The 576,716-nt window shown below is 40.2% G+C and overlaps 7 protein-coding genes, 1 long non-coding RNA gene, 1 other non-coding gene and 2 pseudogenes across 26 annotated transcripts; 7 read left to right on the forward strand and 4 right to left on the reverse strand.

Annotated features, from left to right (window-relative positions):
* Positions 1–14,569: 14,569 nt before the first annotated feature.
* LOC148777812 (uncharacterized) lies at positions 14,570–18,401 on the reverse strand. 10 transcript variants are annotated; one of them, XR_016037419.1, is made up of 4 exons: positions 18,264–18,401; positions 17,368–17,471; positions 16,749–16,932; positions 14,570–16,221 (listed from the first exon to the last, which is right to left on the reverse strand). XR_016037419.1 is itself a non-coding variant. In XM_088836199.1 (4 exons), exons 1-4 carry the CDS (start codon positions 18,391–18,393, stop codon positions 16,129–16,131), a joined length of 381 nt encoding a protein of 126 aa, XP_088692325.1. In that variant the 5' UTR covers positions 18,394–18,395; the 3' UTR covers positions 14,570–16,128. The 10 variants fall into 10 exon arrangements, 2 of the variants coding, with proteins under 2 accessions (XP_088692325.1, XP_088692326.1); XR_016037422.1 differs by lacking the exon at positions 18,264–18,401 and adding an exon at positions 17,962–18,029; XR_016037424.1 differs by lacking the exon at positions 18,264–18,401 and adding an exon at positions 17,831–17,961 and having other exon boundaries at positions 16,749–16,802.
* A 155-nt stretch (positions 18,402–18,556) lies between these two features.
* On the forward strand, positions 18,557–46,500 carry UBE2D3 (ubiquitin conjugating enzyme E2 D3). Of its 4 annotated transcripts, none has more exons than XM_055434298.2 (9): positions 18,557–18,715; positions 19,483–19,637; positions 33,634–33,697; positions 33,785–33,816; positions 39,565–39,642; positions 40,600–40,705; positions 42,917–43,010; positions 43,425–43,474; positions 45,001–46,500. In XM_055434298.2, exons 2-8 carry the CDS (start codon positions 19,614–19,616, stop codon positions 43,471–43,473), a joined length of 447 nt encoding a protein of 148 aa, XP_055290273.1. In that variant the 5' UTR covers positions 18,557–18,715; positions 19,483–19,613; the 3' UTR covers position 43,474; positions 45,001–46,500. The 4 variants fall into 4 exon arrangements, with proteins under 4 accessions (XP_055290273.1, XP_088692324.1, XP_088692323.1 ...); XM_088836198.1 differs by lacking the exon at positions 43,425–43,474 and adding an exon at positions 41,846–41,904 and having other exon boundaries at positions 33,767–33,816; positions 45,001–45,105; XM_088836197.1 differs by lacking the exon at positions 43,425–43,474 and having other exon boundaries at positions 33,767–33,816.
* On the reverse strand, positions 26,143–66,004 carry LOC148777813 (uncharacterized). Its single transcript, XM_088836201.1, has 2 exons — positions 65,671–66,004; positions 26,143–26,244 (listed from the first exon to the last, which is right to left on the reverse strand). The coding sequence occupies exons 1-2, from the start codon at positions 66,002–66,004 to the stop codon at positions 26,213–26,215; spliced, it is 366 nt and encodes a 121-aa protein (XP_088692327.1). The 3' UTR covers positions 26,143–26,212.
* Positions 58,116–58,187, reverse strand: TRNAH-GUG (transfer RNA histidin (anticodon GUG)). The gene has a single exon. It is a non-coding gene; the product is annotated as a tRNA-His (tRNA).
* MANBA (mannosidase beta) lies at positions 65,898–191,291 on the forward strand. The gene is made up of 17 exons (XM_055434296.2): positions 65,898–66,226; positions 76,428–76,522; positions 79,603–79,708; positions 81,968–82,138; positions 87,040–87,163; positions 98,472–98,647; positions 100,125–100,235; positions 120,865–121,016; positions 123,861–123,978; positions 125,816–125,902; positions 131,675–131,842; positions 143,025–143,243; positions 151,880–152,044; positions 173,753–173,897; positions 184,857–184,999; positions 185,857–186,114; positions 189,940–191,291. Exons 1-17 carry the CDS (start codon positions 66,050–66,052, stop codon positions 190,162–190,164), a joined length of 2,640 nt encoding a protein of 879 aa, XP_055290271.2. The 5' UTR covers positions 65,898–66,049; the 3' UTR covers positions 190,165–191,291.
* A 20,828-nt stretch (positions 191,292–212,119) lies between these two features.
* LOC129562104 (uncharacterized) lies at positions 212,120–239,967 on the forward strand. Of its 2 annotated transcripts, XM_088836195.1 has the most exons (8): positions 212,120–212,196; positions 213,569–213,652; positions 217,137–217,197; positions 217,454–217,521; positions 218,041–221,856; positions 223,059–223,559; positions 230,852–231,430; positions 239,349–239,967. In XM_088836195.1, the coding sequence occupies exons 3-5, from the start codon at positions 217,184–217,186 to the stop codon at positions 218,520–218,522; spliced, it is 564 nt and encodes a 187-aa protein (XP_088692321.1). In that variant the 5' UTR covers positions 212,120–212,196; positions 213,569–213,652; positions 217,137–217,183; the 3' UTR covers positions 218,523–221,856; positions 223,059–223,559; positions 230,852–231,430; positions 239,349–239,967. The 2 variants fall into 2 exon arrangements, with proteins under 2 accessions (XP_088692321.1, XP_088692322.1); XM_088836196.1 differs by lacking the exons at positions 212,120–212,196; positions 213,569–213,652 and having other exon boundaries at positions 216,214–217,197; positions 218,041–218,329; positions 219,840–221,856.
* On the reverse strand, positions 215,252–341,391 carry NFKB1 (nuclear factor kappa B subunit 1). 2 transcript variants are annotated; one of them, XM_055435091.2, is made up of 24 exons: positions 341,030–341,391; positions 315,335–315,380; positions 311,077–311,152; positions 306,388–306,428; positions 302,150–302,248; positions 268,817–268,965; positions 256,167–256,330; positions 254,032–254,190; positions 252,594–252,698; positions 249,790–249,881; positions 247,959–248,097; positions 241,866–242,009; positions 240,113–240,202; positions 238,003–238,188; positions 236,357–236,498; positions 231,151–231,265; positions 224,978–225,179; positions 224,192–224,361; positions 223,774–223,876; positions 221,705–221,829; positions 220,163–220,229; positions 219,661–219,833; positions 218,768–218,939; positions 215,252–216,218 (listed from the first exon to the last, which is right to left on the reverse strand). In XM_055435091.2, the coding sequence occupies exons 2-24, from the start codon at positions 315,371–315,373 to the stop codon at positions 216,061–216,063; spliced, it is 2,910 nt and encodes a 969-aa protein (XP_055291066.2). In that variant the 5' UTR covers positions 315,374–315,380; positions 341,030–341,391; the 3' UTR covers positions 215,252–216,060. The 2 variants fall into 2 exon arrangements, with proteins under 2 accessions (XP_055291066.2, XP_055291067.2); XM_055435092.2 differs by having other exon boundaries at positions 306,388–306,425; positions 341,030–341,161.
* LOC129562103 (small ribosomal subunit protein uS8 pseudogene) lies at positions 296,931–297,375 on the forward strand (annotated as a pseudogene).
* A 70,547-nt stretch (positions 341,392–411,938) lies between the features above and the next one.
* On the forward strand, positions 411,939–412,595 carry LOC129561709 (60S ribosome subunit biogenesis protein NIP7 homolog pseudogene; annotated as a pseudogene).
* Positions 412,596–452,129: 39,534 nt separating this feature from the next.
* LOC129561906 (uncharacterized) lies at positions 452,130–475,678 on the forward strand. Of its 3 annotated transcripts, none has more exons than XR_008687069.2 (3): positions 452,130–452,209; positions 452,707–452,890; positions 474,891–475,678. It is a non-coding gene; the product is annotated as an uncharacterized LOC129561906 (long non-coding RNA). The 3 variants fall into 3 exon arrangements; XR_008687068.2 differs by having other exon boundaries at positions 452,142–452,276; XR_016037369.1 differs by lacking the exon at positions 474,891–475,678 and adding an exon at positions 455,179–455,267 and having other exon boundaries at positions 452,142–452,276.
* A 7,731-nt stretch (positions 475,679–483,409) lies between these two features.
* Positions 483,410–567,460, forward strand: SLC39A8 (solute carrier family 39 member 8). Of its 2 annotated transcripts, XM_055434143.2 has the most exons (9): positions 483,410–483,535; positions 483,964–484,437; positions 513,922–514,084; positions 521,339–521,508; positions 523,986–524,108; positions 524,589–524,756; positions 562,291–562,498; positions 563,607–563,791; positions 566,071–567,460. In XM_055434143.2, exons 2-9 carry the CDS (start codon positions 484,219–484,221, stop codon positions 566,218–566,220), a joined length of 1,386 nt encoding a protein of 461 aa, XP_055290118.2. In that variant the 5' UTR covers positions 483,410–483,535; positions 483,964–484,218; the 3' UTR covers positions 566,221–567,460. The 2 variants fall into 2 exon arrangements, with proteins under 2 accessions (XP_055290118.2, XP_055290119.2); XM_055434144.2 differs by lacking the exon at positions 563,607–563,791.
* The last annotated feature ends 9,256 nt before the right edge of the window (positions 567,461–576,716 follow it).

A 576,716-nucleotide genomic window follows, 5' to 3' on the forward strand; every position in this document is an offset into this window, starting at 1 on the left:
CCTACCAATTAATTTGATAAAGTTTGATTTATTTTGTCCAGTTCATTGGTAAAATGATTATATAGGGCGTTGACTGGTTTAAAGATTGTTTGGTCCTTTCAGTTTATTACCAAACTGTTACTCTTTATGTCCATCACTCTACAAAGTTGTCATGCTAGTACCTTACCATAATCTAGGCAAACAGTTTGTTTAACCTCTATTGGAATTCCATGTGAGACATAAAAAAAAAAGTCTTATTGAAAGTCATATGTATATGTTTCTTTTATATTTTAAATATATATGCTTTTCATTTGGATCCTGAAATTTAAGATTGTTTCTATTCCTTCTGATATCCTTCATTTCTCTTAATACTTTTTTTTTAAGTTGATTTATAATGTTGTGTCAGTTTCAGTTGTACAGCAAAGTGAGTCAGTTATATATATACACATATATTCACTGTTTTTTAGATTCTTTCCCATATATAGGCCATTACACATCACTGAGTTCCCTGGGCTATACAGTAGGTCCTTATCAGGTATCTGTTTTCACACCCATGTTGTATGCACGCGTGCTAAGTTGTTTCACTCATGTCTGACTCTGTGTGACCCTATGGACTGTAACCCACCAGGCTCCTCTGTCCATGGGATTCTCCGGGCACAAATAGTGGAATGGGTTGCTGTGCCCTCCTCCAAGGGATCTTTCTGACTCAGGGATTGAACCTGCATCTGTCTCCTGCATTGGCGGGCATGTTCTTTACCACTGGCACCACCTGGGAAGCCCTATTTTATACATAGTATAATGTGTATATGTCAACCAATTTTTCCCTCTAGAACTTTAAAAAAATAAATTATAATGAGCACTCAACTGTATCAGTCACTTATTATCTTTTGTGCTTTAAAAATTTGCTTCTCCTGCCCAGTTTGACATCTCTAGACTGCTGTACTGTGTTACCAAATCTGTAACTTTAAATTTCTGAGGGCATCCAGAATCTTGGTTAAGTTTAGACTTCCTCTTGAATCATGGTTTGCTCCTTCTCATTTTAGTCTAGTTTCCTCTATTCCTACATGAATAGAAATTTGGTAGTATAGAGCTGTTTACCTTTCATATTTTTTGCCCATTATAATTTTCTGTATTTAACATCCTTTGTAGTAATTCTTCTACAAAAAATATTTTATGTATTTTTTTATTTCAGATCATGAAAATAATACATTAGCACCCTTCCTTACCCATTACTCAAACTTTGGTATTCTCAACCTTAGGGAATTTGTGAGTAAGAAAAAAACAGCAGCAAGGAAAATAGGTGTTGTAAGGTTTGTTCTGTAACAAAAATATTGATCTGTTCTTGAGGAATTGTTTCACAAAGGTGAATTCTCCAGGTAACTGAAGCTTCATTATTCATCATGGACAATAAGTTAGTGTAGTCTGAAGGGTCTTTACCAGTATGCTGTAAGTTTAACAACTAGGCTCTCCAGGGTTAAAAAAAAAAGTTCTGATTGTTATGTTTGCTAATTCCAGTGGGGTTAAATACTCCCACTGTGACTCTCACTTCAAGCTAACACAGACATCGCTGCACACAGAGTTGGAAAGAGGTGTAGACTATCAGATTATAAGATTTCCCTCATGTGCACACAACAGACATAATCATAAAAACATGGATAATAATGAAATAGTAAAATAACTAAGAAAATGAGTTTTGAGTATTTATTATTCAGTAATATTGGATTTTACTATCACTTTCAGTTTATATAATTAATTTCTGATAATGGCTGTGTTTAAATTCTGCAGAACTCTTAAAACTTTTTAAATTTTTTTAAATTCGTTTATTTTTAAACTGAAGGATAATCGCTTTACAGTATTGTTTTGGTTTCTACCAAACATCAGCATGAATCGGTCATAGGTTTTAAAACTTAAAATCAGCACTCATAAGGCAGCGTGAGCCAGCTCTAGCATACTGTTGTCTATGCTCTTAGTTGTAGAAGTGACAAGGACTGACCAATATGAGTTGAAGTGGTTCTGCTAGCTAAAGCTAAAACAGATTTAATACTCAGATTTATATAGCAAACCCTTAAATTCCACTGTCATACATAGTAAAGTCCTTGATAAAAATAAAGTCTTTTTCATATTCTTCTATGTATATAGCTGCTACCTTGTTATGACTTGGTTACTTCTTAAAATCTTGGCTGCTGTAAATGTTTAATCTGTGTTGCCTATAAATAAATACTGACTAAAGGAACCCAACAAGCAGTGGGCAAAAAAATGCAAATAGACATTTCTTCAAAGAAGGTATATGAATGGCAGAGCAGCACATGAAAGGATGCTGAACATCGTCAGTCACCAGGGAAATGCAAATTAAAAGGACAATGAGATAGTACTACATACCTATTAGAATGACTAAGATTGAAGACAAGTCATAAGAAGTCAGGAGGAATTGGAACTCATACACAGCAGGAAGGAATATAAAAAGGTATAGTCACCTGAGAAAGTGTGGCAGATTCTTAAAAAGTTAAACATATGCGTACCATATGATCCAGTGATTCCATTTCTAGCTATTTACTCAAGAGAAATGAAAGCACGTGTCCAGACAAACAATCATACAAGAATGTTCATAGCAGTTGTATTTGTAATAGACAAAAATTGGAACCAACCCAGATGTCCACAGGTGAATGGATAAAATAATTGTGGCATATCCATAAAATGGAATACTACTCAGCAACTTTTAAAAAATGAACTATTAAGAGACACAACATAGATAAATCTCAAAACAATTATGCAAAGTGTAAAAAGCCAGAGAAGAAAATAGGGCATACTCTATGACTCTATTTAAATAAAATTCTGGAGAATACTAATCAGCAGTGGCAGAAAACAGACCAGTGGTTTCCTGTGGATGAGGGATAGGAAGAACAAGAGAGAGAGTTTACACGGGAGTAGAAGGACACTTGTAGTGATGGATACATTCATCATTTTGATTTTGGTGATAATTTCACAGTTGTATACATGTCAACTTATCAAACTGCTACTTTATATGCAGTTTATATCACTTATATTTCAATAAAGCTATTAAAAAACACAATCTACTCTCATACAACCAGGAGAGATGAGCAAAAAAACGAAACTGCTTTGTTGTGCATAATTTGGTTACATCTTTCATGGTAAAAATATATAGGTCCTTTGGGCAGCCCTGAACATATTGCTGTTGCGTTTATCACATGCTGTTAGGCCACATTCTCTTCATCTGAGTGCCTGTCTTTACATTTATCTCTAATAAACTTCATATTGTTTATGTTGTTGTTTAGTCGCTAAGTTGTGTCCGACTCTTTTGTGACCCATGGACTGTGTAACCTGCCAGGCTCCTCTGTTCATGGGACTTGCCAGGCAAGAATACTGGAGTGGGTTGACATTTCCTTATCCAGGGGTCTTCCCAATCTGGGGATCGAACCCACGTTTCCTGCATTATTTGTTTCACATGTGACTGTTATAGTGAGGCTTCAGTATTAATATTCATTAGATCTTTGGTTTTTCAGATCGTGTTTAATGAACACTAGGGATACCCACGGAACCATCTGAGGTATCCTGAGTGGAAATGGGGAGTGAAGATGGAAAGAAAGTGATAATCTGAATGGACGAGGCTTCAGATTTCAACCCAGTCACCTTCTTGGTTTTACAGACTTAAGGACTACTGGGAAGGAAAAATAAAATATGAAAACTATGTAAATTTTACCACAAGCCAAGCTCAGAGCTTGATGCACAGTAGATGTTCAGTAAATATCCACTAAATGAATTTTGATTAAATGTAAACTGCCTCTCACTCCTTTCTACACACCCTCTTTCTCAATTTGGCATAAAAAGTTTTATTCTGTCATTTGAGTTTCTTGAGATGGGAACGAACATTAATTTTTGAGAACAACTGTTGATATTACACTTTAAAAACAGTTATACGACAACATGGAAAACTTCCCTAACAAATTCATGATCTTCTACTTTAGGCCTTAAGGAGGCCTTTCTCCTTTCTTCAGTTCTTTAGTTTCCCTTTTCAGTGATCCCACACTTACCTCCTTTTCTCAAGCCCAATTCAGTCATCACATAGTTCTTCCTATTTTACCAAGAAAGCTTAAAACATTGATTATTAATGGCCAACCTCCTGCCTCCTCCCATCTAAAATTTATCTTCATTTTTACCCATTCTAATCTTCTTGCCTCTAGTCCCTGATAGGTTTGCAGTGCTAAGTCTTGTCCAACTCTTTGCAACCCCATAGACTATAACCCACCAGATACCTCTGTCCATGGGATTTTTCAGGCCAGAATACTGGAGTCATTGCCATTCCCTTTTCCAGAGGATCTTCCTGACCCAAGGATCAAACCCGCATCTCTTGCATCTGCTGCTTTGGTGGGTGTATTTACCACTAGCACCGTCTGGGAAGCCCAGATACATTTATCCCTTTTACAGAATCAAATACTATTTGACCTCCATCATGTCTTGTGAAGAAACTGGCTCCATTGATTAATCTTGCCATTCTGTTCTGTGTCATTGGAAAAGACTCTGATGCTGGGAAAGATTGTGGGGAGGAGGAAATGGGGGCAACAGAGGTTGAGATGGTTGGATGACATCACCAATTCAATTGACAAGAATTTGAGCAAACTCCAGGAGATAGTGAAGGACAGGGAAGTCTGGCTGCAGCCCATGGGGTCACAAAGAGTCAGACATGACTTAGTGACTAAATAACAACAAAAACCACCTTTGATCCTGAGTTCCTCTTACCTAATACCCTATTTCTAATTTCCTGTCGTGGCCAAGCTCTCCATTTTTTCTCTTTCCATTCAGTTCCCAACACCACTTCACTCAGTGATAAATCTTAGTTGAAAAATTTCTAATCCCTAGTATATATGAAACTTCTATACCATGTGACACTTGATATTTTGAGTAGGTGGTCAAATATTTTTTAGATGAATAAACTGGAATCCGTGGAGGAAAAAGTCACAAGGTCAGACTCAACAAATCCAACATTAGGTATGTGACAAATATAACCTCTGTATCAGTGTTTCTCGAATATTTGAATTTTTTACCAGATATTTTTCCTCATGTTGTGATTTATTTCATTAATCTACAGAAAGTAATATAAATATTGTCCAGAAAACCTTGATCCCACTTAGAACTTAGTGCTACCGTGTGATTCCAGAGCCTGTGTCATGTTTAGGTTTACGATCTTGTTAATACCATGAAACAGTGCTTTGTCTTAGACAAATGAGAACAGACATAGAAAACAGTTGCTTATTTCTGGCCATCAGTGAAAGAATGAACAAGGTCTCCTAAAGTTTCTAGTAGAGAAAGCTGGTCACTATATATATAGAACACAGCAGTTAGTTATGCCAAATATAAAAGAACCTAAATTGTAGCAGTCAGTTCTATATTTGTTTCAGGAGGTGATTTAATTTGTAAAGAATAAAAAATCAAGTAGCAGATAAATATTAATTTTATTAGTTTATATTTTCCCACATTTAATATGTAAACTTAAGAGCATAAAGTTTATATCAAGTATTTTGTTATTTTTATTATAGTATTATACATTATTATCGTGTGTGTGTGTGTATATATATATGTCTTTATCATTACATTCTAATAAATAACTGGAGGAGAAACCTCAAAAAATTTTTTTTCTTAAGGTCAGCTCTACCCATTAAATACCCTGTACTACGTGTCTTTACTACAGTTTAGTTCAGTTAAGTCGCTCAGTCGCGTCTGACTCTTTGAGACACCGTGGCCTTCAGCACTCCAGGCTTCCCTGTCTGTCACCAACTCCTGGAGCTTGCTCAAACTCATGTCCATTGAGTTGGTGACGCCATCCAACCGTCTCATCCTCTGTCATCTCCTTCTCCTGCCTTCAATCTTTCTCAGCATCAGGGTCTTTTTCCAGTGAGTCAGTTCTTTGCATCAGGTGACCAAATAGTTTCAGCTTCAGCATCAGTCCTTCCAGTGAATATTCCAGACTAATTTCCTTTAGGATGAACTGGTTGGATCTCCTTGTAACCCGTGGGACTCTCAAGAGTCTTCTCCAACACCGCAGTTCAAAAGCATCAATTCTTCAGTGCTCAGCTTTCTTTGTGGTCCAACTCTCACATGACTACCGGAAAAACCATACCTTTGACTAGATGGACATTTGTCATTAAAGTACTGTCTCTGCTTTTTAATATGCTGTCTAGGTTGGTCATAGCTTTTCTTTCAAGGAGCAAGTGTCTTAATTTCATGGCTGCCGTCACCATTTGCAGTGATTCTGGAGCCCAAGAAAATAAAGAATCTGTTTCCATTGTTTCCCCCATCTATTTGCCATGAAGCAATGGGACTGGATGCCATGATCTTAGTTTTTTTAATGTTGAGTTTTAAGCCAACTTTTTCACTCTCTATCACTTTCGTCAAGAGGCTCTTTAGTTTTTTGCTTACTGCCATAAGGGTGGTGTCATCTGCATATCCGAGGTTATTGATTTTTCTCCCAGCAGTCTTGATTCCAGCTTGTGCTTCATCCACCCTGGCATTTCGCATGATAAGTTAAACAAGCAGGTGACAGTATACAGCCCTGATGTACTCCTTTCCCAATTTGGAATCAGTCTGTTGTTCCATGTCTGGTTCTAACTGTTGCTTCTTGACCTGAATACAGATTTCTCAGGAGGCAGGTAAGGTGGTCTGGTATTCCCATCTCTTGAAGAATTTTCCACAGTTTGTTGTGATCCACACAGTCAAAGGCTTAGGCATAGTCAATAAAGCAGATGTAGATGTTTTTCTGGTACTCTTGCTTTTTCGATGTTGGCAATTTGATCTCTGGTTCCTCTGCCTTTTCTCAATCCAGCTTAAATATCTGGAAGTTCACAGTTCACATACTGTGGAAGCCTGGCTTGGAGAATTTGAGCATGAGTGTGAGATGAGTGCAATTGTGCAGTAGTTTGAACATTCTATGTCATTGCTTTTCTTTGGGATTGGAATGAAAAATGACCTTTTCCAGTCCTGTGGCCACTGCTGAGTTTTCCAAATTTGCTGGCATATTGAGTGCAGCACTCTAACAACAATTATTACAACTATTTTCGGTCTTTCTCACAATCACAACTCATCTAGATTATTTCAATACCATCTCAATTGGTCTCTTTACCTCTAATCTCCATCCTAACATATACTTTTGCTACATCTTTCACATTACTATCATAGTTATCTTCTCATGATTAAAATATGCTAAAAATGCTAAAGTTATGCTAAAAATTTAATTCCCTCATCCCAGACCCTTCACAATTAAATCTGAGTTCATTAACATGGCTTATAAGGCCCTCAAGATATCCAGCCTTGTCTTGGCAAAGTTTTGTCTCTTTTCATCTTTGTTCATTCATCCCTCCCACCCCTACACACACTACCACTACTACGCCTGTAGTCAAAGTACTTTCTAAACTAACAAAGTACCTTGGAAACTTACTTTCCAAAGTTTTGGAAACGTGTAATTCCCAAAACTTATCAGGCCAAGTTCTCTGATTGTTTTGCACGATGTTCCCTCTGCCTAGGAGCATTCCTTCTTTTTTTTCCTGGCATGACCTTCTTTTCTTTTGTTTAAAGACAACTCCCTTCTGAAGATAGTCTCCCCATCTCCAGCTGGATTGGGTATATCAGTATTACTATATGATCCCAGGTGGCACAGTGGTAAAGAATCTCCCTGCCATTGCAGGAGATACAAGAGATTCAGGTTTGATCCCTGTCAGGAAGATCCCCTGGAAAAGGAAATGGCAACCCACTTCAGTATTCTTGCCTGGGAAATTCCACAGACAGAGGAACCTGATGGGCTACAATCCATGGGGTCACAAAGAGTCAGACATGATTAAGTGAGCACAATATTACTCTATATATGCACTTATAGCATTGTATACACCCTATTGGCAATCTCATAGTTAATGGTCTCCCTACATAAAAATTTTTCCTAAAGATGACAGCTGGCTTTCATCTGTGTATCTTCAACATCTAGCTCAGTGCCTAGCACATAACAGGCACTCAATTTTTTTTTTAAATGAACAAGTAAGATGGGAGTGATTATCATCAACAAATCTGTTACATTAACATCCTTTGGCCTAAATCTGAAGATACCACCCAGCCCAGTTCAGTTCAGTTCAGTCGCTCAGTCGTGTCCGACTCTCCGCGACCCCATGAATCACAGCACGCCAGGCCTCCCTGGCCATCACCGACTCCCGGAGTTCACTCAAACTCATGTCCACAGAGTCGGTGATGCCATCCAACCATCTCATTCTCGGTCGTCCCCTTCTCCCGCCCCCAACCTTTCCCAGCATCAGAGTCTTTTCCAGTGAGTCAACTCGTCGCGTGAGGTGGCCAAAGTATTGGAGTTTCAGCTTTAGCATCAGTCCTTCCAATGAACACCCAGGATCGATCTCCCTTAGAATGGACTGGTTGGATCTCCTTGCAGTACAAGGGACTCTCAAGAGTCTTCTCCAACACCACAGTTCAAAAGCATCAATTCTTCGGCGATCAGCTTTCTTCACAGTCCAACTCTTACATCCATACATGACCACGGGAAAAACCATAGCCTTGACTAGACGGACCTTGGTTGGCAAAGTAATGTCTCTGCTTTTTAATATACTATCAAGGTTGGTCATAACTTTCCTTCCAAGGAGTAAGTGTCTTTTAATTTCATGGCTGCAACCAGCATCTGCAGTGATTTTGGAGCCCAAAAAAATAAAGTCTGACACTGTTTCCACTGTTTTTCCATCTATTTCCCATGAAGTGATGGGACCAGATGCCATGATCTTTGTTTTCTGAATGTTGAGCTTCAAGCCAACCTTTTCACTCTCCTCTTTCACTTTCATCAAGAGGCTTTTGAGTTCCTCTTCACTTTCTGCCATAAGGGTAGTGTCATCTGCATATCTGAGGTTATTGATATTTCTCCCACCAATCTTGATTCCAGCTTGTGCTTCTTCCAGCCCAGCGTTCCTCATGATGTACTCTGCATATTAGTTAAATAAGCAAGGTGACAATATACAGCCTTGATGTACTCCTTTTCCTATTTGGAACCAGTCGGTTGTTCCATGTACAGTTCTGACTGTTGCTTCCTGACCTGCATACAGGCTAGCCCACTCAGACCTAAATATCAGTTTTTTGGTTTTCTTTTTAAAGAATGTTTTAAATTAATTTTTGGCCGCGCTGGTTGGTTGTTGCTTTGTGTGGGCTTTCTCTAGTAGCCGTGAGTGGGGCTACTCTTCATCGCAGTGTGCCGGCTTCTCATTGTGATGGCCTCTGTAATGGCAGAGCACCGGCTACTGTCTCGTGGGCTTCAGTAGTTGCAGTGTGTGAGCTCAGCAGTTGCAGTTCATGGGCTGTAGAGCACAGGCTCAGTAACTTTGGTTCACAGGCTTCATTGCTCCAAGATACGTGGAATCTTCCCGAACCAGGGATCAAACCCGTGTCCCCTGCATTGGCAGGCAGATTCTTATCCAGTGCACCACTAGGGACATCCTAAGTATCATTGATTGACAACTCACCTCAAAGGCAGTCCCATTTTATAAATCCACAATTTTAAAACTGTAAATAAGGAATTTTGGGGGGAAGGCAAAACAATTATATATAAACATGTTACAGTGACTAGATTTTTAAGCTAGCAAGTATTAATACAAAAAAAGGCAACTAAGTTATGTAAAACTGAACCACCATAATGGTGGTACCCTGAATTCTGTTCTTCCAGCTAGAGTAGGAGACTTTGTAGTGCTTGGGTAAAGAGGAAGAGGAAGAGGTTGCCTCTTCACTTCCAGTTCCCTCAAGGGAAGTCTGCCTTTGACAGTTTCCTTCCTACATCTTTCTGTAAATCTCTCTTATCTAGTCTCCAGTGCCCTTAATCATCCCTTTTGTCCCTAATTATAGCCCTGTCCAAGCCAGGGGTACCCATTTAGCCCTACCCCGAAAATGCTCCAGGGTAATCTTCCCCTTCTCTCCATTTGTGCAGAATAGAAACAAGGAATGGCTAAATTCATATAAACCTTCAAATATCTAGTTATATCTTAACTCTTGGCCTTTGTGTGTAAATTACTGTTGGAGAATTGATCAAGTATTGTAGCAACCACGTTCTTTCTTGTATAGGTCTTTTTGTAAGATGGGGAACCTGTATCATGGTATCACGCTGGGCAGGATATATGCCTCTTACTGGGCATATATGATAAAAGCCCATTCACATTATTACTTAATCATTAACTTTGAAATTTAATACATTTTGATGATGGGATATCTCTGAAATTGTCATATGTCTTCAACATCAAATGAGCCAAATTCTAAAAGTTTTTATTTTTTAGATGTAGCAGAATATTTCTTAGTAAGTTTCATTCTTTCTTATTGTGCCATGTGTTAAATCACTACTTCCCTGCAATGAAAAAAATCAACAGGTACTAGATAGTATTAAAAACTAAAAGCCTCCCATATGTGGCTCCATTAAGCCACTCAGATACTATATGCATCAATTCTTCAGAACCACACAGTACAACATTCCCATAGTCACACCTAATTTAAAATTCTCTAATGGAAGGATTTTACATTTATCATCACTGTCTTACACATTCTCACCTATATATTTAAATAATCAAATTCAGTATGGGTAAAATGATCATTTTGGTCTAAATTACAACACATCTGTTTAGATTTTGTAGATTGTTATTGAAACAAGAAACACTTGTCATTATTACTGGGAAGTAATTCTAATTTGAATTCCTTACTTTTAGTTAAGTACGTTTAAAGTTAATTTGTATTTTGGAACCCAAAATTACGGTGGCCACCCCAGTGGCTTCAGCCCATGCCACAAACCTAAGTGTCAGTCAGCCTGCACTTACATGAAACACCTAACTTAGAAGCCTAACATATACCAATCATAAACTTCCAACTCAGCTTAAATAGCTCACCTGACCCTAGAAAACAGGACCTGCTGGCCTGACAAGAAAATCCCTGACCTCCGAGGCAACCGTGCTGTTTTGGCGTTGCTGCTTCTAATGATCTATACAACTAACTACCTCTTGCCTAAAATCCCTGGAGAAGGGAAAGAGTGTTCCACTGCTTACACCATCAATCTATAGATTGTTTTTCCTTGAATAAAGGACATCAAACTCATTCCTAAATTGTTTTAATTTTGTCATTTGATAGCACCGAATCCTCAAAGTTCTTATCTAGATGATCTACCCCCAATTTTCAACTACTTGATTTTATTTGAAATTTTAAAGAAAGATTTCTGTATTTAGAGTATACCGAAATCAGATGTATTCTATTTCTGATCATACTCATGAACTTTAACTTTCAATAAAATATGCTATTTAAAATTAATGTTAATCACTATGTTTTATGCAAATAATACTGATAAAAATACCTCCAAACCTAAGACTGACAGCAAATGATGATTATTATATTAAAACCAAATCTAAATTACATTATTGTTTGTACTGAAGGAAAAACCTCTTACTGGATGTAAATTTTTTACATTTTACAAGGATGCCATTTCTCATCAATAACCTGAGAAGTATGAGATACCGAAAATATTCAGTAATAAGAATATTCTTATTCCAGACTGATCTCATATTTTTGTTCTAATTCATTAGTTTTAAAGAATCTACATTGAGGTAATTCACATACCATAATACCCAGTCTTTTTAAAGTGCACACTTTAGTGCTTTTCAGAATATTCACAGTTATATAATCATCAATATCTAACTTTCATCACCTCCTCATAAAAGACCACATACTCATAAGCTGCCACTCCCCATTCTCCCTGCCCTTAGTCCCTGTTAACTAGTCATCTACTAGTCATTTCATATGAATGGAACCATACAGTACACGGCCTTTCATGTCTGCCTTTTGTCATTTAGCAGAATGTTTTCAAGCTTCAAGATACATGTTTTAGCAATATCAGTGTTTTGTTCTTATTAACTAATAATATTCCATCATATAGAGACACCATATTTTATTTATCTATTAGCTGATGGACATTTGGGCTCTTTCCACTTTTTGGCAGCTATGAATAATACTCTGTTCATGTATACAACTCTTTACATGGAAAGTGCTCAAATTTAATTTTTAGCTTTATATTTGGGCATGGTTCGTTATGTGCCAAAAACCATCTTAAGGTCAAACATTCTCAGCATGAAAATGTCTCCTAAACCACGCTAACTTGTCTTGATTACAAAGTAAAATTCTGAACTGGAAAGATCTAAAGATTGATTTTTTTAAAATTTATTTTAATTGGAGGCTAATTACATTATTGTATTGGTTTTGCCATACATTGACATGAATCTGCCCCGGGTGTACCTATGTTCCCCATCTTGAACCCCCCTCCCACCTCCCTCCCCATCCCATCCCTCTGGTTCATCCCAGTACACCAGCCCCGAGCATCCTGTATCATGCATCGAACTTGGACTGGCGATTCATTTCACATATGATAATACACATGTTTCAATGCCATTCTCCCAAATCATCCCACCCTCGTCCTCTCCCAGAGTCCAAAAGACTGTTCTATACATCTGTGTCTCTTTTGCTGTCTCGTATACAGGGTTATCGTTATCATCTTTCTAAATTCCATATATATGCGTTAGTATACTGTATTGGTGTTTTTCTTTCTGGCTTACTTCACTCTGTATAATAGGGTCCAGTTTCATCCACCTCATTAGAACCGATTCAAATGTATTCTTTTTAATTGCTGAGTAATACTCCATTGTGTATATGTACTACAGCTGACTAATTTTATTTTTATGCAAAAAATATGAAATAACATTTAGTTGAGTTGGGGTCCATATTACCTATTCCAAGTAGAATTTGGAAACATCCAGTTTACATATTCATGCTGCTGCTGCTAAGTCACTTCAGTCGTGTCCAACTTGTGTGACCCCCATAGACGGAAGCCCACCAGGCTCCCCCATCCCTGGGATTCTCCAGGCAAGAACACTGGAGTGGGTTGTCATTTCCTTCTCCAATGTGTGAAAGTGAAAAGTGAAAGTGAAGTCGCTCAGTCGTGTCTGACCCTTAGCGACCCCACGGACTGCAGCCTACCAGGCTCCTCCATCCATGGGATTTTCTAGGCAAGAGTACTGGAGTGGCTTGCCATTGCCTTCTCCTTACATATTCATAACTTTATATTAAATTTGGACCATAATGTTTGTAATTTAATCAATAAAATGGCATAAACTGTGTTAGAGCCAGTGTCCTTAGCAAGCTATAAAACTGTGACAACAGAAGTCAGAATGGCCATCATTAAAAAAATTTGCAAATAACAAATGCTGCAGAGGGTGTAGAGAAAACGGAACCCTCCTGCACTGCTGGTGGGAATGAAAATTGATGCAGCCACTGGAAGACAGTATGGAGGTTCCTTAGAAAGCTAAAAATAGACATGCCATATGATCCAGCAATCCCATTGCTGGGCATATATTCAGGGAAAACTAATTTGAAAAGATACAACTCAACATTCATAGCAGCACTGTTTACAATAGCCAAGACAGAGAAGCAACCTAAATGTCCATCAACAGATGAATGGATAAAGAAGATGTAGTATATGTACACGATGGAATAACTACTCAGTTGTAAAAATGAATTTAATAATGCCATTTGCAGCAACATGGATGGACCTAGAGATTATCATACTAAGTAAGTTAAAGACAAATACCTAATAAGCCATGATGAAGAAGAGTATCTAAGTATACACATAACTGAATCACTTTACTGTGTACCATAAACACACTGTAAATCTTCAATAAGAAAATTGTGATAAAGTTACAAAGATTTGAAAATATAGACGTAATATTAATAGTATTAATAGCATAAGTATATGTACTAGTCTGTGTTAACTCTGTTTATTCACAGTACATTTTAACTAACCCTTGTACTCACATTATTACAATAATGTGGCTACACTGATGCATTCATATATTATTAGGACTCCATAATTTGGATTAGTTATTCTGTTGCCACTTTTATGCTAATTTTCTTCATTCTTTGTATTCTTCTCCTGTTTTATGCTACTTCTTGCAAGAAAATCTGATCTACCATAATTAGAAAGATTTCAATATAATATTCATTAAGAAGGAAGATTGTGTTAGCTCTTCAGCATTTCCGTATCTTTTTAATTTCTGAATGTAACTACTTATTACAATATATAAAACTGTAATCTTTTTTAGCACATTGCACACTACAATATACAAAATGATTATTTTTTTTTCAGATGGGGACATTTCTATCATTGTAATTCAAATAGGTTAAATGCAACCGTCAAGTGGGTTCTGTATATTACCAGAAATGTGAATGGTGTTTTAAAGTCTGAGCTAAAGTCTGCTTCCTAAAACATCAAAATACTTGTAGGCCATGGTCCTTTTAATTTTAACCTTAGCAAAACTGAGTAGAAATATGTTTGCTAGTGTAAATACAAACAGAAAGGATAATCAGCCAATAAATTTAATGCCATATAAAAATGAATTTGGGATTACATAATCACTTATCTCCATTAAGCATGGATAATCTAGAATTTCATATATTAGGATTTATTTACATGCAGTAATTTCTTGGATACAACCCTGATAGTGGTCAGTATAAAAGATACAGCAGCACCGTTATAATACAGAGGTTTAATTTCAGATATGAAAGTATGTTTGTAGGGCACGGAAAGACATGAAGACATGAGTGGATTTCTTCATCTTCTAAGCAAAATTCCATTACAAAAATTTCTGTAAAACAAACTATCTTCTAGCCTCAACCGACAGCCCACTTATTTAAAGGTAGTGTTGGATATAAGCAATATCACAGCAAAGGGAGAATTTAGGAAATTCTTTTTATAATACAATACTGTAAATCAGCTATATACCAGTGAAAACATTTTGAGGCAGTGAATGTGTATTTGTTACACTAGTGGGCAAATTAAAGTTGGCTAACAGTCAAAGGGTAAAAAAATAAACACCTTTGTAGTTGAGAAGTAAGAGCTTTTCAACTATATTTTAAGTTAAAAAAAAAAAAGCTTGGAGATCAGACTGCCTAGGTTTAAATCCTGGCTTTATTACCTGGTAACTGTAAGACCTTGAATATTTCATCTGTGCAATGGGGATTTGATGAGATAAAGAATTCAAGGGCCCAGCACATAGTACTTCAAATAATTGTTAACACCTATTATTAAGAATTTTAAATATATATTACTTTTAATATCTTTTATCTTTGGTTCTTATTTTCATTTTGCAATTCTTCCACCATGACTTATCTGTAAAGGCATGTAATAATTAAGAGTGATACAGTAAAACCTAAATTATCTGGAATGCTTGAGAAACCCAAAGAATACATTTGTAGGTATCAAAAAATAAAACAAATGGGATAAATTTATTTCCTACCCTATAACATGATTCCATGTCTTCTAAACAGGAGTATACCAGTGGTAAACTTTTTCTTAATAAATCACTATTATTATGAATATCAATTACATTTCTATGTTAAAATTTCACAATCTCTTAAAAGCTTACCAATAGGAATATGCCAGTCTGATTCCACCCAAGGATTTTTTAACATTAAGTCCATGAATAGAATTCAGCAAGTGTGTGAAATTGAATGTAAAAAATTACATCTTTATATTCACTAAATCTCCCAAGTGAAAATTAGCATTTCCTTCAATTATGAATGAAAGCAGCAAACAGCTGCATCTACATATGTATCTCCAACAGGAATCATAGATCCCTTGTATCACATTACAACTGTTGCAGACTCTGGAAATTTTTTGAGATTCCGTTTCAAATTGTTTTATTTTATAATGCTATGAATTTTATTTTCTACATTTAAAAGCATAAATGTAAGAAGAGTCCGTGGTTTCACCAGACCACTAAAGTGGTTTGTGGCTCAAAAAAGTTAACAAAGCTGACCTCAAATTCGTCCCAGTCTACTGTGCTCTGTTAATTTAGAACATTAACATGGCCCATTATATTTTCATACCAAAGTTTGTTTAGATTCAGTTCAATTCAGTTCAGTCGCTAAGGTGTGTCCAACTCTTTGCGACTGACTCGAGAGTCCCTTGGACTGCAAGGAGATCCAACCAGTCCATTCTAAAGGAGATCAATCCTGGGTGTTCATTGGAAGGACTGTTGCTGAAGCTGAAACTCCAATACTTTGTTTAGATTAGGGTAGTACAAATTAGCTTCTCTGGGGCTTTTCTTCATAGACCTCTTGGATATCATGCGTTCCCACTGAGTAGGTAGAAATATTTCTTTCCTTGTACCTTAGCTTCTGAAAGAGCAAAACAAATAAGAGGGAGAAATAAGTTAAATAAAACTAGCTTCTGATACATTGAAAGAAGGAATATAAAACATTCTACTCTTCCACTTTCTAAATTGAGACAATAAATAGTCCATTCAATAATTTACTCTGGCATTAACTGCATGGGTTCAAATTCTACTTCTATTTATCAGCTCTGTGACCTTGGGACAGTAACTTAATCTCTCTGTGCATCAGTCTCTATTTGTAAAAGGAGGTTAATAATCACTGTACCTGGTACATTATAAATATTCCATAAATATTACTTATTGTTATAGATTTGTTTCACCCTATGGCCAGTTAATGTTTGACCAATTAATAACATTTATACAGCACTGTAGTCTACAGTGCCCTTTCACATGCATTATGACATCTGAAGCACAGAGTAACCCTGTGAGAAAGGACAGCTATTATTACACCTACTTTAGTGTTAAAGGAACCAAGACAAGTAACCTCACCAGTATCACACAAATAGGAAGCAAAGGAACAAGAACTCAAACCTGGATTTCTTCTCTCACTCCAATTGCCAAATCCTTTGTATCTACCACATTAGACTGGTTACAAGAGAGAACAAAAGAAAGCTTATTCAGGGAAAAGGGAGGGGGCAGCGGTGTCAGCAGGCCATGAGGTAAGCACTTCGGTGCTCTGGACTCACAGGGTGGTCCTCTGAGTAATCTGTATCACCTAGGACAGTGTTAGAATTAGAGAATCTCAGGCTCCACCCTGGCCTACTAAATCAAAATCAGCATTTTTGAACAAGTCCCTAGCGATTGAAGATACTAGTTTGAAAAGCAGTTTCACTATTTACTCTAGTGATGCTATTATGATCACTTGAATAATATACATTTATCACAGACCTAAGTTTTTATTAAGTAATACTCTAGCTTACTGCTTTCCTTTTTTAAAACTTAAAAACAAATTTTTATATCCATTTAATTCTTAAAGACCTTCACACTCTAAGTGGGACTATTAAGGAGCGTTAGAAAACTTTAATCAGGTCAGTGTTTATCTTTCAATTCCTTTAAAAAATTAACGTCTTACTACCCTTTGCCTGAGGTATGATATACTGGAAAGCAAAACCACCTCTCCTTTGTTTTCAACGGCAGAATGAAATCTTACATTTCTCCCCCTGGATATTTCAGATACTTTCTGTAAGTATTCAGTTTCTCGGACTCCAAACTCTGATTTCTTGAATGAGTTTTGTAACTTTCTGGCTCTAGGGACTGAAACAGAGCAACAGGAAGAAAAATGTATTAGGCCTACTCCCATACCTAAACCTTGGCGATGGTGACCATTGATTACAAAGGCAAGTAAATAGCCTGCCCGAATCCCTATTCTCCATCCTAATAGTTCACAGTTGAGCTTAATTTCTAGGCTGCTCCAATTCCGGGACTGGTCAATGAGCACTCTTCTCAGCGCTGATCCTCTGGGCCCTGGGTCAGAACAGCACTAACTTTCCGCACGTGGGAGCGCTGATCAGTGGCCTGCCAGGTTCTGTTTAAAATAACTGTTCCCATTTTGAGGGGCGACTCCTCCCAGAGGTTAATCAGTCCTGGCCGGCAGGCGAGCCAATGTCGCTCACCTGCTTCACCGGAAACTTCAAACGCAGACTCAATCTAGACTAAAGGTATCCAGTGATTAACGCATAGTCCCTCCCACCGCACATTCCTCATTGGGCGCGTGAGAGAAGGATGCGTCGGCTCGCGCTCTCACCAGTCCGGGGAATTCCATTTCCTCTCCCTCCCACCAGCAGAAGCATTCAGGGCGGTGCTTCCCGGTCGACGGCCCGCCCCAGCTCGAGCCCGTCGGCATCTCGCGAGAATTTGTGGATTGGGGGCGGGCCCCTACCCGGAAGAGTGCACAAAACTGCCCTTAAGTCATTGCAGCGCTACAGCTCCTGTTAACCTGCCTCGAGGTTCTCGCGAGATCCGCATCCTCAATACCAAGTGAGGAAATCGGGGGACACTTTTCGGGAGGGGCTTGGGGCGCGACCGCGCAGCTGCCGCTTCCATTACCTTCCTGCCATGGTCTCCTTCCGGTTCTCGATGCTTCTCTGAGTCTGAGGGTTTCCGCCGGTCGTCTACCCTTCCTCCCCCCGGCCCATGACCCGCCTCCGGCCCCCGCCCTCCAAGTCCAACCTCCCATCTGTCTAATAAGAAGGTGCTGTTCCGAAAAGGAGAAAGGGGTTGGCACAGATACGCTCGGCCCTTGACGTGGGGAGGAAACCGTCCCCCTTCAGCCTCAGATTCGCCCTGTGCTCGCGACGGCGGCGTTGGCGGACTGATACGCGGCGGTGAAGAGGCGGGAGGAGGGGGGAGGGGCGGAGCGTGGCAGCTGGCAGTAGTTCCGTCAGAGCGGACATCTTGTGGCTGTGTCGCGCGCGTGAGCCCCGTAGGGCCGGGGAGGCACCAGCTGCCGCGCGGGGAGGAGGCCGAGGCCGCAGCGTGAGGGAGGCCCCGGCCCCTCTGTACGCGTGGGTGTGGACGGCTAGGGGAAGGGAAGGGAGGCTGGCGCACTGGCCGGCCGGGGAAGGGGAAATGCAGGCCCTCGGTGGCTTCAGTGCCCAGCCTGCTGGGTGGGGTGGGGTAGGGTGGGAAGGCTAGAGGAGCCGGGGCCTCTTCTGCTGAAGAGGGAGGGGGAATGGGCGCGTCCTCGCGCCTAAGCCGGAGCCTCAGGGGCAGCTCGCGCGCGTGGGGGCTGGCGGTGGCTGCGCGGGCGCGCGCTGGAAGGCGGGGTGTACGGTGGCGTCAGGGGCGACACAGAATAGCTCTAGCTGCGGGGACAGCAGCACACTTGAAGCCTCTCTTTTCCTTCCCCTCCCCGGCCGCACCTTTGAGCAGAAACCGAAAGGAGCCGGGCGTCAGTCCGAGTCTCCTATTTCCCCCTCCCCCTTTGCCTTTCTTTGCCCTACTGACGCCGGCATAGCGCCGACTAGGCCCCGGCTCCACCTCTGCTGCGCCCCGGACCCTGCCCCGCACCCACCCCTTTCTCCTCCGCCTCTTCCTTTCCCACCCGGCTCTCTTCCTTTCTCGAGGCCGGGAAGTCAAACTTGCAGCCACCCCTCCGCTCTTCCCGTCACCCTCGCCCCCTCTTCGGGCCGGAGCACGGCATAGAGGCTGGCGGTGGCTCTGCCACCCCACCCACCCCGGATCGCGACCGATTTTGAGGGACTTGGATTCGTCAGGGTCTCTGCGGGGCCTGTGCGAGTGCTGATTTGCTCCGTTTTTGCAAAAGGCGCCTGTGTCTGGCAGAGCCGGTGTGAGACGAAGAGACAATCCTTCCCAGCCGCCGGGATAATCAAGAGTTTTGGCCGGACCTTCGAGCACACACCGAGATAGTGAGGAGCCAGACGAAAAGCACAGACTATGGCGCTGAAACGGATTAATAAGGTAACCCTGGGGCTGAGGGGAATGGGATCGTGGGAGGAAAGGGAGGCTCAGCCTGGAGGAAAGCCTTGAGGGAGGCAGTATAATATGGAAATATCCTTTCTTGGGTCACTTCCATTGGGGGATGGGGAATGCGGATATACTTTATGAAGAATGCGGTTTGAAGAGAACAGAACACTTCTGGCAAGTGAGGAGTTTTATCTTGAGTATGTTTCAATGGAATCGGTGCAAATTAGAGATCGAGAGTGATTTCAGGCGCCTCGGTTCTTCTGTAAGAAGTGTTAGTCCCCTCTGGGAGTCAGACTTGGCCAGAGACGCTCCCGAAGATGTCATGGCGTTCCTATTCCCATTGCTTGAAAACTTTGTTGTTATGTGAGGGCTCTTTGCCTTCTGGAGGAAGAAACGTGGGAAACTCAGAGGAGAGAAAATCTAAGAAATCGGCAGGTCCCAAACTTGATAAAGGGGTCAAGGTATAAGTCTTGGCAGCTGAAGTAGTGAGTGAGTCTAATCAGAAAGTGATCGTCGGTTCTGGGCAGGTTACACAAGCGTAAGTTGGGTTGGGAGAAGATGGGCTGACACAATGTTGCCACTTCCTATGTTTTGTAGTCGGGGCTTTTCACCCGAACCTGTTTATCAGAGGCACACCGGGAACTGATGTAAAACCCTTCTGGAAGCTCCGTTTTTCTTTGGCATGGGAAGAGGGGGAGGGTAAAGAGTGAGATGGCAGCACGAGAGGCTAGTACCTATTTTTGCCTCTGTCCATTTAATAACATTCTCTGGGGAAATTGCTTCGCTATATACAAGGAGGTTTGATGCTGAACTGTGGCTCCAAGTTGGAAAAAATAGGGTGTTTTGAGGTTCTGGGGATGAACGGAACCTCTACCTCCGGTGGTTTAGTCTCATTTTCTTGCTCTAACTTCTGTCCCGCATTTTAAGATGGCGGCTGCTTTAACTGGTTCAGGCGCTTTCCGGCATCTCTTCTTGTAATATGAAATAATAATCTTTGTTTAATGTTATCTTTTATATTAGACTGTACACTGCTCTAAGATCTCCTACTTAAGACTTAGCTATATTCAAACTCTTAGACTGTATTTCCCTTTTTTGTAACGTGTGTGTGTGTGATGTGTTTGGTTCTTGCACAATCAAGGAGGGTGGAGTATTTCCAGCTTATTTGAAAAAAATGCTGTGGAATAAATTCAGCCTTAATAAAACTAGGAGACAGAGAAGGTTGTGGGTTTTAAACTTTGGTTTTGATAGGTTACTTCTTTTAAAAGAGTTTACATGGAAGGAATGGCTAGGACTTGGCTTTGCTAGAAATAGGCCTGATTATGCTTAATTTTACATTTAATGTGTGACTTCGGAATATATTTGGCAAACTGCTGTTCTATTAAAGATAAAAGTTTAGATCTTCAATGTATTGATGTTGAAATGGTGAATTTTATTTCAGGCCATCATTGTCACTGTGGGTGTATGTGAAATATAAACTTAAGTTTTTATTTTTGAGATAGTGGGAAAGGAGTTTAGGAGTTAAGGCTTAAAGTAAAAAGGATTATCAGACCTCTTTATTTGATCACTTTGAAGGTCAGCAATGCATTGGAGAAGCATGGTTATGTTTTGCAGTATAGTTAATACAAAGAACATAGCATTCATTGCAAGTCAACACCTTTTTTCTATGGGAATTCATCCAGGCCACTAAGATGTGGAATGATTTCAGATCCATAGATTTTTATGCACGTGGAACAGAATACTTTAAAGGAAGGTCTCATTGGTTTTTTTTCTTTTACAGGTGATACCCAGCTGCTGTGACACCACTTTAATCATTTAAAAGCTCTAGAGAGGCACTATAATGGTTAAGGGTGTGAACTTTGGAGCAAAAAAATGCTCCAGTTAGAATTTTAAGACTGGGAAAGGTTTTATCTGTGTGCCTCCATGTTATGTATGAGCTGTGAATAATTGAGTGTTTAGTAGGTACCAGGCATTATTCTAGATCATACTAAGGATGCATCAGTGAGCAAAACGAATAGAGGCCAAGATTTTTTTTTTTTGAGGATTAAATCAGTTCATGTGTGGCTTTGAACAGACCCCTAGCGCCTGGTACTGATACTATTACTGCAACTTTAATATTACTGTTTTTAATTTTCAAGAGCTTTTATTAAAGAACTTTTCTAGTCTAGTACTCTTAATCAGACTGTCTCCTTTTATAAATGCATAGAAGGTCTGTATAATACAGAAACTGGACGTAATACTTTCCAAAACGAAAAAAATGTTTATATGGGACATTATTGATTCAGTCTATAGAAAAATTGTGTTGTGGTTTGGTTTTCAGCTATTTAGTGTCAGAATCGCATGGTCAAAATTAAAAAACCAAAAACTCGGATTCAAACAATTTTAGCAAGTGGACAGCTCTAATAGAAGATGCTCTTTATTTTAGGCACCTTTTTTATTTTTAAATTTTTTCTTTCCTGCAGCTGCCCAGATTCTAAATGTTGATAGATCTGTATCCTTTGTTGATATTTTATTGAAATGCTTATTTTGGGTATATTTTTAATCAGTAGTAGTTCATTTGATTAAGTTTTTGATTCCTGAAGCTTATGTTACAATTTTGTTTATTTCTTGGACCAAGCAACCTTATCAATCAACTCTTATTTTTCCTCTTGTATTATTTGTTTGGACACACTGTGATTTTACAAGGCTGTTAAACAACAACAATCAAAAAATGGGAACTCCCATGTTGGTTGGTGGTGTTTTGGGGGCCATAGGCAATTTTATTGCTCTCATTAAACAAAATAACCACTGTCCATGTATTTTCAGAAAGTTTAAAGAGAACTTTACATAAAATATGAATCAAACCTGAAAAGCTCACTTTTTGAGTGTTTGCAATGTGTCAGAACTGTTTGAAGCACTTGTATTAACTCATTTAATCTTAAGACAGTCCAAGGAAGTAGGTATAATTGTTACCTCCATTTTTGAGATTAGTAAACCTGAGGCACAGAGAGATTTAAAAAATCCACCTAGGGTTATAGCATGGCAAAGTTAAGGTTAGAACCTAGGCTGTTGGACTCCAAAGTGTGTGCTCTTAACCACTACGTTTTCATTTTATCTTTATAGGGGGTTGGTATTCAAAAAGGTTTCTTTTGCATGTATTTTTCTGCTAATAGGTTTTAGGATCTACTGTGTAGTGAACTCTGTTTCTAAGCCCTTTATGAGTATCTATTCATTTTATCCTCGCAACAACCATATGAGATGGGTGCTTTTACCATTCCATTTTACACATCAGGAAACGGGCATGGAGTAAGTTACTTATCTTATGCTCAGATGGCTAGGAAGGGACTGAACTTGTGAACTGCTACTTTGAACAATTTCAATTCCTAAATTTAATTTTGCTTCCTGAAATAACCTCTCCCCTCTTACTGAACGTTTAGATAATTGGGATTTAACTTTATCCTTAGGTTATAGGTAATTCTTGAGTTTAGATCTGAGCTAATGTAAGTTTTGGAAGTAGAAGTGAATTTCTTTTTTGGTTAGTATCTTAGTCACTAGGGGAATCATAAACTGGTATCCAGTGAACGTACAGGCTATATACACCATGTGTCAAGGCTTGTCTATAACCAGCTAAGTTTGCAGGGCATTCGTTGAGAAATGCTGATCATAAAATTACCTGTTTTTATTTTACTTATTTGAATAAGGTTAACTGGTACTTGCTTTGGTTTCATCATGATCCTCTGCAGTGTTAATTCTGGTAGTTAAACAAATGGGAAGTTGAATACTCTTGCTTTAGCTCTGGGGAAAAACATCACTGACTTACCTCTGTCGTATGTTAACTTGTGGGTTCAGGTGTCCTTTGATACCTCAATTCTTGAGGATTTTCCAAAGCATTTCACTATAATCTCTTTATTAAAGAAGACAGACACCAAGTTCCTAGAACTGAGATTAAGTGTTAATCAAATCCTAAATTAGGTTTTACATTCTATTACATACTGTGTATGTGGATTTTGACATGGGTTACATTTATGTATTAGAATGTTAAAAACAGTTTTTAGAGAGTATAAGTACATGAAGTCTTACCAGACTTTCAGAATCATTTCTGGATCAGGCATAATTTTGAAATAATCCCCTAGGTGATTCTGAAGCCTCCTCTGGTTAAGAACCTCAGACATACGCAGGGGGATGTGTGTGTTTTTGGTCATGTCTGAGTCTTTGTGACTCCATGGACTGTAGCTCACCAGGCGGCTTTGTCTGTGAGATTTTCCAGGCAAGAATACTGGAGTGGATTGCCATTTCCTTTTCCAGAGGATCTTCCTGACCCAAGGATCAAACCCATGGCTCTGGTGTCTCCTGCATTGGCAGGCAGATTCTTTACCACTGCACCACCTGGGAAGCCCTAAGACATAAGGAGTAGTCATTTAATCTTACTGAAGTCTTAATGTTTGGCACAGTCTAGTCCCAGGGGACAAAATACAGGGAAACCTGTTATTACCTGTGGGACACTCTGTTTTGAGTGAAGGAAGCAAGCGTATAAATACATAAATTGATATTTGTCACCCTGTATAACTTTTCAAAGTTAGTATAAATCAACAAACTTTTATTTAAGATAAGGGGAATGGTTATTTAAATGTCTGATTTACCCATTATTAAAGCTAGATTTGTCTAAATATCTTTCTCCACTATATTTTGTTACTGTCAGAGTGTGATTTTTCATTTATAACTACTTTAGCCCCCCTTCCAGAGACAAGCTAGTATTGACAAAATTAAATTAATTTTATTTCACTGGAAATTTTGTGCTCTTGATCTAGTTTTGCTATCCAGTTGTATAGTGTAATTAAGAATGGATGTGTTTAGTGAGTTTATTATTTGCCTTTCTATGTTAGATGAGGTTTGGTGTCAAAATGGTACCCTTGGCCCTGTTATGTGGGGAGGGTAAAAATTCAAAGAAGTATTTTATACTTGCTCAAACATCTGATTTTTATCTCCAACTATATTTTGAACATAATGTATCGTTTAGAGACCTCCAACCAGCTTTGTTTAAATTTGTTGTTTTTAACCTTTAGATCTTGTGTTTTACCACTCCTTGGTTACTTTTTCTTGCAATACTTCACATTAATTTTAGTCTTGTTATAATTTCATGGCTAATATATAACTGAAAGTTTTCAACTAGTGGACTGCTGTTAATTTTGTCTTCCCTATCTTTAAAATGCCTTATTTGCTTTAGTAGTTCAAAGCTTAGAAACTAGTTTTGGTTCTGTGTCTTTACCCCCATTTAGAGATAATGCTTACAAAAGAATAGCTTTGAGTAATCTTAAGTGAGTTACTTAAATGGTGATTGAAAGAAAGAAAATTATAGTATTATTCATTCAAGCCATTCTTTGTACTTTGACTGAATAAGCATACTTGTCTCATAATTATAACTAAACAGGAAGTTAATTTCTTGTCAGTGATGTAATGAGACATGGTATGCAGCACTTATCTCTTAATCCTTAAAGTAAAAGAAACTTCTCAGAATTTCTCAGAAGTTAGAAATCTCAAACTAAACTGACTTTTAAAAGGGCTATTCCTTCCATATATGAAATTGTTCAGACCCAAAAATCTTTTTGCCAAACTTCCTTCTTTTGAAATCACTTCCAGTAGCCATGCGTTTCTCAGATATTTGTTGTTTTTCTTCCTTACTGTTTGTTTCTACGTATGGTATTTAAATTTCACAACATTGAAGTTTAAAAATTTTTTGTTTACTTCATAGCAGACTTGATGTTTATAAGAATTAGAGCAAATTATTGTCTTACTAGTTGGACACTAATACTGCATGTTGACCTTTATCATTGGTCTGAGGATATACCTTTATATTTGCTAGATTGTAAAGCCTCTTTGAGGGTGATTCTTATCTCAACATTTATTAAGGCACTTATTCTCTTTGCTTCCTACATCATGCCCTCATCTTATCCATCTCCTAGGGTAGTATTTTATGTTGGTCAGTATAGGTTTAAGAGGCAAGGTCTGTCTTTATCGTGTGACAAATCTTTAAGTCAAGCGAAAGTTTTGAAAGAAATTGGCTCTTACATAAAGTATAAGAAATAGCTTATACTAAGGGAATGAACTTTAAGTTTTCCCCAAATTGATGATACAAAACATGTCTGTGCTACTTTAGTCATTATGACTTTGATGCAAAATGGATGGCAAGATTGGAATAACATGATTGTGGAATGTGGTGGTAATTATTATACTTAATATCATAATTATTGTACTTGACCTTACCACAGTAGTCATCTGAGTTCAATTTTGCCAAGTCCTTGAGAGAATGATGGAACTAGACAAACTAGAAAAGGTTATTTAGGAAGTTACACCTCAACAGCAGAATTGATTAAATAGGAACTTTGTTTTTGTAAATGTTGGCTTTGGTTATGTTGCTCTAGTGAGTAAGTATTAGTGGTGGTCATTAAAAGAATGTTTAGCGGAATGCACAAATAATTGTTACTGGAGGTTTTGAATCTTACTAGTAACTCATCCACCCATATGTCTGCTCTGTAATTTTATTATTCATAATTAGTTCTTGTTTTTTCAATTTATAAGCTGCTGCTGCTGCTGTGTCACTTCAGTCGTGTCCGACTCTGTGTGACCCCTAGAGGAACAAAAAAAATATTTAGCATTATGTTTAGACTTCTGCTCTTAGCCAGTATCTCTCAGCCTTCTCATGTTTTACCTCTAATAGTCAATTGTCAAAGATACTGTGTCCCATGATGATAGAAGCAAAGATCTTCCTCAGAATAAACTGTAGGCTTTTGAGTCCCACATAAAGAATGGTCAGACTCATCACTGTTTAATCATGTACCTCCGGATGAAAACAGTCACTGGCTTAAACTATACCTTTTGGTTGGCTTTTAGAGAAAATTCATTGACTTATTTTTCTATGGGTCTATTTAGTCTTTTAAGGGAAAGGAGAAGCATATTTTCCCAGTGGGAGAAGGCCTGGATTCTCACACTACCAGGTGTTCAGGAAGTCTCAGGAGAAGCAATTCAGAGGGAAATGATCCTAAAAGGAGATTTCCCCACAAGAGCACATCATGGTGAAGAAGTGTCTAACTTTTTTTTAATGGACAATACAGTTTTCAGCATTGTGCCCTAGTTATATTAGAGCCTTCCCAGGTGGCATAGTGGTAAAGAATCTGCCTGCCGATGCAAGAGATGCCAGTTCGATTCCTGGGTCGGGAAGATCCCCTGGAGTAGGCGACAGCAACCCACTCCAGTTTTCTTGCCTGGAAAATTCCACAGATAGGAGCCTGATAGGCTGCGGTCGCGAAGAGTTGGAAGCGACCAAGTACACATACACAAGCACAGATAGTTAACATGTTGATCCATCTTAGTGTCCTTTCAGGGTGAGTGGAGCCTTTAGCTAGTGCGTGCCAAACTCCCCTGCCCCCTATTTTCTATTTCAGTGGTCTTGATAGTTGGTAAAGAACCCACCTAAGTAATGCTTTTCTCTATGGTCAGGAGGTATGGTCAGAGTACGAAGACTTTGTTGGTTCTATATATGAGCTGTTCTTTCTGATTCTTGCCACTGTTCCTCTTAAAATACTAAGACGCAAAGAGCTGACAATTGAAGTTGTTCATATAATTTTATAAATTGTTTTTGTCTCTAAAGCCTGTGAAACATTTAGGTTCTAAAGTCATTTTATAAGGTGAACACCTAAAGAGAAAATAGCTTTTGAAAATTCTTTAAATAGATGCTACATTGGAAACCGATCTCAAATCTAATAAATACAGTTCTTGCAGTGCCACAAATAGTTGTTTTCTTACTTGACTTTAAAGTCCACATGACTTGAAAAATGGGTAACCTAGGCTCACACTGAATATAGTAAGATACAAACCAACAGTGAATAAGAAGAAATAAGAAGGAGAAACAAGAAAACACCAGTTTTCTGTGTCTTAATTTGTGGCATTTATTCCTTGAGTAAAATGAAGAGTTGGGTTGATGGGATTGAAATTTTTGTCTCCAGTTTGCAAAATACTGTATCAAAATCATTAACTTAAATACATCTTTGGTGCAAGGACACTTGAGAAAGTAACCTTAAATGTATCTCTGAACCTATTTTTTAGGTTGTCTAGTAGATACACTACTTTGCTCTCCAACCACTCCTGAAGCTCAACATGTCTTACTTACATTTGATTTGATTCAGTCTTTCCTTTCCCCTCTTAAGGGGGCACTACTGAATGTAAAATGGATAGAAGACCTATTTCCATAAGATTGTAAAGGTAAAGTGATCAATGTGTTAAGATAATTTTCATCCCTGATGATTTAAGTTTATGTTCCTAATGTAGTTACCTATTCATGTATCCTTTGTAGGAGGAATTCCTACAATATGGTGGGTGAGGTTGGTCTTTGATAATCCCGTAAGTTAAGTAAAAGTTTTGTGTGGTCATCTGTATTGGGGATAGAGGGTCAGCTTAGAATTCCTAGTCTTTGTCACAAATAATGCCATGTACATGGCTTGGAATGTATGAAAATGTGAAGAAACGACAGCAAATTTAGGATGGTCAAAAAAATTTAGGATAGTCTTGTTAACTTGTCAGGGAAAGGGAAGGATATGTGGGGAGTACATGAAAGATCTGCAACACTTAAAATATGAAAGAGGTATGGTAAAAGGATCTAGAAAGTCAGTCATTTCTAGTGTACTATTGCTAGTACATCAAAAAATCCAAATGTCTTGCTCAAAAAGCGATCAGTGGTTTCCCATTGCCTGTGGAATAGTCTTTGCCATAGTATTCAGGACTCAAAAGATCCAGCCCCGATTAATCTTTCTAGCTATATCTGCTACTCTCTTAACCTGTACCCCATTGTGTGTCTGGTATATCAAACTACAATCGAGTTTTTTAACTTCCTGTTTTTTTTCACTCCCCTGGATTTTAATTTCTCTATCTTGAATGCTTATTCTCTATCAAGACCCAGCTTAAGTGTCACTGGTTTAAACTCAGGCAAGGTTAGTGATAACCATTTCAAAATTCACAAAGCAGTTGAATGCCTTTTACATATTCAGGTTGTTTGAAATGTAATTTTTTATTTTTTAATGTTATGTCTTCTTTCTGTTAGTCTAGTCTATTGGGAAAGGCATTCATGGTCTATCTTGTTATTTTCAGATGTAATATGCTTGACACCAAAAAGGCAATCTCCATATAAATGAATAAATGCTTTGGTGAAACATGCTAATATTACGCTTTTTATTTTAGAAATAGATTTCACTTAATTTTCAGCTTTTGTCACTGAAAGTTTAGCTCTTTACTAGATAAGACACATGATTTCCTGGTTCTCTAGTTTGATTTTTGAACTTTGCTTCATTTATGTTTCTTATACATGTTACAGCCAGATTAAAGCAGTACATTGTATTTTCATGGGATAAATATGTATAATAGTAATAGGGCCCAGGTAGCACTATGCTTAAGATGGTTATGTCTATTTTTTCTGTCCTCCTACTTCTTGGAGTTGTTAGCAGAAAACTGGAGTAGTTAACAATCAAAGCAGTTAACTGTAGGAATTAGAGCAAGCTACAGCCTTAGGAACTGAAATTGCATATCTGTATGCCAAGTTAGTTGTTTTTTTTTTATCCCTGCTGCCCAGTGTGGCCTCTTTTTTCTTTGGATTCATCATGTAATTTCGGGGCTTGTGCCTGCCAATAGCTCTGGGTCACATCCCTACAGCTCCTGATTAGAAAAGGAAGGAAATGACCTTTCCAGTTTTTAGCTTCAATTTGAAAAATCTCCGGTAGGGATGAGGGACAGACTGATAAAATCAAATTCTAGCTTGCATTATTTCCAACTCTGAGCTAACCACTGAAGCTGGTACGAAATTCTATGATTATCCTTTCTGAATAGTTGGTTAATGGTAACTAACAATCACCCAACACTACAGTCATATGTTTAGAGTAAGAGAAAAACATTTCCAGAAAGGGAAGGTGGTTTGAGCATTTGACAAAATGCTGCATAGAAGAGCATCTGAGATGACTTCTTATGCTTTTCTCATGTTTTTTCACTGCTGAGATATTTTTATGTCTGTCTTGCTTATGCTATGGACATAATAATGTCATGAGGATTATTTGATATCTTTGAAGTAAGTCATTGTATTTATGTAAAAGATACTTTGATCCTTAAAGTTAGGATGTTACTTTAAAGTAGATTTTGGTACATAAGTTAACTGGCAAATAATAGATCTTTGAGTATTAAGAGATGTCTTAGTTATGGAGAACTTGGAAAATAAGGCATTTACAAATTATATGAGGGGAAGAAGATCCTGAAATTATGGGAGTAAAGAGCTGAAATTCAGTGCTAATTTTTCCTGAAATTGTTCATTCATTCGGAAGGAGTGAACACTAACATATAAAAGCTTGGTGAATCAAAGATGTCCCGGTGCAGGAAAACTGTTTCAAAATATCTTCTTAGGCTTTTTTCATAAAATGTGCAGCTTTTAACAGGATATAGATATATTCCAGGTCAGCTGTAGATTCCTGAACTTGATTATGAAGTGGTTTCAGCATCACTTCAGTAATGTGTTTCAGTACATAAAAGTACATGATTTGGGGTAGATCTGTGTAAGAAACTAATGTTAGTAATATTTGAGTTCAAATGCTTACTAGACATTTTTAGATGGAACTGCACGAAATTGCAGTTTCTATAGTTCACAAAAGGTCAAGTATTGACAATTTCGTGCAATTCAATCTGGGCTTCTCAGGTGGCACTGGTAGTAAAGAATCCGCCTGCCAGTGCAAGAGGCATAAGAAACAGTGGATTCGATCCTCTGGGTCGAGAAGATCCTCTGGAGAAGGAAATGGCAGCTCACTCCAGTATTCTTTCCTGGAGGATCCCTGTGGACAGTGGAGCCTGGCAGGCTACAGTTCATGGGGTAACAAAGAATCAGACACGACTGAAATGACTTAGCATACATGTATGCAGTCTGGTAAAATGGTTTCTTTAAAACCCCATCCACAAATAATCCCTGAATTGCTGACCTTTTGTTACTAATGTATATTGTAGCATGAGCCAGACAGTTGCTAGATGATTATGTTATAGACAACTAAGTGTAAAATTTCATCACACAGGCAAAAGATTTAAATGAGCTAAGGCTATAGTAATGTAGCCTATTATTTATAAAGCAGCTTTATTTTGTTTAATAAGTGAGTTGAGCACCTATCCAAGAAATCTTGCCTTCCAGATGGGTAGTCTGCTTGCTGAGTACCTAATACATTAAATACCAGATAGTGTGCTAGAGTACTTTATCTCATTCATCCCTTCCCTTCAGAACTTCTGTAAAATAGGCATTTCTATTTTAGATTGAGGAAATAATGCTAGGACATAGTGGGTCTAAATTGGATTAAAAGGGAGACTCCACTATGATCATGTTGAGGGAGGAACATACTCATCATCCTTATTTCACGTTGCTGTTTAAGCATTTGAGTTGTATGCACAAGTTTGTATTTGGTTTTAGTAGCATTTTTGTGTTAATTTATTGTCGTATAGGAAAGCGGTGAGGGTGGTTCAGAATATAGGTACATTTTTAACCTTAAAATAGACTTTTTTGGACTCTTATGTTCTTTAAGAGGAAATCAGACTGCATAAGTTTCTGGTTTATCTATTTTTCGTTGAACCAGTTAAACAAAAGAACTTGTTGAAGAAGTTTGAGACATGGAAAAAAATTCTCTTCATGTTAGTTAGACTGTACTCGATTCTTAACTACAGTGTTTTATGGGAGTTAATCTGGCCTGTGACAGTCATCTGGATAATTGATTCAAAAAAACTATAATTCAGTTCTAAGCTAAAGGGGTATGAGTGTGCGTGTACTCGGTTGTGTCTGACTCTTCGATCAGTTGACTGTATAGCCCACTAGACTCCTCTTTACGTGCTTAGTTTCACTTGTGGAGTTTTTTGATTTGTCTTGTTTCAGCTATTTGCTTAACTCTGGGATAAGAGCTTTTGTAGTTCCTACCCTTCAGAATCAAAGTGTTTAGAATTAATTTTCTCAAATATGTTGAACATATGAAGTAAATTTACATAGGCAACCATAAATGTCTGATCTGAACTTCACGTCCATCATCTTAAAATTGACTCTTGGCATTCCCTGGCTGTCTTGATAAACTTAAAAGTAGTTGTAGTTTAAGTTTCAGAAGCAAGTTGGCAAAGTGTATATCAAGGCACTTTTTTGTATAACTTAATAGATGTATCCGTTCCGTTCCGTTCTGTCGCTCAGTCGTGTCCGACTCTTGCAACCCCGTGGACTGTAGCCTACCAGGCTTCTCCGTCCATGGGATTCTCCAGGCAAGAATACTGGAGTGGGTTACCGTTTCCTTCTCCAGGGGATCTTCCCGACCCAGGGATCAAACCCGGGTCTCCCACATTGGAGACAGATGCTTTAACCTCTGAGCCACCAGGGAAGCCCTAATAGATGTATAGCACAATAATTTTGCGTGTATAGTGCAAAATGATTACTCTTAAGGACAATTCTTTATTGATACTTTTTTTTTAACTGGAGTGAATCTAAACTCACATTTCTAAGCAGTTGACTTTTCTGAAGTGCATTATTTTGACCATGTGGTAAAGGCATATATTTGTCTCGTTATCTTCCTGAAGTGTATTCCCTGCCTTTTTCTTTGAAGTCCATTTTTGTCTCGTGTGCTCAGTCACTAAGTCGTGTCCGACTTTTTCTGACTCCATGGACTGTAGCTTGCCAGGCTTCTCTGTCCATGGAATTCCTCAGGCAGGAATACTGGAGTGAGTTGCCGTTTCCTCCTCCAGGGGATCTTACAGGGTCTATAAATCCCTATGATGTAGGAATTTACATACTGATATGTAGAGATAAGGCTGTATCATAAATTTTTAAAAAGCGTGTAAAGAAGCAGCTTTGTTTTCTTACAAGATTATCTGTATGGGTTATGTACAAGTCATGGAAGGGCTAGATACACTTTGGGAATTAAGGTCCAGCAGAATTGTGGAAACTCTGTAATTTGCTATGTGCAAACCACTTTTCTACCTAGAAAGATGGATTGTTTCAGAGTTACACTCACTGTTAAGTGAAAAAGACAAGGTGTTGAGTATAAGGATAAGATCAAACCAAAAAGGATATTTCCCTAGCCCCATGAGAGATTTTAAGGAGAAAATGAGGTCATTGGGTAGTGTGATTCAGAAAGAACAGTATTTAAGAAAGTAGACAGTGATTAAGATAGGGCCTGTGAGATGGTCTGAAAGTTCAGCAATAATGTGATGTTGAAAACTGCCCTAAGTTCTTAACCTAGGAAAGTATCGGATTACAACATTTTCATTTTGTAGGACAGCTTTTGTTCATGTACAGGCACACCTTGAAGATAATGAGGATTTGGTTCCAGATGACTAAAATACAGCAAATACCACAATAAAGCAAGTCACGTGTGTTTTTTATTTTTGGTTTCCTATTACACATAAAATTTATGTTTACTATAGTCTGTTAAGTGTATAGTAGTATTATGTTTTTAAAAATGTACATATGTTCATTTAAAAATACTGTATTACTAAAAAACACTAGTCATCTGAACCTTGAGCAAGTTGTAATCTTTTTTTTTTTTAACTGACAGAGGGTTTGAAATAGTGCAAGAAATTATCTAAATATGGTACAAAGACAGAAAATGAGCAAGTGCTTTTAGAAAAAGGGCCCAGATAGCCACAAACCTTCAATTTGTTTAAAAACAAAGCACCCTCCCAACCCCAATGCAGTATCCATGAAGCATACAACAAAACAAGGTATGCCTCTGATAAAAATTCATCTCTCTGTGTGTGTATGCTTTCATGCACCCTTAGCCAAGATGATTGTTCTGGTATGCATCCATGAAATAACTATGCTTAGTGTGCCCCAGGAACTGGACTAGGGTTGGTTATGTTTTCTTTTCTCCTGGAATGTATTGTTGATGTAAATTATGATTATATGTCCCTTAAAGAATGGTGTGAAAATAACAAAGTGGATGACTCTTTTGACCCAGCATTTTCTATTTTGGTGTAGGAACTTAGTGATTTGGCCCGTGACCCTCCAGCACAATGTTCTGCAGGTCCAGTTGGGGATGATAGTAAGTAATTTTCAAGTTGATTTTTATCATTAGTTTCAAAAAAGCTTGTGTATTTTAGACAGTAACAAGAGTATTTTCTTTTTCTAGTGTTTCATTGGCAAGCCACAATTATGGGACCTGTAAGTACTGATAATTAAAAGCAAAGACTTAATTAAAAACGCAGCATTAATCTAGTTTGTAATTTTTAACTAACTCTTTATGGCTTTATTTCATTACATTGTAATTCTATTTGGGATATGCCATAATTGTATTGCTTTTGAAAGAAAACTAGTCATTTGTTAAGTACAGTATAAATGTCTGTCCCTGGGTTCTATGTTTAGCATTTCTGTGACCTGTCAAATATCTCTTCTAATTTTCCCTCATACGAATGTAAAGTATTGTCACAGAGCTTCCTGATTTACAGAGCCAATTTGTTTTCTGACCATATCATGGTGTTACTCAGAGACTCTCAACGTGTAACTGCCTAAACTCTAGCTTAATGGTATTATTTTGATATTTTGAGTTTTTATAGAACTTTAGTTTCATATAAAATTTGAATATTTTTAGGTAGAAAGTGATATTTTGAATACAGCAAAATTCCTTTCTATCCTGGGTAGATAAGAAACTGTATTGCTGGATAATTGAATGTTCAGAATTATGGATACCATCTAAGAATTTCACAGAATTAGAGCGCAGTAAAACATCTTGGGGTAAGACTGTATCTTGCACAATATTTAACAATTTTTTTAACTTGGAAGGCACGTGAGGATTTCTGTTCTAAGTTGTGTGTTTGTTACTGAATTTTCTGCTTTCTTACCCCTTTTGGTATTTTAATTTCAATATAAATGGCAATAATGTACTAGGTGAGATAATAGTGAGTAGCTCATAATTATAAAAGAGGAAATAACCTTGAAGTTATCCAGAGGGTGGGTTGGATTAGCACATGTTTATTTAACAGTTCTGATTATAAATAAGATGGAAGGGGATATTTTTAATAGTTTAAAATATGTCTGGATTATCCTAATGAAAACTACAGAGTCAGGATTGTTTCCTGTTACCTCCAGGTATATTTTTACAGTTTTAAATGCTTGCTTTTGTCTAATTGGTAACAAAACAGTGATCTGCCACTGCCCTGTGCTTCCCACCCCCTTTAAATATACATATTTATGTAACTCATGGCTGACCCAATTTGACAGTGTTTTATTTTTTATCCGCACCGCATGACTTGTAGGATTTTATGATTTCCCCAGCTAGGGATCGAACCCGTGCCTCGCTGCAGTGGAAGTACTGTGTCTTACCACTGAACCACCAGAGAATTCCTGACTCACACAATGTTTTAAAAGTTGACAGTCTTTGCATAAAAACCTCCTGACTAGACTTAAGATGAAATAGCAACTGCTTCTTTTTTTTCAGATGAGGTGTGTGTATCTAGCACAGTTTCTACCAAGTCCATTTCGGCACTTAAATTTGCAACTTGTAGAATTTTCCCATTATAGATCACCAGTTTTCGAAGCACAGAATTCAGTACAATGCCTTGCCATATCTGAACCAAATAAAACTCATCTTTGATTCAGAGGTGCTTTAAGATACTCTCATGAAAATTGAGTTGTCAGTACTAATAAAGCATGAAAGAGTTGGTAGTCAAGACTTGTGATTGGATGGTGTGTGTAATAAACCAATCCTTTTAAACCAGTGTTTTTCTGCTTGATTTTTGAAACTATTTTATTTATTCCCTTCCAAAATTTCGCCTTTAGTAAATCAAAGTGAAGCATAATTGAGGAGCTCATTAGCAGTCTTCCATATAATAGGAGATTGCCTGAAAAAGTTTTTGGCTGTTTAATTTGCATTATTTTCAGGAAACATTTTTCATTTATTTCATATATATTTCAGATTATGGCTATTCTTTGGTAATTTTTTTCCCAGCAACCTGTTAATATAAAGAAGAGCAATTTTCTTCTTTCAAAAATAAATATTTGCAGAACTCTACCCCGGATTACTGAACTGAACCCCAGATTAACAAGAGCAAAAATTATATCATAATATCATAGTTCTGCTTTAGTAACATTAGCCTCTGAAATTTACTGGTTTTCTGCAGAAGTTAATTCTCATTCTTGGATAATTTCAGGAGTGAGTCAAAAATTAAAAACTCACCCAAAATGCAGATCTTAACTGTGCTTCATAAGTAAACACCTAAGTTTCGATATCTGCTTGTATATGGTTAACAGTTACCTTACTATTAAGTATATCAATGAAACAAACTGTGCTACTTTGACTTTTGACTGCATCTTTGTGACAAAACATCACAGTTTGATTAGATAATTTTGTTAGTAGAGTTACTATTGGATTTGGTGGATTATAGTAAGGAAGTGCTCTTGATGATTGAGCAAAAACGCAAGATTCTTAAAACCTGTGTGCTACCTTATTGTTTCTGAAGACAAGATACTTTGGATCACACATGCTGATAAAAAATAAAACTTTGAAAGAATTGGCAGACCATTGCTAGTTACTTGGTGTTTAAATTTTGTTAATTATTTTGTACTAAGGGAAATTTCTGTAACAAATTGATGCAGTAAGAAGAAGCTTAATTTCCTTACTTATTTCTGATATTTCTGTGCTTGACTTTTTAAAATTGGAAATGGAGCTGTTAGAAGGAATTTTGAAATTATTTCGAGAACCACACTAACTTCCATTCCGCCTAATCTAAGATAAATACCCATTCACATACTGTGTATGTGAATATTGTTGGCAGCCTGAGCAGAATCAGCTACAAAAACTATCTGAAGTGTAAAATATTTGGTCCATATGAAATGTTTTATTGTTACACAAGGGTGACTTTTTCAGTTTATGTTGACTATTACATTTTCCCTACGAAGGCTAATAATACATGAAAAGTCATCTTTAGTACCTTACTCTGTATAGTGTAAGACGAAAATTAAATGTTAAATTTTTGTTGAATAATAATAACTATACAGAGCAAGGTATTTTAAAAGGGCAGCCAGCAGTCTGGACTCAAGGGAGGACTTTATTATTTACGTTTTAAAAAACATTTAAGCATAAGATGGACCCTACAGTATAGGTAGGATCCTGTGGGTAAGGAAGAATATTCCAAGTGTAGGGGAAAGAAGTATGAGAAAAAGGAAATGTGAAGCATTATTTACTGTGCAGTAAGAAATGTATTCTGGAGAGGAGGTGAAAGATGAGACTAGATTGTTGGAAACCAGATCATTAAAGCACAGGAATTTGAACTTTGGTCTTGGCAAGCTGTGCTTGATTTCAAGTTGGAGTTAACGTTTATCTTGAAAAGACCACTTCAGCATTAGGGTGAGGCATAAATTGGAGGGAAAAACCAGAGTGAAGGCAGGAATACCAGTAGTAAACCATTGCCGTAATGTAGAAAAAAGTTAGTAAGATTTGGAACTAAAGCAGTGGATACAAAGGAGAGGAATCCAGTTCAGAAGACTATTCAGGATTTTTGAGATTTGGTATCTACTATGAGAAGATGGGAAAGAATCAGTGATGAGATCCTAGTTTGTGGCTTGACTATTGTGGTTTCAGTTTTTGAGACATCCAAGTCAAACATATTCAATAGGCATTTGAATATATGTTCTAGAAGGAATAACAGCACTAAAGATAGATCCTAGAATTAGCAAAATAAGTGTGGGACAGGAGATAGAAGCAGAATATCAGTATAGTTGCTTGGGGGGAAGAGTACAGACAGACACTGAGGGAGGAGCAGTTTGGACTAGGTTTCTAAAGAGGAGATCCATTATGTATTCTTCATTTCTAAGATTGGATCAGTTTGTTTATCGAAGTATTCCTTTTTGTTTTTCTTGGTATATTTGATTTATGGTAAATTCAAATGAAGAGCCTTAATTTTTAGGTGACATAGTTTGGTTACCTTTAGATCATGTATGGTTTTTACCAGCTTTTCCTCTTTGCTGGAGTTTTGGTGTTAATTTGTAACATTGAAATATTTTCATTCTATAAGTTTTTCTTGAACAAGTGAGATGAAATTTGATTTTGACTAAATCTATTGTTAGACTACCTTTAAGAAGCAGTCAGATGTAGTAGTGTTTGATTGTATGAAACTTGGAATGAAAGCTTAAACAGAATTTTTGAACTTGAGCTTAATGAAAACGTTTTCATTAAAACAGTTTACCCTTAAATTGTTAACTGTACTCAGTAAAAACGTATCTTCCATATGAGCCTATTTTATAAAAGTGTATGCTATTTGAAGCATCTATTTCCAATTATGGTCATATTATTTAACAATGATATGTTAATCTAATAAATTTGGATCACATTCCTGTGTCTTTGATTTTTCTGTACTTACTAGATGCTGTTTTGCAGTCTTAGTTTCCTTGAATTAGAGTTTTATAGGCATTATGAGGCAGAGGGACTTGGAAGTAGGAAAGACATTTAAATAGTAGCTCTCCCATTAAATAGTACGTATCTTTTAACTTGATCATCAGTAAACTGACCATTCTCCTATAAACCCCAGGTATGTAGCCTTGTTCATTTCTTCATAATAGCTATAAAAGTTCACTATATGTCTCTACCAGACTGTAGACTTAGCAAGATGAGAAATTATTCTGTGTCCCTTTCACTTACCTAGTAAATAGAATGGAGTTAGTAATTCAACTAATGTTTAATAATTTTACAGAGGGGTGGGATTAAATAAGCTGTACTACAGTGTCAGCCTTGTGAAGGTTATTTGCCTCGCATAAGGAGTGGGCATAGTATAATAAAAGGTTCATGATAGCACTATATACATCCTCACTCGAATGGAGAGGAATGGGTATTGATAATAATTCAATTACTGCAGATTTTCAAATACATCTCCAGGTTGACTCTGCATATCCAGAGGCAATTACGCAATTCCATTTTTTTAAAAAACTCTTTGACCTTGAAATCCTTGACCACATCACCTTCTTTTCATTCTTTGATATATTGGTTTTCAGAATACCTGGGTTTCAATCCTGGTTTTATCATGAACAAATTGTATAGTTCACTAAGTTACTTTAAGTCCTGTTTTATTTACTCGTGAAATGGCAACAGTGGTATCTTTTTCTTGGTATTGGTTAAATTAAATGTGGAATACCAGTAAGTTTCTCCCAAATGTTACTTCATAGTAACCTTATATGATGTTTATTTACTGAGGATTTTTTCGTACTCAAATTACAATGAGCAAAACATTTAAGGAGAAAAAGTACTGCTGTAGCTTGAAATTTTGTATCTTCTGTTTCAAGTGTGCAAAGCAAACATCCCAAGTTTTCCAGATCTAGTAATTTTGTGTATTGACTTACTGTAAAGAATTTAGTGATGTGATTTTGAAGAAAAGACTGTCATGGTTTTATTAAATGAGAATTTTGAGGGCCAACTGGGAACTAAACTTAGAAACTTCCTTTGTTTCTATTCGACTTCCCCTATTGAAGGGAGTTATGTTTACCTACAAGGGATAAATTTCTGGTTTGCCAGTGACCAGAATAGCCTGTTAAGGTACAAAGTTGTTTGTAATGACTGTCATTAGAAATACTCAACAAACAGATGTAAGCTTTATTTTCAGATTATAATTTTATACATTATTATGTAGACTTCATTGTTAACTGTACTTTATGAGAACTAGGATCTAGAACCTTGTGTTTCTGAATAGTTTCTAAAATTCTTTGACTTCATGTAAAATAGTATCTAAATTATGATTCCTTATTCTATAGTAAATATTGTGATTTTTCACTAATAAGAACTTTATCATGGAATAATTTAGACTATTTTCATGTAAATAGGTAATTTTGCTTCATATTAGAGAAATGCTTAGAAAATAAATGTTAACATAAATTATTTAGCAGTCATTTTAAATAGCAGAGTTAAGCATATTTTTCTTTTCACAGAATGACAGCCCATATCAAGGCGGTGTATTCTTTTTGACAATTCATTTTCCTACAGACTACCCCTTCAAACCACCTAAGGCAAGTATTCCCCCTCACCCCCAAATCTGAGTATAGATTTGTATTTTATTCCAGAGGAATAGAACATTCCTAGACATTAGGGTTCTGCATAAATTAAGGCTAAACTAGTGTGAGTGTATAATGAATAAGAGTAATTGGGGCTTGAATGTATATACTGAATTAAATCACTGATATTGAATGCTGTTAGCCTTAGTTAAAAGAATAGTTAAACCTGGATTTGAACTTTGTAACTGGAGGTAAGAATTGCCTTATCCTTTATGTTGCAAGGCTCAAATACACCATGTGGAAACATTTTTCCCACTTTATTGTGCTTATACAGATTGGGATCAGTAACTCTAGTGTCTTAAATACAAGCCTTCCAAATACCTTCATTGTGCATTTTCATGTGTTGCTAAAAAATATACCATATTTGTGTTGGGATTTAAGACTATGATATATTTTGGGCTTTGAGTTTGCACACACAAACTATCTTCACAATTATGTTACAGGTACAATATGACAGTTAATTTATTTTGTGATATTCAAATGTGTGTTTTATGTACAGTTGGAAATGGAAGTTCTAATACATGCTTTTGTACCTTGATGCCTTAAATGAGCTAGTTTGTATGCTTTGGTCTACATCGGAAAGTTTCTAATTTGTTAGTGAATCCTAAATTCCCTTGAAGTTGTTCCTTTGATACTCATGCTATGGTAGGGCCAAAGTTAACCTTTGGAATAACCCACCATATCACTGATAATAAAATTTTTGCTACATGGTTATATTTTCCATTTTAATTAAAAAGAAGAAGTCCCTGAAGGATCTTGGTCAGAATATAGATGCTTTTATGTGTATAACTTTTAGCTATTAGATTTTTAAAATTTTTAACTATTTTAAGTGTAGCTACAGTTTTTTGCCAAAGTTTACAATGCTTGTTTTTATTTGGGAAAAATAAAGTTGTTTTTTTTTTTTTATTTTAGGTTGCATTTACAACAAGAATTTATCATCCAAATATTAACAGTAATGGCAGCATTTGTCTCGATATTCTAAGATCACAGTGGTCTCCTGCTTTAACTATTTCTAAAGGTAAAATACTAGCAGCTTTGATTTTTCTAATAGTTAAAGGAGTTTCATTTTTGAGCTGACTTACTAAAGTATTTTTATAATGCCAGCTTTTTGATAAAGATGGGGAAAGGAACAAGCAGTTATATCATTTTTGCTTTTAGCAGTATTGATTAAAGACTTTGTGGGAAGAAGTTAACATTCAGATGGAGAGGGGCATTATTTGCAAATAACAATAGCAGCATTTAATAGCTTTCTTAGTATATTTTTCAATCCCAAGCCACTTGTACATCTCACTCACTTGTTGCCATTTAGCAAAAATGGTATACCTAAAGTTAACAGAGCTTTTGAACTTGAGGTTTCTTACGGGAAAATTCTGATTTCATTTTCCTGTGTTTCTTATTTTTTATATAAAAAATCTTTTTAAGAAACCTTTAGTTAAGTTTTCATGTATCATGGTAGGTTGTTTCCTACCTAATAATAGTCTAAAATGCATAGTCTTGGGAAAGGTCCCTAGATAAATTCTGCTCTTTAATAGGTTGTCTGGTTTCCACATTGATGTTCCAGATGGAGATGGAATCTCTCTCCATCTCTTTCAAACAACTCTGGTGGCTTTTACGTCACTTTTACCCCACAAATAAAAATAACCTACCACAAAGCTACTTAATGAGAAGGAAGTCTGCCTTTTAATAATTTTCAGTTTTTGATGCTGGCTTTATTAGCATTCTTTAGTACACAAAATGAGTTTTTAATGTTGCTAATTATGACTGTACTTCAGATATTTGAGGATAGCAGCTAACTTGAAGCATTCTCATATTCTGGCTGAATACTTAATGTAGCATTCCCCAGATTATTTCTTGAAATAGTTAATAGTGTTTTACAAAAAGTTTTATTTTTAGAAGTGTGGTAAATGCAAAGTGAAACAGGGTTTGTTTGTTCATTCACTTGTTAAGTCAGGACATCTAGCCGTTTGTGTCCTTGTACAGTGCATTTGAATCTCTTTGAAGGGACTGCAGCATTCCCAAAATTTTATTTGATTAATCAGAAACACTTCTGTGTGGGGAGTGGGGACAATTTGGGTAAATGCTGCTGTCGTTCTTTTAGGTGCAGCATTATCTTAGGCCCATTTTTCACCCCCCTGGATACATTCGAGTTTCTTTTCAGGTCAGGTTCTCTTAACACCAGGCACCTGGTATGAAGAAGACTTTAATACTATTTTCCAGGTTTGTTTGGTTTTACCATCATTGGGAATACACTGTAATACTGAACACTGTTTCTGTAAATGCAGATTTAGTTTTATTTCTGATCCTGCCCTTGAGTTTAAAATTATTATATTTTCTATAGTGTATTTTTTTTCATGGTATTGCTCTTATCTTCTTCCAAGGATTGTCATAACCACGTTAAACTTTTATATCATAAACTTTTTATAAAACTTTGCACAGTGGCACATAATTCGTATTCACAATGAATTAGATACATATTCCAATGATGCTCTACATCTTTTAAGTTAATGTTTTGAATAGGTCAGAGTGAGAGCTGTAGCTGAAGAGCTACTCAGTAGTAGATCTTGTTTGTTCTGGTTTTTTTTTTTTTTTAATTTAACCAAAATTGTTGGATATGGTCTCTAAAATTCTGGGAGATAAAACCTGTAGTCATTGGGGCCGTTGGGTGTTTTTGTGAGACTCTCCTGAGAGTAGGACAAAAAATGGATTATTTTTTCAAGCTAAATAGCTAAGCATATATTGCATAGCTATACTCTTATTCAAAGTCCCCCACCTCCCTCCAGCCATTACCAAGAAACTCCACTATTTCAGAAGGTTCATGTAGAGATGTCCCTGGTGATCCAGTGGTTAGGACTCCACGCTTCCACTGTAGAGGAAACAGGTTTGGTCCCCTTAGTCAGGGAACTAAGATACCACATTCAACATGGCATAGCAAAAGAAAAGGTAATATAAGTTGATACGGCATCATTTCACTCTCTCAGAACTTCTGAATTTGGCAGATTTTTGTAGCTAGTCAGTAAACAAGCTAACAAATATCTATTTTTAGGGTCTCTTTTCTACCAGGAACTTGTCTTCTATGAATCAAAATCTCTGTAAAGCTTTGTCTTATGGAAATTGAGATAGAAACTAATCCTCTTTTGAGGATTGAGGTTTATATTATAATACTTGTTTTTAAATACTTTTATTCAACCAAATTCCCAGTGGTGGGTAACAGACATTTGTTTTCTTCCAGTTCTTTTATCCATTTGTTCACTGCTATGTGATCCAAACCCAGATGACCCCCTAGTGCCAGAGATTGCACGGATCTATAAAACAGACAGAGATAAGTAAGTATGTAGTAATTTGAGAAAACAGTATAAAAAGTGGCTTTTCTTAATGAGTTAGTATTATATACTTCGCTGTAAGTTGTGGCATGATGCCAAGGAGACTTGATGCTTATTTCTAGTAAGATAGTAGTTGAAATGTGCAGAAGCTAGTTATTGAAATGTGATTGGTTTTTTGTTGTTGTTTTTGATTTCCTAGGTTATGTTTTCTTTTTCTAACATGTTCAGCAGTTTGTCACTTTTAAGTTTAAGGAAGAAAGGTATTTTTTCTTCACCCCAATCACATTTAAAACAGAAATATTGGTACTGTTGTAAAAATTTGGTTTAAATATTTTATATATTGAATTCTTTATGTACAACTTTACCATTATAATTTCCGTATGTTATAATTAATGCTCAGTATACTTGTTCAATTAGGTACAATAGGTTAGCAAGAGAGTGGACAGAGAAATACGCTATGTTGTAGGGTAAGAGGATCTGCACATTATGGTGCGCTTATTCATGGTACTGCCAGCACATGAGTGCTGCATGCGTTAAGGCACTGTATTAACTAACAAAAGGTAACTGATGTGGCAGTTTCTGAAAACTGTACACTTAACTGCTTGATCTCTGTTTAGCGTGAAAGTATACCCAGCAGTCATTATTGCTTGAGAGTATTTTTGCATGGCAAAGCAGAGTTATATAGCACCAGTAAGAAATGAAAATTTTAGCATCTTTTTCAAACTACTATAGTATTTAAATTTTAACTTTTAAAATTGGTATATGTTAAACTTCAGTACTATATGGAATGTGGTAACTTAGTTAAAATTTTGCCAAGAGATAATAATGTAAGGGATAAACACTTTTTTAAGCCTCACTATCTATACTAAATGTTCATTACTGACAAGCATGCATTAGTGTCAGCTGTACTTTGTGGCTACCTGTATGCTAAATGAAACCTTTGTTTTAAAGTGCTGGCTTTATGAGAGGTATCTAAGTGAGGTAACCACGAATTGGTAGAGAAAGAACTTAAAGTTAGAAAAATGGTTGAACTATGTTTAGTTCTTGGTTTGAAACGAAGTTAATATTTTTATAGAGGTCAAACTGTAAATATAAATCAGTTCTCCTACGTCCTTTTAGATATTCCTTTCTTAAGGTTATCATTATAATTTTTGTTCTGGTAAGTAGCCTCTGGCATGGTAGTAATACAGGGGGAAATTGATAGCATTTTATCAATATTAGTGATGTTCCTCAGCAGTAAATATCCTTGCTTGTGTATGAATTACCTGTTGATCATTTTAAACAAAGATGCCCCCACTTGTACTCCTACTAGTTTCATCCATCAGGTCTCAAGTGAGGTTTGTTAGCTGCCAGTCACCACACTTTAAAAGTAACAGGTGATTTTGATTAGCACATATAACTCACAGCCCACCTCCTCTTGAAAATTATTGCTTTTTTATCATCTTCCCCAGTGTCTTAATCTTCTACCTGTGCTGAAATCTTAAAGGCGTTTTCTCTTTTGGTAATATCCAGGATTAAGTAAATTATCATAAAGTCCAGGATTCAGATAAAAATGTTTTATTAGTTCATTGCTCAGTCTGGCTTTCATGGGAGTTTCCATAGATCTACAGATAAGTGCACTATTCTGGTAATAGGTCCTTGGCAAATTGTTAAAAAAAGGTTAACATTTGTTGGAATGGATGCTAATTGTAAAATTTCTAATAGGTGATTAGCTCAGTAGTAGGAGAGAAAAAAGGTCTTTGATTTTTGCTAGCCAATCTATATGTTTATTAGAGTATTACTTTCAGTGAATTAGGACACTGTATTGAAGCATAAGGGTCTTGTTTCCTACAGTGCTTTGAGTACCAGTGCTTTTTCTTCCTTGTTGGCTTTATCCTAATCGTAGCCATTAAAGACGACTCCATGATGAGTCTAGAAGTAAGATACTCTTTCCTTACCTTTTAAATATTAAGAATTATTTTAAATTTTTAAATAACATCTTTTTTATTTACAGGTACAACAGAATATCTCGGGAATGGACTCAGAAGTATGCCATGTGATGCTACCTTAAAGTCAGAATAACCTGCATTATAGCTGGAATAAACTTTAAATTACTGTTCCTTTTTTGATTTTCTTATCCGGCTGCTCCCCTATCAGACCTCATCTTTTTTAATTTTATTTTTTGTTTACCTCCCTCCATTCATTCACATGCTCATCTGAGAAGACTTAAGTTCTTCCAGCTTTGGACAATAACTGCTTTTAGAAACTGTAAAGTAGTTACAAGAGAACAGTTGCCCAAGATTCTGAATTTTTTAAAAAAAAATGGAGCATGTGTATTATGTGGCCAATGTCTTCACTCTAACTTGGTTATGAGACTAAAACCATTCCTCACTGCTCTAACATGCTGAAGAATCACCTGAGAGGGAGGGAGATGGATGCTGAGTTGTCACATCAAAGGAAGCAGCATTATTCTAGCAGCATCCATTCTGTTTAAGCCTTCCACTGTTAGAGATTTGAGGTTACATGATATACTTTATGCTCATAACTGATGTGGCTGGAGAATTGGTATTGAATTTATAGCATCAGCAGAACAGAAAATGTGATGTATTTTATGCATGTCAATAAAGGAATGACCTGTTCTTGTTCTACAGAGAATGGAAATTGGAAGTCAAACACCCTTTGTATTCCAAAATAGGGTCTCAAAACATTTTGTAATTTTCATTTAAATTGTTAGGAGGCTTGGAGCTATTAGTTAATCTATCTTCCAATACACTGTTTAATATAGCACTGAAAAAATGATGCAAGTTGTCAATGGATGAGTGATCAACTAATAGCTCTGCTAGTAATTGATTTATTTTTCTTCAATAAAGTTGCATAAACCAATGAGTTAGCTGCCTGGATTAATCAGTATGGGAAACAATCTTTTGTAAACGCAAAGCTGTTTTTTGTATATACTGTTGGGATTTGCCTCATTGTTTGACATCAAAGATGATGTAAAGTTCAAGAGAGTGAATATTTTGCCATGTTCAGTTAAAAGTGCGCAGTCTGTTACAGGTTGACACATTGATTGACCTGATTTATGCAGAATTAATAAGCTATTCAGATAGTGTAGCTTTAGTATGCTGCACATGATACTGGCAGCCTGGGAGTTCATAGATGGACTTGGGACCCAGCAGATTTGAAACTTGTATATGGAGTTTAAGAAATTTATTTTCCAGGTGCAACCCCCATCTAAATTTTTTCTTCACCTTGTACGCTTGACAGCTGAAAAGACCATAACATGGGAGTAATGATGGGTCAAAATTTACAAAATAAAGTACTGTTCTGGTGTGGGAGTTGTCATGAGGCTATGTTGAAGTGACTTTAACTATGTGGGATATTGAGTTTTTTTAATGGATTGAATATCCATTAAAATGGATTTGTTCAGCCATTTACATTAATGAGCATTTAAATGCAACAGATACCATTTCAGGTGACTTAACATGAATGAATAAAAGTCAATGCTATTGGATTATTTTTTGTTTGACAAGTGCTATCTGTGCCACTTATGTAACTTCTGTAGTAACAAGGGCATTATCATTCTTCACCCTTTCTAATTCTGACCCTATAGTTTTATTACTTTTTCCTAGTTTCTTTGATTTGTCCATTGCTTTCATATGGTCCTGTATTCAATTTCTAGCACATCTGTGACTTTTCTCCACTTACACATATTTGCACTGCTTACAGTTATGTGCAATCTTACTCCTTGTCTGCACACAGATGTGGAAAGCTAGATATAAAATAAATGTTAAAGCTTGATTTTTATAAACATTTTAATATGTAGTTTGGACATGATTTATTGAATTAAGGTTCTTTAAACAAAGTGAAATGCATGCCTTCCGAAAATGTTTTGGCTTTGTAAATTCTGTAATAAGCATTTCATTGAGAAATATCAATCCAGTTATACCAGTTTCCAATGAGTGAATTTTTCATTCTATCTTTGCTTTAAAAATAACTCAAGGGTACATATCATACTGTTAAAACTGTGTTGGATTCAAAGTACAAATAAGTAAGATACCTCCACAAGGTAAGAAACTTTTTGACTCTATTTTTAGGATAATTATGAGATTCCCTCAAAATAATAGCTTTTATAGTAGGCATATCATTTCTTGAAAACCAGCCACTAATAAAACATTTGTCAGAGCTGGATTCTACTTGGCTTTCAAATTGACCTTTTTAGCTACAGATAACCCTTAAGTTTTTATAGAGATGACTTCCTGAAGCTATTGTCATAATGATTAATAGATGTGTCCAGTTCTTCTGTATCTTTGACTTGATGCTTTCTATATTTCCTATGTCACTTCTAAGGGAACAAGCCATAAAGGCTTCTCCAGGTTTAACAGAACAGTAAAAGTACCTGGAAAACCAACATTTTTGAATGTATGAACACTGGACTTGAGATCATCTGCAGTGAAACCTTCAAAAGAATCCAAGAATTTGTCCTTTCCCCCATATATACTAATAGTGCCATGTATAGCACTGAAATGATTATTAACATTAAAAATTGATTTTGGTTCTTCCTGTTTCCTACATCTTTTAATGCATAATTCAGTTTTAAATTATGTTAAGTTTATCTTAACCTGTGAGGATTATAGTCCAGTTGACGTAATGATAAACTACGTTTTAAGTGACTCATTCCTGGGCAAGTTTGCAATGTGATAATCAGATGTAAAAGAGAAACTACTTGGCTTTCTTGTGTGGGTGTACTCACATTTTTTAAAAGTATGAACCACAGTTAACTGGTGGTCTCAGGGGTAGTGAAACACTCACTTTTTTTTTTTAATGGTTTAGTTGACATACTTCAGATACTGACCATCCTGTGTTAGTGATTTTGGAAGTGACTCCGATTAGCCATGTTTTGTGTTGGCGTAACAAAACTGTTAAATGATTGTTGATTAAAGTGAATTTGTCTCTATTTTATGAGGAACCCAGTGCAAGTCACTAAATATTGTCTAATAGTGACATCGGCATAACACTTGTAATAGCTAAGGTTAACTGAGCTTAAAGAATTGTTACCATTAAAGTCTGTGTTTAAAGACACTCCGGTCTTACTTGGTAATTCCAGCTAACGTGAAATTCACACTTAATGTCGTGTGTGAGTTCTGTTTTGAACTTACAGTTGTAACAAAAACTGGTCTATAAAGAATTCAGGATTCTCAAAGTGTGACCCCAAGACCAGCAATACTGCTATCATTTGAGAAGTTCTTTAAAATGGAAATTATCAAATCCCACTCCAGGCCTACTGATCCAGAAACTATGGAATGACACAGTGGCCTGTTTGAAGAAGCCATTAAAGTGGTCTTGGAAGTCTGTTCTTCACTCTCTCTTGTAATAGACTATAGCAGTAATACTTTGACCCTATTTTACTCTTCTTTCATGGCTGTAAGAATGTATATGCCCAAGTGTTAAAATTTCTAACATACTTCATACTACTTTGAATTATGCCATAGGTTGATGTACATGTTTACTTAATGTATTACTAACATCTCACAAAGAACTAATTTAAGTAGCAGCCTTAACAGAACTTTATTCTGGGAAATGTGATTCAACTAATAGCCAAGTAGTGTTTAAAAAGAGTAACCAGGTGCTAGAGTTTTCTGCTAAGTATTGGCTAGTTAGCTAGCTGAACATGGATTTGAGCCCTGGTCATACTCTGGCTGAAGCAACTTTTGGGAGAATGAGAAGGTTGAAAGGTAAGATGTCATGTTAAGGGTGTTTGGAGTCTTCACTGAACTGAAGAGATACTAAACATGTCGTAAGGTAACTTAAAACTTTTTGTACTCCCCTGGTGTAATGGGAAAATAAATGGTAAGGGTATTTGGACCAGAATTTTGAAAGGTGACAGCCTCTCCCACTCCCCAAGTGTTCTGTGTTAAAAGATCAAAAGTTCACAAAAGGCTAGGAAGCTTGCAGTTAGCTATTCCTACCCCCACCCCCAGGTTCCCAGTAGTTAACCACTATTTCACATCCTTCCTTCAGTTCAGTCCAGTCACTCAGTTGTGTCCGACTCTCCGTGACCCCATGAATCACAGCACGCCAGGCCTCCCTGTCCATCACCAACTCCCGGAGTTCACTCAAACTCATGTCCACAGAGTCGGTGATGCCATCCAGCCATCTCATTCTCTGCCGTCCCCATCTCCTCCCACCCCCAATCCCTCCTAACATCAGACTCATCCAGTGAGTCAACTTGTCACATGAGGTGGCCAAAGTATTGCAGTTTCAACTTTAGCATCAGTCCCTCCAATTAACACCCAGGATTGATCTTTAGAATGGACTGGTTTGATCTCCTTGCAGTCCAAGGGACTCAAGAGTCTTCTCCAGCACCACAGTTCAAAAGCATCAATTCTTCGGCGATCAGCTTTCTTCACAGTCCAACTCTCATATCCATACATGACCATGGGAAAAACCATTGCCTTGACTAGACGGACCTTGGTTGGCAAAGTAATGTCTGCTTTCTAATATGCTATCTAGGTTAGTCATAACTTTCCTTCCAAGGAGTAAGCATCTTAATTTCCTGGCTGCAGTCAGCATCTGCAGTGATTTTGGGGCCCCAAAAAATAAAAGTCTGACACTGTTTCCACTGTTTCCCCATCTATTTCCCATGAAGTGATGGGACCAGATGCCATGATCTTTGTTTTCTGAATGTTGAGCTTCAAGCCAACCTGTTCACTCTCGTCTTTTCATCAAGAGGCCTTTGAGTTCCTCTTCACTTTCTGCCATAAGGGTGGTGTCATCTGCATATCTGAGGTTATTGATATTTCTCCCGGCAAACTTGATTCCAGTATCCTTTCTTACTACCCTGTTAACTACTCATTCCTTAACCTCATTTTGAAAAAAAAAATCTCATGATTCGGATACACAAAGTGTTCCTGATAGTGGTTTTTTTACTTGGAATATGTTCTTTTATTTAACATACCATTGTTAATTCTCTCTTGCCAGGTTGGACACATTCTGGATGAAATGTGTTTTTTAAGAGCCCTCTTAATTTTTTTCTGTATTGCAGAAAATGGTTTTATGAAATAACTACTTTTCATTCTTACATACTAGTGTCTGAGCCTCTGTGTAAACTTGGTTCCTTGTTTACTCTGTCAAATTTGAATATTATCAAGTAAGGCCAAACAATGAAATACTTTGGTATCCCTAGTTGCTTAAGAACAGTTAAACATTACCATATAAGCACCAACCATCTCTCCTGAACAGTTGTGTAGCTTCCTATTCATTATCCACCTCACTTTCTAATGATTGACTTGATTTCTATACACAGACACATTTCTACCTCTTGACCTCCATAAGTGGAAACTTAAGTTGCACTGGCCTCAAACCTAGGCATTGTTTCTCAGTCTTGGAAATTAAACAGCAGTTCTGTCAGTTCTACCTAAAATTTTTTTCCAGAATCTACCTGTTTACCACATTTCACTGCTGCCACAATGGTCTGTCTATGTGGTCTAAATCTATATTGTTTCTTCAGTTACTGCAAAAGCTTGTTGTCTCCCTTTTCATTTCGAGGCAATTTTATCATCCACGCAACACCAGGCATACTCCTTTTAAACTATATTGGATCATGTCATCACTTTGCTCCAAACCTAATGGTTTCTCATCTCGTTCAGAATAAAGGCTAAATCCTAAAAGCAGTGTACAGGCTGGAAGTGACTTTTCCCAACCATTTCATCCCTAATAACTTCCCCACCAGCTTCCTCAGCTCAGTCACAAAGGCCTCTGCTGAGGCTTGAAGTTCAAGTTTAAAGTGAAGTCGCTCAGTCATGTCTGACTCTTTGCGACCCCGTGGACTGGGGCCCACCAGGCTTCTCTGTCCATGGGATTCTCCAGGCAAGAATACTAGAGTGGGTTGCCATTTCCTTCTCCAGGGGATCTTCCCGACCCAGGGATCAAACCCAGGCCTCCTGCATTGCAGGCAGATGCTTTAACCTCTGAGCCACCAGGGAAGCCCAAGGCTTGAACACAGTGGACTTTTTCTTACCTCAGGATGTTTGCCATCGTTCTTCCCTTTTACCTGGGATTATCAAAGATAAAATCTCTTTCTTCCCTAATCGTTAGGTTTCAAATGTCAACCTATCTGATTTTCCTCAACTATTGCACCAACAGCATGGCCACAGTCGAGTGCACCATGGCATGTTAAGTAATAACCACCTTAACGTGGGGGCTTCCCCAATGGCTCAGCGGGTAAAGAATCCACCTGCAATGCAGAAGACGTGGGTTCGATCCCTGGGAGGATCCCCTGGAAAAGGAAATTAACCCAACAAATATTGCCTGAAAAATTTCATGGACAGAGGAGCCTGGCAGGCTATAATTGATGGATGCTTCTTGACTCAAGTATCTCAGTGAGTGGATGGACATTTCCATTTCTGTCAATATAGATGATTACACTGACCAACTCTTACGTGAAAAAGCAACTAAACATGCTGGGGGAAAGCACTTTTTAAGATAATAAATGTTATTACTCTCTCAAGCCCAAGCCAAATTGAAACCAGGAACCCAAAAGAAGCAGGGGTTCTGATGCTAATCAGAAACTAGCATCTTGAGAACACTTGAAGAATCAAATGACTCAACTGTAAGTATATTTTCATTTTCATGACCCTGGTAAAGCCCAGAATACATCCAAAGAGTGGTGTCAATTAGGATAAACCCATCCCAAATACAGACAGATGAGTTTGCATGTCTTGAATCTTCCTTCTCTGTGACAGGAGAATGTTCTCAGAATATGTAATAATAGTTTGTGCAAATTTGCAGCTCTAAATCTTACTACGTGGATAGTCTGAAAACCCAAGCAGAACATTTTAAAAAATTGTTCCAAATCAGCAACCCGGTGCTGGTGGAAGTAAACAAATACTCTGTAGGGACTCAATAATAGCTCACGGTTAAAAATCAGAAAATAAAGTACAACAGAACTTAGTACTGTACCATGAGTAGGAACTGATGTGCAAAAGTTTCAGACATTAAAAAGATCAGATCATACAAATTGAAAGTAAAATTTTCTTCCTTTCCAGGTGACAGAAAAAATAATATAAATTATTAGAGCTAATAATTCAGCAAAATTACAGGATACGAAATCAACACAAATTAGTTGTACTTTTTTTTTTCTCTGGCTGAGCTGCACAGCTTGCATGATCTCAGTTCCCCAACCAGGGGCTGAACCTGGGCCTTGGCAGTGAAAGCCTAACTATTAAGCCACCAGGAAACCCAGTTGTATTTCTACTATAAGTAGCAGTGAAGAATTACAAAATGAAATTAATAAAATCCATTTATGACAACGTCAAAAAGAATAAAATACTTGGAATAAATTTAACCAAGGAAGCAGCAAAACTTGTATACTGAAAACTACAAAATATTTCTTAAAAAGTCCTAAATAAGTGGAAAGACATTCAGTGTTCAGGTATACAGGTCAGGAAGCAACAATTAGAACCAGACATGGAACAACTCACTGATTCAAACTTGGGAAAGGAGTACGTAGGACAAGGCTATGTATTGTCCCCCTGCTTATTTAACTTATATGTGGAGCACATCATGCGAAATGCTGGGCTGGATGAAGCACAAGCTGGAATCAAGATTGCCGAGAGAAATACCAACAACCTTGATATGTATGATAGGTATGCAGATGATAACACTCTAATGACAGAAAGTGAAGATGAACTAAAGAGCCTCTTAAGGGTGTAAGAAGAGAGTGAAAAGCAGTTTAAAACAACATTTAATAAACGAAGATCATGGTATCTGGTCCCATCACTTCATGGCAAATGGAAGGAGGGAAAGTGGAAGCAGTGACAAATTTTATTTTCTTGGGCTCCAAAACCACTGCAGATAGTTGACTGCAGCCATGAAATTAAAAGACACTTGCTCCTTGGAAGAAAAAAGCAGAGACATTACTTTGCCGACAAAGGTCAGACTAGTCAAAGCTATGGTTTTTCCAGTACTCATGTATGGATGTGAGAGTTGAAGCATAAAGAAGGCTGAGTGCAGAATTGATGCTTTTGAATTGTGGTGCTGGAGAAGACTCTTGAGAGTCTCTTGGACATCAAGATCAAACCAGTCAATCCTATAGGAAATCAACCCTGAATATTCACTGGAAGGACTGATGCTGAAGCTGAAGCTCCAAAACTTTGGTCACCTGATGTGAAGAGCAGACACATTGGAAAAGACACTGATGCTGGGAAAGATTAAAGGCAAAAGGAGAAGGCAGAGGATGAAATGGTTTGATAGCATCACCAACTCAATGGACATGAATTTGAGCAAACCCTGGGAGACAGTGAAAGACGGAGAAGGCTGGCATGCTGCAGTCCACGGGGTTGCAAAGAGTCAGAAATGATTTAGCAACTAAACAACAACATCTGTGTTCATGAATTAGAAGATTTGTTATTGTTAAGATGGCAATGATCCCCAAAGCAATCTACAGATTCAATGCAACCCCTATCAAAATCCCAGTGGTTGTTTTTACAGAAATGGAAGCTATAAAAAAATTCATACAGAATTACAAAGGAGTACAAAAAAACAAATGTGAAAAAAAAGAGGACTCATACTTCCTAATTTCAAAATTTATTACAAAGCTACAGAAATCAAAGCAGTATGATACTATCATGAAGATAAACTTATAGGACAATGGAATATAATTGAGAATTCAGAAATAAACTCATATATATCTTGTAGTCAACAGGATGCCAAGACCACTCATGGTGAATAGTCTCATGAGGAATGAATAGTCTCTTCAACAAATGGTGCTGAGACAACTGAATATTAACATGCAAAAAAACAAATTTGGGCCCCTACCTTACATAAAATTAACAAAATGGATCAAAGTCCTTAATGAAAGATCTAAAACTATATAAAACTCTTGGAACAAAAAAGGAATACACTTTTGTTAGTTTGGATTCAGCAATAAATTCTTAGAAATGATACCAAAAGCAAAAGCAATGAAAAAAAATAGATAAATTGGACTTGCTCAAAATTTTAAACTTCTGTGTATCAAAGTATACTATCAAAAAGACACCTTAAAGGACAGGAGAAAGTATTTGCAAATGACATATCTGGTAAGTGTCTAATATCCAGAATGCATAAAGAATCCTTAAAACTCAACCAAAAGGTAAGTAATCCAATTTTAAAATGGGCAAAAGATTTGAATAGTTCTCCAAACAAAAGTGGCCAGCAAATGTATAAAAGATGCTCAGCATCATTGGTTATTAGAGAAATGCAAATCAAAACCATAATCAGGTACCACTTCACACTCGGATAGCTATAACTTTTTAAAAATGGAAAATTAGTGTTCTTGAGGATTTGGAGACTCTGGAGCCATTTGTACATTGCTGGTGGGAATGTAAGATGATGTAGCTTCTATGGAAAGCAGTTTGCTAATTTCTAAAAAAATTAAACACAGAATAACCATATGACCTAGCAATTCCACTCCAAGATATATACCCAAAAGAATTAAAAACATATTCAAATAAATATTTATACGTGAATGCTCACAGCATTATTCACAATAGTCAAAGATGGAAACAATGGATGAATGAATAAATTTTGATATACCCATACAATGACATTATTCAGCCATAAAAAGGAATGTTGTGCTGATACATGTTACAACATAGGTGAATCTTGAAAACATGACACTAAATGAAAGAAGCCAGACATAAAAGGAAATACATTGTATGATTATATTTGTATGAATATCTAGAATAGTTAAATTTATAGACAAAAGTCAGAACTATGTGTGCCATGGATGGGAGTGGGTGTTATGGAAAAGAAAGAGGATTGACTGCTTAATGGGTATGAGGTCTCCCTTGTGAATCATAAAAATTCCTTGGAACTTAGAGGTGATGACTGTACAACATTGTGAACACACTAAATGCCACTGAATTGTACATTTTTAAACAGTTAATCTCATGTTATATGAATTTCCTGTCAAAAAAAAATCAGCCACAAAAAGTAGAAGCCAACACTCATGTAATACTTTTTAGGTGCCAAGAACTGTTCCGAATTCTTAATTCCTAATTCTCATTACAAGCATATACTTATTACTTACACATGTTATTATCAACAAACTTATATACTTATTAACAAACATATTCTTGCATGATTATCTCTGCTTTACAGATGAGGAAACTGAGGAACAAAGAGGGTAAATGACTTACCCAAGGTTAATGGCAGAAGTTAGGATTTAAATTCAGGTAATGAAATTCCAGGCTAACCTTTTAACCATTATGGCAGAAATAAAAGTTTCAAACATGAATAAAGAGCAAGAGACTATAAAAAATGACAAATCATATTTGAAAAATAACCAAAAGCAGTACATCCAGAGTCCATACAGAGCTGCCATTTCCTCTGCAAATAAAGTGTGTGCGCGTGCACACACACACACACAAATCAACAGGTGAATTGACTGAAGAGCAAAAATGGAAGATTTGTTAACAATGGAAACCGAAGATAGTATACTATTAACTTCAATATGCTGAGAAGAAATATTTATCACCCTAGAATTCTATACCAAGGAAAACATCCTTCAAGAATAAAGGTGAGTAACATGGGAGGGATTGGGGGCAGGAGAAGAAGGGGACGACAGAGAATGAGATGGCTGGATGGCATCACTGACTCGATGGACATGAGTTTGAGTGAACTCCGGGAGTCGGTGATGGACAGGGAGGCCTGGCGTGCTGTGATTCAAGGGGTTGCAAAGAGTCGGACACAACTGAGCAACTGAACTGAACTGAACATGGATAAGTCTGAAAAACACAGTGTTCAACAAAAGAAATTTTATAAAAATAAAACATAGTGTGTGATTCTATCTGCATGACATCCAAGAAGACACAAAATTAAATGATGGCTCTAGAAATCAGAACAGCTATCACCTGGAATGGGAGGAATTTGGAGAGAAGCACCAGAGAACTTTCTAGAATGAAATGTTCTGTATCTTAATCAGGGTGTGATTACACAACTATGTATGTTTGCCAAAACTCACTGAACTGTGCACTGTGATGGTTAATTTTATGCGGCAACTTGACTGGGCCATAGGATGCCCAGGTAACTGGTTAAACATTATATCTGGGTGATCTGATGAGGGTCTTTGCAAAAGCAATCAGCATTTGAATCTGTAGACTCAGTAAATCCGACAGTCCTCCCTGAACTGAACTGACATCATCCAATTCATTGAGGGCCTAAGCAGAACAAAAAGAAAACGAAATAATTTTCTCTCTGACTAACTACACAAGTTAGAACATGGGTGTTCTTCCAGAGCTGTTTGATATACAAACAGCCTTTATGAAAAGATTGTCTGGGACAAAAAAATTCAGTGCCTCTACTCACAAGATATTCAGAAATATCAGAGAATTATCATCCAACATTCCAAAACAAAGTTGGTCTGTGAATTTTTTCACTGCAAAATTTATGAAATTGAATATAGATCAAAGCTGAGATGGGTGAGGAACTTCCCTGATGGTCCAGTGGCTAAGACGCCATACTCCCAATGCAGGGGGCTCAGATTCAGTCCCTGGTTGGGGAACCAGATCTTGTGTGCTGCACGCTACTAAGACCTGTCACAGTCAAATAAATAAATACTTTTTACAAAGTGAGATATGCTGTAAGTATAAAATTTATGATAGATTTTGAAGTCTGAGAGTGAAAAAAGAATGTAAAATACTCAATAATTACAGCATATTGAATACATATTAAAATAATATTTTAATATATTAGTTTAAATAAGATTATTAAAGTTTCACCTGTTTCCTTTTTACTTTTTAAAAATATTTATTCACATTTATTTTTGACTGCACTGGTCTCTGTTGCTGTGCATGGGCTTTAGCTGTGGCGAGCAGGGGCTACTCTCTAGTTGCAGTGCATGAGCTTCTCCTTGCAGTGGCTTCTTTTATTGCAGAGCACAGGCTTTAGGCACATGAGCTTTGGTAGCTATGGCTCTTGCACTCCAGAGTACAGGCTCAGTAGTTGTGGCACATGAGCTTAGTTGCCTCGTGGCATGTAGGATCTTCCCGGACCAGGGATCAAACCAGTGTCCCCTGCATTGCAAGGCAGATTCTTAACCACTGGACCACCAGGGAAGCTCTCTTTTTACTTTTTAAAAAGTGACTACTAGATTTTTTTTTTTAATTACTTTGGATTATTACATAAGATTTATATGAGACTGCTCTGGATGTCTAATTTTTTATTGGACAGCCCTAAAATGATTGAGTAGCCTAATGAATATAAATTGAGAAAGAATACTGTCTTTGCCTGAGTACCCTAGCAATCAGTGACTGAGGCATACCTTAATTACTCACCTTTTAAAATGTATTTATTTATTTTTGTGAGGTACAGTCCCAGAATAGTGAGAGTGTAGGCAAAAGGAATTAAGACAGAGGAAGAAGGAAACCTTTGGGTAATTGCTGGGGAAGCCTGAGCCCATGTTCAGTGGCATGGTGCCTCACTGGAGATTACAAATTACAAATGATGACAGAAGCCAGAATCTCCAAGGGACTGATTGGTTTAGGCCTTGGATCCTAGGGCGACTGAGGATCTTGTCATGGTGGGTTGTGTTGTCTCTGTTGGGTTATGGTACCTGTAATTTCCCATTGATAGTTAACAGTGGGCATGGAAGTAGTAAGAGATGTTCCAGCGCCTCTCACAGGGTTGCAGCAACTCTAGCTTCATCTAATAATCAGTTCATTACCCCAGTCAGTACATTAGCTCACTCTTCACCTGCTTGTCCACTAGAACAAGAAAGCCCAAGTGACTCCACAGTATTAGTCACAGCTTCCAAATGGGTGGAACCCTGTACCCTTCTCCAACCCTGCATCCAAGACTTCTGACCTAGCAGAGTCCACAGTTCCAGGAACAGGAAAAATAAATTCCATTAGTGAGTCACTGACCGATGATGAGAGAGCCTACCTCTGCTTTTACTTCCTGGGTTTTATACCTGTGGATTCTGGTTCTGGGGAGGCAGAGCACCACATGTTGACCATTTTGTTGTTGTTCACCGCTAAGTCGTGTCCGACTCTTTTGTGACCCCATGGCCTGTAGCCCACCAGGCTCCTCTGTCCATGGGATTCTCCAGGCAAGAATGCTGGAGTGGGTTGCCATTTCCTTCTCCAGGGGATCTTCCCGACCCAGGGATCGAACCTGGGTCTTCCGCATCACAGGCAGATGCTTTACCCTCTGAGCCAGCAGGGAAGCATATTGACCATAGTTCAGTGCATATACCACATCCTGAAGGGAAGTGCTACAACCTCATGAGGTGCTGTCTGTCCTCAGGCTGAAACTGCCACAGGCCATTCCACTGTTTTGTTTTCTTTTTTGAGAGGAAGTTGTCTGCTCCTGTGATAGGGTACTTGGTAAAATGAGTGATTCTCAAGGTCATGAGTTCACCTGCCCATCTTCACACCTCCTTTTACTCAGGTGTGTCTGCTTTCTAAGGCCTTGTGGCGGGGATATCATTTTAAGAGGTAAAGAATTCTGTAAACTCTCAGATGGTATTAGTGGAAATACTGCAGTCAGTTAAGGCAGAACATATACAGAATCCGTGTTAATTCCAGTACATCAATTTGATGCCCCAATCAAGGAGGTCCAATGTAATTAATGTGCCAACAGGTGGCTGCCTGGTCCTCCTAAGGAATGGTACCCTTATCTAGGGCTCAGAATTAGTCTCTGCTGCTGGGTGGTTGGGCAATCAGAAGAGGTAATAAGATATCCTTGGTGAGAGAAAGCCCGTATTGTTGGGTTCACGCATAGCTTTCATCTCTGCTACCATGGCCGGTCTCTTCATGAGCCTGATACCAAGCACTGAAACAGTGACTAGAGAGGCCAGCTACAATTCGCAGGACTGTCTTTCCGTGTACCCTGTGGTCAAGAGTCCCCGCTGCGCATCTTCTCCTGTGAATGTCCGTGTCCACGCACATGTCATCTACCCAGACCTCCACATCCTCTGTGTTCTAGTTTTACTTTTTTAAGGCCGTGATGAACCAAATAAGACTTTTGGCTATGCCCAAATGTCAGTATATAACTATGCCTCAAGCCACTTCTCCTTTTGCACAAAGTGAAAAGTAAACATAGAGTTCACAAGTGTGTGCACTGGGCAGATTTCCCTTCACCAGTGTCATTCAGGGCCACTCCTAAGTAGGACTGTAAGTGGCAGCAGTCCTTTTATGGCCAGTATCAGCCCAGGCAGGTATCAGGCCTATCAGTCAGGCATAAGGAACCACCCATAAGATCATCAGTGTCATCGTCAGTGCAAGTCATGTAATTTCTGTTTTGAGTCTGGATATATCACTTCTACACACAGTGGAACACTGCAGCCCTGCCCAGCTTTATAGCTTGGTTGATTTATTCACTATGCCAAAGCCTTTGACTGTGTGGATCACAATAAATTGGAAAATTCTGAAACAGATGGGAATACCAGACCACCTGACCTGCCTCTTGAGAAACCTGTATGCAGGTCAGGAAGCAACAGTTAGAACAACAGACTGGTTCCAAATAGGAAAACGAGTACATCAAGGCTGTATATTGTCACCCTGCTTATTTAACTTCTATGCAGAGTACATCATGAGAAACGCTGGTCTGGAGGAAGCACAAGCTGGACTGAAGATTGCCGGGAGAAATATCAATAACCTCAGATATGCAGATGACACCACCCTTATGGCAGAAAGTGAAGAGGAACTAAAAACCCTCTTGAGGAAAGTGAAAGAGGAGAGTGAAAAAGTTGGCTTAAAGCTCAACATTTGGAAAACTAAGATCATGGCATCTGGTTCCATCACTTCATGGCAAATAGATGGGGAAACAGTGGCAGACTGTATTTTTCTGGGCTCCAAAATCACTGCTCATGGTGATTGCAGCCATGAAATTAAAAGATGCTTACTCCTTGGAAGGAAAGTTAGACCAACCTAGATAGCATATTAAAAAGCAGAGACATTACTTTGCCAACAAAGGTCCATCTAGTCAAGGCTGTGGTTTTTCCCGTGGTCGTGTATGGATGTAAGAGTCGGACTATAAAGAAAGCTGAGCACCAAAGAATTGATGCTTTTGAACTGTGGTGTTGGAGAAGACTCTTGAGAGTCCCTTGGACTGCAAGGAGATCCACCCAGTCCATTCTAGGGGAGATCAGTCCTCGGTGTTCATTGGAAGGACTGATGCTGAAGCTGAAACTCCTATACTTTGGCCACCTGATGCGAAGAGCTGACTCATTTGAAAAGACCCTGATGCTGGGAAAGATTGAGGGCAGGAGGAGAAGGGGACGACAGAGGATGAGATGGTTGGATGGCACCACCGACTCAACGGACGTGGGTTTGGGTGGACTCTGGGAGATAGAGATGGACAGGGAGGCCTGGCATGCTGCGGTTCATGGGGTCACAAAGAGTCGGACACGACTGAGCGACTGAACTGAACTGATCTGAAAATCCTCAGTTCAGGCTGCAGAGTCACTTGGTGTACTATGGTCAGATGTTTGGTCTCTATTAAGACCCAGCAGTACAGTTGGACCTATTTTTTTCCAACCAGATCAGTTCTTTACGGTGTAGTACACAGCCTTGCTCCAGAATATAAATGTCTACACTGTGACTCTTCTACTAGAGCTTGCCCCAAACTCAATATATCCTCCACGGATATCTCTACCACTATCAGACCTAATGGACCACAAGCTATAAGTATGAATTTTCAGGCTTGCCCACAGGCAATTACAAAGACTTTACTTGACGGGTTTCATGAGGGAAAGGTGTCCTCCCCAACTAGACTTGTAATACGGTCACAGTGAGGGCCTATTATTGCCCCTCTGACTGTTTATGCTTCTCACATATTTACAGTCCTAGTCTCACTGACTTCCTTCCCGGTTCTCTTTATCTGAGGCCTTCCTTAGCCAGAGATCTTGTTCAGGTGACTGTGCTAATATCTCCTTACCGGGGAGGAGAAGTGGGAAACCTTGAAGGTATTTATTTCTACTCAAACTCCGTACTCAGCAATTTTCCACTCCTAGCCCTTCCCCCTCACTCTCCTCCCCTATTCAGGGCCCATAAAACATCCAGTGCCTTTTGTTCAGGGCTCCCTCTATGTGAGACAACCCGCCACATCTGTGCTGATCCACCTGACCCTCGACTGCTATGCCATTTCTTGGGGGAATGAGGCAGGAGGGAGTTGGCATCTTCTTCAGTTTTAGCCTCTTGCATATACTATCACTCTAAGTGATTAACAACTTCACTGTTACTATCACTTAGGCCCCTTGCTTTCCTCAGCTGTTCTGACGCCTAACGGTTCAGTTCTCTCTTCTGGTTCAGCTGAGTTCCTCATAGGTAGCGGTAATCCTACAACTTTGTTCTTCTTCAATACTGTGTGGGTTATTCTGGGTCTTTCACCTCTCTTATAAACTTTAGAATCAGTCTGTCAGAATCCTCAAGATAACTGGCTGGGATTTTGATTGGGATCACATTGACTATAGATCACGTAGGGAAGAACTGACATCTTGACAATACTAAGTCTTCCTGTTCATGAACATGGAGCATCTCTCCATTTATTTAGTTCTTCTTTGGTTACTTTCACCAGAGTTTTGTAGTTTTCCTCATATAGATTTTACACATTTTTGTTATATTTATACTTAAGTGTTTTTTTTTTAATTTTTGAGGAATTTGTGTTTTAATAATATTTATTTTTATTTGGTTGCACTGGGTCATAGGTGCAGCACATGGGATTTTTAGTTGTGGCAAAGAGACTCTTCAGCGAGTCATGCGAACTCTTAGTTGCAACATGTGGGATCTAGTTCCCTGACCAGTGATTGAATCAAGACCTCCTGCTTTTGGGCAAGGAGTCTTTGCCACTGGACCCCCAGGGAGGTCCCGTACTTAAGTGTTTTATTTTGAGGGGTGCTAATGTAAATAGTGTTACATTTTTAATTTCAAATTCCAATTGTTCCTTGTTGGTACATAGGAAAATGATAGACTTTTTCATATTATATCCTGTAACCTTGATATTGTATCCAATATCCTTGTATCCTGTAACCTTGCTATGCATTGCTTATTTATTATTTCCAGTTTTCTTGGTTATTGTTATTGATTTTCTACATAGGCAATCATGTCATCCACCAAGATAGTTTTATATCTTCCTAAACTGTATACTCAGAGAAGGCAATGGCACCCCACTCCAGTACTCTTGCCTGGAAAATCCCATGGACGGAGGAGCCTACAAGGCTGCAGTCCATGGGGTTGGGAAGAGTCGGACACGGCTGAGTGAATTCACTTGCACTTTTCACTCTCATGCATTGGAGAAGGAAATGGCAACCCACTCCAGTGTTCTTGCCAGGGACGGGGGAGCCTGGTGGGCTGCTGTCTATGGGGTCGCACAGAGTCGGACACGACTGAAGTGACTTAACAGCAGCAGCAAACTGTATACTATTTATTTCCTTTTCTTTTCTGATTACGTTAGTTATGACTTCCCATATGAAGTTGGAAAGGAGTGACAAGAAGAGTCATTCTTGCCTTATTCCTAATCTAAGCAGAAAAACTTCTAGTTTCTCATGATTTAGTATAATGTTAGTTCTTTGTGAATATTATTTATCAAGGTGAATAAGTTCCCTTTATTCCTAATGTGTGTAGTTTTTATCATGAATGGTATTGGATTCTGTCGTTATTTTTTTTTGTATCTATTGATAAGATTCTGTGATTTTTATTTTTTAACCTATTGCTGTAATGAATTACATTAATTGAACGTTGAGCCAGCCATGCATACCCAGAGTAAATCCTGCTTGTTTATGGTATATATATATACTTTAAAAATATATTGTTAGGTTCAGTTTGCTAATGTTTTGTTAGGGATTTTTTCATTTATGTTTATGAGAGATATCTGTCTGCAGTTCTCTTTTACTGTAAGGTCTTTGTCTGGTGTTGGTATTAGGCCAATGCTGGCCTAATATTTTAAATTCTTGTCCTGATAACTGAACATCCCTGAATTCATACAACCATACATGAGTCTGGTTCAAGGGCTTGCTCTGTTTTTGCCTTGTAATTTTTTGTTGAAAGCCATACATGATGTAAGGGGTGAAAGGAACAGTGGCAAAGAGGCCTTCAGTGATTTAGTGGGAGGGCATGAGGAGAAAGGGAGCTTATAGTCATAGAGGAAGCTTTTTATAGTCCTGGGATTAGGCCTTGGTCTTTTAGTGAACTTGAGCCCTGGGCTGTGAATTTCCCAAGTGTTTCTCGTGTTTTTCTACAGCCCCCTGGCTAGGGCAAGAAGGCTAGGGGGTATTTCTCTTCTTCTGTGTTGCTGCTGCTGCTGCTAAGTTGCTTCAGTCGTGTCCAACTCTGTACAACCCCATAGACGGCAGCCTACCAGGCTCCCCCGTCCCTGGGATTCTCCAGGCAAGAACACTGGAGTGGGTTGCCATTTCCTTCTCCATCTTCTGTGTTAGGCTCTGATAAAACTCCATCAGGTAAGGCTCTGATAAAATTTCTCTTGGGATAGCCCTTCAGAATGCTTCACGTATTTCAGAATAGTTCCTTTCCCCTGTCCCCCTGCTGGAAGTTTGAGGGAAATACCTGAGAATCTTCAGTGTGACAACTGATAGATCTGGAAACAAAACAAAATCCCAGGAGACCCACAAAGGCTGAGTTCCTGTGGAGTTCTTAAACTCTCAGATTTGTCCACACTGAGCCTCCAGCAACTCAGCAATTAAAGTTTAGGTTTTCCTTCCCTAGTACTGGTTTTCACAGAGTTTTCTACTCACAGGTTTCTGCTTTGGTAAGTTGTGATTCTCTGTATACACCTCTTTTTCTCCAATTTCAGGGGCAGCAGTTTGCCCTTTCACCTGAATTCTCTGACAGCCCTAACAAAGGCTGGTGATTTTCAGTTTGTAAAGCTTTCTGCTTGTTTTTAAGGATACAGTGATGACTTGTAAGCTCCTGACATGACAAAACAGTAACTGAAAGTCTTATGTCTTTGACTAATGGATATATATGTATGTGTATATATATATATTTTTGGAGCAGTTTTATATTAACATCAAAACTGAATAGAAAATACAGACATCCCATACACACCCGGCCCCCACACATGCACAGCCTCCCCCATTATCAACATCCCCCACTAGAATGGTATATTTGTTATCATCGATGAACCGAGCTTGACACATTAACATCACCCAAAGTCTAAAGCTTACATTACAGTTTTACAGTTCACTCATGGTGGTGTACATTATATGAATTTGGATCAATGTGTTTTCAAAGTGAAGTAATCCTAATGATGTCATATTTGTGTCTTGGACTGAAAGGAGGAATGATAAGTCTCTATTCTTGTTTTTTTAAATAGATGCCCTAAAATATTTGTTAATAGAATAACAGAATATACCCAAACATATTTGCAGGGATGAATTTTCCTTTGACTTGGGTTAATGGGATCTCTGGGATTTACAAACAAAAACAAACACCCCTTTGCCACCCTTGCTGCCCTAAGTCTTGTTATCAGTTCTGAACAGAGTGGGGCTGGCCATTTAATGCCATGAATCAGGGAATATAATTTGAGTTTAGAGCTCCGTTCCTATTAGAAGTAAAAATGCTTCTGGAGTGAAGAAGCCTTTTAACCAGCGAAAGCCTTTCCCCCTTAACATCATTGGGCCGCACTGCAAGGAGATGAGAGCCAGGAAAAGCAAATTTGGGTCCTTTCTGACCGTCTGACGGCGGTCATCTGACTTCTTTGGACCTTGTTCCCTCAGCTGTAAAGCCAGAGGCTTGGGCTGGATAATCCAAATGTCTCTAAAAGCCAAGATGCTAGGCTTTTGAAAACGCTGACTGTAAAAAAATAAAATACCATCCTGCGTCTACAGAATCAGGCAACTCCAAAGCCATCATAAGGCAAAACAAAGGTTGGATTTGATGAGGGGAGAATTTCTCTTCAAAGACTTCTGCTTAAATATAGAAATAAGGCAGATAACATCAACACAGTCAGATGTCAGTCTATTTTACGCAATGTGAAATTCCTTCTTAACTTCCCAGATCACAGTTACATCTAATTGCAAATTGGGACTCAGGTAAACTGCGCCGCCATGAGACTTGACAAACCTGTGGTATTTTTTGGGTACCTTGGCATTCCTAGGACCCCCAAATATATTAACTCATTGTATGCTGATCACAACCTTAAAAAAGAGTACTGTCTCCATTTTCGAGTTCAAGGAACAGAGGTATTAGAAATTTTGTGGCTTGCTTAAGTCCCACAGCTAATGAGCGACAGAGGATTTTAAATTTGCCTGTGGATTTTAGTTCAGGTTTCCCGAACGTCAGGAACCTCCTCTGCGTGACTTTACAAAACAGAAGGTTGTAGTCCACGAACATCAGGCCAACGTGCTTTCTCTGGGCTGGGCCCTATGTTGCACGTTGTACACGAATTTTCTCAACTCTCACAACAACCCTAAGAATAAGTACTTTAGTATTTATACTTGTTCACTGCGCAGACTATTCTTGAGACCAACCTGTAGAGCAGCAAAAGGTGCGTGGTTACCCGCGCCGGGGAGACCCCTGCAGCAGGGACGAGGGTCTGGGGAAACTGGGGGAAACTGAAGTGATGGGGTGTCTTGGTTTTCTGTTCTTTGGAGCGTCTCTGGCTGTATTCTCCTCACACTATTGTCTGTCCCTGAGCTCCCCGAGGCTGTGCGCCACTTTGCGCCCAGAGATTTGTGTGTCCCAATTACCGTGCATGGCTCTTGCCTTCCGTTCAGACGCCGAAGCAGTTGGAATAAGTGCAGAGAAGACGCAGAAACCGCGGCAGTCCGAGCCCAGAGCGATCAGAGCCCGGAGCGGTGCACAGGTGCAGCGGCTCCCGCACCCGCGACCGCAGGCTTCCGCCAAACCGCGCGATTTCCGCGCGGCCAGCCAGCCGGCGGAGCTGGGGATCCGCGGAGTGGCCTGCGGGGCAGCTGACCTGGGGGCGTGGCCGCGAATCGGGGCGTGGCCGGGGCCGGGGGCGGGGCCGGGGCGGAGACAGCTGGAGCTCAAGCCAGGGGTGGCTTCCGCTGCCCACCGCATCCCTCGGTTCTTGACCTGTGCGTGTGTCGGGTACCGGCCAACGCCATGCTCCTCCGCCTGCTCCTGCTGCTTGCGCCGTGCGGCGCGGGCTTCGCTGCCGCGGTGGTCAGCATCAGCTTGCGGGGAAACTGGGAGATCCACAGCGGGAACGGTTCGCTGCAGCTGCCCGCGGCGGTTCCCGGTTGCGTGCACAGCGCCTTGTTCAACCGGAGGGTCATCAAGGTACTGTGTGCGGCCGCCCCGCCGGGAACCTGCGCCCGGGTCCCGCGCGCGCTGAGAGGGGCCCCGGAGCAGCCTGGCCGCCCCCGAGCCCGGCGGTGTTCTCCTGGGTTTGGCACCAACTTCCGCTTTGCTTCTTGTGGTCTGCAGGGGGCTGGGCGTGGGGGGGAGGGTGGCGAGTCAATGTATCTACTCTTGGCGAGGAGCACCGCTGGGGTCCGGGCTAGATGGAGACTGAGCCACCCCCACGCTGGGGCCGCAGTAACTCAGGAAAGCGGAGCTTCAGGCAGTTATACTGGCGCTGTTATTGCCATGGTTCCACGCTGAAGCGTGGATTAGAAAGGACATGTTACTGTCAGAGCCTAAGGCGGGAGATGAGTGTTTCAACTGCCCGAACACTGCAGGGGACGATAGCGTTTTGCCAAGTAAGTGTTAACTATATTCAGTGATGCCTTAGTTTTTCATTTTCGCTTTTAGGGTCAGATTTGGAATTGATACAGCAGCACATAGGCTGAGGAGAATGAGACCCGCAAGGTTAGAATTGTCAGTGCTACTGTAAAGGCTAAATAATTGTTAAGGCTGGTTGGTGGGATATGAAGAAACATGCTGTTATGTGATTGTGATGTGGTGTATGTGTCCCAGTAGATGCTTCAGTTTATAGACTTCTTATGGAGGACGTTTTCCTGTTTGGCTGCCTGTGGGTAGAGGTTTGCAAACAGACTGCCACTTCCCACTGTTTCTTCCTTCCATCTGCTGCACATCTTTAATGGCTTTGCTTGGGACAAAATGTACTTGATAAGTGGTTGGCACACATTGTCCTGATCCTTCTAAAAACTCCAGGGTAAGTGTCACACAGTATAGGAGGCTATGAAGTCAGGCCAGGCTGGTTTAGAATTCTGTTTCTGCCACTCTAAAGAATAAGTCTTCTTATCTGCATTTTATAGATGATATGACTTATGGAGCCCAGAGAAGTTAGAGAAGGTACCCAAGATCACACAGCAACTTAGAGTGACAGAAATGGAATTCTAAATCAGCCTGGCCTGACTTCATGGCCTTCTGTATTGTATGACACCTCCCCTGGTGGTTTGAAAATCAGGTATTTTTAAAGCACTGGAATTAACTGTCAGGAATATAATTCAAAGTTTATTTAAATGACAGGACAATTGACAGGTTATGCAGATTTCTGATCTGGTATCATTAGCTCTTTTTCAAGAATGTGTATCAGAAAAGAAACAAATGTAAATGACACTGACCATGGTCCTGTTTATTTTTTTTAAGTAAGTCATTCTCAAACTTAAGTATTTAAACTATTTTTAGTTAACAAACTGCTTATGACAGTTTGGTACCCTAAGGCTTCACTAACCCATACTTTGAGGATGCTTGTGTTTATATTGCAGTGTTTCTCCTGCATCATTTTCCTGATTAAATTAAGGCAATGGGAAATCACTAGTGGCTGTAGTAAATCAGAATACTGTTCCATGTTACAGTGCTGCATACCAAGAAACATTTTGTTACTCATTAAAGTGACTGATGTGCTCATAGACTGAAATAACTGACTTTTCCTCATGGGAACAATTTACAATGTCTGTTAGATCTGTTAATAAATTCTTAGGAAAACTTTACGTTTCAATAAGGTAGATGTGGACTTCCCTGAAGGCTCAGTGGTAAAGAATCCGTCCACAGTGCAGGAGACATTGGGTTGGAAAGATCCCCTGGAAAAGGAAATGGCTACCCACTGCAGTTTTCTTGCCTGGAGGATCCCATGGACAGAAGAGCCTGGTGGTGGCAATCCTTGGGGTGGCAAAGGAGTCAGACACAACTTAGTGACTAAACAACAATATAAATGTAGGTCTTAAATGACAGATGAGAGATGGGGAGCTTTTGGCGATTGGGGAACTCCAGTACTATTGATAATAACCTACATCAAGTATCATGTTGAGTAATATGTTGTTATTCCACCTGCTTTATTATAACATCCATTTTTGGTGTTGACCTCAGGAAATATTCTAAAGCTTAGAGCAGACGCTGGCCTAAATACAGTGTTTACATGAGAACTTGAAACATATCTTCTTGAAGTCATTCACCTAATTATCTCATAAATATTTATTTGGTACCTCCAAGCATTATTCTAGGTGCTTGGAATTGATAGCTTATGGTGAACCATGGATTCATGATCTCCGAAGAAGATTTAGCTTCGGGACTAGGGACCAGGCTTGATCACTCAAGAGCTTTTGTGTAGCAGAGTTTTATTAACATGAAAAAGGGACAGAGAAAGCCTCTGACATAAACATCAGAAGGGAACCGAGAGTGCCCCACTCGCAAGGTTTAGAAAGGGAGTTATATACTTTTTTCACTTGGTCATTACAGTAAATCAAAAGAATGTCTCAAGGTTGTAGACTCACTCCTACAATATACATTTTAAGATAACAGGGTTAGAACTAACAATAGAAAGATCTTACCAGACCTACATTTTTAAGATGACAGATTAGTCAGAAGGTTCTCAAGGAGAAACAGTCCTCAAGCAGGATACACTGTTGTCATAAAATCGTTGGTCCAGAGTTTAAGGGAAAACATATCCTTGAGCAAGATGGATTGTTTTGTTGTTCAATCATCAGCTCTGGGCTTAAAGAAAAAAATGTTCTTTTATCCTTCTTGAGAACTCCAGACCCTTATCTTCTAGAGAGCCCCAGACCACCCACTCCCACAATATATATCTTAAATTAACAAGATTAGAACTAACAATAGAAAGGTCTTACCAGACCCATTCCCACAAGGTTAGTCAGAAAACCTTCTTGTTAAGGAGAAACATGTCTAAAGCAATGTAGAATAAGTTTGTCTTTTTCTCCTTGAGAGCCCCAGACCCCTTTCTCCTTCTCCAGGACTCTGGACCCCTCTTTCCCCTGCGGGGGTGCCCTGGACTTCTTATCAACCTATCCAGGAGTTGACTCTCAGAATCAAGTGGTGAAGAAAACAGTTTTTGTCGCAATAGACATTCTAGTGAAGGAGATAAATAATAAACAGATATTAATAGATAATACAGTGACAGATGGTACACTGAAAAAAAATAAAGCAGGTTAAAGGAAGAGAGAATGAAGGCTGATTGGAAAAGATTCTATTTTTTAAAAAGTGGTTAAAGTTGGCCATATTGATAAAGATCTTCTGAGGAGATCAGTTTTAAGCCAAAGTGCACTTCCAGCAAAAAAAGGAAGAAAAGATGGCAGTGGGGAGAGGAGATGCCTTGAGGCACAAACATGCTTGGTGAGCTCCAGAAATAGCCAAAAGGCTAGTGTGGCTGTAACCCTGAGACCTCGAGGGCAGGTGGATAAGTTCAAAGTCGGCATCTAGGGTAGATCATGTAGGCCATTGAGAAAAACTTTGGATTTTATTCTGCAATGATGGGAAATTTTTTAGCTAAATTTTAGTTAGTATACATTCTTATTTTCTTAGACAAATTTTTAGAAGTGTAATTGTTGATTCAAAAGAATATGCCTTTTTTTCTTTTACTATATACATCTAAATTGTTCTCCATAAAAACTGTACCAGTTTTACACTCCTGTCGTGACTTTATTAGAGTGCTTATTTTAAGTGCTAGATTTGAATATTATTTTAAAATACAAAAATAGAAACAACTTACTTTCTAGTGAGGTTAACAATTTTTATATGTTTATGTTATTTGTGATTTGGGATTACTTATTCCTATTTTTAATCTATTTTTCTATTGACTGTCTTTTAAAATATAGATTTGTTAGATCTCTTTTTATATATTTTCAAATTTTTCCATGTATTAATGATATTGTTTATTATATAGATGTTTTAAGGTTTTATATGTTGAAATCTTATAAACTTTTTTCTTTTATGATTGTTTTCTGTCTGGATATTATGCTTTGTAAGTAATTTTCTCTCTCCTAATTAAATATTTACCTGTATCTTCTCCTTTTAATATTTTTATGTTTCCTCTTTTGTATGTTTGTATTTAAAATTTTGATCCCTTTGAGTTTTTTCAAATAAGCAATTTTTTATATCCCATGATTTGAACAGTTTCTCTTTTGTCCACTAATAAAACATTACTTTTATCATGCACAAAGTACTCATATATTGATACAATTTTCTTGTTCTCTCCTTTAAAATTCTTTTAAAAAGAATAATAAATGTTCAATACTTATTGTACAAAAATGATGCAGAGAAATATAAAATACAAAATCAATCCCTGAGATGGTTTTGTAAGCTACTTCATTTAAAATATATGATGAACATCTCTTTGCATCTATAAATATAGATCTTCAAAAAAATTTAATAACTGCATAGACTCCATTACAAAGATTTTCCTACTCACATCTACACTTAAAAAATAATAAAATATATTGATTGCGAAGAGTTGTACACGACTGAGGAACGGAGCACAAGCACATGTTGAAAATTTACTGTGAACACACACACTACCAAAAATGGCAGGTGCTAGATGCAGTGATTGGTACCAGATGGGATAAAAGTGTAGGTAAGTTGGGAATGAGGCCCTGTAGTTCAGTTGAAAAAATGAAGACTTTGGTTTTGGGCTAAGTTTATTTCATCCCTGGATGTACTTCTGCTTTGTCATGGGACCTCAGGAAAGACACTTCACCCTTTGGAGCTTTAGTTTCTTCCACTATAAAATGCTATTTACTGCACATCTTTGTTATGAGGATTGGAGTAAATGAGTGACTCTCTTGGAGGCTAATATAAAGTAAATGGTCACCAAGTGATACTCTTACTGTCTTTAGGGCTCATGGCTTTGTTTTAGCAACTCAGTTACCTACATGGATCCTTACTCATCAGAGGTAATGCTGAGCTTCTGTTTGCTTAAAACAAGACTCACAATTTTAATATGAGCAGAGGAGATCAGACCACTCCGGAACCAAATTAAGTTGGTTGCTTAGCCTATGCAATATCTATTATAAATGCAATGTGAGCCTCCACAACTTTTATTTTAGAGAGTAAGGTATTTGCCCTTAGAGCAGTTTTTTAATAGGTTTTATTTATTTATTTTTGGGGGAGCAATTTTAGGTTCTCTGCAAAATTAAATGGAAAATACAGACACTTCCCATATGTCCCCCACACATGCACAGCTGCCCTACTACCGACACCTCCTGTCAGAGTGGTACATTTCTTACCATCAATGAAACTTACAGTGACACATTGTTATTCCTGGAAGTCCTTAGTTTGTATTACCATTCATTCTATGGATTTTGACAAATATATAATGATATGTACCCACCATCATAGTATCATTCAGAATAGTTTCGCTGCCCTAAAGATCCTCTGATCTCTACCTATTCATCCTTCTCTCCTCCTTGATCTCTGGTATCCACTGATGCTTTCAGTGTCTCCATAGCTTTGCCTTTCCAGAACATCATATAATTGGCATCATAGTCTGTAGCCAGAGTGCCTGATGAACTATGGACGGAGGTTCGTGACATTGTACAGGAGACAGGAATCAAGACCATCCCCAAGAAAAAGAAATGCAAAAAAGCAAAATGGCTGTCTGAGGAGGCCTTACACATAGCTGTGAAAAGAAGGGAAGCGAAAAAAGTAAAGGAGAAAAGGAAAGATATACCCATTTGAATGAAGAGTTCCAAAGAATAGCAAAGAGAGATAAGAAAGCCTTCCTCAGCGATCAATGCAAAGAAATAGAGGAAAACAATAGAATGGGAAAGACTAGATATCTCTTCAAGAAAATTAGAGATACCAAGGGAACATTTCATGAAAAGGTGGGCACAATAAAGGACAGAAATGTTATGAAGCTAACAGAAGCAGAAGATATTAAGAAGAGGTGGCAAGAATACACAGAAGAACTGTACAAAACAGATCTTTACGACCCAGATAAACATGATGGTGTGATCACTCACCCAGAGCCAGACATCCTGGAATGTGAAGTCAAATGGGCCTTAGGAAACATCACTATAAACAAAGCTAGTGGAGGTGATGGAATTCCAGTTAACTATTTCAAATCCTAGAAGATGATGCTATGAAAGTGCTGCACTCAATATGCCAACAAATTTGGAAAACTCAGCAGTGGCTACAGGACTGGAAAAGGTCAGTTTTCATTCCAATCCCTAAGAAAGGCAACGCCAAAGAATGCTTAAACAATTGCACTCATGTCATGCGCTAGTAAAGTAATGCTTAAAATTCTCCAGGCCAGGCTTCAGCAATACATGAACCGTGAACTTCCAGATGTTCAAGTTGGTTTTAGAAAAGGCAGAGGAACCAGAGATCAAATTGCCAACATCTGCTGGATCATGGAAAAAGCAAGAGAGTTCCAGAAAAACATTATTTCTGCTTTATTGACTATGCCAAAGCCTTTGACTGTGTGGATCACAATAAACTGTGGAAAATTCTGAAAGAGATGGGAATACCAGACCACCTGACCTGCCTCTTGAGAAACCTGTATGCAGGTCAGGAAGCAACAGTTAGAACTGGACATGGAACAACAGACTGGTTCCAAATAGGAAAAGGAGTACGTTAAGGCTTTATATTGTCACCCTGCTTATTTAACTTATATGCAGAGTACATCATGAGGAATGCTGGGCTGGAGGAAGCACAAGCTGGAATCAAGATTGCTGGGAGAAATATCAATAAATCAGATATGCAGATAACACCACCCTTATGGCAGAAAGTGAAGGAACTAAAAACCCTCTTGAGGAAAGTGAAAGAGGAGAGTGAAAAAGTTGGCTTAAAGCTCAACATTCAGAAAACGAAGATCATGGCATCTGGTCCCATCACTTCATGGGAAATAGATGGGGAAACAGTGGCAACAGTGGCAGACTGTATTTTTCTGGGCTCCAAAATCACTGCAGATGGTGATTGCAGCCATGAAATTAAAAGATGCTTACTTCTTGGAAGGAAAGTTATGACAAACCTAGACAGCATATTGAAAAGCAGAGACATTACTTTGTCAACAAAGGTCCTTCTAGTCAAGGCTGTGGTTTTTCCAGTGGTCATTTATGGATGTGAAAGTTGGACTATAAAGAAAGCTGAGCACCAAAGAATTGATGCTTTTGAACTGTGGTGTTGGAGAAGACTCTTGAGAGTCCCTTGGACTGCAAGGAGATTCAACCAGTCCATCCTAAAGGAGATCAATCCTGGGTGTTCATTGGAAGGACTGATGCTGAAACTGAAACTCCAGTACTTTGGCCACCTCATGCGAAGAGCTGACTCATTGGAAAAGACCCTGATGCTGGGAAAGATTGAGGGCAGGAGGAGAAGGGGACGATAGAGGATGAGACGGTTGGATGGCATCACCGATTCGATGGACATGAGTTTGAGTGAACTCCGGGAGTTGGTGATGGACAGGGAGGCCTGGCGTGCTGTAATTCATGGGGTCGCAGAGAGTTGGACACGACTGAGCGACTGAACTGAACTGAACTGAGTCTGTAGTCTTTCCAGATTTGCTTCTTTCAAGAAATAGGAAATGTTTGACATCTAAATTCTCCTTATCTAGAAAAAATTTATCTGAGACGATTACCCGCTGGAGCTCAACATGCTGGTTCCTTCAAGGATCTGGGAGATAAGAAGCAGTCTTGTGCCCTGTCAGCCATCCCTGAGGATGTTAGCAGGTTGCACCTTAGCAGGTTGAAGTGTTGCAACTACATTGGCCTTCACACCTTCCTTCTCCTGATATTTTTAACTATATTGGATTAAATCCACAGTGTAGAGTTATAAATAGTACTGGGTGGAGACACATGGGCAGGCTTATATTTAGGTGCCTCTTCAAACCTGTGTCCTTAACTGTTTACTTCATGTTAGTTCAGTGGAGAGTGCTGGGTGCTGTTTGTGGGGGAAGAGAAGAAAAGAAAGTAAGTGGGCTGCGCCTGGCGCACCCCAGTTAGCAGAACAAAAAGCTCAGAGGTTACCCAGACCTTAAAAGTCAGTTTGGTGATTATTGGTTGTTATTAAATCCAGTCAACTGCTGATCGCCCCTGTGATATCAAAATGTTTCTTCCAGTCAGGAGCAGTTTCTGGTTGACACATTTTCTTTCCATCTTGATATACACCCAGTGATATTATAGTGCCTCTTACATTTTGTGCCCTGGGCAGGTGCCCAACTGGCTGTTGTCAATGGTCAGCCCTTATGTCTGTGGAACGTAGATAAAGCTGGCTTTTCCCTCTCAACTTGGAGTTGCAGTTCCTGAGGAAATCGCCCTTGGGCCTGGCCCAGTCAGAGGCGAGAAGCCCTCTGAGCCTGCCTGGTGTCCCGTAGCTGTGGTGTTGTTCACAGACAGATGAACGGAAAAACTTCTTGTCCCATTCTGCCTCCTGCCTGGAAGCCCGCATCAGGAAGGTAAAGGGTAGAAAGTGAGAAGGGGAAGAAAGATGTAAGTATTATGGACAGGAATTGGGGCTGGACCCTCAGATAGAATAGCATCTGTGAACACCCAGCAGGCCAGTCATCTAAGGCAGAGGCTGATGAAGGGCCAGATATTATTAACACTGTTTTAGGCTTCATGGGTCATTTGGTCTCTGCCGTGTCTACTCAGCTCTGCTATTATAGCGTGAAAACTGCTGTATGTAATTTACAAAGGAATGGACCTGTCTGTGCTCCTGTAAAACTTTACTGATACATGTCCATTCTTAGTTCACTGGCCACCCAAAAACAGATAGTGAGCTGCATTAGGCCTGTAGGTTGTAGTTTGCAGACTTGGTCTAGGCTAGTACAGGAAACATGAAGTCTGTAAGTTTGACAGTATCTATGCTGCCTGCATGTTCTCTGGAGAGATACTTTTTGTGCTCACTTAGTAAAGCTGAGGGCTTCCCTGATGGCTCGGACGGTAAAAAATCCATTTGCAATGCAGGAGACCCTGATTTGATTCCTGGGTTGGGAAGTTCCCCTGGAGAAGGGATAGGCGACCCACTCCTGTATTCTTGGGCTTTCCTGGTGGCTCAGATGGTAAAGAATCCACCTGCAATGCGAAAGACCTGGGTTTGACCCCTGGGTTGGGAAGATCGCCTGGAGGAGGGCATGGCAACCCACAGCAGTATTCTTGCCTGGGGAATCCCCATAGACAGAGGAGCCTGACAGGCTACAGTCCATGGGGTCACAAAGAGTCGGATACGACTGACAGACTAAGCATAGCGTGGCATAGTAAAGCTGAGGGCTCCCCAGATGGTGCTGGTGGTGAAGAACCCGCCTGCCAATTTTGGAGTCATAAAAGGTAAGAGACACGGGTTAGATCCCTGGGTAGGGAAGATCCCCTGGAGGAAGGCGTGACAGCCCACTCCAGTATTCTTGCCTGGAGAATCCCATGGACAGAGGAGCCTAGTGGGCTGTAGTCCATAGGGTTGCAAAGACTTGGACACGGCTGAAGCGACCTAGCATGCACGCATGTACAGTAAAGCTAAGTGAAAGATAACTTTGTAAGTGCAAAGTAAATCCAAGGAGTGGGGAGTTTGCCTGATCTTTGGGAAACAGAGAAGAAGCATCCCCTGGGGAAACCAGCGGGGATAGTGGCAGCAAAATGCAAAGTGAGAACCAGGGAGCAGTGAGTGCCTGATGGCGTCACACCATTGAAAGTGCTGCCATTCATTCTCTGCTGTGACCTTGCAGGTTCTGTGTTTGGTTTCAACAGGGGAACCCAATCTTCATCTCCACATGTATAGAGAGCCCAGTCTTCATCTCCACGTCTCCACGTATTTCTTTGATAATGAACTATGTGTGTGCTAGTCACTTAGTCATGTCTGACTCTTTGCAATCCCATGGACTGTAGCCCATCAGGCTCCTCTGTCCGAGGGATTCTCCAGGTAAGAATACTGGAGTGTGTTGCCATGCCCTCCTCCAGGGGATCTTCCTGACCCAGGGATTGAATTCAGGTCTCTGGAACTGTAGGCAGATTCTTTGCCATCTAAGCCAACAGGGAAGCCCTAATGAAACTGTAATACTTATATCTCAGCTTGCTTTCATTTCAGGTATTTTGTTAGACTTTTACATTTAAAAATATTTTTAGCATTTTTAGGATACTAATGCCATGGCAACCTTGTTTGAAAGGTAATGGTCTCTTAAACAGATGGAGCTTTAGCCTTGAGGATGGGATGGGCCAGCATATGAAATGCTTGCAATCCTAGGCCAAGAGTTCATTGATTTTTAGGTAATAAATAACCATCATTACTAGTTTATTTCATGTTTATTTAATTAATTACTTTTGCATATTTAATCACCTGTATTTTTTATCATCAGGATCCTTACTACAGATTTAATAACCTTGACTACAGATGGATTGCCTTGGATAACTGGACCTATATCAAGAACTTTAAACTCCGTTTTGACATGAGGTACATATGTGTGTATATCTGTATTTATATCTATGTCTGTTTATTCATTTATTATTATTATTATTTGAACTTTTCTTCTTTTTCTGTTTGCAGTAATCTTTTGTTTGTTTAGGTTACATTGTCATACTAAAGCCTGAACTATAAAAGTGAAAATATGATTTATGTTTTGATTTGCGTATGAGGATTGTGCTGCTGATCATCAGTCACAGACTTACCTCTTATTCAGTCATTTTTCCAGTGGTTGTAATGGCACCACCTAGACTTAGTTCTTTTATCTGCCTTTTCTTTTCCCTGCTCTCCCAGTAATCCACAAAGTGTATATATTTACAATATTGTCAAATAGGCTTAGAGATACATCATTTGTTTGATATAGTGTTAGTCAGCCACAGAAACTACGGTATTGGCCTTATATTATATCATGAGGACATGAGGAAAGGTATGGTATAGGTTTCAGTAATGTCCTATGTAGCAGAATGTAACCCAATTATGCGTGTGTGTGCTGAGTTGCTCAGTTGTGTCCGACTCTTTGCAATGCCATTGACTCTAGCCTGCCAGGCTCCTCTGTCTATGGAATTTTCCAGGCAAGAATACTGTACTGAGTTGTTACTTCCTGCTCCAGGGGATCTTCCTGACCTATGGACTGAACCTGCGTCTCCTGCATTGGCAGGCAGATTCTTTACCACTGGCCAGCCTTGGAAGCTTCAACCTAATTATATTAATATTTACCGCCATTATTGATAAATTAAAAAAAAAACCTCTGTCCTTTTAATATGACCTTTCTTTTTTTTGGGGGGGTGGTAATTAATCACTAGCTTCTTACAAGAGAAATAAAGCCAGAAAATAATGCTCAGTATCTTCAAGTTACAGTGTTCCAAACTCTTATTTCCAGATAATACTTAAAATATCTCCAATAGGGGGCCCTCTTTCATCCTGAACTCAACATTTAGTTAACCAATTGACTGTGTGACTTAAAACTTGCATTAGATTCCAACCACCTCATTGTTTCTCTTAATATAATATCATCTTCCCAATCTCCCATGCCCAAGGAGTTTTTGGCTTATCATATCTTTTCTTCATTTTCCTGTATTTGGCCTGTTTCTGAGTCCTGTTAATTTTTGCCTATCATTTCTCTTGATTCAGCTCCTGTCTCCTCATTTCTAAGCTTCCACCTTTGCCTAGGCCTTTATACCTGGCCTTTATACCTTTGCCTAGGCCTTAATACCTGGCATTAGGCCTGTGCTACCTACTAAGATTTCTTGCTTTATCTTTTTATTCTCTAGTCTTCTGAATGTAGAAACATTATTCATCTCTTCCAAATTCTTATTTATTTTATTTTTTGGCTGCTCTGGGTCTTTATTGCTGTGCTTAGGCTTTCATTATTGCTGTGGGAGTTACTCTCTAGTTGCGATGTGCAGGCTTCTCATTGCCATAGCTTCTCTTGTTCAGATTACAGGCTCTGGGCTTCAGCAGTTGTGGTACATGGGCTGAGTTGCCCCGAGGCATATCGGATCTTCCTGAACCAGGGATTGAACCAGTTAGGCGAATTCTTAACCACTCGACCTCCAGGAAAGCCCGCAAATGTTTATTTTACCATTCTCGCTTAAGAATGAGAGTGTCTTCCCTTTGATTGGCAGATCAAGTTTAACCTTCTCTGCTTGTCTGTGAAAATGCTGCTTCCTGTTGCAAATCCTGTACCACTTCCTGCATCCCCATCCCCCTATTCCTCTCCCAGTCCTGCTGCTGCTGCTGCTGCTAAGTTGCTTCAGTCGTGTCCAACTCTGTGCGACCCCGTAGACGGCAGCACCCCAGGCTCCGCCATCCCTGAGATTCTCCAGGCAGGAACACTGGAGTGGGTTGCCATTTCCTTCTCCAGTGCATGAAAGTGAAAAGTGAAAGTGAAGTCGCTCAGTCGTGTTGGACTCTTTGTGATCCCATGGACTGTAACCTACCAGGCTCCTCTGTCCCTGGGATTTTCCAGGCAAGAGTACTGGAGTGGGGTGCCATTGCCTTCTCCAAGCTCCCAGCCCTAGGCAACTGCTAATTTATTTTTTATCGCTATGCATTTTTCTCTTCTGGAAATCTCAAAGAAATGGAACTGTACAATATATCCCTCCTTTATGACTGGCTTCTTTTCATTTCAGTTCAGTTCAGTTCAGTCGCTCAGTCATGTCCGACTCTTTGCGACCCCATGAATCACAGCACGCCAGGCCTCCTTGTCCATCACCAACTCCCGGAGTTCACTCAAACTCATGTCCATCGAGTCGGTGATGCCATCCAGCCATCTCATTCTCTGTCGTCCCTGTCTCCTCCCACCCCCAATCCCTCCTAGCATCAGACTCTTTTCCAGTGAGTCACTTACATAATGATATTTTCAAGTTCATCTGTGTTGTTGTGTCCACCAGTACTTCATTTCTTTTTATTGCTGAACACTATTTTATTGTATGGATATGCCACATTTTATTTATTTTGTTCTTTAAACTCTTGTTTCCTTCTTGAAGTCTTTACTTTATAAACTCTGAAATCACTTGTAGTCTATTCATCAAGACTATATCACAAAGTAGAAGAGATTGAAAGCTTTCTCTTTGTTTCATGTGTTTTAGGCTTGAATGCTAAACAGATTTCAGATTCCTTAAATTCAGAGAGTGTTTTAGTTCTCTGTAAGGCTTAGCAGAGTACTGGGCACATAATATTTACTCATAGATACTTGCTAGTTGGTTAATACATTCTCTTAGCGTCAGTAAATGTAATAGTTTGTGAAAATGTTTTGTGTTTGTTATTAATATTGAACTTGATTCAAATAAGAACTTTGTGAAGTTCTAGGGTAAAAGTCAATGCATGGAAATTAGAAGTCATGCTCATGATTTGATAGGGATTATTGAAATATTATCAAGAAAGTTAAACTGGATCACTCAACATAAAAATGTATTAAAGTGATATTTCTGAAAATTTTATTGAAAATTGCCTTCCAGGAATGTATATTTTCTCTGAAATATTTATTCCTTTCATTCTTAATTAAAAAAGACTAGTTATCTAAGTTAATGTTTTATTCACCTTGTTTTAAAAATCTTCTGTTTTTTTAGCAAATGGAGTAAAGTAAATTTGATTTTTGAGGGTATCGATACAGTTGCAGTAGTCCTGCTCAACAGTGTTCCTATTGGCAAAACAGACAACATGTTCAGAAGATACGTAAGTACATAGTGACATCAGGTTAAAAAGAACCACTGTTTGTGTTTGTGTTCATTCTTATCACGAGCAGCAAGCACAAGCCCTTTGATGCAATGGGTAAGTTACTTTATCTCTCAGTTCCCATATTTGTTGAATGATGAAGACACTCAAGCCCTATAAAATTATTGTGAGGATTTAATTAGTTAATTGAAATGATTGGTTTAGTTTATGGCACATAGGGAATGTTTGAAAATGCTGTTCCCTTCTCTGTTCTTTTGAATCCAGAGTTTCAAGGGAAATGACAGCTGACAAGCCATTTTTAAAAGGAAGTGTTCCTTCCTTTCTGGAAGTGTTACCTTAAGAGATTGTATCCCTGTCAAGGGTAGACTTTTCAAAACAAAAATAACTAATGACTTAGAAATACATGCTCTGCATACCAGAGGGTCAGGTTATTATGAAGCATCTAGGAAATACTTGGCAATTCAGAGCCATATGTAAATAGCAAGAGCAGACTTTCCAGGACTAAACATAGTCTCTGTTTGCTCTGTTGGCCTAGGACCATCATCTCTCAGTAAAAATAGCAAAAAAAAACCTAGAAATCTAGTTTGGGTAGGAGAATGTAATAGTTATAACTAAAAGTTGGCAACTAAGTTATACAAGCTGAATTTAGAAAAGGCAGAGGAACCAGTGATCAAATTGCCAACATCCGCTGGATCATACAAAAAGCAAGAGAGTTCCAGAAAAACATCTACTTCTGCTTTATTGACTACATCAAAGCCTTTGACTGTGTGGATCACAACAAACTGTGGAAAATTCTTCAAGAGATGGGAATACCAGACCACCTTACCTGCCTCCTGAAAAATCTGTATGCAGGTCAAGAAGCAACAGTTAGAATTGGACATGGAATTGCAGACTGGTTCCAAATCAGGAAAGGAGTATGTCAAGGCTGTATATTGTCACCCTGCTTATTTAACTTATATGCAGAGTACATCATGCAAAATGCCAGGCTGGATGAAGCACAAGCTGGAATCAAGATTCCCAGGAGAAATACAATAACCTCAGATATGCAGATGACACCACCCTTATGGCAGAAAGTGAAGAGGAACTAAAGAGCCTCTTGATGAAAGTGAAAGAGGAGAGTGAAAAAGTTGGCTTGAAGCTCAACATTCAGAAAACTAAGATCATGGCATCTGGTCCCATCACTTCATGGGAAATAGATGGGGAAACAGTGGAAACAGTGTCAGACTTTATTTTCTTGGGCTCGAAAATCACTGCAGATGGTGACTGTAGCCATGAAATTAAAAGACTCTTGCTCCTTGGGAGAAAAGCTATGACCAACATAGGCAGCATATTAAAAAGCAGAGACATTACTTTGCCAACAAAGGTCCATCTAGTCAAGGCTATGGTTTTTCCAGTGGTCATGTATGGATGTGAGGGTTGGACTATAAAGAAAGCTGCTGCTGCTGCTGCTGCTAAGTCATTTCAGTCGTGTCCGACTCTGTGCAACCCCATAGACGGCAGCCGACCAGGCTCCGCTGTCCCTGGGATTCTCCAGGCAAGAATACTGGAGTGGGTTGCCATTTCCTTCTCCAATGTGTGAAAGTGAAAAGTGAAAGTGAAGTCACTCAGTCGTGTCTGACTAGTAGCGACCCCATGGACTGCAGCCCACCAGGCTCCTCTGTCCATGTGATTTTCTAGGCAAGAGTACTGTAGTGGCTTGCCATTGCCTTCGCCGATAAAGAAAGCTGAGCACTAACGAATTGATGCCTTTGAACTATGGTGTTGGATAAGACTCTTGAGAGTCCCTTGGACTGCAAGGGGATCCAACCAGTCCATCCCAAAGGAAATCAGTCCTGAATATTCATTGGAAGGACTGATGCTATAGCTGAAACTCCAATACTTTGGCCATCCAATGTGAAGAACTGACTCATTTGAAAAGACTCTAATGCTGGGAAAGATTGAGGGCAGGAAGAGAAGGGGACGACAGAGGATGAGATAGTTGGATGGCATCGCCGACTTGACGGACATGAGTTTGAGTAAACTTTGGAAGTTGGTAATGGACAGGGAAGCCTGGCATGCTGTAGTCCATGGGGTCACAAAGAGTCAGACATGACTGAGCAACTGAACTGAACTGAAGTTATACTATCTTGGAGAAGTTTTTTCATCAGCAAAAAGGCTAGACCTAAAGATTTCAATTATTTTATGCATCTTTCATACATTCTGCCTATGTCTAAAATTTTATACATGAGGATGCTTTCATATCTGTTCTGTTTAATTTAGAGCTTTGATATTACACATGTGGTCAAAGCAATGAATATCATTGAAGTGCGTTTCCAGTCACCAGTGATATATGCGAACCAGAGAAGTGAACTTCACACTGCCTACTGGGTGCCCCCCAACTGCCCTCCACCTGTGCAGGATGGCGAATGCCATGTCAACTTTATTCGCACGGTAAGGGTCTCACAGTGGAGGGCCTTTCACCTTAAGGATGGGATGATGGTATATGAAATGCTTGTTTGAAGACTCCAATTGTATTTCAGAAAATGGGCATCTCTCTCCTGCCCCTTAGTGGGATTTATAGTAAAAATTAGAAATAAGAACCAAAAGTTATATGAATTTTTGAGGAGAACTTTTCTTTCTAGGATCCCTTCTTGAGGAGTACCTAAGATAACATTGGAAAAAAATAAAAATAGGTGACTGATAATGCACCTTTACAATTTTTATTTTGGCTATACCTCGAGGCTTGCAGGATCTTTGTGTCCTGACCAGGGATCAAACCCATGCCCCCTGCAGTGGAAGGCCGGAATCCTAACTACCGGACTGCCAGGGAATTCCCCCTTTACAATTTTTTTTTTAAAAGCCCTTAAGTTTATCAAGCTTTCCATCAGACTGTAGGGTTCCTATTTATGAGCAATAGTTGTTACTAGCCTTCTGCAACTGTTAATGTATTTGCTGATGTGTGATATTTTACTGCCAGGTTTTCATAACATCTAACAAAAGATAACAAAAGCACAGGTGATTAATTTCCTTTGAGTCTGTTCTCAATCTAGATGACTAATACAGGGATGAATTAGTATTTTATGTCACACTTAGTGTTTAATTTTATTTTTATTTAAAGAAAGTTTAATTGTGGTAAAATACACATAACACAGAATTTACTACCTTAATTCTTTTAGGTGTACATTCAGTAATATTAAATATATTCACATTGTGTGAAATCAGTCTCCAGAACTGTTTCATCTTGCAAAACAAACTCTGTACTCGTTAAAAAAACAACTCCCCACTTTCCCCCAACTCTCAGCCCCTGGCAACCACCATCTTTCAGATTCTAGGAGTTTTAATCCTCTAGATACCTCTTACCAGTCGAATCATACAATATTTGTCTGTCTGTGACTGATTTAGTTCACTAAACAATTTTTTGGACGTGCTCTCATCGCTGCTCTCTTCTGTGAGTTAAAAGTGATTCATTGGGTCATATCATACTCAGATATCAATGTAATGTCTTCGGGTTCATCTATGTTGTAGTGCGTGCCAGAATTCCCTTCCTTTTTAAAGGCTGACTAATCTTCGAAGCACAAGCTGAAATCCAGATTGCCGGGAGAAATATCAATAACCTCAGATATGCAGATGACACCACCCTTACGACAGAAAGTGAAGAGGAACTAAAAAGCCTCTTGATGAAAGTGAAAGAGGAGAGTGAAAAGGTTGGCTTGAAGCTCAACATTCAGAAAACAAAGATCATGGCATCTGGTCCCATCACTTCATGGGAAATAGATGGGAAAAACAGTGGAAACAGTGTCAGATTTTATTTTGGGGGGCTTCAAAATCACTGCGGATTCTGATTGCAGCCATGAAATTAAAAGATGTTTACTCCTTGGAAGGAAAGTTACGACCAACCTTGATAGTATATTAAAAAGCAGAGACGTTACTTTGCCAACAAAGGTCCATCTAGTCAAGGCTATGGTTTTTCCAGTGGTCATGTATGGATGTGAGAGTTGGACTATGAAGAAAGCTGATCGCTGAAGAATTGATGCTTTTGAACTGTGGTGCTGGAGAAGACTCTTGCGAGTCCCTTGGACTGCAAGGAGATCCAGCCAGTCCATCCTAAAGGAGACCAGTCCTAGGTGTTCATTTGAAGGACTGATGCTAAAGCTGAAACTCAAATACTTTGGCCACCTCATGTGACAAGTTGACTCACTGGAAAAGACTCTGATGCTGGGAGGGATTGGGGGCGGGAGGAGACTGGGATGACAGAGAATGAGATGGCTGGATGGCATCACCGACTCAATGGTCATGAGTTTGAGTGAACTCCGGGAGTTGGTGATGGACAGGGAGGCCTGGCTTAGTGTGATTCATGGGGTCGCAAAGAGTCGGACACGACTGAGCGACTGAACTGAACTGAACTGAATATTCCATTGTATATACATACCACGGGTGCCTAAAGCTCATTGTGTCCAACACTGCACTGGGATCTAAACCCTGCTCCCAGGGCTTTTTGTCTCACTGAATGGAATACCATTTGCAGCAGTTGCTCAAGCCAGAAACCTCAGAGTTGTTTTTGATACCTCCTGGTCTCTTTTTTAAAAGAGATTAGGAAGTCCTTTTGATGATGTGGATGTTACCTTTTTAGTAGCTCCTGAATCTGCTCGTGCTTAATTTCTACTCCCACACTTGGGGTCCATCTGTTACCATTTCTTGCATCAGGTGTTGCTGTGGTTGCACAACTGGTACTCAATGACCTTGTTTGCCTCACTCCACTTAATTTGCCCAAGGAACAGCCAGAGTGTGCCTTTCAGATAAAAATCATCGTGGCACACCCCATCCCCGGCCCCCTTGAAACTCTTCAACAGTTTCTCATTGCTTTTAGGCTAAAGTCCAGAGTTCTTAGCTAAGTTTGTCCCATGTGCCCACTGTTCTAGTCTTCTGCTCATCTCTTCCCACTGTTTTCATTTCCTGGAATGCACCATGTTCTCTAGCATCTTGAGGACTTCATATATGCCGTTCCTTCTGAAAGGATGCCTTCACTCCCTCTCCCCTAAACACACTGGACAAGTGGTACTCACCTTTCAAGTCTCCATTTAAAAGTCACTATTATTCAGGGGAACTTGTCTTGACACCATTATATGTTCCCTGTCTATTTCTTTTATGACTATTTGTTCAATTTGTTTTCTTTATTTTCCTTTGTGACTATTTGTTCAATGCCTGAATCTCCTGCTATATACTGTGAGTGTTGTAAGCAAAAGGACTGTTTCTGTTTGGTATGTTAATATACTCCCAGGCTGAAACATAGAGAGCACTGCACAAATATTTTTGAATAAGTGAAAACTTTTATTTGGAGAGATTATGTGAATTAGAATGATTTGTAACCCTTGCTGGGGAAAATAATCTGCATTATAAGATGTTGAATATTTTTGCCCTCCTCCTTCTCTCTATCCCTAATAAAATAATTACATATCTGAACTTAAAAACCTTGCAATAACTATCCCCAAGATGGTCTTCATTCTGAACATGAGATCCTTAAGTCCTGATTTTATACGGATGCGGATGCTGTGAAGTGGTTTTAGTTCTTTGTTTTTCTCTGTAATGGAAACTGAATTTTCTCTGTTATAGATAAGTACAGAACTTAGGAAATAGTATCAAATGCTTAAATGAAAACAGTGTGGCCAGATCCTTAGGCTCTATTCTGCAAGTTCTCCCTTCAGGAAGATCTCAGTACTTCCTCTGGTGCTTATTCTTTTTTAAAAGCCTAACTCAGCCTCACACATTTTAATTGACTGTGTTTTGGAAATTTTTTTCTTTTCTTTTATGAATTGGAAGTTTACAAAAATTCTGCTCTAGTTACCTGTGTCAGTGTCTAAAGTCTTTTTTTTTTTTTTTTAATGAAGTGATGAGACTGGATGCCATGATTTTAGTTTTTGAATGTTGAGGGCTTTTTTTTTTTTTTCATTTTTCTTGCTATTTTGTTTTTTTCTACTTTAAAAAATTTATTTTTAATTGAAGGGTAATTGTAATAGGTGTCTAAATTCTGAACTTATTATTTCTGGGATGTAAGTTCAGAGCCTAGGACTTCTGAATTCATCCTGGAGGAAATAGGGGTTTGCAAGTCTAGCCAGTTTCTTAAGCCTGTTTATGCATATTTTTAATCTTTCAGTATGTTTCCTCATTTTTTATAGTTATTACATTTAACTATAGTAGTAGGTTCAGAGATATTTTGAAGAAATTTAAAGAGATCTATTGTGTTGCTTCAGTGTAATATGCTTTGGAAGGATAAATGTACATAATTAGATTTTATAGTCTTGGAACTTTTCTACGAAATTTAACTATGTTGCCTAGGTTTCTAGATTAGTTATTGTATTAAGTTATCTATTGCTGTGTAACAATTATACCAAAACTTATCAGCTTAAAACAACATTTATTATCACAGTTTCTGTCAGCCAGGAATGCAGGTGTGTCTTAGCTGGGTACTTCTGGCTCAGGGTCACTCAGGAGGTTACTGACAAACTCTGGACCAGGGCTGCAGTCACTTTAAGCCTGGGTGAGGCCTGCCTAAGCTCCACCATGTGCTTATTGGTGGGCCTTAGATGGGCCTCCAGGCTCACTCATGTGGGCCTCTTCCAGAACTGCCTTCCAGCATGGCAGCCAACTTCCCTCTTGGCCAAGAGAGAGCTGAGTGAGCACTAAGGCCAAAGGCACAGTCTTTTATAACCTACTTTTGGACATGCTCTCATCACTGCTGTGTTCTGCTGGTTAAAAGTGATTCATTAGGTCATGTCATACTCAAGGGGAGGGGGTTACACTAGGGTGTGAATACCAGGAGCGGTGCATTGTGGGTCATTTTAGATGTCGTGAATGGGACACACACACACTATCATGGACTGAATTTTGTGCCCCTGCCCCCCAAATTTCTATATTGAAGTCCTGACCCTCAATAAGATCAAAATGTCTCCCTGTTTGGAGGTTAGATCTTTAAAGAGGTGATTAAGTTAAATGAAACCATTAGGATTAGTCCTAACCCAGGATCATTGATGTCCTTATCAGAAGAGGAAATTTGGACCACATTAGGGTGTATGTGTGTGTTCACAGAAGAGGCTGTTAAGGGCACTGTGAGAATGCGGCCATCTGTAAGCCCAGGAAACCAAACCTGCCAGCACCTTGATCTTGTACTTCCTAGCCCCTAGAACTGTGCGAAACTTAATTTCTGTTGTTTAAGTCACCCAGTTTGTGGTATTTTGTTACGGCACCCTGGCAAACCAATACACGCATACATACTATTTTAAAAGAAAAGGTTTTTCATAATGTTTAAGTCTTATGGTAATTAGAGTCTATCTTCTTTTTTTCCCTTGAAATTACAGATGCAGTGTTCCTTTGGTTGGGACTGGGGACCTTCTTTTCCTACTCAGGGCATTTGGAAAGATGTTAGAATTGAAGCCTATAATATTTGTCATCTGAACTACTTCACGTTTACCCCCATCTATGGTAAGCTAAGAGCTGTGATTTTTTTGTTTTTCTTTTCTGAGCCTTCTCTGTATTATAAACATTGGCTTTTTTGTGTGTGTGCCTCTTTTTTAAAAATTTTTATTGGAGGCTAATTATTTTACAATATTATATTGGTTGGTTTTGCCATACATTGACATGAATCCGCCCCAGGTGTATATGAGTTCCCCCTCCCGAACCTCCCTCCCACCCCCCTCCTCCCATTATCCTCCCTCTGGGTCATCCCTGCATACCAGCCCCGAGTATCCTGTAACATGCATCAACCCTGAACTGGCAATTCGTTTCACATATGATAATATACATGTTTCAATGCCATTCTCCCAATATTTTTTTGTTTTTCTTTTCTGAGCCTCCTCTGTCTTATAAACATTGGCTTTATAATTTGAATATACAAATATACAGTTGACCTTTGAACAACATGGGTTTGAACTGTGCAGGTCCACTCATATGTTTTAATGAATTTGTTTTAATGAATACTACAGTCCTGCATGATCTAAGGTCTGTTGAATCCATGATTCAGAACTGCAGATACAAAGGGCTGACTTTGAGCATCAGTGGATTTTGGTACCTCTAGCAGGTCCTGGAACCAATCTGTTGTGGTTAATGAGGGACAAATGTACTTTTCAGAGATTTACTTTTAAAAAATTTTTATGGCACATTAAATTTAGAAAAGTGAAAAGTATGTACAAACTGATCTGTCATGAAAATTTATTTTCCATGGAAAAACCCAAACGAACTTTTTGGCCAACCCAATATATAAAGCAGGTAAGTAGATGGGTTCAGTTCAGTTCAGTCACTCAGTCGTGTCTGACCCTTTGCGACCCCATGAATCACAGAACGCCAGGCCTCCCTGTCTATCACCAACTCCCGGAGTTCACTCAAACTCATGTCCATTGAGTTGGTGATGTAATTAAAAAAAAAATGAGAGGAAGAAAGAAAGGATGGAGGAGAGAGGGAGGTGAGGAGGGAAGGAAAGAAGGAAGGAAGGAACTCTGTTTTCCCTAGCTATGTATTCTTTCTTAAAAGAGTGGGTCTGCTGGCTTGCACTCCTTTTTGCTGCCCCTGTAGTCACTTTCAGAACTCCATGGTGCTGAGTTCTTGGTTTGCTTAAATCACTGGGCTGACTTTCTATCACTGTACATTTTCTCCTCTGAAGGCCATGACATACCAGCCTTGTTAAGAATTGAAAGTAAACTGGAAGGCAAACAAGGCATTAAAGAAACTCTGGTAAGGTAAAGAATACTGCTTTTTCTTTTGAAAAGAGCATTGAAAAAAACCTCAGAAATCTCACAGATGTCAACAAATTGGTTGAGTGCTGGTCAAATATTTGTTGAGTTCTTTGTTCAGCACTGTGTATGTTTGGCTTAGAAAAGAAGTATAATGTGTTTACTGACACTGCAAGTTGGTTGTGGTATGGAGGGGAGAGACAAACAATTATCAAACCAAATTAGATTGTGTTGCAGTCTTCAGGATGGCAACTCCAGTAGTTTGCAAAATCAGAGATCAGAAGATTTGAGAAGTTAGAGAAGTCAGGGTGAAGGTGGAGGCAAATGGGATTTTAAACGATAGCTCATGATGCTCAGTTCAGTTCACTGCAGGCCTAACTAGACGTCGTTTATATGCAAGGATGTGATGCGTCCATACAAGAATTCTGGTGTCTTTAGGGCCCATTGACCATAAATTGCTTCACATGGAACCAAATCTGTGTTTTCTGAAGGCAGAAGATGAAAGCACATCAGAGATGGTTGATAATTGAGGAGGCTATTAGGTGCTGCTGGCATTTTTAAATGTTGAAAAGACATTAGAGGCCCTGATGTAAATTGCACATATGAATGTGGCTATTTAGGGCTTTCTAGTTTAGTGTTTCTCAAACTGTTCTTCAGAGACTCAACCCAAACTGAGCCTTGCTATAAAATCAAATACATAATGGTTCACTCTCCCTAACCCCCATCCATAGTTTTTCTCAGGTATATATAATAAAACCTACTGTGAGAGGGGGCCTGATTTTCCCAAAAGTTATTTATTCAATAGTTTTAATCAGCGTTTGGGTGGTTAGAGAAAGTGCTCTGAGTTCCAGTATTCTGATATCTGAAAAAATTTGAATAGCACTGCTCTGCTGCTGCTGCTGCTGCTAAGTCACTTCAGTCGTGTCCGACTCTGTGTGACCCCATAGACGGCAGCCAACAGGCTCCACCGTCCCTGGATTCTCCAGGCAAGAGTACTGGAGTGGGTTGCCATTGCCTTCTCCAAGCACGGCTCTAGTTTAATTTAAAAGCTTGAATATGAACCTAAATATTTCTTTCTGATTGTGAGTCATTAAGGTTCAGTTTATTAGCCATTAGTGACTAGGGTGAATTTTAATTAAATCAATTTAAGTGATGCTTAAAATTTAATTTAGACTCACTGTAATTAATTATCCACATCAAGTACATTTTTGATGTCTTATGACTACAATATATTTTGTACTTAACAAAGAGAAAAATATGTTTCCTGTTCAGAAGATGTGTCCTATGCGTATTAAGCAGTAATTCTTATATTTTTGATAAATTTAATAGATTTCAATTCAGTTGGTTAATTTCTATTCGGCTGTAATAGAGAAAATTGAAGCATGAACTTACAAAGCATTAGGAGAGAAACTTCCTTTAAGAGTTTTTTCAGAATTTTTTTTTTTCAGTTTGTATTTGGAAGATAGCAATCATCACTGAAATCAATAGAAATTTAAACGTTGAAAAATAATAGAGAATAAACTAAAATAAACTATTTTGGATATTTTTTGCATTTATTTTGTACATACTTTGAAGCAGGATTGTGAGAGTTACCAAACATTTTTTAACAGGAGTAATTCAGAATCTAAAGTAGATACACATCATTTTTATTTAAAATCAAATACTGTATTCATTTTTAAAATTTAAGTGTGAAATGAGGTTAATCAAAACTAATGCAAGCAGTGGCTAATCTCTGTATACTAATACTACAGATAGTTTGTATTTAATTCTTATAAATTTATATATTGAGCTTATATTGTCTCTATAATAAGGGAAGAAAGCAAATAAACTAATATATAGTAATTTCAGTCAATTTATTATGAAAGGCTAAACTCCTTTGACTTTGTGGCACTTTCTGCTTTCTGCCTGTTGAGGCTAGATGAAAATAACTTTTGCTTTTCCAAATATTCAGTTTATTTCTTTATTTAAAATCAGTGTGCTTACCCCTAAAGATCAAATGATCAACCATAGTTCTCCAATTTAATTGTATAAAGTGTGACAGAAAAAAGCTATTAGACTTTTAGAAATTAACTTGAAATTTTTGTTAATTAATTTTCTTTATATATATACACACGTATATATATTTGTCTCTTTCTACATTCTTAATTTTTTATCATAGTGTAGTTTTCAATATCCTTTGGTCATTTGTTTGATTTCCCTCGGCTTCCTAAATGATTTTCAAGTATTCTTAATGTTTAAGGTAATAAAAATAAATTTGTATTTGAAAAAAACACTGAGGTCAAAGGGAGAAAAGAGTTGCTCTCATTGTCTCCTAGGCTCTTATTTATCTAGGTTTTAAGAGATACTGATGTATTGATATGATTTTCTTTAAAACTTTATTAGAAAATATTTATTTGAATGCATATATGTGCATGTGAGAGAGACAGAGACATATATTCATATATTGATCATCTCATATTTGTAACCTGATGTCAATTGTTCATATTAGGCCCTAAAATTTATTAGGGAGGGATGGTTGTTTACTTTTATGAACTTTCCATAAGGTTAGGTAGACATTTTAAGTCCAAATATATAATGTTCTCATGAAACACTTCATTGTTTAATCTTTTGTTACCATAGTTAGAAAAAAATAGTACAGAAAAAAAAAGATTTCCATGCGTAAATCTTCCTCTCGAGCTGAGGTGAGCTCTGGGTCTTTGACCTGTGCTTGGGTACTTCCGTTCCTCAGAGACACTGTCTTCCTGACCCTATCCACACTTACTTTTTGCCTCAGCCTAACGCACCCCATCTTGTCATTCTTGAAGACCTAGCCTTTGCATTTGAGGAGTGGGCCCAGCTCCTAGCTAGACTAGCCTGCCTAACAGAGGCCTGTATTGAAGGTCACTTTGCTTACAGTTTGCTACAGAGCATATAAAATTACAATGTAGCAAAGATTTGTCCACCTTGCTCTGTTGTTGTTTAGTGGATAAGTTGTATCCCACTCTTTGCCACCCCATGGGCTATAGCCTGCCAAGCTCCCCTGTCCATAGATTTTCTCAGGCAATAATACTAGCATGGGTTTCCATTTCCTTTTCCAGTGGATCTTCCTGACCCAGGGATCAAACCCACATCTCATGCATTGGCAGGTGAATTCTTTACCACTGAGCAACCTGAGAAACCCAACAGTCTTGCTTCAGTTCAGTTCAGTCGCTCAATTGTGTCTGACTCTTTGCAACCCCATGAATCAGAGCATGCCAGGCCTCCCTGTCCATCACCAACTCCCGGAGTTCACTCAAACTCATGTCCATCGAGTCGGTGATGCCATCCAGCCATCTCATTCTCTGTCATCCCCATCTCCTCCCGCCCCCAATCCCTCCCAGCATCAGACTCTTTTCCAGTGAGTCAACTTGTCGCATGAGGGGGCCAAAGTATTGGAGTTTCAGCTTCAGCATCAGTCCTTCCAATGAACACCCAGGATTGATCTCCTTTAGAATGGACTGGTTGGATCTCCTTGCAGTCCAAGGGACTCTCAAGAGTCTTCTCCAGCACCACAGTTCAAAAGCATCAATTCTTCGGCGATCAGCTTTCTTCACAGTCCAACTCTCACATCCCATACATGACCATGGGAAAAACCATAGCCTTGACTAGACGGACCTTGGTTGGCAAAGTAATGTCTCTGCTTTTTAATATGCTTGCTGCTGCTACTGCTGCTAAGTCACTTCAGTCGTGTCCCACTCTGTGTGACCCCATAGACGGCAGCCCACCAGGCTCCCCTGTCCCTGGGATTCTCCAGGCAAGAACACTGGAGTAGGTTGCCATTTCCTTCTCCAGTGTGTGAAAGTGAAAAATGAAAGTGAAGTCGCTCAGTTGTGTCCAACTCTTAGCGACCCCACGGACTGCAGCCTACCAGGCTCCTCCGTCCATGGGATTTTCCAGCAAGAGTACTGGAGTGGGTTGTTTAACGCATACATTTTTGAATGCAAGCATACATTTTCTTGCATTCATTTTGAATCACTTTTCATTACCCATAAAATGACAGTATTCAGCCTTGAAAATATATTTATGGGTAGGTAGGTTGTTTGAATAACCTCCTCTGATTATTGTTGTGTAAGTCAATTTTTTTTCTTCTCTAGAACTTACCAGTTTATCCTTATTTGGTGTTGGGGTGCGGGAAGATGTTGCTTTGTGCCTGTTTTGTCTTGATTTCATCTTTGAGGATTTTGTCCTGCTGAGTAGGCAAGGAGATTTTGCTGCTTGGCAAAGAAGGGGAAAACAACTATTGTAACTATGTAAGCCTGCCTTTAGGGTAATACAAGATGTGTAGCTCTTTGAAAAGCAGCTCCTGAAATCTCTCCTGTAATTCCAGCAGAAGGATGGGAAAATATCCTATGTCTGAATTTAAGCATTCTGAGGCTTGCTGTCATTGCTCTTGCTTCAAGTGCACAAGACTGCCTGTTCACTGCAGCTCTGCATCACCTGTGAAAGATGCAAGGTGCAGCTCACAGGTACAAAGAGGAGCTGGGAGGAGCTCAGCAGGGCTAATGAATGCAGCCATCTTTGAAGAGCTTCCCCCTCAGTGAGACTGAGCGTCTTCTTCACTTTACATGAGCAATCTACCAACGTTTGCAGACCCATCCCATGCTAACCTGAGTGTGCTTCCCTGTCCCTACTGGTTCTTAACCCTCCCAGATGCCATCCTGTATTCTTAACCCAGACCTTTTGGGTATATTCTGTTTCTTTGGGTAGATCCAACATTTTTGTTCTTTGTGTTTAGAGTGTAATTTACAGTGCCTGTCAAGATTCACAGACAGTGATTATTCAAGGAGTATATTTCCACTGTTTGGCAGAAATGCCCACATAACTAGTGTCATGCCTTTGTCACGTAGTTTAGATTACAAAGATGGTACTCTGACAAATAGAGGATCTGGGCACCATGTAATTATGCACGTGGTGGAGGGTCAGACACATTCTTTATGTTTGTAGATTTCAGTGTTTTTTATTTTTTTTACAAAGACTCTCATATTAAGAAGCTAACACTCTATTGTACACCATTGAAGTGCTTTTTTTCACATGTCACATATTTACTATTAGGACTTAGGACTCTGAAGGGCAAAAAGCACGTTTTGCTTTTGTTCTTCCTCATTGTTCAGTTTTGTTCTGTGTGTGCGTGCTAGCGTGCTTCTCTTTGATAGGCACCTCTGTGGGAGAGGCATGCAAGATGCAGAACGCTGGGGTCAGGAAACCTGGGCCCTTGTCCTGTCCACTGGCTCAGGAACTTTGAGCTAGTTTTGCAGTCACGGCCTCAAATACTACGAATCCTACTACAAAGTGACTAGTAGATCACTATGTTTCCTCTGCCTCTAACATTTCACAGGTTCTTTCCTCATGTTTGTAAATTACAGCACTCATTATAACCTAGTGAGGGCATATGTGTGGAAGAACTCAGGTTTTTTGAAGCTAGATACATGATTAAATGAAGATATTGATACTTGAGGCTTAATTACAATCAGTTAAAGCAAGGCTTAAGGTGTCGTTTTGAGAGTGTCTTTTTGGCAGTTAACAGACGCACTTGTGTATGTGCGCAGTTGCTCAGTCATGTCTGACTCTGTGACCCATGGACTGTCACTCGCTAGGCTCCTCTGTCTGTTTGAATTAAGGTAATTCAGCCATCTTCCTATTTTTCTTTATTTTTCTCTTAGACAGCACAATAAAGATTTTTTTCCCCTGACCACATCTTGACAGAGAAGTGTACTACTGCTGCTGCTAAGTCACTTCAGTCGTGTCCAACTCTGCGTGACCCCATAGACGGAAGCCCACCAGGCTCCCCCGTCCCTGTGATTCTCCAGGCAAGAACATTGGAGTGGGTTGCCATTTCCTTCTCCAATGTGTGAAAGTGAAAAGTGAAAGTGAAGTCGCTCAGCCACGTCAGACTCGTAGCGACCCCATGGACTGCAACCCACCAGGCTCCCCCCGTCCATGGGATTTTCTAGGCAAGAGTACTGGAGTGGCTTGCCATTGCCTTCTCCGAAAGTGTACTACATGGGAATGTAAAAGGAGCCGGCACATTTTGGACTTTTAAACATATATACATGTTTATTTGGCCGCATCGGGTCTTAGTTGCGGCGTGCGGGGTCTTTGCTGTGGACTCTCAGGTTGTGGCACGTGGACTCCGGAGTGCAGAGGTTCAGTCGTTGCAGCTCACAGGCTTAGTTGCTCCGTGGCATGTGAGATTTTATTGTCTGCGTTGCAAGTCTGATTATTAACCACTGGACCATCAGGGAAGTTCCATAAACAGTTTCAAAGGCTAGTGTATTGGCCACAACATTGGAGTTGTCCTGAAGATGCCCTGTATGGAGCAGCAGCACACATTAATCTGGGTTGTGTGGCTGGTTACCCTTTTTACAAATTCCTGTTCAAGTCAGAGTCATGCTGATTTGGTTGGCTTGTTGTTTTTAGAAACCTCACACTGAATCAGCGTTCGAAGAATTTGAAAATGATTCAATAGCCAGAACCATGTTCTCTGCCATGTCCTGGGTCGCCCTCCTGGTTGAGTTTGTGTGGAGCAAACTGTAAACGGTTGTGTCTTCTGCAGGGAACAGAACATCAGCTAGGACACTGCTGAGGCTGCAGGCCACAGAAAGCCTTGGTTGTAGAGAGAGAGCATGTTGGCTTGTTCTCCGCCCTGTTCTGATGATGAGTTCCTGTCCTGTTTGGGCACAGGGTTGATTAGTCAGGGTGGGGAAGGATGCAAAATTTGATGTAATTGAGAAGGAGACCTGGGAGGGGATTCTGAATCATGTACTAACCTTTATTCTTTATTCTATCTAGTACTTTGTCCAGTTTTGAAATGATCTTGCTTTCAGATTCAGGAGAGGTGGGGGTGATAGGTATTCTTTAGGGAAGGATAATTTGTTAGTTACAGGAGATATGCTAGGAAGCTGTGTTCTAGAAATGGGTCTTGATTTATAAGAGGGAGTGTTCCTTAACTACATATAAGTTTATACATTATAAAATTAGCCAGTGAAGAGACCGGGTAATAACAGAAAATTATTGTTTAAGTGTGCTTTGTGAACCGAAACTACTGAAATTTTCCATGACTTCTGGAGGGAAGGGTTGTACTCCATTTGGAAGATGAGAGCAAAATGTGTTGGTGTAGGCTTTGGTAATGACGATAGGCTTGTAACTCTTCATGTTGGGTTTTTAATTTCTTAGCCTTAGTGTTTTCATTCCATGGCACTCAAGGAGAATAGTGGGATGAGCTCCAGAGGTGTGATGGAGTTTATTTTAGAACTTTTTGTGTTAGAAGCAGTAGACACTGGGCAATTTTTCCAGTAACCTTTGGGAGTTACTGTTACAGCTGGAGGCAGTTACAAGCAGCAGAATTTCTGTTGAAGAAGTGATAGGAAACAGCTGAAGAGCCTGCTTGACCTTAGTGGTTATTGGTTGGTAGGAGGGGCCTAGAGGGCAGAACTGAAACCTGTAGGTGGTAATTTCATGGCTGCAGTCACCATCTGCAGTGATCTTGGAGCCCAGAAAAGTAAAGTCTCTCACTGTTTCCATTGTTTCCCCATTTATTTGCCATGAAGTGATGGGACTGGATGCCATGATCTTCGTTTTCTGAATGTTGAGCTTCAAGCCAAACTTTTCACTCTCCTCTTTCACTTTCATCAAGAGGCTTTTGAGTTCCTCTTTACTTTCTGCCATAAGGGTGGTGACATCTGCATATCTGAGGTTATTGATATTTCTCCTGGCGATCTTGATTCCAGCTTGTACTTCACTACTAGTCAAGGCCTGAAAATAGGGAGGCGGGAGTTTTTGTCATTACACATGTTAAAGAAAGATTAGAATGGCATTTGGGGGGATATATTTTGGGATAGAGAGCAGCAAGCTTTTCTGTAAAGGGTCAGGTAGTGAATATTTTAGCGTTTAGGTTCATACGGCCTTTGTTGCAGTTACTCAACTCTGCCTTTGTGGCACGAAGCCAACTGAGAGCAGTTTGTGAGCAGTGAGCACGGGTGCTCTCTGGGCTGCTGGAACAGAACACTGAAGACTGGGCAGCTTCAGCCCCAGAAATTGATTTCTCACGGTTCTGGAAGCTGGAAAGTTGAAGATGAAGGTACTGGCTAATTTGGTTTGTGGTGAGAACCTGCTCCCTGGCTTGTAGATGGTAAACTTCCTAGTTACGTTCTCATGTGGGGGGGGGGGAGGGGGAGATGGAGGGAGAGAGACGGGGGGGGGGGAGAGAAAAAGGGAAGGGGGTGAGAGACATGAAGCGGGGGAGGCAGGGAAGGGGAAGGAGGGAAGGGAGGGAGGGAGAGGGAGAGAGAGAAATTGCTCTTTTTCTCCTCTTTAAGGCTACTTTCCTATCAGAATAGGACCCCCTACCCTTATGAACTCATTTAACGTTATTACCTCCTGAAAGACCCTGTCTCTAGATAGAATCACATTAGGGGTTAGAGCTTCAGCACATGGAGTTTGGGTGGGAGAAATGATACACTTCAACCCATGGCAGCTGCGTTCCAATGGAATTTTCTCTGGAGAAACAGGAGGTAGTCTAGGTTTGGCCCGCAGACCGTAGTTTGGCCCGCAGACCGTAGTTTGGCAGCCTGTGGTCTGGAGAAATCAGACACATCAGAAAGTAGGCTAGATGATCTGTCAGCATACTTCAGCAGTTCTGCAAACTGTGCTGTTTTGGTCAAAGACTCAGCCAAAGGGCATATTTGATGTCTGGCATAGCTTGCCATCATGTTCTCCTGTATAATAAAACCCTCTTCCCACTGTAAACATCCTGAACACCTCTAAGATATGGTTTGGGTAAAATTATTTGGGTGAGAGTGGCCGCATTTAAAGGTTAAGTGTACAGTCTCTGGTTTTAGACCGTCTTGGTTCACATCCAAGTTGTGCTGCTTAGTAGCTGTGTGACCTTGGACAAGTTACTTAACTTCTCTGAGTCAGGTTTCTCATTTATAACATGATAATAGTGGAATTTACCTTATATGAATGGTGCGATGCTTAAATAAGTTAATACATGTTGGGGGCATAATGCAATGCCTAGGTCATAGTATGTTCTTGGTAAATGTTGTTATTTCTTGAAATAAGAGATAGTAAGGGCTCCCCAGGTGGCACTAGTGGTAAAGAACCTGCCTGCTAATGCAGGAGATGTAAGAGACGTGGGTTCAATCCCTGGGTTGGGAAGGTCTCCTGGAGAAGGGCATGACAACCCACTCCAGTACTCTTGTCTAGAGAATCCCATGGACAGAGGAGCCTGGTGGGCTACAGTCCATAGGGTCGCACAGAGTCAGACGTGACTGATGTGACTTAATACGCACACAAGGGAAGCCAGAGGCAATATGATTAGGAGCTAAAGGTGAGGCAGGTGTCAAAGATATCGGGATATTTTAGAAAATAAATAGCTTTGGATCAGATTGAAGTGTGTGCTTCCATTTATAAATGATTAAAATGTGGTAAAGGGAATATGAATACTTTTCTGAATAACCTTTTAGTTCTCCTGTTCTTGTATTATCACTTTTGTACTTATCCATACCCCCCATTATTCTCTTAGTTCATAGGTGCAGGGGCCGTGTTTGTTTACCCTGGTCAGTGTTTAAGTCCTGTCACTTAGCAAAGTACATGGCATATAGATGGTTCTATTTCTTGGATTAATAATCTATATTTAAAATACATATTTATTTTTTGCACATCTGATTAATTCTCATACAACTAAGTTTATAACTTATTATATGGCTTAAAAACACTTAGTATTTTTACTTTGTAAAAAGGAACAAGCAAGAGTTTATCAATCTTGGAAGATTTATACTATCTTTTCACTTGTAATTTTCTATTTATGCCGTTTATAAAGTTTTTGTGACTTATGATTGTAACAGTTTTTAGTAGACGTATATACAGAAAGGTAACTTTGGTTATTCTTCTTTAGAATTAAGGATTAAACATTAAAACAATTTTCACTGAACTCTTGATCGTGATTGCGTTTGTGGAACACTTAAAGTTTAGAAGCTGCTTTCGTCTCTTTTCAGTGAATTCTACATAATATATATATATTTTTTCTTTTTCTCTTTATACCTTAGATAACTATATGAAGACATGGAATCTTAAAATAGAGTCATCTTTTGATGTTGTCAGTTCAAAGCTGGTTTCTGGTGAAGCGACTGTAGCCATCCCTGAATTAAACATACAGCAGACAAACAATATTGAACTTCAACATGGGGAAAGGACTGTTAAGCTCTTTGTGAAAATCGACAAGGTGAATGCTGAGAGGCTACAAGATGGGAAGCAATGTTGTTCAAAAGAAATGCTTAGAAAAAAGGAACTGAATATTAAGCAAAAATGTACCTTTTCCATTTCCTACTTTACTTTTAACCTGTTATATATTTTTTGTGTGTGCTAGCTAAGGAAGGCGGAGAGGGCAATGGCAAGCCACTCCAGTACTCTTGCCTGGAAAATCCCACGGATGGAGGAGCCTGGTAGGCTGCAGTCCGTGGGGTCGCTAAGGGTCGGACACGACTGAGCGAGTTCACTTCCACTTTTCACTTTCACACATTGGAGAAGGCAATGGCAACCCACTCCAGTACTCGTGCCTGGAAAATCCCATGGACAGAGAAGCCTGGTAGGCTGCAGTCCATGGGGTCGCTAAGAGTGGACACGACTAAGCGACTTCACTTCCACTTTTCACTTTCACACACTGGAGAAGGAAATGGCAACCCACTCCAGTGTTCTTGCCTGGAGAATCCCAGGGATGGGGAGCCTGGTGGGCTGCCGTCTATGGGGTTGCACAGAGTTGGACACGACTTAAGTGACTTAGCAGCAGCAGCAGCAAATAAATTATTTCTTCCAATTTTAAGATTAAGAAAATGGAGGTTTTGTGATTAACTTGGCATCCTCTCCTCTCAAGAAGTCAGGTGTGTTATAGTTTAATTTTTCTGCAGCATTTGCAGTATTCTAAATCTAAAATGTGTCCTAAGTATCATATTTGAATGCTGTGATTATTTTTGATACTGGTAAACTATTTTGAGTATTAGTGCTTATTCTGAATACAGAATTCTAATTCTCAACTTATAATCTTTCATGAGTAGAAGTGGACTGGCTTTTACTTTCTCTTTTTCCTTTTCTTTTTCTTGCAATTGACAATTGTGAGCTGAAAAGGATGGAGCAAATCAGCATTCAGTAACTGTTCAGATAAAGTAAGAACTCAAAACACTTTTCTAGTTCTGGGCTTGAAAGAAGAGTTCACCTGAAAGTCCAATTCTAAATGTTAAGAAAGTAGAATAAATGTCAACTGAGTGTTGGAATGAAAATGAGGTGGCTGGATGGCATCACCAGCTCAATGGACATGAGTTTGGGTAAACTTTAGGAGTTGGCGGTGGACAGGGAGGCCTGGCATGCTGCGGTTCATGGGGTCGCAAAGAGTCAGATCCGACTGAACTGAACTGAACTGAGTGTTGGAATGGGAAGACTTGTTTTTCTGAATGCCCACGTTATTTTGTCCTTTTTCTTTTTTCTCTTCCCTTTTGCTATGTATTAATCCATGTTAAACTCCCAGCATGTTGAGTTTTTTAAATGTTGTCTATGGATTGGTATAATTTGACATGAAACAGGGAGGGAGACTGATATTGCTCTGTACTTGACTTTGAGAAGTTGCTGTGATGCTCTGAATTACTGTATTATTTTGCTGAAAATATGCCACAGGTTACTTAGACGAACTTAATATTATTTTTTAAAAGGCTGTTATTGTAGAAACTTGGTGGCCTCATGGACATGGAAACCAGACTGGGTACAACATGACAGTTCTTTTTGAGCTGGATGGAGGCTTACGTTTTGAAAAATCAGCTAAGGTAAGCAAATACTTTAAGATATTTTGTGAAAAAAGTGTGTTTTTGTTAAAATAACAATACAGATCTTTATAGAAATAGAAGAAAACAAAAAAACTTCTGTAACCCCACCACTCAGAGATAGTTGCTAGTAATAGTCATATGCATTTAAAAGCTTCTAATATGTGTGTATTTATCTTTTTAATGGGCCAGACATTGTACATTATTTTATTTATATTCTACTATGCTTTAAATTGTGCTTTATGCCAACATAATAGATATATGTAATTTTGTTGTTGTTGTTGTTGAGTCAGTAAGTTGTGTCCGACCCTGCAACCCCATGGACTGTAGCCCGCCAGGCTCCTCTGTCCATGATATTCTCCAGGCAAGATTACTGGAGTGGGTTGCCATTTCTTTTTCCAGGGGATCTTCCTGACCCAGGGATGGAACCCATGTCTCCTGCATTGGCAGGTGGGTTCTTTATTGCTGAGTCACAGGGAAGCCATATATAATTTTACAGCTCAAATATTACTATATAAGTTTCATATGAAAAATAGAATCCCTTGTCCATCCAACCCTTTCTATTCCTGTTTTCTACTCCTCAGAATCAATAGTTTTTAACTTTTACTTGTATATTCTGCTGATTAGTTCATTTCCTCAAATAACCTGCTTCTACCAGTATTTCCTAATTTTTCAGTTTTCTGTGTTATCTATTGACTTCAGACCTAGAGGATGAGGAACCTACATGATTCTCTCTGATAACCCCCACTTGGCCCCCAGTATATCCATCTTGCCTCCCTCTCCCTCCCAATGTAGTCATATGGCCATTTTTTGTCAGCTCAGTTTTCACTGTTTATACTATTATGTTACGAAAATGCTCTTCAAACTTGAACCACATGGTGTCCTAAAATGATAATTTCTTTCTTGTGCAATTTTCTGTTTTCCTTACAGTTAATAATTGCCTCATGTTTCCGGTTTTTCTTTTTTACTTCCTTTAAATCATATACAAACTCTAGAATATACTTTAAATTTAGTCACACTCACCTGGTAATCTATTTGTTGTTTATTATTACTATTATTATTACTTTTTAAATTTTATCTTTTGAAACTATCTCTCCTAGAGCCATTTTCTCATCTCCCTGATCTTGCTTGATTACTGTCTAGACCTTCTATTTAACTGCAACTTCCTTTTATTATCATTGTAGAAATTCCCTTCACCTGTCTTTCGTCTGTCTCCTAGGAGTTCTAGGTATTTCCTTCATCTTTCTCTTGGATTAAAGATAGAATCCTGATTCTTTGGACCCATGTTTCTTTCTCTTTCTTTCTGACTCTCCACTTGTCAAAACACTTTCTTCAGTAGATTCCTGAGAATGTGTTGTAGATAAAGTGTAATCACATTCTATTTTCTCTTTTCTTATATAGATCTGTTGTGTTTACTTCTGGAAGCTTTAGGATTTTGTTATCTTTGATCATCTAATATTTGAAAATTTGAAAATGAGTGGATTGTTCTTTTTGTTGTGCTGGTTGTCTTGTGGGCTCTTCTGATCCTGAAACTCAATCTGGTTTGTTTTATTTTTCTGGTACAGCTGTTAATCAGAATGGACCTCCAAGAGTGAGAAATATTCTTAGATATCCCCTTCTTTATCCCTCCTTGTCTTATTCTGTGTTCTGGGAAATTTGCTTGATTTTTATCTTTATTTTTTAAAACTTCTCATTTTATTTTGGAGTATAGCCGATTAGCAATGTTGTGATAATTTCAGGTAGACAGCAGAGGGACTCAACAATACATATACATTTATCCACTCTCCCCGCAACTCCCCTTCCATCCATGCTGCCACATGACATTGAGCCGAGTTCCCTGTGCTATGCAGTAGGATTATCTTCAATTTTTAAATTACGTATATTTTGTTATCACTTTAAAAATTTCTCAAAAGTTGTGATATTTAAAAAATGCATTATATTTATATTTCATGGTTATAGTATCTTCTTATTTCTCTGAGAATTATGAGTTTTGAAGTTCTCTTTGCATTTTTGTTTTATACATTCCTTTATTTCTTTACTTGTTTTAGGTTCTTTTATGTTAGAGACTTTCCTGAAGTGTCAGTTATTCTTGATATGGATTCATTCTGAAGATTAAATCACAAAAATGCAGATGAGAAGACCTGTGTGCGCCTCAGTGTTCAGTATTCAGGTGGAAATTCAGCTTTATCATGTGGTGATGCCCACACGTATATAGCTATAGATCTTCTGTGTGTGTGGTGTCTGTGTGTGTGTGTTTAGCTTTGCCAGTGAGGACTTTCTCCAGTCTTGTGTCTGGGGAATATAAAACTGGTTGTTATTGTTCAAAGAGTCTAGTGGCAGGCGGGAATTAAAGTTCTGACCATCAAATGTGGTTTCATCAGTCCACCCCCCTCTCACGATGTGGTTTGTATCCTCAAGCCTCTCTGGGTTTCTCAGTTGCTTGGTCGTGTCTGACTGTTTGCAGCCGCATGGACTGCTGTATGCCAGGATTCCCTGTCCTTCACCCTCTCCCAGAGCTTGCCAAACTCATGTCCATTGAGTCAGTGATGCCATCCAACCATCTCATCCTCTGTCATCCCCTTCTCCTCCTGGCTTCAATATTTCTCAGCATCGTGATCTTTTCCAATGAGTCAGATCGTCACATCGGGTGGTCGGTGTATTGGAGCTTTAGCTTCAGCATCAGTCTTTCCAATGAATGTTCAGAACTGATTTCCTTTAGGATTGACTGGGTTTGATCTCCTTGCAATCCAAGGGACTCTCAAGAGTCTTCTCCAACACCACAGTTCAAAAGCATCAATTCTTCGGTGTTCAGCCTTCTTTATAGTCCAAGTCTCACATCCAGGCATGACCACTGGAAAACCATAGCATTGACCATATGGACCTTTATCAGCAAAGTAATATCTTTGCTTTTTAATACGCTGTATAGATTTGTTATAGCTTTTCTCCCAAGGAGCCAGAGTCTTATAATTTCATGGCTGCTGTCAACATCTGCAGTGGTTTTGGAGCCCAAAAAAGTAGTCTCTCACTGTTTCCATTGTTTCCCCATCTATTTGCCATAAAGTGAATGGGACTGGATGCCATGATCTTAGTTTTTTGAATGTTCAGTTTTAAGCCAACTTTTTCACTCTTCTCTTTGACCCTCATCAAGAGACTCTTTAGTTCCTCTATACCTTCTGCCATAAGGGTGGTGACATCTGCATATCCAAGGTTATTGATATTTCTCTCTGCAATCTTGATTCCAGCTTGTGCTTCATCCAGTCCAGCATTTCACATGACATACTCTTCATATAAGTTAAATCAGTAGGGTGACATTATAAAGCCTTGACCTCCTCCTTTCCCAATTTGCAACCAGTTTGTTATTCTATGTTTGGTTCTAAGTTTTGCTTCTTGACCTGCAAACAGGTTTCTCAGGAGTCAGGTAAGGTGGTCTGGTATTGCATCTCTTTAAAAATTTTCCACAGTTTGTTGTGATCCACACAGTCAAAGGCTTTAGTGTAGTCAATGAAGCAGAGTAGATTTTTTTCTGAAATTCTCTTGCTTTTTTGATGATCCAGTGGATGTTAGCAATTTTGTCTCTGGTTCCTCTGCCTTTTCTAAACCCGCCTTGAACATTTGCAAGTTCATGGTTCACCTACGGTTGAAGCCTCGCTTGGAGAATTTTGAGCATTACTTTGCTAGCGTGTGAGATGAGTGCAATTGTGTGGTGATTTGAACATTCTTTGGCATTGCTTTTCTTTGCAATTGAAAACTGACCTTTTCCAGTTTTATGGCCACTGTTGAGTTTTCCAAATTTGCTGGCATACTGAGTGTAGCACTTTCACAGCATCATCTTTTAGGATTTGAAATAGCTCAACTGGAATTCCATCACCTCCATTAACTTTATTTGTAGTGATGCTTCCTAAGGCCCATTTGATTTTGCACTCCAGGATATCTGGCTCATGGCGAGTGATCACACCATTGTGGTTATCTGGGTCATTAATATCTGTTTTGTTTAGTTCTTCTGTGTATTCTTGCCACCTCTTCTTAATATCTTCTGCTTCTTGTAGGTTCTTACCATATCTGTCCTTTATTGTACCCATCTTTGCATAAAATGTTCCCTTGGTATCTCTAACTTTCTTGAAGAGAACTGTAGTCTTTCCCCTTCTATTGTTTTCCCCTGTTTCTTTGCACTGATCACTAAGGAAGGCTTTCTTATCTCTCCTTGCTATTCTTTGGAACTCTGCACTCAAATGGGTATTTCTTTCCTTTTTACCTGGAATCAAGAAAGAAAAGCTTCTCTTCTTTTCTCAGCTATTTTTAATGGTTACTCAGACAGCCATTTTGCCGTTCTGCATTTCTTTTTGGGGGGATGGTTTTGATCCCTTCCTCTGGTACAATGTCACAAACCTCCATCCAGAGTTCTTCAGACACTCTGTCTATCAGATCTAATCCCTTGAATCTATTTGTCACTTCCACTGTATAATCATAAGGGACTTGACTTAGGTCATACCTTAATGGCCTATTGATTTTTCCTACTTTCTTCAATATAAGTTTGAATTTTGCAATAAGGAGTTCATGATCTGAGCCACAGGCAACTCCCGGTCTTGTTTTTGCTAACTGTATAAAGCTTCTCCATCTTCGGTTGCAAAGCCACCCTTTCTGATTCTGACTGGCAAAATGATAGGTGAACTTCAGGATCCCTCCTCTAAAACAATATGTTTCAGTTCTGCTTTGGGATTAAAACTTCTAAGTCATTATGCATAAAACTGTGTCTTCATGTTGCTTTAAACATTCGAAAATTGAGTTGAGATTGGGAATAGAGCTGCCTAGAGAAGACAGTGGGGAAAAACAGCCCTTGCACTTTAAAGTAATGCTGTCGAAGTACCTCTTGAGAAGGACCAATCCTCCCTGCTCCAAATATACCTGGGACTGGTATTTAAAGCAAAATGCACCTATGGCTAATTCGTACTGATGTGTGGCCGAGATCAAACCAATATTGTAAAGCAATTATCCTTCAATAAAAAATAAAAATGCAATAAAAGTGTTTTCCTGTGAAGGTATAACCATCTGTTTTGCCTTTAAATCTTTAAATAAGCCATATGGTAACCTCAGATAGAGGATATTTAAGGACACAATTTGACTTTAGTCTAAAGAAATGACTAGGTCCTGCCAGGACTAAGGATTGCTTGGTATTTATTAGCTTCAGACTACTTATTGTCCTTCAAATGCCATTTCCATGTATGTATGCTGGGACAGTAAAGATGAGGAAACTTCAGTGTGGCTTGGGATAGTGTACAGTAAGTGGTATTAATTACTTCCATAGATTTTCTCTTTCCCCTGACTTCAGCCTTTGGTGTTTGCAACTGGCACTGGCTGTGGTTGTCCTCTGGTGTCACCTCCCGTTTGGTTTTACCTCTTCTATGGGCCAGACACCAAGCTCAGTTTGGAGCTCTACCTTCAGGAGCTGCTTTTCTGTTTGTTGATTGTTTAGTTATGCTCTGTATTTTCTGAGGCACTGTGAGTCTGTGTCCACACATGTCTAGGGAGCATGTCTAGAGTTATCTAAAGAGCCAAGACTTGGCCTCTCATTCTGACTCTCTTGACAGAAGACGTGCGCTCTCCCATGTTGAGTGTCTTGTGAGTTATCTTTATGAAAGGGTAGAAAAGAATGAGTCATTCTAGCTTACCAAAGGAAAAGGAACTTCTGAGTTGTCGTGTGTGTTGGATATGAGTCTATTTCAATGCAGGCTCATATGGTTGCATTATTGTTTATTAATATAAAGATGCCACTCTTTCAATTGATGAGCTACAGGAGTATAGAAATATGTATTGCCTCACTCCTTGTGTTAATGCATGTCTGTGCAATGTGCCTGTTCGCTGGGGCTGCTGTATTTTTGAAGCTCATTCATTCACTCGATACTTAGGGATCATCTACTGTGTTCCTGCCACTTTGATAGGCTCTGACGATAGAGCAGTGAATAAGACACCCTGTCCATTTCTTTCTGAGATTATAGTAAAAGTAATAATTCAGCTGTGAAATTAAATATTTAAACAAGCAGTTGCAATAAAGTATGATAAGCACTCGAGAGAAATATAGAGCACTGTGTGAGCGCAGAGCAGGGCCACCCTGGACAGACGTGCAGAGAAGGCGATCTGTGCCTGAGGGACCAGGAGAATTCAACCGTGCAGTATAGCAAAGAGGCAGAGGCCAGGAGTATGTCAAACCCAGGGTCCTGAAGGAATGTTGCGTGTTTGTGGAGGTGAAAGAAATTTCAGTGTGGCAGTGTTTGAGTTTGAGGTAGAACAGGATGATACTATAAAGGTAGGCTCTGGCAAGATCCCATGGAGCCTAGTAAGCCTTGTGAGGGAATTAGACTGTCCTGAGGACACTGGGGATATTTGAAGGGTTTTAAGGGGAGGGCAGTGATCAGACTTGTTTTATGTAGATTATGTAGATCAGATTGGAAGAAAGACAGGATCAGGAGGCCAGTCAGAAGATTATGGTGGTAACTTAGGCACAAGATGACAATCACTTGGTCTATAGAACTATTGAGGAGTTAGATTTGAGAGAGATTTAGGAGGTAAAATTTGAGAGAAATTTAGGAGGCTTAATGATGTATAGAGAGATAGGAGAGAAGGATGATTTATGAATGATTCTTAGTTTGCTGCTTTGGGCCACTGAATGTCAGGTGGCAATTCTTTTCTTTGTGTTAAAGACTCAAAACGAAGAACACATTTGGAAGATGAGATGGAATGAAAATTATTTGTGTTACAGGTGTTTTGTGTGGAGTGATTGAGAGATACCCCCAAAATAATATTTGATGAGCACTTCATTACGTGAGTCTAGAGTTTAAGAATTAGATCTAGGTTAAAGATACAGATGCGTAAGTCAACAGAATGTAGATCATTTTAGCCATTGGCCGGGGATGAGCTACTTAAGTTACTCAAGTAATGGGGGCCAAGCTAGATATTTGAGGAAAGCGAAGACTTGAGAAAAGGCTGGAGAGAGCTAAGGCACTGTGATAGGATTGTGAGGCAGCACTGAGGGTTGAAAATTGTGCATCTCTTTTCTGAGAGTCACAGTATCTTCACTTTGAAAGAATTGTTGATTTCTTTTTTAAAAATTTTTAACACCAAAAACATTTCATGTTGAGATATAACTGATTAACAATGCTGTGATATTTTCAGGTGAACAGCAGAGGGACTCAGCCATACATATACATCTTTCCATTCTCCCCCAAACCCCCTTCCCATCCAGGCTGGCACATAAAAGTGAGCAGAGTTCCATGTGCTGTACAATAGGTCTTTGTTGGTTATCTGTTTTAAATATAGCAGTGTGTACATGACCTTCCCAAAGTCCCTAACTGTCCCTTCCCCTGGCAACCCTAAGTTGATTTTCTAAGTCTGCGAGTCTTTTTCTGTTTTGTAAGTAAGTTCATTTGTATCATTTCTTTCTAGATTCCACACATAAGGGATGTTGTATGGTATTTCTCCTTCTCTGTCTGACTTACTTCAATCAGCATGACAATCTCTAGGTCCATACACGTTGCTGCATTCTTTATAATGGCTGAGTAATCCCATTGTTTATATGTACAATGTCTTTTTTTTTCTCTTGTAGAGAGAACTTTTATTTTGCAATGTTTTCAGTATATTCACTTCACATGTCTCTCCTCTCAGTTAGCTGGAGCCTCATACACAGTTTGGTAACTTGGAGTCAGTTCCAAAGACAGTATATTCCCCTCTGCATCACACATCCCATATACTTCTCAACTTCGGGAAGCATGAAGTGGCCCTAATGTTTATACAGCTGAAAACAAAGCCCTAATTGGCATTCTGATAATATAACCATTTATTGATCCATATGACATTTGTGATTTTTGCCCTTTCCCCTCACTGTATCTCTTTAAGAAAATAAATTGTCCTGAAATCCAGTGACTGTTTTCCAGGGTGCCCTGATGTCAGCTCCTGTGGCCTCATACTCTGCTCTCATAGCACTCAGCACGGTGAACACTTGTAACTACTGATTTACTGAATTACTCTGTTTTTCTCAGCAGAGTGTGAGCTCCACGAGCAGGATTCCTCTTTCACTACCTGTCTCCTCAGCACCAGGCATATTATGGTTGCCCAATAAATTATGTTGAGTTGAAGAAAACGAAAGTTTACCTTAAAAAAAAATTCTGTCATATGATAGCACCCAGGTTAATGGTTACCTTTGGGAAAGAGAGATGGGTAGTGACAGGGCAGGGGCATGAAAAGGTGCTCTCATGTTCTGTCCCTTCTCCTGCTTCCCTGGGCACGTTCACCACTCCATCATTTATGCAGCTAAACTTGTGATTGGTGCATTTCCTGAATGTGCTGCTGTTGTTTAGTCACTCCGTTGTGTCTGACCTTTTGTGACCCCATGGACTGAAGCTTGCCAGGCTCCTCTGTCTGTGGAATTTCCCAGGCAAGAATACTGGAGTGGGTTGCCATTTCCTTCTCCGTATATGTACAGTATCTTCTTTATCCATTCCTCTGTTGGTAGACATTTAGATTGCTTCTATGTCTTGGCTGTTGTGAACAGTGCTGCAGTGAACATTGGGGTGCATATATCTCTTCAGGCCATGATTTTCTCTAGATAATGCCCAAGAGTGGGATTGCAGAGTCATATGGTAGCTCTATTTATAGTTTTTTAAGGAACCTCTATATTGTTCACCATAGTGGCTGTATCAATTTACATTCCCACCAACAGTGCAGGCGGGTTCCTTCCCTCCACACCCTCTCCAGCATTTGTTGTTTGTAGATTTTTTGATGATAGCCGTTCTGACCCATGTGAGGTGATATCTCATTTTGGATTTGCATTTAGCAGTGTTGAACATCTTCTCATGTGTCTATTGGCTACCTGTATGTCTTCTTTGGAGAAATGTCTGTTCAGGTATTCTGCCCTTTTTTTTTTTTTTTTTGAGTGGGTTGTTTGTTTTGATGCTATTAAGCATCATAAGCTGTTTGTAAATTTTGGTGACTAATCCCTTACTGGTCACATCATTTGCAAATATTTTCTCCCAATCTGTGGGTTGTCTTTTTATTTTGTTTATTGTTTCCTTTCATGTGCAAGAGCTTTTGAGTTTAAGTAGGTCTCATTTGTTTATTTTGCATTTATTTCCATTATTCTGGGAGATGGATCAAAAAAGGTGTTGCTGTGATTTATGTCAGAGAGTGTGCTGCCTGTTTTTCTCTTGGAGTTTTATCGTGTCTGGTCTCACATTTAGGTATTTAATCCATTTTGAGCTTATTTTTGTGTATGGAGTTAAGGAATACTCTAATTTCACTTTTTTACATGTGGCTGTCAAGTTTTCCCAGCACCATTTGTTAAAGAGACTGTCTTTCCAATATTGTGTAGTGTTCTCTCCTTTGTAATAGAATAATTGACCATAAGGTGCATGGGTGTATCTCTGGGTTTTCTATCCTAGAACTACCCATTTCTGATGGTGACATTTTAGGCTGGTTTGGTGGTGTTTTGCAGGCGATTATAGGTGTGTGGTAGGTTTGAAACTTTTCTGAACCCTCTGCCTACCCTGATTTTATACATGCTAATTATATTTATCATATTTGAGCAATACTTTATTTTTTTTTTTGTTCTTTTTTTTTTTATTTCTAAAAAAGAATTTTATTAAAAAAGCACACATGCAAAGAAATGAACAGAGGAAAATTTATGCGTCGAACCTGGACTGGTCACTTATGATAATATACATGCTACAATACTTTAAAGTTCAGGTGAGGTTTGAATCCAAAACTCAGTATCTTTCTTTGCTATGACTTTTGAAGTTATCTTCTTATTCTAAAATGTTAGGGGAATGATAATTCTGTATCACATAGGAGTCAAGGTACTATTTTATTTAGCTCATTAAAATCGTAATAGTAACACTTTTATCAGTTTTGTAATTTTGCTGCTTAGGAGATTCAGAAGACAGCTATGAAGGTGATTAGAGGAAGAAAGGATAAAGGAAAGAGATAATGTGACTGGAAGGCGAGCTGATCCTTTATAATTTGTTATTTATGGTATTTTTCATTCAGCTGTAGTGGGACCAATGTGAGGGAAGATGAGAGCTTGAAGTGGAGTGTTTGAGGTCGAGGTTGCTCCCCGGAGAGGCTGCACCAGACTCAAGGCTGTTTATGCTAGAATGGGTAACAGAGGAGCATCTCCAAACTCATTTACAGGGAACTTTAAAGAGTGTTTATGTCCATTTGACTGGCGTGGTAGAGGTTGAATTGAATGATCTTTTACGCCTTCCTATATTTCCATGATTGCTCACAAGAGGAAATCAGAATGATGTAAAAATTTGAGCTGTTTTGCAAATTTAAGAAATCAATGTTGGCTTCTGAAATGTAGATTAAAAGTATAAATTATTGCCAAAATTGGTTAAGAGAGCTGATACCTAATTCACCTTTTGTTTCCATCTAGAGTAGTTCTTCCAGGAAATTCAGTTACTTGCCAGTCCCAAATTTCTTAATGTTTTCAAACTTGCCAGTATTTTAGCAAGCAAAGAGATGACTGCTACTTGCCATCATTATCTGTTTCCTGGCAGGAGTCTCTTAGACTGAGTTCTTTCCAGCCTTTATTTGGTGGGAATGTTTCAGACTGGGATTTGTATTTATTTATTGCAGAGTATACACACAAAAGAAAAGAAACAGAACATAAGTAAAATGCTTAATGAATGATCAGAAGTTGAGCACTCATGTAGCTGTCATCCTGACCAAGGAACAAGAGCATTACTAGCACCTCAGAGGTTCCCGGCTCTTGCCAGCTTCCCTAATTACTACCCGCTTTCCTTTCTGTGGATCCACAACTGACTTCTAACACTGTAATTTGTTTTTGCCTGTTTTTCAGTTTTGTTTCCATGGAACTACATCATTTGTATGCTTTTATGACTGGCTAATGTGGCTCAACATTATATTTGTGACATTTAGATATGTTGTGGTGTATAACCCTAGTTTGTCTACTTAACACTGTTTTGTAATAGTTCATTGTGTTACACTTTCTGCTGTTGAGATTTGGTAGTTTCCCTTTTGGGCTTTTCTGAATAATGTTGCTATGAACATGACTGTATGACCCTTGGAGCACATAACCCCCCACCAGAATTTCTGCCAGCAGTGAGATTGCTGAATGCCAGGGTGTGCGTGGGTGCAGCTTTCACAGAGAGAGCTAAACTGTGTTCCAAAGTGTTTGTATTTTGCCTTTATTCAGCATGCTCACATGCCTGTTAACAGTACTGTGTCAGAGAGGAAGTTTTTCTCTCATCTCCAGCCCTCCCTTATGGGCTCTCTCTTGTTTATGTTTCCTGATGGTTTCATTGTTATCCTGGGCTTGCTTTATGCAAAAATATTTTCATATTTTTAAAGTATTGCATTGAAATCCATATTGTTAGGCTTATGTCTTTCTTGCTTGTCTTCCATCGACATTAGACACATGCAGTTTAATTTTTATGTTTACTGGACAGGTCACAGGACAGTAGCACAGTCTCAGACAGAATGCCTTGGCGAAGTTACAGATTTTGGTTGTAGCCCATGTAGCAGAGATGTACTGGGTCTTAAAAGAATGCCGGCACCGTGGGGAAGGGAAAATGCTGACTGTATTTCTTTTGGACAGGAAAGAATATCTTGTCTGAAATTTGTTAAAAGGAGTAATTTTGGAGCAAATAGTTTTAGTGTGACAGGAGATAATATGAGGCAAAATTAATGAGTACTTTAAGTAAATTACAAAAATGAAAGTAAGTGTTGGGATATTATGAAGTCTGTCAAGCAAGTTATTTCAAGAGGAACCTTAGAATGTGAGTCATATTACTAAGTGAAAGAAGCCAATCTGAAATGATTCCAATTATGTGATATTCTGGAAAAGACAAAACTCTGGAGACAGTTAAAGGATCAGTGGTTGCTACGTTTGGGGAGGTGGAGGGAGAGATGAATAGGTAGAGCACAGAGGATTTTTCATACAGTGAAACCACTCTGTTTAACACCGTAATAGTGGTGGATACATGCATTATGCATTTGTCCAAACTCATGGAATGTACAGCGTTGTGAGTGAACCTCATATAAACTATAGACTTTGGGTCATTATGAGGTGTCAGTATGGGTGGTTCAGTTGTAACAAACATGCCACTGTGGTGGAGGATGTTGATGATGGGGGTAGATATTCATGTATGGGATCAGGGGATACGCTTTGTACTTTCCTCTCAGTTTTGCTGTGAGTCTTAAACTGTTCTGAAAAACTTAAGTCTTTTCTTAAAAAACACTTGAAATAGAGAAAAGTGTGAAATATGATATATAATATTTGCTTTGTAAGTGCATATTTGGGTTTATATATGAAAGGTTGGCTTCCCAGGTGATTCATTGGATAAAGAATCTGCCTGCAATGCAGGAGACAAGAGAGACGTGGGTTTGATCCCTGGGTCAGAAAGATCCCTTGGAGAAGGGAATGGAAACCCATTCCAGTATTCTTGCCTGGAGAATCCCATGGACAGAGGAGCCTGATGGACCACAGTCCATAGGGTCCCAAAGGGTCGGACATGACTGAAGCGACTGAGTACATATGAGATGTTTTGCTAATTTTAATATCTTTAGAATTGAAATTAATTTTTTTTTACTAGATAATTGTTTTAAAACCTAAGGAATCAAAGTAAAACGTGACATCAGTGGTGACAGTTATTAAAAAACCCCAAAGTAGCTTGGAATTCTTTTTGGTAGCACTCCAAATGCTCCATACAGAAATCAAATGTGTGCGTTAATCAGATATGTCCCTAGAGTGATAGAGTTGAAATAAGTATTCTTCTATTTCTGGGAGGACTGCTGTTGTACTCACAGGTATCTTAAAATACCTGGATCGTTTTTTATAAACCTCTGTCGCGGTTAGCTCCATAAGAGTACTGCATATGTGGCCAGTATCAACAGTGCTGCTGCTGCTGCTAAGTCGCTTCAGTCATGTCTGACTCTGTGTGACCCCATAGATGGCAGCCCACCAGGCTCCCCCGTCCTTGGGATTCTCCAGGCAAGAACACTGGAGTGTGTTGCTATTTCCTTCTCCAATGCATGAAAGTGAAAAGTTAAAGTGAAGTCACTCAGTTGTGTCTGACTCTTAGCAACCTCCGTCCATGGGATTTTCCAGGCAAGAGTACTGGAGTACCCACTCCATTGCCATTGCCTTCTCCGGTATCAACAGTGGAGTTCATACAACAATCAAGGAGATTAATCCCAAATTTTACTTCTGCCTCCTGAAAATCACTCTTTGAAACTTGCAGAATTTTCTCTTTTGGAAACATCTCTTTTTCAAAAAAATTAATAATTTTTGTCTGTGCTGGGCCTTCATTGCCACATGGGCTTTTTTGAAGTTCTCGCAAACAGGGGCTACTCTCTAGTTGCAGTGCATGGGCTTCTTTTTGTGGTGGCTTCTCTTGTTGGGGAACATGGGCTCTAGGGCACAGTTCAGTAGTTATGGCTCACAGGCTTAGTTGCTCTGAGGCATGTGGGGTTTCCTGGTCCAGGGATCAAACGCATGTTTCCTGCATTGAAAAGTAGATTCTTTACCACTGAGCCATCAGGAAAGCCCAGAAATATCTCTTCATGTGTGAAGTTTTCTGGAAATTTGGAAAAATTTTATTCATTCTTTTTAATCTCAATGCATCATTGAAAAAAGCTGCAGAAAGTCTTTCCTAAACAAAAAGAATGCTCGTTATGAAGCTAGGGCACCAGAAGGCTGAATTTTGAAAAGTTAATCTCGGCTTTGAAGTCCTGTGTGAGTCAAAGAAAATGTGGCATGTATGAATCAACTCATTTGTGTCCTCTGCTAGTGTGGCTTTTCTCTTCTGTATTTTTTCTCTCCCTAGTGTAGAATTGTAGATGAGGTTAATCAGATACAAATATATATGCTTTGAACAATGTACAGTGAGATTCCAAGCTTTTAAAACTCTTAAAAAAATTGAAGCCTATTTATTTTGCAAAAACAAAATATTTCTTTTTGCAAAAGAAATGAACATTTACATAGTAAAAAAACTCCCAAATTTAAAGAGGAGTGTCAGGAGAAGCAACAAGAAATGCTGATCTTACATTGCCTGAAGAAATCAAAATAGTGAGGTTGAATGTCCCAGCCATTTTCACCAAGAACTGGAGGCTTGTTTTAAAGCAATAGATCAAATATTTGTGTTCACTGTCCTTCAGCCATTTTCTCTGATTATGCTGGAGAAATACTTGAGAAGTGGAAATTTTTTTAACACCAGGGGCATTTGTGAGCAGTTTGAATGGATCTCAAGGAAAGAGACATGGATACTACTGCATTTTTTGGAATTTAATGTGAAGTTGAATTTTTATGTATCTGGACAAAACTTACCTTTGTCTAATATTTCCCAAAATATTTGCATATCTTTAGATTCATCTGAAAAAGCATTTTTAAATTAAAATTAACAGATGTTTTTCTATCAACTCTTCAAGGATAGACTGACAAATCTGACTGTATTCTTTGTCGAACATATACATGTAAAGATCAGTTTTGGCAAGGTTCTTGACATTCTTAGAAGTTAAGGCACAAAATAGCAAATATTATTATCCATCAGTATAGCAAACCAGTATGTAAATATGTAAATAAAGACAAGTATGGAAATGGTAACCCACTCCAGTATTCTTGCCTGGAGAATCCCATGGACGGAGAAGCCTGGTAGGCTACAGTCCACGGGGTCGCAAAGAGTCGGACACGACTGAGCGACTGAACGGAACGGACGGATGTAAATATTACAAATAATAATTTGTAAATTATTATTTATCAGTTCAGTTCAGTCGCTCAGTCGTGTCCGACTCTCCGCGACCCCACGAATCACAGCACGCCAGGCCTCCCTGTCCATCACCAACTCCCGGAGTTCACTCAAACTCATGTCCACAGAGTCGGTGATGCCATCCAGCCATCTCATTCTCCGTCGTCCCCTTCTCCTCCCGCCCCCAACCTTTCCCAGCATCATAGTCTTTTCCAGTGAGTCAACTCGTCGCATGAGGTGGCCAAAGTATTGTAGATAATATAAATTTATAAATCCAGTAGTTTTTATACTCTGATATTTATTTTACTTCAGAAATGGTATGGTTATTCATATGGCATTTAAATAAAAACTTTCAGTGTCTGTATTTTTTCTGGCCATTATCATTATTCATTTATTTCATTATTACTGAAAGTAATTTTGTCATATAGAAGAGGTTATGTTATAAAGTGATCCTCTCTAGTATCTGTGGTGCTAGGTCGCTTCACTCATGTCCGACTTTGTGTAACTCTATGTACTGCAGCCCACCAGGCCCCTCTATCCATGAAATTTTCCAGGCAAGAATACGAGAGTGGGTTGCTTCTCCAGGGGATCTTCCTGACCCAGGGACCGAACTTGTGTCTCTGTGTCTCCTGCATTGGCAGGCAGATTCTTTTACACTAGTGCCACATGGGAAACCCATTAGTATTTATCGGATACACTAAATACACATTTGGCTATAAAGATAAAAAGTAGCTATGCTGATACCTGTATGCAGGTCAGGAAGCAACAGTTAGAACTGGAGATGGAACAACAGACTGGTTCCAAATAGGAAAAGGAGTACGTCAAGGCTGTATATTGTCACCCTGCTTATTTAACTTATATGCAGAGTACATCATGAGGAACGCTGGGCTGGAAGAAGCACAAGCTGGAATCAAGATTGCCGGGAGAAATATCAATAACCTCAGATATGCAGATGACACCACCCTCATGGCAGAAAGTGAAGAAGAACTCAAAAGCCTCTTGATGAAAGTGAAAGAGGAGAGTGAAAAGGTTGGCTTGAAGCTCAACATTCAGAAAACGAAGATCATGGCATCTGGTCCCATCACTTCATGGGAAATAGATGGGGAAACAGTGGAAACAGTGTCAGACTTTATTTTTTTTGGCTCCAAAATCACTGCAGATGCTGATTGCAGCCATGAAATTAAAAGATGCTTGCTCCTTGGAAGGAAAGTTATGACCAACCTTGATAATATATTAAAAAGCAGAGACATTACTTTGCCAACAAGGGTCCATCTAGTTGATATGGTTTTTCCAGTGATCATGTATGGATGTGAGAGTTGGACTATAAGGAAAGCTGATCGCCGAAGAATTGATCCTTTTGAACTGTGGTGTTGGAGAAGACTCTTGAGAGTCCCTTGGACTGCAAGGAGATCCAAACAGTCCATCCGAAAGGAGATCAGTCCTGGGTGTTCATTGGAAGGACTGATGCTAAAGCTGAAACTGCAATACTTTGGCCACCTCATGCGACGAGTTGACTCACTGGAAAAGACTCTGATGCTGGGAAAGGTTGGGGGCGGGAGGAGAAGGGGACGACAGAGAATGAGATAGCTGGATGGCATCACCGACTCGATGGACATGAGTTTGAGTGAACTCCGGGAGTTGGTGATGGACAGGGAGGCCTGGCGTGCTGTGATTCATGGGGTCGCAGAGAGTTGGACACGACTGAGCGACTGAACTGAACTGAACTGAATAATTAGCAATGTTGAGCATCTCTTCCTGTGGCTGTTGGCCATCTGTATCCGTTCTTTGGAGAAATGCCAGTTTCGGTCTTCTGGCTATCTTTTGATTGGGTTACTTGATTTTTTTATATTGAGCTGCATGAAGTACTAAGTGAAGTCGCTCAGTTGTGTCCAAATCTTTGCGACCCCATGGACTGTAGCCTACCAGGCTCCTCTGTCCATCGAATTTTCCAGGCAAGAGTACTGGAGTGGGTTGCCATTTCCTTCTCCAGGGGATCTTCCCAACCCAGGGATCGAACCAAGGTGTCCTGCATTGCAGGCTGACCCTTTACCGTCTGATCCACCAGGGAAGCCCTGGAAGCATGAGCTTTTTGTAAATTTTGGAGATTAATCCCTTCTCAGTCACATCATCTACAAACATTTTTTTCCCCAGTCCATAGGTTCTTTTTGTTTTGTTTATGGTATGGTTTCCTTTGCTGTGCAAAAAGTTATAAATTTGATTAGATCCCATTTGTTTATTTTAGCTTTTATTTCTGTTGCCTTGGGAGACCAGCCTAAGAGAACTTTGGTTTGATTTGTGTCAGAGGATGTTTTGCCTGTGCTCTCTGCTAGGAGTGTTATGGTCTTAGGTCTTCTGTTTAGCCATTGGTCTTTAAGCCATTTTGAGTTTATTTTTGTGTATTGTGTTAGGGTGTGTTCTAACTTCACTGGTTTACATGCACTGATTTACAGCTTTCCCAGCACCACTTGCTGAAGAGACTTTTTCCCATTGTATATTCTTGCCTTCTTTGTTAAAGAGTAATTGACCATGGGCGCGTGAGTTTATTTCTGGGCTTGCGTTGTGATGGGTCTTTTATGCATGTATGATATTGTAATATAATGTATGGGTTATTTGAAAAATGTTGATGTCTGGAGATTTTTAAATGTTTCCAGATGTTAAACTATTTCAGTATATAAAAAGCACATTTCAGTTCAGTCGGTCGGTCATGTCCAACTCTTTGCGACCCCATGAATCACAGCACGCCAGGCCTCCCTGTCCATCACCAACTCCTGGAGTTCACTCAGACTCATGTCCATCGAGTCGGTGATGCCATCCAGCCATCTCATTCTCTGTCGTCCCCTTCTCCTCCCGCCCCCAATCCTTCCCAGCATCAGAGTCTTTTCCAGTGAGTCAATTTGTCGCATGAGGTGGCCAAAGTATTGCAGTTTCAGCTTTAGCATCAGTCCTTCCACACATTTATATTTGTTAATATCATGGTCAATAATTTCTGAAATGTTTTTAAGTATTGGGAAGTTCTCAAGATCTTGGCGGGGGTACAGGTTTTCCTAAATCCTAATTTTTAACTGTTATTTGCCTTGAAATGACAAGACTCAGTCATTTTCAAGAAAATGTCTAGCAAGTCACCAATCTGAATAAACATAATTTGTCCGGTGGTTCTTTCAAGTTAAAATAAAGCTTTATGAACCAGATGGCTAATTCAGCTTACAACTCAAACTGTGGCCCAGATGCTTTTCCTGAAGACATCCATCCTGCATAATGCTTTATTCATAGTTCCCATTTCATCGTTTCATCACACAGACTAGTAATGATGATGTGTATTCAAGATTGGGATTTAATAGAATTAATGATTTTCTGTTGCTTTATCAAGGACATCCTTAAGTGAAACTGGCTCCTCCCACCAGTAAATGCATGAAGGTGAGGAATATAACGACTGCTGGCACAAATTGGAGACACTGCCTTGATTTCTGCCAAGGCACCAGCAATGTTACCCTCTGAAACTCTCTGAGCTCATATGTGTGCTTCTCCAGCAGCAGTGTGATAACTGACCCTATGAGATGTACTAGTGGCTTTTTTCATTTCTAGTTTGAACAATGTTATAATATGACATAAACAATGTACTGCAGTGTAGTAAAGACTGTATTAGCCTTTAGAAGAGCTTATCGCATCTAAGTTCAAAATATCCAATTTCTTTTTCTTTATACTTGGAATGATTGGTCTCAAAATGATACTACAATGTTACTGGCACCATAAGTATTATTATTATTTAAATGTTCCATTGCATAATGTGTGCGTGCTAAGTCGCTTCAGTTGTGTCCAACTCTTTGCAGCTCCTTGGACTGTAGCCCGCCAGGCTCTTCTGTCCATGGGATTCTCCAGGCAAGAGTACTGGAGTGGGTTGCCATTTCCTTCTGCAATTGCATAATGCACCGTAAGATAAATTATTAACATCTATAAAGTTGAAGGGAACATGCCTTTCATCACAATCTCGTTTCTTATTATTTTTCCCAGTTTCTTTGGAGTAGACTCCTCCCTTCCTTGAGTCACAAGACTCTCTGATAAGTCAGTTTCATTTTTCCAGCACTTTTAAATGTAGACAGTGTGGTGGTAGGTGAGAATGTTTATCTTCTAGTCCCATTCTAAGATAATAATTTAAGATAAAAATTAGGAAAAGCATTATAAGTAGGTTTTCTTTTAGAATGAGATGAAGTATCATTAAATGAATCTCAAAAATCAAAATTTCTTTTTATTTGAAAACTTAAAAATTATTACTTGAAGAAGTTAACAAAAGGTACCTCGTCCTTTTGTGTTTCTGTGTAAGTTGCAGGGAAAACTTTGGCTTTAAAAATAAGAATTTATTGAACAGGAATGATGCTACAGAGATTATAGCAGGAATAACCAACAACAGCTAGTAAGAGCAGAGTAGTACTGAGAACACATTAAGCTAATCTCTGAAAACGTACCTCTTTATACCCTCAACCTCTGCTATAGAACACACCAGAATATACAAACACGCATTCCATTAGCTGTCAGAATGATGTCATCACACATCTTGTAGCATCTGGAAAATTCCACTGTTCCCTCAAAAGAGTAAGAGTGAAAAAGGCACATAATGTTTTAGCTTTACTGCAAAGATAGTTTTGAACTCAGTTCAAACTCAGAGATCCCCTTGAAAGGTTCCCAGGAATCCTGTATGGTCCCCTAGTCACACTTAAATAACTGTTGTTCTAGATGTTTGAAACTACCATCAAGATGTTTTAAAGTTACCTCTGAAAACAACCATTTTTTAAAATAACATTTTTGCATCCTAAAGCAGATGTGGTAATTCCATGTCAAGATCATCCTCTTCAAGGATGTGTTCTGTGTCTTCTTACAAAGTTAACTCTGGTATCTTTTATTATGTTATATTAATTAGGGCAAGTGTCAGAAAGTGGAAGAACAGTGGGCACTTTGACTGCATGAAATAAGTTGATCTATTAATTATTTTTAGTTAGAGAAGAAATGCATGATCTTGTTTTCAAGGTGAGGCTTTATTGGTATGGAACTATCCCTCATTCCTTGATCCAGTTTATGGCTGGAAAGAATGAAGGTTTGGATAAGAATAGTCTTTTCTAGTTTGCTGCTCTTGCTTAACTGGGAGAAAACTGGCTGGACTGTCTCTGGAACAAAGATCTTGGCTTCTCATGCAGCAATGGTAACGCTGGACTTTGTGCTTCCGTCCCTTCTTCCAGTTGAAACATCACTCAGATTTCCAGTCTCTCTACTTGTGCTCTCTCAGACATTGAGTTTGATGGATAATTAGTTAGGATTAAATTGCCCATTAAACAAAATGGTTTTTATAATATTGAGCTCCTAAGACGGAAAATTGTTAAATAATGAAATACCTTGTGCTGTCTTTCTTTGATTGTAAGATGCACATTTTGACAGATTTTAACAGCACTCTAATGAGAACGTGTTTTTCAAAGATGTATCTGCTTAACTGGTGAATTTTCTCCCCCACTTTTGTGAAGTAGTATTAATTTTTCTTTTAATTTTGAAATGTTATCTCAAATATATATTTTTTGACATTATTGCAAATGCTACTTCATGGGAAAGATTACAATATATTTTCACTCTTTAATGGTTTCTGTGTTTTTCTTTTCAAAGAGAAATAACAGAATCTGGCAATGATTTATATATATATTTTCTTAAAAATTCTCTTTCACATTAAGTGCTTCAAGTGGATAGAAAATTAACACTAAATTATGTTCATATAAACTGCTCAGAAGTTGGCTTTTTAAAAAAAACTCATGTAAGAGTAATATAGTAAATAATATAGTTTTGTTTTGGCATATGCTTATGTTTTAAATTTTATATTCATTATTTAATTCTGTTAACAATAGGTTTATTTTAGGACAGTGGAACTTGTAGAAGAGCCCATACAAAATTCTCCTGGTCTGAGTTTCTACTTCAAAATTAATGGACTTCCCATATTTCTGAAAGGCTCGAATTGGATCCCTGCAGATTCATTCCAGGATAGAGTAACCTCTGCCATGTAAGTTATCATCTTTTATTTCTTGTTCCTCTTATTATTATCAACCCCACAGAGCTTAAGGGCTACTCATTTTATTTTATGTTATTTTTTTGTTCTGGTGGAAGGAACCAAAAGGTAACATATAATTCTAGGATGGTGAAAATTCTAGAATGGAAAAAAATTTTAAGTCATTTCATTCTCATGAGCTATAGGCCATCGTACAGCTAAACGATTTGAGACTGCTGAAACCATCTAACTTTTATAAATTGTTTCTAGAGGAACAAGAAAATGGCTAATGTGCATCTTGGATAGTTAGCCCAGTAAAAAAAGATGATTAAATTTGACTTAAAAATTTTTTTTGAAGAATACCATGGGTTTTTTTTCTTTTGGTTTGTTTGGTATGCTTTACCAAAAAAATGGTAAATGGTAATTCAATGCTTTATCAAAACTATTTACTTCTTCATGTTAAGATATTTACACATTCTTGATGTTTATTGTCCTTTAATAAAAAGAACTAAAGAAATCTTCAAAGTGTTTTTCTGAAGCTCTGAGAATAGAAGTTAGGAAGAAAATATTTCCTGATTAGCTATTTAAACTGCTATCTTTGTAATAGTAAAAATAAGCTTTGTCAGCTGAAAATAAACACATTTCAGTTCACTTCAGTTTAGTCACTCAGTCGTGTCCGACTGTGACCCCTGGACTGCAGGACGCCAGGCCTCCCTGTCCATCACCAACTCCCGGAGTCCACCCAAACTCATGTCCTTTGAGTCAGTGATGCCATCCAACCATCTCATCCTCTGTCGTCCCCTTCTCCGCCTGCCCTCAATCTTTCCCGGCATCAGGGTCTTTTCAAATGAGTCAGCTCTTCCCATCAGGTGGCCAAAGTATTGCAGTTTCAGCTTCAGCATCAGTCCTTCCAATGAACACCCAGGACTGATCTCCTTTAGGATGGACTGGTTGGATCTGCTTATAGTCCAAGGGACTCTCAAGAGTCTTCTCCAGCACCACAGTTCAAAAGCATCAATTCTTCAGTGCTCAGCTTTCTTTACAGTCCAACTCTCACATCTATACATGACTACTAGAAAAACCATAGCCTTGACTAGCTGGACCTTTTTTGGCAAAGTAATGTCTCTGCTTTTTAATATGCTATCTAGGTTGGTAATAACTTTCCTTCCAAGAAGTAAGCGTCTTTTAATTTCATGGCTGCAATCACCATCTGCAGTGATTTTAGAGCCCCCAAAAATAAAGTCTGACACTGTTTCCACTGTTTCCCCATCTATTTGCCATGAAGTGATGGACTTACTTATACAGATATGCATTGAGGTATATTTTGTTTAGAATGTAGATGTGGTTGGTATATTTGAACTCTAATTTTGCCAAAAGTTGTATTTATAGTAATATCCTTTTACTTTAAAATGTGTAATATTTTTGAATTTCATATGAAAATAAAATCATTCTCCAGACAGAGCACGGAAATTTGCTGTCTCCTCTCCACCCAGGTGACTCAGATGCATTTACCTGCAATGCAAGAGGCCCAGGTTTGATCCCTGGGTTGGGAAGACCCCCTGGAGTGCAGGCATGCTAAGTCACTTCAGTTGTGTCTGACTCTTTGTGACCCAGCACACCAGGCTCCTCTGTCCATGGAATTCTCCAGGCAAGAATACTGGAATGGATTGCAATGCCTTTCTCTAGAGGATGTTTCGAACCCAGGGATTGAACCCAGGGATTGTCTCTTTCATCTCCTGCATTGGCAGAGGGTTCTTTACCACTAGTACCACCTGGAAAGCTCCCCTGGAGAAGGAAATGGCAACCCACTTCAATATTCTTGTCTGGAGAATTCCATGGACAGAGGAGCTTGGTGGGCTACAGTCCATGGGGTTGCAAAGAGTCAAACATGACTGAGCAGCTACCACTTAAACTCCGCTCCCGGTAGGTTTTGGTGGCGACTGTACAGCACAACCGGGTCAGTTAGTAAAATTGCCCGTAGGTGTCTTTACCAGGAGCACAGTGCTCTGGGTCCATGGCCTTCCTCTTATTGGACTTTTTCCTTCCCTTCTGGGTGCCGTTCTGGAAATGAAAGGTACATGCTGTCAAGGTGGATGCAAATTTCTAAACTTTCCTGAAGCTGATGTAAATAGGAATTAGAGCAAGAAGGAAATTTATTAGATAAGGGGGTACTGGACTGGAGGAACTGTTTAAAAAAAAAAAAAGGATGAGGGTGAGCTGGAAACTAATATTCAGACTCTTATTTTTGTCTTACAGTTTGAAATGGTTATATAAAATGAGCACATAGTTTCTAAGGTTTACTACAGGAATAATTTTAAGACAAAAATTTAATTTTAAAAATAGTGTAATAGCATGACAGAAAATTTAGAAGGCAGAGAAAAGATATCACTCCTAATTTTTCTAGTTTATTTTTATGTGGTTACAGTTAGAAAGTGACGTGCAAGTGTTAGTCGCTCAGTCGTGTCCAATTCTTTGCGACCCCATGGACTGTAGCCTGCAGGCTCCTCTGTCCATGGAATTCTCCAGACCAGAATACTGGAGTGGGTTGCCATTCCCTTCTCCAAGGGATCTTCCCAACCCAGGGATCAAACCCGGATGTCCTGCATTGTAAATGAATTCTCTACTGTCTGAGCTATGAGGGAAGTCAATTACAATTACAGTTAATGTGTATATGATTTTGTCTCATTTTCTTCACTGTGCATTGTATCTAAACCATCATAATTAAAATGTGTTCTTGTAACAGTTATTTGAAATATGTTTATCAACCACAGTATATTTCTTAAAATTTTGTTCTTTTTTTTTTTTTTTAATGTTCCCAAGATTTTAAATTAGCATTTGTTTAAAAAATTTCTTCTGTAGGTTACGGCTCCTTTTGCAATCTGTTGTGGATGCTAACATGAATGTTCTCCGGGTTTGGGGAGGAGGAATTTATGAGCAGGATGAATTCTACGAACTCTGTGATGAACTGGGAATAATGGTACGTAGTTGACAGCTTACCATTTTGTTGATATGTTACCACACCCTCAGTTTTACCTCCAGTGTTCTGAGTGGGTGATATTGCCTTCCTTTGTTTGTTTGTTGTGGTGGTGTAGTTTATTTGCAATGTTGTGCTAGTTTCAGGTACACAACAATGTGATTCAGTTATCCATATATATATGTATTCTTTTCCATTATGGTTTATTACAGGATATTGAATAAAGTTCCCTGTGCTGTGCAATAGGGCCTTGTTGTTTATCTATCTGATATGTAATAGTTTGTATTTGCTGATCCTAAACTCCTAATTTATCCCTCCCCACCTCCTTCCCCTTTGACAACCGTAAGTTTGTTTCCTATGTCTATGTTTCTCTTTCATAAATTGATTTGTGTCATATTTTAGATTCCACATATAAATGGTATCATAGCCCATTCCTTGTTTTCTCAGAGCCAAGAATGATGTTCCACTTTTTTTTTTTTTTTGGCAGAGAAATAAATGGCATCTAGCAAACCCAGAGCCATAATTGATAGCAAATATTATAATTATTTGATTATTTTAACATAATAGACATTCTGCATATTGGTTATATCTAACCATATATCTATATTTTCTTTGTAACTCTCTTTGTGATAAGAGGTTAAGCATAAAAAGGGAAGTAAAATATTAAAAATTTTTAACTTTAAGGAGATCTAACAAGACCTAGAGAGAATAAAAATGATTACATTTTAAAAGATGTGCTTAATACTGTCATTAAGTACCTCTGAACATAGTTTGCATTGGTGAGGGTTAAGCAAAGGAAATATGTTCTTTTAATTCTAGTCTTACAGTTCTAAAATATAAAGCACTTCAGAGAAGAGTAGTAATTTTAATAATATTGATAGTGCCGATGGTCATGACGTGTCAATATTCTGTAATATTCTGGACATTGTTCTCAGTGCTCTGCATTTACTATTTTATTTCATCTTCATGCCCACCATATGAGGTAATTACTGTTGTTCTCTATCCCCCTTTTACTGGCATGTGGAGAGGTTAACTAACTTTGCCAAACTCACACAGTGTGTATATGGTGGAACTGAAGTCCTGACTCAGGCCAACAGATATGGTTCTGTGCCCTAAACAACTCTCCTTGTGGCCTCCCTGAAGGGTGCATCCTGAGTCGTGTCTGGCACTTTGCAACCTGTGGACTGTAGTCCACCAAGCTCCTCTGTCCTTGGGATTCTCCAGGCAAGAATACTGGAGTATGTTGCAATTTCCTACTCCAGGGCATCCTCCCAACCCAGGGTTTGAACCCATTTCTCTTAGCATCTCCTGCATGAGCAAGTGAAGTCTTTACCACTAGCGCCACCTGGGAAGCCCAATTGCGCTTACGTGGTTTCCTCTCTAAAATGTCCATAAAGTGATCCTTTTGGCCATGAAAAGTTAATTCTTTGATTTTTTTAAAAAAGTACGTTTCTTAACAGTCTGGGCCATTTTTCAAAACCAAATTCCTGGTGAAAATTAGAATGAATTAGAAATGAGGAGAGGTTGGGAGAAATGTTTACTGAATTTCCTATTCTACACGACACAAGCACTGTTTCCTTATTTGAATTCCTCTTTTTTTTTTTTTTCCTTTTCTGCCCACTTAACATTTTCTCTTCTCAGGTTTCCCTACAGTTCTGGAGAGTTTGCAAAGTGCCTTTCCCAGTGCCTCATGCCTTGTGCTGCTAAAATGGTCACACACATCAGGCTAAGTTGATTTTTGTTTACATGAAAGATAATGCCCAAGGTTTAGGACAAAGAATTTCCTTCTGTGCAATGAAATCTATGGAAGTACCGTATTGCCTCTTATTTGATTTGCTAGATATGGCAGGATTTTATGTTTGCCTGTGCGCTTTACCCAACTGATGAGGATTTCATGGATTCCGTGAGAGAAGAAGTCACTCACCAGGTATGTCATTACCATTCCAAGAAGAAGTGAAGGCTTAAGTTTTAGTTTTGCCTTTTGTTAAACCTGTTCTTGTTTTAAATTCCTTTGAAGTATAGCTGATTTACAATGCTTTGTTTAATTTCTTCTCTTTGTTTCTTTTTGTTCGCTTTATTAAATCCCATGGGGAGAAAAAAAAAAAAAATCAGCCAGGTGATTGACTTCTTGAGTGATTCCATCCAGTCTCATGGTTCTAATTCCACTTATTGGTGGATGACTGTCAGATTTATTCCTGGCCCTAACTTCTCTGCTGAATTCCTGGTTTTTATTATCCAGCTCCTTGCTTGGTACCCCTACCTGGAGGTGTAATAGGAATCTCAAATGTAACATGTCTAAACCAAACTTATATTACCTTCCCCAGGCTTGCTTTTCTTGCTATGTTCCCCACCTCAATAAATGGCAATACCAGTCTTTGAATTTCTCAGGTCAAATTTTTTTATTCTTAACTCCTTGATTTCTGTTATTCCACATACAAATACCTTATATTTATAGATCTATAAATGCAAAGAAGTGATGCTATCCTAGCTCTGTTCACTGAAAAATCTTAAAAACTGTGAACAGCCTAGTCAAACTGAGCATCCTTGTATTGAAATAGTCTTTCCTGCTAAGAGAAGGGTTCTTAGAGAAATGGCTGGTTCCAGGTCTGGAACAGGAGATATACTAGATGATGCTGGAAAATTTTGGCATGCAAATAACAAGGAAGCTACCAAAGGCATGTTGAAAGAACGTTGATGAGACTGACCGACCAAAAGTGGGACAATTTGAAATTCAGTAAGGTCATAGGAAACACCCTCTTCCAACAATACAAGAGAAGACTCTACACGTGGACATCACCAGATGGTCAACACCGAAATCAGATTGATTATATTCTTTGCAGCCAAAGATGGAGAAGCTCTATACAGTTAGCAAAAACAAGACCAGGAGCTGACTGTGGCTCAGACTTAAATTGAAGAAAGTAGGGAAAACCACTAGACCATTCAGATATGACCTAAATCGAATCCCTTATGATTATACAGTGGAAGTGAGAAATAGATTTAAGGGACTAGATCTGATTGATAGAGTGCCTGATGAACTCTGGACGGAGGTTTGTGACATCGTACAGGAGACAGGGACCAAGACCATCCCCATGGAAAAGAAATGCAAAAAAGCAAAATGGCTGTCTGAGGAGGCCTTACGAATAGCTGCGAATAGAAGAGAAGCGAAAAGCAAGGGAGAAAAGGAAAGATATAAACATCTGAATGCAGAGTTCCAAAGAATAGCAAGGAGAGATATGAAAGCCTTCCTCAGCAATCAATGCAAAGAAATAGAGGAAAACAACAGAATAGGAAAAACAAGAGATCTTTTCAAGAAAATTAGAGATATCAAGGGAACATTTCATGCAAAGATGGGCTCGATAAAGGACAGAAATGGTATGGACCTAACAGAAGCAGAAGATATTAAGAAGAGATGGCAAGAATACACAGAAGAACTGTACAAAAAAGATCTTCACGACCAAGATAATCACGATGGCGTGATCACTCACCTGGAACCAGACATCTTGGAATGTGAAGTCAAGTGGGCCTTAGAGAGCATCACGACGAACAAAGCTAGTGGAGGTGATGGAATTCCAGTTGGGCTATTTCAAATCCTGAAAGATGATGCCATGAAAGTGCTGCACTCAATATGGCAGCAAATTTGGAAAACTCAGCAGTGGCCACAGGACTGGAAAAGGTCAGTCTTCATTCCAATCCCAAAGAAAGGCAATGCCAAAGAATGCTCAAACTACCGCACAATTGCACTCATCTCACACGCTAGTAAAGTCATGCTCAAAATTCTCCAAGCCAGGCTTCAGCAATATGTGAACCGTGAACTTCCAGATGTTCAAGCAGGTTTTAGAAAAGGCAGAGGCACCAGAGATCAAATTGGCAACATCTGCTGGATCATGGAGAAAGCAAGAGAGTTCCAGAAAAACATCTATTTCTGCTTCATTGACTATGCCAAAGCCTTTGACTGTGTGGATCACAATAAACTGTGGAACATTCTGAAAGAGATGGGAATCCCAGACCACCTGACCTGCCTCTTGAGAAACCTGTATGCAGGTCAGGAAGCAACAGTCAGAACTGGACATGGAACAACAGACTGGTTCCAAATAGGAAAAGGAGTACGTCAAGGTTGTATATTGTCACCCTGCTTATTTAATTTATATGCTGAGTACATCATGAGGAACGCTGGGCTGGAAGAAGCACAAGCTGGAATCAAGATTTCTGGGAGAAATATCAATAACCTCAGATATGCAGATGACACCACCCTTATGGCAGAAAGTGAAGAGGAACTCAAAAGCCTCTTGATGAAAGTGAAAGAGGAGCGTGAAAGGTTGGCTTGAAGCTCAACATTCAGAAAACGAAGATCATGGCATCTGGTCCCATCACTTCATGGGAAATAGATGGGGAAACAGTGGAAACAGTGTCAGACTTTATTTTTTTGGTCTCCAAAAATCACTGCAGATGCTGATTGCAGCCATGAAATTAAAAGATGCTTACTCCTTGGAAGGAAAGTTATGACTAACCTAGATAGCATATTAAAAAGCAGAGACATTACTTTGCCAACCAAGGTCCGTCTAGTCAAGGCTATGGTTTTTCCCGTGGTCATGTATGGATGTGAGAGTTGGACTGTGAAGAAAACTGACCCCCGAAGAATTGATGTTTTGAACTGTGGTGCTGGAGAAGACTCTTGAGAGTCCCTTGGACTGCAAGGAGATCCAACTAGTCCATTCTAGAGGAGATCAATCCTGGGTGTTCATTGGAAGGACTGATGCTAAAGCTGAAACTGCAATACTTTGGCCACCTCATGCGACGAGTTGACTCACTGGAAAAGAGTCTGATGCTGGGAGGGATTGGGGGCGGGAGGAGATGGGGACGACAGAGAATGAGATGGCTGGATGGCATCACCGACTCGATGGACATGAGTTTGGGTGAGCTCCGGGAGTTGGTGATGGACAGGGAGGCCTGGCGTGCTGTGATTCATGGGGTCGCAGAGAGTCAGACACGACTGAGCGACTGAACTGAACTGAAGGACAAGAATGTCAATGGATCGAAATCCATTGAGTATGTTAAAATCTATAAGTTCCTTATTGGTGTCTGTGAATGTATACTTGTGGGGAAAACCAGAAGAAATAAAAAAAAGTATTATGATACTGAAGGTAGTGGTTACTTTTGGAAGGAAGGAAGGAATGTGATTAGGAAGGGGTACATGAGGGCTCCTGGGCTGTTGGTGAAGTTTTCTTAGTCTGGATGGTGTTGCAAGTGTGAGTGCCTTGTAATAATAATTCACTGTGTCATAGTTTGTTTTCTGTGTCTGTCTTTTCTTAAGTTTAGAAAGTGAGCATTGAATCATCCCTTACTCCGAGCCCTCTAGATACAGTTAAAGATCCTCACCATGCACTATCTTGTCTCTGCCTGTCTCCCCAGCCTCGTTAGATACCATATTCCCCGTACTTTCCCTGGCAGGGAATACCTTGCCTATTACCCTCCCCTGTGGATGATCTCAATCGTTCTTTTTCTGACTCGTCTTACCTTGGGCATGACTCTCTGGGAAGAAACTTTCTATGTCTGCAAGTCTAGATTAGGTCATTTTCTCTTTGTGACATACATCACACTTGAAATTGCTTTTTCAATGTTTTGTCACTCCATCAAGATTGTAATCTCCCTGAGGCTTAGGGCAAGTTCCCCCGTGACCCGGCTGTATTATTCATCTGGTGTATAGGTGGATGGATGAATGAATAACTTTTAAAATATTAATTGTAGTTATGTAGGTTGTAAACATTTCAGTTTTATTTTTAATTTTCCTTCACACAATTAAGATATATCTGTGCGTTTTCAGTTCTTTTATGTATTATTAAAGAGAACTTTTTGTGCAGGGTTTATTAAAATTTTAAAGTAAAGCTCACCATAAAATTCTAGGTCAGTTTGAAGGGTGTGTGCAGCATAGAGTCACTGAGGTTTTTGTCTCTTCGGTATTTGCATTTTCATCAGTACCGTAAGCACGCCTGTCACAGTTGTTCATAGCCCTCTTTTACTTGTATGTGAAAAGTGAAAGTGAAAACTGCTCAGCTGTGTCTCATTCTTTGCGACCCCATGGACTATTCAGTCCATGGAATTCTCCAGGCCAGAATACTGGAGTGGGTAGCCTTTCCCTTCTCCACGGGATCTTCGCAACCCAGGGATCGAACCCAGGTCTCCTGCATTTTAGGTGGATTCTTTACCAGCTGAGCCACCAGGGAAGCCCAAGAATACTGGAGTGGGTAGCCTGTCCCTTCTCCAGTGATCTTTCTGACCCAGGAATTGAACCGGGGTCTCCTGCATTGCAGGCGGATTCTTCACTAACTGAGTTATCAGGGAAGCTACCTTATAAACAGTATTTCCAGAGGCAAATAAGGAAATACTGTTTATAAGACTAGTTTAGAAAAAACACAAACTTTAATTTTTTGAATGACATATATCTCTTTAAGGTATTCTTAATACATCTCTATTTCACATGTGGATTACTTAGCATATTGAGTGGAGACCACAGTGAGAACATCAGCTGAAATCCATCGTGTAATCATCCATTCCAGTGCAAGAGAAGCTATGAATACCAATGAGGTTATATTGCTAAAACATGTTCCAAAAGGATTTTTCTTGGCCATTGACTCACTCTGTTGTTCTCAAAGAGATTTAATTGCCCTCTTCTGCTGGGCTTATCTTCCGGTGTGTCAGAAGAACTGAATCCTTTCACCTCTATGAAGGACTGGCCTACAGTGAGCCCAGATCATGCAGGGTTTTCCCATTCCTCAATTTCTTTCTCTGTATTTAGATATATTCAGTGACTTATCCTTCTTTGATTTCTTAAGACGTTGCTGTTCATTTGCTAAGTCATGTCCAACACTTTGCAACCCCATGGACTGCAGCATGCTAGACTTCCCTGTCCTTCACCATCTCCCAGAGTTTGCTCAAACTCACGTACATTGAGTCAATGATACCATCCAGCCATGTCATCCTCCTCTGTCATCCCCTTCTCCTCCTGCCCCTAATCCCTCCCAGCATCAGGGTCTTTTCTGATGACTCAGCTCTTCCCATCAAGTGGCCAGAGTCTTAAGATGTGACATAGTTATTTCAGAGGACAGACTCTTGATGTCTTCTTAATCTTTTTTCCTTTAGAATGTTTCATGTCTTTGTAAATTCCAGAATCTCTGTGGTACTAACTTGCTTTGTAACGCCCTCTCTATACCTGTCCTGATGGTTTTCTGATCTTGCTGGAGACTGTGTGGGACTTCAGTCCCTCTCTCAGAAGTAGTGTTTGTTCTGTCTTACTTGTTTCTTCCTCAAAAACTCCAACTTGCTTTTGAGAAACTGAACTCTGTAATGTAATGTCTCCTGCCCTTTGTATTTCTTAGAACCTTTTTGTGGTGAGCCAGATAATGATGAGTTGATTTATTTTTCTCTTTTAGTAAAAGGGATTATATTTTCATCAGTTTTTATAAAAGAGAAGAGGAACTGTATTTTATCAATGTTTATAAAATGTAGATAAAAGGAATGTGAGAGGTTTCTAAAAATCTCTTCCCACGTGTAACATTGCTGCTCATTTTCTGATGAGTTTTCCAACATGTAAAAATTCATGGCTATGCATAAAGGCAATGGCTATAATTTTATGAATAATGACAACTCTGAGCCTTTTTATGTTGAGCATTTGAAAATTGTTTTATGTTTTCTTCAATTTTAGGTCCGGAGATTGAAATCTCATCCCTCCATCATCATGTGGAGTGGGAATAATGAAAATGAAGCAGCACTAATGATGGGCTGGTATCATACGAAGCCCAACTACTTGCATACCTACATCCAAGACTATGTGACACTGTACGTGAAAAACATCCGAACGATCGTCTTAGAAGTAAGTTCATGGACTTCCCTGGTGGTCCAGTCATGACGATTCCATGCTTCCAGGGCAGGGGCTTCATTCTGTATGCCTCTCAGCGTGACCAAAAAAAATTTTTTAAAAAGCAGTGGAGTCCCCAAACTCAGTGTGCCTCAGTGTAGCACAGCTGAGTGCATGCGTAGCACTCAATGAACCCCTCTTTGTCATCCCAGTAGGAACTGGCAGGTGAGGGAGGGAGAACCAACACAATGCTCTGCTCGTGCTTGCCGTGCCAGAAGTAATAAAATCTTCAAAGAAGAAAAAGTTCAGCCATACCGCAGAGATACTGTGGATTTGGTTCCCTATACCACAGTGAAGAGAATACTGCAGTAAACCTAGTCGCATGAATTTTTGGTTTCCTAGTGCATATAAAAGTTATGTTTATACAGTGGTCTGTGAAGTGTGCCATAGCATTATGTCTTAAGAAACAATGTACAGAAAATAAAATAATACTTTCTTGGTAAAAAAAAAAAAAATGCTAACAATCACCTGGGCCTTCAGCAAGCTGTAATTTCTTTGCAGGTGGAGGGTCTTGCCTCGATGTTGATGACTGTCAGCTAATCAGGATGGTGGTTGCTGATGATTGTGTGATTGTGGCAATTGTTGAGACAATCAAGTTTGCCACATCAATTGATTTCTGCCTTTTCGGAATTGTTTTTCCACAGCACATAAGGCTGTTTGATAGCATTTTACCCACAAGTAAAACTTTCAAAATTGGAATCAGTCCTCTGAAACTCTGCCATTGCTTTATCATCTAAGCTTATGTGATATTCTGAATCCTTTGTTATCATTTCAATTGCCTGTATAGCATCTTCACCAGGAGTAGGTTCCATCTCAAGAAACCAATTTCTTTGCTGATCCATAGGAATCAACTCCTTATCCGCTTAGGTTTTATCACAAGATTGAAGCCATTCCGTCACATCTTGAGGCTCCACTTCTAATTCTGATTCTCTTGCTATTTCCACATCCTCAGTTCCTTCCTCCACTGAAAGTCTTGAACTCGAGTCTTTCATGAGGGCTGAAATCAACTTACTCAAACTCCCATAGAATGTTGACATTTTGACTTCTTCCCATGATTTGTAAATGTTCTTTCATGTCACTTAGAATGATGAATCCTTTCCAGAAGGTTTTCAATGAGTTTATCCAGATCTGTCTGAAGAAATTCTATCTCTTGCCTTACAAAGTGTATTTCCTAAATAGTAAGACTTGAAAGTCAAAATTACTTCTTGATCCATGGCTGCAGAAAGGATGTTGTATTAGCAAGGATGAAAACAACATTAATCTCATTGTACATCTCCATCAGAGCACTTGGGTGACCAGGTGTGTTGTCAATGAGTAGGAATCCTAGCAGTAGGTCTCAACAGTGGGCTTCAAATATTCAGGAAACCATGTTGTAAACGGATATGCTGTCATCCACACTTTGTTGTGCCAGTGATAGAGCACGGCATAGAGTAGATTGAATGTCATCCTAAAGGGACCTCAGACTTCTGGAATGGTAAGTGAGCATTGTGTGTGTGTCTTACTCTTTGTGACCCTACTGGACTGTAGCCCACCAGGCTCCTCTGTCCATGGAATTTTCCAGGCAGGAACACTGGAGTGGGTTGCCATTTCCTACTACAGGGGATCTTCCCAACTTGAGACTCTTGTGTCTCCTGCATTGGCAGGCAGATTCTTTACCACTGCATCACCCATTGCTTTCAACTTAAAGCCACCAAGTGTATTAGCTCCTAAAAAGAGAGTCATCCTGTCTCTTGAAGCTTCGAAGCCAGCATTAACTTCTGCTCGCTAGCTGTTACAAGTCTCAGATGGCATTTCCGTCCAGTAGAAGGCTATTTCATCTACCTTGAACATTTGTTGTTTAGTGTAGCCACTTTTTAAAATGGTCTTAGCTAGATCTTCTAGATAACTTGCTGTAGCGTTTGCATCAAGCACTTGTTGCCTGACTTTGCACTCTTACGTTATGGAAACGGCTTCTTTCCTTAAGTCTCATGAACCAACCTCTGCTGGCTTCAGGCTTTTTTTCTGCAGCTTCCTCACCTCTCTCACTCTCAGCCTGCATAGAATTGAAGAGAATTAGGGTCCAGCTCTGGAACAGGCTTTGGCTTAAGAGAGTATGTGTCTGTTTTGATCTATCCAGAACATTTCCATATCAGCAATAAGACTGTTTCGTTTTCTTATCATTCATGTTTTCACTGAAGTAGCACTTTTAATTTTCTTCAAGAAGTTTTCCTTTGCATTCACAACTTGGCTGGTGAATAGAAGTGAATAGGCCTCTGGTGAAGGAGGCCTGTCTTTTGGACTGTCTTGGATTTTGACATGCCTTCCTCACTAACTTGAATCATTTCTAGCTTTTGATTTAAAGGAGAGGCATATTCTCTTGCTTTCACTTGAACACTTACTTGGCCTAATTTCAATATTGTTGCGTCTCAGGGAACAGGACGGCCTGAAGAGAATGGCTGGTCTCTTCAGCCCCTCATGGGGGAATGGCTGGTGAGTGGAGCAGTCAGAACACCCACAACACCTAAGGATTAAGTTTGCCATCTTATGTGGGTGGGGTTCGTGGCGTCCCAAAACATTTACAGTAATAACATCAAAGATCACTGATTACAGATCACTATAACAAGCATAGTAATAGTTTGAAAGTTGGAATTATTGTGTAAATTACCAAAATGTGACACAGATACAAAATGAGCAGATGCTTTTGGAAAATGGCACTGATAGACTTGCTGGAGGCGCAGTTGCCCCAAACCTTCAATTTGTAGTAAAAATGGTGGGCCTGTCCTGCCTTTTTAAAAAATTTATACACTCATACTTAAATATCCCATTAGATATTTTGCTGTCAAATGGCCACCACAACAATTAATAGATCAGCAATGGAAAATATAGAGAAGCCCAGTATTTGGTGAGAATGACAATTATAACACTGGCAGGGATATTTTAAGACATTAAAAATCTGGGACATGATTTTGGTTTTCTAAGATATAATTTCTGTAAGCATAAGGTCCTTGACTACTTTCATACAGTCTAAGAAGAAATCTTCCTGTGAGCTTTAAAAGGAAAAAAGTAAGATATAGAATGATCACATGTAACCTCACACAATTAATAAAACATCCATGATAATAATTAGGAAAATCTGAATGAAAGATGTGATGATAGAACTTTTTGATGGATAGAATTTTTTAAAATAGAAGAAATGATGCACTTGGAAATCACTTTATGATAAAGTGATTTGGCAGATACATATACAATATATCTTCTACCACCCTGTGTAATTTTAAATTGGATCATTGTTTAATTCACTTTAAATGTGATGTACTGATGCTTATACACTAGTGTTAAGGTCATTATAATTCTTTGAATGATTTTTAATTTTCAAAATAGCAAAATAAAATTTTTTGACATATAAGAATGCAATTATCCAGCATTTAATCTTCCCTTTTTTGTTGTCTAAGATGATGACAAAGTAAAATCATAGAAAATAAAACTAAACGTTTGCAAACATTTAACAAATATTTGGAGATTTATATTCCAATATCTACTGTATGTTTTCAGGTTTTAAGGCCCTCACTGAGTTTCATGACACTTTCAAATAGTAATGTTCAGTCATGTATAGAGATTCATATCAAACCAAGTTTGCTTTGATACAGAGACCTATAACCTGATAAATGTAGGATGATGGAATTTTGTCTAGAGATTTTGAGAGGGCATGGGTTTTCTGACTTAATTTGTAGGTAAATAGAGGAATTGTCTATTTATTTGCTACATTATTAAAATAGGCTAATGTATTCTGTAATAACACAACAACCCCAAATTTCCATGGAAGAAACTCATTTCTTCCGTATGCTCCATGTCATTGGCAGGAAGGTTTTGCTTTTTATCACATAACATGAACTCCACTGTAGTTTTTAGTATATTTTCAGTATTTGCAACTGTCATCACTATCTAAAATGTACTGTATCTGTTAACACTGATTCCCGATTTCTGCTCCGCCTTCTCCCAGGCAAATGTTAATCTGCTTTCTTTCTCTATGGAGGTGCCTATTCTGGACATTTCGTACAAGTCAAGTCACACAATAGGTAGTCTTTTGTGACTGGCTTCTTTCGCTTAGCAAAATATTTTAGTTTCATCCATGTTGAAGTATGTATCAGTACTTCATTCTCTTTTATTGTCAAATAGTATTTTATTATATGGTATCCCACATTTGTTTATCCATTAGTCAGTTGATGGGCATTTGTATTATTTCCACTTTTTGTATATTTAAAAAAAATTTATTTTTTTATCTCTTGGTTCAAATAACCATTTAAGGTCATGATCTAGAAAGAAATCATCTGTGAGATCTGAGACTAAAAATCAAACATCAAGCAGCAATTATACAAAAATGGAAATAAATCATAGTGCATTATCACAGGTGGATATTTTTAGGCAGAGACTCATTAGTAATTTTACTGACTGGCTTAACTTACCAAATTATTCAAGAATCTGGAATAATGGAGGGAAACCAATCAAGCTTGATTGTTAAGATCAGTTGATCAGCCTTTTCCAATTTTACTTTAAAGCCATTATAATAGAATATTGTTTAAAATTGTATTCCCTATAATCTTACCATGCTTTTTAATATTTTCAAATTCAGCTAGAATTTGCTGAGTATATATTTCTAGGAGTAAAGCCTCATTCTCAATGCTGTGGGGAAACTGTTATCCTCGTGGAGCTTATGGCTCTTGGGAAACATGAAAAGAAATACCAGCTCCACATGGCTGAGTGAAAGAAGTGCCATGAAAAATGTATTCCAAAATGTTGGCAATTGTATGGAAGAACCAGTCATTTTAACCGGAAGGATCTAGAAAGGCTTTCAATTATAAGGTGACATTCAAACCAAACCTTAAATGTAGGGTAGAATTTGAGGCAAAGGGTTGTTATTTAGGTATTTAGGCCATGAAAGCAATGTCAAGAAAGGTGAAAAGATGTGAAAACAGGGATGTGTAGGAAGCAGCAAGCAGTGCCCAGTGCTTGAAGCAAAGGACTTGTGGATTGGTGTGTAAAGTCAGAGACAGAAAAGGCAGTTTGGAAACAAATCTTAAATGGACTTTGAATCACGTAAGGGGGTTGGGCTTCATTCAGTAGACAGTGGGAAGCAAGTAGACGTTTGGGGGGAGGGGAGGAATTTTATATGATCCATGTTCTAGATGGTACTGTTGTTGTTGTTCAGTCAGCCCATCATGTCTGACTCTTTGTGACCCCATGGACTGCAGCTCACCAGGCCTCTCTGTCCCTTACCATCTCCTGAAGTTTTCCCAAGTTCATGTCCTTTGCACTGGTGGTGCCACCCAGCGATCTCATCCCCTGATGCCCTCTTCTCCTTCTGCCCTCAATCTTTCCCAGCATCAGGGACTTTTCCAATGAGTCGGCCGTTTGCATCAGATGACCAAAATACTGGAGCTTCAGCTTCAGCATCAGTCCTTCCAACGAGTATTCAGGGTTGATTTCCCTTTAGATTGACTGGTTTGATCTCACTGTCCATGGGACTCTCAGGAGTCTTCTCCAGCACCGCAGTTCGAAGGCACAGGTGTTCAGTGCTCCGCCTTCTTTATGGTCCAGCTCTCACAACCTTACGTGATCACTGTGAAGACCATAGCCTTGACTCTATGGACCTTTGTCGGCAGAGTAATGTCTGCTTTTTAACACACTGTCTAGGTTTGTCATAGCTTACCTGCCAAGAAGCAAGCATCTTCTGATTTCATGGCTGCAGTCACCATCTGCAGTGAATTTAGAGCCCAAGAAGAGGAAATCTGTCACTACTTGCACCTTTTTCCCCTTCTATTTTCCATGAAGTAATGTGGCCGGATGCCATGATCTTAGTTTTTTTTAACATCCAGTTTTAAACTGGCTCTTTCAGTCTCCTCCTTCACCCTCATCAAGAGGCTTTTTAGTTCCTCTTCACTTTCTGCCCTTAGAGTGTTATCATCTGTATATCTGAGGTTGTTGATGTTTCTCCTGCCTATCTTGATTCCAGCTTGTAACTCATGCAGCCCGGCATTTCTCATGATGTGCTCAGCATATAGATTAAACAAACAGGGTGACAGTAGACAGCCTTTTTGTACTCCTTTCTCAATCTTGAATCAATTAGTTGTTCCATACAGGATTCTAACTGTTGCTTCTTAACCTGCATACAGGTTTCTCAGGAGACAGGTCAGATGGTCTGGTATTCTCATCTCTTTAAGAGCTTTCCACAGTTTATTATGATCCACACAGTCAAAGGCTTTAGCGTGGACAGTGAAACAAAGGTAGATGTTTTTCTGGAATTCCCTAGCTTTCTGTATGATCCAGCGAATGTTGGCAGTTTGATCTCTGGTTCCTCTTCCTTTTCTAAACGCAGCTTGGACACCTGAAGTTCTTGGTTCACATAATGCTAAGCCTAGCATGCAAGATTTTAAGAATAACCTTACTACCATGGGCTGCTGCTGCTGCTAAGTCGCGTCAGTCACACTCTGTGTGACCCCATAGACGGCAGCCCACCAGGCTCCCCCGTCCCTGGGATTCTCCAGGCAAGAACACTGGAGTGGGTTGCCATTTCCTTCTCCAGTGCATGAAAGTGAAACGTGAAAGTGAAGTCGCTCAGTTGTGTCTGACTCTTCGCGACCCCATGGACTGCAGCCTACGAGGCTCCTTCACCCATGGGATTTTCCAGGCAAGAGTACTGGAATGGGTTACCATTGCCTTCTCCGACTACCATGGGATAGGAGTGCAATTGTTCAATGGTTAGCACATTCTTTAGTACTACCCTTCTTGGGAATTGGGATAATGATTGACCTTTTCCAGTCCTGTCGCCACTGCTGGGTCTTCCAGATTTGCTGACATATTGGATGCAACACCTTGATGGCATCATCCTTTAGGGTTTTGAATGGTTCTACTGGAATTCCATCACATCCACTAGCTTTATTAACAGCAGTGCTTTCTGAGGCCCACTCGACTTCACACTCCAGAATGGCTGGCTCTGGCTTACCACACTATTGCAGTAATCCAGTTCATTAACATCTTTTTTTGAACAGTTCTCCCTTGTCCTGTGTATTCTTTCCATCTCTTCTTGATCTCTTCAGCGTGTACTAGGTCTTTACCATTTCTAATCTTTCTTGTGCCTATCTTTGGGCAAAATGTTCCCTTGATATCTCCAATTTTCCTGAAGAAATCTCTAGTCTTTCCCCTTCTGTTGTTTTCTTCTCATTTTATACACTGTTCATTGAAGAAGGCCTTCTTGTCTCTCTGTACTGTTTTTTGGAAATTTGCGTTTAGTTGAGTATACCTTTCCCTTTCTGGTAGTATTGCTAACAAAGAATCAGTGAGGTGAGAGATTCTAGGTGAGAAAATGAGTTATAATAATTGAAAATTCCAAGTTATTTGGAATATTCTATGCCAGGCATTGATAGATTATGTTTATTATATTAACATAGTAATGATAAAGGCACTTTGTAGGATTTATTTAAGGACCTTGGAATGTAAGTAATGTAATCTTGATTTTAGAGATGAAGACACAGGAGGTTTAGAAAGATGAATTGTTCAAGGTTATATAGGTCATAGGTAGTGGGGCTGGAAATGAGGTAATGGGGAAAAAAAATTGATCCAGTGCAAGTGAGTGTGAGATGTGAGAGAGAGGAAGAAACTGAAGATGATTCCTACTTAAGCACTTTTAATGAAGGTAGGAGGCATTGGCAAGTAGGTCTGGGATAAGTAAATAATGTGTACTGCTTTGAAAGATTAGATTTGAGATGTTGGCAGGACAGCCAGGTGGAATCTGGAGCCCCGTTATTGGAAACTGAAATGTGAGGCTGAAGTGGTCTGGGAGCAATCAGAACATTGGTGAGAGGGCAGCCTTGGGAAAAGGTATAGAGTAGGAGAAGCTAAAGAGTGTGACGTCCATCTCAGAATGGAGAGGGGAGCTGGAGAAGGAATGATCGGAAGGTTTGAGGAAACCAGAATGTGAAAGAATAGTGAACAAGCAGTCAGGAGTGGGGAGAATGCTAGAAAGTAGTAAGTAGGTAATTTATTACATACTGGAGGGGGAAGAGTGTGGGGACTCTTACTTCATTTGGGACATAGAAGTTCATGAGTAGTTTATGAAAAATCCAAAAGCAATTTCATTGGAGTGGAATGCTCAGGAATTGAGTGTCGGGGGTTGAGAAAGGAATGGGTGGTAAAGAAATCCGATGGGCTGCAAGGGATTGGGGGATTTTTTTTTTTAATTAGGATATGGAAAGTCCTTAAGCTGATGGAAAGGACAGTGGAGAGATCTTTTAAAAGAGCAGACGATAATTTACTGGTGTTAATTCCAAAATGAAATCAAAAGATGACCAGAGGAGTACAAAGAAGCTGGCAAAGGGAAAGAATAAGGGTTTTTCCCCCATGACAGAAATGAGAAAGGAAAAAAAAATGGGTGAATATTCCAAGAAGAAGTGAGAATTCTAATAGAGAAAAGTTGAGAAAATTATTTTTTGAAAACCTATTTCTCAGGGAGGCCTTATTGGCCTTCTACAATATGTTTTATATTTTGAAAGAGCCCTGTACTTCTCCTTTAAAACATTTATCACACTTAGAGTTACTTGCTCTGCATCTGGTTTTACCACTAGATTTCGGTCTACCCTTTTTTTAAAAAATTTAAAAATGACCTCAGGTTCATCCCAGTGCACCAGCCCTGAGCACCCTGTCTCATGCATTGAACCTGGACTAGCGATCTATTTCACATATGATAATATACATGTTTCAGTGCTATTCTCTCAAATCATCCCACCCTCGCCTTCTCCCACAGAGTCTAAAAGTCTGTTTTTTACATCTGTGTCTCTTTTGCTGTCTCGTATACAGGGTCATCGTTACCATCTTTCTCACACCCACCTCATTAGAACTGATTCAAATGCATTCTTTTTAATAGCTGAGTAATACTCCATTGTGTATATGTACCACAACTCTCTTATCCATTCGTCTGCTGATGGACATCTAGGTTGCTTCCATGTCCTCACTATTGTAAACAGTGCTGCGATGAACATTGGGGTACACGTGTCTCTTTCAATTCTGGTTTCCTCTGTGTGTATGCCCAGCAGTGGGATTGCTGGGTCTTATGGCAGTTCTATTTCCAGTTTTTTAAGGAATCTCCACACTGTTCTCCATAGTGGCTATACTAGTTTGCATTCCCTCTAACAGTGTAAGACGGTTCCTTTTTCTCTGCACCCTCTCCAGCATTTATTGTTTGTAGAGTTTTTTGATAGCAGCCATTCTGACTGGCATGAGATGGTACCTCATTGTGGTTTTGATTTTCATTTCTCTGATAATGAGTGATGTTGAGCATGTTTTCATGTGTTTGTTAGCCATCTGTATGTCTCCTTTGGAGAAATGTCTACTTAGTTCTTTGACCCACTTTTTGTTGGATCTTTTATTTTTCTGGAATTGAGCTGCAGGTGTTGCTTGTATATTTTGAGATTAATTCTTTGTCTGCATTTCGGACTCTTCTGTTGACTATGATGAGTACTCTGTTTCTTCTAAGGGATTCTTGCCCACAGTAGTAGATATAATGGTCATCTGGGTTAAATTCACCCGTTCCAGTCCATTTTAGTTTGTCGATTCCTAAAATGTTGATGTTCACTCTTGCCATCTCCTGTTTGACCACTTCTAATTTGTCTTGATTCATGAACCTAACATTCCAGTTTCCTATGCAATATTGCTCTTTACAGCATTAGACTTTACTTCCATCACCAGTCACATCCACAACTGGGTGTTGTTTTGCTTTGATTTCATGTCTTCATTCTTTCTGGAGTTATTTCTCCACTGATCTCCAGTAGCATATTGGGCATCTACCGACCTGGGGAGTTCATCTTTCGGTGTCCTATCTCTTTGCCTTTTCATACTATTCATGGGGTTCTCAAGGTAAGAATACTGAAGTGGTTTGCCATTTCTTTCTCCAGTGGACCACGTTTTGTCCACACATTTCCTTTTTTTTTTTTTTTCTACTGTTTTACAATAGCCTGATGATGGAGGTACTATTATTATCCCCATTTTACAGATAAGACAACTGAGGCTTAGACCTGTCCCAAAACAATATTCTAATTTGAGATTTAAACTCTTGTTCCTCTGATTCCATATCCCATTCTACACTTAATTATAGCCAAAAGGTCAAGAAGCGATCAATAGCCCATTCTAAACCATTACATGTTTGTTTCTCAAGTGGAAGTGATTTTGTTCCCAAGATACAGGAGAACATTTGGCAATGTCTGTAGAATTTTTTGAGGGGAGTGGGGGTTAGGTATTACTGGTGTCTAGTAGGTAGAGGTCAGGTATGCTGCTCAGCATCTTAGAGTGTATTGATATAAAACCTCCCCCACTCATAGCATACACACAGAAAACGAAAAATCATTAGGCTCAAAATGTCACTAGTGCCTGAATTCTGTACCAGACTATATACTACCCATGATGGGGGAAGGTCAGGTGTAGGTAAGACGTGATTGGAAAAGATTAGGAACAGTTGCTGTGAGGTATAAGCTATGATTCATTATGAAACAGAGAAGGCAATGGCAACCACTCCAGTACTCTTGTCTGGAAACTCCCATGGACAGAGGAGCCTGGTAGGCTGCAATCCATGGGGTCGCTAAGCGTCGGACATAACTGAGCAACTTCACTTTCACTTTTCACTTTCATGCATTGGAGAAGGAAATGGCAGCCCACTCCAGTGTTCTTGCCTGGAGAATCCCAGCGACAGGGGAGCCTGGTGGGCTGCTGTCTATGGGGTCGCACAAATTTGGACATGACTGAAGCAAGTGACTTAGCAGCAGCATTATAAAAGGATAAGAAGAGGGACTTCCTTGGTGGTCCAGTGGTTAAGACTGAGCAAGGGAGGCCCGGATTCAATACCTGATCAGAGAATTAGAGCCTGAATACCGCAACTAAGACTCTGCAGCCAAATTAAAATAAAAAGGAGATATGGAGGATTGGCAAACAGCAGAAATGTGCTGGTGGCTGTCAAATGCAGAGGAATGTAGGTGGCTCTAACATTTTTCTATTAGCTACCTGACTGAATGACAAGACCTTGGCATTTCTGGGACTTGATAATACTTTTAAAGAAGTAAGTGATCTGTACTGGGTGAAAATATTATCTTTTAAACCATTTTATTTCTGAATTCAGGGAGACCAGACTCGTCCTTTTATCACATCCAGTCCTACAAATGGGGCCAAAACCACTGCAGAAGGTTGGCTTTCTCCAAACCCCTATGACCTGAATTATGGAGACGTACATTTTTATGATTATGTGAGTGACTGCTGGAATTGGAGAACTTTCCCCAAAGCTCGATTTGTATCTGAGTATGGATATCAGTCCTGGCCTTCCTTCAGTACATTAGAAAAGGTAAGCCATCTTTGATTTCCCAGGGATTCAGAATTGTAGACTATGGGCATGTGTCACTTCCTCTCCGTGGTTCAGAAAGTCAAATGAAATCTACTTCTTGTTTAAACAGAAGTTTAGGAAGGAGATAATAGAAAAGAACTTTTTATCCTTAACTTTTGGGGCACTAAACTGTTATAGCCATCATTTTGTGGATTATAACTTTTCCATATTGCTTTTACTTACATTCTTTCAAGAACATTTAAAAATTCAGTGGGAAGCCAGTGATTACTTAAGCCTGATTTGGTATGTGAAATACGTGAAAATTACTTTCACTTACTACTTTCTATGTGTCCTACAACTGTTTTTATTATGTGTGGATACTCAGAACTGGATAGTTTGCTACAGTAAGAGAAATGAGTAAATAAAACCCCCAAACAAACAAAAAATCAGATTAAATAAAAAAGTTACAGTGAATACACCCAGCAAACATCTGTATGTGCAACTAAATACTGTGTCTGTTACTGTGGCACAAACCTCAAACAATATGCAAGTGTTCTGGGGGTGTGGAAGGAGGCCCAAGTTTAAACTCTGTGGGGTTTGGGGAGACAAGATGGGGTGAGAGGGGAAATCAATATTTCTTAATTCTGTCCATATAAATATATTCATAAAGACCAAAAAAGAAAAGGGAGCTTGGGATGGTGAGGGAAATAGGAGCATGGGGGAGTGTGGGACCCTCCCAATTCTACCTGACCAAAAAATATGAATTAATTTCATGGCGAGAGAAGAGATAAAAAATGATTGAAGAGGATAGGAAAGAGAGGGAAGCAGACATGGGCCAACCAGGGAAAGGAGGGACCCTTGGCAGGGGAGTGAGAAAGAGTCCAGTTCTGGTGTGTCTGTTTCCATCTTCATCCCCACTGTCTTAGGCTCCAGGTTAGAGTCTGTCTGTGGACCTTATCTTACTCCTGCCTCTGTCTGTGGTCTGACAGGGCCCCTTGACCCCCTCCATCTTGCCCTGACCCCTGCCATCCTGGTCCCTTCTCTTCTCCATTCATTGGGATCTGGATTGCTCCAGGATCCTCAGGTCATAGTTCTTTTTGGCCACTCGAAGTTTGTTGAAGTGAAGGGAGGCATTCTGAGCTGCCAGGGGGCTGGGGAACACAGTCACGATGCTGTATAAAGCAGTGAGGTCCAAGTGGCAGCTGTTCTCAGCAGTCCCACCATTGTCCCCCGACCCCCACCCCAAGGTAATGTAAGCTTCCATGTTTGAAATAGCTCAGTTGGAATTCCATCACCTCCACTAGCTTTGTTTGTAGTGATGCTTCCTAAGGCCCATTTGACTTCTCACTCCAAGATGTCTGTCTCTAGGTGAGTCATTACACCATTGTGGTTATCTGGGTCATTAAGATCTTTTTTATATAGTTCTTCTGTATATTCTTGCCACCTCTTAATATCTTCTGCTTCTGTTAGGTCCATACCATTTCTGTCCTTTTTTCGCCCATCTTTGCATGAAAAAATTTGATGCCGTGAAAGTACTGCACTCAATAAGTCAGCAAATTTGAAAAACTCAGTAGTGGCCACAGGACTGGAAAAGGTCAGTTTTCATTACAATCTTAAACAAGGGCAATGCCAGAGAATGTTCAGACTACCACCCAATTGCACTCATCTCACACGCTAGCAAAGTAATGCTCAAAATTCTCCAAGCCAGGCTTCCACAGTATGTGAACTGTGAACTTCCCATTGTTCAAGTTGGATTTAGAAAAGGCAGAGAAACCAGAGATCAAATTGCCAACATCCACTGGATCATCGAAAAAGCAAAGACTTCCAGAAAAACATCTACTTCTGCTTTATTGACTACACCAAAGCCTTTGTGTGGGTCACAACAGACTGTGAAAAATTCTTAAAGAGATGGGAATACCAGACCACCTTACCTGCCTCCTGAAAAACCTGTATGCAGGTCAAGAAGAAACAGAACTGGATATGAAACAACAGATTGGTTCCAAATTGGGAAAGGAGTACATCAAGATTGTATCTTGTCACCCTGCTTATTTAACTTATATGCAAAGTACATCATGAGAAATTCTGGGCTTAGAGGAAGCACAAGCTGGAACCAAGATTGCAGGGAGAAATATCAATAACCTCAGATATGCAGATGACACCACCCTTATTGCAGAAAATGAAGAAGAACTAAAGAGCCTCTTGATGAAAGTGAAAGAGGAGAGTGAAAAAGTTGGCTTAAAACTCAACATTCAGAAAACTAAGATCATGGCATCAGGTCTCATCACTTCATGGCAAGTAGATGGGGAAACAATGGAAACAGTGAGAGACTTTATTTTTTTGTGCTCCAAAATCACTGCAGATGGTGACTGCAGCCATGAAACTAGAAGATGCTTGCTCCTTGGAAGAAAAGCTGTGACCAACCTTGACAGCCTATTACAAAGCAGAGACATTACTCTGTCAACAAAGGTCTGTCTAGTCAAAGCTATGGTTTTTCCAGTAGTTATGTATGCATGTTAGAGTTAGACTATAAAGGAAGCTGAGTGCCAAATAATTGAGGCTTTTGAACTGTGGTGTTGGATAAGACTCTTGAGAGTCCCTTGGACTGCAAGGAGATCAGATCATATCAGTTCAGTCCCTCTGTCGTTTCCAGCTCTTTGCAACCCCATGGACTGCAGCATGCCAGGCTTCCCTGTCTGTTACCAACTCCTGGAGCTTACTGAAACTCATGTCTATCGAGTTGATGATGCCATCCAACCATCTCATCCTCTGTCCTCAAATCAGTCAATCCTAAAGGAAATCAGACCTAAATATTCATTGGAAGGACTGATGCTGAAGCTCCAATACTTTGGCCACCTAATGCGAGGAACTGACTCATTGGAAAAGATCCTGATGCTGGGAAAGATCGAAGGCAGAAGGAGAATGGGATGACAGGATGAGATGGTTGGATGGCATCACTGACTCAATGGGCATGAGTCTGAGCAAGCTCCAGGAGTTGGTGATAGACAGGGAGGCCTGGTGTGCTGCAGTCAATGGGTTTGCAAAGAGTTGGCCATGACTGAGCGACTGAAATGAATTCACATGAAGCCCATCTTTAATGAGCCCATCTTTGCATGAAATGTTCCCTTGGTATCTCTAATTTTCTTGAAGAGATCTCTAGTCTTTTCCAGTCTATTTTTCCCTCTGTTTGTTTGCATTGATCACTGAGGAAGGCTATCTTATCTCTCCTCACTGTTCTTTGGAACTCTACATTCAGATGGAGGTATCTTTCCTTTTCTCCTTTGCCTTTCACTTCTCTTCTTTTCTCAGCTATTTGTGAGGCCTCCTCAGACAACCATTTTACCTTTTTGCATTTCTTTTTCTTGGGGATGGTTTTGATCATGGCCTCCTGTACAGTGTTACGAACTTCCATCCATAGTTCTTCAGGCACTCTATCAGATCTAATCCTGGGTTTTGCTGTATAACTGATCAGCATTTGTATATACGCTAGCTATATTGCCCTGAACAGATCATTCATTCTTTTTGAATTTCAATGTTCTCATCTGTAAATTGGGGTTAATTGTAGTAGATGCTTCGAGAAGTGTTTGTTTTTTTTGTGTGCACATTCAGATATGCATGTGTGCCATGTGATTGTGTATAAACACTAAATTAATACACTGAAACACAGCACAGTTCTTGATACATAGTGATGAGCTCTTAAAATGTAAGCTGTTGTTACTGTTCATACAGTCAATGCTAGGCATATGGTTTAAATGAAAGTTGGAGCTAGACTACACTAACTAGCTTTGGATCTTGGGCAAGTAACGTAATCTTTCTGTGCCTGGTTTTCTCATTCTGTAAAACAGGGTGACAATAGTATTTACTCATAGGGTTGTATGATGATTAAATGAGTTAATATTTTGAAAGCCATTAGAGCCTTATCTGACACTTTTGCCCTAGGTGTAGACCCTGAATATACAATAGAATCAGTTGATTTTTTCTTTCTTTGGTTTGTTTCATTTTCAAAAAACTAACTCCTGGACTATACTCCCCCAAACTTGGATTCACTTGTTCTAAGGTGTCATGTGAGCTTTTCTTTCCATATTTTAACTCTCCTAGGGTTCTGATGCGGAGAAGGCAATGGCAAGCCACTCCAGTACTATTGCCTAGAAAATCCCATGGATGGAGGAGCCTGGTTGGCTGTAGTCCGTGGGATCGCTAAGGGTCGGACACGACTGAGTGACTTCACTTTCACACATTGGAGAAGGAAATGGCAACCCACTCCAGTGTTCTTGCCTGGAGAATCCCAGGGACGGGGGAGCCTGGTGGGCTTCCATCTATGGGGTCGCACAGAGTCGGACACGACTGAAGTGACTTAGCAGCAGCAGCAGCAGGGTTCTGATGTGCAGCTAGGATTGAGAATCGCTACTCTGGATATTCACTGAATAAGGAACTACTTATCCACCATGTGCTCAGAATGTTAGAACATCAGTCAGATAGATCTATCAGTCCTTCAGGCAGTATTCCCCACCTCTGTCCCAGTGGAGCCGCGAGATGAAGGCAGCCTCTGGGAAAGACAGAGGCACCATGCTAAGCTGAGTCTGGATTCCTGACCCACAGAAACTGAGACAACAAAGGCTTGTTTTCTAGCTGTAGCATCGTTACAGCTGAAATTTACAAGAATTTCAAAGCATAGCCACCAGAAGGTAGATAGCTTCCCACATAACAGATCAGATTTATGATTATGGAATACATTCAGATTATTAGCAGTCAGAGGGCTGAAAAGCCTGGAGAAATTTCCGACTTTGAAAAGAAGGAAGTATAGAAAGAAGGAAAAGCTACTGCTGGTAACTTGTGCATATCAAATGTGTACAGGATGACTGTAAAGAGTCTCAGATAAGTAATAGGAGTAATTAGTGTTCTCTAAACATTATAGGGGACTGGAATGCAAAAGTAGGAAGTCAAGAAACACCTGGAGTAACTGGCAAATTTGGCCTTGGAGCATGGAATGAAGCAGGGCAAAGGCTAATAGAGTTTTGTCAAGAGAATGCACTGGTCATAGCGAACACCCTCTTCCAACAACACAAGAGAAGACTCTACACATGGACATCACCAGATGGTCAACACCGAAATCAGATTGATTATATTCTTTGCAACCAAAGATGGAGAAGCTGTATACAGTTAGCGAAAACAAGACCAGGAGCTGACTGTGGCTCAGATCATGAACTCCTTATTGCGAAGTTCAGACTTAAATTGAAGAAAGTAGGGAAAACCACTAGACCATTCAGATATGACCTCAATCAAATTCCTTATGATTATACAGTGGAAGTGAGAAATAGATTTTAGGGACTAGATCTGATTGATAGAGTGCCTGATGAACTCTGGATGGAGGTTCGTGACATTGTACAGGAGACAGGGACCAAGACCATCCCCATGGAAAAGAAATGCAAAAGAGTGAAATGGCTGTCTGAGGAGGCCTTACAAATAGCTGTGAAAAGAAGAGAGGCGAAAAGCAAAGGAGAAAAGGAAAGATATAAGCATCTGAATGCAGAGTTCCAAAGAATAGCAAGGAGAGATAAGAAAGCCTTCCTCAGTGATCAATGCAAAGAAATAGAGGAAAACAACAGAATAGGAAAAACAAGAGAGCTCTTCAAGAAAATTAGAGATTCCAAGGGAACATTTCATGCAAAGATGGGCTCGATAAAGGACAGAAATGGTATGGACCTAACAGAAGCAGAAGATATTAAAAAGAGGTGGCAGGAATACACAGAAGAACTGTACAAAAAAGATCTTCACGACCAAGATAGTCACGATAACGTGATCACTGACCTAGAGCCAGACATCTTGGAATGTGAAGTCAAGTGGGCCTTAGAAAGCATCACTACTAGCAAAGCTAGTGGAGGTGATGGAATTCCAGTTGAGCTATTTCAAGTCTTGAAAGATGATGCTGTGAAAGTGCTGCACTCAATATGCCAGCAGATTTGGAAAACTCAGCAGTGGCCACAGGACTGGAAGAGGTCAGTCTTCATTCCAATCCCAAAGAAAGGCAATGCCAAAGAATGCTCAAACTACCGCACAATTGCACTCATCTCACACGCTAGTAAAGTCATGCTCAAAATTCTCCAAGCCAGGCTTCAGCAGTATATAAACTGTGAACTCCCAGATGTTCAAGCAGGTTTTAGAAAAGGCAGAGGGACCAGAGATCAAATTGCCAACATCCGCTGGATCATGGAGAAAGCAAGAGAGTTTCAGAAAAACATCTATTTCTGCTTTATTGACTATGCCAAAGCCTTTGACTGTGTGGATCACAATAAACTGTGGAACATTCTGAAAGAGATGGGAATCCCAGACCACCTGACCTGCCTCTTGAGAAACCTGTATGCAGGTCAGGAAGCAACTGTTAGAACTGGACATGGAACAACAGACTGGTTCCAATTAGGAAAAGGTGTACGTCAAGGTTGTATATTGTCACCTTGCTTATTTAACTTATATGCAGAGTACATCATGAGGAACGCTGGGCTGGAAGAAGCACAAGCTGGAATCAAGATTGCCGGGAGAAATATCAATAACCTCAGATATGCAGATGACACTACCCTTATGGCAGAAAGTGAAGAGGAACTCAAAAGCCTCTTGATGAAAGTGAAAGAGGAGAGTGAACAGGTTGGCTTGAAGCTCAACATTCAGAAAACAAAGATCATGGCATCTGGTCCCATCACTTCATGGGAAATAGATGGAAAAACAGTGGAAACAGTGTCAGACTTTATTTTTTTGGGCTCCAAAATCACTACAGATGCTGATTGCAGCCATGAAATTAAAAGACGCTTGCTCCTTGGAAGGAAAGTTATGACCAACCTTGATAGTATATTAAAAAGCAGAGACATTACTTTGCCAACCAAGGTCCATCTAGTCAAGGCAATGGTTTTTCCCGTGGTCATGTATGGATGTGAGAGTTGGACTGTGAAGAAGGCTGACCGCCGAAGAATCGATGCTTTTGAACTGTGGTGTTGGAGAAGACTCTTGAGAGTCCCTTATACTGCAAGGAGATCCAACCAGTCCATTCTGGAGGAGATCAATCCTGGATGTTCATTGGAGGGACTGATGCTAAAGCTGAAACTGCAATACTTTGGCCACCTCATGCGACGAGTTGACTCACTGGAAAAGACTCTGATGCTGGGAAAGGTTGGGGGCGGGAGGAGAAGGGGACGACGGAGAATGAGATGGCTGGATGGCATCACGGACTCTGTGGACATGAGTTTGAGTGAACTCCGGGAGTTGGTGATGGACAGGGAGGCCTGGCGTGCTGTGATTCATGGGGTCGCGGAGAGTCGGACACGACTGAGCGACTGAACTGAACTGAACTGAACTGAAACTGTGCTATGGTTTTCCCCGTGGTCATGTATGGATGTGAGAGTTGGACTGTGAAGAAAGCTGATTGCCGAAGAATTGATGCTTTTGAACTGTGGTGCTGGAGAAGACTCTTGAGAGTCCCTTGGACTGCAAGGAGATCCAACCAGTCCATTCTAAAGGAGATCAATCCTGGGTGTTCATTGCAAGGACTGATGCTAAAGCTGAAACTCCAATACTTTGGCTACCTCATGCGACGAGTTGACTCACTGGAAAAGAGTCTGATGCTAGGAAGGATTTGGGGTGGGAGGAGACGGGGACAACAGAGAATGAGATGGCTGGATGGTATCACCGACTTGATGGACATGAGTTTGAGTGAACTCCAGGAGTTGGTGATGGACAGAGAGGCCTGGCGTGCTGTGATTCATGGGTTTGCAGAAAGTTGGACATGACTGAGCGACTGAACTGAACTGAAACTGTCTGGTGGTAGCATTTTCCAAAAATTAATTCAATTTGAAAAAACACCCTCCTTAAGTATGGCCAGTGTACATTGCATGTATTTTGGTATAAATAAATTCCTAAAGAATAACTTTTTCCTTTTTAAGCGGATTGGTCTGTGCATTGCATGATCACTGGGAATTACAAGTCATATTTTAGGAACAGGGATTATTAAGTTTTCTCATTTTCAGGGTTTTTCAGGGTAGAGCAGAATATGTTTTTCCAGTCTCTGTGTAGCTTGGATTAAAATTAAACTGATATTTTCAGATGTAGCCAGCAGGTGTCTTGCATCTTTGTCACGTGCTAACAGTTCATTAAATCACAGGCCTAGAAGCCAGAACTATTGCTTTTTTTTCCGTAAAAGGTACACAACTGATGTGTGGTATTTGTTTTTGTTTTTTTACTTGATCTGATGATAGCTTCTCAAAGGAAAAGAAAGATTCTATAAGTTTTAAAAAAAAGTTTTATTATTAGGGGAAAAGAGTATCATTGTTTGGTTTGTATCTTCAACTATATAAAGAATGCTATTTTCAGTTTATTATTCAGTTTTGACAGTTTCTATGCTTTGATGAGATGACATTTTAAAATGTACATAATGAATATTCTAAAAAAACCAAACATGTTTTGATGAGAGAAGCCATTTGATAGAAATACCAAATAGAATAAGGCTAGTCTTGAACTAATAACAAATATGATGCCTAAAATGTGAGGTTGGTCTCAGCACAAACCTCGAGCTCTTTTCCAGTGTGTATTATTTTCCAAGTTTGCCAGGAATTTGGAAAAGGGTAGTTTCACTCCTGTAACTTACCAGTTTGAATCTCTTATTCTTTACTCGAAAGGTTTCCTCTGTAGAGGACTGGTCTTACAAAAGCAGCTTTGCACTTCATCGGCAACATTTGATTGACGGTAACAATCGAATGCTTCAGCAGATTGAACTTCACTTCAAGCTCCCAAACAGTGCAGATCAACTACGCAGGTTCAAAGACACTCTTTATCTTACTCAGGTAAGCCATTATCATTCTGGGCTTCAACAGCTACCTGCGGTTAACGTAAGAGATCCTGTAGAGTTTGTAAGCCTTTTGTGGTGAAAAATATTCAGGGTTTCATCTTGCTGATTTAAAAAAAAATTATCTTCTTCAAAATAGAGATATGATGACAGGTAAAACCTGAGATAATAAAATTTTTGGCATTTGTCTTTCTTACAAGAACAGCTCACAGAATTCTATAACAAATTGTATATTCAAATATTCCCTAGTTCAAGATTACTATTAAGGTTCTGTAATTAAGTCTAAAGTAGCATTCGCCGAGGATAAAATGGGACAGTGGAACACAGGAGAGTCCAAAAACAGACTCATGTACGATACAGTCATCTGATTAATGGTGCAATATGCCATTGCAATCTGTGGGAAAAGATAGTCTTATCAATAAACAGTACTGTATCAAGTGGGTATCTTTATGGGAAATTAATGAACTGTGACCCCCATACACAAAAATTAATTAATGATCACTCAACTGGGAAAGGTAGTACAATAAAGCTTCTAGGAGAGATGGTAGGAGATTATCTGCATGACCTTGGGATAGACAAACAGATTCTTAAACAGAACATAAAAAACACTATGAAGGAAAATAATGATAAATTGGACTTCGTTAAAATTATACACTTATGTGTATCAAAGCCACCATGAAGAGAGAGAAAATGCAAGCCACAGATTGGGGACCAATGTTTTTTCAGTATGTGTATCTGATAAAGGATTTGTATTTAGAATAAAGCACTTCTGTTAAAGCAATAAGAAAAAGATAACCTGTTAAAAATGGACACAGTTCTTGATCAGTCAGTTCATCATAGACGATAACCAGATGGTCAGGAAGTATATGCAAATGTGCTCAATTTCATTCTTAATTAAGGAGCTGCAAATTAGAGCCATGCCAGGATATTCCTACATACTGTGTACACAATGTAATTTTAGCACAATGGCTAAAATTAGAAAGATTGATGATACCAACTGTTGGTGAGGAGGTGGGACAGCTGGAACTTTTAGACATTGTTGGTAGGACTGGAAATCTGTCTAAACAGTTTCGGAAATTTTAAGGCAGTTTGTACCCAAGCTAAACATTTGCTTCCTCCTTGAATCAGCATTTCAACTCTTAGTTGTGTACCCAAGAAAAACAAGTGCATATGTCTGCCAACAGACATCTAAAATAATGTTCATTACATGTTTATTCATAATACCCCCAAACTGGAAACAACCAAAATGTTCTTTAACAGAAGAACTTACAAGTTGTGGAATATTTATACAGTGGAATGAAAGTTAAAGTCGCTTAGTCATGTCCGTCCCATTGTGACCCCATGGACTACACAGTCAATTCTTCAGGTCAGAATACTGGAGTGGGCAGCCTTTCCCTTCTCCAGGGTATCTTCCTGACCCAGGAATCGAATGGGGGGCTCCTGCACTGCAGGCGGATTCTTTACTAACTGAGGTATCAGGGAAGCCAAAGAGGGCTCCACAGCAATAAAAAAAAAAAGAATGAACTACTGGTATCGGCTTCAACTCAGATAAATCTCACGGACGTTATGTTGAGCAAAAGAAACTTTGAAATTTCACTGTGGACAAAATGAATCAAGGTGATATACAGCAAATTAGCGGTAACCACTCTTGTGGAGGAAGTTGGGGCCCTATGATTAGGAAGGGGCACCAGGAAGCTTTCTGGAATGCTAAAGTTCTGTGTCTTCCTCTGGGCTCTGGTTACACAGGTGTACACATATGTTAAAGTCACCAAGTCACACACTGAAGATCTGTTCATATTATATTATGCACCTTACTAGATTTTTTTTAATAGCTCTGTTGAGATATAATTGACATACCATAAAGTTCACTTGTTTTAAGTGTACAATTAAGTGATTTTTAGTATATTTGTTGAGTCATGTGACCATCACCATAATCCAGTTTTAGAACATTTCTGACACTCCAGAAAGATCCATCTAACCCATTTGTGATCACTCTCCCTTCTCACTTCCAGTCTTTGGCAAACATTAATTTGCTTTCTGTCTTTGTAGATTTTATTTTCTCAACATTTCTGATAGCTGGAATCGTATAATACCTCTCTTTGGGATGTGGCTTCTTTCACCGAGCATGTTTGTGAAGTTCTTCCATGTTTTAGCATATATCTGTACTTCATTTCTCTTTCTTGCTGAATAACAGCCTGTTGTATGGAGATCATATTTTACTTATCCGTTCATTAGTTGATATACATTTGGGTTATTTTTAACTCTTATGAATAATACTAATATGAATATTTGCATGCACATCTTTGTACCTATATTTTCATTTATCTCGAATAGAAATATATGAGTAAACTTGCTGAGTTATGTGATAAATTTCTGTGTAACTGTTTTTTGGAGTATGGTTGCTTTACACTGTTAGTCTCTGCTGTACAGTGAAGTGAATCAGCTGTGTGTATGCATATATCCCCTCCCTCTGGACCTCCCTTCCCCCTTCATCCTGCCCCTCTAGGTCATCACAAAGCACCGAGCTGAGCTCCCTGTGCTATACAGCAGGTTCCCACTAGCTAGCTATTTTACACGTGGTAGTGTATGTATGTCACACCTAATCTCCTGGTTCATCCTGCCATCCCCTTCTTCCCACCCACCTCCACATGTCTGCTCTCTACATCCACATTATGTTTAACTCCTAAAGAAAAGAACAACCTGGACTTTAGACAATATTTTCATCTTAATATTTACATTTGCCTATTTTATTTCATGAACCTGTGAATGCACCGTGTAAGACTATTTGAAAGCAACTGCTTATTTATCTGATAATTCTGCTAAACTTGTTTCAAGTTCTAAGAGAGAAGGGAAGAACCCAATCTCGGTCATGAGTTGATCTGAAGTAATGTATTAAACATTTTAATTTTTGCATGTCAGCATCTAAGAATGTTCCGATTTTTATTCAAGCTTATTCTCTCAGTTTTCTCCTGTATAAAAACACAAAACCCTGGATGGAAGTTGAAACAAAACTTTCAGCCAAAGCAGTATTCTTTTTTGGAACAAACTGATGAAAAGAATTTTAACTTTTCAACTATTATCAGGTCAAGAAGTTTTGCTCATGTGATATGTAATTTGTAAACTTACTTCATAGAACACAAGTTTAAGGATTCTGTTGATATTTGTCCCTTTTTTGGTGATAAATTTAATTTTTTTTAAATTGGAGGATAATTACAATGTTGTGTGAGTTTCTGCTCTTCGACAACATGAATCAGGTATAAGTATACGTATATATCCTCTCCTTTTGTAAAAATTTTTAATTAGAGGGTAATTGCTCTGCAGTGTTGTGTTGGTTTCTGCCGTACATCAATGTGATCAGCCGTTAAGTATACACCTGTTCCCTGCCTTACGACCCTCACCCTCATCGCTGTCCTCCAGACTGTCACAGAACACTGGCTGAGCTCCCTGTGTTATACAGCAGCTTCCCATTAGCTATCTGTTTTACACAAGGTAATGTATGTTTCAATGCTGTTCTATCAGTTCATCCCACACTTCTTCTTGCACTGTTTCCACAAGTCTGTTCTGTCTTCATCTCTATTCCTGTCCTCCAAGTATGTTCATCAGTAACATTTTTTCTAGATTCCATACATATGTGTTAATATATGATATTTGTTTTTCTCTTTCTGACTTACCCAGAAAAGCATAATTTAAAAAGACACACGTACCCCAGTGTTCATTGTCGCATTATATACAATAGCTAGGATGTGGAAGCAACCTAGGTGTCTATTGATAGATGAATGGATAAAGAAGTTATGGTACAGATATTTGTCTCTTTTAAAGTGTTGTAGTTCATCCTTATTAATTTTTCATAGCCAATGTTCCATAAAAGTATCTCAGCTTTGATATATGAAATAGGATGGTCCCTATTCCTGTGCATGTGTGTTACGTTTGAACCTTCTCAGCTGTTGTTTTCATGCTGGCTTTCCCCCTCCCAGCTGTTCATTTTATTATGGTTACTTTATTCTGTGTCCTCAAAACACATTCAAAGAACTAACAGAAATAATTGTTATTTCCAAACTCATGAACATTGGAGGTACACAGTTAGGAGCTGGGGTGTGTGTGTGTTTTCAGTTATTCAGTTGTGTCTGACTCTTTGTGACCCCATGGATAGCCTGCCAGGCTCCTTTGTTCATGGAATTTTCCAGGCAAGAACACTTGAGTGTGTAGGCATTCCCTTCTTCAGAGGATCTTCCTGACCCAGGGATCAAGCCCACGTCTCCTGTGTCTCCTGAATTGGCAGCTGGATTCTTTACCACTGAGCCACCTGGGAAACCCAGGGACTGGTGTACAGTGGGATTATGTATTGGTGGTGACTTTTGTCTGATCCTTTAAGTATGAGCTTCCTATCAGGCATTGGCTGGGAACTGGACTTGTTGGTTCTACCTTGGGACTTTATGACACTTGATGGATCTGAGATGAGAGAAATCAGAATTATGGTTTTTTTTTTCTGTTTGTCCTTAGTGTTGGGATTTCTTGACTGAGTATAGACAGGAAATGTTAGGAAATGTTAACAATTTTTTCTGTCCTTATTATTTTCATGTTAGAACAGTCATCTTTAGTGTACAAACAAGAAGTAAATCTTTCTTCGGTCCATTTTCTCTGTTCCCACTCCCACCTCTTGATCTTATTCTCATAATCCATTATACTGTTCTGAAGAACCAGGGTACTTGCCTGCATGCCAATTTTTAAGACATTCTATTAAGGAATTTATTTTGTGTGCAACTTTCAGAAAACTCTTGGCTGAGAAAGCTGTGCAATAAGTTTCTTTACATTTAGATCCTTCCCTGGCTTCTCTTTATCTTGCAACCACAAAGGTATCCCTTAGGCTCTTACCTCTTTAATTCTTCTAATGTTCCAAAATAATCTTGCCCTACTTTTCATTCTCCTACTTTAACCTGTTGTATTCCAAATAACCTGCATACCTAGGCACACTCTCTTAAGCTGTGTCACACAGACCTCGCTGCTTAGTTTGGGGACTGTCTACACTAACAAATCTGTTAGGTGACTTACTCGACCACCATGGTTTCTTGCTAGCCAGCTAGAGAGGAAGCTGGGCTGTGGACTGTCTTCACTAACCCCTTAGCTTATAGCCCCCTCTAGTGCTTTCATTTATTCTTCATGTATTTATTGAGCATGTAATGAGGGCTAGGGAGAAGGCAATGGCACCCCTTTCCAGTACTCTTGCCTGGAAAATCCCATGGACGGAGGAGCCTGGTAGGCTGCAGTCCATGGGGTCGCTACTAGTCAGACATGACTGAGCGACTTCACTTTAACTTTTCACTTTCGTGCATTGGAGAAGGAAATGGCAACCCACTCCAGTATTCTTGCCTGGAGAATCCCAGGGACGGGAGAGCCTGGTGGGCTGCCGTCTATGGGGTCGTACAGAGTCGGACACGACTGAAGGGACTTAGCAGCAGCAGCAATGAGGGCTAGAAGTTTGGGGATGTACTTTAGGGATCCATTTTATATACTACATTGCAAGTGACTTGATCATAAGAACCAAGAAAAAAAAAAAAACAGCCTATGCGGTAGGCCCAGGTGTTGATGATAGCTGCTACTCTGAAACAGTTTCCTTTTTGGTAAGCAAATGTGGTGGGGATCCAGAACATGCTGAACTTTTAAGTTAGGGGTAGGGCGGAGAAGGCAATGGCAAGCCACTCCAGTACTCTTGCCTAGAAAATCCCATGGATGGAGGAGCCTGGTAGGCTGCAGTCCGTGGGGTCGTTAAGGGTCAGACAGGACTGAGCGACTTCACTTTCACACATTGGAGAAGGAAATGGCAACCCACTCCAGTGTTCTTGCCTGGAGAATCCCAGGGACAGAGGAGCCTGGTTGGCTGCTGTCTATGGGGTCACACAGAGTCGGACACAACTGAAGTGACTTAGCAGCAGCAGCAGCAGGGTGGTTAAAGAAAGGGAATGAAGGTAAGATTACTAACATCGCATATTACACACTGCTCCTGCTGTTTAGTTGCTTCAGTCGTGTCCGACTCTGTGCGACCCCATAGACGGCAGCCCACCAGGCTCCACCATCCCTGGGATTCTCCAGGCAAGAACACTGAAGTGGGTTGCCATTTCCTCCTCCAATGCTTTAAAGTGAAATTGCTCAGTCGTGTCCGACTCTTTGCAACCCCACGGACTGAAGCCTACCAGGCGCTCCTCTGTCCATGGGATTTTCCAGGCAAGAGTACTGGAGTGGGGTGCCATTGCAGTATGTTGTATTTATACGCATCATGTAATTTAACAATCAAGCAGACGATCAGCATTCTTTGCCTATCTACTGAAATACTTGACCCTGAGGCGTGAGGTGCTTTGTATACCTTCTCATGTAATTTGAACAACGTCTCCAGACATCTCTGTTACTGTTTCCCTTTTGCACACGAGGAAACAGAGGCTCAGAAGAGTTAAGTATTTTTCCCAAGTTCTCAGGGCAATGAATGAAGCAGGTTTCTGCTTTTTAAACTATATTATTAAATCTTTCTACAGCTGAGATAAGGGAAATTCTGTAACTACTGGGGTGTTTAGTTGAATTATAATGTCAGATTTTCAGCAGTTAAGTAAAGCAGACATAAGAAATTTAGCACATTAAAAAAGTCCTTATTGGAACAATAGAGAAAATGAACAAAATTAAAAGTTAGTTGTTTGAAAAGATCAACAAAATTGAAAAACATTTAGCTAGCTTGGCCAAGAAGATGAGAGAGAAGACTCAATTACTAAATCAGGAATGAAAGAGGGAACATTACTATTGACCTTACTGGATTAGGAAAAAAAAAAGAGTCATAATGGAATATTATAAACAGTTGTATGACAACAAGTCGTATATCCTAAATGAAATGGACAAACCCATAGAAACACACAAACTATGAAAATTTACTCAAGAAAAAACTATGAATAGACCTTTAACAACTGAAGAAGTTGAGTTAGTAATTAAAAGACTTCCCTTAAAGATGGCTTCACAAGTGAATTCTAAAAAACACATAAGGAAGGATTAACACAACCCTTCACAAAATTTTCCCCCAAAATAGAAGAGGCAAAGTCACTTCCTAAACTCTTTCTGTGAAGACATTGTTCTCCTGATACCAAAACTGGACAAAGACATACCAGGAAAAGTGACTGCGCACTAGTGAGTACCCTTATGGGCTTCTCTAGTGGCTCAGATGGTGAAGAATCTGCCTTCAATGCAGGGTTTGACCCCTGGGTTGGGAAGATGCCCTGGAGAAGGAAATGGCAACCCACTCCAGTATTCCTGCCTGGAGAATTCCATGGACGGAGGAGCCTGGCGGGCTACATAGAGTCCATGAGCTCACAAAGAGTCAGACATGACTGATCGACTAACACGAGACTAGAGATGAGTATAGACAGAAAAAAAATCAACAAAATAGTGGCAATTCAAATCCAGCAACATAGAAAAAGGTTTATGTATCATAAGTGGGATTTACCTCAGGAATAGAAGACTTGTTCAACCTATGAAACTCAACCAATATAATACACTGTGTTAATAGAATGAAGGAAAAACAACTGTCTATATGATAATCTCAATAGATGAAGAAAAAGCACTAGACAAAATGTAACACCCTTTCATGATAAAAAATTAAACAAACTAGGAATAGAAAGGGGAGAAGGCAACGGCAACCCACTCCAGTACTCTTGCCTGGAGAATCCCAGGGACGGGGGAGCCTGGTAGGCTGCAGTCCATGGGATCGCTAGGAGTCAGACACGACTGAGTGACTTCATTTTCACTTTTCACTTTCTTGCATTGGAGAAGGAGATGGCGACCCACTCCAGTGTTCTTGCCTAGAGAATCCTGTAGACAGAGGAGCCTGGTGGGCTGCCGTCTATGGGGTCACACAGAGTCGGACACGATTGAAGTGACTTAGCAGCAGCAGCAGGAATAGAAAGGACCTCCCTCAACCTGAAAGAAAGCCATCTATGAAGAACCCGTTCAGTTCACTTCAGTTCAGTCACTCAGTCGTGTCCGACTCTTTGCGACCCTGTGAATCACAGCATGCCAGGCCTCCCTGTCCATCACCAACTCCCAGAGTTCACTCAGACTCATGTCCATTGAGTCGGTGATGCCATCCAGCCATCTCATTCTCTGTCTGGGCCCTTCTCCCACCCCCAATCCTTCCCAGCATTAGAGTCTTTTCCAGTGAGTCAACTCATCGCATGAGGTGGCCAAAGTATTGGAGTTTCAGCTTTAGCACAGTAGCTAATATCAAATTTAATAATGGAGGAAAGAATGCTTTCTCCCTAAAATGAGGAACAAGGCAAAGAAGTCTTCCCTTGTCCCTTCTGTTCAATATTGTACTGGAGAGTCTAGTCAGCACAATTAGGCCAGAAAATGAAATAAAGGCATCCAAATTGGAAAGAAAGAAGTAAAAACTGTATCAGCAGATGCACGATCTTATATATAGAAAGCCATAAAAACTAACTAAAATCTATTAGAACCAGTAAATTAATATAGCCACTTTGCAGGATATAGGATCAATATACAAATATCAGTTGTATTTTAAGCAATAAGTAGTTTGAAAGTGAAATTAACTAAATAATACCATCTACAGCAGTATCAAAAAGAATAAAATACTTTGGAATATAACTGAAGAGATATAAGACTTGCACACTGAAAACTACAAAACATTAGTGATGGAAATTAAGGAAATGGAAAGATATTTTGTGTTAATGGATTGGAAGACTTAATACTGTTAAAAACTCCACAATCTGATCTACAGATTCAGCATCAGTTCAGTTCAGTTCAGTCGCTCAGTTGTGTCCGACTCTTAGCGACCCCATGAACCACAACACGAAAGGCCTCCCTGTCCATCACCAACTCCCGGAGTTCACTCAAACTCATGTCCACAGAGTCGGTGATGCCATCCAGCCATCTCATTCTCTGTCGTCCCCTTCTCCTCCTGCCCCCAGTCGCTCCCAGCATCAGTCTTTTCCAGTGAGTCAACTCGTCGCACGAGGTGGCCAAAGTATTGCAGTTTCAGCTTTAGCATCAGTCCCTCCAATGAACACCCAGGATTGATCTCCTCTAGAATGGACTGGTTGGATCTCCTTGCAGTAAAGGGACTCTCAAGAGTCTTCTCCAGCACCACAGTTCAAAAACCTCAATTCTTCGGCGATCAGCTTTCTTCACAGTTCAACTCTCACATCCATACATGACCACGGGAAAAACCATAGCCTTGACTAGACAGACCTTTGTTGGCAAAGTAATGTCTCTGCTTTTTAATATACTATCAAGGTTGGTCATAACTTTCCTTCCAAGGAGCAAGCGTCTTTTAATTTCATGGCTGCAATCAGCATCTGCAGTGATTTTGGAGCCCAAAAAAATAAAGTCTGACACTGTTTCCACTGTTTCCCCATCTATTTCCCATGAAGTGATGGGACCAGATGCCATGATCTTTGTTTTCTGAATGTTGAGCTTCAAGCCAACCTTTTCACTCTCCTCTTTTACTTTCATCAAGAGGCCTTTGAGTTCCTCTTCACTTTCTGCCATAAGGGTGGTGTCATCTGCATATCTGAGGTTATTGATATTTCTCCCGGCAATCTTGATTCCAGCTTGTGCTTCTTCCAGCCCAGTGTCCCTCATGATGTACTCTGCATATAAGTTAAAATAAGCAGGGTGACAATATACAACCTTGACGTACTCCTTTTCCTATTTGGAACCAGTCTGTTGTTCCATGTAACACCTATCAAAATTTATACTACCATCTTTGGAAAAATGGGCAAAGTGATCCTAAGATTTATATAGAAATGCAAGGCACTCAGAATAGTCAAAACAATCTTGAAAAAGAAAAAATTTGGAAGACACACTTCCTGCTTTTGAAACTTACAAGACTGTAGTAATCAAGGCACTGTGGTACTGACAAAGGACAGACACATAGATTGATTAAATAGACTTGAGAGTCCAAAAATCAGCACATCTATGGTCAGCTGATTTTATACAAGGATGCTAAGATGATAAAATAGAGAAAGAATGTGCTTTGAACAAATGATGCTTGAATAACTGAATACCCACATGTCAAAGAATGAATTTAGACTTCCACCTCACACCATATACAAAAATGAACTTAAAATGGATTAAAGATCCAAATGTATGAAACTCTTAGAAGAAAATATAGGTGTGAATCTTTGTGAATTTTGATTATGTAACAGTTTCTTAGATATGACATCAAAGCAGAAGTAACTGAAGAAAAAATTAAATTGTACTTTATCAAAACTAAAAACTTGTGTGTCAGAGGACACTATCACAGAAGTGAAAAGATAATCCATGAAATGGGAGAAGAAATTTTTAAGTCATGTATCTAATAAGGGTCTAATGTCCAGAACATATTAAGAACTCTTACAACAGTAATGAAGAAGACAAACTAATATACAAATGAATGAACTATTTGAATAGACATTTGTCCAGTGAACATGACCAGTAGGTACATGAGAAGATGCCCAGTATGTCACTAGGAAAATGCAAATCAAAACCACATGAGACACTAGGATATCTGGAATTTAAAAAAAGAAAAAAGAGACAAATATTGGTTAAGTACATTGGTCAGTGTTTTCTAGAGAAACAGAACAAACATGATACGTAGAGATAGATAGATAGGGGCTTCCCAGGTGGCCCTAGTGGTGAAGAACCTACCTGCCAATGCAGGAGACATAAGAGACTTGAGTTTGATCCCTGGGTCAGGAGGATCCCCAGGAGGAGGGCATGGCAACCCACTACAGTATTCTTGCCTGGAGAATCCCATGGACAGAGGAGCCTGGTGGGCTACAGTCCATATGGTCGCAAAGAGTTGGACAGAACTGAAGCAACTTCAGTTCAGTTCAGTTCAGTCGCTCAGTCGTGTCCGACTCTCCGCGACCCCATTAATCACAGCACGCCAGGCCTCCCTGTCCATCACCAACTCCCGGAGTACACTCAAACTCATGTCCACAGAGTCGGTGATGCCATCCAGCCATCTCATTCTCCGTCGTCCCCTTCTCCTCCCGCCCCTAACCTTTCCCAGCATCAGAGTCTTTTCCAGTGAGTCAACTCGTCGCATGAGGTGGCCAAAGTATTGCATCTTCAGCTTTAGCATCAGTCCCTCCAATGAACATCCAGGATTGATCTCCTTTAGAATGGACTGGTTGGATCTCCTTGCAGTAAAAGGGACTCTCAAGAGTCTTCTCCAACACCACAGTTCAAAAGCATCGATTCTTTGGCGATCAGCTTTCTTCACAGTCCAACTCTCACATCCATACATGACGACGGGAAAAACCATTGCCTTGACTAGACGGACCTTGGTTGGCAAAGTAATGTCTCTGCTTTTTAAAATACTATCAAGGTTGGTCATAACTTTCCTTCCAAGGAGCAAGCGTCTTTTAATTTCATGGCTGCAATCAGCATCTGCAGTGACTTTGGAGCCCAAAAAAATAAAGTCTGACATGGTTTCCACTGTTTTTCCATCTATTTCCCATGAAGTGATGGGACCAGATGCCATGATCTTTGTTTTCTGAATGTTGAGCTTCAAACCAACCTTTTCACTCTCCTCTTTCACTTTCATCAAGAGGCTTTTGAGTTCCTCTTCACTTTCTGCCATAAGGGTGGTGTCATCTGCATATCTGAGGTTATTGATATTTCTCCCAGCAATCTTGATTCCAGCTTGTGCTTCTTCCAGCCCAGCGTTCCTCATGATGTACTCTGTATAGAAGTTAAATAAGCAAGGTGACAATATACAACCTTGACGTACACCTTTTCCTATTTGGAACCAGTCTGTTGTTCCATGTCCAGTTCTAACTGTTGCTTCCTGACCTGCATACAGGTTTCTCAAGAGGCAGGTCAGGTGGTCTGGGATTCCCATCTCTTTCAGAATGTTCCACAGTTTATTGTGATCCACACAGTCAAAGGCTTTGGCATAGTCAATGAAGCAGAAATAGATGTTTTTCTGGAACTCTCTTGCTTTCTCCGTGATCCAGCAGATGTTGGCAATCTGATCTCTGGTTCCTCTGCCTTTTCTAAAACCTGCTTGAACATCTGGGAGTTCACGGTTTACATACTGCTGAAGCCTGGCTTGGAGAATTTTGAGCATGACTTTACTAGCGTGTGAGATGAGTGCAATTGTGCGGTAGTTTGAGCATTCTTTGGCATTGCCTTTCTTTGGGATTGGAATGAAGACTGACCTCTTCCAGTCCCGTGGCCACTGCTGAGTTTTCCAAATCTGCTGGCATATTGACTGCAGCACTTTCACAGCATCATCTTTCAAGACTTGAAATAGCTCAACTGGAATTCCATCACCACCACTAGCTTTGTTAGTAGTGATGCTTTCTAAGGCCCACTTGACTTCACATTCCAAGATGTCTGGCTTAGCACATAGATATATAGAAGAGGAAATTTATTACAGGAATTGCCTCAAATGATTTTGGAGGCCAAGGAGTCCTACGGTCTGCCATCTGCATGAAAGAAAACCAGGAAAGACTATGGTATAATTCAGCTTGAGGTCTGAGAACTGAGGCGCCATTGCTGTAAGATCTGGAGTCCCAGGGTCCAGTGTTGGAGACTTAGAGAAGCTGTGCCTCAGCTCGAGAGAGAATGCACCCTTCCTCTTCTTTTTTGTTCTATTCAGGCCGTCAGCCGCCTGTGATGACACTCACCCTCATTCATGAAGACCGATCTTCTTCGTCTATGGAATCACCAATAGCATCTTCACAGACACACCTAGAAATAGTGTTTACCAGCAGTGTGTGTGTGTGTGCTCATTCCGACCCTTTGTGACCTGAGTAGGCATCCCGTAACCCAGTCAGATTCATGCATAAAGTTATAACCACCACAATAAGGATGTGGAGAAATCAGAAACCTCAAACGGTTTGCTAGTGGGAATGTTGGACTCGACTGAGCGACTTCACTTTCACTTTTCACTTGCATGCATTGGAGCAGGAAACGGCAGCCCACTCCAGTGTTCTTGCCTGGAGACTCCCAGGGACAGGGGAGCCTGAGGGGCTTCCATCTATGGGGTCACACAGTAGGACACGACTGAAGTGACTTAGCAGTGGGAATGTAGTAATAAAATGGTACAGCTACTGTGAAAAACTTTGTCAGTGTCCCAAAAGTTAAAACGATTACCATAGGACACAGAAATTCTACTCTTAGGGATGTATCCAAGAAAATGGAAAACATTCACACAAAAAGCTCTGCCTCAGAGTTCATAATAGGTGAAAAGTTAAAACAGTCTAAATGTTTATCAACCAATAAGTGGATACACAAAATGTGGCATGTCCATGCAATGAAATAGTATCCAGCAGAATAAAAAGGTTTGAAGTACTGGTACATAGTCCAACATGGGTGAACCTTGGAAACATTAGGCTAATTGAAGGAAGTCAGTCGCAAATTGTATTGTACATATTTTGTTATACTACTTACATGAAACGTCCAGAATAGGCAAATATATAGAGACAGAAAGTGGATGAGTGGTTTCCAGAAGCAGGGGAGAGGGAAGAATGAGCAGTGTAATACAGGAATAACCCTGTATTAACCAGCACAGAGTTTTGTGGGGGAGGATAATGAAAATATTCTGAAATTATGTAGTGGTGAGATTTGCACAACATGTGACAGTACTAAAAACCAAAGAATTGTAACCGTAAAAGAGTAAGTGGTGTGGCATGAGTTATATCCAGTTTAAATGTGGCTTTATAGGAAGCTTGTTTTTGTCAAGATAATTTTAGGTAAATATAGTATATAAACAACATTGTATCAGGAGAACTTACCACATGGCTACTCCTAGTTCCAAAGGCAGAGGTGTGGTTTGAGCATGTAACCCAGGTATAACCCTACCAATGTGGAGGAAGAGGAGAACGGGGTTTTATTCACAGCAACCTTTATCACAGTGGCGTAGCTGGAATTGGAACCTACGTCTTGGTGTCCTGGTCCCATTCCTTTTTCCCATGCCATGTTTCTCTGAGGAGACTGATTTCATCAGTGTAATCAAGCGAGCTGCTGAAAATAGGCATATTTCTAAAACTAAAATAAGATTTGTCTGCTAACAGTGGGACTGAGTAACCTAGGAGATGACTAAGCATTTATCCTTCTCGTATGTAAAGATTGTTTTCTTTACATGGAGGAAAATGCATGAATGTATAAATATGGGTACAACTTTAAAGCGAAAGAGGCAGTTGCAGAGGTTTTTTCCCAGGCAGGTAGGATTGTACGTTTTCCCTTTAAGATGGACAGTGGGCAATGGTCTTCTGCACTTTTGTGAACAAAGGTGTCATTCATTAGCCCTAACTGGCACCCGCTGGTCTGGATAAACCCAGATCCGTGTTCTCGGCATGGCACCAGCCGTCTGTGTAGGGTAGCCCAGGGTACACATGCCAGAACCCAGGCCCCTGAAGAGCCTTGGTCATCACTTTCACATTAAGTTCTGGTGTGATCGGCTGTGAGGTAGGGCTTGCCACGTGCTCTTTTCCTTTCATTCCTAGCAAGGCTTAGGAGTCCTGCTTGCATTAAAAGGTTTTTCTAAGTATAAAAGGATTGCGAAGCCAGACAAGGTAAATGACAGCTCGGAAATGCTTAGATATACAGAAGTAAATATATTTTGCAGGTGATTCTGAGAGTTGGGGTAGTTTAGGGACTGAAAACTCACATGTTTGTAGGAGCCTGGCAGGTAATTTAAATGGATGCTGCTACTGCTGCTGCTAAGTCACTTCAGTCGTATCCGACTCTGTGTGACCCCATAGACGGAAGCCCACCAGGTAGAGTGTGAATATTGGGGATTGTGGCAAAATGGAGCATACAGGCCCTGACTTAAGACACTAAACTATAATACCAACAACAATGAGACAAGAAGCACCTGCTCTGTGAACCAATTAAAACCTGTGTGGGCTGAGCCCTGCCTGCAGGCTACCAGCTTATGGCAGTCTCTCAACTGGAACATAATAGAGCAGCATGCAACCAGGACTTTATTTTTTTTTTCCAGGACTTTAAAATGTGTCATATATTGACACATTGTATTGTCATTGTATTATCATATTATTTTGTCATTTATTGACATATTATATGACATTATATTGTCATATATTGACAAGAGAGACAACACAAGACGCAAAGAGATTAATTTGAACATAAAATGTTCTTAATTCTTGTATTTAAAGAAAAAGCTGCAAACCATTCAAATGCCTAATAATCACTGGAGAATGATTCCTCAAACTATAACTATATAACCCTTTGAAGCACAGAGATATATAGAAAATGCCAATGCATCTCATGGAAGTGTACATAGGTGAAAATTAACTGAGTAGAATACAAAATTATAAATGCATGTGTTACAATCATTTCAGGTCAGTCTCACAGTCCTGTCTGACTCTTTGCGACCTCATGGACTGCAGCATGCCAGGCTTCCCTGTCCATCACTAACTCCCAGAGCTTACTCAAACTCATGTCCATCGAGTCAGTGATGCCATCCAACCATCTCCTCCTCTATCTTCCCCTTCTCCTCCCACCTTCAATCTTTCCCAGCATCAGAGTCTTTTCCAAGGAGTCAGTTCTTCGCATCAAAAGTATTACAATATATGTTACAATATAATGAGTTACAATACATGTTAACAAAAATCAGGAAGGAATTTGGATTGTTGTAACTTATATGCCAAAGCCTTTGACTGTGTGGATCACAATAAACTGTGGAACATTCTGAAAGAGATGGGAATCCCAGACCACCTGACCTGCCTCTTGAGAAACCTGTATGCAGGTCAGGAAGCAACAGTTAGAACTGGACATGGAACAACAGACTGGTTCCAAATAGGAAAAGGTGTACGTCAAGGTTGTATATTGTCACCTTGCTTATTTAACTTCTATACAGAGTACATCATGAGGAACGCTGGGCTGGAAGAAGCACAAGCTGGAATCAAGATTGCTGGGAGAAATATCAATAACCTCAGATATGCAGATGACACCACCCTTATGGCAGAAAGTGAAGAGGAACTCAAAAGCCTCTTGATGAAAGTGAAAGAGGAGAGTGAAAAGGTTGGTTTGAAGCTCAACATTCAGAAAACAAAGATCATGGCATCTGGTCCCATCACTTCATGGGAAATAGATGGAAAAACAGTGGAAACCATGTCAGACTTTATTTTTTTGGGCTCCAAAGTCACTGCAGATGCTGATTGCAGCCATGAAATTAAAAGACGCTTGCTCCTTGGAAGGAAAGTTATGACCAACCTTGATAGTATTTTAAAAAGCAGAGACATTACTTTGCCAACCAAGGTCCGTCTAGTCAAGGCAATGGTTTTTCCCGTCGTCATGTATGGATGTGAGAGTTGGACTGTGAAGAAAGCTGATCGCCAAAGAATCGATGCTTTTGAACTGTGGTGTTGGAGAAGACTCTTGAGAGTCCCTTTTACTGCAAGGAGATCCAACCAGTCCATTCTAAAGGAGATCAATCCTGGATGTTCATTGGAGGGACTGATGCTAAAGCTGAAGATGCAATACTTTGGCCACCTCATGCGACGAGTTGACTCACTGGAAAAGACTCTGATGCTGGGAAAGGTTAGGGGCGGGAGGAGAAGGGGACGACGGAGAATGAGATGGCTGGATGGCATCACCGACTCTGTGGACATGAGTTTGAGTGTACTCCGGGAGTTGGTGATGGACAGGGAGTCCTGGCGTGCTGTGATTCATGGGGTCGCGGAGAGTCGGACACGACTGAGCGACTGAACTGAACTGAACTGAAAAAAAAAATTGTTGCTCTTTGTATTCCCCCTCCCCTGCTGAAAAGACGCTTAAATTCACATTGAAGAAAATGCAGGTCACATCTACCAAAACCATCAGTAAAGCATCTAATCGTCCTTTGGATTAGATCTAATTTAGCATGAGCATGACTGTTTCAATGAGTATGGCTTTGTCTTCAAAGCTTGTATTTTTGCTCGAAAGAGATGACCTCCTACTCTGGTATACACTGATGTTTTGTTTCCCACCTCAAAATTCTGTTTTTCACTTTTCTCCTGTTCACCCTGTTTTATAAACCTGGATGCAAGGAAAGAGATTCTAGTCCCAAACTTCTTGAATGACACCCCTCCTTCCCTTCTGCTCATGAGTCCACGAGGAATGAAGTCCCATAGCATAATATTGCAGGTCCTTTGGCTCCCTTGGTGTATCAGGAATGGCCCAAACTTTGAAGATACTTCAGGTCCTGGGAGTTCCAGAACTGTGGGCTAGCACCCACAGCAGAGTGTCCATGGTTGCCATTTGATGCTCGTGCTCAGCCTGTCGGGGCTAGGCCAGAACTTCTGGACTGTCTGGTGACCAGACTGCCTCTCTCTGCCTGTTACTCTTTGGTGTGATGAAGCCTTCCTTATCTTTTCCCAAGACCCCTTCATGTACAGTCCAAAAAGCCTCTGATGATTGCTCAGGAATCTCAGGAGGAGAACAAGAAACTCACCTTTCAGAGCCTCAGGTGTGCATGCTGCAGGGCAGGGACTGGCTTGATTTTGTGCCCAGGGGCCAATTTCAGCTTGGTGGTGGGGATATTATTTGGGGGTCCAAGTAAGATATTATCAAATTTTAAAAACAAATCCCAAGATTGCTTTCCATACTGATGTGATGATGTAAGATCTGTAGTAGGCATGGATTGTAATTGGTGCTGCCCTGTTTCTACTGAGATTTCATTTGCTGCTTTATTTTCGCTGAATTTTCTAAAAAATTTCCTGCAACAATGATTTTGATAATGCAACAAACATATGAACATTTAATGAAGGAGCTTGATTTCTCTGTGCCTAGCTTTCCAGGCCTAGAAGTAGATAACTCTCTGTCTTCTTTAGTTTAGCTCAGATAAGGTCCTTATTTTTTTATAAGGAACTTGTATAGACATCCCGAGTCTAGCTGTTACTCACCTGGATATGGACTCTTCAATCACTAGAAATTGATGAGGTTGGATGAGAATTCAGGCAAGGCTTTGTTGGGATTTGTGCTGCAGCATGAGGGAGGGACAACAAGTAACAGGTGCCCTTGATTCCCTGGCTCCTAAAATGTGGGTGAGGATGGAGGTCGATTGGTGAGTTGGGTGGGAGGCATAGGTTAGGTGGTCTGCCCACCCCCGTGGTGGTGTTGTGTGCAGAGATCATGTGTGGTACCCTGCTTTTGCTTCCAGCATCTCAGAAATGATAGTCGGTTTGTGGCCTTTTTGTATCTTATTGTTCATAATTTGCTCCAACTGTGCATGTGTTTAGTCCCTTATTGTTTCTTTGTATTCTGTTGCTTGAGAAGACATTTGTTCAGGTGCCAGTACTCCAGTAAAGAGTCCCAGGTCCCAGCCTAGCCCGTAATTGCAGACTAATTTGACTGTCATAGATCATAGCTCTTCAGCCTATTTTAGGTCCCAGCCTAGATCATAATTGCAGATTAACTTGACTGTTATAGATCATAGCTCTTCAGCCTATTTTTCTATTTCATTCCTTGACTTAGTGATAGATATATTCAGGTAGTATCCTGTGGTCCTTTTGAGCTGGCACCCTCCCCCTTCCTTTGTGAGATTCTTACCTTCTTTGCAGTGTTATTTGCCTGTTATCATTGCTGTGGTCCCAACAGTCTGCTTCCTGAATGGAAAAGGCATTTCTTTATATGCTGACAGCTAGCATCATCTCTTGCCTCAGTTCAGTTCAGTTGCTCAGTCGTGTCCGACTCTGCGACCCCATGAATCACAGCACGCCAGGCCTCCCTGTCAATTACCAACTCCCAGAGTTCACTCAAACTCATGTCCATCGAGTCGGTGATGCCATCCAGCCATCTCATTCTCTGTCGTCCCCGTCTCCTCCCACCCCCAGTCACTCCCAGCATCAGAGTCTTTTCCAGTGAGTGGCCAAAGTATTGGAGTTTCAGCTTTAGCATCAGTCCTTCCAATGAACACCCAGGATTGATCTCCTTTAGAATGGACTGGTTGGATCTCCTTGCAGTCCAAGGGACTCTCAAGAGTCTTCTCCAGCACCACAGCTCAAAAGCATCAATTCTTCGGCGATCAGCTTTCTTCACAGTTCAACTCTCACATCCATACATGACCACGGGAAAAACCATAGCCTTGATGATACGGACCTTTGTTGGCAAAGTAATGTCTCTGCTTTTTAATATGCTCTCTAGGTTGGTCATAACTTTCCTTCCAAGGAGTAAGCGTCTTTTAATTTCATGGCTGCAATCAGAATCTGCAGTGATTTTGGAGCCCAAAAAAGTAAAGTCTGACACTGTTTCCACTGTTTCCCCATCTATTTCCCATGAAGTGATGGGGCCAGATGCCATGATCTTTGTTTTCTAGAAGTTAGTAATAGATTTCTAAATGATCTCCGTAAATCCACTCTGTAGTCTCTTGACTGCTTTCAGTGATCAGAATCACCTGCTGGAAATGCAGATCTGATCACTTCACCCTTTAGCTTAAAAGCTTTCTGTGACTTCCAGTTGCCTTTAGGATGCATTCCAAACCCTCCCACGTCTGGCCCCTGTCCCCACCAGGCTTGCTTCCATTGCTCCCAGCTTACTGGGCTCAGGCTGCCTTGCCTTCTTTCAGTTCTTTGCTGTGCATTCTCCTTTCCTCATGCGTGTCCCCTCTGGCTGCAGAATTCTACCTGCTTTCTTTTTCTTTCTCCTTTGAAGCCTATTCCACTGCTCAGCTAGACCCATTTCCCCTCCTGTTCAGGCTCCTAACATCGTGTACCTCTCTTTCTTAGCCTTCACGACTGTTCAAAGTTTTCATATAGTTGTGTGATTCTTTGGGTAAGTCCTGTCTTCTATACAAGTCAGTAAGCTCCAGGCTATTTCTTTTTTGCTGGGTGAGTGGCTTACCATTAGCATCATGTAACATGTAATGTAGGTATTTGAATGGCCATTGGGTTTCTCTTTGCTTTACCCTTCCGCCTCATGTAAGTTCTAACTTATTTGTGACTTCCTCCCTAGCCAGCCCTCCTCTGTCTAAAGGTGTTACCCTCACTGGAGCTTTTCTCATTTTTTAGGAAGGCCTCTGAGCTTAGTCTTCCAGTGGCCATAATGCGTCCCTCTTTTTGCTCTTCTGTGTAATCCCAGGCCCTACTCTAAGACTGTCCTTTTCCTTGAAGCTGTCTCTCCAGGCTCTCCTTGGTGACCTCTCCTGTGAGCCCGCTGACCTTCTCTTTGTGAGCGTTTCTGAACTACTGCTCCAAGCTAAGAGACGTGATACTTGCAGTGTCAGTAACGGCGGCAGTAAAGGAGACTGGGTTTTCAGAGATGATGACAGTAATTGAGGGTTCTATGTGAAGTTCTTTTGTGCCTCTTAAACAGGAACTAAATTTACTTGTCTCTGTTGCAGTGTTACCATCTGTTCTGCTATGACGAAAGAATTGCACTCCTAAGTTTTACATTATTAAAGTCATGATATAAAAACAATTGTTTGACTAGGAAAAAAGGGGTTAGGAATTTGACAATATCAGTCATAATAAAGTTTTGTTTCCTACAGATTTTTTTTTTAATAAGGTATTTTCTTAATAGTCACAAAGTGAAAGTGAAAGTCGCTCAGCTGTGTCCAACTCTTTGTGACTCCGTGGACTATACAGTCCATGGAATTCTCCAGGCCAGAATACCGGAGTGGCTGCTGCTGCTAAGTCGCTTCAGTTGTGTCCAACTCTGTGCGACCCCATAGACGGCAGCCCACCAGGCTCCCCCGTCCGTGGGATTCTCCAGGCAAGAATACTGGAGTGGGTTGCCATTTCCAGTGGCTAGCCTTTCCCAATAGCCACAAGCGTGTTAGTAAAACTGCTCACTGCCTGAAACTTAGTATGTGACTACATAAAGCATTTGCTCTGTTTCTGTTTTCTGTAGTCTTTGTTTTCTGTCACTGCCCCCACTATCACTGGCAAAGAACTTTTACACCATCCTATTTCCATGATTACCCATTGTTATGATAAACCAAACACCATGCTTCTCCCCAAACCTAGCCATTAGAAATAAGAGCTGCTCATAGGGTTGGTCCCAGATCTGGTATAATAACGGTATATAGAATGCTAATTAAATTCCCCAAGTTTTTCAAGCCTCTTATTTTCTCAGATCTAAACAGCCTACCTCAAACAAAAACACCTGTGTACGTTTTGTTTTTGTCTTGCAATGGATTAAGCTTCTCTTTTTTCGAATAATTTTTTTAAAAAATCGAGTTATAGTTGATTTACAATCTTGTGGGTATCTGGTGTATAGCAAAGTCATTCAGTTATACATATATATGTTCTTTTCATAGTTTCTGTTATGGTTTATCACAGGATATTGAATATAGTTCCCTGTGCTATTGTTATCGTTGTGTTAGTTGCTCAGTTGTATCCAACTCTTTGTGACCCCGTGGACTGTAGCCTGCCGGGCTCCTCTGTCCATGGAATTCTCCAGGCAAGAGTACTGGAGTGGGTAGCTATTCCCTTCTCCGGCAGATCTTCATGCCCCAGGGGTTGAACTTGGGTCTCCTGCATTACAAGCAGGTTCTTTACTGTCTGAGCAACCAGGGAAGCCCCCTGTGCTATACAGTAGGACTTTTTTGTTTTTAAATCCATTCTAAATGTAACAGTTTGCATCTACTGACTCCAAACTCCCAATTGCACCCTACCCCCGCCCCTTGGCAGCCACAAGTCTGTTTTCTGTGAGTCTGCTTCCGTTTCATAGATAAGTTCATTTGAAAACACCTGTGTTTTACCGTTTTCCCCTGAATCAGGTGATGCAGGCCCAGTGTGTCAAAACAGAAACTGAATTCTACCGTCGCAGTCGCAACGAGATAGTGAATGGAAAAGGGCACACCATGGGGGCGCTTTATTGGCAGCTGAATGACATCTGGCAGGCTCCGTCCTGGTCTTCTATAGGTGAGTGTTTTAGCATTCTTTGTGTGTGAGAGAAAAAGCCAAACCTATGGGGAGAGGCTCTGAGACAGCACAGAGCTGAAGGCGTCCAGTGAACCCAAGCAGGACTCCGGGGAGGGGAGGCTGTTCAGCTGCCAGTCTCTGACCTTCGGCCACCTCTCCCACCTTCACAATCTTTGGGAGCCTGAGAGGCAGCCTCACTATGAGTCCTGTTCTGTGCATCATAAAAGCAAACGAGGTGATGGATTCATGCATGAATATCTCAGCCACATGTGTGCGTGCTCAGTTGCTTCAGTCATATCCGACTCTGTACAGCGCTATAGATTGTAGCCTGCCCGGCTCCTCTGTCCAGGGGATTCTCCAGACAAGAATCCTGGAATGGGCTGCCATGCCCTCCTCCAGGGGATCTTCCCTACCCAGGGATCGAACCCATGTCTCTTGCATCTCCTGCATGGGCAGGTGGGATCTTTAACATTAGTGCCCCCTGGGAAGCCCCACTCTCAGCCAGTGTCTTCTAATTGTTGCTTAGAATTTTGAATTTATTTAAGATGACTTCCCAGGACAAAAGGAGATTTACATAAGCACCTCTTATTCTGTTTAGGAGAATTCAACTGTGGGAAAGTATGACCCAGCTAAGCGTTAAAAATGTCCCTTTACTGATTCCCCTCCAAGTTCACCCGATCATCTTTATTTTGCCCTGTTTGTCTCTTGAGGGGAAAGGGAGTTGAGTCAGAAGGACAAGCAGGAAGGGTGTCAGTTGGACCTGTTCAGTTGAGCAACAGTTGAGATGGCTGACATGGTACTTGCAGTTTGGATTATTTCGTCTATTTTGGTGCATTAAAAAAAATTAACGTGTAGTAATGAATCACTAGAGGTGATTTGAAGCCAAGTTCAGTCAATGATATGAAGAAAAGTTTTGGGTCAAAAATGAGGCAAAGTCATAAAATAAAAGGGCGGTTTCACTGGGTGAGGTTCTTGAGCCGTGAATGCAGATCATGGGGTTTCTTCCCCACGTGTTTCGATGAATTGCTCATCATCTCCTGTGGGGAACTGCAGTCTTGGTCAGGTCTCCCTGATCAGTCTCTTTATCAACATCAGCCAGAGAAAGGGTATTGAATGAGAATCAGGGTAGATGATAGTGGAATAGCCTCTCTGGGATGCTTAAACCGGACAGAGAGATATTGTTTAGAGACACTAGGAGGCCGACCCTGCTTCCTGTCTGTGAATGAGGTGGTGTCTTCTGAAGTTGAGTTCAGTTCAGGAAATGGGAGAGCTCAGGCTTATAACTCTTCCCTTAAATGACTCTGTGTTTTTCAGAAAGGGTTTAAGAGTATGATGTTAGAGTAAGAATCTGCCTGCTTTCTAAACTTTGGCAGGTCAGTGCGTTCGAGGAGAGGGTCACCATCTCTCGGAGGTGTCACTGTTCAGTAACTGAAGCGTGTATCACTGACTTTTTGCTTCAATTGCTGTTCTCCTGATTGTCATTTGTTTTGGCCTCCATGGCTGGAATCTCACGTTTGAAGTCTTTTCTGTGTAATGGATGTCCTAATGAGAGTGTGTAAGTTATCTCAGATTTGAGTCATTTTCCATTTATGAGAAAACATTCTAGAGCTTTCTAAGTTCTAGTTCATTTTGTAGTTCTAATTTGATAGGACTCCCTTCCCCTTTCCCCCTTGTTATTTTTAAGGGGAAATCCTAAGAGTTGGAATTGAAGTACTGGAGAGTCAAAATTTTGCAAAACCTAAAGAAATTAGTTCTAGCTGAACCTCAAGACCATGTTCCTCCGTTTCAGCAGCTCGCATTGGTGAATCCTGAAAGTGACCCGCATTCTTTCCCCCTCCCCTCCCTTCTCTCACTTCGTACCTGTCTCTGAAGTTGTTTGATGCCGTGTTTTGTGAAGACGAAGAGGCATGTTGAAACACTGCTTAGTTTGTGGGTTTAGCGTACTGCACGTGCCAACAAAGCACAAGATGCTGAAGGTTCTCAATGGCGTCTAACTGTATTTTAGGAGCCGCCGTTAGTAGTCGTGAGTTCGGATGTTCCCCCATCAGTCTGAACCTGCCAGACATATTCATGATGGCTGGTGTGTTGTTTCACTCACAGGATTTGTGCCTATGGAAAAAAGAGACTTTGAGCTTTAAGTAACTTTATTTTTTAAAATTATTTAACTTATTATTTATCTATTTTTATTGAGGTATAGTTGGCCTACAATTAATTTCAGATGTATAATATAGTGATTCGCAATTTTATAGATTCTACTCCCTTGAAAGTTATAAGGCACTGTCTGTATTCCCCGTGCTCTACAGTGCAGCCTTGCAGCTGATTTATTTTATATGTAGTTGTCTGTACTTCTTAAACTCCTGTGCCAATCTTGTACTTCCCTCCTTCCCTCTCCCCACCTATAACCAATAGTTTGTTCTCTATATCTGTGAGTCTGTTTCTGCTCTGTTATATTCATCCATTTGTTTTATTTTTTAGACTACACATATAAGTGATAACATGGAGTATTTTTCTTTCTCTGTGTGATGTATTTCATTAAGCATAATCCCTTTCCCCTCAGGCCCACTCATGTTGTTGCAAATGGCAAAATTTCATACTTTTTAATGGGCATCTAATATTCCATTGCATATGTATATATATATCTATATCTATCTGTTCATATACCACATCTTTTTAAAAAAATTTATTTTTAACTGAAGGATAATTCCTTTACAACATTGCATTGGTTTCTGCCATACATCAATATGATTTAGTCGTGGCTATACACTGGAAAAGAGTCTGATGCTAGGAAGGATTGGGGGTGGGAGGAGATGGGGACGACAGAGAATGAGATGGCTGGATGGCATCACCAACTCGATGGACGTGAGTTTGAGTGAACTCCGGGAGTTGGTGATGGACAGGGAGGCCTGGCGTGCTGTGATTCATGGGGGTCGCGGAGAGTCGGACACGACTGAGCGACTGAACTGAACTGAACTGATACATATGTCCCCTCCCTTTGAAATTCTCCCACCCCTCTAGCTTATTGCAGAGCCTTGGTTTCAATTCCCTGAGTCACACAGAGAATTCCCATTGGCCATCTATTTTACATGTGGTAGTATATATGCTTCCATGCTGCACCGTGCGTCCCACCCTCTCCTCCGTCGCCCTCCACCTGATGTCTGCATCTCCATTTCTGCCCTGCAGATAGGTTCATCAGTACCATCTTTCGAGATTCCACATGTATGCATTAATAGACGATACTGGGTTTCCCCGGTGGCTCAGTCAAGAATCTGCCTGCAATGAAGAGACACGGATTCAATCCCTGGGTTGGGAAGATTCCTGAGAAGGGAATGCTAACCCTCTCCAGTATTCTTGCCTTGAGAATTCCAGGGACAGAGGAGCCTGGTGGGCTTCAGTTCTTGGAGTTGCAGAGTCGGACACGACTGAGCAACTAACACTTTCACTTTCTTTTCAGACAATACTTTTCTCTTTCTGACTTACTTCAGTCTGTATGATAAGTTCTAGGTTCACTCATTTCATTAGAACTGACCCAAATGAATTTCTTTTTATGACTTGGTAATATTCCATTCTATTTATGTCCCACAGCTTCTTTATCATCTGACCATGGACATCTAGATTGCTTCCACGTCCTAGCTATTGTAAATAGTGCTTAGGGGTACGTGTGTCTTTTTCAATTTTGGTTTCTGCAGGGTATATGCCTTTTAGTGGGATTGCTGGGTCGATGGTAGTTTTAGTCCTAGTTTTTTAAGGGGTCTCCATACCATCTTCCATAGTGGCTATATCAATTTACATTCCCATCAACAGGGCAAGAGGGTTCCCTTTTGTCCATACCCTCTCCAGCACCTGTTATTTGTGGATTTTTTGATGATGGCCATTCTGACCAGTGTAAGGTGATATCTCATTGTAGTTTTAATTTGCATTTCTCTGAGCAATGATGAACATCTTTTCGTGTGTTTATTAGTCATCTATATGTCTTCAGAGAAAAATCTGTTTAGGTCTGCCCACTTTTTGGCTGGGTTGTTTGCTTTTCTGGTATTGAGTTGTATGAACTGCATCTATACTTTGGAAATTAATCCTTGGTGAGTTATTTCATTTGCTATATTTTTCTCCCATTCTGAGGGTTGTCTTTTCATCTTGTTTGTAGTTTCCTTTGCTGTTCAAAAGCCACCACATCTTCTTTATTCATTCATCTATTATTGATACTTGGATTACTACACATCTTTGTGGTTGTAAATAATGCTACAGTGAACAATGGGGTGCATATATCTTTTTGAATTAGTGTTTTTATTTTCTTTGAATATATACCCAGCAGTGGAATTGACAGGTTTTATGATACTTCTATTTCTAGTTTTTCTGAGTCACCTCCAAGTTGATTTCCATGATGGACACATCAATTTACATTCCCACCAACAGTGTAGGAGGGTTCACTTTTGCTCCACATTCTTACCATTGTTTATTTGTGATTATTTTGATGATAGCCATTCCGACAGGTGTGAGCTGATACTTCATTGTGGTATTGATTGGCATCCCTTGTGATCAACGATGTTGAGCATCTTTTCATATGCATGTTGGCCATCTGTATTTCTTCTTTTGAAAAAAGTTTATTCAGGTCTCCTCCCAATTTTTTTAATTATTTGTTTTGTTTTCTATATTGAGTTGTATGGGCTGTTTGTATATTTTGTATATTAACCCCTTAATGGTTGCATCATTTGCAAATATTTTCTCCCAATCAACAGACTGTCTTTTCATTTTGTTTATGGTTTCCCTTGCTGTGTGAATGTTTTTAAGTTTAATTAGGTCTGTTTGCTTATTTTTGCTTGTCTTTCTTTTGCCTTAGCAAGCAGTTCCAAACATATATTGCTACGATTTGTGTCAGAGTATTCTGCCTGTGTTTTCCTCTAGGAGTTCTATGGTTTCTGATCTTACATTTAGCCTCTTAATCCAGTTTGAGTTTATTTTTGTAAATGGTGTGAGAAAATGTTCTAGTTTAATTTTTCATTTCTTCTTTCTCAAGATTGTTTTCACTACTTGGGTTCTTTTGTGTTTCCATACAAGTTTTAGGAATATTTGTTCTAGTTTTGTGAAATATGCCAGTAGTAATTTGATATGTATTGCATTGAATCTGTAGATTGCCTTGAGTAGTATGGTCATTCTAACAATATGAGCTCTATCCATGAGCAAGGTATCTCTATATTTGTGTTGTCTGCAGTTTGTTTCATCAGTGTCTTATAGTTTTCTGGGTACAGGTCTTTTCCCTCCTTAGGTTTATTCCTGGGTATTTTATTCTTTTTGATGTGGCTTCCCTAATAGCTCAGATGGTAAAGAATCTGTCTGCAATGCAGGACACCCAGGTTCGATCCTTGGGTCGGGAAGATTCCCTGGAAAAGGGAATGGCAACGCACTCCAGTATTCTTTTCTGGGGAATCCCATGGCCAGACTACGGGGTCACAAAGAGTCAGACACGACTGGGCAACTGACACTTTCACTTTCATTTTATTCTTTTTGATGTGAAGGTAGATGGGATCGCATCCTTATTTTCTCTCTTATAGTTTGTTGTTAGTATATGGAAATTCAACAAATTTCTGTAGGTTAATTTTGTATTCGGCATCTTTACCAAGGTCATTGATGAGCTCTACTAGATTTTGATGCTGTCTTTAGGATTTTCTTAGTATCACGTCATCTGCAAGCAATCACAGTTTTCCTTCCTTTCCAGTTTGAATTCTTTTTCTTTTTGTCTGCTGTGGCTCGGACTTTCAGTACTGTGTTGAATGAAACTGGGCATCCTTGTCTTGTTGATCTTAGAGGAAGTACTTTCAATTTTTCACTGTTGAGTATGGTGTTAGCTGTCTGCTTATATATAGCCTTTGTTACGTTGAAGCATGTTCCCTCCATACCCACTTTGTGAAGATTTTTTTAATTTTTATAAGTGGATGTCGAATTATTTCAGCAGCTTTTCTGCATACATGGAGATGATCATAAGGTTTTTCCCCTGGTTTTGGAATCATGTTGATGCTGGCCACATGGATGAGTTCAGAGGTATTCCTTCCTCTTCCATTTTCTGGAAGAGTTTGAGAAGCATTGGTATTAGTTTTTCTTTGAATCTTTGGTAGAATTCACCAGTGAAGCCATCTGGTCCTGGACTTTTGTTTTTTGGAGGTTTTTGGTTACTGATTGAGTCTCCTCAGAAGTAATTGATCTGTTCAGATTTTTTTCTTAATCTTTTCATGATTCAGTCTTGGAAGGTTATATATTGCCAGGAATTTACCCGTTTCTTCTAGCTTGTCCAATTTGTTGGTGTATAGTTGTTCATACTAGTCTCTTTTGCTCTGTACTTCTTTAGTATTATTGTAGTGTCTCTTGCATTTCTGACTTTATTGATTAGACCTCTTTTTTTTGATGATAAGTCTGGCTGTAATTTTATCAATTTTGTTTATCTTTTCAAAGAACCAGATCTTGGTTTCATTGATTGCTTCTATTTTTTAAAGTCTCTATTTTGTTTATTTCTGCTCTGATATTTATTATATTTTTCCTTCTACTAACTTTGGGTTTTGTTTGCTGTTCTTTTTCTAAATTCCTTTAGATGTAGGGTCAGGTTGTTTCTCTGTAATTTTTCTTGTTTTCTGAGCTAAGTTTGTATCACTAAAATTTCCCTCTTAGAATAACTGCTTTAGCTGCATCCAATAGATTTTAGTTCATTGTGTTTTTGTTCTCATTTGTTTCCAGCTATTTTGATGATTCTTTGAATTCCTTTGGTGACCCATTGGTTGTTTAGTAACATATTACTTAGCTTCCATGTTAGTGTTTTTTGCAGGTTTTTTTTCTCCCCTTGTGGTTGAGTTCTAAGAGTCTCCTAGGATTGTGGTTGAAAAACATGCTTTATATGGTTTCAGTTTTCTTAAATTTATTGAATATTGCTTTGTGGTACAAAATGTGGTTCATCCTAGAAAATGTTCCCTGTACATTTGAATAAAGATGTGTATTCTGCTGATTTGGATGGAATGTTCTGTATCCGTCCATTTGATCTAATGTATTTCCTGTCTGATTTGCTATCTGGATGATCTGTCCACTGATATGAGTGGGGTGTTAAATTCCCTACTCTTATTATGTTACTGTCAATTTCTCCCTTTATGTCTGTTAATATCTGCTTTATGTATATAGCACTCTTTTATATATAGGTGCATATCCATTTACAGTTGTTACATATTCTTAGATTGATCCCTTGATCATTATATCACGTCCTTCTTTGTCACTTGTCACGTCTTTGTTTTAATGTCTATTTTGTCTGGTATATTAATAAATATTGGCACCCTGGCTTTTTCTGATTTATATTTGCATGGAATACTTTTTTTCAATCCCCTCACTTTCAGTTCTGTGTATGTCTTTAGATGTGAAGTGTGTCTCCTATAGGTAGCATATATATGGGTTTTGTTTTTGTGTCCATTCAGCCACTCTGCATCTTTTGATTGGAGCATTTAGTCCATTTACATTTAATTACTCATAGGTATGTACTTCTATTTTGTTCATTGTTTGGGGGATGTTTTTGTAGTTCTTTGTAGTTCCTGTCCTCTTCCCTCCCCTGTTGATTTGATGACTATATTTAGTTATGTTTGGATTTCCTTATTTTTGATGTCTATCAGTTGTAGATTTCTGGTTTGTGATTACCATGCAGCTTATATATAGCAATCTATATATAGTGTAATGCAATTTATGTGATTATTTTAAGTTTATGATCTCTTAATTTCAAACATTTTTAACAACCCTGCATTTTTACTCACCCACCCTTGTCATGATTATTGTTTTTAGTTTCATATTTTACATCTTTTTGTAATTATTAATTATTATGGATATAGATGATTTTTACCACTTTTCTCTTTTAACTTTCCTGATAGCTTTGAAAATGGTTGATTTACTACCTAATATTTGCCTTTATTAATGAGCTTTTTCCTTTCATAATTTTCATGTTTCTATTTGTAGCCTTTTCTTTTTCACTCAGAGAAATCTCTTTACCATTTCTTATGAAGCTGGTTTGCTGGTGCTCAACTCCTTTTAGCTTTTGCTTCTCTGCAAACCTTGGGGCTTCTTTATCAAATCTGAATGAAAGTCTTGCTGAGTAGAGTATTCTTGTTTGTAGGTTTTCCCCTTTCATCACTTAAAATTTATTGTGCACTCCCATCTGGCCTGCAGAGCTGCTGGAAGTCAGTTGATGGCCTCACTGGAGTTCCTTTGTATATAACTTGTTGCTTTTCCCTGTTTTTTAATATTCATTCTTTAATTTTTGCCATTTTAATTACAGGGTATCTTGCTGTGGGCCTCTTTGGGTTGATCCTATCTATGTTCCAGAACCTAGATGTCTATATCTCTTCCCAAATTAAGGAAATTTTCAACTATTGGGTGTTCAAATATGTTCTCTGTCCCTTTCTCTCATCTTCTGGGACCATGTAATGTGAATATTAGTGCCCTTGATGTTTTACCAGAGATCTCTTAAACTCTATTTTCTTTTTACTCTTTTTTTTTTTCTGTTCAGTTTCAGTGATTTCCTCTACTGTGTCTTCCATCTCCCTGATCCATTCCTCTGTATCATTTAATCTACTGTTGATTTCTTCTAGTGTATTTTTCATTTCAGTTGTATTTTTCGTTTCTGCTTAGTTCTTCATATCTTCTAACCCTATGTTAAACTTCTCACCGTGTTCACCCATTTTTTCCCCATGTTCTTTGATCATCTTTGTGATCACTACCCTGAATTCTTTCTCAAGTAGTTTGCCTATCTGCCCTTCAGTTGGTTCTTCTTCTGGGGTTTTATCTCCTTCATTTGTTTGAAATATGTTCCTCTGTCACCTCATTTTGCCTAACCGGCTCTTTTTATTTCTCTGCATCTGGTAGGTTGGTTACATTTCCTGACCTTGGAGAGGTGGCCTTTTGAGGGAGATATACTGTGTGTCCCAGCAGCTCACTCCTGTCTGGTCATTAGTGCTGTATGCTCTAGGGGTTCCCCCATGTGGGGTGAGTGGGTCCTTCTGTGTGGTGGACCAACAACTGTCATGGTCTGATAGACATGGCTGGCCCTTGGCCCAGTTGGTTGCCAGGCCCTGCATTGTGCAGAGCCTGCTGGGTACTTGTTGGTGGGGCCAGGTCATGAGGCTGCTGGCTGCAGAACCCTGGAGGATCCTGGACTACTGTTTGCTCATGAATGGTCAGAGCCATCTTCTCAGTTGAGTGGTTACAGGGCTGGGGCTCATGGATCTAGTTTTTACCTACTGGTGGAGAATCCCAGGGAGGGGGGAGCCTGGTGGGCTTCCGTCTATGGGGTCACACAGAGTCGGACACGACTGAAGTGACTTAGCAGCAGCAGCAGCAGCTGGAGCCAGTTCCTAATGTGGCTGGCATAGGTTCTAGGATATCCCAAATGGGCCAGCAGCAGCTGACCCACCGGCTAACTGAAGGGGGCTGGATCCCAGGGCAGCTGGCTGAGGACTCTAAGGTTTATCAGAGCTGGTTTTGGTCTGGTCTTGGGTTGGGCCAGGGGTACTGGAGCTGGTGCCAATCTGCTGTGTTGGTTATGTCCTAACAAGGTAGGCTTCAGGGCTGCAGTGGTCCTGGGGCTGGTGTCTGCCCCTTGCTGGGTGAAGTTGGGGCCAGTAGGTGAAGCCAAGGCCCAGAATATTTGGGGGCTGGTTCTGGTTGGATTGTGGCTGGAACATGGGTCTCCAGATTTCTGGCTGCATGTCCCTGGGGGTCTCAGGGCTACTGCTTGTACACTGCTGATAGCACTGGGTCCTGAGCCCTCTGGTGAACAGGACTATGACCTTAGGAGCCTTGGGCTCAGGAGGTCTTAAGGCAGCCTGTCTGCTATGGGGTGAGGCTGTGTCCTTGTCCAGCCAGTTGCTTGGCCTGAGGTGTCCCAGCACTGGTGCAGACAGGTTGGTGGGTGGGGCTGGATCCTGCTGCTAATTCTCTAGAAGGAGGATTCCAAAATGGCACTTGCCAGTGCCTTTGCCTCCAAGGTGAGCTCCAGTTGCTTCTTGCCTGTTTGGGAGACCCTCCAAGATCAGCAAATGTGTCTGACCTGGGTTCTTTTCAAATGACCGCTTCTGCCCTGGGTCCCACAGGGTGTGAAATTTTGTGTGTGCCCTTCAAGAGTGGTGTCTCTGTTTCCCCCAACCCTCTGTGACCCCTGAAATTAATCGCTGCAGGCCTTCAAAGCCAAGCTTTCCAGGCACTTGTCTTCCCAGGGCAGGATCCGTGGGCTGGGAGCCCTGTGTGGGACTCGGACTCCTTGAGGAGCAGCTGTAGTTATTCTTACATTTGTGCTTCACCCACCCTTGAGCTGTGGGTCTTGACTACGTAACTTGTGCCCGTCCTGCCCATCTTATGATTCCTTCTTCATACCTTTAGTTGTCGATGATCTTTTCTGCTAGATTTTGTCTTTCTCATACAGGGTTGCTGTCTAAACAGCTCTGATTGTGGTGTCCTCACGGGAAGCGGTGAGACAGGGTCTTCCGGCTCCACCATCTTGTCCAGCCTCTGTAATGGTACTTCCTCTCAGTAATTCTTATAAGTGAAGCGTTGTAACATATGCTCACTGCCAATGCTCCTGATGCCCTTTTTCATGTGTAAGTAGGAAAAAGGAACATTGGCGCAGTGAGCTCCTGGAAGCAGAACGGCAGATGAGAAAGTGCCAGCCAGAAGTCATGTCTAGGCTCAAAATACTTCATGTAGCGTTTGACTTAACTGCTTGAGCTTCCGTTTCCTCATTTGAGGAGTGCAATGGTAATGGCTGCCTCCTCCAGATTTGGGGCTGACATGAGGGGATGTCCAAAATGCTCCTTGCGCTCCACAAAGAGGGTTCTCTCCGCTATCAGCTCTTAGTGCCCAGAAGGTGACAGGTCACACACCTGGGCCGTGTGGACAGTGACCCTCACTGCTTGACCCTGCCCGTCTCCTAACCCACCTGCTTATTTTCAGAGTATGGAGGAAAGTGGAAAATGCTTCATTACTTTGCGCAGCATTTCTTCTCCCCGCTGTTACCGGTGGGATTGGAGGATAAAGACACGCTCTTCATCTACGGCGTGTCAGACCTTCACTCAGACCATCAGATGATGCTCACTGTAAGTTGCTTGGACTTCTTTTTCTTGCTGTGGTAGAGGGAGAATTTTAGATTTCTTTCATTATTTGGTTCTGTTATTTTTGGAAAAAAGAAAAGAGAAATTTGTATCAAAATGTTTCTAGTGCCTGTAGCGGGAAATGGGCTGTTCTTAAAATCTGAAAATACATTCAGGACAAAATCCTGCTGTTTATTCTATGACCTTAATGTCTTGGTTCAGTTTTCTCATCTGTAAAATGACACCAAGTTACCTTTTTAGAGGATTTCTGTGGATAGTGAATACAATAATTAGATGAGTGTGAATTGTAAACTGTAAAATGACACTTAAATCAAAGATTATTTATAATCATGAAAAGCTGGAAAAAGCCTAAACTTTATAAAAAGAAATCATTTAAACAGTATATTAAAGTGGAAATCAGTAAAATTATACAAAAGGTATATGTGGGAAAGTGAAGTTGTATTTAAAACAAAGTTAGGTAAAAAGAGAGGATAGAAACTTGAAGTCTTAGGTGGTTACCATTGGGAGGACATTGAGAATAGGTCAAGTTTTTGGAATAATTACAATGCCTGAGATCCTATGCCTTCCATAGGTTATTTAATTCTCACAACCGCCTATGAAGTTACTGCTTTTTATTATTTGTTGTTCTCACTTTATGTATAAAGAAATGGGTACTTTGAGAAGTTGAATCCACATCTTAGTTACATAACTAGTATTTGGTGGAGCTGAGGTTAAACTCAGGTTTCACAGACTCTTAATCAGTTCTGCTATTGTGACTTCCATCTATTATTACTACTCTTATTCTCTAAAAAACAATTAGAAACTAAGAATGTTTGGTTTTCTTCTGTCTTGTTTCTCCTCAGGTGAGAGTCCACACTTGGAGTTCCCTGGAGCTCGTATGCTCTGAGTCGACTAACCCTTTTGTGATAAAAGCTGGGGAGTCTGTTCTCCTCTATATTAAGCCAGTGCCTGAGTTGTTAAAAGGGTGTCCTGGATGTACACGAGAAAGCTGTGTGGTTTCGTTTTACCTGTCAACTGATGGGAAACTCTTGAGCCCAATCAACTATCACTTTCTGTCCTCACTGAAGAATGCCAAGGGTCTCCACAAGGCAAATATCACTGTAAGCACCAGTGATCTGGAGTTGCTGTGGCTTTGAGGGCTGTCCTGCTGTTTTGCAAAATTTTCCCTTGGTACTGAGTTTATTTGGGACCTGGAGAAGATTGATTCCCCTTCCCACTGGAAGCAAAGAGCAAATAATTTTTATTTCTGATTCAGCGTTTGTCAAAGTTTACGATGCCTGCCACGTCGGTGGTCCCATCACCTCTCCTTGTCAGGCTGGCGCAGCGGAGGGCGGGGCAGCAGGGTCCTCCCCGCTGACTGCTCCTCTGCTGGGTTCCAGGCTCTGACCTGGTGCTTTACTGCACCAGCCCTGAAGTATTACCACCTGCATCTGTAAGTGAGAAAGCCTGTTTGGGGGCTTCTCAAGTGCCTTAGTGGTAATTTGCCTGCCAAGGCAGGAGGTACAAGAGATGTGGGTTTGATGCCTGAGTCAGGAATATCCCCTGGAGAAGGAAATGGCAACCCACTCTCCAGTATTCTTGCCTGAAGAATCCCGTGAAGAGAGGAGCCTGGTAGGCTACACTCAATGGGGTCACAGAGAGTTGAACATGCCTGAGCACACACATACTAGCCTGTTTGGTGGGACTGAATAACTGTTCAGTCTGTAGCCAGGAAGTGTCAGAGCCCAGTAAAAGCAGTCTTTTTTTTTTTTTTAATTTAACAAATGATTTCTTCTCTCTCTTTTTTTAACTTTCTATTTTATATTGGAGTATACTTGATTAACAAGGTTGTGATAGCTTTGACACATTCATTTAATAATTATTTAATTTTAGCTGTGTATTGATTGATTGTTGGGCTGTGCTGGGTCTTTGTTTCTGCATGGGCTTTTCTGTAGTTGTAGCAAGTGGGGTCTAGTCACTGCAGTGAGAAGCTCTTGCATCGCAACTAGAGAGTAGCCCCTGCTCATAATTTACATTAGGGTACACTCAATCTGTTGTGTGTGCTATGGGTTTTGACAAATGTACAGTGACGTGGGCTTTCCTGGTGCCACAGTGGTAAAGAATCCATCTGCCAAGCCGGAGACATGAGTTTGCTCCCTGGGTCAGGAAGATTCCCTGGAGAGGGAAATGGCAACCCACTCGTCCTCACAACTGAGTGGCTAAATGACAGTGGCATGTAACAACTGTTACAGTGTCGTACAGAGTACTTTCACTGCTCTACAATCCATTGCTTTCTGCCTCCTGTATCTTTGCTTGTGCCCAGTCACTCCGTCGTGTCTGACTCTTTGCAACCCCACCAGGCTCCTCTGTCCATGGGATTCTCCAGGAAAGAACACTGAAGTGTGTTGCCATTCCCTTCTCCAGGGGATCTTCCTGACCCAGGGATCCAACCCATGTCTCTTGCATTGGCAGACAGATTCTTTACTGCTGAGCCACCTGGAAAGCCCTCCTTTATCTTTCCCTCCCCTCAGTCCCTAGGAAACGCTGATCTTTTGGCATTTTAAATATTTTTATTTTTTTCCAGAATGTCATATCGTTGGAACCATACAGTATATAGTTCTTTCAGATTGGCTGTTTCTTACTTAACAACATGCATTTAAATCTTCTCCATGTCTTTTTTTTTTAACTTTTAAGTTTTATATTGGAGTATACCCGATTAACAATGTTGTGATGTTTCAGGTGGACAGCAAAGGGACTCAGCCATACTAAAAGCACCCTTAATTTTGCATTTTTAAGGAGAGTCTATTAATATAAAAATCTTTCACTCTCCACTCTGATTTATTACTTTCAAGTTGCTTAATCACCCGATCTCTTTATCATTGTCAAGAAAAAAATGGGATAGTCAGGATAGGCTGTGTTGTAAAAATTGTGTAACAGGAAAATATGGAATCTATCTAGTTGATTGAAAACCTTTCTTCCTTCCCTCACCTCCACGTGGTGATTGAAAATATGTTTCTAGAAAGTTTCATTCTCTATTTTTAACCAATTAAAAGTTGATTTTAGACTTCATTGAAAAGACTTAAGTGAGAGGATTTTTTTACATTTGGTTTAGAAATATCAAAACTCAGTCCTGGAAATAAAAACATCACTTCCTTCCTAGTTAATAGTAAAATGTTCCCTTAACAAAATCTAACTTATTTGTAACATCTGATGTAGAGCAGATATGAAGGAAATGACATACATTTACATGGCTTCTTTCCAGAAAAAAGTCCAAAACTATTACTGGACGAATTTGTAGTCTCTAGACAAGATTTTTAAATCTTTCTTCTTTTCTCATCTAGGTCTCTATTACCTTGAGACAGCTGGGAGTGGGAAAGGAGCAGGCCTTCTTTCTCTGTCCTATCTCAGTTGTATTTCAGTGATACCTCACATCCTAAAGAGATGTAATAACAGTAGCAACAATAATAGTAATGATAGTTAACATTGTCACAGGCTTAACATAGCCAGGCATTAATTCTATCCCGTGGGGCATCCCCAGGGGTCTTGAGCCAGAGTACAAGCTTGAGCTCCCTGCTCTGCTGTCAGATAATGCAGAGGTGAGGTTTCCAATTAGAAGGCGCCAACAAGAGTGAGCCGGCGCCAGTGTCCCTTCTGGCCTTGGCCTTGGAACAGAGTAGCTGAGGCCTTCCTACAGCCTTGGTAGCGGCCAGGGCCAGCCACGTGAACTGTGTGCCTGTGACTGCTTTAGGGTCTTCAGAATGGGTGGGCAGCATGATTTGGGAATTTGACACATCACTACTTTGGTAGAAGCAAGAAAAGAAATTTAAAGTGTATTAGGTAGCTCTCTTTAAATTTCTTTTCTTGCTTCTGCCAAAGTAGTGATGGTGGTGGTGGTAGAGTTGTTAAGTCACGTCCTTCTCTTTGCCACCTCACGGACTATAGCCCTCCAGGCTTGTCTGTCCATGGGGATTCTCCAGGCAAGAATACTGGAGTCGGTTGCCATTTTCTTCTCTAGGGGATCTTCCCGACCAAGGGATGGAACCCAGGTCCCCTGCATTGCAGGCAGATTCTTTGCCAGCTAAGCCACTAGGGAAGTCCTACCAATGTGGGATTTCTTGTTGATAATGCAGAACCCTGCATGATGTAGCAGGCTAAGTTATATATAGTAAAATTTGCCCTTGGATATTCTTTATGTCACATATAGCCTATAATGTCAAACCTATGGCATGGCATGTATGCATGTTGAAGAGTTCTGTTTCATGACAAATGCATGGCTTGATTACCAGGTCCCACTCAACTGTGTACTCATAGTGAGAGAGGCTCACAAACCCCACCTTCCAGGGAGCAGCTGTCCTCACTCTCAACCTGTGCCAAGAGGCTGATGGGTGACAAGACTTACACTGCACTCTCTTTTGCTATATTGTATGGGATTCACATGTGTTTGAGGTGCTAGTAAAGTGACTTTACCCACGATGCATTAACAGCACCAGCTCTAGTGAGATAGCTTTTGGAGATGCCTGGCTGACTGCTGCCTGGACTGCAGGGTCTCTGCAAGGTGGGTGCCATGGGTGTGCTCCACAGTCAGCTCCGGACAGATCCTGCACAAGTCATTAAAATCACCAGTTCTGCTGCAGAAATGTGCCTCTCTTGATGAGACCCTGAGGAAAAGATACACAATTACAAAGCTCTGAGCTTCCTGTGAAATATTCTCCTGAATCTTTGGAGATCACATATTTCTACCCCTGATTTGAGATTACAATTTGGTAATTTTCCACAGCCTTCAGTAAATTTCCTTGTATTTTTTTTTTTAGCATCTGACAACACTGCGTGGAATATATGACTTTAGCAGTAATAGAACCAACGTTGTAGGCAGTGCACTCCATGTTAGCCGCGCAGAACAGAGAGCTCTGCTCTCCACCTTCACTTCATTTATCTTTTTCTTTCAGGCCACCATCTGGCAGCAAGAGGACACATTTGTTTTTGATCTGAAAACCTCAGCTGTCGCTCCCTTTGTTTGGTTGGATGTAGGAAGCATCCCAGGGAGATTCAGTGACAATGGGTTCCTCATGACTGAGAAGACACGGACTGTATTGTTTTACCCTTGGAAACCCACCAGCAAGAGTGAATTGGAGCAATCTTTTCATGTGACTTCACTGGCTGATACTTACTGAGGGAATCCAGGTTGTATTTTCGAGAGCTGAAGGCAACTAGAAACAAGTTGAAGAAGCCAGGAAATGCATCTGCTTGCTGTCAGGTGTCTGGTTAGCCACTTGGTTCTCCCAGGGAAGGCTGTGTATATTCAGGTGATGTCTTCAACAAAGCTGTGCCTGGGTGCTGTTCAGTCTGCACCAGGGCTCTTTAGCACTTCCTTTCGCACCTTTTGCACCACGTGGATCGGTTGTAACCCAACTGTCTCTCCTACCCTCAAAGGAGGTCCTGTCCACATGCAGTCCTTTAAGGGAATCACAAGAACATGACCAAGTAGCCCTTTAAGAGAGTCACAGGTACACTTCCAGGTAGCCCTTAAGGGAATCACAGTAATGACCATTGTGGTATCTGTGGAATGAGATGTGGAAGGTTGTAAGGGCATGTAGGCCCCTCAGGTTAGCTTTGAGAAATACCAAACGATTGAAATGAAACTGCTTTGTCATTATTTCCGGAGGAAATAAAGATTCAGATGTTACAACAGAAAGAGATGTCTGGGTGGTAGCCATATTGGTTGTTGATGCTGGCAAGTTTGGTGGGATTGATTGTTGCCATTCGATTACTTTTTGAGTAGGAGTCTTTTTTCATTTGTGAGGTTTTTTTTTAAAATAAAATATCTGTTTTAACAATAATAATTTATTTTTTCAAAGGCAATTAGTGATTCTTCTTTGGGGAAAAAAAACTCGCATTGAAATGGACATCACCTTGATCATGTTGGAAACTTTTAGGTGTCCTGACGTAAGTGGTCACCTGTATTATGTATGGGCTTCAGATGTGGTTAAGTCCAGTGAACTTTCCAGTTCAAGGATATGGTTTGATTTGCATGTGATGAGCCTGGCAGCAAAGTGGTATTCCCTTTAACTTGAGATTGAACCATTTTAAAAAACACTGATTAATTATAATTGCTGTGAAATCATTTTGTTCTGCATCATCCTGTTTATAAAATTACATTGATAGTGAAGCAAGTGGTAAAATGTTAATAAGTAGTCAATTTGAGTAAAGGTGTATAGGAATTTTTTTGTTCTGCTTTTGCAACTTTTCTGTAAGTTTGAAATATATAAAAATGTTAAGATTATATAAATTGCATTGACAATTTGGTGCTCCGTCTGTGACTTATTTCTGCATTCCATGAACACTCAGTTGTGCCCAGCATCATGCAAGGCCTTCATTTCCATTTAGCTCGGGTCAGGTTTTTAATCCACTTGATAAACTGGGAGAGTTTGAAGAATCTAGACCAGGATATTTGAAGAATCAAGTTATCAATTATGGAATTTGCTGGTGATGAGAGCTTGGCTTTAGAATCAAGACTAAATAGGTAATATTTTGGTTTTGAAGCTAAGAAACTTTTGGCCATGGTTCAGAGACTAAGAAGAAAACAAATGCAGACAACCCACTCCTCTCCTTCAGTATCTAAGAGTTCCCTTAGTTTATGTGTTATTTCAAAATATATATTTATATACAGCTTTTCATATATATATATATGAAATATATATTTCATACAGCTTTTAAGATGTATGAAAGACTGGGACTTAGGACTGTAACCCAGAAGATTCTTACTTGATAAATATTATATCACTTTCCTGTCACTGTTGCTGGGTCGGCAGGGGGTACCCTCCTCTCCATTAACTAGAGCATTTTTCTATTCCAGGTGCCCTGTGAGTTGGGCTTTGAAGTTGATGGGCAAAATTTACATTGCAATTCTGCCCTTCTAGCTCTGTAGCCTTAATCAAGTAATTTAACTTCTATGTTCAGTCCTCTTATGGCGAAATGGGAATATTTACCCTCACCTTGTTAGTGTGTTTTCAAGAATAAATTAAAAATGTGGCTCAAGGGCTTGGCCCAGTACTGACACTTAGTGAAGGATCTGTGAATGGAGGCACCATCTTGGGTGTGATCCTGTTGTCTAGAGAGGGCAGGGCTTCCGACCACACTGACTTGAGTTGGAATCCAGGTTCTGAGGCTTATTGGCGCTGTGACCTTGGGCAGCCACTTGGCCTTCTAGATTTTAGTTTTCTCATCTGTTAAGTGGAAATGATTATCTCTGACCTTCAAAGGTAGTTGTAAAGATTAAACAGATAGGGTCTGGAACAAAATAAATGCTAAGTGGTGGATGTACTTTTAAAACATTATCACCCAGTTAGTACATGAAGCAAGGGTAAAAATGAAGCAAATAAAGGCAGATTCTTTTTTTCTGTCTTTTTTTACTTAGATGTATAGTTAATACAATATTGCATTAGTTTCAGGTATACTGCAAAGTGATTCACACACACACAGATATATATATAACTCAATTATTTTCTGCTATAGATTATAAGAAGATATTGAATATAATTCCTTGTGCTATATAGTAAATCCTTGTTGCTTATCTCTTTTATATATAACAATGTGTATCTGTTAATCCCACATCCTGCTTTATCCTTCCCTCTCCGTCTCCCCTCTGCTAACCATAAGTTTGTTTTCTATGTCTGTGAATCTGTTCCTGTTTTGTACATAGATTCAATTGCATTATTTTTTTTAAGATGCCAGAAGAAGTAATAGGATATAATATTTGTCTTTCTCTGGCTTGCTTTACCAAGTGTGATAATCTCTGGGTCCATCCATGTTGCTTCAAATGGCATTATTTCATTCTTTTTTATGATCAAGTAATATTTAATTGTATCTGATTATCTAAGAAGTTCATTCGGGTTTTTCTGAAAGCTGTTGTAGGAAAACCTGAATGGACATTTGGCCAACCCAGTATAAGCATTCCACAACTTTATCTGTGCACCTATGTCAATAGACATTTAGGTTGCTTCCATGTCTTAGCTATTGTAAATAGTGCTGCTATGAACATTGGGGTGAGTGCGTCTTTTCAATTAAGAGTTTTTGCCAGATATATGCTCAGAAGTAGAATTTGTTGGATCGTATGGCAACTCTATTTTTAGTTTTTAAAATAAATCTCCATATGGTTTTTCATAGTGGCTGCACCAATTTACATTTCCACCAAAAATGTAGGAGGGTTCCCTCTTCTCCACATCCTCTCCAGCATTTGTAGACTTTTTAATGATGGCCATTCTGACCTGTGTGAAGTGATAAACTCACTGTAGTTTTGATTTGCCTTTCTCTAATAGTGATGTGGAGCATTTTTGTGTGTGTGTGTGTGGTTTTTGGCATCTGTATGTCTTCTTTGGAGAAATGTCTCTTTAGGTGTTTTTGGTTTTGGTTGGACTGTTATTTGATATTGAGTTGTGTGGGCTGTTTATATATTTTGTATATTAGCCAGTTATTGGTCATGTTACTTGCAAATATTTTCTCCCATTAAGTGGGTTATCTTTTCATTTTGTTCATTTTCTTTGCTGTGCAAAATCTTTAAAGTTTCACTAGGTTGCATTGGTTCATTTTTGCTTTTATTTCTTTTGCCTTGCTTAGAGGACCAATCTTAGTTCCTTTCTATGAGTTTTATGGTGTCATGTCTTATATTTAGATCTTTAAACGATTTTATTTTTGTATGTGGTGTGAGGGTGTGTTCTAATTTTAATTGATTTATATGTAGCTTTCCAGCTTTCCAATGCCACTTTTTGAAGACATTCTTTTCTCCATTTTATATTATTACTCTTTTTGTGTTATTAGATTAGTTTACTGTAGGTGCATGGATTTATTTCTGGGCTGTCTATTCTATTCCATTGATCTGTATGTCTGTTTTTGTGGCAAATCCATGCTGTTTTGCAGCTTTGTAGTGTGAAGTGTGGAAGGGTTATGCCTTCAGCTTTTTTTCCCTTCAGGATTGCTCTGACAGTTCAGGATCTTTTGCGGTTCCATATGAATTTCAGGATTTCTTATTCTAGTTCTGTGAAAAATATCATGGGTATTTTGATAGGCATTAAACTTGTAGATTGCTCTCAGCAATATGACCATTTTAACAGTATTAATCCCTCCAGTCCAAGATCATGGATTATCTTTCCATTTATTTGAATCACCATCAGTTTTCATTATCAGTATTTTATAATTTTCAGTGTATAGTTCTTTTTATATATAAATGTATTTATTTTAATTGGAGGCTATATACTTTACAATATTGTTTTGGTTTTGCATACATCGACATGAATCTGCCCCTGGTGTACATGTGTTCCTCATCCTGAACCCCCCTCCCACCTCCCTCCCCATCCCATCCCTCTGGGTCATCCCAGTGCACCAGCCCCGAGGATCCTGTATCATGCATTGAACCTGGACTGGTGATTCATTTCACATATGATAATATACATGTTTCAATGCCATTCTCCCAAATCATCCCACCCTCGCCCTCTCCCATAGAGTCCAAAAGACTATTCTATACACCTGTGTCTCTTTTGCTGTCTCGTATACAGGGTTATTGTTACCATCTTTCTAAATTCCATATATACGTGTTAGTATACTGTATTGGTGTTTTTCTTTCTGGCTTACCTCATTCTGTATAATAGGCTCCAGTTTCATCCACCTCTTTAGAACTGATTCAAATGTGTTCTTTTTAATTGCTGAGTAATATTCCATTGTGTATATGTACCACAGCTTTCTTATCTATTCGTGTGCAGATGGACATCTTGCTTCCGTGTCCTGGCTATTATAAACAGTGCTGCGATGAACATTGGGGTATATGTGTCCCTTTCAATTCTGGTTTCCTTGGTGGGATTGCTGGGTTGTATGACAATGGGATTGCTGGGTTGTATGACAGTTCTATTTCCAGTGTTTTAAGGAATCTCCACACTGTTCTCCATAGTGGCTGTACTAGTTTGCATTCCCACCAACAGAGTAAGAGGGTTCCCTTTTTCCACACCCTCTCCAGCATTTATTGCTTATAGACTTTTGGATAGCAGCCATTCTGACTGGCGTGAAATGGTACCTCATTGTGGTTTTGATTTGCGTTTCTCTGATTCTGAGGGATGTTGAGCATCTTTTCATGTGTTTGTTAGCCATCTGTATGTCTTCTTTGGAGAAATGTCTGTTTAGTTCTTTGGCCCATTTTTTGATTGGATCATTTATTTTTCTGGAATTGAGTTGCAGGAGTTGCTTGTATATTTTTGAGATTAATTTTTTTGTCAGTTGCTTCATTTGCTATTATTTTCTCCCATTCTGAAGGCTGTCTTTTCACCTTGCTTATAGTTTCTTTTGCTGTGTAGAAGCTTGTAATTTTAATTAGGTCCCATTTGTTTATTTTTGCTTTTATTTCCAATATTCTGGGAGGTGGGTCTTGGAGGATCCTGCTGTGATTTATGTCAGAGAGTGTTTTGCCTATGTTCTCCTCTAGGAGTTCTATAGCTTCTGGTCTTATGTTTAGATCTTTAATCCATTTTGAGTTTATTTTTGTGTATGGTGTTAGGGAGTGTTCGAGTTTTATTCTTTTAAAAGTGATTGACCAGTTTTTCCAGCATCATTTGTTAAAGAGATTGTCTTTTCTGCATTGAATATTCTTGCCTTCTTTGTCAAAGAAAAGGTGTCCATAGGTGCGTAGATTTATCTCTGGGCTTTCTATTTTGTTCCATTGATCTATATTTCTGTCTTTATGCCAGTACCATACTGTCTTGATGACTGTGGCTTTGTAGTAGAGCCTGAAGTCCAGCGGGTTGATTCCCCCAGTTCCATTCTTCTTTCTCAAGATTGCTTTGGCTATTCAAGGTTTTTTGTATTTCCATACAAATTGTGAAATTATTTGTTCTAGCTCTGTGAAAAATACCATTGGTAGCTTGATAGGGATCACATTGAATCTATAGATTGCTTTGGGTAATATATTCATTTTCACAATATTTATTCTTCCAATCCACAAACACGGTATATTTCTCCATCTATTATTGTCCTTTCTGATTTCTTTCACCAGCGTTTTATAGTTTTCTATATATAGGTCTTTTTGTTTCTTTAGGTAGATATATTCCTAAGTATTTTATTCTTTTTGTTGCAACAGTGAATGGAATTGTTTCCTTAATTTCTCTTTCTATTTTCTCATTATTAGTATATAGGAATGCAAAGGATTTCTGTGTGTTGACTTTGTATCCTGAAACTTTACTGTATTCATTGATTAGCACTAGTAATTTTCTGGTAGCGTCTTTAGGGTTTTCTATGTAGAGGATCATGTCATCTGCATACAGTGAGAGTTTTACTTCTTTTCCAATCTGGATTCCTTTTATTTCTTTTTCTGTTCTGATTGCTGTGGCCAAAACTTCCAAAACTATGTTGACTGGTAGTGGTGAGAGTGGGCACCCTTGTCTTGTTCCTGACTTTAGGGGAAATGCTTTCAGTTTTTCACCATTGAGGATAATGTTTGCTGTGGGTTTGTCATATATAGCTTTTCTTGTGTTGAAGTGTGTTCCTTCTATTCCTGCTTCCTGGAGGGTTTTTATCATAGATGGATGTTGAATTTTGTCAAAGGCTTTCTCTGCATCTCTTTAAATAATCATATGACTTTTATTTTTCATTTTGTTAATGTGGTGTATTACATTGATTGATTTGCGGATATTGAAGAATCCTTGCATCCCTGGGATAAAGCCCAATTGGTCATGATGTATGATCTTTTTCATGTGTTGTTGGATTCCGATTGCTAGAATTTTGTTAAGGATTTTTGTATCTATGTTCATCAGTGATACTGGCCTGTAGTTTTCTTTTTTTGTGGCATCGTTGTCAGGTTTAGGGATTAGGGTGATGGTGGTCTCATAGAATGAGTTTGGAAGTTTCCCTTCCTCTGCAATTTTCTGGAAGAGTTTGAGTAGGATAGGTGTTAGCTCTTCTTTAAATTTTTGGTAGAATTCAGCTGTGAAGCCATCTGTACCTGGGCTTTTGTTTGCTGGAAGATTTCTGATTACAGTTTCAATTTCCATGCTTGTGATGGGTCTGTTAAGATTTTCTATTTCTTCCTGGTTCCATTTTGGAAAGTTGTACTTTTCTAAGAATTTGCCCATTTCTTCCAAGTTGTCCATTTTATTGGCATATTTTTGCTGATGGTAGTCTCTTATGATCCTTTGTATTTCTGTGTTGTCTGTTGTGATCTCTCCGTTTTCATTTCTAATTTTATTGATTTGGTTTTTCTCTCTTTGTTTCTTGATGACTCTGGCTAATGGTTTGTCAATTTTATTTATCCTGTCAAAGAACCAGCTTTTGGCTTTGTTGATTTTTGCAATGGTCTCTCTTGTTTCTTTTGCATTTATTTCTGCCCTAATTTTTGAGATTTCTTTCCTTCTACTAACCCTGGGGTTCTTCATTTCTTCCTTTTCTAGTTGCCTTAGGTGTAGAGTTAGGTTATTTAGTTGACTTTTTTCTTGTTTCTTGAGGTATGAATGTATTGCTATGAACTTTCCCCTTAGCACTGCTTTTACAGTGTCCCAGAGGTTTTTTGGTTGTTGTGTTTTCATTTTCATTCATTTCTATGCATATTTTTATTTATTTTTTGATTTCTTCTATGATTTGTTGGTTATTCAGCAGCATGTTGTTCAGCCTCCATATGTTGGCATTTTTAATAGTTTTTCTCCTGTAATTGAGATCTAGTCTTACTGCATTGTGGTCAGAATAGATGCTTGGAATGATTTCAATTTTTTTGAATTTACCAAGGCTAGATTTATGGCCCAGGATGTGATCTATCGTGGAGAAGGTTCCATGTGCGCTTGAGAAAAAGGTGAAATTCATTGTTTTGGGGTGAAATGTCCTATAGATATCAATTAGGTCTAACTGGTCTATTGTATCATTTAAAGTTTGTGTTTCCTTGTTAATTTTCTGTTTAGTTGATCTATCCATAGGTGTGAGTGGGGTATTAAAGTCTCCCTCTATTATTGTGTTACTATTAATTTCCTCTTTCATGCTTGTTAGCATGTGTCTTACATATTGCGGTGCTCCTATGTTGGGTGCATATATATTTATAATTGTTATATCTTTTTCTTGGATTGATCCTTTGATCATTATGTAGTGTCCTTTGTCTCTTCACAGCCTTTGTTTTAAAGTCTAATTTATCTGATATGAGTATTGCTACTTCTGCTTTCTTTTGGTCTCTGTTTGCGTGGAATACCTTTTTCCAGCCCTTCACTTTCAGTCTGTATGTGTGCCTCGTTTTGAGGTGAGTCTCTTGTAGGCAACATATATAGGGGTCTTGTTTTTGTATCCATTCAGCCAGCCTTTGTCTTTTGGTTGGGGCATTCACCCCATTTACATTTAAGGTAATTATTGATAAGTATGATCCTATTGCCATTTACATTATTGTTTTGGGTTTGAGTTTATACACCCTTTCTATGTTTCCTGTCTAGAGAAGATCCTTTAACATTTGTTGGAGAGCTGGTTTGGTGGTGCTGAATTCTCTCAACTTTTGCTTGTTAGTAAAGCTTTTGATTTCTCCTTCATATTTGAATGAGATCCTTGCTGGGTACAGTAGTCTGAGCTATAGGTTTTTTCTATCAGCACTTTAAGTGTGCTCTGCCATTCCCTATGGCCTGAAGAGTTTCTGTTGAAAGATCAGCTGTTATCCTTATGGGAATCCCCTCATGTGTTATTTGTTGTTTTACCCTTGCTGCTTTTGTTCTTTGTGTTTGATCTTTGTTAATTTGATTATTCTGTGTCTTGGGGTATTTCGCCTTGGGTTTATCCTGTTTGGGACTCTCTGGGTTTCTTGGACTTGGGTGATTATTTCCTTCCCCATTTTAGGGAAGTTTTCAACTATTATCTCCTCAAGTATTTTCTCATGGACTCTTTTTGTCTTCTTATGGGACTCCTATGATCCGAATGTTGGGGTGTTTAACATTGTCCCAGAGGTCTCTGAGATTGTCCTTATTTCTTTTAATTTGTCTTCCTTTTTTCCTCTCTGTTTCATTTATTTCTACCATTCTATCTTCTGCCTCACTTATCCTATCTTCTACCTCCAGTATTCTACTGTTGGTTCCCTCCAGAGTGTTTTTTATCTCATTTATTGCATTATTCATTATATATTGACTCTTTTTTATTTCTTCTAGGTCCTTGTTAAACCTTTCTTGCATCTTCTCAATCCTTGTCTCCATGCTATTTATCTGTAATTGCATTTTGTTTTCAAGATTTTGGGTCATTTTCACTATCATTATTTGGAATTCTTTATCAGGTAGATTCCCTATCTCTCCCTCTTTGGTTTGGTTTGGTGGGTATTTATCCTGTTCCTTTAGTTAGTTAGTTAGTAAGTTCAGTCGCTCAGTCGTGTCCGACTCTTTGTGACCCCATGAATCACAGCATGCCAGGCCTCCCTGTCCATCACCAACTCCGTTACCTGCTGAGTATTCCTCTGCCTCTTCATCTTGTTTATGTTGCTGTGTTTGGGGTGGCCTTTCTGTATTCTGGCAGTTTGTGGAGTTCTCTTTATTGTGGAGTTTCCTCGCTATGGGAGAGGTTGGACATGTAGCTTGTCGAGGTTTCCTGGTTAGGGAAGCTTGTGTCGGTGTTCTGGTGGGTGGAGCTGGATTTCTTCTCTCTGGAGTGCACTGAAGTGTCCAGTAATGAGTTATGAGATGTCAGTGGGTTTGGAGTTACTTTGGGCAGCCTGTATATTGAAGCTCAGGGCTATGTTCCTGTGTTGCTAGAGAATTTGCATGGTATGTCTTGCTCTGGAACTTGTTGGCCCTTGGGTGGTGCTTGGTTTCAGTGTTTGTATGGCGGCGTTTGATGAGCTCCTATAGATTAATGTTCCCTGGAGTCAGGAGTTCTCTGGTGTTCTCAGGATTTGAACTTAAGCCTCCTGCCCCTAGTTTTCAGTCTTATTCTTACAGTAGCCTCAAGAATTCTCCATCTATACAGCACTGTTGATAAAACATCTAGGTTAAAGATGAAAAGTTTCTCCACAGTGAGGGACACCCAGAGAGGTTCACAGAGTTACATGGAGGAGAGAAGAGGGAGGAGAGAGACAGAGGTGGCCAGGAGGATAAAAGGGGGATTCAAAAGGAGAGAGACAGATTCATCCAGTAATCAGTTCCCTAAGTGTTCTCCACAGCCTGGAACACACAAATATTCACAGAGTTGGGTAAAGAAGAGAAGTGGCGGAGGAGATAGAGGCGACCTGGTGGAGAAAAAGGAGAGTCAAAAGGGGAAGAAGGCAATCAGGCCGTTGAACTTGCTCCCAAGTAAAAATGGGTACTGAGGATAGGGTTCTTAAAGGTACAAAATTGATAGCAAATACTAAAAAGCAAAGATTAGAAGTCTAGAGTAGGGGTTGGATTTTCAAACATACAATATTAAAGAAAAAAAAATCAAAGTCGCAAAAATTATAAAATATATGTATATACGAAGTTTGCTTTAAAAAATAAGGTCTTTTTTTGCAAATTAATATAGGTTATAAAAATGAAAATTAAAGGAGTAATAGAGGACTTTTAATTTAAAAAAAATTAAAGAATGATAATAGTAAAAATATATCTCGGACTTTCTCTGGTGTTGTGGACAGTGTGGGGTCAGTTCATTCTCAGATAGTTCCTTGATCCGGCTTATACTTCTCAATATCTATAGGCCCCTTCCTATGTCCGTTCAGTTCAGTTTAGTTCAGTCGCTCAGTCGCGTCCGACTCGCTGTGACCCCATGAATCACAGCACGCCAGGCCTCCCTGTCCATCACCAACTCCTGGAGTTCACTCAAACTCATGTCCAGAGAGTCGGTGATGCAGTCCAGCCATCTCATTCTCAGTCGTCCCCTTCTCCTCCCGCCCCCAACCTTTCCCAGCATCAGTCTTTTCCAGTGAGTCAACTCATCTCATGAGGTGGCCAAAGTATTGGAGTTTCAGCTTTAGCATCAGTCCTTCCAATGAACACCCAGGATTGATCTCCTTTAGAATGGACTGGTTGGATCTCCTTGCAGTCCAAGGGACTCTCAAGAGTCTTCTCCAACACCACAATTCAAAAGCATCAATTCTTCGGCGATCAGCTTTCTTCACAGTCCAACTCTCACATCCATACATGACCACGGGAAAAACCATAGCCTTGACTAGACGGACCTTTGTTGGCAAAGTAATGTCTCTGCTTTTTAATATACTATCAAGGTTGTTCATAACTTTCCTTCCAAGGAGTAAGCGTCTTTTAATTTCATGGCTGCAATCAGCATCTGCAGTGATTTTGGAGTCCAAAAAAATAAAGTCTGACACTGTTTCCACTGTTTCCCCATCTATTTCCCATGAAGTGATGGGGCCAGATGCCATGATCTTTGTTTTCTGAATGTTGAGCTTCAAGCCAACCTTTACACTCTCCTCTTTCACTTTCCTCAAGAGGCTTTTTAGTTCCTGTTCACTTTCTGCCATAAGGGTGGTGTCATCTGCATATCTGAGGTTATTGCTATTTCTCCCGGCAAACTTGATTCCAGCTTGTGCTTCTTCCAGCCCAGCGTTCCTCATGATGTACTCTGCATATAAGTTAAATAAGCAAGGTGACAATATACAGTCTTGACGTACTCCTTTTCCTATTTGGAACCAGTCTATTGTTCCATGTCCAGTTCTGCTTCCTGACCTGCATACAGGTTTCTCAAGAGGGGGTGCTAATTACAGGGTTTTAATCTATTGCACCTGTCAATTCCAAGGCGGTTCCCTCTTTGTTTTAGCTTCTTCTGTTTGCTGGTCTCTTCAGTGTCTAATTTCTGCCCTGACTCAAGGGGGCGGTGGTGGACAATTTTTTAGGCTCACTTGTTCAGTTGTGCTGTGGGGAGGGAGTAACACTGCAAACAAGTAACACTGGTGTGTGCTTGCAGTGTCTCAGCCACGCTGGATTTGCCCCCGCTCACGGCGTGTGTGCTGTCCCAGTCTGTACTGCTCAGGCTCTAGGTTGCTCTGCCGGGAACTGTCTGGGTTGCGTGCACTTCCCAGGTCAAAGCTTCTCAGGTTCAGGTTCTCAGGGACTCCACAGAGGCTCAGACTTGAATGGGCCTGCGTTTTGTGCCCTTCCCCCGTCCAAGCAGCTCAGGTGACCAGGTACTTGGTGAGCATGGTCGCTGAGACTTATCATCTCCCCTGTCCCTGCTACTCGGTTTTTCAGGGTGTACAACCGGTGCACCTTCTCAGGCGGATGTCAATCGTCCACAGTCCCAAGAAATCTTGGTTCGCAAGGAAGCCTGCTTGCAGTTTGGTATTGGATGCCTCTCTGGGGCCAATTGCCCCCTTCCAGCTCTTGCTGCCCTAGCCTGTCTGTCTCTGGAGGGGGCTGGGTCGGTCCTCAGCCAGTTGGCTCTGCTCAGTCCTTTGTTCTGTGAGCGGGCCTGGTGGTGTCTTAGGTTAGGGCTTTTTGTGTAGCTCTAGTCAGTTCTTTGCAAGGAGATCCAACCAGTCCATTCTAAAGGAGATCAATCCTGGGTGTTCATTGGAAGGACTGATGCTAAAGCTGAAACTCCAATACTTTGGCCACCTCATGTGACGAGTTGACTCATTGGAAAAGACTCTGATTCTGGGAAGGATTGGGGGCGGGAGGAGAAGGGGACGACAGAGAATGAGATGGCTGGATGGCATCACCGACTCGATGGACATGAGTCTGAGTGAACTCCGGGAGTTGGTGATGGACAGGGAGGCCTGGCGTGCTGTGACTCATGGGGTCGCGGAGAGTCGGACACGACTGAGCGACTGAACTGAACTGAGTCAGTTCTTTGTTCTGTGAGCACACCTGGCAGTGTCTTAGGTTAGGGTTTTTTGCCTTTTCGCCGGGTGGCTATCCCGCAGTCTGCTTTGCTGTCTCCAGTTACTTCCCTTAGATTGCCCTCGGGGCATTCAGGCCCGGTCCTCACTCTAAGCACTGCAGCCTCCGCCTCCCTGCCTAGCCCCCGCTTGCTAGTGGCGGATGTGGGCATCTGTGCTGCTTCTCCGCTGGGAGTTACCGTTGGGCACGTAATCTGTGGGTTTTAATTATTTATTTCTTTTTCTTCCCAGTTTTGTTGCCCTCTGAGGTTCCAAGGCTCGCCACAGACTCGCCAGTGAGGGTGTTTCCTGGTGTTTGGAAACCTCTCTTTTTCAAGCCTCCCTTCCCGGGATGGAGCTCTGTCCCTGCCTCTTTTGTCTCTCTTTTTATCTTTTATATTTTTTCCTACCTCCTTTGAAAGACAACGGGCTGCTTTTCTGGGTGTCTGATGTCCTCTCCTGGCATTCAGAAGTTGTCTTGTTGAATTTACTCAGCGTTCAAATGTTCTTTTGATGAATTTGTGGGGGAGAAAGTGGTCTCCCTGTCCAATTCCTTCACCATCTTTAGGACTGTCTCCCCATTGTACAGGTTTTTTACATCCTTGATTAAGTTTATTCCTAGGTATTTTGGTTTTTTATATTTTTGATATTATGACAGGATATTAAATGTTTTTTTTTTACATTCTAATATTTCGTTATTAGTGGGAAGAAATGCAACAGATTTCTGTATGTTAATCTTGCATCCTGCTACCTTGCTGAATTCATTTAATAGTTTTTGTGGGAAGAATTTAGCGTTCTCTACATAGAGTACGGCATCACTGACTCAATGGACATGAGTTTGAGCAAGCTCTGGGAGATGGTGAAGGACAGGGAAGCCTGGCGTGCTTTAGTCCATGGGGTCGCAGGGAGTTGAACATGACTGAGCAATTGAACAACAGCATAGAGTATTATGTGACCTACAAATAGTGAGTTTTACCTCTTCCCTTCCAATTTTGATGCCTTTTTTTTCCCTTGTCTGATTGCTGTAGCTTCCACTACTTTGCTAAATAGTAGTGGTGAGAGTAGGCATCCTTGTCTTGTCCCTGAACTTAGTGGGAAGGCTCTCAGGTTTTCACCGTTAAATATTATGTTGGCTCTGGGATTGTTGTAAATGGCTTTTATTATGTTGAAATTTCTCCCCTCTTACTTTGGTGAAATTTTTTTTTTTATCAGGGATGGATGTTGAATTTTGTCAAATCCAACTTGATCATGGTTTATGATCCTTTGTTATATTGTTGGATTTGGTTTGCTAATATTTTGTGGAGGATTTTTGTGTCTATATTCCTCAAAGATATTGGCTGTAGTTTTCTTTTTTGTAATGTCTTTGGTTTTGGTGTCATGGTGATGGTAGCTTCATAGAATGAATTTGGGAGTGTTCTAAACAGTGGCACGTTATTTTCTTGGGTTCCCAAATCACTGTGGATGGTGACTGCAGCCATAAAATTAAAAGAAACTTGTTCCTTGAAAGAAAAGCTGTGACAAGCCTAGACAGCATTTTAAAAAGCAGATACATCACTTTGCCAACAAAAGTCCGTATAGTCAAAGCTGTGTTTTTTCCAGTAGTCATGTATGGATATGAGAGTTGGACCTTAAAGAAGGTTGAGCACTGAAGAACTGATGTCTTTGAACTGTGGTGCTAGAGAAGACTCTTGAGAGTCCCTTGGACTGCAAGGAGATCCAACCAGTCAATCCTAAAGGAAATCAGTCCTGAATATTCTTTGGAAAGACTGATGCTGAAGCTGATGCTCCAATACTTTGGTCACCTGATGCAAAAACTGACTTATTGGAAAAGACCCTGATGCTGGGAAAGATAGAAGGCAGGAGAAGAGGACGAGATAATGAGATGGTTGGATGGCATCAGTGATTCAGTGGACATGAGTTTGAGCAACCTGTAGTAGGTAGCAGAGGACAGGGAAGCCTGGCATAGTGGAGGCCATGGGGTCGCAAAGGGTTGGACACGACTGAACAATTGAACAAGAACCCTCCTCTTCAGATTTTCAGATTTTTGGAACAGTTTGAGTAGGATAGGTAAAAGTTTTTCTTTGTTTATTTGGTAGAATACTGCAGTAAAGCTATCTGGCACTGGACATTTGTTTGGAGGGATGGGTTTTTTTTTTGTTTGTTTGTTTGTTTTGTTTTTTAAATTACAGATTGTTTCACTTCTAGTTATCAGTGTGTTCAAATTATTTCTTTTTGACTCGGTTTTTGCAGGCTGTAAGTTTCTAGAAACTTGTCCATTTATTCTAGGTTGTTCAATTTATTGGCATATAATGATTGTTGGAATCAAAGCCCTGAGGGTTGGTTCCCTTAGGTTCCCTGTGTGTGCCCTGCCCTAAAGATGCCTGCTGAAGCGAGGCCTTTGTGGTCACAGGGACCCGTGTGCCACCTGTGTAGGCGTCCATGGTTCTGCTTAAATGCCACCCGAGGCCACATCCCCTTCTCTGTTGTGTTTGTCCCAGGTCTAGCGCTAGGCTGTGGTGAGGAGTAGACTGGGGCTGGGAGTCGGGGGATTCCGTCTCCAGGAGTGGAATTGAGGTGACTGTGTTCTACTTCAGGGCTACCCCTGTGGCAGATTTCTCCCCAGACCTGTCTGCCCCGGGTCTAGTGCTAAGCCACGGTGTGAAGTGGGTGGAACCAAGGTGCTCTCTCTGGGAAACGACTCCCGCATGCTCCTTGGGCCTGTCTGCCCAAGATTCAGAGCTTAGCTGCTGTGTGTGCTGGTGGTGCTGCCCGGCGCACATGCTGATTGTCTGTCATGGCTGCTGCTGTCACCCCGGGGTGCAGGCTAACGGTGGTCTCGGTGATACTACCTGGCTCATGCTGCAGGCTCCCTAGCCTGTCTCTGTGTATCTAGACTCAATCTTTGCCCAGATCGCACGCCAGGCTGTGGTATGGAGTGGGCAGGTCGTCTGACCCTTCATATTGGGACGTGTGGTGAGGTGGCAGCCTCCAGGCCAAGGCTCACTCTGCCCTGATCGTAAGTAGATCTGCACGTGTGTGTGTTCCTCACAAGTAAAGTCTAGGCTCCTTCAGCCCTTGTCTGTCTCAGCACATCTCCCGATGGGCGAGAGAGCTTGTCTCCTCCGTGCAGAAGCCCAGGAAGTGAGCCAACCTGCTCACTCCTCAGGGCACCGGCCCACCGATATGCACCATCTCCTCCTTACAGATCTCTCCCAGGAGCACATGTCCTGGCCTGATGCTCTTTTCTCTCCTACCCAGTTACATGGAGATTTTTCTAGCAGCTTTGGTTGTAAAGGATTTCTTCGGCCAGTTCCCAGTTTTCTGTGGGTTCCACACATAGATGTATTTTTGATGTGTTCATTGGAGGAGGTAAGCTCCAGGTCCCTCCACTTCACCACCTTAATCCCCCTCCTCAAGGCAAAGGTCTTTAAAAAAAAAATTTTTTTTAAAGATAGGGGGAAGATATCAGAAATGAATGAATTTATAAAGGAAGAATAAATGGATGAATAGACATAAATATTTGCTGACAGCAGTTTATAAGAGAAGAGAGATGTGCTGGAATGTGTACACATACCGTTTCTGTAAGAGAATAGCTACATCCATAATGTCCTTCCACTTCATGTGCAGCACTGAGGTTAGTCATTTCTACCATTTTAGTAGATTTATTTTGCCACATTTGCTGAAATAGAATTGGATGTACTTACTCTGGGCTTTGGGTGTCTGAGAAGGCCCTTCTGTTAGTGGTTTTGCAAGTGTTAATGGAATGGGAAGGCCAGGCTCAGATCATTCTGCTGTGTGGTTACAGAGCACATTCCAGGGAGCAAGGTGGAGAGCGGTCAGCTCAGGGGATTCCATCTTCCCATTTTAGACTGAAGAAAACAATAAAAATGGTGATTTTCTCAATCACACTCACTGTAACTCTTCTTGTTTTTTTTTCTTTCTCTTACTTGGCTTTGGAAAATAAATAGAAAGATTTTCTTCTCTATTGGAAAGAAAGTGTACTGGACTTCAGGAGAAATAGATATATTTCCCAAGCATTCCTAAAGTGACACTGACTTGAGACAGAAGAATATTCTCTAAGACTATCTCTGGTTCTCAGATTTGAAACTTACCCTCCAACTTGGTAAGATTTAGGGAGAGAAACAAGTCAGCATTGTTTGTGTGGGAAATTCAATGCTTATCAAAATATTCCCAAGTCTGCCTTGACTGTTCACACAGTCTTATCAGTTCAGTAAGACCATAAATTTAAAAGCGTTAGGCAGAGGTGGCATTTTGTAACATTTTCAAGTGAAGAGAAGATAGCCTGTTTTCTAATTGACTTATTGGAAGGTACCACAGTGATGTGGTACAAAGCTGTTAAAGTCACAGACCAAACCACTGTTCGGACACATTTATATTCTGACTGTAAAGACTGTTTAACTTAAGACTGTATCTACCCACCAGACTCCTCTGTCCTTGGGGATTCTCCAGGCAAGAATACTGGAATGGGTTGCCCTGCCCTCCTTCAGTTCATTCATTTACCAAGCCCTCATTAAGAAACACTGAGCAGGCATTGACCTCGTCCTCAGGGATATTGCGATGAAAAAAGCCAGAAAGTCTGTGCTGTCATGGACTGTCCTTGCAGGGGGAGACAGACAAAAAGCAAGTAAACAGATAAGGTTATTTCAGCTGGTGACAATTCATTTAAGGTTAACATGACCCTGATGCGGGAGCATTTTGGATAAGGCCATCTTGTTCAACACTTAAGGAAAGTTTTTTTGAAAGTTTGTGATAATAGCATTGAAACATATATTACCATATGTAAAACAGATAGCCGGTGGGATTTTGATGTATGACGCAGGGCACCCAAAGCCAGTGCTCTTTGACAGCCTGAAGGGATGGGGTGGCAAGAGAGGAAGGGGGTCCAGGAAGGAGGGCACACATCTGCCTATGGCCGATTCGTATTGGCGTGTGGCACAAACCGTCAGAATATTGTGAAATAATTATCCTCCAATTAAATAAATTTTTCTTAAAAAGAAAATTTAAAAAAAATGAAAAAAATGTTAGTTGAGAAAGGAGTCTTACAAGATTGTCACTGTAATTAATACCCAAGGAAGAAAAAAAGCACAGGACTAGGTGGTCCATTAGGCTGGTCTCTTAAGTTTGTGATCAATAAGCTGAAGGGAGCTTGCCTGCCATGACATCTCTGAGCCCTTGAATAGGGGCGAAACAGGGAACAGGCTTTGGAGAAATAAGGGCATCACATCACTGTATTATCGTGTTTTATAACTGTGTCTCCTCTTTTTCTTTAGATGTGGGTTACTGAATCCTGCCATGGGAAAAAAAGTTTGCAACAGTGATGCAGCTGGGTTCCTTAGGTCAGGTTTCAGTCTTTGCACAGGATTATTGAGCACCAGCTTGCGCCATGTTGTGCTATATGCAATGAGTGAGTACAGAGGATGACACCACCACCAAAGTGGCCTAGAAATCTGGGGAAATGGGATGTCGGGATCATGGAAATTTCTGGTTGAAAGCTACTACTCGTTCCTGTCTCGTAATGTGTGTGGGAACAACCCTCTTGTTCTGATTCTGTTATGGTTACTTGTTATGGCTTTTGTAAAATTTACTGGATCCTGGGAGACAGTTCACATGTTCCCTGTAGGTGGAGCAGACATTATTGGCAGGGCATTCTACAGCTACATCCTCTTCTCTACTAATAGAGGTGGCTACACGTCCAGCCCCAGGCACTGAGTCATAATTGGTTATACTAATCCTATTCTCCTTTGCCAGTGATACACCTAGGGTTAGGCATGTGACTTAACTCTGGCAAATGAAACATAAAGTGATACTTAGTGTGGGGCTTGGGGGGGTTGGGGCGGCAAGGTTTCCTGTCTGATAAGAAAGAGACCTGTGCAGGAATTCTCTGCTGTTGCTGAAACTGAGAAGCTGCTGTGTGAGGACCTGATACTTGGAGCTTCTGCAACCTTTCTGTGTCCTTAAGGAAATAATGTTTTTTAAATTTTTATTTATTTATTGTTGGCTGCACTAGGTGTTTGTTGCTGTGCCCGGGCTTTCTCTAATTGCGGCAAGCAGGGGCTAGTCTCTAGTTGTGGTGTGTGGGCTTCTCATTAAGGTGGCTTTTCTTGTTGCAGAGCACGGGCTCTAGGGTATATGGGCTTCAGTAGTTGTGGTGCATGGGCTTAGTTACCCTGCGGCATGTCGAATCCTCCAGGGCCAGGGACTGAACCCCTGTCTCCCACACTGGTAGGCGGACTCTCAACCTCTGGACCACCAGGGAAGTCTGAGTGAATAGGGTTGACACAGAGGGAATGTCTGAGATGTTGAACTAGCCTTGTAATCATCTCACTCTGGTCTTATTTAAAAGAATAAGGCCTATTTGTTTAAACTAGTTGTAGTCAGGTGTTCTGAGTTTTAATCAAAAGCATCCTAGTTGGTGCAGCAGTTAAAGGTCATGGGCTATGAAAGTACACCTACATATGTGTGAGTTCCAGATCTTCCATCAGTGGACTGTTTGACATTGCATAGACGTTGCCGGGTCTTTCTGTACTCATGGGGTAATAATCGTGGTACTTGGGTTAATTGTGAGGGCTAAACACACATCAGCTCATCAACAGATGTCTATCATTGTCATTGCCTCTGCGTTCATCAAAGAAAGCCTATGGAGGTGGGCAAAATAGATACCTGCTCAGGCATTGGGATCAGCATTGTTGAGGAGGGGAGCCCGAGGGAGTGAGGGAGCGGCAGTGGCACCTGGAAGAGAAGAGATGTGAATACCTTGATTCCTCCGCAGAACTGTCAGCTCATCACCCCGCCTGATCATCTTGAAGGTAGAATTGCAGAAAGTGTGGTATGGGCCATGCACAAGTTGTACATGGCCAGCAGATGATTTTTCAGGCCCAAGCAATGTTTTTTACAAAGTTGAGTTACTTACTAAATTAAAAAAGACAAGATTCCATGTAAAATGTAGATCTCTGATCTTACTATATATTTTTTTTTAAAAGAAAGCCCCCGTTTGTTGAAGCCACTTGCAGTCAGGTGTTCTGATTTTATCATCAAAAGCATTCTTGTGGACAAAGGCGGGCTTGGGGGTGAGGCGTCTGTGGGCCTGTGGACAGGGCAGTGTGGGCTCTTGCTCTGAAGTTAAATCTGTAGTATGCGAGTTTGGCTCTAACATGTACTGAACTTGGACAGATCACTTAACTTCTAAACCTCGGTTTCCTTATCTTGAAGACGAGGTTAGCAGTAATTACTGTTTTATAGAGTTGTGATGATTACAAAAAATAAAGGATGTACAATGCCTCGGATGGGTAAGTGAGTCATAAATGCTGGCTTAAGACGGTTATTCCTCAAAGAATAGGGTTGGCTGTGGCTGGAATCATCAGGCCTGCCTAGGGGGACGAAAGAAAAAGAACAGTTTAAATCTTTTCTACCAAGGGAACGTAATCATCAGACTTCTGTGACCCGAGCTGGAGGAGAAATACTCAGGCAGTAAGCTGAAGACTTTTCTAAATTTCCTTCTTTTGGTAAGCCTCTTTCCAGTTTTATTGATGCAAAAAAAGTTGAGTAGCAGGAGGCGTCCAGCTGTTGGGTGATCATGCAAAGTTCTGTTTCTTCCAGCAGAGGCCTCTTGTACACAGGAAATGAGGCTGGTGGCAGCTGGAGGGGGACCCTGGGTCAGGACACTGGTTTCCTGGAGGCTTCCCCAGAGTAAGGCAGGGACAGGAGACAAAGGAAGGGCTTGAGGCCCTCTGCCCTCACCCCGTCCCCTGTCCAGCCTTCACAGAGCTAGCTGCCAATGCCCTGAGAGCTGGAGGCTTTGCTGAAAGAGAGGAAGGAGGGCGGGAGGGAGAGAGACAGAAAGAAGGATGGATGGAGAAGAGAGAAAGCGGGGAGGAGGGAGGGATCGCGGGAGGAAAGAACAGAGCGGCTTTGTTGAAGCTGCTCTGGCCCCAGGGCTCAGAGGCAGGGCATCCAAGAGGCTGATCTCCAGGGTCAGACCTGAAGGGTGACCCTTTCTGCTGTTTTTCAGTGTATTTCATTTCCCTTCATTGTTGCTACCTTGGCAAACGGGTGGCATCTCCATGATTTTTCATCGTAATTGAATTGCTAAGGATCTACGGAAAGTTGGCACAAAGCCTCAGAGTAGCAGATTACTGGGGGCGAAGTCAAGAGGAGCTCTTAAACGGCGCAGTAGCAGAGAATGATGTGGACTGAAACTGTACGTTGTAGCATGACTTGAAGAAAGGGCCCACCTTCTGGTGAGGGAGGGAGCAAGGGCAGGCCTTCCCTGGTCCGGCACAGCTGCTTCTGTTGACGGGGGGTGGATGTGTGGGCGCGTGTGACTTACTGCCCACATTTCCTTTCTTTGTTAATTTTTATTGGAGTACAGTTGATTTACAATGTTGTTGTATTAGTTTCGGATGTACCACACATTCTTCCTTGAAGTCTTAAACTTGGAGTCTCTTTGCCTTTCAGAACCACAATGGCCCCCAGCGCGTTTCCTGTGTGCCTATGCGGATCATCATCCAAGATGTGCTTTTGGCAAGGCAGGAAGGCAGTCAGGGCCAAATGGTGGCTTTGACTGTCCCAGAGCAAAACTGGGAAGGAGAAGACAGCCAAGGGCTGTGTTGGCATTGGGCTGACTTGCCCAGTGGTCCATGAGCAAGTGAGTATGTACATCCCCACCAGTAGGAATGGTAACATGCCCCCTGGATGCTAGGGCCCAGATGGTGGTGGGGAAGATGCAGGGACTGGGGCTTAGGAAGGAGATGGGGATGTTTCTTTTGGGTTAAGAGGAGCCCTTCCTCAGTATCTCCCCCAACCCCTGTGCTAACGGGTGAACCTAGAAAACCAATGGTCTGGAACTTATAGCCTTGGGAATTGGTGTTGAAAGGCAGCAGCAGCCATATTGAGAATTATAGGAAGGAGGTGCTATCGCATCATAGGGATTTTAAAAAGATGGCAATTTGGAAAATTTACTTAGGTGATCTTCAAGATATTGTCTAGCCTTGAGAAAATGAAAGCATTTTAGTTACATCTTCTTTTGACTCCATGCCTCCCTAAATACATTACCTGGGGAAGCCGAGTTCAGAAAGAAAGTTCCCCCAAAACTCTCAAAATGAGGAGAAAGGTATGCAACCCAGGGACCTCCCATCAATGAATAATTCATATTTAAGCAGTTTAGCCTTATTATGGGGAGAATCAAATCATGTGAACATTTAATCAACATCTTTTTAGGGGTACTCTGGGTTCATTTTGCATGTTGGTTGGGGTACAACATTATGATTCTATTGTTTTTATATATTTTTTAAAGTATTTTTTCCTTTCTTTTTTAAATATAGAACTTCAAAGGACTTCAGACTCAGACACGGCTAAAGAATAACCTGTGGAATCAGATATACCTGGATTTGAATTTGGGGTGAGTAGTTACTATTCAGATTACCTGTTTCTTCATTGTAAAATTGGGGTTAAATATGAACTCATAGGGATGTCTTGAGAATTATGACCAGAATTTGTTACAGCAAAGGGGCTGACATGTCACAGATGCTCAAATCTGCCTGTCTCCTTTGCCTCTTTATTCCAGCTAAGATGCAGAGGGTGGGTTTGTGGGGGCTGTGCTCCATGGCGGTGCCAAGAATAGCTTCACCAAATCCAACTACCACAGGGACTTGGGCGGGTGAACGGGCAGCAGCCTGGCTTCCTGCTGCCAAAAGAAAAAACTGCAGATCCTGAAAAAATCTGGGTTGTGCTTGCAGAGTGTAGAAGGCTCAGAAGATGACGAAGCCTCTAAGGAAGCTATTTTTGAATGGCTTCCTGCTGAGAGACGGGCTTTTGGGAAGGTTTATTTCAGGCCCATTGTAGCTCCCCACCTGTCTCCTGCATTCCTTCTGCTGTTTACCCCCATCTGCCGGGCCAGAATGAAAGACGCTCCTTCCTCAGAGGCACAGACGGCACTGGTGGCCTTTTGTCCGAGCGCACACACTCAGGACACCACTGTGATTTGGGAGGAGAGAAAGGAGCAGAGAGAAATAGGGCTTCTTGTTAAAGAAGGGAAATGCTATCTTCACTTCCAGCATGTGCTTCTTCGTTGTTCCTCCTGGAGTCAGCTTCTCTTTAACGTGACCTCCTGGTATGGGAATTGCTGGGACAGTAACAAGCACCTCACACCTAAGGCTTAAAACATCAGCTTGTTGCTTGGTTTACTCGTAAATCTGCCGCTGGGGCTGGACTCTTCCAGGACAGCATCACCTGAGGCAGCGTGAAGGCTCCATAGGTGTGACTCTGGCTGCTGCTGCTGCTGTTGCTCAGTCATTTAAGTCAACAAAGTTGGACTCTTTGTGACCCCATGGACTGCAGCCTGCCAGGCTTCCCTGTCCTTTGCTCAAACTCTTGTCCACTTGAGTCGGTGATGCCATCCAACCATCTCATCCTCTGTCACCCCCTTCTCCTCCTGCCCTCAATCTTCCCAGCGTCAGGGTCTTTTCCAGTGAGTCGTCTGCTCTTCGCATGAGGTGGCCCAAGTATTGGAGCTTCAGCATCAGTCCTTCCAGTGAATATTCAGGGTTGACTGATGGCCCCTCTCAAAGCTTCACTCCTGCACGTCTGCCAGTTCTGTTGGTTGAACACCCGCTGGTGGTTTCTCCACATGGCCACTTGGCTCCCTCAGAGCATGTATGCTAACTGGCTTCCAACAGGCCGAGACCTGACCTGAGGGACAGGGCAGAAGTTGTATTGCATTTTCTTACCTAACCTCAGGACTCACTTACCGTCACTTCTGCTCTCGTCCACAGGCCTGGCTAGATGGGCAGGGAAGCAACGTTGGCCTCACCCCTCAGAACATAGGCCTCGCCTCTCAGGAATGTCATCATGATACGGTAAAACTGGTGACGCTGTCATGGCCACCAGGAAGAGAAGTGTTTGTCACAGGGGCATGGAACTGCGGGAGGAATGGAGGCATATGGTTGGTGTTGGAGAGTTAAGGAGACTCAGAGCTATTTTTATTTTAGAAATATAACTTTCAAAAACTGGAATATAGGCATACCTCATTTGATTGCACTTTTCTTTATTGTGCTTTGCTTATATTTCATTTTTTTTTTTAAACAAACTGAAGGTTTGTGGCAGCTCTGTGTTGAGCAAGTCTATCAAGCGTCATTTTTACAACAGTATTTGTTCACTTCATGTCTCTGTCACAATTTGGTAATTCTTGAAATATTGTGAACGTTTGCATTATTATTATATTTGGTATGGTAATCTGTGATCAGTGATCTTCAACGTTACTATTGTAATTGTTTTGAAGTGTCACAAACCACGTCCTTACAAGTCGGTGGTGGTGGTGCTGGTTAGTTGCTCAGTCGTGTCTGACTCTGTGATCCCATGCACTATAGCCAATGGGAAGAATACTGGAGTGGGTTGCCATTCCCTTCTTCAGGGGATCTTCCCCACCCAGGGATCGAACCTGGGTCTCCTGCTTTGCATGAGAGCCATACAAGTTGGTAAACTTTGATAAATGGTGTGTGTGCACTGCCTGTTCTGCCGAACGGCCATTCCCTGTCTCTCTCCCTCTTCTAGGGCCTCTCTCTTCCCTGGGACACAGCAGTATTGAAACCAGGCCAATTAAGAACCCTTTAGTGGCCTGGAGGTGTTTAAGTTACGCCTCTCCCTTTAAATCAAAAGCTAGAAATGATCAAACTTAGGAAGGCACATCAAAAGCCAAGGTAGACTGAAAGCTAGGCCTTTCGCACCAGCTAGCCAAATTGTGAATGCAAAGGGAAGGGTCTTGAAGGAAATGAAAAGTGCTACTCCAGCGAACACCCAAATGATAAGAGAGTGAAAAGAACTTTATTAAGGATGTGGAGAAAGTTGTAGTGGTCTGGATAGACAAGCAAACCAGCCACAACATTCCCTTAAGCCAGAGTCTGTTCCAGAGCGAGGCCCGAACTCTCTTCAATCCTATAAAGACGAGAGAGGTGAGGCAAGCTGCAGAAGAGAAGTCTGAAGCCAGCAGAGGTTGGTTCACGAGGTTGAAGAAAAGAAGCCTCTCCATGGCATCAAAGTGCAAGGTGAGACAGCAAGGGCTACAGAAGCTGCAGCAGGTTGTCCAGCAGATCTGAGATCCAGAAGATCTAAGGTAATTCATGCTGGAAGGCTTCCTGTCGCTGAGCCTCTGTTGTGCTAATGTCTCAGTACTTCATCACAAGAGGCATGGGGAACTCACAGAGGCCTGAAGAACAGTGCATGAGGTGGAGGAAGACGCGGTGATATGGCCTACATAAAACGAGCCTAGCAAGGATCTGACAAACCTAAAGCTTTCATCTCCGGTTGAAACACTTTTGATAATTTTTGTTGTTGTTCATTTCTGGATCAAAAACTTGATTCTAGAGTGAGCTGTGAATCTGAGAACCAGGCTATGGAGTGATCCTGTGATTATAAAGAATAATCTTAGAAAAGTATGTATAGAGATCAAACAAGATGAGGTGATTAATTTGCTTTTCCTTTTATTATAAAAGTAAAATAAAAAATAGCATTTATAAATCCAACATTTTTTCCTTTAAAAGTATTTGATCTAAAAAACATATTTACAATAGCAAAATGCAGAAAAGGGAGGAAATACCATTTTCAGCATTAATTGTAATCATGTTTAAATATTGACATGTACATGTTCCTTTATCAAATCACAGAGAGAACCACATTAGAAAAAGCAGTGAGCTTTTTTTTTTCCTTTTCCTTGCCACCTGGCTTGCAGGATCTTATCAATAGTTCCCCAAGAAGGGATGGAACCCGTGTCCCCTGCAGTGGAAGTGCCGGGTCCTAACCACTGGGCCTCCAGGGAAGTCCCAGTGAGTCTTTTAAAAATCATACCAAGTCAGTCTCATTTTAAAACATCCCTTTCCACAATCCTTGATCTGAGTGCACACCTGTGCTGTGGACAGCCAGAAGGAAGGCCAGGTGGGGGTGTGACAACTTGTAATGAGAGTGGGCAAGCAGCAGAGGGACAGCAGCAACGACAACAGAAAGCAGCTGGTAAAGCTCGACAAGCTACCGCACTCCCAGCGGGGCATCAGCCCAGCCACGGGCCGTGACTGTGGATACTATCTGTCAACTGAGCTAAAATTCCTTTCAGAACCAAAGAAGAAATCCACGTTTAAAAGGCCTGGAACTACAGCCAGAGTGATCCAGGCCGGCCTGTGTTCCTCGGAGCACCCTTGAATGTGCCTCCCTCCTCCGGGCGACACGGTGGAGTTTCCGAGCTTTGGTTTCCTCGGTATTGGAGACTGCCAGCGGGCTAAATTTTGCCTTCTAGAGGTCCTTCCTGCCCGTAGTCGTGGGGGACTTTGTTAAGAGTTAGCAAGGAGGTGCCGCTGGTCAGAGACTCGGTGAAGCTGAGTTTGCGGAAGGAGGTCTCTACACCGCTGTCACAGATGCTGTCGTCCCGGAGATCGTCTGCGGAGAGAAAGCACGGGTCACAGGGCTGCACCCCGACATGGCCAGGCCGGGCTGCAGGGTGCCTCCACCCCAGCGGGGCTCCCTGTGAGTCAGGCGGGCTCGTGGACTGCATCTGCTGTCGGCCTCCGCTCATCCCCAGAGCCGACACAGTGGGGTGGGGGCAGAAAACACCGAGCAATACGGAGGCGGTGAAAACGTCAGAGTTAGCCAAGTGTTTTCACCTCTCTTACAGTCTAGCCTTGTGTTTGTCGGAATCCTTTCTGAATTCTCTTGACTCAAAGTGTACTTTTTTCTTAGAAATTAGGCGTATTTTTCCACCCACTATCTATTGTATAGCAGAGGAAATTGCTGAATGTAAGCAAAATAAATTGGTGACAGAAGTAGGAACAAATGAGCTCTCTGGGCTACACATGCTATTCAACACCATATACTGCCTCAAGAACATTTTGGTAGCCAAAAAAAAAAAAAAAGTGAAAATGCGTTTCTACGAGGCAGTTAGGTCTGATTTTCCTTTGAGAAGTGTCTCTAGGGAGCTGAAGAGTGTGAATGATTTCCCGTAGGGAGAGAGTGACCAAGGAAAACAGAAGTGTACCGTACCCCGGTCAGAGAGCTCTTCCTTGTATGTTAAATTCCAAGGCTGAAACAGTAAGACCTTCATGGCAGTGACATGGCTATGATTACTGATGGATTTATTCAACTGCTCAGTTGTTATGGGTTTCTGTTATGTGCTAGGAACTGTGAGGTATTTTTAAAATAACTATAAAATGAGGGCTTGATGCTTTTTGAAATACAAGTATTTACCTACTTCTCAGTGTGGAAGGAGCATCAGGTCATGAGACAGGGGATGAAGGTGGTTTTCTGGGGGTACCCTGTTCTCTTCTAAAGTGTGTCTAACACCTGTCCTCACTCCCCTAGGAAGGCCACCCCAACGAGGAGACACTGGTGTTGAAAGTGATGGCAAGATGGAGCCCGCCAAGTAAGGAGCTGTGCAGGGAAGGGGAAGAGAAGGCTCACAGGCCCTGGGCCTGGATCAGTGCAGCGAGCTGGGGGAGTGTAAGGAACACAGGGCAGGGGGCGGGAGGGGGCGTGTGAACACCATGTAGGAAAGAGAGAGCAGACAAGCCCCTGCCGCCACCGCCTGCAGCAGTGCTGGGCAGGCAGGCTGCACAAACAGGAGGGCATACTACCAGAGCAACGTCATTTTTACAGAGAATCACGCTCCCTGTGTGTAGAGAATGGACTGAAGGTGGTGACAGACTGGAAACTGGGAGAGCATCTGGGAGCTGCCACAGGAATGGAGGTGGGAAATGGGGGCAGGGGTCGAGGGTGGTGGTCACAGAGAGGCGGCGGCTGGCGGGAATGCCGGGAGGTGCGGGGACCAGGGAGTGTTCACGGCATCGTGACCTCCTGGAGCACTGCCTTGCTCACGAGCGCCGTGGCAGTGCTGAGTCTGGGCATGAGGGGGTCCGAGGCCTGCGCCGTGAGGAGGGGGCTCTGGGGCTGAGACAAGGTGGGGGTGGGTGTGGCGTGGAGAAGCCCAGGGAGAGGTGGCCTGAAGCAGGGGCGGTGGGCACCTGTGGTGCCTGTGCCCCGCTGGCAGCTAAGGAGGGTGGTGAGCAGACCTGAGCGGTCCTTGCGGTGAGAGGAGTCCTGGTGCAGGGGCAGGCGGAGCTGACCACAGAGGGTCAAGGAAGGACGTCGTGAGGTGTGAAGGAGATCTACAGACTTCTAGGAAGCTTGGCTCAATCAGAGGAATTGGGCTTCAGCTAAAGGGGGCGGGGGATCAAGGGAATGTTTGTTTTCTGTTTGTTTTGAAAAGATGAGGGGAACCGCACCTGCTTGCCAGGGGGTCCAGTTGGGAGGGAGAGAAAGCTGACCCGTGAGCGAGGTGAGAACCAGAGGAGCGTCTGGACAGGTGAGAGGTGGGCTGGGGGTTTGCTGGTGCAAAACCAGAGCTCCAGCTGTTTCCGTGTTCTCAGTGCAATGAGGCGCGGACGCTGGGCGAGTGAGGAGCAGGAAGGGGTGCCGGCAGTTTGGAAGGAGAAGCCGAGATGGAGGTTTGGGGAGATGGAGGACTCTTGTGCTTCTGTGTTTAGGCGGGGTGCCAGGTCAGTGTCGTGGAGGTTGGCGGGGAGAGGCAGCTCAGGGAGCAGGAATGAGGGGACCGCTGCAGGGAGGCGGCCGAGCAGCCGATGGGAACATCAGGGTGCCAGCCCACGGTCTGGGGAGCTTAGTCCTGGTCCCACAGACCTTGGTCTGCTCGCCCCTCTCGTGAGTGTAAGAAGTGAGAGAGGGGGCTGACCTTCACCCCCCGTATCGTGTTGTTTTTGGCATCTGTTGCGGACCTCAGTGACTCATGTGTCAAGGTGACTGTGCTGGGGACAGCCCCTCCCTGAGCAGTAGCGGCGGGAGCAGGGGATGACAGCACCTGGGGTCCGAGAGGGAGACGGACGCAGGGACCACGTGTTCAGGAGTGATGGCGGGGAGGACAGGCCACACCCGCGGAGACTGCAGGCATGTCTCAACTGCTTTTTGTCTTTCGTTACCTATTTGTGGCCTTGTGCAGGCGGGGGCGAATGGCAGCGAGTGGGCGTGGGAGGTGGTCTTGGCCGGGCTGGTGTCTGTGGTGCAGAAGGCTGCCTGGATCACGTCAATGGCCTCGGTGTAGCCCATCTGTCTTAGGGCCTCCACCAGCTCCTTTATGGTGCCCCCGGAGACCTGAGAAATGAAGGAAGAGTGTACTTCTGTGTTCCAGCCTGTGCAGGAAATAAGCAGGCAGGCTGTAAACTCGACACCACACCCCATCCCCCTGCCAGGCTGCCTCCTCCACTGGGACGGCCAAGGGGCATGGAAGGTCTGGTGGAGAGCTTCTTAAAAAAAAGCAGGGAGCCTCAACATCGTCTTTGAATCAAGTTTCCTGTTGCAGCTCAGAGATCACTCAGGAAATCACAGACAAGCACTTCATAGTGAGCAGAGAGACTGCCAAGGCAGTAAAGCTCTAGAGTCTCCCTGAGGCTCTGAAGACCACTGAGAGATGAGCAATGATGGAATTTTCAATAGAAAGTAACTTCACCCCGTGGATTTTCTGCATTTATTTTAGAAATTAAAAGCATCACCAGGTAACGGCTCTGCTAGGAGTGACCTCACAGAGAGCTGCTTCCAGGATGTGCTCACATGAGACCACTCTCCAACTAGCATTTCTGCAGCACACCTCAAAGTATCTGAATACAACCAAGGAGGGTTTCCTCCTGGCCTGCGTCACCCTCCCAGCACATGGGGAGTGACTAAGATTTTGTTGCTCAGAGTTAAGGGAGAGGGGAAGGGACTGTGCTCTGGCCAGTAATGTCAACACAATCAGATAAACACAGCCAAGGAGGTCGCAAAGAGTTGGACATGACTTAGCGACTGAGCGAAATGACAGTGTAAGGTGACACGTTACCTCGTAGTTGTCCATGAGGGTTTTGGAAGGAGCGGGACTCAGCCGGAAGGCGTTGTTCAGGATCCCCAGACCTAATTTCTGTGCCAGAGTAGCCCAGTTTTTGTCTGGATCAGGAATTTCTAGCAACTTGTAGAGCTGCAGCTTTGCATCTTCAGTCAGCTGTTTCATGTCTCCTAAAGGAGATAAAGAAGAAACATGACCATCCTAACTGATCAGAAACTCTCTGGAGGGACCAGTCACTGCCACCCAGCTCCCCCTCCCACCCTGGGGAAGCAGCTGCGCTCTTGCACAGGAGAGTCAGCAGCCACACCCAGGTGAGTAAGAATAGCCCACGCTGTGGCAGATCACAGCTGGACCTCCTCCGTGGCAGGACCCCCCGATTCTGAGAGAAGCCCCCGCCTTTCACAGCACAGTCTGGGTAACACCAGCTCTCCCTCAGCCCCTTTCAGGGTCAGGATGGAGGTGACACTGGCTCAGGGCACCTGGTTCTCCCACAGCTCACCTTGTGCCAGCAAATCATCAGACGTAAACTCTGGCTCATAGGGTTTCCCATTTAATATGTCAAATACCTGTTGGGAAGAAAAATGCGGGGATGTTACAGGGACCACCAGGGAAATCTGCTGCTTTGTGGTAAGGAACTCAGCCCATCTTCCTCAGTAGGGGCTTGTACCCCACTAAGGTGGAGTGGGAAGAGGAGTCGGTACCTTGGCCTGCAGACGTGTCTGCACTCTGGGGCTCTGGGCCCAGGAGGCTATGCCCCACAAGCGCTGTCTGAGCCACATAGGAAGACCCCACCCAGCCTCACAGAGAGCCAGGCCACAGCCCTTCTGAGAGACAAAAGTGGTCCAGGCCACCCAGGCAGTCACGTGCTGGTCAGAGTTGATGGTAAACGACCCTTCCCTGAGAGTTAGGGCAAGGACTGAACCCACGACACACTATAAAGCTGTGCTCCCTGGCTGCCCCTCTTCCCTGGTAAAAAGGCTCATGAGAATGAGTTTTTTAAGCTTGCTCAGACTGAGGTGTACAAACGCTCACAAGGCTTGAGGATAGCCTCTTGGTAACATCTGCCAACTGAGGGGCCAAAAGAGTCTTAGGATAAAAGAAAAGAAAACCAATAACTGATAGGAACCTACTGTATAGCACAGGGAAATCTACTCAATAGTTTATAATGACCCGTGTGAGAAAAGAATCTAAAAAAGAGTGGACATATGTATAACAGATTCAGTTTGCTGAAACTAACACAACACTGTGTATCAACTATACCCCCAATAAAAGTTAACATGTAAAGGAAAAAGAAACCTCCATAGTCATGGAGGCTTTTCTGCAGTCACTTGGTTGCTGACTGACCTGGGTGAGGACTACACGGGGTCACCGAGTGGCTTATCTTTGTGTTCTGTGGTGAGGCTTCTGGGAAAATCAGGCGCTCAGCGTAGAGTGCCCTGTGGTCTCTCTGCCAGGGTTACTCAGCTCAAGCCACACGAGCCCTAAGGAGGTGGTTTTTGCCAGGGAGCAGCGCCTGCCCCTCAGGAGTTTAGTCAGTTGAGCTGGAGATGTGTGCTGCCTCCTCCTGTGGCTCCCCTCCCCGGGCCCAAGGACCTGGTAACCGCTTTCCCCTTCAGATCTTGGGTCAGCAGAGTTCTGAGGAAGGCTTAAGTCTGTTCTGTTTATACTGAAGAAAATCTTCAGGAGAATCCCCATTCCTTCTCATGTTCAGCAGTTACTTACCGAAGTTCAGGCAAACCATGGCATGTATCCTGGCTTCAGACACTCAGATAGGAAGGATTCTGGTGTGAGTCCAGAATGGGCAACACGCTCTGTGAATTCTGAGCTTCTATCATTTAACTCTGATCTGATTAGGCATATGCTTTTATGTTCAGAGCTCTGCTGACCTAGATCTTCAACGGATAGGCTTTTCAAGATAAATACAGCTCGTGACAAGCAGCCTGTCTTTAAAAATACCAGGTGCGGGCTCTGGGGAGTAAAGACTGAGGAAGACCACTTGCCGCCTCAGAGGCAGCCAGCACACTGGCGGAGCGGGGCCCACCTGCCAGCTGGTGGCCATGTCCAGAGGAGTGGTTCCCGGTACGACCCCTTCATCCTCTCCATTTTCATCCCAGGAGTCATCCAGGTTGTACAGAGGCTCGAAGTTCTCCACCAGGGGATCTGCTCCTGCGAAGCCAAGTCACACAGCATTAGGTAAAACCCACGTCTTCTCGGCGCCTAACTGCCCGCAGGGGTCAGAGTCTATAAACATATAAAACACATTTCCACTGATATATCCAGAAACCTGCTTTTAAATTCTAATATATCTTGACTGTAAAGGTGACCAAGGATAGCTTTGTATAGCCAAGGACACTTTTGAAAACAAAGACTTGGACTGACGCTCACATTTGACTTTATAGGGTAGTTGTCAGTGAGCGATGCACTTTTAACCTGAGGACTAATGATGGCAGTTTACAGGGACTCCCCGGTGGCTCAGGAGACGCAGGTTCAATCCCTGGGTCAGGAAGATTCCCCTGGAGAAGGAAGTGGCAACCCACTCCAGTTTTCTTGCCTGGGAAATCCCATGGACAGAGGAGCCTGGTGGGCTACATTCCATGAGGTCACAAAGAGTCGGACGTGACCTAAAGACTAAACAACAACAAGGGTGCACCCTTAGGATTAAGGTCCTGTATGTTCAACTTGACTCCTGGCACCTCGTGTTTCTCAGTGTCTTCACCTGCTTGCTCAAAAGAGCAAAGCTGCTTTCTGTCTAGTGCCAACCTGTTCTGTTTTATTCCTGGGTTATGGCTGCTGCTGCTGCTAAGTCGCTTCAGTCATGTCCGACTCTGTGTGACCCCATAGACGGCAGCCCACCAGGATCCCCCATCCCTGGGATTCTCCAGGCAAGAACACTGGAGGGGGTTGCCATGGCACTGATCCTTAAATGCAGAACACCAAGAAAACCTTCTGGTAGGATGTGTAGTTATTGAAAGGTTATAACTTCTAGTCTGAAGGCATTTCATAATCATAACCAGTGACTCCCCAAACTAATCATAAACACTGCAATCACCATCTCTTGTTCATGGGAATGTTCAACTTGACAAAGGAGAAAAGAGAAGGCTACTGCTTATTTGGAATATGATGTCAGAAAAATGTGGCGCCAAAGAAAAGGTTCTTATATTTTCCTGGTCTCAGTTTTTTGTTTTTTGTTTTTTTTAAAGAAGATATTTAATCTGCTATTTTCTTGAATTTGTGAGGCATTTATTTTCTAAAAACAATTTAATAACCTTATAAGTAAATCAAGTATGCCAGGACAGGCTTGAGATACCAATTACATTAAACGTGTTTGAGGTTCTAAATGTATAAGGCAGTGGAGATTCAAGGATGAGCAGGAATAATTTTCCTATATTTCACAGGATGAAAGGGTTGAATTGGAATAATACTCTACATCCTTGAGCAAAGCAGGGGAGAGAAACAGAGAAGAGTCTGGAAGTTCAAGGTGATAAGGTGTGACTCAAGCTCTGCCCCTTACTGGGTCCCAGGAACTGGGATGTAAAAGTCTCACCAGTCTGTTTCCCTGGCTATAAAATGGGAATAGTAATGGGATTTGTCTCAAAGGGTTACTGCAGATTAAGTAAGATTAAATGAGACAATGTGAAGTACCAAGAAGCTAGCAATTTTTAGCGTTTGGTACATGACAGTACTCAACACATGGCCCATGTGTTTGTTCCTTTCATTTTGGCTTCTCAGAGACCTTTCTTACAAAAGGAAGTCTTTAAATTCTTTATTATACCAATAAACTTTTCCTTCTGAGGACCTGTGATATGACCTAAGGCTGATACTGCTCCGAATTCTACAGGGAATTCAGTTCAACCTTAAGATATCCTGTCATGGGACTTGAACCAAATCCAAAACAGGTGAGTATAAACTAACAACCATCAGCATGGCACCCAGGATCACTAATGCAAACAGAGCCTTCATGGCTGCTAAGTGGGATTTGCAGCAAACTTTTATTTATTTATGCCTTTCTGCAGCATGTCTGTAGGTTAAGGAGGTGGCCTGGCTGCTCTAGTGAGTCTGGGTTTGCCTTCCTGCTGACATTTTCTATGGCTGACCACCAGGTTGCCTTACCTGCTGCTTTGAGAAGAGCCGCCAGCCTGGTGGACCCTCTCCCGGCAGCTATGTGCAGGGGTGTAGTTCCATCGTAAGTGGTGCTGTCCACGTGGGCATCACCCTAAAATCCGCCCACACAGAAAAGGGTTAGTTCAAGGTCTTCTTGCCCTTTTGTCCCCACCTTCCGTCTGCATGGCTCTCCAGGTCATGTTACCAGCCCAGGTGTATTCTAGGCAGGCTCTGCCAGTGCAGAGATCCTCAGAGATGGGCAGGGGAATATTGGAGGGCCTGAGCTGCTATTCTGAAGCCTCAGTAGATATTACACAGGTAGGGCCGACAATAGGGAGATGAGCTGTTAGCGAAGTTGTTCTTTGAAAAGATTTTCCCAAATACCCTTTGGGAACTGAATAAGAAGGCAGGTAAGAACATCCCTCACCTCCAGGAGCAGGCAGCCAGCCAAGGAGATGTTGTCGTGCTCCACGGCCAGGTGTAGTGCCGTGCGTCCCGACTTTCGCTCCTGGGCGTTGACGTCGGCCCCCGCGGCCATCAGCAGCAGCAGACACGGCAAGCTGTTGCTCATCATGGCTGCATGGATGGCATTCAGACCTATGGCCCAAGCACAGGGATGGTCACGGGGAGGGAAGGCTGTTGGGGGTCAGCATGTCCCTACTCCAGACTTTACAGGTGCTATAAGTCAGCTGTCCTGCATGTAAACCCAGACTCCTTTTGTGTTCTCAGGAGACAATGAGAGCACATAAACATTCTCTGAATAAAGGATGCTTTCTACATATCGAGGGGCTTCCCTGGTGGCTCAGATGGTAAAGAATCTGCCTGCAAAGCAGGAGACCCAGGTTCAATCCCTGGGTCAGGAGAAAGGAATGATAACCCACTCCAGTATCTTGCCCAGAGAATCTGTAGCCTGGCGGGCTACAGTCCATGGGATCACAGATAGTCAGACATGACTGAGCAGCTAATACTTTTTCTACATATCAAGAATGGTGTTTGCTCAGGCCTCTGCTTTTCCCTCCTACTGACTATTCCAGATCATCATTAAAGGAATTAGCGGCAGTCAGCAATGGAAATTTCCATAAGAGATGATGAATTCCAAGTAGTTAAGGAAAGCACTTTGGGGTGCAGATCAAATATACACATTTTATCTGGTAGCTACTTATTGTTTAGAAAGCAGACAGAGGTTACACCACGATGTGTGATTGTCTCTTACCTTCCCCGTTGGGGTGGTCAATAAGTTGAGCTGCCTTTTTGTGCTTGAGTAAAATACCAAGAATTTTATCATGTCCTTCTTTGGCAGCGAGGTGCAAAACAGAGTTACCCAAGCGGTCCAGGAGGCTCAGGTCAGCACCAGCCCTCAGCAAGTCCTCCACCACAGCTTCCTGTCTGGTGATCACTGCCAAGTGCAGGGGTGTCTAGGGAGTGGAGGAGAGGCAGGAGATGACACTGGTCAGTGGCACAGACACTTGCAATCCACTGGCTTAGCTGTGACTGCAATAGGTGAAATCATATTGAGGCGCCATTTATCATTCCCAGATTAAGTTCTCACCTGTGCAAATGAGTTATTCTCCAGTCCATATCATATGCTAATGATATATATATACTGGACTGACAGTTATCAAAACTACTTTTTACATTTACTATTTTATTTTTTACAATTCTTAATAGCTTTGTTTCTGGCTATAGTCAATTGACTTTTGACAGTTAACTCCTATTAGTAAATTTAATTTTCTTGAATTTCTAGTAGGAGTTTTTAACTTCAGCTTAGAAATCATATGTTAACAAACCAAATCAACTTATGGTTTTACTGAAAAAGTTTAAACAAACTACCCAGCAGAAACCAATTGACAAAGGAACTGTCATTCTATAATGACATGCAAAAAAATTTGCTAAATTAAAAAAGTATTGTTCCATGGACAAGCTCCATGAGACCAATCAACAGAATTCTGCCACCACACTTTATAAAAGGGTTCTCAAAAGCATAATAGAACAAGCGCGCCACCTCACAAAGGCGGCTTAAATGGACAAACAAGCCAGGTTGCTGACACGTAATAGGTGCATCAGTTGTCCATTTGATTATCCTGCCCACAAAGCGGCACCTCAGTGAATGCAAATGAGATGTTCTGAAAACTGCATTTTCGAGATGAGTAAGACAGGCACATTCAAGAAAGCATCTTTCAAAGAACTGAGGTCACTGCCAGAACAGCACTATATTTTTATACAGATCAGTCTATTTCACAGCAGCCTGTGAAATCCAGTCTCTCTAATGACAATTTGCCTAGACTGTGCTTCTCGGTCAGCAGGTACTGGCTGTAGCAGCGACAGCAGGCAGACCACCAGCATCCTTGTGGGGCTCACCAGGAGACAGTGGGATGACAGATACTGTGCTGTGTCGTTACAGGGATGATTCAATATAACAAAACAGGGTTTCCCCTCCCAAATTTCTACTCTTTTTTTCTACCCCCCCCTTTTTTTTCATCCTTTAGAACTATAGCCTGGCTTGAAATAAATCGTGTCCTTGAAACTTTAGATATTACTGCCATGAGCCTTCCTCTCAAAATAAAAAATAAAAACTGTGTTTAGTAATCAGATATGTCATTTGGGGAGATGGGGAAAGAAAAGAGAACGAGATTGGGAAAAAGACCTGAAATTACATTATACCATTCAGAGATTTACCATTATCTGTAATTTTAGTATAATTTTCATATCATACAAAATCTCTTACCATTAGTAAAAAAAAAAAATTATTAAGTTTTTTTATTTCTCTCTATAGTCCCATGGCATGTTTTCTATGATATTTTAGGCTTTAGATCTTAAACCCCAGGATTATATCTTAAGTAATTATACAATGTAGGAATCTAGGAACTTTTAATACCATGCTTGCTGGCATGTGGACTTAGGCAGACATTTTGCAGAGCCAAGTAAACAAATGCCCCAGCAACCCAATTCCTGCATGTATATCTGAGGGACGCAAATCCACAAGGGCACGTGAGTGAGACTCTTCACTGAAAACTATCTGTGGAGGTAGGAAGTGAGAAGCTGGCTAAGTGTCAACTGTTGGGAAATAAGTACATAATAGATCGAAGATGTACACAATAGGATCCTCTTCGGGGGTAGAAACAATGAACTAGTTGTATACACAGGTGCATGGATAAATTCCACAATGAAGGCAGAGATATGGTGACATGTAGCACAAAGCCACCTACAACTTAAAAATACATGCACGAAGAACTGTATGAACACACACACGAGTGCGTGTGAAACTGGCAAAACCCAAATGAGAGCTGAGGATAATATCACTTTCCTGGCTTAACTCTAGTCCAATAACTGGACTAGAGTTATACAAGATGTTATCATTGGGGAAAGGGTACATGCAACCTCCCAGTACATTTTTTTGCAACCACCTATGAATCTATAATTAAAAATTTAAGAAAGTTTTAAGTGAAGCAGAAGCAGTATGTATAATATACCATGGATTTCATGTAAGAATATACTTTCCTAACACCATACACAAAAATGAACTTAAATGTAAGGTCAGAAACTATAAAACTCTTAGAGGAAAACATAGGCCAAACACTCTTTGACATAAATCACAGCAAGATCCTCTTTGACCCACCTCCCAGAATACTGGAAATAAACAAGTGGGACCTAATTAAACTTAAAAACTTTTGCACAGCAAAGGAAACTATAAGATGAAACGACAACCCTCAGAATGGGAGAAACTAATTGCAAATTAAACTGATAAAGGATTAATCTTCAAAATATACAAGCAGCTTATACAGCTCAATACCAGAAAAACCACCCAATCAAAAAATGGGCAAAAGACCTAAACAGACATTTCTCCAAAGACGACAGACAGATGGCCAACACGCACATGAAAAGATGCTCAACATCACTCATTATTAGACAAATGAAAATCAAAACTACAATGAGGTACTGCCTCACACTGGTCAGAATGGCCATCATCAAGAAATCTACAAACAATAAATGCTGGAGAGGGTGTGGAGAAAAGGGAACCCTGCACTGTTGGGGGGAATGTAATTGATACAGCCACCGTGGAGACACATGTACTCCAATGTTCACTGAAGCACTATTTACAATATCTAGGACACGGAAACAGCCTAGATGTTCAGCAACAGAGGAATGGATAAAGAAGTTGTGGTATATATATACAATGGGCTATTACTCAGCCATAAAAACGAACACATTTGAGTCAGTTCTAGTGAGATGGATGAACCTAGAGCCTGTTGTACAGAGTGAAGTCAGAAAGAGAAAAACAAATATTGTATATTAATGCATACATATGCAATCCAGAACAATGGTAATGATGAACCTATTTGCAGGGCAGGAATAGAGACCCAAACAGAGAACAGACTTGTGGACACAGCAGGGGAAGGAGAGGGTGGGACGAACAGTAGCACTGAAATATATATACTACCATATGTAAAAGAGGAGAAGGCAATGGCAGCCCACTCCAGTACTCTTGCCTGGAAAATCCCATGGATGGAGGAGCCTGGTAGGCTGTAGTCCATGGGGTCGCAAAGAGTCGGACATGACTGAGCGACTTCACTTTCACTTTTCACTTTCATGCACTGGAGAAGGAAATGGCAGCCCACTCCAGTGTTCTTGCCTGGAGAATCCCAGAGACGGCGGAGCCTGGTGGGCTACCATCTATGGGGTCGCACAGAGTCGGACACGACTGAAGTGACTTAGCATATGTAAAAGAAATGGCTGTTGAAAAGCTGCAGTATAACAGGGAGCTCCACCTGGTACTCTGTGACAATGCAGAAGGGTGGGAGGGAGGTTCAAGAGGGAGGGGACACATGTATACTTAAAGATGCTTCACGCTGTTGTTATGTGTTGCTGTGAAACCAACACAACATTGTAAAGCAATTATCCTCCAATTAAAAATAACTTAAAAAGTATATTAAAATATGTCTACTTTAACGTGTATATGTTAAGTTAGCAAATACCTAGGGAAATACTTGTAATCATTATATTTGGGAGTAGGGCTGAGAACTGGTATGCAGATAGGGAGGGTAACTTTGATTCTAATGCATATCCTTACGTACTATTTTAAAATCTGCAAACATATATATGATAATTAAAAAATACATGCACAAACCCCCCACTCATGTTTTATAGGAACATATGCAAATAAAATTGATATCAAACAGAGTGGTTGTTTTATGTTGCAGGGAGAGGAATGGGAGAAGAGAAAATAGTTTAAAAGGAATAGATTTCAGAAATATTTTCAGAAAAATCTTAACCCTATGTACTTACATTATTTTGAGTGTGGCTTTCTCTAGAGGGTGGGTGGAAGAGAGATTTGATCATGACAGATGGCCACAGAAATGTACTAAGATTAGTGAAAGGTATTTTGGGAGCATGTTTCAGACAATTGCCAAATAATCCAAATTACTTAGGGAACTGTATAATTTCCCATTAAGAATAGTTAACAGAGAACCTTTACAACAGAAAAATGAAAGTTTAAATATTAGTGGGTTTCTAGTTCTCAAATAAAAGTCACCATTGGGTGTGTGTTTGATACCTTAAAGGCCAGCCAGGGGATCCCGAATCCTTGCCCATCAATGAAAACGATGGTAAAGGGGTGTGAGAAGTGGACCTGCATGCCCCCAAGACTCCCCACATCAGAAGGCATGGAGGCGTCAAAGGGGGTGGTTTCAGAGTTTTGTCCCCAGCAGAGTGGAGAGTCTCAGTAGGTGTACCCGAATGATATAGTGAGGAGTTTGGCACATAATAAATCACAACTACTAAGCCTGTGGTGCAGTGTCCTTTGCAGGTCCTATTTATAAACAGAAAAACAATTCCTTGAATCTGACATACAGGCACTGAACTTAAGCACTCTTTGAAAGGGGGACTGAAAAGTGCAAGGTCCCATTTCCAGTTTTATCTGTACACTTATGATGGTGAAAGGAACAGTCGGTCCTAAAGCCTGAGAGACTCAAGCTTTGTGGGCCAAGTGACTTTCCAAATACCAGCAACACCCAAACTGGTATGAAAATGTGAAGAAGCTATCCTTTAAATACATACCTAAAATTAGACCTCATCCTAGTTATGAGTCAGTGAAGAATTCCCCAACTTCATTTTCCCTTTGATCTTAAGCATGATAGCCAAAGATGTGGCCTAATGCCTTAATATCCAATGGGAAACTGTTACTTTCCCTTATCAGGAGACACAGACCAACTCGATCTATCTATTCACAGATAAAAATCTACTGGGAGCTAAACGTAAACATTTCAGTGCTATTGCTTTTATAAAATGACTCACATCACTGCTTTAAAAATTGAGAACTGGGACAAGCACCTTTACTGTGTAAATAACTGTACATGGTGGGTGTCTGTATTTTTAGAGGGAGGGATAGGCTTGAGTCAGGCATCTGGGCATACCGTGGAGGCCAGGGAGGACTGGAAAGTCATTTTGAGTCTTGAAGAGAAGGAGAAAACGGAAAAGCTGAGAAGGGCACAAAACCAGGAGGCTGTAGAGAAGACTGGTGGGGCTGGGAAAGGCAGCAGGAAGGAAGAATACCAGGGGAAGAAGGAGGGAGCAGACCCTACTCACCTCCTCCCACTGTGGTCCCTTGGCCTGGGAGGCTGGCCGGGGTCTACCGGCTCCCTGCACCAGCATCCCAGCTTTGTTTGATTCTGACACCCTGAATCTCCTTTCCTCACCCGAAACCTGCGTGTACCCACCAGGCAGCCTCACGGAGTCTCCAGTCAGCTCTGCTCTCTGAGATACTTGACGACCTGTGTAACAGAGTTCCTAAGCCTGCTTTTAAGTCTACCTAATTTCTGTGTGAACCTGATTTGGGCAAATCTCTTTAGTGTTCCCTGTTTTCTTCACCTTGAACATTATTATTATTTGTATTTTGAATTTTCTGTTTTTTGAAGGACACTTTTTCCTTCTCAAGCAACCTTTTTAGTTTTCGGTATTCTTGACTCATCACCCTTCATTTGATAACCATTTAATCTAGATGCTGTCAACATGTTCAGCACACTTCAACACTCTTGTAAATCACTGGCTTTTCAAACTGAAAAGTCTTTTCAATTCTGTTTTTTCTCGACAGGTGTGATGTATTTATCCTGCAGTAGACTGACTGCTTTGAGCAAGTTTCTGAAGCTTCAAGTTTGCAGTCTCTCAGCAGGATGCTGAATTTCATTGTGGGGTAACTGCTATTACGCCCATAGATCAAAGGATCCTCATTCATAAAAGAACATTCCTATGTAATGGGCTTTTTTGATATTACCTACAGAGACATGTTGTTTTACTTTTGCTACTGTTAACATTATATGCTACTATTAATACACAAGCACACGTATACACCATGGATTTTTCTTCAGTCGTCTCCTTGATATTTCTGCTTACCTGGTAGAGATCATTTCTCATGTTGATAATTTCATCAGAAATCAAGCCAGATGTGACTTCCAGCAGATCTCTCACAAGCTGCTTATGAAGGTGAATGATTGCCAAGTGTAAGACACTGGAATAAAAATATAGTGGCAATAATCAGCTAAAGTGTTAATGGAAAAAAAAAACAAAACAGGTTCCCACGATAGGATTAGATTTGTAAACTGAACTTGGCTGTCATACCCAGTTTCCTTTGGCGTGCAAGTGTCTGGAATCTATGAAACATCCTGAGTCCAAGGTGAGTGTGCTCTACGGCCTGCTCCCTCACAGAGCCTGCCTGGCCTCTGGGGGCTCAGTTCAGACTCCTTGACGTGTCAAGGAGCCTGGACTTTGAGGCAGAGAAGTCTCCAAGTTCAAATCCTAGCTCTACCTCTGCGCTATGGTTTCAGGGCATTTTCTCCTCTAACTGTTCCCTGACTTACTCGGACACACAGATGATATGAGTTAAATGCCTGAACTAGGATTTGTTCAGAAAAAGGGAGTTATCTCACCTAGCCCTGCCACCTCTTCCAAAATACAAGGTGGTGGCTTTTTAAGAACTTCCTAGATCCCAGGAGGGGAGAGTGGCGTTAGGCTCTTAAGTACAGGAAGAAGACGTGATGCAGACCTCTGGAGCAGCAGTGTGGCTGAGCGTCTCCCCTGCACTCTCCCCTCTGCCGGGAACGGTTCTGCTCCTCCTGTCGGCCTCAGCAGTGCCTCTTTACCCCTCATGCTGCAGTCCATAACCTACGTCCTTGCAGAAGACTTTCTCAGTCTCCAAGGCAGAGCAAGCTGTCCCCTACTCAAGTTTCCTGCTTGGTTGAGCAACTACAGTTTTCTGTACATCCTCTCTCTCTGCCTTCTGAGCCTCTCAGAGGCTGGTTCTCTCTGGGTCAGCCTTATAGCCCTGGCACACAATTTAGACAGTAAAATAAGGATGACCGAACAAACTGAGGGCTTACAGTAATGAGGCTGAAAATATTGGCCGGTGCCAAGCATCACTCCTAGGAACAAAATTTTTTTAATTGTTAAAAAATGTATTCAGTTCACTTCAGTCGCTCAGTCGTGTCCGACTCTCCGTGATCCCATGAATCACAGCACACCAGGCCTCCCTGTCCATCACCAACTCCCGGAGTTCACTCAAACTCATGTCCATCGAGTCGGTGATGCCATCCAGCCATCTCATCCTCTGTCGTCCCCTTCTCCTCCCGCCCTCAACCTTTCCCAGCATCAGAGTCTTTTCCAGTGAGTCAACTCGTCGCATGAGGTGGCCAAAGTATTGGAGTTTCAGCTTTAGCATCAGTCCTTCCAATGAACACCCAGGATTGATCTCCTTTAGAATGGACTGGTTGGATCTCCTTGCAGTCCAAGGGACTCTCAAGAGTCTTCTCCAACACCACAATTCAAAAGCATCAGTTCTTCAGACAGCAAAATGGCTGTCTGAGGAGGCCTTACAAATAGCTGGGAAAAGAAGAGAAACGAAAAGCAAAGGAGAAAAGGAAAGATATAAGCATCTGAACGCAGAGTTCCAAAGAATAGCAGAGATAAGAAAGCCTTCCTCAGTGATCAATGCAAAGAAATAGAGGAAAACAACAGAATAGGAAAAACAAGAGATCTCTTCAAGAAAATTAGAGATTCCAAGGGAACATTTCATGCAAAGATGGGCTCGATAAAGGACAGAAATGGTATGGACCTAACAGAAGCAGAAGATATTAAGAAGAGGTGGCAAGAATACACCTAAGAACTGTACCAAAAAGATCTTCACAACCAAGATAGTCACGATAACGTGATCACTGACCTAGAGCCAGACATCTTGGAATGTGAAGTCAAGCGGGCCTGAGAAAGCCTCACTACGAACAAAGCTAGTGGAGGTGATGGAATTCCAATTGAGCTATTTCAAATCTTGAAAGATGATTCTGTGAAAGTGCTGCACTCAATATGCCAGCAAATTTGGAAAACTCAGCAGTGGCCACAGGACTGGAAAAGGTCAGTCTTCATTCCAATCCCAAAGAAAGAATGCTAAAGAATGCTCAAACTACCGCACAACTGCACTCATCTCACACGCTAGTAAAGTCATGCTCAAAATTCTCCAAGCCAGGCTTCAGCAATATGTGAACCGTGAACTCCCAGATGTTCAAGCAGGTCTTAGAAAAGGCAGAGGAACCAGAGATCAAACTGCCAATATCCACTGGATCATGGAAAAAGCAAGAGAGTTCCAGAAAAACATCTATTTCTGCTTCATTGACTATGCCAAAGCCTTTGATTGTGTGGATCACAATAAACTGGAAAATTCTGAAAAAATGTATTATTAAAATTAATTGGAAATGACACAACAAGAACAATAAAAAATGGCTACTATTTGTTTAGAGCTTCTAACACCAGACTACACTAAGCATTTGACATACATTATCATATTAATCATAGTCTTACAAGGTAGGTAATATCCTTATTTTTGGTGATGAAACTGAGACTTATGGGTATAAGAGAACTCAATTCAGGTCATATATTAAGTCCATGACTGTCTTGCTCCAAAGCCATCCCTTAATTCCTTAAGGTCTCCTGCTTCAGGGGCACATGTGCACTGCTCTGTGGAGTGCTGGTGAACATCCAACAGGATGAGCCCTCCGTGGTGTGGACAGATCACGATGCGGAGCACACCCAGAGGATCCCATGCTGGAGTACACACGGGATCTGAGCATCGGCTGCACTTTCTCTAAACGCAGCAGGTGGCATTTCACTCAGGCCACTTTCTTGACAATAGCAAGTGTGGATTACGTGGGATTAACACTGACATAGGAGAGCCTGAAAAACTAAACTGTGGCGTCATTATTTGAGAGAGATTTTTAAATGAATTATCTCAGGGTTTCAGTACTGTCTTTTGAAGCCTAGGACGGAAAGGAGACGGATGAAAAGGTCCTGAAGTCTGATGCAGACGTGATGTACGTATACCAAGAAAAAGGTCGCCTAAAAACTGCCTAAAAATTTCCATGTGCAGCTCAGCATTTCATAGCAGAAGTACATTCCCCCTCCCCCATAAATTTTCACACCCTCATGGGAATTTCCCCAGTACCAGAAGTTTTTATTATTTTTTTTCATTGTATTTTCTGTGATGACTAATGGCCACAGGATTCAGATTAATAGCCGAATACAATAAGCTCAGTGAAAACAAGGGACCTGAGCTGTGAAGGCTCAAAACTATTCCTGTCTGCATTCTTATGAGGACCCTTCCTTGGTCTCCCGAGTCTCACCTCTATGGCTTCCAGCTGCAGGGAGTCCAGAGAGAGGGCGTGCTTGCATGAGAGTATTTGGGGACCTGGGAGGGAACTCTGAGGATTCACTTTCTGCCTGGGCAGAGAAGGCTCTCCATATATTTCCCAGCCTCTCCATATATTTCCAGGTCCACACATACGTTCATACCTTCACCTCAATGCTCCCACTTGAATCTGTGTGCCTGTATCCCTTTCCACAGTCCTCCCTTCAGATACCCGCGGTCCCTTTCTAACTTAACATGTGCTCACCTTTCTTAGGCTCATCAGCTGGTCCCTAAGAGTGTCATCTGAAATACTGCTGTCCCGTCCTGGTTAACTGCTTTCTCTTGTGGTTATATGCTACTGAATGCTAACTGGATTATTTAACCCTGTAAAACACGTTCTGCTGTTGATGACATTACACAAAGACGGCTGTGCTGGTTCCTCCCAAACTGTATAACAAGGCCAGTGGTTACACCACATCCTTGGTTACACTGCAAGGAATGAGAACAAAGGTCTCTCTTTGAAACCCCGAGGTTGGCACTTTCCTAAAGCATTTGGTTCAGTGTTTAAACTAGGTTTAAGACACAGCACCCAACAGCTCTTCCAAAGAGAAGGATTTCTCACTGTTGATGCTATTTTGGGGAAGGTTTTGAGCAAATCACTTGACTTGGACTTGAGAGCTGCTGTCGCTTGCTATTTTTATACGCTTTTGAAATTATTTTAGAAGTCTCAGTGAAAGGATGAAGAGAACTGTTTTAGAAAGAAGCCAGGTGTCCCTGCACATATAAGCCCTGTAACACCAGAAGTGGGAAGCATGGTGGTGGAATGGTAGACTCCCACACCACGTGGGTGAGAGCAGTCAGAAGAGTCTGGTCCAGTCACAGACCGGTGACCATTAACATAGGCATTAGAGAAGGAACTGTTAACCGGGAGAGAATGACAGTGGCCTCTTAATCCTTTTGTCATTGTTGCTCTTGTGCTGTCTCTACTGGGCTTTTCCTTGAGATTACTATATTAAAAAGCAGAGACATTACTTTGCCAACAAAGGTCCGTCTAGTCAAGGCGATGGTTTTTCCTGTGGTCATGTATGGATGTGAGAGTTGGACTGTGAAGAAAGCTGATCGCCGAAGAATTGATGCTTTTGAACTGTGGTGTTGGAGAAGACTCTTGAGAGTCCCTTGGACTGCAAGGAGATCCAACCAGTCCATTCTAAAGGAGATCAGTCCTGGGTGTTCACTGGAAGGACTGATGCTAAAGCTGAAACTGCAATACTTTGGCCACCTCATGCGACGAGTTGACTCACTGGAAAAGACTCTGATGCTGGGAAAGGTTGGGGGCGGGAGAAGGGGACGACAGAGAATGAGATGGCTGGATGGCATCACCAACTCTGTGCACATGAGTTTGAGTGAACTCCGGGAGTTGGTGATGGACAGGGAGGCCTGGCATGCTGTGATTCATGGGGTCGCGGAGAGTCGGACACGACTGAGAGACTGAACTGAACTGTTACCACAGGTATGCAGCTGGGATAATAAACACTTTAGACGTTTGGTAAGACCAAACTTTATTACATTATTCCAATAAACAAAGTAAATATTATTATTCCAATAAACAAAATGTTTATTAGATATTATTCTAAATCTTATTCCAACAAATGAAGCAGGGCTTTTCAAAAAGTACCATTCCCCACACACATCTTAGTTTTCTAACCCAGAGTGTTGTACTCTTAGATGAGTAACCAGCTATTTTAGAACTCAACAGGTGGGAACCACAGGACAGAGAAGCAGATCACACCACTCAGCCTTACTGGTGCATTCTTTTTCTTGAGGGAATGCTTCAGTTGCAGAATCCAGTGACTTCTATCAATTTGTCTCATCCACAATTCTTTTCTCTCTTTGCCCCTTTAAAGCACCTTGTTTACAAAAGTCCTGACTTACCTGTCCCCATTCTCATCCTGAACGGTAGTGAGATGGCGCTGGACGGCCAGCAGCATCTTCACGTCTCCTGTCACTGCGTAGTCAAAGAGGGCGTTGGCGTGCTGCTTGGCCAGCTGCATAGCCTTCTCCAGGAAGAGGTTATCTGCAAGGCAACGATCACAGTCACAGTTGAGTTTCCTGTACTTGCTCTACAGGAATGGCATGCTTGAGGCCAACACCGTCAGCATCAGCATTCTGAGACCCTGAGACACATTGATTTAGTGGAATATGCTCCTTTCAGGGGTTTCCCCAGTAGTGCGAGTGGTAGAATCCACCTGCCAACCCAGGAGACACAAGTTCGATCCCTTGGCCGGGAAGATTCCCTGGAAGTGGAAATGGCTATCCACTCCAGTACTTTTTCCTGGAGAATCCCATGGGCATAGGAGCCTGGCAGGCTACAGTCCATAGGGTCGCAAAGAGTCAGATGCGACTGAGCGAGCACGTGCACACACACCTTTCAGTGCTTTTGGATTGTGTTCACTGCAAAAAGCACAAGTGGATGTTGGCTCACTGACAAAAATAGAGGTTGATCTCAAAAAACCTGTCTACAGTTTTTTTTGGGGAAAAGAAATTCAGAAATGTCTGTTATTATAAGGGGAATAATCAATCTCTACATAATGCTCACTGGATTTTGCCACAACTGTAAATAATCAATCTCTTGGGGAAATAATCCTTCACTGGAATCTTAAACAACTCTCTTGTTGGGCAGAAGTGTCAAAAATCAGTCTCTGCCACAGACAGACAGACTCTATGAGCCACTGGTGTTTGTGTGTTAGGTCTTTATTTTTATCATCCGTGACTTTGTTTTATTAATTTTTATTGGGGTATAGTTGCTTTACAGCCATTGGTGTTCTTGTAAACTTTGCTTCCTGAAGGTCAGTGGGAGGAAACTTGTGGCTTGCAGGCCAAATCCTGTGTGTGTGGCCTGTTTTTTATGGCCCCCTAGCTGAGCATGGTGTGTACATTTATTTAAAAAAAAAAAAAGAACATGCAGCAGAAACCCTATGTAGCCCCCAATTCTACTTATTTACTATCTTTCTCTTACAGCAAAAGTCTTCCAAGCATAATCTGGGATGACCTAGACTCGTGACACATACCCTAATGGGTACTGGTTCCAAATATGCACTGTCCCTCCTAATCCTAATTCTCCAAAGAAGGCAATGGCATAAAGGGAAAAGTTATTATTTTCAGGCAAAGTTCCACCTCAGTGTGACAAGTCAAGCTACAGTCTCAGAGAAGGGAGACTGTCAAAATTATGCAAACTGCCCTCTATTGTCTGTGGTGGAAATGATTTAGATGATCTTTCCTGATACCCTAAAACTGCATGACATGACTGGAGAAGCATATGTAAATGTCTGCACTTTATTGTCAGAGATAACACTGGGCAAATGGAAACCCCAGTGTGAATAAAATGACCCAGCACAGGCTTTTTGAGAGGCACACAGGGCTCCGAAGAGCACACGGAACCAGATGTGGATGTGTCATCTTTAGCCTTCAGGTCAACAGAAGATAAACCTGTCTTCTGGAAACAGGTTCTCCACCCAGACCTGACTCAGCCCTCCCTGGCCAGTGCCACGCAGCCCTCTGTCCTGCACAAGCTCGCTCACCCTGGAAGCTGCAGTTCTCTTCTTTCACTCCTATCGAGCACGTCAGGGTAGCTTCAGTGCCTCCCTTGCAGGATACTCCATCTTGTTCTGTGGTTTCTGTTACTTGCTCGGAGAGATTTACAACCTCTCTGTCATCGCTCTTGCCACAACTTTCAGGGTCATTTTTAGATGGGGTGTCTATGGTTCCTAAGATAAAAGCCAAAAAAAAAAAAAAAATCAGCCTTTTCTCAGTAAAATCTATTCAGTTATAATTCACTGCTTCAGCAAAGGTCAGCTAAAGGTAGAGGCAGGTTTACTGCAAAGGGAAAAGAAAAACAGTTAATTTAAAATTCCTTTTAAAATGATCTGCTTTCCAGGATATGTTAACACCTACAATTTCACTAACTGTTGATGTTATTTTCTATTGAAATTGTGGGACCTAGGGAGCTATTTGTTCTTTTTATTTTCAGTCTTATTTTCCTGAAGAAAGAAACTTTGTATAGCCTTCAGTGCAAAGACTTCAGAGCCATTCTTTGTATTATACTTGGTTGCCTCTTGGCTGTATAACTTCTGAGTGCAAATCATTGAACTCTTTAACACAGTATTACAGAGAATAAATCATAATGGGTAAAAATTGTTTAAAAAATGGTCATAAGTAACCCAGTTTGAAGCTATTTTAAGGTCACTTCCAGAAAACTTTTTTTTAAATTGAGGTGTAATTGACATACAACATTGTAATAATTTTATGTATATAATGACTCAATATTTGTATATGTTGCAAAATGATCATTACAGTAAGTCTAGTTTAATATCTATCAGCATAGAGAGTTATAAATTCTTTTCTTGTGATGAGAACTTTAAGAGCTTAAAAAACATATTTTTACATTTCTAAAAACATACATCTTATCCTGTTTATTTGGAAAGGAGGAAAATGAAGTAAAGCTCTTCTAGGAATTACAAGGAAGTGCCATTTTTTAAATTCTTGAAAGCAGAGCGGCTATTTTCCCCATCCAGTGCTCAAGCAAATTGTGAAGATGTGGTCTAAATTCACATTCTTCATGTGGGAGGTATCCTGTGCAGTTTCTGATCATCCTCATGCAGGTCCTACTACACTATCTGACAGCTACTATGAGAACACTGAGGTTTTACAGGCAGACCTGGTTCAAATTCTGGTTCTGCCACTAACAAATATGTACCTTCCGTGAGTGAATGGTCATCTGAACCTTGATGTGCTCTCTCTATAAAATGGAGAAACTAATATTTTCTTTACAGTGGAATCAAGAAAATGATTAAAACATGTAAAAGCATCTGACATGTTCAACAGGTGTTGAACACACGAGAAGACCTTTTTGTATTCTTTTTTCAAGGTACACTGGAATTGTACATCGAAGAATTGATGCCTTTGATCTGTGATGCTAGAGAAGACTCCTGAGATTCCCTTGGACTGCATCTGAATACTTGTTGGAAGGACGGATGCTGAAGTTGAAACTCCAGTATTTTGATCATCTGATGCAAACAGCCGACTCATTGGAAAAGGCCCTGATGCCGGGAAAGATTGAGGGCAGAAGGAGAGGGTGTCAGAGGATGAGATGGCTGGATGGCATCACCAATGCAATGGACATAAACTTGGGCTAATTTTGGGAGATGGTGAGGGACAGGGAGGCCTGGTGAGCTGCAGTTCATGGGGTTGCAAAGAGTCTGACATAACTGGGCAAATGAACAGCAACAACACTGGAATGGACATGTAATATGAAGCATGATCACATGAACAGCTGCTAATTAGAGGGTACATTTGATGAGAAAAGACCATCCCTATAAAATTCTAAATGTCTTCAATAGTGTAGCATTTGATAAAAAAAAAAAAGAGAATAGGTAAGTTTGGTGACTTTATATTTGAGTAGTTAAGTCTCTTTATGCTCCTTTCTAATGTTCTTTTCTTTCCCCTGTTCATGCCACGTACAAGGTAAATATATAAATATAAATAGAGCATCAGGAATAGAATTTCTACTCTCCACAGGAAAATAATAGCTTTGGGGAAAGAAGTTATTGTCTTAATTTATTTGCATTTATCAGTTTTTTTCAAGATAATGTTGTGTAAGTAATGACTAGAAAAAAAAAGAGTGCTACTCACCGTGCTTCATCCCAGCGTTAGATTTAGTGGTTCCAGGATGGAAGGTAATTCCACCATATGTGGGGAATCCATAGTGGGGGAAGCCATACCCTGAAACGGCAGATGCAACAAATGAAACCTCGTGACGATTAAAAAAAAAAAGCCTCAGTAAACCTTAGTGTCCCTCCACCAGGTGAGCACAGGCTTCGGTGTGCCTGACAGGTTGCTTCTGTTGTGAATTAGTAAGGTGCATCACGGGGGGTCGTGGGATCATGAACATTCCATTCTGGCCAGGCTGACCGTTTGGGCACTTGGGCAGAAGCCAGGCTCTGGGCAGTGTGCAGGAGTTCATATCTGAGGTCTCCCACTCCCGCATGGTGGGGAGAGCCTAACGGCAAGGGGCTGCCACCCAGACGCAGGCTGGCTGACACAGAAGACAGTGAACGAACCTCTGGAGAGTAAAAACTGAACCAAACCAAATACATATACTGACTCCTCAACAGAAACACGCCCCACTGGTTACTCTCATGCATTTTTTGGTGGAGGCATAAGCTGGTAAAACTCTTTGGGATAGCAGTGGGTATCAGTCATACTCTGTGACATAGTAATTTTACTTCAAATAATTTAATTTACAGAAATAAACTAGAATAAAAGAGAAGCAATGTGGATAGAGGAGTTCAGTGCATTTTATATAAAAAAAATTAGGAAACAATGTTCAAGTAAGTTATACTATGGTTTGCTCACTTGATGAAATATTATGAATCATTAAAATGATGCTTAAAAATTATGCTTATGTAAAATTTATACAACCATGGAGAATGCTTATGTTAAACTGTTAGGAAAAAACAGCATACATAACTCCATACATAATCATGTGAGAATAATGAATAGGTCATATGACTAAATGGATTAAAATAGTGTATACAGTGAGGAACACAGCGGTGCTTGGAGAAATGTAGAAATATATATACACGGAAAATTAAATAGCTAATCTATGATGGCAGGATTTTATATATTTTCAACTTTTCTATAGTATAGCATAAATATAAAATGAAACCTTTTCAACGTTTCCAAGAATACCAAGACAACTATATCCACCTCCTCTGCCCCCCAAAAAAACATGAGGTGGTAATATACCAAAATGTTAAAAGGTATTCTTTGGATAACTGACTTCGTGACTTTATTTGCTTCTTACAGTTTTTGGTATTATCTATCTACATGTTCGCAAAGAGTCGGACACGACTCAGCGACTGAACTGAACTGAACCAATCTACGTATTATAAATTGAACATGTGTCTCTTTGAAAGAAGTTTATTGGGAAATTTTTCTTTTTTGGCCATGCTGCACTGTATGCAGGGTTTTACTCTGAACAGGGGTCAAACCCATGCCTCCTGCAGGGGTAGCATGGTCTCAACCACTCAACTGCCAGGGAAGTCCTGGGAAATTTTAATGAGTGTTAATACATCATGTTCAATGGATTTCCCTGGTGGTTCAGCAGTAAAGAAATCTGCCTGCCAATGCAGGAGACATGGGTTCAATCCCTGGGTCGGGAAGATCCCCTGGAGAAGGAAATGGCAACCCACTCCAGTATACTTGCCTGGAGAATCCCATGGACGGAGGAGCCTTGTGGGCTACAGTTCATAGGATCATGAAAGAGTCGGACATGACTTAGACCCTAAACAATAACAATCATGTTCAATAATGTCACAACTACTCAATGCATAGAGAAGGAAATCCACCCTCTCTGATGTGAAAGAACAGCCTTGGTTCATACCTGGGCCGGTACTTCCAGCACCCCCACCTCCACCACCACTGCCAAACATGCCCCCGCCTCCGGCTCCAGCACCGCTACCACCGCCAAAACTGTCTGAGAAATTGGGCATGAGCTTCTGTCGTTTCCTTTGCACTTCCTCTTTATCTGTATTTAAAGGAAGAGAAACCAAAGGAGAAGAGATTGATTCAGTTCCACTACTAGCCACAGAAAGAATATTGATTCTGATGGTATTTTTAGACATCTTATAGGGAAACAGAAAACACCCAAGGAGGAAGAGATGCCAAATTTCAAGAAGCATTATATTTATTCCAATGAATACGAAGACCAAGAACTAGCCTCAGAGAGACCACAGAACAGTACACACCCAATTCTGTTTATTCTCTCTGGAATAAAGTCCCCCATGTCATTCAAGTTAGTGAGACACTAGACTGTCCATCAAAGATGAAGATGCTGAAAAAACTGAGAAAAACATTACTGAGCATTTTCACATGGTCATACAAAACAACTGTTACTCATCAGCTAACATTTATTATGCATCTACAGTGAGCTAAGTGCTGTGGATAAAGAGAAGTATGACATCATGTCCTTACTGCCAAAAGCCCTCCAATATAATTTTAAGGTTTAGGGGAAAGACAGAGAGGACACGATAATACTATGTCTGTTAAATTCATGGTGCAAACTAGGGTTCCAGAAGTTTATGGGAAGACTTCGAGGGAGTACCCATGAGCTGGAAATTCAGGAAAGGCTTCCAGAATCAACCTTCCATTAGGAGGGGGCAAAGGGAAGATACTCTGGGAAGGGGATGCAGAGGGAAAGAAATGAACCACTGTACACTGCACACCTATGAGAACAGCAGCACATCGGTTTAGCTGAAGTGGAAGTTTTCTGTAAGGAATTGGTGAGAATCGGGGCTGAATGGGACCACACTGTCAAGCACCTGGACTGTGAACCTAAGGGATTTAATTTACAGGCAGGAGAGCCATGCACTGTTTCTGAACTGGGACGCTGTGTACAGGGTGGTGTTTTAGGAAGATCAGTCTGTCACCGGTGCATAGGTGAGAAGCAGAGACAGCACAGAAAGTGACAGAAGCTGCTCCTTGGTGGTCACCATGAGAATAAAAATGGGTGGACCCCAGAAAGACAACAAGAGAGGGATCTGTAGCCGTTGGGTGACTAATGAAAAAATATGTGAGGCTAAAAAGTTTAAGACCACTACTTGACTAAAATACAGGGATGCCCGCTGAGACTTTTTACTGTCCAGGTCTAGATACTATTTGGACCTTTCCCCCTCATTCCTTATGTGCGTGCTCTATTTTTCTTTCGCTTCTCACCAGCCCCATGGCCCCTCTAAGTTCTGCCAGTGCCTTTGTGGTCTGTCGTTGTATTCCTGTTTCTTCTTTCTGTTTCCCTTTCTTTACCTTCTCTGATTTTCCCACCATATTTTTTTTTCTCCCTTCTCTCTTTTGAAACAAAGGAGTGAAAGAAGCTTTTCGGGTTTTGTTTAATAGGGTATTCTTTTTTTTTCAATCAGCAGCTCAATACTTAACAATTGTCCTATTTCTGGTTCTTCAGGTCAGTTCTGCTCATTGTTTATGTTCAGAAAGATCTTCAAAATTTCTAATTCTGTGGTTGTTTCAGCCGTCTCAGGGCTAGGAAGAATGCTGTTGTTTACCGATTATCTCGTGAACATCTAAGGGCAGTTGAAAGATGAAGCAGGGGAAAGTAGGGTAGCAAAGTATACTTTAAAAATCATCTTTTAAAAACAAATCCTGTCCAGACTCAGGAAAACAAAAGCCAGCATGGGTCAACTGTGACAAACATACTCCCACTAGAAAAGGGTGACTTCAAAGTGGAGAAACTTGAACAATTTCCTTATCAAAAGGTTTTGGACAGATTTACAAAATTTCTCCATAGAGAAATTTGTATCATGACTAAGAGAATTATTACTCATCCTATAAACTGTTGATCTTACATGAGATATTTGTTCATCAGTAATATGAAATACAAGAGGAAACCAGACAACACATTGATCTTCAGAAAAAATATTATCCACTGACATGCTTTCTAGCAAAGAGATCATTTGGTATTTGCTATGTATTCCTTTTGACTTATAAAACAGGGACATTCACTGGTTACATTCATTGTAAAATGGGAATTTTTAAGAGTCAATTTAAAAAATATTAACTATCCTACAGTCATTAAGATGTCAATGACAAGAAATAGATACAGTAAACTCCACAACAAGCTTTTTTAAAAGAACCTGCAGTCTGAATTTCCATGGACTTGAACATGGGGACTTTCACACTGGGTTCACTCATCCTTGTGGTCTGTTTTTGACGGTGGACCATGGGATGTACTAAGAAACATCAACCTATTCTAAAAGGGCTCAATACAAGCTCTTCTTTACAGAAGAGGAAACCGAAGCTAGGATGTTAAGCTAGGAGGTCAGGGCAGAGTGAAGATCAGATACAAGGTCTACTGAGCAGTCCTTTATGTCATCACTTTTTGGGAAACACTCTAACACATCTTCACTTCCTTTAATAAAGGATGATTTAAGATAACAGCTTAGTTCAAAAAATGTTGGTAAAACTTTTTGCCTCTACCACCTTTTGCTGTGCATGTGCCTTAAAAGTACCTCATTCTTGCTTTCCAGGTTCTAGTTTGCTAGTAAAGAAAGATATCTGCATTTATCCTGACCATACCTTTCGTAATTGAAAGATTACAATTCTATTTCTTCCTAATCCCCATCTTTTCAGATTGAGAAGTCATTATGGTCTTTCTTTGCTTTTGTACAATGGCTCCTCAACTATCTTCTTCCCTTGCCAACCATCCCTCTCTTGATTATTTTGATTGTTTCCTTGGACCCAACCATCTCCATGACACTTTAATGAGACACAATGTCAGTGGCCATAAAGGATGCAAAGTTCAGGGCTGGATGACTCTCTTCAACAGGAGAAGTATTACATACTGCTTTGTCTATTGTCCCACTTGGTGGCCCCCAACAAGTTACTAGTGTCTTGGATAAGGATAGCAAACTAGTGGGTCAATCAGTAACTTAGGTCTCAGATATTTAATAAACATCTTCTGTGTGACATATATTGTTTGAGATGTAGCAATAAACATGAAAGACCAAATCTGTGATCTCAAGAACATTCTTCCTACTAGAAGAACAAATAAGACAACAGACACATAAATTAATAGGTAAGATAATTGTACATACTGATAAAAATAAGTGAAGAATATAAAACGAGGCAATGAGACAGGGAGTGACCCCAGGAGCTGGGGGCAATGGAAGGAATGTTCAATGACTTCTGAGAAATGAATACGGTGATTCTTTGGGTTGTATAGCCTGGATTCATTTCCATACAGTTACTCTGATGCTAAATGGCCTGCTACTTTTCTGGCCAGCCACAGGTCTGGTGTGATTATTTCCTTGTGATTATTTCAACCTGGGATTTTATAATCCAGAAGGTTTTCTTTGACTAAGGTAATTTGTGATCTTCAATAAAACAGTTCTAATCTCACAACAGGGCTTCCCAGGTGGTGGTAGTGATAAAGAACCCACCTTCCAATTCAGGAGACACAAGAGATGTAAGGTTCAGTCCCTGGGTTGGGAAGATCCCCTGGAGGAGGGCACGGCCACCCACTCCAGTATTCTTGCCTGCAGAATCCCATGGACAGAGCAGCCTGGAGGGCTGCAGTCCCTGGGGTCTTAAAGAGTCGAAAACGACTGAAGTGACTTACACCACGCACACAGTTTCACAACAACTCAGTCCCGGTATGTGCTAGCCATTCTTTCTGTGGAGCTCCACTATTAATTCTCATCTTTCCAGGTGGTTCTTCTTATACTATCTGTATAGATAGGGTTTTTCGTCAGTGACAGACTGGGAGGCAAGTGCTTCTCGCATAGAGGTGGTTTTGAACTTTCAGGAGACCCCAACCCAAGACAGCTCCTGCTACAACAGAGTAGCAATGCTAATAATGGTCTGATGCGCCCCTGCTGTGTCCACGCACAGAAGCCACCGGGAAAGAGACTCAGGCAGCCTGGAACCCGAGTTCAGCTTTGACTATTTCTAGGCTCATACATGGGTAGGTAATCTGAGTTGCCTTTATTTAACCAGTTCTCTCTACTGGAAAAATTGACACTAATTTGAGCATGTTGTAAGAGAAGAAATCTTTTTTTTCTTCCCTCAGAAAGTCCAAAAAATTTGCCCTGTTTCTGTTTTGTATCTACTTTTATAGAGGGATGTTAATCCAAAGCGGGGAAGTGAGGAGAGGTGACCACTCCTGGGGAAGCCAAGTGGGCAGGGCTTGCCACCTCATTTTACACAGAGCTGCTCAGCTTCATACAATGGGAAATTTTATGTGGAGATAAAGAAGTCTTCTCTGCTGACAGTGTTTTCAAACCATCAACAAAATGCACTATGAACCTGACCCATCCGTGGTGACGTCACAAGCTCAGAAAAGAAACAAGAATGCACGGAACCATTTTCTAAATGCTCCCGCCACAACATGAATTCTAGGAAAAGCAAGCCCTCTTAGAAGATCAGCCATCACATGCTGCTATCACAGGATCAGCAAGCGTGTGTACTGCTGCTGCGGCACCTTTGCGGGTTCCAACCTCAGCCAGGACCTGGGCGCCTCGTCTGTCCCCACTCTCACTTCCCCCTAGTCTAGGGCCTTCTAATTTTGTGTGTGCCACAGCTTCTTTTGCAGCCTGGATCTCTTCTTAGGATCATAGTTTTCAGTACGTAAAATACAAAATAGGATTACAAAGAAACCCAGTTGTTTTCAAGTACATTTCTAGCCATGGACCTGCAGAGGAGTCAATGGACTCCAGGTTAACAAATACTCATTTTGAGAGGATTCTCATGGCTGAATTTTCCAGTCTGCCCGCTTGGATTCCAGTCCTGTCTTTTGAATGGCCTATTAGGAATCTGCCACACGAACCTAAAATGCAACATGATTTAAACTGACCTCTGCCTTTGCCCACCCAAATCTACTTCTGCTCCACTGATCCTTCATCAGTTCATCCACATCACAATCTTCCCAGGCGAGGATTCCTAGGATCATCTATGACTCCTGATTTTCTCCTTCACTTCTTACCCCAACCAATAGCTGGGTCCTCTGACATCATCACTGCACTGCCTCATGGATCTACCTTCTCCTTTCACACCACTGCACTAAGACCTTCACTAACCTCACCCTTTCTTACTTGGATTCTTGCGTTTTTCTTCTGACTCACTGCTGCCCACACAGTGTCTTCGGGGTCTATGTAGAGAAGGCAGAGGCATCATTCTAAATCTAAACTGGCCTAGTCCTTCCCCTTTCCAATTTCAAAGCACAAATTCTAAAGGCTCCAATCACAGCTCCCCAGAGCCTGGCCCTGCCTTCCTTCAGGAGTCCATCTGGGTGAGCCTTAGGCTCACTTTTCTCTGAACATACACTAACTATTCCTAAGCCAGGGGAAACCCTTTCCTTCTCTGTGGCACACTCAACTACTGAAAGACATGCCCAACTTTCATGACCTTGAAGCAGCTTTCTTCTTGTGGCTTCTTCAGAATCTAGGGTTCTCTCTCCTTGGCATTATCCTGTGTTTCATGGCTGTTTTACTTTCGGAATTGCCAAAATAATAATTTGCATTACAACAACTTAAGAAGACTATTTTCTCTCCTTCTTGAGGCATCGTTCCTGAGGAACAGAGTGCTACATCACCATTTTTACAGCTCTGCACGGCATGGTGGCTGAGTCTTCTGTGACTCAGTGAGGCCAGAGGCTGATTCTCCTATACAGCAAGCTTTATGCTTTCATCTCAACTGCCTGACCCCTGAGCTATTCAATAAACGATAGATTCTCAAAGAGAATTTTAAATGTTCAACCTCATATAAAACAGTGGAAATAACATTACTTTAAAGGCTAGACTTAAGTCTATGACTCTAAAATCATATATTACTTCTTTCTTCTCTAAAAAGAAGTACCATGGACCCACGGACCAGTCACTAGGAGGCTGGTCAAAGCAGGTGACTGCTGGCCTTTTCTCAACAGCCTGTCCTCTTGCTGGAACAAGTGCAAGTGTTTAAATAACCGAGTTACCTTTGATTTCAGGATAGTAGAGGAAAGGTTTTGGTTCGCTAGTTTCCAAATCAGATTTCCTCCGAAGCTGGACGAACACGGAGGCTGGTTTTGTAATGTTGACATCTTTATACTTTGGGGTTTTGAAGACAATGGCAAACTGCAGGATACAAAGATCCAAATGTTGGAGTAGGACTACGTTTCTTTTACAGCAGTGGTACTCATTAAACACATTCTTTATGCCCAATGCTTAGATACAGTGTATTAAAAAGAAACACAACACCCTAGAGAAAGTTACAACCTTGGCATTCTATACCCATATATTTTTATTATATTGCCAATGTGAAATTGAAATATAAGATTATGCCAATGTACTGAAAATCCTCATTAGTTCACTTGTCTAAAGTTTCAATGTCTTTCAGTGTAAATAACCATGTGAATAAAATACATTGCATATATCCTCTTTTCCAAATTAGCCTTAAAAGCCTCCAAGATTATTTACAGCAATATCATAAAGACATAATGGAAAGAGAAGAGGATGGTTGGTACCACTACTGGCCTCCTGGCCAGCCAACAACCACAGCAAAAAACTAAACCCTTAAGGGAGACACTGTGACAGGGCCAGATGCCCTATGAGGATGGCCAAGGCTCTAGACACACACAGAGCATCTGTACCACCTCTAAGACAGCCTCCTTGATATCTGCTAGTATAAGAATAGTCAGATTTAGTTTTTATAATTTCATCCAGAAAATTAATGTTTAATCTAACAGTTATGCACAGAACTTTCCAGAGTTTCTTTATGCTATGTAAACATGAACATGGAATCTTTTTTATATACACTTTGTTTCATACCTATCTTTTAAAAAATTTCAGTGTTGTATCTTTAAGACCTTTCCATGTTAGTCTGTGTTCATTCTTTTTTAATAACTGTACAATATCCCCTCACATTTACTTAACTGGCCACTAACTGATGGACATTTGGATTGCTTCTATTTTGTGTGTGTATGAAAACTGTATTCCTCAATCACTCAGAGTAACTGTTAAGATGAGGATTCAGCATTTTCATCTCTTTGTCATAAACTCAGTTGTTGCTGGGAGATCTTGATTCATCATGATGATATCAGCCTCAACAAGAAGACTCCTCCTGTCAACACTTTTCATTAGAATACCCTTTGAACAGGTCTTCTCATGTTACTCTGGGAGAATACAGTTACAGACTAATTGTGTTTCCCCCAAAGTCGTACGGTGAAGCCCCAATAATGTGGCTGTATTTGGAGATAGGGCCTTTATGGAAATAAGGTTAAATGATGTCATAAGAGTAAGGCCCGGATTGGATAGGATTAGTGGTCTTAAAAGAAGAGGCACCAAAAAAGAGAAAAATAAAAAGAGGAGACACCAGAGAGTTGCTTCTCTCTCTGCCATGTTAGGACATAACAAGAAGGTGGCTGTCTGCCAACTAGGGAGAGAGCCCTCATCAGGAACCAACCCTGTCAGACCTTGATCTGGGACTTACAGGCTCCAGAAGCATAAGCAAAAAACTGCTTTTGTTTTATTCACTCAGTCTATGATATTTTTTATTAGTCTGAATAGACTGGTGAAATATGTAACACATTTCTACTTAAGGATTTGAGGGTCACTGCCTTGTATCTAGGTGATCAGATACCTGACAGAGCTTTACCCATAATTCTATAGTAGGTAACTTTTTTGGAACACCTCCAAGACATAGTGCTCTTTGATGAAAGTTAAATAAATATTTATTATTTTTCCCTTTTTATACCTGGAATCTAAGTACTGAATTTCAACAAGGCAGAAAACATAGTATCATCTTCCTTACCATCATCATCCACTTACTTGTCTGTGAACATCTGTGGGGGAAAAATCTCCAAATCCTTCCCAAATTCCACCATTTTCCTCCTCTTCATAAAATCGAATCTGGATGTCATCTGTAAACAGTCACATTCAGGTGTATAATTTCACACAATACAATAACATTCATAAATGTGATGAAAAATAAAGCTGGTTCAAAAGTCTACCTACTATGTACTTAACCTTTTTTGAAAGTAATTCATATAAAATAGACTTCTGAATTATTTAAAATTTTTAGTAAAAAATTTGTGTTACCATAGTGATGGGCCCCAAGTTTCATTTACAAGGACAGAATTCTAGATTTACCTATTCAATCTGAGTTTTCTCTTAATCAATCTTTGACTTTCCCACTTCTCCAACCCTAAACCAATTCACTCCCCAAGAACATGAAAGATAGTGAAGAATATCAGAATCCCAAAAGGTGGTTCACCTTGATACAGATTTACGTAATAATCAGTTCAGTTCAGTCGCTCAGTCGTGTCTGACTCTCCCATGAATCACAGCACGCCAGGCCTCCCTGTCCATCACCAACTCCCGGAGTTCACTCAAACTCATGTCCACAGAGTCAGTGATGCCATCCAGCCATCTCATTCTCTGTCGTCCCCTTCTCCTCCCGCCCCCAACCTTTCCCAGCATCAGCGTCTTTTCCAGTGAGTCAACTTGTTGCATGAGGTGGCCAAAGTATTGGAGTTTCAGCTTTAGCATCAGTCCTTCCAATGAACACCCAGGATTGGTCTCCCTTAGAATGGACTGGTTGGATCTCCTTGTGGTCCAAGGGACTCAAGAGTCTTCTCCAACACCACAGTTCAAAAGCATCAATTCTTCGGTGATCAGCTTTCTCCACAGTCCATCTCTCACATCCATACATGACCACGGGAAAAACCATAGCCTTGACTAGACGGACCTCTGTTGGCAAAGTAATGTCTCTGCTTTTTAATATACTACCAAGGTTGGTCATAACTTTCCTTCCAAGGAGTAAGCGTCTTTTAATTTCATGGCTGCAATCAGCATCTGCATACGTAATAACACTTAACATATAAAGTTTACTATTTGGCATATGCTGTTCTAAATGGTTTTATATGCTTATATTAACTGACTTCATCTTCAACTCTGTGATGTAAGTGTACTATTAATATCCTCATTCTGCAGAAGAGAAATTGGACTTCAAAGAGGTTAAGTAACTTATCTAAGGTTGAACAGTTAGTAAGGGGAGAGACCAGGATTTGAACATGGACACTGAATGTTCATACTCCAGGCTCTTAAAACATCCTGCTATGCTACCTCTCTACAATATTCTAGTAGTCCCTATTGAGAAACTGCTAAAATTATGTGTTGGTCTAGTCCCTTCGGGTTAAATTAGAATGTCTTAATTTCACACTTCAGTTACGGATTCTACTCCTGCAGAAATATGACAATATAACTCAGGTTGGCATCTCCCTGGCTTCACTTCCTAATTCACAGGGAGGAGTACACTATTGACTTGCAAAAACTAAATGTATATTTCGATTTAAATCGAATTTTAGAAATATTAGCATTGGGTAAGACATTCATAGGACTACCCTGGACCTAGTTATTCAGATTCTTTAAGCTGGGTATAAAACTTCTCTTAATTAGCCATTTCAATGTAATGATGATGACTAAGAATCACGTTTACAAATAAAGGTACTTAGATTGTCTTTACTCATAGTATGCACACCCAGGAATCTGGAAATGCACATTACTTGGATAGAATTGGTTAAAAGAAAGCTGATACCAGAATCTGCAGAGAAAGTGTAAACATTTTGGGGACAAAGATATACACCTTTATCTTAAAATCTGATCTCATTTTTTCTGACTTTTTACCTCAGAGCATTTAGCCTCAAAGGACAATTTTCTTTTTTTAAAGTCATAGTTCTTTAAATAGGGGCTACATTTCCAGTTATACAGCTGCTTACTCTGAAAATGCTCATCAGAGTAAGCAGCTGGGTAACTGCTTGTAGTGAGTGTATCTTTATTATGGTATACCTTTTATGGTTTTATTTTAAAAATGAGTAAAGCTTGAGAAAATAACAATCTCCTTCTGCTTTTCCTAACTTATCAATCTTGTGCTATATCTAGTGAGAGATAAATGTCAAGACCTTTACTGAAAGCGAAAATTATGAGAGGAATATGCTCTGAGAATTTCCTTATAGCCCTTATTCTTTCTTTTTCTTAAATGACATCATAGTGTCATGTGGAGCTATCCAGAGAAACTCTCAGTGTTGCAACAAAGCACTGTAAGAGAAAAAATGTAACGATTTCACACTATGTAAAACATTCATCACGCGTGTGTGTGTAAGTGAAGCATGGGCTGCTACTCATTTACTTAAAGTTCACACAGCAAAGTTTAAAGCATAAAAGCACTGAAATATCACTGATTACAATGACCACTATTTTCTTACTTCTCTTTACAATAAGGGAGACCTGGGTTCAATCCCTGGGGTGGGAAGATCCCCTAGAGAAGGGAAAGGCTACCCACTCCAGTATTCTGGCCTAGAGAATTCCATGGACTGTATAGTTCATGGGACTGCAAAGAGTCAGATATGACTAAGCGACTTTGACTTTCACTTCACTTCTGTTGAAAATTTTAAATGAATTAGTTGGGTTAAAAAATAACATGGACAACTTAATTTTGGAAGAGATGAAATGTATAAATTTTTAAAATGAGTTCTACGCCAGAGGAGAGATGTTACTGGGCTCACTGCCAAAAAGTGACTCACAAACACACTCAGAATTACACTTCACATCTTGAGATCAGAACATGTATTTACCTTTCTGAACCTTGTCACAGAGAAGATAAATCTCTTCCCCTCCAGTTACACATCCAGCTGTCCTGTCCATTCTTACTATTTTCAAGTTAGACGCATTGGGGGCTTCTGTTCACAGGAGAAAAACAACAAACATCATGATTTATCCTCATCTTCACATGCTAACCTCCTGTGAGGGACCTTAACCAAAAAAAAGTTCAAGTAGATGCTTTCACTCATATTGCTATAACAAAAATATGGATAAAAAGTGCCTTCTGAAATCCTCAGAGCACTGCTTGGGCATGGCTCATTCATTATCCCCAAAATAGATGAGACAGAAAGGAGCAGTATTCATTTCTCCCATGAACACAGTAAGAGACATTAATAGAGAAAGAGAAAGAACTTTTCTGATGTTTCAGGAAGTTCCAAGCTAAAGGATGTGTGGAATTTCAATTAGGTCAAGACTTTAACCCCAAACTTACATCCATGGTACTGATACACCATTTACAAGAGTCCTAGAAATTTAGGAAAAGTACAGTATTCTGAAACCATTAATTTTTATTCTATAGAAAAGAAAAATGAAGATTTTATATTTACTTTTCCCAAACTAAATTAGAATTCTGTGTGGTTAAGACATAAAAGTTTTGTGTGGTAATAGTATAAAAGCTTCCTTTTTTTTTTTCGCTCTAACAGCTGCATTTTAAAGTGATCTTTGGTATAGGAGCCTACAACATTTTATAAAGCTTTCACTTCCCTTTAAACCTATTTAAATTAGAGAAATCAGTTAGTTGCTGTACTTGGGGCATGGAGTTTTCTACTTAGACTAAACTCTATGACCTTTTAATGAGTCTAAGCACTGCCCTTAGAGACAGTTTGGAAATATCTGTTTAATAAATCCCATGCATACCAAATACGAAATCTGCATGGTAAATGCCAAAGACCACTGTAAAACTCTTTTCAAAAACTCCAGGAACTACAGATTGAAATAGAATTTTGAAGCCACAAAACATCAAAATATCTGTACTGCTCATTTAGTTAACCTGAAGTTCCTAAATGGATAAAGCTGTAACAAGCAAGAATGAAAATGGGTAAGTATAAGAGTTATCCTTTATTAACTTCTCTTCAGAGCCCCAACTATTTTTCCCATCTAAGAGCACCAGCAATATATCCTCATAGTAAAGAATTAATAAATAACAAGACATTTGGCATTGCATGTAAAAGACTATAGCAAACATGAGGAAGGAGATTTACTGAGCGGCTCACCATATTTCACTTTTAATCTCGACATCAACTTCTTAAGCTAGACTTCGGTATTCTTATTTTGCAGATGATAAACGTGAGGCTCCAAGGGATTAAGTTCCTTGCCCCAGGAACCAGAACTAGTCAGCACTGCCAGGGTGGGGACGGAAGTCTGCTCCTGACTTTGCAGCAAGCTGCCTCAGGTCAGGAGTTGAGTACTCACTGCTGTCATAGATGGCGTCTGACACCACGGGTTCCAGACGCCTCGTGAAGCTGCCGGTGCTGTCTGGAAGGAAAGCTGTAAACATGAGTCGTACCACGCTGAGGTCCATCTCCTTCGTCTGCTGAAGTGCTGCCTGGCGGATGATTTCTTTTTCCCGATCTAAGACCAGACAACACAGGGTGTTCATGTCCAGAGAAAGGCATAAGTATGAACACTTTAGATTGAGTGCTTTTATAAAGCCCCAATTAAGAACATCAACTTAAAGTAAAAGTCATTTTTCTCTTTTGAAATTCTTCATATTGCTAATAAAATTTTAAGAATTATCTATGTCATCCAAACATAAAGGCACCAGAAGAAGGCCTGCATTGTCTCTGGATCACAGTGAAAACTGTCCTGTATGTGACCAATGGCCTCATTCCTTTCCTATTATCCCCTGACCTCTCCCAAGACACAAAGGGTGTGACGGAAATGGAAAGGAGTAAGCTGACTATGCCTCAGTTGTGTTGAGGAATGTGAAAATTAAATATTTCAGCACCGATAAATACATATACACTATCATGTGTAAAACAGAGAGTGGGAAGCTGCTAAATAACACAGGGAGCCCGGTCTGGTGCTCTGTGACAATCTAGAGGGGTGAGGGTGGAGGGAAGGGAGACAGGCTCAGGAGGGAGGGGATTACGTATATAATGATGACTGATTTGCACTGTATGGCAGAAACCAACACAAAACTGTAAAGCAATTTACCACCAATTAAAAAATAAATAAAAAATTTAAAAAGGAAATTAAATATCCCCAAAGCTGTATTCATCCCATAGCGCCCAGGACAGTAGCAAGTAGGACTCAAAAAGTGCAGTTAAGGAGCCAAATAACTCAACTGCAGTTGGCTCCTTTCCCCCGATGGAGCTTTCTTGTTGATGGACGTGACTGTACTTAACTTATAACGTCGTAAGAGGTGATAGATAATTCAAGTGAAGAGTACTACAAAAGAGCTACAGTTGAAGTGATACAAAATCTCAAAGGATGGGAGAATCCAGAGGCTTTGGAGCAGAAGAGACATTGCCCTGAATCTTGAAAGGATGGTAGAAATTGAACTCAGGAAGAGAATGAATAAAGACATTCCAGGAAGAGAAAGAATGTGCCAAGGGGAGGAAGAGAGAAATCATGGTGCTTGCATGGAGCGGTTCAGTTTGACAAGAGGGGTGTTGTGGGAGACAGCTGGAAATGCAGACTGGGGCCAGCTCTCAGGATGCCTACAATGCCAGGGTCCGGAATTTGGATGTTGTAGGCAACAGGGAGACCCTGAATAGTGGTGACATGCGGGCTGTAGTAAGATTCGTCTGCTCAGAGGACATAAACCAGATTAGAAGTAGCGAGGGACAGAGGCAGCAGCAAAAAATTGGCATGAGGAATGGAACCCCACAGAGCACAGAGGAGCTGGGTCACAAACAGCATGGAGAGGCCGCAGAGGTGAGAAGGGGGCCTCAAAGATGAGGTGAAGGTTTTGAGGATGAATATTAGACGATAGAACATGTTGATGGGAAAATGATGACTGCTTTTGGAGCACTGGTGGCAGGATGGCTAGATGAAATGACAACACAGTAAATCAAAAATGGCACGTGTTGTGGGACAAAGATTGGGGTTGAAAGAAAACACACAAGTAACTGCAGGAAAATATAAAATCACAGCATTTTTTATGATAAAGAGGATAGCTTATAATGTGCCTGAGAGCCCAAAGAAAGAAAGATTCCTTATGATAAGGTGAGCTGGAGGAGTTATAACAAAGGAGGTGTTCTTTGAATCTTGAATTCTGAACTGCTTTTGACAGGTTGAAGAGGGAAGGGTGGTATTTTAGGTAGAGGTAGGAGAGCATAAGTGTTTGAGGGGGCGATGGGAAAAGGTGGGTACCAGGTGGAACCTGAGATAAAGCTGGAAAGGAGGCTGGAGTCAGAAGTTGTATGCTCGGCTATGGCAGTACAGAGGTTATTCTAGAAGTAGCAAGATGCCATCAAAGTTTCTGAGCAGTGACAGGGTGGGAGCAGCCTGGGGCAGACTGAGGGTCAGATGAGCTCCAGGTCTACACACAGGGGAAGGAGAACCAGAGCTCTCAAAGGACCAAGGCCGGGAGGGACACTCACCTGTGAGCTGCCGGTCTCCTCCACCTTCTGCCTGCAAATAGGCAAGATCAGGATGCACCAAAAGTCCGGGATTATAGCCCCTTATACAGGCATCTGTCATTCGTGCTTCCAGTGTTTCAAATACTTTTTTCTTTGTCACATGAAGTATACCCAGGTTTGCAAAGCTGGAGGAAAAACAGTAACGGCAACAACAACCAAAAGTTAGGCAGACAGAGACGAGAGTCCTGTTTCACTTTAACAAAGTGGATTGGGAAAACACGCACAGACCCTCAGTCATACTACCATCACCAGCTGGTGCCAAGAACAGTGTTTGACACTGCGTGTTTAATAAATGTCTGTTGGATGAGTAAATGCAGGGATTAAACCAGCACAGAAAAATATGTACTATGACAAACCGGTAAGCGAGGAGGAGCAGTCAGATTTTCAGAAAGAGCAGCTCCATATTCTGGCCTGTTAGTCCTACTACCACATGGGGTATCTATAACTGCCGCAAAGCAAGGCTAACGCCAAGGTAACAGCAATGACAAACACGGTGCGGCACTTTACACTCCACCATCCATAAAGGGCTTTTCATGTATATTATCTAATTTAACCCCTGTGGAAAAGACATCATTGCCACTGCATGAAGTGTTCGTCACCCAGTCATGTCCGACTATTTGCGACCCCATGGACTGTAGCCAGCCAGGCTCCTCTGTCCATGGAATCTTCTAGGCAAGAATACTGGAGCGGGTTGCCATTTCCTTCTCCAGGATTGTTACATGAATAATGAATTTACTCTGGTAACAAATGAAATAATACAGAAGTCAGTCTTCTGCTTTAGGTAAGAGCAGAGCAACAAAGACCATTTAAGCTTCTCACTTTAAACAACAAAAATCAGTTTTCATACCCTGGACAATAGACGGCTTAGGACAGTGAACCTAGAGGAAAGGAAGACAGACAAGGTGAGCCTAAAATTACGCTGCACTAATATCTGGAGGGAGCTGCCAGGCTGCAGCATAGGGAGGGGCGGCTTAAACAGAGCCTGCTGATCTCCCTGAGTTGAGGAGACAAAGGAGACCAACAAGGGCGGAATTCATGCACAGACACCAGTGAGGAAAGAATCCCACACAGAGAGACACCCAGAGCGTGAGTGCGAGGAAATGACCCAAATGGGAAAGGAGCCATCAGAAGCACAGATGAAACTGCTCCTGGAGCACACACAGGACTAGAATAGTTCAAGAAACCTTGTGAAACATGAAGGATTAGAAAGACATTGCCTCAGTACTGGTTTCAAGTTAACCCTAGATTAAAGTCTGCTCTGGCCTCCCTAAAAAATCTTAAAAGTCAGTCTAGAAAGGGCCAAACTAGTCTCAAATTTAACTTTATCCCAATGCTCAAAAATATTTGCAAGAGTCCCCCAAAAGCCTGTAGAGATGAAAATTACAATGTTTGGGAAGAAAAATACACTAGATGAAATTACAAATCAGATACTATAGACAAAATGTTTAGTGGACCTGAATCTGAAATGAAACAGAAAAAAGTGAAGAAGAAAAAGAACAGATCATTCATGAGCTGTGGCACAATTTTAAATGGCCAAATACATGAGATCGATGTTCTAGAAGAGGAGGAAAAAAAACAGGAGTGTATTGAAAAAGTATTTTAAAAATAATGGCTGAAAAGTTTTAAAATTCAATAAAAATAGAAACCCAGAGATTCTGGGTTTTAAAGAATCTCAATAAATCACAAAGAACAAGAAACATGAAGAATATGACATTAAAGCTTAACATAATCAAAGTGCTGAAAACTACCAATGAAGAGAAAAAGTAAAAAGCTGATAGAGAAAAAACCTGACACATTATGTATGGAGGAACAAAGATATAAGAATGACAGAAGACTTTTTTTGGAAACAAGGAAAGCCAGAAGACAGTGGAGCAGTGTATTTTACGGACATGCAAGAAAACCCTATAATTCTACACGCCTCAAAAATATCTTTGAAAAACAAAGACAAAATAAAGACTTTAAGATGTACAAATTGAAAGAATTTAGCAGCACACCAGTAGTTAAAAAAAAAATCTGAAAGAAAGTCAATACACGGCTAAGTATAAAATATTTTTTTCTTATTTAAAAGTTTCTTTAAAAGGTAATTGATAATTTAAAGCAAAAATAAAAAACAACATATGGTGGTATTTATATTAATAACATATGCAGATATAAAATAAATGACATAGTAGCAAGAAGGCCAAAAGAAGGAAAATGAAAGTATACTGTTAACATGCTATAAGTAAAGAGGTATAGTGCTATTTGAGGGTAGACTGGGATAAGTTAAAGATGTATAGTATAAACATAGAAAGATTGCTAAAATATACAAAGAGGTATAAACCTAAAAGGAGATAAATGAAATAACAAATAATCAAGTAATCTAAGAGGCAGGAAAAGAGGAACAAAAAAAAGACGTGATAAGCAGAAAACAAACAGCAAGATGGTAGATTTAAACACAGCCATATCAGTAATCATATTAAATAAAAATCACTCAACACCCACTAAAAGACAGAGAGCGTCACACTGAATAAAAAGACCCAACTATATGTAGTGTAAATTTATTTTTAATATAAAGACACAGAAACACTAAGCAGATGGGAAAAATGTTTCAAGCTAACATTATTCAAAAGAAAGCTGAGTAACTATATTAGTCTCAGTCAAGGTAGATTTCAGAGCAAAGAATATTACCAGGAATAAAAAGGGTTATTTCATAATGATAAAGGGATCCATTCAAAAGAGGACATAAGAATCCTAAACGTTAATGCATCAAATAAAAGAGCTTCATGACATAAGAGGCACAATCCTATAGAACTGAAAAGAGAAATAGATGCACCTATGAATATAGTCAGAGATTTCAATACTCTTAATGATTGACAGAACAGTAGAGAGAAAATTAGAAAAGAGACAAAAGCCTTGAACAAACAACCTCATTGATATTTACAGAACATGCATTCAATTTGATCATGCTAAACACTCTTTTTAAGTGCACAGTTCAGTTCAGATCAGTTCAGTCGCTCAGTCGTGTCCGACTCTTTGCAACCCCACGCAAAGAGCACACCAGCACGCCAGGCCTCCCTGTCCATCACCAACTCCCGGAGTTCACTCAAACTCATGTCCATCAAGTCGGTGATGCCATCCAGCCATCTCATTCTCTGTCGTCCCCGTCTCCTCCCACCCCCAACCTTTCCCAGCATCAGAGTCTTTTCCAGTGAGTCAACTTGTCGCATAAGGTGGCCAAAGTATTGGAGTTTCAGCTTTAGCATCAGTCCTTCCAATGAACACCCAGGACTGATCTCCTTTAGAATGGGCTGGTTGGATCTCCTTGCAGTCCAAGGGACTCTCAAGAGTCTTCTCCAGCACCACAGTTCAAAAGCATCAATTCTTCGGCGCTCAGCTTTATTCACAGTCCAACTCTCACATCCATACATGACCATGGGAAAAACCCTAGCCTTGACTAGACGGACCTTTGTTGGCAAAGTAATGTCTCTGCTTTTTAATATGCTATCTAGGTTGGTCATAACTTTCCTTCCAAGGAGTAAGCGTCTTTTAATTTCATGGCTGCAACCAGCATCCACAGTGATTTTGAAGCCCAAAAATTAAAGTCTGACACTGCTTCCACTGTTTCCCCATCTACTTCCCATGAAGTGTTGGGACCATATGCCATGATCTTTGTTTTCTGAATGTTGAGCTTCAAGTCAACCTTTTCACTCTCCTCTTTCACTTTCATCAAGAGGCTTTTGAATTCTTCTTCACTTTCTGCCATAAGGGTGGTGTCATCTGCATATCTGAGGTTATTGATATTTCTCCCGGCAATCTTGATTCCAGCTTGTGCTTCTTCCAGCCCAGCGTTCCTCATGATGTACTCTGCATAGAAGTTAAATAAGCAGGGTGACAATATACAACCTTGATGTACTCCTTTTCCTATTTGGAACCAGTCTGTTGTTCCATGTCCAGTTCTAACTGTTGCTTCCTGACCTGCATACAGGTTTCTCAAGAGGCAGGTCAGGTGGTCTAGTATTCCCATCTCTTTCAGAATTTTCCACAGTTTATTGTGATCCACATAGTCAAAGGCTTTGGAATAGTCAATGAAGCAGACATAGATGTTTTTCTGGAACTCTCTTGCTTTCTCTATGATCCAGCAGATGTTGGCAATTTGATCTCTGGTTCCTCTGCCTTTTCTAAAACCTGCTTGAACATCTGGAAGTTCATGGTTCACATATTGCTGAAGCCTGGCTTGGAGAATTTTGAGCATGACTTTACTAGCGTGTGAGATGAGTGAAATTGTGAGGTAGTTTGAGCATTCTTTGGCATTGCCTTTCTTTGAGATTGGAATGAAGACTGACCTTTTCCAGTCCTGTGGCCACTGCTGAGTTTTCCAAATTTGCTGGCATATTGAGTGCAACACTTTCACAGCATCATCTTTCAGGACTTGAAATAGCTCAATTGGAATTCCATCACCTCCACTAGCTTTGTTTTAAGTGCACAAGGAACACATATTCCAAGACAGACCATATTCCATCCATAAAACAAGCTTCAACACATTTAAAAGGAGTCAACTTCATACCAAATACTTCCTTACCACTGCTGCTGCTGCTGCTAAGTCACTTCAGTCGTGTCTGACTCTGTGTGACCCCATAGACGGAAGCCCACCAGGCTCCCCCGTCCCTGGGATTCTCCAGGCAAGAACACCGGAGAAGGCTGCCTTTTCCTTCTCCAATGTGTGAAAGTGAAAAGTGAAAGTGAAGTCGCTCAGTCATGTCCGACCCTTAGCGACCCCACGGACTGCAGCCTACCAGGCTCCTCCATCCATGGGATTTTCTAGGCAAGAGTACTGGAGTGGCTTGCCATTGCCTTCTCCACCTTACCACAGTGGAACTCAATCAGATATCAATAACCAAGTTACCTAGGTAAGAATGTATTTAAATCAAGACTAGCCATGTAATAATTGTTGAAGGTGAGTGATGGGTACAATGAAGGCTCATTATGCTAGTCTTTCTATTTTTGCATATGTTGGAAATTTATATAATAAAATGCAAAACAAAAATGAGAGCAGACATTATTATTATTAGCATATGAAACAGGAAAAACTGAGAGGATCATAAATGTTAACATATGAGAACACAAAAGGGTACAGTAGCTTTGGAAAGCAATTTGGCAGTTTCTTATCAAGATAAATGAACTCTTAGCACAAGTCCCTACAATTCTATTCTTCAGTATTTACCCAAGACAAGAAAAATTACAACCTCTGTTCACACAAAAAAGTGGCTTTGTTCTGAAAAATTAGAAACAAACCAAATATTCTTCAACAGGTAGATACACCAACACAAGGCAACAATGTAATACTACCTAATAATTTAAAAGAATAAATTACCCATGTACACAGCAACCTAGAGGAATCTGAAATACATTCAGTTCAGTTGCTCCGACTCTTTGCGACCCCATGAATCACAGCATGCCAGGCCTCCCTGTCCATCACCAACTCTTGGAGTTCACTCAAACTCATGTCCAGAGAGTCGGTGATGCCATCCAGCCATCTCATTCTCTGTCGTCCCCTTCTCCTCCTGCCCCCAATCCTTCCCAGCATCAGAGTCTTTTCCAGTGAGTCAGCTTGTCGCCTGAGGTGGCCAAAGTATTGGAGTTTCAGCTTTAGCATCAGTCCTTCCAATGAACACCCAGGACTGATCTCCTTTAGAATGGACTGGTTGGATCTCCTTGCAGTACAAGGGACTCTCAAGAGTCTTCTCCAGCACCGCAGTTCAAAAGAATCAATTCTTCGGGGATCAGCTTTCTTCACAGTCCAACTCTCACATCCATACATGACCACGGGAACAACCATAGCCTTGACTAGACGGACCTTTGTTGGCAAAGTAATGTCTCTGCTTTTTAATATACTATCTAAAACCATAGCCTTGACTAGACGGACCACTGTTGGCAAAGTAATGTCTCTGCTTTTTAATATACTATCTAGGTTGGTCATAACTTTCCTTCCAAGGAGTAAGCGTCTTTTAATTTCATGGCTGCAATCAGCATCTGCAGTGATTTTGGAGCCCAAAAAAATAAAGTTTCCACTGTTACCCCATCTATTTCCCATGAAGTGATGGGACCAGATGCCATGATCTTTGTTTTCTGAATATTGAGTTTCAAGCCAACCTTTTCACTCTCCTCTTTCGCTTTCATCAAGAGGCTTTTTAGTTCCTCTTCACTTTCTGCCATAAGGGTGGTTGACACCATCTGCATATCTGATGTTATTGCTATTTCTCCCAGCAATATACTATACTATGTGAAATAAGCCAGATTCAAAAAGGCTACACACTGTATTATTGCATTTGTATGTCATCATGGAAAAGGCAAAATTATAGGGGTAGAAAACAGACCAGAGGTTGCCAGGGTGTAGAGTTGGAGGAGAACTGGACTCTAAAAGGTCACACAGGGAGTTTCAGGAGGTGATGAAACTATTCTCTACCTTGACTGTGATTATACTAGTATTTATCAAAATTAGAACTGTACACTTTAAAAAGTGAATGTTACAATATTTAACTTCAAAAATTTAACAAAGAAAGTTTATCACTGCTAATTGGACTGGAGCTACAATCCTGCTTCTTAGTCAAAATGCCATACATAAATGGCTTTCAAAGTGTACTCTCTAGACCAGCAGCATTACCTGAGAATTTATTAAAATGCTTATTCTTGGGCCTTATCCCAAGCCTACTGAATTAGAAATTCTGAAGGGTGAGTCAGAGTCACAGTCAGCCATCTATGTTTCAGCAAACCCTCCAGGTGATTCTGATGGCCCCTAAAGTTTGTGAACCACTGCTCTGCACGATGACCAGACAATGAGATCAGACTCTCTGGACACAGTGCTTGGCATCAGTATTTTTACAAAGTGATCAAAGGTGACTTTATTTAGCAGGCAAGTTTGAAATCTGCACTATGCCAGACGTTTCCATCATTAGAATCATCTGGGAACTGCCTCTACCCTCTGGCTAGGATCAAATCCCCAAATACTTGCATTGGGATTCTAAAGTAGCTCCTCCATCTGGCCCTTCTTCCTCTAAAATATTGACTTCACAGCAGGCCAGAGACTTAAAAGCAGCCCAACTCAACTCACAATACACACCCAAGTTTGGAAATTGGATACTACCAATCTCAGTCCAGATCTTGTCCATTTTCTCCAAACAGCTCCTTTTCTGTGTGTTAAGGTTGAACCACATGAAACCGCCAACAGTCAGCTGTTTCTGGATCTACAGAAACCGCAGTTTAATGAGGTCTGCCTTACTTCGCCTCATTTCTCTTCTGCATTTTATATCTATATATCTACTTTGAGAGCTTGCCACTGGTATATGCTGGAAATATTAGTTAAAAAAAAGAAAAACACTTCACATCTCTCTAAATCAGGGCTGCCAGGAAGCAAGCAGAGGGTGTGGTGATTATTGGTGAGGGAGGTGGCTTAAAGCAAAGCCAACTAACAGTTTCCATTGAATGCATATTTCAGAGAACGAAAACATTGCTGAAATGAGCTGCTGATATTTAGGACTGAAAATAAAACACCAAACTAAGATTATTATTATGAGGACAGGCACTAAGGGCTGCCTAAAGGAGCAGGAGATATTGACAAAAAGTCAAAACTAAAGTTAAGTTTAAAAAGTCACAAGGATTCCCCCCTTTCACATTAAAGTAATCAAACTTATATCATGACTTAGCTGTCTAAACCATGAATATTTTAATATAGGTAACAAAATACCCTTGAACATAGAAATTAAATTTTATTGAGAACTCAGGCTGAGAGTTAAGAAAAACACTCCAAGGAAAGGTCATTATTTTGGCTTTGATAATTTGGTTTTGGTACTAAAGGTTATTTATCTTCTCAGGGTCATTTTCCATATGTCTTTTTTGATTATGTTGGATCGATGCCCTGCTTATGAATCTATCCCCTTAACCTAAACTGTTCCACTGGAAACAGCTTATCAGGGTTCCATTTCTAGTATTGACAAGTCTGAGGAGTAACTCTGGCTATCTTCCTAAATTTCTCTACGTGCTATTCTTACCTACAAGTTAGAACTAAGTAAGAATAATCAATGACATCCTTTAAATACACATGTGCAAATTGGCTCATATTATTTCATAAGACTACCAAATGTTAGTTCAGTATAGAATTTGGACGTTAAGGGCCTGGAGGTAGATTCTGTGGCCTAACTCTCAGACTGCATAAGAAATTAATGTCCCCAAGAGGTCATGCATATTACCCCTAGTCCTCCAGTTGAAAGTGACAGAACTGCAAACGGAACTCTGGCTTCCAGACCACTAACATGAGACTCCTTCTACTAAAATGTGACATGTTCTCATATTAGAAATTTTACAAAAAATAAGCAAGACAAATGAATCATGAAGGAAATACTGTATTTTGGGAGACACTCTAGGCAAAAGTTGCTCTGCTAAAAGTCAAATTATGAAAGGAGTACCAAGGTGTCACAGCACTCTGAACAGGAGAGGCTACCGAATCTACATGGAACAACAGACTGTTTCAAAATTGGGAAAAGAGTACGTCAAGGCTGTATATTGTCACCCTGCTCATTTAACTTATATGTGGAGTACATCATTAGAAATGCTGGGCTGGATGAAGCACAAGCTGGAATCAAGACTGCCAGAAGAAATGTCAATAAACCTCAGATATGCAGATGACACCACCCTTAAGTCAGAAAGCGAAGAGGAAATAAAGAGCCTCTTGATGAAGGTGAAAGAGGAAACTGAAAAAGCTGGCTTAAAATTCAACATTCAAAAAACTAAGATCATGGCATCTGGTCCCATTACTTCAGACAAATAGATGGGGAAACAATGAAAACAGTGACAGACTATTTCCTTGGGCTCCAAAATCACTGCAGATGGCAACTGCAGCCATGAAATCAAAAGATGCTTGCTCCTTGGAAGAAAAGCTATGACAAACCCAGACAATGTATTAAAAAGCAGAAACATTACCTTGCCTACAAAGGTCTGTATAGTCAAAGCTATGGTTTTTCCAGTTGTCATGTATGGATGTAAGAGTTGGACCATAAAGACGGTTGAGAGCCAAAGAATTGATGGTTTTGAATTATGGTGCTGGAGAAAGACTCTTGAGAGTCTGTTGGACTGTAAGGAGATCAAATCAGTCAATCCTAAAGGAAATCAACTTTGAATAGTCATTGGAAGGACCGATGCTGAAGCTGAAGCTCCTATACTTTGGCCACCTGATGTGAAGAGCTGACTCATTAAAAAAGACCTTGATGCTGGGAAAGACTGAAGGCAGAAGAAGGAGACGACAGAGGATGAGATGGTTGGATAGCATCACCGACTCAATGAACTTGAGTAAACTCTAGGAGTTGATGATGGACAGGGAGGCCTGGCGTGTTGCACTCCATGGGGTCGCAAAGGGTCGGACACAATTGAGAGACTGAACAACGCCACCACCGGAATCTAACATAACTCTTATGGCATCCTCTTGATTACATTTTTTAAAATTTACTTACTTTTTAATTGAAGGATAACTGCTTTACAGAATTTTGTTGTTTCTGTCAAACATCAACAAGTATCAGCCATAGGTATACATATGTCCCCTCCCTTTTGAATCTCCCTCCCATCTCCCTCCCTACCCCACCCCTCCAGATTGTTACAGAGCCCCTGTTTGAGTCAGAAAGAGAAAGATATGCATATATATGGAATCTAGAAAGATGATACTGATGGATTTATTTTCTGGGCAGCAATGGAGAAACAGACATAGAGAACAGACTTATGGACACAGCGGGAGGGGAGGAGACAGAGGGTAAGCTGTATGCAGAGAGCAACATGGAAACTTACAAAAGCATACGTAAAAGAGATAGCCAATGGCAATTTGCTCTTGATTACATTTTTAGTAAAACTGCACAGTATTAAAAAAAATCCCACGGAGCTATGACCAGACATCTTTATGACCATATTTATAAGTTAGATGCTCAAACTGTTTGTTGAATGAATTCTTCCAACTACTGAACCTGCTATGCCAGCACTAAAAGAGAGTAAGTGACGTATTTCCTCACTTTCCTTGGAGATAGGGAATTTACTTTGACTCCTGCTGCAGGCCCCAAATTAAATAAGTATTAGTTCCTTCTAAAATCCTCAAAGACTACTAAGGCAAACCACAGAAACACCAAATTACAGACAACATACGGGCATATTTATAATAACAAACATTATTAGTAGGGAACTTCATCTATAATTTCCTCTGAAGCATATGATTATGACAAGGATTAAACAGGACCAAAGAGAATAAACACTTCAAACTGACAGTAGCCTATTGGAGTAAATTTGCAGAAATACTAAGTGACCAATTTGTCTGAAACTCTGACATTTATCCTGCTTTTCAAAGCTCTCCAGAGGTCAGTCAGGAACTGTAAGGGTATTCCAAAACAGATCATGAACCAACTGTGACACACGACAAGAAACAGACCAGTCTTTTAAGAGGATGTTAAAACAAGTTCATTTAAAGCACAGTTGAAGTTTTCAAATCAATTTCAGCTTCTTCCTCCAATCTAGAGTCTTTTTTTCCCTGACATCAAAAGAATCAGATTTTAGTGACTTAAAAGAAAGCTCTCTCTCTAGGTTTTTCACACTTGAAAATTTTAACAGTCAAACAAAGAAATACCCAGGAACATGAAAGCTCAACCTCCCCAATAGCAACCAACTTGAAACCTGATTGGAATTCAAAGCCTGAAATGTTACCATCAGTTTAATTACAGTTCATTTAAACAATTCTTTTCTTTTGAGTGAATAGTCGAGATTAACTGGGATTTTATCATAAACTATTTAAACCAGTATTTGGAAGCCCTGAAAGGTATTTCTGAATATTACACAAATTTAATTGAAAATTTCTTTTGACTGAATTTATTTCTGTAATACTTCATTCATTAAAAATGGCTCGTTTGGGGGCTTCTGTAAGTGGCTCAGTGGTAAATAATCTGCACACCAATGCAGGAGACACAGGTTCAATATATGGTCTGGAAAGATCCCACCAGAAGACTTTTTTAAAAAAGAAAAAAATGGCTTGTTTTATCTGTCTGGCCAACCTGAAGTGAATATATCACTTTATATTTACATTTCAAGTCTACTAAAAGCCAAAACAAATTTGTAATTCTTGGTTGTGCACACTTTTCCAAAAATTTGAAGTGTGGTCGCAATATTATGTGTTTATAGATCTACAAAACAGTGATTAAAATTTTTTTAAGGTTGTGTGTGCGTGTTGTGTGTTAGTTGCTCAGCCATGTCCAACTCTACGTGACCCCATGGACTGCAGCCTGCCAGACTCCTCTGTCTGTGGGATTCTCCAGGCAAGAATACTGGAGTGGATTGCCATGCCCTCCTCCAAGGGATCTTCCCAACCCAGGGACTGAACCCGGGTCTCCCACATTGCAGGTGGACTTTTTACCATCTGAGCCTTAAGGGAAGACCTCACTTATAGCTATTATAAAATACTGGCCTTGTTACCCATGTTTTACAATATATCCTTCCAGGTCTATCCATGTTGCTGCAAATGGTAAAAGTTCATCCTTTTTTATGGCTGGGCAGCATTCCACTGTGTGTGCGTGTGTATACATAACACATCTTCTTAATCCACTCACCTGCTGATGGACAGTCAGGCTGTTTCCATATCTTGGTGATTATAAATAATGCTGCCATGAACCCTGGGAGACATGTTTCTTTTTGAATTAGTGTTTTTGTTTTTATATAACCCAGGAGTGGAATTGCTGGGTCATATGGCAGTTCTAGTTTTAATTTTTTGATAAACTTCCATACTGTTTTCCATAGTGACTGTACCAACTTACATTCTCACACTTTTTTCCACATCCTCACCAGCATTTGTTTTTGTATTCTTTTTGATGATAGCCATTCTGATAGGTGTAAGTAGTACTTCATTGTGGTTCTGATTTGCATTTCCCTGATAATTAGCCAGATCAAGCATCTTTTCATACACTTGTTGGCCATCTGCATGTCTTCTTTGGAGAACTATCAGGCCTTCTGCTCATCTTTTCAATTAGGTTGTTTGCTTTTTTGACGTTGAGTTGAATGAGTTGTTTGTATATTTTGGAAATTAAGTTCTTATGTGTCATATCATTTCTGTGCATACTTTCCAAGCAGCACAGAACTGAAATAAAACCCACTATGCACAAAATGTTCACAATGCAAATCTATAGTCAATAGTTCATTAAAAAAATCATCAAGGGTATGAAATCATGCATAAAGTACTGATTTCTGCCATAGCTAGTTTTCTTCTAATTTGTCCATATCTTTACTTCTAGAAGGAAAATACTGCTAAAAGTGGCACAAATGCCTCATAGGTCAACTGACTGTATAATTTATCATCCAATCTGGGACACTTTTGAGAATGAAAAAGGGTACTATAAATAATTAGGCCAGGACAACAGGTATAAAGTGGATTGTCTCAGGGAAGTCTCAGACAAGCAGGCAGCTTACTCCTAGAGTGCAAGTGACAGCTCAAATTTTCATATTCTAAGACTCTCTGAGGGTCTTGGAAAGACCCCTAATGAAAAGGGCCTGTCCAGTCAAAGTCCCCAGGTGCCATGTTCGATCTGCTCCTCCCTTCTGCAACAACATACACCCTCACTTACCCGACCACCATGTCCTTGGGTCCAGCTGTCACAGTGCAGATGCCATCCTCACAATGTTTTCCCACCAGGCTGTGTGCATGCAGGTGGATGTTTTTTCCATTTGTGACCAACTGAACAATAACCTTTGCAGGTCCCACATAGTTGCAGATCTATATAAGAAGCACATTTCAAAGTTAGCATATCTGACTATATCACAACATGGGAAAAAGCTAAGACAAGCTAGTAAGTAGAAAAAGTATGATATCAAATTGGGCCTATCTGTACGTATACAGCCACAGCTTGGTTGTGAAAAAATATGTGATGAACAAATGATGGGATGGAAGTAAAACACTAGTGGTATTTGTTTCAGGTGTGAAAGATACTCTTCAAGAAGCAGGCCATTTAAAATACATACGTCTTGTTGAAGCTGGAACGAAGGGCGATACATCTTGGAGGATGCTGTGTAGCCATTAAGCACCCTCTTCCTATTAACCAAGAACACATTTTCATCTGCACCCATACTGCATTTTAGGTCATAAATGCTGAGTACAAGATCAGTACTGACTGACTGACTGACGGAAATCAAGAGAAGGAAAGAGGTGAACGGAAAGAGTCCTTGCTAATCTGCCATGAGATTAGGCAGGAGAGAGTCTTGCCCAGGGACCTGGCCACAAGGGTTGGCCATGGATACCCAAGCCCATGGCCTGCAGTGATCTGTTTCTTTAACTTAAAAAAGTGTACTCCTTAAGTACAAATCGTTAGATCTGACACCTGTTTGAACTCTTGTTCTATAAAATCAGATTTCTCCATTTAAAGTAATTTGTATTTTTATTGTTATACCTTTAAAATGATGACAACAGCAATAGAAAGGAAATCCCATGGAGATGATGACATTTTAAGTAACAAGAGCTTGGACACTATTTCTCCTCTAGCCGGTCCTCCAGCCTCCCACAGATTCTTTCCTTGAGAAAACTGCAACACTAAAATCATACTAACAGAAACCATCAATGACCTTATTTTTACCTTCTTGAATATTATAAGTCAGAATCCTGGGATAAATTCACCTAAACTGTTGGAAATGCACTCTGTTTCCTCAAAGGGTAAGCAGCCATTCTGGTTTGCCTGAGACTAAGGAAGTTTCCTGGGGTGAAAGACTTTCAGTCTAACAATGAGGAAAGTTGGTCACTCTATCTCTTTAACTCATATTATCTCTTCTTGAGGAAGCATATGACTGAAATTGAGGATCTCCCAACTATGCAATCATTGGAAATATTTTAATCTGTACAAGCAGCCCTTAGCTCAGATGAAAAACTAAGCAGACACAAGTCTCATGTGGCCATGGATCCTTGATGGATGTCTTTCTGATATAAACTTGACGAAGAACCTATAAGTGCCAGTAAAATTTCTTGGAAAAGGACCGAATCCCTTTCAACTCATCTATTTCTACTATAAATACCATCTCATAGATTTACATTCCACTGAGGCATGATTTTGTTAGGATTTTTTTCAGTATAGATTTTTTGCCCAATCCAATCTCCCATTGCAGGGTTGAGGAAAAGTTGGTTAAAGCTGGGATTATGCCCCAGATGCTTCTGGGAGAAAGAAGTTCCCTTTCTAAGCAAAGGACAGACTCCCAGTGGGTCTTCAGTGTAGCTCCACTGGAAATACAGGGCCTCTCTGCCTGAACCCTGGCTCAGAAGTGTTGCAAATCTTGCTTTTCAACCCTTTCCAAGGAGCATGGCCATCTGCGAGAATGGCCTCCAGTCCTTGCAGAGCAAGCTAATCCTAAAGTGTGTTCAGGATTAATTAGGTTTTGACCCCCATGAAGCACAAATAAATAATTTCTTAAAGAGGTAAGCACTTAAGTAAGTCCCCTGGGCATAAAACCAATTATGAACTCAGTGCTTTCCCTTTTATAACAGGTAGAAAGCCTTTGCCCTGGGGGCAGTACAGGGAATGAAGAGTTCTGGGTTTGCTCCAAAGTTGGTTGCTGTCCCTACATACTCCCTGGGTTGCTGATGCCAGTTCTGCGTCTTGGTATCGACATCTGAAATCTGCCTTTGCTATGACGACATATTCCACAGGGACTTCTTCAGCAGTAAATGAACAGTGAAAGAGCATTAAATAGACCATGTAATTTCACTTTTTAAAGTGCACTGAGCACAGGAATGCAACAGTGTAAGGCATGACGAAATGCTTCACTTGGGTGAAATCAGGTAGGCCTGCCACTTAAGCAGGACACAGAAAGAATCTAGCAATTAAAGCCCAATCCCAACTTAGTTCAAATAGAATGACGCATTCTAATTTATATTCACTCAAAACTTCAATAAACTTTCACGTATTTTAGCATCTAGTATTACTGCTAAAAGTCTGGAAAGTTTATTATCTTACTGATCTTAAAAAAATTTGAATGAGGTTTAAAACTTCTAATCTAATTCTGAGAATATAAAGAAATACTATGTTGTAAAAAAAACAAAAACATGAAATTAACATGTGATATAGTATTAACTCTTGTTGTTGTTCAGTCTCTAAGTCATGTCCAGAACTCTTTGCAACCCCATGGACTGCAGCATGCCAGGCTTTCCTGTCCTTCACTATCTTCTGGAGTTTGCCCAACCCCATGTCCATTGAGTCAGTGACACCATCCAACCATCTCATCCTCTATTGCCCTTTCTCCTCCTGCCCTCAATCTAAACTACAGATTTTGTTCAAATTTCACAAAATTTTATGCTAGTGTCCATTATTTGTTTTCATACCTTATTCAAGACTCCACATTGTATTTAAGTGCACTGAGCAGCTTCAGCTGCACGGAACAAATCCTGGTAAATTCTCTGTTCGTTTTTATTGTTACAAATATTTTCTATTTCCTCGTTTTGGCTTCTTAGATACATCCATCATTTAAAAGTGGACATTTCATTTCCAAATACATGGGACTTTAAGCATATCTTTGATATAAATTTCTAATTTTGATATTAATTTCTCATTTAAATGCTTTCATCTCTGCAATCACCCTCTGTGTTTTTTCAATCTTCTAACTTTATTGAGGCTTTCAATAGCTAATTCAAAGATCTCTCTTGGTAAAAGTCAAATTGAACTAGAAAATATGTGGATTACTTTCAAATATCTTTTGATATTCATTTCTAATATAATCCCACAGTGATAAAAGAACAGACTCTGTATGATTTCAATACCATTAGGCCATCAACTGTTTGCACCTGGTCTTACGTCTCTGGATGTGTTCCTAGGTCTCCTAGTTTATAGTCTATGGGAACTTGAGTAGAATTTGTATCCTACTGTTGTGTGAAAAGTTCTATAAATCTTAATTATGTTGAATTCATAGTGCTTTTCAGGCCTACTATAACCTTCTACTTCTCTGTATATTCATTCTATTAATTTTTGAGAGTTTGATATTAAAACTCCAACTAAAAATCTTAATTTATTTACTTAAAAAGTAATTGCAACATATAGTGGAACTACATGTAACTTTGCTGTGTATTTTCCAAGTCTCCTGTAAACGTGTTATCATACTCTCATAATTTAAAAAATTTTTTTAAAAGCCCAGTCACTTTGGATGTCCAGAGCCTTCAACATTTCCACGATGAAGGAATCAGTCATGGGCACTGACGGAAAGAGGTGGGAGGTGTCCTCAAAAAGTACTCACATCTTTTTCTTGCTGTTACTTCATGATTGAAGGGTGGCAAGAATGAGGAACTGGGTAGTCTCTGAGGTAAAGGGCCTGAAAAAGTTGCCAATGACTAATGTGCTGTTTGATCCATTTGACAGAGTTCAAGCCAGCATGGCATCATCTGGTTTTTTACACAGACCACAAGGCAATGACAGGGAGGGCCCTGGGTTTTGTGGACTTTCCAAAATGCTGACCGAAAGAAGAAAGCTGAAGTGTGGGGACACACAAAAAATACTATTTTCAGGCTCTATGGCACACGAAGACAATGGAATTCTACCTTAGGGGAGGGAATACTTCATGAAATGCCACAGTGACTGAGAGCTGTTTGCAACTCACTCAGAAATTAATTTGTTCTGTGGAGAATCTCATTATTTTTATTCAGTCTGTTACTTCTTTGCATAGTAGTTCCCTTGGAAATCAAGTTTATAGAAAGTACCTGTATCTGCCAGAAAGGGTGGGTTATTTTTGAAAGAGTCTGAGTACAGCAGGCTTTTAATGGTGATGGACAGGGAGGCCTGGCGTGCTGTGATGCATGGGGTCACAAAGAGTCAGACACAACTGAGCGACTGAACTGAACTGAACGGCTTAAATACAAGTTAAGATTTCAATGAGAGGAAAGGAGACGAAGGCGACATTCAGCTTCCAAGGGACACTGTAAGAGCATGTACCTGATGAACAGACTAGCTAGGTTTAAAGACAGTGCCACTATCTGCAAGCCCTGTGCCCTTGGGCAGCATCCAGCTCCTCATCTGTAAAGTGAGGATAATAATTGGACCTCATAGGTTTGCTATGAGGATTAAATACATTGACACATATAAAAATCTTTAAGACCTCTGCCTAGTATGTGATAGCAGTACCCAAGTGTTAACCACTATTTTATTACTGTGATGTATTCTTCTACCCAGAGATCTTTAAATACTACAACTGCTGTGAGGTGATTTTTTTAACATTCTGTTTAAAGGCAGGTGGCTTGAATAAATGACCAATTCAGGCTACTTCTATTTCTAGGCTAAGTCTTTTTTCCCAGAGTGACACATTTTATTGGGCTTTTTTAAAGTAATAACTATGTTATTGTAGTAACAGTTATCATTCTTGGAGGTACTCAGGAGTCCTCGGTTTCCTTGATGAAATCAAGCCTTCCTTCCAGAAGCTTTATGACTCAATCCATACTGATGGCCACAGGCTAGATCTGCTTTTTGAGTAAGAAACAGAAACCAAGGGTCTCAGCTAATACCAAACTTAGTCAAATCATCTACTTTTATTTAAAGCAACTATGTCATGCTCTGGAAAAGTACATACTGGTTCTTTAAAGGTGATTAAGATAAGTGGTCTAGAAGTTTCTAAGAATCAGATTTTAAAAGGTCCAGTTTATGTACTGAGTTAATTTGGACATATCACTTTGGCAGAATGTAGAGTCAACATGAATGTGAGAGGTGACACATGATGTAGTTCTTTTCTGCCGAGTTTTTCTCATGAAGTGATGATAATGATGATACTTGAGGGAGAGGAGGGAGAGGGGAAAAGGCACACTTTTTAAAGAGAAATCTACCCTGACTTGTCTTGTGTATCTAACGTTGGCCTCTACTGCTAAAGCATCAGAGCAATGCGGTTAAATCCAAGAGCTCTGAAGCAAGGCTGCTGTGCTCAAAATCCCTCTGCTGTCACTTCTTAGCTGGGCCAGTGGGAGAAGATGTTTAAGGTCTCTGGACATCAGCTTCTCCATCTTTAAAAGGAAAGTAACAATACATCTGATTTCATAGGATTGCTTTTTAAGGATTAAATGAGTTAAGAGCTTGGCACCTAATAGGATTAGCAATCTCAAATATAAACCCTGTCTCCTATCTAGGCTATTACCTCTCCAATAGCCAGAATGTATACATTGCTTCTGGAGAAGGCAATGGCAACCCACTCCAGTACTCTTCCCTGGAAAATCCCATGGACGGAGGAGCCTGGTAGGCTGCAGTCCCTGGGGTCGCGAAGAGTCAGACACGACTGAGTGACTTCACTTTCACTTTTCACTTCCATGCATTGGAGAAGGAAATGGCAACCCACTCCAGTGTTCTTGCCTGGAGAATCCCAGGGACGGGGGAGCCTGGTGGGCTGCCGTCTATGGAGTCACACAGAGTTGGACACGACTGAAATGACTTAGCAGCAGCAGCAGCATACATTGCTTCAGTGAGCACTTATTAAGCCCCTTCTATGTCCCCTGTACTGCAGTAGGTCAGGGAGAGGAAGATACACAGTTGAGAAAAAACAGACACAACCCCTGTTCTCATGGAAATTAAAGAGTAGGACCGATACAAACTAAAAACTCTCACAAATAAATGTAAATGCGTAAGTATGAAACACTCCCAAAGGAATAGAGATTGGACCGGGTCAAGACAGAGAAAGCTTCCTGAGGGCATAGTGAGGGCTGAACTCTGAAAGAAGAGTAAGAATGTAACAAAGGATGGGGTGGGAAGAGGTTGAGAAGTGTATTCCTGGCAGGAAGAACAGCACACGGGAAAGCTCTGTGATGGGAACCTGACCTCTCATCTCCTCAGTCATAATTCCTACCGTACTCAGGGCTTCCTTCACGTGGTTCCTATCACCCAGGGTGTCCCTTCCTTCTCTTCTCTCTCTAGAACCACCCATTCTTCAAAGCTCCAGCCGAAATCTGAATCTTTCATGACACTCCACCACTTTAGCCCACAAGACTCCACTACTGTCCCTTTCTTGGGGAATGGGATGGAATGGGGCAGGAAAACATCGCTTATTACAGTAAGAAGATGGTAAAATCTATTGGCAACTGAGGAATTACTGTTTTAGCTCTCTCGTTTGTTCCCAGAGCACACACATCTGTATTTCCTCACGTTCTGTTTCTATGGACGCGAAGGGGACTTGTTAACTTGCCCAATCTTCACTTCAGCCCCATGGGGTCAGCAGTGCGACCACATTCCACAGCCGCGGGAACTGAGGCCCATTAAGGTGACATAAACTGCCGCCATTCCTGTAACTGGGGTGACTGGGCAGCCCTTTGAACTTGGGTCTGTCCACTTCCAAAGCCCATTCGTATTTTCCATTACACTGGCTTCCAACTGGCTTAATCGCTTTTTCTTCTGTATACATCCAGTGAGCCCAATGTTTTACAACTCTCCTTTGCGGAGCACAGTGTTGCTATACAACAGTTATCCCTGAAAAACCTGTTTTGGTTTTGTTGATGTCTACTGTGGGAAAGAAGGTCTCAGAGACAGCTGTGAGATGGCAGAAGTGCACTTGTCCCCTTGTAAGCCTTATTCATAAACAAAATCATGCCACAGACATTACTAAACCACATACTGACTCTCTGTTCGAGTGCAAGTCATATTATAAACAAGAAAAAGGAGAAGGAGGAGCAAGGGAAGGGGAGAGGAAGGAGGAGGAGGAGGAGGAAAGAAAAGAATATTGTTTTCATAACTTACCTCCTCTTGGTAACGCAAAGTAGTCAGATTTTATTGTTCCTTATTACTTATTATATGTTGACGACACAGGAAGTACAGAATAAACTTCATCAAACAAGACAGTACAGAACCATGTCTAATAGTTTCTGACACAGAGTAGGAAGATGCTTAGTAAAGTTAGTTCCTTCTTTTTAAGCCAGGGGGTTTCACATTGATCCAATCTGGGACCAAATCCCAGCTCTTTCTTCTTCCAGCTCTGTGGGCTTACTCAAGTTAAACAACCTCTCTGAGCTGAAAGCGCCACACCTACAAACAGGCCAATAACGGAGCCTCCCTCAGGGTGCCAGAACCACACAGGGTCTGGCACATGGCAGGTCCCATGGAAGCACCAATTTCTCTCCTTTTTTTTAATAAAAAGGGGCTGCTTCTCTCCTGGGTTTCCCAAAGACCTCGTGAAGTAGACAGACTTGGCACTATCATCCCCATTTTGCAGATAAGAAAACAGAAATCAGACAGATTAACGAGTCCCATAACCTAAGGTCAAGACCCAGAGGACCTTGGAATTCATCCTGATTCTTCCAAATGTAGGTGCAGTGTTCTTATAAGACTGCATGACATGAAAATATCCTCTGCCCCACTCACTGTTGATGACACGGTTGTTTTGTGAGTAGTGCTCCTGGATTTGCATTGATTCATTCACATTCGTTCACCGTTTTTATTTGCCCTACTTGTTTGCCCAGCACACATCCCTTAGATGGTTGCCTGAGATTAGAAGGGCAAACTGGGCCATTAAACACAACAAAACGGGCAAAGAGGGCTTCATCAGCTACAAAGGGAAGTAGAATAAAATCACTATTCAAAACTCAGAAAGTCTGAGGGGGTTTTTTTGGGTCATACTTTGACCTCTGGTTTCTTGTTTTAGTTGAATTTTCAGTTTCATTACATCAAATACAGTTGTTTATAAATCATACTTCTTTCAGAAAATCAAGTAAGACACTTGCTAACTCCAGAAACTGCTGGGGATTTGTACCTCAATAGGTGTCACTACCTCATTAATAAACTACAAATAAATGTTTACCCTTTTCATGGCCCAATTATCCATGGTTACAAAATAATATGGGAAGAATAGAAAATCTGTAATGTATGGATGAACTATGTCTCAAATGCATTTTCATTTATAGGCCAGTTTTTTGGGGAATCTGGCTTATAAATTTGGTTTATTCTTAAATAGGAAATAAAAGTTAAAATAGTGGTCTTTTGGTATCATTTCTTTTCTACATCTCCTTACCCTTGTAGCTGCACTATGTACATTGTCAAAGTCTTTTTTTGAACAAACCATAAAATACATGGTATCTAGTCAGATCTTTCGGAGAAGGCAATGGCAAGCCACTCCAGTACTCTTGCCTAGAAAATCCCATGGATGGAAGAGCCTGGTAGGCTGCAGTCCGTGGGGTCGCTAAGGGTCAGACACGACTGAGCGACTTCACTTTCACTTTTCACTTTCACATATTGGAGAAGGAAATGGCAACCCACTCCAGTGTTCTTGCCTGGAGAATCCCAGGGACGGGGGAGCCTGGTGGGCTGCCGTCTATGGGATCACACAGAGTCGGACATGACTGAAGTGACTTAGCAGCAGCAGCAGTCAGATCTTTAAAAGATATGCCCAAACTAACCACTTCCTACTATCTCCATCACTGTTCCCTGGTTTCATGGAGTACTAGGCCACTATGATTAGTTTCCTAAGTTTTTTCTCCTATGTTTCTTGTGCCTACCCCACGTCCCCATGGCCTGTTCTTCTGGGTGATCCTGTTCAAGTCAGGTCGTGACAAATCCTGACACACCTCTGCTCAAAGTTCTCTAAAAGCGAAAACTGTTGAAGCTGAATGAGTCGTCAACAGGATTCATTACAGTATTTTGTGTATATATGATTAAATTTTTCCATGGCAAGAAGTTTAAATAAATTAAAAAAAAAAAAAAAGGCCCAGACCCTCTAAAGGCTTTCCATCTGAAAAGCCCAAGTCTTTATAACAGCGCACAGTCTTTGGGCCATGTGAACCCACTTCCTCTTTGCTCTTGTCTGTTACTACTTCTGGGCAGTCACATAACCTGCTGCCAACTCAGCTTCCACCTGAGAGCTTCTGCACTCGTGGTCTCCACTGCCTTCCCTGTGTACTTGCATGGTCTCTTACTTTTCAGGATTTGCAGAAACGCCATTCTCTGGCGAGCTTCCATGGCTCACCCTACCCTTATCTAAACTTCTATCACTCCCATTCCTAAATTCCTTGCTGCTTCCCCTGCTTTACTTTTCTCCCTGTACTAATTGCCATTTAATATACTACACATCTTACGTGACTACTGCCTAACTTCCCCATTAGAACAGAGGCCATGTAAGAGTGGGGATAATGGGGATAATGATTTCTTCCGTGCCACATCCCCAGTGCCTGCAATAACGTTTATTATCTTGCAGGCATTCAATAAATAATTCTTTAGTGAATGCATGATTAAATAAGAGGCCTAAAATGTTATCTATGGAAGGCGAGACATTAAAACAAGAGTTGTGTTAGGTGATAGATAGGAATTGGGAAACTATATTCTATCTTTTCCAAAAAAATTGGCTAGATCCTGGTGCACCCTCTCATTAGGCTATTTAAATGAGAATGTGATTATTTACATCAGGACAGAACATTAGCCTAAGTAGATAGAAGGGTGTTGGGGTGTGGGCTCTGGGCCTGCAGTGTGGTCATAGGACTCTAACTGCTGAGCAGCAGGGACGGGCAGCTGTGGCAAAGACAAGGGAAGGTAACTCTTTGATCCTGTTGTTGGAAAATCAAGGTAGCAGCGCTCCTCTGACAGTCCCAGACATCCTCCTGGATATGCCTCCTCCCACCCTAACTGTTGGTGCCTGTAAGGCATCCTCCTGGTGTACCGAAGAATCTAAATTCAAACACTCTATTCCGCGCTGTACTATGGCACTCAGGGATCCAGAATTCCCATTTCTGGTTCACCCCAGTTTCACAGTCACGCACTCCCCAAATAAGAAGGGCCTTTCTTTGATATTCACTATGGTGACCGACAGGAATAACCAGCCTACAGAACCTTATCGTAAAACTGTGCAGGTCTGCATCCAAAAGACAGCAAACCAGTGGGCTCCCATTCAATGAAGAGCACAGGCTCTGGAGTCTGAAGGACAGGGCTCTGAATCCTGGATCCTCCCTCTCCTAGCTATGCCATCCTGGGTACGTTACTTGACCTTCTGACGTGTTTTCTCATCTGTAAAACATGAATACAAATCCCTAATGTCTGACTGTTCACAAGGATTAAAAGGAGCAGTTTACAGCATCTAATGCAGCATGTGAGTCACAGCAGATGCAGAGCATATGACAGTGACTCTGATTTTGTCCCTTCATGCCATAAGCAGACATCTGCAGTGGAGACTTCCTCTGAATTTAACAAGAAGATGGAGAACACTGCATGTCAGGCTCTCCAACCTCTCTTCTCCTCACTGTCTGTCACCCAGGAGCAAAATGTCCCTATTACTTTCCATATCTGCTCCCAATTCAGAGAAATGCAGGTTTGTTCCCTTTTCTAGGTTTTAACCACTCTGCTTTTGCACTTAACACCGTACTTACTCAAGATCTCCTTAAATCACGCTTCTTCTTCCCTCTCCAAAGGACCCTTACTCTTAGTCCACAAACCATATACTTTCTTCTCCCTTAATTCTGAACAATGCATTTCCTGATAATGATGATGACAACCGTATAGGCTAGCATTTATTGAAATCTATGTGCCAGGCCCTACAACAAGAAACACAGAACCATTCTTTCCTTTGATCTTCTTCATAATTCAACAAGAAATGTTCTTTAAAAGTACTTATACCTGCTTGAGTACAATTCTCTTTTTTTTTCTTATCAAGTATGCAAGAAAAGCTCTAAACACCAATGCTGAAACTCCAACTTAATCTGCAGTACCTTTGAAAAGTGAAAGTGAGGTCGCTCAGTTGCGTCCGACTCTTTGCGACCCCATGGACTGTAGCCTACCAGGCTCCTCTGTGCATGGGATTTTCCAGGCAAGAGTTCTACAGTGGGTTGCCATTTCCTTCTCCAGAGGATCTTCCCAACTCAGGGACTGAACCCAGGTCTTCCGCATAGTAGTATTACCTTTGCAATTTAATTAATCCTTCTATGCCTCAAATAAATATGTGCCTAAAGGTCATGATTTACTCCATGTTTCCAAACTTATCAGCCATTTCTTGTTCTTCATCCCACTTGACTTCTCTGAAGCCTAGGATGGGTTACCTTTCCTCCTCAAAACGTTCCCTTCTCACTGCATTAGACACTTCTGCTAAAGCACTCTTCCTCCTCAAAAGATTTGTCAGAGATCTGCCCTTGGTCCATCTCTAATCTTTACCATAATCACTCTCTTCACATGGTTATGTTAGTCTCCCAGATTTAGTTATCTACTCCAGGCAGATGACTCCTCATTAAATCTCATGTGCCCTTCCTTTTTCAACACCTATAACATTTCCAGCTGCTTGCAGGGCATCTTCCTGTCCGTAACTTATCATCAATTTGACCACAGCTGAAGACCCATGAATGGCCTTCCTTCTGAAACCTACTCCACCTCCTATTAAGTGAAACCACCACCTTCTAAGCAACTGCACCAAAATTCTCCTTCGTCTGTTGCCTTCTAGATTTAAAAAGTTACTGAATTAACTGATTCCGCCAGGTGGCTCCCTCAAAATCTCTGGTTTCTGCCCCTTCCCTCTATCCTCATTGCTCTAGTTTGTCTACCTCAGCCTGAATCAGAGTTTAACTCATGAGGAGTCACTGCAGTTCTTCCCACGTGGAGTTGCTGTGCCCTTCCCTTCCAGCCCGTCATCAGATTTCTATTCCTAAAGCATAACGCTCATTATAGCAAATTGTTTCTATATTAAAACTTACACAATTTCCCCATTTTCTACAAAATGTGGTTTAAATTCCTTAGCCTGGCACAGTTTGGTCCGATCTTACCTCTGCCTCATTCCCATCTTTCTCTTTCATGTACTCTTCATTCCAGCAGAATTACTCACCATTCCCTTCCAACTTCAGCGATGTCTATTTTTGAGCCTTTGCCACTCACTTTTCTGCCTCTGCTATTTTCCCTAGTTAGATTCATGTTTTCAAATTTCTACCTTTCCCTCAAGATCCCGCCCCAAATGTAACCTCTGCCTTGAAGTCTTCTCTGCCCATTCCAACTAGCCGGCTCTTACAACCTTAAGGCTATGAGGTCATTCACTCTTTCATCTGAAAGATACTGCTTTATTCAGCAATTCCCACATGGCAGCTATAGGTGCTGGTTCTATAATGGTGAATAAAACAATATTATCATATTTCAGATATTTAAGGCCATATCTTAGGTCCTCCATTAAACTGGTTTTTTTAGGATCAAGGCATTGTCAAGTTCTTCTATTTCTCCAATCCCCAGATGAAACTAATTAATATTTGCTCAAAGAATTCATGACTGAACACATCACTGGCTCCAGGCTACTCTGAAAGAGGGAACACCAAGTGGTTGACACCTCCCAGGCCATACTAGGTAAGGATGCTGACAGCAGAACCCACCAGGCCATATTGCCTTAAGATCTGTTGAAGGGTTATAGTCACATGACACAGTTCATCTCTCTACTACAACTGTGAGGAATTACCCTGAGAAGTTTCTAAAAATCCCTAGCAAAGAGTGCATGGAGTCAATTAACTTGGAAATTCTTCTGAATTCTTGGTTTGAAACCACAATTAGGAAGACCTAACCCTGGAACTATTTTTATTTCTAAGAGGATTATTTTTTGAAGTACTTGTACTCCACTGAGAAAACTAACTTCCATATACAGACTATACGCTACACACACACACACACACTCAGGCATGCATGCATGCATGCTATAGGCCACAGGAAACCAGGCTCCTCTGTCCATGGGACCATAGGACTTCCCATGGACAGTCAAGAATACTGAAGTGGGTAGCCATTCCCTTCTCCAAGGGATGTTCCTGACTCAGGGAGCAAACCCATGATTTTGTGTCTCCTGCACTGGCAGGCAGATTCTTTACCACTGCCCTACATGAGAAGCCCAAAACATCTTTAATTTTTATACATTCAATTCTCAGTGAGGATTTAACCCTGCCATACAATTCAACAGTGGTGCTGGGGTTTGGCCAAGGTGGCAGGTTAGGCAGAAGACAACCATCAGGGGCTGGTTCCAGGTAAATTAGACGTAAGGCCAGGAGGAGGGGAAGTGCTGTCTTGGCCATAGGTCCCAGGTAATCTGGAGAGCTGATCTCATATTCATCATCTCAGCTCAACTGCCAGGGCAGCTGCACAAGGGGAACTTTCCCCATCAGCAATCCTTCCACTTGAAAACAGGCCTAACTTGGCAGCATCAGTTTATGCTTCTAAGTCACTGAAAAACACCCCAGGAGTGTAACATCCAGATGCTTTAACCAATTTTCAAGTGTGATTTCAGGTTTGGTGAAAACAACAGGCATGACAGTACTGTTCATAGAATTTAATAATAAATTGTGCTTAATATAAATGCCTCAACATTCTTAAATTTGTAAAAGAATACCTCAGATTCTTAAATTTGAACAAGAATATTCTCCAGAAGTCTGAACATTTTCAGATTAAAAACATGTGAGTTAATTTCTAGTGCTCCAGTAAGTGGCCAGAGTTCCAGCTGCCAGTTACTGCTATGACCTTGTGTTAGTCCCCTAGACTCTTTGGGCTTCTGAATTCTTCATGTGTAGAATCACAAGATAACATTTAATATATCTTTCAGCTCTAAAATTCTATGATTCCTAGTCATATATATATATATAGGAGAGGACACACAGGACAACAAGCAAAGATCACATTTTCTAACTGAAATATTTCAAACATATTTCAAAAAAATATAAAAGCTGTTTAAAACCACAGAATTTCTGAGTTGGAAGGACCCTAATGGTAAGCTTAAGTTTTAAAACTGTGAACATTTTAGATACATTTAACACAATAACAAACTGAGAAAACACGCAATCAACACTAAAATTACCTGTTGTAATGGGGCCTCTGATAGCATGGAAAATCAAAATGTAGAGACAAAGAAAAACCTTTATGTTAGGCAAAGATTTCAACTTTTCTCATTGAAACGGAAATTGAGTAATCAAAGCATTTAGTTTCAGTAAATCCAAGGAGGGCACTGCCCTGGGTAGTTAAATCCTGATAATAATGGACTGACTTTTCTGAGGATAGATCAAAAATGCTTTGATTACACAAGTAGGGGGTGGGAGAGAAATATACAACCCAAACAAAGAATGAAAAATTTTAATCTACAGAAGTTTTTTTTTTTTAATTCTTACAAACTACGTAAAAATAACTAGGAGGATTAGATAACATGTAAGGTATGGCTGAAGTATATGCAAAATAAAGATTTTGATTGGGGGATTTATTCTTTGAAGACAAAAATTATTAATATAAGTTTTAAACAGTCTTTTAAAGCCTAAAGTCTCTCAGCATATTGTCTTTGATACAAACCTAATTTGAGATAATTAAGAGTATCCTCTGACTCTGTGATATTCAAATTTACTTGAAATTAAATATCACTGATTTCTTTCTGTTTAAAGGCATATAAATGTCCTCATGTTATATTTTTCTTGCTTAGAAAACCCATCATATTGCCTGCACTGAAATCCACTGGGTAGAGAAGAAACTAAATAATTTGGCTCTTAATGATTGAAAGTACTTAGAGACATCATTTAGCAGAGAATTTAGTTTATACTATAGTAAACACAGCTGCCTGATACGAGAATTTAGACCACTCTGCGAAGAAGACAATTAACTGCTCCTTCAGAAGAAAAGTACATAAGATAAAGCATTTCAGCTATTCTTCTGTGATTTCCTGTGGAAAACCCCTACAAAATTAGGAGAATTACAAGTGAGTAGAAATGGGAAATTTTCTCTGTCTGATTTCTTGTTGTCACTTTATTGGTTAATTTACATCCCAGACACCGATGGGGCAAAAGAGAAAATACGATATAAGTGTCAGACTGAGGTTAACCAACATATTGTACCATCCACATACTATGATGTAAGCAAAAGGAGGAAGGGAGAAACACCAAAATTTCTAACACGGTTGAGGATAACATCAGCCAGCAACCTGGAAAAATGATAGTACTTTAAACCTGCTAAAAACCCTCCCATGTGATAACTTCATATTGTTCAGCCTACGCAGACTAAAACACAACATATATGAAACAAATCATATACTTTTATACTTAGATAAAATGTTCTGCAACTAATTTCTATTACTTTTAGAGATTTGCCAGAAAATTATAACTTCCCTATAATCAAATCTTGATTTTTCCCTTATTATGAAGTACAATTTATTAAGTAAAAACTCTTCTGAAAGGTATAAAAAAGGGATCTACTTCTCATTAAGCATCTTGACATAAGGTGTTTCCTTGCCCTGTAGTATTTTAGCTTATTTTTGAATCAGTCCAATGGTAATGAACTTCATCCTGAGGCTATACATTCCATCCTCAGACAGCTCTGACTCTCAGTAATAACTGAATCCTCTCTCTCCCAGGGCTCCATCCAGTGCTTTTTATCGCATCTTCTTGGGACAGACAGGACATATCTCATCCTTCTCTCCTATGACAGCCATCCAAATATTTGAAGACAACCAAATTTGCCAGGCTATAAGTATTCTCATGATCAGTGACTACACTTCACTTTGAGGAAGGTTCAGGTTCGGTCACCATTCTGCTCTGAACACATTCCAGTTGGTTTTTATTTCTCTACAATGGTGGTACAAAGCAGGGTACACAGTTTTCCTGGTGCAGGAGTGAGACCACTGTCTGGTCTTAAATACTACCCTTCTATTAAGGGAGCCTAATATACAATTACTTGTTTGGCTGTCACATCACATTGTTGGTTCATGCTGAGTCCATTATTAACTAAAATGTCTAGATTTCTTTGCATGCATATCCCTCCCACCCTGTACTTGTAGTAATTTGTTTTCTGGAGGCATTCAGCTTTTTAAAATAGCATTGCCTAAGAAGTTAGCCCTAGGAGAGGGTGGGATGAATGGAGAGAGTAACATGGAAACATATAAACCACATGTAAAACAGACAGCCAGTGGGAATTTGCTGTATGACTCAGAGAGCTCAAACTGGTGCTCTGTGACAACCTGGAGGGGAGGGATGGGGTGGGAGGGCCAAGAGGGAGGGGACATATGTGTTCCTATTGATGTTCATGTTGATGTATGGCAGAAACCAACACAATATTGTAAAGCAATTATCCTTCAATTAAAAATATTTTTTTTAAAAAAGAGACATGACAACAAAAAGAAAGTTAGCCCTTTGTTTTGATAGAGATATGGAAGATGAAATATATTTCTAAATTTTAAAACTCAAAAGTAATACATTTTATATTAAAAAAGAATGTAGCTCTTTGCCTCAGCTTTTCAAAATGAATTTGAAACTATTTGTTATCTATCACTCCATGTCACCGCAAATTTGATAAAACATCCATTGAAGACAATGATAAAATACACTGAAGTAGCTGCAGAAATATCCCTGAGGCTAGAAATATCCCTCCAGGTTGATGTCACCAACATGAGAAATACTGCTAACCCCCAAGTACCAAACCAGAGAGCTCCAACATCTCAGTATTACACCATCCCAGAAACCCTGCCAAAGAAAACAGTGGGATATTTCTGGTGTGATTTGTTCTTACTGAGGTGCCTGAAATGAATACCTAGCTCTCTGCTCTCTAGTTTGAAAATGCATCTTTCAAATGCCATGAGCATTCTGTCAAAAACAGAAGTTGAGACTACCTAGCCAGGAGGTGATCTCAAAGTAAAGGTGCACGTCCCCCTAGCCTGCACACCTGCCTACACACACACACACACACACACACACACACCAGAACATCCTTCGAGGAGGCACTCCTCCAGCAAATCCTGAGTAACACTTGCATCATTGTCTTGTATGTACCTGTATGAACTGTTCCCTGTCTGCTCATATGTCTTGGGGCAGAGATGATCACATTCGAGCATGTGACCCCAGAGCTCAGCACCGTGCCTGGCACACGGTGTGCACTAGACAAGACATATGCTCCATGAAGGCGAGGAAAGGAGGAAGGTCAAGGAGGCTTTAAAATCTACAAATGGAATGTTCTCGGCTTAGATGGATTCAGCTTCTGAACTAACAATCCAGAACAGAATTTAAATCAAGGCTCTGACTGATCCCTTTTCTATGTTACTATTTTAAAAAGTAATAAAACAATGATGTTATAGTGACTTCTAAAGGGTCTGGTTAATCGCATATAAATATGAGGCTGATAAATATTGATACTGAAAAAATAAAATTAAATCAGTAAGATGGGAAATCCCTGAAACTGAACAAAAACAAAAAATTTGACTAACTATATTTCTAATGGCACTATAACTACATCGAAGGAAAAAATTATCCTAATAGTTTCTGAATATATTACTCTGACTGACTACCCTCTCTTGAATATATTTGAAGGTCAGAAGAACTGTAAAAAAAAAAAAAAAAAACCAACTGTATATTTAGTAAGTTCATAGCTAGTACTGATATTGGTATAGCAATTCTGAAGCTATTCCATATGTATCAAAGGACTGAGCAAACTGCGTGGGTATGCTGATATCATTGGCAACTAAGGTTTTCATTATTGGAGAAAGGCAATACAAATATGGAACAGAGGAAGAAGGGAAGAAGCCCGTGATGTCAGACTGGAATTAAAAGGTATCAGTATGAATTCAAGATTAAAAACAAACAAAAACACAGTTTTCGAGCTCTGCCTAATGAAACAGACTGGAAGAAATTTCTCCAATAACAGGAACCAGGGCTTCTTGGAGAGATGGCTGATTGCAGGACTAGGGTAGGAAGAGTATAGGATGAACTGAGAGTATATCATACTACTTCATAAATAAGGAAATATTCAAAATCGAGCGGGGACATGTCAAAAGGATATAGAAGCTAGCATGAAAGACTCCTACTGGCTAAGAGTCAGACAGTTTTAACGTCAAAATAAATAATGACAGGAGTGGCTTATAATACACTGAAAAAAAAAAATCCATGAGTACATAAACTAAGTAAAGGTTTTAAAGGAATGTGAAGAACAGAGATTGTTTTCGTTTTTTTAAACAGAGAATTTCAGCTAACAAAATTTCTATAACAAAAATGAAAAAAAAGTGATATAAATACACAATCACAAATTTGTAATCATCAACTACTGATAACAATTGATTCACCAAAGAATCATCCACGGAAGCTAAAGCCACTGGAAAACGATGTTAAGGATGGTAGCTTGTACAAAGGTGGCTACAGTGGTGACAAGTGATTAGAGTCTAGATAAGTTTGAAGGCACAGCCAGTAGGATGACCCGATGGGTTAGAGTAGTTCAGGATAACTCCAAGGTTTCTGACCTGAGCAACTGGAAGGATAGAGCTGCCACTTCCTGAGAAAGGACAGATATTAGCAGGAGTAGACTGGTAGGGAAGATTCAGAATTCAGTGTGTTAACTACCAGATATCCAAATGATGTCAATCAAGCAGCTAAGCCTGGAGCCTAGATTTCAGAGTAGAAGTCTAGGCTAGATAAAAGAATTTGGAGTCATCAGCATATCTACGTAACATAAAGGGACAAGATGGAGGAAATGGAGAGAGAAACCCTTTTTTTCTTGGTCAAGTTTTAACTAAACGTTTTTTAACTAAACAAGCTAACTTTCTATTTAAGTTTCTATTTCTAGTTAAGCTTCTAATTAGTGACCAACAATTGACCACCCAAAGAATGAAAGAGAACTCAGTTTAATTCAGTAAATATTTGTTGTACATCTCCCAATAGAAGAATATCATAAAGAAATAAGACGTGGTGCCTGTCCTCAAGAAATAAGGTCTAGAGGTGGGGAGACAGGCACGTAAGCAAGTAACTAAACGAATATGAGGAAGAGCAGTGGATGCATTCAAAGATTTCGCGGGCTGATTAAGGAGGAACTCTCAGGGGTCAGCTGACTCAGCTGGAGAAGTGAGCGCAAATCAGGCAGATGTCTGAAAGAGTGATTGCTGATAAATGCGTAGAAAACTACATAAGAAATAAATTACATGACAAGGAGCCGAAATGATATTTCAAAGAGATAAAATTAAATTCAGGACAAAACATTCCCACAATTCAATACATTAAAAAAATATAAAGACCCTGGAGTCAGGGAAAAATCAGGATCAAGTAGGATAATCAAGGCAGGTAGGCTTTTTGAGCTTGTCTTTACCAGGAGAAAGGGAAGCAGACAGATTCAGAGACTACAAAAGATGGTACATGTACAAAAGCAGTGTGAGAAGCAGTGTATGATGAATGAAACGCCTTACCAAGAATAAGGTAGGTCCCCAAAGCTGACATTCACAGAGCACTTACCATGCGCTGGGCACTGCTCTTTACATATACTAACTCATTTTAATCTTTCCAACAACCCTGGGAGGTAAGGACTCTTAACCTTCCCTTTTAACAGATGCAGGGAGGTTAACCAAGTTGTCCAAGATTAAACAACTAATAAGGGGCAGAGTTGGATTTGAACCCAAGGTAGTGTGCTCTAGAGTCTCCTACTAATCATTTTGCTATATCACTTCCCTAGAAATCTATAAGCTGCTGAAGAATGTCCTACCAAGCTCATTAAGTGAAAAAAGCAAGAGGCAGAGTGTTTTAGAGGTTAACAGAACATAAGCGTGTGTACAGATGAATATGCTGTTTACATGTATTTGGATACATATGGTGCTTACACACACAAACATATATACACATAGACTTGTGTATGCATGGAATATTTTTGGAAGCTTACCCAAAGAAATTCAAAGCAGTGCTTCTCTCTGGGGAAGAGAGGGAGAGGGATCATAGAAAGAAGGGAAGCTTACTTTTCACTGTATGTATCTTTGTATTATTTGAATTTCTATTAATTTCTATGTGACACTTTAAAATAAATAAAAAACTTCTTACTTAAAAAATGAAACAACAAGAATGGCACACAGACTAGACATTCTCTAGTGAGGGAGTACACTCGATGACACAATTTCCAGAATAAAGGGGGTTTAGATGTCTTAGCTTGCTCACGGCGGGGAGAAATGATTGCTATTTGTCATTTTGGTTCGCTCTTTGAAGTTTACCAGTACTCATATGTTGTGTTTGGGGATCCACCTCCCACCTTGGCCTACATGTCCAAGGTGCAGCTAACCCCGCTGCCAGATCCAGAGGGTGGAGGCTGTGAATGGTTATTAACAAAATCACCTTGCCTCACACTCTCTGTCCCAGGTGTGACCTCCAGGGATGGGCTATGAAACAAGGCAGACCACGCTGCTGCTGCTAAGTCGCTTCAGTCGTGTCCGACTCTGTGTGACCCCATAGACGGCAGCACACCAGGCTCCCCTGTCCCTGGGATTCTCCAGGCAAGAACACTGGAGTGGGTTGCCATTTCCTTCTCCAATGCATGAAAGGGAAAAGTGAAAGGGAAGTCGCTCAGTCGTGTCCGACTCCTAGAGAACCCATGGACTGCAGCCGACCAGGCTCCTCCATCCATGGGATTTTCCAGGCAAGAGTACTGGAGAGGGGTGCCATTGCCTTCTCCGAAGGCAGACCATGAACGCCTAGAAACCTTTGATCTGGGACCCCTTAAACCTATTTCAGTTTCCAGGAAAGCAGACTTTCTGCTGCAGAACCTGGTGCCCTAACAAGGTAAGCCTGAGACTGCTGCTGTGGCCACCTGGCAGAGCTGAAGATGGAAATCTGAATAACAGAAGTCAGAGCTGAGCAGCAGAGAGAAACCAAATGATAATGTCAGCTCTGAATCCAGTGGGCTTTGAAGCTAGCTACCTTTTCCTCTGGACTTTCCAACTTTTTAAGCAAATAAGTTACCATTTGCTACTTAGTTTTAGTTGATTTTTCTCTCACGGCCATGGAAAGATTCCAATAGAGAAACTGAGGCAGACAAAGCCCCATTCCAACCTCGAAGTCTGGTGTCATGGCCAGGGTCTAAGTTATAGTGTCCCAACTCTGACTGAGACATGGGACACCGGATTGCAAAGTCAGGTGAATGGGGGAGGAGAAGGAAAACGAGGCTGGTGAGACAGGAAGAACAAGATGGAACAGCAGGCGGAGGCGAGCTGTGAAGGCTGGTTGAAAACTGTATTTCCAATAACAACCTATGGCTATTATGTCTATATAATAGTTATATAGACTATTTTTCTCTTCTTTAGCGGCATTATGATAGTACTAGTGACAGTCTGGGAAAGATAATTCTAGCATCTCCTGTACATTGATGATTCATTTACTACACAGATAATTACTGGCTACCTACCATATACTACATATTATTGCAGGTGCTAAACATACAGCAGTAAACACAACAAGAAAAAAAAAATCTCCTCCCTTCATGGTGCTATCAATCATATTTATTCTTAAAACCATAAAATGTCCCGAATGAACATTCAATGCTATAGATGTGCCACAGACTGTGCTAGGTGCTATTATGACAATTACTTAACCCTAATACAATTCATATTTCTGCAAAGTAGGTATTTTTTATTTTCATTTTATAAATGAGGAAAATAAAGTCTGACGAGATTATGTGACTTGTTGGAGGTCACGCTATCTGTAAATCACATAATCTCAAGTAAAATCTAGCTTTTGCTTTCAAGTATGTTATTTTGCTCACTAAACCACAGCTCTATTTAACTACCATATGACAGATGTCATACAGCAACTCAATGGGTTTACTCAGATCCTGCAAAGTCCCTAGGTATTATGTAACCAACACATGAATAAAGAGCCTTACATGAAGCGATTTATTATCTTTTCTAGATCTGACTACTGCTCATTAGGTTAATATCCAGGATGTTATCTCATATCTGCTTTGTTTATGAAATCTTGCAGTGGTATGCTAGAATTGGCTTGACCAACTCACAAGAACTGTTAAATTTTCAGAAAATTTGCAAACCAGTTGACTTTATATTGATAGCTTGAAAGTGATCATAGTGTAAGTATTTACATCAAGAAAATTAACAAATACTACAAATCAGGGTTTTGTTTCAATTTGCTTTTTTTTTTCTGGACAGTCAATTGTTAAGCATTTACTAGGGCACAACTGTATTTAAGGTCCACCATTTACTCAATGGAGAGAGATCACAGGAATTATTCTGTTAGAAAATATTCAAAATACTGGCAAACTTTCCAACTTGAAAGATTTTTAATAATAATGATCCCAGGTGGTATTAGTTGTAAATGTGGGAGACCTAAGAGATGTGGGTTTGATCCTCAGGTTGGAAAGATCCCCTGGAGAAGGGAATGACAACCCACTCCAGCATTCTTGCCTGGAGAATCCCATGGACAGAGGAACCTGATATGCTACATAGTCCATAGGATTGCAAAGAGTCAGACACAACTGAAGCCATGCACGTAAGAGATACCATGGATACACATAAATATCTTTCCCAATGCATATTGAGCCTAAAATGGTCATTATGCCGGACTTTCAGAACCACTGCTTTATAAGCTTAATGCCATAGGCACTTGTAATGGGTTGAATATTATCCTCCCTAAATTCAAGTCTACCCAGAACCTCAGAACGTGTTCTTATTTGGAAATGGGGTCTTCACAGACATAATTAATTAAAATGAGGTCAGACTGGATTATGGTGGGCCCTAAACACAATGACTGTTGTCTTTATGGGAGAAAAGGAGATTCAGACACAGAAATACAAAGGGGAAGTCTGGGGAAGACAGAGGCAGAAACTGTAGTGAAACAGCTACAAGCCAAAGAATGTCAAGGATTGCCAGCAACCACCAGAAGCTACAAAGAGGCAAGGAAGGCTTCTTCCATAGAGCCTTCAGAGGGAGCATGGCCCTGCTGACAACTTGATCTTGGACTTCTAGCTTCCAAAACTGTGAGAGAGTAAACGTCTATTGTTTTAAACCACCTAATTTGTGGTAATTTGTTATGGCAGCTCTAGGAAACTAAAACAATACTTGTGCTAATTATCAGACGCATAATGCCTAAAAGAACACAGTTAAAGACCCTAAAAAGAATTTGATACATTCCTTTCTGGCCTCTTGCTACCGATCAATATTTTCATGACAAATCATGCATAACATCTAAAAGTAAGCTTTTGACATAGCATCTGTTTTCAATCTCCCACCTTCTTAACTTTAGAAAGGACATGGCATAAATAGAGTGGAAGCAATATTAATTAGTGAAGTTGTGCTGCAAATAAATTAGTGGACTGGTGAAGCTTTTGTGTAGCTCCATGGTTCCATAAACCAATCAACAAAACTGTCGTTCAATACTCAAATTAATGTATTTTGGAATACAAAAAATAGAAGCAAACTATCACTTTTAAGTGTTTACTCTGTGCCATTCACTGAACAACTCAATTTATACATATATCCTATGAAGCAGGTATTATTTATCTCAACTTTACAAATGAAGAAACTGAGGCTAGGCCAAGTTACATACTAATAACATTGTCAATAGATGGCAAAACTAGGAATCAACATCTTTTCAGCAATGAACTGACTGACTTCAGAGCCAATACTTTAAAAAAAAAAACAAACCTAAAAGTATGTTCCATAAGCCACCTGAACTTTACCCTAGACTAGGACCTCTAGTGTAGTACCAGAAATGTGCAGCTTTATCTCCTTTCAGGACTTCAATTAGACAATTTTACTCTTTCTTTTGTAATCTGAATCTCACCCTTTCTTTCAAGTTTTCCTTTTCTCTGTGCTATAGTCCAGAAAATTACTTCAGTTCTATTTTTAAATTTGGTAATTCTTTCTCCCATTTCTAATCTTAGTTTTAACTCATTCACTGAGTTAAATCACTTCAGTGATATTTTTAATTTAGAATTCTGATTTTTTTCTTAACGCTAGGTCTCAAGTATTTCCCATGTTGTGTAACCCTCATAATTTTTTAAACAGTATTCTATTCCATGGTTACACCATGTTTACCTATTCATCCACTTGTTGTTATATCTTGGCATTATATGACATGAGTCCTTAGAAATTATCACAGAATATCATACTAATGGACCCACAGTGATTTAGCATAAGTGGAATGGGCCCCTGACATCTCTGCAGTTAAAATATTCTTGGGTGATTCTGATGCACATCTATGGTCGAGAATCATAGATTTAAAGAACCCCTATAATTAATAGTATTCCCATGATGGTGGAGAATACTGGACTATTAAATCACACTACCTGAACTGAAATCTTGGGCTCCATGCCTCAGACCAGGGTAAGCTCTTTAACTTCTGTGGACTTTGGTTTCCTCATTTATCAATAAGGATCACAGAACCTACTGCAGTGGGCTGTGATGACTAAATGAGATGATGTAAATAAGCACAGCAAGCCATCCTTACAGTTGTTCTGGGTGGATGGGGAGCTAAGGGTGAGAGGCACTATCTGTGAAAGTCTGCAAGCACCTTTCAGTCCACCCACATGAGACCTCAGCGAGATGAATGCAGACCAGAGGATTCTGGTCTGAAATCCACCTGGCGGGTGGGGAAAGAAGGTTGTGACAGCAGGGTAGTTCACAGCCTCAGTTCTAGATCTGCTGACAAGTTGAAAATCGGCTTGTCTGTGGAGGAGGAGGTGTTACATCTTTGGGGACCACAGTACTTCTGTATGTTCTTACCTTATCAAGAAGAATTACCAGTATGTGACCTGATGAGACCTGAATTCTTAAATGTAATGAAAAAAGGCTATCTAATCTTCAACCCCTGGGGTTGGAAGAAGCCATCCGAGATTTGCTTCTGATTAAATAATGGTCCAGAAACAATCATGTATTTAAGGAAAAGTGGATGAGAGAAAAATGGGAATAGTCAACTAAGGAAAGTCACCAAGGGGTCATGGACCGAAACAAAGCTTAAGGTTCACACTGTCTGTAAACCCAATAAGCCTGTTAAGATTAATAGTTACATTTTTACTATACTTCTAATAGTTACGTTTCATAGCTATGATCTGTGCTAGAAGTTTCTCCTCAGGAGTAGCTTTCTCTAGTTCATGATGTAGACTATGACTGCATACCATAAATTTAGAGGGCTGTTTTTAAAAACATCCTACAAGGTACTATTTTGTTCTGGAGGCCCAATGAAAAACTTCTGAAAAAAAATATCCAGAAGTCTAGGTTATGGTTACACATGGAAGGAGTTTTGTCTGCTTGCCAAGACAGGACCTGACACAGAGTGCTCAATAAATATTTGTTAAATGAACTGTTTTCTCTCTTTTGGCTTCAACCACTAATGGTTAACTTCATGCTTAATCAGCATCCCTGGGGAAGAGCAAGAAAGGAAAAGCAGTGAAGCCTACTCCCTTCTAGGGCTATTGCTACTATGTCTCCTTGCTCCTCCACCTGATACCCCAAGGGAAGGGAGGCTTTCCTGGGCCTTGTTTGAGCAGCCTTAGTTGTTTCCACTCACTAAAAACAGGTAAAAATACAAAAATGTACTTTTTAAAAAGTATAAAAATAAAACCAATTTTAAAAGACAGCCTATATACCTTTTTTATTAGCAATTTTTAAAATCAGCTGCTGTCAGAAAGCTAAAGTGATACGTACTCTGCAGCACTGATTCTTAACTGTGTTTGAATCCATCTGAAAATCTGATGGAAAGTTATATTTATCTCCCCAGAAATATATATATACACACACACACACACACACATATTGGGTTGGCCAAAAAGGTTCACTTGGGGTTTAAAAGCCCAAATGAACCTTTTTGGCCAACCCAATAACTTTCTGCATATAAATTAAGAAGTTACAAATCCCTCTGAAACCAGTAAAAGGGATCCAGGTTACAGAGTGCTTTTCTTCAATATACCGAGCACAGGGCTCTTGACCTAGGGGATATGGTTATTTTTCCTTTTTAACATAAGCAAGTAGTGAACAGCTTAGGGATACTGATGGAAATTTTAATAAATGCTATAAAGTAGGTTTTATGTGCAAACTTAATTGACTATTGGTGATCCTCTTCCCTGTTGTTTTTAGTAACTGAGTCAGATTAAATTATTCAAAACTAGCACTATAAAGAGATACTTAAAATGGCAAACCTCCTAAACCAGACAAGTCCATACAAAGGAAAGGGAGATTACACAAGGATATGTGATATCCCTAAATGCCACAAGAGATCAGGCAGTCTTCATCTGACCTTGACAGAAACTTAACATTTAGGATTTTAAAGTGAGAGGCACCAAGAGTGGAGACTTAAGAAGAAAAAAAAAAATCGTGGGGGTCAGGGAGACAATAAACACTGTCTGTTGTTGATCTAAACATTTCAATACTTGCCTTCTGTTTAATCTGAAACACTCCGGAAAGAAAACATATGTGAGAACCAGCTTTCAGAAAACATTTGATTAAAAATAGTTACACTTACATCAGCTGCGTTTCAAGTTGTAGTCCACTGCATTTGATATTTATAACTAAAGAGAAAATAAGAATACCAACTGGTCAGCTACTCGTATTTTAGAATCAAGGTCGCTGACAGCTTTCTGGTTGGAGTGGGCCAAGCTTGAGGATGTCACATCGGCTGAGGATGCGTGCTTTCTGGCCACTCTGGAAGAGAATCAGTGAGGGTTTCTGAAGCCCTGTGGGGCTGTTCCTCTTGGCAACTGTCCACCTCTGTGAAGAGGAAGGTAGTTTGGTTAATAAAAAAAAATCTCATGAATAACTTTCGGGAAAGAGGGAAATGAGCCTTCCCTGGCACTCCTTGCTGAGTCAAAAACAGGCAGTGACAGGCTTGGCCTCGAGGAAGGCACTTGTGCTTTTCTGCCAGCCTCTCCCATTTGGAGCTCCATGATGAAATTAGAACTGAGGAAACTTTAAAGGAGAAGTTGGTAGGACTGTAAAATAGATTATTAAATGTTTAACAGCAGGAAAGCTTTCCTTTAAAGGGGGCAAGATACATATTTCTGCATCTTTATTTTTGCATATTTATGCAAGTTAGTCTGCATATTTTCCCTAGATTTTCTCTGAATATTATTATTATTTTCTTTCTGTAGGAGTCAGAATAAATTCCACATTGTCAATGGATAAATTTTATCTGAATAATAAAGAAGAAATCAATAGAATCAAAGTGAAAGTGAAAGTGTTAGTCACTCAGTTGTGTCCAACCCTTTGCGACCCCAAGAACTGTAGCCCACCAGGCTCCTCTGTCCATGGAATTCTCCGGGCAAGAATACTGGAGTGGGTAGGCATTACCTTCTCCAGGGGATCTTCCCCCCAGGGATGGAACCCAAATCTACCACATTGTAGGCAGAGTCTTAACCATCTGAACCACCAGGGAAGTCCCTAATAGAATTAAAGTGAACACTAATCTTCAATGGATCCCAGTCTTAACTCTTATTTGTCCTGGGGGGTGGGGGAAGCCATCAGGTATAATAGAAAATTTGAGTTAAAACCAGAAAAAAATTTTCTATCAGAGATGGAAAGTTTAGAGCAGTGATTTATCTATGAAGAACAGGGAAAAGTGATCAATGGGTGGGGCTTCAGCAATAACTATATTTTCGAAAGAGATCAGAAGCAAATATGGTAAAATGTTAATACAGCTGGCCCTCTGTATCCTCAGGTTCCACATTCGTTATTCAACCAACTGCAGATGGAAAAAATATGTTTTAAATTTCATAAAGTTCCAAAAAGTAAAATAAATTTGCTGCACACTGGTAACTATTTATATAGTATTTACATTGTATGAGGCATTAAAATAATCTGGAGATGGTTTAAAGTATACAGAAGGGCGTGCATAGATTATATGCAAATACTGCTGCATTTTATAAAAGGGACTTGAGCATCCATGAATTATGGCATCTGTGGGGATCTGAGAAACAGCCCTCCAGGATACTGAGAGATGACTGTTGCTATTAAATCAGGTAGTGGAATATGGTGTCCTTCACATCAATTTTTAAATGTTCTATACACATGGAATTTTTAATAATTAAAACAATGTTTTAAAAAGAATGTGAGCTCTTTCTGCCATCTTTCTGTGCCGCCAGAATGGTGCACATGAATGTCCTGGCTGATGCTCTCAAGAGTATCAACAATGCTGAAAAGAGAGGCAAACGCCAGGTCCTTATTAGGCCATGCTCCAAAGTCATCGTCAGGTTTCTAACAGTGATGATGAAGCATGGTTACATTGGCGAATTTGAAATCATTGATGATCACAGGGCTGGGAAAATTGTCATGAACCTCACAGGCAGGCTAAATAATGTGGAGTGATCAGCCCCAGATCTGATGTGCAACTCAAAGATCTAGAAAAATCGCAGAATAACCTGCGCCCATCCCATCAGTTTGGTTTCATTGTACTGACAACCTCAGCTGGCATCATGGACCATGGAGAAGCAAGACGAAAACACACAGGAGGGAAAATCCTTGGATTCTTTTTGTAGGGATGTAATACATACAAATAAAATGCCTCAGAGGAAATAAATAAATAAAAAATAAAAAGAATGTGAAGGTTTACATAGCAAAACTCTTGAAAGCTAAATGGCATCCTTCCTCTGACATGAAACAAACATGCAGAACATTAGATGGTTCAATAGCCCTAATCCTAGAAATAATCTCAACATAGTAAGAGTGTGTCTAAGCCTAGCCTACACCCAGCTTATTGGAAATGGGGTTTTAAGCATGGGACAAAATCCCGGTAGCAAACAGAGAACAGGTGTAGACTCTTAGAGTTAGTTTTAAAATGGTTTAACTTTAGGTATCATATTTGAACAATCAGCAAGAGACAAAACCAAGCAGGTTATATGTTTACAAGTTCTATAAACCACAGCTAGGGGTCTGCAGCCCCCAAACCACAGCCAGTCCCCATAGCTTTGGGGCTGGCCGTCAGCACTTCACTGCTCCTGTGTGAGACCGAGTGCATGCTGAACCACCAGTGTTCCAGGGGCCTCTCCAGGACGTGGTATGCTCTCCCAGAGGCATGATGAGAAGAGAAAGAGTGAGGCTGGAGGAGAGAGAGGAAGGTAAGAAGCTGTAGAGGAGAAAAAGGCAGAGCCTAGAACATTCCAATCTTAAGCCTGAATAGATGTACTTTAATAAACAAGTATCATATGCAAATTTCAGAAATATCATTTCCTTCCCGCAAATGTAAATGCTCTCCCTCTGAAGTTCCTGCAGAAACGGGATCTGGGGAAGAGTGTGGGGGCACTGTCCATTACACCTCCCTCTACGGGAAGGGAGGATGAGGATCACTGCACAGGTGTTTTCTTTGCTCTCACACAGTGGCTACACAGGTTTACAACCTTGACTGAAACCATCTCCACTTTCACTTTCTCTTCTGTAACAGTTTATAATGGAGAACCAACAGAACTCCTATGTTAACTGTTGCATATGCAGTTATCATAGTATACGGAATGTTTAGGATATGTTTTTTCTTCTCTTTTCTTTCTCCTTAATATCCAGGCACACTAACTCAGATATTCTGAAGAAATTATAGAGTCATCATGATCATCATCTTGAGAATAAACATCTAATAATCAGGAAAAGTATATATGTTTGCAAAATAATAGACTTAGGCAATTCTATATAACCTATGAGCTACTGTCTTACATAGCAGAAAAGTATGCAAAGAAGAAGGGTTAAGGTTGATTAGACTTTGCATCTAGATCAGTGGTGCTCAAGCAGGGTGTTCTGCCCCCAAGGACATATGGCAACGTCTGGAGACACTGTCTGGTTGTCACAACTACAGCGCTGCTATCGGCATCTAGTGGATATAGGGATGCTGCTGAACACCCCCAATGAACTGGAAAACCTTCCGAAGCATGACGTCTTCTCACCCAAACCATTAGTCGTGATGAGTGTAAGAAACCCTGATCGAGCTGTATCTGTCACACAACTTCTCTTGCAGCCTCACATGGAGCGGGTGCTTAGTGAACTGCTGCAGACAGATATGACTGTGACGATCCTCCTGATAAAGACACACACTGAGAGCAATTCCTTCCTTTGCCTAAATTTTACATGTAAGAGGGATTTATATCCCTTTGTAAACCAAAAGTTCACCGTTAACTATTCTTTGTAAAAAAGATTATTAAAAGTGATATTGGAAGAAGAGCTCTGGAAAAACTACCTCGTGATTGACTTTCTCTCCTCCCCATATCAGCTCTTCTGATTAAGAGTTTCTACGATAAATAAAATTACTTCCTTTAACTATTACAAGCTAAGAGAACAATGACAGTTTGTAACAGACTCTCTGAACTGCTTTATGTTTTCTTACAATTGGATTAAATGCTTAATAAATATATGTTGAATTAGTGAATAAAAAACAATTGGGTGAAATAGTGAAGCTGCAGCTGAAGGTCAATAATGACTAATCACACACATTTAAATTTTGACTTCCTTAGTACTAGCTGTTTACATATCTAGATTTCCCAGTAAGTATTAAACTCCTTGATACATAAACTATGATTTGAGAAGAACATCGAATATCCACTAGGTTGTTTCATTTCTAGACTGTTTTGTAAATGTGAGGCATCAACCACAGCCTGAGAAGGATGTATGAAGACGCAGCATAATAGGATATATAAAGTTTTTCCATTGGGTAACAAATCTATAACAAAGTTACTCCTATGTATCTTTTAGTATCAAGAACTGTTACTTAGTTACAAAGACTAGAGCAATACAAGTCAACACTTGACCATATTGTAATTTTTATTTGTTTGTACAGAGACAATCCAGAAAAAAACTCCCAGTTTTACTCTTAATGCTAATTCTTCAGTAATTACAATCATAATCACTGTTAATACCCATAACATGTATCACACATATGAACACATACATATTTATACACAGGACACACAGACATGTGTTAAAAATATGTGTTAGATCTGACTCCCTGACATCGGAGTACCTGTTATTCCTGAGCTCCTCTCTCTTGTTGCCCAGAGTTATAATTCTGCGTCTTATCTTACTACCATCCTACCATGTTCTGTTCCCTAGGTCTCTGCCCCCAGTCTCCCAAATGCACATGTTCCACGTGACAGTTCAATGAGCAAGAGTCTGCTGTAGGATGACAAGCCACCAGTCCTGTGAGGACCGCAAGGCTCCCTTTTAAGAGCCTCGGTTTCCTCACAGGTATTAAGACTTTTTACCTACTAGGGCTGTTATGAGAACAGAAAAGATAATGTATGTAAGTTTCAGTTCAGTTCAGTCACTCAGTCGTGTCCGATTCTTTGCAACCCCATGAACCACAGCACGCCAGGCCTCCCTGTCCATCACCAGCTCCTGGAGTCCACCCAAACTCATGTCCATTGAGTCGGTGATGCCATCCAACCATCTCATCCTCTGTCGTCCCCTTCTCCTCCCACCCTCAATCTTTCCCAGCATCAGGGTCTTTTCAAATGAGTCAGCTCTTCGCATGAGGTGGCCAAAGTATTGCAGTTTCAGCTTTAGCATCAGTCCTTCTAATGAGCACCCAGGACTGATCTCCTTTAGGATGAACTGGTTGGATCTCCTTAAAGTCCAAGGGACTCTCAAGAGTCCTCCAACACCACAGTTCAAAAGCATCAATTCTTCTGCGTCAGCTTTCTTTATAGTCCAACTCTCACATCCACACATGACTACTGGAAAAACCACAGCCTTGACTAAACAGACCTTTGTTGACAAAGTAATGTCTGCTTTTTAATATGCTGTCTACGTCGGTCATAACTTTCCTTCCAAGGAGGAAATGTATGTAAAGTACTTGGCAAATCTTCGATGCTTAATAAATGCTAATCCCCTGTTTTATTGCTGTTCTTATTTCCTCATTCAGATTCTAAAGGACCAGAGATCATAAATCTGTGGCTAAACCCATATTTATCCTGACTAATAATCCTGAACAGGAAACACATCTTTCATTCCACACAAGAGCTCGGGTTCGGTTCAGTTCAGTTCAGTTCAGTCGCTCAGTCGTGTCCGACTCTTTGCGACCCCATGAATCACGGCACACCAGGCCTCCCTGTCCATCACCAACTCCCGGAGTTCACTCAAACTCATGTCCACAGAGTCGGTGATGCCATCCAGCCATCTCATTCTCTGTCATCCCCTTCTCCTCCCACCCCCAACCTTTCCCAGCATCAGAGTCTTTTCCAGTGAGTCAACTCGTCGCATGAGGTGGCCAAAGTATTGCAGTTTCAGCTTTAGCATCAGTCCTTCCAATGAACACCCAGGTAGGAGACTTAAAATGCAAACACAATGGATAGGACTAATACTACAACATTACTCAAGAGGTAAAGAATCAAGGGTTTTGTTTTGAACCATGGGTAAGGAATTAGAAAGGCCTGGGCCTAGAACTGGGTCATGAGAAAACGGAGGGAACAAAATGCAAGGCTGACGAAACCAAAGACCGATTTCTCTGATATCACAATTTTACTAAGGGTCTGTCTTGAACAAATGAAAATGTTTATGAAAGATGAAACTGCAATATTTGACTGGTTTATCTGCAAAACTGTTAGCAATCAGTCTATGAAACATGACATCACATTATAAAAATAAAAAACTCAAGCTACCTCAGCAGAAGATATTCTCAATTAAATACAAAGAAAGAAAAAGAACCTGAAGTAGAAAAAGCTCAGCTAAGCCCACCACAGCATGTCACGAAGCAGTACGTTCCAAGGACCATCACGTGTAGATGAATAGTTGCTCAAGCAGAGGCCCTTTTGGACCACTGAGATACATTTTCTCATTCAATCTTTAGAAGACTACAAAGCACAGACCCTTAGCAAGTCTGCATTTTGCACATTCAGGTACTGAGGTTTAGAAGTGTTGGATAACTCAGTCAAAGGCACACAGCTGGTAGCAGAGTCTGGATCAGAATCCATGATCTGAGGTATTCTACCATATAATCCATACACTCAGTCATCTGAGTCTTGTTTTTTGCTAGATCTCTAAAGAGCTGAAATTTAGCGCGCTCTCAAAGCATTTTTCAAGTCTTAGGAAGTATACAACTAAACAAATTTTTTAAGATAATCAAGAAATAATAAAAGTTTTGTTAATGTTGAGATAATTTGTACTAAATGGAAATATTAACAGTTTTAGAATCTGTCACTTCTGTTGCTACGAGATACATTTCTACATAAATATTATAAATAATCATGTGAACACTTCACCTTTTATAAGCAGAGGCAAATGGTAGTCATTTAAAGCATTCATTTCTTTTGCTCTGAGGACACCAAATCTTCCAGAATTCACATGGAAAGACATCACAAACTTACTTTGACCTGAGGGTAGGACTTCTTGTTCTTTTCACTAGACGCACCAGGGAGTCCTCCATGGGAGGGGCCTTCGCACACATAACGGAAACGAAATCCTCTCTGCAAAGGTGAACACAAGGTGAACAAGTTTGAGGAATACTTACTAAAAACTTATAGGGACAAAGTTACACCCAAGTTTTAAACTCTTGTGTGTATTAGAGGAGACACAAACTGTAAAAGAGGACTGTATATGAGAACCACTTCTCCCCATAACCTTATCACGAATATTGATGTTAACTGATATTTGCATCCTGAGCTGTGGCTTAAAAGCCAGGTCCCTGGCCCTGCAGAAGCTCTCCTCCTGTGCTATGTGGAGCATAAACTGCTGCACACTTTAGGCCTAAGGACTTGACATGCTCCAGCTTGCCTGCATCAGAGTTTCCTCATCTCACATTGCTGCTGCCAAGCTCTGAAACTGGCCATATGACTCAAAGTAAAGCTTCTCTGACTCTTACTTAAAGGCATTCCTTTACTTACTCTGATGACAGCTGGTTCAGGAGGGAATACAGAAATGTCTTGTTAAATATACCCCACCAGGGTTACATAACACACCCTATAGAAGACCCCACATCTGATCAGTAACTCTCAACAGTTCAGAAGGTAAGAAGTTTTAAGATTATTAATACAATCAAGTTCAAGCTGGATATATTAACTAACCTGAATGAATCCAAATCCAGAGAGTCCCTTTATATATTAACTCAAGAATTTTTATAGACACAGTAATATCAACTAGGAATTAGCAAGAACCTTTACTATGCGGGCTGATAAACACCTGAGTTCCATGTATTTTTTTTATACAAGTAAGAAGATTAGATCAGACCATATTCAAGGTCTATTCCAGTTTTAACATTTTATGACTTAGAAAGCTAACAGTTGTAATTGTGCATATTTGCATACCAAGAATAAAACAAGGACATTTATGAGAATGTGTCTCATCAACATACTATGGGAGATTTCAACACTTTTCCTGAAAGACACAGCTTTATAAAGACATCAAACAATTTGTGGTAGTGTTAGTAGTTTATACAGTCTCTTGACCAGATGGTCTTCCAAACACACCCTTTAATGAAAAGAATATGTTAATACACTTTAAGGAACATTCATTTATTTTATTGTGGGACTGACTTCATATAAACAGTGCGAGATCCTGAGGCCCTCAGAAGCTCCGCACACTACTACTTGTTGGTGGGAGCTTTCTACCTTGCACACCAGATAGTGGAGCTCAGTGAATATACAGGTTTTGATGGCTTTGAGCTAATGGATCAAAGTAAAATTTCTGCCCTCCTTAGACTGTACTTCATTTCACTATGCCTCATAGGGTCTTGAAAAACAGCCTGAGAGGTTCAGGGAAAGCACCTGGAATTGTTTCTAAATTCTGTGAGACTTTTCTAATTTCCAAAGAGGCCAGTCTAAAGCATCTTTTATGGGACCAGTGAGACCTGATGTAAATTCCCTAGGGGAAGAAGCTACCTCATGTCACATGTGGGTCTGGGGTATATGATCAATTCATTAAAGTGGGACCTAAAACAACTCTTGGAAAGGGCTCCTTAGGTGACCCCAAACATCAACACCTGGCAAGTTTTCTGAGGTAAGATTAGTGATTTGAAGGTGACTCTCCCTGTTTTGCTTCTCATAAAATTCGAACTAAAAAATAAGTTACAAATTCAGCCCTATACCTTTTATAGTCAAAGGCTGTTAGCGTATTTTCAATAATTAAATGAAATTTCTAAAGCATGAAAAAGCAACAGTCAGCCTCCAGAACTGGCTAACCATAAAATAGAGATTTACTTGACTGCTAATCAGTTTAAACACAACTTCAGCTTTTAAACAATATTAGATAATTAGCCCTTAATAATATGCAACAGAACTAGCTATCCTAAAGATTAGTGGAAGTCTATGCTATGACTCATCTCTGTCAAAGCTGGGGAAAATTGTGGCAGAGACTCGAAAGAAAAAAGAAAATTTTTCTAGATTTTATTTTTAGAACAATAAAGTAATTCATTATCTTTAATCAAAAAGTTACTTTAGGACAGCTGGAGAAATATACTATTATATCTTACTGGGAGTGGTGTTCAGTAAAATATGAGTAAAGAGACCCAGCTTAATACCTTGCTTATCATTTCAAAAACAACATATATCATTCATAGTTGGATAAAAGTATCTAAACTTCTATGCAAAGGAATTTATAACCTGAAGATAGAAATTTATCTTTTTTTTTTGAAAGGAAACTAGGATGTCTTCAAATGCATAGTCTGGATGCATTTCAGATTCTAAATTTTTGAGATTAAAGGTTTACCAATCCACAGCCATTCATCTCAGTAACTCCACTTGCTTAAAATGAGTCATCAACCTCAAAGGCAAGGCTCCATCCATCCGGTCAGAAAGTCTGACTTCAATACAACCTTCTTACTTTCACTGGAGTCAGACATCACAATATTACAGTTTGGTAAGCAAGCACATTGATTTACTCAGATAAGCTTTAACATATCCACCAACAGTGAATTAAATTTTGAATTTTGGAACTACATAACTCACCCTTCAGATAAATCATAAACATCAATTTTTCCTTATGACTATTGACCCATAGTAAGAAACTTCATTTTAAAAACCTTATGGTAGTGCTATACTTATTAAATGAATATCTGAAAAACACATTTTGCCTAGTATGCAGACAAATAAATTTTAGTTGATTTCTTGGTTTCACAGATTATCCAGAAATTTCCCAGGAGGCCAGGTAACACCGCACAGAATGTTAGGGGATAAACTTCCACTGGGAGGGTCCTTTGAGAAAACTGGTGGCCTCCTGTGAGAACTCACTGATAGGGAATTGGGAATGGAAATAAAACAAAGTCAGGTCGGCAGCCTGCGGAATCAGGGTGTGTCATCTGTGAGCCATTAAAACAATGTCCCAAAGCCTCATAAAGTATTCCAGTCCCCACACCAAAAACTTTGATCAAAGTTCAACCTCATAAGTGTAGTCTATTTGGTCATAGATAAGATACTCATATCCTTTATATTCTGACCAAAATCCAAATACATATGTAATACCATGATTACAGTAACCACATGTGTACTTTATGATCTTGACCTAGTTAGCATTTGTTAAGTGTTACACAGTGTTACGCTTACTTGCCTGAACTACTAAAACCATTTAGGCAAAGTACTGGGTGACAGAGCTGCAAGAAAGCAGGCACACGCATCCTCTGACTGGATATCCAGTCAGAGATCTACTAACTTTGTCCTCATTCTGCAGAGGACTATACCATTACTTCATCCCTTAATGACTATGGGAAGATATTAAAGATTCTCTTCCCTCCTCTTTCATAGCACTGGTCCCACCCAATTTCCAATAAATATTTATTTACCCATGGGGACATGGTAAAGAAGCCATTTTAATTCCCAGGTATCCTCTATAAATAATAGTAGTAAGAAGAAAGTGAAAGTGAAATCCCTTCGACTGCACAGATTATAGCCCACCAGGCTCCTCTCTCCATGGACTTCTCCAGGCAAGAACACCGGAGTGGACTGCCATGCCATCCTCCAGGGGATCTTTCTGACCCAGGGATCAAACCCTAGTCTCCCACATTGCAGGCACATTCTTTACCGTGTGAGCCGCCAGGGAAGAGCCTGATAAAATAAAATGCTCCTCTCCTGACTCCAAAGAGGCTAGCTCTAAAGCTAATACCCGAGAGAACTTGACTGTCTATTCGAGGACTTTATCCACACCCCACTGGTACTTTTAGTATCTTAGGTTACATGTTCCAAATAGAAAGGCTGTAGCTCCTAAGGATGGAGAGAGGCTCAGAAGTACTGATGTGCAGGGACATGGTGGAAGCATCTGACTCCGTTTATGTGAACTGTATGTATGTGTATTTCCTTACAAATGAAAACAAGTGGAGATGACCTGCATCTCTTCTAGGAGTGGCTGGTAAGTCTAAGTGTTGGAGATCATGGGATACCATGGATCGATACTTAAGTTTTATAGAACTGTGTACTGAGGTTCAGGACAGTCTGAACAATGACCAAGAGAAAAGGAAAGTGGATGATAAAGTTGTTACATAATTTGGCAAGTTGTTGATCTTCTCGATAAGCTACTTCTTTTGTAAAATTCATTTACTATTTTATTCAGTGCTTGAGATATTATTAGACTTATGGATCTAACAATCAAAGAGAAAGTCCCACCCCTTTAATCTTCTTACCTGTTTAGGCTGCTCTAATATTTGAAGGTATGGGCCATCTGCTAAAAACAAAACAACAAACAGAAACCAAAAGAAACTGTGAGGCTTCTCAAATTTGGTAAAAAAAAAATATATATATATGTATATATATATAAAGCAAGTAAAAAGACTTAAATTATGTTTTTAAACAGAGGCTTCTAACAAATGGTTTAGCTAAAATTCCACAAGGCATATCTTCTTCTTTTGAATATTAAATTTATCCTTATTTAATAACAATTTTACACCATTAGAGAGAACCATACCATCTAGACATCTATTCAGTGGTGATGGCACCTTGCACAACCCAACAAAAGGTATGACGTCTGGCAAGAATTAAGACGGCAACAACCTTCACAATCATGTCTACTAACAAAGCATTTTTAATAATGACACAAATACCAATTAAAAGCAGCAACCACTTCCTGGTCACTGTGAAATTTTCTTTTGCCATCACATCATCAGACACTGACTTCCATTCTTCACAAGAGAATGTGCTTAATGTGAAATTACAAGAGACTGAGCTAGCAACCTACATGTGTGAAACACACAGATAATGACCTCAGGCTATCTGCTTTTCATTTCACCAAGTTTTGGGTTCCCTGTCAATACCTGAATCCGTAAGTGCTGCCCTCATTTCCTAACTGGCGAGCTTGTTTCTCCTCTCTCCCTTATTTAATTTGGTCTATCAGACATGGTAGATTCTTCTTATTAACTCATAGCTTTTGATGTCTGCGTACAATTTTTGAATATTGTACTTTCTTTTTTTAAAATTTTTTATTAGAAAACTGAAATTTACAATGTGTTTACATCACTCACTGAGCACATGGCATTTAAAAACAACATCATAACAGAAAGATAACAAAAATACAAAGTCTTAAAACCTACGGGATATGGAAAACATTATCCACTGAGGCCTTAAATGTAGCAGACTTTACACAAAAAGGAAAAGCAATGAGTATACAAGTATACAGCCAGTTTAAGAAGTTAGCAAAATAAACAGAATAATCATAAAGAAAAGAAAGCAACTAATACATACCAGGTATTAATGCAATAAAAATAAAGATAAAATTGAGAGACTCAACAGAGTCAAATATTGTACTTTCATATAAACTCTGTTCCAAAATAAGCATTTTATAAAATTCTGAAAATAATTTAGATGGATGTATACCAACTAATAAGAACAAAGATTAGTAGAAGCTTAATGATAGCCTGACTATACCTGAGTTTAGAAACTCAAAGGAAAATCAAAACCTGACAGTATAAATACAAATTCATTCAATATGATAAACTCCCTAAGCTTCCCAGCTGGTTTGTATGTCATGTCAAAAGTATAATAACCCATAGCTCTGTGATACACAAAGGCTCATGGTGTTTCTCACTTGTTTGAATATAAATTTAAATGGTACTAAAAAAATTCTAGGAGGATGCTTCTGTGTCCATTTCAATCTTCACTGTCTCTAGGTAGGCCAGAAGTTTAAGACTTACTATTTTAGATAAATAAATTTATGAAGAACAGCTCAACTTTCAGGTTGAAATTAAAAATAAACTATAACTTGAGAGAGGATTTATTTTTATTTTCAGCACTATGATGAATCAGGATAAGGCAAAGAACTGTAGGAAACTAAGGTATAATTATTTCCTGTTATTATTCAAGAAGTTTACTAGGAAGTCAGTTGAATAATAACTGAATTTGAACTGAAACATACACAAGAAAAGAAAAAAGGGTAGGGACTGACCAATGCTATATAATTTAGGTAAATTATCTTCTCTTTTCTGTCTGAAATTAGTTCCTGGATATAGTCAACTATTTTTTAGAAAAGAAACTGTCAGAACTTTAAAATTCCAAAAAATGACTAGAATTTAATTTCTAAGGAGATAAAACTGACTAGAAACATAATAAATATTTTCACACTGCTAAATAAGGTCTATACAACATTTCAACAAATCTACTCATAAACATTCTCTCTAGAAAACTAAATGAACATATGAAGAAGAGAAGTCTTTTAAGAAAGCAACATTTGACAACAAGGTCCTACTATATAGCACAGGGAACTACATTCAATATCCTGTGATACACCAAAATGGAAAAGAATATGAAAAATGCATACATATGTATAACTGAATCACTTTGCTATACAGCAGAAATTAACACAACATTGTAAATCAACTATCTTCACCAAAAGAAATAAATAAAGCAACATTTGGATATCATGGAAAATACAGAGGAATTGGAGCACATTTATATCAGACTTCAAGTCTCTCACTTCTTAGTAACTCTTCGAAAAATATTTGAAGTTTTGTTATTATTTTTGCTGTATGGTTTAATTTCTTCTAAATACATGAAATATTAAGGCTTGGTAATTCTATTAGTGAAAAGGAACCATTTTTCTATTTCAGGGAATACACTCAAACGTTAAATCAACTAGAAAATGTGATTTGCTATGCATATATTTGTTTTAATGCCAATTTTCTTTGGCTGCATTTCCATGCCATGAATTGACATCCTACTGTGTAGAGTAATTTAAATTACAGCATGATGCTATAGACCTAGCAGTCGTGCCATACCCCGTAGAGCTTTCAACAAGTAGCATGGTTTCAGATTTCAAGAAATACAGAAGATAAAACAGTCCATATGAAAATTACAAGTTAATATTGGTTTATAAAACCTCTCTATTCCTTTAAAATGTGAATAAAATATCCATAAATCTTGGTTTATAAAAAACTGAACTATGCCATTACAATGCAGAGGGAACATGTATGTGACAATAAAAAACGATGAGGTAATAACTGGAAAATACAATTTTGAGGTATAATTGTAAAAGTTTTCTTAATGTAGCGTGCATGCCAAGTTGCTTTAGTCGTGCCTGATTCTTTGCAATTCTATGGACTGTAGCCCTCCAGACTCCTCTATTCATGGGATTAACCAGGCAAGAATACCGGAGTGGGTTGCCATGCCTTCCTCCAGGGGATCTTCCTGACCCAGGGATTGAACCTGCATTGGCAGGCAAGCTCTTTACCAAGAGTGCCACCTGGGAAGTCTTTTTCTAATGTTATGGCTAAATAATTCCTACAACATGAAACTTTGACTACAGAATATTTACTGAGCCGGTTCTTTCGATAACCTTATTTCTATCTCTATAAATTTGATGAAATAAAAACATTAGGAAATCCTTTGCATCAGGATACTGTTTGGCATCTATAAGCCATTAAATGGAAAAGTATATGTTTCCTGAGGGCAGTAACTTTTATGTTTTCGATAAAGCATCAAAACCAAGAAAAAGACTTTGATCCCCAGAATAAGAAGTTCACAGAAAACACAGAAGCTACCAAGACATTTAGTTTTTGATCTAGAGCTTATTTTGGACAACACTTGAGGACATCTCAGCTATGATCTGTGGGGTAAAGAAAGGCCTCAGCAATACAGTCTGTGAAGCTAATGAAGCTGAAGGTTTAGCAGATTTATTTTTTCCCCCTGCATGAACTTCTAGAAATAATAGATATAAAAATTCAAAAAAAACACCTGATATAAAAAATGAAAAGTAAGTACAAAGTAACAACAGCAATTTTAAATGACAATTATACAAATTGCGCAAAGTCTCCCATTGAGGATAAGCAAGTCCATGGTAAATAGAATAGCTGATGTACTTCAGTAATTACAAAACTCTCTTTTATAGACAACTTCCAAAATTTACTCACACTGCTTTTGAACATCTGTTAAGTCCCTCTGGTGATGTGAGGAACACATAAAAAGAGCTATCACAGCAAGCTTACATAAAAAGCAATAAATAAAAACAGAGACTGATTTTTTAAAAATCATTTATATGAGATTAAATAACTTGTTGATGGGGATAATTAACAGTCATGTTAGGAGGATGGATGATTATCACGAGTTCATCCAACTGGTCAGAACATACAGCAAGAAGTTTTTTAAAAAGATAATTTTTCTTCCAAGATGACTTTTGTACACTTTATGTTCCCGGTGTGTGGTATACTAGCTGGCACCCAATGGGTACTCAAGTAAGTGTTTTGGGAATAGATCTGAGAGTTGAGACTGCCTCATGTGCTTGGGGCAAAGGAAACAGGAGTGACAAAAACCCCAGAAATAACAAGATTGGGTGAAAAGAAAAAAATCAAACATAGTAAAGAAGTTCCTTTTGAGCTGTGCTAGCAGATATCAGCAACAATTATCAGTCATACAATGGGTTGCTGCTGCTAAGTCGTTTCAGTCGTGTCTGACTCTGTGCAACCCCATAGACGGCAGCCCACCAGGCTCCCCCGTACCTGGGATTCTCCAGGCAAGAACACTGGAGTGGGTTGCCATTTCCTTCTCCAATGCATGAAAGTGAAAAGTGAAAGTGAAGTCGCTCAGTTGTGTCCAATTCTTAGCGACCCCATGGACCACAGCCTACCAGGCTCCTCGGTCCATGGGATTTTCCAGGCAAGAGTACTGGAGTGGGTTGCCATTGCCTTCTCCAATACAATGGGTTACTGGGATCAAACATGTTTGTGCCAATTCAGTCCAAAAAAGTATACTGAAAACTGACTTTTAAAACATAAATCACCATTTCCTTTCTAGGTAACTCACAGACTTCATAAAAGAGTGTATAAAAAAATCAAATTTTAAAAAAAGCAAAAGCAAAATGATAGGCAAAAGATGAAGAATTTTCTTACCTGTTGGCAGTGGCATCTCCGGTTGAAATAATTCTGGACTAAACATTGTATGATTCAGAGGATCCAGATGAAACATCTACAAAAAGGAAAATTTAAATATTTCAATCATTACTTTTCCAACACTGTATTAAAAACTTGAAAAACCTAAAACTTAATTATAGGAACAAAAACTAAAAACCTGAAAATATTTTAAAGCAGAATTTTAAAAATATGCTCAGGAAACCTAACTAAGTTCTCATGTGTACAGAACTTTACCTGGGGCTGGGCTAGGGTTGTGTGACAAAGGGATTTCAGAAGAACAACCCAGGTGTACAGGCCACAGAGATAAGGACCTAGTACAGTTTGCTTACTGGTATATCTGCAGGGTCCAGTGTATATTTATCACAGTAGGTACTTAGATATTTGTTGAATAAATGATTTAAAGCTTATACTCTCTTAGAAATATAAACAGGAGAATATAATCCTAGAAATCTGTATTTCTTTTATAATGGTAAATAAACTCCTCCTCTAGCTGCTGCTGCTGCTAAGTCACTTCAGTTGTGCCCGACTCTGTGTGACCCCATAGATGAAAGCCCACCAGGCTCCCCCGTCCCTGGGATTCTCCAGGCAAGAACACTGGAGTGGGTTGCCATTTCCTTCTCCAATGTGTGAAAGTGAAAAGTGAAAGTGAAGTCGCTCAGTCGTGTCCAACCCACAGCGACCCCACGGACTGCAGCCTACCAGGCTCCTCCATCCATGGGATTTTCTAGGCAAGAGTACTGGAGTGGCTTGCCATTGCCTTCTCCGCCTCCTCTAGCATCCAACTGCAAATCCCGAAAGATTCAGACAATGAGAGCCCTGGAACAATTTATAGAAAAACTCAAAATATAACTTAGTCCAAAAAGCAGATTAACTGAGCACTGAACTCCCTCATCTTTTTTTTTTTTCCATCTTTATTTACCTAGCATAATGAAAATACCTGGAATTTAGTGGGTTTGATATGCTGAATAACGGCTCCCCCAAAGACACCCACATCCCAACCCCTAGAACCTGGAATGCTGTCTCCTATAGCAAACGGGATTTTACAAATGAATACAGAGACAGGGAGATTAGTCTGAATTGTCCAGGCCAGGCCTGATAGAGGGATGCAGGAGATCAAAGTGAATGGTAGGAGATGTAACAATGGTAATAGGAGGCTAAAGTGACGGAAGGGGTTGGGTCACAGGCCAAAAAAGGCAAGCAGCCTCTACATGTTCAAAAAGGTAAGGAAAACTTTCAGAAGGAATACAGCTCTGCCAAACCTTGATTATGGACTTCTAACCTCCAGACTGTAAGAGAATTAATCTGTGTTTTTTAAGTTGCCAAATTTGTGGCAATTTGTTACAGGAGCACCAGAAAACCAATACAGTGGGTAAACAACATTGTGACTGAATTATAATCTATCTTGAAACATTACTAAAAATGATTTATCCCAAGGGTAACATTTCCTTCCTACTTAGTTCATTCAGGATTTAAAATTTGTATTTCTGAGTTTCGTATTTATTTCAGTCTAAATAAGTCATCTATGAAACGTCTGTGAATAGCACAGAAATCAAACACACTTCAGTTTTTATAATACATTAGTTAGTAAATGTGCTGGATCAGGCATTAAAAATAAACACCAATATTTTACTCCTTTTCTTTACTAGTATATTATTGGACATTCTTGGGTATTAAGAATCTATCAATAGTATGTCTAGTTAAAATCAAGACTAAGAAACACAGTGTTTAAACAAAGAACGCTTCAGATCCAGTTGTGAGGTATGCAAATTTTCAACTGAGGAGCAATAAATGTGTTTCACATCAATGCTCAGGAGTAAAGTTCATCTACACTATTCACTGTTTGCTGAAAGAGAAATAAAGGAATGAAAAAACATGTTGTTATAAAAATGGGCCCCATCTTATAGCGAGAATTTACAAGTCTCAGAGCAGAAAAGATGATCTAGCAGAACAAAAAACTTTCCTGTGGTCCTGCAGGAAACGACTGGTTAAAGGGCAAAAACCCTGATCTCAGGAGAGACACAGCGCCACTGCAGACAAGAAGGACAAAGAAGGGGCATGTGCTGCAGCTTACATGTGCGTTAGGTCAGGGGTGGGGAGTAAACCCCAGAACACATTAAAATACCGCGGATCTCACTGAAGACATGTAAACTTCAGGAAATATAAATTATTAATCTTGACACAAGGGGGAAAAACTCAAACTTCAAGGACCTCTCTCTTTAAAAATGGAACTATCAGAACATGTCCCCACCTCTGGTGCTGACAAAAATGCCCACAAAGAAAAGCTTTCGAAATTACGATTTGCAGCAGGTTTTACTCTTGTGTGGCATAAAGGACCATCTCTTGCTGATAGGATTTCCTGTGCATAGACAGGAAAGCATGGTTTAAAACCAAGCCAACCAACCCTAATGCTGGTTAGTGTTTGCCTTTGTTAGAGACAGCATATTAAAAGTGAAAGGTAAAGCACAGGTTTTTGATAATATGAGTAGCCAAATGTTTGCCATGCTGTAATCAGAGAAAATGCTGCTAGATTTATCCTGTATCATTTGTACAATAAAATTCAGCATCTTAATATGAAAAGCAATGCATATTCTTTCTTTCTAAATCAATGAGAACATTATGAAGAGTAATGAATGTGACATAAGTATTTTATTTAAAGAAGTAACACTAGATGCCTCAAAACACATTTCACTTTTGGTTTTCTGACTGATTCTTCACATGCATAAATTTGGGAAATACATTTTTTTTTAGGTGGCTAACGTGTGAAATGATTATGAGACGTGGACCAGATGTCCTGGTACCCACTGCTCCCTCTCTTTGCCTAGCCTAGCAAACAACACCTTTCAAATCTCAGCTTCCGCAGACTGCCTTGGGAACGTCTCCATAACCATGCCCTTCCTCTCTCTCGACATTTGTGTCCCGCTGCATGCAGACCACTACTCAGTGTTCATCACCACAGGGAAACTATTCACGTCTCTGTCCCTCCTGCTACAAAAATGGCAGCTTCCTGAAATGTGTCACGTTTCTGTATCCCTCCTTAGCCAATGTTCTGATACACAGTGATGTCTCAATAAGTAGATCATGAGTGAATAAATGTCACTATTTTAAATACTCTTAATATTGCCATTGCAATTACCCTAGAGTCTGAAAACTGCTTGCAAATGGTTCATTACGTATATATATACACACACACGCACTGTACATAAGTTTCTCTGTGTGTGTACACACACATATGTATGTATAGTGCAAAATATTAACAACCAACAAAGATTCGCTGGACTATTCACAATTTCTACAGGCTTGAAATTGAAATTTTTCAAGTACGACGTTAGGAGAAAAAAAAGGACACTAGTATCCCTTTATAATTGCTAATATAATGAACAGTTTCATGTCCCCAGAGCACGTTCACTGCCCATTAATTCTTTTAAACGCTACTGTACGTGAGTGTGGGGTCGGGGTGGAGGTGCTAAGTGATTCCTCAAGTTTTAAGAGCAGTCAGCACTTAGTTAAGATCTTTGAATTCTAAGTCCTTTTCACTATACCAATCTGACTCCTCATTAGATGAGTTTTAAATAAATACTTTGGCCTCCCCCCAAAATGATATGTTCAAGTCTTAACTCCTAATACCTGTGAATGTGACCTTACTTAAAAATAGGGTCTTTGCAGATGTGATCAAGTTGAGATGAAGTCATCCTGAAGAATGAGCCTTCAATCCACTGCCTGGTACTTTTATAAGAGAAAAGAGGGGGTAGATTTGGGTATGGAGATACAGAGGAGACAAACAGAAGAAGGAATGTGCTGGAGAGGAGCAGCTACAAGCCACGGAATGCCAAGGACTTCCAAGAACCACCTGAAGCTAGGAGAGAAGCACAGGGTCTCCTTCAGAACTTCCAGAAGTAACCAATCCTGTTGTCATCTTGCTTCTGAATTTCCTGCCTCCAGAACTGAGAGGGAATATCTATCTGTTGTTTTAAGTCACCCAGTTTGTGGTAATTTGTTACAGCAGCCCTAACAAACTAACATAGTAGCCATCATTTGACCAACAGCATGTATGACTTTTATGCTACAACAGTGCCACAGCAGGGACACTGTTGTTTACATGGCATGTCTTCTAAGACCGTAAATGGACAAGAAAAACAATTTAAAAGAAATTTTTACCTCTTTTAAGAGTTTTCCTGATAGCTACTATTGTTTATACTGTTGTTATAAAAATTGTTAGCAAGATTATTATACTACTTACTTGTTCATGCCCTCCCAAATATGGGTCGTCTTCTGCCATTCTGGAGCTGTACATCAAAAGAATACAAAACCGAACTGTTAAGACTGGAATGAACCTTAAAAACTCCACTATGAAGGAGTAAACTGTATTATTTCAGTAAGACCAAATATAACCACCTCCCCTTTTTTTTAAAGACCTTAGGAATTCCTCTTGGGAATCTAAGTCTAACAGTAGAAAGATTGCATAATCAAGGAATTACCACTCACATATAACCCATAACCCTTATGTCAACCTCACAACAGTGTCCTGGAGTTTGGTACAGCTAGCCTTCATCCTCGGTACAGAAATCATGCCATTAGATTTCTTAGAGGTCATTTCTTTTTGTTACCATCCGGACTTCAAAGATTCACTGAGCTCTCTGTGTAGGTTATTTTCCAACCCTTCATGAATTCTGTCATGGTCCTGGAACTATCTCCCCACTTTTCATGCCACTTGAGTTGAGAAACTCAGAGGGAGTCATTTGGCTCTCAGGGGTCCGGGTCAGTGCTTTGTACAGCACGAGGGGAGGACAGCCGCCGTGTGCAGTGCTTGTCCTCTAAAACACTCCGCTGTTTCAGGCCACTTCTCTCACTGCCAGAGCAGTATAGAAACATTGATATTAAATGTGCAATCAAAAGGCATGCACCTAAGAGCCTTTATCACCAAGGCTAGAGTCTCAGATTTATTTAACCCAGCCACATATCAATACATCAAAGGCCCTGACAAAAATGAAGAGCCACATGACCAGATACAAAAAGTGTCTAAAATCACACATCATTTTGGATTTCCTTAAGAAGTACTCATCATCATTTTAAATATGTATAGGTTAACTTTAGTTAACTGTCATTAAATTTACTTAGATCAAATTTTAGACATATTCCCTGAAAAAATTAGAAGATTTAAAAACACACAGTTGAAAGTAAGTATTAACTTGAGGCTAATTTTTCTCTTTTTCTTCATGAAGTCTATAAAGCATTCAAGGGCACTTGAGATGGGGGCTGCCCTAAAGCTGTCTGCAGTCCACCAAAATCTGTCCTCTCCTTTCCCACAGTAACAGACTTGAAGCTGGAAACCCGCTCAGTCAGAGCCTGTGGAGTTAGGGACAGTCATCTGAAGAAACGCTTGCCAGTGGCATGTCAGAACTATTTAGTGTGTGCCATTTCCAGCTCTGGGCTTAAAGCGCTTGACATCCTTCCTCCGTGTTTTTGTTTCTTCTCTTTCCCACTGGAGAGAATCTAGATATGGAGACAATCTGGCTTCTACCACCTACATAATGATGAATGGCAGCTGAATGACGGTGATGTGAAAAAAGAAATCAGCTCCCCTGTTGCTTAACCCAGTGTGCTGTCGGGTCTCTTTGTTAAAATGGTTTAGCCTTCACTCTAATGAATATATCATTCAACGATCCAAAATCCCCCAAAGAGGACTCCAATTTCCAATGAGATCCTCTCCTGCTACAGCACTCTGTGACTGGGCAGGGGTGGGGGAGTCACTGGAGGGTTCCTTGTGTGATGCAGATAATGCCAAACTTCAACAAAGGGGAAAGAGCAGCTCTGAGTTCTACACAGCAAGAAGTCCTACAGATTTGCAGGAAAAATATTTGTTGAAAACAAGAAGCTGACTAACAAATTACAAACAGCTATAGTTGATTAAGGCCAGCTAAAAGGAGGAGAATTGACCTGATACAGTGAAGAATTAAGTCATTTGAAATTCAAGAGTTTTGCCACTGCTGGGTGTGTGACTTTGGATATATAACTAACCTACAGTGTCCTATGTTTCCTTATCTGCAATATGAGAGATTTTGATGGGGGATGGACCTTTGAAAGAAATAGAGTTCTGCTTGGAATATGCTGGTTAGCTAACAAATGCTTATTCAAAGAACAAATCACCTACATCAAAACTCTTTTTGTAAGTGCGGATTTTTAATATGGACTTCCATATATATCCAAATTAAAGATTCATTAGCATGATTTTCAGTTACATAAAGAATACTAGGGACCTTCCTGGTGGTCCAGCGGTTAACAGTTCAAGCTTCAGTGTAGGGGCCCAAGTTCAATCCCTCATCAGGGAATTAAATCCCACATACCACAACTAAAAGATCCCTCATGTCACAACTAAAGATGCTGCAACCAAGACGCAGGGCAACCAAGTGTGTGAAAGTCGCTCCGTCGTGTCCTACTCTTTGCAGCCCCATGGACCACACAGTCCATGGAATTCTCCAGGCCAGAAAACTGGAGGGGGTAGCCATTCCCTTCTCCAGGAGTTCTTCCCAACCCAGGGATTGCACCCAGGTCTCTCGCATTGCAAGCGGATTCTTTACCAGCTGAGCCACAAGGGAAGCCCAGCGCAACCAAGAGTTTCAGTAAATAAACATGAAAAAGAAGTAAATAAATATTAAAAAGAAAAGAATGATAGCAAATAGTCTTACACTGAAACACAGGGCTAACACCGGTTACAATATTCCATGTGAAAAATTCTTATTCTCAAAACACCACAGAAGCCTTAGCTTCCAAGAAAAATATTAAGACCAATTTTTTTTTTTTTGCCTTTAATGTGGGCTCATCACCTGAATCCTCTAATCTTAGCCCACAGTCTTCAAAAGCAAAAGGAGGCTGCTGGTTTGTTAAACTGACAAAACCTGTTCAGAATCTCGATTACACTGATTTTACATATATATTTAAACCTGTGGATGGTTTCCTGACCTTTGATTTAATGTAAGGTGGGCCTGGCCCTAATTCTAAAAATGCAACTAAATCTACTTGATTAGAAACGATGCAGGGTTATTATCATGATCACCACTGTAGTGAAAACTCAAAGATCTCTAAATCAAATCACTGGAGAAAACACCCAATTACATAGAGTCCTCCCTCCAATATCCTCCCTACGATTTAAGTACAAACCTGTACCAAAAGATCAGTTTTTTTTTTTTAATTTTAATTGGAGGCTAATTACTTTATTGTATTGGTTTTGCCATACATTGACATGAATCTGCCCCGGGTGTACATGTGTTCCCCATCTTGAACCCCCCTCCCACCTCCCTCCCCATCCCATCCCCCTATGGCATTGAAACATGTATATTATCATATGTGAAATGAATCGCCAGTCCAGGTTCGATGCATGATACAGGATGCTCGGGGCTGGTGTACTGGGATGAACCAGAAGATAACAGTTTTAAAAGCCCAAAAGCAGCCCAAGAGGTATGGATGATGGTTAAAATCTGAACTTGGCCTTTGTAAGACAGTTCCCTGTGAAGAGCTGAGGTAACAGTACCCTGGGAGTGATGTCAATGTTAATTCATGATTTAAAAATAAAATGTCAAATGAAACCAAGAATTATTTGGAAAGGATGAATCACTGAGTAATATTTGCATTAATTGTAAGAGCAGGTTTTATTTCAAAATTCTGAAATACCAACTAAGCCTTTGGAACTGAAGGATTAGGAAAGACCAGGGAAAGTCCCTACTTCCTTCCAGCTCCCCCAGCCCTTCCTCTCACTTTCCCTTTGCACACAGTTCTGTGCTTTTGAGGACAGACCCCGAAACAGAAAGGGAGACACTGAACTGACTGTGAGAAGATGGGCCTACATTCTGCATCTCTCGGCCTCAACAGCAAGCTTTCAGGAACATTTTCACACCATGGAAAGGGAAATGGAAAATGTAGCTAGTTAGCAATAAATAAAATATCTCCCCCAGTGAACTGCTTGTATTTCTCACATGAGAGGCTAATGTTATAACTGGCTAAGTTCTGAATATGTGGTGAGTTCTGCATGAAAGGCCTAATGGATTATTTTCTGCACATCTCTGACAATTCCACCACCAATATCAGAGGCTAGCACAAGGAGTTCTTAGTGAGGGCTGCAAAACCAAGGTTACAGGGTTGGATCATTAAGGATAGAGTTGGTGGTACTCCCTTCCTTGTAACCAGGGGAATTTTCCAGGATCAGATATATTCACACTCCTTGACCACAGCATACTGTAAGAAAATACATTCTATTTAAAAATTAATAATTTTCACATCCATTAAAATGACTTCACAATCTGCAGTTTGAAAAACAGAATCTTAGATGCCATTCAGAAGATGTGGTTGGGAATCAGAGATAGAAAATGACTCCACTTTCAAATTTATTTTCAGTCATAATAGACACCATTGAGATGTAATTCTAGTACCTCACAAGAAAAATAGTGACTTTTCATCATCTCTCTGTTGGATGATTGATTAATAAAAAGAAAGAATACACTGGAGCTTCTTTTCATGGAGGGATTTTTTGGAAGAAACATGCTGCAAGATATATACACTACATATGTGAAACATTATATATGTACTACATATAATGTGAAATATTCAAATAAGAGTGTCTAGTCATGCCACAAACCTGTATGCAGGTCAAGAAGCAACAGTTAGAACCTTATATGGAACAGCTGCCTGGCTCAGTATAAAAAGGCTGGATACTGTCACCCTGTTTATTTAACTCATATACAGAGTACACCAAGGAAAAATGCCTGGCTGGATGAAGCACAAACTAATTAAGACTGCAGGAAGAAATACCAACAACTTCAGATATGCAGATAATACCACTCTAATGGCAGAAAGTGAGGAACTAAAGAGCCTCTTAATGAGAGTGAAACAGGACAGTGAGAAAGCTGGCTTCAAACTCAACATTATAAAAACTAAGATCATGGCATCCGGTCCCATCACTTCATAGCAAATAGAAGGGGGAAAAGTAGCAGTGACAGATTTTCTTTTCTTGGGCTCAAAAACCACTATGGACAGTGACTGCAGCCATGGAATTAGAAGACACTTGCTTCTTGGAAGAAAAGCTATGACAAACCTAGACAGTGTATGAAAAAACAAAGATATCACTTTGTCAACAAAGGTCCATATGGTCAAACTATGGTTTTTCCAGTAACCATGTATGGATGTGAGAGTTGGATCATAAAAAAGGCTGCTGCTGCTGCTGCTGCTAAGTCACTTAAGTCGTGTCCGACTCTGTGTGACTAAGCGCCAACAAATTAATTGATGCTTTCAAATTGTGGTGCTGGAGAAGACTCTTGAGAGTTCCTTGGACTGCAAGGAGATCAAACTAGTCCATCCTAAAGGAAATCAACCCTGAATATTCATTGGAAGGACTGATGCTGAAGCTCCGATAATTTGGCCAGCTGATACAAAGAGCCGACTCACTGAAAAAGACCCTGATGCAGGGAAAAATTGAAGGCAAAAGGAGAAGAGGGCAGCAGAGGATGAGATCCTTAGACAGCATCACCCACTGTTCACTGGGGGCAGTCCACAGAGTCACAAAGAGTCCGACACGACTTAGCGACTGAACAACAACATTCACTCCACAATTCCACTTCCAGAAATGTGTACTAAAGAATTATATGGGCAAGTGTGAAAAAAAATTACAAGACTATGAAGCGAAACGTAAGTGAAAGTCACTCAGTCATATCTGACTGGTTGCAACCCCATGGACTGTACAGCCTATGGAATTCTCCAGGCCAGAATACTGGAGTGGGTTGCCACTCCCCTCTTCAGGGGATCTTCCCAACTCAGGGATTGAACCCAAACTCCTGCATTGCAGGCAGGTTTTTATCATCTGAGCTGCAGCTAAAAACTGTAAATAATTTATATGTCCTTTGATAGGAGACTTAATTATGCTACATTCATCCAGTTACATAATTGCTAAAATGATAATTCAGACCCATACATAGCAATGTAGAGACTTTTACTCCTTAAGTATAAATGTGTTTTAATTTTCTAACTTATGTAATTGGAAATACATATTTTAATAGCAAAAAAAGGAAAATAAAACCCTGTCCTGAATTTAAAGTTTAACTCTGACATCTTTAACAATTAATGATTACCCTGAATAAAACATAAAACATGAATGAATCAAAAACTTCTAAGTACTACTGGACTCTTCTTCATAATAAATAGAAAAAAATTAACTTTAAAGTGGCTATTTATATCTTCTGATCATATATTGATAGTGAAGATGAAATTTGGTGGTGAGTTTATACTTTTCTCAGAATAGCTGATTTTTTGTTTTTGAAAAAGAATGAATATTTGTGTCCTACCACATTTAGATTTGTATAAACTCATTTTCTGTTTTTCCACTCCTCCATTTCATTTTCAGCTCCCTACTGTTTGAATTAGGCACAATAGGACCAATTAATGTGTAGAATAGCTACCTAGTAAGCACAAATGAAATTAAAAGATGCTTGCTCCTTGGGAGAAAAGCTATGATAAACTTAGACAGCATGTTAAAAGCAGAGACATTACTTTGCCAACAAAGGTCCACCTAGTCAAAGCTATGGTTTTTCCAGTAGTTATGTATGGATGTGAGGGTTGGAACATAAAGAAAGCTGAGTGCTGAAGAACTGATGCTTCTGAACTGTGGTGTGGGAGAAGACTCCAGAGTCCCCTGGACTGCAAGGGGGTCCAACCAGTCAATCCTAAAGGAAATCAATCCTGAATATTCATTGGAAGGACTGATGCTGAAGCTGAAGCTCCAATACTTTGGCCACCTGATGTGAAGAACTGACTCATTTGAAAAGACCCTGATGCTGGGAAAGATTGAAGGCAGGAGAAGGGGACGATAGAGGATGAGATGGTTGGATGGCATCACCGACTCGATGGACATGAGTTTGAGCAAGCTCTGGGACTTGGTGATGGACAGGGAAGCCTGGGGTGCTGCAGTCCATGGGGTTGCAGAGTTGGACATGACCCAGCGACTGAACTGAAATTTTCAGAAAATATAAACTCATTTTCTATGTTTTTCCACTCCTCCATTTCATTTTCAGCTCCCTCTCAACTCCACTGAGTTAGACGCAATGTGACCAATTAACATGTAGAATAGCTACCTAGTAAGTACAAATGCATTGTGCTTGGAGCTGGTATGAGATAAGGTCCTTGTTCACAATGGAATGCCAATCTGACACAACATTCAACTATTACTGCATGCAAAGCTTATTAGTACAGTCAGTGACACACAGCAAATGCTAGCCATTTCATGTAACACAGTAAATAATATGTTTATAAAAAATGATGGGAATAACGGGCAGTAAAAGTTTTAGGCACTCAGAAGAAACAAGTGATTTCATTTCTTTCCCATCCTACATTTATGGATATACTGCCACATTCCCTCCTGATCCTTATCACTGCTGAAAAAAATGTTTGCATTTTGCCTGCAGGGACATTTGGCAAAAGCTGTAGACATTTTCATCTGTCACAACCAGCAGGTGGTCCTATTGGTATCCAATGAGTAGCTATTAGAAATGCTGCTGAACATCCTCTAATGCACAGGACAGCCCGTCACAATAAAGAAATATCCAACCCCAAATGTCAACAGTGCCAAGGATGAGAAACCCAGATGCATGGCATTGTGCCATGACAGTGTGCTGCTTCACACGAAGAAAGAACTAAACTTTACTGAGTGCGGGCCATGAGTAAGGAATGAGCGCTAGTGCTTCACATATTTCATGTAACTCTCAAAATAATTCTGAGAAATACTGTCCCAGATGAGAATACTGAGGTTTGTAGAGAAGACGGGATCCCCTTAGATGGACAGAGTAATGCCAGCTAATCTGACTCCACCATGATTCAATCACTTTCTAAGCGGCAGAAGCGATTTTCCTCCTGGACTCACAGCTTTAATACAGCATCTTAGCTCCAGGTCTCCTGAATGTTCAGGTTGGAGGCCGTCTACCCTCAGTATAGCCTGAAAACTGGAACAGGATTGTGACAATACACAATATTTAAGAGCGATCTTCCAAGAATATTAAAAGTGAAGGTAAAAATACCAGACAACATTAATGCAAATGATAGTTGCCTTTTGCTTTGTTTTGCTTTAAACATCTGCTTTGATCAAGTTCAAAGGCTAAAAGGAGAATAAAGAGATTCTCTCTGAAACATGCCCATAGAAATCACCATTCTCACTAATGGTATGATGAAAGTATAAAGTTAAGGTATACTGAAATGCCCCTTGAATGCTTCCTCCCGACATTAATTTAGTCATTCATTAAAAAAACATTTAGGCCTACTATGTGTCAGTTGCCAAAAATACCAAAGTACGTAAGAGTGATGTGGTGCTTGTACTCACAGAGATGGCAGTTGTGGCAGATTGAAAGCAGTGACCAAAAATTCTTTGCAACTCCAGCCAACAAAAGGAAAAATCTATTTCTCCATCCTTTGAATCTTGGTAGGCCTATTACTTACTGTGACGAACAGAGCAGACAGGAGTGTGAGCTGTAAATGCAGACTTCAAGGCCGTGCAACGACCATTCTGCTCTCTTTAAACACAGCTGCCCTGTGAGTAAGCCTGGGCCCTCCCACTGCAGGACAAGAGACCACACACAGAGCAGTGAGGGGATACTCACGCTGAGGACCCCTGGACCACACAGCACCAGCGAAGCAGCTAAAAGGTTTCAGAGATCCGCAGATGACCTGGACAGCCTCACTAACTGAGAGAAATAACAAATGCTTATATCTTAGCTTTGTGGTAATATTTTTGTTTTTATGCAGCAAAGGCTAGCTAATGCAACAGTTTAGTAAGTCGGAAGGCAGGCAAAGGCAATGCAACATAAGTGTCACGGGAAATGGAGGGCGTGTGGGGCATAGGTTAGGTAGATTATCTTGGTAATTTGGTAGGTACACTTTGTTAGGGTCTTATTTAGACCACCCCCTTTGTACTCATTTTACTTGTTGGTCTATTCAGTTTCCAAGTGAACAAAAGGAACAAGGACAATAGGCAAAACCAGCACAGTATAAACAGAAATAAAGTTAGTACTATTAAAACCTTCAAAATATAAATATTAATAAACTGCTGCTAGCTTTAAGCAGATACCATTATGTGCCAAGTCGCTTCAGTTGTGTCTGACTCTTTGCGACCCCATGGACTGTAGCCCACCAGGCTCCTCTGTTCATGGGATTCTCCAGGCAAGAATATTGGAGTGGGTTGCCATGCCCTCCTCCAGGGGGTCTTCCTGAAATAGGGACTGAACCCATTATGAAACAAATTAATAATGTTTTTAATCCTTTTAACTCTCTACTTCTTGTTATTTAGTTGCTAAGTCGTGTCTGACTCTATTGCAACCCCATGGATTGTAGCCCACCAGGCTCCTCTTTGCATGGGATTTTCAGGCAAGAATGAACACTGGAGTGGGTTCCCACTTCCTTATCCAGGGGATTTTTCTGACCCAGGGATCAAACCTGCATCTTCTGCATCGGCAGGTGGATTCTTTAACTGCTCAGCCACCAGGGAAGCCCAACTCTCTACTCAGTTCAGTTCAGTTGCTCAGTTGTGACCGACTCTTTGCGACCCAATGAATCACAGCACGCCAGGCCTCCCTGTCCATCACCAACTCCCAGCGTTCACTCAAATTCATGTCCATCGAGTCAGTGATGCCGTCCAGCCATCTCATTCTCTGTCGTCCCCTTTTCCTCCCGCCCCCAATCCCTCCCAGAATCAGTCTTTTCCGAGACCTAACACCAAATCCGTCATTCCTATGGTAATGAGCCTCATTGCTTGACTTTCCAGTTTTGGCCAATGCATCATTCTCTCGTGCACTCAGGGGCAAAAATCAGTCAAATTTTTCTGCTTTTGCCTCTGCCTATCTCACACATATCCAGTCAATAATCAATTTCTGTTGGTTTTTTCCCTCTGTATTATTTCCTGTATCTGCCCCCTCCTTTCCACATTCCTTTCACTGTTACACTCCAGTTAAACTGTCACCGCCTCACGTCTGAATGACAATGATAGCCTCCACTGTTCTCCTTTACTGTGGAGTTTTTTTCTTCTTTAAGCATCCTTCACATTATTGCCTTATTTCTTAAAAGACAAAATCGAAAGTACTCAGCCAATTCACCATATCACACTATAAGCATCACCTTAACAGATTCTTAATGCTTAAAGAGATAATGCTTATCATATAATATGCTGAGTGGTTGAGGGCTTTCACTACATCCTAACCAAAACCTTCTATGAGAGGCAGACTGATCATTCAAAAATGCCTTGCTGGATATGCACACCTATAGTTAATTCATGTTGATAAATGACAGAAATCAAAGCAATATTGTAAAGCAACCATCAATCAATTAAAAATAAGTAAATATTTTTAAAAAATGCCTTTCTGGGTGTCCCTGGTGGTTCAGTGGTAAAAAATCACCTTCCAGTGCTGGCGATAGAGGTTCGATCCTGGTCAGGAAGATCCCACATGCCTTGGAATAACCAAGCTCCTAGCTCTAGAGCCTAGGAGCCACAACTCAACTACTGAAGTCCATGTGTCCTAGAGCCCCTGCTCCACAACAAGAGAAGCCACTGCAATGAGAAGCCCATGCACAGCACTGAAGAGGCACCCCCAGCTCACTGCAACTAGAGAAAAGCCCTCATAGCAACGAAGACCTAGCACAGCCAAAAAATTACAAAAAAATTTTAAAATGCCTTGATCATTTTTATCTTGTATTATTCATTCACAGTATGCCCTGCATCCTAAAATACCTCCTTTCCTACTTAAACGTTACCCACTTCTCAAGCTTCTACTCAAATACAACCTTTGCCAAGAAACCCTGTATTTCCCCTATAACCTATAGCTCTAAAGTGCATGTTTAAGGGCTATGATACTTCTGTGTGTTGATTACTTCACACTTGACAACATACTATTCTACTCTTTATCTTTTTTTTTTTTATAGATACCTAAAAATAGATATGGGCTTCCCTAGTGGCTCAGTGGTAAAAGAATCCACCTGTCAATGCAGGAGATGCGGGTTTGATCCCTGGGTTGAAAAGATCCCCTGGAGAAGGAAATGGCAACCCAATTCAGTATTTTTGCCTGGGAAATCCCATGGACAGAGAAGCCTGGCGGGCTATAGTCCAAGGGGTTGCAAGAGTCGAACATGCCTTAGTGACTAAACAACAACAACAAAAATAGATAAGAGTTCTGCTCCTTTGTACTGCCAAATTAGTAAATAAATATTTCAAAAAATAAATTTTGCATTAATGGAAATAAACACTGCAATTTCAGACTTGTCCAAATGTGAACTTTTGGTTTCAGTCATGACAGAGAAATAATTCCTAGACTTTCCCCCACTGCCGTAATCAGATGTAAAAGCTACACAAAATACCTAAAGCAATAACTTAAGACACTGGACAAGAGACAGTATAAGACAATATACCGAAAGAGAATGGAAAACACTTGAGGTGTGCTCCAAATTCATGTTTTGACTGAGGGTGTGTTCCAAACTATGACACAAGGAAATAGAGCCCAAATAGAGAGCAGCAATCTCACTGGGGAGAGTTTCAGAAAGGAGAGAGATACACAGAGAAAGAGGCTCATAAATCGGCATAGAAGTCACTTCTGGGCATTGGCCAAATACTAAACTGTGCTAGTGCAGGACAAGATTCTGCAAAGTCTACTAGAAAACAGCTGCTGGAGATCCAAATCCAGACAAGGGGGAACAAGAATAAGCTGAACTGAGATTCCAGAAGTTCCTGGAACTTCTGAGAGACTCTGAAACTCTAATCATCTAGGGTAACGAGATATCATTTAACAATCTTAACATTCAGCTGTGACTTCATAAGACCATGCAATGAAAGTAAGGGACATATCCTAGAATAAGGGTTACTCTAAACTCATCTTAATAAAACCCAGTAATCCATGAGCAAATTTATTGTCTGCTACAACAAAATTCAACAACCTTTAAATGAAAACAAAGATCCATACTCTCTACAATGTGTTGTTCGCAATGCACAACAAAAAAATGACAAAATATGCAAAGAAGTAGGAAAATATGACTCAGAAGAAAAAATAACACGATGAAATTAGCAGCCAATACGTTTAAAACTGCAAATAGTAGAATGTTCAAGAATGTAAAGGGAAACATGGATACAGTGGATAAACAGGAGACCTCAGCATAGAAATTAAAACTATTAAAACATAAAAACGATCAATAAAATCCTAAATTGAAATGAAATTTCACTAAGTGGAATTAGAATATTGAGCAATGTAGAAGGAAGAATCAATAAACTTGAATAACGGTCAATAAAAAACTAGTCAAAGTGAAGCACAGAGAAAAAAAGCAGGAAAAAAACACTTTCAGTGACTTATGAGACAACATGAAGTGGTCTTATATATGTGTAATTTAGAGTCCCAGAATAAGAAAAAATATTTGAATAATGGTGGAGAGTTTTGCAAACGTGATTTAAAAAAATGAATCCACAATTCAAGAATCTCAAAAAACACCATGTTGGATAAATACAAAACCATGGTCAGTCAAACTGTTAACAACTAATGATACAAAAAATCCTAAAAGTATACAGGGACAAGAGGGAACAATGGTTAAGTATGATAACTGACTTCTCATCAGAAACAATGATGAAAGTGCTGAAATGAAAAAACCAAATCAGTGAAAAATTCTATATTCAGCAAAAATATCCTTTAAAAATAAAAAGTGAAATCAACATTTTTCAAATAAACAAGAGCTGAGAAAATCTGTCGTCAGCAGGTCTGCTAAAAGATATGTTAAAGAAAGTTCTTCATGCTGAAGGGAAATGGTACCAGATAGAAACCTGGACCTACATGAAAGAATAAAAAACACCAGAGGCGCATAATAGGTGGGTAAGGATAAGACTTTTTTCTTCTTATTCAAAAGAAACACTACATTTTGGGGTTTATGACCTTTGCAGAAGTAAACAGTGTAACAACACAGAAGGGAAGAGGACAAATGGAAGTAAACCACTATCAAATTCTTCCATTATATACAACATGTTATAGTTTTAATTAATGGTAGACGCAAGAATGCATATTACAATCCCTAAAGCAGCCACTTGAAAAATAGCCAATGAAGGAGACAAAAATGGAACTTTAAAAGTAACCCTGATTTATTCAAAAGATGGTAGGAAAGGAGGAAAAAGAGAATAAAGAACAGATGGCACAAATGGATAACAATTAACCGAGGCAATAGGCTTAAGCCCAACCATATCAAAAATTACATTAAACAGAAATAGACTAAAGTCAACCATACAAAAACAGAGATTGACTGTTGGACACAAAAGCAAGACTCAGGTATAAGTTTGCATAAGAATTATAGCAGCATGATTTACAACAGCTAGGACATGGAAGCAACTTAGATATCCACCAGAAGATGAATGAATAAAGAAGTTGTAGTACATATACCTGGAGAAGGAAATGGCAACCCACTCCAGTGTTCTTGCCTGGAGAATCCCAGGGACAGGGGACCCTGGTGGGCTTCTGTCTATGGGGTCACACAGAGTTGGACCCGACTGAAGTGGCGCAGCAGTAGCAGTACATATACCACAATGGAATATTACTCAGCCATAACAAGGAATGCATTTGAGTCAGTTCTAGTGAGGTGGATGAACCTAGAGCCTGTTATACACAGTGAAGTCAGAAAGAGAAAAGCAAATTTCATATATTAACACATATATATGGAATCTAGAAAAATGGTACTGATGAACCTAGGTGTAGGACAGAAGTGGAGATGCAGACATAAACAGACTTTGGACACAGTGGGGGAAGCAGATGGTGGGCTGACTTGACAGCAGCACTAACATATATACACCACCATGTGTGAAACAGACAGCTAGTGGGAAGCTGCCGTACAGGCACAGGGGGATCAGCCTGGTGCTCTATGACAACCCAGAGGGTTGGAACGAGAGCGAGTTGTGCTGGAGCGAGGGGTGCAGGGAGGTTCAGGAGGAAGGAGACATATGTGTACTTGTGGCTGATTCATGTTGTCGTGTGGCAAAAGCCAACACAATATTGTAAAGCAATCATCCTCCAATTTAAAACAATTAAAAAGAATTACACTTCAATATTAAAGGCTGAGTTTAAAAGTACAAAGATGGAAAGTTATGCCAGTTACACCACGGAAATACTAAATGCAAGAAAGCAGGTTGTATTAAAATATCATATGCAGTAGATTTCAAGAGAAGAATGACTACCAGGGACAAAGAGGAACATTTCATAAAATGAAGAGTCAGATCATCATTGAGAAATAATACTGTAATGTATATGTACATATTCACAGTAAAAAGTGGCAGAACTAAAAGAAGTGGACATATCTACAATTATAGTTAAGATTTTTTAACACTCTTCTCTCCGTAACTGATAAAAGCAAATCAAGAGAACATCAGTAATTTTCGTAGAAAATTTAGGAACACCACCCTTGAGCTGAATTAACCTAAATGCATATACAGTATAGAACATTCAGCAAATGACTACAGAATACACTTTCAAGGGCACATGGAACAGTCACCAAGAGAGACTATATGCTGGATCATAAGACAAGTCTCGATAAATTTCAAAGAAGTAAAAGCACACAAAATATATTATTCAAACACAACAAAATTAAGTTAAAAACTAAGAACAGAAAGATATCTAGAAAATCCTCAAACATATATGATTAAGTCAAGATGTTAAACTGGAGGTGTGCCTTAGAATCAATAAGCATAGTAAATACAACCTCATTCCCCTGTACGAAAGAAGCATCTAAATTCTCACTGTATCTTGTCCACTGCAATCATGCGGGACAAGGATTTTCTGAGAGAAGTGATTAGAACGAATTTCAACACTTTCTGTAAGAAACAAATCTTTGCCTATGGTGTTTTCTTAATCATAAATGACTGAAATGTATAGGATCAAAAATATTTTGGACATTTTTGAATATTATAATTAAATGTCAGGTATATCAAATGGCTAGAGGAGGGCATGGCAACCCATTTCAGTATTCTTGCCTGGAGAATCCCCATGGACAGAGAAGCCTGGTGGGCTACAGCCCATGGGGTCACAAAGAGTCAGACATGACTGAGTGACTAAGCACGTATCAAATGGCAGATTCCACTCTAAGTAACATTTCTTATTGTTTGCACTATAGCAGGATAAAATCTGGCAAAAATAAATTTGCCAGAGTAGTTCTCTAAAAATTATCATAAATTACCTAAAACCTTTCATGTTATAACTGAAGTCACTCATGAAATATTGCTGCCTTCCATTTCCACATTAAAACCATCTGAATATACTTACTCAAAGTTTAAGGTCTTTCATACAAGTGGCATCAAAAAGGGGTTTGACTTACTAGACTTTGTTCTGCACTTTTTGTTCCCACATTTCCATTTCTACAGATTTCTTCCTCCCTGAAACTAGAGTATGATGGGGGTGGAGGATGCATGTCTCTACAGAGCACAGAGGCTCCTTAGGACAGTGAAATATATACTCCTGTATGATACCATGACAAACAAGTGATGACACTTGTAATTATACACCTGTCCAAACCCACAGAATGCACACCACCAAGAAGGAACCATAACGTAACCTTTGGACTTTGGGTGATTATGAGATGTTAGTGTTGGTTCATCAATTGCAACAAATACACTGCTGTGGTAGGAAACACTGATTACGGGGAAGCTATGCATGTGTGGGACCGGCAGTATATGGTAAATCCCCGTTTTTCCCCTCAATTTTGCTGTAAACCTTAAACTGCTCTAAAAAACTAAAATTATAATAAAAATAGAGTATGACCAAATTTTAATTTCATGTATGGCCTTTGTCTTGAGTGCTATTATGGAGTATTTATATTTGCAAATTGAGAAGGCGACTTCACGGATTATGAATTAGAGATTAATGTTGTTTTTTTATTTTTTTGGCCACGCTATGTGGCATGCGGGATCTTAGTTCCACAACTAGGGAGACAAAGGATCAAACCAGGGAGACAAGAGATCAAACCTGTGCCCCCCAGCAGTGGAAGCATGGAGCCCTAACCACTGGACCGCCAGGGAACTCCTAAGACATTAAAAATATTCTTTTGATCAAATATAGATAAACTGATCACATTCTCTTAAATCTGATAACTTTAGTTTGGATTTTCATTTTTTTACTAATTCTCCAATATCAATAAAAATATATCCTTTATGTTTTAAGAGAAAAGGATTCATCACGTGAACCAGAAATACTTGCTTCGGTGCATATGGTGACAACTGTCCTAGAGGGAGAAAATGGATTCCTTAAAGAAAAAAATCATAACCACCTTCCAAATACATACACATATTGACTTGCAGGCACCAAAATCAGGCCTTATACAGGGGACTGTTCACTTCTAGAGTCTTGATATGAAGGCCTTTTCACAATGACCACTTCTGTAGATAAACCCTTCAATATATGCAGATGTCAGCGTATAAAGTGAGCAGGGGGAAAAAAAGTTAACCATCCTCTCTTCTACGTCTGAAAAGATCAGATGCAAATATTTCTTTCTCTCATGTCTCTTTGTCAGTGATCTTGAATAAATGGCAATAAACAAAATATTTACTCAAACTAATAAATGACAAATTAGTGTGAAAATGTGATTTGCTTTATGTTTTTATTTATATATTTTGTTTAGTGAGGAAAATCTGAAATGAACGGCCTTTAGGGCTTTTAACCATAGGAGAACTCAACTTTTGTAACTCTCACTGTTAGCACCTGGAATTAATGAAATCATTCAGTCAACTCTCAATTGTATGTGGATGAACGAGTCATGGAATCAACATATATGTAATCCAACAGTCATTAATGAAACCTTTTAAATGAGAGTGAAGGGTAGGAATCTTGACTAAGGAGCAGAAAGGAGGCTTTTGGTGTGCTGGTAATGTTCTATTTAACATTAAATGTGTTCCCTTTGAGATAATTCATTAAAGCCATACCTTTGCGATTTGGGCAGTTTCTTAGTTATGTGATTTTCCCATTTTTAAAAAGCTATTATAAAAAGAAAAAATTTTAATGAAAACATTACATGATCTAATAAGCTCCATGAAGTCATGTATTTGTCTTGTTCAACATTACATTCCCAGTGTACCTGGCACATAGGAAGGATTCAACATATATTCAAAAGAATTAATGGTTAAAAAGAAATTCTACAACACACAAGTGGAAGAGCTTATATAAAAAACAAAGGTTCATTTTCAGAGTGATTAACTTTTCAATGCTCTTAACTTCCTCTTTTTGGTTTTCCTGGGTGCTCTTTCCATATCTCCAAACACTATGCTTATATCTTTTTTCTTAGTTGATCAAGTTCAGACATTGTGTTCTTGCTATGAAAGATGAAGACTCAGCTCATACCACTACCACTTACCTATCTTCTTTCTCCAAATATAGCTATAATTAGTGAGACCTCAAACCAATTCAGAATCAAAATACTGAATTTTACATTTAATTTCTGTATCATGTCTGCCTTCAATTTCTTTGGCTATATGAACATTGAGTAAAAAACAACAAAAAGATGCAACTCCAGAACACCTGAATGTCAGGAAGAAGCTGGACTGGGACCATAAATGACAACTCAGAATACAAAAATAGAGAGCTCCTCATATTATCCCCATATGATAATCAAGAATTAACTGTACCTTCTCACGTGCATCTTCCTTAAGTTGACCTATCTCAATAAGGCAAGAAAATCTGAAATCTTCCAACAGTACTATTACAAGAAAAAAATAATTTTAGAGGGAGATGCTTAGTCTAACCTCTTTTTTTTTCTTTTGAAGAGAGAAAATGAGGCCCAGAGAAATTAATTTGCCCCAAGTCACACAGCTTGTCAATAGCAGTCTACCAATATTTTGTCTAGTTATTTACTTATTCAATCCGCAAACTTACCGGGTGCTGTGCAAATAAAAAGCAAGATGAAATCCCTGCTGTCAAGATATCTTCTATCTAGAAAGTACAGGAAGTCAAGAGTCCATGGACTGGGAGCACAAAAGTGTTTATGGGGAGGTCAGGGAGAATGGACAGAGAAGGGACAGAGAAATGGTGATGTGTACAAATGGTAACCCACTCTAGTATTATTGCCTGGAGAATCCCATGGATGGAGAAGCCTGGTAGGCTACAGTCCACGTCGTCGCAAAGAGTCGGACACGACTGAGCGACTGAACAGAACAGAACACACGATGCCTGAAGGCTGCGTGGTGAGCACAACGGCTAGGAAGGAAAGGGCAGTCCTCACCCAGCGAGTGCACATGCAGAGGCATCCAAAGTGAGAAAACGTGGTGGACAGGAACTGAGAAGTGACCTGGATGACTTGAGAAACAGAGGATGAATGAGGAGTAGGAATGCAGGAATCAGCTTGTGAAGACAATGGAGGTTCATTTCAGAAATACAAAGATTGTGATATGATCAGACTCGCTCTTTAGAAAGCTGACTAATCGCACTCCTGGGCATACACACCGAGGAAACCAGAATTGAAAGAGACACATGTACTCCAATGTTCATTGCAGCACTGTTTATAATAGCCAGGACATGGAAGCAACCATCTGCAGACGAATGGATAAGAAAGCTTTGGTACATATACACAATGGAGTATTATTCAGCCATTAAAAAGAATACATTTGAATCAGTTCTAATGAAGTGGATGAAACTGGAGCCTATTATACAGAGTGAAGTAAGCCAGAAAGAAAAACACCAATACAGCATACTAACGCATATATATGGAATTTAGAAAGATGCAAATGATAACCCTGTATACGAGACAGCAAAAGAGACACAGATGTATAGATCAGTCTTTGGGACTCTGTGGGAGAGGGTGAGGGTGGGATGATTTGGGAGAATGGCATTGAAACACGTATGTTGTCATATGTGAAATGAATCACTAGTTCAGGGTCAATGCATGTTATAGGATGCTCGGGGCTGGCATGCGGGGATGACCCAGAGGGAGGATAAAGGGAGGAGGGAGGTGGGAGGGGGGTTCAGGAGGGGGAACTTATGTAAACCCGGGGCGAATTCATTTCAATGTATGGCAAAACCAACCAATATAATATTGTAAAATAATTTGCCTCCAATAAAAAATAAATTAATTACAAAAAAAATAAAAAATAAAAAAGAAAGCTGACTTTTATTCTGAAATTAAGGATAGATGAGAAGCAGAAGATTATGCATCAGGAGACAACGCAAAAATGAAAGCTAGAGATTCAATGAGGAAGGGATGAATTCTGGAGATGAGAGGAGGCTGAATTGATAGAATTTGGTAATGTGCTGGAAGAAATACGTGCATGTTCATGAAGAATGGGTTCCTAGATTTCTGGCATGGGAAACCTACTGAGTGGGCCATAGCGGGCCAACAACTGTATTCCCTAACGTGCTGGGAAAAGCAATTTGGTGGGTGGGAATGATGGGGACATCCATGTAATGACACTTAAGTGCCTCAGCAATAAAATTATTTTCTGTGGCCTGCCTTGAATGAATGGACTCCTTCAGTTTAACACATACTTAGTAAGTATACCACAACTTCCACTTGCTCCCCAACCCACCCCCATTATGAATCTATTTCAACTTGGACTAATTCCCATTTGACCATTATGTTAGACTTTCTAAGAGAAATTGGAAACGTTCCCTGCCCATCATAAAAAAAGAACTTCAAGGTAAATGACCAATAGGCAATGTTTTAAAACAGTCAGGAAATATTAAAGTGTTCCAATCTGGGCTTGTTACATTTAGTTAAGTGTCCAAAACGGGAAACTGGGTAAACACATGGAGAATTCGTAAAGGCGTTATGCCAAATGAGTGGTATTATACAGCATAGGAGCAAGAAATACAATTCACTGTTGTCAAAACCATGCTTTTGATTTTAACATCCCACACGTACTGAGGCCTGCTTAACACAACTGTCTTCAGAATGTGGGAGAAATGACCACTGATTTCAATCAATCAAAAGAAGGATAAGCCACAGTGAAATACCTACAAAAAAGTTCTATTCAAGGACAACCTTTCCCTCCTTCCTTTCATTCTGACCTTCTTCTTCTCATTCATAATATACAGAATTTATCCCTTTCTCTGGAATTCTGATTCAATTTCTAGATTTTTTTTCCACATTTAAGTAAAAAATAAAGTTCAAGATCTAATTTCATAGAGGATTCTCCCCAAAACTTTATCTATGCTTTCATTATTCTTTGTTTTGGCCAAATTTTTCAACATTAAATTTACCTTCTGTTCTTTAACTTCATGTTTTTTCCTTTCTACTTTAAATGTGCTCTATATGAACAGCCAATCATCCTCCTTCCAGCCTCCCATATTGTCTTTAATTTTATAAGTCACACAGGTGCTTATATTACATCAAGAGCATCACACCAGATGCTGTACATTTTAGGGATTCTTTTCTTCTGACCTCAGGACCACACCTAGCCCCCATTTAAAAGAAAAATACATTCTTTGTAAGTCTTAATGATCAAACAACAATAAATGGTTAACTTAAAAAATAAACCTACACCTAAGTTAAGAACTAGTAGACAAAGTTCTTAAAACATCAAAAAAACATGAGTCAGGGATTCAGGATAAAACACTAAAAAAAAAAAAGTCATTTTCTCCATTCCTAAAATTCTTGTCTTGGAAGACATATTTTCCAAGACAATTAGGCAATTTATTTTCACTGTTCAAATGAACTGCAGGCTTGAACCTAGAACAAATGAATAGATCAGGGAATCTATCATCACTTTTAATTTTTATTCTTTCAAGCTTAATATCATTAAAATTGATTTCTGGAGATAAAAATGAAGGATACATTTGCCATGACACTGAAATATAGTTTGATGTGTTTAGTAAAACTACACAATAAATACTAATAATAAAAATGATAATTTTGCAAATTATTTTGACAAGTTCATTTTAGCAATCAATTATTTCCTTAATGTTAATTAAACTCTTACTATAAATGTATGCTTAACTTTATATAGGTTTTCTTTTTTTTTAGTTCAAGTTAGCAAAAAAAAAAACAACCTCTCATGTACAAGCACTAATGTAATGAATCTCATGTATCAAAAGGCTTAAATCTAAGAAAAACCCAAAGTTTTATTTTCTAGTAGGAAATGTTTGAACTGTCCATATAATTTCTGACTCCTACAGTGAAGTCTGTGACAACATTATAGCTCTGTGTTTTGTTTATGCCCAGAAGTTATGAAAAAAAACAATTCTGACTGATGGAGCTTTTGCAAAATTCTTTATGTCTTATTCTTTACAAAGGAGAGGAAAATAACTATCTGAGAAAATCAAAATTCCATAGTTTCAACTAAAAAGAAATTATACCCAATCTATACTGGCAAATATCTGACACTTTGCACTTATTGGTACATAGAAAGCACTCAACAACTTGTTGAGTGAAAGAATCCCAGAAGTTTTGCTCCGATTTGTTTGCTTTAAAAAAAGGCAGCCGTTTTCTGCAAAGAACAAAAATTATACTATTTCACCTTGCATTCTGGGAAGAAGTAAAAACACTAGTTCTTGCTTCCTAAATACCATATTCATATTCAAAGAGCATCTGAAATTCACTAGAACAATAATTTATTAAAAAGCACCCGGTATGGGTCAGAATAAAAGCTGGTTGTAAGATTTTTGGCCTAATGATAAGGTGCAAATGAAAAGTAATAAGCCAATTTGTAATGGGGAATTAAACCATCTGTTTCATTATTCTAATGTCAAATAGGCAAGAAATTAATGCAGCTGAAACTTGTACTACTGATAATTAAATCGATCAGTTACTGTAAAAAATACAAGAATAATAAAAAACTATTTTTAAATTTAAAATACAATGTTAAAATTTTTAAATACAATGATGTTTCTTAGGATTAATATTCTAAATGTAACAAACATTTTCACCCATAATCTACAATCTTGAAGAGTGTATCAGTTCAGTCGCTCAGTCATGTCCGACTCTTTGCGACCCTATGAATCCCAGCACGCCAGGCCTCCCTGTCCATCACCAACTCCCAGAGTTTACCCAAACTCATGTCCATCAAGTCGGTGATGCCATCCAGCCATCTCATCCTAACAAATCATACTGTGTATCACTGTTTTGTAAAACTGCTTAGATTTTAGTCAAGCAATAAGATTCACTTCACAACTTATTTTCTAAGCATTAGTTAATGTTCAAGAGTAGGTCTACCAACTTCACCTGAAAATATGAAAGCATATTAATTTGCATTTAGGAGCCCTCTCTAAAACAACAGACACCAAAGGTATGAAACAATGTCATCACTGTGAAAAGAATGTTACTTTTTTTCATCTAACAGAGAGGCAATGAATACTAATTAATGAAATATTGCCAAGATAAGTGTCTTGGTAATATTATCTTAACTGCTAACTCCACTAGTTGGAGAAGGCAATGGCAAGCCACTCCAGTACTCTTGCCTAGAAAATCCCATGGATGGAGGAGCCTGGTAGGCTGCAGTCCATGGGGTCGCTAAGGGTCGGACACGACTGAGCAGATTCACTTTCACTTTTCACTTTCACACATTGGAGAAGGAAATGGCAACCCATTCCAGTGTTCTTGCCTGGAGAATCCCAGGGACGAGGGAGCGTGGTGAGCTTCCATCTATGGGGTCACGCAGAGTCGAACACGACTGAAGTGACTTAGCAGCAGCAGCAGCAGCAACTCCACTAGATTATCTGGTTGCAAATATTAATCTTTTTTGATTTAAAAGGAAAAAACAAAAATCATGCTCAAGGAACTGAACTATGACTTGCTAAACTATGTCACAAGTCCCAACTTTCCTCTCTGAACATGAATGAATGCCTCTATCTTAAAAACTCTCAGTCTCCTAAGTAGTGACAGGATCAACGAGGTATGTTTCTGATGACTTATTTGCTCACCTCTAAGAACACTCTAGGGGAATTTAGTATTTATGGGAGATACAAGACAGCAAATGAGAAGTCATTCCCAGAATGCAGGGTAAACTGCTTCAATGTGGTTTTCTGGTCACCAAGAAGCAGCTGTCAATTAACTCTGATCAGACACAAATATAGATACAGCGGCAGCACATTTAAAAGTGTCCCCAGGCCTGAAAATTCTGTTCTTTCCCTTCCTCCTTCTCTTCTTAAAACATAAATCATTCCACCTTTATATGATTTATAGTATAAACAGAAAACCAATCAGCCAAACAAAACAACCTCCCTACTAAAAGGAAAATTAAAATTTTGCATAGCCATTAAGTATCCACTCCTGTTAATGTGGTTCCTAGTTAATATGTAGACTAGAAGAGTATAACCTGAATATTCCCTCTTACTGGTTAAACTACTCTGCATTTCGACATACACTTTCTACAGCAGTCATTTATATGCTCAAAATAGCACTTCTACTAATAAGTTCTGAAAAAGATATTTTGACTACTTTATAAAAAATCTATACAGAAACTCAGACATCATTTTTTAAATGTATTGTTTCAAAATATCAACTACTGTTCTTACTTCTCCCAAGTTCAAACTAATTGAAGGTTATGAAGTAACCACTTCCCCCAGAAGCCAGAACTTTCACCTCTTCTGAACAGGGGAATACCTCTCATAAATTAGGTAAAAACAAGGGCTTGCTGATTGAATGATAGTCCAAGATTCCTGTAGCTGCCAATTCCTTATCGAGGCCTTCCATCTACCACAATGAGCAATCCCTGAAAGTTAAGTTAAGGTAGTAACTTTCTTCATCAGTTATCTGGAAGTCTGAAAGTAGTAGTAAAAACAAACTCCATAGATACGTTTCTCAACTAGTGTCAATTTGTTCCAAGGAACATAGCAAGAGAAATATGAGGGCTATGATCACTAAATCTAAAATTCTGCCTATTTCAGACCAATTGAGCTTTCATTAAGGGCAATTCAGTCATTACAGATGATCTTGTTTAAGAGGTAGAAGAAGGAAGTGCAAAGATCAAAGGAGTGCTTACAAAGGGGAACAACTATTTTTGTACCTATACTCCAGTATTTACTAACGAGTCTGAAAAACAGGGGCGTTTATTCAGCCCATGTAAATGCCAGCTGCAGGACATAAGATAAAATTGAAAGTTTAAAACAAAGACAACAGATTTTCTCAAATGCCACCAACCCCTAATGGGATTATAGCATTTTCCTGAAAAAGTCCTTCAAAGTTAGAAGTGGTTTTCTGTTCACAGCAAGCAGTATTTCACTGCCAGCATTAAACCTACACATAATGAGTCTTTCTTTGTGTTCACATTTGCCCAGTAGGCCATGGCTTAGGAAGATATTTTATCTAAATAAGTTTCAGAGGGCTTTGAGGAGTTGCAGGTACGTCAATATGGATAAGTAAATTCAGGAGATCTCTGTTTGCTTTATATGTTCTTCTCACTTTAGCAATTTAATTACATGATAAATCAATCTCTCTTTATTTCCTATCTTCTGAAGTTCCTAAGCTCAAAAAAATGTTTTGCTTTAAGTTATTTACATGATTTCTTTATCACATCAAACAGTAAAAGGATTCATCTCTAGAAAGCACAATGTTAAAATCAGGAAAACAACACGCTTCAGCTGAGGGCTTTATTTTAATCAGATTCCCTTTTAAAAGTTCTAGCAAACACAAATGCAATTTAAACTACTCAGGAATATACAATTGAGGTATTTTGCCAGAAAAATAAGCACTGAATACCTCAATTCTAAGATTCAGTGTTTACCAAAGATCAGTAGTTTGTAGAGGAGTTATTTCTATGCCAGAGGTATTAAATGTTTTAGTAATACCATAGTCATTTTCGCAGATTACGGGCTTTATAACAAAACCTTTAAGTTAAATATAGTTATCTAGTTAGCTGCAATGCTGAAAAACCCTACTTAACAAAGTCCATGAAAAGATCTTAAATCTTGATAATCAACACGGTCAACCAAGCAACCAATCATCCTACAAACAACTCTCCTAATTTACTATGGTAAATTAATGAGAAATTTTACCTAGCACTGATTCTGATACAACACTCCCGGTAATTTCATTACTGTTCAACCTATAGACTAAAAGAACACAAACTGAACATTTACTCTATCGGTTAAACTACTCTGCATTTCCAGATACACGGTCTACTGCAGTCATCTGTATGCTCAGAACAGCACGTCTACCAACAAATTCTGAAGATTTATACGAAAACTCATCTATCTGTAAAATTTATTATTTTCAAATGTCACAATAGCTTTGTTTATATCATTTTTGTTTTAGAAGTCATGCACAACACATGCTCCAAGTGTTTTACATAATCAGACTGTCTCAAAAGTGACCTAAGGGTGTATTTCGCTTTCAAATGCCAGTCCCCGTAGGATCAGTACCAGGCCCTCCTTACTCTTTGAAAGGTATACACAGGTCCTATAGTAGGTGACTATATTCTGTCCGGTTAGGGGTGGGGTGGTGTGTGAGAGAGTGTGAGTGAACTGGGGGCTTCTTAAGGAAGCAGGAGTTCAGGAATAAGGCTGTGCGATCAATCTGGGGGAGCCGGAGAGGGCTTTCCCACCTGAAAGTACTGACATGCACTTCTGCTTTCATTTCATGAAACGCCCTTAGGTGAAATCTGGTTCGGCACTGCAACCAACCACCTTCCCCTCTCTCCTCCGATCCCATGCGCACCCCAATCCTCAAGCCACCCCCCGGCAGGGAGTGGGGGTGGGTATTAAAAGTCTCCCCGAGTTCCCCTCCGCTTCCCGTTGCCGCCCGGAGGGGGGACAGAGGAGAAGGAACTGCCGGGCGGGCAGCCGCGGCCCTCCGGCCGACCGGCCCGCGCTCAGCCCGGATGTGCCCGGCCCCCGGCCGGCCGAGCCCCTGCGGCTCTGCACCACTGTCATCCTTCCCCTACGGTCCAGCCGAACGGTCAGCGCGGGAATGAGGAAGTCCGAGCGAGGCCGGAGGGGCGCGGGGCGGGCGGCGGGCCGGCGCGGCCCCCGCTTGCCCGAGCTTGGCTTACCCTGCTGGCGGGTCTGCGCTCGGCCTCCCCGCGCTGTGGCTCCCGCAGCGGGCGGCGCGGGCCTGGGGGCCGGGGAGGGGAGAGGCAGCGGCCGGCCGGAGCCGGAGCGGGTCCGGGCGCGCGGAGGGTCGGCTGGGGTCCGGGCCGGCAGGCAGGCGCGCGGGCTCGCCGGGCCAGTCAGCGCCGCGCCATGTCCGCCGCGCGCGAGGAGGGAACGCCGGGCGCGGGGTTGCGGGGCCGCCTTCCCGGCAGCGGCGGCTCCGGCCTGGGCTGCGCGGGGCTCTCGGGGCCGGGCCGGCGACGGGGCGCAGGCCGAGGGCGGCGGCGGCGGCGAGAGGCCCGACCGACGGGAAGGGCAGGGGAAGCTGTCAGCGCGTCGCCGGGCCGCTCCGGTGGCGAAACCTCCTCTTCCTGCCCCGGCGCGCCGCTGCACTTCTCTCTCTTTCTCTCTCGCTCACTCTCTCACTTCCTGGCTGGAAATTCCCACTGACGTCGAGAGAGCAGACAGACAGACGGACACACGCGCGCAGGGCGCGGGGGCGGGAGGTGGGGTCGCCGCCGGGGGTGGGGAAAGCCCGCACTCCTGAGGGGCCGCGCGCCCCCGGCCCGGCCCCGCCTGCCGGCTCGCCGCCCGCCCCCTGAGCCGCTGCGGGCGCAGGCGAGGGGCGCGCGCTGGGCGGGCGGGACGCCGGGGTCCCCCGCCGGCGCTCCCGGAGCCCCGAGGGCACAAGCGGACGGGGACGCCCCCTGCAAGCGCCTGCGGGGCCGAGTCTTCCCGAGCAGCGGGAGGCGCGGCGGCGGCGGCCGTGCGGCTGTCCAGAGTCGAGCGGTCCAGAGCCCCTTAGGACAGGCCCGAGCATCTGGAGGGGATGATGGGTCGGCACGGGGCCAAGCACGCTGTGTATAAAAATAAATCTCATCGGTATATTCCATTTAAGTGCTCTCAGTTACTCTCAAATCTCTTCACAGATTAAACTGGAATGTCTATAGCATAACTGATTTCTGTCCAGAAAAGTCTGAACACCTACTGGTTTTGGGTGAGGTCTCAAATCTCCTGGTTTTGACAGTTATTCAGAACTTCCAATTACAGGGCATAGTCAGGCCTTTATGATAATTACTGTGGGTGGAATTATAGTGATGACGGTAGAAATGGTTTTGGTTCACAGCTCATAAAGAAATACTGATCCAGCAAATGGGAATTTGTCTCTTTCTTTATTTTCTCTGGAGAGAGCGATGATAGAAATCACTGAGGGGCCTCCCAATGATCACCATTCACTAGCTTTTGAGCTTTACGTGCCAGGCACTGTACTAGGTGCGGGCAGGGATTCCCTTGGGGTAGATTAGTTCCCCTGAACTGACAAACAAGAAACTGAGCTGAAACAGATTAGAGCTAATTATCTCATTACTGAATTTAGTGATAACTGTGTAAACTGAACTTTAAAACATCAGAAATCAGGGAACCACCAGGCCAAGTGTTGCTAGGGCATTAAATTGCCCCAGAAATACTCCCTTGGAGCCCACTCCTTGCCTTCTCTCCTGCCCTCTCAGGTTATAAGAATCTTCTTGGGACTTTCCTGGTGGTCCAGTGGCTAAGACTCCACCCTCCCAAAGCGGCAGGGAAGGTGAGGGGGGTGGTAAGGGGTAGGGTTCCATTCCTGACCAGGACACTAGGTCCCGTATTACCACAACTAAAGATTGAAGATCCCATGTGCCTCAACTAAGACCCAGCACAACCAAATTTTAAAAAACTCAATATTTAAAAAACGAAAAGAATCTTCTTGATGGAGTGTTTGGCAAAGGAGTAGAGATCCATTTGTTTGGGTCTGGAGTGAATCTCTGCGATGACCTTGGGACCAACCACAACAACCTTCCTTCAAGTCTAACATCACCTTTCTAAAGCACATTCACAGCACATAAAATCTTCCATAAATAGTAAATGTCTTTAAAGATTAATTATTCTTTTCTTTAAAATGTTATACACATTGTTTCACCAAAGAATTGGTCATAAAAGTATATCCCAGACATGGAGAGACCTGAAAAGGAGAAAATGTGGGATAGTCAAGGTTTGAACACAAGGCAACTTGACCTCTGCTTTTAGGAGGCTAAGATGCAAGTGGTGGGAGAGAAGTCACCATTTGTGGAAAGTAGGCTGTAGAAGTCCTGGCATCATAGATCCTTTTCTTTGAGGCAGTAAAGAAGCAATGGAGTATCTACTGTTTTACCTCTTTATGGGGAACACTAAATAATAGTCTTTTGCTGCTTCTGTACATTAATCATTTGAAATTTACCAACAATGTAACTGGGCAAAAAAAGACTTTCATGGCACAATATATCTTAAATAGATAAACTTCTCAGGCTAGAAAGAGTTGATATTTTATGAGATCCTCTCATAATCTAACTGAAAGATGATTTGGATTCAACCTCATATCATAGCAGTAGAACAAGTGCTTATTATCTGTGGCATTGTTTCCAGCATATTTATGTGATGTTTGGGATAAATAAGACTATCAGATGGTTTTTTAAAAAACCAAAATCTCAGGGATTCAGCACAGTAAAACTTTAACACTCACAATCTACTGCAGAAGCTCCTGGGTGGTGGCACACAGGGGCAACTCTCCTCCAGACAGGACTCAACCGTTCAGAATCCTCCCATAATCTAACTCCTCCATCATTATGTGTTGTTTCCAATTTTGCCTCAGAGAAGGAAGAGAAGGAACATAGGAGATGTATGCCTTCTTTCAGCTCCCTTTAAGTGATACAACACTTCTGCTCACATTCCATGGCCCCACTTTAAGGCAAGGGACCCAGGAAATAGTTTTGCTGGGTAGTTACAGAGAGGAAATAGGTTGGGTGAGCCCCCGATTAATCCTTGCTACACATGTATTAGGGAAGGCTTCCCAGGTGGCTCAGTGGGTAAAGAATCCACCTGCAATGCAGGAGACACAGGAGACTCAGGTTCGAACCCAGAGTCAGGAAGATTCCCTGGAGGAGGCCATGGCAACTGACTTCAATATTCTTGCCTGGAGAATCTTATGACTAGAGAAGCCTGGTAGGCTACAGTCCATAGAGTTGCAAAGAGTTGAACACAACTCAAATGACTTAGCACACACACACATGTATTAACTTATTTAACTCCAACCGTCATATGAAATAGGTTACTTTTATCCCTATTTTTACAGTCTAAAAATAAAATAATTTTCCTAACGTTTCATACCTAGTTAGCAGTAGGGCAATCAGGATTCAAATTCAGTTGATTTGCCTCTGATATCCATGCTCTTAATCGCTACACTAAACTATTTATCCAATGTAATGAGAAGGATTCAAGAGATTTTAGAAGATAGGGTCAATAGGATGTGCTTACAAATAATACATGCAGGTCAAGTGAGAGAAAAACTGAGATAGCTCTGAGTTTTCTAGTCTGAGTAATTAGAATGGTAACATAACTGAGAGAGAATCTGTGGAAACATGATGAGTTCAGTTTTCGTCATGTTAATCATAATAGGCTCTATGAGACCATGTGGCAGTGACTAATATTCATTTGGAAATTCAAGCCCGATGCTCTAAGAGACATAGGATTGGTGATCTAAATCAAGAGATAACTCCAAAGATGTGGTGGTGGTTGTCATGAGTGTGTTTCTAAAACATTAGTGACCAAAGAGAGTTGGAGGAGAAGAGAACCAAGAACAGAAATTTGATGAGCAACTATTTCTGGAGTTGGTGTGTGTGGGGGTGTGTGTGTATAGCAAGAGAGAGGAGAGAAAGACAGAGACACTTAAAGAGTGTCACTGAAGGTAGGAAGAAGGCTTGGAAAACCAGAGAAGAGAGAGTTTCAAGGGTCAGAGAGTGTTCAACAGTGTAAGATACTGCAGACAGTTTCTAAAAGGTCAGAATAAGGATAAACTGTTTACTGGGGAATTGTGAAATTCCAAGCATGGCTTCAGGGGATGCTTATGCAGCTAGGGAAAGAAACCACCTTGCACTCTGTTTGGAAGGAAAGGAGACCTCATTATAATATTCTCAAAATGGCATGATACCCGTGGCTGTGGTCTAGGTTACTTTAAAGTTTCAATATAATCATGAGAGCCAGGAACCAGGTTATAGGGGGCTGACAAGGGAGTGGGAAATGGAGACAAGGAAACAATAAATGCAAAAGAATTTGGAGTGAGAAGAAAGAAAGGAGGAAAGAGAAGCTAGTGTCATTTTTCATGCATCTGACTAACATTTATGGAGTGCCAGGTTTAAAGGAAGTTTGGAAGGGTTGAGAAATAGTTTAATGAGTTATAGAGTTAATAAAAAAAGAGAAGTATGAAGGAGCAAGGTGCTAGAAGAAAAGGGAAGTGGGAAGTGTGGAGGTCATAGTCTAGGTGAAGGAAATTCGGGGGACAGGTCTCCCTGTGCGAATAGCGAGGAGGAAGCCTGAGGAGAAGAGAAACTCTCAGGAAGAGGAGATTAGGCTCTAACCGTCAGTCAAAATGCACAGTCAAAAATAACTATTAGAGACTGTGTTTTTGGTTAGGGCTGCCATATAATACGGAGAAGGCAATGGCACCCCACTCCAGTACTCTTGCCTGGAAAATCCCATGGATGGAGGAGCCTGGTAGGCTGAAGTCCATGGGGTCGCTAAGAGTCGGACATGACTGAGCGACTTCAATTTCACGCATTGGAGAAGGAAATGGAACCCACTCCAGCGTTCCTGCCTGGAGAATCCCAGGGACAGGGGAGCCTGGTGGGTTGCACAGAGTCGGACACGACTGAAGCAACTTGGCAGCGGCAGCAGCAGCCATATAATACGTTCCTTAAACAATAGAAATTAATTTTTCTCCTGATTCTGGAGGCTACAAATTCAAGAATAAGGTACCAACTGGGTTGATTCTTTCTAAGGCCTCTCTCCTTGGTTTATAGAGAACTTTCTTTTCCCTGTGTCTTCACGTGGGTCCCTCAGTATGTCTGTGTTCTAATCTTTCCTTATTGTAAGGACACCAGTCGTATTGGATTAGGGCCCACTCCAGTTACCTCATTTAAACTTAGTTGGCTCGTTAAAGACTTGCCCAAACACAGTCACATTCTGAGCTACTGGAGGTTAAGACATCAACATACAAATTATGGGGGTGGGCAGGAGACACAATTCAACCCATAACAGAAATATCTTCTACTGACCTTCATGAGGACACAGAACTAGAGGAAACAAATCATCCCAGTTTGCCCAGTGCCATCTTGGTTTTAGCACAGAAAGCACTTTGTTCAGAAACCCCTGAATCTCCAGTAAACCAGGGTGATTGTTCAGGCCACGTGAAAGCCAACAAAATTGTTTTGAATAAAATCAGACTGGCTGATTTGAGACTGCTGCCAATTACTCGTTTATATGGAAGGGGTTTCTGTCTTCTGGAAGGTTCTATATCTGGCTGTCAAAACTACTCATAAGTAATGATCTGATGCTTATATATATATACACACATATATATATATATCTTTAATAGGATAAATATGCCTTTGAATACATATATCTCCTGACAAGTTTTGTAGCAATCTGAAAGATATTGTCATAATAATACCCATTATAATAGATCAACATTCATCACATTGGCAGCAAGACTTAAAAAACAACAACAGTGTCAGGACTTGTTGAATTACAGATTCAAACAATGCTGCTTCTCTGTTGACAATTTCACTGTATCAACAATTATTTTTAAGTTTTATGTTCAGTATGCTTTAGAATTACATTCTTTTCATTAAAGAAATTGTTATAGCAGCACTTACATAATCTTAACATCTAAACTTTTCTGACTGTGTGTGCCCACATGGTTGCAGGTAAATGTCATTAGAACTGCTGAAGTAGGGGAACCTTGAAGAGAGGTTGGAGTGAGACTATGAGCAGCTAACCCTGGTGGTCCTGAAGTTATAGGGCAGTGAGACCCCCAGTTCTTGAGTAGAAAGCGGCTGCCCTAGGCTGTGTGGTGGCCAAGTCCTACTCACTTTTTCAGTGGAATCTTTTCTGAACCCCAGAGTTGCCTAAGATACGCCTCTTATTTGCTTCTCTAGTTCCTGGGTCATTGCATTTAGCTCATTGTATTGAATTGTATGATATCAAGTAAATGGTTTTTGAGTCAATGTTTAATTTTAAATTTTAAAAAAGTGAAAATTTCAAAATTTGTCATAAAATGCAAAGTATATAAAAGGAAAATCAATGTTAATAAATATAACTAGTTGAACTTATTCTATATAGCAATTTGTATGGAGAGAAAACAGATGGCACCATCAACAAATAATTAGCAAGACTTTGCTGAAGGAATTACTTTCAGGGGTGGGAGCAGAGTTAAGGGAAACCAACAAAGCATGGCATCCCAGGGCTAACAAGAACAGGGAGTCTTTACCACTCCCAGGCCGGAAGGGGCATGGAGGGAGAGCAGTGCCTGGAACCAAAGAAGAGCTTGTAGCTACAGGAGAAGTTTTAGAAAAGGGCAGGCCACTTTACTAGAGAAATTATCCAGACAGGTCCCCCCATGGCCAGGAGAATACATTAACCCCTCCCCCTTCTCCACCATTTACGCCTCCAGTGATTCCCAGTAAGAGGAGCCCACTGGAAGCCAGAATCACAAAGTAGGATGGAAAGAAGTAGAGAGTGGGACTGGAGAGCAAGTGCAGAGTGACAAAGTGCAAATCCAAAATCACTACTATTTTAAAAGAATTTAGGGCCTTCCCTCGTGGTCCAATAGTTGAGACTCCACGCTTCCAGTAGAGGGGGCCCAGATTTGAGCCCTGGCCAGGGAACTGGATCCCACATACCACAACTGGGAGTTCCCAAGCTGCACCTAGGAGTTCACCTGCTGCAACTGAAAGATCTCACATACAGCACAGACCCCGAGTACTGCAACTAGGACCCAGCACAGCCAAATAAGCAAATAAATAAATATCTTTTAAATACAGAAATTTAACTGGTCAGTTTCTAGAGGTGCATGCAGGCTCCTTCTGTAGCTAATCCATCCTGACAGGGACAAACAGAGGCTGTGGGGCATGGCATGATGCACTGCCTGTTTATAGGATGGAAATGCTGTAAAGAACACATTACCATCCTTGTCATAGAGTGTGACATTAAGCACTCAGCAATCTAGTTCTTTTTAAAAGCTTGTTAGAAGGAAATTATAAACAGGCAAGAGCATCTACTCTGTAGGACATGGGTGCTATTTACTCCATTTTAAATTCTATTCTTACATCAAACTGGATCAGCAGAAGGCCTCCTGAATACCAGATTACATTAGAAGAACAATTTTTGGTGATTTGAACCTAAATTGTTTCTAAAGCTTTTTCTCTGCCTGGTTAGATCAAGTCATATTTCATTTGAAAATCTTCCAGTGGCTTCTTTGGTGACTCAGCACGAGAGTCCTTACAGCGATTGTCCCCTACAGCTCTGCTGGTTACTCTCGCTGGTCCAGGAAAGGCTGTCTGCTTGCTCCTTGAACACCTCAAGCAGACTCCCCTACTGCCCCAGAGCTTATGCAAATGCTCTTTTCCACGCTTGGAACACCCTTGGATATCCACATGGTTCACTCGCTCACTTCCTTCAAGCCTCTGCTCAAATGTCACCTTATAAAATAGCAACACTGGTTCTTCAACCTCTGGAATGGAGATACAGTTCTATCAAGTTAGTACCACTGCCAATTCCAGTCACTCTTTCTCATTTGTGCCATCTGGCTATACTCAAGTAGCAAATCATATAATTCAGAATTACCTTTATTACCATTTGATCGTAAATATTTGTATTTTGTCATTGTCTTAAGAGAATATTTCACTGCATATGTAATTTAGATTAGGAGTTAGTTTCTCTTTACACATTATAGATTTTATTCTGCTTTTATTTCATTCTTGCTTTTTCAGAAGTCAGCTTGGACCAGTCCAATTGCTGCTTTTCTGATTTCTTTGTTTTTTCCAGTTTCCTTGTGACAAATGTAGATGTGGTCTACTTTTATATGCCTCACTTGGATTTTGTTTGTTTTTGTTTTTTAAAAAGGACTTCCTGGATCTCAGGATTTAATATCTGAGTAAATATTTAATATCTTTCAATAATTCTAGAAAATTCTGACTCCATTATCTTTTGCAACATTGTCTCTCCTCCATTTTCTCTAATCTCTTCTTTTGGAAAATTTAATTAAGCATGTGTTAGATTTTATTATTCTAACTACTGTAACTCAGTATCTCTTTATCTTTGAATTGAATTCTGGGTAATTTCTTTAAATTTATCTTCAAGTTCACAAATTCTCTGTTCAATTATATCTCCTATCATATTAAATACATCAACTGAGTTTTCAGTAATAAATTATATTTCTTGAAACTGTATTTTAATAAATTCTTTGAAGGCTGAATTGAAGCTGAGTACTCCAAAGAGTTATTTGTTTCTATTAACTTGCTAACACTTAAAATTCCCTACTCAAGTATTCTTGACCACCAACCACCTACAGTGTGAGTGGTTATGAATTCTCAGGAGAGAATTCTTCTCTTTTTACACAGTGACAAAGACTATACAGGCAATTCTTCAGCTTTTCCCTCCTGCTTTCAGTTTAAGAAATGTATGAATTCCTGACTTTCACAAAACTTCAGCAATGCATTGATTTTTAAAATATGTTAGCCAGCATATCATTGTTATTATACTTATTTCACTTTGGTGACTTCAATCAGGAACAGCCACATGTAGCTATTACCCATTTTAAAGTGATTTTCATGATACAGGATGCTTGGGGCTGGTGCATGGGGATGACAAGGAGGGAGGATATGGGGAAGAGGGAGGTGGGAGGGGGGTTCAAGAAAGAGAACACATGTACACCCAGGGTGGATTCATGTCAATGTATGGCAAAACCAACCAATATATTAATGTAAGGTAATTTGCCTCCAATAAAATAAATTTTTAAAAAAAGGAAAAAAAAGTAAGTGATTTTCTGCTCTAGTTATGGCATCTATCATGTATTTAATTGTTAATCTTTTAACCTTTAATTATAGCTTCAATAATTTATTACTTAAAAAAATTTCACCTCTTTGAACAGTTCTATTTCAACGAAACACCTGTTTGAAGCATTATCTTGGTTTTTCTCCTCTGGCTTGCTGGTACTACTAGGGCAAGATCTTGTTTTCCATTTCCTGCTCAGTCCTCAGGCTCTGCATGTACTGACCTATAATTACAGGTCAAATGATTAGGGTCTTTTGTACAGTAGCAGATTGACAAAGGGGAAAGCTTCCGCTTCTGTGGGCTGGTAGTGAACCCACTGGCCATCTGTTAACATCTAGCTGAAGCTTTGGAAAGAAGTCTCTCTTCTCCCAGATCTCCCTGGGAAAAAGCCAGGACTCTTTCCTAGCCTCAGGGGCTAGGAGCAACTCATCTCATGGGTATAGCTCTCCTCCACATAATTTGTCATCAGCTGGGTTAATTTTACCTTCACAAAAGCAAACAAACATGTAAGTACATGTAGCTCTTTCCTAGAGGGACTCATAGGTTTCACCCTACAGTCTTTCACTGGAAACCATGAAACTGGGAACTTGTTTGTATGCATGCCCTAAAGAGGAGCCTGGTGGGCTACAGTCCACGGGGTTGAAAAAGAGCTGGACATGACTTGGTGACTAAACAAAGCAACAACAAGAACAAACAGGTGAAGGAGAGTGTCTTTCCTTTTAGAGACCCTTGAGCCTGTGACCTCAAGGGCCCTACCCAGGTGCTCTCACTTACCTGCTCCAAGTTTTTCCTTTGGAGAAGTAGTTGAGAGAGGGGGTTGAGAGGTGAAGTTTGGGGACCTGGGCTCAGCTGCCAGTCTTTCTCACAATGCGTTTGAATCACATGTCTCCCGTTAGTGAAAAGGACTTATCTCATCTGAAGGATGTGAACTAAGAGCACCAGAGAAGCGGTTTGCTAAGGGAAAATTGGAGTGCTGATGTCAAAAGGAGGAAAAAGTTATGATGGGAGGGTATAAACACCTGATATCTCCTATATTGTAGGGCCTATAAGCCTTACACACAATTCAGTTCAGTTCAGTTCAGTTCAGTTCAGTCGCTCAGTCGTGTCCGACTCTTTGTGACCCCATGAATCACAGCACGCCAGGCCTCCCTGTCCATCACCAAATCCCGGAGTTCACTCAAACCCATGCCCACAGAGTCAGTGATGCCATCCAGCCATCTCATTCTCTGTTGTCCCCTTCTCCTCCCACCCCCAACCTTTCCCAGTATCAGAGTCTTTTCCAGTGAGTCAACTCGTCGCATGAGGTGGCCAAAGTATTGCAGCTTCAGCTTTAGCATCAGTCCTTCCAATGAACACCCAGGATTGATCTCCTTTAGAATGGACTGGTTGGATCTCCTTGCAGTCCAAGGGACTCTCAAGAGTCTTCTCCAACACCACAATTCAAAAGCATCAATTCTTCGGTGATCAGCCTTTTTCATCGTCCAACTCTCACATCCATACATGACCACAGGAAAAACCATAGCCTTGACTAGACGGACCTTGGTTGGCAAAGTAATGGCTCTGCTTTTTAATATACTATCAAGGTTGGTCATAACTTTCCTTCCAAGGAGTAAGCGTCTTTTAATTTCATGGCTGCAATCAGCATCTGCAGTGATTTTGGAGCACAAAAAAATAAAGTCTGACACTGTTTCCACTGTTTTTCCATCTATTTCCCATGAAGTGATGGGACCAGATGCCATAATCTTTGTTTTCTGAATGTTGAGCTTCAAGCCAACCTTTTCACTCTCCTCTTTCACTTTCATCAAGAGGCTTTTGAGTTCCTCTTCACTTTCTGCCATAAGGGTAGTGTCATCTGCATATCTGAGGTTATTGATATTTCTCGCAGCAATCTTGATTCCAGCTTGTGCTTCTTCCAGCCCAGCGTTCCTCATGATGTACTCTGCATATAAGTTAAATAAGCAAGGTGACAATATACAGCCTTGACGTACTCCTTTTCCTATTTGGAACCAGTCTCTTGTTCCATGTACAGTTCTGACTGTTGCTTCCTGACCTGCATACAGGTTTCTCAAGAGGCAGGTCAGGTGGTCTGGGATTCCCATCTCTTTCAGAATGTTCCACAGTTTATGGTGATCCACACAGTCAAAGGCTTTGGCATAGTCAATGAAGCAGAAATAGATGTTACACACAATAGACACACATATACTGAGGGTTATTAAAATATATAGGTAATTTAGTTAAATACCAAGAATAGAATTCCATCTGATTGCATTGTTATTAATTGCTAATATGGTTCTCAAATGAGAATATGCTTATCCTGCTTAAGATGTTTTTCATTGCAAGATATAGAGTCCTGACTAAAACTAATTTACCAATTATGGAATATTGTTAGGTCATGTAGTTGAAAATCCTTAGATAAGGAGGACTTCAGATTTAATGCAATCGCTTTTCCTCCGTTCCTCTCAGAAGCATTTGTTTCTGCTTTTCTGTCTCTGTGTTAGCAATTTCCTCATGGTGACTTTCTTCTTGGTCAAATGATAGCTTCCAGCTATAACACGGACAACATACTTTCTTTTTCACATTGAGCCGTTGAGGTGGGGATGGGGAAGGGGGAGAGAGAAAGAAAAACATCTTATAGCTCCTTAAGATCAAATAATTTTCTCAGAAGCTTTCAGCAAGTTTTTCTTTAATTCGCATTGTCCAGAGTTAGGTAATGCGAATGTTTCTTTTTTAATGGCTTTACTGAGTTTTAATTGATATACAATAAAATCACACATGGGCTTTCCTGATGGCTTAACCCATAAAGAATCTGCCTGCAATGCAGGAGACACAGGAGATGCAGGTTCTGTCCCTGGGTCAGGAAGATCCCCTGGAGAAGGAAATGGCAACCTGCTCCAGTGTTCTTGCCTGGGAAACCCCATAGACAGAGGAGCCTGGAGGGCTACAGTCCAAAGGGTCACAAAGCGTCAAACACAACTAACTACACAGGCACCTAAACCGCATAAATTTAAAGCATACAATTTGATAAATTTTGACATATGTACACACTATGCAATCATCACCACAATCAAGTGGTGATGATTTGTCCATGTTTCAGATTTATCCATGTTGTCGTGTTTATTAGCAGTTAATTTCTCTTTTTGGTTGAGTAGGATTCTGTTGTATGGATATACCATAACTTATTTATTCACTCCTCTGTTGATAGATATTTGGGTTGCTTCCAGTTTTGGGCTATACAAATGAAGTTGCTAAAACACTGTGTATAACTCTGTGAATAGATATATACACATAGCTTTTGTTTTCATGTGTAAATACCCAGGAATGAAATGGCTAGAGCATATGTTTGGCATAGGTATAAAGTTTTAAGAAGCTGCAAACCATTCTCCCAAAAAAGTTACATTATTTTAAATTCCCGTCAGCGGCTTATGAGAATTCTAGTTCAGTAATACTCTTGCGACATTTGGTATAAATTTGGTCTTTTTAGTTTTAACCATTCTAAATGCTATGTGTGGCACTATCTCATAATTTACTTTGCATTACTCTAATGTCTAATTATAAAGTGTATCTTATCATATGCTTATTTTTCATTTGATGTAATATATGTTCAAATAGTCTGTCCATTTTACTGTGTTGCTTTTTATTATTGAATTATGAATTTTTTTAATATTCCAGATAAAGTCTCTTAATCATATACATGCTTTATTTCTTTCTAGACTTGGAAGCTTATCTTTTCATCTTCTGTTGAACAGCAGAAGTTTATAATTGTGTTGAAGTCTTATTTATTTATTCATTTACTATATTGTGGTTTTAGTGTCAAAGAACTCTTTTCTTAATTCAGACTTAGACTTTCATTTGATTTATTCCAGAACATTAGTAGTATGAGACCTTAATTTTAGATCTGTTAAGTTTCACATATAGTCCTTTTAAAAAATATATGGATACCCAATTTTTCCAGGGTCATTCATTGAAAAGACTACTTCTTCCACTGAACTGCCTTTACATTTTCTGATGTTTGCTATAGGTTTTCCAGATGTCCTCTAATACATCTTAAGAAAGTTCCTTTCTATTCCAACTTTGCTGAGCATATTTTTATAGCATGAATAAATATTGGGTTTTATCAAATGCTTTTTCTGAATCAATGGAGATGGTGATTTTTTTCTTTTTTAGTTTAGTAATATATTGAAATACATTGACTGATTTTTGAATGTTAAATGAACCTACATTCGAATTTCACTTATTTTATATCATCTTGTTTATATATACTGAATTCAATTTGCTAAAATTTTATACAGAATATTTGCATCTATGCTCATTAGTGATATTGGTATATAGTTTTAATTTTTTCTTGTAGTGTCTCCTGGTCTGGTTCTGGCTCAGGACAATGATACCAGTTTAGAATGAGTTGAAAAACATTCCCTTCTCTTTTTTTGTGTGTTTATGTAGAATTGATACTTCTTTTAATGCTTAATAAACTTTATCAGTCAAGACTTCTGGACCTAGAATTCTCATTTAGGAAGACTTCAAACTACATATCCAATTTCTTTAATTGATGGAGAATTCTTCATGTTATTTATTACACTTTGATAGTGTCTTGCAAAGAATTTGCCATTTCACCTAAGTTGTTAAATTTACAATCATAAAGTTGTTCATAATACTTCCTTATTATCTTTTTTTAAAAAATTTGACTTCCTATTTTGAGAAAACTGAAGATTCACATGGAGTTGTAAAAAAGAGTATATGGAGATCTTATGTACTTTTTAAACCAGCTTTTCCCAATGGTTATGTTTTGCAAAACTATAGTACAATGTTACAAAATTATAGTAATTATACAGTCAAGATATAGAACATTTCCATCATATGGATCCCTCATATTCCTCTTTAATAGCCACACCCACTTCTCTCCTTCCTTCATATCTTCTTAACCCCTAAGTAAGTAAGTGTTTGTCGCTCAGTCATGCCTGACTCTTTGCGACACTGTGGACTGCAGCCCTCCAGGCTCCTCTGTTCATGAGATTTTCCAGTCAAGGATACTGGAGTGGGTTGCCATTTCCTTCTCCAGGGGATCTTCCCAACCCAGGGATCAAACCCGGGTCTCCTGCACTGCAGGCAGATTCTTTACCAACTGAGCTACAAGGGAAGCATGTCTTAACCCCTAGAAACTACTAATTTGTTCTCCATTTCTATAACTTCCTTACATCAAGAACATTATATAAATGAAATTGTATAGTATATAACCTTTTGGAATTATTTTTTCCACTCAGCCTAATTTCCTGGAGAACTATACAGGTGGTTGTGTGTACCAATAGTTCATTTCTTTATTTTGCTGAGTAGCATTGTATGGTGTGGATGTTCCAGTTTGTTTACTCATTGCTTCTACTTTTTGGTTGCTGCAAATAAAGCTTCTATAAACGTTCTTGTTTAAGTATTTGTGTGAGAGTAAATTTTCATTTCTCTGGGATAAATGCCCACAAATATAATTACTGGGTCATCTGGTAGTTGCATGTTTAACTTTTTAAGAAACTGCTGAACTGCTTTCCAGAGTGACTGTACATTTTACATTCCACCCAGTAATACCTGAGTGATCCAATTTCTTCACACTCTCACCAGCATTTGATGTTGTCACAATTTTTTATTTTAGCCATTTTCAAAGGTGTGTTGCAATATTTTATTGTGGTTTCAATTAATACATATTTTTAAGGGCTAATGAAGTTGAATGTATTTTCAACATATACCTACTTGCCATCTGTCTACCCTCTTTGGTTGAGTTCCTGTTCATGTTTTTGTCTATTTTCTAAGTGGATTGTTTATTTGTTTACTTAGAGATTTGAGAGTTGTTTATATCTTCTAGTCAGTCATCTTTTGTTGTCTGTGTGTTCTGCAAATATATTTTTCCAGGCAGTCTTAACTGAGTCTTTTGCAGAACAAAAGTGTTTAATTTTAATGAAGTCTAATGTATTATTTTTTCCTTTCATAGATTGTGCTTTTGGTGTCAAATCTAAGACCTCATTGCTTATTCCTAGATCCCAAAAGATTTTCACCTATTTTAAAAAATGTTTATAGTTTACGTTTTACATTTAAGTCCACGATCCATACTGAGTTAATTTTTAACTTAAGACAAGGTTCATTTTGTGCTTATAGATGTCAAATTGTTCCAGCACCATTTATTGAAAAGACTGTCTATCCTCTATTGAATTGTGCACCTTTGTCAAAAATCAGCTGGACGTATTTCTGTGAATTTATTTCTGGGTTCTCTGTTCCATTGATTAGTGTGCTTACACTACTGCCAATAATTCTTCATCTTAGTTACTTTAGCTATAAAATACCTTGAAATTGTGTAGACTGGTTCTTCCCACTTTATACTTCTTTTTCAAAATTACTTTCACTATTCTAATCCTTTTGTCTTTCCATATATGTTTTTTCACTTTTATTTTGTTATTTTTTAAAGGACAATATTTTGTCCTTTTATTTTTGCTTTTTCAGTTCCTTGTCGTTTCATTACATTTTAGGATAACTTTTGCTTATATTATGATAGGAATTACTTTAAACTTGTATATTAATTTGGGGTTAATTGACATACAATTGAATTCCAATTGATACATCTTTCTATTTATAGCTCTTTGATTTGTTTCACCAGCATTTTAGTTTCAGGAATACATGCCCTGTACATATTTCATTAGATTAACACCTAAGCGTTTCACTTTTTTGACTGATTTAGAAGGTATTATATTTTTAATTTCAATGTCCATGTGTTCATTGCTAGTATTTATAAATACAGTTGGCTTTTAAAAGTATGTCTTGTATCCTGCAGCTTTACTAATTCCATTTGTTAGTACTAGGAGTTTTTTGTAGATTCATTTGAATTCTCTACGTAAACAATCCTGTAACCTGCAAACAAGGACAATTTTATTTCTTCCTTTTGGCCCGCATTTTATTTGTTTTCGAACTATTGCACCAGCCAGATCTTGAAGCACTGTGTTGAATACAAGTGCTGAGAGTGGGATCTTTGCCTTGCTCCTGATCTTAGGAGGAAGGCATTTAATCTTTCATCAAGTGTCAAGGTAGTTGCAGGTTTCCTATTGACACTCTTGATCACTAACTGATTAACACTCACTGATGAACACTAACTGATCACACTCTTGATTGACACTGTGAGGAACTTCTCTGTATTCCTATTTTTTCAGAGAGTTTTTAAAAAACCATTAATGGGTGTTGAGTTTTTCCAAATGCTTTTTAAAATTTTATGTATTTATTTATTTTACTTTTGACGGTGCTGGGTCTTCGTTGCTACACAGGCTTTTCTCTAGTTGCTGTGAGCAGGCTCTGCTCTCTTGGCAAGGCACTGCTTCTCATTGTGGTGGCTTCCCTGGTTGCAGAGCATGGTTTCAAGCCACTAGTGCGCGGTTTTCAGGACTTGCAGCATGTGAGCTCAGTAGTGCCTCGAAGGCTCTAGAGCACTGGCTCTGTAGTTGGAGTGCATAGGCTTAGTTGCTATACAGCATGTGGGATCTTCCTGCATCAGGGATCAAACCCGTGTCTCCTGCACTGGCAGGCGGGTTCTTTACCACTGAGCCACCAGGGAAGCCCCTCCAAATGCTTTTGCTGCACCAGTTGATATTCATGTGATTTTTCTTCTTTAGTTTTACATTGTGGATTACACTGATTGATTTTTAAATATTGAAGAAGATTTGGATCCCAGGGATAAATCCCATTTTATGATGGTATATAACTCTCTTTAGATATTGCTGAATCTTTTTGGTAAAATTTTCTTCTCTACATTCATGAAAAAAATTCTTTCCTTTTTGTACTGTTTTTGTCTGTTTTTTTGTACTAGGGTAATACTAAATTCTTAAAATAGATTACAAAGTATTCCTCTTCTATTTTCTGGGGGGAAAATGTGTAGAATTGATGTTAGTTCTTCTTTCAACTTTTGGTAGAAGTCTCCAGAGAAATTCTTTGGAATTGGAGATTTCTTTTTTGAAAGTTTTTCATTAATAATTATACAGATATTCAAACTATCTATTTTCATGGTAGGTGAATTGTGGTAATTTGCATTTTTCAAGGAGTTGATCTATTTCATCAGGTTGTCAAATTTATGTATGTAGAGTTGTTTCCTTATCCCCTTTTGATGTCTTCAGAGTCTGTAATGATATCCCAGTTTTATTTTTGATACTTTTATTTGACTCCTTTGGATTACAGTTTGCATGGGTAAAATAAGAGGTTTTAACTAGTTAAGATTCCTTAATCTCTGAAGATCTACTACACTGTAAGCAACTGTGACTCAGAACAACATATGTTTGTACTCATTTTAAGTGGAATATTTATTTCCAACCCTCCCCCACTGCCTTACAAAGCACTAATGGCATATTTGAATATGGAATTCAAAGTTTTACAATACTTCAGAGATTCTTTAGAGTTAAGATTTTAAAAACTAATAATAAAGTAGTAGTAAGGAGTTTAAAAGATGCTTTAAAAAATCAGCTATTGTAAAGAATAATCTATTTTGTAGTTTTGCTGAGATGACTCAATAACTTATTCCCAATAACTCTAAATCCGGGCTTTAATGAATATATGTGAATAGTAAGCTGTACTCTCTCAAACAATTAGCATCTTTTTATCAACAAGCTTAAATCCTGCTGAAGGAAGGAAGCGAATACAGGAAATAACTCATTTAATGACGTGATACGTTGAAAAAGTACTATCTCTACCATCAGAACCAGCATCACAGACTTAAGTCACACATTTCTCTATACAGCCATTACTGCCAGATCAAACATTTTGTGTTGATTTACCTTAATTGTTTGTACCATCAATTAGTTTCTCATTTTTTCCCCCCATATATATCTTACTAGTGAGCTTCGTTCACAATTTGTGAGGGCCATCTGTAAAATTTTATCCTATTTATACTAAAATTTACATGCAGGAAAAAGTCCAGTTTTTGTAGTGGTGGCTGTGTTTGCAAAACCTCAGGATCCTCTGCTAGGTGAGGCATCAGGACCTACAGAGAGAGGATGGAGCTCGGAGTCAAAGCCGCCTGACAGTGAAACTTTGTGCTACAAGATGTTAACAGCGAGAGTTACTCATACTCACTGAACTTCAACTTCTTTATGAAAAGTGAGATTAGTGGTAATTATGGCTTCTGGATCCAAGGACATGGATGTTATCGTGTGGGATGCGATCAATGAAAGTGGCCTCTACCGTCTAAAGGGACACAAGGACGCCATCACACAAGCATTGTTTCTACGAGAAAAGAAGCTGCTGGTTGTGAGGTAAGGTAGAAACAGTTTCGTGTCCAGTTCTCTTTCTAGGTGAATTCACAGCGAGGCTGCCGCAGAAGGAATTCGCTTGATTGCTTACTCGTTTCTTCACACTCACGCTCATGTGCTAGTTTCCTCTTCTCTCTGCTTTCCTCGCCCCCTGCCTCCCCCCCAACAGTATCGTGGATGCTATGCAGAATTCTTTATAGCATTTTTTAATTCCGTTTTCTGATTTGTCATTATTTTCCCCTGATATCAGCTTTTGCATGTTCCTTAACTCTTTGACAGATGCATGAACTGTCTACTTGATGGATCCCTAGAAAGTCAGGAAAACTGAATATGGAACAGTGGGCAGATGTGACTACTAAATGTTTGTTTTAGCCTGCCTCTTCAAAAGAGACTTATTTACTCCACACTTAGGGCTCCTGAACATCTAATAGGTTGAACCATTTGTATGGGTTAAAAGTGATATGTCAGATACCAGCAATTTCATATAGTTCAGCCTAAATATAACAGTTACTATTCCTAAGGAATGGCTACCCAGGAAAGTTTGAGATCCGAAACGTTGCCAGGCAGTAATTAGAAGGACCATAGTAATTAGTAAGAACCACAGAAGAACCAGAAGCGGTGTAGAGGAGCAGCACAAAATGCTGTCTAAGTAGTGGATTTGTCCCTGTGGGGTAGGATACAGGAGTGGTGGTGTGTCTTGTTCAGATAACACAAGGCAGTGACTCTACAGTTCTGCTAGAGTATACATACACCTGACAGCTTAGGGGATGTAAGGAAAAGGAAATGACACCGGGAGGTATGCTTGTATAGGAAAGGTTTTGTATGTTTTAGGGTATTTCCAGTACTCTAGTACTCTTGCCTAGAAAATCCCATGGACGGAGGAGCCTGGTAGGCTGCAGTCCATGGGGTCGCTACGAGTCTGACATGATTGAGCGACTTCACTTTCACTTTTCACTTTCACACATTGGAGAAGGAAATGGCAACCCACTCCAGTGTTCTTGCCTGGAGAATCCCAGGGATGGGGGAGCCTGGTGGGCTGCCGTCTATGGGGTCACGCAGAGTTGGACACGACTGAAGTGACTTCGCAGCAGCATGGTGTCATGAGAACTAGTTATCTAAAGTGCCCACCATTGTGCCTGCCTGATAATAACACTCAATAAGCAGGAGCTATTACTATTGCTCTTCAACAAAAACAACAATAATAAGGAGAAGAATAAGAAATACAGTAAATATTTTTTTTCAGGAATGCCTTAAATATTGAACTAGAGTTTTAGCTTAAATGACATCTGACTAGCAGGTCCTGTTTCAGTTATTCTCTCAATTCCTCACAGAAACATTTAAGAGGAGATAGAAAAAAGGATGAAAACTCATAATAATTGTCACATGAGTAGGTTCCTCGGTTCTTTGTCTCGTCACAACAAAGATTTGGGGTGACGACATTAAAGCCCCCTCGGCGTGTCACAGCTCTCGGGTCTTGGACAGACCATGTTATAGCTCTCAGGTCTCCAACGGACCGTGTTATAGCTTACACAAATCAGTGTTACAGCCCTGTTTTATTTAAAAGATGGCAGGAAAATCCATCTTCAAGGCGTGAGGGCACGTCGATCCTAAGACGGAAAAGAGCACCCCAGAGCGTGGGAGAGAGAGAGCGCTAGCTTTGACTCCTCTTTTTATATGCTTTCCCCCCTGGGCCTGCCCTATGTAAATCGGGCCAGCCAGGAGTGTTGTTTGTTTTACCTGAGGTCCTCTCTCTGGTCCTCGGACCTTCCTTTGTTCTATTTTCACGGGCTTTTCCCTTCCTTGTCTTTTGGCCACTGCCATTTTGGATTCCTTTTCCTATTCTATCTACCTTACAATAATGAAAACTAAAACTGACAGCTTTTTAAAGGCTATTCAAAGAGACAATCATGACTTAGTCATGCTCAGAATTCATGGTCAAGTGGGTGATTTTGTTTTGTCTCTTTTTTTATTCTTTTTCTTTCTTGAGATGGAATAAACCTACTCTCTTGAAAGTACAGTCTGCTCCACTCTCAAAAGAAAAAAAAAAATTAGGTTCTGTATCAATAGATAAAAGGTGGAAAAGACTGTTCCTCTATAACCCAGGTGCTGTTTTTGAGGCATTTGGAGCATTGTTCCTACCGTGATCCCAACCTCCTTCCTGTCCCATTGGTACCTGTCTTTATACATCCAGTTTGAAACTGCAACCTTTACACGTCCATTTAGAAAAAATGAGACAGGATATGTGGAGTTCTGGTGATTGTTATAGGCAGAGGAACAGTGAGAATACTACTGGTTTATTGTATACAAAGAAATGTAGTCCGACTAAAGCGACTTAGTAGCAGCAGCAGCAGCAAGGTAGATATTGGGAGAACAGTAAGCTGTGGGTTATGTGTGTTCTGTGGGATTAGAGGGTCAATGAAATTAGTACTCTGAAGGACCTGACTTAGACCCATAAAATAAGAAAATAAAAACAGTACATTTGCATGTCAAGCAGCTTCCCCGAAATAGCCCAAGAAGGGAATTTGATTAACCCCAAAGGAGAAACTGAGGTAGGATTATCAACAAGTAGGACTCTGATATTAAGAAGAGGTGGCAGGAATACACAGAAGAACTGTACAAAAAAGATCTTCACGACCAAGATAGTCACGATAATGTGATCACTGACCTAGAGCCAGACATCTTGGAATGTGAAGTCAAGTGGGCCTTAGAAAGCATCACTACGAACAAAGCTAGTGGAGGTGATGGAATTCCAGTTGAGCTATTTCAAGTCTTGAAAGATGATGCTGTGAAAGTGCTGCACTCAATATGCCAGCAGATTTGGAAAACTCAGCAGTGGCCACAGGACTGGAAGAGGTCAGTCTTCATTCCAATCCCAAAGAAAGGCAATGCCAAAGAATGCTCAAACTACCGCACAATTGCACTCATCTCACATGCTAGTAAAGTCATGCTCAAAATTCTCCAAGCCAGGCTTCAGCAGTATGTAAACCGTGAACTCCCAGATGTTCAAGCAGGTTTTAGAAAAGGCAGAGGCACCAGAGATCAAATTGCCAACATCCGCTGGATCATGGAGAAAGCAAGAGAGTTTCAGAAAAACATCTATTTCTGCTTCATTGACTATGCCAAAGCCTTTGACTGTGTGGATCACAATAAACTGTGGAACATTCTGAAAGAGATGGGAATCCCAGACCACCTGACCTGCCTCTTGAGAAACCTGTATGCAGGTCAGGAAGCAACAGTTAGAACCGGTCATGGAACAACAGACTGGTTCCAAATAGGAAAAGGTGTACGTCAAGGTTGTATATTGTCACCTTGCTTATTTAACTTATATGCAGAGTACATCATGAGGAACGCTGGGCTGGAAGAAGCACAAGCTGGAATCAAGATTGCTGGGAGAAATATCAATAACCTCAGATATGCAGATGACACTACCCTTATGGCAGAAAGTGAAGAGGAACTCAAAAGCCTCTTGATGAAAGTGAAAGAGGAGAGTGAAAAGGTTGGCTTGAAGCTCAACATTCAGAAAACAAAGATCATGGCATCTGGTCCCATCACTTCGTGGGAAATAGATGGAAAAACAGTGGAAACAGTGTCAGACTTTGTTTTTTTGGGCTCCAAAATCACTGCAGATGCTGATTGCAGCCATGAAATTAAAAGACGCTTGCTCCTTGGAAGGAAAGTTATGACCAACCTTGATAGTATATTAAAAAGCAGAGACATTACTTTGCCGACCAAGGTCCGTCTAGTCAAGGCAATGGTTTTTCCCGTGGTCATGTATGGATGTGAGAGTTGGACTGTGAAGAAAGCTGATCGCCGAAGAATCGATGCTTTTGAACTGTGGTGTTGGAGAAGACTCTTGAGAGTCCCTTATACTGCAAGGAGATCCAACCAGTCCATTCTAAAGGAGATCAATCCTGGATGTTCATTGGAGGGACTGATGCTAAAGCTGAAACTGCAATACTTTGGCCACCTCATGCGACGAGTTGACTCACTGGAAAAGACTCTGATGCTGGGAAAGGTTGGGGGCGGGAGGAGAAGGGGACGACGGAGAATGAGATGGCTGGATGGCATCACCGACTCTGTGGACATGAGTTTGAGTGTACTCCGGGAGTTGGTGATGGACAGGGAGGCCTGGCGTGCTGTGATTCATGGGGTTGCGGAGAGTCGGACACGAATGAGCGACTGAACTGAACTGAATAAATACTCCAGCTGTGATTCATGGGGTCACGGAGAGTCGGACACGACTGAGTGACTGAACTGAACTGAGGACTCTGACAATTGGCATTTATAATGACTAGTGAAAATTACATTTCCTCTTTCAATGGAATTAGAGAGGGAAAAGGAAAAAATAATGTGTGTTTAAAAAAAAAGAATTTATTTATCTATTTTATTTTTGGTGGCCCTGGGTCTTTGTGGCTGGCCTACGGGCTTTTTCTAGTTGCGTTGAGCAAGGGCTATTCTTCCTTGGCAGGCAGATTCTTAACCACTAGACCACTAGCAAGGCCCCTAATACGTGCTTTTAAGAAAATAAAGACAAGAAGAAGCCATTTGTTTTTCTCCTGAAGATACAGAAGGGTTGAATATTTTCAAAATGATTTACTACCAGAACCTGGAGAGAGCTTGGAAAATTTTTTGATAGAGTCATTAAAATGCTGGGAAAGCTAGTTTCTATGAAACAGCAACATAAAACGGAAAAAGAGAATGCAAACTAGCCTAAAGAGATAGGGGGATCAAATGTGTTAGAGAAACATGCTGGTGGTGGGTGGGAGCCAATAATGTATATTGTATTCCCCATGATATACAATGTATCTGTGTATCATGGGAAATTGGTTCATGCGATTAGGAAGGCTGAGAAGTCCTGAGACCTGCAGTCAGAGCTGGAGACCTAGGAAAGCCGATGGCATGGTTCCTCTCTGAGTGTGAAGGCCTGAGGAGCAGGAGGGCTGATGCTGTAGGTCACAGTCCATGTTTGAGTCCTAAGACAGGAGAAAACTGATGTCCCAGTTTGACGACAGTCAGGAAGATAGCGAATTTTCCCTTAACCGTTTTGCTCTGCTCAGGTCTTCAGTGCGTTGGTTGAGGCTTATCTGCATTGGTGACGATACCCTGCTTTACTCAGTCTACTGATTCAGATATTAATTTTATAAAAAGCACCCTCACAGACCCGCCCAGAATAATTTAACCAAATATGTGGGCACCCTGTTATCCAGTCAAGTTGACACATAAAATAAACCATCATACTAAAGTTTAAATAATTGTCATATGTTTGGTCATTAAAAAATGAATGCAAATGTAAGAAGCTTTTCTTAGAAGAAAGTGAATGTAAAAATTATATAAAAATAATATAAAAATAAATCACAATAATGTGAGACTAAGTGTCCAGATAATACAAATAAAAGCTTCAGTTAGAAGAATGTGAACTTGGAGAAAGTTAAGAAATTGCTAATTTTTAAAAAATTTAAGTGAAAAGGGGTAAAGAATAGAAAAGGACTTTTAGACAGCGAATATCAATAGAGCTTACAACATGATTGAAACCTTCCAAATCTGTAGAAGAGAAAATCAACCCAAACAGCAAATGACAGAAAACAGAGGAAGTGGCACAAAAGCCTAAAAAATACATACAACCCAAGATAGTTTGAAATGGTATATGAAATATATCAGTTCTGATAATAAACTTAAATGAGTTATGCTCCCCAATTAAAATAAAGTTTTGCCAAATAAGGAGGTTAAAACAGTATCTCTGTGTTGTTCCCAAGGAATATTTCTAAGGCAAAAACACAAATTTTAGTAAGAGGATAAACAAAGATTCATAAGGCGAGTTGAAAAAGAGATGGAATTAATTTCAGATGATGTAGCCATCAATGGTCAAAATATTAAAAGGTTGAAAAGGAGGTCATTTTTTATCACGTGCACTACACTGCACAACCAAGTTATAAAAATCTTAATCCTCTATGTGTGAACTAAAATAGGATTAACATTTAAGTGAAAAGTTATTAGGAGAAAAATATACAGAACTGCTATAGTTGCAGGGAAATTGAATGCTATCTCAGGCTTTGTGAGAAAGCATGGTCACTTATTTTGCCTGTCCCACATCATTTCTTCTGGGAACTGCCCACACTGGTCAGATTGTTTTGGTGGTGTTGGTCAAGAGGTTGTATCTTGGCTATCACAGGACTGGGCACATTTAGCAAATGCTTGATGCCCCACTCAGATTCCTTTGGCTCCTCCTGCCTTTTCTTTTTTTCTTTTTGACCAGTTCTGTGAGCCCTTCCCCAGCTTTTATGGGCTTAGTGGCTAAGGCTTTGCTCTTCAGAGAAGAGCTCGTGGGCACTGGAGCTGCCTTGTCCACATGGAGAGCTGAAAGTGTCAGAACACTCCACAGCCTCTCTAGACTTTGGCTCCTTCATTGGAGGAGGAAAAACTTTGAGGTGTAATTTATCTTGAGCTTGCTTATCAAGCTTGGGTATTGTTGGCTTCTTCCTCTTCCCATATGGCTTTCCCCACTGTTACTGTTTTCTCTGAAGCATGTCCTTAATAAATTACTCTCAAAGCAATTACTGACTCAGATTTGCCTCTGTGAAATCCCAGGTGAGATGAAGTGTGACCTAAAGTGATTGATCAGAGTGGTTTATCTGTGTGACTCAAGGATTGGGCCTAAGTGGGCAACTTACCTAAACTGAATCAGAGTCCTTTATCTCGTCTTGATAGTGCTGGGAGAAAAAAAGAGTCTCTGTTCCTGTGATTACAGCATGCAGGGACCAATAAGCCTCCCAGGAGCTATCTCGTTGCCACGTGGATAGAGCTGGTCTGACAAATGAAAACAGGCAAGCAAAGCCAAGGGAAAAAGAAATACAGTACCAATTCCGTCACTGCAACCCTTTGACCCAGCCTTTGCTAAAGAAGTTTATATTTTAGAAATCTCAGTTATATTAGCCCACCAGTTCTCTTAATGCACTATGCAAGTTTGAATTGGGTTTCTGTTTTTTGTATTGAAAAGATTCCTAACAACGTAGTTCGGGCATTTAAGGAATAACATAATTTGTATAATATAATTAATAATAGATTAATAGTGCATAATCTTTGGAAATGAGATGGATTGTACATGTTTAAAAATAGATAATTTACTAGTTATACAACAACTTCACTTTAGTCCTTGAAACATAACTTTTAAAGAATGCATCCTCGAAAATGCAGCTATCCTAGAAATTAACTTCAAAAGATTAAGGATATACAAAGTCCCAAATGGAAATTAGAAATCTTTCACCAGTGATAATTGGATAAAAAAGAATCTAAAGTTAACAAAAAATGAAAATGTTAGTACTAAGGGGATATGATTTTAGAGACAGTTCCTCCATCTGACCCATACTCCCTGTCATTCTCTTTCTTTGCTTAACATTTCAAAAGTCTAGGCCACTTTGCATTACTTGACTCAGTGTAAAAAGAAGCAATTTATTTCTTACAGTTCTGTAACTTATCTTTGAAAAACTTAGAGTCTTTAGAGAAATATTAAGATATAGAGAAAATGTTTGTGTGCTGATGGTATTTCTCCAACTCCACAGAGGAAAGAAAAATATTTCCAAAGTTGGAAAAAGAGTAAGGACAAGTGGAGGAGCCGTCATCGCTGGAGCCTCTGTACAGGGCCCTTGGATACTGCCTTATAAGCAGAGTTCTGGGAACTGGCTACAGCCAAGAGAAGGAAAGACTGATCAATGAGTCCAGAATGACAGGGATCCTAGAAAGTGAGCAGAGCACCCTTGCCGTAGAGTGGTGTGACATCTCAGTGTCATCTTGTTCCGACTGATGCTGATCCAGCCCTAAGGACCAGGTTGGATGATAGATGTCGTAGCTGGTTACTCATGTGGATTGTGGACATCGAAGAGCAGATACCCTGCCTCTTACCTTTGTGCTTCAATAAACAACCTGGCTCCTGGTGGAATGGAAACTTGAAATAAATACTAAGTTGATTTGTGGAATAAATATTAAGTCGGATTTCTGATACCTTTGAGTTTGTGACTAAAATTTAAACTCACTTTCTATCCCACTTGTGGGACGTGGTGAAAGGAGCTTGGGAAGGCAAAACTTCCCTTCTTAAACTACAGTCCCCCAACCCCAAATTCAGTCTTTGTTCATGTAACTGGGGCTCACAGAGTTAGTTCAACATTTATCTTTATTTTTAGAAATACAGCCAATTGTGATTTCCAGGGTTCTTTGTGTTTTTGCATTCAATTTATTAGCCATAGGACAGTATTTATAAATATAATCTTGCTCCTTTTACCTCTTTCCTCCTTTTCCTCCAGTTTCAGGACTTTGCATTTTTAGATGTAATATCTTATGATGTAACTGACTTACAAACCTGTTTATTGTCTTACCACAAAATTCTATGTTGGGTTGAAGCTGTTATTACTCCAAGTTCTTTTTTTTTTTTTTGTAACCCAACAAATAGTTACTAGGGAATACTAAAGTGAAAGTCCTGTATCTCTAAAGAGAAAAAGCAAACTAATAATGTGAAAATGCTAATTTCCCTTTTACAGACATTATATCTTAAAACATACATACACATTTTATCTTAAATACATGTATTTTTGTATCCCACTTTGGGGTCCACTCTCTCACTGTGGTCTAGCCTGTGCAGGAGGGTGTCAGACAACTCTACGTTGATGGATGTGAGGAATGGGCACATGTTCTGCTACTATATTTTGAAGAGAGGTGGAGTTAGCTCGAGTATGAAGCAGAAGTACACCCCCAACCCCTTCAAGAATGTTTAGTTTTGGCTCGGAGGGTGAGAGAGTCTGCTATCTAGTACAACCCGTCTCCCTTCACCATCTTTAGGGAAAAACTGCACCCCTGGTTTGGGGGAAATAGGATCATCTGTGGTTACAGAACTCCTTTGAGTTTATAAACAAAATCAACTATATTCATGGGTATGTTAATGGACTGTTGGGAAGAAGCATATTAGGCAAATTGAAATTGCCTCCTAAAGTCCAGAAAAATTCTCTCTTCAACTTCCTTCTGGTGACCCACAAAACACACAAGTACTTTTTTTCCCTCTAATTTCTTTTTTCCTTCTAGCTTTATTGAGATATAATTGACATACAGCACTGATAAGTTTAAGGTGTACAGAATAATGATTTGTCTTACATACATCGTGAAATGATTACCATGATACATTTGGTGAACATCTATCCGCTTTTATGGATACAAAATAAAAGAAAAAAATTTTCTTGTGATGAGAACTCTTAGGATTTTCTCTCCTAACAACATTCATATGTAACATACAGCACGGTTAATTATATTTACCATGGTACGCATTACATTCCTGGTGGTTTAGTCACTAAGTCATGTCCGACTCTTTGCGACCCCATGGACTGTAGCTCACCAGACTCCTCTGTCCATGGGATTTTCCCAGGCAAGAATACTGCAGTTGTTGCCATTTCCTTCTCCAGGGGATCTTCCTGACCCAGGGATTGAACTTGGGTCTCCTGCTTTGCAGGTGGTTTCCTACATTTCAGGCAGACTCTTTCCCAACTAAGACACCAAGAAAGCCCATTACATCCCTAGTGCTTATTTACCTTGTAACTGGAAGTTTGTGCCTTTTGACTGCCTGCATCCCATTCTTCATCCCTCCTCCCAGTCCTCTGGTAATCATAAATCTGATCTCTTTTTCTATGAGTCTGTTTGTTGGCTGGTTTGTTTTTGAAAAATAACTGACCTGAAACACTGTGTTAGCTCCTGTTATACAACATAGTGATTTGTTACTTCTATAATCACAAAATGATCACCACAATAAGTCTAGTTATCATCTGTCACTGTAAAATGATATTATATTATTATCGACTATATTCCCCACACTGTAAATTTTATACCCATGATTCATTTATTTTGTAACTGGAAGTTTGTTCCTCTTAATCTCCTTCACCTATATCGCTCATCTTCCTACCCTTCTCCCCTCAGGTGATCACGTTTGTTCTCTGAATCGATGACTGTTTTGTTGTTGTTATATTTATTCATTTGTTTTAATTTTTAGATTACACATAGAAATGAAATAATATGCTATTTGACAGTTCACTTTGCATAATACCTTCTAGGTCCATCCATGTTGTCTCAATGGAAAGATTGCCTTCTCTTTTATAGCTCAGTTCAGTTCAGTTCAGTTCAGTCGCTCAGTCATGTCCGACTCTCCGCAACCCCATGAATCACAGCACGCCAGGCCTCCCTATCCATCACCAACTCCCGGAGTTCACTCAAACTCATGTCCACAGAGTCGGTGATGCCATCCAGCCATCTCATTCTCTGTCGTCCCCTTCTCCTCCCGCCCCCAACCTTTCCCAGCATCAGAGTCTTTTCCAGTGAGTCAACTCGACGCATGAGATGGCCAAAGTATTGCAGTTTCAGCTTTAGCATCAGTCCTTCCAATGAACACCCAGGATCGATCTCCCTCAGAATAGCTAAGTAATACTTTACTCTCTGGAATTCTCTAGGCAAGAATACTGCATGGGTTGCCACGCCATCCTCCAGGGGAGGGACAGAACCTGTGTCTCCTGCATTCCAGGCAGATTCTCTACTGTCTGAGCCATCAGAGAAGCCCAAGCATACTGGAGTGGGTAGCTGTTACCTTCTCTAGGGGAACTTCCCAACCCAGGAATCAAACCAGTGTCTCCAGCATTGCAGGCAGATTTTTATCAGCTGAGTTATCAGGGAAGACTTTGCCTGAGAATCCAGATCCAAAAAAAATATCGCGAAGACTGATGTCAAGGAGCATACTGCTAATGTTTTCTTATAGGTTTTCTTATATGGTTTCAAGGCTTTCATTTAAGTTTTTTTTTAATCCATTTTAGTTTATTTTTGTATATACTGTATATAGTCTAGTTTGATTTTCCTGTGTGTGGCTGTCCAGTTTCTCTAATACCATTAATTGAAGAGGCTGTCTTTTCCCCATGGTACATCCTTGCCTCCTTTGTCATAGATCAGTTGTCCATATAAGTGTGGATCCTTTTCTGGGCTCTGTACTCTGTTCCTTTGATCCATGTGTCTGGTTTTGTGTCAGTATCATACTGATGTAGTATAGTTTGAAATCAGGGAGCATGGTACCTCCAACTTTGTTCTTCTTTCTTAAGATTGGTACCTCCAACTTTGTTCTTCTTTCTTAAGATTGTTTTGGCTATCTGTGGTCTTCTGTGCTTTCATACTAATTTTAGAATTATTCTGATTCTGTGAAAAATGCCATCCCTACCTCTAATATTGAATATCTAATATCTAGAATCAGTATTCTAATTTCTAATAAGTGACATAGGAGGGTTCTATTTGTACTTCCTGTTGCCACAAACATGTATTATTCCATTTCCATTTTTTTCTCCTTTCTTTTCCAAATACTTGTGCCACTCTAAGCATTTTATTCTCTTTTCAAACTACATAGGTACATTGATGTTAGTATTCTCTCTTTTTAAGCTTGTTATTGTTAAATGTATGCCAGGTTGAGCCAGATAGACTCTCATGAAACAACCGTTTCATGTAATGAAATGCGTGGCTACTTGGAATTCATATTTACATGGTTAGCAATAAAGGCTTTTTTTCCTAAAAGGAGGAAGGTTTCAAAACTAATTACTTTAATTTCATATATATATATAGTCATGACTACTCCAAAATTACATTCTTCAAATTTAAAAATATAAATATTCTTGATTACACTTTTTAAAATGTCTCATCTGCTATGTAAAAATGTTGGATTGCATTATCTCTACATTTCCCCTCTAGCTCAAAAGTTCCCTTTTGAAACCTTAGTGTCAGTAGAATTTGGTGGATTTTTATAAAGCCATTTGGGTCACAAACTTGTACATTTTTGTTCTGGGAAATAATATATAATAATTAACCTGTCTATTCTCTAGAATTCTGAGTCATTCCAAACCATGAATGATTCACTTGTTTGTTCATTTTTAGTTCACTCTAGATGAAGGATTCATAAGTTGCAAAAAAGGGAGAGATTAACCCAGAATAAATTTTAGTCTTTAAAGTTTTGATGTGTCTTATTAGAATAAAAATATTACACATAGATGATAAGGTAGATGATAAGGAGAAGAATAGTAGGGCCTTAATCTGCATATCCTCAAGTCTTAATTGTGTATCTCAACAAGATAAACACAGATCACTTTTTTAAGTTAAGAAAGAATTTCTTTTTTCTAAGTTACTCTGTTCAGAAATTAAAGCAAGGATACATAAGTGAATATCTTTCTGTATAGAAGCATAGATTAAGAGGCCAAATAATGATAAGAGAAGCCTTTAAAATTGAACATTGATCTGGGGCTGTGGCAACTAGAATAATTACATTTATGATTATTATAAGTGTGATTGTTCTGTAGTTATTGTTCATTTGAAACCATGCCCAGAAAGAAGCACTTTGTGACTGACTATCTGTCTTCCAGGTTTGTCTGCTACTGTTTCCCAGACATTCATGGTTATTATATTTGTGATTTTCCTATGGGAAAAGTATGAGAAGCAAAAATAGAGCTCCTAAAGGTTGGTGAAGGAATGGTGTTCTGGAGTAAATCTCCTGTGGTAGTGAAACTGAATTAGGAAAAGGAAATTAATATTTACTTAGGTTTTTCACTTTGTGCTTGGCACCATGGCAAACATCTACAAATATAATGTGTGAAGCAAATTGTTCACGGAGACAGTTTTGGAACTACGCTTCAGTCATATATCTTTCAACTGAAATCTATTCTCTCCCTGGGTCCCTCTTCCTTTCCTTTGAAAATTACAACAACTTCTATTTATTCCCACTAGCCAAGATTTTTGCTAAAAGAACACCCTGTGAAAGATAAGTATCATATATCATTTATATGTGGAATCTATAAAAAAGACACAAATGAATTTACAAAACAGAAATAGACTCACCGACATAAAAAACAAACTTTTGGCTACCAAAGGGACAGTGAGGGGGTAGGGATAAATTGGGAATCTGGGATTGACATATACACACTACTATATATAAACTGGCTTTCTCTGGTGACTCAGATGGTAAAGAATCCACCTGCCATGCAGGAGACCCAGGTTCGGTCCCTGGGTGGGGAAGATCCCCGGGAGAAGGAAATGGCAGTGACTACAGTATTCTTTGGAGAAGGCAATGGCAAGCCACTCCAGTACTCTTGCCTGGAAAATCCCATGGATGGAGGAGCCTGGTAGGCTGCAGTCCGTGGGGTCGCTAAGGGTCGGACACGACTGAGCGACTTCACTTTCACTTTTCACTTTCACACATTGGAGAAGGAAATGGCAACCCACTCGTGTTCTTGCCTGGAGAATCCCAGGGACGGGGGAGCCTGGTGGGCTTCCGTCTATGGGGTCACACAGAGTCGGACATGACTGAAGTGACTTAGCAGCAGCAGCAGCAACAGTATTCTTGTCTGGGAAATTGCATGGGCAGAGGGGCCTGGCAGGCTACAGTCCATGGGGTTGCAAAGATTAGGACACAACTGAGTGATTTATCACACACACACATATACAAACTAGATATATAAGGACCAACTCTATAGCACAGGGAACTATATTGACTATCTTGTAATAACCTATAATGGAAAAGAATCTGAAATATATATATATATGTATATATTAATCAGCTTGCTATACACCTGCAACATTGTACTTCAGTTAAAAAAAAAATGAGAGCTTCCTTGGTGGCTCAGCAGTAAAGAATCCACCTGCCAATGCAGGGGACATGCGTTTGATCCCTGGTTGGGGAAAATCCCACATGCCACAGAGCAACTAAAGCCAGTGAGCTGCAACTGCGGAGCCCTTGTGCCGCAACTACTAAAGCCCTGGCGCCTAGAGACTTGTTGCTCCTCAACAAGAGAGGCCGCTGAAATGAGAAGCACACACACCACAACAAAGGGTAGTCCTCACTCCCTGCAACTGGAGAAAGCTTGCGTGAAGCAATGAAGACTCAGAGCAGCTGAAAATAAATGAATTAACTAATTTAAAAAAAGTCCATGACACCACGTTTGTTTCACTTTTGAGTACAAAATTACATTATCGTATCGTCCCGAAGCCTGTTCAGTCTAGACAGACTGCTGCCACTTTATCCTTATTACCACCCTGCCTCTAAATCTAACGCAGTAGCATAGGTTCCCTTTGAGAAACTGGACTTTAATTCATACAATCCAACCAGCTGTGACAAATGTTGCCACCTGCTGGCAGCTTTTGAAGAGGTGAAACCTGGTAAGCAAAGATTTGCCCTTGGTTCCCATGCTGTTTGCCTCTACACTCCTCAGACACGGCCCTTTACCCGTCCATTCTCTTCTTGCTTAGAGTTATCCAGTTTGGGCTGCTTGTGAGAGAACAGGAGTTTGGGAAGATCATCTGTTCTAATATGTTCAACCTGGTTTATCTGAAAACCTACTTGGTGATTCTATTTTGCCATTTAACGTGCAGCAGCGATAGTACCTGATGCTTATGAAAGAACAGTGAAGTCTTTGATGAGCACAAGCCTTTCTATTGTTTATACTGTACAGAGAAATTTGAGGCAGAAGCCAGGGCTTTAATCTGGAGCACTTGTGCATATTAATCCAAAATAGGTTAAAAATTTTCTTGCCACATAACTATGGTTATTTGCTTTAATTTTAATGGATATGATCAACACTTGCCATAATGTAGTTGCTAGTAAACTGTGCCATGCATACAAACACCTTGCAATGTATATTACTAGTTCATACAAAACAGAGCGATGCTAGTTCATGGCATTAAACTGCCAATTATTTTCAACATCTGACATTTAAACAGTCTGGCAGGGTTCCTAAAAATATTATGTCAACAAAAAGTTAACACAAGGACCAGTACAGATTCATTTTGATTTGTGAATTATAAAAGGTCATTTATTTATTGATTGATGAAAAGTCTTTTATTCCACATTCCTTTTGTTCTTTCTGGGGAACAGTCAAAAGTAGATTTATCAAAGACACTTAAAATTTTAAGAATATATTTGTTTATTTAAAAATGAACCTATTACACAATAACATGAGTAACATTTATGTAAAATAAGTATATTTTCCAAACAAAGCAACATTTGGTGAGAAAAGTGGCATTATTTTACAGTTTTGCTATCTCTTTAATGTCTGGCTTAATGAGGATGACTGGATGCTTATATCTGCTTTTGCATTCAATCTCCTGAAATATGTTTAAAGGCACTTGATTTAGTTACTGTTGAATTCTCAGGACCAGCCGTAAGGGCTGGGGCTTCCCAGGTGGCTCAGTGGTAAAAAATCTGCCTTCAATCCATGAGATGTAGGTTTGATCCTTGGGTCGGGAAGATTCCCTGGAGTAGGAAATGGCAACCCACACCAGTATTCTTGCCTGAAAAATCCTATAGACAGAGGAGCCTGGTGGGCTATAGTCCCTGGGGTTGCAAAAGAGTTGGACATGATTTAGTGACCAAAAAACAACAACCATAAGGCCCGGGACATAGAAAGCCCAATAATGCTGACTGAATAAATGGTTAATTCCTAACCATTTATCTGTACAAGTACCTGAACTCTTAGCTTTCCAGGTGGCACAGTGGTAAAGAATCCACTTGCCAATCCAGGAGACGCAAGAGATGAGGGTTTGATTCCTGGGTTGGGAAGATCCCCTGGAGTAACCAGCATCTCACTCCAGTAATCTTGCCTGGATAATCCCATGGACAGAAGGCCTGGCAGGGCTATAGTCCATGGGGTCGCAAGGAGTCATGCACAACTGAGCACACACACACTGAACTTTTCAAATTAATTTATAAGATTCTGTTTAAACTTAATAGAGGATATGGCCTTTACAATAAGCAGATGCTATCCACATTGCGGGTCGAAGTGTGCTTGGGTGGATCAGGATGTTCTGATCCATCAGGATGGATGGCAGCACCTGAGGAGCTTGAGAGGCGCTGAATCTCAGACTCCACTCCAGACCTTCAGAATCAGAATTTGCATTTTAATAAGATTCCCCAGGTGCTTCAGATGTATGTATATTAGAGTCCAGGAAGCAATGCTTTTAAAGCACTTTAGTTGCCCTTATTATTTCCATGTAGCTATAGAATCCCGGAGAAGGCAATGGCAAGCCACTCCAGTACTCTTGCCTAGAAAATCACTTGGACAGAGGAGCCTGATGGGCTGCAGTCCATGGGGTCGCTACTAGTTGGACATGACTGAATGAATTCACTTTCACTTTCATGCATTGGAGAAGGAAATGGCAACCCACTCCAGTGTTCTTGCCTGGAGAATCCCAGGGACAGGGGAGCCTGGTGGGCTGCCGTCTATAGGGTCACACAGAGTCGGACACGACTGAAGCAACTTAGCAGCAGCAGCAGCTATAGAATCCATTTTCTTCCATAGGTTTCTGTTTTCCTAAATAAGATCATTCTATGATTAGACTATACACTGCTTTCTAGTTGAGTTTTATGCAAAGTAAGTTTTCACATCTTAATTTCCCTCTTTCTTGTCTAAGAGTTGCTCAAGTTTAGAAACTGTGTGGAGTCCTTCTCCTGAACTGTGAATCAGGGGGGCTTTCTATAAGGGAAACTCCCTTTTAGGGCCATCTGATTGAAAACTTTACATTAATGAACTCACGGTTGTCTATTAAGATAGAGCAACTTAAACAGCTTTCTTCTTTTAAAATAAGGTTTGTTCAGTGTGCTGCAGACTGGCACAAATTTAAGGGAAGACTTCCTGCAACAAAATATTTGTAACATCTCCTAAAAGAGAAAATAATTATCACAAGTCAGGTCTTCAATTTTTTTTTCTCCTGAAGTTGCCATGTACAAATTTTAGAGAGGGTTGGACTCTTTACTTGTTAATTTAATTGCTATTTACTTTTCACTTCATTAACTCAATAGCGTAGTTTTTATTAGAAGACAACTTTGGCTGTTTTTAGTTTGCCTAGAGTTATTAAGATTTTTAGCATAGGGAAGCAGTCACAATAGTTGCTATTTTAATTTTCAATTTAATGAGATGCTTATCTTAAACACATAGTTTCAAAGTTAGCTTTAGCATACAAAGTAACTTGGGTCAGTGCCAGCTACAGATATGCTTGGGTGAGGCGATCTTTTGCCTGAGCCGAGGTCCATACGAACGTCTGGGGTCTGTGATCAGAGAAAGAGAATGCATTTGGCAACATTAAATTGCCAACACATGCACAGGTCTTGTCCTGGTACGAGTCACTTTCTGGAGAAATTATCTGTTTGTCGGCAGCTTTTAATAGGATCCTGGAAAGAGCCTGGGACTTTGGAGGCAGACAGATCCAAGTCTTGTGACATCACAGGTCTCCTCAGACCTGCGATCGCTTTTTAAGTGCAAAGGTTTGAGCTCTGATTTAATGAAAATAACGTGCTCTTTGTTATCCTAGATTGAGAGCTCCCTGAGGACAGCAACTGGTCTTTAAGGTGTATACTTCCCTGACCTAGAGGAGCGCCAGCACAATAGTAGGTTTCCAATAAATGCTAGTCTTCATTCTGTAGTGTACTGTTTCATTTTCTCACGGAACATGATCAGTGAGGACAGTGGCTTGTTGATTGTTTTGCTGGTCTGCCTGCCTTGGCCTCCTATGATACCTTGCATGTGTAAGTGCTCGATGCAGGCGAGGACAGGAATGAAACAGTGTCTAGGTGCTTGCTAACAGTTCAGGCATTACCCATTCTTACTTAATCCTTAAAATATTCTGTGATTAACAGTAACAAGAATATATTGACCTAGACAATGTTCTAGGATCAACGTTGTTTACATATATTCTCTCATCTGATGTTTGTGACAATCATTTGATGCTTGAAAGTAGGTATGACTGTTACCATTTTCATTTCCATATAAGAAAACTAAGACACAGAAGGGTGAAGTAAGTTGCCCAAGGTCATGCTCACAGGGAACCAGTCCTGGTTTTGAACCAGGTGGTTTGGATCTAATATATGTGCTCTTAATCACCATAATAAAGTTGCTCCTCAATTGTCCCATTTCATGCGAAAGGAGGTTGAGATTATAATACAGCTCACTCTTGAACAGGACTTCCCAGGTGGTGAAGTGGTAAAGAATCCATCTGCCAATGTAGGAGACACCAAAGACATGGGTTCAATCCCTGGGTCATGAAGATCCCCTGGAGAAGGAAATGGAAACCCACTCCAGTATTCTTGCCTGGAAAATTCCACGGACAGAGGAGCCTGGCGGTCTACAGTCCATGTAGTCGCAAAGAGTCTGACATGACTGAGTGACTAAGCACACATGTAAGATCCTAATTAAATGGGCAGATTGACAAAATCACTGTGGATGGTGACTGCAGCCATGAAATTAAAAGAAGTTTGCTCCTTGGAAGAAAAGTTATGACAAACCTAGACAGTGTTTTAAAAAGCAGAGACAGGAGGAGTTTAAGATGGCGGAGGAATAGGACGGCAAGACCACTCTCTCCTCCACAAATTCATCAAAAGAACATTTGAACGCGAGTAAAGTCCACAAAACAACTTCTGAATGCTGGCAGAGGACGTCAGGCACCCAGAAAAGCAGCCCATTGTCTTCGAAAGGAGGTAGGAAAAAACATAAAAGATAAAAAGCGAGACAAAAGAAGTAAGGACGGAGCTCCGTCCCGGGAAGGGAGGCTTTAAAAAGAGAGAAGTTTCCAAACACCAGGAAACATTCTCACTGGCGAATCTGTGGCGAGCCTTGGAAGCTCAGAGGGCCACATAACCCTCTTTTTTTTTTTTTTTTTAAGATTTTTTTAAAACCCACAGACTACCCGCCAAACGGTAACTCCCAGCGGAGAAGCAGCGCAGACGCCTGCATACGCCTTTAGCAAGCGGGGGCTGCGCAGGGAGGAGCTGGCTGAACTGCTTAGAGAGAGGACTGGGCTTGAATGCCGCGAGAACAATCTGAGAGAACTGGGGAGAGCAAGCAGACTGTGGGATAGCTTCCCCACGAAAAGGCGGAAAGCTCTAACCTATGACTCGGCCAGCCCCGCTCACAGAATAAAGGACTGAGCAGAGCGAGCCGGCTGCGGTCGGCCCATCCCCCATCCCCCGCCGAGTCAGGCAGGGAGCGCAGCCAGAGCCGGAGCGGGCAACCGCGGCCCCAGAAAGGCATCTGATACAAACTGCAGACAGGCTTGTTGCTAATCAGGACTTCTTGGGCTCAGGCCGGTCGATATCCTCCTGAGAAGGTGTGCCAGTTGTACACCCAGAAAACTGAGTGGCGGGGACTGGGGAGGCGATAAGTCGCAGAGACCGCGCTCGCCAAACACCTGGTCCCCTGAGCTGCTCGGACCGGGGAAGGCACAAAACGCAGGCCCAACCAAGTCTGCGCCTTTGTGGAGTACCTGAGAACCTGAACTTGAGCCGCTCAGACCTGGGAAGTGCATACAACCGGGCGCTGGCCTCGGACAGTTTCCGGCAGAGCAACCTAGAGCCTGGGCAGTGTAGACTGGGACAGCATACGTGCTGTGAGTGGGGGCAAACCCAGTGTGGCCGAGACGCTGTGAGCACTCCCCACAGACGCCAGAGATAATCGACTGCAGCGTTCCTCCCTTCCCAGAACAGGACTCAACAACTGAGCCTTAAAAAGTGTCCACCCACCCCCTAGTATCAGGGCGGAAATTAGACACTGAAGAGACCAGCAGACAGAAGCTAAAACAGAGGGAACCACCTTGGAAATGACAGATAGAGACGTCTAGAGACCACTCCAAGAATAAGACCAAAAACCAGAGGCAAGAGGCTTAAGCCCGAATCCTGAGAACACCAGAGAAGTCCTGACTCCAGGGAACATTAATCGATAGGAGCTCATCAAACGTCTCCATACCTACGCTAAACCCAAGGGTCAACAAGTTCCAGAGCAAGATATACCACGCAAATTCTCCAGTAACACAGGAAACTAGCCCTGAGCTTCAATATACAGGCTGCCCAAAGTCACTCCAAACCCACTGACATCTCAAAACTCATTACTGGACACTTCATTGCACTCCAGAGAGAAGATATCCAGCTCCACCCACCAGAATACCGACACAGGCTTCCATAACCAGGGAACCTTGACGAGTCACCTGTCCAAACCCACACACAGCAAGGAAACTACATAATAAAGAGAACTCCACAAACGGCCAGAAGAGGGAAAGGCCACCCCAAGCAAAGCATTATAAGCAAGATGAAGAAGCAGAGAAATACCCAGCAAGTAAAGGAACAATATAAATGCCCACCAACACAAACAAAAGAGGAAGATATAGGGAATCTACATGAAAAAGAATTTCGAATTTTGGTGGTGAAAATGATTCAAAATCTTGAAAGCAAAATGGAGTTACAGATAAATAACCTGCAGAAAAGGATTGAGAAGATGGAAGAAAGGTTTAATAAGGACTTAGAGGAAATAAAAAAGAGTCAATATACAATGAATAATACAATAGATGAGATCAGAAACACTCTGGAGGGAACAAACAGTAGAATAACAGAGGCAGAAGACAGGATAAGCGACCTAGAAGATAGAATTGTAGAAATAAATGAAACAGAGAGGAAAAAAGAAAAACAAATTAAAAGAAATGAGAACAATATTAGAGACCTCTGGGACAATGTTAAACGCTCCAACATTCGAATCATAGGAATCCCAGAAGAAGAAGACAAAAAGAAAGACCATGAAAGAATACTTGAGGAGATAATAGTTGAAAACTTCCCTAAAATAGGGAAAGAAATAATCACCCAAGTCCAAGAAACCCAGAGAGTCCCCAACAGGATAAACCCAAGGCGAAATACTCCTAGACACATATTAATCAAATTAACAAAGATCAAACACAAAGAACAAATATTAAAAGCAGCAAGGGAAAAACAGCAAATAACACACAAGGGGATTCCCATAAGGATAACAGCTGATCTTTCAACAGAAACTCTTCAGGCCAGGAGGGAATGGCAAGACATACTTAAAGTGATGAAAGAAAATAACCTACAGCCCAGACTACTGTACCCAGCAAGGATCTCATTCAAATATGAAGGAGAAATCAAAAGCTTTACAGACAAGCAAAAGCTGAGAGAATTCAGCATTACCAAACCAGCTCTCCAACAAATGCTAAAGGATCTTTTCTAGACAGGAAACACAGAAAGGGTGTATAAACTCGAACCCAAAGCAATAAAGAAAATGGCTATGGGATCGTACTTATCCATAATTACCTTAAACGTAAATGGGTTGAATGCCCCAACCAAAAGACAAAGGCTGGCTGAATGGATACAAACACAAAACCCCCATATATGTTGTCTGCAAGAGACCCACCTCAAAACGAGGGACACATACAGACTGAAAGTGAAGGGCTGGAAAAAGATATTCCATGCAAACAGAGACCAAAAGAAAGCAGGAGTAGCAATACTCATATCAGATAAAATAGACTTTAAAACAAAGGCTGTGAAAAGAGACAAAGAAGGAAACTACATAATGATCAAAGGATCAATCCAAGATGAAGATATAACAATTATAAATATTTATGCACCCAACATAGGAGCACCGCAATATGTAAGACAATTACTAACAAGTATGAAAGGGGAAATTAACAATAATGCAATAATAGTGGGAGATTTTAATACCCCACTTACATCTATGGATAGATCAACTAAACAGAAAATTAACAAGGAAACACAATCTTTAAATGATACAATAGACCAGTTAGATCTAATTGATATCTATAGGACATTTCACCCCAAAACAATGAATTTCACCTTTTTCTCAAGTGCACATGGAACCTTTTCCAGGATAGATCACATCCTGGGCCATAAATCTAGCCTTGGTAAATTCAAAAAAGCTGAAATCATTCCATGCATCTTTTCTGACCACAATGCAGTAAAATTAGATCTCAATTATGGGAGAAAAAGTATTAAACATGCCAACATATGGAGGCTGAACAACACGCTGCTGAACAACGAACAAATCATAGAAGAAATCAAAAGAGAAATCAAAATATGCATAGAAATGAATGAAAATGAAAACACAACAACCCAAAACCTCTGGGACACTGTAAAAGCAGTGCTAAGGGGGAAGTTCATAGCAATACAGGCACACCTCAAGAAACAAGAAAAAAGTCAAATAAATAACCTAACTCTACATCTAAAGCAACTAGAAAAGGAAGAAATGAAGAACCCCAGGGTCAGTAGAAGGAAAGAAATTGTAAAAATTAGGGCAGAGATAAATGCAAAAGAAACAAAAGAGACTATAGCAAAAATCAACAAAGCCAAAAGCTGGTTCTTTGAGAAGGTAAATAAAATTGACAAACAACTAGCCAGACTTATCAAGAAACAAAGGGAGAAGAACCAAATCAATAAAATTAGAAATGAAGATGGAGAGATCACAACTGACAACACAGAAATACAAAGGATTATTAGAGAATACTATCAGCAATTATATGGCAATAAAATGAATAACCTGGAAGAAATGGACAAATTCCTAGAAAAGTACACCTTTCCAAAACTGAACCAGGAAGAAATAGAAAATCTGAACAGACCCATCACAAGCACGGAAATTGAAACTGTAGTCAAAAATCTCCCAACAAACAAAAGCCCAGGTCCAGACGGCTTCACAGCTGAATTCTACCAAAAATTTAGAGAAGAGCTAACACCGATTCTACTCAAACTCTTCCAGAAAATTGCTGAGGAAGGGAAACTTCCAAACTCATTCTATGAGGCCACCATCACCCTAATCCCAAAACCTGGTAAAGACCCCACAAAAAAAGAAAACTACAGGCCAATATCACTGATGAACATAGATGCAAAAATCCTTAACAAAATTCTAGCAATCAGAATCCAACAGCATATTAAGAAGATCATACATCATGACCAAGTGGGCTTTATCCCAGGAATGCAAGGATTCTTCAATATCCGCAAATCAGTCAACGTAATACACCACATTAACAAACTGAAAAATAAAAATCATATGATTATCTCAATAGATGCAGAGAAAGCCTTCGACAAAATTCAACATCCATTTATGATAAAAACCCTCCAGAAAGTGGGAATAGAAGGGACATACCTCAACATAATAAAAGCTATATATGACAAACCCACAGCAAACATTATCCTCAATGGTGAAAAACTGAAAGCATTTCCCCTAAAGTCAGGAACAAGACAAGGGTGCCCACTCTCACCACTACTATTCAACATAGTTCTGGAAGTTTTGGCCACAGCAGTCAGAGCAGAAAAAGACATAAAAGGAATCCAAATTGGAAAAGAAGAAGTAAAACTTTCACTGTTCGCTGATGACATGATCCTCTACACAGAAAACCCTAGAGACTCTACCAGAAAACTACTAGAGCTAATCAATGATTACAGTAATGTTGCAGGATATAAAATCAACACACAGAAATCCCTTGCATTCCTATACACTAATAATGAGAAAATAGAAAGAGAAATTAAGGAAACTATTCCATTCACTGTTGCAACGAAAAGAATTAAATACTTAGGAATATATCTACCTAAGGAAACAAAAGACTTGTACATAGAAAACTATAAAACACTACTGAAAGCAATCAAAGAGGACACTAATAGATGGAGAAATATACCATGTTCATGGATTGGAAGAATAAATATTGTAAAAATGAGTATACTACCCAAAGTAATTTATACATTCAATGCAATCCCTATCAAGCTACCAAAGATATTTTTCACAGAACTAGAACAAATAATCTCACAATTTGTATGGAAATACAAAAAACCTCGAATAGCCAAAGCAATCTTGAGGAAGAAAAATGGAACTGGGGGAATTAACCTGCCGGACTTCAGGCTCTACTACAAAGCCACAGTCATCAAGACAGTATGGTACTGGCATAAAGACAGAAATATAGATCAATGGAACAAAATAGAAAGCCCAGAGATAAATCCACGCATCTATGGACACCTCATCTTTGACAAAGGAGGCAAGAATATCAAATGGAGAAAAGACAGTCTCTTTAACAAGTGGTGCTGGGAAAACTGGTCAGCCACTTGTAAAAGAATGAAACTAGAACACTTCCTAACACCATACACCAAAATAAACTCAAAATGGATTAGAGAGCTAAATGTAAGACCAGAAACTATAAAACTCCTAGAGGAGAACGTAGGCAAAACACTCTCCGACATAAATCACAGCAGGATCCTCCATGAACCACCTCCCAGAATATTGGAAATAAAAGCAAAAATAAACAAATGGGACCTAATTAAAATCAAAAGCTTCTGCACAGCAAAGGAAACTATAAGTAAGGTGAAAAGACAGCCTTCAGAATGGGAGAAAATAATAGCAAATGAAGCAACTGATAAAGGATTAATCTCCAAATTATACAAGCAGCTCCTGCAGCTCAATTCCAGAAAAATAAATGACCCAATCAAAAAATGGGCCAAAGAACTAAACAGACAATTCTCCAAAGAAGACATAAAGATGGCTAACAAACACATGAAAAAATGCTCAACATCCCTCATCATCAGAGAGATGCAAATCAAAACCACAATGAGATACCATTTCACACCAGTCAGAATGGCTGCTATCCAAAAGTCTACATGCAATAAATGCTGGAGAGGATGTGGAGAGAAAGGAACCCTCTTACACTGTTGGTGGGAATGCAAACTAGTACAGCCATTATGGAGAACAGTGTGGAGGTTCCTCAAAAAATTGGAAATAGAACTGCCATATGATCCAGCAATCGCACTCCTGGGCATACACACCGAGGAAACCAGAATTGAAAGAGACACGTGTACTCCAATGTTCATTGCAGCACTGTTTATAATAGCCAGGACATGGAAGCAACCTAGATGTCCATCTGCAGACGAATGGATAAGAAAGCTTTGGTACATATACACAATGGAGTATTATTCAGCCATTAAAAAGAATACATTTGAATCAGTTCTAATGAGGTGGATGAAACTGGAGCCTATTATACAGAGTGAAGTAAGCCAGAAAGAAAAACACCAATACAGTATACTAACACATATATATGGAATTTAGAAAGATGCAAATGATAACCCTGTATACGAGACAGCAAAAGAGACACAGATGTATAGAACAGTCTTTGGGACTCTATGGGAGAGGGTGAGGGTGGGATGATTTGGGAGAATGGCATTGAAACACGTATGTTGTCATATGTGAAACAAATCACTAGTTCAGGGTCAATGCATGTTATAGGATGCTCGGGGCTGGCATGCGGGGATGACCCAGAGGGAGGATAAAGGGAGGAGGGAGGGGGGAGGGGGGTTCAGGAGGGGGAACTTATGTAAACCCGGGGCAAATTCATATCAATGTATGGCAAAACCAACCAATATAATATTGTAATATAATTTGCCTCCAATAAAAAATAATTACATAAAAAAAATAAAATAAAATAAAAGATGTCATTATAAATGAAAAAGGTCAAAAAAAAAAAAAAATAAAAAGCAGAGACATCACTTTGCCGACAAAGGTCTGTCTAGTCAAAGCTATGGTTTTTCTAGTAGGCATGTACAGATGCGAGAGTTGGACCATAAAGAAGGTGGAGCACTGGAGAATTGATGCTTTCAAATTGTGGTGCTGGAGAAGACTCTTGAGAGTTCCGTGGATAGCAAGGAGATCAAGCCAGTCAATCTAAAGGAAATCAACCTTGAATATTCATTGGAAGGACTGATGCTAAAGCTGAAGCTCCAATACTTTGACCACCTGATGCAAAGAACCGAGGCTTGGATCCTGGGAAAGACTGAGGGCATGAAGAGAAGGGGATAACAGAGGATGAGATGGTTGGATGGCATCATCGACTCAATGGACATGAGGTTGAACAAACTCCGGGAGATAGTGAAGGACAGGGAAGCCTGGTGTGCTGCAGTCCATGGGGTTGCAAAGAGTCAGATATGACTGACTTGAACAACCACCAGCCTTAAACAACATGAGTTAGAACTGTGTGGGTCCACTTATACAGATTGGGTTTTTTTCCCCGTAGTAGATACACAGCACTATACAACTTGAGGGTGGTGAATCTGCTTATGCAGAACCACAGAGGCAACTGAACAGAGGATAGGGAGGGCAGAGTGGCTATAAATTATTCGTATAATTTTTGACTGCATGGAGGGTTGGCACCCCAGTCGACTGTACTGTTCGAGGCTCAACTGTACCTAGTTCCCCCAATTACACTTACACAAATGATCAAAGCAGGAAGTTGGATGTGACCGGCCTACCTAGAGGCTAGAGTTCTTTCTGCTACACCACAATTCTATATGTTTCATTATGACCTTGGAGACAGGGATTTCCAAGAAGAGCTAAAATGCATCCCCATTGCCAAGAAGGTCAAGAAGATTCATCATCAGAGACACAGAAAAAACAAAACAAAGCTCCCCTGCATTTCAACAAATCCCTTTAAGGTATAAATCTATAATATTTTTTTGTTGCTCTAGTCAGTGCATCTTAAGAAAAATATATAAAGATATTGGGGAATGCCCAAGAATTACATGAAAAAGGGAGGGCAGAGCTGCTATGTTAGGACATCATAGCAAATGAGAGTGCTTCAATCTAGGAAAAACTGACTGGATTTCGCTGTCATCTAAGTATTACAAAATGCACGGCTTAATTTGAAAACAAACCCTAGGATACCTTTGCAGCTTAAAGAATTAAAGTGTTTAGAGTTTCTCAAATAAAAAGTTTTAGACATTGGATTCTAAACTAGTAGAAGTACCTAAACCAATTAGGATGAATACATGAATTTGTTTTTAAAGGTCTAAATAAAGTCAATGGACATATATCTAATGGACACATATAATGATACATATAGTATCACTGAGGAAAATTTGGACTTGTTTATCTGTTGAGTTAGACATCCAAGAGCTTGATGTCTGGAATCAGGCCTGGCTTGAATCTCAGATTTGCCTCTTGTTATGTGACCATGGGCAATATTTTGAATCTCTTGGTTCCTCAGTTTCCATAATTGTATAGTGGGATACTAATGACCCTCACTTCATAGGTTTAGAGGTCATTAACTGATTTAATTTTGAATGGAAGTCATTGAATTTAAGCACGTGAAAAGGACCGAAAACAGAGAACCGTATATTGACAGGCTTCAATAAATGTCACCTAATGTCAGTAGCTTTTTCGATGAGTCACCTGTCCTTTGTCCCAGTCAGTAGCTCTCAGTTGTGAGGAGATAATGCAGAGGTCTTTCAGTAGAAGAACAGGATACCTTGTGCTTCCATACTGCAGAACTTCACAGTGGAACCCTCCATGCCGGTTTTGTCTGTGTAGGTAGAGTGCGTGGTCATTATTGTTCCCTACTGTTTGTGTTTTCTAACAGAGAAGATTCAAAGACATTATATCCCATAAAGATGCTAAGAACTCTTATTAAACTTGCATCCTCTATGCTGCTTCAAAGCGATTTACATGCAAGGCATATGGGAAGAGAGCTCAGTGAAGAAAATGACTGGGTAAATAGTGAATGGTTCAATTAAGTGGGTAGAAAACCCCCATGAACAATGGACTGTGGCTGAGAAGTTACCTTGTTCCTGGTTGACTCAGAGAGAAAAAAGTCATGCAAATATTGATAGTAAGAGGCTAATTCTTTGTGTGTAGAAGTGATCTAGGTTTTAATGGAATAAGTGGTTGGAAAGTAGAAACCATCTCATCTGAAATAAATTCCAGTGTGTACTTCAGAAAACAAGAAAGCATGATCACTGCCATAGAGATACCAGCCACAGCTCCAAAAGGCAGGTTTAACACGGAAAAACATCAAATATCAGTAATAAAATACAGAATGAGATGATTGTCTATAGATTCTTTTTTCAGGAGGATTGAAGAATTTTAGATATTTACATATATTAAGAATTGGTCAAAAGAAAATGCTGTTAAAAAATTTGAGAAACAAGCAGGTAGTTGTAAGTGTAATTCTTCAAAGAGCCATTGATAATATGTAACAAGAATCACAAAGATTCATGTATTTTGACTGAAGTCCATTATTGGGAATTTGTTTTAATAAAAAAATTATCTCTCCCCTGTCTCCTAAATACTCTCTTTTTTGATCAAGCTTCAGTCAGGCTCCCCTGAACCCTGTTCTCAACCAGCCTTTGACCCTGGCCTTCCATGGCCAAGGACATAGAAGGTCAACTTCCTGTCCAGCCTTGTTTGGCAAGAATCACCTCACCCTTGATATCTAATCATCTGTGGTATCTGATCAGATTCTGCACCCCTTAACTTTGATGTATAAGTCCTTGACCTGCCTTTAGGGAAAAATCTGTTAGATGAGTTTAGCAAGAATGCCCCTACCCTTGAAGTCTCCTCTTAGCAATTTTTCCATCCATCAACCCCTCACCCTGCTTCTCGGCCATAAATCCCCACTTGTCCTCACTGTATTCAGAACTGAGCATAAGGTCTTCCCTATTGCAAGTGTCTTGGTAAATTTGTCCTTACTGCTCTAACAAGTATGAGATAATTTTTCTTTAACTCTGTCTATCCATATTTGCTAGAGTGGATAACTGAAAAGAGCCTAAATATTTACTGGTGGGGGGTGACTAAATAAATTTTAAAACATAATCTTTGAAGTAGCAGGCTGGCATCAATAAGTAAGTAGTGGCCAACATTAACAAGATACTGTTATCTGTGTCATACAAGGAGGTTTATCTGCCAGATCTCCCAAAGGAACTGAGTCAGCAGGAGCCTAAAGCTTCAGTGTTCTCTATCCTAGCCCCATCTTCTTGTCAGCAGTGGCTTCCTCTGTTCCTCAGACCTCCCCACAGAAACCACGGCGGCAGCACGGCTGCTCACCTTCTTATTGTGGAGCAGACCCCTCTCTCCTTTCCTCCTCAGAAGGGAGCAGTACTGGAGGAAACAGTTTTATCCTTTGTTTTATTCCTGTGGCATGTTCCTCCTTACAGGAGGAGGACTGGTTTATCTTACTGGTGACATCGAACATACACACTGAGCTTTGTTCACCAGTGCTGAGGTCGCAGCTTCAGAACGTGGGCAGCATTGTCGCCCGTCTCTCTTGTTGCTTGTTAATTTGTGGGCCTGTGTCTCCACCTGCCCTGTGTCTCCTGGTAATAACTGGGCCAGGCCTAGGGTTGTCTCTGTAGGCCAGTTTAGTTCTAAGCCGGCTAATGGGTGAGAATATCAAGTGGAGCTGCTCCGTGGGACCAGGGGTCTTCATTCTAGGAGAGCGCTCAGCTAAAAATTGTGTTTTCCGACACAAGTTATCAGCATTCTTTGTTTGGGGATTATTTGCTTTTGCCTGACCTCTGATGCTTGGTCTGTACTTCTTCCCCTCTAATTGGATCCTCATGAATATTTCTCAAATATTAGAAAACAGAAGGAAGGAAGCAGGAGTGTGCTGGTAAACTGGCTCTGTGGGAGAATAAAGGCCAGATTATAAAATTGCTGACTTTTAAAATGAAATGTGCTCACCATGGCATATTTCCAGGTCCCAACAGGCTGCTTGGCAAAATTAACTATCAGCTCTTGCAAATACCACAGGAAGGAAGGAAACCACCAAGCTTCATTAGATACAATTTGCCACATGGAGGGAACAACTTTCTCTCAATCCATTTTCAAACTCCTGGGGAAAATTCTTAGTGGCCCAACCTGGCTGTTAGGTTTCTGTCCTTAGGTTTATCTGTGACCAAGGGACAATGACCATGAAGTAGAATGAATCATAGTAGTTGGGAGTCTACTGTAAAGGGTCAGAGGCAGTGAGGGTCAATCTGTGCTGGGCTAATAGCCTGAGTCTCTGCAAAGCAGAGCCTAAGATGAAGGCTTATGTACATGAAGTTTACTCAGAAATATGACCCCAGAAAGCAGGAGTACCGGACCAAAAGGGAAGGAGAGAAAGACAAAATACAGATACATCATTAAATTCACAAATCTTACTCTTTCATTAATACTGGGTAATAAAAAGCCAATTTACCTAAAGAATTCATGGTAAAACATGAACTGGGAATCGCCAGGAGCCATCACTAGAGCCTGAGGACAAATGCAGGGTGGACGGGGGTTAAGAGAGGAGCACGTGCCAGTCCCGGTGATGTCACTTCACCTCTCATTGGAATGTGCTACGTGTCAGCTCTAGGGACCACGCTGTCTCTTTCAGTTTTGGTTATGTGAACCAATTAGGTTCCTTATTGCTTAAGCCAGTTTGAATTATGCTTTCAATCACTTGCAATGAAAGAGTTCCAACTGCTGTACTTTTCACAGTCACAGAGATCACACTGTACTCTGATTGCTTGTGTCTTCTCCAGTAAATTGTCACGTCCTGAGTGTGTGTGCTGTTGCGTCAGTCGTGTTTGAGTCGGTGCAACCCCGTGGACTGTAGCTCGCCAGGCTCCTCTGTCCATGGAATTCTCCAGGCAAGAATACTGCTGTGGGTTGCCATTCCCTTCTCCAGGGGATCTTCCTGAACTCAGGGATCGAACCTGCATCTTCCACATCCCCTGCATTGGCAGGCGGGGTCTTTACAACTAGCATCATCTGGGAAGCCCTCAGCTCCTGAGGTCAGAGCATCTTATTCCTCTTGCATCTCCAGCAGCTAAGAGAGCATGTGACATGTAGTAGGGAGTTCAGGAAATGCTGGATCAAAGGACTAGATTTGTAATATTAACTTTGCATCTGTAATATTGATCCTTTCTAGTTTTATCAATGTTTTTTAAAAAATTAAACCATTTTTTATTATTTAAAATAATTTACCTACTAATATGCATATAAGCATTCTGCAGTTACAGTCAGTCTATTGCTTTGTCTTAAAAACACCATTTTATATTTTTTCTCCTTAATATTATTTAATACTGTCAATAATTTTCTATCCATCGAGATGGGCCATTGAGCTGTGATTTCAAATAGGCTTTTAGTATTAAATTTCTTCTTTTTCTTTTTGACTTTCTTCACCCATTTCTCCTACCCCTCATTAATACTTTCTCAAAGAATATAAGTGGGTTAACCTCTCTGGTGCAGACAAGAAACACATGAAAATTTACAAGAAAATTTGATGAAATACACTCAGAAAGAAGAAGATGGTTAGATGAAAGAATTCAAATTATTTAAAACTATTCAATCAAAAGTATATCTTCATAGACCATTTTTTATTTTTAACTATAACAGGGCTAAAATGATAAAAAAAGGGGACTTCCCTAGTGGTCCAGTGGTTAAAACTCCATGCTCCACGGAGCATGGGTTTGATCCCTGGTCAGAGAACTAACATCCCGCACAATGCACAGCCAAAAAAAAAAAAAAAAGCTTAATAAAAATCTAGTTATAATTGATTGATTTAAATTGCAGTTAATGTAATGGAAATATTCTTTTCTATGTAAAATGAAAATATTTTACATAGAAAAAAATGTAAAATATGGCTTCACAGGTGGCACAGAGGTAAAGAATCTACTTGCCAGTGCAGAGGATGCAAGAGACACAGGTTCCCTGCCTGTGTCAGGAAGATTCCCTGAAGGAGGAAATGGCAACCCACTCCAGTATTCTTGCCTGGAAAATTCCGCACCCACTCCAGTATTCTTGCCTGGAAAATTCCGCGGACAGAGGAGCCTGGTGGGCCACAGTCCAAGGGATTACAAAGAGTCAGACACGACTGAGCACACACACAGACACAGACAATGAAAATATGGTGAAGAGAAAATGCCATAATGTCCATAACATTTTATTTTACTTAGGCCTAATAATTGCTAATAATTCCCATGAGCAATTATGATCATATTGATTAGAAACTCACAAAAGAAAAGCTTATTTTATAACCTACTAAATCCCTTTATATAGATAGTGATACCTCTTCCCTGCCCATTTAAAAGCTTTCTCAAAGAGAACCTATAAAGTGGGAAATTCAGGAAACCCACAATTTTATCTAACTATTCAACATTCTCTCTGAATTTCTTGCACATGGTTTGTTGAATGAGAATTTAAAGCAATCTTTACGTGAAATCTTAAAAATTATATATGATCTTTCAAATCGAACTGTGTAGCCAATATATGGGATATTCACTGTTGATAAGAGACTATCAAGTATCAAGTTCTATTCAAATACAGTTTTCTACAAGCCAACATCCAGAAAAACAATGCAGAGAAACAGAGGATATATCTTAATAATGATATTATGGGGACTACAATAAATTTTGAAAAAAGCTATAAATTCTTTCCCTTCAGAACTCCAAATCCCAATATTTTCATTAAACCAAATCATTAGCAACGAATGCATTTTAATCTCAAAATAAGCCTTCCTTTTTAGATGACTGGCAAGAATAAAACAAAAATTTCTCTTTCAGTAAAAGTTCCAGACTGAATCAAAAGGGAAGGAAAAACAATTTATCCTCCTTGCCTTTTAGTAAGACTCAAAAGTCAGGAGCAAATTAAGTCTGAAAGAAAGAGAACTATATAATTCCTTCTTCCCAGATAAGGGGTCAACGTGTCAGCCCTGGCTTCCTCCAAACTTGATAATGCCCAGCATTTTCTGAGTGTGTGAGTGACCATGTTGGTGTATGTGTACAGTTTGAAGGCTAAGTGAATGATTCACAGACGTGTTCTACACATCCGCAAAACTGGAATGAGTACATCATGACTCTTCATTTCCATAATGCTTGTCTTTATTTGCAAATGTTCACTCTGTATTTTCCCTTCCATGAACCTATTGAATATAGCTTGATTTTGATTAATCTTCCTTAAAGTCACTTATGTTAATTGTAGAAATTATTAAAATCTGAAAAAAATGCAATGTTAAGATTCTTCAATGTGAATTTGAGGTTAGAACATTTTAAAATAATGAATCTCTCTGGTAGAAATGAAATATTTCACCTCTCAGACGATTTGTTCTATATGTAATTATTTTCATGATTTCATGTTATGCTTCCTGAGGTTTTTAAGCTTTACACATTTTTGTTTAAATATAAATAGCAAATTATTGTATTTTGAATTTAAAATAAATTACATAAAGCAAATGAACAAACAAACAAACAAAAGCAAAACAAAAGCAAAATCACAAATATGAAGAACAAACGTGGTTAACAGCAGGGGGGAAGGGATGAGGAGTGGCAAGTATGTGATTAAGAGTCAAAACTACTATGTATAAAATAATTAAGATTCAAGGATATAATGCATAGCACAGAGAATATAGTCAATATTTTATAATACCTTTAAATGGAGTATAATCTGTAAAGATATTGAATCATTATATTGCACACCTGAAACTAATATAATATTGTAAATTAACTACCGTCAATAAAAAAGTAAAATAAACGATATATTGATAACTCTTTGAACTTCATAGATCTTCAAACTATTAATAAAATTTATTTGTACTAAAATGTCCTTTCTGTAATTAACAAAGTTTTATTATAGAATTATGTAGGTATACAGTCAGAATGTGAAAGGCAACTTTAAATCTAAAATTCTCAATTATTAAGAAATCCTCCTCCTTCCTTTTTTCCTTCTTTCCATCAATCTTTCATCCCCATTTCCTCTGTCTGTCTGTCTCTTTCTTTTTTTAAAGATGATCTCAGTCTGGAATAAACATTCTTGCGAAACTGGCCAGGATTTTTGCCAAGCATTGTGTGTACACGTCAGCTGTTTTCTGGAAAATAATTGCACTGTGTGACAATGTCTATTATTTTAATTAGTACTGAGGAATGCCTCCAAGATATTTCATCAGGTCAGTCTGACAAAGGCAATGGCTTTTCATTTCCTGAAATGCTGATTAAGCAGATAGATGACATTTGACATTTTGTATAGGTGAACAAAATAATTGTTATAATTAAGCCAGAACTCACAGAAGTAATAAAACCACTCCCCAAGTACACAAAAGGCTTTAGGATCTGAATCCTGAGAACAGGGCATCTGCTAGAGTGCATGTTCAAATTACCCAAAGGAAATAGTAACTGACCTCTATTTGTGGGAAGGCCACTCTCTGGGAAGATCCTGGCATGCCTGGGGAGATCAAAGTTGTTTAGTCATAAGCTTCCAAGCTCAGTCAGTCAATGGGAGCTGTTATATTTCCAGGATACTTGCCTGTATTTCTGTGTTAAATTCAAGAAGCATTGATTCCAAGATCCGAAAAAAGAGCACTTTGGGAAACTGTGTTGAGAGCACACCTCCAGAAACTGACAAACTTGAAAACACAGTTTTTAATAGTGCTGGGGAAGGGAACGGAAGCTCTGTTTTCTCTTTTCACAACTGTTCCCCAGAACCACTGTTGGATAAACTAAAGATCAGGACAAGAAGTGTTCCTCTGAAAAGGAAGACATTTTGTAATCATCATGCTGTGTCGCATAATATCAATATGATTTTGTAATATAAAAAAGCACACATTTATATATTGGTTTTGTATGTCTTCTGTGTGAATAAAGGTGAACAAAGGTGGTTAGTCAGTTTTATTGTGAGGCTTTGTGGAGGTTAGCAGGCCACACCCTGTGGGTGGACTCCATCTTCTGTCAAAGAGTGGTAATCAGAGTCAGTCCTTCTGGGCAGAGGAGGTTTTCAGACTGGAACTGGACTGATACTGGTTGGAGGAAAGGATTCTCCTCCTCTTCTGGGTCTTCATCTCTTAGCCTGAATAAATTAGGAGACACTGGCCTGTGCTTGTGAGTGGTGGGTTCTGAGACACCGCACAAGCACTTGGACGCTGGCAGGTAGGTCAAGCTGGTTTCAGAAGTGCACATCATAGTTGGCAAGCGTTGTCATCTGTGTGAAGGACTGGCTCTGCTCTGCCTCCACTTAGTATTTTAAAATGCTGTATTTTCTCATTTTCTATCTGGTTCATCCCTCCATTCCTGAGTGATGACAAGAAGTTCAACATTAATAAATTGTCATCTCTGCATTGCATAGGAACCCTGGGCCTTATTCAATCTAGGGGATTCAGGGAAGGCTCTAATGTGGGTCTGTATTGTTGCCACTATCCCTTTTCATTGCCTGCTCCCACAGTGCTGCAAAGTGGGGAGGATCTGCCTGGAATGCCCTCTCTTGTGCTAAACTCAGTGGCAGGGAACCCTGCTGAGGCCTCCAAGGGCCAGCAGCAGTGCCCAGACTCTTGCAGTGTGTGCTGTATGTGAGGCTCTGCCACATATAGGAGGCTGTGTCTGGGTGGGGTCTTGTTTTCATCTTTGTGGGGGCCTGGTCCTCCCCCTTGCTACTGGGGGAATCACCTACCAGGGTTGAATTAGAATAAGGGTGGGAAAGGAATAATTTAGGTTTAATTAACTTCATTCAATAATTTAATTCTTTTTTCTACCCAAAGTGTCAGCACAAATTTCTCGTCTTTTCTGCCTCTAAGTCCTACTTAGTAACTATATATAAGGTTAGTAACTATATATAAAGTTTCTTGTGTTCTAAACATAAGAAGAAGTAAAGAGAAAACTGGTGAGATTCTTTTGACTAGGTTGGGCATATTAACAGAGGAAACAAGCAGTTATTTCAATATTTTGCCTTTTTGTGGGAATGAAGTGGTAATTAAAAGTATAATAAAGTATACAGAAGTGAGCTAGAGTTTAAAGCAGATATTATACATATGTCCAGAGAACCAAGAAAACTGCAACTATAGAATAAATGGAAAGTATGAGAACATCTCACAAATAAAAAATATCAGTAAAAAAGAGAAACATTATTTTAAAAAATTCTGGAACTGAAAACTACCATAAATGAAATTATTTGAGCTGCTCAGGGGATAGGGCATTGTGATAGCCAGTCTGGAGAAAAGAAGGGAAAAAGCATAAGAAGCATTATGGAGGAAGCAGAGAAAGTAGAAACTTCAAAAATTTTTAATTAGATTGTCAAATGATGCAGCCACCATGGAAAAGTTTGACAGTTCCTCAAAATGTTAAACACAGCTTTACTACATGACCCAGTACTTCTACTCCCAGGTATAAAACCAAGAGAAATTAAGCATATACTCACACCATTTTTACATGGATGTTCTTAGCACTATTCATAATGGCACAAAAGAAGTGAAGTGAAGTGAAAGTCACACCTGACTCTTTGCGACCCCATGGACTATAGAGTCCATGGTATTCTCCAGGCCAGAATACTGGAGTGGGTAGCCTTTCCCTTCTCCAGGGGATCTTCCCAGCCCAGGGGTCAGACCCAGGTCTTCTGCATTGCAGGCAGATTCTTTACTATCTGAGTTATCAGGGAAGCCACTTAGTTCTCAAAGCCTCTATAAACGGAAATCCACTGCCACCTAGTGTCTAACTCTTAGGATAACTATGCTTAGAAATATATTTTTTTAAACTGATAGAACCGCTTGGTGGCACTATGGACAAGTACACTAAAGTCACAAATTTCAATTTATGGACTAGTTCTGTCTCTATTAATAAGCATTTGTTAAATGTGACAAATACATTGCCTTTTTCAGATTATCAATTTTATATTTTCTATGAAAATCTGGCATATTTTTGGAACCAAATTCTCATAAGTGATGAGAAACCTAAACTTCAGATTTAATTTCTGGTTTTTGAAGATTTAAAGTTTTAAATAGTCCACACTAGATTTCTTTTCCTCTCTATTCTCCTCTTTAACCATATAAATGTAATCCAAACCAATTTCAACATAGGGAGAGAGGTTTAAAACATTTGTGCAAATAGTAAAAGACAATATGCAACACATTTCCCACATCATCCAAAAGAAGAAAGAAAAACAAGTCCAGTGGAACGATCTGATAACAAGGGCTCTTTGTATTTAGAAAGAATGGTGGTAGGTGTGAAGGTAACCTCTGCTTGAAGCATTAATCTAGTGGGAAAAGCCTACCTCCTAACAAAAACATCTGCCTGATATGATGGTTCATTATAAAGTGACGCACAGTTTGGGTCCATAAAAAATAAAGAATGCTACCATGAAAATTTTTAAAATTTATTATGTGAGCATACTTCCAGTTTTTTTTTTTTTGATGCCATCAAATTTTGTAGTAGTAGCAATGGAAAATGAAATTCATTCTATTTCCTATAGTAGGCAGATTCTTGAAGAAATTGGTCTAATAAGCTGACTTTCTTAATGATTATACAAGGAAGAGAAGGATGAAACAAATCAATGTTTAAAAACATAACCCCTGGTTATTGCACCCTAAGCACATGAAAGCATCAAATAAAATCTTGGTACTTAGTATCATGTAATATCTATGTATTTGATCGCCGAAGAATTGATGCTTTTGAACTGTGGTGTTGGAGAAGACTCTTGAGAGTCCCTTGGACTGCAAGGAGATCCAATCAGTCCATTCTAAAGGAGATCAATCCTGGGTGTTCATTGGAAGGACTGATGCTAAAGCTGAAACTCCAATACTTTGGCGATCTCATGCGAAGAGTTGACTCACTGGAAAAGACTCTGATGCTGGGAGGGATTGGGGGCAGGAGGAGAAGGGGACGACAGAGAATGAGATGGCTGGATGGCATCACCGACTCGATGGAGGTGAGTTTGAGTGAACTCTGGGAGTTGGTGATGGACAGAGAGGCCTGGCGTGCTGTGATTCATGCGGTTGCAAAGAGTCGGACACGATTGAGCGACTGAACTGAACTGAACTGAACCATCATATGGATATACATCCATAATGTCTACTATAGCTTTTGCAGTTTTGTAAGTCTAATATGTTACTTGGTAAAGATTTAATGATCCTATCAAATTACTATTGCTAGTGAAACAGGAAGAAGACTAATTGCCAACATATTTTTTGGTATGTCCTGGTAATAGTGATTAAGATTTTAAAGGTTTACAAGAATTAAGTCTTTACAGTTTATCACAGAGCAAGAGTTTTTTACTTGTTCGACTAGATTCCTTTACCATCCCTTTTGGTCTCTATTCCTAAGTACCATTCTACCATCATTCTCCTCAACATTGACCTCACAGTGTTCTCCAAGCCTTGTCTGTTACTTAGCTGAGAAAGCTGTGATTATCTGTAACTGTCATACTCATACTTACTAACATATAAGCATTTCCCTCCTTCCTTTCCTCATACTCCAAGATCAATGTACTCCTCTTCCTGCTCAAAGCCAAACCCTCTCCTGGAGTCCTTGGACCCTTCGTCCTTCCCAATCTCCACTGAGTGAGCATCGCTTCTTCAATCATTCCCACACACCCCATCTTCCACCTTAATCTTTCTGTTGGCTCTCATCCTGGGCCCACAAACCTAGAGTCCTTCTGATCCTTCAAAAACAAAAAGACAAAATGCCCCAATGATCATTTTAACTCTTATTGGACCTATTTGACAAATTTGAGAGAATTTGTTGCAGCCTCCTTCTTGAAACCATCCCATGGTCTCTTTGTAGCTTTCTTGTAATCCCTTCTGTTCTTCTCTTAACCTGCTCATTCCTTAAATGTTGATTTTTCCTTTGTTTGATTCTCAAATTTTTTTCTCTTCTAACTCTGCATCAAGAATTTTTAAGCCTGGGGTTCTTCAGGGGTCCAAAAACCTTCTGAAATGGTATGCAGAATTTTGGATATTTGGTTATGTGGATCATGGAGAAAGCAAGAGAGTTCCAGAAAAACATATATTTCTGCTTCATTGACTATGCCAAAGCCTTTGACTGTGTGGATCACAATAAACTGTGGAAAATTCTGAAAGAGATGGGAATACCAGACCACCTGACCTGCCTCTTGAGAAACCTGTATGCAGGTCTGGAAGAAACAGTCAGAACTGTACATGGAACAACAGATTGGTTCCAAATAGGAAAAGGAGTGCGTCAAGGCTGTATATTGTCACCTTGCTTATTTAACTTCTATGCAGAGTACATCATGAGGAACACTGGGCTGGAAGAAGCACAAGCTGGAATCAAGATTGCCGGGAGAAATATCAATAAACTCAGATATGCAGATGATACTACCCTTATGGCAGAAAGTGAAGAGGAACTCAAAAGCCTCTTGATGAAAGTGAAAGAGGAGAGTGAACAGGTTGGCTTGAAGCTCAACATTCAGAAAACAAAGATCATGGCATCTGGTCCCATCACTTCATGGGAAATAGATGGGGAAACAGTGGAAACAGTGTCAGACTTTATTTTTTTGGGGCTCCAAAATCACTGCAGATGCTGATTGCAGCCAGGAAATTAAAAGAGGCTTACTCCTTGGAAGGAAAGTTATGACCAACCTAGATAGTATATTAAAAAGCAGAGACATTACTTTGCCAACCAAGGTCCGTCTAGTCAAGGCTATGGTTTTTCCCGTGGTCATGTATGGATGTGAGAGTTGGACTGTGAAGAAAGCTGATTGCCAAAGAATTTATGCTTTTGAATTGTGGTGTTGGAGAAGACTCTTGAGAGCCCCTTGGACTGCAAGGAGATCCAACCAGTCCCTTCTAAAGGAGATCAATCCTGGGTGTTCATTGGAAGGACTGATGCTAAAGCTGAAACTCCAATACTTTGGCCACCTCATGCGACGAGTTGACTCACTGGAAAAGACTCTGATGCTAGGAAAGGTTGGGGGCGGGAGGAGAAGGGGATGACAGAGAATGAGATGGCTGGATGGCATCACTGACTCTGTGGACATGAGTTTGAGTGAACTCCGGTAGTTGATGATGGACAGGGAGGCCTGGCGTGCTGTGATTCATGGGGTCATGGAGAGTCGAACACGACTGACAGACTGAACTGAACTGAACTGAACTTTTTAGTGAGGAAGCCTTCTTAAAGGCATTCATGTCTTTCCATAAGGTTAATAACCACCGTTCTACATGGTCTTCTTAGTAATTGATTTAGTTTTAGGTAGTAACATACATCAAGTCTTAATTAAATGCAAGTATAATAATTTTCTTAAGTAACTTTCAAAACAACTGTACAAAGTAAGTGTGATAACCACTTTACAGACTAGAAAACTGAGGCATTGAGAGATTAAGGTACTTGGCTAAGGAGACGTAGTTACCAAAGCTGGCATAGTTGTAACTCCAATTTATTCGCTGATGATTCTCAAACTCACATCTCCAGCCTATATCTCCTAAACTTCAAATGTGGCTCCTTAAGTCATTTCCATGGATGCTCCATGGGCTGTCAAACTCAACATTTCTGCATGCTGAATTATTACCTTCTTTCCCTAATCCACTTCTCCAGTATTCTCCATTCATGGGCCATATTATGAGAGTCATCTTCACTGTTTTCTTTGCTATCCTAAGTTGGACCAATCTTCCATCCTACCAAATTTAAATGCAAATTATTGCTGCTTCAGTTCAGGTCCTGATCCTCCGGCTTTATGTATCAGTGTCCTACCTGCCTAAAATGCTTTGATGACATAGCATTGTGTGGGGATAGGATAAATGGGATACAAGGCTTTCCATGATCCCAAACCTACCTACCTCTCTACAACCATCTCCAGCCTCTCTCTTCCCATACCCCTTCGGTTTCACTGAATTACTTCGTGTTCCTACTAGATGTCGTGTTATTTCTCACTTCTATGCCCGTGCTCATATGGTCCCCTCTGTCTGGAAGGCACTTCCCTTTCTTTTTCATCCAGCTGAGTCCTATTCATCCTCAGGTGTCGCTTCATGAAGACTTGAAGGCGTCCTTATCTGGGCTAACACGATTTGCTGATGGAATGGATGAGAAGGGGAAGACATGAAATGAATTCAAGATTTTGGCTTCAGGAACTAGAATAATGGGAATTTTGTTCTTTGAGACAGGAATGACGGAGGCTTTACAGGCTAAAATTATGATTTGGTTTTGGACATATGGAGCTTGAATGACTATTAGATTTCTGAGTGAAGTTATCGATGAGACATTCAGCTAGATGAGACTGGAATTCAGGGCCAGACTGAGATGTAAAGCTGTGAGACTGGGTGAGAGTACCAAGCGATTGAACAAAGATAGAGGAGAATCGGTCCAAGGACTGAGTTCCGTGACATGTGCAATAATGACCTGTTTGAGTATATACATCCTCACCAGGTGGCCCAGTGGTGAAGAACCCACCTGCGAAGCAGGAGACACAGGTTTGATTTCTGAGTTGGGAAGATCCTCTAGAGAAGGAAATGGCAGTCCACTCCAATATTCTTGCCTGGGAAATCCCATGGACAGAGGAGTCTGGTCGTTTACAGTCCATGGGGTTGCAAAGAGATGGACACATCTTAGTGACTAAATAGCAAACAGTGCTCACCAAATGATGAGATCATGGTGCTCCTGGGCTTTGTTTTACTCATCTTTTCCTTTTAAGCTTTGTTTAGTAAATGTTTGTTGAATAAAATGAATGAGTGACTGGATGGATGAGCTAAAATGGGTGATATTAAATAGAGGTCATCAAGTAAAACATCTACATGACTCAAGCAATAAATAATGCAGGTTAATGAAACATCTTTGGTAAGTAACATGGAGTGGTATGGTTATGGAAAATTGAGAAGCACATGCTTTCGCAAAAGGGGAAACCTGGACTTAACTCCATTTGGTTGTTGCAGTTGTTCTTTATTGTTAAGTCGTGCTCAACTCTTGTGACCCCTATGGACTGCATGCTGCCCACCAGGCTCCTTTGTCCATGGGCTTTCCCAGGCAAGAATACTGAGGTGGGTTGCTATTTTCTTCTCCAGGGTATCTTCCCGACCCAAGAATTGAACCTGTCTCCTGTGTCTCCTGCATTGGCAGGCAGGAGAGCCACCCCTGAGCTACCAGAGAAGCCACATTTGATTGTTACCACGTACAGTCAAGGGTGGCCCATTTTTCTGATTTCAAGAGATGGTGGAAATACCTGTTTTTTTTTAAGGCAAAACATTCTGTGAGCCAAGACTCTGCAGGTCAGATGAAATTTGTCCTGAATCTGTTCATTATCCTGCACGGTCATGATCTCTGATCAAGTAGTTCAATATTATTTCATAGAAGAAGAAAAGCAGGTTTGTGTATTATCTATTATTAGATAGAGAGACAAATTTTTCAGGCAGCAAATTACTCTTTCACCTTTTGGTTAAGATTTTAGGCTGCCTTTTAACTCCAACAGAAAAGCAGAAAAGCTGCAGCCATAAAAGTTTCTCAATAAATACTGTTATATGTATTCTGCTTTAAAAGCTATGGTTTTTCCAGTGGTCACGTATGGATGTGAGAGTTGAAGAAGCTGGAAGTGCCAAAACTAAGCGCCGAAGAATTGATGCTTTTGAACTGTGGTGTTGGAGAAGAGTCTTGAGAGTCCCTTGGACTGCAAGGAGATCCAACCAGTCCATTCTAAAGGAGATCAGTCCTGGGTGTTCATTGGAAGGACTGATGCTGATGCTGAAACTGCAATACTTTGGCCACCTCATGCGAACAACTGACTCATTGGAAAAGATCCTGATGCTGGGAAAGATTGAAAGCAGGAGGAGAAGGGAATGACAGGATGAGATGGTTTGATGGCATCACCGATGAGATGGACATGAGTTTGAGTATGCTCCGGGAGTTGGTGACGGGCAGGGAAGCCTGGTGTGCTGTAGTCAATGGGGTCGCAGAGAGTCTGACACAACTGAGTGACTGAACTGAACTGATATATAACTCTGGAGAAGGAAATGGCAACCCACTCCAGTGTTCTTGTCTGGAGAATTCCATGGACAGAGGAGCCTGGTGGGCTGCAGTCCATGGGGTCAGAGAGAGTCAGACATGACTGAGTGACTAACACACTTGACTGCTTAAATCATTCCTTTAATTTTGGATCCCAGAGATTTAATTACCACATATATCAGTTTTCCCATCTTAAAAATGGGAATAATAATCTTTACCTTAATTATCTAACAGTGTTACTATGAGAATCAAATAAAATAATCTATGTTTAAGTGATATAAAAGGCTTCAATAGAATGTAGCTGTGATGTGCTATTGTTACACCACTTCAGAGGTTAATCCAGGATAAACATAGATATCTGCTGAAGCTCAATGATCTTGGCCAGTTTGATATCTTATCTTTCAGGCATTTAATTGTTTTCCCCTCTAATTTTAAATTCTTACTAAACTTTGGAATTGAAAAACTATAGAATACTGTAATATGGGCTTCTCAGGTGGCACTAGTGGTAAAGAATCCACCTGCCAATGCAGGAGATGCCAAAGATGTGGGTTCAATCCCTGGGTCAGAAAGATTCCCCTGGAGTAGGAAATGGCACCCCACTCTAGTATTCTTGCCTGGAAAATTCCATGGATGGAGGAGCCTGGCGTGCTTCAGTCCATGGGGTCACCAAGAATTCGACACGACTAAGCACGCATGAGGTTCGTGACACTGTACAGGAGACAGGGACCAAGACCATCCCCATGGGAAAGAAATGCAAAAAAGCAAAATGGCTGTCTGAGGAGGCCTTACAAATAGCTGTGAAAAGAAGAGAAGCGAAAAGCAAAGGAGAAAAGGAAAGATATAAGCATCTGAATGCAGAGTTCCAAAGAATAGCTAGGAGAGATAAGAAAGCCTTCCTCAGTGATCAATGCAAAGAAACAGAGGAAAACAACAGAAAAGGAAAAACAAGAGATCTTTTCAAGAAAATTAGAGATATCAAGGGACCATTTCATGCAAAGGTGGTCTCGATAAAGGACAGAAATGATATGGACCTAACAGAAGGAGAAGATATTAAGAAGAGGTGGCAAGAATACACAGAAGAACTGTACAAAAAAGATCTTCATGACGAAGATAATCACAATGGCATGATCACTCACCTGGAACTAGACATCTTGGAATGTGAAGTCAAGTGGGCCTTAGAGAGCATTACTACGAACAAAGCTAGTGGACGTGATGGAATTCCAATTGAGCTATTTCAAGTCCTGAAAGATGATGCTGTGAAAGTGCTGCATTCAATATGCCGGCAAACTTTGAAAACTCAGCAGTGGCCACAGGACTGGAAAAGGTCAGTCTTCATTCCAATCCCAAAGAAAGGCAATGCCAAAGAATGCTCAAATTACCGCACAATTGCACTCATCTCACACGCTAGTAAAGTCATGCTCAAAATTCTCCAAGCCAGGCTTCAGCAATATGTGAACCGTGAACTTCCAGATGTTCAAGCAGGTTTTAGAAAAGGCAGAGGAACCAGAGATCAAATTGGCAACATCCGCTGGATCAAGGAGAAAGCAAGAGAGTTCCAGAAAAACATCTATTTCTGCTTCATTGACTATGCCAAAGCCTTTGACTGTGTGGATCACAATAAACTGTGGAAAATTCTGAAAGAATTACCAGACCACCTGACCTGCCTCTTGAGAAACCTGTATGCAGGTCAGGAAGCACCAGTTAGAAATGGACATGGAACAACAGACTGGTTCCAAATAGGAAAAGGAGTACATAAATGTTGTATATTGTCACCCTGTTTATTTAACTTATATGCAGAGTACATCAGGAGGAACGCTGGGCTGGAAGAAGCACAAGCTGGAATCAAGATTGCCGGGAGAAATATCAATAACCTCAGATATGCAGATGACACCACCCTTATGGCAGAAAGTGAAGAGGAACTCAAAGGCCTCTTGATGAAAGTGAACGAGGAGAGTGAAAAGGTTGGCTTGAAGCTCAACATTCAGAAAACAAAGATCATGGCATCTGGTCCCATCACTTCATGGGAAATAGATGGGGAAACAGTGGAAACTGTGTCAGACTTTATTTTTTTGGTCTCCAAAATCACTGCAGATGCTGATTGCAGCCAGGAAATTAAAGACGCTTACTCCTTGGGAGGAAAGTTATGACCAACCTAGATAGCATATTAAAAAGCAGAGACATTACTTTGCCAACAAAGGTCCATCTAGTCAAGGCTATGGTTTTTCCCGTGGTCATGTATGGATGTGAGAGTTGGACTGTGAAGAAAGCTGATCGCCGAAGAATTGATGCTTTTGAACTGTGGTGCTGGAGAAGACTCTTGAGAGTCCCTTGGACTGCAGGGAGATCCAACCAGTCCATTCTAAAGGAGATCAGTCCTGGGTGTTCATTGGAAGGACTGATGCTAAAGCTGAAACTCCAATACTTTGGCCACCTCATGCGACGAAAAGAGCCTGATGCAGGGAGGGATTGGGGGTGGGAGGAGACGGGGACGACAGAGAATGAGGTGGCTGGATGGCATCACCGACTCTCTGGACATGAGTTTGAGTGAGCTCCGGGAGTTGGTGATGGATAGGGAGGCCTGGCGTGCTGTGATTCATGGGGTCGCAAAGAGTCGGCTGAACTGAACTGAAGCACGCATACCAAATATGGAGTGTCTTGTTAGTGGAAATTTTAAAATATTTCTTTCACTGAGTATTGGCACAAACTGATACTCAAAGAATTAAAATGTCATTATATCTAGTTTAAGGAGATGTGACACAAGATAAATTTCTTACAGCTTTACTAGTTATTTTAAGTGTTATTTATTTTCTGAGGCTGATTTCATCCTTAAAATTTTCAGCAAACTAGTCATAAGTACTTTCAATTCTACATGATTGTGTTTTTCTGAAGTTCCAGTTCATACATTGTTTCCTTCTGTGGCATTATGTTGTCAACAAAAAGCTAAATGGTTTTTAAAAATCAACATGGTTCAAAAAAGCATATGATAATGTTTGCCCTATAAATTTAGTGGCCAAAGTGGGAAAGGTTGGGGGCGGGAGGAGAAGGGGACGACGGAGAATGAGATGGCTGGATGGCATCACCGATTCTGTGGACATGAGTTTGAGTGTACTCCGGGAGTTGGTGATGGACAGGGAGGCCTGGCGTGCTGTGATTCATGGGGTCGCGGAGAGTCGGACACGACTGAGCGACTGAACTGAACTGAACTGAACTGATAAATTTAGTATGTTAAAAGTTGGTAATGTTGTATTTTTATTATTATATCACAAGAAGTCTTTTATTTTCCTTTCCATTGTTTCCTTCTAAAATTTCAGTAAATATTGCTTGAACATCACTTTTACACAATTCAAATCAGGTACAGATATGACAAGTTTGGTGGATTTTGGTGCAGGTTTTATTTGTATGATAGGGTCTCCAAGGAAGAAAAAACACTTTTTCCTCCTAGTTTCTGGATGTATTAGTATAATTGACTTACATTATTATATTAGTTTCACTAGAATGTAGTGATTCCATATTTTTATACATCACAAATAATCACCATGATAAGTCTAGTTACCATACAGCACTGTACAAAATTATTGCAGTATTATTGACTATATTCCCCTGGTTATGCATTTCACCCTTGTGATTCATTTATTTTGTAACTGGTAGTTTGTACCTCATAAACCCCTCATCTGTTTTACTCATTCCCTTCCCTCCCCAATAACTACCTATTTGTTCTCTGTACTATGAGTTTGTTTTATTTACTATGTTTGTTCATGTTTTAGTTTTTGGATTCCACATGTAAGTGAAATCAAATAGTATTTATCTTCCTTTGTCTGACATTTCTCTAAGCACAATACCCTCTTTGTCCATCCATGTAGCTGCAAATGCTTTTATTCTTTTCACATATATATCTCACATCTTCTTTATCCATTCAGTTATAGATGGATACTGTGGTTGCTTCCATAACCTTGATTATTGTAAGTAATGCTGCAATGAACATAGGGCTGCATATATCTTTCTGAGCTACTGTTTTTGTTTTCTTTGGAAAAATACCCAGGGATGGTATTTTGGATAACATGCTAATTCTATTTTTAATTTTTTGAGGAACCTCCATAACGTTTTCCATAGTGACTACAGCAATTTACATTCCCACCTACAATGCAAGAGGGTTTCTTTTTCTCCACATCCTCACCAACACTCATTATTTCTTGTCTCTTTCGATAAGAGCCATTCTGACAGGTGTGAGGTGACATTTCACTGTAGTTCTAATTTGCATTTCTCTGATGATTAGTGATAAGCATCTTTTCATGTGTCAGTTGGTCACCTGCATGTCTTCTTTGGAAAAATGCCTGTTTAGGCCCTCTGCCCATTTTAAAAATCTCGTTGTTTATTTTTTGTTGTTATTGTATGATTTCTTTGTAATTTTGGATATTAGCCCCTTATCAAAAATAAGATTCGCAAATATCTTCTGTCATTCAGTTGGTTGTCCTTTCATTTCATGATTGCCTCCTCTGTCTGAGCAAATGTTTTCAAGTTTGATGAGGTAACATTCGATTATTTTTGCTTTTGTTTCTCTTATCTGAGGAGACAGATTTTTTTAAAAATTGGTACAATTTATGTTAAAGAGTATTTTGCTTATGTTTCCTTCTAGAAGTTTTATGGCTCCAGGTCTTACATTTAGGTCTTTAAAACATTTTGAATTAATTTTTATATATGGTTTGAGAAAGCAATCCAGTTTTATTCTTATGCATGCAGCTGTCCAGTTTTCCCAACTGGATTTCCTGAAGAGGCTATCTTTTCCCCATTGTATATCCTTACCTCTTTTATTGTAGACTAATTGACCATGTAAATGTGGGTTCATTTCTGGACTCTCTATTCCATTCCATTGATCTATGTGTCTGTTTTTATGGCAGTACTATATTGTTTCTAGTCAAGGCAATGGTTTTTCCCGTGGTCATGTATGGATGTGAGAGTTGGACTGTGAAGAAAGCTGATCGCCGAAGAATCGATGCTTTTGAACTGTGGTGTTGGAGAAGACTCTTGAGAGTCCCTTATACTGCAAGGAGATCCAACCAGTCCATTCTGAAGGAGATCAATCCTGGATGTTCATTGGAGGGACTGATGCTAAAGCTGAAACTCCAATACTTTGGCCACCTCATGAGACGAGTTGACTCACTGGAAAAGACTCTGATGCTGGGAAAGGTTGGGGGCGGGAGGAGAAGGGGACGACGGAGAATGAGATGGCTGGATGGCATCACCGACTCTGTGGACATGAGTTTGAGTGTACTCCGGGAGTTGGTGATGGACAGGGAGGCCTGGCGTGCTGTGGTTCATGGGGTCGCGGAGAGTCGGACACGACTGAGCGACTGAACTGAACTGAACTGAACTGAAGTGTAATTTTGCAGTATAGTTTAGAATAAGGGAGTGTGATACCGTCAGCTTTGTTCTTCTTTCTTGAGATCGTTTTCACTATTTGAGACCTTCTGTGTTATAATACAATTTTTATGGCTGCAAGTCCTAGTTCTATGAAACATGCCCCTGGTGTTTTGATAGGAATTGGACTGAATCTATAGATTGCCTTGGGTAGTATGGTCATTTTAACAATATTCATATTTCCAATCTATGAGCACAGAATACGTTTCCATTTGTATCATATTCAGTGGCCCTGGGCAACAAGACCATTTTAAATTGAGGCAAAATAACAGATACGCACAGTGTGAATGAAATTTGCAACTTGACTACACATCTCCGCTTTTACTTTCTACAGTTTAGAAACACATTTAGGATTAAAGTTTCTTTGTCACATTTCTGCTAATGAAACTTAACAATTCTGAGCAAGCCAATACTAGGGTTTTCAGAATATTTTATAACTGTTATTCAGAATAAAAGTTTCAACAGAAACATTTTTCTAAAACTGTAAATTGGCTTCTTTTTAAGATTAAGATCCTACATTATTATTTTTATATAAAGCAGATCATGGATGTCAGCAATTTTTCATTTATTTAAAAACATGTGATACCTTCAGGAATTTCTATTATAAACAACACAGCAGTGTCTTTACCAGCATTCTCAATTCTGCCTCTTACCAAATCCTACCACCCATAGACTCTTTAGAAAGTTTTCTAGTCACAGGATTATGGTTACTTGTTAAATTATAATCTGTGCTGTGCTTAGTCGCTCAGAAGTGTCCAACTCTTTGCGACCCCATGGACTGTAGCCTACTGGGCTCCTCTGTCCATGGGGATTCTCCAGGCAAGAATACTGGAGTGGGTTGCCATGCTCTTCTCCACGGGATCTTTCCAACCCAGGGATTGAACCCAGGTTTCCCGCATTGCAGGCCAATTCTTTATCACCAGGGAAGCCCAAGAATACTGGAGTGAGTAGCCTATCCCTTCTCCAGGGGAATGTCCCAACCCAGGAATCAAACTGGGGTTCCCTGCATTGCAGGCAGATTCTTTACCAGATAAGCTACCAGGGAAGAATTATAACCTACTTTCTTTCAAAAATATTTGAGATAGCTTACTGGATTGCACAAGTATAATAACATGAAGATTAAAGGCATATTTACAAGCAAAATAAATTTAAAATGATGAGATATAACTAAAGAAAAAAGTTAATAATTCACAGAAATATATGCCACAAGTTCCCACAAAACTCTTAAAAGACAACTACATATTTATACTTAGTTCCAAACTTCTGATTAGCCAAAACTAAAAGGACAATATTATCATGTAGAGAAATACTGTCCTAATGATAATAGTAATAAAAAGCAATAAATGTGGATAAAACTTAATTAACTAGTGTTTTTTATGGCTTTGAAATTTGAGAAAATTTTCTCCTCCAATTTAGTATTTTGAATGCTTAAGAATAGAACATGGAATTCTTAGGAATGTGACAAGGAATCATGGAAAGGAAAATATTATCAACAATATTCTTAAAATCAAAATAACTAGTTTTGTTTCTATAGTGCCCTTCAATGTAAATTGAGAGCATAAGGCCAAAGCACAATGTAGCAAATACAATTCTCTGTAAGTGGGCAGTACAAAAAAATCAAAACAATGAAATAAGCTCTCCTAATGTCTAGATTGGTGCAGGGATAAATACTGTAACTATTTATTGGACTGGGTGAACTTCATGCCTTTAATTTGTCCTTCATGGATATTATTTCTTGTACTTTGACTTTTTTTTTTTTAATTGAAGCATGCTGCTGCTAAGTTGCTGCTAAGTCACTTCAGTCGTGTCCAACTCTGTGTGACCCCATAGACGGAAGCCCACCAGGCTCCCCCGTCCCTGGCATTCTCCAGGCAAGAACACTGGAGTGGGTTGCCATTTCCTTCTCCAATGTGTGAAAGTGAAAAGTGAAAGTGAAGTCGCTCAGTCGTGTCGGACCCTTAGTGATCCCACGGACTGCAGCCTACCAGCCTCCTCCATCCATGGGATTTTCTAGGCAAGAGTACTGGAGTGGCTTGCCATTGCCTTCTCCGAAATTGAAGCATAGTTGATCTAAAATGTTGTGTTAATTTCTGCTGTACAGCAAACTGACATATGTATACACACACACATGCATTCTTTTTAATATTCTTTTCCTTTATGGTTTATCCCAGGACACTGAATATAGTTCTCTATGCTGTAAATAAGACCCTGCTGACCATCCATTCTACATGTAATAGTCTGCAACTACTAACTCCAAACTCCCAGCCCCTATCCCCACTCCTTCCTCGCTCCCTTGGATGCCACAAGTCTGTTCTATTCTCTACATCTGTGAGTCTATTTCTGCTTCATAGATCAATTCATTGGTGTCATATTTTAGATTTCACAAATAAGCGATATCATGTATTTGTCTTTCTTTTTTTGATTTACTTATCGTGCACTTTGATTTTTGATAAAAGTTGGCCAGTGGTGGTTATCTGATTATTTGACAAATGTTTTGGAGTAATTATTTAGTGTTACTAGTTGAAACACATATATTTTTAAAACTCATATACTTCAAAATGTATATATTTTAAAAATCAACTGAGTAAAGAGACATAAGAGAATGTCCCCTTATGAAAATTAAGGTGCCTAACTTAGACTTTGTATTGAGTTGGCATTGGCCTACCTCTGCAGAGAGGAGGTCTGAGAGCACTGTAGAAAGTATAAAGATTTTTCTCAGAAAACAATTCTGAGTCTGCACCAGGATAAGGGCAAATCAATAAACAAAGTTCCAAAGTTCTACACTCTAGACCATGACTTTGACAATTTTAACCTGGAAAATTTTCAAAGTAGAATTACCCATAGGAAAATTTCAGAAATCCATTTGTGAAATGTCTGAATTTAACAGCTTTCTAGTGACCCTTCTGGGGAAAATGACTTGTGAAATGCACTGCATACTAATAAAAATGACTGACATGCTGTTTAGAGTTGTTGGATATAAACCAATTAAACCTTGGCGGACATCTGCCAGAAATACAAATTTGTGTTTAGAGACAACTGACCTTAAATGAACTCTTTCTGACTATTACATGGTAAGAATACTGTGTATTGAGGCCAGAACTATCACAGAATATTTCTCCTTTCAGGTTTTTCTTTTTTTTTCCAGCAAGGGGAATTATACTTTGGTTATATTGTTGAGCTTAGTCTCTTTCAACTACTATAGTCTTAATGAGACTACTGTTAACTAGGTGTTTGTCTAACAGTTAACAAACTGCAAATATCAGATTTTTCCACACAACTGCCAAGAAAGGTGGATAATTAAAATAAATACCCAGAAGCCTTCTAAATTTCCACTTACTAGCTATGCACTCGGAGAAGGCAACGGCAAGCCACTCCAGTACTATTGCCTAGAAAATCCCATGGATGGAGGAGCCTGGTGGGCTGCAGTCCATGGGGTTGCTAGGGGTTGGACATGACTTCACTTTCACTTTTCACTTTCACACATTGGAGAAGGAAATGGCAACCCACTCCAGTGTTCTTGCCTGGAGAATCCCAGGGACGGGGGAGCCTGGTGGGCTTCCGTCTATGGGGTCACACAGAGTTGGACACGACTGAAGTGACTTAGCAGCAGCAGCAGCAGCTATGCACTAAAACTTTGCCTTCTAGAGGTTCTCTCAGTGACTGAACCTGTGTATAATGAATCATACTCAGTCACTTAAAATGGCTTCTTTCCTCTGCCAATGACCTCATACTTTCCTTATTAGCACTTCTAATTTAACTCATGTGCTGCAGTCTATAGAATTCTAGAAGTAGATCAACAGACATCACCGTGGGACACTGGGAGGATGAAGGAAAAAGAAAGTTGGCATGTTCTAAGGTTTAAAAAAAAACAAAACCCAACATTTTCCCTTTAATTTCTCTTCAAAAATTGCGAAAGTAATATGTGTTTAGTGAAAGTGAAATAGTACAAAGAAAAAAAATGAGCATTTAATATTCTTTGTCACCTCCTCTCCCTGCCACCTGGGTCCTCCTCATCTCCTGGGTCCTCACAAGCAACAAATGTTAACAACCTGGTGCATATCCTTTCACACATTTCTACATGCTCATTCATTCACAGACCAACTAGCACAGATGAAATTCCATGGGTCTTGAATTCAGGTGCTCTATTCTCTCTATGGACCTAGACTTGGACTGTCTTTTCCTTCTAGACCACTAAATAGTTTCTGTATCAGCTCGGGTTATGAAATGAGGTGAGGTAAGAAACGTCAAAAAGCACAAAAGATGCCCCTGGGATCTCAGCTAGGATGACTCAAATGGCTGTGGATGACTTGAATGATTGTGGCTGCAAATGTCACTCTACGACAGCCTCTCCACACGTCTCTCCGAAGGGGAGAACTTCTGAAGAACCGACTCAGTTGGGATTGTTGGTGGAGTGTCTGGGCCACTGCACCATGGCAGTCTTAGGGTAGTCAGACTTCATCTGTGGTGGCTCAGGTGGTTTCAAGGAAGAGCATGGCTGAAGCTACATCCTCTTTATGACCTCAAGTTAGAAACCATGCGGTGAGCTATGCTCGCTCCTCAGCCGGGTGCTCCCCTCCCTGAGGGAGCGGCCCACATCCGGCTGCTCTGGCCACTGCCTCCCCTGGAAGCGGTCCCAGAACAGCGACACCAAGAGCCCTTCATCGTCCGCCTCTCCGAGAGCAGCAGCGGGGGCGGTCGCTGTGGCCGACAGAGTGGTTGAGGATAGTATAGTCTCCGGCGCCGCCATCGTCTCGGAAGCTGCGGTCACTTCCCCTCCCGCTCAGCAAGGGCGCTGGCTTAGAATCCAGGACCAGGAGCAACTAGAGCGCACTTCTGGTCGCTATGGGTTCTCACTAGGCCGGCTTTCTTTCCTTGATGATCCTACGCGCTATGGGGCGCTAGCGTGGGAGAACGATTGGAAAGGGGCTCAAGAGGCAGGGTGTGAGGTTGCCGAGAAGCGGCTGGCTGCCGACCTGCTTCCAGCAAATGAGGTAAGATCACCCGATGTTCCAACCCAGCAGCAAAAGGAGACTTCTGACTCAAGAGCAGACCGATGTAGTGTTTGAGAAGATAGTAGAATACATCGGGGAGACTTCAGCTATGGTCGACAGGCTTTATGGCACCTCGTTTCAGGCTACTCAAGGACCGAGCGTACCACGTGAATGAGATGACCTTGAAGTTGGCTGCCAGTATCTCCAATGACACAGCTGGTGTCTTTGGGGACATGCAAGACCAACAAGTTTCAACAGGATAATTCTGGATTCCCTAGCACCCTATGCCAAATATAAAGTGCGGATAAAGCCTGGAGCAGAGCATTCCTTATTGTATGGGAACCTTGCGGTGACATCTGGACTTGGTCAAATCACTGAAAATACTTCTCAGTACGAGGAAGTCCTGGCGTACTCCATGGCAGACATCCCTTTGGGTTTTGAGGTGGCAGTGAAGTCTACACAAGACTGCAGGAAAGTAGACCCCACGGCAATTGTGGTATTTCATCTAGCAGACTTTGGGGAATATGTGTGGCATGAAGACACATTGAATGAAATCATCCTGAGGATGTATGGCTGTGTGGAAGGGCCTCGCTTTGTTTTCTTTGTCCATGTGGGCTCCACCATCATGTTGAGTTTTGTCGACACTCTGACCTCTTCAGGGACTTCTTAGTTTAATATTCTCTCTGGTAAGGACAAATGCAGACTAGATTTTTATTATGTAGAAATGGCTCAAAAATGGAGTTTTGGATCTTTGTAATGGAATTCCAATTGAGTTATTTCAAATCCTGAACGATGATGCTGTGAAAGTGCTGCACTCAGTATGCCAGCAAATTTGGAAAACTCATCAGTGGCCACAGGACTGGAAAAGGTCAGTCTTCATTCCAATCCCAAAGAAAGGCAATGACAAAGAATGCTCAAACTACCGCACAATTGCACTTATCTCACACGCTAGTAAAGTCATGCTCAAAATTCTCCAAGCCAGGCTTCAGCAGTATGTGAACTGTGAATTTCCAGATGTTCAAGCAGGTTTTAGAAAAGGCAGAGGAACCAGAGATCAAATTGGCAACATCCGCTGGATCAAGGAGAAAGCAAGAGAGTTCCAGAAAAACATCTATTTCTGCTTCATTGACTATTCCAAAGCCTTTGACTGTGTGGGTCACAATAAACTGTGGAAAATTCTGAAAGAGATGGGAATCCCAGACCACCTGACCTGCCTCTTGAGAAACCTGTATGCAGGTCAGGAAGCAACAGTTAGAACCGGTCATGGAACAACAGACTGGTTCCAAATAGGAAAAGGTGTACGCCAAGGCTGTATATTGTCACCCTGCTTATTTAACTGATATGCAGAGTACATCCTGAGGAACACTGGGCTGGAAGAAGCACAAGCTGGAATCAAGATTGCTGGGAGAAATATCAATAACCTCAGATATGCAGATAACACCACCCTTATGGCAGAAAGTGAAGAGGAACTAAAGCCTCTTGATGAAAGTGAAAGAGGAGAGTGAAAAGGTTGGCTTGAAGCTCAACATTCAGAAAACAAAGATCATGGCATCTGATCCCATCACTTCATGGGAAATAGATGGGGAAACAGTGGAAACAGTGTCAGACTTTATTTTTTTGGTCTCCAAAATCACTGCAGATGCTGATTGCAGCCATGAAATTAAAAGATGCTTACTCCTTGGAAGGAAAGTTATGACCAACCTAGATAGCATATTAGAAAGCAGAGACATTACTTTGCCAACAAAGGTCTGTCTAGTCAAGGCTATGGTGTTTCCCGTGGTCATGTATGGATGTGAGAGTTGGACTGTGAAGAAAGCTGATTGCTGAAGAACTGGTGCTTTTGAACTGTGGTGCTGGAGAAGACTCTTGAGAGTCCCTTGGACTGCAGGGAGATCCAACCAGTCCATTCTAAAGGAGATCAATCCTGGGTGTTCATTGGAAGGACTGATGCTAAAGCTGAAACTCCAATACTTTGGCCACCTCATGTGATGAGTTGACTCACTGGAAAAGAGTTTGATGCTAGGAAGGATTGGGGGTGGGAGGAGACGGGGACGATAGAGAATGAGATGGCTGGATGGCATCACCGACTTGATGGACATGAGTTTGAGTGAACTCCTGGAGTTGGTGATGGACAGGGAGTCCTGGCGTGCTGTGATTCATGGGGTCACAAAGAGTCGGACACGACTGAGTGACTGAACTGAACTGAACTGAATTGTGGCAAAATAGAATTTATTGTCATTCAGTCACTCAGTTGTGCCCGACTCTTTGTGACCCAATGGACTGCAGCATACCAGGCTTCCCTGTCCTTCACCGTCTCCTGGAGCTTGCTCAAGCTCATATCCATTGAATTGGTGATGCCATCAAACCATCTTGAAGAATGTCTAAATAGAATACTGTGTTTTATATTTGAATCCAAGGGCTTCTTGTTTTGAGTAACAGGTTCTAAATTGTTGGAACTGAGGACCAGAGTAGCTTATTATTTGTGATAACACTGTTTTCCAAACATAGGGTAAAAACATGATGGATTTTCTTAATTAATTATTAATACTATGAAAGATAGATATTGCCTTATCAGAATAATAGACTGTATCAGGGACTTTACAAATGAAATCTGGATAAAATAATAAGAGAAGTTTATTCAGCTGATTTTCTTTATGGTAGGTGCTGTGTGGTATTGAAGAAAAACTTGCATTCAAATACCAGTTCTTACATCTACTAGCTGTATGGCCTTAGATGAGTCATTAAACTTTCAGTTCAGTTCAGTTCAGTTCAGTTCAGTCCCTCAGTCGTTTCTGACTCTCCGCGATCCCATGAATCACAGCATGCCAGGCCTCCCTGTCCATCACCAATTCCTGGAGTTCACTCAAACCCATGTCCACAGAGTCGGTGATGCCATCCAGCCATCTCATTCTCTGTTGTCCCCTTCTCCGCCCGCCCCCAACCTTTCCCAGCATCAGAGTCTTTTCCAGTAAGCTTCATTTCCTTTTTCTGTTTCAAAAACCAACTTAATTGTCTTCCTAAGGATAGTTTTTAGAATTAGAAATCATGACTTTAAAGCATGATTGCCTGGCAAATGATAGGTGTTGAATAAATGGTAAGGATTATTTTTATAATGTTTAAACTAAGTATTTCCTTACTATGAGTAGGATCTTATGAATATAATTTTATTATCTTGACTTTTATAAGCACTTTTTTTAATCTTTCTTTTTCTTGAATGGTACGATCCCAGACTGAATGAATATTACTTTTATCACCTTAATTTTCTAAAATGTAATTTCTCTCATAAATCTTTTACTTAAAAATTTTTTATTGAATTATAGTTGATTTATAATGTTGTCTTAATTTCAGGTTTTATATAGCAAATTGATTTAATTATACATATATATAGCCTTATAAATCTTACCTTACCACTGAACTGAGCAAAAAAGCAGTAATCAGAGACCCTGAAAGAGTAATTCAGCTCCTCCATCCTTCCCCCATGCCTTCAAAAATTATTAAAATATTTTTAATGAAAAACATAGCACAGATAAAAAAATTTTAAACTACCTGAATTGTTAATCAACTTCTTTAGTGAATATTTTTCTTAGTTTCTAAAAATAAAGCATTTTTCAGTTAAAAAAGGGAGAAATCATATGGTATTATGTGCTCTCTACCGTGTTGGTGGACAGACTCACAAACCCAATAAGATCAGGGGATGGGTACACGCTCTCACCTCTCTATGGGAAGATGGGTACAGAATTTGTGGTCATTCGCTGAGTTATACTGTGAAATGTTTATCTGAGAAATTCATATTTGCATTGTATCAAAGTAGAATATGGAAAAGCTAATAGGCTGATAATTTGTTTTGCTCCTTTTAAAGTTGCTCTGTTAAAAATAGAGCTGACTGTATTCTGAGTCTAACCAGACAAGACCAGTAGAGATTATAAGTGTCAAAGTCACTCATCAGAGAAGACCTTGAGAAATCATGGCAAGAATTCTTTATTAGGTACTTTATTTAGCTTAAGCTGTTAATCAGTTCTTCTAGAGGTGAAAACTTTCCTGGAACTGAGGTAGAAATAGGCCTGGGTCACAAAGTTTATGGTTATTGCCCTAAAAATAAAGCTAAGAAAAGCAACCTTCTCAGTTGTCATGACTACCATGATCTCACCCAACACAATACTACTATTGGATTCTCCATCTCTGAGTCTACTTTCATTAGTGTTTACAACAGTGAAATTCAGGCCCTGTACAATCATTTATTATACCTAAGATTTTATAAAGCAGCAAAAATTATAGTAAAATGATGACTAAGTGGTGGCCATGGTACCAGGTGCTCAGATATAACAGTGAATAAGGTAGTGTGGCTGCCTTCAAAGAACACACTGTCTGGTGGGTGTTTCAGGTATGTGAACAGATAAATTGCAACACAAGGCACTGCTTGTAAATGAACCATGTGTCATCAGGGGGAGAAGATCAACCTGTTTGGGTGTTCACACTGGATTAGCACCTATAACCACTCCCTCTCCATCCACACCTGAACCTTTGAACCTTATCTCTTATTTGGTCTTCTAGGAGAAGACTTCAAGCCCAGTTTTTCACTCTGCCTAGATTTTTGGCTTTTATGATTTTTTTTTTTTTGGTCTCATTTCCTAATATTCTCCCTCCCTGCAACACTTTGTTTCAACACTGTTTATTTATTTAATTTTTGTCTCTGTCTTCTAAAGCCTGAAGGTTTAAAATTCACTTATTAAAATATATGTTGAACAGTGACTCTCTACTGGGCTAAGTGTTAGATGCTGGTGAGCCAGTTAAATAGGGTTCCTATGTGTTGCAGGGAGTTTCCATCTAGTCAATGCCTCCTACATTCTTGAAATTATGTGTCTGGCCTAGTCAGATGTGGGGTGGGATGTTGTTGTTCAGTTACTAAGTTGTGTCTGACTCTTTGTGACCCCATGGACTGCATCACGCCAGGCTTCCCTGTCCTTTACTAACTCCCTGTGTTTGCTCAAACTCATGTCCATTGAGATGGCGATGCCATTAAACCATCTCATCCTCTGTCATCCCTTTCATCTCCTGTCTTTAATCTTTCCCAGCAATAGGGTCTTTTCCAATGAGTCAGCTCTTCACATCAGGTGGCCAAAAAATTGGAGTTTCAACTTCAGCTTCAGTCCTTCCAATAAATGTTCAGGATTGATTTCCTTCAGGATTAACTGGTTTGATCTCTTCGCTATCCAAGGGACTCTCAAGAGTCTTCTCCAGCACCTCAATTTGAAAGCATCAATTCTTTGGTGCTCAGCCTTCTTTATGGTCCAACTCTCCCATCCGTGCATGACTATCAGAAAAACAATAGCTTTGACTAAATGGACCTTGGTTGGCAAAGTGATGTCTCTGCTTTTCAATATGCTGTCTAGATTTGTCATATCTTTCCTTCCAAAGAGCAAACATCTTTCAATTTATGACAGAAGTCACTGTCTGCTGTGATTTTGGAGCCCAAGAAAATAAAATCTGTCACTGTTTCCACTTTTCCCCTTCTGTTTGCCATGAAGTGATAGGACCAGATGCCATGATCTTAGTTTTAGGCTTTGAAAAACTCAGGGAAGCCTTTCTAGCCAGGTGACATTTGATCTATTAGTATTGTTTTCTATTGAAAAAATAGAAGTTTTTCTCCAGGTTGGGGTAGAGATAGAGTGGGGGAGGGCCAGACATTTCATGCAGAGGGCATAACACATGCAAAAAGTAGGAAGAACATGGTCAATTTGGGAGATAAAGAGAGATTCATTTAAGAATGTAGAGAGGCGTATCAGAGTGAAGCTAGAGAAGTAGGTTGGGGTCATAATTGGAAGGGCTTTGTATGCCCTTTCTGGTTTTTGAACTTAATCCCACAGGAAAGGAAGAGTCAGCAAACATTCAGAAGTAGAATCGCGACAAAATCAGATCTGTTGTACTTGAAGAAGATAAACCCAGCAGGACGGTTGCAAGAGTGGTGGAAAGACAAGCAGCAGGGAGACCAGTTAGGAGATGGTTGCTTTAGCCTAGATGAGAATGTGTGTGCACCCTAGTGACTAGATCAAAAGAGGGGACAGAGGTTAATTCTGCAATAGGGGTTTAAGGTGGAATCAAGACCACGCAGCTACTCATTAGCACAGAACGCTTGATGGACAGTAAGATCATCAATCTGAGATGGAAGAGGAACGAGGAACACATTTGGTGAGTAAGATAACACCAGGTTTTGTTTCTGATACTTGGCTATTCAAGTGAAGATATTCAGGAGGCAGCTGGAGGCTTTAATCTGAGTCTAAAGAGGGAGAGAAGATGGGCTAGAGACCCATTTTTTGAGAAGCTGTAGAAGAGGTAAATGGAAAGATAGTTAAATATTTGAGAAAGGAGAAAAAAATCAACAAAGATTGTGAAATCGGTGAATAAGGAGGAGAAGCAGCAAAAGATTAGACTCCTGGAAAGGGAGGAAAGGTCAAGTAGATGAGTAGTGTTGCTTTGCTATTGAAAGTTCTGTGTGTGCCTGGGTCAAATGTTGGCACATGTGATGATGAAGGTATAAAATGGGCAGGTGTCAGCTCTGCTGCCTAGGATGTTGCACTGATGCTTGCATCCAAAGTGCTCCTGTGAGGTTTCAGGCCTTCATTTTTGGTTTTTGCATGTCAGGAGTCAGAATGGAGTTAGAACACTTCCCAGGCTGGTCTGACTCCCAAGAAAAAGAGGACCCTAGAAACTTAGTACATCACTTTCCAAAAGTTGAGAAACATGGGAGATATAATCTGCCTCTTAGGAGATAATAGCATTCTAACTCTAAACCAGCTTTTCCATTTCTGTGCCTGAATTTTATCTGCCTGATGCATTTGGTTGAATATCACTTTTGTTTTCTATTGTACTAGAGATGTTTTTGAGTTAACTGTTATGCAATTTTATGCTGAAAAATGTTTCAAATTGTTCTGAAAATGTCCTCCCCAAGAAAGTGGTAAGAATTTTCTCTTTCCTCACCAAACATAAATACACAAACTGACTGGATGGGAAGACTTTTGCCTAAATATCATTTGCTTCCATAGTTTATTTGTTCATTTAATTTCCATTGGGAAGTGTATAGATTATAAATGCTCCAATTGTTTAAGATGAGTCATTTAATTTGCACAGTCCCTTGTGAGTAGTGTTTGGCATCAAAGGATCTGGAGTCAGTTTTGATGCTAAGTGACACTTAATTGGGCGTGGTAGAGTTAGTTCAGAATGATGCTGGCTGAGGGCCTTAGAAGGATTAATATCCTGATCCTAAATTATCTAGCTGGATGAAAGAACTGTTTGTAGATTAAAAGAGAGTATAGTAGCCAGGTGACCTGGGAATAATAATAACAGGGGAGGAAAGTCGTCCTAAAACCAAACCAAACTAAATCAAACCAAACATTTAGTCTGCCTAGAGAAGCTGATATGGGGACAAGGCTTAAGGGAGCCTTGAAATTCACTTCCAAGATTTAGTCTTTGCTTGACCTCATTGTTATTTTCTTTTTTATTCCTTTTAAGTGATACAATCTGTGAAATGACTCCCTTCTTTTCAAAAATTAGATGTTAATCAGCAGCATAACTGAAGACTTTCTTGTTTGGCTGTTAAATGAAACTGCTCCATTATATGCATTTAACTGGGCTTTCTTTCAGATCAGAATCTCTGTTGTGAAATAGTGGCAATCATGCCACATCTACTGGCTTGTATTTACACAACTATCCGTGTACAAGTTATATTTTTCTTACTTGATAATAAGTACCTTTAGGGCAGGAAACACTAGCTTTTCATGTGTTTGTCCATCCATCCATCCATCTGTCGACTTATAGAAAGTTTGAGTATGTGTCAGGAGCTGTGATGTGGACATGCTTTTTTCCCTCAAGGAGCTCAGTCCCGTTAGGGCCCTGGTTCCCTACCAGGGCTGAACACAAGAATCACTTGGGTTGCTGGGCTCCATTTACAGGAAGTCTGTTTTCATTGTGTGACCTGGGTGTTGGTATATATATATATATATACTCTATAGTCTTCTTTCTTTTACTTTTTAATTTAAAATTTTCATTTTATTAGGTGATTCCTGGGAACAAACAGATTGAAAGCCATCAAGTTAGGCTGATAGTCCTACGTTCCGCTATGAAAAAGAAAAAACAGCATTTTCTTGGTACAGAGAAGAAAATATAGTCACATACTTTAAAAAAATCTTTTACTCTTCATAGCACCTACCATAGGAGACACAGTTTCTACCCCTGGGTCAGGACGAGGAAATGACAGCCCACTCCAGTATTTTTGCCTGAGAAATTCGATGGACAGAGGAACCTGGTGGGCTACAGTCCAAAGGGTCACAGAGTCAGACGCGACTAAGAGGCTAACCACAACACAACACAGCAGCAACTACACAGGCACAGGGTCTAGATTATACATTTCTTTAATTAATGATATTACCATTAGGCTCAGTTACCTACTTCATTATCATTAGATGATATTCTGTATTGCAATTAGGACAATTCTTTCATTTATTAATTGATTTTCTGTCACAACTTAGAGACTTATGGGGCATTTTTCTTTGAGAAATAATGAATGTAGTTGTTGCTATATTTAGCTTTATAGATTCTTGACTTTATAGCTTTTGGAATCTTGACTTTATTTGATGAAATCTGTCACATCTTTTTATGGGCAAAATCATTTTTTCAGTTGGAAAAACCTGTTTTTAGAAATCAGCATCTCTTAGTTGAGACAGGTTTATAAATTAATTATGGTACAAGTAGATTATCTATCTTAATGTACTTCATCTGTTTAAAATTATAATTTCAAGTCCTGTAAATTGGATACGAAACCATAGCATGATAAACTCTTGACCTTAGAAGAACATTTGAAAGGATCACTTAGCCCAAAAGGCATTGTGTTTCTCTTCAGTGGGGAGTCCATTTCTGTTCAGACACCCAGTCTGGAACTTACTCTTCTCACTCAAGTTCAAATGAGATAAAACCCTCCTCTCCTTACAGTAAGCATGAGATTGAAGATCACACAGGGGCAGTCTGCTGAATGTACAGATTAGAGTCCAGCTCTAGTCATGTTGAAGGAAGCCAGTTTGGGGGGAACCAGCATTAGTGGCAGACACTTTGTGGTGTATTGAAGATAACCAACCTCCTCAGAAATACTGATGATTAACATAGTCCTTATAGTGAACTCTGAGCAGTTTCAGATGAAAAGTATAATATTCTTCAAGGAAGACTTTGGCACAGGACAATGGTTTCTCGACACAAATCACATTTTCTGGGTTCCCTTGCAGCTTGGTATATATGTTCACATGACTAATTTCTGGCTAAGAAGATATGATTAGAGGCATGTATGCAACTTTGAGTTTTGTTCTTTATTTTATTTTTTTACTTTTTGGCTGTACCCCACAGCATGTGGAATCTTAGTTTTCCAACCAGGGATGGAACCTGAACCCCATGCACCGAAAGGCAGAGTCTTAAGCACTGGACCACCAGGGAAGTCCATCGAGTTTCTGTTCTTCAAAGGAATGGGGATTCCCTCCTCTTCTCTCTGTTTGTCTTTCCACTGACTGGAATGTGGATGTTGCAGATGAAGATAAAGATAAGAATAACTAGATACTCTGATGATTCTACAGAGTAGAGTTACCATACCTGTTCAGACTTTTATGTGAGAGAGGAATAAACTATCAGCTTTAAGTCACTGTTGCTTTGTGTCTCTATCACACAAAGTGTGCTGTGTGCTAAGTTGCTTCAGTCATGTTCAACTCTCTGCGACTCTATGGACTGTAGCCTGCCAGGCTCCTTTCTCCATGGGATTTTCCAGGCAAGAATACTAGAGTGGGTTGCTGTGCCTGCCTCCAAGTGATCTTCCTGACCCAGGGATCGAAACTGTGTCTCTTACATCTCCTGCATTTGCAGGTGGGTTCTTTACCACTAGCACCACCTGGGAAGCCTCCTATCACACGCAGTTAGTATCCTATCCTAATTCACTATCCCTTCAACCTCTAGCAACTGGGTTAAATTAAATACAGTTCCCTGAACTTTCTATTATAGTTTTAAAATTTCTTCTTACCTTTACTTGGACCTGAACTGCATTTACAAATATATTTTCCCTGTGAGCCAAGTAAACTTCTTTTCATTTTTCAAGATTCTTTTTAAATATTGCTGTCTCTCTAGCATCTTCCTTGATATGCCTATGTAAAGGTGATAATCCTCTTATGAGTGCCTTCAATAGACTTTGTACGTAATTAAAATAATAATATACATACTTTATTGAGTATCTACTATGTGTCACGTATTTTAAATGGGCTCTACATAAAATAGCTCATTTATTCTCTCAATAGTGTTATGCAGTGGATATATCAAACTCATTTTATAGATGAGAAAATCTAGGCTTAGACAGAGAGGGTAGGTAATTTAATATGTCCAGTTCATAATGTTAGAGTAAACAGTAGAGCTGGAATTCAAAACCAGATCATTCTGGTCCGAATTCCATGTTCTATCCACTCTGCCTTCATTATAGCCCCTCTTCTATGGCATCACATTTGTTTGTTTACCTGTACATCTCATCCAGTTATTCCCTGGATTCCTCGTATCTAACTCATTGTGGGAGCTCAATATATACAAGTTAAATAACCAAGCTACTACCAACTTTATTCACCAGTTGTCTCCCAAAGTTTTGCTGTAAACTCTAGTAATAGGACCACACTCGAGGGTCAGGGCCAAGGGAGAGTCACTGTTGCCTACTCTGGTTTCTCCTTGGATCATGTATCTGCAATTGATCTGATGCTTCATGTCCTAGGCTAGCTTTGGTTACTGTTAGGATTTTAGTCTTCTAGGACTACCATTGGAGAAGGAAATGGCAACTCACTCCAGTATTCTTGCCTGGAGAATCCCAGGGACAGAGGAGCTGGTGGGCTGCCGTCTATGGGGTTGCACAGAGTCGGACATGACTGAAGCGACTTAGCAGCAGCAGCAGCAGCAGGACTTCCATAACAAAATACCACAGACTGGGTGGATTAAACAACAGAAATGTATTCACTACCAGTTATAGAGGCTGAGAACCCAAGATTAAGGAGTTGTCAGGGTTGTTTTCTGATGAGACCTCTCTTCCTGGCTTGTAAATGGCTGCCTTCTTGTGTCTTTATATGCCTTTTCTCTGTGCCTCGCAACTCTGGTGTCTATCTCTCTTTTCTTATGAGGACACTAGTCCCACCAAATTGAGACATTCACCCATATGACCTTATCATTGAAATACATTTTTAGGCTCAAGATAGAACTACTCCCAGCTGGGGTGCCAAGTCAGCACATCACAACTTAGAAAACTTTTTGTCCCTGTAAATGCTCTGCTTGAGCAGAAGCGTAGTATATGCAGTTAGCCAATCCCCAAATGCCAAGCCAACTCTACTTATTTAGATTACTTATTATTAGATTACGTATTTCCTCTTTTCCTATTCATTTCCTATTTTTCTCTTCCTTTTTCCTTGTTTTTTATCCTAAAAAAGTTTCTTGTCTTCTGCTCCATTTTGCAGTTCTCCAGCTGGACCCTTGGGAACGGAGACTGCCTGCTTCATGAAATGTTAAAGTTTGTTTTATTACCTAAATGATCTTTGATCATTTTTAACACGACAAAAAGAGCTTTTCCTCTCCAACGTGTTCCACATACACTGAGTGTGTCATGAGGAGTGAAGTGTGCTAACTCATCCAGCCTAAGCCTCAGTTCCCTCATCTTTAAAATGGGGATAATAATAACAAGCTCACGTATCTCACAATGAGATTTTTTCCTCTTCCTTTTCTTAGTATTAAATGCAATAACATTCAGAAAGTGCTTTACTAATTGAAAGTGTTCTGTCTGTAATGTCTTTTTCCCAATTACCTCATTAATATTGACTCATTTTTTTAAGACTCAGACTAAATATCATCTCCACTGTGGAATAATATTTTTCTATCATAAGTATTGACTGGTGGAGATGGATGAGTGAGGTTTTTACACCCCAGGGTCCAAGACCAATGCAGACAGAATATGAAAAGAACACAGGAAATTTGCTGGTGTTTTGTAAGTAACCAGCACTTGCTTCTCTGACTTGGAACAACATGGTCCTATGTGTGTCCAGACACAGAACAGACTTCCTGTCCCTTCCTTCCTTCCTTCTTTCTCCCCTTTTTATCAATGTGCTATGGAAAGAGCAAAATATTTGATCAGGGTTTAAACCTTGATTCTCTAACTACCTACATAGTTGACCTTGGACAGCTCATTTCACGTCTATGAGCCTCAGTAGTGTTCTAAGAGTTGATTTGATACTTCAGATCTGCTTGCTACATCTGTGTGGGCATGAAGTGAAGGAGCTGTGGGTGTAAAAGAGGGAAGGGAGGGGTGGTGGAGAGGGATAAGGGAGAGTATTGAGAATTGTGAGGACAGTGACATTTGTGTCAATCTTTGTGTTTTAATTGCCAAGTATGTGTCCAAATTGGGATTTAACTCTAAAATTAATGTTTTTAATGTTAATTTCCCACTAGGTAAAGTCAGGCTCGTGTTATCTTTTACAAGTGGTGCTTTTTTAAATTAATTAATTTGTCTGTGTTGGGTCTTAGTTGCAACATGTAGAAGCCCCTTTCATTGGGAACACAGAGTCTTAGCCACTGGGCCACCAGGGAAGTCCTACAAGAGGTGCTTTTTCTGTTTTTAGGAGACAGACCTCACAGTTGATGCAGAGACTTCTGGGAACTAGAAGGGGAAGCAGGAGGCCTGTCTGATAAAGCATATTGTTAGGTTGTGGGTGCCCATCTAGCATGTGTGTGTTGGATGTTGATTATTGTGTTGACCTGGTCTAAAGTGAATTTTCCAAGAAGGAAAAAATTTTATTTGGGGCACTTGAGACTGAATAAAATAAATTAACTGTCTCTGATTGGCTTCAGATTTGCAGATCTCTGAGGAATTTGAAAAGGGTGTGGCAATTAAGCAATAGTGGAACTCCACATACTGAGTAAACTAAGAATTTTGAGCTTGCACAAGTGCTGAATATGGTCCAGACATTTTTAGTAAACATCTATTACATTTCTCAAAACCGAAATGGTTTAAGAAGAAAAAAAAAAGGAAACACATAATGAGAATGAACAAGTTTATGAAAGGATCAGCTCAGTCACTCGATTGTGTCCAACTCCTTGCAACTCCATGGACTGTAGCATGCAAGGCCTCCCGGTCCATCACCAGATCCTGGAGTTTACTCAAACTCATGTCCATTGTGTTGATGATGAAAGGATAGAAAAGGATTTTATTCTAAGACTTTTAATAACTGTTTTTTATTCAAGGATAATCTGTAATGCTCAGTAGTGACTTCAGTTCAGTTCAGTCGCTCAGTCGTGTCCGACTCTTTGCAACCCCACGGACTGCTGCATGCCAGGCTTCCCTGTCCATCACCAATTTAGAGGCTTATTATCCCTACCTTACCCTGCTGTGGAATATAGATTCATTCTTTTAGTTAGAGTGATATTTTGTTCAATGGACAATGTTTATCCATATCCATATCCAGTGACAGATAAAATGTAGGTAATTTAGAAGTGGTTTGAGAGACTCCAGGGCCATGAATTGACAGGAAACTGAGGGCAAGTGCTGCAGTCATGACTCGGTTACAAATTGCATCTGGAAAGGGTGTAAAGATTCAAAGCAAACTTATTGGACTCGACAGCCTATTCTTGTCCCACAGCCTGGTCTTGACAATGCTGCTCTGTCTCCTAGTGCTGTCATGAGGATTCAAGAATTGCATTCCATTTGTAACGCTGGTACACTGTAGGTATTTTTCAAATGTCAGTCCCCTTGTCCTTAACTTCAAGTGCCAACACCCTGCCTTTGTCAAGATTATTTCCATCTTTAAGATATATGCATGTATCTGTGTGTGTGTGTACACATATTTGTGAGATAGGAGTGTTTGTCATAAAATGCACGTGTTGGTGTACTAGCCCATTGATCAATCAATCTTGAAGAAGAAGTTCAGCTCTGGATCATTTAGTTTTCATTTATTTATGGGACAATCAATTTCTATTTTTTTATAGTACTTTGGGCATAGATATAACAGGAAACGTAAAAATTGAGGATTAGGGAAAGAAACATACATATAATGGAATCTGTGGTACCATGTTCAATATATAAAAGGGTAGGTTGAGGGCCTTTTCATGGGGTTCAAAGAGAAGCAGAAAGTGGCTGATGTGAAAAGCCTCTTCATTGGAGAATCCAGAATAAGCTGAGTGTTGCAGGATAAGACCTTGGTAGGCTGATGGGAGATGAAAGTTTCATCATAAAGACCATAAACTTGGAGGCCAGAGTCTTACTGATGTGGCAAGGTTTTTGATTTGAAGGACAAACTTTCTAGGGAAATGGTAATAAAGCAAGCTTCCTCTGGGTGAGTGGGGTGACCTAGCAACCAATAATGATGATGTGCGTCTATTCTCTGAAAGGCCTTTGACTATATCTGCCCAATAGTCTAGACCTGATCATTCTGATCAGGTTGACTGATACTCTCTTTGAGGATAACTTTGAACTGTAGTCAAACTAGAAAGAAAATTAATTAATAGTTAAAGAAAAGCAAGGCAGGTACCCTGGTTTAGGTGTTGAGTGGTTAAATGTACTGTATACATATACCAGAAATTTATACTGGAGAGTGAATTTGAAGCTAAACCTTTCCAGAGAAGCTTTCAATAACGACTTCTGCTTCTTTCTTTGCTTCTTGTAGGCGACTATGTGAGTTCCCTTGTTTACTGAATGGAAAACATAGTGCATGAGCAGACAGGATGACAGCTGAGTTTTATAAAACACAAAATATCACACACATTTCCCTGGTGTTTGCCAGCACACTAATATAGACTCCAGCTCAGAGTTCTGTCAAAGGTCTGTCAGTCCTGCTAAATCAAGGAAAGAGAGGGGGCAGTCCTAAGATGGCAGAGGAATAGGATGGGGAGACCATTTTCTCCTCCACAAATTCATCAAAAGAACATTTGAACACCAAGCAAATTCCACAAAACAACTTCTGAATGCTGGCACAGGACATCAGGCACCCAGAAAAGCAGCCCATTGTCATTCAAAGGAGGTAGGAAAAAATATAAAAGATAAAGACACACAAAAGAGGTAGGGACTGAGATCCGTCCCAGGAAGGGAGTCTTAAAATAGAGAGAAGCTTCCAAACACCAGGAAACACTCTCACTGACGAGTCTGTGGTGAGCCTTGGAACCTCAGAGGGCAACATAACTGGGAGGAAAAATAAATAAATAATTTAAACCCACAGATTACGTGCCTAAAGGAAACGCCCAGAGGAGAAGCAGCACAGACGCTTGCATCCACCAGTAGCAAGTGTAGACTGGACAGGGAGGCGTGGGCTGCATTGCTTATGGTAAGGACCAGGCCTGAATGCCCTGAGGGCAATCTGAGGGAACTAACTACAGATAGCAACCCAGACTGTGGGATAGCTATCCCGCAAAAAGCCCTAACCTGAAGAAGCTGAAGCTGAATGGTTCTATGAAGACCTACAAGACCTTTTAGAACTAACACCCAAAAAAGATGTCTTTTTCATTATAGGGGACTGGAATGCAAAAGTAGGAAGTCAAGAAACATCTGGAGTAACAGACAAATTTGGCCTTGGAGCACGGAATGAAGCAGGGCAAAGGCTAATAGAGTTTTGCCAAGAGAATGCACTGGTCATAGCAAACACCCTCTTCAAACAATACAAGAGAAGACTCTACACATGGACATCACCAGATGGTCAACACCGAAATCAGATTGATTATATTCTTTGCAGCCAAAGATGGAGAAGCTCTATACAGTTAGCAAAAAGAAGACCAGGAGCTGACCGTGGCTGAGATCATGAACTCCTTATTGCCAAATTCAGACTTAAATTGAAGAAAGTAGGGAAAACCACTAGACCATTCAGATATGACCTAAATCAAATCCCTTATGATTATACAGTGGAAGTGAGAAATAGATTTAAGGGACTAGATCTGATAGAGTGCCTGATGAACTCTGGACGGAGGTTTGTGACATTGTACAGGAGACAGGGACCAAGACCATCCCCATGGAAAAGAAATGCAAAAGAGCAAAATGGTTGTCTGAGGAGGTCTTACAAATAGCTGAGAAAAGAAGAGAAGCGAAAAGCAAAGGAGAAAAGGAAAGATATAAGCATCTGAATGCAGAGTTCCAAAGAACAGCAAGGAGAGATAAGAAAGACTTCCTCAGCGATCAATGCAAAGAAATAGAGGAAAACAACAGAATAGGAAAAACAAGAGATCTCTTCAAGAAAATCAGAGATTCCAAGGGAACATTTCATGCAAAGATGGGCTCGATAAAGGAAAGAAATGGTATGGACCTAACAGAAGCAGAAGATATTAAGAAGAGGTGGCAAGAATACACAGAACTGTACAAAAAAAGATCTTCATGACCAAGATAATCACGATAACATGATCACTGACCTAGAGCCAGACATCTTGGAATGTGAAGTCAAGTGGGCCTTAGAAAGCATCACTACGAACAAAGCTAGTGGAGGTGATGGAATTCCAGTTGCTCTATTTCAAATCTTGAAAGATGATGCTGTAAAAGTGCTGCACTCAATATGCCAGCAAATTTGGAAAACTCAGCAGTGGCCACAGGACTGGAAAAGTCAGTCTTCATTCCAATCCCAAAGAAAGGCAATGCCAAAGAATGCTCAAACTACCGCACAAATGCACTCATCTCACACGCTAGTAAATTCATGCTCAAAACTCTCCAAGCCAGGCTTGAGCAATATGTAAACCGTGAACTCCCATATGTTCAAGCAGGTTTTAAAAAAGGCAGAGGAACCAGAGATCAAATTGCCAAAGTCCGCTGGTTCATGGAGAAAGCAAGAGAGTTCCAGAAAAACATCTATGTCTGCTTCATTGACTATGCCAAAGCCTTTGGCTGTGTGGGTCACAATAAACTGTGGAAAATTCTGAAAGAGATGGGAATACCAGACCACCTGACCTGCCTCTTGAGAAACCTGTATGCAGGTCAGGAAGCAACAGTCAGAACTGGACATGGAACAACAGACTGGTTCCAACTAGGAAAAGGAGTACCTCAAGGTTGTATATTGTCATTCTGCTTATTTAACTTATATGCAGAGTACATCATGAGGAACGCTGGGCTGGAAGAAGCACAAGCTGGAATCAACATTGCTGGGAGAAATATCAATAACCTCAGATATGCAGATGACACTACCCTTATGGCAGAAAGTGAAGAGGAACTCAAAAGCCTCTTGATGAAAGTGAAAGAGGAGAGTGAAAAGGTTGGCTTGAAGCTCAACATTCAGAAAACAAAGATCATGGCATCTGGTCCCATCACTTCATGGGAAATAGATGGGAAAACAGTGGAAACAGTGTCAGACTTTATTTTTTTGGTCTCCAAAATCACTGCGGATACTGATTGCAGCCATGAAATTAAAAGACGCTTGCTCCTTGGGTGGAAAGTTATGGCCAATCTAGATAGTATATTAGAAAGCAGAGACATTACTTTGCCAACAAAGGTCCATCTAGTCAAGGCTATGATTTTTCCCGTGGTCATGTATGGATGTGAGAGTTGGACTGTGAAGAAAGCTGATCGCCAAAGAATTGATGCTTTTGAACTGTGGTGTTGGAGAAGACTCTTGAGAGTCCCTTGGACTGCATGGAGATCCAACCAGTCCATTCTAAAGGAGATCAGTCCTGGGTGTCGTTGGAAGGACTGATGCCAACGCTGAAGCTCCAATAGTTTGGCCACCTCATGCGAAGAGTTGACTCAATGGAAATACTCTGATGTTGGGAGGGATTGGGGGCAGGAGGAGAAGGGGACAACAGAGAATGAGATGGCTGTATGGCATCACCGACTCGATGAACATGGGTTTGAGTGAACTCTGGGAGTTGGTGATGGACAGGAAGGCCTGGTGTGCTGTGATTCATGGGGCTTCAAAGAGTCAGACACGACTGAGTGACTTAATTGACCTGAACTGAACTGAAAACTCCGACAGGCCCGCTCACAGAGCAATGCACTGAGCAGAGCTAGCCAGCTGCAGACTGGCCCATCACCCGCTGGTGACAGGCAGGCGAGGGCTGCCAGAGCCAGAAGGGGGCAATTGCAGCCCCAGAGAGGCATCCGATACCAAACTGCAAGCAGGCTTTGTTGCTAACTAAGACTTCTTGGGATTCTGGATGGTGAATATCCACTGGGAGGGTTGCAACCAGAGATCAGCTCCCCAGAAGAGCCACAAGCACACCTGAGAAGGCACGCCTGTTGTACCCCCAGAAAACTGAGTGGCAGGAACAGGGGAGGTGATAAGTCACAGCAACTGTGCTCGCCAAGCACCTGGTCACCTGAGCTGCTCGGACCAGGGAAGGGCACAAAAAGCAGGCCCATTCGAGTCTGTGCCTTTGTGGGGTCCCCGAGAACCTGAACCTGAGTGGCTTTGACCTGGGAAGTACACTCAACCCAGGGCCCGCATCACAGTCCCCAGCTGAGCAACCTAGAGCCTGAGCAGTGTAGACTAGGAAAGCACACACAGCGTGAGCAGGAGCAAACCCAGTGTGGCTGAGACACTGCGAGCACACCCCACAGACGCCAGTGATATTTGTTTGCAGTGTTCCTCCCTCCCCATGGCACGACTGAACACGTGATCCTAAAAAAGTGACGACCACTGCCCCCTTGTGTCAGGGTGGAAATTAGACACTGAAGAGGCCAGCAAACAGAAGAAGCTAAAACAATCACAGGGAACCGCTTTGGAACTGACAGATGCAATAGATTAAAACCCTGCAGTTAGCACCGACTACATAGGAAGGGGCCTACAGATCTTGAGAAGTGTAAGCTGGATCAAGGAACTATCTGAAAATGAACTGACCCCACACTGTCCACAACCCCACCAGAGAAAGTCCTAGATATATTTTTACGATTATCATTTTTTTAATTAAAAATTTCTTTTAAATTTTAAGTCCTCTATGACTCCTTTGATTTTCATTTTTATAAACTACCTACTTCCAGATGTTCAAGCAGGTTTTAGGAAAGGCAGAGGAACCAGAGATCAAATTGCCAACATCCGCTGGATCATGGAGAAAGCAAGAGAGTTCCAGAAAAACATCTATGTCTGCTTCATTGACTATGCCAAAGCCTTTGACTGTGTGGGTCACAATAAACTGTGGAACATTCTGAAAGAGGTGGGAATACCAGACCACCTGACCTGCCTCTTGAGAAACCTGTATGCAGGTCAGGAAGCAACAGTTAGAACTGGACATGGAACAACAGACTGGTTCCAAATAGGAAAAGGAGTACGCCAAGGCTGTATATTGTCACCCTGCTTATTTAACTGATATGCAGAGTACATCATGAGGAACACTGGGCTGGAAGAAGCACAAGCTGGAATCAAGATCGCCAGGAGAAATATCAATAACCTCAGATATGTAGATGACACCACCTTTATGGCAGAAAGTGAAGAGGAACTCAAAAGCCTCTTGATGAAAGTGAAAGAGGAGAGTGAAAAGGTTGGCTTGAAGCTCAACATTCAGAAAACAAAGATCATGGCATCTGGTCCCATCACTTCGTGGGAAATAGATGGGGAAACAGTGGAAACAGTGTCAGACTTTATTTTTGTGGGGGCTTCAAAATCACTGCGGATACTGATTGCAGCCATGAAATTAAAAGACGCTTACTCCTTGGGAGGAAAGTTATGACTAACCTAGATAGTATATTAAAAAGCAGAGACATTACTTTGCCAACAAAGGTCCATCTAGTCAAGGCTGTGATTTTTCCCGTGGTCATGCATGGATGTGAGAGTTGAATTGTGAAGAAAGCTGATTGTTGAAGAATTGATGCTTTTGAACTGTGGTGCTGGAGAAGACTCTTGAGAGTCCCTTGGACTGCAAGGAGATCCAACCAGTCCATTCTAAAGGAGATCAATCCTGGGTGTTCATTGGAAGGACTGATGCTAAAGCTGAAACTCCAATACTTTGGCCACCTCATGCGACGAGTTGACTCACTGAAAAAGACTCTGATGCTGGGAAGGATTGGTGGTGGGAGGAGACAGGGACGACAGAGAATGAGATGGCTGGATGGCATCACCGACTCGATGGTTATGAGTTTGAGTGAACTCCTGGAGTTGGTAATGGACAGGGAGGCCTGGCGTGCTGTGATTCACGGGGTCGCAGAGAGTCAGACACGACTGCGCGACTGAACTGAACTGAGATAGCATATTAAAAATAGAGACATTACTCTGCCAACAAAAGTCCATCTAGTCAAGGCTACGGTGTTTCCCGTGGTCATGTATGGATGTGAGAGTTGGACTGTGAAGAAAGCTGATCGACGAAGAATTTGAACTGTGGTGTTGGAGAAGACTCTTGAGAGTCCCTTGGACTGCATGGAGATCCAACCAGTCCATTCTAAAGGAGATCAGTCCTGGGTGTCGTTGGAAGGACTGATGCCAACGCTGAAGCTCCAATAGTTTGGCCACCTCATGCGAAGAGTTGACTCATTGGAAATACTCTGATGTTGGGAAGGATTGGCGACAGGAGGAGAAGGGGACAACAGAGAATGAGACGGCTGTATGGCATCACCAACTCAATGGACATGGGTTTGAATGAACTCCGGGAGTTGGTGATGGACAGGGAGGCCTGGCGTGCTGTGGTTCATGGGGTCACAAAGAGTCGGACACGACTAAGTGACTGAACTGAAGTGAACTGAACAACTTTGCAAAGAAAAAAAAAAAAGAGAACCAATTTTTAAAGCAAAATTCATATATATATATTTTATAATTTTTTTACTTTGTTTTTTCCTTTAATATTGTATTTTTGAGAATCTAACCTCTACTCTAGATTTTTAATCTTTGTCTTTTGGTATTTGTTATCAGTTTTGTACCTTTAAGAGCCCGATCTTCAGTACCCATTTTTACTTGGGAGCGAGATTACTGGCTGGATTGCTCTGTCCCCTTTCGGGCTCTCCTTTTTCTCCACCAGGTCGCCTCTATCTCCTCCTTCCCCTTCTCTTCTCTACCCAACTCTGTGAATCTCTGTGTGTTCCGGGCTGTGGAGAACACTTAGGGAACTGATTACTGGCTGGATCTGTCTCTCCCCTTTTGATTCCCCCTATTCTCCTCCTGGTCACCTCTATCTCCCTCCTCCCGCTTCTCTTCTCTGTGTAACTCCGTGAACATCTCTGAGGGATCCAGACTGTGGAGACCACAAAGGGAAGTGATTACTGGCTAGCTTGCTCTCTCCCCTTTTAATTCCCCTTCTTCTCCTCCAGGTTACCTCTATCTTCCTCCACTCTCTTCTCTTCCCCATGTAACTCTGGATACCTCTCTGGGTGTCCCTCACTGTGGAGGAACCTTTCGTCATTAACCTAGATGTTTTATCATCAGTGCTGCATAGATGGAGAAGTCTTCAAGCTACTGTAAGAATAAGACTTAAAACCAGAGGCAAGCGGCTTAAGTCCAAATCCTGAGAACACCAGAGAACTCCTGACTCCAGGGAACATTAGTTGATAGGAGCTCATCAAATGCCTCCATACCTACACTGAAACCAAGCATCACCCAAGGGCCAGCAAATTCCAGAGCAAGACATACCACGCAAATTCTCCAGCAACACAGGAACATAGCCCTGAGCTTCAATATACAGGCTGCCGAAAGTCACACCAAACCCACTGACATCTCATAACTCATTACTGGACACTTCAGTGCACTCCAGAGAGAAGAAATCCAGCTCCACCCACCGTAACACGGACACAAGATTCCCTAACCAGGAAACCTAGACAAGCTACATGTCCAACCCCACTCATAGCGAGAAATCTCCACAATAAAGAGGAACCACAAACTGCCAGAATATGGAAAAGCCACCCCAAGCACAGCAATATAAAGAAGATGAAAAGGCAGAGAAATACCCAGCAGGTGATGAACAGAGAGGCCTGGCATGCTGTGATTCATGGGGTTGCAAAGAGTCGGACACGACTGAGCAACTGAACTGAACTGAACTGAAAGGAACAGGATAAATGCCCACCAAACCAAACCAAAGAGGAAAAGATAGGGAATCTACCTGATAAAGAATTCTGAATAGTGATAGTGAAAATGATCCAAAGTCTTCAAAACAAATTGGAGTTACAGATAAATAGCCTGGAGACAAAGATCGAGAAGATGCAAGAAGTGTTTAACAACCATCTAGAAGAAATAAAAAAAGAGTCAATATATAATGAATAATGCAATAAATGAGATCAAAAAAATCTGGAGGGAACCAACAGTAGAATACTGGAGGCAGAAGATAGGATAAGTGAGGTAGAAGATACAATGGTAGAAATAAATGAAACAGAGAGGAGAAAATAAAAAAGAATTAAAAGAAATGAGGACAACCTCAGAGACCTCTGGGACAATGTTAAACGTCCCAACATTCGAATCATAGGAGTCCCAGAAGAAGAAGACAGAAAGGCCACGAGAGAATACTTGAGGAGATAATAGTTGAAAACTTCCTTAAAATGGGGAAGGAAACAGTCACCCAAGTCCAAGAAGCCCAGAGAGTCCCTAACAGGATAAACCTAAGGTGAAACACCCCAAGACACATATTAATCAAATTAACAAAGATCAAACACAGAGAACAAATATTAAAAACAGCAAGGGAAAAACAACAAATAACACACAAGGGGATTCCCATAAGGATAACAGCTGATCTTTCAAAGGAAACTCTTCAGGCCAGGAGGGAATGGCAGGACATACTTAAAGTGTTGAAAGAAAATAACCCACAGCCCAGATTACTGTACCCAGCAAGGATCTCATTCAAATATGAAAGAGAAATCAAAAGCTTTACAGACAAGCAAAAGCTGAGAGAATTCAGCATCACCAAACCAGCTCTCCAACAAATGCTAAAGGATCTTCTCTAGAAAGGAAACACAGAAAGGGTGCATAAACTTGAACCCAAAACAATAAAGTAAATGGCAATGGGATCATACTTATCAATAATTACCTTAAATGTGAATGGGTTGAATGCCCCAACCAAAAGACAAAGGCTGGCTGAATGGATATAAAAACGAGAACCCCATATATGTTGTCTACAAGAGACCCACCTCAAAACGAGGGACACATACAGACTGAAAGTGAAGGGCTGGAAAAAGATATTCCATGCAACTAGTAGCAATACTCATATCAGATAAAATAGACTTTAAAACAAAGGCTGTGAAAAGAGACAAAGAAGGAAACTACATAATGATCAAAGGATCAATCCAAGAAGAATATATAACAAATATAAATATATATGCACCTAACATAGGGGCACTGCAATATGTAAGACAAATGCAACAAGTATGAAAGGGGAAATTAAAAATAACATAATAATAGTGGGAGACTTTAATACCCCACTCACACCTATGGATAGATCAACTAAACAGAAAATTAACAAGGAAACACAAACTTTAAATGGTACAATAGAGCAGTTAGACCTAATTTATATCCATAGGATGTTTTACCCCAAAACAATGAATTTCACCTTTTTCTCAAGTGCACATGGAACCTTCTCAGGATAGATCACATCCTGGGCCATAAATCTAGCCTTGGTAAATTCAAAAAAATTGAAAACATTCCAAGCATCTTTTCTGACCACAATGCAGTAAGACTAGATCTCAATTACAGGAGAAAAGCTATTAAAAATTCCAACATATGGAGGCTGAACAACACGCTGCTGAATAACCAACAAATCATAAAAGAAATCAAAAAAGAAATAAAAATATGCATAGAAATGAATGAAAATGAAAACACAACAACCCAAAAACCTATGGGACACTGTAAAAGCAGTGATAAGGGGAAGATTGATAGCAATACAGGCATACCTCAAAAAACAAGAAAAAAGTCAACTAAATAACCTATCTCTACACCTAAAGCAACTAGAAAAGGAAGAAATGAAGAACCCCAGGGCTAGTAGAAGGAAAGAAATCTTAAAAATTAGGGCAGAAATAAATGCAAAAGAAACAAAAGAGACCATTGCAAAAATCAACAAAGCCAAAAGCTGGTTCTTAGAGAGGGTAAATAAAATTGACAAACCACTAGCCAGACTCATCAAGAAACAAAGGGAGAAAAACCAAATCAATAAAATTACAAATGAAAATGGAGAGATCACAACAGACAACACAGAAATATAAAGGATCATAAGAGACTACTATCAGCAATTATAACAAGGGAACATTTAATGCAAAGATGGGCTTGAAAAAGGACAGAAATGGTATGGACCTAACAGAAGCAGAAGATATTAAGAAGAGGTGGCAAGAATACACAGAAGAACTGTACAAAAAAGATCTTCACGACCAAGATAGTCACGATGGCATGATCAGTCACCTGGAGCCCAACATCTTGGAATGTGAAGTCAAGTGGGCCTTAGAGAGCATCACTACAAACAAAGCTAGTGGAGGTGATGGAATTCCAGTTGAGCTATTTCAAATCCTGAAAGATGATGCTGTGAAAGTGCTGCACTCAATATGCCAGCAAACTTGGAAAACTCAGCAGTGGCCACAGGACTGGAAAAGGTCAGTCTTCATTCCAATCCCAAAGAAAGGCAATGACAAAGAATGCTCAAACTACCGCACAAATGCACTCATCTCACACGCTAGTAAATTCATGCTCAAAACTCTCCAAGCCAGGCTTCAGCAATATGTGAACTGTGATCTTCCAGATGTTCAAGCAGGTTTTAGAAAAGGCAGAGGAACAAGATATCAAATTGCCAACATCTGCTGGATCATGGAGAAAGCAAGAGAGTTCCAGAAAAACATCTATGTCTGCTTCATTGACTATGCCAAGGCCTTTGACTGTGTGGGTCACAATAAACTGTGGAAAATTCTGAAAGAGATGGGAATAGCAGACCACCTGACCTGCCTCTTGAGAAACCTGTATGCAGTTCAGGAAGCAACAGTTAGAACTGGACGTGGAACAACAGACTGGTTCCAAATATGAAAAGGAGTACGCCAAGGCTGTATATTGTCACCCTGCTTTTTAACTTATATGCAGAGTACATCATGAGAAATGCTGGGCTGGAAGAAGCACAAGCTGGAATCAAGATTGCCGGGAGAAATATAAATAACCTCAGATATGTAGATGACACCACCCTTATGGCAGAAAGTGAAGAGGAACTCAAAAGCCTCTTGATGAAAGTGAAAGTGTAGATTGAAAAGGTTGGCTTGAAGCTCAACACTCGGAAAACAAAGATCATGGCATCTGGCCCCATCACTTCATGGGAAGAAGATGGGGAAACAGTGGAAACTGTCAGACTTTATTTTTTTGATCTCCAAAATCACTGCAGATGCTGATTGCAGCCGTGAAATTAAAAGACGCTTGCTCCTTGGAAGGAAAGTTATGACTAACCTAGATAGCATATTAAAAAGCAGAGACATTACTTTGCCAACCAAGGTCCGTCTAGTCAAGGCTATGGTTTTTCCCGTGGTCATGTATGGATGTGAGAGTTGGACTGTGAAGAAAGCTGAAGAATTGATGCTTTTGAACTGTGGTGTTGGAGAAGACTCTTGAGAGTCCCTTGGACTGCAAGGAGATCCAACCAGTCCTTTCTAAAGCAGATCAATCCTGGGTGTTCATTGGAAGGACTGATGCTAAAGCTGAAACTGCAATACTTTGGCCACCTCATGCGACGAGTTGACTCACTGCAAAAGACTCTGATCCTGGGAGGGATTGGGGGTGGGAGGAGACGGGGATGGCAGAGAATGAGATGGCTGGATGGCGTCACCGGCTTGATGGACATGAGTTTGAGTGAACTCCGGGAGTTGCTGATGAACAGGGAGGCCTGGTGTGCTGTGATTCATGGGGTTGCAAAGAGTTGGACACGACTGAGCGACTGAACTGAACTGAATACAGCAATTATATGCCAATAAAATGGACAACTTGGAAGAAATGGACAAATTCTTAGAAAAGTACAACTTTCCAAAACTGAACCATGAAGAAATAGAAAATCTTAACAGACCCATCACAAGCACAGAAATTGAAACTGTAATCAGAAATCTTCCAGCAAACAAAAGCCCAGAACCAGATGGCTTCACAGCTGAATTCTACCAAAAATTTAGAGAAGAGCTAACACCTATCCTACTCAAACTCTTCCAGAAAATTGCAGAGGAAGGTAAGCTTCCAAATTCATTCTATGAGGCCACCATCACCCTAATACCAAAACCTGACAAAGATGCCACAAATAAAGAAAACTACAGGCCAATATCACTGATGAACATAGATGCAAAAATCCTTAACCAAATTCTTTCAAATAGAATTCAATGACATATTAAAAAAATCATACATCATGACCAAGTGGGCTTTATCCCAGGGATGCAAGGATTCTTCAATATCTGCAAATAAATCAACTAATACACCACATTAACAAATTGAAAGATAAAAACCGTGTGATTATCTCAATAGATGCAGAGAAAGACTTTGACAAAATTCAGCATCCAGTTATGATAAAAACCCTCCAGAAAGCAGGAATAGAAGGAACATACATCCACATAATAATAGCTATATATGACAACCCACAGAAAACATTATCCTCAATGGTGAAAAATTGAAAGTATTTCCCCTAAAGTCAGGAACAAGACAAGGGTGCCCAATCTCACCACTCCTAGTCAACATAGTTTTGGAAGTTTTGGCCACGGCAATCAGAATAGAAAAAGAAATAAAAGGAATCCAAATTGGAAAAGAAGAAGTAAACCTCTCACTGTTTGGAGATAACATGATCCTCTACATAGAAAACCCTAAAGACTCTACCAGAAAATTACTAGAGCTAATTAATGAATATAGTAAAGTTGTAGGATATAAAATCAACACACAGAAATCCCTTGCATTCCTATAGACTAATAATGAGAAAACAGAAAGAAAAATTAAGGAAACAATTCCATTCACCATTGCAACGAAAAGAATAAAATACTTAGGAATATATCTACCTAAAGAAATAAAAGACCTATATATAGAAAAAAACTGATATAACACTGATAAAAAAAAATCAAAGAGGACGCAAATAGATGGAGAAATATACCGTGTTCATGGATTGGAAGAATCAATATAGTGAAAATGAGTATACTATCCAAAGCAATCTATAGATTCAATGCAATCCCTATCAAGCTACCAGTGGTATTTTTCACAGAACTAGAACAAATAATTTCACAATTTGTATGGAGATACAAAAACCTCAAATAGCAAAAGCAATCTTGAGAAAGAACAATTGAACTGGAGGAATCAACTGACTGACTTCAGGTTCTACTACAAAGCCACAGTCATCATGACAGTATGGTACTGGCACAAAGACAGAAATATAGATCAATAGAACAAAATAGCCCAGATTTAAATCAACGCACCTATGGACACCTTATCTTTGACAAGAGGCAAGAATATACAATGGAGAAAAGACAATCTTTTTAACAAGTGGTGCTGGGAAAACTGGTCAACGACTTGTAAAAAAATGAAACTCAAACGCTTTCTAACACCACACACAAAAATAAACTCAAAATGGATTAAAGATCTAAACGTAAGGCTAGACACTATAAAACTCCTAGAGGAAAACACAGGCAAAACACTCTCTGACATAAATCACAGCAGGATTCTCTATGACCCGCCAGTCCAGGTTCGATGCATGATACAGGGTGCTCAGGGTGCACTGGGATGACCCAGAGGGATGGGATGGGGAGGGAGGTGGGAGGGGGGTTCAGGTTGGGGAACACATGTACACCCGTGGCAGATTCATGTCAATGTATGACAAAACCAATACAATATTGTATAGTAATTAGCCTCCAAAAAAATAAATAAAGTGAAAAAAAATAAATCAAGGAAAGAGGCTTTACTTACTCTTATTCTCTTTCCCCACGTTGCACAGTTCAAAAACAAAAACAAATAAAACACAACAAACTAGGCAAAACCCTATACAGTTTACCTCCATGAAGACTGAACATTACAGAAGCAAACTCATGATATAGTGAGCGTCTGAGTAGCTTTCACTGTGAGGTAGTTGTCATTTTTCAGTCTGGCTCAGACAGATTGTTCAACTGGAGAAGTTTACTAAACTCAGGGATTTGGTTTTGAGGACATAATTATGGGTCATGATTATCTGAGGGCCTTCACTATGCCTGAGGATATAGAAAGCGATTTAAATCAGGGCTCTGAACAGCAACCTTTGCTACTGAACTCACTGTGACCTTTGTTTGAGAAGCTCTTCCCAAAGGAAACTTCCTCACACATTTCTTACCACTTCAACTCTTTTTGAACCAGGAAGAAGGTCAAGTGTGTATGTAGTTCTTGAATATTTCCTTTGAAGTTTCATTTTGGTGGTTTGTCTCATAACTCAATTTTATATCTGATATATTTTGTACCCTGGATCTTTTATTTGCAACTTCTAATTTAAGGTTCTGCAGTGTGGGAATTGAGAGAGATTTGGTGATTCTTCTTTTCTTCTTTATGCTTATCTGTATTTTCTTAATTTTCTATAATAACCACACACTATTTTTAAAATGGCTTCCCTCGTGGCTCAGTTGGTCAAGAATCTGCCTGCAACACAGGATACATGGGTTCACTTCCTGGGTTGGGAAGGTCTCCTGGGGGAGGGCATGGCAACCCACTCCAGTGTATTTGTCTGGAGAATCCCATGGACAGAGGAGGCTGGTGGGCTAGTCCATGGGTTAACAAGAGCTGGACATGACTGAGCAAATAAGCACACACAGCCCACATTTTTAAAATGAGAAAAATTCATATGAAAGTGTCACTTAATTTCCTTATCTCTTTATCTCTAAAAATGCTCAATGATACTTGGACAAATGTATAATTGACACTACTCATATACAGAAATATTGTGTGCATGAACAAGGGAAAACAGTAATGCTATGGCAAGTAATTGTCCTTGTACCCTATAAGGTGACACACTGTGGCTAAATGTCCCATTTCTGGTGGAGTTAACATTGATCACTTTTTCACGATGGATTTGCCTGGTTTTTCTATTATAGTATTGCTTTTTTCATTTTAATTAATAAATATTTGTGGGGCGACACCTTGAGATCAGGTAAAACCTCTTTCCTTATCCCACCTTCACCCATCAATTTTAGCATCTATTGATAAGATATATCATTACCATGATGACCATCAAATTGTGATTTTTCTAATTTCATCATTAGAGTGAAAAGGTTGGCTTGAAGCTCAACATTCAGAAAACTAAGATCATGGCATCTGGTCCCATCACTTCATGGGAAATAGATGGGGAAACAGTGGAAACTGTCAGATTTTATTTTTGGGGGCTCCAAAATCACTGCAGATGCTGATTGCAGCCATGAAATTAAAAGATGCTTGCTCCTTGGAAGGAAAGTTATGACCAACCTAGATAGCATATTAAAAAGCAGAGACATTACTTTGCCAACAAAGGTCCGTCTAGTCAAGGCTATGGTTTTTCCCGTGGTCATGTATGGATGTGAGAGTTGGACTGTGAAGAAAGCTGATTGCCGAAGAATTGTTGCTTTTGAACTGTGGTGCTGGAGAAGACTCTTGAGAGTCCCTTGGACTGCAGGGAGATCCAACCAGTCCATTCTAAAGGAGATCAATCCTGGGTGTTCATTGGAAGGACTGATGCTGAAGCTGAAACTCCAATACTTCGGCCACCTCATGCAAAGAGTTGACTCACTGGAAAAGACTCTGATGCTGGGAGGGGTTGGGGGCAGGAGGAGAAGGGGACAACAGAGAATGAGATGGCTGGATGGCATCACCGACTCTGTGGACATGAGTTTGAGTGAACTCCGGGAGTTGCTGATGGACAGGGAGGCCTGGCGTGCTGTGATTCATGGGGTCGCAAAGAGTTAGACACTACTGAACGACTGAACTGAACTGAACTGAACTGAATTCCATCATTCATTTTACACTTATTAGTCAGCATTTTTTGTAAGGAAGAACTTTCTTTTCTCCCATTTATTTATTCATATATTTACTTACAGCCATGGTCTCTTGAATCCTTATTTTATCAAATAGGTCATAATTTGTTACTTTTATTACTTATTTTGATACTCAAGTTGTTATGGATTTGGTTGATAAGAGCCCCTTCAAGCTGGTTACTGAGCTTGTTTGACATGTCCCTATCATTTTTTTAGACATGTTCTAGGCTCATCTTGTTATTTCCCTATTTAAGTCCTGGAATTAGGCATTTTTTCCAAGTACCTTGGTTCCATTTAGTGTAGAGTGATATTTAGAAGCCAAAGATCTGGGTCATAAGTATGCCTATTGCAGCTGAGATAGTGATGCCCTATACCCTTTTAGTGAACAGAATTATAAAAGATATGTATGTATCACTCATTTATATTCATATTTATTTCTATGTCTATCTACATACATGGAAAACATGAATTCACAGTCATGTCTCCTATTCCATTTCAGCACCACAGATACATTCTAGCTTCTCTCCTGGCTGTGTTGTACCTTTTTTTGCTCTGGCATTGAGGAATATTGCTATCACTATCTTCATTATGTTTATTTATTCAATCCAAATATCAGTAATTTCTTGACCTTTCTAAGTTTCTACACCATTTGGGCACCCTCCTTGCATGGGTCCTGACTCATTCAGACACCCTCCTTACTTGGATTCTGACATATGCTGGGGTGCTTTCTTGTCCTCTGGGACCTTCATGTTGAGTCATTGCCACCACTGGGCTGTCATTAAGGAAGCAAATAAAGAAATGAGAAAAGAAAGAAGGAATAGAGGAATCAATCTGAAGAAATACTTTCAGTGCTAATGATATTTTTAAAAATCCCATTTATATAGTCAATGTTTTTTTGAAAACTCAAGCTATAAATCACATTGTTTTATAGCCACTACTATAGAATCATTGCATGAAGGCCTGAAGAATAATTGAAAGAGTTTCTGATCACATTCTCTCATTTATTTAACATATATGCAATAGATATCCAGAGAGCCTAAGTTAGTTGGAAAGGCCCTGTAACTGATCAGAAGTTGTATTCTGAACAAGAGTCAAGATATCTGAGACCCTGGAAGGTTCTGTCTTCACTGGATCATTCTGGTGCTTTAGAAAATGTTTTACTTTTTAAAGGATGAAATTTAATATATTAAAGTGGGGATTTATTATTTTTGCTTCTGCAGTGTACCGTTTCTTCCTTTTGGGAGACATCCCATTGTCACTATTAGTTCACTCTCAGCCATCATCAAGTGCGGGGTCAGCTCTGCTGTCGAGCTCCAGGGGTGGTCATGGACTTAGGCCTGGCTAATGAGAGTCATGGGGCATTTGTGGAACCATCAGGAAGGAGATTCTCTCTGCTGGGACTGTAAATAGGAGGTAATCTGGCACTGCTGTGTGTAAAGACAGCCCAAAGATGGGCTTGGTTGCAGTTTAGGAAAATCCTGTGTATTAATGTGGCCAAGACATGAAGAGTTACCTGATGACATTCTTAAGCCCTGGATCTATTTGTGCTTAAAATAACGTTGCACCCTTCTACTTCAATGTTGTGTGATCTAGTAAATTCTTTTGTTTGCCTAAGGCAATTTGAATTGGGCTTCTCTTACTTGAAACCAAAAGAGTAAAATGTTCCCCTTAAAATCTTAACCTCTAAATCTTTGAAAAAATAAAAGCATAGCTAAATTTAGTGTCTGTTAAATTGATGTCAGGTGTTTCTTCCTTACTACTTTGATAAGGGAGAAAGGAATGAGAAGTATTTGTTGAGTGGTCTCTCAGGGAGAAAAACCAAATGTCTTTACTTAATTCAGTTCAGTTCAGTTGCTCAGTCATGTCTGACTCTTTGTGACCCCATGAATCACAGCACGGCAGGCCTCCCTGTCCATCACCAATTCCCGGAGTTCACTCAAACTCATGTCCATCGAGTTGGTGATGCCATCCAGAATCTCATTCTCTGTCGTCCCCGTCTCCTCCCGCCCCCAATCCCTCCCAGCATCAGAGTCTTTTCCAGTGAGTCAACTTGTCGCATGAGGTGGCCAAAGTATTGGAGTTTCAGTTTTAGCATCAGTCCTTCCAATGAACACCCAGCATTGATCTCCTGTAGAATGGACTGGTTGGATCTCCTTGCAGTCCAAGGGACTCTCAAGAGTCTTCTCCAGCACCACAGTTCAAATGCGTCAATTCTTTGGCGATCAGCCTTCTTCACAGTCCAACTCTCACATCCATACATGACCACGGGAAAAACTTTGCTTAATTAAATAACAATAAATTCACCTATATAAAGTTCCAAAATGGTGAAGATTATTACTTAACAGCATAGATTGCTGGTGTAAAATCACATCATTTTTCAACAGAGTTATATCTTTGCTTTTAATAGTTAACCTCTCTAGACAGATGATCCTATTGTGAAACAATGGTGGTTCTTTGACCTCAGTTTAAAAACAGCTTAAAAACATTCTTAAGGGGAATGGTTGATGGATTGCTCAATTTTCAGAATGTTCATCCTCCTTAAAGTTGTTCCAAACTAGGTAGATACAAACATGGGTAGGATATGAATGGTGGAGCGACACATATAAAACCAGTTATACTTAATAAGGTTGCTTATTAACAGAAAGTACTAGTTGCTCAGTCATGTCTGACTCTTTGTGACTCCATGGACTATAGCCTGCCAGGTTCCTCTGTCCATGGAATTCTCCAGGCAAGAATACTGGAGTGGGTTGTCATTCCCTTCTCCAGGGGATCATGCCCATGTCTCCTGCATTGGAGGCAGATTCTTTACTGTCTGAGCCACGGCAGAAACCCTGTTCTTTGAAGCTTGGGGCCTAAAAGAAAACAGGCAGCCAACTTATGACATAGTTTTATATACTATAATATTTCTTCTAGTAAAAGAGCTTAAAGAATGCATGCTCACTTGTTAGCATGATTTGAGGGGAAAACAGACAAAAAATTTATTATTATAACTATTGCTTAGTAACTCAATTATAAAATGTAGATGAAGAAATTTTGATATACTTTAAAGTCATGATGATAATACATATTCAGCACTCAATGATATGTTGCTGCTAAGTCACTTCAGTTGCGTCCGACTCTGTGTGACCCCATAGATGGAAGCCCACCAGGCTCCCCCGTCCCTGGGATTCTCCAGGCAAGAACACTGAGTGGGTTGCCATTTCCTTCTCCAAAATGATATGTTAAACACCATTAATTAGCTCATTTAATGCTCACAATCATCTCACTAAGGAGAGCAAATTTTATTCTTATTGTCAGAGGTTAAGAAATCAGAAACCTGTTGTCTAAGATCACACAATTTTAGGAGGTGGACTTCTATTGAAGTTTAACTAACACTCTAGGTAAGTTCCTTTGATCCTCCAAACAGTATTAAATTTCATTACATTTCATGTGATAACAGTGATGATTAATTATATGTGTCAACCTTGTTAGGGCACTATACTCAGATATTTGGTCAAACATTTTTCTAAATGTTTCTGTGAAGGTGTTTTTTAGATGATACTAACACACAAATCAGTAGACTTTGAATAAAGAGTTGCAATTATTTGATAATAAAAGATACATATATCAAAGGAGATTAATAGTTTTGCGTGCTCAGGTAGAATCATGATTCAACATTCTGCCAAGTGGATCCATTAGTCTTAATAACACTCACTAAAGGAACTTGGGATAGGCATGTGGGGAGCCCTTGCTTGCTCTCCAAGTTTCCATTAAGGGGGTCCCCCAAGTATAGTTACAAATTTGCATAGAGGAGCAAAAGTCCTCATAACATGAAAATGTTTACTAATGAACTTCTATTTATATTAATCTCCACTTACACATTCCTTCCTTTAACAGATTTTGAAGCCCGCAGATTGCCTTCTCTATCACTCTCTGACTGATTTTTGGATGCCAGGATAAAAGGCAAGTCAATTGCAAAGTGAAATTCCAAATCTTGCAAAAAGGTAGGATTACATACAGCATTGAAAACATTGTTGAAGAACCTCTCAACCTTTTACTGCAAAAGGACATTCAGTTCAGTTCATTCAGTTCAGTTCAGTTCAGTTCAGTCGCTCAGTCGTGTCCGACTCTCCGCGACCCCATGAATCACAGCATGCCAGGCCTCCCTGTCCATCACCAACTCCCGGAGTTCACTCAAACTCATGTCCATAGAGTCGGTGATGCCATCCAGCCATCTCATTCTCTGTCGTCCCCTTCTCCTCCCGCCCCCAACCTTTCCCAGCATCAGACTCTTTTCCAGTGAGTCAGCTCGTCTCATGAGGTGGCCAAAGTATTGCAGTTTCAGCTTTAGCATCAGTCCCTCCAATGAATACCCAGGACTGATCTCCCTTAGAATGGACTGGTTGGATCTCCTTGCAGTCCAAGGGACTCTCAAGAGTCTTCTCCGACACCACAGTTCAAAAGCATCAATTCTTCGGCGATCAGGTTTCTTCACAGTCCAACTCTCACGTCCATACATGACCACGGGAAAAACCATAGCCTTGACTAAACGGACCTTTGTTGGCAAGGTAATGTCTCTGCTTTTGAATATACTATCAAGGTTGGTCATAACTTTCCTTCCAAGGAGTAAGCGTCTTTTAATTTCATGGCTGCAATCACCATCTGCAGTGATTTTGGAGCCCAAAAAATAAAGTCTGACACAGTTTCCACTGTTTTTCCATCTATTTCCCATGAAGTGATGGGACCAGATGCCATGATCTTTGTTTTCTGAATGTTGAGCTTCAAGCCAACCTTTTCACTCTCCTCTTTCAGTTTCATCAAGAGGCTTTTTAGTTCCTCTTCACTTTCTGCCATAAGGGTAATGTCATCTGCATATCTGAGATTATTGATATTTCTCCCAGCAATGTTGATTCCAGCTTGTGCTTCTTCCAGCCCAGCGTTCCTCATGATGTACTCTGCATATAAGGTACAGTTAAATCAGTTAGCAGTAGAAGCCAAAGAAAATAGACCCAGATGACAGAATTTGGTTCCTTTAATTCAGATGAAAATTTTACATAAAATGAAATGCATAAATTGCTGACATCAACAAATTCTTTCATCTGTGTACCTCAAATCCCTATTGAAATATAGGCTTCTACCATCACACTAGAACCTTGTGGTTTTTTCCAGTTAATATTCATACCCACTGTCCCAGAGAAAACTACTATATTCAATTTTTCCACTATAGAGTAGTGTAGCCTGTTGTAGAAGTCTTCATATATTATATATATATTCATACAGTATGTGCTCTTTTATGTAAAGTGTCTTTCATTGAAGATGTTCTTTGAAATTCATCCATGTTGTTACATGTATCAGTAACTTATTCCTTTTTATTTTGGAGTTGTATTCTGTTATGTAAACATCCCACAATTTATGATGGATTGTCTGGAATGTTTGACAATTATGAATAAAGTTGTGAAGAGAATTTATGTACAGATGCTTTTGCAATCATATATAGCTGTCCCCTTGTATCTCTAGACATTGGGTCTAGGAGCCCTGTGGATTCAAAAATCCATGGATTCTCAAGACCCTTAGGCACAATGGTGTACAACAATCAACCCTAGGCAGCTGTGGGTCTTGTACCCATGGGCACAGGGGTCTGAGTGTACTTTCATTTCTCTTGAGTAAATCCCTGGGAATGAAATTGATGGGTCATAGACGTGGTGTGTTTTGCTTTACAAGAAACACGTGACTTTTTCCTTAAGTGCTCATACCATTCTCATTTAGTTTTTAAAAATAAGCATATTTATTGCATTGTGGAGAGGATTGTAAGAGTCAGGAACACAAGCTGGGAAGCCATTATATTATCATAGCCGATAGCCAGAAACTTGGTGTAGTTTTTACCTAGAATGTCTGTAAAATATTTGTGTGATTTTTAATTGCTCATAAGGCTGATATCTGACTCAGATGTGATAGCTAACCACAGGGCTAGTTTCAGCTGTGTACTTTGGAAATATGTGAGGAATTTAAAACTCAAGCACTACTTACGGGAAAGAGTCCTTCATTTTAGAGAAGGTAATACTTGTAAATCATGCAGGGAAGATATTCCTGTGAGTTTCTGTGCTATTTTCCAGGTGAGTCATGAGGTGTCAAATAGATCTGTCCTTTTTTCCCATCACAAGGTTTATATATTTTTTCTTTTTTATTGTAAAATAAAATACAGATCCAGAAAAACCACACAAAAGAATTGTATAGCTCTGAATTATTATAAACCAAATACTGTTTTAACTACTGCCTGTGCCAAAATATAAAGTTACGCCAACAACTCCAGAAACCCCTCCAGGTGACATGTCCCACACACCTGCCCCTCTCTCCAAAGGTAATCGCTTCCCTCTTCTTTATTTTGTCACTTAAGTATGCATTATCATACTGTAGTTGATTTTGCCTATTAAAAACTGATGTCTTTTGTCTCTTTTCTTGTCTCTGCCTTACAGTTTGTTGAAGAACCTAGGCTATTTCACCAAAGTGACTTGCAGCCTGGACTTTTTTGATTGCATCCTCATGGTGAAGTTCAACATATTTATCCTCCATATTTCCTGAACATTGGCAGCTGGATCCAGGAGCTTGGTCAATGGACCCATTATATCTGACTGTGTTTCTGACTTTTAGCAGACCTTGACACCAATTGCCTCAAATCATTTGTTGTGGGTCACAAAAAGGCTGATGCGCTATCATTTGGTTTCCAGTTATTAGCTAAAGTATTTTTATTGAGATGCTCTTTCACCTATTGGGTTACCTAGTACCATGACTCAGAGAGGAATGACGGGATAAAAGTTTGATTTGTGCTCTTTACTCACCTGTTCTTAAGTAAAATATTGGAATTGGTTCTATAACATCCTCTGAAGGTGAGTGATTAGTTTCATAAATGTGTAGTGGGAGGGAATTTGCAAAAGATTTTGAAAAATTCTCTTACCTGGAATGCTAGCAATTGTGCTAGTATTCAAAAGGAATGGCTGTTTTGTCAAGTTTTATATTGTGTGATTTAATTGTGTATGTGTATGTGTGTGCATGTGTGATGGGAGAAACAAACTGGCACAATAAAAATGTTGGCGAATAATTGTATTTTGGCTAATACAACTAGCACTTCTCATTTTCTACACAATACGTTTTCTGTAAAGCAAGACAAATTACCACTATATGTCTGTACTATGACATGATACACATTAAGTCACCAACTTTATGGAAATTTCTGTCTTTATATAAAAAATTTTGAGTAGCCATTTTACTTCACACATTCTTTCTTACAGAGTATTATATTGTAGGATAAAAGAAAGTTGAAATCATAGCGTTACCTGATTAAGAGTTAATATGTGAGGCCCTAACGTTGATCTGACTCACATAATCCTACTTTATTTCTTTCATGTAAGAAGTAGAATAACTTCACTTTCAAAAATAAAAAAAAAGTAGCATGTTTCCATGAAAAGGCTGTGCTTTGGTGGCCAGACATTCCAGGACATGGGGTCATGGCCCTAATCTGGGCACCGTGGCTGTAGCTCCCATCCAGACTGGGTGACTCCTTTACAGCCAGCATATCTCTGTTTCATGTCTTTAAAGAGGGACAACCATAAGGCATCTTTGTTTACACTCCATTGGCAAAAAGGGAATTAAGTAAATTCAGTGTATATTTTTTTCAAACCTCAGCTACAATTGGGAACACATGTAAGTCTGGAAAATCCTTTCCCCAGGACCTTTTCAACTGATGTCCTCTCTTTAGGCTAACTGATAGTTTTGTTGAGATTTAAAGTCATTATTCTATATGTGCTATGCCATAATTAAAATAATTTAAATTAAATAATTTAATGGAATCTCCAGTGGTGCCCTAGCCCAGTTTTAGACTTCATGTCTCAGACATCTCTCAATCTCTTCCTTATAAAGACTTCTGGTAGCAACTTACATACTTATCTGCATTTCAAGGAAGGGAACCTTAAAAAATATTTTTCAAATTCCCCTCCACCTTAAAAAACAGGGCTAGTCTTAGCAACACCACTAACTACTTTCTGTAAATTATCTATGAATCGTGTATCAAAGTTCAACACTGAAGTTCTTGGTCATTTTAGAGCTAAAATGGTTCTGTCTCTAATTCTGGCTTTGTTCTGATCATATGTTATTTACTTTGTAAGTGATGTCATTCTAATTAATGAAGGTAAGTTGTAAACTGCTGAGATGAAATAAAAGCATAATTGCCATTTAATGTAGAAGAATAATTAACATCACCATTATGAACCATGGCCACCATAGACTACTGATTAGGATGAGCTGATCTTAGCCAGTTTCTATTGCCTGAGTTCTGAATCCAAAAAAATAGTCTTTTCACTGGTTGAATGAGTTATTTACTGCTGAAGCTGCCATCTGTAAAGAGGTTAATAGACTCAACCTAACCAGCAATCAGTCTGTGCTAACTGTGCCCACTCTGTGCTACCCGAGGAGGTGCACATGTAACCAAAACATGCTCCCCACCTGAGGAATATATATCCTAAAGCGGTGTTCTCTAGAGTGTAGGCTGTAGGCCAGTGCCAGCCCTCAAACTGTTTCTTACCCAACCTATTATGAAATAAATGCAACAATTGAGAAAAGACGGTTAAGATAGGAAGATAGGAATGTAACAGTATAATTTTATGTGTGTTAATATCATTCTGCTAGTTATTTCTTTTTATTGTATTTTTTTAAAAGTGTTGGTCTGAGACTGAAAATTGAAAAATGTTGGTTTTATGCAACTGATAGTTTCAGAAGCATCTGCTAAAGGTGTAAGCCAGACATGTTAGTTCCACTTTTTGGTGATGAACACCATAAAAGTGCCTTTATACTTTTTATATATAATTATATACACATACATGTTATACATACATATGTATAACAGGAATGAAAATTCTAAGAAACATTATTTACCTTTACTGTGAGTGATTCTGACCTTGATATTTTTATTTACTTCTCTTTTATCTGATCAAATAAAACCTGATATTAACTCATGAAGTAGGATGTTGTGCCCAGTATGAATACTGTGTCCTAAAGGGTATGATTTAAAGGTATCTTGCCCCAAGACCTCTTACAGATGTTGTATTTCTAGAGCTGGAAATTGAGATTTTGGTTCTCTGTTAAAGTGAACATCTTTGGAGAGGGGATAAGTTTTGCCAATCCTATATCATAGAGTGAACGATTCATTAATTTTTCTGGAAAGTTAATTACATTAGAGGGAAGAATAGAGAAAACATGGAAGTCTGAAGTGTGTGCCTAGGACCAAAGTTGAGAGAGGTTCTGAGAAAGAAAACTTACCTTTACCATTTTACCTAGAGGTTACTACAGTAAGTACAAAGTAAGATTAATGTTTACTGCTATGATAAGACCTGAGCAGCGCATTCTCTGAAAGAAGAGGAAAGAATCTGGAAAGGAGGCTAACCTGGGATTGGCAAACAGGACAGTAATACATCATTCTTAGCAATGTAGATAAGATATTAACCAGTATATCTGGAAGACAGAAGACCAGAAAGGGGGAGGTTTGGAATTACCAGAATAGGAAAGGTGGGAGAGTATGGGGTTTACCTTTTTTTAAAGCAAGATGTGTCAATGCTGTAATAAAAGTGACTCTGGGCCTCAGGTTTAGGCAAGATGCCTAGTCTGGGTCCTCTGTCTTTTGTTGCCAAAACTCAGTCCCACTAGAATTATCTGTTGGAACAAATCAATGCAGAGGGAATTAAGAAAGCCGGCTCAAAGATCATCAGTGATTTTGTTAGTACAGAGGAGTCAAGCTGCTGGTGTTTTCCTGGTGGTTCTAAAGACTGAAAAAAAAAAAAATCATATCAGGAAAGTGGCTTAGGGCATAAGCCTACGTTAGTGGGTGTGTAGAAGGAAGGACTTGTTCTAGTTTCCTGTGAGAGTCCCAGATTGCCAGCTGGAATTTTGCTGTGCTGGTATGTTCTGTACTTCTGTGAGTTGTCTGGGCTGAGGCTCATTTCTTAACAATGTAGGGTTATTGTGTACCAGGTCACTTTGTCAGTATGTAAAATATGGCCATTTTACCCTCAAATCTGAGATGTTACCTAAGCAAGAGAGTAATCAGTGAGTGAAGTCAAATAATTTAAATAGAACACAATGGGTGCATTAGACTATATTGTAGCCCATATGATATCTTTTATCAGTTGCATGAGGCTCCCTGTCTTTGAAAGGATGCCTAAAGCAAAGATCAATTTTCTCTTGCTTCATAGAGGCATTAAGTATTACCTGCAACTTGATCCTCACAATTTGTAATTGAACGTTCTCTTTAATTTGGAGTAAATTCTGTGGAACTGGAATGACCAGATGAGGTCATCCATTTTCTCTTTGTCAATCTACAGAGAAGGAGTCAGATGAATGGATATGGCCACACTGCTTTCTTTTCAGAATAAGAATCAAGTGCTGAGGAGAAGCCCAACTCCGTCACTGTTGTGAGTGTGAGAGGAAAAAAGAGGATTTGTCCTCACTGCCTTGAGATTGAAGAGGGGAAGGCTGTGTGTGAGTTTGCCATTAAACCCTTGCATAATTCCAGAAGTCCACATTTGCCTTGGGCTTCTCAGGTGGCACCAGTGGTAAAGAATCTGCCTGCCAATGCAGGAAACACAAGAGATGCAGGTTCAATCCCTAGGTTGGGCTGATCCTCTGGAGTAGGAAATAGCAACCCACTCCAGTATTCTTGTCTGGAAAGTTCCATGGACAGAGGAGCCTTTTGGGCTATAGTCCATGGGGTCACCAAAGAGTTGGACACAACTGAGCACGTGTGCACGCTCACCACTTGCCTGCCACTAGTAGCAAAAGAATTTAGCTGGATGGTGGGATCAGAAATATTCCTGCACGTTGTGCCCTGAAGAAAACTTTGCCATTTCCTATAATTGTGTAAAATGACTCATAACTAACAGGTGGATGTGACCTCTGCCCCTCAATGCAGATGCTCCTCACTCGCTACTCCCTCTCCGAGATAAAGGTAAACTCTAGCTAAATCACACCTTGTGATGTGCTGGCCTGGGCCAGAGATGAGAGCTTGTGGAAGAAGTAGTGGACCATGGGACTGGATCTGAAAGTTCTGAGCCTCTTCTTGTCGAGGAGCAGTGAGTACCTACTTGAAGTCACTGGTGAGTCAAAACACCTGCCTTCTCTGGCACTGTGTGATCATCACTTCATTGATTCTGCAGTGAACCATAGTCTAAAGGTTTCATCAGAAGATTTCTTCTGTGAAGATACACTTTTTGTTCTGATTCACAGGCATAGATGTGAGAACTTTAAGGACATGAACAAATCAAATGACCACTAATTCACTGTCTGCAAGACATTAGCATTTGAACGTTTTGCATGATTTCACAATCATGATAAATGACAAAGAACAGTGGAGAACATGCAACCAGCTAACTGCTCAATAATAACTGACTTCAGGAGATGGATTCTCCATCCTGAGGAAGTCCAGACTGAAGAGTCTTGGTTTTTGTACCATATTCCTCTCCATTCCTGGATTGTAGTTGGATAAAACGTTGGGTTATATACCAGGGATTCCCCACCCACGTGGGTCAGGTGTTCACAAGGGCACAGTGAAATTAGAGAAGTCACAAAATGGAGTGGGTTTTTCATAAGGCCAAATTTATTGCATTTAATGGAATTTTTCTTAGTTTAAGAAAAATTGCATTCTGAGTGATAAAACATCCTTCCCTTGTAAGGGATATTATGGAAAGAGTGAGTGTGTATGTATTTCATACACACATGTAGATTTAATGTGTTTATTTGGTGAAGGAAAGTGGAAAACTCTGTCTCTTCCTGACTCTTTTTGGGAAATTTTACTGGTCTCTGAAGTTCCAAGATCTGGGAACCATTATTCCATATAGGGTTTTGTACACTGGAAGGTCAAAATGAAGTTCATTTTAGACTATACCTTAAAAAAATAGCTTACAGAAAAATGAACGGAAATTACAGAGATTTCCATAATTCCCCTGCCATCCCCCCAGTTTTCTCTATCTTTAATGTTGGGCGAATTTGTTACAATGATAAGTCAAAATTGGTTCACTATTAACTAAAGTCCATAGTTTGCATAACGGTTCACTACTTGTGTTGCAAATTCTATGGGTTTTGACAACATGTAATGACAAGTTTCCAGGCAAGAGTACTGGAGTGGGTTGCCATTGCCTTCTCAAGTACTCTTGCCTGGAAAATTCCATGGATGGAGGAGCTTGGTGGGCTGCCGTCTATGGGGTCGCACAGAGTCGGACACGACTGAAGCGACTTAGCAGCAGCAATGACATGTTTGGGCTTCCTTGGTGGCTCAGAGGGTAAAGCAGTAAAGCGTCTGTCTGCAATGCGGGAGACCCGGGTTCGATCCCTGGGGTGGGGAGATCCTCTGGAGAGGGAGGAGACCCACTCCAGTACTCTTGCCTGGAAAACTCCATGGATGGAGGAGACTGTTAGGCTACAGTCCATGGGGTAACAAAGAGTCAGACAGGACTGAGCGACTTCACTTTCACTTTTCAGTGACATGTATCCACCGTTAGAGGTTTCATGCAATACAATTTCATTGCCCTAAAATGTCTCTGTGCTCTGCCTATCCATCTTTCCTTCTACCTGAGTCATTGGCAACCACTGATATTTTTACTGTCTCCAGACTATTTTACCCTTTCCAGAATATCATATAGGTGGAATCATAAAATATGTAGCTTTTTCAGATCAGGGCCTCTTTCATATATCAGTATGTATTTAAGTTTCATCTATGACTTCTATTGCTTGATCATTTCTTTTTATTATTGAATAGTATTCCATTATATAGATGGACCACAGTTTGTTTATCCACTCATACACCGAAGGACATCTTGGTTGCCTCCAACTTTTAATAATTATGAATAAAGTTTCATCTCAATCTATATTTTTGCATTTAAAAATATTTATTATATTCATTTGCTACTATTAAAAGTGTTCATTTGCTACTATTAAAAGAGTATTCATTATGAGATTTTAGAAAATATCAGAAATATAAAAAATAAATATTATTGGTAATTTCATGCCAAAGATAACACTAGTTATCTATAATATAACTGTTAGTGTATATTTATACTTTTAAGAAACCCAATCTGTATCTAGCTACATCTAGAAGCTATATATATGTCTACATATGCCTGTATTAATTATTTAAAAACTTTGGTGTTGTATATATATATATATATATAGTATATAGTTTTGCATCATAGTTTTTTCCCCACTTACCATTATGTGTATATATTTTCAAATCTTTAAATTTTATTTTTGGGGAAGATGATATTTGATAACTACACAGTGACTGATTATATGAGTATTTTGAAAAATGAATTCTATGTGCTATTTCATTCTTCTAGTAAAATATTAACTCTGAGAAAGTAAGGATTTTGGTCTTTTTTTTTTTTTACAGGCAATCCTTCAGAAAAGTGCCTGGCAGACACAAAAAAGGCACTCTTAAAAAACTTTTGTTGAATAAATGAAAGAATTCTATTTTTGAAATTTGTATGATTTCATTAACTACCCCTTAGAATCAACCCTGTACTTAGTTTTGGTGACTAAGTTATTGTCTGCTAAATTGAGGATGAAAATAATTGAGCAATCTCAAATATAGTGTTTTTAAGAAATGGATTACTATATCAGTTTTTTCAAATAGTTAGTGATGGCAATATATGTACAACTGGGGGTTTTTCAGTGGTGCCCTGTCTCTCTCTTGAGAGAAACTAAGCATTATTGTTAAGAGGCTAATGAGAAATAAAGCTTTGTCTCCAGCAGAGAACTTTACCTGGATTATGTGGCTGCAGTGATGCCCTGATAATAGGGCACCTGCTAGGAAGGGCTTTTTAGCGCTTCTGGATGGGAACCCACTTACCCAGAGTGACTGGTAGTTGCCAAGAAAACTGCCTCTCCATTTTAGCTGACTGGAAATTCCTACTCATGTTTTCAAGTGCTGGCATTTTTTTTGTCCAACAAGGCCAAGAGACGGGGAGTGGCAGTGATTATATGATGTTTAGAAGGTTGATAGCTGGAAAGGGCAGTTCACCAGGACGTCCTGCCAAGATTCTTACATTCACCAAGGGGCAGAGGAGTGAACAGACACAGAAGGCTGCTGATTTTAGAGCAAGGACTTGAGGTGGAAGCAGCAAGAGAATAAATCATGGAGTCCAAGGCCTGAAACAGATTTTGCTTCCTTCTCAGCTTTACTGAAAGGCTAGTTCCTGTTCAGCACCTTATTGTCATTGGGTGAAGTCATAAATTAAAACCATGTCATTTAAAAATTCACTAATTTTGGGGATTGATTTAAATTCCCATTTGAAAATGCCTGCTTTGTATTACAAACTTTTAAAATTGCTTTCTAAGTAATAGATTAAAAGAATCTGAGTAGGCATGTATCCACGGTTACAGGAATAATGGTGTCAAAGATTTCTGAAGATAGAACTTTTGTCCTAGATTTTTATAGAGTTTCTATTTATTAATCTTCCTTCTGGTTTGCTTCAACCCTTTCTATATGATCTGAAAACTTGTTTGCCAGTTTTTTGTTATTAAAAATGTTTTATAACATTATTTAATAATGTTACTTGTATTTATTAATTTATTTTACCAGTATTTATTGAATACCTAAAATATGTGATGTACTTCATACCCAGGGGGAAAAAGCCCTCAAAAAGTGTGATTGAGTGTATGACCTGAATATATAAACAGGCAATGAAAATATAGCATAACATATTTTAAAAACATGTAGGAGAGGCAACTCACCAAAAAATAAACATCAGATGCTTTCAAGAGTAAATACTGACTAAACTAGGAAGGGTAAAGATGAGTGATAGTGGTATGAGGAGTGGAGAAGGACATTTTAAGAGGCAGGAGCAGGGTATGCAAAGGCCCTGAGGTGACAGATCGCATGGCTAGTTAGAGATCTAAAAATAGTTTAGTCAGACTAGCTTAAGTGAGAAATGAGAGATGAGACTAGGGATGAAAACTAAGTCTAAAAGATCTTGCAAATCATGTTAAGTACATTATGTTAGAGATTATGGGAAATGTTTGAAGGTTTTTATGAGTAAGTAGGATCAGATAGTCCATTTAGAAATCACACAGTGACTTTCCCCTGGAGAATCATTTGGTGAGGGGTGATTCACAAGGCAAGGAGGTTAATTAGAAGATTGTAGCATTGTCCAGATCATAGCTGATGATGGTCCGAACCCAGAATAAAGGCAATGGGCTTTTATTCTGAGAGAGTAGGTTGACCTGAAAACCATGGTAGAATCACCAGAATTTAATAATTGGTGGCCAGATAAAATGGTTAAAGGAGAGATCTAAGAGAATGACATTGACAGTCTTAGTGTGAGTTCCCCAACACACAAGTCTGCGACAAGGACTGGGGTTCAGGAAGTTTAATTCAGAGGAGATCCTAGAAAGTAAGAGTGAGGAAATGGAGAGGCTGAGTCAGGAAAGAAGAAAAGCTGATTCAAGGAAGGAGGAAAATCAATCAAGTGTGCACCACTGAGCGCTTCATTGCTGCAGAAACCGGCGCACAGTCTTGAGGGGGGATCCTCTGAGGAACCACACTGAAATCTCGCAGCAAGGTCTCTCTGGAAAACTGGAGACTTGGCCTTTAGTCCCCAATTCTCCTATCTCTTTAGTTTGTTGACTCCAGGGACATTAACTCCTAGCTGCTGAACAAGTTCTTAGAACTTTGGATAAAACCCTGAGGCAGAAACTCTGAGAGAACTGCTTGAGGTGAAACTGGAGTTAGAGGTGGGATGGGCAGATTTGACTTGGAGTGCAAGTAGAGTCTACTACAGTGAACGTGTTTCATATTCAGGCAACTAGATGCAACGGCATATAGTTCTTGAAATATTTTTGAGACATCTGTGTGGCGAGACCCAGTAGGTAGTGGGATATAATTTGGTGGTTAGACCTACTACTACAGTAATGGGAATCTTCCTGTGCCAGGGATTGAAGCCAGGTCTCCTGCATTGCATGCAGATTCTTTACTGTCTGAGTCACCAGGAAAGCCCAGTGAATTTAGGAGCCGTAGGCCAATTCACAGGTCTTGTATTAGTTTGCTAAGCTGCTAAAGCCAGGTTCCACAGACTGAGAGGCTGAAACAACAGAACTATCATAGCTCTGGAAGTTAGAAGTCCAAGACCACACCATCAACAGATGATTTCTTGTGTGGCTTCTCTCTTTGACCATCCTCTCCCTGCATCTTCACATGGTCTTTCCTTTGTGTCTATCTGTGCCCGAGTCTCTTTTTCTTATAAGAACATCAGTTATGTTGGATTCAGTCCACCCCTGTGATCTCATTTGAATTACTGTTTTTTTTTGTAAATTAATTTATTTTATTGAAGGCTAATTACTTTACAATACTGTGTGGGTTTTGCCATACATTGACATGAATCATCCATGGGTGTACATGTGTCCCCCATCGTGAACCCCCCTCCCACCTCCCTCCCCATCCCATCCCATCCCTCTGGGTCATCCCAGTGCATCAGCCCTGAGTGCACCGTCTCATGCACTGAACCTGGACTGGCGATCAGCTTCACATATGATAATATACGTTTCAATGCTAGTCTCTCAAATCATCCCACCCTCGCCTTCTAACACAGAGTCCAAAAGTCTGTTTTTTACATCTGTGTCTCTTTGCTGTCTCATATATAAGGTCATTGTTACCATCTTTCTAAATTCCATATATATGCGTTCAGTTCAGTTCAGCTTAGTTCAGTCGCTCAGTCGTGTCCGACTCTTTGTGACCCCGTGAATCACAGCACACCAGGCCTCCCTGTTCATCACCAACTCCCAGAGTTCACTCAAACTCATGTCCATCGAGTCGGTGATGCCATCCAGCCATCTCATTCTCTGTTGTCCCCTTCTCCTCCTGCCCCCAATCCCTCCCAGCATCAGAGTCTTTTCCAGTGAGTCAACTCTCTGCATGAGGTGGCCAAAGTATTGGAGCTTCAGCTTTAGCATCAGTCCTTCCAATGAACACCCAGGACTGATCTCCTTTAGAATGGACTGGTTGGATCTCCTTGCAGGCCAAGGGACTCTCAAGAGTAGTATACTGTATTGGTGTTTTTCTTTCTCACTTACTTCACTCTGTATAATAGGCTCCAGTTTCATCCACCTCATTAGAACTGATTCAAATGCATTCTTTTTAATAGCTGAGATTTCATTGCGTATTTGTATCACAGCTTTCTTATCCATTCATCTGTCGATGGACATCTAGGTTGCTTCCACATCCTGGCTATTGTAAACAGTGCTGCGATGAACCTTGGGGTACATGTGTCTCTTTCAATTCTGGTTTCCTCGGTGTGTATGCCCAGGAGTGCGATTGCTGGATCATATGGCAGTTCTATTTCCAGTTTTTTGAGGAATCTCCACACTGTTCTCCATAGTGGCTGTACTAGTTTGCATTCCTACCAACAGTGTAAGAAGGTTCCCTTCTCTCCACACCCTCTCCAGCATTTATTGCATGTAGACTTTTGGATAGCAGCCAATCTGACTGGAGTGAAATGGTATCTCATTGTGGTTTTGATTTGCATTTCTCTGATTATGAGGGATGTTGAGCATTTTTTCATGTGTTTGTTAGCCATCTGTATGTCTTCTTTGGAGAAATGTCTGTTTAGTTCTTTGGCCCATTCTTTGATTGGGTCGTTTATATTTCTGGAATTCAGCTGCATGAGCTGCTTGTATATTTTTCAGATTAATCCTTTATCAGTTGCTTTCATTTGCTGTTATTTTCTCCCATTCTGAAGGCTGTCTTTTCACCTTTCTTATGGTTTCCTTCGTTGTGCAAAAGCTTTTAAGTTTAATTAGCTCCCGTTTGTTTATTTTTGCTTTTATTTCTATCACTCTGGGAGATGGGTCTTAGAGGATCCTGCTGTGATTTATGTCAGAGAGTGTTTTGCCTATGTTCTCCTCTAGGAGTTTTATAGTTTCTGGTCTTACATTTAGATCTTTAATCCATTTTGAGTTTATTTTTGTGTATGGTGTTAGAAAGTGTTCTAGTTTCATTCTTTTACAAGTGGTTGACCAGTTTTTCCAACACCACTTGTTAAAGAGATTGTCTTTTTTCCATTTTGTATTCTTGCCTCCTTTGTCAAAGATAAGGTGTCCATAGGTGTATGGATTTTTCTCTGGGCTTTCTATTTTGTTCCACTGATCTATATTTCTGTCTTTGTGCCAGTACCATACTGTCTTGATGACTGTAGCTTTGTAGTAGAGTCTGAAGTCAGGCAGGTTGATTCCTCCAGTTCCATTCTTCTTTCTCAAGATTGCTTTGGCTATTCGAGGTTTTTTGTTTTTTTTGTATTTCCATACAAATTGTGAAATAATTTGTTCTAGTTCTCTGAAAAATACCGTTGGTAGCGTGATAGGGATTACATTGAATCTATAGATTGCTTTCAGTAGTATACTCATTTTCACTATATTGATTCTTCTGATCTGTGAACATGGTATATTTCTCCATCTATTTGTGTCATCTTTGATTTCTTTTATCAGTGTTTTATAGTTTTCCATATATATAGGTCTTTTGTTTCTTTAGGTAGATTTATTCATAAGTATTTTATTCTTTTCGTTGCAATGGTGAATGGAATTGCTTCCTTAATTTCTCTTTCTGTTTCCTGAATTACCTTTTTAAAGACCTCATGTATTTGCCACATGTAGTCTTATTCTGAGGTACTGGGGTTAGGACTTCAGCATATGAATTTTGACAGGACACAAATCAACCCATACAATAGGTAGTAATAGATGAGGGGAACAGATAAGCATGTTTCAGTTCAGTTCAGTTCAGTCGCTCAGTTGTGCCCGACTCTTTGTGACCCCATGAATCACAGCACGCCAGGCCTCCCTGTCCATCACCAACTCCTGGAGTTCACTCAAACTTATGTCCATCAAGTCGGTGATGCCATCCAGCATCTCATTCTCTGTCGTCCCCGTCTTCCTCCCAGCCCCAATCACTCTGAGCGTCAGAGTCTTTTACAGTGAGTCAACTCGTTGCATGCGGTGGCCAAAGTACTGGAGTTTCAGCTTTAGCATCAGTCCTTCCATTGAACACCCAGGATTGATCTCCTTTAGAATGGACTGGTTGGATCTCCTTACTGTCTAAGGGACTCTCAAGAGTCTTCTCCATCACCACAGTTCAAAAGCATCGATTATTCGGCGATCAGCTTTCTTCACAGTCCAACTCTCACATCCATACATGACCACGGGAAAAACCATAGCCTTGAATAGATGGACCTTTGTTGGCAGAGTAATGTCTCTGCTTTTAAATATGCTATCTAGGTTGGTCATAACTTTCCTCCCAAGGAGTAAGTGTCTTTTAATTTCATGGCTGCAATCAACATCTGCAGTGATTTTGGGGCCCCCAAAAATAAAGTCTGACACTGTTTCCACTGTTTCCCCATCTATTTCCCATGAAGTGATGGGACCAGATGCCACGAACTTAGTTTTCTGAATGTTGAGCTTCAGGCCAACTTTTTCACTCTCCTCTTTCACTTTCATCAAGAGGCTTTTGAGTTCCTCTTCACTTTCTGCCATAAGGGTGGTGTCATCTGCGTATCTGAGGTTATTGATATTTCTCCCGGCAATCCTGATTCCAGCTTGTGCTTCTTCCAGCCCAACGTTCCTCAGGATGTACTCTGCATAGAAGTTAAATAAGCATCGTGACAATATACAGCCTTGACGTAGTCGTTTTCCTATTTGGAACCAGTCTGTTGTTCCATGTCCAGTTCTAACTGTTTCTTCCTGACCTGCATACAGGTTTCTCAAGAGGGAGTTCAGGTGGTCTGGTATTCCCATCTCTTTCAGAATTTTCCACAGTTTGTTGTGATCCACACAGTCAAAGGCTTTGGCATAGTCAATAAAGCATAAATAGATGTTTTTCTGGAGCTCTCTTGCTTTTTCTATGATCCAGCGGATGTTGGCAATTTGATATCTGCTTCCTCTGCCTTTTTTAAAACCAGCTTGAACATCTGGAAGTTCACGGTTCATGTATTGCTGAAGCCTGGCTTGGAGAATTTTGAGCATGACTTTACTAGCGTGTGAGATGAGTGAAATTGTGTGGTATGAGCATTCTTTGGCATTGCCTTTCTTTGGGATTGGAATAAAGACTGAATTTTTCCAGTCCTGTGGCCACTGCTGAGTTTTCCAAGTTTGCTGGCATATTGAGTGTAGCACTTTCATAGTATCATCTTTCAGGATTTGAAATAGCTCAACTGGAATTCCATCACCTCCACTAGCTTTGTTCATGGTGATGCTTTCTAAGGACCACTTGACTTCACATTCCAAGATGTCTGGCTCTAGGTGAGTGATCACACCATTGTGATTAATTTGGTCGTGAAGATCTTTCTTGTACAGTTCTTCTGTGTATTCTTACCACCTCTTCTTCATATCTTCTGCTTCTGTTAGGTCCATACCATTTCTGTCCTTTATCGAGCCCATCTTTGCATGAAATGTTCCCTTGGAATCTCTAATTTTCTTGAAGAGATCTCTTGTTTTTCCTATTCTGTTGTTTTCCTCTATTTCTTTGCATTGATCGCTGAGGAAGGCTTTCTTATCTCTCCTTGCTATTCTTTGGAACTCTGCATTCAGAGGCTTATATCTTTCCTTTTCTCCTTGCTTTTCGCTTCTCTTCTTTTCACAGCTATTTGTAAGGCCTCCTCAGACAGCCATTTTGCTTTTATGCATTTCTTTTCCATGGGGATGGTCTTGGTCCCTGTCTCCTGTACAATGTCACAAACCTCTGTCCAGAGTTCATCAGGCACTCTATCTATCAGATCTAGTCCCTTAAATCTATTTCTCACTTCCACTGTATAATCATAAGGGATTTGATTTAGGTCACATCTGAATGGTCTAGTGGTTTTCCCTACTTTCTTCAATTTAAGTCTGAATTTGGCAATGATCTGAGCCACAGTCAGCTCCTGGTCTTGTTTTTGCTAACTGTATAGAGCTTCTCCATCTTTGGCTGCAAAGAATATAATCAATCTGATTTTGGTGTTGACCATCTGGTGATGTCCATGTATAGAGTCTTCTCTTGTGTTGTTGAAAGAGGGTGTTGGCTATGACCAGTGCGTTCTCTTGGCAAAACTCTATCAGCCTTTGCCCTGCTTCATTCTGTGCTCCAAGGCCAAATTTGCCTGTTACTCTAGGTGTTTCTTTATTTCCTACTTTTGCATTCCAGTCCCCTATAATGAAAAGGATTATGTTACCTCGTCCAAGGTAAGGTACAGTGGCTGCACTTTGCTGGAGCAGCCTTGAAGAGATACCCCAGGACCAAGGTAAGAGAAACCCAAGTAAGATGGTAAGTGTTGCGAGAGGGCATCAGAGGGCAGACACACTGAAATCATAATCACGGAAAACTAGTCAATCTGATCACATGGACCACAGCCTTGTCTAACTCAATGAAACTAAGCCATGCCGTGTGGGGCCACCCAAGATGGGCAGGTCATGGTGGAGAGGTCTGACAGAATGTGGTCCACTGCAGAAGGGAATGGCAAACCACTTCGGTATACTTGCCTTGAGAACCCCATGAACAGCATGAAAAGGCAAAATGATAGGATATTGAATGAGGAATTCCCCAGGTTGGTAAGTGCCCAGTATGCTACTGGTGATCAGTGGAGAATAACTCCAGAAAGAATGAAGGGATTTAGTCAAAGCAAAAACAGTACCCAGTTGTGGATGTGACTGGTGATAGAAGCAAGGTCCGATGCTGCAAAGAGCAATATTGCATAGGAACCTGGAATGTTAGGTCCATGAATCAAGGCAAATTGGAAGTTGTCAAACAGGAAATGACAAGAGTGAATGTAGACATTTTAGGAATCAGTGAACTAAAAGGACTGGAATGTGTGAATTTAACTCAGATGACCATTATATCTACTACTGTGGGTAGGAATCCCTTAGAAGAAATGGAGTAGCCATCATGGTCAACAAAAGAGTCTGATATGTAGTACTTGGATGCAGTCTCAAAAAGGACAGAATGATCTCTGTTCATTTCCAAGGCAAACCATTCAATATTACAGTAATCCAAGCCTACGCCCCAACCAGTAACGCTGAAGAAGCCGAAGTTGAATGGTTCTATGAAGACCTACAAGTCCTTTTAGAACTAACACCCCCCCCTCCCAAAAAAAAACCACGCTTGTTTAAGAAGCAGGAATAAGAAGGAAATGATCTTGAACAGGATTTGAAGGTTTACCATCATTTAACAGGATTAACACAAGCACAAACAGGACTAACCTTTAATACTAACAAAACAGACTGATAAGGAGTTTAGAAAAGTAGGAGGAGACCAGGAGAGTGTGGCTTCATGCAAGATGGGGTTGGATTGTTTGCAGAAAAGAGTAAGCAGCCAATGCCAAAGGCTGCTCAGAAACACAGCAGAAGAGAGAAGATATGAGGTTGCTGAGCCCATGAGTTGATCACTGAAAAGAAGTTGCAAAACTATGGCTGAGAGAAATGAAATAGTACTGTGGCTCAAGTGGAGCATGGCGTAAGTGGGTAGGTTTCAGTGCTGCTGGGAAGAACCAAAAAGGAGGACGAGCTGGGGGTAGAGGAGAGAGGGGAGGCGATAGGTGAGCAATGACTGAGGTGGAGGAAGAGGGAAGGAGTCATAGTTTATGTACAGGAGTGGCCTTAGATAAGTGTAGAGACAGAGCTTCCATTTGTCCAGGGTGCGAGGGAGAAGTGGTGGGAAAAATGATTGGAAAGTAAGGAGGAGTGTTGGGAAGGCAGAGTTTTGGGGGGAGAGAAGATAGTTTGAGTTAAACAAAGGGTTAAAATAAGAGTCCATAAAACATCAGGCAGACGTATTTTTATAAATATTTTTATGTTCAGTCTAGTATCATTTTTGGTCTTGAAATTTCTGGAATCCATTTTCGTCTTGAAATCAGAACACTGACATATTTTGCCAAAGAAGAGTTTAGTTCAAAGGTGAAACACAGTTTTCATACAATTTTTGTTATTGTGTCTATACATGGATGATTAAATAATATTGTTATGTTACTCCATTCCTAAAAATAGCGTGAATAAAATACATAGTGATCTTCTTTATGGAGGACTTGACAAGAAGTGAAGCAATGTAGCCCCAATATCAGCAGTTGGCAAAGTTTCAATGTGTTTAATATGCTGCCTTATCTGGCTGTTGAGCTATGGCTTACTACTGATAAAGAGAGCAATGGAAAAATGGAAAGACAAGTTTATGTGGATATAGTTTATTACTGTGTATTGTCACATCATGGACCAATGTGATCATAGTCTTATTCACGTTTAGATAATGCATTCTATAAGCACATTTAATAGTGCTGCCTAATTTCTCTTTTAATTCAATTCATTGTGTAAAACTTCTGCTGCTCCTCAGAGCCTTGAACTAAGCAAGGAATCTTCATTCATTTGCATAATATCTCTGATTTAATATTCCTCATCTGTAAATTGCCTTCATATCCAGCAGGAAGTTATTTTTTTCATTTACTATATTAAGATAATAATCCTAAATGTCAATAAAATTATAAGATAGAGTTGGTGATAGGAGAATTAAACTTATTTGATAGTGAAAAGCTTTTATCGAAGTTTGCATTTTATCATTTACCCACTTAGATATTGCAGGAAGGACTTTTGGTCTTCAAGTCATTTAGTTTCTAAATGTGGATAAAAGTTAAAAAAAAAACCCTTTCCTTAATACATAGGCTGAATATGAAGATGAATATCTTCTGATAGCTTTAGAAAGTATAAAATAAAGACATAACAGTTTACCTTGGGATAAATATTAGGATAAAACGTTAAAAATTATGTTTTGAATGCTTGCAAAACATAAAAACCTTTTTTATTGATAACCTTTAAATACTTGAAAAGTCATAACAAAATACTTGTAAAATGTATAGCATCCAGAAATAGAATGCTTATATCCAAATGAAAATTTTATGTATCACATGTAATTAATAATCTGAAAGCAAATGAATTGCATGGTTCCACAAAATTTTATTAAGAACCTACCAAGTGCCAGGACCTGCAGCACTGTAGTGAAAAAATACATCAATTCCTTGTCTTTCTGGAACTTAGATTTCAGTGAGGAAGACGGACAGCAGCAAAATTAAGAAATAAACATTATTTGTTTTGAAGAAAAATAAGGTACAATAAGTTACTTTGACAAAAGTGGTTTTGGGGACTAGTGGAAGGGGTGAGGGTCTTGACCAGAATATGACCATTAGAGAAAGAGGGGCAGGGTAAGTGATGACAGCAATTAAAAGTAACTCTTAAAAGATATTTGCTATAAAAAGGAAGCAAAGGAATAGAGTGCTAGCTTTAGGGTCAAGGGAATTGTTAAGTGATGAGAGAAAATATTTTCTGCACTAAGGAATAACTTAGTGCAACATGAAAATGATGTATTAGTTTCTAGCGCTGCCATAATGAAGTACAACAAATTGGGTGGCTGAGAACAACACACATTTATTGTCCCACATGCAGTTCTGGGAGCTAGAAGTCTGAAAACAAGTTGTTGGTGGGGCTATATGCCCGCTGAAACCTTGAGGGGGAACTGTCCTTTCATCTTCCCAGCTTCTGGTGGTTTGCTGGTAGTCTTTGACATTCCTGGGCTTGCTGTTGCATATCTCCCCTATCAGCCTTCATTGTCCCATGATGTTCTTCTCTGTGTCTTCACATGTCCATCTTCAAGAAAGGATGCCAATCATATCAGATTGGGACGCACCCATCTCCAGCTAATTCCATCTGCAGTGACCTGATTTTCAAACAAGGTCACATTCTGAGTTACTGAGAATTAGGAGGACTTCAATATACCTTTTTTTGAGGAACATGATACAACCTATACAAGATATACTGATTTCCTGAGAAATACACAGTAGGAAAGGATGTTTTCAGACATTAGAAATAATGTTTTCTGTTCTTGGGAATGCTGTAGCACAGAGAGAAAAACTGATGGCATTGTAGGAGAGAGGTATAACTGTGGGAACGAAGACCTTGAGTAAGCAAGAGAGAATGGGAACCATTGTACCCGTGGAGGCTGGTCTTGGAAAAAAGGATCAAAAGTTCATTTGCTCTAACAGGAGAGAAGAGTTTAAGAATTCAGGTAAGGGTGGACTACAGATTTGATGGCAGGAAAAGAAATTTCTTTTGGCTATTTGTATTTTCTCAGTGGAAAAGAAACAAATGCTTCTGACTTGAACTTCGAATCAATATAATAATCACAATTAGCATCGTTTTGGGGAATGGTAGTCCATGTGAAAGTAGTGTGGTGCTTGAAACACACACTTGCACCCACACATATTCCTATGTCTTTATGCTGGGTACTTTACATATGTCATTTACTTTAATCCTCATAACATTTAACAAAGAAATTTTCTGGCGAAAGAATTTCTTTTTCTACATACCATAAAGGTTTAAAGTATTAAATATCCTCTCATAGTAGTCTAGAGGTTACCTAATAGCACATTTTAAATAGGTCCTTTGAATGCTGCAATGCAATCATACAAAGCTGAGAAGAATAGTTTAAAAAATTTTAAGAGATTAAAATATAGATTTTTGAGTAGATTAAAATATGGAGTGTAGATTAAAGATCAATTAGTGAAAATGTACCTAAACTAAATGATTTAATTAATACCACTGTTTATCAATAATCAGTTTTGTGTTAGCAATAACAGGACAAAGAGACCTAAGACCAAACCAAACAAAATCTCTTTATTGTCATTTAAAACTTTTATGGCATTTCATACTGCTTCTTAATAATAATTAGCTATTAACAAGAATCTAGGATGATAAAATGGAGAAGGCAATGGCAACCCACTCCAGTACTCTTGCCTGGAAAATCCCATGGGCGGAGAAGCCTGGTAGGCTGCAGTCCATGGGGTCGCGAAGAGTCAGACACGACTGAGAAACTTCACTTTCACTTTTCACTTTCATGCATTGGAGAAGGAAACGGCAACCCACTCCAGTGTTCTGGCCTGGAGAACCCCAGGGACGGGGGAGCCTGGTGGGCTGCTGTCTATGGGGTTGCAGAGAGTCAGACACGACTGAAGCGACTTAGCAGCAGAAGCAGCAGTAGGATGATAAAAGGAATGCCAACCCTCCCAAATATGTAACAAATAAAACAAATAAACCAAGCCCATGTTAACAGCTATAAGAGTTGTAAGTAGAAATGCACCTTCATGGCAGAAAGTGAAGAGGAACTCAAAGGCCTCTTGATGAAAGTGAAAGAGGAAAGTGAAAATGTTTGCTTGAAGCTCAACATTCAGAAAACGAAGATCATGGCATCTCGTCCCATCACTTCATGGGAAATAGATGGGGAAACAGTGGAAACAGTGTCAGACTTTATTTTTTTTTTGGCTCCAAAATCACTGCGGATGCTGATTGCAGCCATGTAATTAAAAGACGCTTACTCCTTGGGAGGAAAGTTATGACCAACCTAGATAGCATATTAAAAAGCAGAGACATTACTTTGCCAACCAAGGTCCATCTAGTCAAGGCTATAGTTTTTCCCGTGGTCGTGTATGGATGTGAGAGTTGGACTGTGAAGAAAGCTGATCGCTGAAGAATTGATGCTTTTGAACTGTGGTGATGGAGAAGACTCTTGAGACTCCCTTGGACTGCAAGGAGATCCAACCAGTCCTTTCTAAAGGAGATCAATCCAGGGTGTTCGTTGGAAGGACTGATGCTAAAGCTGAAACTCCAATGCTTTGGCCACCTCATGCGACGAGTTGACTCACTGGAAAAGAGTCTGATGCTCGGAGGGATTGGGGGTGGGAGGAGACGGGGACGACAGAGAATGAGATGCTGGATGGCATCACCGACTTGATGGACATGAGTTTGAGTGAACTCCGGGAATTGGTGATGGACAGGGAGGCCTGGCGTGCTGTGATTCATGGGGTCGCAGAGTCGGACATGACTGAGAGACTGAACTAAACTGAATAATCTTGAAAGCCAGGCATCTTTGAACCTACTCTAGAAGCAGTTTTGATTTGATCTGATCTTTGATGACCCCCTACCCCATTCTTTAGTTCTTAAATCTATGGCACAGCCAGGTGCAGGGCATGAAGATGGTAATGCTAAACACACACCTTCTTTTCTAATCCCAGTCATTTTGTTAATCCTACTCTCCAGTGTTGGCCAGTACAGAGCATTAAGAACCTCTCTCAAGATAAAGGACACTAGAGTTTATATGAGTTACAACTTTCTGTCTGAATTCTCTGGGTGATAAATTTATCTTCACTCCCAGTTTGTCCTAAGAGTTTTCCATTTAAAAATGGAAATTTTAAAAATTAATTTCCTAGAATCAAAAAATGTTGATGAATAAAATAGGCAGGAACCTAATAGAAATAATTCTGAATTGAAAGATTGAAAACTTACACATACTATTGACCACAACTTGCTTTGTATTAACTTTCAATGGATTAACTAGGGAAAAATAACTGAGAGAAGTTACTTGTTCCTGTTTTGGGTATCTTAGATAATTTTCCTTTAGCTTAAATTTTTAGTTTTATTTAGGTGCTTTAGTATTTATTTAGTAATATTTCAGATTAAAATCTTCTAAAATAATTATTAGTTCTATGCCATGTTTTAGATAAAAACTTGCAAAGTGGTAGCTACCCAGCATGTATTACACCATTTACTGTATTTTAATCATTTGTATTTTAAGGTTTTAGGCTGCCTTTTATGTAGGAGGGCATAATTGCACTTGGAAAGTTTCATGGAGCATAAAAATTCTGGCCTTGGGGGACTTTTTTTCCCCTACTAGATATTGAGCTTGTTGATTTAATTCTTGTTCTTACTGAGAGTCTGTAATTAACCATAGAGACTAGGAAAAAGCAAGGCTCTGTCCTCAAACTAAAGGAAATCTCACAAGCATGAAATTGAGAGCAAGAAAGTCTCACCACATTTTACCATTGGTTTTCAATGAAAAGCTGTTTGTATCCTCATTCTACTTAGCGTTCTAACTTAATTTTGTTGTCATTGTTGTTTTCAAATTAATAGTAAAAACTTGATTGTGAAATCATTTTTCAGAAGATTTAGACAAAATAAAACATTATAAAAATTTCAATCATCCAAAGATGATCAAGTTGATTTTGTGCATTAACTCTTTTCTTTATGCATTATTATTATTATTATTTAGTTTCTTACAAAAATGAATTTAACCTCATTTTAAAAAATTATGACTTTATCAGCAACATTTTTTTCATGACATTTAAAACAATGAAAACTGTATTTAAAGAACAACTACAGTAAGAGGATGAGAGCTAGATATATAATAAGCCCTCAAGTTAGTTTGGAAATTACAGTTTGGAGTTGCTATTTCATTAAAAAAAATAAAACTAATGGGAAATGTCAAAGAAAATATGAACTTAATCCAGTATGTTGCTGCTGCTCAGTCAAGTCTGACTCTTTGTGACCCCATAGCCTGCCAACTCCTGTGTCCATGGGATTCTCCAGGCAAGAATCCTGGAGTGGGTTGCCTTTCCCTCCTCCAGAGGATTTTCCTGACCCAGGGATTGAACCCGTGTCTCCTGCGTTGCGGGCAAATTCTTTACCACTGAGCCACTAGGAAGTCTAATTCAGTATGTGACACATCAAATTCATACCATTATAAAACATTTCCTTCTATCCTTCTTCTTTCTTTTTACTTCCCTCAAGTTCAGAAATGACAGATAATAAAAAAAATTAAAGAAAATTCATCTGAATGCTGTATTTTCCTGGAATTAACTCCATTATAGCAATTCTTTCTTTCTTTAGATGAGAGAAACCTAGGCAATCATCCTGGGACTTTGGAATAAAGCACCTAATTATTCCTGCTTGTATCAACTGTAGAAAGACTCATAATGTTTTTGCCTGGGTAAATATTTAAGCATCTTTTAATGTGAATTTTTTTTCATATCTAATTTAGTTCCCAAACTGCAGTGGAAAGTACATTTTTCACTTGTAAGAGAGTTCAAACATGTTTTGGGTAACTTGGATTAAGAAATAGACTGGGTTCCTAGAAGACACCCAAGGTCTGTTAGTTGTCCAGAGACTTTAAGAAATACACTTGTACCAGACGAGGCATTTCTAGAGCTTGTGCATGGAACATGAAAAAACATGGACATTCAGTTCAGTTCAGTTCAGTTCAGTCGCTCAGTCATGTCCGACTCTTTGCGACCCCATGAATCACAGCGCGCCAGGCCTCTCTGTCCATCACCAACTCCTGGAGTTCACTCAAACTCATGTCCATCGAGTTGGTGATGCCATCCAGCCATCTCATTCTCTGTCGTCCCCGAAATCCATCATTTTCTCAGTGGCATCAGACTTTATGTCTGAGGAATATTTCTTCTTTCACAAATATTGATGTTATGGCAGATATTACAGAAAAACTCAAACATTTTGGCCAACCCAATTCAAGGTGAAAAGTTCTCTACCATTCCCAGAGTATCAGAATATGTTGCTTTCAAATCAGTATCTTTACTTGTAACATCTATCCTGCTTTTACTTTATATCTGTGTACATTTTTATTCCAAGTACTTTTATGTACTTGAAGACTTTCCCATAAGAATGAATCATACACAGTGTAAAGCCACAGATACCAAAGCTTGATTTTTCATTGGGTGCCAAGAGTAATTTTCCTCCTTCTGAAACATAACAAACGAAGGCATCTGAATAAAAAATCAAACTGAAAAAATTAAAGTTTCTATGATTAAATGACAAATTCCATCCAAGTTAGAAAAAAAAAGTGTTTTTGAAAATGGGCTCTCTGGACCATGTCCTACAGACAAGTAATTTTCCGGTCTATAGAAGATGAGCTACCTGGCCTGTTTGATACTGTTACGTGTGTCAGACAAACAAGTAGTTGTCACAGTGCTGTCAACTGTGCTCAAAATGACGTCTCAGTCTGGTTTGGCTGGTTTGAAATTTTAGTTTTCCTTGACTTTGTTGATTATAAAGTGCTTTAATGTTTATCTCGGTGAACTATCAAAACACCCCAGTGAAGTACCAGAAGAACTAAGATACTTAAGCAACCCAGATGACAAAGTTGTTTGCATGGGTTCAATTAAAATGAGAACTCAAGTTTTCTGATTCTTATTTCATTGTTCATCCCTCAGTACTGAGATGCCAGGAGACCTTGGGTGAGTTAGCTTATGGTGCACCCCTTAGAGAACATACAATTCTGATAGGGACAGAGTAAAGAGACAAAGTAGGTGACTAAACAGTTAATTCCACTGGTGGGGGAGGGGGGCTTCCCAGATGGCACTAGTGGTGAAGAATCTGCCTGCCAATGCAGGAGGTATAAAAGAGGCAGTTTTGATCCCTGGGTTGGGAAGATCCCCTGGAGGAGCGCATGGCAACCCATTCCGGTATTCTTGCCTGGAAAAATCCCATGGACAGAGGAGCCTGGTGGGCTATGGTTTATAGGGTCTCAAATAGTCAGATACAACTGAAGCGACTTAGCATACCAACTAGGGGATTGTAAGTAGGAAACACACGGGAGACCCCTGTAAGTTAATGATTACTTAAGAGAGCAGGTTTGTTTAATCACAAAACCAAGCAGGTTGCTTAGTAACAAAAGCTTGCAAAAGAAGCATGAGACAAGCCCCTAAACCATAAAACAATGGTGGCATGAGACCCACATACTGCTCAGTGAGCTCAGTAAGTTAATGATCCCAGGACATGCTTCTGCACACATAAAAAACAAAAATCAATGATTTGTAGATCTAGCTTGACCTTATAAGGACAAGAAAACCTCCCTTCTCAACTTGGAGGAGGAACTGATAATGGAGACATGATATCTACTCAAGAAAGACAAAGAAGGTCTTCTCCCCTTTCCCACTTTTCTTTTGATTATTGGCAAACCACTTCAGTATTCTTGCCTGGAGAATCCCCATGGACAGAGGAGCCTGGTGGGCTACAGTCCATGGGGTCGCAAAGAGTCAGACATGATTGAGCGACTAAGCATGGCAAATAAAACTGTAGCCCAGTAAGTTCTTGGGGCATGGCACACCTCACAAGTGTCCTATTCTAATACGTCACTTCTTATCTATCACTTCGCCTCTCATTGAATTCTTTTCTGCGCTGAGACATAAAGGACTATGGTACTGGAGCTCTTCGGAGCCCCCTAAAAGATACCAGATGGTTTCTCCTCTTTCAAACAAGAATCATAGATGAATGCTTCCTATAGTGAGAGTACTTTTGAAGCAAGAATGTAGTCTGAATGAGCCTTGGGGAAAAGACTAGAAACGAAACTGGTCAACAGGATTCGTAAGTAGATTAAAGCTCCTCGTAGTGCACATATTGGGCTTCCAGGTGGTGCTAGTGGGAAAGAACCTGCCTGCTAACGTAGGAGACAAAAAGACATGGGTTCAGTCCCTGGGTCGGAAAGATCCTCTGGAGAAGGGTATGGCAACTCACTCCAGTATTCTTGCCTGGAGAATCCCATGGATAGACGAGCCTGGTGGGCGACAGTCCGTAGGATCGCAAAGAGTTGGACACAATTTTAGCTGCTTAGCACAGCGCCCACATACACTGAAGAGAGGACACTTGCTCTGTTTCCTTTTTTACTTCCAATAATCTCATCTGAACTCTTCTTAAGTTAAAAATGCTCTGTGAAGCAGGTAAGCCAGTAATACCATTGGCATACAAAATTTTGCAAATAATGCCCGGGTCAGCTATCACTTTTTAATTCTTAATCTTTGATATTTTAATTTGAACAGAGATATTTAACGTGAGTGGAAAACAGAATATCTGAAGGAAGGGAGGGCAAGGGAAGAGGACGGGAGTCCAGGTATTAAGAGATTGGGAACTCAGAGGAGAAAAGAATTCCTTTTCAAAGTTTCATTCCAAAAATCTGCCTGAGGGAAGAGTCGGACATGACTGAGCGACTTAACTTTAGCTTTTCACTTTCATGCATTGGAGGATGAAATGGCAACCCACCCTAGTGCTCTTGCCTGGAGAATCCCAGGGACGGGGGAGCCTGGTGGGCTGCCGTCTATGGGGTTGCACAGAGTCGGACACGACTGAAGCGACTTAGCAGCAGCAGCAGACTTTGTCCTAAGATCTTATCTTGAAAACAAAATTCATAACTGTTTTCACATGATCCTACTTCCTACAGCTTCATTTCAGTCCAGCATTGGGCCCCTGACCCTCAAGTGTTGGGAGAATTGAGATATGGGAAGCCCTGGTTCCAAGGAGAATTATTCGTGCCTGAGGTTCAGCTGACTCAATTACCCATCAAAGACCCAGATGGATGCCTTACAGGGCTATTGTTATAAACCCATGCTAGTTTTGTTAGCTTTCTGTGATGACGAAGCATGCCAACCCCACAGCAGGGCATCTGCACATCTGCCGCTCAGGACTCTGCTCCCTGGGCTCACAGAGGCATCTTGGTTCTAACTCCCCGAGTCCCTACATTAGAGGCTTCCCTGGTGGCTCAGATGGTAAAGCGTCTGCCTACAGTGCAGGAGACCCGGATTCGATCCCTGGGTTGGAAAGATCCCCTGGAGAAGGAAATGGCAACCCACTCCAGTACTCTTGCCTGGAAAATTCCATGGACTGAGGAGCCTGGTAGGCTACAGTCGGACACGACTGAGTGACTTCACTTTAAAAAGTTCTACCACCATCTACATGTTGACAATTTTTATTCTTTTAATTATAAGAGTGAAGCACAACGTTTGAAAAAGTCAAGCTCTATAGAAGTGTACAGAGAAAAAGATAAACACTGTATATTAACACATGCATATGGAATCTAGAAAAATGGTACAGATGAATCTATTTACAGAGATGCAGACATAGAAAAATGGATGGGTGAACGTTGGCAGGGACGGGGGAGGAATGAATTGGGAGACTTGGATTGACACATGTACACTGCCGCGTGTAAAACAGATAGCTAGTAGGAAACTGCTGTGTAGTGCAGGGAACTCAGCTTGGTGTGCTCTGTGGTGACCTGAATGGGGCTGGGTGGGCAGGGGAATAAGGGGGAGGGAGGTCTAAAAAGGAAGATATATATGTATACATAGAGCAGATTCATTTTGTTGTACAGCAGAAACCAACACAACACTGTAAAGCAATTTTAATTCAATAAAAAAGAAATAAAAACTAAAGCAAACCGAATAATACTGCAAAAAAGAAAAGAAAAAAAAGATACATTTCTCTCATTCTTCTCTCCAGACAAAGGTGGTATTCTTCCTTCAGAATCCCCTGCTTCTCAAACCTACTCTTGAAGAGGAAGACGTTGTAAACAGCTTGGTGCATAAACCCGCGGATGTTTGATGTTGTAAGTGCAAACACACACACCCGCACACGTAAACACACACACTGTTGTTCATATTGTTTTACAGCGCATTCTGCACTTAACTTTTTTCATTAATTTACTCAGCATCTTTCTGTGAGCGTGCAGATACATTTTCCAAAAATTTTAGGAATGTCTTCAAAAAATTGTACGGAATTAATTATAAAGCACATGAACCATGGTGAGGTCATGGTAAATGCACTGAGCTGAATGGGAGCAAAAGGCCCAGGGATATTGGTCCATTAGAAGGAAGCAGAGCTAGAAGAACATAGGCTGATATGATTTCCAGTTTCATTTGCTCATTCAAATTAAAGTCACGTGGGTAACGCTCTCCAAATATTAAAGTCACATGGGTAACGCTCTCCAAACATTGCCTGGTGTTTGCTTTTGGTGGTAAAATGAAAAGGGGCAGGCTTAGGCCTGATTGTAACCCTGTCCCTCAACTCTCCTGAAGTTTTCTTTCTCCACTTGAAAATGACTAGATTAGAGTCAACGATACCTATGATTCTTTTCATTTCTGATTAGCGCTTTACTTTCCTTGGGAAAAAAAAACAAACCTTATGAATTTAGTTAGGTATAAGGTAGTCTTTGTTCCAAGGCTCACAGTTGTTTTTGTCCATTTCCCAAAAGCAGTTCATTAGGCTGGTTTCACAGGTCAGATTACCTTACCATTTTAAAGAGCTTATAATAATACCAACATTCTGTTTTAAGAAGTGTTTTCACACACCTTACCATATCTGATTTTCACATTCAGTGACACAGATTGAGCAGATAGTAATTCTCATTTTACAGACTAAGAGTTAAATTCAGAGAAAACGTGCAGAAATCTGACTACTACCTACATTTCCTGTGGCATTGATGGTTGAATAGTCATGTACAATCTGGACAGTCATTATCTTGCTCCCATTTGAGAATTTTATGTGTGGCATGTTTGTAATAATAAGGAATGAATAATATTTGATACTCATAATACAGGAAATAGAAGGTTTAAATTTACTGAGGAGAACTCTTATCACAGATGAGCATAAGGAAACTTTTGGAGCATCACTAAAGACACCTTTGACCCCCTGGAACTTTGAGTTCCTACTCTAGACTCTTCAGGTCCAAAGGCCCTCTTTCAGTTCTCCTTGCTCTTCAGGTTTCTTGGAGCTTTTTACTTTGCATTTCTTCGTCCTGGAATGTGCTTCCACTCCCTGTCTGTCAGACCTCTACCGATCTGTCAAGCTCAAGTGTTCCCTGCTCTGTGAATTATTTGGTCAGTATCTTCTACAGACATAAGTCCTCCAATCTCTCTCCTCTGCAACCTTTAACGTTTCCATAACATTAACCACCTCCCTTCTGTCTAACCTTAACTACTGGCTTCTTAAAGGTAAAACAAAATGCATGTTTTCACTTTTCTTTTCCCAGATACTAGGGAGTGTGATGCAGAGGCTAAAAATATGTATTGAATGAATTTGTTAATTTTATGGGATATTACCAAGTTGGGTTTTTATCAGATTTTGCTATTAATTTCAATGTAATTTGTTGCAGGAATGTTCTCCTTTCCTTATTCATACTTACTATTTTACTATTACTATTTTTAACAATTTGATACAATTACAAGCTTAAAGAAAAGTTGCAAGCACAGTACAGAGATTCCTCTCCTCCACCCATCCACTTGAGGGTGTGTTGCTGCTCCCATGTTCCATTCTTTTGGAATACTTTGCATGTATTCCCCACATTTCTGGACCATTTTCTTGTTTTCTGGCATAGCAAAAGATTCTAGGATTATCTTGGTCTTGGCCTGCTCAGTCCTGGAACCAACTCCTTTTTCTAAGGAACTCTGATTCCTACTGGTGGGCACAGATTTTAGAAGCCAAGCTCAGGGCCTTGGGTCTGCTTATTGTTATTAGGGCATCACCATTTTCAGCCCCTCCTGATGGACAGAGCTAGGGATTATTTTCAACAATATCTGTTTTGATATGTTTATATACTGAAAACCACAAATTAACGCTGACATCTCCAACGCCTCATCATGGGCTCATCCTCGTTTTCTCCATCTTGATGTTTGCAAGTGTCTTCTCTGATAGTGAGAAAACTGGTTGCTATTATCTTTAATATATTTATTTAACGGATTTCTTTATACATAACTAATCTATTTCTGAAGCCATCTCTTTCCTTCCTGATTCCCTCCTTGGATTCTCCTTGTATTCTCCTTCCACAATTCTGAAATTCCAAATTTCAATATGGGAGGTGGGTTTCCACATGTACCCAGTTCATTCTCAGACACCACTGTGTCCTCCAATTCAACTCCATGCTAACACTATCTACCTAGAGAGAGTGTCAGAACCCACAGTTTAAGGCTCAGTCTTACAAGACAGTCACCCCACCCATGTCAGTCACAAAGTTCAGGTTGCCACCTGTACTTCTGATAAACTGGTTATAGATCAGAGGTTCCAATGATTCACAGAACTCAAGAAAACATTTTACCTACTCCATCCCCAGTTTCTGGAGAAGGAAATGGTAACCCACTCCAGTATTCTTGCCTGGAAAATTCCATGGACAGAGGAGGCTGGCAGGCTACAGTCCATGGGGTTGTAAAGGGTCGGCCAACAACTGACACTTAACACACGCCCCATTTATTACAAAAAGTAACTCAGGAACAGCCTGATGGAAGAGGTGCATGGGATAAGGCCTGTGGAAAGTGGGTGGAGCTTCCCTCTCTGAATGCTCCACTCTCCGTGAATCTCCTTGTGTTTAACAACCTGCAGTCTCTCCCAATCCAATCCTTTGGATTTTTACAAAGGCTTCATTACATAGGCATGACTGATTTAACCATTTACTATTAGTGACTGATTCAACCTCCAGCTGCTCTCCTGTCCCAAGAAGTTAAGTGGGTGAAATTGAAAGTTCAAACCCTCTCATCACATGGCTGGTTTTCCTCATTCTTAGGTGGGGTCCAAAAGCCACCTTTTTAACACTTGCATCACTTAGGAAATTCCAAGGGTTTTAGGAGCTTGGTGCCAGAAACAGAAATGAAGAAAAATATGTTTTTCTTATTATATATCATGTCAAGGCTGTATATTGTCACATTGCTTATTTAACTTATATGCAGAGTACATCATGCGAAATGCCAGGCTGCAAGAAGCACAAGCTGGAACCTAGATTGCAGGGAGAAATATCAATAACCTCAGATAGATATGCAGATCACACTACTCTTATGGCAGAAAGCAAAGAGGAACTAAAGAGCCTCTTGATGAAAGTGAAAGAGGAGAGTGAAAAAGTTGGCTTAAAACTCAACATTCAAAAATCTAAGATCATGGCATCCAGTCCCATCACTTGATGGCAAATAGATGGGGAAACAATGGAAACAGTGTCAGACTTTCCTTTCTTGGGCTCCAAAATCACTGCAGATGGTGACTGTAGCCATGAAATTAAAATACACTTGCTCCTTGGAAGAAAAGTTATGACCAACCTAGACAGCATGTTAAAAAGCAGAGACATTACTTTACCAACAAAAGTCTGTCTAGTCAAAGCTATGGCTTTTCCAGTAGTCATGTATGGATGTGAGATTTGGACCATAAAGAACGCTGATCACCGAAGAATTGATGCTTTTGAACTGTGGTGCTGGAGAAAACTCTTCTGAGTCCCTTGGACTACAAGGAGATCAAACCAGTCAATTGTAAAGGAAATCAGTCCTGAATATTCAATGGAAGGTCTGATGCTGAAGCTGAAGCTCCACCACTCTGGCCACCTGATGCGAAGAACTGACTCATTGGAAAAGACCCTGCTGCTGGAAAAGATTGAGGGCAGGAGAAGGGGACGAAAGAGGATGAGACGGTTGGATGGCATCACCAACTCGAGGGACATGGGTTTGGGCAAACTCTGGGAGCTGGCGATGGACAGGGAAGCCTGGTGTACTGCAGTTCATGGTGTCTTAAAGAGTCGCACACAACTGAGTGACTGAATTGATTATAAATCACCCTATCACATCTCCCACGTCAGGCTGCCCTCTTCACTGCACAGACCTGTACTGTACACTGCACTGTACCCTGGTGCGGCTGCTTGGCAGGGTCTCCCTCCTCACTCTTGTCCACCTCAGACATTCTGTGCAGGAATGCCCTCCTCACCCACCCAGACTCTGACTCCACACTCGACAGCTTCTCTTTCTCTTAGACTCTGACCAAGGGTGCTGTATAGCCCTTGCTCTGCTCTTGATACCTCACACCATGCCACTGCTTTTTGTTGAAGCCCTCCTTTCTAGCTTGGGCTCTGATGAATTATACTGGAAAGGATGCTTCACTCATCATGGGTGAGTGACATACTGCTAACATACTGTGTGGGGGTACTTGAATATGCTCTTACCACCTTAGGAAGGCATCCTCTGATTTCTAGTTTCCTCCCCCAATCTTGACACCTTGTCACCCTGCTTGGGCTCTAACTGCACACGCTGAATTTCCCTCCCACTTGGATACCCTTCATCCCTTGTTTGAGTTCCAACATTCTTCTTTGGCCACTGTGACTGCCCTCCATACAGATATTATTTATCATGCTATGCTCATGAGGATGACTTCTTTAGGACTGGGAGAAAGAAGAAGAAAGTGAAGTCGCTCAGTCTGTCAGACTCTTTGGGACCCCGTGGACTGTAGCCTACTATGCCCCTCCGTCCATGGGATTTCCCAGGCAAAAGTACTTGAGTGGGTTGCCATCTCCTTCTCCAGAAGAAGAGAAAGGAGGGGAAAAAGGAAAAGGACATGCCATTTCCCAGGTTTGCTCATTAGTCCTTCTAGAGGGAAATGAATGCATGGAAAAGTTTAAAAGTGGTCAATATGTTTCTTCTGCAATAATAACAAAAGATTTGGACTAAGAAAAATTTAATAAGATTTGAAGTTAAATGCCCTTTTCATTGGAGAATTGAACTTTTATTTCTCTTCTAGGTGTTTCAAGTCCTACTCCCCCCGCCCTGATAGATGACTTCTAAATTAGACATTTAGAAATGAAAAAGCTGGAATGAATATTTGTGCTTCTAGCCCAATTTTATTGTTTCATAGATGAGGGAACTGAGTCCCGGTGAGGTCAAATGGGGTATCCCTGGTGGCTCAGATGGTAAAGAATCTGCCTACAAAGCCAGAGACTTGGGTTTGATCCCTGGGTCAGGAAGATCCTCTGGAGTAGGAAATGGCAACCCATTCCTGTATTCTTGCCTGGAGAATTCCATGGACAGAGGAGCATCAAATGACTCTCCCAGGTTTCCCAGGTGACATAGAAAGAGACAGAACAATTTTCTACATCCTGGCCAGTGCTCTTGGCACTCTCTCTTCATTATTATCATTTAAAATTATTTGACCTTTTCAGCACATTTCTGAGAAAACTTAGTTTTTACATTATACCATATATTTTAAATTGGAAGTTATTTTCTTCAATAATGATATTGTTGGTATAATGTTTTATATTTTAGGCCCTAAAACATTAAGTAATATTTTGGTGACTGTATTTCATTAGATCTAGAAATTAGCCTCACCAATTTGGTTATTAGTAACATTTCTTGAATACTCTCTTTTATAGCATGCTTACATTATGTTAACTGTTTTTGATAAAGAAGCCAAGCAGGTTGATTATTTATTTTACTATTTATCATCATGTAAGATTAATGGTTTGGCAAAATCAGTTCAGGTCAGTTCAGTCACTCAGTCATGTCCGAGTCTTTGCGACCCCATGGACCACAGCATGCCAGACCTCCCTGTCCATCGCCAACTCCCGGAGTTTACTCAAACTCATGTCCATTGAGTCAGTGATGCCATCCAACTATCTCATCCTCTGTCATCCCCTTCTCCTTCCACCTTCAATCTTTCCCAGCATCAGAGTCTTTTCTAATGACTCAGTTCTTCGCATCAGGTAGCCAGAATATTGGAGTTTCAGCTTCAACGTCAGTCCTTCCAATGTATATTCAGGACTGATTTCCTTTAGGATGGACTGGTTGGATCTCCTTGCAGTCCAAGGGACTCTCAGGAGTCTTCTCCAACACCACAGTTCAAAAGCATCAATTCTTTGGCGCTTAGCTTTCTTTATAGTCCAACTCTCACAACCATACATGACCACTGGTGGAAAAAACCATAGCCTTGACTAGACAGACCTTTGTTGGCAAAGTAATGTCTCTGCTTTTTAATATGCTGTCTAGGTTGGTCATAACTTTCCTTCCAAGGAGCAAGTGTCTTTTAATTTCATGGTTGCAGTCACCGTCTGCAGTGATTTTGAAGCCCCCTCAAATAAAGTCTGACACTGTTTCCATTGTTTCCCCATCTATTTGCCATGAAATGATGGGACTGGAAGCCATGATCTTAGTTTTCTGAATGTTGAGCTTTAAGCCAGCTTTTTCACTTTCCTCTTCCATCAAGAGGCTCTTTAGTTCTTCTTTGGTTTCTGCCATAAGGTGGTGTCATCTGCATATCTGGGGTTATTGATATTTCTCCTGGCAATCTTGATTCTAGCTTGTGCTTCATCCAGCCCATCCAAGCAAAATGTATATCTATCTATCTATCTATATATATCCGTTCAGTCGCTCAGTCGTGTCTGACTCTATGCGACCCCGTGGACTGTAGCCTACCAGGCTTCTCCGCCCATGGGATTCTCCAGGCAAGAATACTGGAGTGGGTTACCGTTTCCTTCTCCAGGGGATCTTCCCGACCCAGGGATCGAACCCGGGTCTCCCGCATTGGAGGCAGACGCTTTAATCTCTGAGCCACCAGAGAGCCAAATAGCTGATGAATAAAATTTTATTTTAAAAATCCACAATATAAAATTTGTATTACTTGAAACCCATTCACATTTGCGGAAAGTTCAACATCTTATCAACGTTGCAGTTCAAGTAGGAACGAATAGTTTGCTGGGTTTAGGTGAACCATTTAGACCATTCATTGATTTCCAATAATCACCTTGAATTATTGGGGTCAAAAGGAAAAATAGGCAACAAACCATATGTAAGGATCCAAGAAAAATGTTGAAGTGTCCCCATCAGTTGTGTAATTTAAGAACTTAAGTGTGATATGAACGTACTTCAGGCCCTTGGTGAAATATTTGCCCTTTGGCACCAATGTAATTCTCTAAATTAGTAACAACAAACGCACAGATTTCATAATTGGAAGGGACACACCATAAAGATCATTTTGCTGATATTCCTCCAAGGCAGGAATCCTTCTACATACCGGTGAGTTTGAATCACTTTCAAATCATGGGGAAATCACTACCTCCCAAAGCAGTTGTGCCTTAAATTCTGCAGACTGGTAACTTTTTCCTCTTACTACTGCCTTCTGTGCTCTGTGGTTAGAACACAGGCAAACCTTCTTCGTGGGCTTCCCTGGTGGCTCAGTGGTAAAGAATATGCTTGCAAAACAGGAGATGCGGTTCTGATCCCTGGAGAAGATCCCCTGGAACAGGCAATGGCAACGCATTCCAGTACTCTTGCCTGGGAAGCCCAGGGATAGAGAAGCCTGGTGGGCTACAGTTCATGGGGTCACAAAAGAGTTGGACACAACTTTAGTGACTAAACAACAAAATTTTCTCCATAGGGACAGTCCTGCAGATATGTCCCCCTAGATCCTCATCCTTCTGGAATCTTCTCTCCGTGTCTCTTTCTTCCACCATCTAAGTTCCTCGTGGGAAATGAGATTGCCTGCTCCTTGTCTGGATTTAGTGCCTCTTTTAAAATGTGCAGTTTTAGGAAGTCCCCCGTGAAATGCAAGGACAGCACTCTGAATTCCTCTTACTGTCCTTCTGTCACAGTGAATCGTGGTTTCAGTTTATTTCTGGACAGTGGTAGCTACCAGACACAACCTTTGCCCTCAAACACCGCGTTCACTTTGCTCAAACGTGTTGACCTTACACCTAAGTCGGCTTTTCTTGAACTCTCATCTGAACAAACAAACAATTCACTCTGATCTGCGGATATCCCGTGCGGCGTCAGGAAGGGCCGTGTAGAGCAGTGCCGGCTCTAAGCTCGCCACCACCGCTCAAGATTGGGTTTCCTTTTTCTCTTGACTTTAAGAAGTAAGACAAAAAAGCAATTCCTGCTAATCTCTTAGACAATGCTGAGGGTTCCAGGCTCCATTTCAGGAAGCTGGTTTCCACAAGGTAACAAAGAGACCACCAAGGTCAGAAAGGAGGCGAGAGAGATCGACCAGGAGGTGGCATTCAGGTAACTCCCCGAGGGCGAGGGTGGGGAGCCCGTGCCGCTGCGGGTAGGAGTGCGCCCCGCCCGCCACGAGGCGAGGGCAGCGGCTGTGCGCCCCGGCGTGGACGCGCGCGGCAGTCCCGGCCGGCGAGCGTGTCCCCACGTGCCGCGGGGAGGCGGGGACAGGGCCCTCCTCCTCCGCTTATTTGTAAAGAGCGCGGGGCCGAAGCTCAGAGTTTTCACGGCGGACTCGCCAGGGATAGGGTTGAGAGAAGGGGAGGGAGGGAGGGGAGGAAAGAAAGAAGGAGAGAGAGAGGGACTGACTCACGTGGACAAAAACAGACGCAGAAACACACAGGCGAGGTGAGAGGTTAGCAGGTCAGCTCACCTACTTCTCTGCTTGCCAAGGAAGATCTGGGAGATCTGGGAGAGGGAGGGTCCCGTTTAGACGGTCAAAGCCCAGGACTGCGAAGGGGCCATTTCCTGCAGCTGCCTGGGGACTGCACGCCTCACCCCTTCTAAGTTTAAAGATGGAATTAATCAGAAAGAAAGGAAGGGGAGAGGGGTTCTGTAGCCAGTGCAGTTTTCTTTCTAAAAAGTGACGTGGTTTGGGGCTTGAGATCCGGAAGGAGCACGTGTCATCTCACTGCAAGCTAATCCGGAATGTCTGCAAACTCCGCTCCGGGGCAGTTGGCCCCAAGCCCGGCGGGGCGTTCGAGAGCTCCGGCCTTGCAGCGCTCCCGAGGCCGGCCGGCGGGTAGCCGGGTGGCCTTTATCTCTGTCCCCCTTTGTCCTTTTTATCTCAGGCTCTCCAGGAGGCCCGGGGGCCCGCTCCGTCTATCGCTCCCACCCCCGCGGCTGCACCGCCACTTCAATGCCCTGCAGGTCGCGGGCTGCTGCTACTTCGAAGGCGCCGGAGGACCAGGTGCGCCCCGCGCCGCCGCTGACCCGGACCGGCGCCGACGCCTGACCGGCGCCCTTGGGCAGCGACGCGGCCGCGCCCGGCAGGTCCCTGTGCGCCCCAGTCCGTTCTGGGCCCGTGAGGGGCAACCCCGGCCAGGATGGCCCCGGGCCGAGCGGTGGCTGGGCTCCTGCTGCTGGCGGCCGCCGGCCTCGGAGGGGAGGCGGAGGGGCCCGCGCTCGCCTTCAGCGAGGATGTGCTGAGCGCGTTCGGCGCCAACCGGAGCCTGTCGGCGGCGCAGCTCGGGCGCCTGTTGGAGCGTTTGGGAGCCGCCCCCGCGGAGGGCGCCCCCGAGCCGGGACAGCTGCACTTCAACCAGGTAGGGCCGGGCGGGCAGCCCTTCCCCAAACGCCGGCGTGTCCGGAGACGTCCATTTGCGCTTGAACGTTGATTAAAGGGGACAACCGCAGGAGAAAGAACTTGGTTTTGTCTCTCAAGTGTGAGGCGGGTCCTGATTTTTTACGGGATCTGACTTTCTAGCCGGGGTTAAAGGGCTGGCGGTGAAAAGGGAACCAGAAACTGCAGTTTTATGCCCGATGAGTTGAGCCGTCGGACGCTTGTGGTTATAAGATTTTATGCAAAAGTTTATGAAGTAGTTGCGTGCGGGAAGCACCTTGAGAGATGCGTTTTGAGATAGGAATGGCGTACTGAAGTCTTCCTGGCAGAGATAGTGGCTCATAGGCACCCCCGTTAACAGCTGCGTGGTGGGTAACAGCTGCTAGCAAGGTATAACGTAGTTCTGTCTTTCCCGTGCAAGTTACAGGAGGCACTTAGGGCTGAAGGGCTTATTGTATAGAGACCAGGAGGCCGAAGGGGCCCTGAGACCAAGATCACGCATTCAATTGCTGATGGAACTGGGTTTAGAGCCATAGTTTTTATTCATCTATCAGGTCAAAGGTTTGGTTCTAATATTCATTCATTCAAACAAAAAGAAAAAACCAAAAACCTATCTTAGCACAGATACACAGCATTATTTAGGCGTTTGTTAATTCCTCAGGTTTAAGGATCACCCTGTTACCTTTTCGCAATTAAGACCATACTTGTCAGTAAACTTCAAAAAGGGTTTTAGAGATTCTTCGTTATTTCCATAATAAATAGCCTATGATTATTTCTTAAAATTGTGAAATAAGCAAAGAGTGCTTTTAGCATCCTCCCCAAAAATCCCCTCTCCTTTTAAAAACTTTGTTAACTCAGTGCTTTGTTTTTTTTCCCTCTTCTGCTGTGGTTCCAGTGATAACTGATGATGAATGGCAGTATTCAGTACTTTCTGAATTGTTTGTCACTTCTGGGTGATGTTAGTTTGTGTTACAAAAAGTTTTGTGGTCCAAAATGTTTGGGAATGTTAAAAAATATTTGGGAATGTTATACTGTTACTCTACTCCTGGAAATCTAGGGTTTCCCAATGTATCTGGCCTTCGATTACAATTAGGGAAATTTTAATCAGATAGTGAAGTGAAAGTTGCTCAGTCGTGTCTTTGTGACCCTATGGACTATACAGTTCATGGAATTCTCCAGGCCAGAACTCTGGAGTGGGTGGTGGTGGTGGTAAGATAGAAATATCTTACCTCAATTAAAGCATGGAGTACATAAGAAGTATAAGATTCTGATGCCATGAGGTATCCTCTGATCTAGAAGGGTTTTATGGTCCTCTTATGCAAGTTCTTAAGTAAACTGTCTATCCGATTCTTGCATGGCATTACATGCCAGAATGGAATGGCTAAGAAATGATACATTGGAAAAGCTGAAATGACTTCATATTATATTGATGTTTTAGAAAATAAGGCAAACAACTAACTTCATAAGTATTTTCCATCTAGTTGCAGACTCTTCAATCAAGGGAAACAGCTGAGCTGACTAAAGCATTTCTAGATAGGAGCAGGAGTGGTCGGTCATATGCTTGGAAAGACGCCTGGGGACTTGACTTGCAGCTGCATATCTGTAGCCTACATATTGTTTTGACTTAAATTATCTCCTTATCTTGCAATGTTTGGAGGTGCTGATGAATTTTAAAGGGACAAAAGACCCCTGAGCCACACCTTGGCAAAGACAGTGGAAAATATACCTAAATAATTTAGGAAAGTTGCTCAAGTTTGTTAGCAATATGATTCCCAGTTTATGAGTAAGTAGGTACCTCAGTAGGTAAATTATATGTATGTTGACACCTTGTTTTTCGTTCTTCTGTTTGCATATTTAACTGCCCTCATTATGGCCTTTGTGGACATCAAAAAGAGATGGGAAGAAGCCCCTAATTACTTTGGAAACAAAGGGAAGCCAAGGAAGATTTATCACTTGATCAGACCTAGCAAACATCTGTTTGATGTTCTAAAAAAGCTCTACTGATAACAACCATCATCAGTTAAATGATGTCCAATGAAATGCCATTCCAGAATCTGTTAATTTGCTGGCATTTACATCTGCTCCAGCAGGAGACTATCCAATTTGGAGCAAAATTTAGGGCAGTTAATATCTACATACCTTAAAGAAGGTAACTTCAGTTTCCTCACCTGCAACAAAGTAGAATAATAATATATGTGAAAAACATGATTTTCTGACTTTTAAGACAGTTGAAAAGATAAAATTTATTTCTTTGGGCCAGGGATTTATTGAATCTTATATGAGATCTATTTACAAATGACATTGTTTCTTTGGATGAGGGCTTAGGCCAGTTTTTCTGCAGACTACTGTGCTAAACATTTAGACAGTTTCGGAAGGTTTTCTAATATTTTTTCAGTATCCCTAAATACTGTTGCTGCTGCTAAGTCGCTTCAGTCGTGTCCGACTCTGAGTGACCCCACAGACGGCAGCCCACCAGGCTCCTCCGTCCCTGGGATTCTCCAGGCAAGAGTACTGGAGTGGGTTGCCATTTCCTTCTCCAATGCATGCACGCATACTAAGTCGCTTCAGTCGTGTCTGACTCTGTGAGACCCTATGGATAGCAGCTCACCAGGCTCCTCTGTCCACGGGATTCTCTAGGCAAGAATACTGGAAGAGAAGGAAATGGCAACCCATTCCAGTACTTTTGCCTGGAAAATCCCATGGACGGAGGAGCCTGGTAGGCTACAAGTCCATGGGGTCTTGAAGTCGGACACGACTGAGCGACTTCACTTTTACTTTTCACTTTCATGCATTGGAGAAGGAAATGGTAACCCCACTCTAGAGTTCTTGCCTAGAGAATCCCAGGGACAGAGGAGCCTGGTGGGCCGCCTTTTATGGGGTTATACAGAGTTGGACACAACTAAAGCAACTTAGCAGCAGCAGCAGCAAGTACTATTAAATTAGCTTGTTGCTTTGGGAGATCAAAGTGACCTGAGTTCAAACTGGAGACAATAGAATGATTGAGTGTACTGTTTTGCTTCTTATGGTTTCTGAGGGTACAAAGAGCAGGTAGAAGCAGTAGGCCAAACAAGTGAGAGGAAGGAGCTCTTTTATCTAAATGGGTCTCTAGGGCCCAAGACAAAGTGTAAGTCTGCTCTCTCTGAGGGAGTTTCTAGAATACAAAGGGACTGCTTCTTGGCCTTTTGGCCAAGATCAAGTGTAGAATACAAAGGGAAGCCCCAACTGGGTGATTAATTTAGGGGATTTAAGAATGGGCTCAGTGCTACCTTTTGTTTGTTCTGATAGTCCTTCTGAAAGTTCTGATAGTCCACTAGATTCGAGTGGTCTTTTCTCTTCATTTCTCCTTCAAAACCCCTCATTCCTAAATTATCACACTCAGCTGCAGGAAGTGTTTCTATTTAAATCAGTCTCCTGGGGAGGGTTCGTGGGGGTGATGGGGGTGTGGGTGTGGGTGTGGCAGGTTGGCAAGTGAGGCAACCTTTGTTTCCCACCATCACTCAGCCTTTGACTTTTGCTTCTCTCTCCTAACTGCATTTTTTCATTTGATACAAATCTTGCAGCATAGCTCCTGCATCTTTTTTGTTTTTCGTTCACAGGTTGTTTTAAAACATCTTTCAATTCATAGTCAATCTTCATAAAGCAATACTTGGAGTATGCCTCTCTTCTTTCAGTTCTTCTCCATGAATTTTCTTGGCTGGTGAAGTCTCAATCTGGAGTCTGGCATTTGAAGCTCTGCACGGCAAGGTTAACCCTGAGATATCAATCTAATCTGCCCAGACCTAGCATTCACTACATTAAACTGGTCACTCTTCTACGACTGCACTGTATATTTTTATTCAAGCACTTTGTACCTCATTATCTTCTTTGCACCCTTTCCTGTTCCCAGCTGGGTTGTCCTTCATTTCCTTGAATTACTCTCTCAAAATCTTACACTTTTGAAAACCCAGCTACACTCTTCCATAAAATATTTCTAGGAGTTCACCCACACTGCTGACCTGCTGATTTCTCTTTTTTTGAATTCTTAAAGTTTTTTCATTATGCTGATGAGACTTAACTATTCATGTGTTCTAGAAATATTTTGAATAACTACTATATTCTAATTAGAGTGGTCTTTTAAAAGTACAAACCTAACCATACTGCTCATTTTTTAAGAACAGTTAAATACCTTCAAGACAAACTTCGAACACTCAAAAGTGGCTTAAGTCTTTTTATAATCTGGTTCCTGTATATTTCCCAAGTCTTATCCTTTGCTGCTACTCCAGTCTTCATAGACTACTGGTAGTTCGTGGTTCTGCGTACACGTCTACTTATGCTTTAGGGATCAGTTTAGACATTACTTCTTCCAAGAAGCCTTTCTTAGCCTGTTCAGGGATTTAGTAGAAGCCCCTATATTAATTGGTGCCTCTGCAATCATAACATTTATTGAAATTGTAGTATAATATGTAAATAATTTATATATATTTTAATTTTCTGTTCACATGGTTGAATGTCCTCCCCTCCTCCAATATGATTTTGAATAAATTGAAGGGAATGATCTGACTCATCTCTTCAGGGGCTAGTGTAATGCCTGGTACACAACACATATTCATTATATGGTAATACATATATATGTATTATAATATATACACTTTTTTTTTTTTTAGCCAAGACAGGTGGCTTGTGGGGTCTTAGTTCCCTGACCAGGGATTGAATCTGGGCCCTCAGCAGTGAAAGCTCCATGTCCTAAACACTGGAATGGAATTTCCCATTAAATGTATTTTTGAATGAATGAGTAAAGATTGCTTAATATGAGTAAGGCAGTTTGAGCCCTTACATGACTTTAGTTTCGAGGTAGATGTATGACATAATGCATGTATGATGACAATGTATAATAGAATGATATATTTGATTAAATAATTTTAAACAAAAGTGGAATGGGATCGGACTTGTGTTTTTAGAAAATTCTTCTGCATGAAAGTGTGGAATGTGTCAGAGTGCTTCGAGACAGGAGCTAAGGAGGAAACTGCAGTGGTTTGTAGGAGCTGTAGTGATCGCTTGAACCTGGAGAGGCCATCAGGAGGTAGCATAAAGGCTCTGCCTTCTCCTGGGAGAGCAGCCATGACCGAGGAGCAGGAAAAAAGTCCCAAAGACAGGTGTTTTCTACTGCAGCCTTTTGTCTGTAGTGGTCATGAAACTATTATTAGACCTTTCTTTTCATTAATTTATGGCCCAAGGATGCCAGAGGCAGTGAGGTTTAACTATTGGCTTATTTCAATGGGGTCAGGCTGGTGGTCTGTAGCAAACACAGGAGTGTGTGTGTGTGTGTGGTTATTACATGCATGTTGTATGCATAGCTTGTTGTCGTTTATTGTACTTTTTCCTGGTATGCGAGCAGGTAAAGGTGCATTAGATGAAGGACATGCTGGGAAGCGCTGATTGTAGATGGATGAGAGAAAGCATCTGTTGTTGCCCTCTTTTTTTTTTTTTTCCTTTCTTTTATGTTTTGAAAAATGGTGGGACCAATGTCCTAGGAATGCCTTCCAGCCTGCGTGTTCAGCTGTCTGGAATGGCAGGATGGAAGGGCGTGGTTGTACTTATGTCTTTGGTGCCTTTTCCTTCAAGACAATGGACTCATTCTGATTTATTATATCATTCTATTTAACTTGACTGTGTACAGTGTGATCATTGTTTCCAAAAGGTTTTGAGAAAATGAGACACACTCATAGCTCACTTGACCATGATGTCCAGAGCTTAGTTTGCTCCCTTGCCAGGGATGATGGTAATCCATATGAGAAAACATCCTTCATTCTTTTCATATCTAACCCCCAAATTTGCACCTTCACCCACTACCCTAGGAGTCACACAGACCCTTGTGTACATAACATAAATAATTATATCTAAGGACTTATTGTTTTTGTTTTGTTTTTCTTTTTCTGTATGACATACTCTTAACCAATTTATTTGTATTAACACATTTCAAAATCACAACAATCCTATGATAACGATATCATTATTAATTTTACACAGGAGAAATATGTGGTTCCGAGAGATTATGTAACTCAACAAAAATCAAACAGTAAGTGGTAGAACCTCAGACAATCCTAAATCCTGTTGACTAAAATAGATGCACAACTTGAGAGCTGTGAGTTAAGTTTTACTTGGGGCAAAATGAGGACTGCAGCCAAGGAGACAGCACCTCAGTTAGTTCTGGGAGACCGCTCCAAAGAGGCAGTGTGGGAAGGTCAATATATAATACCTTGGTGAAGGGGGAGTTCAGTGCAATTAAGCACTCGTTTTACAGAAGATTTTCTGCTAGTTATTAGGAGCTGATGTCATCATGAAGGGATTTAGTACTTTTCTAGAATGAGGAGATGCAAAGATTGGCTTGTGAAATCAGTTCCTGAAAATATCTGACTATCGAAAGTCCTGTTCCACCAGAGTGCCTGGAGCACAGAGTGCTCACTCCGCCCTGAGCTTCCTCGGTGGGGGGTTGAAGGTCAGCAGCTGCAGCAGCACAGGGTCAGTCTCTGCAGATGCAGGTGGCAAATGTCCTTGTTGTTCAGCCGCTGGCAATGCTTCTGGCAAGTGCCAGTTTGTAGCTGACAATACTATAGTGGACTTTTTGAATTTTACTTTAGAAAATCATACTGTCTCTAGCCAGGGCAACTGTTACCTCAGATTTTGGTCTAACCATCAATTACTTATCTAGCTACATTGCTTGGTCACCTTAAGGGCAAAGAGATTATGATGATGATGATGGGTCCTTGTCCTCAGAGAGCTTTTAATCTAATAAATAGGTGGGAACTTGTGGGAAATATGTAAGGCAAAACTGCAGTAGTTAAATAATCATTGAAAGAAATATTACCAGATATATCAAAAGAGTGTGTGTGATTAATTGCCAAATGAAAACTTTTGGTAGCATGCTCAATTAGTTGACAAGAGTGAGGGAGCCTTTTGGGAAACACCTCGTGAAGGAGTTACTAGTCAGTCAGTTCTCTTATTTTTGGAGAATTTTGCTTGTTTGGTTTGGCTTTTAAAATACTTATTTGATGAACATCTGCTAGTACCAAATGTCTGTGCTGTTAATCACAAGATGGATTTTCCAGTGGGTTCCATGAATTCTCTAATAGAAGGAAAATTTATTTTATTTCTTTCTTATATATTGAATTTTTCTTGGAGAAAATATTTTGGCAACAATAGTTTTCCTAATTCTGAGTTTCAAAGTTTCCCTGGAGAATGGCATATAAATCAGCTTCTTTCTTCTGTGGATTGATTGTGGGTATGGGAGAAATACCCATGTCTAGTGTTAAATTTTTCAGTCTTGTTCTCACTTTTACTCTAGAAGAATTCTATCAATGAATTTACTCTCTCTTCTGGCAGTTTAGAGTGTATATCCTTCTTTTTTTTTAAAATTGTGCCATATTCTCTCTGGCAGATTGTTCTTTTTTATACATATTAATTAATCATCTTTTTTCTCTTTTTAATTGATGTACAATACTATTTGTTACTGGTGTACAATATAGTGATTCACAGCTTTTAAAAATTATACTTCATTTATAGTTACAAAATATTGGTTATGTTCCGTACATTGTACAATATGTCCTTATAACTTACACATTGTGGTTTGCTCCTCTTAATCCTGCAAGTCCTCCTTTTTTATGCCTGTGAAGCCGCTGCATTGCTGACTGCACACTACTGGAGAAAGAGGATTGTGCATCGGTGCTAGGGAATGAGTTGAAGCAATGAGGGAATAGCAGAGTATTTTAACAGAATTCCTAACTCTTGGACTCCCGTTGCTGCTAAGGTGAGAGTTTGAACTCTAACACAGTTATGAAGAGAGGGCGTAGTAAATTTTCCCCCTTAACTGAGGTAGATTTTCATTTCTCTTTAGAGATGTTCAAAGTGGAGTAGCTGGGTTGGAGATTTTGAGTTTTTGTGCTTTCCATGGTCCACACCATATTTCTGTTTCTTGAGGATGCCCACCTTGGGAGATGTTGAGGGGCAAAGTCTTCATTTTCCCATCATAAAAACCCATTGCTTTTCAACTATGACTGCAGCTTAAGAATTTTTTCTTTACATTCAGTATACTTTTGAATCCTCGAGGTACTATTTCTTTTGCTGGTAGTAAGGGCTTGGGGAAGAAGACTCTTGAAAGAGTCCCTTGGACATCAAGGAGATCAAACCAGTCAATAAAGGAAATAAACCCTGAATATTCATTGGAAGGACTGATGCTGAAGCTGAAACTCCAATACTTTGGCCATCTGATGCGAAGAGCAGACTCACTGGAAAAGACCCTGCTACTGGAAAAGACGCTTACTCCTTGGAAGGAAAGTTGTGACCAACCTAGATAGTATATTAAAAAGCAGAGACATTACTTTGCCAACAAAGGTCCATCTAGTCAAGGCTATGGTTTTTCCCGTGGTCATGTATGGATGTGAGAGTTGGACTGTGAAGAAAGCTGATCGCCGAAGAATTGATGCTTTTGAACTGTGGTGTTGGAGAAGACTCTTGAGAGTCCCTTGGACTGCAAGGAGATCCAACCAGTCCATTCTAAAAGAGATCAATCCTGGGTGTTCATTGGAAGGACTGATGCTAAAGCTGAAACTCCAATACTTTGGCCACCTCATGCGACGAGTTGACTCACTGGAAAAGACTCTGATGCTGGGAAAGGTTGGGGGCGGGAGGAGAAGGGGACGACAGAGAATGAGATGGCTGGATGGCATCACCGACTCTGTGCACATAAGTTTGAGTGAGCTCCGGGAGTTGGTGATGGACAAGGAGGCCTGGCGTGCTGTGATTCATGGGGTCATGGAGAGTCGGACACGACTGAGCGACTAACTGAACTGAACTGAACTGGAAAAGATTGAGGGCAGGAGAAGGGGACGACAGAGGATGAGATGGTTGGATGGCATCACTGACTCAATGGATATGAATTTGAGCAAACTCCAGTAGATTGTGAAGAACAGGAAAGGCTGGCATGCTGCAGTCCATGGGGTCTCAAAGAGTCAGACACAAGTAAGCAACTGAACGACAACAACCATCGGGGTTGGGGGAGAAAACAGGAATATAAATAGGCATGGGAAATAGGCCTGAAGTTGAGAAGGATTGACATTTCTCAGGGAAAAGCAAAGCAACCTGCAGTGAGGGTTAGTCTAATGCAGTTGGTAATAAGAGTTTGCCAGTTACTTGGATTCAGAGTGGCATTTCCTCAAAGGACTGTCCCTATTACTAAGTGCACACAGTTAATAGTAGGATCATTTACAACGCAATTTGTTAAAAAAAAAGATTGTTACTAAACTCTGGACAACCTAAGAAACTTGTAGGTTTCAGAAAGTGTTCCCATTTCCAGTTTCAGGTGATGGTAGATTCTTGTTCGTAATTGAATATTGAAGCTAATTTATTCTCCAACTGTTCCCAGTGTCTGTCTCAGGAGCCAAATGGGTTTGCCGAGTCTTGAGATTTATTTTATAAAGAAATGAAACTGTCACTGAATTACCTTTTTGATGATGGAATTTTGGAACATAGAAAATCTTCAGAATGGAGCCTTGTTTAATTTGGTTTCCACATCCTTCCAATGATCCTCTGTTGTTTTTCTTGGCCTGAAGTTTAAGGAGAACAAAAACAAAAATCTGTGAATTCTAGATCAAAGGTGTTAACCTGAAAAGTAGTATTATGCCTTCCAAGTCCAAATATTTAGTACCTTACTTTATTTATACTTAACTGAATAGGGTAAAAAACTCAGGCAAGCCTTGATAAGGCCTCTAAGGCTTTATTTCTGTGAACCTAGTTCAAAAATAATACACTTGTCATCGATACATTCAGTGGATTTCTTAGGTCTCTAACTATTGAAGAGAGTACAACAAAATGGTTAACAATTTAGTCTTGGTAGTTAAACCAGGCCTGGGCTGAAATTCTAATTCTGTTACTTATTAGCTGGGGAATCACAGCCAAGTGACTTAACCTCCTTAATTTTCAGTTTTCACATCTGTGAACTGAAAGAATGAAACTTATCATAGGGTAGTTGTGAACTAAGATATATGAACAATAATAATAATTACTGAGCAGTCATTATATTTTAGGCACTTCTATATTTAGTGTATTACGTGTAGTAAATCAAAGAAGCTGTTTTTTCCTGTATTACTTCAATTAGCGAGTAAAAAGACAATGCATGTAAAATACTTCAGTTCAGTTCAGTTCAGTCGCTCAGTCGTGTCCGACTCTCTGCGACCCCATGAATCACAGCACGCCAGGCCTCCCTGTCCATCACCAACTCCCGGAGTTCACTCAAACTCATGTCCATCGAGTTGGTGATGCCATCCAGCCATCTCATTCTCTGTCGTCCCCTTCTCCTCCTGCCCCCAATCCCTCCCAGCATCAGAGTCTTTTCCAGTGAGTCAACTCGTCGCATGAGGTGGCCAAAGTATTGCAGTTTCAGTTTTAGCATCAGTCCTTCCAATGAACACCCAGGATTGATCTCTAGAATGGACTGGTTGGATCTCCTTGCAGTCCAAGGGACTCTCAAGAGTCTTCTCCAGCACCACAGTTCAAAAGCATCAATTCTTCGGTGATCAGCCTTCTTCACAGTCCAACTCTCACATCCATACATGACCACGGGAAAAACCATAGCCTTGACTAGACAGACCTTTGTTGGCAAAGTAGTGTCTCTGCTAAGCAAAATACTTAGCTTGGCTCAACTTATGTGCTCAATGTGTAGTTATTTTCATTATAATACTATGTTAGTTGATAAGGCTTTACAATAGCTTAACTTCCCTGGTGGCTCAGAGGTTAAAGCATCTGCCTCCAATGTGGTAGACCCGGGTTCGATCCCTAGGTCGGGAAGATCCCCTGGAGAAGGAAACAGTAACCCACTCCAGTATTCTTGCCTGGAGAATCCCATGGATGGAGAAGCCTGGTAGGCTACAGTCCACGGGGTCGCAAAGAGTCGGACACGACTGAGCAACGGAACAGAACAGATCCTCAACAAACTTGTCTTTCACTGGAGGCCCGGGCTCCTTAGGGTCAGTCAACTTAGAAGAAAGCACTGCTCTAAAAAGAGGGCAGGAGTTAATGAAATAAAAAGTTCGGTGAGAACTACATCAGTCCAGTGAATTTGGTGTTAGTTTCCATGGTGATTCTTCTCTTGAGAAAGACTTTACTATTTGCCTCTTCTTCCTTTTCATCAAACAGTAGTAATAACCTCCTGAAAATGTAAACATTAGAGGCTAATGAAATAATTTGAGTATTTCACTAGATATTGAAATTGTAAACATTCCCTGTTTTCCAGAGGGCTTCAGAGGCTTTATTTAGGGGTTTTATAATTTTTCATGTTTGTAATTTTTGTTTTATAATTTTGTCCAAAGTTTACATCAGTACTGAAATATGAATGATTGGAAGTCCATATTATACTTGTAGAAATGGATGTAATTGTGGTTTTAAGTTCAAGACCTCCCTATGGGTTTTGCAAGGCACAAGAATCCAGGGTTCTCCAGATTCAGTTGACCTTTTCAGTTGGAAAGTAGGTAAGAGAACAGGAGCCACTGTAGTCTCACAGTGATAAATGAGGGACATTTCTCTTCAGGGATAGGGAAAGAGAAGTCAGGCCAAACTTCAAAGGAGAGGTAAAATTAGGAGGTAGATTCTGAGTTGGGTCACATACCCTGCTGTAAATGACTACTGAACATATATGCTAGAAAACACATGGACCCTTCTATTAAGGGAGGCATCCTATTGATGATATCAGGTACTTGAGTTTGAGTGGCAAATCATGATGCTCTGCAGTTTTTTTTAGGAACAGGGATCTCAGAATTCAGGTATATCCTTTGGTTACTTTTCTTACACATATTAATGAGAAAGTCTAGACACTGAATTAGAAAGTCTCTAATCTTGGCATGAATGCCATTTAAGTAGATGTTCAGTTAGGACCTTCACTCTAGCAGAGGAAGCAAGTCCTGGTAGTAGCGGTAGTTAACATTTATGGAGTACTTATCATGTGCCAGGCATTATACCTTCTTATGTACTGTCCCTCTTATCTCACCGGGTAAGTACTCTAGGCATTCCGTAAAGAAACGCAGTCTCGCTGAGACCTCCCTCAGCCTCATTGCTCAGAACGGGCAGAGTGAGGATTCCACTCCAGAGTGACTCTACTTCAAAGCCTGTGCTGTCTCCACTGTTGCTTCTCATGTTTAAGAATATAGTCCTGGTTTGTTTTCCAAAAATCTTAGTGCCTCATATATTATCCAAGTGCTAGGTGTCAAGGTAGAACTGATGCCAGTTTCTTGAAGGTCCTGGAGACAGTGCGATTTTTTTTTTTTTTCAGTAAATGAAGAAAAAAATTATTGTTTTCCCCTGCTGAACTGCTTGCAGTAGTCAGGTCTAGTGCTAAAACATGATTGTTAATTCCTTCACAAGCTATTTTTCAACCTGACAATATTATTTCATGATCATTGACATTTGATATTCCAAGCGGTGTTGTCAGAGAATTAGAACATAGCAGTTTCCCCAGAAACTGAGGCACAAATAAGTCATCTGGCAGAAATCACCATGTGCCCAGATTTGTCTGGGAGAACAGAGGTACCAATTTTGAATCCTCAGTCTCCACTGTTCTGGTTTTAGGCAGGTGTTGCTTTAGTGTGGCTCTTGTGCTATAAATCCCCTGAATATCCCATGGTCCTCGTGCCTTGGTTTCTATATATAACTTGGGCAGTGGTAATATATGAAGCCTATTCCATTTTCTTACCTTCCAGACACTCCTCAGCACATTGTAGTCTGTCTGTTTCCCCAACACTTGCTTAAAATTGCTCTAAAGGATGTCACCCAGAATGTCTTATTGCTAAATACAATGGGAGAGTCTCAGGCTTCACCTCTATTAATTTTGATGATGTCGAACACTTCCTCCTTGAAACCCACACTCTCCTTGCCCGCAGCTGTGCCTTCCTTGGTTTGAACTTTTTACCTCTTTGGCTGTTTCTTTTCAATTTGTGTCTTTTGGTCATCCTTTCAATATTGATGTTCCTCAGGGCTCTGTCTCAAGCCCCTTCCTTTTGATTTTGCCGACTCTCTCTGGGCAACCTCAGTCACTCCTCTGGCTGCAGTTGTCACCTCTCTGATGCTTTTTGCATAGGGTGGCTTGGTCCACATTTCTCTCCTGATGTTCAGCTTGCACATCCTGTTGCCAGTTGATGTCTAACTCTCTCCCCTCCCCAACTCAGCAGGTCTAAACCTGTCCCAAATGGAACTCATCAACTCCATCCTTTCTCCACCCACACCTTCTGATAATCAGTCTCAGTGATCAGCATCACCATCCACTCCATTGACTAAGATGAAAAAGTGGATGTTATTCTTGATGCCTGTCTCTCCCTACGTCCCATGTCAAACGCACGTGAGTCCTGTCACAGTAACCTAAACATTGCTTATTTAATATCTCTAAATTCCAGTGTTCTCTTTTGTGTAAGGAGAAGAGTTTTACCTGCTTTATGGGATTGTTGTGAGGTTAAATTAGATACTGAATCTTGCATTGTGTTTGTGCCCGGCTGGCTGCTGCCCACTGCCTTCCTGATGCCCTATGTCCGATCTTTCACATGGCTGCCAGATTTATATCTCAGGTATGCAGATCGGGTCATTTCACCATCTGAGGATGGCTTATAATCACTGTAAGAATAAATCTAAACTCCTTGCCTGATATTCAAGGCCCTATAGTACCTACACTTACCTCTTGTATGTCTCCAACCTTATTTGTTCTTTTTTCTTCACATCTCATCTTAGATGTTGTTTTCTCCAGGAAGACTTGGACAGTCCTGTTACTTTAGGGGAGATTAGTTATTCTGTCTCCTTCTCATAAATGGATCTCCCCTAACACTTATCAGGCCATACTGTAATAACTTATTATTATTTTTAAAAATCTGAACCTGTACTAGTCTCTGAGATCTGTTGTGAGGCTGGGGACTGGGTTTATCTCAGTCACTTTCTCTTTTTAAAAGATTTTTTTTTTTGATGTGGACAAATTTTGAAGTCTTTATTGACTTCATTGCAACACTGCTTCTTTTTTATGTCATTTAAAAAATTGTTTTGACTGCAAGGCATGTGGGGTCTTAGCTCTTCCCATTGACTGACCCTGCACCCCGTGCATTGGAAGGTGAAGTCTTAACCATTCGACTGCCAGGGAAGTCCTTCGGTCACTTTCCGTATTCCTGTAATTAGCATCAGTTCAGTTCAGTTCAGTCACTCAGTCATGTCCAACTCTTTGCGACCCCCTGGACTATAACACGTCAGGCTTCCCTGTCCATCACCAACTCCCAGAGCTTGCTCAGACTCATGTCCTTCGAGTTGGTAATGCCATCCAACCATCTCATCCTCTGTTGTCCCCTTTTCCTGGGAGCCTTCAATCTTTCCCAGCATCTGGGTCTTTTCCAGTGAGTCAATTCTTTGCATCAGGTGGCCAAAGCATTGGAGCTTCAGCTTCAGCATCAATCCTTCCAATGAATATTCAGGACTCATTTCCTTTAGGATGGACTGGTTTGATCTTCTTGCAGCCCAAGGGACTCTCAAGAGTCTTCTCCAACACCACAGTTCAGAAGCATCAGTTCTTCAGCACTCAGCTTTCTTTATAGTCCAACTCTCACATCCACACATGACCACTGGAAAAACCATAGCCTTGACTAGACAAACCTTTGTTGGCAAAGTAATGTCTCTGCTTTTTAATATGCTGTCTAGGTTGGTCATAACTTTTCTTCCAAGGAGCAAGCGTCTTTTAATTTCATGGCTGCAGTTACCATCTGCAGTGATTTTGGAGTCCAAGGAAATAGTCTATCACTGTTTCCATTGTTTCCCCATCTATTTGCCAAGAAGTGATGGGACCAGATGCCATGATTTTAGTTTTTGAAGGTTGAGTTTTAAGTTAGCTTTTTCACTCTTTCACTTTCATCAAGAGGCTCTTCAGTTCCTCTTCACTTTCTGCCATATGGTTGGTGTCATCTGGAAATATGAGGTTATTGATATCTAACCTAGTTACTAGCATAACCTAGTAACTAGCATAGTGTCTAGCATATAGTTGGTATTCAGGTAATACCATTCATTTATTAAATGAATGAATAACTTCAGCTTTTTACAATAAATTTTCTGCCAATATAGTTTTTAAAATTATTTCAGTCAACCTAGATGTCTCATTTAGTTAAACATAAACCAGCAATCCATTTATTTGATGCAGACAAATTAATAAAAAAATAGTAGAAAATAAACTATGTTAAAATTCACCCACATGTCATATTAATAGAAGGAAATAATAAAGTCTTTATTCCTTCCAATTTTTGAAATTTCTAGAGTTTTTTGGTCATGATTTAGACTCAGATTTTCTCCATAGCCTATAGCTGTAATTTTTAGGACAACTTGTAAACACTGATGTCAATATTAGTTTATTTGTGGTTATCAAATCCCTACTGAGATGATGCTGGGAAAGTTTCAAAGAATGAGCAAAGCAACTTATGTCTAGAAAAATCTGAGTCTTCAGAATTCCTGGTAAATGTCTCAGGTTATCACTTTGTATTTTTCAGAATTAATATTCAGACACTATGTATTAGTCTCTGATCTTTCATTCACTTCCCTTCCCATAATCTATCATGTCAGTGATTGTTATAAGTTGAGTGTCTTCTGTGTCTGAAGCTTTGCTAGAAGTTGAGGGAGATAAGAAATAACACATCCTTCCTCTCTAGATGTTCATGATCTTATTAAAGAGATACTCATTTTCATGAACAGGTGGCAGTACAAGGAAGCACACAATAAGTACTGAATGTGTAAATTCTGAGAGTGGGGGAGTCTGGGAGCATAGAAATATTAAGCAGAGGCAGTGGGGGCCAAATGTAGGACAGATAGAGGCTGGATACTTTGAGAGGATGCATCTCAGAATTCTAAGTAGGAATCTTAGGGCAGGCAAAGTCACAGTGAATGTAAAACACATGACATTAGAACTGCTTGGTTAAAATAGAGAATTTAAGTATGCTTTTGGAGGAGGGCAAAGGGAGGAAGGAAGGTTGGAGACAGATAATTTTTCAGTCTTAGGTCTTTAGACTCTTGACAGAAGGAAAAGTGTTTGGTTTTGGTGTGTATGAAGGGGCTTAGTTTGAGCAGAAGAGTGATAATGCCAACATTTCAGTAGAGATAGTCTTGTGTGTAGGAGAGGGGTAAAGATAAACAGGATGAGAGATTGATGGAATAAGATTGGTTAGAATTTCCTAACTTGTCAGTTAAGTGGTATGTCTGTTGTTCTTATGCCCAAGACCAAAACTTTTGGTCCCAGGATCCTTTATGGTCTTAAAAATTCATGAAGACACCAATATACTAAAATATGTGTGGATTATAGCTATTGATATTTACATCATAGAAATTAATGTTAAGAAAAATTAAAATTTATTTAATATATCAAGATTGCCAGGAGAAATATCAATAACCTCAGATATGCAGATGACACCACTTATGGCAGAAAGTGAAGGAGAACTAAAGAACCTCTTGATGAAAGTCAAAGCAAAGAGTGAAAAAGTTGGCTTAAAGCTCAACATTCAGAAAACTAAGATCATGGCATCCAGTCCCATCAGTTCATGGCAAACAGATGGGGAAACAGTGGCTGACTTTATATTTTTGGGCTCCAAATCACTGCAGATGGTGACTACAGCCATGAAATTAAGACGCTTACGCCTTGGAAGAAAAGTTATGACCAACCTAGACAGCATATTAAAAAGCAGAAACATTACTTTGCCAACAAAGGTTTGTCTAGTCAAGGCTATGGTTTTTCCAGTGGTCATGTGTGGATGTGAGAGTTGGACTATAAACAAAGCTGAGTGCTGAAGAACTGATACTTTTGGACTGTGGTGTTGGAGAAGATTCTTGAGAGTCCCTTGGGCTGCAAAATCAAACCAGTCCATCCTAAAGGAAATGAGTCCTGAATATTCACTGGAAGGACTAATGCTGAAGCCAAAACTCCAATACTTTGGCCACCTGATGCAAAGAATTAACTAATTGGAAAAGACCCTTATTCGGGGAAAGATTGAAGGCAGGAGGAGAAGGGGACGACAGAGGATGAGATGGTTGGATGGCATCACTGACTTGATGGACATGAGTTTGAGTGAACTCTGGGAGTTGGTGATGGACAGGGAGGCCTGGTGTGCGTCGGACACGACTGAGCGACTGAACTGAACTGAAAAGACCTTTTGTTCTTAACAACAATCAGGAGGCCTAGGGAACTACCTCCTTGCCCTTGGAGGCAGGTTAGGATCAGGAAGTCAAGAATCCAGGTTATTTGTGCTCTGACACTACACTGGGCTTTTAGGTGAGGCAGACTTGAGAAACTGCATGGAGAATGGGGCACAGCTGAGAAACTTGTCGGTAGCCGTGGTCAAGTCAGAAAATTCTGTAAACCTCTTTTAAAGAGTGTATCAAAGCTTTTAAAATTTCTTTTTCTTTAGTAAAAATTAAAAGAAAAAAAATCAGTATGTCTTAATTGTATTTGGAAGAACCTGGAAAAAGATTTAAAAACCCGAATCATTTGACTTTATTTTCCTCATTGAAATTCAAATACGTATATGTTGTCTAAAATGCTGGCAAACATAGAGAAGCAGAAAGGAAAAAACAAAAAAATCGCCCATAATTTAAGTACCCAGAGATAAAAATGTTAACATTGTGAGGCATGTATCTCTGGATTTTATTTAATTTGGTTTATAGCAGTGGTATTACTATTATTATTTTTTTGCAGTGGTATCATTTTATACACATTGTTTTGTAGTAATCTGCTTTTTCCCCTTAAAGTGAAAGTGAAAGTCACTCAATCGTGTCCGACTCTGCCACCCCATGGACTGTAGCCCACCAGGCTGCTCTGTGCATGGGGTTCTCAAGGCAAGAATACTGGAATGGATTGCTATTTCCTTCTCCAGGGGATCTTCCTCAGGGATTGAACCTGCGTTGAACCTTCCCCAGGGTCTCCTGCTTTGAAGGCAGATTCTTTACTGTCTCTTTCTCCTTTAAATAATATATCCAGGAAAGGGTCTTTCTGTCTTCTCTAAAGGAAGAGCTTTGAGAGCACCGCTGAGCATGCACACACGTGCGTGTGTATGTACATGTGTGTACCTCATGGGAGGGGAGTGCTCCAGTACCATCATGGCTTCAGCAAGAAAACCTTCAGGGAAAATAGAAGCACAAATCTTGGGGAAACAGAGTTGGGAATCACTTGATTAGCCACTTACACCTTAGATCATCCTTCTAGAATGTTCTCAAGCTTTAGAAAACTCTTTTATCATGGTGAAATAATCATGACTAAACTTTAAAGAGGAAATTAAGAGGGGGAAAAGTTCAAGAGAAGGTTGGTAGAGGGTGACTGAGCACATACTCATGCTGTGCAATATCAAGTCGGCTTGGAAGTAATATGGAGTTCCTTGTAACTGCGGTTGGGCAGTTCCATTTTTGTGTCATAAACAAACCTGGAAGTGATGTCTACAGTTACTCCCACTTTAAGGCTTCCAGTACCAGCATGGACCATTAGAATCACCAGTTCCCGGCTGTTGTGTGGTCACCCCTGAAGGGGAAAGTTAATTGAACAGTTCACTGTTTTCAAGGTCAAAAAAGGCCTCCCAATTGTTAAACTCAAATCACCTTTTTAAACTTTAAATATTTAAATTGTGCTCTTGGGATCTTTGGCCAGTTGCCATAATATTTGAAGCATTCTTGTGTGTACTTCATCTTCTATACTTCTTTTCCTTTTTTCATAACTTTAAGTAACTACTATGAAAAGCCAGTTTGACAATTGGTTTTAAAAACTGCTGTGAAGACAGGTGAGGAGTTCATTCATTCATTTACTACATTCATGCAACAAGTATTTGCTGATCCTTGCTGTGTGTCAGTCACACGGTATTAATGTTGTTAGTAATAGCAATAGTTAATACAGTACTAAGATATGTGCTCAAGGATTCCAGAGGTTTCTTTCCCATTAAATATTTATTTTAGATCTTCATCTTTTCCTCTTCCTGATACATTCCTAACAATCTGAGACCAGTGTTCCTGGTCTTGCCATCTTATGTTTATACGATGGTAGCTTAGGTGCGTGAATCAATAAGCTGGCTTCTCTGCTTGAACTGTAAGAATACTGGGTTTAAAGCAGTGATAGGGAAGCAAAGCAAAGAATACCCACTTCTGGATATTCTAGGTTTGATGATCGTGTTGCATGGGTGTGTCATGGCTACATCAGCAGCTGTGGACATGTGGTGGAGGGTGTTGTGCCAGGTCAGGGCTGTCTGTCTCTTCAGTGTGGCTGTTGGACCTGCCCAGCCACACTGGGTGTTTGCGGTGGTGAGCTTCTTGGAGGCTGATGGGCAATAACGAAGGCTTATTGTAAGGGCAAAAGTCATGACCCTCTTCCATGTCCCTCTTAATTCTCATCATGGTAAGAAAACTTGACTGATGTCTGAATTTGGCTGATGTTTATTTTTGAGGTCTCTCTTTGGATAGGATGCTAAATATGGTCTAAGAGTAATTTAGCTTGATGATTCAAGTCACTGTAAGTCACATTTATACACTATTTATAAGTGTATAAATACATTCCTTGATGGGTCTAAATAGTTCTTTCTTTCATTGTTTGTGTTCTTTTCCGTGTTCAGCCCACCTAAACGTAGGAGACACAGGAAGGCGTTGGTTTGAATTTTAAGTTGTTTGATCTTGGACAATTTACCTTTCTAAGACATGATTTCTGTATCCCAGATTTCTCTTGAAATCTACTTTAGTATGGTGGCTGATGTGGGTTTTAAAATAGATTATACATTTATCTTAAGCATAGAGCTTTTATGTACTGGCCAGAATTCCTATAATAACTATTTTTTGTAAAATTCATTTGTCAAGTAATCACATAGTTACTTACATTACTGAGTTCTGCTTTATGTGAGTTTTTTTGACCTAAGTCTTATCTTCCAGCCATCAGAAGCACTGAACTAACATTTCAGATACAGCAAATGTATCTCCTCCTCCAAGAAGCCTTCCGTGACCTCTTCCCTCATAAGACTTTGCATGTGTCTTTATTATTATATCAATTTAGAACAAATAATTGTTATAGTTATCTGTGAAAGTGAAAGTGTTAGTCACTCAGTCATCTCTTACTCTTTGCGATCCCATGGACTGTAGCCTGTTAGGCTCCTCTGTCCATGGAATTCTCCAGGCAAGAATACTGGAGTGGGTTGCCATTCCCTTCTCCAGGGGATCTTCCTGACCCAGGGATCGAACCCAGCTCTCCTGTACTGCAGGCATATTCTTTACTGTCTGAGCCTCTAGGGAAGCCCATGGTTATCCATCTCTATGTTTTGTTTACTGAATGGTGAGCTTATTGAAGATGGAACCATGTCTTATCTTCAGCACCTACCAGAATGCTTGGCCCAGAGGAGTTTGATCAACCTGTGACTGATAAATGAATAAATGAAAGTGATGGAGAAGTGGAAGTGGCTTTTATGAGAGCAGAATAGATTCAAAGTTTACATGGATTCTTATGCAGCCTCTTAACTGTGACATCTCTTCAAAGAACAAGAGACCTGTCATTCTTCTGGGGAATGGGGAGATAGATTACACGACTTTCCTCTCAGCTGTATGTGTGGCAAATTCCAGAAGGCTAGGTGTAGTTCTTACTGAAAAACAACAGTTGGTACAGAGCAGAACAGGGTGGAAAAGTTGCTAAGAGAAAAGAAGGTAGATAGGGCTCTTTCAGACTTGAATTCTAACCCCAGTTCTACCTCTGGCTCCCTTTGGGACTTTCTAATTAAATTTAAAGTTTGTGTGGCTCAGTTACTTGACAACATGGAAAAACTGACTAAACTTGATGTTGCATTCTAGTTTTGATTATCACGGAGTCTAAATGTGTTAGAAGGCCCTTACTCTCCTTGATTTGAGAGCTCAGCTGCACCTATAGCAGGGTCCTTGTTCAGAATATGAGCTGCTCAACTTCCACAGAATCACAGTCTGTGCAAAACAGAATCTGAAACCACCTCTGGGGTGACTCCTGAATGGGATGATGTTTCATTTTTGGTGTAGTGTGAAAGCCTAGGCTTAATGTGTGCAGGATCAGATGGTCCTATTGCTTTGTATTATTTAGTGGATGCCGTTTGACTAAACAGCCAAGTAGAGATGAGAACCCATGTGTTGGGAAAAGGAAGAAGGATGGAGAAGCTTATTTATTTTTTGCTTTCAGTCAGGTTCTGATGTACCAGGAGCTTTCCTTTGCTAGCTTTAAAAGTATCTTTTGTTTTTGTTTTTTTTTGTTCATCATGGATTTTTTTTGCATTGATTTTTATCTAGTTTTTTGGCCACATCCTAAAGTATATGGGATCTTAGTTCCCCAACCAGGGATCAAACCGGTGCCTCCTGCAGTGGAAGTTTAGAGTCTTAACAGCTGGACTGCCAGAGAAGTCCCCAAAGTGTCTTTTAAATAATTACTTTGAGTATCAGTTAGGAGTCTTTCATTTGTAAGTAAAAGAAACTTAAGTGAAATTAGCTTTAGTCAAAAAAGAAATTCATTGACTTAGGTAATCAAGGAGTCAAGAGGGGCAGAACCAGCCTTAGGCGCAGATGTGTCCAGGAGACTAGTGATCGTACTGGATACCTGCCTTTCTCTGCTTATTAGTTCACCTTCATTCATGTGATGGGAAAGTGGCCAAAGGGACCCATAGGCAGTCTGTGGGTCCCTTTGGCCACTTTGCCACTACAGCAATCCTAGTGGAAGAAAATTTCTTCAGTGGCTCCACCAGAGAGTGGACAAGTCTGGGTCCTATATTCCCTGATCAGTCACAGATACATCACGTAGAGGGAAGCTCCCATCCCAGGCAGGTGAGCTGTTCTTGGATAATGGAGAAGGGATCTCAGACAGGCAAAAGCAATTCACTGGCCTTAATTATTTCTCGTGTTTTGGGCTTATCTTGCTCTGTCTTCCACTTCCACTGTTTCCACTGTGGGAACAGTGGAAAAACAGTGACAGGCTTTACCCTTTTGGGCTCTAAAATCACTGTAGATGGTGACTGCAGCCATGAAATTAAAAGATGCTTGCTCCTTGGAAGAAAAGTTATGACCAACCTAGACAGCATATTAAAAAGCAGAGACACAACTTCGCCAACAAAGGTACAGCTAGTCAAAGCTATGGTTTTTCCAGTGGTCATGTATGGATGTGAGAGTTGGACCATAAAGAAACTTGAGCACTGAAGAATTGATGCTTTTGAACTGTGGTGTTGGAGAAGACTCTTGAGAGTCCCTTGGACTGCAAGGAGATCCAACCAGTCCATCCTAAAGAAATCAGTCCTGGATAATCATTAGAAGGACTGATGCTGAAGCTGAAACTCTAATACTTTGGCCACCTGATGCAGAGAACTGACTCATTTGAAAAGACCCTGATGCTGGGAAAGATTGAAGGCGGGAGGAGAAGGGTATGACAGAGGATGAGATGGTTGGATGGCATCACCGACTTGGTGGACATGAGTTTGAGTGAACTCTGGGAGTTGGCGATGGTCAGGGAGGCCTGGTGTGCTGCAGTCCATGGGGTCACAAAGAGTCGGACACAACTGAGTGACTGAACTGATCTGCTTTATCTTATTCACAGACTTCCTTTCCTGCTTTTGCACAAATCGTGTATGTATTCTCAAAGCTTTTCTGTCTGTTCTGTATTCTCTGTGATGATCTCCTCTAGTCCCACTTAGCTGTTGCCTCTTTACAGAAGACAGTCACATCTTGATCTCTGGCCTCTACCTTTCCCAGAGAAAGCTCATTCATTATTTCCATCTGGTATCCCACAAGCAGGCATTGCAACTTTAAATGTCTAAAATGAAACTTGCCACCACCCTTCTGATACCTTTCTTTCCCTAGGTTCTCTAATCCCACAAGTAGCAACATTCTATTTCTACTTCCCTGGAGTTCTGACCTCAGAGTCGTTTTTGACTGTTTCCTCTGCATATTATTTCTGCTTTGTATGAACTCTCATAGTTCTTTATCATTAATCATTTTCTCTCTGGTTTTAGAGATACTGGTGTATCTGATTTATTGCTGATGAAATTATTTAAGTTTCCTGATGGAAAGTATGATGACTTTTTTTTTTTGGTACCATTTCTTTTTTGTCACCCTCCAGCATCCCCCTACCTTCAGCTTCTCCCATCACTGTAATACCCAGAATTTTTGAAGCAATAAATGCTTGTTGAGTGAAGGAAAGAATTTCTGTGATGTGTAGTACAATTATTATACTTAGTTTGGTATTGTTAAAAAAAAAGTCTGATAGTAAGGTAATAAAAACAGATTTTATTCAAGAACTATTGCAGTAGGGGAAAAGTACCTCAATATAGGAGAAGGCAATGGCACCCCACTCCAGTACTCTTGTCTGGAAAATCCCATGGACGGAAGAGCCTGGAAGGCTGCAGTCCATGGGGTCACTGAGGGTTGGACACGACTGAGCTACCTCACTTTCACTTTTCACTTTCATGCTTTGGAGAAGGAAATGGCAATCCACTCCAGTGTTCTTGCCTGGAGAATCCCAGGGACTGGGGAGCCTGGTGGGCTGCCGTCTATGGGGTCACACAGAGTCGGACACGACTGAAGTGACTTAGCAGCAACCTCAGTACAGAACGGTATTCTTCTCAGTTCTGAATACATCATAGACAAGTGGGGATTTATAGCCAGGGAGCAGCGTGGGGATCAGTGGCCGGGAAACTACTGAGAGGAAACATCAGAGGTAGAGAGGGATTTTGACTAAACAGACCCAACAGGATTTCTACTGAAGCCAGGTTAATCAGATATCAGGGTGAGGAAGGAGGAATTTCCCCAGATGTTGCGGATATTCGGATAATGTCACTGTAAACATATTTAGCAGCATTCTTGCTAAAACTGGGCAGTGCCAGCCATGCAAGGATGGATGCAAGGCTGAAGCCTAGAGGACTTAGATTGGGTGGACTGTTCGGCTCTCAGTCGTGTCTGACTCTTTGCCACCCCACGGACTGCAGCCCGCCAGGCTTCTCTGTCCATGGAATTCTCTAGGCAAGAACACTGGAGTAGATTGCCATTCCATTCTCCAGAGGAGCTTCCCAACCCTGGTCTCCTGCCTCGCACGCAGATTCTTTACCACCTGAGCTACAGGAAAGTCCAGAGGGCTTAGAAGAACCTGACTGAAGTTTAGTCAAGGAGGAGTCTGTGTATTTATCTGAGCTGTATAATCTCAAGTCTTGCCTAACTCCTTGGCACTTAGTATAAGCAGATTTCCACTGTATGAAATGTTGAGAGAGGAACTTGCCCTAATCATTCAACCTTCCCCTGTCCTCTCTTTGGACCGGTCCCCAGAATCCTTACAAAGATACGTCTGGAAGAGAAACAAAACAACTTCTCACTAGTCAGCACTGGTGGAAGGTGGAGTGGGGGAAGCAGAAGTAGAAATGTATGGAACTATCTGCTAAAATGATTTTGAATATAATTTGGGGTCTCATTAAGGAGATGCATCTAAATCCCCTGACCTCTGCCACTTATTTGGTACTTTGTGTGTATGAGACCCCTTTGAGATCGTCTTAATGTGGTAAGAGACTAGCAGGTAGAAGTTTAACTCAACATGTAGAAAACACCTTTAGGAAATAGTCAGCCCACTGTGCCTTATCGCAGCTGCTGGTTGCAGTCTGCAGCTTTTTTTGCACAAAGCTCGAAGGGCCACAGCAGACCTCAGAGTGGCAGTCTTGAGAACAGCAGTGTTGTAAGAGCAAATAGGTGGAAAGAACAGCCAGTACGGAAATGTGAAGGAGCCTGTCAAAGCACACGGAAACAGATACTCTTCAGGTTAATCACCCTGAGCTGTTTTCTGAGGAGCCCCTGTTGGTCACACCAGTTTTATAGTTCATTCATTGTTTATTTTGGAGGAGAAAGGGTGTATTTGAGAGGATGTTTGAACTTCCTCTATGGTTCTGCCGGTTCTGTTGTCACTCTGTTCTGTCCGGGCCCTGGGTGCTCATCCTGTTTAACTCTGCTCTGGAAAGCACTGCCCTTTCTTAGACAACTGCTTTCTTTGTGTCAGGTTCAACTTTGTTATTTCAAAGCACAATAAAAATCAGTATTGTTTAAAACCAAATAAGGTGCAGTATAAAGCTGTTTGCCCTCCACTTGCTGGTAGCTATTAGGTTGGTGCAAACATAATTGTGGTTTTGGACTGGGAATTTTAAATCACTATAACTAGGCTCAAACACATCTTTATTAATCAAAATAAGAATCATTCAACCAACACATTTTTGCCAATGAGAAATAGGTTTGTTTATTCCTGTAGCATAAAAATCCATGCTCTGGGGTTTAACCAACTCTTGGAAAACATATTCTGCCTCCTGCTGTTTGTGGAAGCGTTTTCTCTGCAAAAAGTTGTAGAGATGCTGGAAGAAGTGGTAGTCGGTTGGCCAGAGGTCAGGTGAATATGGCAGATGAGGCAAAACTTCGTAGCCCAATTCGTTCAACTTTTGAAGTGTTGGTTGTATAATATACGGTCAGATGTTGTCATGGAGAAGAATTGGGCCTTTTCTGTTGATCAATGCTGGCTGCATGCGTTGCGATTTTTGGTGTATCTCATTTATTTGCTGAGCATACTTCTCAGATGTAATGGTTTCACCAGGATTCAGAAAGCTCTAGTGGATCAGATGGGTAGCAGACCACCAAACAGTGACCATGACCTTCTTTTGGTGCAAGTTTGGCTTTGGGAAGTGCTTTGGAGCTGCTTCTTTGTCCAACCACTGAGCTGGTTGTCACTGGTTATCACATGCAATCCACTTTTCATTGCATGTCACAATCTGATCAAGAAATGGTTCGCTGTTGTTGCATAGAGTATGAGAAGATGACACTTCAAAATGACGATTTTTTTTTGATTTTCAGACAGCTTGTGAGGCATTCACTTATCGAGCTTTTTCACCTTTCCAGTTTGCTTCAAATGTCAAACGACTATAGAATGGTCAACATTGAGTTCTTTGGTAGCTTCTTGTGTGTTGTAAGAGGATCAGCTTTAATGATTGCTTTCAGTTGGTGGTTGTCAACTTCTGATGGCCAGCTGCGGTGCTCCTCATCTTCCAGGCTCTCATCTCGTTTGCAAAACTTGAACCACCACTGCGCTGTCTGTTCATTAGCAGTTCTTGGGCCAAATGCTTTGGTAGTGTGAGTTGTCTCTGCTGCTTTATTACCCATTTTTGAACTCAAATAAGAAAATGACTTGGATTTGTTTTTTGTCTAACATCATTTCCATAGTCTAAAATAAATACAAAATAAACAGCAAGCCATAAGTCATTGGCAAAAAAACATAAAGTGAGAAATCTGCATTAAAGTGCTATATAACATAATCACATTTATTTAAGAATGTATTCCCATATCAAATGTCAAATTTCAACAATGCAAAAACTGCAATTACTTTTGCAACAACTGCAAGGAGATACAACCAGTCCATTCTAAAGGAGATCAATCCTGGGTGTTCATTGGAAGGACTGATGCTAAAGCTGAAACTCCAATACTTTGGCCACCTCATGAGACGAGTTGACTCACTGGAAAAGACTGATGCTGGGAAGGATTGGGGGCAGGAGGAGAAGGGGATGACAGAGAATGAGATGGCTGGATGGCATCACCAACTCTATGGACATGAGTTTGAGTGAATTCCGGGAGTTGGTGATGGACAGGGAGGCCTGGCGTGCTGTGATTCATGGGGTCGCGGAGAGTCGGACACAACTGAGCGACTGAACTGAACTGAATATTTAATTAATCAATTAATTTTCACTCATAACTTCACTCCTTTATTTTTATTTTTTAAAATTAAAATATAGTTGACATACAATATTATGTTAGTTTTAGGTGATTAGATTATGTTAGATTATATTAGATTATGTTAGTTTTGGTGATTAGAAATTTGTAGGCATTGTGAAGTGATAAGTAGTAACCATCTATCCCCACACAAAATTATGACAGTATTATTGACCATGTTCCTTATGCTGTATATTACAACTCTATGGCTTATTTATTTTATAACTGGAGGTTTTTATCTCTTAATCCCCTACACCTACTTTGTCCCCCCTCCCCCCACTCTTTTCTGGCAGTCACTGTTTGTTTTCTGAAATAGATAGCCACTTTAAATGAAGCAGGCCTGCCATTAATTCAGTTTTGTCACACTGTTAGTAGTCCTCATTCTAAAATCAAGAAGCAAAGCTTGAGTTTTGTTGTCTCACTACCTTTTTGTTCTTTCAGCACAGATCATCAAGACTCTCAGCTATCTCACAGTATTGATTTATATTCTTGACTGCATTTTTAAAAAACTGTGTAGGAGAGTATCTTTAATGATGTACAATGGACAGTCTGGCATCCATAAGGATAGTGACTTTAAAACTCTTGACTGCCATTTATATTAAGAAATGAACTTTATATTGTGGTCCAGTATCTATGTGTCTGGTATGTATAAAGCGTAACTGAAGCAAAAGTTTGACTAAGCAATACTTACTCTTGTTTTATGCGATACACTCTGCAGTTTCTATGATATTGTTTTTTACTTACTTACAAAATGCTGACTCTCATGTTGTAAGTGGATTTCCTGATCCATGAATGCGTCACATCAGAGTCTAAAAGGAACTGTTTAGCAGTCATCAAGTTTTAGGAAGTCTTAGATTGTGAATTCTGAGAAGACTTTGAACATTATCTATACACAGCTTCCCCTTTTCCTCCTATTTTGGAGGAATTTCCTTGCAGGGAAACAGTGCAGCTTTGTGTTTCTACTTCTACACCTATTTATTTCTGGAATCATGCAATGGGGCAATTGAGCCACATGGACTCTTATTGTTTTTTTGGCTGTGCCTTGGAACTTGCCAAATCTTAGTTCCCTAAAGAGGGGTTGAAACCAGGCCTTAGGCAATTCAAAGTGTGGAATCCTAACCACAGGACTGCCAGGGAGTTCCCTGGTCTCTGTAATGTTTGAGCCTTGCAATTATACTGCTAGGTGTCTTCATGGTAATGAATAAACCGTACCCACTTTCTCTCCCCTGGTTGGCCATCAAGCTATTTTTCTCCCTCCATTAGTTCATTATCCCCTATTCTTGACCTTAGGAAAGAGCATTGAGTGTATCGTCACCTCTTCTAGGGATGGCACACAGTTCTCACTGTCATGAAACCAAAGGAGAGTTTGGGTTGAATAAAGAACAACTTTAGGCACATACTTCAACATTAAAAGTTGTCTGAATGTGCATTTTCTTTAAGGCAATTGAAGTCTTAGCATTTGGCAACTTCATACATTTTGTAGAGGGTTAGGACTTCAGTAGGGCTTCCCCAGTGGCTCAGTGGTAATGAATTCACCTGCAATGCAGGAGACCCTGAGAGACTAGTTCCATCCTTGGGTCGGGAAGATCCCCTGGAGTGGGAAATGGCAACCCATTCCAGTAATTTTGCCTGGAAAATCCCATGGACAGAGGAGCCTGGCGGGTTGCAGTCCATAGGGTTAAAAAGAGTCGGACACGACTGAGCGACTAAACAACAACAACACAGGGCTTCTATATATATATTTGGGGAGGACTCAATCCAGTCCAGAGAACAAAGCTAAAGTCTTCGTGCGGCTTAGACATTGGCTGAAGTATGTGAAGAAATGTTCTTTGCACTTATTAGAGATATAATTTTTTTTATTTGAGTAAATGGGTATTTTTAATGCTCTGTAATCTTTACAACATTTATTAGCAGTAGTAACACATTTAATTTCTTTTATATTCATCTTAATAATGCAAGTATATAGAAGAAAGTTTACAGTTAAAATATACCTGAGTAAACTGATACTTTAAAAAAGTTATTTCTGAAGAGAATTTTTTCTAATGCGGATTCTATTCCTTATTAATAGTTAAATGAATTACTAAACAGCCTCGCACCATTTTCAAAACTTTCTATGATGTAGAAAAGCTACCGACCACCACTGAGAATAATAGATATTTTAGCAAACAATGATTTGTTCTAAAGACATGTTTTGAAACAACTTTTACATATTAAGATTCTTATTGTTTTAGTCTAGGATGGACGAATTTCTTAATCACGAAATTATAAGGGAACCAGTTGTGTTTTGTCTATAAGCAGTGCTATACAGAGCCACTTCAGTAACCTCCATGAAATACCTATTTGAACTAAAAAACAGAGATGGAAGACTGAGGATATAAAATTGTTTTAGTGCTCTTTGTGTGAATTATTTCACTGTTAATATTTTTAAAATCCTGGAAATCCCCAAACTTCTTATATTTTGGCTGCTATAGATAGACGGTTGATCAATAAAATCTTTTTTTTGCATTTTTCTAGTTTCTAGCCTTAAAGAGGTGTGATTTGCTTCACGGTTATAGAGAGGTCTGTACATTTTTACAGTCGGCTTGTGTAAAAAGTAATGTTGAGTGTCTAGAGAAAATGTTTTGTATCTCTTTATGGATCTTTGCTTGCAGACTTTTGTGATGTTGACACATATGTGTTTACTTTGTTTCTTCTATTTCAGTGTTTATCAGCTGAAGAGATCTTTTCCCTTCATGGCTTTTCAAACGTGACCCAGATCACCAGCTCAAACTTCTCTGTCATCTGTCCAGCAGTCTTACAGCAACTGAACTTTCACCCTTGCAAGGATAGGCTCACACACAAAACAAAACCAAGTCTTTCAGAGGGTATGTTGGAAGCTTTTTTCTCATTTGTTGGAAAAATCTGTGGGCTAGTCTGAAATGAAATCAAGATACTTCTCCTTTATTGCTCTGAATCAATCTGCACAGAATCCTTTGGTTAAAGAAAAAAACACAACAAACAACTTACATTCTGGAAATTTTTCAGAATACGCATAATTAGAACTCACTTATGCCTCAAAGTTATGCTCTTCTATTTATGAAGTCGAAGTTTTACTTGGTACCAATTGAAAATTTTATAAAATTTGGTCTAATTTTAAACAATATACGTTTTATGCTGTGTACATTGGGTGGCACATTACACTATTTGCATTCACTATTTGGGTCATAATTGATCCTTTTCCATTACCTTGTGCTTATCATATTATTTTAAAACCTGTCAATTTATCTGTCACTGTCAGGAAAGGGGAAAGGGAGCTAGTATGATTCTCAATTAAATCTTAAGGTACTGAGTTATTTTACTGCTTTGATTTTAAAAAATGAAAGAAAATGCCACTGACTATTTTAAGAGCCTATAGTAGTGTTGCCATAGATTATTGCATTAAAAAACAATTGTAAAGAAATTTTAAAATATAAGCGAGTATATTCTTACTATGTAGTTCACATACTTAATTAAATGTGTGGAAGAATTCTTTCATCAGTGAGATAAAACAACTGTTGAAGGGCTGTTCGCTAACTCTACAATTTCATGGTATTCTTTGATTGTTACCTGCCCCACATGAGTATTTTAATTCTCTTTTGTTTTGTTCCTTTATTTTCTGTTTATTAAGGATTACTGAGGGGAGGGAGAGGGTCATGTCTAGATCTTCTCTGGGGGGACAGAATTCTTGGTCCAGGGAATATCAGCATAAGCTTGGGGATGATCTTGGCATGTGCTTATGTATTATACATCAGTGAGAAAGCATGCATGTCTGGGCACAGTGAGCAGGAAGCAGAGTAGAAGTAGATGGTAGCCAGAGGCCAGACAGGGAGGGCTTGTAGGGTGTGGTAAACTGATTGTATTTTGTTCTGAATGTGGTATGAAGACACTGTAGGGTTCTAAACAAGAGGGTGATATGATTTTATTTGGATTTGTAAAAGATTATTCTACTTGCAGTTTGAAGAATAAGTTGTTATGGGGCAAGAGTAGAAGCAAGGAAATGGACCAGGGGTGGGGGGCTTAACCTGATGAGGGCTTGGTCTAAGGTGGGAGAGGAGAAGTGAGGAGATATGGTGAGATTCAGGATGGATTTCAGTGAGGCTTCCCCAATGACTCGATGGCTCAACAGTAAAGAATTGGCCTGCAGTGCGGGGACGCAGGAGACGTGGGTTCCATCCCTAGGTCCTCAAGCTCCCCTGAAGGAGGAAATGGCAGCTCACTCCAGTATTCTCCCAGGAAAATATCCCAGTCCCTGAGGTCACAAAGAGTCAGATGACTGATCGTAAAAGCATGTGGGCACTCAGGGTGGACTTTGGCAATGGTGCTAATGTGGTTTGCCCTCTGCACTGGATGTGTGAGAGGGAAAGATGAACGAAATTTGAGGCAGAGAAACTGTATAAATGGTTGCACCTGTATCCTGGGGTGGACAAGACTGGGGAGGCGCACTTTGTTGTGGAGGAAGCGAGTGGTGAGGACCAAGCATGTGTTTTTGATGTGATCAGCGTGAGCTGTTGATGGAGACCCACAAGCGGCAATGTCCAGTAGACAGTGGATGCACACGTCCAGAGACTAGGTTGAGGCTGGAGATTTGTCGTCCTCGTGGTCTTCGGAGCCACTGGTCTGAGTGAGCACATCTAACGCGGATATAGACAGAGGCGTAAAGAGATTGAGAACACAGAGTGAAAATGGAGGAGAAAAGGGAAGCCTCAACAAAGGAAGTGCCTGTTTCTACTAACTTTTGGATTCCTTTGTGTACATATGAGTAACAGGGATAACAATGAAGGCAAAAATAATGATCATAGCCAACTTTTATGTAGTGCTTACTGTAACAGCTACTTTTCCAAATTCTTTTATATGTTAATTCATCTTTGGACAACTACATGATGAAGGAACAGCTATTCCCATTCTACAGCCTAGGAAACTGAGACACAGTTCAAAATCATTTGCTCAAGATTGCAGAGCCTGTCGCTGTGCTTCATCTATAAACTGGAGATAGTAATAGTACTTTCCTTATAGAATTGTTGGCAAGTTAGCATATGCAAGTACCTAGAACAGTGCCTGGCAGAAACTAGGAAGAACGTGCCTTCACTCTTCTTACACACGTGCTCAGAGGCTGACTCCATTCCTTGGCCCCCATGTAAGACTATTCTTTTCTAACAAAGAAATGATTTTTTAAATAATTAAATGCCCTGGATTCTTTATATAACAGTTTACTTAATACAGAGACAATTTTGAGCTCATTCAAGGGAATGAAAAACCAAAATAAAAGCAAGCCAAAGAGTCATGACTCATTTGTAAAGACCCTGATGCTGGGAAAGATTGAAGGTGGGAGGAGAAGGGGACGACAGAGGATGAGATGGTTGGATGGCATCACTGACTCTATGGACATGAGTTTGAGTAAACTCTGGGAGTTGGTGATGGACAGGGAGGCCTGATATGCTGCTGTCCATGGGTTCTCAGAGAGTCGGACACAACTGAGCGACTGAACTGAACTGAACTGAAAGAGTCATGATACCAGGATTTTATGAGTACATTTACTCTATTTCAGTGAGCAGATAAAAGAGTTTCACATAATATGAGACCTCATATTTTGTGATTTTGAAGTTGCCTTTTATGTGCTTTATAAACTCATATTGATGCATGCAATAAACTGATGGTAAATTAAATTCTCTGGGAGATTCATTACATTTTAGCAGTAAGTTAAAGGTCCAAAGTTGCCTCATTTTTTTTTTTTATACTTACAGAATGCAATTCAATTCAAATAACAGATAAGAATAATAGTATCTTACCCTTAATAGTATCCCTGAAAATCACATTGTCCAGCTCTGTAACACAACTAATGACATAAGTCTGTGCTCTAGTGGGATTAAATGGCTTCCTTCAGGTGTAATACCTAAGGTAGGATGAGAGCCCAGGGCCCCTGACTCCTGTTTTGTTGTATAACAGTGAGCCAGTTGAACTAAAATTTATATCATGTCTACTTACTAAATTAAAAAAAAAAACAACTACATTTATCTAAGACATTAGGGACTGGGTTAAATGGTTTAATTTTGTCCTTTAAAACCTCTATGAAATAAAAGAATTAAATTAGTTTGAAAAGGTGAATCGGAGAAGGCAATGGCAACCCACTCCAGTACTTTTGCCTGGGAAATCCCATGGACGGAGGAGCCTGGTAGGCTACAGTCCATGGGGTCGCGAAGAGTCAGACATGACTGAGCGACTTCACTTTCACTTTTCACTTTCATGCACTGGAGAAGGAAATGGCAACCCACTCCAGTATTGTTGCCTGGAGAATCCCAGGAATGGGGGAGCCTGGTGGGCTGCCTTCTATGGGGTCGCACAGAGCCGGACACGACTGACGTGACTTAGCAGCAGCAGCAGCAGAAAAGGTGAAGTTCGTAGAATAGTCTTAACACATCTTGGGCATTCAGTAAATGTTAGCTGTTGTTACTAATATTCCTTGAAAATTTATTAATAATCCTTCAGAGTTCACCGAGAAGCAGAGAGAAAGGATTTTCTCTGAAACAGGTCATTAAAAGGAGTCCCATGTGTAGATGGAGAGGTTCGAGGAATATTTTTATATTAATTCGTTCTTTGGTGCTCAAGTTGAGTGGATGAATGGATCTTTTTTCCCCCTGAGTAATGTCCTAACAACGTGAAGAGAAAGCTATGCTGTGTGCCTGGAGTGTGATGGTTCACACTCCCACCGTTCCCCAGGTGGTTCCAATAAATGTGCACAGTGATAGTAACGGAGGTTAGAAACATTGGACCAGCAAGTGAACTGGTGTTTTTTGACAGAGTTCTAGGCTGTGCCTTGAAAATATGGCACTTATTAATTCTTCAAGGTATGTGTGCTATTTGCTGGGCAACATTCTAGGCTCTGAGGATGAATAAAACTTAGCCCCTGTCCTTGAAAATCTTATAATTGGTAGACAAATATGCATACATGTGTGCTAAGTCGCTTCAGTCATGTCCGACTCTTTGTGACACCATGAACTGTAGCCTGCCATGCTCCTCTGTCCATGGGATTCTCCAGGCAAGGATACTGGAATGGGTTGCCATGCCCTCCTCCAGGGGATCTTCCTGACGCAGGGATTGCTCCTGTGTCTCTTAGGTCTCCTGCATTGGCAGGTGGGTTCTTTACCACCAGTGCCACCTGGGAAGCAGACAAATATATAAGTGATAAAATGATAGTGGCACACGAGAAATGGCAGATGACCCAAATACCTTCAAAGAACTATGGGAAACTTGATGAGCAAGAGACTGCTGCCCGGAGGAGCCAGAAAGGCTTCATGGAGGAGGTCTTATTGTTGGTTTGGAGAGCCATGTGTGAGTTTGTCAGGCAATGAAGACAGAAGGGTGTTTCTAGGTAAAGAACCACAGTGAAAAGATATTCTATATATGGAAAACATTGTGTCTCCATGAAAGCCATATTGATAAGGGGGTAAATAAACAATACTGGTGAGGTTGTGTGGCAGTTTCTATGAAGGGCAGTTGCAAATAGGAACACAAGATGATCAGAATCGTGTTTTCAGATAATGAGTTCAGTGGCTGTGTCAAGTAGGGAGAGGAAGACAAGACAGAAGGCTGTCATAAGGCAGCCAGTGAAGACTGGGAGATGGCGACAGCCTGAACTCAAGGCACAGGTGATGGGATGGAGAAATGAGTGAAATATCTCAAGCAGAATTGATCGAGTTTGGTTGCTAATTGTGTTTGGAATTGACTGTGGGAAGTGAGAAATTGAAATTGATCCTGATGCTTCTGCTGTTTGTAGAAACAGTGGACAAGGGTGATGGAATAGGATAGCTCAGGGGGAAGCTGATGAGTTTAATACGTGTAGTGGCTTTGCCTCTATCTGATACTCAAGAAATCCTTTGCATTTTGATTTTTTGATTTTAGTTTCAATGTGTATATATCTTGTCTACCTGATTAGATTATAAATATTTATTGAAAGAAGGAACACATGTAGGTGAGTGATGGGATAGAAGGATGTTTGTGCTAAGGGCTACACACACAGATTATACTCTGGAGGAAAAGGTGGGGTTGAGAACTTTCTCTAAGTGGAAGTGCTGAGGGGCGTGGGTAGTATTGCATGAGGCGATAAGGTAACAAATGGGAACACGGTGGGTCTTTGGAGTCTGGTGAGATAACTGTAGGGATGGTCAGGAGTCTGGGACTGATAGGAAAGTATCTGTGGAAGATAAAGGCATGGTGGGTGCTGTGATGATCTTTGTGGTAACATTGTAGCATTTACTATCTGTCTTTTTCATATGGTGCTCAGCACAAGCTACCTTGTTTTGCTTTGTGTATATGTGTTCCTGCTAGCCTCCCCAAGCCAATGGTTCAAGCCCTTGTTGGCAGAAACCACGGTTTGGTCTACATTCTAGGCTCTGTTTGCTAGGACTGTTTATTTGTAGTTAGAATCATTAGAATAATAGTGAGCAGTCCTGCATGCAGGAAGCACAATATAAAATATTCACTGTTTTGTTGAGTCTCTTGGGCTTTTTAAAAATTAGATCACCTCTAAGGAGTAATAAAGCATATTGTTAGGGAATGTGGGTCCTGGGACTGGACTGGGTTTGAAATCTCTCATTCACATGACTCGGGCAACTTAAGTAAATTCAAATGAACTCCACGTGCCTTGGTTTTTTCAGCTGCATGAAGGAGGTAATGGTAGTACTAACCTCACAGAGATTTGTGAGGATAAAATTATTTAATACAGGTTAGTCAGTTAGCTATGAGTCGGACACGACTGAGCGACTTCACTTTCACTTTTCACTTTCATGCATTGGAGAAGGAAATGGCAGCCCACTCCAGTGTTCTTGCCTGGAGAATCCCAGGGACGGGGGAGCCTGGTGGGCTGCCCTCTATGGGGTCGCACAGAGCGGACACGACTGAAGCGACTTAGCAGCAGCAGCAGCAGTCAGTTAGCACAGTACATGGCACATGACAAGCACTCGCCAACATGTACCCCAACGATAGTGTCAACAAAAAAAAACACCCCAACATTTAAAAATGTTTTCTGGGCATTTTAAAGAAGTGACAATTCAGAGGCAGCTTTCCAATCTTTCACACTGTCCTTTGCATGCCGTGAGTGGGACCATGGGCAAAGCCAGTGTCACACAGTTCCAGGGGCTAATTTGTACTACCCTGGCTCCTGCACGGTTCACATAGGCTGTTCCTCACATTCCCATTTTGTCTTCCATCTCCTCTAGGGTAACCGAGGAGATATTGAGGCCCAAAGGTCATGCATACCATTGGCTAAATACCTTAGGATGCCGTCCAATCATTTCATTCTAAGTAATATTTATTAAGCATCACTAGAGAATCTCAGGGACGGGGGAGGCCGTCTATGGGGTCACACAGATTCGGACACAACTGAAGTGACTTAGCAGCAGCAGCAGGTTGCCTTGCTCTGGGGATGGAGATACAAAGAATGCACCCCCATCTATGTGGATAGCATATTTTCACCTTTGTTTGAGCCTGGTAGGGTGAGTTGTGCAAGGTATCCACTCTCCCCCGCTGACATATGCTCCCTTCCTGAGTGCTCATTACACTGGGGCTCCCTGGAGGCCCGGGCCGGGGGCTGAGGTGCCACCTCCCCCGAGGAGGTGCTGTCCACAGGCGCCTGCAGACAAGTGATTATGACCAGCTCAGTATCAGCAACTATGGTCATCTTGAAGCTAACCACTCCCACCCATCTCATCCCCCAATATCTTCTCCTTGAAACACACTGCCTGCATTATTTCTCTGAAAGGCTGAGTTTTAAACTGGGCTTTGAACCACAGATGAAACCAGGTAGTTTGGAGCCTGTGGGTCTTGGTTGATCACTGTGCTAGATATTCCCCAAATTCCATGTAAGCTATGAAAGTCTGTAATCCCATAATGATGACTTAGGATGGAGGAAAGCGTTGCCAGTGTTACAGTTAGTATTTATATTCTCAGTTTTCTATATAAGTTTCCTTGAAAAGATTTTGTTGTTTTAAAGAAGAAACCTATTTCAAGCCTTTAAAGAAGAAACATGTTTCAGGCTTAATGTACAATAAGATGTCATTTGCGCCTTTGCACTAATTAATTTCCACTCTTTTCCCTCTCACCCACAGTTTGGGGATATGGATTCCTGTCAGTGACAATTATTAATCTGGCATCTCTCCTCGGATTGGTTTTGACTCCATTGATAAAGAAATCTTATTTCCCTAAGATTCTGACCTATTTTGTGGGGCTGGCCATCGGGACTCTATTTTCAAATGCAATTTTCCAACTTATACCAGAGGTAAGGAGTTTGGGCTGTTTGTTTCTGTGAATAATTGTTGCTTTTAAATGTTTCAGCACTTTGTACATTTTAAGCCTCCATAATTCTTGCAGCAGTTTATGGTCTGGTTTATAGTGTTTCGGATAAGAAAAAGCTGAATCACAGCAAATGGAAAAGCTTATCCCAAGCTCTGGGGAAGTCAGTGTCAGGGAGAAAATTGATCTTCTGGGTGGCTAGCCACCAGGACGTGCTCAGACAGCCCTGGGACACCTTGGAGGGCCTTAACAACTCTATTCTGTCGCACATTCAGCAGATTTGATTTTCTGTACTTATTTATTTATTTCTGAAGAGCACACAGTATCTAATTTACTAAACATATATAACAAAATGCCTTCATATATTTACGACCGCTGTAGAAGATCAGAAGACATATTAGAAAAAGGTTGACAAACCTTTTCATTTCTTTTGGTTTTTTTTTGACTGTGGGAAAAAAAATCAATTGAGGGCCGATAAATAAATATCAGCTTATTTTTTCCTTTGATGAAATGTGTTATAGATGCCATTGCCTAGAGTTGATCAGCACATGATATATCTGTTTTACTTCAAATCTGTAGTGTGGTCTTATAGGGAAGAGAGGCAGAGGGAGGAGAATGATTAGAGGAAAAGAGATGGGAAGGAGAAAAAGACATTAATAGGAAGGAGCCACACAGGAGAACTAGAGAAATCCTTATACATGTGGATGATATTACTCCAGCCCGTGTACACACAAAGGTGGGGCTCCAAACAGAGAGAAAATAGTACCTTCAGCTCATAAGTTTTAGAAAATTATGACTATATGAAAGTGGGGCTGTAACTTCTTAAAGTCATAGTATTATTATTATATCTAGAATGGACCTACGAGAACATGTACTTCAAACCCTCAATTGCAAAAATTAAAATCTAAAATTGCAAAAATTAAAATCCAAGGAGATTAAATCACTTATAATCAGTAACATACAGGCTAACAATCAGTATAGTACAAGCTTTCTGAATAAAAACATTACATGTAATATTATACATGGACCATATTTAACATAGCATATATATTAACTCATCTGATTTGTGGGTCAAATTAAATTAAACTGATATTGTATGTGAACTGAGGATTTTACCTTTATGATTTTGAAGTTTTCTATTTTATTGAAAATGTAATAATACATAAAAATGTCTACTAGGAAAATAAGACACTTCTTCAGTAGCACTTAAAGATATGTTTTTGCCTTTCTGTGATAATTTGGGAGTTATGGATGGATGTGCTCAGAGAATTACGTAAACACTAAAGAATCTATCTTTTTAATAATAACCCCAATTTACACAATTATTCCTTTTGTGGCAAAATTGCTTCCCCTTTGTTATTTTAGTTTCATACCCTCTGTGTTAGGTATATGGAGCAGGTATTTTATGTCATTTTTGCACTGTATACATAGGTCCAGAGAAGCCACTGAAGTGAAGATGTGGCATGAGGTCTCCCCTGCAGAGACAAATGTGGGACAAGAACCCAGGTGTTTTCTGTTCTAAGTTTGTAATTCTTATCTGCTTAACTTCTTGACTCTATAATTTCAAACTCTAGCTCTTGCCCTATATTCTTTAAATGATACATTATTTCATTATCATCCTGTGTGTGTGTGTCTGTATGCCTGGTATCTTAAATTTTTTCTTCTTTGTTCTAGAGCTCAGTTCTTAATTTATCTCTGTAGGACTTACTATGGAGAAGGCAATGGCACCCCACTCCAGTACTCTTGCCTGGAAAATCCCATGGATGGAGGAGCTGCAGTCCGTGGGGTGGCTAGGAGTCAGATATGACTGAGTGACTTCACTTTCACTTTTCACTTTCACACATTGGAGAAGGAAATGGCAACCCACTCCGGTGTTCTTGCCTGGAGAACCCCAGGGACGGGGGAGCCTGGTGGGCTTCCGTCTATGGGGTCCCACAGAGTCGGACACAACTGAAGTGACTTAGCAGCAGCCGCAGCAGGACTTACTAGGATCCTCTACATTCAAGAAGATCTCTTGTGAAAACAGTAATCCAAATGAGACGCCATATTTGCTTTAAAAATTTGACTCTGGATATGAGGGAAAAATACATTACTTTTAGGAAAAGTGGGTAATCAATATCTCATTTGTCTTTATGACCTATATCTAATATTATCTTATAAATATAGGAATCAGTACTGCTTTTTTACTATGAAAACTTTACTTTTTTAGGGAAATGTTGCTGAAGATTTTATAGCTAGGAAACTATAAGGTACTCTGGGGGCTTTATTTTATAGAGTTTCCTCTGGTTATAAGACTTCGATGCCATCTCTTATAGTTTGATTATTCAAATTTCAGATTTTTGGCAGGTAAACTTTCCAGTATTACTTGAATGTGCAGGATGGACTTAGAACTGTGGTGAAAATTATATACTGAATTAAATTAAATTATTTGATCTTAAGCGTAAGCCTTTTTTTCTCCCTTAGGCATTTGGATTCAATCCTAAAGTTAACAACTATGTTGAGAAGGCAGTTGCTGTGTTTGGTGGATTTTACATACTTTTCTTTTTTGAAAGAACACTAAAGATGTTATTGAAAACGTATGGTCAGGTAAATGGACTTTATTTAAAATGTTTGATGTTTTACCCTCTAAAGTTACTTTATATAGGCATGTAAAGGAATTTTATTCTTATGATTATGTGAACAGTTCAGTTATTAGAGTTGTGAATATGAGCAGAAAGAAAAGAATCAATATATTGATAAGTATAAGAGGAACACTTAATTCTTATTGTAGAATTTGGAGTAAATACTAACAATTTAATGTCCAATAACAGGTGCACATAATTTGTTTCCTCTCATATTCATCAACATGAGAATGTATATGTACTCTAAAACATGAAAAAAAAAACAACAAAACACCACAACAGAATCTAATAAATGAGGATACATTTAAAGGGAGAGAAACTTTTTTAATCTAAAAAGATTATACTACGTTTTTCTCTTATAGATAAAAACCATTAAATTCTCTTGCCTGCATGAGCAATCTTTGTTTCTTCTTATAACATTTTCCTCTCTTGTTTTTCCATGTAGAATGATCATACCCACTTTGGAAATAATGACTTTGGCCCTCCTCAAGAAAAAACTCATCAACCTAAACCATTGCCTGCCATCAATGGTGTGACATGTTATGCAAATCCCGCTGTCACGGAGCCTAACGGGCACATCCATTTCGATAGTGTCAGCGTGGCGTCTCTACAGGTATCGTCGTTCTCTACTGCGTCGCTTACACTCTGTGAAGCCTGCTGTGCGTGCAGCTACATTAGCATTTTGCCCATTTAAATGTGTCAGGCTTTTTCCTGTATGTGTGGGAAAAGTAGAATGCAAGTCTGTTACTTTCCCCACTTTCCCTCCATGTATTTACTACAGTCACATGAATTAAGCATGAAATTGTGAGTTTCTGGGTCAGAGGCTTTGCTATTCTCTAAGACTATTAAACTGTTTAAGAACTACTTAGATTTACACAATAATGTATAGCAAAATTAATTCAGAGCATTTCTCTTATTTTACAGTTCTTTCAAGATCCCAAACCAAAGAATCCTTTTGAGGGATTTTGAAATTGAAAGAAGATTTGTAAGCTAAGCAAATTGTGTTTAGGGACTTCCTTTGTGGTCCAGTGGTTAAGACTCTGCCCTTCCAGTGCAGGGGGCACGGGTTCAATCCCTGGTCAGAGATCTCACCATGCCACATGGTGTGGCCAAAAAATTTAAAAAATATTTTTTAAATTGTGTTTATTAATTGATTGATTTAGAATTTGTATTTCAGTTTTCTAAATAGTGTTCATAAGTTTCATTTCTTGAGCAAGAATTATATGCCGGGTAATAGGCCAGGTGGAGCTAGTAGTAAAGATTTCTCCTGCCAGTGCAGGAGACACAAGAGATGTAGGTTCGATCCCTGGGTTGGGAAGATCCTCTGGAGTAGCAAATGGCAACCCTTTCTAGTCTTCTTGCCTGGAAAATCGCGTGGACAGAGGATCGTGGTAGGCTGCAGTCCATGGGGTCTCAGAGAGTCGTGGTCTACTGAGGACACACACATACACAGCAGACCAGGCACTTACTTTATCTCATTCATTTTCCTTAATAACTATTAAAAGCAGAATTATTTTCTGTGTATTATGACTGCATGTTATAACTGTTAGAACTAAAAGGAGAGTTTATTTTCTCTGTGTTAGAACTATCTGGACCTCATACCCAAATGATGTGTGCAAAGAGGAGAATTTATTGGGAAGATAGTGGGCTGTCTAAATGGACAGCCAAGCTACAGCCCTGGAACCATTAGAATCATTAGGACTCCCTCTCCTTCTCCTCTCTCATCTTAGAGTCATTCTTCTCTTTCATGGCGGACCGGCTCCTTCATAAATGGGAAACATAGCCACTAGCAACTCCTGAGATTTATGTTTTATAATTTCAGCTACTAGATGGAACTGACTTGCCTCTTTCAGTCCTAAATATGAAATTTCTGACAGGTGTCTCCTTGGTCCATCTTGAATTAATGTTCACTTTTAGACTTATCTCAGTGCTTAGAGGATTGGGCCCTTTGTATGACCTCAAGGGAATATGGATGCAACAGATGAGAGGTTATTATAAAACGAGAGTGGGATGCTAGTGTCATCAGTGTCCATACAGTTTTCATTTGACAAATTAAGAAAGTAGAGCTTTAGATGCTAAATAACCTCTCCAGGGTCTCTCAGTTCATAAATGACAGACCCACAAGCTACAAAGTTAAACACAATATTAAAAAAGACAATTAAAAATAAAATCAAAAGGAAGTCAGCTAAGACAAATAAACAGGAAAAAAGATATTTGGAAGAGGTTTTATTAGTGCAGATAACCTGAATTTCCTTCTGGAAAGAAAGCATGATTGGTCTTATACTTCTTCCCACCTGATTAAGGAAAATCTCAAGTGTGTTTCAAGAGGCAGTTTTGTGTGAACACTAAGCTAAGAGAGGAAATTATTTCATGCAACTTAATGAATGATGCTTTCAGGCAGGACTTTGAAAAGAATATGTAAATGTTCAAATAGATAATTTCCTATAATAATTTAAGCTAACATTTATTTAATGTTCAAGGACTATGCCTAGAACTTTAGCTAAATGATCTTATTTGATCCTCATAACAGCCCAGGAGACAAGCACTTTTATACTTAGGAGACTGTGGCTTAGAGAGGTTAAATAAACCCAAGGACACATAGCTCTTAATGATGAAGCTTCTATCAGAACTGAGGCCATCTGATGCTGAAGCTTGCACTCTTACAGGCCTTGCTGGATTACCTTCATCTTGTCACTGCTCTACTAGAACCAAGATGATAACATTAACTCTTAATAAATATTAATTTATGTAGGGGAAGAAGGTAATTTGGCCCAAGGTCATTGCTTTCTGAGGGCAAATAAAATTGCACTGCTCAAAAGTTTTACTTTAGTTTTAAAGTCCTAGGGCTCCTAATTTATAATGCACAGTGGTCAGAAGACACGTTTGTGGTCAGTTCAAGCGTTGTGACAGATGTGATCCTGTTTTACATAACTTAGAAATACCAATCAAAAGTCCATACTTTCTCTACTTCTGGTGCTAGTGCTAATATATAGACTTTCATTCATTTATCCAATAAATACTGATTGAGTACCTGCTCACTATCCTAGGCACTGGGGATTTAGAAGCAGACAAATTCTTGTGAAACTTATATTCAGCAGAAATAGACAATATAGAAAAGAATAAACAAGAAAATATTAGGGGGACTTCCCTGGTGGTGCAGTAGTTAAGAATCTGCCTGCCAATGCAGGAGACATGTGTTTGATCCCTGGTAGAGAAGATCCCACATGCTGTGGAGTTACTAAGCCCCTGAGCCACAACTACTGAGCCAATGCTCTAAACGCTCATGAGCCTCAGGTACTGAAGCTCACACACTCTAGAGCCAATGATCTGCAACAGGAAACGCCACCTCCCTGAAAAGTCCAAGCACAGAAACCAAGAGTAGCCACTGCTTGCTGCAACTAGACAAAGCCCACGCACAGCAACAAAAATCCAGCACTGCCATAAATAAATAAAAGAAAATATCAGGTGGCATTAACTATTTTGATTAAAATAAAATAGCTTTCATCAAATGTTCATAGATTTGATGAAAATCGTAGGTGATGTGGGGGTGTCATGTGGAGGCTTCTTTGATCAGGAACAGTCCCTTAAGAGGTCAGCAGAGAATTGGATAATGAGAAAGAAGAAACAGCCATGCAAATATCTGGGAAAAGAATGTTCCAAAAGCTTTGATAAGAACCAAATTGGTCCCATACAAGGGAGCTGGAAGCTGAATGGCACCAAGTTTCCCAACATCAATTCTGGAGACCAGTGGCACAGTTCTTTTAATATTCTGAACAGAAACAACTGTGGACTTGTTAACCTGGGTAAGCTACCGGTCTTGTGGGAGAGCAGAGTAAATTTGGGTGTCTGGAAATCTACTTCTAGAAATGAAAAGTGCACGTCAAGCAGAGAAGGTGCATGCCAGAATGACTGCCAGGAACCAGGCCTTGACATGAGCCACATAAAAAGTCCTGATGCTCATTTCCTCTGGGGACTGTTTTCTGGCCATTTTGGTTGTAGGTATTAACTCTAGTGAAGAGAGATTCAAGCAAATTGAGCTGCATACTGTTATTTTCAGTTTTCTCTTCACATTGCATTAAAAAAATGGAAAGAAGCGAAATTTAAAAATACTATCAGAGTCCAGATATTGCTTTAAGAGAAAATAGGTAAAAAAAAAAAAAGAGAGAAAGGTAAAGATATATGAGTTATACTTATTTTAATAATAAAGTTAGGCTATTTTCTAATATTTTATATGATAAGAATATATTTAATGTAGGTGACCCACCTCAATGATTGTACATGGCGTGAAAAATTCATGGTTCATTTCGATGTCCAAGTATTGTCCCAAGAATTTTGTTGATGATTCCTGTTTTTACTGTTTTGATGGAGTGAAGTTTTTCCAAATTGAAGATAATAAGCACGAGTTAAGAAAAGTAGTTTAATTTGAATTATTATCCGAAGAACACAAATTACATAACAATCTGGATTGTAACAACATGATTCATGTTTTTTATGGAATATAGGAAGAACAAATGAAATGTTATAGAATAATTAAAATGCATGACTTAGGGATACCTTTATCAGTACTCATCTGGACTATTTTGATTCATCACAGAATTCTCAGAAATACTATCATGTTTGAGTTTGGTTGCCTTTGATATTTTTTGTATCTTCACTCATATGTAAACTATAGCTTTACATGTATTAAAAATTTTGTTGCCATGGAGACTGTTTATCACAGTTGGAGGGTAGAAGATATTTAACAGTTTGTTAGCTTGATAATGACTTTTAAATATTTAGACAAACGGTGTGAAACTTCCTTAGTATGCTTGCTTCAGTCTCAGTAAGTGTTAGCACTGTAGCGTTTGTGGTGTGTGTGTGTGTGCTGCTGTGGGTGTGTAGGAGCATTTGTGTTCTGGGGGAACGTAGCTGCATAATAAGGAGGCGGTTATGAGGGAGGAAGAGGAGCCCAGGATGCCATTTCTCGTTGTTCAGTTTCTGCCCCTAAGTACCATTTCCCATCTCACTCTCTGACACTTGCTCTGTTCCTTTCTCTGACTACTGCACAATCGTGGGGAGAAGTCACTGCTGTATCTTTGCCGCCAGGTGGGTCTTTTCCCCCTGAATCTACAGCTTTGGAAGGACTGTGTTTACCAGATTCCTCAAGCATGTCAGGTACTTTGGGGAGTGTTAGCTCTTCAAGCCACTAGGGGGCCCACCTAGTTCATTCCTACAGCGGTCTGTAATCACTCTCTTGTAAATGAAACCTCCTGTGCTTTCATTTAAGCTGCTGCTGCTGCTGCTAAGTCACTTCAGTCGTATCCGACTCTGTGTGACCCCCTAGACGGAAGTCCACCAGGCTCCCCCGTCCCTGGGATTCTCCAGGCAAGAACACTGGAGTGGGTTGCCATTTCCTTCTCCAATGTGTGAAAGTGAAAAGTGAAAGTGAAGTCGCTCAGTCGTGTCTGACCCTTAGCGACCCCACGGACTGCAGCCTACCAGGCTCCTCCATCCATGGGATTTTCTAGGCAAGAGTGCTGGAGTGGCTTGCCATTGCCTTCTCCGATAGTAAATGCTAGAAGCCATTTATTCTTCCCACAGAAGAAAAATTAATACAGCCATTTAAAAAAGTTGACTATTGTGAATTTTACGTTGAAAATTGAAGTGCAGTGAAGTAGAATTTAGCTGCAAAGTGTGGTGATGTTAGGGACTTTGTCAGTGATGGATAGGACATGATACTCTACAAATACATTTTTGAGGTGCTTGGATCTCCGTGAAAATCCAACAGATTTTAAATATAGTTCATTCATTCGTGTATTTATTAATATATACTTGGCCTTATTATGAGTACTGAGATACATCAATGGAACAGACGAACTTTCTGCCCTTCCCTAACATAACTGAAATATTCCGTAGTATACAGAAATATTTTACACAAAAGTGGAAAGCATCCTTTTTTAAGTACAAAAATCAGAAGCTCTGTATGTGTGTGTGGGGCTTGCTTACTGCTCGTTTTCCTCTAGTGTGGGGGTGTTTCTCTGTTCTTACCTGGAGGTGGAGGGATGGTGTCTATTTCTAGCCGACCAGGAATATTAGGAAGGGGGGGTGAGGAAAGGAGGCTGGGACATGGTGACCATCTGACCTGGTACCCTGATTCAGTCCCACACTTCACTCCAGCCTTCAGCTTGCTTTGTGGCCTAGAATTGAGGGCTTTTCTGGTTCAGTTTTCCCAGAGGGTAAATCTCTAGTCTTCACTTGAAGTGGTTTCCTTGCTGAATTGACTTGGGAGCAATCATCTGATGTTTTAATTGCTCCCTAAATAAACCAACAATGAATTCCTTTATTTTTAAATTAATTTTTATTGGAGTATGGTTGCTTTACAGTGTTGTGTTTCTGCTGTGCAGCAAAGTGAATTTCCTTCCCGTTTAGGTCACCACAGAGCTTTGAGTAGAGTTCCTTGTGCTATAAAGTCAGTTCTTATTAGCTATCTATTTTATGCATAGTAGCAATATTGTATATATGTCAATCCCAGTCTCCCACTTCATCCCATCTTTCCCCCTTATTTTTAGTTCCATTCTTCCTCTGTCACCTTCAGAGGCACTTGCTTGGTGTATCCTTTCTCTTTTTTAAGGGTGTGTGCATGCTAAGTCGTTCAGTCCTGTCTGACTCTTCACAACTCCATGGACTGTAGCCCGCCAGCCTCCCCTGTCCGTGGGATTCTCCAGGCAAGAACACTGGAGTGGGTTGCCACGCCCTCTTGCAGAGGATCTTCCAGATCCAGGGATTGAGCCCAACCGTGTCTCTTCTGTCTATACCTGCATTGGCAGGAGGGTTCTTTACCAACAGCGCTACCTGGGAAGCCCATTCTCTTCCTTAGACTATTTTTATTCTCCAGACTGTTTTGCTTCCCATGATTTCTCAAATCTTCTCCTTCTCTACACTGTGAAACTTCTTGAAACATCGGTTGATACTGAAATAAGAATGTGTCAGACACTGTCTCAAGGGCTTTAGATATATTAACTCATTTATTCCTCAGAGTAACAACAGTATGAAGTGAGTACAGTATTTATCTCCATCTTAAAGCTGTGAAACTAATGTGCAGAGACATTGAGTAACTTAGCCAAGGTCACGTGGGTACCAAGTTAGGACTTAAGCCCAGAATTCCTGGTTCCTGGTATGGTTAACCATTATCCTAAGTACTTTGTCTGTTGTTTCCATATGTTGACTAGTCTTAACCTGCTCCCTCCTCTTCATCATTTCCTCAGATATTTGTGTGTGCTCAGTCACTCAGTTATGTCCAGCTCTTTGCATCCCTATGGACTGTACCCCACCAGGCTCCTCTGTCCATGGAATTCTCCAGGCAAGAATACTGCAATGGGTAGCCATTCCCTTCTCCAGGGGATCTTCCCGACCCAGGGATCAAACCTGCATCTCCTGCTTGGCAGGTGGATTCTTTACCGCTGACCCACCTGGGAAGCCCCCTCACGTATTTGTGTATAATTTAAAAATTTACTCCATAATCTCTGAAATTTCTCTCTGGAATGATATAAGTGATTTTTCTAGGCAGCAGACTATATTCTTCACATTCATTCATATCCTTTCTGAAGCATTCCTGTAGTTCAGCATGCATTTGAGTACCCTTTATTGGCTAAGTGTTAGGAATACAGAGGCTGATTTTTCACAGGAACTTATTAATGTTTCCTTCCTCTTGGAATTACTCATTAAATGGTTTCTGTGACATGATGCTTTTCTTCTTGTCCCATTTTAGCTACTACCTTCTTGATGTTTTCTCAGAATCTCCTTTTCTCTGCAGGACAACTGGGAGGAGGAACCTAGGGCTTTGGAGTTGCGCGAGGCCAGTCTTGTGTGATTTGCGGAAAGTTAGTTAACATCCCTGAGTCTGTGTTAACCCATCTGTGAAACGGGGAGCAAAATTCTTTATAAGTTTTTGTGAAAATTATTTATTATGGGCCAGCTATGTAACAACGTGTCTGATGTTACACACACATCAGTATATATTTCCCTCTCTCTTTCATTCACTGAGTTTTTTTCTCCTCTTTCCTTACTTTTTAATCATAATGATCTTGTTAAATCTTTTCACTTCAATTTGCATTCCTCTGGGATTAACTTTTGAATCTATGTGCATAATTATTAATATTTACAGATCATCATTTCGAAGAGGGCTTCTTATATTAAGCTATGAAGCCTTTTTAATCTGTCTGTAGTTTTTTTAATGGGATAGAGAAGGTAAAAATCTATAAAACTCCATGCTTTGTCATCTTGATTATTTACTGTTTTAAAAATTTAAGTGACTTTCCTGGAAATTAAAGTTTGACTTTTAAAACTTGCAGGCTTTTTGGTAAGAATGACAGCTTTCTGAATATATGCTGTTGACTGCTGTCTGATAGACTAAGAGAACTTGAAACATTCAAGTTTGTTTATTCATTCACTGGAATAAAACTTTAAAGTCCAACATAACATGCCACTTGAATCATATTATCAGTTTTTGCACTGCATATTCTTTCAGAGTTGCTCAGCTGCACACTCATTTGTCCAGTTGTATCTGTCATACTCTGACACATTCAGTTCATTTGAAAGGATATTAAAATGACACCTTAATTATGTAGGGAAGACACTTGGTTGTCATCTTATTGAAGTAGTTGGGGTGCATAAAATCCTTAAAGATTGAATTGAGTTGAAGTTAAGTGCTGTTCACTTTTAAAATCTGATACAGACATTTTATACAGATAAATTCTAAAGATGAAAAATTTAGTGATATAAAATGTAAAAATAGTCATTCAAAAGATGAGATAGAGTGCCAGTGAATAGTGACAAGATTAGAGGTAGTACATAGAATCTAACCTAATTCAGAACTAAAATAGAGAGGTTTGAAATGTCAACCTAAGTGACTTTCCAGAAAGGCAAACTATCCATGAAGGACCACTCTTGCTCTTCTGATAAAACAATCTCTCAGATACATAAATTTGGCAGAAGCATTTTAGTTAATATCCAGTGTGGGGAGGGCCTTAGGGTTATCTGTTGTTCCTTAAATTAGCCAGTCATTTGGCCAGCTAAGACATCTCTGTTCTTACACAGGGAGACTGATAGCATCACCATTGACATAGAAAATTCATAAAGAAAGAGTTGGTACTACCAACTCTGAGACCAGCTGGGAGAATCAAATAATAATGTATATGAAAGTGTCTTGAAATGTACCCAGAGTGAAAGTATTAGTCTCTCAGTTGTATCTGACTTTTTGCCACCCCGTGAACTATAGCCTGCCAGGCTCCTCTGTCCATGGGATTCTCCAGGCAGGAATACTGGAGTGGGTGCCATTCCCTTCTCCATAGGATCTTCCTGACCCAGGGATAGAACCTGTGTTTCCCACATTGCAGGCAGATTCTTTATTATCTGAGCCACCAGGGAAGCCCCAGTGTACCCAAATCCACACTGTTTAATCTGTTTGAAGGACAAGCAGTTGCTTAAGGGTCTCAGTCAGGGACTGCTATTATAGTCAAATGAAAAGGGAATGTTTTAGTTAATCATCTGATAAACATTTATATATTAATGGTTAATATTTTTGTAGAGTTTTTCATTTTAACCATTTGTATGTACTTTCAGGTCCATGCAAACATAATTAAAATGTTTTGATTTCTGGGTATAACTTATAGACTTTTAGGCTTTCTTTTGCCTCTGTAAATAGACACACACAATTTAATTTCTGTTGAATAATTCATATTATAAAATAATTAAAACTTTTTTAATCTAAAAAAAGAAAAGAAAGAAAAGACATTAAAAAATAAGACATTCCCAGAAAAGACTTCTCAACTGCCCTAGAAATTCCAGAGAAAACTTGATTGATTTCTATCCCATATACTTTTTGCCAAAGAATCTTTGAAAATTCACTGAAATGAGTGAGTACTCCTCATAGTGGACAGAAACCTTTTGTGAGTTATCAGGATAAGATACCAAAAATTGGTTGGTTTCCAATTTGATTTGTAAAGTGCAGAGCAAAAGAGAAAACAGAAGATCTGTTTGATGTTGGTGGGAAAGAAGGAAAGACGTTTGATAAGAGTTCTGGTTAGCATTGGTCTATCTTTGCAAGAGTTGGTCTCCTGGGGTTGAAAGATCAAACGTGAGTGCATAAGCCTGTGCTTCAGGAAAAAATTATAGTGTGATTAACAGAAATGAAACAGAAAAAACGTTGGAGGAAGGAGGGGAGGAGGAAAGATGATTCAATTTTCTCTAAATGAAAACATTTTTATTGAGGCAAAACATATTTATATATATATATATGGAAAAGTGTACAGCAAACAAAATAGTTTATACTATGGATGCCTTAAGGTACTAGGGCTTGTCTCATAGAACTTCTGTGAGAAAGGTTGGGGTACGTAGCTAGACTTGTAAGAAATGGGTCATCAGGTATGTCCATATGTAATTTTACTGAATAACAACAGATCAGTCTCCAAACTGTTATACTTATTTACACTCTCATCAGCAGCAGAGGAGAATTCACATTTTCTCCATTCTCCACAATTGGAGAATTGCTTTCTTTAGTGATTGTTGGACATTTCAGACTTTAAAAAAATGCCTATTGCTTATTTAATGACTCTGTCACGGTGTCTTTCTGTGATTAGCCTCTGTTTATTTCTGATCACTAGCGAAGTTGAGCATCTCTTTATGTGCTTATTGGTCATAAGTTTCCTTTTCTGTTTCTTGTTCATCTGTCTCACACATTTTTATTGAGTTGCTTATCATCTTTTCCTATTGATTTGTATTACAGAAAGATTATTCTCAGACTTGTTAAAGTGGCAAAGAATACTTTATTGAAGATTATAGAAGTAGGGGTCAAGTCTATTGCTATAGAGTAGAGAGTTGGGGCTCAACTTGGAGTATAACAGAGACAGCTGAGGATTTATGTCTAACAAGCAGAGTGAGGCAGTCAGTGGATGGAGAATTACCAAGTGAAGACATTAAGAGTAGGAGGGATCCTCTTTTCTTTTTTTTGGCTGCACTGAGCTGCAGGAAGAACTTCCCTGACCAGGGATGGAACCCATGTGCCCTATAGTGGAAGCACAGAGTTTTAACCATTGGATCACTGGAGAGTTCCAGGAAGGATCCTTGTTAAACCAGTTTGACAGAATCTTGCTAAAGGCGGACCAAAATGATCAGATATCAAGAATACAGGGATCCCTGCTGCAACTGGACTCTGTACACAGGGTCAAAGAAGCCCGAGAGTGAGGGCTAGTTGAGAATTGGGCTCAGAGGATCCTGGCTAAAGTTTAGTCAAGGATAGTCTTTGTCATTTGGAGGAGTTTTGTATATATTCTGGATGCTAATCTTCATTGATTAAATGTATTACAAATATATTCTCAAAGTCCGTGACTTCTCTTTCCATGTCATTTAAATTGAATTTTTTCAAGTTTTAACTTTAATGTAATAAAATATATCAGTACTTTCATTCAAGATTTTTACTTTCTGTATTTTGTTTAAAATAGGTTCCCTTTGCCAAAGTAAAGAAGATATTCTTCTGTATTTTTTTTCAAAAAGGTTAAAGTTTAATATTCCCCATGGAATTTATTTTTGTGTATAAGTAAAGGAACCAGTTTTTTTTCTTTCTGTATAGATAAGCAGTTAATCTAGCTTCTGTTATTGAATAGCTCATCTTATTGCTGCCATATGTCAAGTTTCTATATATCAATGTGCTTATATCTAGATTTTGAATTATCTTTCATTTGTCTATTAACAAATTTCAACCTTATTATCTCAGTGCATTAATTATTATAATTTATAGTGAACATTGAATGTCCTAAGACAAGTCTCTTTACCTTGTTGTTTTCAGTGAAAATTATTTTTGTTCTTTCTTGTCAATATCATTTTGGGGATTTTTATTGACATTGCATTGGACTTAGAGATCAGTTGAGGGACAGCTAACACTTTTGTGAGATTTCAGATTTTCTTTGTTTTGTAATTTTCTGTAGAAATGTCTTTAAAGTGTTCTGTTAGATTTATTCCTAATTACTTTATAGCTCTGTAAGCATTATAAATGGTATCGTTTCCTACTCTATTTTCTAATTGTTTATTATGTAGAAGTAAATTGAATTCAGTATATTGATTTTAATTCTGCAGTATTGCTGAAGTCTTCTATAATTCTTTGTGTTTTATTTGTTTGCTCTTTTGGATTTCCAATGTAGATGTCACTGAGTAAACAAGCAAGTTTTTTCTTTAGAATTGTTATCACTCTTTTTCTTGTTACATTGGCAAGGATTCATAGGATACTATTGAGTAGAAGTAGTGATAGCTGGTGTTTTGTCTTGTTTCTGACTTTGATGGGCACACTTTTAAGTTTGGAAGGTGGCTGGCTCTGTTTTTTTTTCTTTTAATGCTGCTGCTGCTGCTAAGTCACTTCAGTCGTGTGCGACTCTGTGTGACCCCATAGACGGCAGCCCATCAGGCTCCCCTGTCCCTGGGATTCTCCAGGCAAGAACACTGGAGTGGGTTGCCATTTCCTTCTCCAATGTGTGAAAGTGAAAAGGGAAAGTGAAGTCACTCAGTCATGTCTGACTCGTAGCAACCGCATGGACTGCAGCCTACCAGGCTCCTCCGTCCATGGGATTTTCTAGGCAAGAGTACTGGAGTGGCTTGCCATTGCCTTCTCCGATACCATTAATTAGATTTAGAAAGTTCTCTCATATTCAGAATTTGCTAAGTATTTTTCTCAATGTTGAATTTTATTGGAATTTTTTTTCTTGTAATATAAACAAGTATGGATAATCTATACTTATTTTTTTTAATTTTTATTTAATAAATGGTACAAAGCACAATGCCAAAAACATTGACAGTTAAAATTTCACCAAATGAAAAAATACTGTAGAATCAGTTCAGTCGCTCAGTCGTGTCCGACTCTCCGCGACCCCATGAATCACAGCACGCCAGGCCTCCCTGTCCATCACCAACTCCCGGAATTCACTCAAACTCATGTCCACAGAGTCGGTGATGCTGTCCAGCCATCTCATTCTCTGTCGTCCCCTTCTCCCTCCCCCAACCTTTCCTAGCATCAGATACACAGTTGTAAAAAGCTACATTAAGTCATTTTACAACTGCCTCAAGCTGCAAAAAGAAAAAATCTATACTTAATTTTTTTTCTTCTAAAATTGAGGAGTCTTAAAGTCATGCGATGAGTTGACTCACTGGAAAAGACTCTGATGCTAGGAAAGGTTGGGGGCGGGAGGAGAAGGGGACGACAGAGGATGAGATGGCTGGATGGCATCACCGACTCTGTGGACATGAGTTTGAGTGAACTCCGGGAGTTGGTGATGGACAGGGAGGCCTGGCATGCTGTGATTCATGGGGTCGCGGAGAGTCAGACACGACTGAGCGACTGAACTGAACTGAAAGTGAAGTGAAAGAATCCACTTAAAGTGAAGTGAAAGACTAAATGAATAGATAATATTTTCTGGCAAAAATTGTGTCGTTTCTAAACTCTGCAGTGTTATTCACTATGTATTATTGATTAGTAACATGAAAATTAGAGCAACTTTGCTTTGTTAACTTGAGCCAAAGTAATGCCACTTGCAGCAGCATGGATGAACCTAGAGATTATCATACTAAGTGAAGTAAGTCAGAGAGAGAAAGACAAATAGCGTTCAATATCACTTATATGTGAAATCTAAAAAAATGATGTAAATGAACTTATTTACAAAACAGAAATAGACTCAGAGATGTAGAAAACAAATTTATGGTTGCCAAAGGAGAGGGATAAATTGGGAGTTTGGGGTTGACAGGTATACACTACTATCTATAAAATAGATAAACAGCAAGGACCTACTGTATAGCATGGAAGGCCATATTCAATATCTTATAATCTATAGTGGAAAAGATTCTGAAAAAGAATATATAAATATATATATATATAATATATAGCTGACTTTGCTATATACCTAAAATGAACACATCACTCTAAATCAACTATATTTCCATAAAAAATTTTTTAAAAAAAGAACTTGAGCCAGATAGATCTGATGAAATTTTGACTCACAACTAGTCAGGTTACTGTACTTTCCTAAAACTAATTTTCTTTTCATCTTTAAATTGGCCAACGTCTCTCCCAATAAGGATTATTATGAAAATTAAATCAATCAAATATTTAAAAAGTAATGAATAAGCGTAGCTGTGAAGTAACATTTTATTACTACCACTACCATACTACCAAACATCACCATCTTGCTGAGAAGGTGGGGGATGAAGTGGGAGCAACAGCAGCCAACTCTGGTGTGTGGCCTCAAAGCCTCAATGTTCTCTATTTCAATCGCAGAATAATGATTGGGTAAGACTCTGATGCTAGGAAAGGTTGGGGGCGGGAGGAGAAAGGGATGACAGAGAATGAGATGGCTGGATGGCATCACCGACTCTGTGGACATGAGTTTGAGTGAACTCCAGGAGTTGGTGATGGACAGGGAGGCCTGGCGTGCTGTGATTCATGGGGTCGCGGAGAGTTGGACACGACTGAGCGACTGAACTGAACTGAACTGAACTGAACTCTCGATTTCGAGTAGGAGAGTTGGTATAAAGTTGTGGGCTTTGGTGTCAGGTTTATAAGCACAAATCAACTGGAAGGAGGAAAGCATTTTATGCTGTGGGTTTTCTGTGAAGTTGTGGTGGGGTACATTTTGAAGGTTCAGAATTGATGGATTGCTTTAGTATAGGAACAATTTACAGTCAAGAGTTACGTTTATTGAAGGTTTCCAGAATAGTTGAGAACAAGGTTTATATGGATGTTTGCAGAGAACAAAACCAAATAGCAAGTTTGAATAAAAGATATGAAGGCAGTTGAACTCAGAGGTTATTTATTTTCCCTTTAGACCAAACTTCTCAGTGTCCAGGTGCATTAGAAGAGACTTTGGTGTACAAAGCCCCACTTGGTAGGCAATTCTGTCCTCAGCGACACTGGAGAGGAATATAGAAGGAAACAGCCAGGGGCTGAGGTGAGATGGAGCGGTGCTAGGTTTCCAGGTGTAAATAGAAGACATCTCATAGGTCTTCAGGATATCATACTTTCCCTGATAATGTCATTGTTTGCATTGCCCTAGCACAGAGTAATGATTGAGAATACTTGATAAAGAAAATGCCCGGGGGTGAAAGTAGAGAGTGCTGTCCAGTTCAGTCAATTCAGTTCAGTCGCTCAGTTGTGTCCGACTGTCTGCGACCCCATGAACCACAGCACGCCAGGCCTCCCTGTCCATCACCAGCTCCCGGAGTTCACTCAAACTCATGTCCATCGAGTTGGTGATGCCATCCAGCCATCTCATTCTCTGTCGTCCCCTTCTCCTCCCGCCCCCAATCCCTCCCAGCATCAGAGTCTTTTCCAGTGAGTCAACTCTTCGCATGAAGTGGCCAAAGTATTGCAGTTTCAGCTTTAGCATCAGTCCCTCCAATGAACACCCAGGACTGATCTCCCTTAGAATGGACTGGTTGGATCTCCTTGCAGTCCAAGGGACTCTCAAGAGTCTTCTCCGGCACCACAGTTCAAAAGCATCAATTCTTCAGTGATCAGCTTTCTTCACAGTCCAACACTCACATCCATACATGACCACGGGAAAAACCATAGCCTTGACTAGACGGACCTTGGTTGGCAAAGTAATATCTCTGATTTTTAATATGCTATCTAGATTGGTCATAACTTTCCTTCCAAGGAGCAAGCGTCTTTTAATTTCATGGCTGCAGTCAGCATCTGCAATGATATTGGAGCCCCCCAAAATAAAGTCTGACACTGTTTCCACTGTTTCCCCATCTATTTGCCACGAAGTGATGGGACCAGATGCCATGATCTTAGTTTTCTGAATGTTGAGCTTCAAGCCAACTTTTTCACTCTCCTCTTTCACTTTCATCAAGAGGTTTTTTAGTTCCTCTTCACTTTCTGCCATAAGGATGGTATCATCTGCATATCTGAGGTTATTGATATTTCTCCCGGCAATCTTGATTCCAGCCTGTGCTTCTTCCAGCCCAGCGTTCCTCATGATGTACTCTGCACATAAGTTAAATAAGCAGGGTGACAATATACAACCTTGATGTACTCCTTTTCCTATTTGGAACCAGTCTGTTGTTCCATGTCCAGTTCTAACTGTTGCTTCCTGACCTGCATACAGGTTTCTCAAGAGGCAGGTCAGGTGGTCTGGTATTCCCATCTCTTTCAGAATTTTCCACAGTTTGTTGTGTTCCACACAGTCAAAGGCTTTGGCATAGTCAATGAAGCAGAAATAGATGTTTTTCTGGAACTCTCTTGCTTTCTCCCTGATCCAGTGGATGTTGGCAATTTGATCTCTGGTTCCTCTGCCTTTTCTAAAACCAGCTTGAACATCTGGAAGTTTACGGTTCACATATTGCTGAAGCCTGGCTTGGAGAATTTTGAGCATGACTTTACTAGCATGTGAGATGAGTGCAGTTGTGCGGTAGTGTGGGCATTCTTTGTCATTGCCTTTCTTTGGGATTGGAATGAAGACTGACCTTTTCCAGTTCCATGGCCACTGCTGAGAGTGCTGTAGTAGGTACCTTAACAGCTATTATGTTTAATCCCTACCACAGTCCTGTGATATATGTGTTATATCTGTTTACAGATTTAATTAAGACTCAGTTAAGTAACACACAGATAATAAATGGCAAAGTTATGATGAGATCCCCTCCTGGGGTCTTGATTTGTAGACTCCTGTTCCTTCTGTCTACATGCATGGCATGGCCTTCCTAATGGGAACATTGATCTAGTCAGTTCTGATTTCTAACAGTGAACTTACAAGGGAACTTCTGCAGTTCAACTTGAGGATTGCCGGCAGGGTGAAACCTCATTAATTTCGATGCTACTTGTATATCATAACTAATAACTTATGATTTGTTATATCTTCCTATTAGACAGGGTTGTAGAGTACTTGAAGGTGAAAGTTTGAAAGTCGCTCAGTTGTGTCTGACTCTTTGCGACCCCATGGACTGACTGTACAGTCCATGGAATTCTTCAGGCCAGGATACTGGAGTGGGGAGTCATTCCCTTTTCCATAGAGTACTTTGTGTATCCTGTATAAAAATTGCTTTTGAAATAATTTGTTAGGAAGATGCACGTAAAGTTTTCAAGTTCTTTAAAGAAACACCAAGTTGTTATTATGGAATTGAGATGCCACATTAATCTTACCCGTATGACATGGTGGGTTTTATGAAAGCCTTCTGCCACACCTCATGCTGGCTGTGGATTTTGTTTGTTTGTGTGAATTCTTGGAAGCAATAGAAGTGTATTTATCTAAACATGCTCTATACTAAATTGCTTTCACTAATCAAGCAGGACTTATCCTTATTTAGAAGAATTAGTGAGGTTTTACTCAATTAGGCTTGATATCAAGTTAATTTTTCCCCCATTAGTATAATGAAGAATTGCTGTGTTGCTTTGTTGTGCATGCTGATTGATAAAAACATTGAAAATGAATGCCAATACATTTTTCTTTTGAAAAATGAGGAAAAAAATTAAGAGGTTCAAGTAAATTATTCTGGGCATCAGAAAGAGTTGCTTAGTTTTATTGTGTCCTTGCTTAATTTTGTTGTGCAAGGCAGCATAAGCAATGGAAAAAATGTAAATATGTCTTCTGTTGCTGGTGTGTCTTTAACATCAGCTTTTTCAAATGTTTTTAAGGTTGAGTTATAAAAGATGTCCATATCATAAGCACTGGACTTGCCAACATAGGCCTCTTTCTATCTGCTGTTTGCTCATTTAAAAGTATTTATGCGATGCTGTATTCTTTACATGCTGCATCTTGCAGTTTGGGGATACTGGATCAAGGCCTGGTGAGTAAGTTTTGCTCAGTGGATTGCATGCTGGAAACTTTGCCAAAGCATGAAATGTTTTAGTGTAATAAGTAAAAGTCATGTCTTGAGTAGAAGCTCTTGGGGAGGTAAAATTTATTCTATGTTCTGTTATTCCATGTTATATTTATTCTGTATATTTCAAAAAATAAGAATCTTAAATTAGAAAGATCACAAGGCTGAAGTATCTTGCAAATGAACTGCGGTCTTGCCAAGATGTTTTTTGAGTTTGATCCTACTACAGTCTGTAGCAGAACATCAGCAGATTGTTACACACGTGCACACACACACACATACCAATTTAGGTATTTATCTGTTTATCTTTTCCTATCCAGTTTTATGTCTGAGGCAAATGTCCTGATCACACATAGCACTTTTAAAACTATCAATACTTCACTGATTATCTTAGTGAATAAAAATAATTGAAGGTGTTTAAGACCAAATTAAGTACTTGCTGTTAATAAATGTACCATCAGGTTACAGTCAGATCATTGATGGGAGGTGAGATTTGATTTTGCTGTGTACTTGCTTTTTAGATAGGGGATTTTAGTCCCTTTTTGAGGATTTCTGCGTAATTAGGTTAATAACTCATTTCTGATAGTTAAGTTGTGACTTTCTCCTATCTAACTTTGCTCGCTATGTTGATCAGTGGCCCAACATATCCAGATCTGTTATGTTTGAGTTTTTATCGATCAAAAGGAGAGACCTTAATGTGTAAGCCTCCATTTCTTTCTTTCTTTAATATTAAAACTTGATTATTCAGTTGGTATTTTTTTCAAACCTTAAACTTTTTATTTTGTATTGGGGTATTGCTGATTAACAATGTTGTATTCAGGTGAACAGTGAAGAGACTCAGCCATACATATGCATGTATCCATTCTCCCCCAAACCTCTCTCCCATCCAGACTGCCACACAACACTGAGTAGAGTTTCATGTGGTATTCAGTAGGTCCTTGCTGGTTCTCCATTTTAATATAGCAGAGTGTACATGACCCCATTTCTTTTTAAAATTATTCTGTTTGCTTTTTATTTCTGACATCAAGTATCATAGCATTAAAAGTAAAAAAAAAAGAACAAACTTTATTGAATCTTCTACTTAAGAATATCAAATTATTTAATGAGCATGACTTTATTAAACCTTTATAGCAACTCAGTGAAGGCAGATTAAAGAAAAAAAAATTCAATATCTCAGAAGGCACCAGTAAAGATTACTTTTGAAGTGTTAGTAAACCATGCATCTGGCTTGATGCTTTCTAGTTCATCTACTTTTATTATTAGGTTCTAAATTACATATCAGAAAAACTGAAGTGAGGGATCAAGAGTTTTCTAGGTTGTAAAACACCAAATCTAGAGATTGTTTTACATTTGGAAAGTAAAATTGCAAAAATTCTTTACTGGGAGGGTGTCGTTTTTACAGAAAATTTCTCTGGATTCTTTGTAGTTTTTGTGACTTTGACCAAAATTTCACTCACTTAACTTATATCTTAAAATAATAAGGGCAGTCTTAAAATGAGCCTGCTTTTGGGGTAACGTTTCACGTTCTGAATGACATCCTGGTCTATAGGCCAAATCGGTGAGGCTGTGTTAACGGGCAGGAGGATGGTATTCATTTTTTCATTCTGCCATTCACTCATGTATCCTGCGATCACATGCCCAGTGCCAGTCTTTGTTCCATACCCTGGAGATACTGTGGCAAATTAGAAAATGTTTCTGATCTCTGGCACTCTGTGGGCACATAGCCTAACATTATAGGATTACAGATGCTGTGCAGGGAGTTGAAATGTGGTGATGTGATGATGCTTGCATATCCAGTTTGGGTGGTCAGGGACATATTTAAGCTAAAATACGGACTATAGGGAGCAGCTATGTATGCAAAGATCAGGGAGAAGAAGGTCAGGGCTGTGGAAACAGAAAGTGCAAAATCTCCAGGGTGGGAAAGAGTTTGGTTGGTTTTAGGAATTGAAGGAAGGTCAGAGTAGCTAAGGCACAATGGATGCTGGTATGACATGACATTGAAGAAAATTTTAGATAGAACTTTTTCTTCAAAGTAAGTGTTACCGTGTTCTATTTAAATAAGTATTGATCATCTCAAATAAGCACCTGGATCTAAAATTACATTTTACTAAGTGTAACAAATTCAGGAAGGGACAGTCAGAAAACTGTATCTTTCTCCCCGTCTCTACTTCAGTCTGCAAACAACAGATTATATGGAGTAGATCTGAAAGCTGGAGGATGGTGTTTTATCCCCTCAATGATTGGAGGTATTATTTTAAGTGTGTCTGAAGTGTTAGCAAACCTCAGCACATCAGCTTAGTGTATTCTACTCAGAACCAGAGGTACTTGAATCTGGTACCTTTCAGGATGGAAACTGGCAACAGCAAGAAAATAACCCATTATTGTAGCAATAAATTACTGAACTCAAAATTTCTTATCTGGAAGAACTCAGTCCTTCTGAGCAGCCTTTTCTGCCTTCTATTGCATGGGCTTAAGAGTCAGATCACCTTGGTTCAGTGGCTTTTCCGTCTCCAGTGGGGTGGATTCTGGTCCTGGCCTTACCTCCACCACCCACGTTACTTCATCTGAGATTGGATGTTAGAGGGACTCAGCTCAAGGCATTTAGAGGAGCACCTTCCAAATGGTAAGCACTCAGTGGTGTCAGTTGCCTTTATTGCTATGATTTTCATGCCCCTTTCCTCCAACAGTCTTCTTAAAACCGTGTAACTATCCTTGAATTAGATGCAAAATGGCTGCTGATTAAAGCCTTCAGTCCTTTGGTGGTCACTGGGATGGCTATAGCGGTGCTGACATCTGCTGACTAAAGTGCAATTTTGGCATTCTGTCAGTCCATTCAGTTGAGCAAAACAAGTCCCCTCTCCCGCTGATTTATTTTTAAAAATTTATTGAACACCTCTCTATATACATTCAGTTAATTTTTGGATACACAGTGAAACAGGCATGTGGGATCTTATGTTAGTTCCTTGACCAGGGATCGAACCCAGGCTTCCTGCAGTGGAAGTGCAGAGTCCTAACCATTGGACCACCAAGAAGTCTCAGCTGTGTTAAATTTGGGGCTGAAATGAAGACAAAATCCTTGTCTTCCAGGAGCTTTTGATCTGGCTCCATGACGTTAAAGAATTGGTAAGAAAACAAAGAACAACAAAAACTCTTCTGCACTTCCAAAGATTTTTTTTTTTTTTCAAATGTAGATGAACCAGTTCGGAATTGATTAAGGGACATTTTTCTATGCAAACCCTTCCCACATTGTATAAATGCCCATTATGTTTGCTCTTTGGAGAGACTGGAATAGATGCTGCATATGACAATGGTTTGTGAATTTGTCATGAGAAAAAATGTACTTTTACTATTACTTCACCTTCATCTATTCAGACACCAAGTGTTCAGAATGCTTGTAGTGCTACATACTGGACGAACAGGAACGAATAAGAGAAAGTAAAACCCCACCTTTCCTGGAGATCATAGGCATAGCTTGTTTGGCATAGAAGTTTAAATACTATCTCTACTCTTTTCTAGAGGTATGACTCTGGGCATTACTTAATCTCTTTATACTTCACTTTCCTCATCTATAAAATGGGACTAATAACCTCTTAAAGTTATTGTGATGATTAAATGACTTGTACTACTACTGTTGGGCTTCCCTGATAGTTCAGTTGGTAAAGAATCCGCCTGCAATGCAGGAGACCCCGGTTTGATACCTGCATCAGGAAGATCCTCTGGAGAAGGGATAGGCTACCCACTCCAGTGTTCTTGGGCTTCCCTGGTGGCTCATCTGGTAAAGAATCCACCTACAGTGCAGGAGGCCTGGGTTCGACCCCTGGGCTGGGAAGATCCCCTGGAGAAGGAAAAGGCTACCCACTACAGTATTCTGGCCTGGAGAATTCCATTGGGTCAATGGGGTCGCAAAGAGCTGGACATGACTGAGTGACTTTCACTTTCACTACTGCTGTTATCATTATTACTCTTCTGTGCTCCCTGAGTATACCCTATGTCTTTCATGCTCAATCCCTCAGTATGAAATTTCTTTTCTTGACTATAAAGGAATACTGTATATGGGACTTCCCTAGTGATCCAGTGGTTAAGATTCTGAGCATTTAATGGAGTGGGTGCGGGTTTGATCCCACATGCCAAGTGGCACAGCCAAAAAATAAAAAATAAAAACAATGAAACCCAACAACAAAAAACAAACAAGCAAAAAGTGGAAACAAAGCCAATAAAATTACAATAAAATTCTTTGTTTTAAAAAAAGAATATATATGTATGTATGACAGAGTCACTTTCCCATACAGCGGAAATTAACGCAACATTATAAATCAACTGTAGCTCAGTAAAATTCTTCTTTTCCTTAACTGGTGAGTGACTCCTCGGAGATTCACGTTTATATCTTTAAGAGGAAAGGAGGTCCTGGTACCCTATCCCCTGTGTAATTAACACCTCCACTACGGCCATCGGCCATCATTGCGTCTTCTGTTGCGGCGACTGCAGCCGGCACTTGCTCTTGTCCTTGTCATCTGTCATTCCTCGTCTCTTATCACTTTCCTGAGCTTCTTGCACTAAGAAACTTGTGCTTCTAGTTCTCTGCAAATCAGACAGCCCGCCCTCATCTTTTGCAGGCCTGGGTAGTCAATACTTGTAGTGTACTGGGTGGGCTCTTCTGTATTTCAGTTCCTTTCGCATAATTCATGTCAGATGGTAATTACACCACAGGCAGCTGCTGCGTGGGGGCGGTTCCGCTACCACATCCCACCCTCCCCATGTCTCTTCGTCTGAACTATTCTGTAGGACTTAATACTGAGCAATGTAGGTATCCCTGCCTTTTTTTCCCTCATTTTTCAAGAGCGCAGCAACAAATTTCTCCAACTTACATGAAAATTTAACCAATTTCCTAGTGCCTTCTGAGTCCCTTTAAGACTTCTCAGTAATAATGAGGGTTGTGTGGGTTGGGGAGTACATTATGCAGGCTTTTTTATAAGAAATGGTATTCTGCTTCCCGAATGTATCAGAGCATTAATGCCCTCCTGGTCTGTAGAAACAGTAGGCTTCCTTTCAGAGTGGTGTAAGTGGTCCATTAGGACAACTGTAAATACTTAATTACTATATACTTTAAGTTTCATTTGCAAAATAGGAGCATAATTTCTTGAAAACCCCTCAGATTTCTCTTAAATTATTTTTTTAGGATAGTAAAGTGATATGGTCCCCAACTGAAAATGAGAGACTATTATTTCAACTCCTAAGGAGCTAAACAACTTCAGTCTCATTTCACAGAAGAGGCAGAGGGAAAGGAAACCATTTTCAAGGTTTCTGGAAATTGTTATTTTCTTGTTAATGGTTATTTTCATTGGCAAGGAGAGTTTTGAAAATTGTTATGAAGTTTTTTCCTGAAACCAAATGACTAGAGACTAAGTACATTTGAATTATATTTGGTTATAGGCATTAAAGAATAAAAATAATTTCTTCTTTCTCATATGAAGTTTGATTTTGGTTTTAGTGAGCTGAGACTGACTTTTTAGGGCTAGAGGAAGGACAAAGGAACCATCAGCTATAAAGTCCATTGAAATCACTTGAAAATATAGTTATAAAAACAAAATCCATTGAAATTTTATATTGTATATTGCCTTTAGGGCTTCCCTGGTGGCTCAGTGGTAAAGAATCTGCAGGGGACCCTGCGCTGCAGGGGACCCAGGTTCGATCCCTGGGTTGGGAAGATCCCCTGGAGGAGGGCATGGCAACCCTCTCCAGTATTCTTGCCTGGAGAATTCCATGAACAGAGGAGCCTGGTGGGCTATAATCCATAGGGTCACACGGAGTCTGACATGACTGAAGTGACTAAGCAGCAGCAGCAGAATAGTGCCTTTAACTCTTTATATCTTTGTGTCTAATCCTTTTTGCAAGTTTTTCTGTTGAAATATATTTAATAATATATACAGAGTCTGGGAATGTTGTATGGGAATGAGCAGATGAGTTTGAATCAATCATCCTTTCCAGAAGAGATGGCATTTTCAAGTAAAGATACAAAAGAGAAAACGGGCAATTTACAAAACTCGGGGCAAGGTGTGGGTTAACCACAGGGGAAAGTGCAGTAAACCTGGAACTTGAAATGGTGGAACCGTTAGCAATCTTCCGTCCAAAGGGAAGGGGGAGGAAGAAGTTTACTAGAACTTGGAGGGAAGTAGTTTTGTATAGAAAGCCACTGTTCAGTGGAGCAGTGATCTTTCATTAGGGTCATAGCCAGCCTAAGTTACCCCCTCAAGGAGGGAGCCCAGGGAATAAATACCCTGGTCCCCTTCTCCTCTTTCTCTCCAAGGTTATGTTAGAGCACTTTGGAATCCCCCATGAATAGTCTCCCTCCCCACAAATCTGGCTTCTTTGTGTACGGGCCATTAAGCAGACACTGGGATGCCTGATGAAAGATGCCGAATGATATTTACAGTCTTCTTGTGCACTTGTTATTGAGACCATCCTTGGTGGTAGCCTCTTATGAGATTCAACAGAATAGAATGGTCTTCACATTCTGTGCCTTTTACAAGTGGTCCATCTATATATTTTTTCCCAGATCTCTGCCACCAGCTTCCAATATTGTTTTTTGAAAGTCTCTGTTCACCTGGCCTGCTCTTTGAGCTCTCGCTCATGAGTTAGTGTAGACCACATGAAGTTCAACATCACACTTAAAAGTTCTGCCCACTTGGAGGATTTATCTTTATCACTATATTTTAAGTTCATTGTGAGTAAGATTGTATAGCTGGTTGGTGCTGGAACACGATTCACAGTTAACTGGCCGTATAAACACCCCATGTAGCCTTACTGTTGTTGAGGAAAAAGAGATGCAGTATTAGGCTTAGGTTATGAGAGTCTTAATCAACTGCCATTGTAATTTGCTTATATCTTCAAGGCTGGTATGGGCTTGTTTTTGTTTATAAATTTGATAATGGAATGCTGGTGTGGGCAACTGAATTTATGGCTTGTTGGATCAGATAACTTCCAGTTCACGTTGGGCATGATCTCTCACCCACTTGATGTCCCATGGGCACAAGATAAGTCTCTCCAAGGACTTAGGAGCAAGTGAGCCACAGCTTTCGGGATAAAAATTGTGTGCGTGCATGCTCAGTTGCTTCAGTTATGTCCGACTCTTTGTGACTCCGTGAACTGTAGCCCACCAGGCTCCTCTGTCCATGAGGATTCTCCAGGCAAGAATACTGAAATGGGTTGCCATGCCCTCCTCCAGGGGATCTTCCCAACCCAAGGATAGGTCTCTTATGTCTCCTGCATTGACAGGTGGGTTCTTTACCACTAGCGCCACTTGAGAAGCCCTGAGATAAAAGAATAGTTAATGGCAAAAGAGGGCATGGCTTTACCCTAACATCTTAGGGATCTGTGCTGTGAATTCTCTGACCAGGGCTTGCCAGAAGGCTTCTTTCAGCATCTCTGTCTGCCACAGACTTTTCTAATAACAGTCTGCTGGATGATAAGAATCAAATGGCAGGAAGACTTACAGCATAGCCTAGATCTTGCAGAGCCCTTTCATGTTCTGGGTTTCGCTGAAAAAATGCAGCCCACCTGTGGGTAACCACTGTTCCATTTCCCCATACTTTGAATATATGAAAACCCCAATTATATTCCATTTTGAGGTCTGTTTTTTATGGCCATTTCCAGCACCAGTGATTCTATCAGGATCCAATAGGAAACAGAACACTCAAAGTAGAATAATTTCAGGAAGATTGATTCATAAGGTGAGAGTTGGGTAGAAGAGTAGTGCCTGAACCAGGGACCAGTAATGGAAAAATTGTTACAACCCCTGGACCCAAAGGATGGAGAGGAAGCAGCTTCTAGGAATAGAGTTGTCTTGAGAAGAGCTGTGTTCTCATTTGAGGGTCATTGATGGCTTGAGTCGACCGCACAAGGGGGTATCAGAGGAATAAAGATCTTGACTTTTCCTTTCTTTCTCTACCTGAATTCCCTCTAGGGTTTCCTAGTTGTCCATCTTAAATGGAAACCAGAGGACAGGAAGCCTGTATCAATGGCCATTCAGGAAAAACAGCTTCAGGACAGAGAGCAGGGTGAGAGGGTGGGAAGTCATTATGAAAGGGCTGATGGGAATTAATCATCATGGCCCTGAAGTTTGAATCTTGGATGTTCCTTTGGGGACTATGAATTCCAACAACATGCAGATTCTTTTTATTTATGTTTCAGTCCTCGGTTCTTTGGAGAGTTCCTGCCAGCTGTAAAATAGGTGTTCGGTAAATAATTAAGGTGCTTAATCCCAACACCTTCTGTGTGATGTTGAGCAAGTAATTTATATTCTTGGATTGTCATTCTCCTTGTCTCTAAAATTAGGATACTATATTTGTTCTATTTTAACTCATGAGGATGTTGTAAAGGTCAAAAGAAAACAAAGACACTAATACATGAAAGCGCTTTGTAAACTGAAACACTAACTATGCAAGATACTACTTTACATCTTAGAGATCCCTTTCTTCCTATTGGCAGTCAGTTGTCTGATTCAGATAAACTTATTAACTGAGACTGCATATTTTCACAGTAGATTTTCAGTTCAGTTCAGTTCAATCTCTCAGTCGTGTCCGACTCTTTGTGACCCCATGAATCACAGCACGCCAGGCCTCCCTGTCCATCACCAACTCCAGGAGTTCACTCAAACTCATGTCCATTGAGTCGGTGATAATATCCAGCCATCTCATTCTGTGTTGTCCCCTTCTCCTCCTACCCCCAATCCCTCCCAGCATCAGAGTCTTTTCCAGTGAGTCAACTCATCACGTGAGGTGGCCAAAGTTTTGGAGTTTCAGCTTTAGCATCAGTCCTTCCAATGAACACCCAGGATTGATCTTCTTTAGAATGGACTGGTTGGATCTCCTTGCAGTCCAAGGGACTCTCAAGAGTCTTCTGCAGCACCACAGTTCAAAAGCATCAATTCTTTGGCGATCATTTTTCTTTATACTCCAACTCTCACATCCATACATGACCACTGGTAAAACCATAGCCTTGACTAGACGGACCTTTGTTGGCAAAGTAATGTCTCTGCTTTTTAATATACTATCAAGGTTGGTCATAACTTTCCTTCCAAGGAGTAAGCGTCTTTTAATTACATGGCTGCAGTCAGCATCCGCAGTGATTTTGGAGCCAAAAAAAAATAAAGTCTCACACTGTTTCCACTGTTTCCCCATCTATTTGCCATGAAGTGATGGGACCAGATGCCATGATCTTAGTTTTCTGAATGTTGAGCTTCAAGCCAACCTTTTCACTCTTTTCTTTCACTTTCATCAAGAGGCTTTTGAGTTCCTCTTCACTTTCTGCCATAAGGGTGGTGTCATCTGCATATCTGAGGTTATTGATATTTCTCCCGGCAATCTTGATTCCAGCTTGTGCTTCTTCCAGCCCAGCGTTCCTCATGATGTACTCTGTATATAAGTTAAATAAGCAGGGTGACAATATACAACCTTGATATACTCCTTTTCCTATTTGGAACCAGTCTGTTGTTCCATGTCCAGTTCTAACTGTTGCTTCCTGACCTGCATACAGGTTTCTCAAGAGGCAGGTCAGGTGGTCTGGTATGCCCATCTTTCAGAATTTTCCAGTTTATTGTGATCCACACAGTCAAAGGCTTTGGCATAGTCAATGAAGCAGAAATAGATGTTTTTCTGGAACTCTCTTGCTTTCTCCATGATCCAACGGAAGTTGGCAATTTGATCTCTGGTGCCTCTGCCTTTTCTAAAACCTGCTTGAACATCTGGGAGTTCACGGTTCATGTATTGCTGAAGCCTGGCTTGGAGGATTTTGAGCATGAATTTACTAGCGTGTGAGATGAGTGCAACTGTGCAGTAGTTTGAGCATTCTTTGGCATTGCCTTTCTTTGGGATTGGAATGAAGACTGACCTTTTCCAGTCCTGTGGCCACTGCTGAGTTTTCCAAATTTGCTGGCATATTGAGTGCAGCACTTTCACAGCATCATCTTTCAGGATTTGAAATAGCTCAACTGGAATTCCATCACCTCCACTAGCTTTGTTCGTAGTGATGTTAAGGCCCACTTAACTTCACATTCCAAGATGTCTGGCTCTAGGTGAGTGATCACACCATCATGATTATCTTGGTTGTGAAGATCTTTTTTGTACAGTTCTTCTGTGTATTCTTGCCACCTCTTCTTCATATCTTCTGCTTCTGTTAGATCCATACCATTTCTGTCCTTTATTGAGCCCATCTTTGCATGAAATCTTCCCTTGGAATCTCTAATTTTCTTGAAGAGATCTCTTGTCTTTCCTATTCTGTTGTTGTTTTCCTCTATTTCTTTGCATTGATTGCTGAGGAAGGCTTTTTTATCTCTCCTTGCTATTCTTTGGAACTTGCATTCAGGTGCTTATATCTTTTCTTTTCTCCTTTGCTTTTTGCTTCTCTTCTTTTCACAGCTATTTGTAAGGCCTCCTCAGACAGCTATTTTGCTTTTTTCATTTCTTTTCCATGGGGATGGTCTTGGTCCCTGTCTTCTGTACAGTGTCACCAACCTCCGTCCATAGTTCATCAGGCACTCCACTCTGTCTATCAGATCTACTTCCTTAAATCTATTTTTCACTTCCACTGTATAATCATAAGGGATTTGATTTAGGTCATATCTGAATGGTCTAGTGGTTTTCCCTACTTTCTTCAATTTAAGTCTGAATTTGGCAATAAGGAGTTCATGATCTGAGCCACAGTCAGCTCCTGGTCTTGTTTTTGCTAACTGTATAGAGCTTCTCCATCTTTGGCTGCAAAGAATATAATCAATCTGATTTCGGTGTTGACCATCTGGTGATGTCCATGTGTAGAGTCTTCTCTTGTGTTGTTGGAAGAGGGTGTTTGCTATGACCAGTGCGTTCTCTTGGCAAAACTCTATTAGCCTTTGCCCTGCTTCATTCCGTGCTCCAAGGCCAAATTTGCCTGTTGCTCCAGGTGTTTCTTGACATCCTACTTTTGCATTCCATCCCCTATAATGAAAAGGACATCTTTTTTGGGTGTTAGTTTAATACACCTTGACTCTAGTAGTTGAAAGTTCAGTAGAGTGTATTTATGTCCAAGCTGAAGCTTCCTTGTTAATAGTTTTTCTTTTTTTTTAGTATTTATTTGTTTGTGTTGGGTCTTAGTTGCCATAAGCACGATCTTTTGTGCACAGTCTCAGTAGCTCCGAGGCGTGTGAGATCTTAGTTCCCTGACCAGAGATTGAACCTGAGTCCCCTGCATTGCAAGGCAGACTCCTAACCACTGGACCACTAGGGGAGTCACTCCTTGTTTCTTTTTAATATGTCACTGCACCCTCTCACTTTTCCAAAGCTCCCTTTTTGCATAGATTTAGTTTTTCTCCCATTTTCTCCAATCATCTTGATCAGTATGCAGGAGAATTTATTTAAGGATCATATGTGAGCAGTTTTTGTCATGCACACTTTTCTCTTAGGCAATTTTTGTTTTTCTTCCTTTTAGTAATGCTTTATTCCTCTGTACTTTGTTAGATAAAATGATCTGACAGTAATAACCATTTGTGGCATACTTAGTTTACAGACATGGCATTTAATCATCACAATAATCCTATGGAAAAGTGAAAGTGAAGTTGCTCAGTCGTGTCCAACTCCTTTGCGACCCCATGGACTGTAGCCTACCAGGCTCCTCCCTCTATGGGATTCTCTAGGCTAGAATACTGGAGTGGGTTGCTATTTCCTTCTCCAGGGGATCTTCCCGACCCAGGGATTGAACCAGGGTCTCCCACATTCCAGGCAGACTTAACCTCTGAGCCACCAGGGAAGCTGGTGGCTTCATAATCCTATGGAGTGGGTAGTATTATTTTCTCTGTTCTATAGATAAGGAAACTAAAATCAGATTTCAAGTAATTTTTTTTTTAAAGAGCAGTTTTAGGTTCATAGCAAAATTGAGAGGAAAGTATAGAGATTTCCCATATATCCTGTCTCCACACTTGTGCAACCTCCTCCATTATTGATATCCTCCACCAAATCAGTACATTTGTTACAACTGGTGAACATCCATCAACACATCATAATCACCAAAAGTCCGTCGTTTCTATTTCACTCTTGTATTCTACATTCCATGGGTTTAAACAAATGTGTAATGTATCCATCATCGTAGTATCATATAGAGTATGTTCACGGCCCTAGAATTCTCTGTGCTTCACATATCCATCTCTCTTTTCCCCCGACTCCTGGCAACCACTAATCTTTCTATTGTCTCCATATATGGTTTTGCCTTTTTCAGAATGTCATATAGTTGTAATCATACACTATGTAGTCTTTTCAAATTTGGTTTATTGTATTTAGTAATGTGCATTTAAGAGTCATCCATGTCTTTTCATGACTTGATAGCTCATTTGGGGGCTGGGGGGCTGGGGGGCTGTAACAAGATTCTGTTGTCTGGATGTCTCATAGTTTATTTACCCATTCACCTAATTAAGGATATCTTAGTTGCTTCTAAGTTTTGGCAATTAGGAAAAAAATGATGTAAACATCTGTGTACAGGTCTTCATGTGGACATAAATTTTCAGCTTCTCTGGGTAAATATCAAAGAGCATCATTGCTGAATTGTATGGGAAGAAAATGTTTAGTTTTGTAAGAAATTGCCAAACTGTCTTCCAAAGTGTCTGTACCATTTTACATTCCCACTGGCAATGAATGAGTGTTCCTGATGCTCTGAATCCTTGCCTGTATTTGGTGGTACCAGTGTTACTGAGTTCGGCCATTCTAATAGGTGTGTAGTGTTATCTTGTTTCAATTTGCTTTTCCCTGATGACATATGATATGGAGCATCTTTTTCTCTCCTCATTTGCCATCTGTAAGTCTTCTCTGATGAAGTGTCTGTGAAGGTCTTTGGCTCATTTTTTAATTGATTATTTTCTTATTGTATATTTTGCTCAAGTCTTTATCAGATATTTGTCTTTTGCAAATATTTTCTCACATTCTGTGGCTTGTCTTTTCATTCTATTGGCAGTCTTTTGCAAGGAGAAGGTTTAAATTTTAATAAACTCCAGGCTATCAATTATTTCTTTCATGGGTTATGCTTTTGGTGTTGTATCTAAAAAGCCATGGCTGTACTCAGGGTCATCTAGGTTTTCTCCTATTTTATCATCTAGGAGTTTTAGAGTGTGGCATTTATAGTGAGGTCTATGATCCATTTTGAGTTCATTTTTTGGTGAAGGGTGTCAAGTATGTGTCTAGACTGTCTCTCTTTTCTTTTAAATATGGATGTCCACTTATTTCAGCACCATTCAAACCTTCTCCTTGCAAAAGACAATGCCAACAGAATGAGAAGACAAGCCATAGAATGCAAGAAAAGACTTTCTCCATTGTATTGCTTTTGCTTCTTTGTCAAAAATAAGTAGACCATGTTTATATGTGTCTATTTCTAGGCTCTCTATTCTGTTCTGTTGATCTATTTATCCTTTCATCAGTACTACACCATCTTGATTGCTGTAGCTTCTTAGTAAATCTTGAAGTCAGATAGTGTCAGTTATCCAACTTCTTTCTTTCCTTTAATGTTGTGTTAACTATTCTAGGAATTTTTTGTTTCAGTATAGATTTAGAATTTTAAAAATATCGACAAAATAACATTCTGAGATTTTGACTGGGCTTGCACTGAGTCTGTTGATCAACTTGGGAAGGACTTTCCCAAGATGGGATTTTCCAGGCAAGAGTACTGGAGTGGGTTGCCATTTCCTTCTCCAGGGGATCCTCCCAACCCAGGAATTGAACCTGCATTTCTCGTATTGTATGCAGACACTTTACCGTCTGAGCCACCAAGGAAGTCCCTCATATAGATTTAGAATTTAAAAAATATCAACAAAATAACATTCTGAGATTTTGATTGGGCTTGCACTGAGTCTGTTGATCAACTTGGGAAGGACTAACATTTTGACAACCATTCATTGTCTTCTAGTGCATGAATGGAATAGTTCTTCTTTGATTTCTTTCATCATAGTTTTGTGCCTTCCTTCATATAGATCTTCCACATATTTTGTTAGATTTATACCTGAATAGTTAATTTTAGGAGGTACTAATAAATGGCAACCCACTCCAGTGTTCTTGCCTGGAGAATCCCAGGGACGGGGGAGCCTGGTGGGCTTCCGTCTGTGGGGTCACACAGAGTTGGACACGACTGAAGCGACTTAGCAGCAATATACATGCTATTGTGATTTTAATTTCAAATTCTACTTGTTCATTGCTGGCATATTGGAAAGCAACTGATTTTTATATGTTAAGCTGCATCCTGTAACGTTGCCAGACTTGCTTTTATGTTTTAGGAGCTTTTTTGTTGATCCTTTAGCATTTTCTACATAGACAGTCATGTCCATTTGCCAGCAAAGATGGTTTTATTTATTTCTTCTGAATATGTATATACCTTTTATTTCCTTTTCTTGTCTTACTGCATTAGCTAAGATCCAAGTAACTTTCCAAAGGACATGGAGCTGTTAATATTAATTAGCAGAGTCATTACTTAAACTCACCCCCGTTTGGTGTCAAAGCCCATACCCTTGAATCATTAAGTTAGCTTGCATTCAGTGCCTCTTTCTTTAACTCTCATCTCTCTTTATTTGTAGCCTCATAAAATAATATTTTATAGTTTTGATGTTACATCAGTTTCTTTTATGGGCATAGATTTTATGTTTAGATTTGCATATAATTTTCAGCTTTTGTTTATTGTACTTCCTTTTGCCATCTTAATTATGTTTTTCAGAGGGTTTCTACTTTCCTTTTTGACTTGGTGTTTTTTTTTTTTAATCAGAATTCTTGCTCTGCAAAATTCTTTCAGCATGGTATATGGAATTTGAAATTTAACTGCAGTGGTTGCTTTTCTTATCAGTAAAATAGAAGATAACAAACCATAAAAAACATTTTTATTAATCATGGCTCACATTGCCTTCCCCAGTGCAGAGTGAATTCTGATAGTGTTCATGCTGATCTTTGCAGCCATTAATTTAACAAAAACAGATTTCACTTAGTGGGACCATGCTGCTGCTGCTGCTGCTAAGTCACTTCAGTCGTGTCCGACTCTGTGTGACCCCATAGACGGAAGCCCACCAGGATCTCCCGTCCCTGGGATTCTCCAGGCAAGAACACTGGAGTGGGTTGCCATTTCCTTCTCCAATGTGTGAAAGTGAAAAGTGAAAGTAAAGTCGCTCAGTCGTGTCTGACCCCTAGCGACCCCACGGACTGCAGCCTACCAGGCTCCTCCATCCATGGGATTTTCTAGGCAATAGTACTGGAGTGGCTTGCCATTGCCTTCTCCGAGTGGGACCATACACCCTCTTAAATGCAGACTAAACCTGGCAGGTGGCCTGCTTCTCCAGCTTTACCTTGTTTGCTGGTGATAACTCCTGAGTCATTACAGGTTCACTGTTGCCTCTTGCTGGTTCTCATCCCATGGCTTTAATGTTTTGTTTTCTGAGTATTGTAATAACATGATGCAAAAAATCCAGAACACCCTTAAAAGATAAAAGAAAAAACCCAAGGACTGCCCGTAGTACTGTCCCCAAGGGAGAACCATGATTAGCATTTTTATATGTATCTTTTCAAATTGCACTCAGACCATCATGGAATTATAATATTAATTTTTACAAAAGGTGCCCACTAGGCATGTTATGTATAAATATAAATATATTTTACCTTACTGCTATGTTTTGGAAAAATACAGATATTCATCATCTCTGCTACTCTGCATAGTATTTCATTGCAGGTGTAAGCCGTATTTATATGATCCATGTCCTATGCAGGATAGCCAAGTTCTTTCTTTTTTTCCCTCATCCTACCTATCTGCCTCTTTTGATGGCTCTTCCTGCTCCTCCCAACATCGCCCCTCCTCCTTCCTGTCTTCCTCGTCCTCCTCCTCTCACACCCTCCTCCTTGTCTCTTGTTTTGGTCTTCTTTAACTGCCTTATTTAACTTTAAACTGTTCTGCAATAAGCCCACTTGCTTTCTTCATTATGATTTCTTAGTGCATTGTTTTACTTTTTCTTCTTCCCCTCCATACTTAAGTTGGGATTCTACTCAGTCTCCCTTCCCCTCTCATAACTTTGTTCATGCTATTATTTCTCCACCCCCCCCTTCTGATTAGTCTGCACTTTGCTTTGACTTCATTTTCATTAATAATTTAGGTGAGCAATTTTATGCACCTTGCTGATGATTACACTGTAATGCTTGTCAGAGCCAAGCAAGACTTTGGTTCTCCTGGATTTCAGACCAGTGGTCTTTTCACTGGATTGCATTGCCTTATCATGGCTGAGGTTAGAAATAGCCTCATATTCAGGGTACAAGTCAAACAGGGAAGAAAGCAAGCAAGCAACAAGACCAAAGAAAGATAAAAAAATAACGGGAAAGAGAATACTTCCTAATTTAACAAAGACTTGACTCTAGTGTTCTCTCTGCTCAGTGACTTTGTTCCAGGTGAACTAAAAAAGAACTGTTCATGAATGTTTGCCTACTTTCATTTCTTCTAAGACTTTTGAAAATGTATAACAGTTAATCTAACCAAGAGTGTTATTTGAGACCTAAGATTATAAGATTAAAAGGAAGTATAATAAACATAGTAATAAAAGAACCATGCCTGATATATTAATTTGTTTTTCAGAATTAAAGGAATTTGTATACAGGCTCTGTGCAAAATGTCAGGTAGTCAAGACTTGGATTAGCAATCTTTTCCCTAAGTCATCACAAGTAAGTAAGGAAATTATAAATATGTGATTAGGTAAACCAAGTTGGAAAAGGAAAACAACTGGTCTTTTGAAGGGTATCTTGGCAGTAAGTTTTTGCAAAGCCGAGGTCACTTTCTCTATGGTGTTTCTCGTGACTGCCTTTGTTTCTCTTTGAAAGTAACTGTCCTAATCTGGGGCTTTTCACCCAAGCCACCCATTTGATATGTACTAAGTCATTGTCAGAACTCTCCCCCATGACCTGTCCGTCTTGGGTGGCCCTACAGGGCATGGCTCATAGCTTCATTGAGTTAGACAAGGGTGTGGTCCATGTGATCAGATTGATTAGTTTTCTGTGATTGTGGTTTTCATTCTGTCTGCCCTCTGATGGAGAAGGATAAGAGGCTATGGAAGCTTCCTGTTGGGAGAGACTGTCTGAGGGGGAAACTGGGTCTTGTTCTGATGGGTGGGGCTATCCTCAGTTCAGTTCAGTTCAGTCACTCAGTCATGTCCGACTCTTTGCGACCACATGGATTGCAGCATGCCAGGCCTCCCTGTCCATCACCAACTCCTGGAGTTTACTCAAACTCATGTCCATTGAGTCAGTGATGCCATCCAGCCATCTCATCCTCTGTCGTCCCCGTCTCCTCCCGCCTTCAATCTTTCCCAGCATCAGGGTCTTTTCAAATGAGTCAGTCTTCGCATGAGGTGGCCAAAGTATTGGAGTTTCAGCTTCAACATCAGTTCTTCCAATGAATCTTCAGGACTGATTTCCTTTAGGATGGACTGGTTGGATCTCCTTGCACTCTGAGGGACTCTCAAGAGTCTTCTCCAACACCACAGTTCAAAAGCATCAATTCTTTGGCACTCAGCTTTCTTTATAGTCCAACTCTCACATCCATACATGACCACTGGAAAAACCATAGCCTTGACTAGATGGACCTTTGTTGGCAAAGTAATGTCTCTGCTTTTTAATATGCTGTCTAGGTTGGTCATAACTTTTCTTCCAAGGAACTAGTGTCTTTTAATTTCATGGCAAATAGATGGGGAAACAGTAGAAACAATGACAGACTTTATTTTAGGGCTCCAAAATCGCTAGATGGTGATTGCAGCCATGAAATTAAAAGACACTTACTCCTTGGAAGAAAAGTTATGACCAACCTAGACAGCATATTAAAAAGCAGAGACATTACTTTGCCAACAAAGGTCCGTCTAGTCAAGGCTATGGTTTTTCCAGTGGTCATGTATGGATGTGAGAGTTGGACTGTGAAGAAAGCTGAGCGCCGAAGAATTGAACTGTGGTGTTGGAGAAGACTCTTGAGAGTCCCTCAGACTGCAAGGAGATTCAACCAGTCCATCTGAAGGAATTCAGTCCTGAATATTCATTGGAAGGACTGATGTTGAAGCTGAAACTCCAGTACTTTGGCCACCTGATGCATAGAACTGACTCATTTGAAAAGACCCTGATGCTGGGAAAGATTGAAGGCGGGAGGAGAAGGGGACGACAGAGGATGAGATGGTTGGATGGCATCACTGACTCGATGGACATGGGTTTGAGTAAACTCCGGGAGTTGGTGATGGACAGGGAGGCCTGGAGTGCTGCAATCCATGTGGTTGCAAAGAATCAGACATGACTGAGTGACTGGACTGAACTGAACTTAACTGAAGTCATTGTTGTTTATTACATTGTGGCATTTAAGATATATCAACTATTGAATTAATTAAATAAGGACAGAGGCTGAGGTGTCTCAAATGTCATATGTAAGCAATCCAAAATCTAAGCCTGTAAATTCCTCAAGGTTACAAAATTAAAACCTAAAGACAGTCAGTTCGTAACATCCAAGTAGACATTGAGCTGTAGTCAATCAATAATTTCCTTGCTTTGCTTCCATCTTTTCTCTGTAAATGTGTCTCCCTGAACTTCCTGTCCCTTGAATGTTCCTATCTACTCCTGGTTTGACACTGCCAGCTTGGAACCCATTCTTGCTTGAATAAACTCTTAAATTATTTAATTTGCCTCAGATTATGTTTTAACATTGTATAGTGAAAAGACCTCATTTTAGGAATTCTTTTTATGCTGATAAGAACTGTCTTTTAAAGTAAAAGGAGGTTAATGTTGCTTCATGTGTTTTTGAGAGAAGGTTTGAAGCTACCTTGCAAATTGCTGGTAGCTCAGTGGTAAAGAATCCATCTGCAATGCAGGAGCCACGGGAGATCTCTGGGCCTGGAAAATCCACTCCAGTATTCTTGCCTGGAGAATCCCATGGACAGAGGAGCCTGGAGGGCTACAGTCCATAGAGTCACAAAGAGTCGGATATGACTGAAGCAACTGAACATGCATGAATGCACAAACAAAACATCCCTCAAAGATGACGATTTGCTACTAATGAAACAGTGAAAAGATGTGTGGCAAGATTGGAAGTCAACTTTGAAAGAATGGTCCCCAAAGTGTTTTGAGCAGTTAAGTGACATTAGAGAAAAAGCACCACCTCTCAGATGATCGCTCTGAAGGAAGCCCTTTTCAGCTGATATATGTTGCACAATTTTTGGAGTCAGTTGTGTAGTTTACATCTTGTTTCTCCAAGGTAAATAGGCTTCTTGAAGACAGAACCTGTGTTTTCCACTTCTGTGCACTTCCTGTAGCATTCAACAGACTGTTGTATAAATTGCAGATGTTCAATAAATATGTTGATTAGGTGCTGAGATAGAGTTGAGGGGAGGAGAATTAGGAATAAAATGTTCTCCAGTTAATTGCAAATTGCTTCCCTACTTAAAAATGAATTTGCATTTTATTATCTTTTCCCACAGTTTCTGGAATATGCTTCAGTTGGCATCTGTCATTTGATTTTATACAATTTTGTAAATTTTATGGAAATTTAAGTTCTTTTTTTAAAAATTTCTTATGGAAATTAAAATTCTTACAAAGAGTCTGCTGTAGGATTTTCTGTTGTTTCATGGTGGAGAGAAGTGTTGTGTAAAGGCAAGCCTGTTTTAATCATACTTCATGAAATTTGTTAAGAGAATCATTGAAATTTAGAGCTTGTAGGGACCACATTATTATAGCCTAAACACCCAGAACGCTACCTGGAACACAGTGGAAACTTACTAAGTCATTGAAAAATAAATGAATAATTTCGTGCATTCTCTTCACTTCACGATCAAAGACACTAAAGCTCAGATTACTTGCTCACAGTTACAAGGTTGGCACAGGATAGATTAGAATACATACTCCTTGATGTTGCTGCTCCTTGATGTTATCATGCTTTAAATGTGGATTTCACATTCAAATTATAACATGAAAAAGAATTTAAATTCAGTCTTTGAAAAACTTCTTTAAAGTGTATAAATAAGTCAAATTCTTAGGTTAATATCTATTAATATTACATTTTAGGAAGGGAGTAGTAAGAATTTGTTCATACAAGTCAAAAGGATTGTTTGAAGGGAAACCAGAGTATAAAATGTCTTTGAAGTGGTTCGTTCAAGGCCTGTCAGTCTCTTCCTATCCTTTCTCCAAGTTTGCTCCTCCATTTTTTATGATTAGTGGTTCCTATCCACTATGAGAGACATTCTGTTGGGAACATTTGTCTCTGTATCGCTTGGACTTTCAAGAAATGTTGGTTATCCTGCGGATTGATTTTCTGTTATTTTACAGGATGGAAAAAAAGAGTCAAGCTCGTGTACTTGTTTGAAGGGGCCGAAGCTCTCAGAAATAGGGACGATCGCCTGGATGATAACGCTCAGTGATGCCCTCCACAATTTCATCGATGGCCTGGCCATCGGGGCCTCCTGCACCTTGTCTCTTCTGCAGGGACTCAGCACCTCCATAGCCATCCTATGCGAGGAGTTCCCTCATGAGTTAGGTAAGGAGTTCTCCTCATGTTGTCCAAGTCCATTAACTTCTTGGTTTAAGGGGAGGGAGATGTTTCAGATGACACACTCTTAAAACTCCTGCTGATGTCTCGAAATGAAGGAGCCTTTTTAGACATTGGTTATTATCTTTTATTTCATCCAAAAAGAGAAAAAAGTATTTAAGTAGAGAACAAATCTACTCAAACTATTTAAGTAGAGAACAAATGTATGAACACCAGTGACGGGGGAAGAGGTGGGGTGGAATGAATTGGGAGATTGGGATTGACATATATATATATATGTATATTGACATATATATGTATATTCTGTTGATTGTTGTTGTTTAGTTGCTAAGTCAAGACTGACTCTTTGCGACCCCATGGACTGCAGCATGCCAGGCTTCCCTGTCCTTCCCTTGGGCAAACTGTCTCCCGAAGTTTGCCCAAATTCATGTCTGTTGAGTTCAGTTCAGTTCAGTCGCTCAGTCGTGTCCGATTGTTTGCAACCCCATGGACTGCAGCACGCTAAGCTTCCCTGTCCATCACCAACTCCCGGAGTTTACTCAAACTCGTGTCCATCGCATGGGTGATGCCACCCGACCATCTCATCCGCTGTCATCCCCATCTCCTCCTGCCCTCAATCTTTCCCAGCATCAGGGTCTTTTCCAATGAGTCAGCTCTGGTGATGCCATCCAACCATCTCATCTTCTGCCACCCTCTTCACCTTCTGCTTTCACTGCTATTGACACCATGTATGAAATAGGTAGCTAGTGAGAACCAGCTGTGTAGCTCAGGGAACTCTGCTTGGTGCTCTGTGGTGACCAAAATGGGAAGGAAATCTAAAAGAATGTTGCTGCTGCTGCTAAGTTGCATCAGTCGTGTCCAACTCTTCGCGACCCCATGGACTGCAGCCCACCACTCTCCATGGGATTTTCCAGGCAAGAGTACTGGAGTGGGGTGCCATTGCCTTCTCCAAAAGAGAGAATACCTGTATACATACAGCTGATTCACTTTGCTGCACAGTAGAAACTAACACAACATTGTAAAGCAACTATACTCCAGTAAAAAGTAATTTTAAAAAAAGAAAAACTCTTGACTTAATGTGTTCTCCTTCTTCTAGGGGACTTTGTGATCCTACTCAATGCAGGAATGAGCACTCGACAAGCCTTGTTATTCAATTTTCTTTCTGCCTGTTCCTGCTATGTTGGGCTAGCTTTTGGCATCTTGGTGGGCAATAATTTTGCTCCAAATATTATCTTTGCCCTTGCTGGAGGCATGTTCCTCTATATTTCTCTGGCGGACATGGTAAGAAATTTTAAGATTTTGTTGTATTTTAAGTTTGGAAATAAACATCTAGGTTATGAATTGACTAAGGATGACCTTTTGCTTTTCTCAGTGTGGATGGCCTTTCTGTTGTCATTTAAAATATCCCAGGTCCAGCAGATAACTCTTTTTGAGTGGTTTGTACTAATAGTGATTTGACAGTGATTCTCATCAATTCTTTGATGTAGGCAGGATCTCATTGCTAGAGGATGAGATGACTTATTTTTGCTGAAGTAGAGATATTTTCCCAGGTGTTTTTCCTTGTGGGTAAAGCTTGTATCCTGCTATGGTATGGCTCCGAAGGACTTTTCACCCTTTTTTCAAGAAGATGTCATATTTGGAAGGAAATGACTTGTTGACAAAAGTAAATAGCATTCTGTTACTTCAAGGTTCTAAACAGTGAGAGCCTTTTGAGTTAAAGTAAATTTGATGAGTTAAAGTTGACGATGTTTACTTGGGTCAGTATATATTTATGCTGCTGCTGCTAAGTCACTTCAGTCGTGTCCGACTCTGTGCGACCCCATACATGGAAGCCCACCAGGCTCCCCCGTCCCTGGGATTCTCCAGGCAAGAACACTGGAGTGGGTTGCCATTTCCTTCTCCAATGTGTGAAAGTGAAAAGTGAAAGTGAAGTCGCTCAGTCGTGTCCGACCCTTAGCGACCCCACGGACTACAGCCCACCAGGCTCCTCCATCCATGGGATTTTCTAGGCAGTAGTACTGGAGTGGCTTGCCATCGCCTTCTCCTCTATGTTTATGTTCATGCTGTTTTTGTGTATGTCTGTGTGTGTGTGTAAGGGAGAGACTATCAGTGGTTCCGTGCATTTTCAAATAAATCATGGATGGCTTTCTAGAAAATGAAAATGTGCTAAATGGATGCAAATCAAGGAATGTTTCCTTTGCATTTGGAACTGAATGTGTTTTTGCATTTATAATTTACTAATTTAATTTCCTCCATCTGCATTCTTAACTCTGTTCATTATTCTGTGCAGACCCTTATAAGCACAAGGATTTCATCTCTTAGAACCATCAGTGAATGCGTGTATGTTTTTCTTCACAGAATTTAGTGCTTCATAATGTATTTATGTTAGGTCATCACTTCTTTTCTTTTAAAGTATAAGAACAGAATCGATTAGAGTTATTCAGTTTAAAGAAATAATACTAATAATTGATGCTATATATTCTTACGGCAGCGTTGCTTTTTTCAGAATGGCTTCACAAATTTCATCCATTGTGTCCTTGTAACAGTGTTCTCAAATCAGGCAAATGGAGTGACTGCAGACTCTGGAGGTCTCCTGAATGCTTTGGCACATTGCACCACTGTATACATAGCAAATCACTTGGAAATGTGTTTTGAAAAGATGACATTTACAGATCTCTTCATGAGCCTTTTCAGTAGAAGTTTTGTGCTGAGAAAGGATGGATTTTAAGTACAGAACTTGGGGGTTTTAATTGCTTTCACCGCCATGAGATTGCTATAGTCTTCAATTAAAAAACAGCACCGTTTATTTAAAAAAAACCTTATGATTTTGTGAGGGATAGAACAAACAAAAGGAAACAAATTGAAGAGAACAAGAGTTAACTATATAGTGATTTCTAAAAGCATATTTAATCAGCTATTATCGATTGATATTTTTGTATCAGGCTTGGAAATTGGTAAGGCATTGTAGATGGTGGAGGGAGCAGAAAGGCACGGGTTTTTTGTCTACAAAGAGGGGAACCTGAAATTCAACAAACAAAACCACACACATGATTACATAAATACAAATAAAAACTGAAATGAATGGAAAAACAGTGTATGTGATGCAAGATGATAATAGGGGTGTCTAAGTGAGGAAGGCCTAAGAGAAGCCTTCATATGAAAGCAAGAAAGCGGAAACCTCAAAGATTTAGCTCGTTGAAAGACTTGAGGGAAAAGAGGTTTTGGTGGGCGTGAAGATTTTGAGGATGGAAAGAGACTGGATGCATTTGAGGTCCGAATGATGTGGATGGAGCCGAGAGAGTAAGGAAGAGACGGAGAGGAGGCATAAAATGAGGTTAATCTCAAGCCACTGATTGACTCACCTGGGGAACAGTTTTCCTACTCTTCTTCTTGTTGATGTCTGATTACACTGGCTTTTGCTGTTATACTCCCTGTACTAAAACATTTAAACCATGGACAGAAGCGCTCACCCCCTCCCACCCCGACAGGAACCTGTAATAACTGTTTTATGTTTGACCACAAGATGGCAACAGTTATCTAACAATATATCTTTCCTCTAGTTTCCAGAGATGAACGATATGCTGAGAGAAAAAGTAACTGGAAGAAAAACGGATTTCACCTTCTTCATGATTCAGAACGCTGGGATGCTAACTGGATTCACAGCCATTCTGCTCATTACTTTGTATGCGGGAGAAATCGAATTGGAGTAATAAGAAGTGAAAGGTGGTGGTGTTAATGAAGGCATTTAATAAATGAAAACAGCTCCAAAGGGATTTTTAAGCTGATCCTATTTAGTTAAAAGATAATTTTGTTTTTAGCTGTATGTCAAGAAAACAGATTATTGATTTCAGGATCTGTGAAATAGACCATCATTTGTTGTTAAAAACGCTTTAAAAAGCTTTTGGTTACAGTCTGAAAAGCGTGATACATGAGATCTTTGGTAAATGCTGACTTTTTTTTATGTTTCATGCATATTAAAAAACCATCACAAAGCAAGAAACATGCATTCTATAATCATCTCAACATCAAAACCTGGAGGAAAATATAAACTAGGCTGTATAAGCCTTTAAATCTCTCTGGTGGGATCAAATGTTCAAGTAGTTTCAGAGTGGTTTCTTTCAATTAATTTGTTCTAGTGCTTTCACAAGCAAGTACATAAAAATGTAGGGCCTGAATGAATCCAGGAGAGAAAGATTGCTCATAGCTTTGGTTTTGCTTTTATATTACAGATAGGGACTCGTAGGGTGGCTTTGAAAACCATCTTGAAATAATATGAAATCAGTAAAATTTTGTTAGTGCTACTAATTTCAGACTCAGATTTTTTTTTTTTTTTCCTCTAAGTGTAATGTAAACCTGATGACAGCTGATCGGCAGTATCCAATGTGTTTCCTTTGTCAAGGTGAAGAAAATGTTGGTTTACAGAGAGAAACTGAATGTAATTTTAAGCAATTTACTTTTAAAGATGAACACAACTATTTAGCAGAGGATATTTTAAATAAATGCAAAATAATAGCTGAATGGCTGTATGTCAAAGACATGTTTTTTATGGGTGCCCAGGAGACAGAAAATATTTCTTTTGTATTCAGTCTGTGTTTTTCCTATATAGTATATTTTGCAAAAAAAAATCCCACATAGCATGATTATTTTTCTACCTTTTATAAAAGATAGAGCCTGTTTATTCATTTAGTAGATACAGAAAGTTGGTCTATAATTGAACATCCTAGCCCCAGTCTCACTCCCAAATCTTAAGGGAAGATGATTTAATTGACAAAAATATTTGACAGAAGCCAACAATGATCTTGGGAATTTTACTGCCCCACAGGCTGTAAAATTGTGTCACGTAGCAGTAATGCAGAAGTGATGAACGTTTAGCATGTATGTTAATGTACATTTCCCTCTGACAATTTAAAAATATTGTTTGACCAAATAGTAAATACCTTGGAAACCTTGTATTGTGTCATTCATTATTCATTTTAATGGATAGTTTTTGAGTGACTTTCATGTACCTGGTATTACGAGGAAGAGAAATAGGTATGTTTATTTCAAAGCTTTTCATCTAATAAATACTATAAAGATTAATCATTGTTCATTGAAATCAGTATACACAGAATCTATTTTTATCATTTCACCTGTTTACATGCAATCTTAGGAAATAATCTTTACCTCTTCAAAGCATAGATTGTATGTCTGGGTTGAGAAGCTATTTAAGAAGCTAGAGCATGGTAGTATATATGTATCCTCTATGTCTTTTTCTCTATTCCTGCCCTGCAAATAGCTTTATCAGTACTATTTTTCTAGATTTCCATATATATGTGTTAATATGCAGTATTTGTTTTTCTCTTTCTGACTTACTTCACTCTGTGTGACAGACTCTAAGTTCATCTGCATCATCAAAATGAGCCAATCTCATTCCTTTTTATAGCTGAGTAATATTCCATGGTGTTCATGTACCACATCTTCTTTATCCATCCATCTGTCAGTGGACATCTAGGTTGCTTCCATGTCTTGGCGATTGTAAATAATGCTGCAATGAACCTTGGGGTACATGTGTCTTTTTGAATCATGGTTTTCTCAGGGTATATGCCCATGAGTGGGATTGCTGGGTCACTGGCTTCCCAGGTGTCTTAGTGGTAAAGAATCCACCTGCCAAGCAGGAGACATGGGTCAGGAAGATCTCTTGGAGAAGGAAATGGCAACCCGCCCCAGTATTCTTGCTTTGGAAATATTATGGACAGAGGAGCCTGGTGGGCTACAGTCCATGGGGTCACAAAGAATTGGACACAACTTAGCAACTAAACAACAACAATAACAAAATGGTCTATATACCCTGCATGCATGCATGCTCAGTTGCTTTGGTTGTGTCCCCATGGACTGTAGCCCATCAGGTTCCTCTGTCCATGGGACTCTCCAGGCAAGAATACTGGAGTGGGTTGCCATATCCTGTTCCAGGGGATCTTCCTGACCCAGGAATTGAACCTCTGTTCTTGCATCTCTGGCAGGTGGGTTCTTTACGACTAGCACTACCTGGGAAGCCCATCTATACACCACCATGTGCAAAATAGATAGCTAGTGGAAGGTGCTGTATCTGTACAGCACAGGGAGCTCATCTCAGTGCGCTGTGATGGTGTAGAGGGGTGGGGTGGCTGGGGGAGGCTTTAGAGGAGGGGTTTTATGTATACTTAACGGCTGTTTCACGTTGTTGTAGAGCGGAAACTAACAACATTGTAAAGCAATTATACTCCAATTAAAATTTTGTTTTAAAAGCTGCAACATGATATTAAAAAGGTAGTTTAACACACTCATCTGGTGCTGATCAGAATGTGTGTGGACTGTCTGGGTGCTCTGTGTTAATCTATGTATTGGTCTTTTGGCCATTTTTCTCAAATATGAGGAGAACAGAGACGATCGGGTATGACGACCCCCAAAATAGAAAATTGCTACTTATTAGAGGCTATGGTTCCAGGTAGAAGGTAGGATAGTGGAAACCGTGATTAGATTTAAATTATCCTGGATAACAGAATGTAAGCCTGTCAGCCAACACACCTCATACTGTGACATTCATTATACAAGTTGAATATTCTATAATTTCAGGCTTTAAAGATGCTACTATGACAAACCAAAAATGATTTCAATGCGTTGTATGGGGGTGTATACTTTTATTTTTATATTATTGAACTTTATAACAATTGGTTACTAATTTGGCATTTTTTAAGTCCTGAATCCGCCCCTGTCTTAGTTTGTTTAGACTGCTATAGCAAATACCAAAGACTGAATAACAAAATGTAAAGGTTATGACCAACCAAAATCTATTTCTTAGAGTTCTGGAGGCTGGAAGTCCAAGGCCAGTGCACAGGCACATTTGGTGTCTGCTTTATGGATGGCATCTGCTTGCTGTGTCCACAGATGGTGGAGGTCAAAGGATCTCTCTGGAGCCTCCTTTATGAGTGTGCTATTCCCATCCATGAGGGCTCCCCCAACCTTATGATCTAAGTGTTTCCCCCAAAACCTTACTTTCCATATCATCATTGGGGATTAGAATTTCAACATATGAGTTTTGGGGGGAACATAAACATTCAGACCACAGGAGACCTCTACTACTTACACTGGTAAGGGAAGGAAAATAACATTCTCACGGAAAGTAGAAATGAACCTAACCCTGCCAGGTTCATAGCTACAGCATTGCTCATCAGAGCCAATGGGAGACTCCAGTCTCTAGGTAGCATTTCATAAAGTCCTCTAGATGCTTAGTGTTTCCAGCCTACCAACCCATCATCTAAAGGGGTTTCTTTACCTAAGAGCTTAAAGTTTTAAAAAATGAATAAATTGGGAAGAATCAAAACAGCTCTATGAGTTTACTGGAAAATTAGTGTAGGTGTATTAACAGAACTAATTATTGATGGTCTGTGCCAGTGTAACATTAACTGCAAATGTCTTCCAGGCTCGGATTGGCATCGTCTTCCTTTGGAGCTTATGTTGGTTGTAAGCAATAGGTTGGTTTTTACCCTGATTTCCAGATTCCTTTGTATTTATTTAAGATCCATCACCCAGAGGAACCTGGTGGGCTACAGTCCATCGGGTCACAAGAGTCGGACATGACTTAGCAACTAAACCGCCACCACCATGCACAGTACAAGAGGTTCCAACTGTGATAAACTCCTTGATATCGATGTGGCTACAGCTGCTTTCTCACTGACACTCTGCCTTCCCCCAGTTGTGGGCTGCCATACTCACGTAAGCTTGCATTGCCCTTAGCTTGCTCTCTATGCCGAGTGTGCACAAAGCGTTCTCTCATGGTCACTCTGTGTACTAAAGGCTCCCAACTTCTGTATGTCTCACAATCAGCATGTTTACTAGTAAAATTTCAGGCAAGCTAAGGCAGCTGGGCTTCCCAGATGGTGCGAGAGATGAAGAACCCACCTGTCAATGCAGGAGACATAAGAGACATGGGTTTGATCCCTGGGTTGGGAAGATCCCCTGAAGGAAGTGGTAACCCACTCCAGCATTCTTGCCTGGAGAATCCCACGGACAGAGAAGCCTGGCAGGCTACAGTCCACGGGTTTGCAAAGAGTCAGACATGCCAGAAGCAACTAAGCATGCAAGGCAGTTGGATAAACTGAAAATTCCTAATACTGATTTCATTAATTCTAAGACAGGCATTGCTTCCTCCCCTCACTCCCCCACCCCCGGCTCCCAGACCCCTCAATCCCTGCCTCGTCTGAACATTTCTGAAGGATGTGCTGAAATCACTAGCCACCAGGTACATTGTTGAGGAACTTACAGTTGGGTGAAAAGGAAACATGGGAATCTGTATAGCACTGGGAACTCAGCTCAGTGCCCTGTGGTGACCTAGATGGGTGGGATGGCTGCGGGGAGGGAGACCCAAAAGGGAGGGTCTTTATGTATGCATATAGCTGATTCGCTTCCTAGTACAGCAGAGACTAACAACATTGTAAAGCAACTATACCCCAATAGATAAATAATAATAAAAAGAGCAAAATCATCAGTTGGACTCTGGGATAAGGCCAAGAAAATGCCACCACTGTTGTGTGGCTCAAGACGGTTCTGGCACAGCCAGTTCAGGGAACTGCTTCTTTTAAGAATTCTCATGACTTCTTTCAGGCTAATTCCTTGACACTTTAACCATTTTAATTATACTAGGCCACCTGACCAATTTTATATATTCTTTTTTCATATTCTTTTCCATTATGGTTTATTATAGGATATTGAATGTATACAAACATCCTAATATAGCAGTTAAACATTGATATATTTATTTTAAGCATGATTTCTACCTCTTAAATTTATCATAGTTGATAAGTACTTTTTGAACAGCCTTCCCACCTCTGCCACCTCCCTTGTCAAGATTTGGAGACAACTTCCTATTTGGGATGTGCTCAGTTGTGTCCAACTCTGAGACCCCATGAACTGTAGCCCACCAGGCTCCTCTATCTATGGAATTTTCCAGGCAAGAATAATGGAGTGGGGTGTCATTTCCTGTTCCAGGGGATCTTACTGACCCAGTGAGGGGTCAGTAAATTGTGGATCAAATCTGCGACTCTTGCATCTTCTGCATTGGCAGGTGGATTCTTTTCCACTGCATCACCTGGGAAGCCCTCCTATTTGGGGTGGAGTAGACTGCAAGGAGATCCAACCAGTCCATTCTAAAGGAGATCAATCCTGGGTGTTCATTGGAAGGACTGATGCTAAAGCTGAACCTCCAATACTTTGGCCACCTCATGTGATGAGTTGACTCACTGGAAAAGACTCTGATGCTGGGAGGGATTGGGGGCGGGAGGAGAAGGGGACGACAGAGAATGAGATAGCTGGATGGCATCACCGACTCGATGGACATGAGTTTGGGTGAACTCCGGGAGTTGGTGATGGACAGGGAGGCCTGGCGTGCTGTGATTCATGGGGTCGCAAAGAGTCGGACACGACTGAGCGACTGAACTGAACTAAACTGATAGCAAAATCTCCCTATATTCCACTAGTGGTGAACAAAAGTCCTGAAAAACTTGCAGATAAACCCCAATTCATTGTTTCACTTTGGAATACAAAAACATTGTAGATATTTCATTTTTGTGTTTAGCACTGATAGTACATCAGAAGCGATGGTTGGTCCTCAGCGGTGACTTGAGGGTCACATCTGATGCCACTGAAATGCTTTCGAGCTGAAGAGGGCCTCAGACTGTAACCTAACAACCTGGGGTCCAGAACAGATCATGGTGCTAAAATAATATTCTATGTATAGAACCATGATTTTTAATAGCAGGAACAGGAGAGCAGAAAGAGTAACTAATATGCCTTGACAAGTCATGCAAAATCAGACTTTTTAGATAACTCCAAGGAAGATGTTTTATGTAGGATATGAATCTAGGCCATACTTCATACACCATGTATTCACAGAACAATACAGTTTCTTAGCAACCATTACCTGGTTGTCAAGTTGTTACTTGATTTTTATAGACACCTGGCTTTTTTAGGCACATGCATCACTAATACTTAAGCATAATATCCAGGTTAGTGCTGGAGTAATTACATTTCACTTTTTTTCCAAATAAAACTTTAAAAATTAAGCATTCAAACTGTAACTCTTTTAAAAAAATAAGGCAGACCACTGAAGGGAATGAGAAAAATTCTGAACTTGTTCTTCTGTGAATGAATGAATTCACTTATTTGTTTAGTACAACATACATGTGAAGCCCAGAGGTTACAAGGATGAATCAACTCATGTCTGCTCTCAGAAGGATCATAAGGGAATAGTCATGTAAAAACCAATGATACCACACTTGTAGGTGTTATGATAGAGGACACAGACAGACAAATATGCAGGCAAATAGTAACTGAGCACAAGTGGGAGAATTCTCTTTAGGTTGGAGTGGGAATTGGTCACACAAATCTTCACAGAGGAGGTTGTGTTTGACTATTTGACTGGTTTTAGTGAACAAGTCTAATTCCTTTCTACTTTTAGTGAATAAGTCTTATCCCTTTCTGACTTAACCTTTTCTCCCTTCCCATCACTTGAATCAAGATCTTCCATCTGTGACTTGAGATGGATCAGTTTTGCAATTAATGTTACTAAATGATGCTTTGGGGATCACCAGGATGATACTTTTGGTATCAATACACTGCTATCATTTATACTGTATCTAGTTAATGGATTTCCCTTGACCCAAGTAAATATGTTTTTGTATCATTTATACCACTACAACCAGTCCATTCTAAAGGAGATCAATCCTGGGTGTTCATTGGAAGGACTGATGCTGAAGCTGAAACTCCAATACTTTGGCCACCTCATGCAACGAGTTGACTCACTGGAAAAGAGTCTGATGCTGGGAGGGATTGGGGGTGGGAGGAGATGGGGACGACAGAGAATGAGATAGCTGGATGGCATCACCGATTCGATGGACATGAGTTTGAGTGAACTCCGGGAGTTGGTGATGGACAAGGAGGGCTGGTGTGCTGTGATTCATGGGATCGCAAAGAGTCGGACACAACTGAGCCATTGAACTGATACCACTGTGGGATTCACAGGTGGCTCAGTGGTAAAGAACCTGCCTGTCAATGCAGGAGACATGGGAGATGCGGGTTCGAATCCTGGGTCAGACAATCCCTTGGAGAAGGAAATGGCCACCCACTCCAGTGTTCTTGCCTGGGAAATCCCTTGGAGAGGGGACCCTGGTGGGGTCCACAGGGTTGCAAAGTGTCAGACACGACTTAGCAACTGAGAAGACATGCAGTACACCCCTGTATAGTGTGAGTATATTGGAGGTGGAAGGTTTTTAGATGACACGGTAGTTACTAATATAGAGAAAGACCTGCAAACAAGTAAATTAATACTAACTGAAAAAATCAGGCTACTCAGCAGTATTCCCTCTGTAGTCCCAGTTTTTCTTTATGAATGTGTGTATAGCATACACACACATATAGTATATATATACATGTAGTATATATGTACAGGCTTCCCCGTTGGCATTGGTGGTAAAGAGCTCGCTTGCCAATGCAGGAGATGCAAGAGATGAAACTTTCATCCCTGGGTAAAGAAGATCCCCTCGAGTAGGGACAAAGCAATCCACTCCAGTATTCTTGCCTGGAAAATTCCATGGACAGAGGAGCCTGGCGGGCTACAGTCTGCAAAGAGTCGGACACGACTGAATGACTGAACACATAGTATATACAGATGGGAAATATATTTTCCAATGTATTAGTAGCGGGTAACTCTGTGGGATTATCAGCTGTTTTAAATTGGTTCGTGGTAAAATATTAACATTTTCTCAATTTTCTTTGATAAACATATATATATACACTAATGTTTTAGAAGAAGAAATCTCAGCTGGTGGGACATGAATTATTCAAGACTTATTTTTGTAATACTTTGTCAGTTTTCTTCAGTGAACATTTATTCTAAAAAAGAACTAATAAATGCGATTAGAAAAAAAGGAGAAAAGCTCACAATTTAGAGGACAGAAAAATTTAGGAGAGCATAGTAACTGAGAGGCTTGAGATCTTGTGATGTTTCTTGTCTATCAGTCAAGGTAGTGGTTGTATTCTCTGAAGCATTTCGCTTCTAAACCCCCATTCCAACCCCTTCACCAGTGATTGGGCAGGCGTATGACACAGTTTCTGATACCTGAGTTAGGACAGCATGTGCTGGGAAGTCATAGAAAGAAGAAATACCCTTTACTTCCCCGAGGTAGATGTGATGTCTGCAGCAGCCGTTCTGGCTAGTTACAAGTCGAATTGGGTCCACCCTCTCCTCCAGCAAAAAAAGAAACCTTGGAGTCCTAATCCCCAGTACCTCAGAATATGATCTTATTTTAAAACAGGGTCATTGCAAATGTAATTAGTTAAAATGAGGTCATTCTGGAGAAGAGTGGGTTCTTAATTTAGTACGACTAGTACTCTTATGAAAAGGGGGAAGGTGGGCCCAGATGTACACGCGGGAAGAATGCCATGAAAAGATGAATGCAGAGATTGTGGTGAAGCTTCCACAAGACAAGGAATGCTAAAGATTGCCATCAAAGCACCAGAAGCTAGGAAAGAGACATGAAACAGATTTTCCCCACAGCCCTTAGAAAGAACTAATGCTACGAACACCTAGATCTTGCACTTGTAGCCTTGAGAACTGGGAGACCATACGTTTTTATTGTTTCAGCCCCCTAGTGGGTGGTACTTTGTTATGACAGCCCCAACCAAGTGAAAACAGTTACCTTGAGAGGAAATAACATGAAGACAAAGGTGATGTGTTGAGGATATAAGGTAGAAGGTGGAACCATTATATAGGATAACATTCTCAGCGGCTGAACTAGCAAACCTCCTTAGAGTCTCACTTCCTTGGACTTCCTGATATGCATAGTAATCACTTTTTCTAGTCGTGCAAACTCTTCGAGTTGCTTTCGATACTAACTCTCCCTGTGTTCCCTTCTGTAATCCAAATACCAGTGTCCAACTCTGCCTGAGGGCCACCCTCCTTCAGAGTCTCCTGGACGTCTCTCTATATGCCTAAACTCAAGAGAAATCATGTAGCATTTGTCATCTCTGGTGACAGGATTATTTCACTTAGCAGTGTCCTCCAGAGGTTCATCTAAGCTATCACAGATTGCAGAGTTTCCTTCATTTTTCAATGCCGAATAATATTTCATTGTAAAAATACAGTGCATTTTCTTTATCCATTCACTCATTGATGGATATTTAGGTTGCTTTCATATCTTGGCTATTATAAACAATGTTACTATGAACAAGGTCCTGATTTCAGTTCTTTCATATAAATAAGTAGAAGTGGGATTGCTAGATCACAGTAGTTCTATTTTTAATTTTTTTGAAGACATTTCATATTGTTTTCCTTATCTTTCCTTCCTTACCTGCACCATTGCATTCCAAACAACAGTGTACAAAAGCCCAAATTTCTCTAAGTGCTTACTGTTTTCTATTTCTGCATGATTTCATTTATCTAAAAGCTTCCCAGGTGGCACAATGGTAAAAGAATCCACCTGCTAGTGCAGGAGATGCAAGAAATGCAGTTTCAGTCCCTGGGTCAGGAAGATCCCGTGGAGAAGGAAATGTTGCAAACGGGAACACTGCAGTATTCTTGCCTGGAAAATCCCATGGACAGAGGAGTCTGGTGGGCTACAGTCCATAGAATTGCAGGGTCAGACATGACTCAGCAATTGAGTGCGAGCGCGCACGCACACACACACACACACACACACGCATTTAATCTAGAGGCATGTAAAACAGAGTCAAAATTGTAAAATCAGAGTGGAGCGGTGGTTGCCAGGGCCCATGGGGAGAGAAGATATGTAGCTCATCAGAGGGCATAAAGTTTCAGTTAAGCAAGAGGAATAAGCTTTAGAAATTTGCAACGAAACATTGTATCTACTGTTAACAATATTGTGTTGTACACTTAAAAGTTTGTTGAGAGGATGGAGCTCATGATATTCATGGTTCTCACCATACATAACACACACAAAAGGTTCAAGAGAAAAAGAAGGCTAAATCATTTTTTTCTCCCAAGATTTCCTGCTTCTCTGAAAACCAGAAGGAAGGGTGTCATCCAACTCTTGTCACCAGTGAGAGCCCAGCCCAGACATGACTCCCGTCATGGCATTTAAATAGCTAAATTTTATGAGAAAAGCCATACAGATTGGTTGGTTAGTTTTTCATTGTTTTACGATCTTGAGGTATGGTGCTTCAGAGGGTGCCTGAT

This window comes from Moschus berezovskii, chromosome 5 (genome assembly GCF_049115385.1).
Source record: "Moschus berezovskii isolate FMDL1 chromosome 5, NW_MosBer_1.0, whole genome shotgun sequence".
Taxonomy (NCBI): domain Eukaryota; kingdom Metazoa; phylum Chordata; class Mammalia; order Artiodactyla; family Moschidae; genus Moschus; species Moschus berezovskii.

Coding starts and splice junctions, on each gene's coding strand:
- UBE2D3 (XM_088836197.1), top strand. CDS start 19,614: ATGGCGCTGAAACGGATTAATAAG. Junction 19,638..33,633: donor CGCTGAAACGGATTAATAAG/GTAACCCTGGGG, acceptor ATTTTGGTGTAG/GAACTTAGTGATTTGGCCCG. Junction 39,643..40,599: donor ACCCCTTCAAACCACCTAAG/GCAAGTATTCCC, acceptor TTTTTATTTTAG/GTTGCATTTACAACAAGAAT.
- LOC148777812 (XM_088836199.1), bottom strand. CDS start 18,393: ATGGGAGGTTGGACTTGGAGGGCGGGGGCCGGAGGCGGGTCATGGGCC. Junction 17,472..18,263: donor AAGGAGACCATGGCAGGAAG/GTAATGGAAGCG, acceptor GCTCTGTTTCAG/TCCCTAGAGCCAGAAAGTTA. Junction 16,803..17,367: donor AAATATCCAGGGGGAGAAAT/GTAAGATTTCAT, acceptor TCTTGTAACCAG/TCTAATGTGGTAGATACAAA.
- NFKB1 (XM_055435091.2), bottom strand. CDS start 315,373: ATGGCAGAAGACGACCCATATTTGGGAGGGCATGAACAA. Junction 236,499..238,002: donor AGAGAACTGCAGCTTCCAGG/GTGAGCGAGCTT, acceptor GTTGCCTTGCAG/ATAACCTCTTCCTGGAGAAG. Junction 223,877..224,191: donor CTGGCTGCCTGCTCCTGGAG/GTGAGGGATGTT, acceptor GGCGGATTTTAG/GGTGATGCCCACGTGGACAG.
- SLC39A8 (XM_055434143.2), top strand. CDS start 484,219: ATGGCCCCGGGCCGAGCGGTGGCTGGGCTCCTGCTGCTGGCGGCCGCC. Junction 524,757..562,290: donor TCAGCGTGGCGTCTCTACAG/GTATCGTCGTTC, acceptor GTTATTTTACAG/GATGGAAAAAAAGAGTCAAG. Junction 562,499..563,606: donor GGAGTTCCCTCATGAGTTAG/GTAAGGAGTTCT, acceptor TCCTTCTTCTAG/GGGACTTTGTGATCCTACTC.
- LOC148777813 (XM_088836201.1), bottom strand. CDS start 66,004: ATGCGGTGGGCAGCGGAAGCCACCCCTGGCTTGAGCTCCAGCTGTCTC. Junction 26,245..65,670: donor GAAGGCAAGAGCCATGCACG/GTAATTGGGACA, acceptor TTGTTCCTCTAG/GGGTCACACAGAGTCGGACA.
- LOC129562104 (XM_088836195.1), top strand. Junction 217,522..218,040: donor GAGCTGCCACAGGAATGGAG/GTGGGAAATGGG, acceptor TGTTTTGAAAAG/ATGAGGGGAACCGCACCTGC.
- MANBA (XM_055434296.2), top strand. CDS start 66,050: ATGCTCCTCCGCCTGCTCCTGCTGCTTGCGCCGTGCGGCGCGGGCTTC. Junction 66,227..76,427: donor TCAACCGGAGGGTCATCAAG/GTACTGTGTGCG, acceptor TTTTATCATCAG/GATCCTTACTACAGATTTAA. Junction 185,000..185,856: donor ACCATCAGATGATGCTCACT/GTAAGTTGCTTG, acceptor GTTTCTCCTCAG/GTGAGAGTCCACACTTGGAG.